A 520,946-nucleotide genomic window follows, 5' to 3' on the forward strand; every position below is an offset into this window, starting at 1 on the left:
AAAAAATAAGATTGGCTAGGGATTTTACAGCTAATGTGGCTCTACTCACCCAGATTCTTTATGTCAGAAGGCCACATTTAAGCTCAGATGGTGAAACTGAAGCAAAGGGGATTGAATAAGGAATGACTGTGGAAGTGAAGGGAGAGAAGAGCATGTGGCACAGCTCCTTGAGAGAGGGCTTACTGCCTCTCCAGCCTGCAAATTGTTTCCATGCTGGTGTGCACAGAAACACACTAGTGTGCCTTGGAAGAAAGCCAACATGCTTCCCAGCTAATGCATATTTTTCCTTCAATATCCAAGGTGAACTTAGTGTTCATAAAAGCAGAAGATTACCAGGCTTGTTTGGCTGAAGCAATCCACCACCACCTGTGAGGCATTTACCCTCCAGGCCCTAGGTCCTGGCAGAGCTGCCAAATATGTGGAAAGGGAAGAGTGGGGACAATGCAACCCCATACCAGGTTATTGCTGGGAAAGCTTGGTCTGTACACTTGAAAAATATGTAGGAGGAGTGTTGTGATGTAGGGCCCTGGAAAAAGCCATAGGTGAACAGCAGCACATTCCTCTGTATCTACTCAAGTGATTAATTGCAAGACTCCCCCTACCTTGTTTGAGTTCTTCAGGGCTAAGAATGTCTCTGTGACTCCCTAGATTCTTGTCTTTCTGCTGCTGCCAAATGCAATGGTAATTTCTGGAATAGAACTGGTATAAGGCAAGAGAAAGAAGTAGAATCAATGGACTTTACACTAATTTTGAGCCTCTTACAGTTAAAAAAAAAAACCTTTTTGTTGGCTTCTTTCAAGCTGCACTTGTACATTGTGATTTTACCCCTGTGAAATAAACACCACTCTTATCCTTGTTCCTCTTCTCCTTTCCCATATGTGTGACCTTTTCCATTTGCTGGTGCTCTCCACTTCTGTGTCTTTGCCCATCTCTTTCTCTCTAGCTCTCTCTTATCCTTCTGGGACATTTTCTAAAACTTAAATATCAGCCTAAAATCTTCCTCTTTAGTTGCTGAAGAACACAGTATTGAGGTCGTATGTAATGTATTTCTGCCTAGCTCAAAAGCTGAGGGACTTTCTTGAAAAATACCACTCACAATTGCTTTCATTGCAATGAGGGAGAAAACTTCAGGCCTTGTCCTCGTTTCCAAGCTAATCTAAGCTTACATGAAAGCCCCCTGTGACGCACAAATAAATATTTACTATATAAATTTGAGCAACGTTTCCTGCTTTGCAAAAACAAAGTTAGTGTTTGAGCTGGGCTTTCTGTCCAGTAGGTTTCTGATATACAGTTCTTGTCATGGCATCCTGGCAGGTTTCTTCTTCACTTTCTCAGCAGCACCTGTTCACAGGAAACAGGAGTACCCATATTTATATACTTAAAGCAGCATTTTGTTGCTTTACATGAGTAGTTCAACAAGGGTCAAGCAGTGAGAAGCAAAGGATGGAAGAGCAAGTATAGAGGCAACACAATGAAGTGAATCCGATTAACTTTTCTTTTGGAAATACTAGAGAGAGGATTGCTTTCCTTGGAGAACATGCGCTTGTTAACAGAAACATTGCCATCATTACTGGGATGACTAAAATATGGAGTGCAACTACTTCATCTTTTATACAGCTCTGTGTCCACAGAGGGAAAAGCTTTTAGAAAGCAATAAGGCAGCAGAAAGTCATAGTTATTAATCTGAGGTATTTTATCTCTTTTCTCCAGCTACAACTATTAGCTGTGCGTGTGAGTCTTTAAACAAAAGCCTTTCTTGTGTCCACTTCTTCTGCACCCCTCCTTTGTTCTTTTATTGGTTTAAGCTGTAACTTACGGGGTCAAGAAAATAATTCCCATTTTTACTACAAGTCTATAAATAATAAGTCGTACATATGTGAGGAGTAAGAACGAGAAGCGATTCTTTGCCAAGGTCTGTCCTTCCTCGCAAAGAAAAAGCATCCATCAATTGTGTAGGTTTTTTTTAGTAAAGTAGGTATCATCATGTGCACTGAGGAGAGAAAGGCCTCATCATAAAAAAAAAAAACAACAAATGGGAAGGAACCTGTGGTACCTTGGCTTCAGAAAAGCCATATTTCAGGGTTTTTTTCACCAGTAATTACTGTGGTGTGGGGAAAGGGCTCCAAGTTCCTTGTTCTCAAATCACCAAAGATCCCTTATCATTCCCCTTGACATTGGGCTTTTTTGTTGTTTTATAAGAGGATATGGGATTTCCTTATAATTCATTCCAGAGGTCTACTGGCACACCCCTTGAAAGAGGGTAGTTTATGACCAAAAAAAAAACCCTGAAAGAGAAATACAACTCACATTAAAACGTAGATTTTCTTTCCAGTCCCTGCATACACAGGTAAGAGCTTGGTACCAGTAGCATTCACACAACATCTGTCCCTGGGAGCAGCATGCATCAGTCTCCTCAGCGGAGTCTTTGCTGTCTTTGCTGCTATCTTCTTCCCTTTTCCCACCTACAAGGCTGAAAAGGAACTGCTTAGTTTCATGAACTACTCCAATCTTCAGGATGTCAGAAAGCACTCTTCCTTTCCTGAGTCAGAACCTATTTAAGCCATCTACTCTAACATGGTTTGCCATTTCGGCTGTGAGCTTTTCTCTTTATTCTGCCCATTGGGCACCTTGTGGGGATGGGGACCAATGGGAACTGCAAAGATATGTCGAAGTAGATCTTTGTCTTTTCAAATATAAGTTTCTCTTATCAGCTGGCGTTTCCTATGCTTCCATGGAATACACAGGTCACACAGTTTCCATACAGAAACACCCAGCATGTCTCACCAGCATTGCACCATTGCCTTTTTATTTTTGATTTCTCTTTTTGTTAAATTTTATATCATTTTACAACACATACATTGCTGCTACACTGTGGCAAGCTTTCAACTAGTAAGGAAGAAGCTTTTATAACTGCGTTTCTGAAAAGGCTCCAATTTATTCTTCATAAAGATCCTTGGGATAAAAAGCAGATTAACATTCAGAAGTAAGTTAAATGAAAAACTGAGGCTGCTCAGAGGGAGATATTAAAGGCTGATTGGCACAAAAGGGTACTTTCTGGCAAACTTCTTGAAGCACTAAAAGAAAAGGGTCAAGAGTCATCTGCTTAAGTAATGATCTCCAAGGCAAAAATATTGGCTGGCCCATCCCATAACTACAATGGACTATTATATGCATGTTCTATAGGCTGAATGCATCAATTATACTCATCATGTGGCTTCTTGAACATGCTTAACTTGCTATTTCCTTTTATTCAATGTGATAGCACATAAATTAATACATGAGAGTATTTTATACCTTTTCTCCTCTGTTTTAAATTTTGAGAATCAGCGGTTTCACTATGAATAATTTAGAGGGAAAAACTTTCAAAACTGAGGGGGCTGGTAGGACATGTCTGTGTCTGTGAACTAAATTCTGTCCACTAACCACACTTATGCAGGATGGGAAACAGCTTTGCCGATCAATAGAGCATCATAATTCGCCTTGTAACAGGAAATGAGGACTCTGCAATAATGCAGTTTTAATTTTAATGCAATTTAAAAGAAAAAAACCACCCAGTACCAGATGCTCATCAGAAGACCATTAAATGTTATTACTCTATGCTACTTCCCTTAGGAACTCTCATGGTTAAAAATCAACAATTAGAAGCAGCCTATATCCTTTACAGTGAATCTCTTCAGCTGCAGTTCAGCTGAGAGCTCTGAGAGGTCACAAGGTTCATCACAAGTTTGAGATTTCTCAAAAGGTAAGATGAGATGAGGGTAATGGCTATATTTTTAGAGACCTTTTCACCACAAAGCCACTCATGCTGTCCTTCCTTCAGTCTGATGAGAAGTGGCTCAAACACAGCTTTGTGTCCTCTCTGCTTTTTTCACTGTCCTTTCCTAGGTGTATGTGCTGTTTCATTTCTCACCAAGGACCAAGCACTGGCCGATCCACATACAGGTGTCTTCCTGCAGGAAAGCAATGGTATGTCGGATGGATGGATGGATGGATGGATGGATGGATGGATGGATGGATGGATCTCCAAGCAGGGCTCCTGCACCAGCAACCCTCCTTGGCTGACACCACTCTTCTCCTTCCCCATTAGATGACAGCAGGAGCATTCCCTTCCACCATACACCACTGTGCTCTTCTGGCACAGAGTCAGTGCTGGAAAACTGGTTGTGTCAATGGTCCAAGATTTAATACAGCAATATACTCCTAGTTTCATTCACTGGTAGTTCCATAGTTTTCTGGGAGAATGAACCAAGGAGATCATTTTGCCTGAAAAGCTGTTGCTAACTCAAATAACGGGAAAACTCGGTGCTGGGTTCTCAGAGAGTTGAGTCAATGGTTTACCAAGAGTTAGGAATTGAGAATTAGTACTCAAGTACAAGAGTTAGGAATTCCTTATTGAGAAATAAGGAAAGGAGGTCAAGACACAAAGCAGCCAAATCCTCAGAAATTTCAGGTGACTTTTCCTGCTCTACTGCAGCTGTTTAGGACTCATCACTCAACTGCAGCAATCCTAGGGACTAACAGTGTTACATGAAAAAAGGAATAGGTACCTCTCCATGTCACCAAATCTATTCTGTAACAGAGGGATGTAAGGATGGATACACTAAAGTTTGTGTGGAATTCAAAACATAGTTATCTCCCTAAAAAAACCTTATACTGGCATAAAATTATCAGTGTATTTTTTAGCTCCACATACTCATAAAAAAAGGCAATATGGAAGAACCAACCTCTCAACTCTGAGTTTTAAGAGATCCTTAATTCACAAATACAGATCTTCTCAAGCTTCTGTAAGGTTTGAGGGACTTAGAAGCAATCATGAAAACAAAAACAAAACAAAAAAACAAAACCAACCAAAAAAAAAAAAAAACCCAAACTAAAAAACCCCCAAAAAACCACCAAACAAAACCAAAACCAAAACCTCACAATTTATTTTCTTCAGCCTTCAAATAAATATGCAACTCATGGACCCAACAGTCAGCAGTAACTTTCTTCCCATAGTTCCTGAGAAATGGAAGGGTAGTATACTGCTGGAAAAGGGAATGTTAAAACGTCTTGATATTCAGAAAAAAAAGAAAAAGAAGGGGCCAGAATTCTTAGCATAAAAGCACAGATATACAGACAAAGACTCTCTTCTTAGGAACTGGCAGCAACACAGTGCACCCAGCTCACAAACTGGACAGACAGAATTGCTTTGCAGTGCTGAAGAATCACCTGGCACTGCTTTCTATGAGGAGGCTGATGTTCTAGTAGCACCAGCTTCATTTTCACAGCAGACATCTTTAAGTAGTCAGGTAAGTAATCCTAGTGCTGCAGGGAGAATGCTGAGAATCTTCTAGGAAATTAGGCCAAATAGCTACAGCACCTCTGCACTAAGGAGTAATTGAACACTTTGATATGATAATTGATTATAGTGCATTGATTAAAGATGACAAGAAAGCATACACTCTCCAGATGACTTTCAAATTGCAAAGCCACAAACTTCAAAGCTTATTTGGACTCACACAACAGAATAGATTTTGTTATTTACAATGTAAAAAAAAATGTACCCTCTTAAATGAGGCAAGAATTTTAAATCAGTAAATGGTAAAATGGCTGAACCTGAAATAAGGAAGTAATCAATGCTATCAAATGGCTTCAATCTGTCCTGAGAACTCTAATCATATCCAGATGATAGCATGGGACTGATTGGGTGTCTCTGGCAGCAATTCCTATCAAGGCCTGATTATAACAACGACAATAGGAAAAAGAAAAATTGTTAGAGGGCGGTTAAGAAGGCCTGAAGAAATGTGCAAACAGTTGCTTAGTTTGCTGTAAATCTATGTGGTATGGTGGATGCAAGTAAAGGAAGAAACTACTGTTGGTCATTTCCAGCCACGATGAGATGCTTTTCATAAATTCAGCTAAATACACACTGGAGGAGAGTTTTACTTGGTGGTAAAAGCAAACCAATTTGCAACCACTTGCAATTTCTACAAACTAGCAAATCATCAGCAAAGCATCTTGACTTGCTTCCTGAATTTAAAAGCTTTTTCAAGCTCTCCTTAATTGCACATTACTTTAATTGCCATGATTCTACCTCTAGAGCTGTAAGAGAATTGTGCAGTTGTTGCTATTGATTTATATTATTATTCCAGACAGGAATCAGGACTGTGTTTTCTTTGCCATAATAAAAAACTTTACAAAGATATGACCCTGTACAGAGAGCTTTATCTAAATCTGCATGACCAGAGGCAACAGGTGGCTACAAGTGAGCAATGACAGCAGAAAAATGTTGCAGACCTCAAAGGAAAGCAGTGGGCTCAGGACAAAATTAAGGCTTCAGTCCTATCACTGATGCAGTGCTACATTTCTGGTCTGAAACCTGATACCAGAGTATGCAGTTCACATCCAAAATTTGGAAACTACCCAGCATCCTCTGAAATTTCTTTAAGGTTAATCAAATTTCCCTAGGCAGACCCTGCTTTGCTCAGTAGTTTCACATTGTGTCTGAATAAGCAATCCCCTCAACAAGCTTTGGTTCAACCAGGTGAAAACAGGTGTCTAGAGAGAAGCTGGGATTCATTTGTATGGGAAAACCGAAACAAAGCTCAAGACGCACAAAGTCATTTGATTCCAGTACAACCGAGAACCTGCAGTTATGCCAGTGCCAAAACTGCCTTTTTAATTTTTAACAAAAAGTCACTTTAGGGATGAGCACAGAGGAGACCAGTCATAAACCATGAAACCCTGCTTAGCGAAAATGCAAAACACCCACGTAAGAAGAATTGTGGGTGCAGACAACTGGACCAAACTCACCAAGCTGTCCTGGGGCAGGGAGTGCCAGCATTGCTCCTTCCTCGGGGGAGAAAGTACAGGTATTTTGCAACATGTTTATGCCAACTGTGTGAGCTTCAATTTCTTCACTACGCAGTGTGGGTGCCCTGCTTCTAAACTAGGTGATAGGTTAAAGGTTTGATTAGGGACAAGAAGACACGGAGAAAAGTGTTTAGGAAAGGAAAGTCCCACTCATCCCACTGATAACAAACACTAACTTGTCTAATGGGAGTGTACTACTGCTGGTCTATCATGTCCCCAGCTGGTTACATCTTTGTTTCAGAGGTTTGACCTGTGGAGTGCCATTCCTCGGACAAGGACACAGCAACCTTCACAATGTCTGATGAATCAGAGGTGTTTGGGTCAAGATTAAAGGAAAAGCTGAAGCTCATAATCAAAAAAGACAAAACAATTTTTAAATGCTTCCCACCGCACATGTGAGAAAAATACCAGAACTTTATTTAAATTCACATTTCTGGCTTGATGGCTACAATTGCTGGAACTAACCTTGCATGAATGTTATTGAAGAGAAAGAGACAGTGAGTGTTGTCACTGCATCTGTATGGGGGGCAGCCCTGGCAGCTGAAACACCAGGCAATGGAACAGCCATGGGATAACAGAAGCTGACCACATCAGGTGCTATTCTCCACAGGCCTCAGCTATCCACTGGTGTGCAGCAATATGCAGGTGAATCCATACTGGAACAATTTGCCCTCTTCAACCACAAAAGGAACACCATTTGCAATGAAAATCTGCTTCTAACTAATCCTTTCTCCCTTCATTCCTGTTTCAATCATACCTTGTGCACACCAGACTGAAATACTAAGTCAGGAAAGATCTGCACATCAACAAAATACCTGTGAGGCAGCCTGACTGCCCATCAGTCACTGCCATTCCTCAGTCTCAGGAAAAGCATTGGTCTCTTCCCTTATATGAGTACAAGGATTTCTATGGCATGATTATTGGCAGCTTTCAGGCTTATTGTAGCAATTAAAGGCATGAATCACGGAAAGGTTCCTTCTTTGCTCACCAAGACCATAAAAGGCACATTGTAAGGAGAGAATCTGTCCCAGGTGCCTTGGGACAGATTTCTAATCAAGGTTAGTTAAAAATATACCCGAGTTCCTCCTGTGGCATCACCCAGGCTCATACCCCTCTCTGCCTCCTCATATAAACTACCTGCCAGATTCCCACTGCAAACAATGCTGTGTATCCTCCTCCCTAGGAGTCCTAGCAGGACTGCAAAGGAATCTGCTTGCCTCTCTCACCCCTGCTTTTACAGCCCCATCCCGCTATAGGAGGACCTATGACGGAATAAAGGAATGACCTGCCCACCCCACCCCCAGGACCTGATGAGCAGTTTTGTCCTTGGGAGGAGAGGCAGAACTGCCTCCTCCTGTCCTGTGCCTCCCTGTGCCAAAAACCCATTGTGGTCATGAGGCTGTAAGTCTGTACTGCTTTGCAAGCTGAAGGAGAATTAATGCAGCTGGATTTGGAAGGACAAAGAAAACCAGTGTTGTACTGTGATTGATGGTCATTGATCTGACGCTAATTAATAAAAAAAAAAAAAACAAAACCTTTTAGAATATTGGAATTACATATAATTGCTTGATTATTCATTCTAGCTGGTTTCTTGATGTATTTGGCTCCAACTACTAGCAAATATTTTTTACTAGGCACAATGAAAGGTAAGCAACTGAACAAAATTGCCATCTCTTCTACCTTTGTTCAGCTTAGTACTGCACTTTGCATGAGGAGTTGCTTTGCATGAGAAGCTTTGCATGAGCTTTGGGATTTAGATCCCTAATGTCATCTTGTCTAATGTAAACATATAAAACCCTCTAATCTTTTCTTTAATAAAGCTTCTTACAGACATCTCAGAACTCATTGTGTCTTGTGAAAGTGAGTCAGTTTCCTGTGTGAAACAAAATTTTAACAGGTAGCAGTGTCCTGTTTTCTAATCTCTGAGAGTTTCTGTATGAATGACTCCTTAAAATTCCTTCTTAACCTGGCCTCTGGTGCTCTTTCTTAACCATTTCCTTTGTACCAGCATCAACCTTTACAATTCTCCACTGAAATGGACAGTTCTTGGAAATTATATACCTCAGGATAGCATGCCCAGTGGTATTCACAACCCTTTCAGGAGGCTGATGATTATTGTCACATGTAGCCACTGTCTCAGACGGGTATCAGGACCTGAGTGATCCTAGTGTTCCCATTTTTCTTCCCCTCTCTTAGCTCCCCACTGCCCCACTCAAAGCCTCAGAAATTCAAAGTAAAAGAATGAGATAAGAAAAGGGGTGAAAACAGCAACAAGGGTGCTCCAATAGCTGGACCTGACCCCATTTTCCACACTCCAGTCAGGTAAAAGAGGCTTTGCAAGTTCTGCACCATGTGTCTGCTCCAGTTCTTGAGGGTATGTAGGTTTTGAGCCCCTGCAGGAACGGAATCTCTTATGATGGCCATCAACTGATTAGCTAGATTTCACTGAATATTCTGAGTAGGAAGGGACTCACAAGGACCACTGAGTCCAAATCCTGAATGAATGGTTCATAGAGTGGTGACAATGGTCACAGCACCACAGCTCTAACAACCATCTAAATCAGATAAGGAAAACAGACTAAAATTCTCACAGGGTATAGAGTGGTTGGAAGGGGATGTTCTGCAAAGCTGTAAACTCTGGGAAAAAGGTGGAACACAAAACTGAGAACAAACCTCAAAAATCTTTCCTTTGAGCCGGAGTTGAACCAGCGACCTAAGGATTACTTTTCAGAGACAGCCTACAGTCCTCCGCTCTACCAGCTGAGCTATCAAAGGAAGGTAAAGGAGTGCCAAGAATGAGTCAAGACGGCATCAACAATAGCCTTAGGCTCTCATGGGCCTCCATATGTATTGCTTTTCACAACAGCAAAACAGTATCCAAAAAAAGGCACAAAGATAACTATCCTGCAAAATTGGATTTTGGTTACAAAACTGCCAGTTTCCTTTGCCAAATAGTTTATAGCTCTTGTAATACTGTTGGTGGTGGTAGCATTAAGGTTGGAGACCTTCTCATGACTCATATGAAATCAGTCTACGACTTGACAAAGAAATTTGCCCACTCTTTGGTGACCTTGCCACAGTTCCCAAGTTGAACAAGGAATAGAGGGAGACCTCCCATCCACACAATTCTCCACAATAATTCTCCAGCCAAATCCAATAACAAAATAGCAAATGAAACAGTAAACCCCTCCCTGTCAGCTTCTATAGTGAATGTAGAGGAACAGAAAAGGACAGAAAGGAATAACCACTGTGGTTTAAATTCAGATCCCACCAACTCCCTCAGCGCATCTCAGACCCCTCGAACACGGATGAGGTTGCAATGTCTGGCATTGCAACCAGTGGCCTCCCCAGCCCCTGGGCCTGGAAGGCTAAACCCTTTGTGAATCATCTGAGCACTGCAGCTCACAGCTGTTGCAATTGAAAGCAAACTACACTCTTTTTGAATTATAGTGATTCACCAGCATTTGTCTGTCTGAGCAGCAGGGTGGGGCACAAAGCTGTGAGTAGACACCCTGTTTGCCGAAACCATGCCGTCCTACTTGTGATGGGAGTGTGTGCAGCAGCGTTACCTCGCTGCCCTACAGCATATCCATCCTTAACCCATGCTTACCTCCACCTGTTCCTTGTGACTCAACCCCACACACGGGGCTCTTGCAGAAAGTATGTAGCCAGCAGGTTGGAGGAAGTGATTATTCTTACATTATCAGTGCTTATGAGCTTGAATTGGGAATGCTGTTGCCCACCTTGGCTCCTCGGTATAAGGCAGGCATGGGCATCATGGAGCAAGTCCGGTGGAGGGACACCAAGATGGTGAGGGGGCTAGAGCACAGGGTGGAGGAGGGAAGGCAGAGAGAGCTGGACCCATTCAGCCTGCAGAAGAGATGGATGAAGGGGGATCATCCTGCAGTCTGCAACTCCCAAATGGGAGAGTTTGGGGAAGGCAGGGTCAGGCTCTGCTTGGAGGTGCACAGGGAGAGGTGATAGGCACAAGCTGTCACCAGAGAAATCTTGTTGAGATACAAAGGGAGAAAAATATCATGAAAACAAAAATTTCACCATTGCAAAGTCTGTGCAGAGGATGGAATTTCCAAAGCTTGACTTAGACAGCCTTGAGTGTAAGGCTGTGTAAGCCTTAATTTTAAAGTCTACTCTGCCTGAAGCAAGAGGTTGGATCAGCTGCTCTTCAGAGGTCTTTAGCAAACAAACACAACAGCAGTGTCCATGTCAGGAGGTGAACTCCACAGACCAGATGGACTCTCAGCAAAACTATCACCATGTACATCTCTGTTTAAAAATACAGTTATTTGACTTAACAACCAAACATGCACACACATTGTATTTATTTTCATACTAACAGACATCTTAATGCTCCTTCACTGCTAAAACCAACACACATCTCCAAACAAATGCCTGGGTTTGTTCCTGGGAATATAGGAAGGTCAGGAAATACTTCACTTATCTACAAGGTAGTATTGCAGTTTCTCAGAGGCCTGGGACCTGTGATGTGTCATGACAGTCACTTACCCACCAGCAACATATCAGCTGATGCTGTAAAGAAAAGCATATGGTAGAGAGAAAGAGAAAAGAGAACTGCTGTTTGCCTGAAGGGGCAATATTTGCACTCTCTGGGGTCAGATGGCCTAGGTGGAAAGAGGACCCCTATGAAAGAATGTGGGGTTAATCTTGCACTGGAAAAAGAATGGCACAACAGATAACAAGGACCCAAACTCTTAAATCAGAGCAGATAGCATAGCCCCCGGGGATGTAATCTTTTCCAGTTTGCAATCCCCACAGCATATTCGTGGGGCACTTCAGGCTCCTTTCAAGCCAATTTAAACCCATTGTCATGAGTTTGCCTTATCTGAGTTACCTTTCACAGACCCTTAAAAATAATCCACTGATTCTCACCCACACATTCAAGGACCCCAATCCTGAAAATTAATGCTCTACCCAGTTTAAGTCTTTAGCACTGACATCTAATCCAAGGTAACAAACACAGACATTTTAGGTCTAGTATCGCCATCTCTTTGCTGTCAGAAGTTGTTACTGGTGAAGATAACCCTAAACAATTTGCACTCTCTTGTAAGAAATCAGTCTTGGTTGAAGTCAAGATAAAAATTCAAATGGATCAGATAAAAAGTAGATGCTGTTACTATCTATGCATGAACAAATGGGATGCAGAAACCACAGTGTTGCCTTGACAATAAAAAGCATTGGAGATGTCTTTTTGTGCAACTTGCTAGCAGTGATATATGGGTGATTTGTGAAAGATATTCTAAACTACAAATGTACCCTCCAGGGCAGCTTTTCAAAGTAGATATTCCTAGGAAAAATTAATTAATTTTTTCTTGATTTTTTTTATTTGGTAAGCTTTGAATGCTTAACAGAATTAAAATTTGGCATGGAGTCCATGAAAGATCTCTGATTATTTCGATTCTTTTAACTGATTAAATGAAGATACCAAGCTTTGAAAGCCATGTGACTGGAGCCCTGAGCTATATAAAAGGAACAGCTCACCTGTTTCATGTGGTGTAGAATAAGATGAAAGGAAAGGATGTAGTTTGAAAGCAGGATGGAGAACAGCCAGAGGTAAAGCTACTAATAGCTGGACTGTATAATTACACTTGGTAATGCTGTGTGTTTTGTTAAGCTCAGATTTGCATATGATGGTCTCCAGTGTTTTGTATACTTACAGAGTGACTTTCTAAGGTGGCCTTAAATGGTTTAAAGGTTTTTAGTTTGGTTTTGGTTTTGTTTTGTTTTTTGGGTTTTTTTCCCAGTGAAAAGATTTTTAAAATCTGATTTATTCTGAGGGACTTGCAGGAATTGTTTTCTCTCCTTTTGAGGTGGAAATACACACATGCTCTGAATAGGAGCATTAGGCTGGACTTCCAATAAATTTGTGAAATCTCCGCGTTCTCTTTATTCCTTTCTGGTGTGTGTTACATGCCACTGGTTGACTGCTGTGGTTTCTGCACCACCAGCTAGGGATGATTTCAGGGTATCTCAATTTGGCAGCTTTGTGCTGTTACTCCTATAAGAGAAGAGGAGGTTTTCCTAAAGACTGCTACTCACAGTAACTTGAATTGAATCTGAAGCATGAGGGAAACAATCATCTCCCTCTGGTCTACCTGTTAAAATTCAATATAGAAATCTCTCTGGGCCAGAGACTACCTTGGTACTTAAAGGCTGAATAGCAGCTGGCACAACAGACCCCCAGCCCTTCCCCCAGGCTCCGTTGTGATGTAAATAATATGTAGGACTTCTTGGGCCAGCTTCAGAGACAACTCTAATAATGCCAGTGTGAATGAATGCCAAGGGGCAGGAAGGTGGGAATGAAGAAGGAAAAGAATTGGGACAGTACATGAAGGTTTCATATAAAGGAAGTTTGATTGCATCCTCACAGTATGAGCTGCATTTCAGAAACTCACAGTTTATAGGACATTACTTACAGATACCTGTTTTCGTTGTGCTCAGTGAATCCATTTAATACTTCTGATGCTGCTCTGTTATCAGCAAGACATTCAGAGAGAAGTATCCTTTGGGTATTCAACACCTGAGGTGTATATGCTGAATTTTTGCTACATAACAACTTTATAGGTCTGGGGTGGCTCTTAATAAAAAGAATATTTTATATTTTTATATTTTCTCTTATCAGACAAATTTTTAATTCCCTTTTATTCCTATGTATGGCCGGTTCCATAAGCAATTAATGCACAGAAGTTGAAGTCCCGGGGCAGTACCCAGATAATAGATCCAGATTGCACAACCCAGTAGGGACGATTCAAGTGCCTGAGAGCTCACCCCATCAGCAGGCATGGAAAGAAGCACCTTCCATGTAGTTAGCAAACTATTCTTCAACATGATAAACATTCAGCCATGTTAAGCCAAGTTAAAATATGCAGTGAGCAGCATTCCTCTCTCCCACAAAGGGTTCCGAGTCTTGCCCTTCTCCTGGTGAAAGACAAGACTAATAATGAGCGAGCTTTTCTTCGATGATGATCAGCTCGGATAGTTTTGATTCTTGGGTGGTGATTAACCACAGCTGGGACATGGCATTACACAGATACAATGTACTAACTCCTAGCTGCTGCAAATTGTACATCAGAGAGCCTCACCCCTATATAGGTTAGCTTAGTTTCCATCCAACAAGTACCACGGTACACTTTTTGTCTGTTTATTTAAGCAGCTTTTCCCTCTCTGTGTCCTTACTGCTTTATCACAGCAGTTGTAAAGGCTGTGGCCTCACTGGAAGCTTCAGTGGCAGCAAAACCGTGCATCACCTGAGGGAGGGCAGCAGTGCAGAGCACAAAAGTGGCACTATTTGGGACACGGGAGAGCCCCCCCACCTCCTGTGACTGCTTCCCTTCGGGTGGCCCTGCTTCCATCCAGCCACTTCCCTTTCCCTGCCCATCAGGCCTCTCAAAGTATAAAAGCCCTAATGAAAATGAAACATGCCTGCCATATACAACGAGGAAAGGCTCAACTGCTGGCAAAAAAAAAAAAAAAAAAAAAAAAAAAAAAAAAAAAAAAAAAAAATAGTGTGAAATTATAGTATCAGTGTGAGAAGGAGAGATATGAGCCCTCAGTCCCCAGGAGAGAATTTGAAAGTGCATAATTTTCTCCATTCACAAGTGGCATTTAAGGGGCAGCTTTTGGAAGCTGAGAGGAAAACCCAGAAGGAAAAGAGCACTTACAAGTGGAGTGAATATTTCTGTCCTAAATATTTGGGACTTTTTTTGATACATAGGCTTTGGTTTAGCACTGGGAGTTGTGCATGCACAGCCCTGATGAACTGGTATGGTTCCTAATGTGTTTTTCTACCCACAGCTAATGCTTTATCTAGCCTTTCTGAAGACTCAACACCAAATACTTTAAGGGTTACAAAAACAAAACAAAACAAAACAAAACAAAAAACTAGGATACAACTCTTCAACTCTTTGGCTGGTTTTTCTCTTCATGGAAGAATTTAGCAGTTCAGGGTAAGGCAAAGACTTGCTTGTGTCAGGTCTGGTTGTGGTAGGTGATATGTGTTTCTCACACTCATGAGAATATAATTTATTTTTAAAGAGCACTTTAATATAGCATAACAATATTATCACACATCTTGCTTAACCAAAGATTTTTTCCAGTCTATATTCAGTGCTGGTTAGAGTGACTATAAATTGAGTTACTGTACCTTAAATTTCAGGCTTGGCTTTAGTGATAGGAAGTTAATTAGACAAACTCTGACCATGTCTTCTTGATCCAAATCCGCATTACTTGGACATCTAAGAATTACCAGCTGCATGAGAGCTCATGTTTCTGGAAGGAGCTGGACTTAAAGGATTAATAACAGGTAAAGGAGTGGAGAAAGATGGCCACTGTGGGGCCCAAACCAGTGAAGCAGCAGCATTTAAGCTTTTTTCCAGCTAAACTTCAACACCTCACAGTGGAACCAGAACATGTTAGATGCATGTCTGAAGCATGATTGCTGGCTCAGACCACATGTAAAGCAAAGCTCTAAACACAGTTTGACTTTTTCAAGTTATTCTTAATTTTGGAGAGCAGCGAATTGGTGCCAACTGCACACACTAATTGTGATGGAGCAAACCATACATCTCACAGCCCATGAGGTTACTGACTGCCTTGACCCTGGCAAACTCTGCTGGGCCATAACAGACCTGGACCTACTGGGATTCAGCAGGCCAGGCAACAGCAGTTTCAAACCTGGGCTTCACCTCTGCCATCAGAAGCAAAACCTTTGGTCAGTGTTTTCTAATGCCTCTTTTGCAAAGATCAGAATTTCTGGGAAATTATTATTGAGAACTACTGTGATCTTAAAAAAAAAATCTGTTGTATTCCCACTTCCTTGTCAGGAGTTGGGTTACAAACTATGCTCAAATAGTATATGGTCCTCTTTTCTGGTATTCCTACTTTTACAAAGTCAGAGCCAAACATTCCAGATATCACTAAGCATCAAACAAGGAGTAGGGCAGTATTAATATCAAATTCAATTTCAAGTCAAAATATCCTTTCTGAAAGGGATGAGCAAACTTCAATAAGTAAGAACAAACACCTAAAGTAACAGTTACATCCCTACAAACTGTATAATCCTTAATTTTTCTTAGTTTAAGCTTGGATACAGCACTGAGAAAGGCTCTGGGCTAAGGGATCTTATTGCTACTACTTTGTGTGTGTTATTTGTATTGCTACAGGACTCTGGGACCCCAAATGGGGATGAGGGTCCCATTGAACTAGGCACTATAAAAACAAACACCACACAGACAGTTCTCTGCCCCTGGGAGCTAATATCTGGCCACTTCTCTGCAGCACCTGGGAATAGGGCAGGGAACAAGGAAGTGTATTAGGGTATACAGCATATATGCTGCAATGTTATACCATAAAATTGCAGCATATATGGACTGCAAATAATCTTATTTCTGTAACCCTTGTCCTTTCTTATCCTACTGCCTCACTTCTGTTTGCTAATCTGTCTTACCATCTCAGTTTAAATTTAGTTTGTGACCTTCTTGGGCAAAACTCTTTGTGTCTTTTCATTTATGTTTATTGTGGTTTTTTTTTCCTTTTTGTATGGTTTTGAGACACAAAAATAATATGCATTATTGAAAACATGAAAAAAAATATTCCTTCCCTCCGTAACAAAATAAATGGATATGATCTATTTAAATGTGCCTCTCTGAAGTGTTACGATTTTATACCTCTATAGAGCCTAATGTAAAGCCTGTGGAACAATGAGTTGAACAACTGGTATGGCAATACAAATAAAGAAATCTGGTCTACATATATATATACACCAAATACTTCTCCAGATGATATGCACACAAAGGAGGTATAGCAGCAAAATAATTCCTGGTTAAATACAAAAAAATAATTCCTGGTTAAATACAAAAAAAAGCTGCTGGTATACTGCATTGTGATTGATAAATTTGCAGGACCCCATAAAGATAAAGTAATGTGACAGAGTTAAGGGAATACAATCTCAGCATCTCCAGGACCTGGAACGAAATGTGGATGCTTTCCCACCTCTATGACCATTCCTTCTAGGCCAGCCTCATGCCTGCAGCATCCTCTTCCCCACCCACAGCCACAGCACCTTCAGCCTCAGTCATACCAAGGGACTATTTTGTGGGAAAGGGAGGCGTTGGGGCATTGGCAGTTTCTGACATTCCCTAGGGAAGAGACTGCCTGGCCAGAAGAGGCTGCAAGGCAATAGTTACAGCAACACAGTAGGCCAAATAACTCTGTCTCTCCAGAGTCTTACATAACTTCTGCATGCCCTAGAAGAGGAAAAGAAAGAGGCGTTTGTTAAAACCTTGTTTAAAAGGCTGTGCTGAAGAACTATAAACAATACAGTGTGTTAGTTTACAGGGATGGAGTAAGGAAGAGGGTACAGACAGTTTAATGGTGCAATTCACTCCTGCTTCCCTTCCAGACCACACAAATCTGCCCAACTCCCATCTCTAAACACCGACTCACCGCTGGCGTGCAAACCTCAGATTTACTCTGTCCAAGGCAGCGGAGGGTGTGATAGAGTCTCCAAAGGGACCAAGACTTGCCTCAGACTTCACTCTGCTTCTTCTCACAAGCAGCAGAGAAAGGTGTGGAGCTTTTGGAGGTGTATTTTCCAGCAGTGCAGACCTTGTGAGCGTGGCCTGTCCCACCAGCGGAGCAGGAGGTCAAGGGAGCCCCTTCACAGCTCCACAGCCAAGGCTATTTGGATTAGATGAGGAATTTCAAGTGGAAACCATCAGCATGTGTGTGAGCGCCTGTGTGAAGCTGAACTATGTTTAAAGAAAACAAATGGCTTCTTAGAGTACCTCTGCAAGGTCCCGTTCTAAAATGGGGCATAAGTAACTCTTGTTTTTCCTGCCACCGCAAACTTAAATGGGATCATGGGGTGGGGGAGGTCCTGAAAGCAGAAAATCAGAAAAAAACCATGACAGCAACTGTATGAATAAATTGGCAAGAAACGCTGTAAATAGCTCAAATGCTGAACAAAAATAAAACAAAAAAAATCGTATTGCAGCCATTTTAAGATTTCTGCTTCCTTCTTCACCCCTGCCACTAAGCAGACTTCTTCAACATGTGACAAGAAGAATTCAGAGGGATGCTTGCCAAGTGTTTTCTGACCCAAATCCTAGAGGTATCCTCCATCTGCAGCAACAGACAGCTTGCTGTGGTCTGTCATTACCTTCTGTTTGGTTTTCAACACCAGCTACCCTAGTTAATGAAAGAAGATGCAACCACCAAAGAAATTGAACAAACTTTAGCAGCATTTCTGGGAAGCTTAGAGGAAGACTTCTCGAATCTTGAAAAGGCCACAATGCCAGACAATAATGGCTGAGGCATGCATATGTAAGTGCATTTCTAATAGCAATATTAGGAAAACAGGCTACATAATGCCAGGTAAAGAGAACTTAAGGACAAGAAATGAAAGGCAGAGCTAACCATTCAGTTTCTGTCACAGCATCTGACCTACCTATTTGGCCTCTATCTGCAGGCAATAAATGTCATAGCTTGAAAGAGCCAGGCTGTCAGAAATATTTTTTCCTGCAAGAATTAGACCCAGCTACACATCCACAAAGTTCTTCTATGCAAATGTTTGCATGTGGCCCTTCACATCTAAGGTTTGTAGCAATGCATGGTATTTAGCAAAATGCCATTCCCCTAAAGGGCAGCATATTTTTATTCTTATAATTTTGCATGGAAATTAAAACGAACATATTTTAACATGGGAAAAGAAAACACTTTTCCCCCCAGCTAGGTACTGCTGTTCACTGTACTGCTGCTGCTGATGGTGGCCTGATATTTTTCTCTGCATATTCAGAAACAATTCAAATGTAACAAACGGCCATTTACCTACCACATAAACACGAGGTACTTAAAATGCTTGTCTTTGATAAACCATTCTCCCCTTCCAGGATCCATTAGGCCCAACATGAATGAAGCCTAAAAAGCTATTTAAAGCTTTTGGAGAATTCTCTGGATTTTCAGCTTCACATTTCAGTTACTGTGATGTTTGCATTAAGATGCTTGTCTGAGTTCTGCCCTGCAGGATTCAGAAAAAGAAAAATGTTCCATTTGTATTGAACACAACCGGTAGGTATTTAACTATTTTTTGTGTATTATGACAGTACCATCTGGCATTCATCTGCCGTATACCTCGGGAGAATGTCCCCTTCCTACTTGCCTGTATGATGCTGGACAAAATGACAGAGTACACCAAAGGTTAACTTCCTGTAATTCGGTCCCTTGGCTTATCTTGAGGAAGACAGTAGCTCCTTTATATTCCTAACTTTGCATTTCACATGTTCTCCTGCCTGCCTGGAAAACAGGGTCATAGGAGATTCTTATGGGTCAGACACCTCCTAATGTGAAGTCAGGGTAATCCTAACAAACTTAGTAACAATAATCTATAAGGCCAGTTGGCACTGCACATGCAGAAGGAAATGTGAAATTGAAATGCAAACTTGCCCAGTTAGGTTTCCTCTGTTCCACTGGAAAGCTTTGTACAGTGGAAGCATAAACAAACCACTGCTCTTGGAAGTCATGGTTCACCTGCTGACTCAAACACTCATGTCTGTCAGCCAGCATGAGAGAGGCCAAGGGGACTATCTGTTTGGGTTTCTCTTTTGGTCTCAGCCTAATTTATCTTGTCATTTCCAAGATCTCCATTCCTTTCTTGAAAGGACTATAAAAGAAGTTTGGCTTAGCTGTGCCCTCCAATTATTTTATTATTTTTAAGCAAACAAACAAGAACTTCTCATGGACCAGTTCAGATTGCCTAGTTTAGCTCCTGAGTAACTCTTAAAGCTATTTTCATCCTAGCCCCTTCCTCAAACGGCAGTTCCTTCATCCCTTTGAGGATATATACTTTAATACTCCCAACCTGCTTCTTGCAAACAGCCTTTTCAAGGGAAACAAGCCAGTCTTGAGCAATTAAGACCTATAGATCTCCCTTCACTTCCTTCAAAGCCATTGTGGAGGTGCAGCTGAAACCCATTAAGTTCAATTGAGCCCAAATGGCCCATAAGTCATATGGAAACTTCCTCTGGGCTTTTAACAAAGAGCCTTCCTTTAAATTCCAAATTACAAACAAATTCAGTGTGTTCAGCTTTCACTTAAAACATAAAAATTAAAGAAAACATACAGAGGAAAAGTTGCATCAAATCACAGGGAGCACTATAAGAAAGCACAAGCAGCTATTCTTGTTCTGAAGTTAAATTCTTCGGTAAAAAATGTCATATTAATTCATGGCAATATTTTCTTTATTAGTCTGGACTGGGAGCATGCTTACTCCGTGTGTGACTAAGAAAAACCGGTGGAATTCTTGATCCTATTCTCTCCTGTGACTTTTCCTAACACTGGCTAATATATATATATATTCACATATATACACATTATTTGATGTGTATAAATGTATAATTATATTTTATCACATATAGCTACCAGACTAATCTCAAGTTCCTCTATAATAAGTAGATAATAAACATTTATAGAGTATATATACTCAACATTAAGTATTGCTTTATTGTGGGTCAGTTTTTTATCAAATTTATTAATGTGGCTTTATATTAGAACTCTCGATCTGTCTAATATTAGGGATCAGTATATGTACTGCAGGATCATGTCAGCTAAACACTGAAAAGATACAGGCAGATACTGAACTTGAAAATTATACAGCAAAATTATTCCATAATACATCTTTATTCAGACCCACCCCCCCCCCCCCCCCCCGCCCCCCATGGGACTGGCATGCTGTAAAAGCCTTAAAAGAGCCTCTGCTTGAGGGTTAATTTTGCCCTAAGGGCTCTAGGAATAACTGGAGGCCCAGATCTTTATGGCTTTGTATCAATTAATGTTTTTTATATTCTTTTTAACAAGAACTTGATGAAAAATATCCTGCTCTACCTATTCCATTTGGCACCCAAGTTACAAGTCATTAGAAGTATCTGAATCAGTTTTAAAAGCGCTATTTTATAAGTGGAGCGATATTTTCTGAAGGTAATGGCTCTGAGAACGCAGACGCGCACATGTTCCCGAGGCACGTGAAATTGAAACGAAAAGCAGCAGTGGCTTTTGCTGTCACGGCTAATCATTTTTGTGTGATTAGCCATGATCATTTTTGTGTGAGCAGTGCCAAGCACTGCTCCAAGATGTACGGGCTTGGCCGTGGCTTTCCGTGCAGATCCGGCGCCTTTGTCACGGTGGGACAGAGGGGTCCAGGCTCCTCTGGCTGGTGATGGACTCTGCACCACCATGGCAGGTGGGTCAGGGCACTGACACACAGACTTTGCCTCCTCCCCGTGTCCCTGTGGCAAATCCTTTCAGCCAGCTTTGCACAGACCCACTGGCAAGGGCAGTTAAGATTATGGCAATGAAACAGCAAGCTCTGCTTCTCCCATCCCTCCTCCTGCTCCTCTCCTTCCCCTCTAGCCCCCTCTCCCAACCTCCCTCTGTGGCAGCCCAGCACCACTTCAACCCACTGAACTCAGCCAAAGCAAACACTTCAACAGAGCCTCCTTCGACAAGCAAGAGGGAGGCAGTGCAAGGAAGGTACGACTGTGAAACCAGGAGCAGGACTGAATTGTGGCAACACTTGTGGACCCACATCCGAAAGGCATCAAGTCTGTTAAATTAGCAAGAGAAAAGGACAGCTGAAACGCATCCCCTTGCATGTAAAAAAAATAAAATAGAAAATAGGTCAGCATAGTATATTTTTATATACACAATGTACTATCTTTCGTGTATTATATATATTTTATATATGTAGCAGCTTTAGTCTCACACCATTCCTTTCTCAACATCTCCCAAAATTCATTGGTATTTAAATCTCACTCCTGGCACAGTGCTAAGAGAAACTATAGAGCTTCTAAGACGGCTACTGAGGTCTGGAAATATTAAACACTTCACAACAATGAATTAAGTACAACTTATTAGGAAAGTTTTAGGGGTGGCAGAAAGTGGGAAGGAGAGGAACAACCGAAAACATAGAAATGAAAAATGATGCTGAAAAATTATACCTGCCTGAAGGAAGTATTTTCTATGGTTTATGTTTTCTCGATTGCCCTGAACTGCATATTCCACAGGAACACTGTAAATCAGAAGAATTGTGGACAGGACATATTGAATTTTGAGTAAGAGGGAAAAGGAGAGGGGATTCATTCACTCTCTGCTGATTCCCCACTGTCAAGCAATAGCAAATCAGGACTGTCTGAGAAACCAAGCAAGCTGAAATCTTCTCTTCTGGTGGATAAAAGTTATCTGAGGGCAAATTCATCCCCATAGATATAACAGGGTTACCCTAAGCTTCACAACCCTGAAATTGCAAGAATTTAAGTAATAATAAAATCCCTCCAAAAACAAAAGTCAATATTCTAGCCATATGGAAGGAAATAGTCCAGTATGATTCAAGTGATGTTTGAGGGAAAAAAGAGGAAATCTCAGGATGGGTCTGCAGCATTCAACACACCAACAACACAGAATGCAGAGATGCCTGTAGAGCCAACACATCCCCATCTCAAGCCCAGCTCTGACCCAATTTGTCTTGGTCTGGCCCAAATACAGAAAAACATGGGCAGCTGTCAGTCACTGTCAGGATACTTTTGTTTACAAGCTAATTCACGAGTGCTTTCCAAAACACTATTTTTTTTTCTGAACAAAACCCATGACTTCTAATTTGAAAGGGGATTTAAAAATTGTTGTGATTCACAGGGATTTATGGATGTTTCCCAGGGAGTTTCTGCCTGTACTTTCTTCCCACAGCTCCCAGGAAATGCAGCTAAAAGTCTCCCATAGGTTGTTAGTTCAGCGTGTTTGGACTGGTAGTGAGGAACAACCACCTGGCAACCTCTCTCCCAAGGAGCAATCACCTGGCAGCCTCCATCCCAACACCTGCATGGGGCAGAACCCTTACAGATGCTATCCAAGGCTGTGCCCAAAACTATTCCCCAATGTGGTTGGGACCAGCATTGACTTGGACAACAATTACGTGTCATTTCCATTTCTGCATGTTGCTAATTTATAAAGAAACGGGATATGACTGGAGGCCAGCAGAACAAATTGGGAAAGAGTGGGGGGATGCTCACTTAGGGAAATGAACCTTAGGAGATTTCTTAAGCAGAAAGCACTTTGAGGGCACCGTTCTTTTTAACCTAGGGACTATTTTGCATTAATCCTGATTTAGCCATTGGGGTTTCAGCTCCAGCTGGTTACAGTAAATAATGCCCTGGAAAGCCCTGGGTGAGGCTTTCTCACCCATCTGCCTCACACAGGACTCACTTCCAAGAGGTCTTTAAATGTCAGCCCTTGAGTGATGGGTTTCATACATCAGAGCCTGTTGCCTTGCACAATTTGAAGGGAGAATTTTCGTGTTTTACTTTCCAGCTTTGCTATTCACCCTGAACATTGCCTTCAGTGATAAAGCTAAACAACTCCACCCTTGCTTGTTATCCTGACAATATTTAATTCTGACAGCACATTCAGTATGCTTCATGAAATATGCAACCCTGTGACTAATGAGGTATTTGCACGTAAGAGCCATATACAGTAAATTGCAGGGCAATAAAAGTAAAGAAAAACCATGAACTGATCAGCCAGCTGTTAAAATGATGCAAAGTCTGCCTTATTAAATGTGTTATGCTATACCCAGATGCTGACTAGAACTCTGCTGTGGCTCCCTCAGTAAAGCTTCACCTTAAAAAAACTATAGGTCTCCATTTCTATTACCACACATTAGGTTTCTGCTTTTCAAATACTGATGGAAGTTCACCTCTCTGCTGTCTCCCTCCTTTCAACTCATCATGTAAGGAAGCACTATTTTGATTTTATGTGCGAGATTGAGTCTGCTCCAGTGCTAAGCATCCTATCAGCATATGACCAACTAGCAAAGCTGACATTTTTGCCATGATTATCCACGAAAAGTGTTTCCTACCTCTGATTTACAAGAGCCCTATTCATGAGAAATGATTAATAGCTCACTAGTGCTGCCAAAAAGCACATAAATCTAGACATCCTCTGTGCTCCTGACATGCCACTCATCTTGTAGATATGTTCAGATCTCTCTCTTCCTCTCTCCCGCTTATCTATGTCTGATCCCCAATGGGCACACGCTCATGCTGATTAGGCAATACAGTTGCTGACTGGGACAATTTTAGGCTTATATTACTGATGGCACCCAATTAGAGGCTGCAGAAAGTAGTGTCCTTCCTGGCTTGTACTAGACAACCATGATTAAGTGTTAAATGCCTTCTAAATTAACAGGCAGTATCACCCATGTGTCTGTTACAACTTATCAGGGTAAGAAACCAGCTCCACTGCCAAGTTTTCTCTGTTCGCAGTTAAGTCTCCCAGGCTGTAGAGTAACGGAGCTAAGAAGAGGGCAAGCTGCACACAAGCATACACCTGACTCAGCTGAGGCTTAACTTACTCAACAAGTTTCACAGTCTTGGCATTAAACACACCTCGCCTCCAAGCACCCGACTCAGATGTGATAGATTTAAACAAGCACTGCCTGAAACCAGGGCCCACGGTATCATTCTCCATCCTCCCACCACCCCACCCCCTGGCCTAATAAAAGCTATTTCACAGTTCTTGAGCATCCTTCTTCTGAAGATCCTAGAGTGTTTTGCAATTACTAAAAAACGTGCCTACCCATTTTATTCCGTAATTTCAGCAGGGCTCCTAGCACAACAAGACACACACATAACACACACAAAAAGTAGCTCGTTGTACCTAGTGTGTGAAGAGACTATCAAGGTTGCAGTGCTTTCCCTACGTGTATCCACTATGACACAATTGTTCAATCATGTTCTGCTTTACAAATAATACAGAGTACAACATGCCTTTTCCTCACTGACTTTGGTGCAGGCAGGTTACAGCTTGCTGCTGGGTTTTATTTCCATATTCACAATGTTCACTGTGGTTGCAATCCAGTGCATTTTTAATTTAATATATTAGCATCACACCTCAGAATCATGCACAACTCCCACTGACATCTTTGGCAACCCCAGCTATTATCCCAGCTGTAATAATAATAATAATAATAATAATAATAATAATAATAATAAATTTAAGAATCAATGTTATTATTTAAAAAATATATAAAGTAGCAAATTTTTTCCTAGGTATGTTTTAATAAGAATACTGGCAGCCATGTTCTGCTCAGTTTTTTCCTTCTTAACTTCCTCATGTGTAATTTCTGGTCCAAGCTTACAAGCAGCTATCATCTTTTGAGTGTGCTCACCCTGAATTTTGCTGGATCACACATTTTCAACTGATCCTATTTGCAGTCATTGGGCTTTAGTACTACACAAACTACTTCTCAAGTAGATACCTGGAAAGAATTGCAGCAATGCAAAGGGATGTCTTTGCAGCAATGCAAAGTGTAAATGCTGCTCCATTCTCCATATACCTGATCTCCAAGCTATTTGGTCCTTTTCCTACATAACAAATGCACTTTCATCAAAGTTTCTCAACTGCTTCCTTAAAGAGAGAAGAGAGGCCTCTGTTATCTTCATACCTGTGCCAAGGATAATCAAGTTATTTGTGTTGCTTCTCTGGCCATTGGATCTCAAATCTTTCAGAAACAGAACATTTTGTCACTCAAAATGATTTGCCATGACCTGGTGGCAGACCTGTATGCTGTCAGGCTGTTTGTGCAGCTCTAGCCACAGGCTAAGTCCCTGAGAAGGAAGCAGATGATGACATGAACAGGTGTTCATTGCAGCTGTATTTTGTGCAATGCTTTTTGGAAAGGATATGATTGCAAAAAGTAAAAAAAAAAAAAAAAAAAGCCATTTTTGTTGCTCAGCATGCCCAAGCCGCCCTGGCAAGTGAGTAATAAGAGCCAAAGAGACTTGACTCTCCCCTTTCTCCTAAGCCATGCTTGCAGCTTCTTACCTGACATTTCTTCTGCTGCATTTGGAATAGGTCTCTCAGACTGAGTAGCTGAATTCTGCTCAGCTTTCACTTTGCTTTATTATTGCCTTCCTACAAGCAGCTAAAGACATGTTTAAATATTCCTATCATTTAGCCTGAAGGAAAACTGTTTAGCACATTTAACATCTCTACCCAGAACCCAGACTTTCCATAGATTTAAGAACCATCTGATGGCAGCCACTAACACTTTAAAAAAATAATCTTCTAAAAGAACAGCTACATGCAAAGTAAATAGAGAATTCTTCTATACAACAACATGACTTGCTGCCCCAAGTGCAAAAGGAGATGTTTAAAAGTGTAAGTTAAAAATAGTGAAAGATATTTTTCACTCTCATTTCTGTGATGTGTGCAAAGCAGACCAGTAAGGACAAGGTGCTAATATTAACATCTTCCAAAAGGCACAATCAAAGCAAATGCAAACTGTGATGAAAATCCCATCTACTGGGTATATACCCACCTCTCAGCTTTCCAGATAGCACAAAACCTTTATTCTTTACAATGGTGCTCAATAACCTAGAATTGAATACAACACACACAGACTCATCCCAGAAGCTTTCCATGTGTTTTTTTTACCTGTCCATATATTTTCTTGGCCATTTCATTGGGAGAACGACTTCTCTAAGGTAACACCCTTTGCTAGTGCAGGTAGGAAATGTTATCTGTTGGGGTTGGCTGCATTATCTAATTAAGAATCTCCTGACAGCTCATCTTCACTAAGTTTCATAATTACGTGAGTGAGCGTCAGCGATCCTCACTCAGCAGTTCCATGGAAGCTTTCTCAGTAGACACCATTTATTCTATTTATTTTACTGTCATCCTTATTTCGCCATTTGCAGTACTCAGAATGGTTTTCAGATACACTTTTTCCACAAAAGATGTTGTTTGCTGCTTTGGGGACTCATACTGAAAGCAGAGCAGAGAGGAATAAATGACATTTGGGGTATTTCATTATAGCCATAACCTCAAAGGGAGGAGGAAAAAAAGAGAGGTGTTTAAAATAACTTTTGTTCCTCTCATTCACAAAAACATACTGACAAATTACATGTTTGTATTCTGGTAGTAGACAACATATTTACAAGAGCTCTTCTGCTTGTCTCCTTTTGTATAATAAAATGCTCTTACTCAAGGTTCAGGCTATTTCAAGGATTGTTCAATGCAGACTTATTTTATGGCTAACATATTCATGATTTAACCAAGGAACAAGAGTAGGAATCAACATTCAGCTTGACCTTACCCTCCTTTGGCAGGTGCTGTACTTTCACAGACACAAATACAGAGCTAGAACAGCTCTCAGGGAAAGGGAAAAAAAAAAAAAAAAAAAAGAGAAGGAAATTATTTTCATGGATCATTTACCCTAACTTTTCAAACTCATTTCCTATGTATTTATGAAAATAAGTATAACACATCATTTAAATTCAAATTAGCGACATAAAGAACCATGATACACTGAAGTTTCTTATGGTACTGTGCATGTTCTGGATGCTGTTTTGGTCCTTCTTAAATCAAAAGAGCAATCTGTCTAGTTGAAGTTCATGATGCCATTTTGTGAATAAAGAAATTAATGGATATCAGCACCCAGTAAGACTTGAAGTGTAGGAAGCAACTTTCTCTGCTGCTCATTTTTCAAAAGCATGTGTTTAAACTTCAAACACTTCATGGGAGCAGTGAATACTCTCATCTGCTTGGCATAGCAAAATGATACCAAATAAATCGTGACATGTTTTGGGAGAATTTTATCACTAAATATTATGCACACACAGTCTTGATCCTTACACAGTTTGATGAAAAAAACTCACACGGGTAACATAAAAGGGTTTTTTTTTTTCCTAAGCTAAGAGAATCTTGCATGACCTAAGCTCCATTTTCTTTACTTAAATAAAAAAACTGAAAATCCAAATCATGACCTTTCTGAATAAATTAATGCTAATTAAGTAAAGAAAATAAAAGTTGTGTGGTTCTAGCACCAGCAGAATCAAAGCGCATCCTATTATTGAGCTAATACAAGCAATTTCGTTAAACAAACTATACCTTTGTTCTGTAAATATTGGAAGTCAGGCTTCGGACAGATGTTCCCTGCTGTATACAGACATGCTAGGGAAAGGTTAGAGCCCCAGCTGTTGATCATCACTTCTTTGCAGAGGTTACTGCCCCCTCACATTTGTTGGCAGAGCTTGCTTATAGAAACACTCCCGCAGCCACTTGAAGTTAAAGTGAGTGGCACTACTATTTAGACAGTTTAAGCTAACTAGCACGGTTGCTGAAAGAGTTCATGCCTCACTGTACCTTTAAACTTCCACTGTTCACAAGACTGCAAGTTCTCACAACTTCTTGTCAGGGCAGAAGCTTTTCTCACCTTTTTGTGTAGCACCGGAGATCAAATCCCCAAAGCCATGCTTGTATATTTAACCTTAAGTGCCTCCTAATTAAACAGTGACAATTGTGTTAAATGTGCTAGCCAGCTACAGTCCTGTTTCTCCTCCATCCTTCTGCTTTGATTAGCTTTCAAATCACTTTTGCAAGTCTGTGCTCTTCCAAACAACAATCAAAATTCGTGTAGTTTCACTGTGCCAGGGAATCCTGCAGACCTGTTTTACACGTGTAAGTATACACCATCTCAGGATACACAAAAGGCCACTCTGATGCAGTGATATTGGGATGCAGCAGGCTATGGACAGAACACGGTATGTTAGACATGCTATGATGCTCTACACAAGCGCCTCACCTTTCTCCACTATTTTCTCACCTACAAAAGAGTGAAACTTTTGCAGTGTTCTCTGAAATGAGTGAAAAGTGCCATGTGTCTGCGTATGATAACTGTTGTTAAGAATATAGATCCACTATTCTTTGGCTAGTTAAAACAAGAAAATGCATAATTCAAGAATTTCAACAGAAAATGAATAACAGTCTATGAATAGTTATGATAGTAGTATAAAGCAAGGTTTATTTTCTCACTCTTTTAAAAGTAATATGTATCTATGAGTAAATTACAACATATCACCAAGTGATGCATTGAATTTACAGCTGGTTTTTGAGGGATTTTTTTCTGGTTTTTCTGTTTGTTTTTTTTTTATTCATGGCATCCTAGGATATTGACTAAGCTGCAGAAAGTAGCATTCACAGCACGCTATTTTCATGCATTTGTCTACCTCCTCTACTGCTTGAGTTACAGATAATACCAAGCAGCAAGTACGCCAATAACCATATTAAAAGAACATTAGTGATACAAAGTCAATCTCTCAAAACTTACAACCTTACAAGATTTCCCAGACAATTGCATTTGAGGCCCCTTGGCGTACACATTGCACACAGGACTGTGGATGACAAGACTATTTTTTCCCAAAGCCATTTCCACCATTCAGTGAACAGACTAGATGCTAATTTTTACATATGGGAATGTTCAGAGTATTTTTTTTTTATTCTTACTGTTCTCCATGAAACAGATATTTACTGAGCTGTACTCAAGACTTGCTACAATGGCAGACTTCTGGTTGTTGACTTTTCTTTCATGCCATCCTTGCACTACTCGAGTGTTTTGCAAGCAAGAAATCACCCATATATGATTCTGTGAATAGGATGAGCTCCCCTTCATTTTCACAGGTGAAAAGATTATATCATGACAACCCGGAATACATATAGGTATGAAGTAGTTTCCCTTAAATCTCCACAAATACATAACTTTCCACCACATCCCTTCTATGTTTTAACAGTTCTCAAATTCTTCTTGCATGTGCCCTAGGTAATTTGGAAAGCCAGGACAACACTGGGACTCATTGCTTCTGAAGCGATATGCGGAATAAATAAATAGACTCCACAACTTGGGGTAGTAATGAAGTGGGTATGCATTGTCAGTGCTCACACAAGTGAGATAGCTCTCCAAAAAACCTTGTGTGCTGAGCTTCAGTCTGACTCACACTTTTATTTAGAAAGGTGTTCCAGATGCAGTACATTGCACAACTTCACCATGCATATTCAACCCTTGGCCTTGCATGTCATGCTAAATAGGTCTACGCCCTTCTAGGCATGCATGGCTTGCTGTGCTGGTCCTGCCGGTGTCTCTGGTGGTCTCTTGAGGCTGAAGATCATGGTCTTCTTCATGGTTGAACTTTTGAACTCTTCCTCTCTGCGCCTGTGCTTTCTCGGTCCTTCAGTCTGTCAGTCTTGATAGGCTTGAAGACAGCAAAGCTTCTTTATCTGGTTTCTTTGCATTCTGAGGCATTGTTCTTTGTTCAATAAGCTTCAGAAATTTGCATTTTCTTATGGCCTTTTGTACTTATGGCAAGGTTTTCTTAAGTAAAAGGTTAAAATTTAACACATAACTCTACAAGCTAGAATATGAATGCTTAATTCATTTTGTTAACTTAAGTGAACTCCAAAAATCTCTGTTTCACTTCTACCTCCCAAGTAGTGAATTCTTTCTCCAAATCATTGGTTATAGATTTATTTTTAAGAAAAGCAAAAAAGCAACACATTTTCCTTAAACTTGTTCTCAGGAAAAAAAACATACATTTTTTGGGTAGATTTAGATATTCCTCCAGATGCAGTCTCCAGTCTGTACATTTTCAGTCCAAATAATATACATTTGACAAATCTATAAGCAACTGAAAACTGGGTCTTGTGATGAAAAGTGTCAAGCAAGTTTAACTATAGGTGGCATTCACAGCTTCACCTGTAATTGGTATCTTCTAAAATTAGCCTTCTGGTAATCCAGATGAGGCCTCAGCACAACAGCTCTCTGCATACCTACACAAAAGACTGAGGCTGTGCTAAGAGGTCTCATTCATTCATCTGATGATCTGAAACAAACAAGCATCAAATTATTTTTATCATGCAATTACTGTTCACAGCCTCAGCAGAATACCTGAATACAGCACAGAAGCACAAATGAGCATCTTAAAGCACAAATGAGTATCTAAACCCCTTTCTTGACATTCCTACATAGGAACCAGTAAACTGGTGAATTATTACCATATAAGAAAGCCAGAATGGAAAACTTCACTTTCAAATAAACCGCTTCTAGCTGGCTTGGAAGAAATATGTGACTGTGATCTCGCCAGTTCTTACCCTGGTGAGTCGTGGCTACCTCTGTCCCAATATGGCCAGCAGTCATTACCCAACGTGTCTTCTCATGGTCGACACTATTCCGTAAAGGAAAATGTAAGTACAGAAAAGGCCTCGTGCCTAATAAACCTGGCTCTGTGTCATTGTAAGTAGCACCTTAAAATGTGACTGACATCTGCATTCCCCCCCTTGTCTTACTCTGCTAGTGTTTCTAGAGCCAGCTTTTCTCAAGCTCAGTTTTTATGTGTGTCTATGGACTACAGGAATAAATTGTTGCTCTATCACAGCTCATTTACTCAACGTACTACAAAGTATTGTAGTCCCATAAAGGGCTAAGAAATCCTTGAAGATTTAAAACCCTGTAGTATGCTACTCCACTTAGCAGAATCACTAAATAATAGCAAAATACAATCTGTCATTAACTGAATAATTCTTTCATTTCCCCCCCGTGGAAGTTGAAGGAAACATATAAACAGTTGATGTTGTTTTATGGAAATTAAAACTAACACATTCAACTAACTAGGGGGTGGTTTCTGTGGTGGTGTGTTTTTATAGGATTTTACAGTGTTTTGTTTTAAGAGTTAGGCATTTAATGTTAGGTAGTTGCAGTTCCTTGTACCTGTGCTGCCCACCTCCCCTGTCTGTCATTGTAGCCACCGCATTTGGTTCTTGAAAGTTCCCTGTCTATTGCCCCTTCCCTAGTATCTCCTTGGATTGTTAAGCCTGCTCCCTCCCCTGGATTGCCCTCATTGGACTGCCACAGTTGTGCTCTCCTCTCCTAATGCTTCCCCCATTGGACATGAGTTGTTTCCACCCCTCAAACCCTTCCCTCTTCATAATGTGCTGCCACCCTCATTCCTGTGCCTAATTGTGCCGGAGCCCTCCTAGGTAATGAAATACCTTGGAATTCACACAGGTGGCCCCTCTCTATTTTTTTGCCTCAGTCCTTCATTTCTGCTTGGGAGCTGTGATACCCACACCACAGCCAGGCACAGGGAGCTGCCAACCCTTGTGGGCATTGCCACCCTGGAGGTCTGGGAAGAGATCTGGGGGCAGCCACTCCTGTTGTGTCCTCGGCCACAGGGAGCGTGCCAGCTGGGAGACCTCCACACTGTGGCCGCAACTGGGCGGCAACAGTGTCCCCCTTTTTTTAAATCAGAAAAATATTTTTCAGCACGTATTTATGTTTTCAAGATTGTCTTGACATCTGGTCTTAAAAAGCACAATGAAAGGCTTTTAACTACAAACACTGATAAAATATGGTAATGCTCTGTTTTCCCTTGCTGCAGAACTGCCAAGTAATAAGGATTTGCATGACTAAGCTTCTATTACGCTGACATATGCAAAACTGAAGAATAATCATTCCTTCTGTTTTGACAACATTTAGAAGGCAAACACTCCTTTTACTCTCCTCTAGGACATGTTGGGCTCCAGACAAGATGAACAGCATTATTCAACCAAATCAATTTTTAAATGGACCTTTAAATGCTGAGTTCTCTTAAGCAGAGACACTTGGATAGCAACTTTATTATGTAAGCTAAAGGGCACTAGGGGTTTGACTGACACTTGCAAACATAGAGGATTTCATTTGACATGCCTCTACATATGTCTCTGCCACACCATCCAGAATCTGCTTCCTAGACCTTAAATAAATGTTCAGTTAAGCTTCTTGAAACTCCTTTGGAAAACTCCTGAATTTGTGATCAGTATACTGGAAAACAATATCCAGCTAAAGGATATAAGTGTTAATAAATGTTTTCAAACTAAGGTGCCAAAGGTTATTTTCACACCAGTAACTTCCATTGGCCAGCTTTCCTTTGGAAACAGCATCTGCAGGTCCAATTGACTTGGAAGTGACTTGTCAGGTCCTCAGTTGCCCAGAAGAATATGATTTACCCTCTTTCAGAATTAAATTTCTCCCTATTTACTCACTACCTTCCATTGTACTATACAGTATATCACAACTTAGATTTCAACAAAAATCACAACAAATTGCAAATAAAATGTAGTTCTGGGCTAAGGTACTCGGGATAGTGAGGTACCATTTCTTTTCTAGACATCTATTGCCTACCACAACTTCCAGCATACATCTCCTTGAATGGCAATGTATCAGTGTGTATCTCCAGCCTACCTAGAGCATCTAGATACCACACACAAAATAGGACATATCCTTACCATTTCTGCTAAAAAAAAAGATGGTGTATTTCTGAAGATAAAACTGTCAGCTGCAACATGTCCAGAAACTGACTAATGGGGTACAATTATTATGCCAATTCTTACTATAACTATCTCCCAGACAGGGTGAATAGCCTGTGTAAGTCCATGAGAAAGAAGCACTTCAATACTTTCATAGGGTGCCCACATTTGTAAAGATGCAGAAAGAGAGCTTGGATTCAACACACATCAATCTCAGCCTCCTGCATGAATTCAATGGACTTTGAATGGTGAGTCCATCTTGGCCAGCAATTACAACTTTTAACAGGTAGATACTGAAAGTTACTAGAATGGTGATTAAAGTGGGAAAGTGGGAGGAAGAGGCCACTACCACAGATCCTGAATGCATCAATGTTGTCACTGCACCTTTGACATTTCATTGCTGCCTTCTGGATAAACTTTCATTAATGGTAATCACCATCAGTCATCTTCAGCTTAGTTTTGCACATAATGAAGCTTGAATCATTGTGTTAGCTGCCTTTTTCCATCTGTGTTTACCTCTTCCCACTCCCTCCCCCTCCCTTCCTCACAGAAAACTTTCTGAGCTGTTGGCCAATCCAAATCAGTGATTGCATTTTGTACATACCCACTGATAGCACTGATCCTGTCAGAGCAGAACAGGTGGAAATACCCTAATGAGAAGACACTATCTTCTAGTGACCTGTTGGTGGTCACCTGGGGCAAAAGAAAGATTGAGATGACTAACATGAGAAATAGAAAACAAATTTAATAATTATACAGTAAGGAAGTAAGCCTAAATGTCTTTCTTACATAACTGTATATGTACAAACAAAATTAGGATACTTTCCTGCTTACTGTTTTTTCAGCAACTCACCAAGTATTATCACATGGCAAGAATTATAATTTCCATTAAAATTTATCAGTAGGCAGCAAGTGTCCTGAAGGTGTACATTTCCTTCCTTTCTGTTTTTTCCCTTCCAGAACCACTCTCCTCAAGCAGGTAGTCTTTTTTACCAGGATTTAAGCTGAGAAATGCCACACTCACAATCACAGGAAAATCAGATAAATAAGTATATGGAATTAACACCTGATTTAATTATTTGGAAATGCTGTCCTCCTGATTAATGCCTCCTTTGGATTATCTGATGAATTCTGCAGTTAACTAACTCTTCTTTTGATCCTCCTACTGGGAAATATAGAAAGGATGAGATGGTGGGGGTGGATAATTATGCTCAAGAAGAAGAGAGTATCTGATCCATACTAGGAATGCTAAACTCAAGTAGTTCCTTCTCAAACTCCTGCTGCAAACTAGAGATGCCAGTGTGAAGCCGTTTAGCCAGTTTCAAATTGCTAGATGTTCTCATGTTCTTGCGACACCTGGCATATGGTGAATGCACTGAGACCTGTAAAAAAATAGCTGTGATTCATGGTTAATCATTCAGAAAACAGACAGAGATTGATGGTAACCTTGTATTTCTGGAAAAGTACAACTACACCCCAATTTTTTATCTGTTTTATGAGACAGAAACGGCAGGCGGGGTTGAGAACAGAATCTGAATCCTGATTTGTTTTACAGAATTTTGGGGAGTGAGCTGTGTAGATTCAAGGAGTGACCTCACAGTTAGGAGATTGGTATGAACTGTGCACTTTTCAATGATGGGCTCAGTCTTGCACGAGCAGCTTCATCCCTGGGTCAAGTCAGATCTATTGTAATGGCTGGATTATAACCAACTAGTTTAACACTATTTCTTTTCACAAAACATGCACACTCCACATGAGCCTACTCCAAGAAAATATTGATTTGTCTTTGCATAAGGAATATTTTAAGTAACTTTCTAATCAAAAACTTGCCATTTCATTCTACTGCCTGTGATTTTCCATAGTTAAATCTCAGGGTCTGAATCCTCACTTTGATCTCCAACAGAAAGGCATGTTAATTACTTGTCTTGTTTAAAATCACTGCAGTGCTGCTCCAAGCTTAGCAGGAGAGATGCTCAGATTCAGCAGTACCTGCTTCTTCCTTCCTCCCTGTCTCACCAAAAGTGAAGGGATCCCATGGAACACAGCATGTAGAGTATAGGTGGTTTGAGGAGGCAGTTGAGCAGGTCTTGGTGAGCTGAGATAGAGGCCAGTATGAAGAGCAAGGATGTGAAACCATGCATAGCTGTGTAGTGGGAGGCCAAAGCAGGTGAAGGATGAGCCAAAATGTCCATTCTTGGACCTCTGAAGCAGAGAACCTGTCCTGCTCTGAGTAACACAGACCAATGCTCCAGGCCCTAGGCTGTTCGCTCCATCCTGCAAAAGCAGAACATTTCAGCATCAAATGATCGGTGCAGCCAAGGAACAGCTGCCAGGCTGCCCTTGGGAGCAAATGCAATAGCACCTGGGACTCCTTTCATCAGGTGCTATCCCTGCCATGGGAAAAAATTAACTCCTAAGAGACTGCATGTCCAGTGTGGCAGATAGAAAATGTACAGCTGAGCATTATAAAGTCTTGGATCAAGCTGGGTAAACCCTCGTGAATTCTGGGCAATCTGTGGATTTGAAACCAAACCTCACTGGGCCCGGGCTCAGTTCTGCTGTAAATCAAAATGGGCAAGCATCACCAATGGATAAACAACATCATAAATCCTATTGTTTGGCTCCTCTTTACATTGCAGCACAATGCATGTGGTGCCCCAGTCACTGAATAAAAATGTACCCAAAAAAAGGGTAATAATCTTTAAAATTGTACTCCTCTCTGTTCATCAATTACATTAATAACACACTCAATATGCCAGCAGACAGAGCTTTCTTGAAGTAGAGAAGACCTAAGTCTGTTTTCAACAAATTAAAGCATACAAATAAATTAAGGTATCCTACTGGGGCCAACTGTAAATTTCATCTAAAACAGTAAAAGTGCTAGTAACCAGGAGTAAATTCAGCCTCTATGTGAGGAGCACTGCCTGCGCATTTTTGTACTTTGCTAACAATGCAAAATATTGATGTTTTTATTTAAACATATTTTCCAAAGAATATGGGAACCAGTGGAAAATCAACAGATAAAATATGTGATAGGGAAGAAGTTTACGCTTAGATCTTTTAGTTACATTGCACCTCCAGGTTCCCTGGAAAATGTAAAAAGCAGGCAAGTGAGTTACATGGGGCAAGACAACAAGGAGCATATAAGCCTGGGTTTGTTGAAAAGTGCTTTCACAAAAGAAAACAGCTATATAGCTATCCACTCCAGCTTTACATCTGCTTCCAATTTCATAGTCTTCTATGTCTTTGATGAAAACCCAGTTTTTCCCAAAAGGAATTGCAGCACAGTTGAGTAAAGAAAGGTCTATTGATAAATCTAATGCATCTTTTACAGAGTGTGATGCTTCAGGGGTTTGGTGGTGGTGGGGAAAAGGGTTTTGTCTCATAATATTTTGCTGCATGTCTAAAGCTCCCTTTACATGTCACCACCTTCTAACCTAAGAGGCAGTCTATTTCAAGCAAGACTGAACTGCCTCCTTTTTTTTATCAGGATCCCTAGGCATCTTAGACACTTGCCTCCATCTAAGCAGATAGTCTGAGATTTTTTTTTTAGCTCACATTTTTAAGCAATGTGCAGCAGCACAGTTCAAATCCACTTGACACTAACACGTCCTTTTGACACTCTCTCCAAAGAGAGCAGTAAAAAAAAAAGAATACATCAACAATAAATAATGCTTATTTTATTCTGTTTCTTTCACAGAAGCTCAAGAAAATTACTTATCCTTCTAAGAGCACTGCTCAGATAGTTCTTACAGTAATGCTAGCCCTAGCTATGGGCTAGTTCACATTCTAGCTACTTGTATTAAGTTCTTGGCCCTTTCAAAATTAACAGAAATCAACAGGGACAAGACACACTGGTCATGTTTCAAGGCACACAAAAACTTTGGGGTCTTGTCTGTCATCAGCCCACTATTTTCTGCTCTGCAGCCTTGTTGTCAAAAACAGTCCCCTGGCTATGCAGGACACATAGCTTTTCAGGGAACATGAAAGCTACTATAAATTGTTATCCGACACAATTGAGCCTGAAATCTGACTTGTATAAGGATGCAAAATTCCACTGAAGTCAGAGGGCCTGTGCTTATTAATGTCAAGGCTTCATTTCACCCATTAAAAAGTGAACTGTCAGCTCAGCTATGCTCTGTGAACTCTTGTGGGATTTCCTGCCTTCTTAAGTTATGTGTTTCCAGTTGCTTGGAGTCCTGTTAAATGTATGAATTTAAAAGAAATGCATTTCAAGGGACATAGGATAGTCTGCCTATATTACATGATGCTTCCAATGTAAAAAAAAAAAACCACAGAAATAGAATGCATTTAGTGTAAGAGCACACCTATCCTCCTAACAAATTTGAGCGCAGGAAAGGTGGAATATTCCTACATGAGACAGGAAGGTCAGGTCAACTACAGGACAAAGGCCTTAGTGCTGATCTGGACTTTTTTGCAGAGTCAGTACCAGTTAACCTGCTGCTCAGACAGATGAAAAAAAACCAAATCAAAACAAACAAAAAATTAATTAAAAAGAAACCACAAAAACCCAACCACCCAAACCAAATAACCCCCCCACCAAAAAAAAAAAAAAAACAAAAAAAAACAAAAGACAAAAAAAACCCCACAAAAAAAACCCAAAACAAACCAACAATAAAAACAAGCAAATAACCACCCCCCCAAAAAAACGCAAACCAACGACAAAAATAAGCCATCAAAAAACCCTAAACAATCCCAAAAAAAACCCCACCCCAATAACTTTTTCCTTTCCTACAGCCAAGATGCAATAGGAGAGCTAATTTACTTAACATAGTTTCTTATTTCAGCACCTGTCTGGGGGTCTGTGAAAGCATTGGGACTGGCTAATCCACCGAATGATCTTTAATCAGACAGTAATATTAGGTGCTAATAGCTCTGATAAAGGGGCTGTTTAACCCAACTGTTAACACAAAGGCGTGCCTGCCACAACGACTATTTCAACAATGCATTTGCCACTCATATTAATTAAAACCAATTCCTTGCAGGCCACAGAAGGCAGAGAATAAACCCACACGGAAAATGTCTAGATTCTACCATGACAAATCACATTAAAGGAAAAAAAAAAAAAAGAAAATTATCCTAAGGCAATGAAATTTGTCTCAGAAAATAGACTCTCTTGGAAATACTCAAATTGTAAATCCATGGCAAAGCCGAAAAGGCCTTTAATAGACCCTTCTGAATGTATAACTATACATCTTTGGCTCGGTCCTGTGACTTCATAGAAGTCATTAAAAGATTCTTGTAACTCAAATAAAAAGCATTGAGCCTTCCTAAAGGTCCTGAGGAGACTGTCATTTATGTGTCATTTAGACGACTCTGGTTTAAGTGAAGCAGCAGAGTTAAGTCTCCTAGATAGGTTAGCTGTATTTTATCTTTTTCTGTTTCTAGGGAGTTTAAATAAATTTTAAAAATATGTTTATCAGGCTATGAAAGGGTAAATTCTTAGCTCTCTGCATACAAATTTCATGTATAAAACTTATAACAAGTTCATCTGCAAAATCTTAGGATAATATAAATGATGGCTTATTCTTTAGAAGTATTTAGTCTGCAGAAAAGTGTTTATCTATCCAAAAGTCACACAATACTAATACTAACAGGAATACACAATTTAAAGGCTTCAGAATTCAAATTAATCCCCAAGGATATTTTGGTTAAGAGGTAAAATGCATCCAAGTTAACTCCCCAACTCTTTCTTCTACACTCTGTTAATGGAGAGACAGTCAGTGAGCAAAAGGAGAAGCTGTTATCAATGTGAATGTACAGCCCCAAAGCTGTACTCAGCTGTGATAACATCTGCCAGGACCTGTAGGAGCCATAACCTGGGAGGACAGAGGAGTGTTATGAAAAACCACACTCCAGAAATCTGTGCAATGCTCAAGCACTCCTTTATTAAAATGGGAGCAGCGGACATAAGCTTCCAATATTGATGTGTTAAAGTTTCCTTGCTAGCAGATCAGTGCCAAGTTATGTGTATCTATCTCCGGGGCAAAGAAGATTAAAAGCCATCTGGACTTAATCCTGGGCAATCTGCTCTAGGTGACCCTTCTTGAACAGGTAGCTTAGACAAGATGACTATCAGAGACCACTTCTAGCCCCAATCTTCCAGTCATGAAACTAAAAAGAAAAAAAAAAAAATCCATTAACACCTACTCAACCATCTCACTGAGAAGTTAACAGGAAAGGAGTACTAGCTTTTTTTTCTTTGAAAGTGATGCTGCAGTGTTTCTGGAACTCTCTTCACTTTCAGCAGTTAGTAAGGAATGTGAGAAAGTTTTCCTTTACCGGATTTTTGCAAACCTTTCGCATTATCTAAATGCAGTTTTGTTAAGTGAATTATTTATTAACTTGATACTCTCATTAATTCACATAGGGAACTCCCACAAAACCAATCAATCGGGCTGCTGAATGCAAATCAATAGTAAGCATTTAAAGGGATATTTTTCCTTTTATGCACATAGGAAATTCCCATGAAACAATGCAGGAAGGATACAAAGGCTTATCTTGCTAAAAATTATGCGGGATAAAGACAACTTTTTACTACCTCTGTTTTGGTGCTGCTTTGAGGCTTTGTTTTTAACCCGATTTACATTATGCATTACTGAAAGTTAGCCTGGACTCTGTTTTAGCTTTCTCACAAAATATAATTTGTTCTCTGACTGGCATTACCAAGCTCTTCTACAGTTCATTTGAAAGTACATTTATTCTGGAATCACCCCTCATTTTATAAAAAATAGTATCTGTTATAGGATTTAAGCATAATCTCTATTTTGAAATAAAACATCTGTACAAGACACTGTTTTGCAAAATACTTTGTCCCATAATAGCTGTGTCAATTAGTTTCAGCGTTTGGATATGTTCTGAGCTTAACTGGGCAGAATTTAAAATTTGCATAAACAGAACGCCAGGCTTTATTGTTTTATTAAGGTTTACAAGCCAGTCACTTCCTGGTTCTTAGTAAATTTACAGCCCAATATTCAACGGACTGTAAATTGCTAAATAGACTTATGTTTGCCAGGTACTGGTTTGAGCTATTTTGTTGTTTGTAAGGCAGATTCATTTTGTTCTGGGGTAGATGTTTTTTCCTCCAACAAAATGCATTGAAGCTACTGGAACTGAGAATTAAAAGAACTCTTGTATCTGTCAATAAGCCTGTGCAAATGTTGATGCTTTATGGAAGTAACTTGTGTTAGAAAGGCTGCTGTCATACATTAGAAAGAAATAGTACCTTAGAAACTTAAAAAGCATCCAAATTTTCCAGAGTACTTTTACTCAAGAGATGTCAAATTACTTTGCACTTTTTCTTGATACCAGCACAATGCTGGTGAATCATGGCTATAATCATCATGTGGCCACAAACAATTCTCTATCATGATAAAATATTTCAAATAACAAAGGACAGACAGCTGCTAATCACCATGGCAGAAGGTTTTAGACAAAGGGCATTTCTTTCACAATTATTTGCACTATGGCACTTAAACAGGTGCCCATTTTCTTTGTCACTTTATCCTTGACTTGATCAGCATTCCACATCCTGTGCGGAATATGTATGGAGCCCAGCAATAGCTAGATCAAAAACATTAAACGAAAATCCACTTAATTTATTGCAACAAGAGTGGCTTTGGGTGTAGGCTTTGCATCCAGTAATTTATTCTCTCCCCGCGTGTGTGTAAGACTTTGCTGTTTAGAACAAGAATCTCTTGGGTATCTCCTCATTTTCTACAACTGTTGTTAATGAGTGAACTGCCATTCTCACGTAGACATCGGCATCAGTAAATATGATCACAGATCATCTTTTTCAATAAATATATCCATTCCACTGCCCCCACCAAAAAAGGGGTGCAACACTGAGGAGAACCAAAAAGATGATGAGATGTTTGGAACATTTCCTATGAGGAAAGGCTAAGAGAGTTGGGATTGTTCAGGCAGGAGAAGAAAAGGCTCCAGGGAAACATTATTGTGGTCTTTCAGTACCTAAAGGAGGCCTACAGAAAAGAATGGGAAAAAACTTTTTATCACAGCCTGTTGTGACAGGTCAAGCTTGGGGATGATGTTTTTAAAAAGAAAGATTTAGATTAGAAATAAGGAAGAAATTTTTGGGTTTTTTTACAATTAAGGTAGTGAAAAACTGGGACAAGTTGCCCAGAGATGGTGGTGGATGCCCCCTCTCTGGAAACATTGGAAGCCAGGCTGGATGGGGCGCTGAGCAACCTGATCCAGTTGAAGATGTCCCTGCTTATTACAGAGGAATTGGACTACATGACCTTCGAAGGCCCCTTCCAAACCAAACCCAAAATATGATCTTGGCTGACGAAAATGCAGACACACACAGGAGACCTTTTTTAAGACAGCATTCATATTCTTCTGGGATCACCAGTGAATTAGCCCTGTCTTTAGACTGGCACAACCCACAACCCCTTGTTCCTTCCTCTGTGGCACAGAACAGCCTGCTGTCTAAGGCCATCTGGACAATTTTGCTGAACTTTGGCTAGTGAAGAAACTTATTTATCATGCTGACCTTCCTTGTTGCCTTATGCTTATGCTATGTACTATTGATCCCAAGCTTTCTGAAGGGTTCTCAGAAATGACTTTTGCCCACATAGAGAAAGTGTCAGAGGGCAGATTTTCTCTGTACCCTTCTGGAATAAACAGTGTACTTATAATCAACAACAACTGGCAGAACCCAAACTGCAAGACTGACTCTTACCTTTTTCTGCCAGCATAAATATTTTCTGGGCATATCAACCATATCTCTTTGTTTAATGGCATGTTTCAACATTGTGGTAGAGATGGAAGTAGTCATCTTTGTTTTACAAATAAAAGCCACTATTTAATGGCATTGAATCCTCATTTTAAGGGCTATTCTGTTTCACGGATTATTGACCTGTTAGAAATTTCTATCTGGTGGTGAAGAAGGCAGAGACCAATGTGGGAAGATGGGAACACATTGGAGATTTCCTGTTTGTAGCATGAGCCTCTGGACCATGACTTTCAGAATACAAACTGAAGAAGCTATTATGGGAAAAAAGAGCTTCTTTGGAAGTGAACAAAAGTGATGCGAATTTCTCTTACTAAGATTCTCCACATCTTGTGCAAACCACATTATGGCACTACATCCCAGAAACTGATTAGAAGCAAGGAAAAAGGTATACAACTTTTCACAAGCAAGTATATCTATAAAAAGAAGGAGAAGGAAGAAAACTTGACTGGTCAACTTAAGAGTCCTGCTTCTAGATTCTGCAAGCAGGAGCATTGACAAATTTTCTAATAGAATGATTTCCCATCAAAACATTCTGGACAGAGACTAAGGATGACAGGCTTCCTGGTTCTTCTGGCTTTATCTTGCCAGGTGGGCAAGTGGAGGTTGCATTTCATGTATTAAAATTGTGAAAAAATGCCAGGTGTGTAAATGGTTGCATTTTTAGCAGTTTATGCATTAGAGAATGTAACAATAGAGGAAGTTATTCCAGAGTGTGCTTTTCCCCAGCCCACATTGAAAACGTTTGCTAATGACTTAGGAAAAGTCATTACAGCATATGCTGATGGACAGTCTTCTCAAAAGAAAAGTTCCATTGACTGCAACAATTGGAAATTGCACCAGTAATTTCATGTTGTGAAAGGCAACATTTCCAATCCTGCTAAATTCCATTGTCTTTGTGACTTCCTGGGCTTTTATCCCTCTAGCTAAGGGAGTCCCAAAGGTTCAGGGGGAGACAAAGGCAAGGTGCTCATGGTCAAGCACTGCCATTGTGCTAACAACTCTAAGGTAACAAATGAATGCTTTATCTTAACTCGTGGCTTCCTTGGGAGGGTTGGCTGTATGGATGACTCCTCTTCCAAGGAGGCCTCAATCAAGTTAAATCAACATATTCTTAGAATTAATGAACAAAATCTAGGAAAACACGAGGTATTCTTACATTATACCCACACTTCAGTAGATGATACCGTCTTTTGTATTAAAAAACCCGGACTCTTACAGTGTGAATGACAGAGGTGGTGAGCTCATGATCTAAGCACACCCATGTACTCATGCCCCCTTTGATTTCCAAGATGTGATTTTCATATCTCTGTATACAAATGTATGTGTGAATAGTTATTACAAACACGTAAATGTTGTGGTGAAAGCTGTCATACTGTTTTTATGAGAGTATATTATGAAAGCAATTGGTTTTTTTCACATCCTAGCAAGAAAAAATATACATACATATATGGGTCAACATCTTAGCACAATTCAGCTGCTCTCTACCACTCCTTTGTTATTTGTTTCAATGAAAGATAAATTATGAGATCCTTGTATGTATTTTGGAAAAAAAAGACTATAAATATTTGACACAAAAATACCTACAGTGATACTGCGTGGTAACTGGAGATTTTGAAGTTCTCCAGTTATTTCATACTGCAAGATATTTCTGCCAAATGTGTATCCTGACTGTGGCAGTAATTCTGAAGTTTTTTGTAATCTGTTGATGAGAAAGAGTCTATTTGTAGCCTAATTTTGTATTCCTACTGATGACAGTGGATATATTCTCCAAAATACACTGATAAATATTCCAGCATTGTTTGTTTCATCAGACTGTAAAGTGCAAATGAAACATGGATAGGTTAGAGATAAATGTAAGGATCCCTAAAGAAGGCTTTTTTCTGTTTTAGCACTTTTGTGATATCTCAGCTTGTTGTAAGACTCTTCGAGATCAGGGTCTTTGCCCTGCCTCTCCCTTTTCTTTTACGGTGTGACTGCCTTATACAAAGTGATATTCGTATGCCAGAAGGTAGTATGTGTATGTAGCAGTTATCCAGACCTGACAAGTACTGTAGTGTATTTCTTCTGAAAATTGCCCAAGGTGGGGTTATTTCGCCTGCTTTGACAAATTCTAAGCGCACTATCCGCATTACGCTGTCACATCCACCTTAGGTTCATCAACATCTTATTACCGATGCCGTTGTTTTCAACTCTAAATACATTATGGAGAATGCAAGGAAGCACACAAACAAACCTATCTGAGCAATCCTTTTAAAAACAAAGCCTTAAGCAATGACACTGTGCAATAGCCTTGAGTGAGTTTTTGTTTTGTTTTGGGTTGGTTCGTTTTTGTTTTGTTTTGGTTTTTTTTTTTTTTTTTTAATAGCTGTGTTCCAATTCTTCAGAGAACAGAAAGGGGAGCTTTGAAAAGGTGCTAATAGACCATGAATTTGCAGCAGTGTAGTTCACAGCTAACTAAGCACACTCCCTTTTCTCCCTTTGGAGAAAAAATGAGGGCAGCACAGAAGTGAATTAAAAATCATGCTACAGTCCCAGCAACAACCAGGGCAGTAGCAGCTTATGAGATCAGCCTCGTCTGGCAGCGTGCCCGTCACACCATGACCTAAGAGCGCCAGGGCAAGAGGATATCTCATGCCTTGAAAAAAGAGGATGGCGTGGGGTGCCAGGGAGAGGGATGGGAGCATAACAAACATCTTTTAGGCCTACGTTGAATTAACTTGTTTTACAGAACACTGAGAGCAAACTTCTATGTCTTTTCACTTTGCTTGGAGAGTTCTTTATTTTATTCTGTAGACAAATATTCTCTCTGGATCAGCTGTCCTACTGGGAGAGATTACTATCGCAATGCCCCTCCTCCTGCCTGGGGATATTGTCCTCTCAAATCACCCAGAGATGCTCCTGTGCCTTCTCCAAACATAGCCGTGGTTCCATGACAGTCTAATCCGATGTAAACTGCCACAGTCCCTCCTTCCCCAGCTGCTGCCCGTTCCTGTGCCAACAGGGATGCTTGTCTGGTCTCACACTGAACTGATTCAGAGAAGACACAACTAACTTCAAAAAAATCTTAACACTGCCGTGTTAGTTCAGCTCCCCGTGGAGTCAGACAAGCACCAGCGCTGGTGCAATCCATGGGGTGGGGATATGGATGATTCAAAGCCAGGCAGCCGCTGCTCCGGTTTGGATCAGCTTACTCCATCTTGGACCCGCACTCCAGGAGGAGCCACCCCAAGCCGGCTATTTAAACTGCTTGTGATGATCCAGTTCTTTCTGCCGGGCCCAAGTGGGTGAGTGCTCCTAAAAAGAGCTTCCTCATCAGCTCAGAAAGGGTGGGCAGCCTCCCCTTGCTCTCAGCAGCCCTCTCCTCAGACACACCTGCACACTTGTGTGATCCCTGAAGCCCACAGGGAGTTCCTGCATTCCTGTGGCAGGACAGGCACTGATGAGCAGTCCTCTGTGTTAAATCAGGAGAAGCTCAGGTCAGGGTCAAAGCCAACCTCCCAGGAGCCCTCCAGCTAGGGCATTCTGGGCAGCTGCAATGAACCACCAGGATCCACGCCTCATGTTACAGATTACTTGAATGTACAGATGCAAATGTACAAGGAAAGATGGGTAGAGACACACCAAAGTCTCTCTGGAATATAAAATGATATAATTTATTTTTTCTTTTTTTCTCCCTTTCTGAAGTTTACAATTTTTAAAATCACATCCTGAGTAATAAGGCAGTAAGGAAAGTGGTTTAAAACTCCTGACATTTGCACACATAATTGCATCTGATGTGTGCATACTGGTGAGGAACATGCAATAGCAAACAACAAATACATAATTAAGACAGTTTTACTATTTCCAAAGGTCACCTGCTTCTTTACAGTAGTAGCTGTAGAACAGTTTAGAGCCAAAACTCTGGAGGGCAAAATCAAGGATACAAAAATTAGCCACTAGAGAGGGAGAATATCCTACAAGATATATTGTGTCTTTACTTGAAAGGTGAGTTTAATTGCCAACTCTTTCATGGTCTTCCCCCACCACCTTAGTTTGATGAATATTTAGTTCTGCTGTACCCACATATATCTGTGAAGAGTACATTGTCTAAACGATCGTGGTGATAGATAATAGGAAATGAAGATGCTCAGACAGCAGAGCGATGAGGATGAGCGATGATACAAAGTCATCAAGAGAGAAGAAGCCCTTAACTTCCAGAAATGAGAGAGGACGGACTGGGAAAGACCATGCGCTTCTGAAAAAACAAAGGGAAGAATCAGTTAAGTTAGAAGAAAAGCCTGAATCCACTTTTTAGATACCAAACCTGGTACTGGGAAGCATGTCTAAACCTGCAACTTGCCAGCCTGTTTTTTACTTACAGCAGGGCATCTGAATGGGTGAGTGATGTAGCTTGGGAAAGGAGCAGGAGTAACATTGCTCAGATTTCAAATAGGAGAATATCTTAATAGTCTGAAATTACTGCAACATTTTCTGGGGGCGGGGGGAATGGGGAGGGAAGCGAATAGAAAACATACAGGGAAAGGAAAGAAGGTAATTTCAGTAAGGCAAAAAGTCTAACCTATATGGCTGCAGAACGGTGTACTGGTCTGAAGACACTAGAACTCAAATGTACTTACTTTTAAAGTAGGTAAAACTGTTCAGCTTATTGTCAAACACCCACCTGTTTATTGGCAATTGTTTGATTGTCAGATGTTAATTTGCACCCTAAATGTCTTTGGGCTGAGATCACTGCTTAGTTCCGGAGGTAATCCTGTGGCCAGCAGAGAACTATCCCTTAGGTGCAGTTCATTTGTAACACAATGGAGATTTGCATGCTCTGTATTGAGAGAAGGACTCCAAACTGTAGCAATACTCAGTAAATAATGTTATCTGTGCCCTCCCCCACACCCTTCGAAAAAAACTGCTTTTTCACTGATTCTCAGGAGAAATATAAAGATCTTCTCTGCCAGTTGCAGATGTGTTCTATTTTTTTCCTACATCAGATTATGAATCACTCTAAACAGTAAGGAAAGGCTATTCATCCCAAATGGGGAAGATCTCACACACTATGTGATGATAAAGCATTTCACCCATTTGCAATTAAAAAAAAAAAAAAAAAAAAAAAGGAGAAAACACTACCCACAGAACTGCAACATCACATCATCTGCACTTTGCTGAATGTTCACAGAACAACACTGGAAGTCATTGAAGTGTCAGATAGTGATTTCATCATGTGTCAGGCCTCCCACTAATAAATGATTCATCTTTCTCAGTACTGACACCTCAAAGAAAGAAGAAAGAAATTAATAAACTTTAAACTGAGAAGTACTCTACTGATATTATACTTCCCAAGTAAACAGAAGCTTATGCACATACAAAGAATGTGTGCATCAATAGAATTTAACCTTCCATTTATCTGAAGTATACTTTTAAGTTTTAGAAGTGAATCTCTTACAGAATAAAAAAAAGATATCATGGAATTCTATGTGTATACAAATTGAACAAAATTGTTCAATTTACAAATATGATTTTTCACAGAGCTCACTACCCAGAGCTGTGTACTGATACGGGATTTGGGAAGAAATCTTTTCTAGTTGACATGTAAGTGATTAATAGTACACTGGTGACAATAAAACAGCCCCCACCTCTTAATTCCTTTACAGTTGTAAAAGAAATCTAATTCCTCTTGAAGGTGATGAGGAACTTACTTTTGACTCAAATGAAAATGGAACTGGAAAGAAAATCTGTCATTTTAATAGGAATTTGCATAATAATTATTTGATGCTTCATAAAGCCAGAACATCTTCCACTGATCACAGTAGCTCCACTGGATGAGCAGGACTAACTAGAAAGCCAAACATACGTCTCCCATCTCCCAGAAGACATGAACTTAAATACAAACCAAAATTGGGCAATGTACTTAACAAGATATTACCATTATTGCTTGGCTTGCTACAACACTGAAGTTTGGAAAGTCACACACTGAGTTTCCAGGCTTTTTTTTTTTTTTTTTAATCTATTTTAACAAAATGCAATAGATACACAGAACACTCAAATTTCCACATTCTTTGTAAAAAATAAATAAGGGTAAGGGTAAGAAAGCAATTCTACAAGCATCATAGGTGGAAGAAAAAAAAAGCTAAAACATGAATTTAAACCTTATGAAGCATTAAAGAATCCACATGGGAAAGAGACCTAACAAATGACCCCTCTGTAGGAAAAAGGAGACAATTGCAATTCACTATGAAGCCATGAGGCAACAACCTACAGAAAACCAGGCTTTGCTGGTTCTGCCACTAATAGAGCTCCTTTGACTGTAGGAGATTTTTTTTCCCCTCGTCAAAACAGCATCTATTATAAACAAAACACTTCAATCAGTAGACTCAAAGCTGGATAGCATAAAGATACAGAATTTATCCCACTTGATTCCTCTCTCCTGGAGCGGGGAAAAGAATTAGATGAAGATGATAAAGTTTAGACTTGGACTTGGAGACCCATTCTCAGCAGAAATAATTAGGCTGGTAGGAAAACTGCTGGGGACAGAAAAAAGCCACAGACCTCTAAGGTCTCACATCCTACCTAAGCAAGTACTTATTTCTTTGTCTCACTCTGAATATGTATACCAGAGTTAGCAATATGATTAATAGAGTTCTTAAAAGCAGTAATACAGAAAAGCAAATGATTCTTTGCTGTTACCCCACCTCTGTTCTGGGAGAACTAATCTGGGCATTCAGGGTAAAGATGATGTCCAGTTTCTCCATCAGTCTGATTAAGCATGACCTCTTCACTGTCAGCAGAGGAATGTAAAAGATGGCAATGAACATTTGTATGTAAAAAAATTTACATGGCTGTGGGGCAGGATGCCTGGATGATCAAAAAGCAAAGAAAATACTAAATACTTAAAACACTTCACCATGAAATCGTTTTCTTCCCTTTCCCCCACCCTCCCCCCCCCCCCCCACATGTTAAATCAGGTAGAAAAGTGTGATAATATTAAGGCTTAATCCAATTTAAATAAATTATTTTCTTGTAAATGTTAAAACAATCATTACATGCATCATTTACCCCCTCTTCTGCCCATAGTCTTAAATTATGCTCCATTATATCCAGATGGAAAAAATATGCAGAAAATGTTTCTTAAATATTGGAAATTTTGTTGTTGATTATACTCAGAGGTAAAAGTCATTAAGGAGTTCTAGCAAAAAAAATCTTAAAAATCATGATGGGATTTTGTGTAGAAAACTTAATTAAGAAATTTCTTTGCTAGGTAACCAACAATATTTTATTACAAGCTTAAGGTATAAGATCATTATAGCTCTCTGTCGTGCTTGGCAGCAAAGAAAGAACACATGCAAAGAACGATCTTGTTCCTACAATTAATTACAAATGTACAAATGAGTGATATATCAGGCCCTGTCTACACTGCACAGTCGTGCATTTATAACCATTTCACCATACACAGTTATTAAATTCATGCTTTGCATCTACAGTAGCTAGATACCACATCAGAGCCAGGGGTAATTATGTTTATTCATGCACAGCTACCACCAGCCAGAATTGTATGTATGTGTCAGTCCATTTTAGCAAAATCTACATCAAATAACCAGTAGTGCAGGTCTCTTCAGCTAGCTTTTTTCCTTTTGAAGCAAGCAGACTAGAAGCACGATAGGAGAAGGCAAATCAGAAAAGAATGGGTGGCAAAGAGCAGGTGGTGACATCCAGCAGGCTTCACCCACGGCCATTCTGGGTCAGTTGATATGGTGACAATCAGCCAACTCAGAATCCCTTAGCAACCCATCCTGTTTATCTCACAAATCCTTACTGTCCCAAAAAGGGTCTGCCGCAGAAGAGGCGAGAAATTCTCTCTCCCCACCGGCAACATAAATGGCAGAGGAGGAAACTCCCGAGCACTGGGAAGTGCCTGGCTGCTGGTGGGGACCTCCACCTGTGGTCTGAGGATTGCCAGTGGAAGAGTCCTGGAGGAAGGCTTCTTCAGCACATGGGACAATGAGCAACGGGACAATGATGAATTCTCCTCAGTAGAGGAGTCCATCCTAAACCCTCCCCTCATAAAATTTCAGTTGATCCAGCTGAGCTACTGGATCACAGTGCAGTGCCAAGTCTGGGTGTCCAACAGGAGCAGAATACAGATAGCTACAGAAGAAGGCGGTTCAGAGTGTGTCCATTTAAAGACTGAACCAAGTCACAAACCAAGCAGAAATCCCTGCTGTGACTATGAGGACACAGCACCTACACACACTTCAGACACAGACCTAACCACATTGCTCAAGGCTTTTAACACTGATCTCGCAGGCAGGATTTAAAAATCACCACTCTTGCAATTCTCTTCCAAGGCTAGCAAAGATATTTTTCTTTAACCTCAAGCCTTCAGTTCATGCTTCTCCTTTGGAACATTTGTTTCACTCAGCTTTCCAAAGTCAGTCCTAGCCAGAAAACTGAATAACATCAGTCTCACTGAGAAGTGTGTCAACAAACCCAAACCACTGCAGCTCTGAGCACGTCAACTCAACAGACAGATTACTGGTTTATACAGGGAATTCCAGTCTTTGACTCACTGCTCCATAACAGTGTTCCCACGCCATTCCCTCATCCAGACAATTCCCTCATCCAGAATAGTTCGCTAAGAAAGACTGAGATTATTTGTGTTATGTTCCATGCAGAGAAACTACAACATACAAACATATAATTACATAGTGATGAGATGCTCCAGTTCCAAAAGCCATAAATTCTGAACAAGATTAGCTTGGGTTTAAAATTAATCTTCCTAGGCTCACAAGAGGAACCATCTCATATCCCAGATAGGCAAGCTGACATATTAGTTTATGTAACCATAGCACACACTTACTAGAAAGGGCTGCTAGGGCTGTTGCCCATACTTTTTGTGGGCAGCTGCAGGTGTAATATTCTCTTGTCAACTGATGAAAGAATGGCATAGGAACTCAAGATGACAAACAGGGTTTTTAAAAATATACTAGCTGTTTCAAAACTTTAAAATAATGAACACAACTGACATGCACGGCGCAAAGCTGGCTAAACTGTCTTGGCTACTAGAGGCAGACTTGGCTTTCTGTATTAATTTACCATCTCATGTTAATTTACCTTCCGAGGGTAAACAATTATGCCTTTTAGTGGTATAAATGAGCACATCCAGACCCTTCTACTTCATCAGCTAGACTGCCAGAGGCACTCAGATTGGCTTGTTTAAAGCTAGCTTTGGTGCCCCTTCAATCTGCAGTACAGATCTAGCCTCTGTTTATCAGAAATGACACAGGTGGAGCAACTCCCACATCCCTGTCCCCCCCTGTAGAGATGCAGGGAGTGATGACTACAGCAGATCCATCAGAGTTCAAGTGGAAGAGGGAAGAACGAAGGTGCTGGGACACTGCCCACAAGGATCTGTAGAACTGCCTGTGTACTTCTGATCCTGGGGAAGCGATAACCTGATAGTGCTCTATCCTGTTCCCTTGGCAATACACAGGCTTCAAAAAATATGTTTCTATTGTTACCAGATATTCACTTTAATAAACAAACTTTAATAAAACAAACAATTTAAAAGAAAGGCCAAATCCTCTCACACAGCATTCCTCACAAGCCTGTTATGGAGAACCACTCTCCTGGGCCAATGAGCAATCTCTTCCCAGGCCAGGCGCTGAGCAGAAATGGAGCCGGCTGCAGCTGCTAGGCAGGAAGGGTTGGGCCCACTGGGGCTTTGAAATAAAACAAACAGCTTGTTTGGCAGATAGCTATTTCTTCATGGACTGGTCAGCAGGAGGGATGGTGGAAGCTGGCTGGCTGCTGGTGTGTTGCATCCATGTCAGAGAAGAAGGCAAGTATTCGGTTGTACCCAAATCCCTTAAGAATTACAGTGATGTGTGGCTGACACTTGGTTGGGTTATCTTTTCTCTATTGTTGTTGTTGTTGCTGGTATTTAAAACCTAAGTCAGCTTTTACCATGACTAATTTGTACATAATATCATTAATCTACAAATACTCAAGGATGATAATTCAGCTTTATTACCCATATTCCCTGAACCCACATTTCATAAAGCATAAGCACACTCAAGAAAGAATGATTTCTGAAATAGCCAGACATGTACATTTCTACCTTCTCTTCAGGAAAGGAGTTCAAAAACATAGTCCCTTGTAACACTTAAAATTGGTAACCTGAGCCTCTGGATAACAGCAGGCGATATCTTAAGAAACAGCTGGGGTTTTATCTTAGCCTCTCACACCAACTTACTACATACCATCAACCCTGCTTACACAGGCACTGAACTGATAGAAGACATGGCATGAGCCAAACAGGGCACAAATTCCATCTCACATCAGCAGAAGACTGAAACCGTACATCCAAAGCCAGAACATATTACAAATTCAATAAAAACAGAGACCACCACTGAAGTTATTAAACTATCTGTCACAAATAAGAAGTATATATACCCCTGTTTTTGGGCAATAAAAGCTATTCCAAAGAACAAGCAATCTGTTCTCATACTTCATTTCCTACACTCTGCTTAATCATTTCATGGTGTTGACTCTGTGCATTGCAAGGGTACCTCAAAAACTGGTCAAAAATCAAAAGCAATTGAGAGCATCCAGCAATGTAGGATCAGGCCTTTTCTATACTGCTACTGAATGGTCTGATAACCTTCCTTATGACTCCAGCAACTTGCTGCTTCTGCCTTTTAGTAGGAGCTATCACTGTATGTGTTACTCGATTAGTTACAAATATGGCCTTTTATTAAAAACACAGCTTTCACCATGCTCAAAATTAATTCTGCTTGGCTGTTATGCAAATGGTGTTTCAAATGTCTGAAATTTACGGTCAGTTACAAGGCAAAATGATGGCTAATTTTTGGCTAGTAAATTGGACGCCAGCAGCACAGACCCTGCCAGCACTGGAGCCAAACTCAATGCCTGATTCACCACTTTTCCATGCTATTCATTGGCTGGAATCAGCTCTGGGCAACTGAGCTGGGTGTTTTTCCCAACAGGAAAATTGAGTGTGTCCTGTGCTTGGGAGGAGCATCAATACCTTGCAGATGGGCTTCAGCATGCAGCGTATCATCTCAGAGCCCTATGTGGAGCCTTCTCTTTGCAAATTAAGCCCTGGAAGACAGGCTCTGCCCAGACAGCTGATGTGCAGACAGGAAAAGCAGACACGCAAATAACAGATTTATGGAATGGTATACTGGCTGAACTGGGAGTCTCTAGAGCCTCCGGTCCACCCTGGAGCACCAAAATCTTTGCTACCTCTTCCCTTCCTCCCACAGAATTACCGGATTCAACTTCTACAGCAAAACCAGCCTTTGCCCCTTTTCATCTATTTACTCCCTGCCCTGTTGCCCAGTCCTTCTTCCTTCTCACAACCTACCTGCTTCTGCACTCCAGTCCCACCCTCTACTTTCTCCTCTCAATTCTTCCCCCATTCCCGTACCACTTTTCACCAATGAAATACTGGCAAGGCAGTCATCTTTTCCTCCCCTGCTCCAGCACTGCCCCATGTGTCTTGGCAACAGAGAGGATCTCCCCTTGCCCATCCACATTGTCCTCTGATCACAACTTTGAGAGTATTAGTCACACAAGCCTGATCTTCCCCATGTCTCAAAGTAAGCATCATACTCTTCATAAGGCAGAGGGAGAGAAGGGAGGAAGAAAGACAGACTTTCAAACGAGCATAGTGAAGTAAGAAGAAGAGGAGGAAGAAGGATGGAGTGATTCTCTCCACCCCCTCTTCCTTTCACTAAGACACTCCTGTTCCCCTTCTTCCTCTCAGAGCTCTTATCTGCATGTAAAAGCCTCTTACTTCAATTCAATGAAATGGTTTAAACTACTAACTCAATGACAACAGTTCACATTCATGCAAGATTAGAGTTTATGCAGCAATTTGCACTGAAACAAAATCAGAAATTCATATCAATTTGACAATTTTTGTTCAAGTTTGTGTACTCTTAAGGATTTTGTTCCAGCTTCTGTGCCTTAGGGGTTACTGTCCCAGAATGCTACATCTCAACAGACGCGGGGCAACTGAACAAACTGCAGTAAATGCTGAACAATGTGACAGGGACAAGCAATCTTACATTGCTAGCTGTCAAAGGGAGTGAAATAAAATTCAAAGAAGAGAAAAGTTGACAAAGTACTAAAGTACTAAATTCAATAGAGAAAAGGCAGACAAAGAGCCAAATGAAGAGATTTGTGGTGCTTTTTCTGTGGTGCTTGCTCCCGGAACATCATGACAATCCACAAGCAATGTTTCCATCAGTTCTGTGTGCTAAAGGAATGCATCAATTCTGTTTTAATTCCAGTCTGTAAACTGAGGCAGTCAGAAAATAAGATCTGAAGAGTTTCAAAATACCTAAAATCCAGGTCTTGCTAGCATTAAGCACTGCATATTCTGTATTCAAAGGATACAGCTTCCAGCAGCCTTTGGTGCAGATGCACATGTGTAGTCCTAAGAGAACCCATAAAATGAGGAATGATGCAAGAGCTACAACAGGAACACTTTAGCAACCATAGACATACTTATTTCCCATCTCCCCTTCTATGTTTTCAAGTGGGAGAACAAAGTATCCTGCACACTACAAGATTTGGATCCAAGAGCTATGATAGTCACAAGCCACAACTCATCACCCACCTGACAACTGTAGCTATTTATGTACAAATTAGTAGTGCTGACCTGGCCACTATTAAAAGATTGATGTAAATGGCTTACCCAGCATCACACCCCTTGGCAGAGGATCAACTTCTCCAAAGCAACATTCAGCTGCCTTAACAATGAGATTATGTCTTCCCTTCTTACACTCAGAGGAACACAGAAGGGTAAGAGTTCAACAGACAACACTCTCTCCTTCAGCATGTACTCTAATTCATCCCCAGAGTAGACTCACTTAATACACAAATAAAACCCAATCATTCTATGGAGAAGGTGGGGGGGGGGGGAAGGTATGTCATCTATTTTAAGATTATTACAAAGCAATATATAGACGCACGGATAGAATTAATACTGCATAAGCATTTCCCCAGTTCTGGCATTTTGTAATTTTTGAGTGCTTAACTTAGCCACTTTAATATCCTTTCACTCTGACCATCTGTATAGTGTCTGCCTGCACGTGCATGTGTGGCTGCTTCAAGGATCCTGGAGATGCTAGGCACCATGCCTCAGTTACCCAGAGGACTTTAAATCATGTGCATAAATCCATGGTGTGTGAATCCACCCTCTGTGCATGGGATGCAGAATCTACTACAGATGTAGAGCCTATGTGCATGCTGGAAGCTGCCTGTTGGGAAACCCTTAGGCCCAGATGCAGAGGCAACACCTTGCATGTTCACCAGCTCTCTGTGTTGCACGGTCATTATGTTTGCATTTTACATAAATATTTAACAAACATATATTTTCACATATATTTAACCAGTAAAAGAGGTTGGGAGGAAGTTGCCAAACTGATTACAGGTAACTGGCTATTTGTACCTCCATTTCCCTGTGGGAACAAATAAAAGAAAATTCCACTTCCCTCTTCCCCAAGGGATTCACTCACTGCAGTAGCTGCTTTTCTCTTAAACAAGTATTGCGATGCTATTTTTAATATTCTACTCCAATATTACTGCAATGTGTTACAGAGCTTTAAAGACCAAAGCAAAACAATAAGGCAGACTATGAGTACAGGACAGCTAAGGATGTAAAGCATGACAGGAAGTGGAGGGGAACCCCAGTTAGGAAATGTGGCAACCAGAATGTTGGGACTAGGCATCATCAACTCAAGCCAGTGGCAAGGGATCTATAGGTAGAGGCCTCTCTCTGATGGCCTCCACATCCTTTTTAGTTGCTAGAAGGAAGAGCTGTCTGCCTGCAGTAAAGTTCCTTCTCAAACATGAAAAATATGCTGTACATAAATGCTGTCATTGCTTGTTGCATAAAATGCTACAGGAATGTGTATTGATTTGACAAACCTGGGGGTCCACTTTCAAAGTCTCTTTTACCTACTTCACCAAGCTTCCAAGAAGCGATTCAAACCACAAAAAAAATCCTGAGAATTCCTCACACATCTCTGCACATGGCCAACAAGATTATAGGTCTAGAAGCAAGTTCTGTCTCTAGCAGCACACAGCTACCAACCCTCTCTCACTCTCATCCTTCTCAATTTAAAAAAAAAAAATTTTTTGCTTTTATCCACACAAGAAACAAGGTCTCAGAATTGAAAGCTGCATCACTTTCAATTGTAGAAAACCTGTTCAACACTAGAGAATTCAGTCTTGTCTTTTCTGAGGCATAATTCAGATAAATAGGAGTTGAAGAAAAGGTATCCAGAAGTGATTTTATGAACTGGTAAGCAGCCATCTGTCCACAAAGAATCACAACCTGCCCCCAAGACAAGGCTCTTTTATGGCCAAACTTGTCTGGCATCATGTCCTTTGTTTGCTGACTGGTGAATTGTGGCTCATGAATTCACCCCATGTTCATTCTGCCTTCCCCGTACTGCTCGTGCCTATTGTTTTATCTGTTTGACCAATAAGAAGAGATAAGAACCAAAAAACTTTGAAAATTATATAATTTTTATTATGAACTACATATTCTTTTTTATTAATTTTTACCTGTTTTGGCCAGCACCCATAGCAGAACCTTCCACATTAACTTACTAAAACTCTTGCCCCAGAATTCTGAGGATGCCACAAACCAATCTGCACATAGATCTGCCTTCCAAGTCCAAAAGTGCCAAAAGCAGTAGTCCCTAATTAAAAGTTAAAAAAAAAAAAATAGTCATAGGTAAGTCAGCCATGATGAATGTTCTTTTCCTATAACCTCAGAAGGATTTTATCTTCATTGAGATGTGAACTAGGCAAGTATTATGAAAACTCTAGTAGCTGGAGAGGTATCACCAACGTTCCTTTTGAATGAAGTTTCCTTTCACTTTTCACTGAATTGTGTGCTGGAAAGTTGTGTTATATGCCAGAAAGTGACCATGTTTCACCTCTTGCTCAGAGATAACTGCAACTAGGATGCTTAGTATGCACAAATCCAAATGAACAATGTATAAAATATGTTATGCTCATGCAAAGAAATAATCCATAATATCCTCACCCCCCAAAAAAAAACGATCCTAAACAAACCATGCAAACCAAGAAATTCCCCCTTCCCACCCAAAACAAAAAACCCCAACAAACCCAAAGAAACAAAAAATCCCCAAAATTTTTTGTACAATAGTATTATACTCAGACCACTGAGGCTATTGGACAGATTGACACTGGACAGTGACTAAAAACTAGTTGTAGAAGACATAAATCCAGTTTCGTAGCTTCTTTGCAAATTCCTGTAATTCCTGTAAAAATATTCCTGTAAAATAACTCCTGTAAAAATATTATTTACAATGAAGAAATGAATGAGATGGAAACAAGGAAAAAAAGGAACAAGGAATCTCTATCCCGCTAACAGTAGTCACTTCTCAAACATCTTCAAGCAGAGCTACAGTTGGAAGCGACCATGATGAAAGTCACAATGAAACTAGAAGAAAAGCAATCAAATGTAATTGCAAACACTGACATCAATAGCAGTTAACCTATGATATACTAAGTGCTATTGTACCAGCATTTAATTAATTTTGCAAATCAGTCCAGCATCAGTATTTAAAAGGTCAGTCCCCAAAATGTACACAGGCTAGAACTGAAAGGCAAGACCCACGGCCGGATACACGATACCCAGCATGTGCACAATACAATGCTCTGTGTAACAGAACACAAATGTAAATAGAGCCATGGATCTATGGGAAAGGTTTCTGCCACCCAGCCTCGAGAAGAAAATGCATTAGTTTGCACTGACAGAAAGCTCTTGTTCAACACATGGCACAAAAGCCAGTAGCAAACATAGCAACACTGAGACTTTTAAGACTACTCAGGAAGTAATCTCTGTGGTCTCATGGTGAAGACTCAAGGCTAGGTACTAGTGAGTGAGGTTCTGGCAAGTTCTGTGTCCTGCTCTCCCGTCTTTGAACACTGCCACTCAAGAGTCTTGCACGAAAAATTTCATTCCTATGGGGCAAATATAATACACTCCAGAAGGGAACTGAACATAAAAACTGCATGTGGAAGACGGTGAAAAGCCCGTAAAGCATCACCCAAGTGTAGTCATTAGCATAAAAGTAAACCAGCTCAGTTTGTGGTGAGTCCTACAGAAAAGCACAAACACAAACTGGGTTCAGTGATACCTCAATACCAAGGGAGATCATTAATGACACTTTTCCCTCCCATTTCCTAGAGGAGAGGTCATTACACAATCATAGAATATTAGGGGTTGGAAGAAACCTTAAAGATCACTTAGTTATAGCTCCCGCTGTCCTGGGAAAGGACAATTCCCACTAGATTAGGATGCTCAAAGGCCTTCTCCAACCTGGCTTTGAACAATATGGTCTCCACACAGTATTTTCTTTTCCAGGCTGAACAGCCCCAAACATTCCCTGTAGGGAAGGTGCTTTAGTCCCCTATCAACCTCGTGACTCTCCTCTCTGCTTGCTCCAGCACCTTAATCCACCATTAAACCATTGCTGGGCTTTTGGCGAAGAAGGACATTCCACTTCCATAACGGTTTCCTTTCTTTATGTTTCAATGAAAGAAAAAAATACACTTTGAATTACTCGAGAATTGGAACTTGGGGATTTCACACCGACGCCCGGTCCAGCGGCAGAGCCCGCCGGGGATGGGGCAGGCGGGCAGGGCGAGGACCGGCCGCTGCTGCCGGGAAGCAGATTTGAGAGCACACCTCCACCCGCACAGAAAGGTTATTCCCGGGCGCGACCTCGGACACCCTGGAGACACCGAGCGGGTCTCGCACGGCGCAGTGTGTCCCGAGCTGACACCGCCCGCCCGGCAGCCACTCAGTCCGTCCGTCCGTCTGTCTGTCCGGCAGACCCAGACCACCGCCTCCTCGGCGGGCGCAGCACACAGACACGAAGTTTTCGGGCCGCCACTTCCCAGCCCAACCCAGACACATTAATCCCTGCGCTCTCCCTGCAGCCTCCCGCGGCGCCTGCCCGCCTCCCTCCTCCCCGTCAGCGATTCCCAATAAACTTCCCCCGCGCCCTCCTCCTCCTCCTCCTCCTCCTCCCCCTCCTGCCGTACCTCTGCCCCCCCGCTCCCAGCCGCTACCACCGAGCGCCGCGGAAGGGGGGAAGTTGGGGCAGACAAGCGGGAGGGGGGAAACCAAAGGGAGGGGGGGCGGGTTGGGGAAGGACGAGCGTGGCGAAGGGGGGGGGGGGGGGGTTCCTTGTCCAGCAGCCAATCGGCCGCCGGGCGCGCGGCGCACGCCGGGAGGCGTAGTTCTGCGCCGTTCGCCATTTTGTGGCGAGGGAACTACAACTTTCCCCACGAGCAAGGACAGTTCTGGGGGCCTGCGCGGCCAAACGTGGCTTTCAGGTGCTGCCTGCGCGGCGGGCCCCCCGTGCCTGTCGAAGCCGGGGGAGACGCGGCGGGCGCAAGGGCGGAGAGGAAGGACAGCCCTTGGCAGGCGGGAGGAGAGAGGAGGCTGCAGCGGGGCGGGGAGGGGGGCAGGGCACGGCGACAGAGCGTGCTGCGCTCTTGAGGGACCGTCGTCAAACTCCCCGCTCGGGTTTCGGCGTGGGGCTCGCGGCGACCTTGGCTGCCGTGTGGCCACGCTGAAATGCCGAAAGAAGGGAGGTGGGAAGAGTGGTGGGCTGTGGGAGAGGGAAGCGCGTGAGGCTTGAGCCGCATGGAGCGTGTAGCGGGGCCTGTTGCATGCGCTGAGCGCGGCGAGAGGCCGGGCGCTGCGGTTGCTGCCCCGGTTGGGAATTAAGGGCGAGCCCTAGGCGGTGTATGCATGTATGTGTGTGTGCGCCGTGTGTCCGTGTGTGTATATATATATACACACACACACGCATACATACATATATATATATACACACACACACACAGAGGTACACGCACGCGCGCGCACACGCACGCACGCAGACATAGATATTAACAACAGAGGAGGGGAGGAAAAAGGAGAAAAAAAAAAAAAAAAAAAGAGCCAGGTCCATTTAAAGTTGCTGGCGGAGAGCTGCTCTCATTGGCTAGGGGGGAGCTGGAGGAGCGGAGACACACACGGTGCGTGCAGCCCTCGCTGCCGCCGCCGCTGCTGCCGCCGGAGCCGCCGCTGCTGGAGTTGTCCCTGCCGCTTTCCCTGCTGCAGCGGCACAAACGTGACTTCCAACGTCCCGATTATTTATCTTCTCCTCCCGGCCCCTTTCCTCCTCCAAGATGTAACTACAGCTCTGACACTAAGGACCTGCAGATCGCTTAGGCGGCTTGAGAAAGAGAAAAGGGGATATCAAGGGCGTCGTTTTTTGTGTTTAGGGGGAAATTTTCCATTATAATGCTTCACTAAAGTGATTTTTTTGTTTGTTTCCTTCGCATTCGTCTTTTTTTTTTTTTTTTTTTTTTTTCTTCCGTCCCCCATTTCTCGGATTTATTGCTAGGAGAATCACATTGTGAGGAAAGAAAGTCGGATTACAAGATACCACTACAAACAACCCCCTCCCCCCTGGATTTTTTCGGTATTTTTTAATTTTTTTTTTAATTGTCTCGGCTTTAATTCATGAAGCAATTGTCCCCTTTTGCAATCAGAATTTGGATACCAGAATGAGCAAAGAAAGACCCAAGAGGAATATAATTCAAAAGAAATACGTAAGTGTTCATAACATACATCGTTTGACTCCCCGTTTTAGGAAATGGCAGTGAATGTCAAGTTTATAGCTAATCTTTCAGCTCTAAGGCTTTGGGAACAAATGTGATGCTGAATTTGATTTTTCTGTGGTGTGGTGGGGGAGTTTCAGAGGCCCCTTTTAATGGGGAAGCCTGCTATCCAGTTCGGTTATAAAACCAGATTTGTGTAGCGATTCCTCCAGTGAATAAATGTATTGACCTCAAATGACACAATCATAATCTAGTTTTAGATGAAACGCGAGGAGCTCGGGGGGCTGCCACGATAGTGTCACCGAACTGCATTTTCAAGCGATTTTCTTAATTCTGTGCTTTTGCATGCTAAAATAGGTTTATTGTTGGGGGTTTTTTTGGGTTTGGTGGTTTTTTTGGTTGGGGTTGGGTTTTTTCTTTTTCTTTTTTTTTTTTTTTTTTTTTTTTTAATTATCTACGTGTGTCTATCCTCGTCTGGTGAAGCGGCGGCGGTGGTTGTTGGAAGCCCTTTAAGTTGAAACCGAGTGTCTGGTTATGGCGAGCTGGGCTGGTTTCTCGCAGTACCACATCCCCTTCTCCTGTGTGCGATCCTCGGCTGCTCTGCCTTGCGATAGACACCGGAGCAGCCGGGGATCGCCTTACGGGCAGCGCGTTCCTCGGGATTGACTGAAATAATGAGGAAAATGGCTCGGTGCCGTTTTAAAAATAATTCATTATGTGGCTCGAAAATTTGGGCTAATCCAGCGCAGCCTGGGCTGTATTTCTGCCTCTCTTTATTCAGCCGCTTAACCAATCCCTCGTAATTGTCTAATCCTTTAAACATATAAATGTGGATGGGTAGTTGGATTTTTGTTCGTGCTCCAGTTACGTTTTGATTGGCACAGGACAGTTTTTCCCTACGTTTGGAAAAGCAGAGGGGATTATCCGTATATGCAGTAGAGCGAATAATGATTTTTATCTCCATGTTTAAACAAAAAAAAAACCACAGCACCAAATTTTGGGGGGGCGGATATGGGGAGAAATATATATAAATCCTCGCTTTTGGGCGTGTTTGATGCGAGGCTTTAAAAGTTGTAGTTTATATAGCTTCTTGTCGTCTGCGCCGATTTCTTTCAGCGGAGGGTGTCCCTTGGCAGGGAGGGTGACCTTCGGGACACTTTGCCTCGGTATTCTATAGATTTGGTAAAAACTGCAGTTGACTCCAGCTGACTGCCGCTATCGATTGCCTGCCCGGCTGCAGGGCTGCCCGGGGGAGGTGGTGGAACGATGTGTGTGTGTGGTTTTGGGGATGAAGGGGAGGGGGGGGGCCTGCGCGCTATGTCGAAGCTGCCCCTCTTCTCCTTTCCACCCCCTCCCGCACCCCCCTAAATTTCCGAATTAAAATACATCCGCATTGCAGAGGAGAGGGGAGCCCGGGGCCGGCGAGTTTAAAGTATGGCATCGAAACGGGAACGGCGGGTGGAAAGTCTGGCTAAACACGCGAGGCGTCCACGTTTCCCAGGCAGGCAGACAAAAGCGGGGTGGGGGGGAAGGAAACCGCGGTGTTATTAATTAAAGAAGGGGGGCGGCGAGAGGAGAAGGGGGAGAGATCACCCCAAAGCCCGGCTTCTCCGGGGCGAACAATGCGGCGCCGCTCCCGCACCGCCGGGCAGGGGCCGAGAGCGCGACTCCCGGGGGAGGAAGGCAGGAGAGACGAGGGCGGACAATGTGCAGGGGTGCTCGCTCTCCCGCTCACAACTTCGCGGCGGCGCTTTTATTTAACCCTTTCCGCCCTCTCCTCTTTTCCCCCGCAGTCCCTCCCCATGTTCGTTTTTTGCAGGGGGCGGCGGTGCCGGCGGGGCGCGCTGGCAGCGGCGGCGGCAGCAACAGGTTGCCGGGGCTGTGACGGAGCCCGCGGGCCGCCGGCCACGCCGCCGCCCGGCCAGGTTCGCCCCGCTCCCCGTGACGTCACAAAGGGACGGGCCTGCGCGCCGCGGAACCTTCGGCCCCCCCGTCCCTCCGTGACGTCAGAGCCGAGGCGGGGCGGGGGCGGGAGGAGCCCCCGGGGCAGCGCTCGGCGGCGCCGCGGGGGAGGGAGGCAGGGACGGAGCCGGGGGCGGCCCGGGCCAGGTGAGCAGGTGCGGGGCCGCCCTGCCGCCTTCGGGGCGGGAGGAGAGCGCCGGTCACGTCGCCCTGTGGTGACACGCGTGTTGGCACGTCTGCGGCCCGTGACCTTCGGGCGCTACGGCAGCCCGGCGGAGCGCGCCGCCGCCTCCTCTTCCTCCTCCTCACCGGTGCCGGCACAAGCTTCGCCTGCACCTGGAACAATGCTCCCGGTGTCCGGCCCTGTTGCCCACCCCGAGTCCCTGGTTCCCCTAGGCCGGAGGTGATGCTCTGCCGAGAGGAGCAAGGGCAGAACTGTCGCACGAGCACCAAGTTCGTGGCCCCACTCCTCGTGTCACTGCGAGTTGTCACAGAATCACAGAACGGTTTGGGCTGGAAGGGGACCTTGAAGTTCACCTGGTTCCAACCCCCCTGCCGTGGGCAGGGACACCTTCCACTACATCAGGTTGCTCAGAGCCCCGTCCAACCTCTGCTTAGACTGGCCTTGTGGTCAGGAGTGAAGCCTGTTCAGGTTGCTGCTTCTGCTATTTTTTTCTTTTCAGCATTTGCGGAATGAATTCTGAAAACAAGAAGGTAGTGAGAACAATGGAGTAAAACCTCCGTGTTGTGGGCTGCCGTAGCAGGGCTTGGCTCCCTGCTCCGTAAGTGCTCGCAATTGAAAGTTCTCTTAAACTTAGGGAGGGAGTGTTATCTTTTGCGATTGGTAACCCAGGAATGAGGAAATCGGAGTATGCATCTTTTCTTCCTGTGGTTTAAAAATGCTATCACTTATTTTTAAAAGATCTATGGCTGACTCATACAACTCTTTCTTTTCACTTTATCCTCCTCCTTCTCTAACATCTTTACATATCAAATATTGCCTTTTGGCTCCAGCCTCACAAAACTGACAGCTTTGTAAAGCATCCACCAAGAAGCCAGACTGCATTCAGTATGCGTTTGGAATTAATAGTTCTTGATTCAAAAGCTTTGATGTCTTGAATGTAATTTCACAGGTGCGTTTTTCTGACCATTTTTGTGATGCTCAAATAGCAAATCTTCTGTTCTTGCTAGTTTAAGTTTCAGAGTATCAGACCTGGATTACCACCTTAAAATACCTGCACAGTTCTGCCACAGTAGCAGATGGTGAAGTATAATTAAGGGGTAATGTCAGTACTGTCACCTTGTGTGATTTGTTTCCTTGTCCTTGCAGAAGTAAAAGTGCTGTAGTCTGCCATGAGGTGACACGCTTCACCTACGGATAGCCTGGTAAGCCCCTCAGACAGAGGGCCAGCAAGGCCTGGCCAGGATTAGCACACTGCAGACATCTGAGAGCTCCTGTGCCTGCTGCAGCCTTTGATACAATGCTCTTTATTTAAGTATGCTTGATGTGGGCTCAGGGAGTTTTGCAGGGTGGGGTGGGGGTGATAACTCTGCAGCATCACCACCACCTTCTGCACCACGGGCATTTGTGCAGGAGCTTGACCCTGGGCACTCCAGGGCTTCAGCCTGTCCTGCTTATTTTCCTGTGAGCGGTTACCATTTCTTTCCCGATCCTTACAACTGATGACAGGCTCTAAGTTTGTCCACTTCCTACAAGAAATAATGTAAATAGGCTGCTGGCAGCAGGGATAGTATTCAGTGTAAGTTGCATATTCGTTCACATCACTTTTTGGGGCTTTTTTCTGTTGAGTGTATCTCACACTTGTAATAAGAATTTCAGCAGCATAGCTGCTCAAGCTTTTCTTTTCCTGTAGGAAAAACTTAAAGATGCTAGCTGCACTCAAGACCTACTTTTGGGTCCCTCTTAAATCTCCTTCTGGTCTCTTGAAACTACAGCATTATGTTGTAAGTGGCTATAGGATAGTACATAAGTAGAAACTAATAATTAAAATACTTTTTTTCTTTAAATGAATATTTTACTATCAACAGATGCTTTGCCCTGAAATGCTAATGGACTTCTGCTCACTCTGATGGTCTGCAAGCCAGGAGCAGTAAGATGCTGCACAGAGTGAATTAGAGTGAATAAAGGCCCCTGTGAAGAGTTTCTAATATTCATTAAGCACTTTCACCTTCTCTTGTGAGGCCTACTCAGCCAGCATTAAAAACATATTACCCCTTCCTTTTCTGTAGTAATAGCTAATGTTATGCATATGCTAAAGTGTGGTATAAACGTCAGCTGATTCTGTAAGGCAGTAGCATTCCCTTCATTTTATTGTTTGAGATGAAAAAGGAAGAAGTCTAAATTACTTGCCTGAAGCTACGTGCTGTAACAGTGGCAGAGTTGGAACTAATCTGTATTTCTGCTGCCTTCTCCAATATTCTATCCTGTAGCTTACAGGCTGTTGCTACAAGGCATGGCATCTACATTATAAGAGACTACTTTATGTAGTTTCAACTTTCTTCAAAATTTTCTCCCTCCCCAGTTAGAGTCTGGGCTGTTAGATTAACGTTATATTCTTAACATAATAAAAAAGGCATTTCAGTATGGATGCTTCTACTTTTTCTTAAGAGATGATCATACCCTGCCGCTGATAGAGACCAGTTGATACTGTGATGACTCAGCTGTGGGTGTATTACATAAAGTAGGTCAGTTTTTAAATCTCAAAGTCTGAAGCTAAAGAGAATCCACGTTAAAATTTATGTTTTGTTTGTACACATTACTGTTATTTCCTGGCTTGAACGTAAGTGAAAACTCTTGAGGAGGCAGGACATGTTTCTGGGGGTTGATTTGGGATTTGCTTTAGCCCATTTTTATTGTATAGTGACTGAATTCAATCCACTTGATGGTAGGGGAAAGACCAGCTGCTTTCATTTCTAAAGTTTCCAGTTTGCAGCAGTCAAGTGAAAGAAAAGCTTTAAAGGCAATTTTAAAGTAGGGAAATGAAAAGTAGAGACACATTTATTATTTTTTATTACAAGCACCCAGCTTTTGTGTGATCTAGCAGATGTGGAATTTGCAGAGGAATACTCGATTCTTCAAAATCCAAATTTGCATTTAAAACATTCTGGTTTCTCCCCCTTAGTCTTTTGCATGGCTTGCTTCCCAACTATAAATGTAAACCAAGTGTAAATGATGCATTGTTTGCCTTAGTGGGCAGACAGTCTGAAAACAATAGTGCTGATGGATTTGAGTGCCTCTGTGTAAGATTAACGGGACATTAAAATTCAAGTCTATTAATGCAAATTTCAGTGTTGCCAAACCTGAACTTCCCTTAAGTGTTTCCTGGTGCTGATGGCTCTAAATGTCCCTACCCCACAGGCCAAAACTTCAGCTTGACAGTTTTAAACCTGTTGTTAGGACTTTAGAGAAAAGGGTAAAGTGTACCTGCAGTTTAATGTTCACATTGAATAATGGCACATAGTACACATAGACTTTATGTTCTTAACCACCATTTTTTATTTAAAGCATTTTAAAGTGGTAAGAAGCCACCAGGAAACTTAAAATCTACAAATCGCTTGTAAAATTCAGGTCTAGTATGTGAGGATTACTTGGCGCTGAAATTCAGATACAGGAAATAATGTGATTGCCAAAATCTATTTGGTGTTCTCTTAGATCTTTGATGGGTTGGCTGTTTTGCTGGCTTATTACTTCTGGGACTATTGGATGCAATCCTTCTTGGTTTTTAACAGGCAGGTTTTATTTGGGAGCTCTTGGTTTTCATTTGGATGGGTGAGTTTATTTCAGTCAGTCACAAAAACGTTTCCTCAGTGAAGCAGTAGGTAGAAGGCTTAAAACCATTTGCTGTTTCACTTGCTCGGGTTTCACACTTTCCCTTGTGTAATGACATCCTGTTCTGAAGTTGTTCCTTCAGTAATCTGACAGAGGCATGGTATTTCCAGTGTGGGCTGTGGGAAAGGAATAAACCCTTTAATTATAGCAATGAGGTCTTGTTTGAAAATATGCTAGCTCTCCTTCCTCTCTGCATGTCCTGTCTTTTTGTCTGACTCTTCCCTATGCAGAAAAGGGATCTGAAGCTGTAAAATGCTGCTGTTGATGTTGCTCTGCAAGGGTGGTCATAATGAGTGGCAAAGCTGAGCAGTGGCTGGGAGCATTGCCACACCGAGCCCTGCGTCTCCAGGCTCGGGATCACGGCTCCTTGCTCTGTGAGCAGACCGATGCAGATGGGGGACTGCACCCCATCTGCTCCTGTGCCAAGTTTATTGGCTTAATTTATGCTTCTGCAGGAAGCCATTCGGTGTGACCAGCCTGGCCGAGCACAGAAGAGGCACACACAGGTGGAAATCATTGTTTCACTGGTACACATAGGGAAGATATAAAGCTGCTTCAGCATTTGTGCAGCAAATGTCTCATCCTGTACTATTGTTTGATGCATCACAAACAATGTTCCCTATTTTAAACTGAGAGACAAAAACCTCCTTTAGTGGGTATAAAAATGGGATTGTGTGATTAAAAATACACTGAAGATGAAGTGAGAAAGATAAACTAAGGTCTCTGTATACTTTCTGCATCTAGGTCAGGCCTTTGGAGCTCATGTAGTTTCTGTTCAGGTTCAGTTTAGTGCCTGTAGAATTGCTACAGGCGGAATTGGACATTTTGACACTGCTAAAATCAGTTCAGCAGAAATGTGATGATGCCCCAGAAGTGTTCATAATTGCATCACTTGAGGGGCATGATTTAATCCTTTCTAAATGTCTCTCCTCTGTAGTCTGCTTCGTCTTTTCTGCATGGCTTCTTGCCATCTTTTCTGCCAGGTTCCTTCCCTTGATTTGCTCTGCAAAAAAGACAGCCTTGGGATCTGTGACTGAGAAGAAATGCAAATAATAGGAAGCTGAGAAACTGTGGCCTGCTGCTGTACTCCAGGAGGGTTTGTGGTATTTGAGTCCCTGGTGCTCTGCTTTCAGTTCTTTAAGCTCGCCTTTGTGGTCTGACATCTTTTGGATGACGTGATAGTTGCAGGAGATTAGCGTATTTTGGCACACACATGCTATGATGACTGGCTAACGATATTTACAGCATTCAAAAATAAACCATGGGAGCTCATTCTGACATAATCTACTAATCTTAGTTTTGCACTTTGATACTGTGTTGTCTGAGCCAAGTTAGGATAACTATATACTGCAAGCAATTCATTTTTAGCTTTGCTTGCAGATGAGTGTTGAGGCAGTGCATGCTTTTCAATTAAAAATGATAGGAGAGAATTTGGAGAAATTATCAGCTCTTTCAAGTATATGCTTATTCTGTGCCTATTTTTGAAACAGTTTTATGTGAGTGGGTAAGGGATACATGCTCCACGATATTTCTGGATATGTTGTGTACTGGCATTTTGATGAGGTTAGTTTTTTCCTTCACTGCCCACAAGAATGGGACGGTCTTCTCTGCCCTTTCCCACATTTGTATGTTATGGGAAGGACTTTATTTTCTCTTTGAGGATTGTACTTTATTCTTTTTCTGGTTAACAAAAAAATCTATTACTGCCTTGGGTAAACTTTAGTCTTGTGCTAGGCATCTTGCTAGTTATGTTGCATTTGGGGGAGTCCAGCCAAGAGAGTAAGCTTTTGAGGCTCCCAGGGGGCAGGAATTCAATTTGCCCTGGACCTTGACAACTCCATTGAAATGGCTAAATTACAGTATTCTAGCCACATTTTGGAATGGCCTGCATGTTTAAGAATTGTTGTTAGGAACTTGGTGATGTAAAGCCTGTGAATCAAGTCAATGGCAATGTACAAATATTTTTTCAGGTTGCTACTATTGAAGTGGACAGAAACCATGAGTCTTGGACAGAAGTCTGTTCAATCTCTCACTCTTTGAGATGCTTATCATTATTTTTATTAGTTGTTATATTTAGCATATAGTTTCCTGTGCTGTTCTAAAACTAGGAGTCTTTTTGTTCACATAGTTCATTGCATTCAGATTTTTAAGGTGCTGCAGGCTACTATCTCATGTTTATAGCTTTTTTTTTCTTTTTATAAGGTACCCATTAGAAAGTCTGAGGGTGACTTAGAGAAGGGATATGTTTCCTTCTTTCTCACCTTTTTTATTTTATGGGTATTACTTTCAGCCACTTTGTCCTACAGTTCTTTTTGGTACATTGAAGTTGTAAGCCAAGTCTCTCAGCTGCAGCATGCATGTTAAAACCCCTAAAACACAAATTTTGAACCCTGCACATAATGTCAGCTGAATTAGGTTTTTAACTCATCTTGAGCTGAAAAAACCCTAAAATCCAACCTACTTTTGTTTTGATTTCAGCCCTAGAAAACTTGATTCAGACTTTTGAGTTCACAAAACTCAAAGCCAAGTGAAAAGAAGGCTTTCTGTTACTGTTTTTTAAGTTGACTGGTAACTAAGCTGGTGTTATATGAGGTTCCTTTTTGGGTGGGTTCCAGGTGACCAGCCTTAATTTGAGTGTATTTCACATGTGGATGACCTAGATGGGCACCTGAGATGTGGTTTTCTGATTGATAGTCACTTTTTTACCCGCTCCTGAAGTGTAGTGATAATGATGATAATTCTCATGGCCTGTTGCCACCTTGCAGACTGATAACAGCTTTTCTTTAGATTAAGGTTCCAGCAGCAGCAGAAAGACTGCCTTTTTCTTACAGTCTTGTTTGGGTATAGTAGAGCTTTTAATAAATTATTAGAAGAAGTACTACTCCAACTAACTTCTGCTTTATAGCCACAACTGAAAGGGACGTTCTCTGGTCTCAGAAAGCCAATGTTAATTTTTTTGTTGTAGTTATTCACTTTATAATGGAGACATAGTAATATCACTTTGTATGGCAAGCAACTTCATGTAACTTAAAAGCTGGACTTGTGGCATGTTATAGTAATTGTAACTCGTGAATTATTTATAATTTGGAAGAAATAATGATTATCCTAATGGCAAATAATTTTGAAGCAGCTTTTTATTTTCCAAATCTGTATTGCCTTGAACCAGTAAAAACAACAAAATAAGAAATAGCTGTCAAGAGAAGCTGTCCTTGCCTGTTCTACTCTCTTTCTTCCTAATCTATGGTTGGATGTCCTGTGTTACACTTAAGTTTTTTGCCTTCAGTCACAGTGTTTTGAATGTGGAGACTAGTGAGGTGCCTAGTGCTGTGATTCTGTGGTTATTCTGAGCCTGCACTGCACTGGAAGAAGTGGTTCAGCCTTCCCTCTGGCTGCTTGTTCCCCTTCTCTTCTGCAGGCTGAAGTGTGCCAGGTGATCGCTCCCACCTCAGATTGGGGACTTTGCAGGTAAAAACTGAACTGACAAAGTGTGGTTGATTTTTAATGTGGTTTTATTTAATATTGCAGTTTGTGATGTAGCTGGAAAAATACTTGGTCTTGGGAAAATGTTACAGGGACACCCAGTAAAGTGGCAAGGGAGGGGTAGGATTGCATCTGTTAGCAATAGAGTGAGTTTAAATGGACTGTGAAATTATGACCAAATAGGAATCAAGATACATGTTTTATTTCATAGCAAGCAAAATTAGCTGACCTTGTCTGTTTTAAGGGTTGTTCAGATTTAGACTTTGCTGTACTGCCTACTGCTGGAAGCATGGTGAATATTAAACAACATTGAAACGAAGTTAGGCCTCACAGGTGAAAATGAAGCTAAAGGTATTTGTGCCTGTGGTGATGGCAGTGCTATAATCATTTCCAAAGTGCTAAAATCAGTTAAAATAGAATCAAAAATATTATACTATTATATGTTGTGCTTGCTTAGGTAGGATTTGAACAATTTTGTACTTCAACGAGAGAAATAAAAAGAGGAAGAAAAGAAAATTAAAATAGCTATGCTACTGGAGGCTAAGTTCCACTGCAAAATGTGGTAGAAGAACTGCTTTTTCAGCCACACACACCCATCCCATATGCAAGAGCTCTGCTGTGGAATTGAAGCCAGTGTACTGTTCTATTTTCTACATCTTAGGATAAGAACCTGCTTACATGAGGGAAGTAATCCAGGAATTTCCTATGGCTTTGTTTTATTTTGTACCCCTGAATAATAAGTTCAGATAGCTTCTCATGTTAAAACTACTCATGTCTATTGAATGTGCACACGAACCAAAGTGCTGATGTATTTTTGCCCTGGGTTCCCAAGTAGTGTGAGAAGGCCAAGCCATGTCAAATCAAAAAGCTACAAAAACCAAGGCTTCCTTTAATTATAGAAACAGCAGGATGTGGCATCACATGCTTTTTTCTCACCATTGAAGCCAGCAGTGGTGACTCTGTGAATCATTACTTCATGGTATGGTGCTTTGGCCATATCAATACAGCCAAAGAGCTGCATTTGAAATAGGGTCACTGAAATTGTGAGACTTAAAGAGTTATTCCCAAGCTCTTTTTTCTTCCACCTTCTCATCTTTAAGTGGTCTGGTTTCAGTGCAAGCCTGCAGGACTTTTTAGTGGCACAGTTAAGGGAGCAGCAAGGCACAAGGACCTCTTTGGCTTTGCTGTGGATTAAAAAGACGTGGAATTGGCACCCTCAGTTTCGATCCAGCAAGGCACTGAAGCCACGTGCCAGTTTCAAATGTATGAATACTCTTACTGACGTCAATTGAAGTACTTGGAGCTTATGAGTTAAGCACATGCCGAAGTGGTTTTCAGGGCTTGAGATTTTGTTGTTCCCGTGTAAGAGTGTGTGCAAGTGTTTGCAAGCAGGAATGTTAGTTTTCTAAAAGGTTGTTAGCCATTTAATGGTTTTAATGGCTTTACTAAATGTAATACTGCCTGTTTCAGGTTTTTTTTCTGAAATGTTTCAGGTTTTTTTTCTTTTTCAGCCTCTTAATGTTTTATTTAAAGGTAATTGTTATTTTTCTTTGCTTACTCTTCATTATAGTGTGCATGTGTGCATAGTGCTGGCATTTTTACAGTTCACTCACCCCTATGTTCTTGCCTTCCACTGCTGTGCTTTTCTCTCTCACTTCTGTGTAATCTTGACTGAGGTCCTCTATCTATTTTGTCCTTGTCTAAGAAAATCAGCTCTTACAAAGTTCCTTCCATCTCTTGGCAAGAAAGCAAAATGGACTGTCATTGCAGTATTTTCTTTTCCCGAAGGCTGGACAGGGAGATGAGGCAAGGTTCATGCAGCTCATTTGGGGGACCAGATCATAGGAAGCACTTTGGAAGGGGAGGGATTGTACTGTTAATACTTGTCTCTCAAGCCTGTGTGCAGAATTTCAGTGTTGTTTATATAAAATGCTGGCTATGTGTTTGTTTTGCAAGGCTTAACAAACTGTTAATGCACAAATACTGTGGAGGAAAGTAGAATGTGGCCCTGCGCTTTCATTTTTTACAGTCCTTTTATGAACTTTTGGGAAATCAAATCCTGCTGATGTGAGCATTCAGGGAAAGCTAATTTCATGTTTTGTGTAAATTAAAGGCTTTTATTTATAAGCCATTAATATTCATGCTCTTTCAGTCAAGAGCAGCATTTTGTGACACAACTGACCAATTATAAAAGCCACTGCATAGCTTTCATTATTGAAAGGGGGTCTACAATCTTTGTTTGAATATGATCTTCCAAAATAACTAACAATGGTCAGATTTCTTGCAGCCTGCGTGACAGACCACGTATAATAATTTCTGGACCATGTTGCTTTGGAGAGCAGGAAAATGATTTTCACCAGAAATATGCTATGAAGAATATGATCTCCTGAAGTCTTTTGAGTAATGTAATTTCTTGATCTCATACTTAGCATTTCATTATCATACTACTTGAGTGGGCTTCTGTGAAAGCTGGTTATCTATTGTGCAAAAGATGGAAATGTGTTTATCATGTAAGTAATTATGTGTGTCCCCATATCTCTCTCCCTCCCCCCCCCCCCCCCCCCCCCATATTTTCTTATATACTTGTTGATTCCTTTTCCTTTCTTGGTGTAATTTTATGGCCTTTACTCTTTGCAGTCAGGGATTCAGCAAGATTAATTCCCTGTAGGCATTTTGGAAATTAGTGGTTCTCTAATTTAGATGGAGGAAAGTGAAGGGGTAAACTATTATTTATTTTTCTTTATGCTAGCTTTGCTCAGATCCTGCCAGTGGTGAGCCTGTCATTTCTTCCCCCTGCAGATTCCCATCTCCTAAGGGAATATAACTACTGCTGTCCTCATGCCTGGCGACTCAGGCCAGTCCTCGCTAGGCTCTGCCTCCTGGCCCAAATGCAGCATTCCTGCATGCATGCCTATCTGTGTGTGTCCTGCTTTCCTCTCTGCAGTAGTATCGAGTTTGCCACAGGGATTACTTAGCAAAGTAGTCAGAGATGTTTTTGGCATTTTGGAACATTTTTTTCTGGATATGCCTCTGTCTCTTACTTTTTTTCTCTCCTTTTTGTGTCCCTGTTCACCTTGCTGAACCACAAATAGATGGTGCTGACTGAAGGACTGCCTTGTTATCAGAAATCTCAGAATTTGTCTGCTTCACTTGAGGCCATTTCAGAGGTGCTTCAAATCTCTGTCAGTTTATTGCTTGCACTCTACAAGCATGCCTGTAGCTTCATCTTGGGCTGTGTTGGGAGCAGGAGTACATTCAGCTCTGGAGAGCTAACCTGCTCTCCAGCACAGTTTGTGAAACCAAGGCTAGTATAATGTCATAAAAATGGCCAAGATATTTATCAGTGGTTGGAGTCCTGCTCATGTGGAGGAGGGCTTGCCCTGAGTTCTGGTCCTGAGATCCTACCACTGTCCCTGTCTTTAGCCATCTTTGTGGTATTTTTGCTGCTTTTACTTGTGTGTTCTCCCTCTGCATTGTGTTGTGGTCTTGTCTTCAGAGGGTCAGCTATGGCTTGTCTGATGGTCACGATAGCGTTGGAGGGAAATGCTTCTCTATCTTTTACAATGGAAGAATATATACGAGTACACTATGCTATTGCCTTTGGAATATGACTTTGAAGGTGTCTGTTCTGTCATGCTTTTGGAGGTGTTCTGAAATTCGTCCCAGCCATCCTCTGCACAGGTGATTTATCACTATTCGTCTGTTCTCTTGGAGCAGTAAATCGCATCTTGGGTAAAACGTTATCCTTTCTTCTTAAAAGACTTCATGGTGCTGTACTGCTTCTTCCTTAATTTCATGCTCTCCAAATGTCCAGGTATTTTTCCCCTGAGAAGAGAAGAACCTAGTATTTTAGTCAGGAAACCCATGACGTGTTAGAGAGCTGAAGCAACACAGTGTAGCACTTCCACTTTGAAAGGTCACTCCTCTGAGAAGAATGCCATTAAGAGAGTTTCAGCTAGTTTCCAAATTTCCAATCCATTGACTTTCTCAGTGATTAGATCATCTTCAATAAAAGCAAGGATCTGCAGGTGATCTGGGGGATTTAATACATAGTTTAATTTCAACATATGTGAATAATGTTAAGCCTGTGCATAAACTAGTCTAGTTAAGAAGAACAAAATAATAGGTGATCTCTTGAGGCAATCCTTTGAAACAAGAAGTAGTATCTTATAAATTTTTAAATACAGAAGAAGGAAGATTGAATAGCTGTCATTATTTGAGACAAAGACTGTAAGAACAATGCTAATACTGGCTGACTGATCTACCATTCAGCTTAGAAAGTAGGACAACATCTAGTAAGGGAAATCTCAGTTATAGTGGACTTCTTATCAGGGCTCCTAATCCTGTCACAGATAAGAGAATATAAAACTGTCAAAAATGGGGTTTTAAATCTGCATCTCCCAGGTTGCTGTACTTGCATGCCTGCTTACCTTTTTTTTTTCTCTCCTTTTCTTTCTTTCCCCTCCCCCCCGCACCCCTCCCCCCACCCCCCTTTTTGTAAATTGGTTTGATTGATTGTTCATACAGGAAGTCCCTAGAGAGAAATCAAGAGAATTTCCACAGGGACGTGGCCTTTAGGTTCTTGTAAGTGTCTGTTCTCAGGGTTGCCTATCTCAAAACTTTGTCTTCTTACATTGATGTATTTCATATTTGGTTCATGCCACAGCATGAGAAAGTTCTCTGGAGCAAAGTGTAATGCTATATTGCCTCATTTCATACATTTTTCCAGTGCCTGGAATGTCTTAATGCCCATTGAAATAAACGTGCACAGTTATTGTGTTGGCAGGGTTGGTAATCTCACAGCTCTTGTTGTAGAAGAGTCATGTGTCTGGCTCTTCCAGGACTAGTGGTAAAGCTGCTTTATTGTCACTTCTGAAAAATGGTTCTGCCCATGTTTTCTCAATACAGGGAGTCTCCTTGTTATTGTCAGTTTCTGACTTTCTTGTGTGGAAGACCAATGCAAATATTACCAGGGTTTAATAACAGCCTACCTTTGGATGAGTATAACTGTTGTGATAAAAATGATAGGAGGTTGGTTGCTCATTGATTTGTGCTTTTTGGCCATTTTCCAGGATGAAACTAACTTCATTACGCAAGAGTTTCAGAACACTGCAGAGTTGTTCATTTATTTCCTTTGACTGCTATTGAGCTGACAGCTTGCCTTTGGAGGGTCATATGTTCAAAAGCTACCAATTGGATCTTGCTTCATTTTAGCCAAATGTGGCAGAGTCTGAAGTGCATTTCATCCCTGATATCCCCCCCCTTCTTTTTTTTACCCCCCTTAACTTTTTTACCTTTTGCTCTCTATTCCTTTTCCCTCAGTTCCTCCTCCTAAAAATAAAAATTATCTGGAAACAGAGGCAATGCCACAAATAAAAGGAATTAAGTTTTTTGTTGTTGCTGCCTGTAATTTTGGTTTCTCTTAATAAGACTTTAGTTTCTCTGGTTAGATCTGCGTTGTAAAGAAATGCATGCATTTAAAAAATGGTAAATGGAAGGTATTTTTCATCTTGCTATTTTTACTAACCATATTCTTACCTCTAAGTTGGCTGCTTATTTCCAAATTGTTCCCTGTGACTTTTTTTTTCTCCTCCTGCTTCATCAGTGCTCTTTTCTCTTTGGGTACCTTTCCTTGGAAAGCCTGTATGAAGTTGGCACTGGAGAGTATATGCACTCGTCTGAGTAATCCTCTAGATGAAGGAGAAATGGGGGGGAAGACAAATGATGTGTAATACCTGCCTATGTACTACATGAAATCAGAAAGTGTATTTCTGTTGTGGGGCCCAGAGACATGGTTTCCTCACATTGAGCAGTTGTGAGGACAGGCATTAATTTTTTTCATGTCAGTAGGGTAACACCTTAAATTCTTCTAAGTGTTTCATACAAATTAGCTTAGTTTTTTTAATGTCTCTATGCATACCTAAAAAACAGATGGTTTTGTGGTTCAGTCTTAAAAAAGTGTTCTTAATAACTAAGCACGATGAGTTGAATAGTCTATTTTATAAAGTAGGCAACTTTTATATTGATTTTTCTGGCCTCTTAAATACAATGTTAAATGCAATGGAAGAATAGAGTTTCAGTTTTGAACAAATGTATTCTGTCTGTTAAATTTTTTTTACATAAATTACTTTTTTAAATTTGTTTTCCTGAGTTATTCTTGACTTTTTTGTTACATATTTATGTCCTTGTAAAGTGGAAAAATGCTACCTAAGTATTATTGCTTTAGACCTGAAAGAAACCCTTAAGATTTCTGTTAGATAAAAGCAAGCGTATGTCCATTTCCTCTAAGATTTTGTCTCAAGTTCCTTCTCATTTCAAGGCTTGTAATTTTGATAGTTATTTTAAATTCACCCATATGTTTATACATTTATTTTATAAAAGTTTGTAATGTATTTTATACTTTAATGTGGTTTATTTCTTAATTTTTGCCTTGTTTCCTGCTTAAGTAGTATTCTGTAATTACCTGATTCACTCTGGTTGTGGGTGAATGAAACTATGAAATTTGTTGTCAATTAGCAATCAATGTGGTATCCATATTTTTAAATGTTATAAATTGCCTATTAAAGCTAATTTTCCAGGGCATCTCTATCTCCGTTCTTAATGTAATGCAGAATATTTTACAATAATGCCTAGGTTAACAATGACAGTCTTGCTGTATTGTGCAAAAAAGGCTTCTGTGCAGACCCAGCTGGGTTTCAGGCTTAATTCATTGCTCTATGGTGGGATCACCACAGCTGCTGTGGGGCCTTTACAAATGCAAAAAAGCTGTCAGTGTTTGTTTCATCAGATGCATAAATGATGAGGCCAAGTTGAGGAATCCATTCCAGCGCGCGCAGTGTGCATGCTGCAGGCATTATTGTTTATAGAATTAGTATCTTAATGCTTTAAAATACATGGTGCGTGTTTTACCTTAGAGCAAAATATTTTAGGAGTAAGATGGTTTAAGCATCCTCTGCAATTTAGTCCTTGCTTCTAACAGCGTTTGTCCTGACTTGTGTAAATGTGCATCTGAATTACTGCACTAGTACCTGCCTTGGTCACGAGTAATTCAGTTCTCCTGTCTTGTGCGTCATTTTTGCTAGTACTTTGACTATTGTAAGGAGTCACAATTAAATAACTGCACAGCTTTAATGCAGATTTTTGCCCCCCCTTAGCTGTCAGCCGCAGGAGTTGTGCTGTCTCCTATGGTCACCAGAAGTCAGAGTACTTCTTTTGGCTGTCAAGGCTTGAGCGAGGTTCCTTCCAGCCAATTAGCAAGTAACGATGATTAGTTTCAGAGAGGGCTGCTTAAGAATGCAAAGCATGCCTCTGCGCTGGGGCTGAGCACACAGTTCCTCTACCAATTCTCCTTTCCTTTGCTTGCAGCTCTAGGAATGTAACATGAAGTAGAGCTTTTACTTACACGACACCAGACTGGCTTTTGGGAGGCAAGGGTTACAGGGTTCGGGTCTTAAATTGTTTTTTCTGTGGGAGCACTCATGTGATGTTTCAGTCTTTGTTGCAGTCTGTTGGCTGCGTGTGTGAGGTTTCATTAGGGCACGCCACCTTTCCCATATCATGTAACTCCACCGATAATAGGCATTGCAGGAATTTTAAGTAATGTGCTGTTTAAGGCATTGTCGCTATGATTTTATTAAATGTGCTTGCAGCGTGGAATTTTGCTAATGCTGTAGAGTGATCTGTTATGCAAATTGAATGTAAGAACGGGCTAGTGGGGATTTGTTGTCTGTATGTTAGAGACCTGTCTTGTGCATTTGGAAATGAAAGGAGCTAAATAGTGTCGATGCAGACTGCAGCCGAAATGTTCAGGCAGCCTTTGCTTTCCTGCTTGGGGGTGTGATACTGTCACCCCAGAGGCCAAATTCAGTTTTTAGGGAAGGGTGATGCTGCAAGCATTCTTGCTGCTGGTACGTGCTGGCCATGTATGGATGAGTTGAACAATGTGAATGCAGGATACCTTAGATATCCTTACAGTCGTATACAAATTAGATATGAGATTTATTCTGGCTGGTCGACATGGCGAGTCAAAGCTGTGTTCTTGTTTAAGCTCTTCTGCCATAATGCAGGCAGATTCCTCTGCTGGAGCAAATGATGTTTTAGTTCAGTGCACGACTGGTGGTATCCATGTTTGGTGGCTAAATTGTTGGCCTGTGGCTATAACAGTACTTCTCCAGGTGTGATGTGTGACAAGGATACTCTTGAGTCCTGCCGGGTAAAGTGGGAAGGCAGGGAGTTCAGCTTCTTTTCCAGATTTGCTGCTTCACTGAGGCACATGAGTTGCTGTAACCCCAGCAGATGAGAAAGAGTCACCTCCTCCCTGCGCTGCTCTCGTGGCCTCTATTATCTCTCGACTCGGGCTCAAAAGGCGACCAGCCTTCTCATGCTGTTCCAGGGAGCAAGTTGTTTGCAGCTTTCCCTCTGTCAGCACTTTGTAGCTAGAAAAGCAGCAGCAGCAGCCAAAAGAAATCCCTACCTGGCAGACGGTGCCCTATGTCCCTCCCTTTCCTGCTCCTCATTCACAGTGGCCGTAAGTGCTGCCATTTATATCCCTTGGAATCTCTATTTTATTATTTGCTGCTGGCTGGGGGACTGGCAGCAGCGTGGGAGGCTGAGCTGGGGTGTAGCGGCAGCAGGTGCTTAGGCAGGACCTGGAAGAGCTGTGCTGGCTCTGTCCCTGTGGCACATAGATCAAGGGAAGAAGGGCAGTGGGCTTTGACTACGGCTAAAGTGTCCTCAGCATAGTGTTTTATCTAAACAGTAGTGGAAATGCACCGAATGTTTTTTTAAAGAGGCAGTTTTAGGCAAAAACAAAACTTCTTGCAAAGGTCTGTCCTTTTTATAATGCATAGGCCCTTAAACCTTGCTTGGCTTCATGGTGCAGTAGTTTGGCTGTGAAATGTGGACAGAAATACAGGGAACACATCATGGGGCATTTGTATTTTGGAGGCATGGCGCATTTATGAGCAGCCTTTGGTGATGCCTGCCTGGAAAAGGCTGAGCTGGGAAGCTGCTTTCTTGGTGTGGGCATGGTGTGCTGGATGGGCAGCTACTCTTATCCCCCAGTCGGAGAAACGTTGTTTTTTGAGAGACAGGGAGTCTTGTCAGGCAGAAGAAGGTGTTGCAGCACCAGGAGGTCAGGTTTGTACCCGTGATGCAGTTGCTCCTGTGCCTCATCCCTGCATGGAACAGACCAAAGTCACAGTCATGCAGGGATGCAAATTCTGTGCTGTGGATGGTCCTAGTGAGAGGCCAGATTCTGTCCTGCATGCTGCAGTACTCTGTGAGGAGATAGGAGTCCTGCAAATTTGTCTTCTAAGGTCTTCCTCCCATTTTCCTCAGATTCCCTGGTGTTTTATAGGTCATGTGTCAGAAAGAAGGAAATTATTATTAAATTCAAAAGGGGGAAGGAGCAGAAAGGGAATGTGACTTTTTCCTTTTGTCCCAAGGCAGGCTTGTTAGCGGCCTACATTGCTTGTTCCAGGAGCAGCTGCTTCTGCATCCCTGTCCACCACAGCATCCTTCCTTCAGCTCTGAGTCCCATCTGACCCATGAGTTCAAGCTTAGAGATAGAGCTGCTTCATGGGAATATTTTAGAAGTTAAACCAAATTATGTACACTATAATTCTTCTTTTCTTTTTTTCATGTTTTTTAAAAACAAGCATTGTTGTAGAACCAAGCTTTAGGAAAACGCAGATTTTGAGCTAAATCATCTTTGTGGTTTCCTGTTGCCCTTTGGGTTGCTGGTAACATGCCAGGTCATGTTGGTAAAGAAAACACTTTAGTAGTTACATAAAAACTTGGATACATTTAGCTGTCTTGAAAAATGTAGTAGCAATGTTTTAGATGTAATAAGCATTTTTATTATTCTTACTAAGTTTGCTCCCCCTACTCTTATGTGTTAAGCCACTAATAAGGAAGTAATGGAAACTGGGATTTTTATTTTGACTTATAAATGCATCGGCTTTGGAAATAGTCTTGCAGTGCTAATGGGAATGTTTTCTCTACCAGTGTCAGCAATGTTTTTCATGATAGGAGGCTGTGTTAAGCAATTGTCTCCTTCCTGATGAATTGGCTCTTGATAGATATTCAGAAGAGCTTATTTTAATTAGGCTTTGTTGGAAAACATGGCTCAATTTACTAACTGAGGTAGCTGCTACTTGCCCATGGACTTTTCATGGTGTTAATGCAAAATTCCAGGATACTTGCTGTTTAGGCATGATTCTTCTAATACTGTTTCTATGAGAAAATGACAACTGTTCAATGAAAACATCGTATTTTGTATTAGGAAATGAAAAAAAGGATTAAAATCAGTGTTTCAGAACGTTCTGCTGTGAAGTTGGATTTTGGAAGAGGAATGTGGAGGTAATGTGCTGTTACTAACAAAGCTGCTAGGCTTTGGAAGCAACACATTTGCCTTGGGAAGGCAGTGGTGAGTACTGAAAACCCTGACACGCACTCTCTGTGGAGACACGGCTTCTCTCACTTGATACCCAGCCTCACTAGCGTACTGAGCTCTTCCTGTGGCAATTGTAAAGCAGGGGAGGGAGAGCTGCTTTCGTGCTTCGGTTGGCAGAAGGCATGTTAATATGTGGCTGCCCTGTCTGCTTTTCTCTTAAATAGATTAGCTGTCGTTCAAGGCTGAGGGAAGTGCAAAACAAACTCGGAAAATATTTCAGATGCTTTAATTAAAAGTAGTGGAAGTGGAGAATTAGAGCTGCTTCTGTGTTAGGACGGCTTATTCAAACATGCAGCTTAACCAGTTAGACTGCAAGGTGGAAAATGCTAGAGATTGTGTATCTGAATTAAGCAATTTTAATTTGGCCTTTCATCTCTGTCATTACCGAGGGATATCCTGCAGGCTGGTTTAATGAACTCAATCTAGAGGTGTGTAGAGGCACATCTCTTTGCTTGACAGCAGCAAGATGGCATGCTATGACTGGCAGACATATCTTCAGCTTGTGTAATTGTCTGCTCTTGTCATATGATGACAAATGGAGCGATGATCATATTAAACAACAAAAAAGTTCAAAGTAACACGAAGGCTCTGAATAAACTCTTGAAATCAAAGAGATTCTCACATGACAGCATGTCAGCATGGGTATTTTTAGCCTGAATTAATGCAGCTATAGGAAATTCCCCTCCCCCAGAGAAGTATTACGATGTGAAGTTAAATGTCAGTCAGAATTTTTAGGTTAAATTCTCCACTTCCTACAGGTGTGGGTGCTTGTCTTGTTAGCGCTCAGTCTGTTGCACACACAGGCAAGCAGAAAAGTGTCTCAGGTCAGGAGTTTAAAAAAAATAGATAAAGTAGTAACTAGAGTTTGTCTGTAGACTGACAAAGCTGAGATTTTTGAATGAGTGTCTTCCAAATCCAGATGCTATAAGGATGAGATCATATAGAAAAAAATCATCAGGAACAGAGCATAGTTAGGAGTTCTGGCATTTATGTTAGAGGATAATATATATTCCCTTCTTCCCCTTGTCTTTATCCAGTTTTTCATCCCATCCTGGGTGAAAGCTAATGCACTTCTGTGCATTATAGTACAAAGTTTTAGGTTTTGCAGAAGAAACTGTCTTTCTGATAAAGTCTGAAGTCATGTATCATTTTTCCTTTTGTGAATAAGAGGATTATGCAGAAGTGAACTACCATTCTGAAAAACCAGGGAAGTTGATTTAAAACAAAATGCAGTATTAGAGCATTAGGAAACGGGACCTAAGGGGACAGAAGCTTCTCTGTGTGGCTCCTTCTCCCAGCACCCTGCTTCCCCCTCAGCACCCCCCCCACCTTTCCCATTACAACTGGAACTGAATGTAGTTTACCACAGTGGAAAATGAATGATACAGATTTTCAATGTTATTAAATTCTTGGTGCTTATAGTTTTTCATTTTGGTTGGTATCTCTGTCACAGTTTTAATTAAGCTTTCTTCCCCCCTCCCCTTTTGTTTTTTTCCTTCCCCCTAATCTTTTTTCTTCTGATGGAAAAAAAAAACAATTTCAGCATTTAAAAAAACACATATGCTCTCACACATGGCCAGATTAAAACTTTCCTCCTCTGAATGCTTTATTCATAAACATAATAGAAAATTGCTTTACTTCTGGATTGCCATTCTTTTGTGGTATCCCAGCCCTATAAGCACATTTTAAATGCTGTTTTCCAAAATGGCTTTTTTAGCAGCTGCCCTGGAGCTGGGTTTTGTTGCCAGGGTGGATGTGGAGAAGTACAGAGTACTCAGCCCAGAATTCAGCAGTACTTATGTCAGAATGGGTCTGAAATACATCTTTTTTTCTTATGTGTAAAAAGCCTTTTTCACTTGCTAGTTGAATCAGTAAAGTATCAGGAAAATGTTTTTTCTTTGTGATATCTGAAATATCCTTAGTTTAGTTTTGAATTAGACATTTTTTACCATGGTGGTCCTGTTGTAGTTTAATTTTAATGAGAATAGAGCTTTGCACATGTAGGCCTCAATTCTCAATTTCATCAATAAAATAATCTTAGTCAAAAGAGTGCCTTTGTAAAAATAGCCCTGTAGAACTCATCAGTTAAACCTTGTGTGAAATATGTCATTTAACAAAATCTCTGTGTGTCAAGTCTATTAACTGCATTGATGGAGCTTATTTTTATTAGCTGTTTTATTCTTAACATCATGCGATTTCCACCTCCTGCAGAAACTACATGTAGCTACTGCTTTGGTACATGTATGAGTAAGGGCATATTTATATCAAGAAAATGTGCAATGTTAAAAAGCTCAGGTATAATTCTGTTCCTGGTTTTGGATGCATTTTCTTTTCCATTTATTAAAATGTGCTAGTGGAGTATTTTCCCATACAGATGAGACAGATAGGAGTATTCTTTTTTGACTAGTACACATTTAAGCATCGAATAAGCATGGATCTTAAGAGTTGCTTCAGGAAAACCAGTTGTACTTGCAGTCTGCAGAGCTGCACAAAAATAATTTTATTGTTTTTGTACTTGTATGTTTAGATGTAAGGAGCCACGGAGAGCCGTCAAACATGGACTCCACGTTGCTGCCGAAGCTTCCTTCTGAGTGTAAACATACCTTAAGAAGTACTGCCTTAACCCTGTTCTCCTTCTAATAGAGATTAAAATTCAAGGGTAGAGTTGATGTAGCTTAAAAAAGGAATAAAGCTAATTGGGCCTATTTGCTTGTTTTATGGCTTGAAAAATAGGCAGTAGATTAATCAGAGGTGTGATTCAACATCTGGACTGTTCATGCAAAGATGACAAGGAAGATGGAGATAGATTGTAGAGGGCTTTTAAGTGTGAAACAGCAGAGAAAAGGGAATTAGTTGAGAAATGTAAAGATAGAAGTGACTGAGCCAACACAGTATTTATAAAAATTATTTCTGTGAAATAATATGATGGGTTTCATCACTGCAGAGTAAAAGAATATTGCAGTAATGGGGGAAGAAAAGAGTGAGAGTCTTTCACAAAGCGTTTTGGCACTGAGGAAGATTTGTGTCTCTGTGACATTTTGCAGGAAGAATTGGCAAGATTTGTCCCTGATACGAGCACTAGTGCCTGCAGAGGGGTGTGAAACACTTGATAGCCATATTGTATTTTGAGTGACGGTTAGTCAGGCAGCAAGTAGCAGCCTTTTACAAAACTATTCATGCAGTTGTGTACAGAAAGGTGGGAGCTGGTTCTGTTTTGAGTCTCTCCAACAGTAAGGGGAAGAGACTGTAGACTCTTGAAACATCTGTCTTCTTTTACACTACAAAAAGTAAATGTTTGGAAGTGATACAGGCAGCATCTTTAGGAGCACTAGAAAATAGCCTGCTTATTGTGGTAAATAGACTCACATCTCAATGACCATTTCCATGTTGGTTTTAATCTGGGATTCCTTTATTTGCAAACTGATGGTTTACATGTGGTGGATGCTATTGTTGACTGGCTTGCCAGTATGCAGTCAAATGCTTGATTAGCACCAGTCATCAGCAACCTCTGTAATTGCCATGGGTTGAGTAAAATGATTACTTAGTATTTTTAAGTTGGGCAGAATAAATCTGGGTTTAGCTGTGCTGGAAAGAATGCATCTTCTCTGATCAGCCTCTCCTTTCTCCTGTTTCTGTTACTAGTAGAGTGTGTATGAGTGGATCTTGCTGATCCTGAAGCCGTGTATGTAGACCAGGGTGATGTCAGTATTTGGTGGAGAATCCATTTTGTAGGCAGCTTTACTTAATCAGAATCTCAGTAACTGGTATGAAGTGGCAGGATTAGTCCTTGCTGTAGCCTACAGTGGAGAAATTGAGTGCCTGGAGGATGTAAGCAGTACAGCCTAAATGCTTCTGCTACCTACGCCAGTGTCATTTATAGAATTTTGAACTGTATACTAAGGAAGAATAAAGTGAATGTAAATGTATTATTGTTCCTATTATAACACTTCAGTAGGATAAAAAGAGAGGGAAAAACTTCAATAGCTCTGATGATAGCCTGCCAGAATAAATGTTGGCTCAGAAGCAACTGTGGTAATGTAGCTTTTTTTCTCAATCCATTTGAGTTAAATGAGAGTGGGGCCAAGCTGAGAAATTAGTTTCTAAGTAGTGCTGGCTCTGATGCTTCCAGTGCGCTCCAGATCTGCCATTTCCCTGTCCTTTCCATTCCTCCCCTGGTCTTAGCAGAGTTGAGTGGGTCAGATCAGGGCTCATCAGCACCAACAGGGTTTATGCTGTGCATGACACTGAAGGGAATAAGTGGCATCTGAGCAGGTGTGATTTTGCATTTAAATGTGAAGCTTACTAGTAGCATGGTAAAATAATTTTAATTTAAAAAATATATGGTGTGAAGAATGCAGATTGGAATGGGTGTCTGATTCTTTGGTATCTGACTCTGGCTTTCCTTCTGAGTTCATGGGCACAAGTTCAGCTTACATCTGGTCTTACAGCTAAGACAGGCCTGTATGAATAGAGGAGTTGTTTATAGGCAGCTTCTAAAATACACGGGGAGAAGACCATTTTTAGAATTCTGAATTTGAAATCCATATAGATGTGACTTAAAATATTAGCCATTTAGTCTCTTTTGGGATTAGAGGGAGAGAAATGCCTGTAATAAAGGCAAAGGGCTGACTTCAGACTGGAGAAAGATATTCTTACTGCTTGTGGCTGTGGTGATGGCTTTACCCTCACTGGGCTGGAGGTTTGCTGTTGCTTTGCAGTTCCTTTAAACTTATGGCCAAGGAGGTTTGCGCTAGTCTTAAAAAATGCTTAGAGCCAGTTTTCCTACGTCATAGGTATTAGGTAGGGGAGGGTGTAGTTGGATGAAGAAACTTTCCCCAAGAGGCTGTCAAATATGAAGGTAAATGTGAGACTGTTTGGTTTTGGGTTAAATATTGTGATTGTTCTAGAAAACGCTCTGGTTGTCTCTATCTATTTGTACTTAGCAACGAAAACACGCTTTGGACATCAACCAGTTACAAACCCAAGCATCTGATTAAAAACAAAAAATTGTAGTAGGCCTTTTAAGTGTAGACCTATAGATTTTGCATTGGGCTTGACCTGATCCTGACTAGAAATAAAATGCCAACAGAAATATCAAAGATGCCTTTGATCTTGCATCAACGTTTGAAAATTATGTCTGTTATTTCCTAATGTGTAAGCATAGTAAAGCTGCAAGAACCACAGATGTTGTAGTCGTGCTCCATTGTAGTTTTGGTGCACATTTCTGTCTTAATCCCACTCAAACTTCAGGTAACTGGGAGGTGAGATCTTAATCTGATAGAAACTGGCAATTGAATTTTAATGGATCTCTGCTGAGTACATTCCTCCTCATTGGAGTCTTTGCTTTTAGTTCCCTGTACCATAATATATACCCAATGCTGCAACATAATTTTGGAGGGGAGGGAGGAGAAGAATAACAATGAAATGGGCAGCTGAGAGTTGCACGTGCATTAAAAAATATGACTTACATTGTGGACTATTTAAGTTGAAGGATACTAAGTAAATATAGAAAATTAGATAATTTACCTTAGCATCACAGAATGTTGCTGTTTAAGATTTAGTTGTAGCAGAGATGATTTGTTGGGGCTGTGCTGTTGTGGCATTGTTTAATTTATATATGCTCCTTTGTAATAAAATGTATCAGTACCATTGTATGTTGGTTTGGTTTCCTGCCTCTCTCTTTCTCTCTACAGTATTCTAGTTGGAGACAGGATTACAGTCTTGGGAACCTCTGTTTTGCACATGTCTCAGCACTGCTCACAAAGAAGCAATCACTGTAACTCATAAATATGTGCACTCATCCTCCAAAGACATATAAAACATGTTTGAGCTATAAGGCTATACAAACACGGAGCAATGCTGATGACGACATGCAAACCACAAGGGGGAAGCTTGACTGGCTCGATCTTTTTAGAACCTGGAAATATTTGCATAGCCTTGTTGCTTGGCTGTGTTTCTTCCTTCGTAGATAGATGGGTAGGTGGGTATCAAAGACTTGAGTGAAAGGCTTTTTCTTCAGCTGTGTGATATGTTAAATCCTATCCTGTTGTCCAACTTTTTAGCCTAAAGTCTGATTTCCTAGTTTCTTTCCTTTTGCTTCTTATGGCTGCAAAAAAAACCCCAAATGTAATGACCCAAGGACTAGAACTCAGAATCTGATTCTTGGTCTGCAGTAGTACTCCTGTTGGACAGTGTGTCAGAGGAGCTGTGTAGCCTGGAAGAGATACTTCTGTATTATGTAGTGCAAGTCACATGCAATTTTATAATCAGTGCATTCCTGCACCAGAAACAGTTTCAGGAATGTTGGATCATGTGTGGAGTGAAGCTGGACATGATTATGGCCAGGAAATTATTGCTGTGCTGTAAGGAAGACACTAAACAATTTGCTGTTAAAAAAAAAAAAAAAAGTATTTTATTTCCTTTTATGTGATTTACTTTCTCAGATTCACTTTCTCAGGACAAAAGAGGGCAGAAGTTGTTCTGGTGTCTTTCATACCTTTTCTTTCTATTTTGCATGTCAAAGCAATTCAGTAATACTTCAACTGCAAACAGCTTTTAAAATTTTTATTTGTTGTTTTCCTCCCCCTACCCCCTCTCCCATGACTGCAGTAGAAATTTTACTTTGAAAGTGCTACTTTCCCTGCCTGGTGATTCTGGTCTTCTGGTGGTGATGGAAAAATTGGTTTTGCATAGCCATGACTTCACATGAGTCCAATGCAGCAGGAAATATCACCTCAAAATTTTATACATTTGGGATTGTGCATCTTGAGGCTGAGGGGTGTGGTGGGGCCAAGGACTAATAGACTATTTTTTGGACAAAATGTGTGTCATTGAGGCAGAATGTGATTTGACTGTGTTGTTTCTATGACCTGTCAGAAATGACATATATGTAGGTGCTAGTATGTTATCAATTAATGTATGATTAAATAGAGGATTTGAGAGCATATGTTTGATTATGTGTGATTTCCTGTGGTAAGGATGCCAAAATTCATGTTACATACAACAGCCAGATGGAGTTAAGGTTGGTCCTTACTATGCCTAAGGTATAAGCCTCTTTCTCAGAAAAATAAAACTGTGGATATTTCCAAATGGCTACTGGTGTCTGGGTCTACAATGGGTGTAGAAGGAGAGGCTTTAAAAAGAATTCCACCATGTGCTATACAATGAGGCATGACAAGTGTCACAGGTTGGCAAAAATAGTTTACTTGTTTTTGTGATATGTAAAGGCAGGATGATTCTATTTTCTGTGAGTTTGGAACATCACTTGATCTGTTCGTCCTTTCTGAGTCTTGCAGGAGAGTGTGACCGTATCTTTAATTTCCCCTGAGTGATTGCCAGAAATTACTTGTGTAGCACTCCAGCACTGGAGCTGCCCCTCTAACCCACTTCCTTGCTCTGCCAGGCTGTATCGAGTGTTGTCTGTCTTGGCTTTCCAAAGGAGATGCAGTGGCAGTGATATCTGAACCATAATTCACCTCTCTTCTCAGTGACCACGAGTCTTCTTGGATGATGGGCTGGCCTGTCAGCTCTGGTGTTTCTCTCATAATGATATTTCATAGAGTATTTATTACATTGTTCTGTCCCATCTTGTATTTACAAACAGATGAAGCACTGCTTGCATGCTTCACTTGACAGACCTGTTGAATGTCTTAGAATTGATTGCAGATTCATTTGGAAGTGGTTTTGCTTTTGACAGTGTTCATCATGATCTGGTATGGGGTAAAGATGTCTCATTAATTTCTGCTGAGGATGTTACGTGACTTTCTGTAAGTGTTGAAAGAGAGAGCAGAGACAAAATAGCACCAAAAATTGCCAGAACTAGTCAACTGGAGTTGTGAGAAAAGTTAAGTTGACACTTGCTGTGTGCATTTACTGTTTTGGTTGACTTTCTATGGATGAAATTGAGCATTACAGGGGCTGTTTCTTTCTGTAAGACCTGTACCATAACAAAACTTTTCCTGTTGGCACCTAGCATTGCTGAGTACCTGCACCTTACTGACAGGAAACTGGGTTCCATCCCTGCCAGACTTGTACCTAAAGACCTCAGAGCATGGCTCTGTTCATGCATGTGGCATTTGTAAAATCAGGTTTGGGTAAAAAAAGCTATGGCTTTGCTAACACCTTACTTTGATTTAAAGTCAAAAATGTTTAAAAGGAAAGTATGCTTTATTGTAACAGCTGGATTTGAAAAAAAATTATTTTACATTGTTCATTTACATTTTGTTTCTCCGTATACTGTGAAACATGTACTAAGTTTTGAGTGCAAGCCTGTGTTAGGGAAAATTTTGCTTCGTGTCACATCCTGTAAATTCAGTCTAGAGAGTCCCTTAAGCAAATAATGGGTAGATTTAAGTGACTAAAACTATGTGCTGTTGAACTGAGGCCTGTTGATCTTAAAATACAAAGAATTAATTCCGCAGTCTCTAAAAAGAAGTACAACATTTGCTCTTTCCAACTTGGCAGCTAAATGAAGGTGGTGCAGTCAAAAGGAAGTGGCTACAAATAGATGAAACATATTGGTTGTGAATCTGCCAAAGGTGGCCAGCTGTATTGCTATTTTCAGCTAATTCTGTGCACTTAATCAGAGTTTTTGCGTAATTTAAAGACTAAAGGTATATTTAGTGATTATTAGGCTCTCCTGTAGAAGAGCTTGTTCTGTGGTTTAATAATGGGGATGACAGAGAAACAGAAGGTAGCTGGCTAACCATTATTGTCTCTTTTTCTATGCTAAAATATATCAGATCTCTGTGATCCTTATAGGTTTTAATTTGTACTTTGATATAAATGCCACTTTTGCTATTGTCACATCATTCAGATTCTTGACTTTTCACTTTGATGGGATGATTTCAGAGAGGGTGAGCCATAAACAACACTGTACAAAAGCTGCTGTGAAAACTCCTGCTACCACATGAGCTAAATTGAGCTAAATACCCTGCCTTGCTCACCCTTTTAAGTGTGAGCAAGGCAGCGACTACATCATGTTGGCACCAGTGGGGATGTTTCAGAGCACCCTAACCCAGGAGAATGAACTAACACCTTTTTGGCAATACCTTTGCATCATTCCTGCTGCTCTGCAGTGGATGGGCTGTCCGTAGCATTGGGGTTTGCTTTTGACTTCATTCCTGCAAGAGCATGCAAAAAAACACCTCCCCCATGCAGCAGCATAATAAATATCCTGGAAGGTCTCACTCCATAAACCCTGTTATAATATTGCAATTTATGATTATATTGTTATTTGTCAAGAAAACCATGAACAAATCTTTTGTAAAGGAATGCAAGGCACTAAATAGGGAAACTCAAAGGCACTGGTGCATTTCAGAAGGAATTTTTTAGGAGGTTCATATTGATCGCCTTGCACCAGAAGTTGAAATGGGTGATCCGTGGTGTGCTGGAAGCGTGACTGAGAGCGTTTGAGCTCTGCTGATTTATTCTGCAGAGGTGCAGGTTTGGTTAGCATGGCCTTAGCGCTGCTACAGGCTGTTGTGGTGTGCTACCTTCTTAGTAAGAGGACTTAGTAAGTCCTCAAGATTGCTCCCCGATTCAGTGGGGCTGGAGAGATGGCCCATGCATTGTGAGACAGGACTGTGGGAATGGTTTGACCTGTGAGTGTTTGTGCATTGATGCTCAGTGAGGCTGTCATTTGCTAAACAAACACACATCTCTCACCCACATTTTCGATTACAGATAACATCCCTTGAGGAAATATAGGCTTTTGACAGCCCTGCCAGGAGAATTAATGTTGTTGGGGTAGTAGTGGATAAACCTTTGCAGAACAGATGTGCTGAACTACTTAAAATGAGTGAATAAACTGCATGTATATTCATTTTAACTTAGGATATTATTGTGTCATACTAGAATTGTGTTAGACAGTTTGGCATTCTCTAATAGTTGATTAGCAATGTCTTTTCCTCCCATCAAAAATATTTTTCCAGTTGGATCACCCTCTGTTTATTTGTTTGCTTGTATTGTGATCTTGAAAGACAAAATAGCTGTTTGCACACAGCAAAATAGCTGGGTATGGTTTCTTGAAACGTGTGCTTAGAGGGTGGTGTATCTGTCACTTGAAGTATTTCCTGAGGTTAAAGCATACTGGTAACAAAACTTCTCTTGACCTGGGCACGGCAGAGTCTGTGAACAAACTCGTGTGGAGCCAGAGGTGGCTCAGGGACGAACATCCTGTGAGGCAGCACTTGGAGCAAGATGGGTTTTCTTCCCTTAATGCAGCAACTGGAACTGAAATTAATTTTAAACGGCTCCCTTGCCTTTCAAATGTGTGATGTGTCTGTCTTTACTTGGAAGATCTGAGAAAGCAGGCTTTAGAAAACAAAAAGCATTGTTCCCTTTAACGAACCGTCAATTGGTCCATTATGGTTTTCAGTTGTATTCGTGATTATGCTTGTGAAAGAGATTAAAATACTTCTCTTTTATTATCAGCAACGTGAATTCCATTACTAACAAAGAGTACCTGGCCCAGCTCTGCTCTGCCTTGGGCTTCTCTTCTGTTCCCCACTGCTTATTCCTGTTCGGACTGGTGTATCTGTGACAAGATCAGATCAAATTCAGTATCTTTATGGTGGGTTTAAATTTGCAGATTTCTCACTACTTCTAGACTCGCTATAATTGTAAGGAAAGCTTAAGAAGAACTCTGCTTCTGTGTTTATCTATGTTTTTTGAGTATTCTTCACATTAGTTAAAGCCACAGAGCCTATCAGTGAAACCATGTCCTGAAATACATTTTAACCCAAATGGGTTTGGATTTTTTTGTGGTTTTGGTTTGCTTGTTTTCTTGTTGTTGCTGTTGTTAATGCATTTCTTCTATCTACTCTATGAACATGACTCTGGTCAGGAATGCTTATTGTTTCATATTTGGATCTGTCTTTTGGTTCTCTAAAGAGGCCCTTTCTGGTGTTGTGGTACAGTAGGTGACTGGGTTTTATCACATACGTATTTCTCATCTATCACCTATATTTTGTATCTGCAAGTCTATTTGAAGGTAAAATACAGACCTATTGTCACTTTTTAAATTATTTTGATATACTTACTGCCTATGGTGTAAGCTTATTCCCAAACTACAAAACTGATGTGCATAGCTTATTGAAAACAAGGACTGTGCACATTTTACATTACTGATTAATTTGTAATTGATCCAGGAATCCCACATTTGAGCAACCCATTTTGAAGAGATGCTGGCTGCATTTCTCTTGGATAGAACCATAAACTCTCCTAATCAGGAGACCCAGCATGATGCTCTCCTTAACTGTGTGCAGTGAGAAAAGTTATATTTAAAATACAGATAGATTGGTTTGATGCTTTCCTGTTTCAAGTTAGGGACAAAATTTATGAACCATATACGGGATGGAGGAGCCTGCCTGTCCCTGCTGGGGGTCAGAGGGATGATGTTGGGGGATGCAAGGTTCTCCCAGCTCCTGGTGGAGGTGTTACCCCAGCATCATGTCAGCACCTGGGAATCATCTGGCAGTGCCTCCTGTAATTAACAGCACAAGGTCCACATTCTCCACTTGGGACAATTTTGAGGAGAGGTTAATGCTGCCCAGACCTGTAAAGTTCTTGCTAATGAACTGTTTGCAGTAACACAACAAGCAGTTTAAGTGTGTAGGTTCAGCAAACAAAGTGCAGTGTAAAGTTTATGTAATTAGTGTTAATGTTTGCTACAAAACACCCCATCGACAGTATCAGCTGATGTATCTCATTTAGAGGTATAGCTGTTTCAGGAATTTAATAAAAAATGAATTTTTAAGACAGGTAGTGAGAGTAAGAGGAAAGCATGAAATAAGATTAGAGCCTATAAACATAAACTCTGGCTTCTCTGCCTCTATCCAAAGCAGCATCTGGGCTTGTCTTTCACAGCAAGCATTGGCTTTATATTTGAACAGTAAGGGCCAGGACACTGTCGGTCTGGGAAAGTCCTTCTATCAGTCCCTTACAGAGAGGAGGGTTTTTTCAATTTCCTTTACTGAGATCTGGAGTTTCTGACTCAGCTGTAGTGAAAGGTTTAACCATGCTATTACTTAGTGTTATGAAATCCTGAGAATCCTGCTCTGGAAGGATAAGTGTTGTTCCGATCTCCTCTGCTTCCATAACATGTTTCCATGATACATGCTATGACTGTGTGGTCGCTGTCTCCATCTTCCTCTGTCTTGTATTGGAAGGCAAAAGGTCATCTGTGGAAAAGAGGGGGAAATGATAAGTGCTGACAACTGCAGCAGTAAGAAGCAAACCTTGGTTTGTAGAAGGATGAGGAAAGTCCAGCAGTCTTAACTTGCTCTGGGTGCAGCTGTGACTTTGGCAGGGTGAGGGATAGGCTGCAGTGTGAACCTGAGCTGCACCATGTCATTCAAGCTGGTGGTGAAAGGGGTGACTTCCAGGTGGCAGCCAGGCAGAACTGAGTTGTGGGCAACACTTGTTAATTTCCTGACTCCAGTGAAATTTAAAATCCTTCTTGAAACAACACTTTTTAAAAAACTGTATTTTTTATTTAGAAAGTGAATAAAACTTCAGGGAGATTAAGCACATTCCTGGAAGAAATTGAGTAACTTGAACATGAAATAAAATTGATGTTAGGGCACAGGGTTGGTAAGCAGGAAGAAGGGCTGGGGCTAGTTTCTGCGCTCATCAGAGCCTTTAAACAAGGCAAGAATGAACATGCTGTAGAGTTATATGATGTCTGAGGTTACCTGCTGTGAAAGAGCAGATTAGCATGCTGTGGTATTTTGTTTGAGGTTTCAAGAAATTATCATATCCGGATAGCAAATCCTTGTATAGAAATATACTGCTGTTTCTTCCTGAGATAGTTTCCTTTATCCTGAGGCATTTTATCCTCCCCAAGATGGAGTTTACTGAAATTGTCTTCATTCAGAAAGTGAAGACATTTATGGTATGATTTTTTTTTTAAGCAGCCCCATAGTCTGTAAATGTGATGTTTTCACAACAGGAGGATTGACAGATGACTAACTGGATTTTCCTTTTGCTTTTTACTTTTCATAAATGTTGAATAATTTCCATAGCATGAATAGTTTTCATGCTGGTGAGGAGTTCAAGTGGAAAAATGCCAGGTATCAGTAACCTACCTACACAGTGCCTCAAAGTATCTTTAGTTATATTAATCTAAATACTGTAGGCCAGTCATCATCTTGACAGTCCTGGCTGTCCCTTTTGCCATGCAAATACCTGCAAACACTCTCTTAATTCTTACAACCCCGTGTGTCTTCAGCATGGAACTGGAGGCAGTAACCTCCATGTTTATCCTACCTTACTCCAAAGTGCTGTGAGAAGGACTTGCCCCTTCAAACCCAGCGTGACAATGTACTTGAGCTGGGATGATGCCTTTAGCTGCCTAGCGTATTATGAAATAAAACTTCTTTTGCTTATTTGGAAAAAAATTAAGTGTTCTAAATTTTGCAGAGAAATCTATATGAATTTTAGATTATCTTTTAGTTTTGCTGAAGTTCTTTGTTATATTCTTCAACAGAATGATTCATTGTTTTATTCATGATACATCATCTATGCAGAAATGTCTTGATTGCATTTCATAAACCCAGTAAATTTGCCTCACAATGGGAGAGAGTTAGTTTCTCCTCATTAGTGATGTAGACCCTCAGCAGCTGGGGCATTTTTGTTACTACATCAGCAGCAACATTGCAGTGGCATGGTAGTGCTCTGTGTTATGTGTGGAGAACATGCAGAGAAACTTTCATTTTCTCCTCTGCCAGTACTTGGCTAGAGGGAATAACAGACAGTTTGTTTGCCACATGTTGCTAGTAGTTGCTAGCTAGCTTTTGTGCTCAGTGCTTTTCTCCTGTGGGTGTAGGTAGTCTTGGAGGATGCTGACAGTCAAAAAAATGCTCCTAGGGTAGGGATACCCATAGTAACTGAAGGTGGAAATACAAACACAAGGCACAATTGTAGCTGGTCGAGCATCATCCCTGCTGTGTTTTGTAGAGGTAAGGGAAGGATTGTATGTGCACATCTATTTGTTTGCTTTTTAGCACTTGGGTTTTCTAAATGTGTCACGATGAGAAGATTAAATATGTTAAGTTTGGGGTTAGCTTTATATTTTAATTTCAAAATCTTATGTTACTGAGTGGAAGTTAAATAAGTTATTGTGTTTTGGAATATTTGGTAAGCATCATATGTACTGTAGAGCCTCCAGGGCTTTAGGAATAAGCTACTTTCCAGGACCTCTGATGACATCCAGATAATACATGATATTGGCCAGAGGTAAAGCTGCTTATTTTTAATAAACTGTTGCAAATTTCCACTACTTGCCTTGGAGAAAACCTGTCTTTTGGGAAATGGAAATTTATTTGGGACTTATTCCAAGATAAGGTTATGTTCAAACCTTAAGTCTGGAACGAAACACAGACAAGAAGAATATAATTCTAATGAATACAAGATGCCTGCGAAGTGCTGCTCTGAGTTCATCAGTAAATGAACTGTCCTAACCCCAAGAGCAGTATTTGGTGGTTTTGGCTCAGTTGAAGGTTTGTGTGGGACCAGGAGGTTTTCTGCTGGATAAATGTGCTGAAGTGGCTGAGGGCAGGAGCCAGGGAGGGTGCACAGGTGAGAGTTTGGCTGCTGTTGGGGAAGATGTGATGATTTGATGTATGTTGCTGCTATGAGAATGGGTGGTGTCGGTCAGATTAATCAATTGGTTTGGTCCACAGAGATGTCTGGTGAGATCAGTCAGCAGAGGAGAGGTGGGATGCGTGGCATGACTCTGGGGCTCTCAGTGGAAGGGGAAGCAGAGAGAGGAAAAGGGTAAGAGCAAGCAGAGGAGTGAACCTCCCCATTTGGCAGCAGGGTGTTATGGCCTTGATGAGCTCCATCTTAGGGCTTTTTCCAAGCCTGAAGTCTGTTTGCTTATCAGGTCCCTCAGTTTGAGGGTGCTCACTGGGTTTGGTAGACAGCCCATGGTTGTGTCCTTGCATGTCAGCTCTTCCTGAAATCCCTGCTACATCCTGCAGCCTGAGGGGCAGGAGGGGAAAGAATGCCATGGGAGCACTAGCCACTTCCAGTTGTTGGTAGGAAAGATAAGCAGATTGAGGGGGGGGGGGGGAAGTAAAGCAAATTTTTTGTTGTCACCTGCTCGCATCAATGAGAGGGATTGTGAGGTGTCCGTGTATGAGTTTAGATTTTGCTAAGCCAACTGATCTGTAAAAGCAGAGAATAAATCCATTTTCCCCCCACTACTTTAGTAATTGGCAGAAGGCAGAAAGTCATTGTTGACTGAGAATAAACAGATTTCAGGCATTCCTCGACTGAGAAACCTGCTTAGCTTTCTAAAATCGGTCTCCCTGGTGCTCTGCTAAAAGCTTAATTGGCTGACATTTTGTATGTGAGAGATTTGCTCTGCTGGCCTAAATTGAGTTATTTTGTGTAAATGTTTTTGTGGGGTTTATAAAATACTCTCCTCAGAACATACATGTGTGTAAACTCTGGACTGTTTCTTTTGAAAGAGTAATAACGAGTACTAGATGTTGTGGCTTTGGCATACAGGGGATAATTTAACATGGAATTCAGTTTACACTTCCAGTTAACCTTGTGAGGGATAAATATCTGCTTTTTTTCCCCCTGCAAAACCAGCTGCTAAGATACAGTCTTCCTGTAATTATGAAAAATTATGGCTGTGCTGGTCATGCCAAATACTGGGGATGGATAGCCACTCTTTTTAAGCATTCCTTTCTTAACTGTGTCAGTGCTGCAGTTTCATCATAACAGGTACAACACAAAGCTTTGCAAGCACTTGAATCCTCTACAAGTTGCCAGGTCTCATTAGGAAGGAGTTAAATGTTGTGGCAGGGCCACTCTTGCTGCATGTCTCTTGGCTTCAGCAGTGACCAAACTGTCTCCTCCTCTCTTCCTTATAGTGCTCGAAAGTCATCTCGCACACTTCCTTGCTCTGTTTTTAGTACATTGTAATTAGTATTTTCATTCAAGCTTTAAAATTCCTTGGAGATTTGCCTAGGAGAGGGCTGTGCACTTTTAACCCAGCTGCAGAAAAGGGATCTGCATCGTATTAACCGTGAAATTTGCAGGTCAGCATTGGAATTTCAATATTTGGTGTTTATAACTTGCTGCCTGGTTTGGTCTTTTTTATTTCGCATTAATTTCCACCTCTGTGCTCCCAAATGTGACTGTGTTTCTCTCCTTTTTTAATATTTTTTTTCCCATTGGAATCAAGTGCTTACTCCATCCAAATATTTGATGAACTTTCTTGGCAGGGATCAGCAGAGCTGCAGAGTTGCTACTTGGGGCTTTCTTTGTTGGAGATCTGGAATGAGTTTAAACATTAAAGTTTGTTTAGTTTGGGATATGACAAAGGCTTCCCTTGAACCTTTTTTTTTGCATGCTGTTAGTACAGTAAACATGTGTAGTACAATAAACACCTTCACCCCCAATTTAGGTGTCCAGCAGTTGGTGCTGGCGATGGATAATCCTAATTTCTTAGGGAAACAGTGTATGTACAGTAGCTTTGTTTCTGTCGTCTTGCTCTGAAAACTTGTCTTCCAGTTCCTAACCAGAAGAGGATTAGGAGTATTTTGAATAATTTGCTGATTGTATTATTTTAACATGGAAGTGAGCTGGAGTGATTCTGAACTGGTGGCCCTGTGAGCAGAAAGATAGGCAAAGCTCAGCAGTTGTCTCTGTGTTGCAATGTGTCCGTGCCTCAGGCCCTGTCTGTGCCCCTCCCAGAGGCTGGGAGAGCTGGCAGGGGTGGAGGAAAAAATGTCATTGCTGCAGCCAGATGAGCAGAAGATCTTTGGGAGTAAAGGCCATGCAGCCAGGGAAGAACCCCACTCTTCCCATACCACAACTCCAGCTCAGTTCTCTCTTTCTGTTCCCCTGCTATTAAACTTCGACTGGACTTTATTCAGATGTCCTGGTCAGAGGGATTGGAAACAAAAGGCATGGTTGAAATGCTAAAGATTGAAACTATTTTAGGAAAATGCTAACGTCTGGGAAATTGTTGAAGGTGCCAGCTGTGTGAAAGAGGGCTGGTTGAGTCAGAGAGGCTGGGCTGCCGTGCAGCCCCAGGGGAAGGAGGGTGAGGAAAAGGCTCTGGTGCATCATCCGTGAGGGGAAAGGAAGAGCTTCAGCCAAAGGTTGTTTCACTGCAAGTTGTGGTTGTGTGTGCATTAAGAAGGTGGCTACAACAGGTGCTTTTAATAAACATTAAATGGAGAGGTATTCACTCTCTCTGTGTGTTGGTCTGTGCCCTAGCAGGGTGTGCTGGTCTCCCACGCCTTCAGCTACATCTCAGCCCCAGAGTGATACTGCAAGTCTGTGTGACTCGGTTGTGTCAGGAAATGCTCTGATGTTGCAATGTGCAGGAAAAAAGGAATCCTGAACACAGTCCTTCCTTGTCTGCCACAGGAGCACCAAGACAGCATCTGAGAGTTTTTGTGTGGCACTGGTTTTCCTGCTTTGTTGTAGAACAGTCCTATAGTGCCTACCTTGCATGGTAGCCACCTCTGGAGTAGGTGATCGTGAACGTTGTGAATTTGTGGATGCTGTCACTTAGATCAGAAAATAACACGTGTGCCTAAACCAGTTAATATTCTGGGGTGTATACTGTATTATTCACTCCAAAAGCTTAGTAATTGGAAATACAGTTTTTGAAGTTAAGTGGTATGGTCTGAGCCAGATGGGTAGCTTACTTCTGCATAAAGGGGTGTCATTCTTCCTCCTCTTTTCCGAATCAGCTTCCAGTTGCTGGCTTCTGCTCTGCCCTTTGTATCATATGAGCTTTTCATCTGTTTGCAGAGCAAACATCATCAATTTTCTGATTTGTTAGACACCTGATTAAAAAAAAAAAGTGATGAGGGAGGAGTGGGAATGGAGAGGAGGGTGTCGGACTGGCCAGCAAGGGCAGGAGCTTGCTCAATCACATTGTCTGACCACACCCTTGGACAAACACTGGCTCTCTGGCTGCCAGAAATCATCCATTGGCCTTTCACTGTAAAGGCAGCAGAGCCCTTGTGAGAAGCAGTGGGCAAATGAGCTGACTGGAAGCAGGGAATGCCGCCAAAGTGAAACTCTGCCTTGCTTTGACACTGATGCATGGCACTGTGTGCGCAAACGTGATTTTACCCAGTTTTCCTTTCCAGACTCTTAGGATAAGCTGTGGCTGTGTTGCAGCTTCAGGGACTGGGCATCAAACTCAACAACCTGGATGAGCCAGAGGTGTGAAGGTGAAATCTGTCCCAGATTTGCTGTTGCTCTGTAGGTGTTACAAAGGTGAGAAGTATATAGCAGAGAATATTATCAACCTGATGTAGTAGAGAATATAATTTATTCTAGAACTGATAGTCAGATATTTGCCATCAAAACTAGATGTGTTTTATATTATGGAAATAATGCCAAAGTCTGAAGACTAAACTATGTTCATCCTGTAAAAAATGCAACATTTTGTATTGTTTCCTAGAGCATATTTTGACAAGGGTTATGTTCAGTGAGAGCAAATGGGAGTAGACAGCGTCGACTGAGCTGATCAGTGAAGAGTCTGAGAAAGTGCTGTTGAATCTTTGACAGCCTTTCCATGTCAGGAATTGGTTGACCTAAGTGCAGGCTAGGGAAGAGTCTAAGGGAAGGTTTGAGGACTGACCTAACCGGTTGCTAATGTGGTGTTACTGTAGTTGATATAAGGGCTTCCTTTGTATCAGAAAGTACAGCTTGTGTAGGTACATTTTGATAACATGCTACTTAAGAAAATGAGTGAGCTGGGATTTTGCCAATGTGAGCAGGCTTATTTTCTTGATAAGCTCCTAGAAGCAGTAACTGCATAGAAAAGAGAAAAACAGGAAAAGTTTATAGCAGAAGAAAGCCTTTACTCCATTCACATGATGTTGAGAAGCTTTAAAAACTTTATTCTTCAAATTTATTTTTTTTGTCGCTTTACAGAGCTTGTGTTGCATTGTGAGACCAGTATAAACCCACTGTAAGTGCTCTGGTGCCCATTTTATGGTAGGCAGACCCATAAGCTGGGCAGCCTGAGGTTGGTATTTGCATCAAGGACTTTGCTTATTTGGGAGGGATGGCAACAGTAAATGAAAATTGCAGAATACTTCAGGTGCCCTTGAGTGTGTGGGTCGACGTGCCTGTACTTTGGTGCTGAGGGCCCAGCAGGAGTGGTCTTTTCCAGATAAGATGTATAGGGACAACAGTTTACTTGTTACTACCTGTCTTGGAGGGCTTTTTGCTTGTGATGGTGGTGGTGGGAATGGTGGGTGCCAAGAACAGGCTCCCACCGCCACAGCAAATTACGTGGCTGGCAGCCTGCTCCTAGCCCTTTACAAGAGATACCCGGGGCAAGGGAGCAGCCAAAAAAGTAAGAGATTTAGTTATTCTGGCAGCATGATTTTCCCTTGGCTGGCTGGTACCCAAAGGGATCTGTGGGTGGGTGGGAACTTATTTTGTATCTGCGAAAAACAAAAAATCTGTGGTTTATGTGCCACCTAAGTGATGCTCCCAGCACATCCACGCACATCTACGTGCGTAGGTTTGGTGGGGTGGGTGGGCATGGTGAGCTGGGTGGCTCCTCATCACCAAAGTAAGGTCCTAGAGCCTGCCAGAGGGCGGACTCAGTAGGTATAAGGATTAACTAGTTCTTGTTTGGTTTAGCATTTTGAACTGAATGGTTTCTGCCAGCTCCTCCCTTCAGAGTGTTCAAAACTTTGTTCTTATGCAATGTCTGCCATGAAAAGATATTCAAGGGTTTTGCAGACATTTACGTCCTTCTTCCACAAATATTGTCAGGCAGGAAAGAGGGGGACCATGTTTCTGTAAATAAGTAGTACTGCATGCACAGCAGCTTGCTGGGAGTTGTATGCAAACAAGGCAAGAAGTTTTCCTGGACCTTATTTTTTGCTCCTGGGTTTTTCATGCAGGACTTTCTCCTCCAGTAGTCCTCTTACGTGACCCATTTACGCCCGTAGTTCTCTTCTGGGCAGAGTCAGCTGGCTGCGTATGCTGGCTTTTGAAATACAAAGTGTTTTCCTTCCTTGCACAGTTGACAGGCCCTGTTGCAAGTACCAGACCTATCATGGCAGTCCTGCTATCCCCACCCTGTTCAGCATGCACTGAGATGGAGGATGCTTGGGGGAAATACTTTCTGTTCACTCAATGCCGTGTATTAATCATATGTGGCGATGTCACAGTAGCTAACAAATTAGATGCATCCTCCTTCTACTTCCTCCATGGTTCCTGGAATAGCTTCTGAATGGTGTCTTGTCTCAAACTGCGGTAAATCAGCCCGGAACAAAGGCGTTATGAACAGGACTACCCACAGATGTCATGGGAAGAAACGAAAAATTGTAAGGCTTTACTTTTGTGCTATTGTCACAGAACTTCTTCTTTTTCCCTTTTCTTCGTAAATGATTCAAAGCTCTAAGGAGGGTAACATCCTCTTTTTAAAACCTGCTGTCAAAACAGAAAGGAAATGTACAATGCAAACAAAAAAACCAAATTCTGTTTAGGTAACAATGACCTGTATAAGCTGTCCACAGTGTGTGGTCCAGAGAGCCGAAGTAACTTCTGTTTAATTTATAATATATACGTGCTCTGCAGAGTGCATCAGAAAAAAGAAGTGAAAAAAAATAAAAATAAAAAAACCCACTCTTCTGGAAGAGGGGGGATTAGAAGCAAACTGACAGACTGTTTATTACACAGCATATAACTTACCAAATGGCTTCATTTTTCTTAGTGGTCCAGACTTGTCACTTCCATTTGGCAAACTCCAACGCTGCAAATTCTGAAAGCAGCTATTATTGGCTTCTGCCCGAACTGTGCTCAGCTCATATAAATTTGGTGTCTGATCTTTTATATTGAGATTAATAAATATTTATTTAAGCAGACCAAATATCACCAGGCCTTTCCTACAAAATGGGAATTTGAATGCAGTGCAAGATTTTCAGGTAGGCATGTGATTTCTTAAATATGTGTAATTTAGCTTCACACATTTATACCTTCTTTTTCCTGCCTCAGTACCTCTCTGTTCTGCAGTGCTATATGTAAAATGTGTAGCCAAACATATAGGCAGGGACTGTTATTAGATAATTATATTAAGAATGTGCAAAACTGTGTGGTTTAACATGGAGGAGAACAGACAAAGTAACTCTTGTTCAGCACAGCATGTGCCTTTTTCTTAGTTAGGACCATTACTCCGGTATATTAGGTGTATTAAGAGTTTATATTATCTGTATGGAACTTGGATGATCCTGCAGAATTGGTCTAAAGAGCCTTCTTTTATTTCAAATTCATATTCTCCTTTTGATCAGCCATCACACAGTATGGTATCATCATTTTACCAGAAAGCATGTGCAGAAAAGACTTTCAGGGTGCTCTTGGAGGGGCATTGTGCTTTTTGGGTTGCTCTCATGCTCTGTCAACTTCCAATTCTCATATTTAGGATTGGCTCCCATCATTTTATGTGTGCAGAAGCACCTGGGAAGTAACTGAGATACTACCTGACAGCCATCTGTGCAGTCAAGCTTGGGGCTTTTTTTTCCAAGGGTATTTGGTGTGGCAGGCTGGAAAAATGTCCTGTGTGGGGTCTGCTGCCCCTCTGACCAGTCAATCCTATCTCCTGCAGCCCACCTCAGTGGCCTGTCCAGTCCTTCTCCTCACCGGAGATGTTACCACTGCTTGGTTTAAAAAAGGAAGGTAAGTGTGAAAGATGTGTGTATTGTCATAGAAATAGGGAAAAATACTTTGGATCTTCAGAGGTCATTGAGTATTGAGCTGCATTTTGCTTACAGTTTTCTTCTGCCTTCCAGGAGATTGCAATTAACCCTGTGCCCTTTGCCATTAACCTCCTAAGGCCATTCCACCTCATTCCCAGCTGTGTCTTCCTGGCGCTTGTTCACTGAGTTTTGGGCAAATGCAGGGTTGGAGACACACTGTTTGTGGAAAGACTGTGTGCCTCATTCTCTCTGTAGAGCACCTCAGGTTGGAGTTTGGGAGCAGAGGTTGGGAAGGGAGCACATGCACCATCCTACTTTTCCCAGGCTCCCGTCCAGCCTGTCTTGATGGAGGTTTCAGCAGCTGGTGAATCACATAATTGCTTAATACCTGAGAAGCTGAAATTTTCTGCTGCCAGTTTTCAGGTATCTGTCAGCCTGGTTGATTGATTCATCTGTCCTGCATAATGGCTGGAGACATTTATATGATTTTCCCCCATGTTACTATCAGAATTAGCAGGGAGATTTAGAGTGTACTGAGCAAATTAATAATTTGCCATTCTTTTTTTATTTCTTGCTTTTAAGATACCTGTCCCATTGCCTGATAAGGGAATCTATCTGCCACACCATTTCGCTCTGTATTCATAGTTTTCCTCTGTGGTTATCCCCTGTTGCTTGTGAAATTTCAAAGATTTTCCTTTGAAGTCCAAGAAAGCTTTTATTTTAAAAATTCTCTGAAGAGCTCAGAAAGGCTGAACCTTATGGTCCACATTCATAGGCTATTGAAACTTGTCCCTTATACCTTGTGTAGAAAGACTTTATTTTGATCTTCTGTACACCATTCTCCCTTGTATCTGATGATAAGGGAGTAATATTTGGCTTTTTCCTTTAGTTTTCCCTAGGGGGGGAAAAAAAGAAGAGCTGATGAACAACAACACAAAATAGTCCCCAAAACCAAGTCACACAGATTTTTCATTAGTTTTGCTTCAGAAAATTGTGGTAGGAACTTAAATGTGTATTGAAACCACTCAAATATTTTATGATAGTGAGTGGGATATGGAGCCATCAGTGAAGGCATTCATACTCCTACGCCTTCATCAGTCACCAGTGGAGGGGGAAAAAGAAGCACAGCTGTAGAGTAAACTCTTCTCTCCTAGTTCCTGCAGCTTTAGTACCACAGCATAGGCTGCCTGTTCTGCACTTTGTAAATCACCAGGAGCCTTTTAGGGAGAACAAGCCCTCACATTTTGTGTATACTTAAACACAAATCTGCTCTTCAAATTTTCTTGACAAGGTTTCTTTGTGTATTGCAGAGAAACAAAGGGCATAATTTAATTTTTCTGTAGATGCTGCCAATTTTCTTTTTCTGTACATGCTACCTTAAAGGCAGATTTAGAGGGAAGGCATTTTGGCATCAGTCAGGTGGGTCAGCGAACCTTTCCATCGATTTACAAGTTGTGACAAAACCTGCTTTTCAGACAGCGCTTTTGATGCACTCCAGGGCTCTGGTAAAGTGGATTTTGTTCTGTCTGGCCATCTCTGTCATTAGATGAACCTGTTGGGAGAAAGAGGTTTTTCTGTTGCTTCAGGACAAAATGCAAAGCTGGCTTCTTTAATTCGTCTCTGTAGATAATGTGGAAGTTCAAACTGACCCAGGACATTTCTTCCATTTTTATTTCTTCAATTCTGGGTGAGCATGGTGTCTTTGCAAAGCAGGATTTACATAATCTGGATATTAGGACAGATGTAAATTTTTTTAGAATGTAACTTTAAAGAATGGGAATAACAGAATGTTCTTTCCTCTGTTTCAGAGCTAAAAATATTTATTGCATCTTGGGTTGTTTTTTTTTTTTTTTTAATGAAATCAGAATATTTAATCTTTTGGTTGGCAGTGCTCTTGGCATTACTGGAGACAATTTGATCAAATGCATGTTCAGTCTAGGTCAGAAAAGAGTTTTGTGCAGCATAACAGCTGTTACCTGCCATTTATTCACTGAATACAGGAGATTGATGTTCTTTATTGGGCCAGCACAGCTCTTGATTGCAATGTCCTTTAAGTTACTTTTCACAGAATTTGATTTAAAATATGCATAACTAATAAAAGAGCTCTTGGAACAGGGTATGTATTTAAAACCCCATAATAATTTATGTTGGAATGAAAGCACCTGGCTTGTTTATTATGACCCATTACTGGCTGACATTCCCTCAGTGGTGGGTATGATGTGCAGGACCAGGGAAGCAATTCTGGGAGGAGTGGAAAAAGTTTTAAATTCTGTCCTCCGAGTCCTGATTTCTTTTTTGCTAATGCTTGTTGCAAAAGGGAGGCTGCAGTGTGATTACAGAGGATTTGATTCTGTACAAGTATCTTCATGAGTTTCTGTTTGATTTTGAATTTCTGTTAACTAATGTGCAACTAATGGAGAAACCATCTTTTGTCATTTGGAGGAACTGTATGGACATTTTTTTCTTGTGGTATGAATAATAGAATTAGGACAGACTTTCCCCCCTTTTTTCCATCTATTTCTAGTTGTGCCGACTGGATACATACTCTTTTAAAAATCCCTTTGCACTGGAAACATCCATGTTTTGCAACAATTCAGAAAAAAATATCCTTGCTCTTGCACTTCTGTGTCCTGGCATGTTCTGTGTCTTAGGGACCAGAAAATGGCCTTTCAACTGCTGTAACTGGGGGCAGCGTTGCTGTTTCTAAGCTCGGTACAGAAATCCAGAACTTTGGAGCAGATGCATTGGCATTGCTTGGCTGTCTGGCTGCCCTGGCAGCCCACTCTTAATTCTACCACTCAAGCTGGAAAATACTTACCTTTTGGGAAAACTACATCTCTGGCCATAGTAGCAACTCACACCCTGTCTCTGACATTTGCTCCCCGTGCAGGTCTGGTGTCTGGAGTGGCAGTAGCTGCCCTGGGCAAGGCTGCTCTGCAGTTCTGGTGTCAATTAAAAGTCATAGGTAACACAGACAGGGTGGATGCAGGGCATGGTGTGCAGTGGCTGTGGAGATGGTGGTGGGCAGAGCAGGAGTGCATATTGTCATAGAGAGCTGTATGGATCTTTTCACTTCATTGTGAATCAGAGGAAAAGAAAAAAGCAGCAATTCTAATACCAAGATGGTGTCATGATCATCCCAAGACAGAGCTGTGCTTTCAGTTGCTTTTAGGAAGTCTGGGCCCTTGCTGGTGCAGGTGGATTTGAGGAAGAAGTGTGTGGGTTTGACAGCTGGATATGGCTTAGTCTCAATCTTTAAACTTTCTATTTTAAATTTAAAATACTGACCTTCAATAATCAACCTTTTAGGCTTGTTCTCTTGAACTAATGGAAAGAATAAATTGTTAAAGCAAATTTAAAAGAAGACAAGGACCATGCACATTAGCCAGACACAGTGCTTCTTTCTTTGCTGACTTTAAGCAATGCTTTCCCATGGTAGAGCTGGATTTGTAGCCGTTGGCTCCAAGTTTCTATTGTATTCATTTTAATTTTTAAGCAACTTGTTTTCACCACAAGTCTGTTTCTGGAGCAGCTTGTATGTCAGAGTGGGAGACTTTTTTTATGGAAAGGTATGAGCTGTCCTTTCTACATGCTGTGAGGTGTGGAAATAAAATTATTAGTGTTTACACAGGAGGAAGTGGAAGCACGGAGCCATTCTGTGTGAGGCTGGCCAGGAGAGCCAGCACAGACTTGGATGAGAAACATCAGCACCCAGTGCACCTCTCAGGCCCTTGGGAATGGCTTGGCATGTCATGCTGGGCTGGCTGTCTTGGTGGGGAGACAGAGGGAATACAAAGGTGACTGGGACAGAGCACATTTGGTCAGAAATTGCTATTGTTCAGAATCGGTGGCATAATTTATTTAATGCATTATTTCAGTTCAGTGTGGGTCCCATTTTCTTTTTGCAAAGGCACTACAGAGGAAGTTTGTAGATGTGCGAGATTGCATCATTGCTGCATCAAACCAAATTTACCTGAAATCAAAGGCATCACCCCAGTTTTAAAAGTCTGTGTACATAGAGTTTTTAATGTTCAAGCAGTTACTAACTTTAATGCTGAGAAACCTCAGCCTGAAAGGAAACCTTTTTATAGTCACCATGTGAAGGAGTATAAATAGATCTGTAGATTGAAGGGCTCTTTCATCCCCTGTCTGGAGCAGCCAGGACAGCGGCTGTTTGTGGCTGTGGAGTCGGTGGGTTTTCAGATTCTTTGGGATCTGCAAAAGCAGATTAAGAGAAAAGTAGTTGGTGCTTTAAAGTATGATGCAGTATATAAGTTTTCAGATGCCTGCTTCCTTCCCCAACACTTTTTTTTGGTAGTTCAATGAACAAGTTCCACACTTTCAACAAATTCATCTCCATTGTCCTTTTTTTGTTTTGCCTTTTTTTTTTAGTGGAAACTGTGACTCATAAAATATTTTAATCTCTGTTACTGAGCATCATTAAAATGAAGATTGTTCCCCAACAGTGTGTTTTTGATTTAAGAACTCTTCATGCTGTGAGTGCTCTCTGCATTGAAGAATGACATGTAATAAGTTGATGAAATTAAAAGTTTTATAAGACATAGTAATCATAACTTTCTTATGTAAAGTAGCATACTTTGTGGTTTTTAATTCTCTTTGCTTTTATATGTGCAGGCACATCTTACTTGAAAATATATGAAGCACATTAAGCTACTAGTTAAGGTAGAAAAAAGGGGCTCAGAAAAACAAATTACATTTTTGAAAAGTAAAATTGTCTTTTGGAAAGTGTCCAGTGCTTACAAGCAGATAGGATGAGGAAAATGTATTTCGGGAAGACTATGGGGATGCTCCTTAGTCTCTCTGCCTAATGTATTCTTGTTAAAAGGGGACAGATGAACATTGAGCTCTTACATATGTTCAATAGGTGTGGTGCAGGGATCATGGGCTGGGAGGGGGTTGGTGTCTTTGGGCTTTGGTGCCGTGTCCCAGCCTTTAGCCAGAAGCCTGCATTGGGCTGGCCCTGCCTTTGAGCACAGGTTTGTGCTCTTGGTTGTGGGATTCTCTGCTTTGCAGGACACAGCAAAGGAAGAGAAATGTGGTGTGCACATGGCTTGTTAACACCTGCACGCTGTATTTTGGGAAATTTCTTTCACTGTTTCTTCCAGGGGACTACTTAGTATGTGCATATCCTCCTTCCTTCCTTTCTTCCCTTATGGGTCATGTCATTTAACAGTGACAGGAATAATAGTGGCATTAAATTTTTAAATACAGGTTGTGAAAGAAAGAAAACAAAAACACAAAAAAAGGAGAGGAGGAAAGAAAGTGCAAATAAAGCAGATGCTTGCAACATCCTGTGCATTTACCCAACACTTAATTTTTAAAGGGTTTTTTCCTTACCCATAAATGCCTCTTCCATTAAAGAGAACTACTTTAGAAGCTGCACACTCACACATACTGGACACATCACTGGGAAATGAAGATAGACCATAAAATACATAACAGCATAAATCCTACAAGTTAGTAATTAAAAAAAACGGCAGGCATTTTTTTTTTTTTTAACCTTTTCATGCACTACCATTTTGCGTGCTTCAGATGGCAAAATTTTTCTTAATTTCTTCTAAAATTGTGTGTGGGGGACTCCTTGGCTCACCGTGGCTATAAACTCATAAAGGGTAGAGGTTTCATTTAGAAACCATCCAATTTAAAAGGGAACTGGGCGGGAGGTAGGAAACAATGCTGAGTGGGATGCTTAAATTGCTCAGGATGTTGTAAATAGAGCTGCTGCCTTTTGATCTTGTGAAGGGCTGCAGAGATGCCTTTGCTTTGACCAAAGGATGTTGGAAGCAAGTGGCAAGAAATCACCCACCTTCCATCCTGTTTTCCACGGTTGTTACTTGGCTTAGGGCTGGTGTTATTAAGGAGGTGTAAGGAAGCAGCTCAGACAAGGCTTCCCTTTAGGGTCTTGTTGCGGCTTGGAGAATTAGAGAGCGTGTTTGTTTCTGGTCTGCTCAGATGTTTTATGGCAGCCCGTTGTTGCTCACTGCCTGCTCAGGCTGGCTACTGGCTCTCATTAGGAGTAACATGAAGCTGCTGCTTAGGAAGGAAAAAAGAGATGAAAGCTCCTGCATAACTGGTGAGAGAGCCTGAATGAAAAGTTAATATTGGGAGATTGCCCGTATGTTGTGGAGAGAAGAAAGTAACTCGCATGTAAAGACCTTGCATAGCTGAAGTGGGAACACTTACGTGTGTAGATATATATATATATATATAGTAACAAAATATAATATGTGCACAGAATTCTTTTTTTAAAGAAATACTTTCAATTTCCCCCTTTTTTAAAAAAAAAAGTAAGGATTTAGAGGGAGGAAGTGTTTCAAGGATGTAAATTGGCTGAAGCCTGAGAGACAGAGGCATCTCTGGCTTTTGATGAAGAAATTTAGCGGTGAACAAAGAGGACCGTGTCTCAGCATGCTGCTGCATGCTGTGCACTGGGGAGGCAGAAGTGGCTTTCTAATGTCACCCATACATACAGCCTTGCCCTGTGAAGAAACTGTGGCTTCCCCAGTCTCATTGGCTAGTCCTTTCTTCTTCAGCCTCTTGTTCCACTGGAGGAGAGCACCTTCAATAAACTAAAGGACCTTTGCTGCTGGATGGTTATCTGCCTCATGTCACAGCAGTTTGAAACCACAGCCTGTGCATTCTCTGAGAAGCAAAGGCAGCCAATTTTGATTGATTCAGCTGGGGACAAGTGGCTTCTCAAAATGCAGTGCTGCAATCATTCAAAGGTGCTTTTAATTGTCATAAATTAGAATTGCTGTCTCTTGCCTTATGCAGCTCAATGTCAGTGCTGGTAGATAGACAATTAGTTGTTTGGATGTTTCTTTTATACATTTCCTGCATTATTTAGACAACTGGATATGGGGGAATTAGTTTATGAAAAACTACGCCTTCCTGTAGAGATAATATCATGTCTTTACAGCAAATATAGTAAACCGGTTTCTTAAACATTCCTGGTTATTTACAGAAGCAATCTTTCCAGGTATCAGGGAGGTTGTAAACTAGAAGACCTAATGCTAACCTGCACTAAATCCCAGTGAAGTAAGCTTTTAGTAGAAAGATACATATTGTATGTGAATAATTGCATTCTAATAATAATCATGGTTTTTGCAAGCTACTGTATTTTGACTTGTCTGGGGTCCATTATGGTGCGGTTCATAGACAAGATTAAACTATGTGGCTAATAACATGAAATGTTTCCTACTTTGATCTAATCAGCCTGTCTCAAGCTGGTGGTTTAGATCTTCATCAGAGGAGAGGAGGATGTCGGAAATAAGTCCTTTGGAGTGTTTCTCTCTTGGCAGTTAGTCACAGGAGCTCCATTATTACTTTTTGCCTGGATCAAATAAGGTCAATAGCATGAGCTTCCTGCATGAGATCTTTCTTAGAAGCAGCAGCAGATGGTTACTGTGAACATCTCCATCCTGCAGGTCTGTGTCCCTACAGCAGCCACAGAATCAGTCTAGAACCCCTCAGAGGGAGGGGTAGGAAAAGCAGAGAAATTACTGTGGGGCCTCTGAGCAAAACAGCAAAAATTGCACCACCTTAAGATAATAGTCACGCCTTTCAGAAAGTTCTGATGATGATGGGAAAAGAAGACTTGCATGCATGGAGGCATGCTCACTTCAGGATTTAACATCACAGTAGCAACCACGTGAAATTCAACTTAATTTGTACTGTGCCATTTTAAGGAAAACTGCTTCAATATTGATTAAAAAATGAATGCATTAAAAGCAGTGTCTCCATGCATGTATGCAAACATACAAATACAAGGTTTTTTCTTCTACCTCACGATGAATTTCATATGAAATTTTGAATAACATGAATAATATTAATTTCACTACATTTTTATGAATAAAAAAACCCTAGGTTTGTAATATTAATGGTGAATTTGTGTGTAGAATATTCCCTTGAAGTGTCTGTAGGAGTTCCCATGGCACCAGACAATGTCCTGGTGAGGGATCATAGTCAGATGAATAAGCCACTGTCATCTTTGGCAAATGTATTTGTTCAATTTTAGTAGTGGTGTAATTCATTTTAGTGGTGTAATTTTTCTCTCGCTCTAGAATAAACAGTAGAAATAAGAAAATTGTATATTTGATAATGAACCCTGCGACCATGCGGTTTCTGCTATGGAGTATAATTAAGTTGCCTTGTCAAGTGAGGAAATAGTCTTATTTAAAAATAATCCTCAAATATGCAAATACTTTTTGTGATAATAAACAGTGAACTTCATGAGTATGTCTACAAATAATTTGATTTGTTGAGAGTATTTTGGGGTTTCTTTGGGTATTTTTGTAGAACTTCCTGATTGAGCTTGAGTGAGTCCATACATTGAGTCTTTCCCTCCCAAATTGAAGTGCATTTAATGACAAAAGTGAGTTGAGTGTTTCAACTTCAAAAACCAGAGTTTTTAATTTGTGTGGTTCTTTCTGGATCTGGGACATACTAATCAAAATTCTCTCCTGACAGTGACAGCACTGTCTTTGCTAAATGCAGCTGGAGACAGGCATTTGGATCTCTGGCATATCCTCTAACGTGGTACATTCCTGTCCAGTTAGATTGCATAAATGGTTTTATTGGCCTTTATTCCTTTTCTTCCCAAAGAGAGATGTGCCCTGCTGCAGTGGCTCAGGAGTAGATCCTGGAGTTTCTCTTAAGTGCAACAGATGTGCCCTGGGATGCGGGAGAGGCTAGCAAAGAAAGATAGGGTGTAACTGAGAGAATTCCTCAGACCTGGCACCCACCCTTGCACCTTGGTACACTCTAACCAGGTTTTTCTGGGCAGAGGCAAAATTGCTTAGTGGGAATACACAGTTTCCAGCGATTTGCATGGTATTTGTGTGGATGTTTTTAGAATCTGGATTCTAAAACTATTCACTTACATGGGGAAATCAGCATTACCTGATTTTGTGGTTGTAGAGAGAAGTTTGGAAAATGTTAACTGACAAAATGTGGCTGAACAAAATGGTGGAAAAAACAACACACACAGAGCAGAGCCCAGAATATTTTCAGTTTTTTTGTCTTTGTGAAATGTGGAGATACAGTATTAGTTTGTGAACCTTGTCCATAGTTAAAGAATTCTTTGCACAGGGTAACTGGTGTAATGAAAAAACATTGAAAAAAGAAAGGTGGAGAAATCCACCTGAGAAATGTACAATAATATCTCAGTGGGGCAATAAAATTACTTCAGTCTTTCAGTACGCTGATGCTGGTGGCTAAAGATAATCTAACACTTGTTGCCGAGGAGTGTGGTTTTCTGATGAGCCGATTTTAAGAAATGAGGATATGAAATACTTAGAGGATATTGTCTTCTGTCTCTGAAAGGAAAGATACCATCTCACTCATATAGTCTGGTTGAAATTTTAATTAAACTCGAGCCAAAAAGCATTGCTGAATAGACAAAAGCAAATTCATTTAGAGACTGAAGAGACTGAGGGTGAGGGATTTCTATGTGAGAAAGATAAGGAAACACTATTTAATATGTTTATGCCATGTCCATAGTCGAAATATTTCTATGTCAAAACCTTTCAGTAAAAATTGGGTTTCAATTGGGATGTCCTTGTCAGGGATGTAGGATGCAAAAGAGTCGGAAGGCTGGGAAGGAACATGGTCGCGATGGGAAGGAAAATACTCGTGAAGGGAAGAAGAATAATTGTCTCTCCTCCTGTCATGCCTTGTTTTCCTCCTGCTCCTTCAGCTGACGGAGTTGGCAGACATGAACAAGCAAATGCTCTTTAATTTTTGTTTTGGTAATCCCTCCTCCCCACCCACGGTTTTCTGTCATAGATGGTTCCTGCCTCTGATGGATACTGCAAGGCAGGCTCTGGGAGGGGAGCGTAGTGGCTGGCACTGGCCAGGCTCAGCGGAGCACAGGATGGAGCGTGGTGGTTCTGGGAGCGGCGCCTCCCAGATAGGCATTAGAGGGATAACTGACAGCCTGCCTGCTCCAGTACAAAGAACAACGTTTAGGCATGGTTGTGATGATGTGTTGAAGTAAACTATGTTATGATTATACTGCTACATTCTTGGCAGGCTTACCGTAAACCATAGTGTGCTTTTTGGTGTGTACGTGGCTTTTTTTTTTCCCTTTCGTATGGGTAAGCAGATTAGTTAATGCCTGCCTTTCATGAGTGTAGGCTTTCATCCTTAATGCTGGGGTTAAACTGCATTCAAGCTCTCTATAGCCTGTGAAGGTCACACTACCATTTTGATTTCCTCTCCCCATGTTACGAGCCGGTGTGGAAGGGTCACGGAGCCCCGATGCAAAGGCTGAGCCTGACCCCACTCCTCCTGCTCTGCTCAAGGGATACTCTTGTACTCTTAAGTGCTTTTTCAGAATGAGCAAGTTTTTTTTTTTTTTTTTTCTTTTTCTCAAAACCACCCTCGTCCCCTTCATTGTACTTACCTGTATGTCATTAAATACTCAGCGATAAAGGCACCAACTCAGAAGTAGGACATGCATTTCTCTCCTCACTTTAAGATCTTGTGGCTTGGCTCTAACAGGCAGCCAACTCCCACTTTGGCATGTCTGAGTGAAATTGATTGCCCTGAAACAGGCTTCTGCTCCAAGGTTTTGTGCTCAGGAGGACACAGCTTCCTTCAGCCTATCCATTTTTACATATGCCCAGTCTGGACAAGGCTACCTTTCTGATTCCCTTCCCTGTCACAGTATCGCTGCTGTCTCACCCACTGACTGCCTGAACATCCACCATCTGGTCCTAAAAACCAAATGAGAGCGGTGTGTTGTTTTAATTATTTTCTACTTGTGTGGTCAGGAGGTTATTTGGTCTGGTGAGCTCCACTTCAGGCAGGCCCTTGCTCTCATTAATACCACCTTGCATACATCCTGCATGAGTACAGGAATGGCTGAGTTATCCACTTGTGTGGCCAGCTCTTGATACAACACAGTGGCCAGTATTTACAATTGTAAGAGGAAGCTGTTAGATGTGGATTATCCTGTATTTTTCTCCAGTGATGGTAATTATCCACATAAATTTCAATTTAATCCCAGGACTGAAGTCTTGCTAAAAATTTACGCATAAAAATTATCCAGAAATAAATTTAGCTCATTTAGATTTTGAAATTGTATTTATTAAAGAGCCCCTTTTATGATTTGGAGGAATCCTGCACAAGTAAAACACAACAGGCTTATGAAAAGGTGTAAAACTTGATGGGAGAGCAAAAGCTACAAACATGAAAAATAATACTTTCACTGTCTAACTATTGATACACACTTCACTGCAGTAGCTTGGTATGGTGCAGAAAGAGGGCTGGACAAGGTTTTGTTTCAGTCTGGTTCTCATTGTATTTCTTGATTTCGGAAAAACAAACCCTAAGGGGATGTAGCTGGAGGAAAACAGTGGTAATTAGGAGCACTGTGCACTGAATTTGAGTGGGGCTGTTGAAGCTGCCTTTACTTCCAGCTGCTGCTGCAACAGAGACAGCTCCTTTTGTTCATGCTGGGGATCATAAAGGACTTGTTGCACCTTGAGAGCAAGAATAGTTGCTCACGTTGTCGCAAAATTAAGCTGACATGCCTCCAAGTCACTGCAGGGCTTCTGAGTCACTGTTTAGATGGTATGTTAAGTGAAGGCCCTTTCAAAAGGAATAAATCCTCTGGCTGTGTCTATGAGAGTTCAGTATTGTCAAATTACAATTTGAAATGGTGGAGATTTCTTTTATCTCTTGGGACGCTAAATAGCTTAAATTCCTGGGGCTTCTTTAATGAAGATAATGTAAATTTTTATATTTACTTTCATTTTTTATTTAATAGCAGAGGACTTCTCAAATATGCTGTTTATATGTCCCATATTCAGAAATATGGAAGGGGGGAAAAAGTGAAAAGAATGCAATATCTCTACATGTAAAAAGGAATGTTCTCCACATCATCAGCATGTTACAGAGCCCTTGGACATTTTGTGGTTGATGATAGGACACAAAGGAAATTCAGACTTCTGCATCTGAGTTTGGCAGCCTGGGTTCACAGTGAGCTAATACACAGCTACTCCTGTGAGAACTGTGTGAATGGTGTAATGCACAAATCTGTGTTACAAGGAAACTCCAAAACATGTTCTCAGTAAATTAATGAGGAGGTTTAGTGTAGGCTTCAGCATGCTTCATTTCAGAAAAAAACCCCACCCATACAAAAGTGTTTGTGGTTTCTGAATTCTCTCACACCGCCTCTGCAATTCCCTGTGATGCAAACCAGGTTTTGGTGAATTAATCTTCCTTCTGTCCATGTGTTCGCCACCTCATTCAGAAACAGGGCACAGCTGAGGAAGAGGGGCTGTGCCTGAAGGGAATGATGAGTAAATAGGTGGGGGGTAATGAATAATTGTTATTTCCCATAGAATAATTCAGGTGTGGTTTTGGATGAAAAGGGTATTTCATGGCAGTTCTTGAGTTGATATAAGTCATATATGTATCATTATGTTGAGGGTCCTCATTTGTGTTTTTGTTTGTTGGTTTGGTCTTTTTGTTTGGGGTTTGTTTTAGAGCATTTTTAGGTGAGTTTTTTGTTATTTGTTTGAAATACTGCAACTTGAACGCATGCTTCCTGTTGTGCAATTTTTCACTGAACTCAGCAGAAACTACCTCCTGCCATTTCCCTTTGAAACCGATATAATTGACAAATCTTTCTCCAATTTTCTCCAACCAGCTTAATTTTTAACTTTTCTTTTTTTTCCTGTGTAAGAGGCTGCATAAAGTAATTTTAAAAGGCCTTGAATTGTCTCATTTTGAGAGAACTCTTACAACTTGTTCATGACCTTGTGTATAGGCTCCAGACCTCTGACTTCAGTAGCTGGTACAAGTGTGTACTGATTGGCAGGAGAAATACTTGGAAAGAAGCATTTTGAGTATTTCAGAAATATCCTTATGTATGGTGCTAGATAACTGTTAAATGGGGAAGTTTTGTGTCCTCAGTAAATTCCTCTTTTTAAATTAAAATATTTGATAAATCTGACATATAAATCCTGCATTTTGTTTTGTCCAAACAAGGCAAATGTTTCCACTTTTCAAGTATTTTAAAAGAAAACTATGAAAACAGCATCGATTACCTCATCTTATTATACCAGATGATATTTTTAATATTTCTTGAAATATTGCTCGTTTGTTCTCTTGTATCTTTCCAGATGGACTAAAAATACTGTTTTTCCTTTTCAACAGTTTGCTACTGGCCAAGTATTCTAGTATCACAACAGCTGATCTGCAGGTTTAGCCTCCAATGAAAATAGTTACATTTCAAAATTAAACATTTTACTATCCTTAAACCTTAATTTTGGCATCAGATTTCAGCTCTGAAAATATTGTAGCAACTGTAGTAAAGTTAAGTAGTGAAGACTTGGGCATTCAGAAAAGGTAGTAAGGATTATTAATTTCTTTTTTTTTTTTTTTTTTTTTTGAATTGGGAAATATTTATTCCTGGCTTCCCTGAAGCATCATTGCTGGATGCACTGTGGTGTGAAATTGTGAACAATGTGCTTGACATGGAATATAGCCCTGAAAATACAAATTTTATAAGGGGAATATTGGCCAAACACAAACTTTATTAATACTTGTGGTTAATCTACTCTAGTGTTTAAAATCCCTAGTTTCCATGTTACTTTGTAAATACAGCTTTGCTTAGTTCACATGAAGAGTAGTGATCCTTTGTGACTTTTGGATTTGTGTACACTTCTACTATCACTCAGGCTTTTCTCTCCTAATGAAAACTTGGGGACATTTTCTAAGATTTGAGATGAGAAGTGCTGGTTTTGCTTTGTCCAAGGAGAATTTGGATGTATAGTAAGACAGCCCTAAAAGAGCTTTTGTTTTTAATCTCTTCAATAAGTAGAGACAGCATTTGCAAGTCAGTCTTGGCAGGAGACAAGACGCTGAAACACCTGACACTTGAATTCATCTCTGTTGAAAAAGTACTATGTATTTTGAAAGGTACAGCTTGTCATTAAGGTGCTGTGTTCTGGTTGTAAATACTGTCTGGGGCACAGGTAGGGAGATGGTCTGGCTGCACTGGTCCCCGCTGGAAGAGTTGTGCACTGCTCCTGGCAGCTCCTGCATCAGAAGGTGTGGAGGTGTTAGTAGGCCGACTCACTCAAGAGCAAAAGGTTAGTAAGGGCTCATGCCCAGGGCATCCGAGGTGATGTCTTTCACTCTTTATTGGATATGAGTGAATCGACATACCTGTATTTCTCTGTGCTTTAAGTTTTCAAGTAAATTGGACTCTTGGTGATACTAACCCCAGTTGATGGCACAGTGTTGGGGATACTCTTGCCTTTGCTCTCACTCAAATATGTTGCTTTCTGTTCTGCTGGAGGATGCCTTCAGTGTAAGGTCAAGCCTACATTTTATCTTTTAAGTCCTCCTTCCCTTCAGGGTATCATCAGACATTCAACTTACAAATCCTCTAAGTCTTCTGAGGTGTTTTCTTATGTGTGTTTTAAAAAGTTTACGTAATCTCAGTGAAGAGCTGCTTCTACTAAGCTGGCACACCTTATATTTGATTAAACCTTTGTTTTGTGCTTGAAGGACAGCTTGGCTTGCTTCACAAATCCACTGGGTTTCCCTATTGGAGACACAACAGTCAGCTAGAGTGATTTTTTTTTTCCCCACCTGATTTACGGTTTAGGGGAAAAGGAATTGCAATGTATGTGTCGGAGAGGGCAGGTCATGCCCTCTGTCTCTAGCTGATTGCAGAAAGTAATTTTGGCAGAGCATTTGGTAACATCTGCCATTTGACATGTCGTCAGTGTTCCTATTTTTTACTTTTCTTTATTTTGCCTTCTTACTTAGCCAAACAGCTTATGCCTAATAATCCTTACTTTAGAAACCCAGGCCACTTTTGGTACAGTTTTACATCCTTGAAGCAATACATCAGTTCATATCTCAGTATTTACCTGCAGGTACATTCCTTCTGACTGCAAAATGGTTTGGCTTCTTTCTTCTGTCCCTCTCTTGGACTCTCCAGGGGCTGCATCTCTCCAGCATGGGTTTCCCCCCCCCATCTTTCTTGTGGCTTGGAGATTTGGCATTTGTCTCTAGTTGCTTTACCAAGCCCTATTCAGGCTACCAAGTCCTATTCTGTCCTCTTTTGTGTTAGACATCTGGGATTTTATGGGCTAATAAGTGGTGGTGTTAACTGCTCTGATTAGGAGGTGGTCAGGGGATGGTGCTTCCCTCATTGACTTGGTGAAACCCAAGGCAGAAACTCTGGAGCTTCAATCCTATATGGGCATAAGTCCATGCTGAACAGGCTTTGGGGTCAGTATCCAATTTGCACAGCTTGATCTCACTTAAATGTGGTTTATTTTGTGTGGACTGCAATGCTACTCCAAAATGGATATTGTCTTTTTTCCAAGGAGCCATCCCATGAAGTTTGTGTTGAAGTGCTGGTGGTTTGGCCCACCCCTTCTTCCAGTTAGGCAGTGAAAGAACTCCTGCATCGTGTCTTAGGTATTGCAAAAGTAAAGCAACTTGTGTTTGGTCCCTGCACTGTCTGGTGAAGCACTGGCCTAGAGGGAATGAAATACAGGACAATCTACAGGTTTTTTTGCATGTTGCATGTTTTAATGCAGAGGAAGGTAATGGAAATACCGTAGAACCAACATGTTGGCTTCTGTGCATGGACTTCATAATTGATTTTTGCAGTCATATCCTTTGAAATTCATATTAGAAATTATTTTTGGTCTCATCCATAAAATCACCTTTTGGAAACTAAAGTTTGACGTGTAGTTAGGAGGAATTTATTCACCACTGAGTAATTTTAAAATTGTGAGTTACATTTTTGATTCTCATGGCAAAGAAATCTGCTTGTTTTTTGTGTCCACAAAATGTGGAAAAGTTTGAGTTTAAAATCTGGATAGATATTTTAATTCCTACTCTGCTGTTGATGAAAACGTTGATAGCAGGCTGCAGTTATTTTCCCCCATAATCTGAAAGAGAGCCTGTTGGAGCAGATAACTGTATGTATATACAGGCATTTTGAGAGAGAAGTTTTCAGACAAATCTGCACATGCTTCTTCTTTGTCAGCTTTTTCTCAGTTACGTGGTTCTGCAACTCATGTCCAGCCTCCCAGATTTCTTCTTTTGACAGGATGCCCCTGCAGGATGGGTCAGCTGGAAGAATGCTGCCCGCCCCACGTACTCCAGCTCTAGAATTTCCCATGTGCTGCTTTCCCTGCATGATTGCAGGTTATGAAAGCTGAGGCCTTGAAAAAACACTTGTGCCTTTTTGGCAGTTTGGTACTGGGGAATTGACCTACAAAACATCTGCCTGCTGCTGGCGATAAAATAAGCAGAGGCAGCATGGAGGTGCTGTATGAGTTGATTGGAATTTCATTTTGGTTGGGGCATGGATGGGGGAATCAAAGGGAAGAGGTGCAAGGATTGTGGTTTAGGATTTGGCATGTGATATCCCAGTTTATGTATGCTAGCTTGAGATCTGCTTCTCCCCTCCTCACTTGCAGTTTGTCCTCCTTCCTGTGTTCAGCATTTGGCTACAGATAAATGTAGGGATATTTCAGTGGAGAGCAGGAGTGCCCCTGTCACCAACAGCCTGCTTTTTGATCAGCTTAAGTGAAGCATGAAACCATAACCATAAGTTTTAGCATCCCTGGAAGCTTTCCTTCCAAAGGTGTTTATGTAAATGAATGAATTAATGGGGGAAAAAAAAAAAACACAGCTGCAAGCAACAATTGTAAACAAGTGGATTTTAAGCTTGTTGATTTCTGGAAGGCTATTTGGTATTTTGTTCTATTAATTAGTGGGGGTGGCTAGTTGAACTGATAGAGAGGACTTGATAAGAGCTAAGGACACTCATAAGACAGAGGGCGAACAATGCATAAAAATGCTGATCCCTCTTAAATTTATCCATGAGTATTTGGGAATTGGTATATGCTCAGTGAGAGGACCTAATTGGGCTAATGTTTATGTGACCCAAAGAACAAAGCTTGTGTGTTGGTGAAGTTCTTTAAAGATGGATTATTTGCATTCACATTGCAGCCAGGTGAGTGTTTTCTACTGATACACTCCAGTAATGTGAGGTTCGTGTTATCTAGAGGTCCAGACTGTAAAGAACCTAGGAGTTACAGGGAATTTTATGTCTGTTCTGCAGAATGTTGTAGATCTCTTGTTTTTACATTTCACTGATAGCATTGCTGGCAATAGAAGGGCTTTTTTCTATGTGTTATATTTTTGGGGTTCCCCCTGCCCTAGTTTTTTTTACTGATCTTGAAAATGGTGTTTCATCTGTCCCTTTAAATGATGGCATTTGGGAGTCAAACTTTATGCCTTGTTTTTCGTTTGTCCCTCCAATATTGAGCAGATGTTTCTAAGAGTTAATGTCGCTTCTCAGTTATCTCTTGACAGAAGTAGAGTCTGCTCTCCATCAGAGAGTTTAGACTAATGCACACTGATCTTGGGAAGGAGAACACAGGCTCCTTGAGCTCACTAGGCAGTACAGGCCTGCAAATTATTGTATTAACAAGCCAATTAATTAATAAGCAAGAAACTGATGTAAACCCTGAGGCAGTATGTACTGATACTATATTCTTAGGTTTTGAAAAATAGATGTTGCTTTAATACATAACATGAAGCATTCTCCATGCCTTTAAGGTCCAAGTGGGGAAAAGCTTTTAATATTTCTTTTCAAACCAAACTCCTTTGACAGTTGTCACTGCCAAAAATTGCTCTCCCTGTGCTTTTCCTCCTCTTTCAGCTCTGCATATTTTTCCAAGGAAGCAAGTGGAGGAGATAAGATCGTTTACCTGCTAAGTGGAGTGGTATAATGGGCTATTTCTCTGCAGCTTAACTACTTGCTGCCGTTTAACAGACTTGTATAGGTTTAAGTTTGCTGCTTTATAGATGAAGCACAGGCAGCTGCACAGAGGTTTCCAGGTGTGCTGAGGGTGAGTGCATTTAGATGAGTTGCCCTTTGTGAAGCAGAGTCCATGCCATGCCATAGCTGGGACAGGCAGAGAGGTTTCTTTCTCTCTGGCTTGAGACATAACAATACTTGGGTGGAAGAGAGAGCAAAACATCAGATTTGGGGTTGAGTTCATTTATGTTTCTCATCAGTGACTTTGTACACCACAGGAATGTGTTGCATTGATCTAATCTGGTTTTCATTCAGTAGCTTAAAACCTCCTCTGTGCTATTCATTTCTTGATGGGCACTATGCATCTGTAAGAAGTAAAACTCAGGTTGTGCTGCACCTTGAATTTAAGACTATTTCTCTGTAAACGGCTCATATGCCTCAGGAAAAATTGATCCACAGCATTAAGGAAGCAAATGTAAATCTCACACACTTCAAAAATAAATCACCCGAGTTTATAAATGAGGTTAATTTCTACAGTCTTGGTAACTAGATTTGACAGAGTAAAATAAACGTTAGTATTTAGACTGCATAGGTTGTTACATACCCGTCCAAAGGAAATTAACATTTGTTTGCAGTTGGCTGTTCTTTTCATTGTTTTAACCTGCTATCCCAAAATTTTGTATGCCCAATTTAGTAAATTACTTTTCTAAGGAATAAGGTATAATTTTTCTCTGAGAAAGAGTGATGTGCAGATGATTAATATTTTTTCTCTTTGAGACCAAAACAAAGTGACGAGGCAGGAGGAGTAAGAGCACTCCGTGTTGCGTGTTGCAACTGTGACTTCTATCACCTTGCTATTGACCAGTGTTTGCAAGATGGGTTTGGGTTTTTTTCTGGAAGGTTTAATGTGGAAAGCCAGACTCTTGGCACATGCATCTCTCCAGGCTGATTCTGCCTTCAAAGCACTGCAGAGATGCCACATTCAGCATGATTTCCCCCCTCCCCCCCACCCCCCCAATCAGGATATCACTTGCTGTGCTTCCTCCCTTTTCCATGGTTCTGGTGGTAAATTGCAAATTCTAAATTAAAGGCAGGTTTTGATACAAGGAAGTGCATGGTTGTGTGCAAAGGACTTTGGTGTCTCCCCAAGTCCCCAAGGTTAGGTGGGTAACATCTGTCTGTCTGTCCGTGTCCATCCAGCCCTGGGTCTGCTGCTTCCCACTTATGCCCACAAATTACTTCTTGGGCTGCTCTGTGGAACAAAGCATTGCATTGGCCTGCCTTAAAAAGAACTATTGGAAAGAAAAAAGCCCCTCAGAGCAAGAAGTGTTGTGGGGAGGAGGAGGGAAAAAACCCCTGACCTGCAGGTGTGCAGAGAGCTAGCTTCTCTGGTATTACAGTCTGAAGGTGGGCTGGGATTTCCCAATCTCCCTTCCCGGGCTGTGCCTAAAACAGTGAGACAGGGAAGAGTCATCTTAAATAACTGGGGTTTGAGACTGAAAGTCAGCAGTATGTGCTGGACCACATCAGAAACATCTTAAATAGAAGGTGGCTTTATGAATTAATTTTGGAGCCAGCCTAGATGAAAAAGAAACCAAATTTCTTATTCTGCTGAAATGATGGGGAACCACCTTATAGTTAACACTGGTGATAAATGTCAGACTGGTTTGTATTAAAAATGCTTTAATCTGATTTGGCCCCATTAATTTTTAAACTAGAAAAGGAGGTCATTAAATCACAAGTCCCTTTTTTGTTATAAATGCTTGCACCTCCGTGTTCCCTCTACTTCCACGGATTCTGCTTCTAATTAAAGTGGCAATGTGGTTCATGGCTTGTCAAGCAGATTAATGTGCTTTTCAAATCTGTTTCCCCTCCCCCCCATATTGCATGTTTTCCTGATGGCTTTTTTGGGAGGGTGTTGCTACTGCACCTGTATACAAAGCCTACAAAAAGGTTTTGGCTCTTACTGTGTGGGCTTGGGTGAAGCATTGAAGAGCCAGGGGTGGGGAGGTGAGGAGCTCAAGAGAAATCTGCTCATCACAGAATGACACGTTCAGTCTTGTTGTTCCCTTGCATTCGAGTGACATGCATTCTTTTTCCGATGGCGTGGATGTGCCGTGTTCAGAGGTTTTGAAACCTGCAGTCCCTCCTGTTTGCGTCCTCCCCTGGATAGGACCATCATGCTTGCCTTCTCATGACTAAACTCAAAAGTGGCAGGTCACATCCCATCAGTGATGTGGAATTTGCTGTACCAGTGGCTGAGCTGAACTGGCACCTCGCCAGCAGCCTGAGGGTTGCACTTAATTTGCATATAAATTTACATAGGAGTTTAATTGGAGATAAATGCACATGGTTTTTATTTATAGAGCTGTGCAAGTGTATACACAGATTTACTTTTAAAAATTAACTAAAAAAACAACACACCAAGCTCACCTGCTTTAAAGCTGAGTGGTATTAAGGTTATAAATGGGGCTTGGACCCCATCACATCGACAAATCCCTGACAGCTTGTGGCCCGTTTGGCTAGGGGCTCTTCATCTGTGAGGCTCCTGCCAGCCTGCAGCCCCATCTCCGCAGTGTGCCTTCCTCCATCCCTGCTTCCACCAAAAAGGCATGGAGGGACTATAAAGCTTGCTTGTTTCAGAGTGGCTTTGGCGCACACTCCACTCTTCTTATCTCCAGCAGCCTGTGCTGTTGCTGGATTCTGTGGACATGCAGTTGAGACCAAATAAGTGTCTTCCTTCCTCTCCCTCCTGTGTAATATACAGCCCCAGCAGGCTCTGTGGGCAGCTTGCTGGAAGATAAAATTAATTTTTGAGTAATGCACGTTGGAAAGAATAATCTGAACGAGACATGCATGTTACTGGGTTATAAATTAACTGTAACTACTGAAGAAAAAATACATGGGCATCACTGAGCCCGGCTCTCACAAACCTTTTCATGTTCTGTTAAAGCGTGACAATAGTTAGGCAGAAATAAAATAAAACAGTGCAGAACAGAATGAAATACAATTACGAAACTTCTCTGTTGTTCTTGCAGAATTCGGTGGTCTGATGTCAGCTCTAAAACTGTTTAATTTTGCTCATCTCAGAACACTGATGGAATAAAAAGCTGGCTGGAAATGAATCATGCAATGAATAGAGGGATGGATTTTTTTTTTTTTTTAAGTAGTTGGCGAGGTGGAATTGAAGCAATTGAGATGAAAAGGTAAAATGCTTGCAAAGTGTAGGCAGGTGGGTTTAATGAAGGAATGCGTAAGCCACTTACGTATGGGTAGAAATTAAATGACAGAAGTGTCCAACATAATAAGCAGCAGTGAAGTAAATGGAGCACTGCTGTTTTTAACCTTGCTGTGCAATAGGTCGTCCTGCTTCTCTCATGGCTCCAGCAAGACTTCTGACATGATCCTTTAACCAGGGCAGGGGCAAATGCCACACAGTGAGACATTTAAGTCAAATGAAAGGGCCGTGATTGAAATGGTTCAAGGGAATTCTGTTTTCACAGTGAATAATTAAACTGGGAACTGATTGCCTTCTGTGCAGAAACATCCGTGTATCTTTACAAATCAGCTTTCATCTCCAGCAATGCATTGTTCATTAAAATAGACAAACAAAAGCTCATAAGGCATGTTAACCCATTTTTTTCTAAATCAGGTTCCCTGTTTTGGGATTTTTTTAAAGCTCTGTTCTTGGATTTTCTGCTGTCTAAAATGGCTGTTGATAACTCCATGATCTTGTGCACTGAGCTGTTAATGGGCAGCAGACGCTCTCACCGAGAAATTTAGTATGGCTGAGAGTGTGCAGAAGAAAAGGATGATGAAAATGTTGAGTCTGAAAATGTTTGATGTATATAATGCTTAAGTAGATAGATTAGAATCTAAATAATATGAAGGCTTTGACAGTGCAATGTGCTTTTAAATGTATTTTTTTTTGAGTTTATGTTTATGGATTTATCAACTAAATTACCTTAATCTTCATCAGAGGACTCTGAAAAATGTTCACTCTGACAATCCACATATGTGACTGTAATAACTGCATGCGAATCACTAACAGTATGGAATCTTAGGTTAAAAAAAAAAATTAATTTGCCAGATCAGAGGTAAAAAAGAGAGAACAAACCTGCAGCACAAACTGATTTTGGCTGATCTTGCCTCTCCTGTCAGGTTTCTGATGCAGGGCTGATGTGTCTGTGTGGGTTAGAGCAATGTACAATGTCTGATGGCCCAATATAAGGTAGAAACTGCAGAAATCTAATGAGCAAAAACTGAACAAAGCCTTGCCTTCAGGAGAATTTTTAAAACTGCAATAAAAGGTCCAGCAGCAGCTTTATGAAATATTTCTCTGTCATCATGGCCAGTTTGACTCATGTTTGGCTACAGATACTTCCCTCCCTTGCACTCTTACTTTTCTTTTAAAATCTCTGAAGTACTTTCCCCAACCCCTTTTTTCTGTCAAAAAAGGAGGGAGGGTTGGGGGAGGGAGCAGGAAAATTAGTTCTTTCTAAAGCAACCACTCTGTGTAACCCAATTTTGGAGCACAAACATTGTCTGTCTGTTGTGTAGCTGACCCTGGAGAGGAGGGACCAGTGTCATGGGGCTTCTCTGGCTCTCCTGAAGCTCACTGGGAGACTGTGCTGCCCTTATGTGGCTCCAAATCTTAGCCTGGAAATGCAGGCTGCCAGGCAGTGCCCAGGTACTCTGTGTGCGTGTTGTGTCATCCTGTTTCAGCACAGGTGAGGGATGGCAAGACCCTTGGGAAAAAGGATGACCTGTCCTCCTTCTTTGGGAGAAGCACAGCCAAACAATTCCTTTTGGCAAGCCATCTCTCTCTGTGTCTCAATAGATGTCTTCTGTAGGCAGTCTGGGATGTCTGCCTGCCATTCGCCTGTTTGACTTACGATAGAACTGATATTTTTTTTTTTGTTCTTTCTTTAAGATGCCAGATCATGCAAGCTGCTTTATGGTTTTGATTTTCAAAGGTGTTTCTTCTTTGGCTTGTGCTATGCTGTGGTTTGCTGGCACTGTGAGATGCCCCTGTGCTGTCAGGACTGGTTTTGTTCTGCTCTGTGAAATATTGACATTCCCGGTGCTGGCTTTTGCTGGTGTTAGCACGCATAGAAAAAATGCCTGATTAAAGGTTTGCCACATGTTGCTCATCTGTGTGAGTTTTCTTTGTTCTGTGACTTTGGGCAATCCTGTGTATCTGGCAGTATTTCTGGTGTGTGAGAACAAGATCTGTCTGTCTTTCTTGATTCTCTTGGAAATGTGTGTGGTTTCTTTAATGTAGTAATTTTATTGAACAATTTTAAATGCAGTTCATACGTGTATATTATATATGTATACTTGTTAAAAAGAAAAAAAAAAAGTAGTAATTTGTTCCAGAAGGGGAAAGAAATAGGAAGAGCACATTCAACTGTGAAATACTGTTTTCCCAAGGGATTTTCATAGCTGTTGAAGTAATTCTTTCTTTGTGTTTTCTCTCTGTGTAATGTACATTGCCTTCTTTAATTTAACTCCAAAATGTAAATTGCTGCCATTATGATCTGTATTCCATAAGATTCTTGAAACATTTTTCTCAACTTAAATGCTAAGAGCCCTATAGCCTCTAAAGCCTAGCAGAAATTGTGGCTGTTTCCCCCAACTTTTTAGGCATTATTTTCAGATGCAGTCATTTTTTGGCTGTATTTGATCTAAGTACATTTTAGCAACATTAACCATGTAGTGAATTTTCCATCACAGAGGCTCACTGAGAATGAATAAATTTGATAATAATTTTAAAAATTGCCCATGGCTGCTCCCTGTTACTTGGTAAATCTAGAAATTGCCTGATAAAGTTCTGCAGTCTTTTAACCTCTTAAGGCAGAAATTTTGGTCTTGCAAATTTGTAAAATTCTATCAAGAGCTATTCATCAGTCAGTGTGTTGCAAGAAATATATAAAGGATCATTCCTGTCTGGTGTTTTATATCTACTGGAAAAAAAAAATCGCAAACCCCTCTGCTAAAAAATAAATATTTCTAAGCTTTTCCAGACATGAACATCATGTTGCAGCTCTGAGGAAAGTACAGCTGGAGTGATAAGAGAAGCAGCTGTGCTGAAAAGAAAATGAAGTGGAAATGTCTAACATCATTAATCAGGGTGAAAGGGTTTTTTTGGACTTAAAAGACAGAGTTGACCACTTTCAGATTGAGTGAAAAGTAGTCATCTACAGAGTATATCTCTTTGGGAATGGAAAAATAATCTCAAGTATATGTGTCATAGACAGATGCAATGATGTGAATATTTAAAGCAAGTTTTTGTAGAAAACAAAAAAAATATTTTTAAGTGGAAAAAGTATGTATGATCCTAAGGGGTCCCTTTCAGCTGGATATACTTTACAATTCTGTGATCCCCAAGGTTTTTCTAGTAATAAATTGATTATATTTGTCCTGCTTGTTTCATGGGCTGCTAAGTAAAACTAACCCTGTCAAAGAGGGTACATACTGTGGTGCCCCAAATGAGTAACCTTTCTGGTTGGCTGGGTCTGGCTGGGGGTTGTAAACTGTGAATAATTAGATTGTAATTAAAATCTATTTATCACCTTTTTCTTTCCAACTGATTTAGGCAGTGATGTTAGGTTGATTATTTTGTTCCTTCTGGTGTCAAAAGTACAATGTGCCAGTTGCAAATACTGCAGGGTTTTTTAAATGCTCCCTCCATGCAATGATAACAATTATGTTACCTATGTATATATGTATATATACATATTTTTCTGTGTTTTCTGTTTCACAAATGAGTTATGAAAGTATTTGTAAAAATCAAAACTAGCCAGTCTTTTCAGAGGAAATACATTCTCTACTGGGATTTCCCCCAGTACATGCTGTGATCTGGCTTGGGGGACAGTGACACATCCATGTGACAGTCCCAGCCTCCCGGCTGGAACATGGAGTAGTGCCACTGCTTCCCAACCTGCCTGTTGGGATCTCTGATCCTACACAGTTACTGACCCCCTGACCAGCTGACAGAAACATTTTGAGTGGGACTTCCCAGCAGCCTTCTTGTGGCATTGTGCATAAAACTCTTGATGGAAGATAAAGACATTTGAGGATTGATTTGTACTCTTTTTAATAAAGCAGTGTCTGAAGTTACTGAAGCCTTAGGGGAAATTTAGAATACTTCTGGAAGAACCAGACTGATTCCAGATGTCTTTCCTTTTAAACCGGATCTCTAGCTGACCATGCTTTTCTGGTTAATTCCTCATAATAAGCTACCTAATTTGGTGGATTTGTGAGGAAAGGCCCTGAGAGGAAATGTATCCTTTTTAGAAATCAGAAATCCTTACCTGTTTCAAGCAAATAGCCTTATGTAAAGATAGGCTTAAAAAAAAAAAAAAAAGTAAGAAGAGTAAAGTTGTCATAGAAATAAAGCAGTATTCTGGCACCAATTGTATTTAGAAGTGTAGTTGGAAAAGTTTATAGGTCTTGGCTTGTCAGACCTAAGTATCTCCTGTGGAACAGCTGAATGAGAGGAAGGATGCCATAAAGGGAAATAAGGCCCGAGAAGAAAATGCCAACACTTCTCACCGCCCCCCCCCCCCCCCCCCCCAAACCCCATGCAGACAGGAGTTCTGGATCAGCTAAACAAAGGGGGAAAAATATGCAAGGGACTCAAAAGAAGCATTTTTCAAACTTCCAGGTCTGGTTTTAATCTTGTGCATCCTTCTGTGTTTCCTTGCCAACACCTAGAGGCCTCACAAGTGCTAAAGCGTACGGGATTTCCAGTGGCAGTAATCATATGTAACGAAGTTCACTTGATGAAGTCACACTTGCCAAGGCAAAAAAAGCTTTGACAGCTTCTCCTGAGCTGAACTCCTCCGTGCCAGTCTTGCTTCTCAGGCAGACCTAGGGAAATGCTGCCCTGGTATGTGAACACTGTACAGCCATAGGATAGACATCCTCAGGGATCATGAAGGTGCAGTGTGTAGGAATCAGTGTGCTGTCCTGGTTAGGTGTGCAGACTCCTTGGAGCTGCCTGGCTGAGGAGAGAGCTGGCCAGACTGCCTTCTGCAACAACTTCTTCTGAATGCAGCATTTGTAATAGGCTGTTCCCTACCAGTTTGGTTACTGGGCAGATAAAATGCATTTGATATCTTCTTAATTCATTGGTGCTTTGAAATTTGTTTTAAAGTCAGGTTTATTGCTTCTGAGGAGCAAGTGTATAGTAAGAGGAGTATAATTTTTTCACTTTCCCTGCTTCTCTTCAGCCTGACTTCCTGCTGAACTACTTAAATATAACCACCGTATTTGCTTCTTTTGACTTCATGGCAATGTTATATATGCTTCTCAGTGAAATCCCAAACAGATGAAAATCTCTTTGACATCTGCTTTTGACTTCCAAAAAAATCTATCATTTTATACTGTGCATTTTTGGATGTATATGCCTTCAATTTTACAAAAGTGAAAAACATCTTCTCCCACCCCCAGCCATTAAGGTGATTAATGTGTATGTGGTGTTTGGTGTGTCTGTGAGTTTTTTAATTTTACACCACATGTAAGGATTTGCAGATGAATTGAAGTGTAACAACACAAAATTCATTCTACTCTGCTTTATGGACTTCTGTTTTTATCTGTCTGTTCTAGCAGTGCCAATGATAATTCAGCAGTAAGATAGAAGATTGTCATAACTACACTGTAAAACCCCTAAATAGATTCTCAACTTTCAGGCTCCTCCATTGTTCTTAACCATGTTGTTTCCACAGTAAGAAATCTCTTTGCATTGCTATTCCCAGGAGCAGGAACATTAATCAGATTAGCAAATATGTGTCTACCTCCGTCAGTTTTCTTGCCACTCCTGTGGCTCTGGCTCCTCTGTTGAATACCTTGGTGCATCTTGAACGTTTCTGTGGCCCATCTGGTTTTCACATGCTTGTGAGAAGCAGCCTTTGTGCTGCAGCCATTGTGCCAGGGCTGGAGAGTTCCCAGTCTGCACGGAACCATGGTTCCAGGCAAGCCCTAGATGTGATCATAAAAAAAGTTTTCTCAAACATGAGGTGGATTACAGGGGCTGATTTACACTTCTGTTTACATGAGGGGTTGGGCTGTTGTGCCTTCATTGCCAGACTTGATTGCATTTGTAATGATGTGTGCCTGTGTGGTAACAGGAAGGTGTGATTTTAGCTCAGGTTGGTGTTGCCCACTCTGGCTTCAGGCGACCAGCAGAGGTGTAAAGACGTAAAAGAAAATAAAATGCATGAAGATGCAGCAGCATGGGTTTGAGCCTTGGTGAGCAACTGGAATATGAGCCTTCTGGGTACACCCAAAACATGTCATGGTGGTTTGGTAGCTAAAATTCAAGACTGTGCTGTCACATCCTTAATGCCACTTTTACTTAAATTTGTTAAAAACCTTTATAAAATCAGACAGACACAGTAAGGGTCTGTTTCAAAGGTTCTTTTAGTTAGGAGCATGAGGCACTAGTTCATGTATGTTTATAGTAAGAGAATTTTTCCAAACATTTGGGTCTGAAGGGAGCTCATGCTGTATCTAGAAGAGAAATTGACTCTGCTCTCAGCCCCTGCATGGAGATAAGACTCAATTTTCAGGTTAGATTGGATGATGATCTGCATTTTCTTACAATAGATTGGAATGATGATCTGCAATTTCTTACAAATTCCTTCTTTTAATATGGAAGGAAAAAAATGTTTGCCATGAACTTCTCCGAGTTCTGTCAGGAGTAGCAGAATGGAATCAGTTTTAGTACTTCCTTATTTAACAAAAATACCCAAAAAAACCCCAAACAATGAAGCCCCCAGAGTTGCTGTTCGGGATCAGCTGAAGCAAAGGGTTGGGAACTGGGGACAGAAGGAAAGGAGATCTTCAGACAGATTATTTTTAACTTCTGTCTGGCCTTGATAGATGCCCTTATTTCCCCAGATTTTTTACTTCTCTCCCCAGTCACACTAACCAGTTGATTCCTGATCTTGTTGTCCAGCTATTAATATTGCTCAAGGCTGTTAATGCCTAAGCTGTGCTGTTTACCTGTTATGATGAATTTTGGGGAGGGGGGAGGCAATTTTTAGGTTATTTGAATAATTTATTCTTGGTAAAATGATTTGGAATCTGAATTACGCAAATAAAACCTTACATTTCCGCTAGACATGGTGGTTCTTGATTTAAGTTATCATTCAATAATTTAAAAAATCTTTTTTATATACTTAAAGTGCACCTTTGGAAACAGTAAGTTTTTACAGAATGGAAAATACTTATTTTTAGATAACTGGTTGTTTACTTGCTTGAGTTTTTAGTAAATAATTCCTGATGAATTTGCAGTGTTTGTTGTTGAATGTCAAATTGCTAGTATGACTGCTTGAGATGTCGCTCCCTACATTTGCAGTGTTGCGGAAATGAAATCTGTTTGGACCTGTCATAACTGAAAGATGAATCCTGGTTTTGTTACAAAGGCCTTCAGAATTTCCACAGTGCCTATGGGAAGGCACTGTGGAAATTTATTAAATCGTGGTAGGTGCTGGAAAGCAGGTAATGAGCTCTGCACACTGATTCTGATGTCACTTGTCACTCTTCTGATCAGTGCACTGAAAGCAGCCCCCCATGTATCCTCCCTTTTGGAGACCACAATTTGATGAAAGCTGTTTATTTTATATTTCCTTATAGAAGTTGTTTTCATCTGTGTTACGCACGCACATTGTTCAGTTTTGTGTTAGTTGACTTTCTTGGATAATCCTGTCCAGAAACTGTCTTGTCACAACAGCTCTGAAATCTTAAAAAAAATTATGAAAAGTAATATGACTGTGATAGTTGTCACAAGACAGAAAGGACATCAGATCCTTTATGTATAGTATTTATGAACTCCACCTTACAGATATCCTGGTATTTTGATTTACTTGTCCACTTCATCCAGATTCAAGAATAAGAGCTCCCTCTCTATAACTGACCAGTTTCTTTGACCTCAGCACTGTGATGCATTTTAAAGTGGATATCATTGTTGTGGATTTTTTTGTGTGTTCATTTTATTAAGGACTATATAAGCATGTGCCCTCTTAGATAGACTAAGATGCCTCTAATACTTTGCACTTTTGTCCATAAAGGTGAGTCAGGTGATACAGAATATGTAGGAAACATTGGAAAAAGGAGCACTGGTTTTCAAGTACTTGATTTGTAGGATTAGGTCACCTTACTCATAAACTTAGGGCAATATTTCAAATGTTGTATTCTCCCCTTCTGTTGAGAAGGAAAAAAAAAGTTGGACTTGACACAAGCTGAAACTAAAATAGCAACAGACATAAATTGCATTTAGACAGGTATACACCAAAAAGATGGTGAAGTTATTGGAAATTTGTGGCTTCCATTAATAAAATTGTAAGATTTTTATTTTAGTTTGCAGACATTTGTAAGAGTACACAGTTGCAAGTATTGTTTGCAGTTGTGCTGTTGGATTATTTTGGGCTGGACCAAGAGTCTGTTCTGTAGGGGAGAGATAATACTGAGATCAGATGAGCTGATGTAGTTTCATTGGTTTTGTGAGCTTTCTAGCAATTGCATGCTTTTCCTTTCTTCATTTCCTCCTCCTTCTGGAGGTGTAATCCTGGTAGATGCCTGCCAAGCGTTTGGAAGAAAATCTGGGAAAATTACGACAAAGTGTAAGCTGCTTCACAGACACCTTGAACGTTGTTTTCAGTGGAGACTGAAAGTACATGAACAGAAATCCAGTGTGCTCTGTTAGCAAGGAGGAAAGCTGGTGAAGGGGCTGAGGAGATGACAGCCAGCATGAGGCTGGCTGAATGCATGGAGCCACGTGGAATGCATGGAGCAGTAAGGCAAGGGTTCCATGAAGGAAGAGGGCAGCATGTGTGGGGAGCAGACGGGCATGTTCCCATCACCCTTCTGCCCTTCACCAGCCAGTGTGCAATCTTTCAGCAGATGCCCAGGAAATTGCACAAAGGGGCAGGATTCATGAAGGTAACTCCTGCAAGTGGTGTAGCTGAACTGAGGAGTGGGAGGAAGGAAGGCTGGCAGCCCTTCCTGGCCACCGGGTGCTGTGTGCTGGCCAGCAGCAAGCACAGTACTGGAGAAGCTCAGCACAGGAGTCCACATGCAGTGAATTCTCATTAATTCAGCTGCTTAGAAAGCAATTTGTTTGAGTAGTTCAGATTTATGTCTGTGAACACAAGTGCATACGATGAATTTTTTACTTGGGTTTCACTTGGTGTGGCAGCTGGGGAAGCCATTCTGATAGTATCATCCTGTCTTTTCCCTGATAGTGAATGGAAGAGTGCCCATGCTTCCAGAGCAGTGCCCAAACTTGATTCTGATAAATGAGTAATTACGCAGCAGCACCTTTATTTCTTAAATGAAGCAGCTGGACCCTTTAAGATGCTTGGCTAAAATGGAGACGTGGTGGTTCCGTTTACAAATTGATTTTGCGTTTGAACTCCCTTTATTGCCTATGTGTGGCCATAGAGATATGAGGGAGAGTAGGGGAAAACAAAGTAAAAATCAAGTGAAGCCATTTTGTCTCCTCCTTTCCGAGTTGGTTTCCCCCGTACAAGTTTGAACTTCTCTGCAGGGGGGTGCTTGCGTGCATAGGGCAAGTTTTTGTGAGTCTCCCTCCCTTGACAGCACATGCCTCAGTAGGGTGGGTGCCCTGCCTCTCCTTGCCCCACATGACTGGGCTTGGGAGCAGAGCAGTGGCGGGCTTGGGCAATGGGGTTGGTTTCTAGCACTCAGACACAGTGGCCTTTCAGACATGGTGGCCCTTGGGACTGCGTGCTGCAGAGTTCGTGTGGAGGCACACCTTTGTTTGAAGGGATAAGAAAGTCTCTGTCCCTGAGAAGTGAAATTTCACTACCCTGGTCCCAAGGTGATATGGCACCTTGAGGTACTGCTCAAGCAGAAACATGTCTTTTTCTCTCTTCCATGTAAGAGAAATGCCATAACCTAAATTTGAGGGAATTAACCAATTTGAGGTGTTTGAGATGCACTGTAGAGAAAAATGGTGAAAACATTTTCTGCATGTATCTCCTTCTTCTCTATATCCCTCTGTATTTTATGTCTTTCCATTCTGCCCAGGGCCACTGCTGTGGCCACAGCCTCACCACATTCTGTACCCAGTCCTGAGGACAGTTTGGGAGCCTTTTCTGTATTCCCATTTCAATGTCCTTCCTTCTGTCCTTCCTTCCTTGGCACTGAACAGTATGAACAAACAAAAGCAGTCATGCCAACTACCTCCAGCTGTGCCAGTGTCTGTTATGAACTCATCCCACTGCCTGGGTGGCTGCTGGTCCCTCCTGAGCTTGGCCCATTTGCCCCCGACTCAGTGTGCAGGGTCCTCTTGTGCAGGTGCCAGTGCCTGCAGGTGCAATGTTTGGGTCTCTCTCCCCGAGCATCTCCTCACAGCAATCTCCTCACAGTTCAGGATCTTAAAACTGTTTCCTAAATTAAAATAAGATTTATTATGGAAACAGGTCATGGTGCCATATGCATCATAGATGGTTCTGTGTCTTTGAGTGCTTATCCTAGGCCAGCCATGTTTCTAGTAGGGCACATCTGCAGTGCAAAGAAAAGGACTAATTTAAGCACGAGCAGACAAGCATGCATTACTTTCTGGAAATTCCACGTAAAAATTATTTATTTGTGGGTGAAACGACATGGCGTTCAGCAGTGGCGTGCTGTATGCAACTTTGCAGTATTAAATGCTTTGAGGTTTGTGATGCTTCATTTTTTAGGCTTACTTCTGCACACTCAGACATATGCTGAGGATTTCCCAACACTGCCCTGGCCTTTCACCCAGCGTTACTTTCCCACTCTTCCCCTCTCCGTGGGTCTCCACTTACAGCACACTGTACAGCAAAGACTGATTATTGCCCAGAGGTAAAAATTGTTCCTCAGGTTGATGTCTTGCATAAAGTAAAGACTCTGGTCAGCCTTCTCTCACTGCCAGGTTTTTTTTCTTATTTCTTTTTTTTCCTATTTCTCTTAACTGTATTTTTAAAATTAGTATTTAATGTTTTTTACCTGACTGAAGCAAAATAAATTTTTTTTTTGCACCAGTAACTGTATGTTTGTTTTGCTCCTACTGCCCTTCTCAGTCCTTCTGGATATGAATTTTGAGATTTTTGTTTTCCCTGTCCATTTTCCAAGTTCCAGTAGTTTTCAGCTCAGAACCTATTCTGCAATATAAATAAGAAGGTTTATTATTATAGGAAGTAGGCGGGTTTTTTTGTGAGAATTTTACCAGATTGGCATCCCTGGCAAGTGTTACAGACCAAAAACACAGAAAAAAAGTGTAAGTGGAATGGTTGCTTTTAAACTTTGTGATTTATGACTTTTTTATTCTCATTTTCCTTGCCTTGGTCTTTGTGTATATTTTTGGTCATGAATCCAAATTTTTACCCAGTGAAGTTTGCTGTAAATTGCACTAGGTTGTTTAACTGTTAAGTAACTTTCACAACATTTTGATTTGCTACCTTTTTAATTTACATTTCAAAATATTTCCAATCTGTAAATCTCTTTCTACCTCCTCATACTTTTGGCACCATACATTTTTGGTGAGGTAGCTGGAGCAAAAAGATCTCTAACCTGAGAAGTAATTATTTTCTCATTCTGAGCTTTATTCTTGCATGGTTGGGGTTTTTCCCCCTGCTATCCAAGACTGGCTGTAGAAGGTAAACACTGAGGGAGCTAAATGAGATTACAGCATCCCTTTGGTAACCTTCCTTAGTGAATAGGCAGATGATCTGTCCATAATGCAAAGCACTTAATGTATAGAAGCATCTAAGATAGAAAGCTACTACTTCACCACTCAGGGTTCAATATCGGAATAATAACATTTATTTGTAAGGAAAAAAGTTAGTTCTGAGATGGCAAAGTAGATATTGTGATGCAAAGCATTGTCTTTTTACTAACCTTTTTATTAACCAGATTTATATGGTTAAGTAATTGTTGTATTAGTAGCATTTCTTGACGGGTACGGTGGAAAATAAAAGGACAGATGTGCACAATGTGCTCCTTGTTTTTTTATCTGTTGTAGGCTGAGGCAAGAGAATAGGCCCACTGTCAGGGGGCTGTGAGCAGCAGAAAGCTTCAGCTCTGCTGGCTGAGGCTTGAGACCCAGCAGCTCATGGGCAACACGTGTCATGTACTTCTTTGTGTGCATGTCTGTCTGTCCTTTCCTGTGCCTAGCACAAGGTAGGGGAAAGGCTTGTGTGAAAGTGACAGGTACTGAATTTGGGTTTCCTTGAATAAGCCAGTTTACAAACAACTGTTGCTTTCCACAGTTTGTTTGTGTATGTGCCTGTGACTCTCTGTGGAAGTAGAGCATATTTCTCCAGAACAGAAATGCACATATAATGACTGAATGCATGGCTTGGTGGTAACACATACAGAATGCTTGGAGGTACTGCATTTTTCTTAGTATGATACTGCTCAGATTTTGGAGATAAGGAAAATTCTTCTGATATATCCTTTTCTACTTTGTTATTCCAATTTCCATAACACTTTAAATTAGAAATGTCATAAATTTGGTCTGAAACTAAAAGCTTGTTACTAAGAAAGACGAGAAAATATTGGTAAAAGGAAAAATATTTAACCTATCTTCTTCCTGGCCATTTTCTTAAACCTGAAGTAAACAAGGTGAAATTGAGTGAATTTCTATTAAGCAGACTCCTCTGCTTTCGAGTCACGTAGGGAACAGACAATTGATGGCATATTTCCAGCTGGCAGAGCTGTTGAAAGGTAGCATGCAACTTCAATACAATTTTTTTTTCCTTTTCAACATATGATTGTGCAAGTCTACCTAAGTTCATCAGAGAGTAAATATTCCTTCAGTGTGTAAAATAAAGAATAAATCTGTGAGTTGGATTCAGTGAGTAAACAGATTATTACCATACTACAGGTTTTTCTTCAATACTGTGAGTGCTTTAGACACTCAGGTTTTTCAAAGATGATGTGATGATCAATTTAATATCAGCTGTTGGAGTTAATATGAAGTCCCACAAGTTTTCTTTTACTTTTAGTTTTTTTTGTGGGGGAGAAGGAGAGGGACAGGATAAGGGGTTTATGCAGTATTTCCTAAAGCTTTTTTGGAATACCAGGCCATTTAAATCTGTCATCTTTTTCAGAAATAGAAAAAAAAAACTTCACCATATTTTGGTGGCTGTTATTTTTTCCACATAAGGTACTTTGAGACTAATAATGGTGTTTGCATTTGCTGTTGGTTGTGTGTTGATCATATTTTGCCAAGCATTAACTGCTTCTCTGAGCTTTAGCAGCTTTTCATGGCCTTCCCCTCTTGAGAAATAGTGGGAGGTGATACTCTGACCCGAACAAATAAGTGACAAACTCTGCTTGCTTCCATGTGTGACTGGTGGCTGAAATCCTGTGGTACAGTACCCCAGGGACTATTTTGGAGCCTGAGGACATTGTAGCATCCTGGGAGCACCTTACAGGGCTGAAGTGACTGTAGCAGGGCTGTGGATGTAAGGTCAGTGGGCACCAGCAGCTTCCCAATTTTGAGCAGAGACTCTGTGTTGGGAGTACATAGCTCTCAGTGTAGGCTGTGCTGGTTGCATCATGTTTTAAGAGCAAGGTGCATTTCTGCAATGCTTTCCCTGGGAGCATTGTTGCCTAGTGAAAACAGTTAACGTCAACCCAAACCAAGCCACGTGATTGCCTATGGTTTAATTTGGTCACACAACAGAGACAGAAAATCATTGAATTGCTCTTTCTTGACAAGTACTCCTTCAATGGAGTTGGTGTAAATTTAGTCAGTTCACTTTGTTGAGTATCGAGAGCAGTGTGATATGTAAATAAAGCTTTATCAGACGAGATAGATTTAAAATTCCACAGTTGGTGAGGAAGCATTAGCAGTATAATATAATACAAATATTTACACACTAACTTCTAAGTCTTCAATAAGTGCTTAATATTTGAAATATGTGTTGTGAAAACATTGACTGATTAAGCCATACCATTGCTGCTACATCTGTATGCAGCGATTGCGATGGCTAGGATGCAGGAGTCACAGAGAGGAATAGGTCATCCAGCGATTCAAAGGCATTTAAACAAGTTACACTTTTTATTTTTTTTTAATTTCATTAGTATTCCGCATGATCTGCTCTCCCAGGGCACACATTGCTCTATCCTTATATCCGGTTGGAGCTGCTGCTCTCAAAGGGTGTTGCATTCATGTAACATGACTGGATGTGATCACGTGCCCAATGCATCTGAGACTGCTCCAGTAGGAAAATCAAGATACCAAATTTGTGCCTGTCCACAACATGGAGTGTAATTATCACTAGTCTGTTACTCCTCCTTGTATCTGTCATGGTCTTTTGATAAGGAATAGCAGTGGGCTGGAATTACAGGTGGTTAATCTTTTGCCTGCTCACAGTGTCACAGGAACGCTCTGCTTGTTATACAGGGAGCAGAGGCTGGTAGCCAAGGAGGTTCCCTCTTTGGGTAGATATATCTGCTTTGCCCAGTCTATCATTGCATTCAGCCTCCAGTTCCACCATTACTCTTGAATGAGCTAACAAAACAGTAGACTCAGCAGACTGCAAATTAAAATAAACAGAACCATGGCTCCTAAACTTGCCTGGATGATTCTCTGTTGCCACCTCATTTGCCAAGAGACTGCAAGAGTTGGTCTACACCTAAAAATATAGTGCTTCTCTAATCCAGTCTTAATTTTTTTCCTGCTGTTTTCTGGCTACCCTGTTTTGCCTTCTGCAAGCACACAGCAAAGCTGAAAACCAGAGTGGTTTGTTGTGTGCTTAAAGTGTGAAGTTAGGGTTGAGTTTATTATCAGTACTGTGGGTAATGGTCAAATCACAGACTCAATTGCAAATGGTCTCCATAACCATCACTTTGGTGTTGCTAGATACAACTGAGCCAGTTCCTGCAATGTTTTGGCAGAAGCCTGTTTTTGATAAGCCCTGCTTTGTCTAGACGCCCATGACAATTTCATTCCACTAAAACTATCCTTTTCCACAGAGAAGCAACAGACAGCTTCCATCAAGGCCACAGTCTTTTTTCCCTTGGCAGGGTTGAAATGATGTGGCTGGTCATGCAGGAAATCCAGCCCATATAATAAAGTGCCCCCTCTTTTGCTACAGCACCTGATGATGATGATGTGTGGGGAGATGTATATCAGTCTGTGCTTCTGCCCACTCCCTGGGCAGCTACAGTGGTGCCTGGCTCAGCCTTTGGGAAGGCTGGAGGTAGGCATTGCTGTGTGGGGCCCTACAGCGTTGTCCCAAAATCTCGACTTTGCATTTACTCCTGTTCCAGTTGCAGAAGGTTTTTCATGTCTGGATCAGCTGTGGTGGGAACATGCAAAACTAGATTTTGCAAAAGAAATGTGAAGTACCAGATGATTTCATCAGAAGCTGATGTTGGGGATAGTGCTGTGGATGGTTTAGCAGGCAGGTGATGTGTTGTGAAAATCACCTGTAAAGGTCTTTCTCTGAGGTAAGGCTGTAACAGTTGCCCATCCCTTAGTTTGATGCAGATGAAGGGTTGGAGAGTTTGCAGAGAAATGATGCAATTCTTGTACCGCTTATGACATTTTTGCAAGAGTAAGAGCAAATAATCTTGAAATGAGCTGGCAGCTTTATGATTGGGTTTTATGAGTTTTTACGATGTTTATAATCTGGCATTGAACTTGCAGTTTAAGAGGTGAAAGGTTTAAAGGAACACAGTAGCAAAGGTGTACTGCTGAATTTCTTCTGGGTGTAATTTTAACATACATCTTAGATGCTTCCCTGATGTGGCATGTTTGTTGAAGTATGGCATGTACAGTTCATAGTGAGCATGTCATTGAGTAAAATGGACTCCATCCATATCACATGTTCCACAGAGGGAAGAATTGAATGGAAAATGTGATTTTTGCTCCTTTAAGGAAGGACTTGGATTTGAGGCAACTGCCTTGTGTAGTGTAACTGCCTTGTGTGGTCTAGGGCTCCAAAATGCAGCTTTTGCCATTTCCATTTAAATTCCAGCCTCAGAAATACTGTACATTGTCCATGCCCACTTCTTTTCTTTGTTGCTTTTCTGCTACCAGTAAGAATGTAAAGTCCCCTGCAGTCTTTAAACTGGAATTCTTAAATTATGGCCTTCCTCTGTGGTACTTTTGGAGAAAATGAATACTTTTTTTCCTACTCCTTTTCTTGTGATTCTGCATCCACTTCTTTTGATGGATGTGTGCTTCAGAGATCCTGCCTGCAGATGTTTGCATACGTGCAGCACAAGCCTGTTCTTACTTAGCTATCCATTTCTGGTTTTATGTGTTATCTCATACTGATCCGCAGGGCTCAGTGAGCAGCAGGTTTGCTGCTGGCTAGCTTTTTGAGGTTTCTCTTATGCACAGTACTGTATTTGTCTCCTGGTTCTTTGATTTGTAATGTTTTGCCTTTGATTGCTGCAGAAGGTATAAACAAGGCTGTCAAAAGCCTTGTTTAGCATGCAGATTCTGTGGGGGTGGCTGGCAGCCTCAGACCCTAAAATAGATCTAGCAATGAACTGAACGGCTTAAAACCCTGGGAATTTAATTTGATCTTTCTTGTTGCCTTAAATATTGGGACTGAATGAGAATTTCTCTAACAGAACAGAAGGTGAACATGTTGGTATGTGACAGTAATAGAAGAAGGGTCCAGACCTGCTCTCATTGAGATGCTCTTCTGTAATCAGAGGCTGGGCTTGTCTGTGGGTAGCGGCTTGTCTGCAGTAAGTCAGCACACCTGGGGAGGGGAGTGCTATATCCTCTGATTTTACAGCATCCATGAGGACAGTTGTTCTGAAATGCTTCCCTGGATCCTGTTGTAGGATAGTCATTGCAGGAGAACCTAAAGCAGTTTCCATGGATTTAGCATCTGTTTTATGCTGGCTTTGTGAAGGAAAAAAAAAAAAGGAGCTGCAAAATTACACAGGGGTTCCTTTTTTCCATCTTCTTTTTCATGTAGCACCATGCAGTTAGTAATATCATAGTTGGGGTTTTCAGTTGTGGTGGTGCGAAGGTAACAATGATTTGGCTTCAACGTGCTGCAACAGCTGAAAAAATCATTGGAGTTTAGAAGCCTGTGAGTTATAGCTGTGATGCCATTTACAGCTTTTATGGAAGAGCTCTTAAATTTGTGAAATGTGTTACTTTTTGAAGTGTATTATATTTGTAATTTGAATTCTCAAAAATCCTGTCTGAGGGGAAAAAATAGCTTTGAAAATCCCTCTCTACCCTCTAAAAACACAAGGAACTCTTACCAGGCAGGGTATCAAGTCTTTTAAATTGAATGATAGAACACATAGATGGATTTGTAAGTGCTAAAATGTCAATTAGTGCACTTAAAAGCTTAATGGTTGTCTTTGATGTACTTCTAATATCTCCAGTAAAGTTTGACTGTTGCCATTGATCAGGGAGTGGAGGAAGGATGAGGGGATTGAATGCCAACTCCAACAGGTCTCATGGAGCTTGCGAGTGGCAAAGCAGCACTTTGGTGTTGCTCAGTCTGAAATCCGTGACTTGTTTGCTGGGTAATATTTTGGAACCTAGATGTATTTAATACTGAAGAGTGAGCTTGGAGTGTAGATGGCCTCTGCTTATACAGCTTATCTTTGTGCAGAAAATATACTGATATAACTACACTGACCTGAACATACATGTAGAGTAGCTTTAGAGTCTCCTCATATGTGCCCTTTAATTAGCTTAGAAGCAAATATATAGGTTTAATTTTACATCTCCCAGTTTCAATGGATACTTCCCTCCTAGCTTTAAAGGATATTCTTCCAGTTGTAAACATAAACAAGGACAAAATTATTCTAATAGAAGTCTCCCTTTTTGGGTAGTACATCAAGTAAAATCAACATGTCGCACTTCTAGTACAATATCAGTTTGTCCCAGGAGCCTGTGTCAGTTCAGCTGATTTGGTTCCCCATCAGGGTCAGTAAATTTGATTCAGGCAGCAGTATCCTGAAGCTTCCCAGCCATAGGTTCAGCATATTTGACTGTCATTATCCCTCCCTGGGTTAAAAGATTGACCAGTTTTTTTTTTCCCCTTTAAATTTATTTTTAAACCTGATGATTGCCTGAAGTACAGACATCCTGTAGACTGATGTGAAAGGGGAAGAAATCAAGTTAAGCATTTCCAAGCTAAGACAAGGGACTCATTGCACCACCCAGACCTGCTTTGGGTCACATTTATGCAAACTTGCAGGTCCATCACAGTGCAAGTTACTTTGTAGGTCGAATTTGCCACAGCCCAGCTTTGGCAGTACCATGCTCTTCACTGCTAGTCATGGTCTTCTTGCAGGGCTTCCGTGGTGGAGCTAGTCATGTAGGCAGGAGCTGCTACGGTGCCATCAAAGTGAGTCAGATGAGCCAAAATTTCCTCTTTGGTTCTTTTAAACCGGAAATGTTTAAAAGGGGGTGAGTATAGTCATCCAGCAGAGATATGGTATCCTTCCCAGATTTTCACGGTGTCTTCTTCCACTCGCAACCTCAAGGCTAGAAGGTATTTGGTTCCTGGTGGGCACAGATCTATTAAACAATGTGTCTAAACTATATAGGCTTTATAGGTGTACTTATTTCACTGAAGGAGCAGTCTGAGTAATGTGTTTGCAGATGCACATTTTTGCTTACAGATATTTGTACACACACACATACACACACACACACACACACACACACACACACACACACACCCCTATAGTCCTAGAAAGCAGATAGATGAGCAGATCTTTTCCTGTGTCATAGGCAAGGCTTCAGCATCCAGGTAACACAGTCCTACGAGAGAAATGTTGTAAACATTGACTTCCTGTTGTATGTGTGAGGATAGATGCTAAACACATCAACAGTTCTTCAGCTTCTCTAAAATATTGATACCACTGACCAACCTTTCAAACACTGTGAGACACCAAAAAATTGGATATCTTTAAATTCCCATCTAAATACTGAAGACAAATTTATAACACACATGTTTTATCTTTCTCTCTTCCCTACTACCTATACACTATTTTGGCATGCAAGAGTGATTAGTATTTTTCAAGTTGAGGATCAGGCTTTCTAGTTGAGGGTGGAAAAAAGTCTTAATATAATTAGAAATATGCAGCAGGATTGGATTAGTCATAGATATCTGTAGGTCTTATTAGCAGACATTTAAACTGCAGAAAATGCTTTTTATTGGACTGTGTTCATATGACTGCATTCTAGAGTTTGAACACCTTTATAAAAATACGAACTGAATCAAAACGAAATTAATTAGAAAGAATATATTTGAATTTAATTATCTTGAGCTGCTGAATACTCTTTGCATACATGGTTTTATGTGTCTATCTGAAGTGTACTTGGTGGAGAGTTTTAATTAGGACTGGAAACAGAGTAAAAATATTTGGAATGTGAAATTTATAAATGGCAGTGATTTTCAGCTAGGTGTATAGACATTTTTGGAGCTTGCTACCTTTCTTGCTTCTCTTTTCTCCCTCTTCTTAAGCTACTTTTATGTTCAAATTAATACCAGCTCATGAAAAAGAAGAAGTCCTGTTGTGGCTCTTGGTCCTCTGCAGCATGATCAGAGTTGTCAGATCTGCAGCTGCAAGAGATTTTTTTTACCTTTGTGTGTTTAATGGCTCATATTTCTCTGTTCTTTGACAGTACCATTTAACCATAAAAGTGCAGGCCTGTGGATGGCACGGGACATGTGGCTGCCGTGACTACTGTCTCAGATGTCAGACATGCCAAGACTCAAAGAGCTGATTTGGCAGCTGCCCAGCAAATTTTTATAAAGCCTCAGTTGGTGGCCAGAAACCCAGGCTGTCAGAGTTGTGTTATGCAATAAATTGTTTTTCAGCAGAAGTTTCTAATCCAATTTCAGCTGTATTTTCATTTTTTCTTTTTTTTTCTTCTTTTTTTTTTTTTGTACCATGTCATCAAAGATAAATATACATTATTTCATGGTGTTTCAGAGAAGTGAAGATGTGTAACGTAAACATAACACATCAGGTTTGTTTGTTTGTTTGTTTTTCTTTTAAGAAAAATTTAGACCAGTTCACCAACACAGGAAATGATGCTTAAATTATTTTTGGTTTCTGCCTGGGAGGGATGTATTTGTATACAGCATACCTTTTCAAAGATCATTCAACGTATGTTTAAGGAGGTGTTCCCTTCATTTGGAGAAACCAGTAAGTAAGAACTTATTCATCAGTCTGAGCTTTTGCTCAGGCATAAATTGTCTACAAATGATGGTCAGACGGAAAATTGTACCATGTCAGGGTGTGACCTACCTGAATCATTGCAGGCCCTGCCCTTGTAACAGATGCCCTGTGACCCCTTTATATTTCTCTTTCATTTCTCTAAAGTATATAATCCATTCCTAAAAAAGTGGGTAAGGTTCATCAGAACACATTGGGATATTTGGGGCTCACAGTAGTTCTGTTTCAACAAGGTTGCTTTCATTTCCTGAATACCTGTGATTCCTGAAAGTCTGTGATTCCCTCCCTTCTCATGGTTGTCATGTTTCAGTGTCATGATGGGATTGCATCCCTCCAAGTGTGAGTTGCTGTGCAAAGGGACAATCACTTTTTTCTCTGCCCTAGAAGTAGTCACCATTTGGTCATGTGGTTAGGAATAAGTGACCTGATCTGGATCATAATTTTGCTTGTATTGGGATGAGCTTTTCACTCTTCTGATCAAACTAGTCAAATAGGCACTTAAGGGCTAATGCTGGCATTGGGTTTGGAGCAGGTGCATCCAATATGATGAATTTAGCTGGTTATCAAAACCACTCTTTCAGTCTGAATAATTCACTTCCATACCTCTTTCCACCATCACACTACCACTCTTGGTTCATGTCAGGTCCCAAAGCTCAGATGCTTTGGGTGCAAAATTATTGTTTAGATTCCTGTTGTGGCCTAAGAAAGTCATAGCTGTGGAGTCAGTGCTATCAGTGAGATGGTTCGAGTTGAAGTTGTACTTTAGGTCGATAAATTAAGAAACTTTAGACCTGTCTTTACTCTGGATTTGTTTTTCCTTCTAATACTTTTTTTTTTGTGTTTATCTTGGCAGACCAATATGGGAAACAGTTGACAGCTTGTAAGCTTTCACTAGTTTCATACTGAGTAATAGTTTTCTAGAGGTGCAGAAACATCATCAAGGCCTCTTAAGTTTATGTAAAAGAAACAACTAACATATAAACCAACTGCTCTTAATTGTTTCATTATTAGGCCTAAGATAAATTTAGGAACTATATTTTATGCCTCAGTTCTGGGAATGACTTGTATTTGAGATTTTGACTGTAATCTTCTACCATAATGTATTTTTGCATGAGCAAGTTGAAGCTAACTGGGCTTAAAAGTGCCCAAGGCCTTTAGTGACCCAAAAAACAGAGTGTTTCTCTCTCATGCTGCTCTTCAGAATTCATCTGAAAGGAGGAAATGAAGTCCCTGGTGCAGCAGAAGGCAGTGAAAGAGTGTAGACCAATAGGAGATTGAAAGCTGTAGAAGTGCTAAGGCAGGAAGGAGAGAGATTTTTGTTTTCTTCCACTTTTTCTTTGCCATGATAACATTGGTCCTTCAAGTCAAGAGCTGTAATATAATGTGAGTTCTTTGGGGAAGTTTTCTGGAAGTACCAGTGGAAAAAGTAGCTATAATTACCAGATAAACTTAAATGCTAAAACAGAGTCATTAATAAAGGAAATTTCCCCTTTCTTCATGTTAGTTAGCACATTTTTAAAACATGACCTATTTTCCTAAACTAGACAGAACAGATTACATTTTCCAGAAGGCATGAGTCACTCCACTATAAAGTCTCCAAGCTGTATCAATCTTCATCAACTTAAGCCATTCATGAGGTTTTATTTTTTCTCACTGAATATAAGCAGTTTGTTTTAAATGAGAAACTGCTACATCCTCTCTGGATAGTTAAACTTGATTAAAAGGTTAAATATTAAATAAGTGTGAACTTTATTCTGAGAGAAGGGAGTGGAGGGACCTTGATAGTAAGCAAAAGACTACAAGGATATTACTGTGGATATATATGAGTATAACTAGTTTGCACCATGCTCTGCTTGGCTGTAAGAAGTCCAAGCAGTGTGATTACTGCCAGAAGGAGCCAGATATCTTTATTTATGGATCTTCAGTTGAATATATTACAGTCTGGTTTCAAATTGTTACCCTGGAAGTTCAAACTTTTGCTAGGAGTTTGTGCCAAGAAGAGCTTCCGCTGTCTGGTGGTGGAACAGCCCCCTGGGTCCTGCAGGTTATCAGCGAGGGAGGTTACACTGATGGGCCAGCAGTGGGGTTTCCCTCTGTGATGTGTTTGGGGTGCTGAGGAGACTGATGGAATTTTGTGATACCGTGGAGACCTCTGCTAGCACAGCAGCAGGGGAAGTATGTGTGTTCATACAGCAGTAAGACTTGGCACATCCTCATGAGGTTCGTTCTGTGCCATACACATACCGAGAAATTAGGCTTTGTAAATGAGTATGGTAATTGCTAATAAGTGCTAATCACGCTTAGCAGCAGTAACTGTCTCAAGACTGCACGGAATGATCGCTCTTAGCCTCTGAAGGTGAATCTGAGTTTTCCACCAATTCCTCCTTGGTCTGACTTTTAGAGAAAAACAGGTATAATTGTTTTCCATTGATAATATACAGCCAAAAGGAAAAAATCTGTTGCAAGTCTTAATCTAGTAAACAAACATTTCCATCTCGGTCCTTTAGCTGAAAGGTGATTTGTATGATCTATGAAAATGTGTTGTCTGTTTTTCATGCAAAAGACATATTTTTTTAATGTTGCTATAAATGCAGTAAAAACCACCCTTTGAAATAGTTCTCCTTCAAAAATATCCTTGAGGAAAGGGTAGAAACTCGTGGTTTATTTTTCCCATTGCTTCAAAATGACCTTCTTACATCTGCAGGAAAGGCTCTCTGGGGCCTGTTGAACCATGAAAGCATATTCATTTAGGGCATTGGGTGCCACAGTGATTTTAACCAAGTGTTGAATGCAGTGCTGGAAAAAGAAAAAAGAAGGAGCTTGTGTTTTTGTTGTTTTGCTTTTTTGCAACCTGGCATGAAGAATGAGGTCAGGAGATGCTTGGGAAAGACCCAAAGAGAGAGCTGGAAGCATGCCAGCCTCACTGAGTCATAACACACATGCTTATAAGTATCTTTGTACCTTACAAAGTCCTGACTTTTTAAATAAAAACATCACTGCTGTAAAAGTATTTACATAAAAATTAAAGCAAATAACATGGAGTGCTGCATGCATTCTCCCTTGCTCCAGCTTTGTTTTACCCTGTGAACTGTGACTCCTGTTTGCTTAAGGCAAGGCTGGGCCAGGCTGAAGAATGCTGTATCTGCAATGAATGAAGGGAGAAGTTTGAGTTGTGCTGCTGCTGCTGTCACTGCCCAAGGAGCTCAGCCGTGCTCATGATTTCAGGATGACATTTCACCTGCCCAGGAGGTGGTGTTAAGCCTGCCTCTTGCTTTTGCTGTTTAAAAATTAATCTTTAAGTATAATTTTGGAAATAGGAAGGCTGTGTGCAGGCCACATGTGCACACCAGGCAGCTGGACTGGCAGGGAACAAGCACCTAAGGTGTAGGTGAATGGTGAAAGGTACAGGTGGTGTGCATTTTGATTTCTTTGCAAATATATACGCATTATGTATTGATGTGCGTGTGTGTGTGTATATATATATATATATATATATATATATATATATATATAATTACTATATATTGATTAAACATGTATTATGGTCGCTGAAGTTCAGACATATAAGTACAGTGTATGGTTCCCTGGAATGGTATAACCAAGAAGGTGGCATGATTTTTTTTTTTAACTTTAATTTAAAGGAAATTATACGGTTGTGTTTCTTAATTCTGCCCCAGGGTTCCCTGGCTGTTTGCGTCTGTTAGTTTTATTCTGAGTTTATAGGATAATCTTATTGTCATACTGGGAGGCAGAAATCATCTCAGCTAACCTGCACAGTGAAGGTTGTGGGCTTGTGGTGATGAACCCACAGTTTATGATGTTATTCGGTCCTTTTTTTGGTCTGAGTCAATAATGGACAATCCATTAGTTCCCCATAAGTCGTTTCAATGGCTAATTACTTGCACAGTTGCAGAAATTGTTCTTTAATTCTGTCTTACATTTTTCTGAATTGAGTTCCAGCTGTTGGACTGTGTTATAGCCATCTCTGCCAGCCTTGAGAACCATCTATTAACAAATCTCTACTCCCTGTGGAAATATTTAAAGGCAGCAATTGAGTCAGTCCTTTTGAGCTTGAGGTGGGGGTGGCGGGGTGGTGTTGAGAAGTTACATAGATTAAATTCCTCAAGGCTTTCACTTGACCATATTTCTAAACAGTTTTGGGTGTGTGTATGTTTTGCTAAAGTGAGATAACTCTTGCAGTTGGTGGTGGTGTGAGTGCAGAGCAGGCACACGAACACACAACAACTCTCCCTCCACTGGGGTGATGAAGCAGAGGTGATCTGAACCATGTAATTATGGTTAAATGTATCAGGAGCTGGAGCTGTGGCTCAGCTGTGCTCTGAGTCAGCTGCTCTCCAGCATTCGGCTGCTTTTGTGCCATAGGCTCCAGGGAAGATGCGCTTGGTGATTGTGAAACCTTTTTATTGCTTTTGCAATACAGAACCATGTGAATACAGGTGTTGGCAGCAGCGTAGCCCCTTATTTTGTTGACCTTGGATAGCACACGGTGTTGGAGAGCTTGAGGACTCTTCTGCAAGCTGGGTGGTGTGTGCAGGGGAAGCCCACTGCAGAGCAGTGAACGGAGGTCAGTGGGTGCCACTTGACAGACTGGGCTGGTGGGGGCTCTGGTGGGGAGAGAGTCTCCATGTGCATTTCTAGAGGCAGCACTACTGTCTCACGGGGCAGATGAAGCCAGTATGGTTCATCTGGAGTTTTACAGCTCCAGGAATTTTGTGAAGTTTCTTCAGGGAATGCAGAGGTCTTAGTTCCCACCATCTGGGCCCCATCTCTTGGCTGGTGGCACTAATGCTCAGGCAGCCCCCAGGCTGGTGGGACCATGTTCTGCATGTTGCTGGTACCAGGGAGACACATTGGCTGCCAGAAAATTTGGTATCAGGTTGTGCGACATCCTTTGCCTCCTTTGCCTCCGACATATTGCCTGGGAGATCCAACACATTGTCTGGGAGATGACTTCAAAGGAGGGTGGCCTAGACCAGACTGGTGTGCAGTGGTGAGTGCCTTCCCTTCCACAGGAGGGACTGTGGTGGCCTCCTTCCCTTCCACAGGAGGGACTGTAGCCAGCTGGTGCCCAGGCACAGGTTCTGTGCTCAGTAGATGCTGATTTAAAGACCAGTCCTATCAGCAGGTTTCACCCTGTCTCTGTTGAAGCAACAAATTATGCCATGTGCTCCTTGCAGGGAGACGTTGTGACAGAATGGATTTAATTTCTTTAGTTGGTGGGGTTTTTGGTGTTTTTTAGTTTTATTGGATTTTTACCAGGGTAAAAGAGCCAGTGAGATCAGGAACCAATGGGTGGTTTTGTGCAGCTTCCATTATTAATGCCAGTGAAGGGAGTGAGTAGTGTCCACAGGCCTATGTCCATACCATGGACACGGTTGGAGGTGCTTATGACTGTTTTCTAACTGAGCCTGACTCTCTTAAGGATTTAAGTAGTTCTGTGAGCATGATGTCGCATTGGGCCTTTCGTGGAGGGAATATAAATGAGGGCATCCTTGGTCAAGCTTTGTTAAAATTGGGCTGCAGCCCTCTCTGTTTAGTGTTGCTTCTGGTTAGGGCTGAAACTGTGTTGGCAGCAAAATGGTAAGCCAGAGTTGTTTGTGTAAACCTTTGTTGACAAAATAACTGGATGTACTACTCCTTTTAAAATGCTTGCTGAGAGATTTTTTTTGTCTTTTTTTGGTTGCTGTGGGTGTTGGGTTACAAAGTTTGATTTCTTGGCCCAGAGCTGCCTGTACTCTAAAACTCTCTGGGCATAGCTCAGCCTTCTTCAAAGTGTAGTAGCTTGTCCCTCGTGCGAAATGCACATCCTGCTGCCAAAATGCTGGCTGCTTTCACTGCACTCATTGTGTTGCTTTTTTTGTTGTTGGGGTTTTTTTTGTTTTGTTTTGTTTTGTTTTTTAACCCCTGCCAAGTAATTTGTCCTAGAATTTTTTTGGGGGGAGTGTGAGGGGTGGAAATGTTTTTGATCACAATTCAGCAGCTGAATGCCAATATGTCACTAGAAGAGCAAAGAAAAAGCTATTGCTGGTCACCCTAAACTATGCTTATTTTTTTGGGAGTTGGCAGAGTCAGTCTTTTCTTTGGCACATGGATGGTCTTAAGCTCTCCTGCCTCCTGGTGGGGATTGCTGATGGGGCTTGTGGAGTTTTCAGTGTGAGGTGACAGTAACAGTACGCTGTTGTACACTTACTGCTTAAGGTCTGCCTAGAAATGATAATCTTTTGCTTTGGCAATGATGTAGCCCCTGAGGAATTGAAGGGCAAGAATGCTCTAATAGTGATTTCCAAAGACCCCAAGACAATTACGGGGCTTATGAAAATATGATGACTTACCTATGTCACTTATGTCTTTTTATCAATTTGCTGACTTAATTAATTTGAATGCTAAAGGCTTTAGGGAAATGCTTTTCCAGGGAGTTAATATTTTAACTAAAGTGAGTACTAAATTTGACATAGACTAGTATTCCTTTTGATAAACTAGCATTTGTCTCCTAAAAATAAAGTAGAAAACATATGCCCCATGAGCCAAATTCCACTTGGCTTTATGCTGAGATAAATTCAGAATAACTTCACTGTTGTCAATATAGAACATCATTATAACACTCTAGTTAATGCAAAACACTAAACTGGAAAGAAAAATAACCTGAGCCAAGAGACGCCAACTAAGGCCACAATGGCAACAAGAGAAGTTGGTTCACCAAACTTGCCTCTTCAATTTCTGCATCACCCATTTTAGTGTTTTGTTGGGGCTTTTTCCCCTCCTCTTAATTACCTGGGAGAACACTTCCTGGCTGTGATAAATTTCTCCGTGAGGGATTCATGATAAGGACTTTAACAATTAAGTTTTACCTCCTACCTAACACCTGGTACATGTCTACTGCTGTTTGCTGAATAAAAGATTAGAGGGACTAATGCTCTGACTTGATATTACTTACATTTCTGGTCTCTGTTAGAGCTGATCAGGTTGCATTTTCTTACAGAGTATTTTCAGATTTTCTTATTTTTTTTTCTCTTTCACTGAATTAAAAATAATCTGTATAGCCTTAGGCTTTGAGGTTTTATTTGCTTTTGTTTGGATTTTTATTTTGTTTCAGGTGCATGCAACTAACGTCTCCTTTCTTTTTCCATCTCCTTTAGGATGACAGTGATGGGATTCCCTGGTCAGAGGAGAGGGTGGTGCGGAAGGTCCTTTATTTATCACTGAAGGAGTTCAAGAATGCACAGAAGCGGCAGCACAGCGATGGCATTAGTGGGAGCCTCAAGGCAGTGAACGGTGAGACACCTCTGTGGTACTGCTGGAAGGAGTCAGTCCTTCTTCCATGTTGTACCAGGGAGGCAGACCATTGTACCATCTGGCATACACTGTGCCCTTTTGATCTGCACGGAGGAACTTCTTTCTGGAATGCTTGAAATGTCCGAGTAGAAGAATCTGTATGTTTTGTTTTTTGGCTAACTGATTTAGATGGGGATCAGGGGGAAGGGGAGGTTGGAGGACTGCGACAGGCTACCAATCCAGAGAAAAGGAGCCCTTCTAGTCAGTCTGCTTCCTGATGTACTGACTATGTCAGGTAACCATTTAGAGGTGATTGGCTTCAGTTGCCTTGGGGATGTACACTTGGACAGAATTTACGTACTGTCACTTAGATGTAAGAAACTGGCTTGCTAGCATCTATCTCTGGAGTGATCCAAGTCCACAGGTGAAGTGGCACAGGATCTACATACAGAGTTAAAGGGCTAAGAGTACACAAGCTCTGTGACATTGGACTCCCCTAGTTTAGTAGCTCACAGAGCAGTTGTTTAAAGGTATGAAAAGGAGATCCAGATAAATTTATATGACAGGAGCTTGAAAGGACTTGAATTTTATTTCTTTAATGCTCTAGTCAGTTATTATCTGTTGCTTCCCCTTCCCTTAAAGCTTGCTTTAAAAATCTGTGGTATCCTGAGAGGTGAATATAAAGTGTGTCTCTTTCAGATTCACTTAGACCCTTACTTGAAAAGGCTTTGTCATGCTAGCTTGAGCCTTGAAAGTGATGACTAGCAGGATTCAGATTTCTGGGCAGGCTTACAGTTTTTACTCACAAGAGCTTATTTGTTTCTTTATGGAGGTTTATGGCAGTTCCTTTTAGGCATGTGCATAACTATACATGTGCTAATGCATTAAAACAGCAGCTGGGTGCTTGCTTGGTAGGTTATTCATATTTATATGTAGCTTGTGTTGTTGACATGGGGAGTCAGATTCCACTGAGTGTTACTGCCAACAAGGCAAAAAGGTAGGGGACTGGCTAACTGGATAACTACAGGCAGCATGACAAAGTCACTGTATTGCGTAAGAAATTGCAAACTCCTTAATGTGATTAAAGAAGACCTCAGACTTCCCAGTTCAGTAATAATATCAAACGCTGATCTGATGGGAAGGGGCATCTAGGTTTAAGAGCAAGCCATTTATAAGCTTGGAGGTGTACACAAAACAGCAATGGCTTTTTTCCTTCCAACACCTCTGCATCATTGATCTTCTGTCAAACACAATTTCTCTTGGAAACTTTCTTATTCCATTGTGGGAGTTTGTTTAGTCAAAGGAAAAAAAGTCCAAAAGCATGAAGCACAGTAATTGTGTGTTAGGAGGCTTTGATGATGTGCCAGGTTACGGGATGACTGAGGTTTTCATGGTGTCTAGTTTCTCCAAAGGCAGCTTAGATAAAAAGTGAGTTAGCTGGGAATGATGTGTCCATGCAGGTACCAGACATGGAGTATGCCACTGGCTTCCCCTGGCAGCAGCAGAGCTCACATCTTCAGAGCTTTGCTCCTTCACAGGAATAGATGACCAGTTATTTGAGGGTTAGGGTTTTGTATTTGAGCCAGAATGTTATTCCATGTTGCTCTTTCTGTTTGCTAAATGATTTTTTAAAAGTCCTGTCTTGGCATTGTTCTGTTTCAACATCTCTGTCCAAAAGTAATTTTTTTAACATTGATATTTAGAAGAATGTTTCATTATGCAGAGAAAAGTGAGCAAAAGGAAGGAGGATTGATATTGTGCAGTGACATCAAGAAAATCTATTTGAAAATGCAATTTGTTCATTACATTAAAAAAAAAAAAGTAAAAAATTCAAATCCCTGTGTCTCTATGGACTGGGAAAAAGGCAGGTCATCCTGAGAAATTACTGAGCTGTTTTGAATTCAGGGAAATGTGTAGTATTTTAAGGATGAGTCTTAGTTCTGAAATTTCATACTATTGGGAAGAAAAAATGTTTTCTTGTATGTGTCCTTTGTTCGACTTTCAGGCCACATCCATTGTTTTTTGCGTGTTGCTCCAAAGGGTAGCATGTGGTTAAATACAGTTTTATGTGAGCGACCCATTTTTAAATTTGTTTATTTATATGACTGTTAAAAATCAAATAGGTCACCTTTCAGTGCCTGGCCAATGTAACCATTTTCAAAAGTGGAAAGGAAAGGTTCAGGCTCTCTGAACTCCCTGCTCTGTGCAGGAATATGGATTGGTCTTGTGTGCTTCTAGTAGCTGAGGGGACTGCAAACAGCTGGGTAGGATTTCATCTTCGTGCCACCATCTGTAGTGCAGAGAGGCTTTCTCTGGTCTAGTTTTATAACTGCCATTCCTTACATTTACTCATTCATATACTTGCAATCTGTTCTAGTAGAAAGTATTTATTTGTAGCAATAGAGGAAGGTAAAAGGTGCACCAGTTCCTTGCAACCTGTGTCTTTAGGAAATTTTTATGCATTTGGAGCAGCTGAAGTTTGATCAACATGCTACAAAAGCTCCTTTGCCAGTGTTTGTGAAGCTGCAGCTAAACTTCTATGAAAATGATGGTCAATTGTATTTCATCTGGTGAGTTCAGTACTATCATTAATGATTTGGTAGCTGGAATAATGGTGCCTCTTTGATAGTGTGAAAAGCAAATTAATTTTAAATGTGGAAGATGAACCTATTAACAGCAATCTTTTCTGTATTAAAGTTTCTGCAAACTCTGATGTGCTGGTGGTGGCGCAGAGACAATTAACTTCTGTGCCTCTGAATAATAAAAATTAAATTTAAAATAAATAAGAATTGAAATTGCTTCTGGCAATTTTATGTATGATAATACCATAGCTGTCTCTGTCTCAGTATTAAATCTACTTGTTATCCTGAAAATAACCCGACATAATTTGTATCTGAAACTCCATTACTTAAATGGTTCTGATTAAAGGGAAAGGCAAGTGGGTATATTTTGGTTGTTGTATCAGTGGATACATTCCATGTGTGTTCATGTTGACTCTGAATATTTCCAGAGTATAGATGAACACCATACAGTATGCCTTTGTTTCCTACATGTTCCTCTTCAGCCCTTGGGAATATAAAATTTGAAGGAGGTGCTTGTGCTGGTTGTCAAGAAACTCTCTGCAGCCCTAAAAGGGATACTGGAACTCTGATTATGGAAACAAGGTCATGCGCTGGAAAAACCCAGTGGGATTTCTTTAGTGATTTTGATTACTGCTGGTTGTCATTTGCGTTAGGATTTTAAGAATAGGGATTGGTGTTCATAGTAGTGATACCAGTTTTCAAAGATCCTCATCTAAAAGGAGAACTAAATCCTTTGGGAAATTGTTTTCTTCTTGTGCAGCTTAAAATGTGAGATAGGGGTATAAAAAAGGCAACGGAAGATGTAATAATGGCTTGCATTCTGTTGATGAGAGTAAAAGCAGTACCCTCAAAAGACTATATCATAAAGCAAACTTTTATTACCTAAGACTTAAAGTGCTGTTTTTCAGGACTTGCAGTAAAGAAATCTCTGATGCAGAAATGCATTTCTTGAATGGAAAAAGCGACAAAGTTTCCTTATTTGTTAAGATGGTTAGTTAATGTACAGAGATGACAAACCAGACGTTATAATTATTCAAGCAGATAGTTTGTTTTCACCAGCTATACTTTGTCCTAGAAAGGTGTCATGGCAGTTTCCAAACATGTCATCTAGGTTAAGCTGACAGCACGTATAATCTGTTTGGGAAATCAAATGTATGTGAGGGAACACTTTGGTTCAGGGTAGAAGTTGAAGTCTTGTTCATTAAGTAAATTAAGAGATTAGTAAAAAAATGTAATTTTGCTATTCTGAGAGATTTCACTTTACATTAAGATTGTTGAAGGAACTTACTTATTTTATGTATGTTCTTTAAGTAGAGTGGGAATCATGTAGACACATGGATGGAGGTGGTGGTTGGACCACCACCTCTATCCATGTGCTTACAAAGTCTCTGGTGCCCCTTTCTCCCATCACAGAATCATTTTGGTTGGAAAAGACTTCCAGCCTTTGTCTGATCACTACCTTGTCAGCTAGACCACAGCAGTTAAGTACTACATCCATTTGTACTTGATCGCCTCCAGGGATGGGGACTGCACCACTTTGTACTGGTCTGCTTCTGCCCTCAGCCATTCCCACATGAAAGTTCCCATGACTTTTGTTGGAGAGTTGTTTTTTTCCACAATGATACATCTCCACACTGAGAGGCAGCAGTTTCTGAGACAGTTACTGGTGGGACCGTGGTGCCAGACCCAGTGGCAGCACCAACCTCTTGATTCCTGGGATCTGCCCATCCCTTGGCTTCCGCACTGGCTGTTCAAGCCAGCTGGGACAACCAGCAGTGCTGTCTGAAAATAGCTCTTTTTGTAATTGATGTGTGCATTTTCAAATGTTTTCTCCTCACTGCATGGCGGTTTCTATCCCCCATGAGCCCATGTGAGCTCCCTAGTAAGACATGTTGAAAGGAAGGTGCCCAGTGAGAGGGTGGCATGAGAGGTCAGTCTTCACCTGACTTCAGCTTGTTGGTGAAACCTGTTTTCCCTGGCTGTGTAGATGGTACTCTGGGCGTGGCATGAAAATCGCAACAGATGTGGTAGAAATGCCTGAACACTGCTGAGCCGAGTGCTTCAGCTCAATGCCATGTATTATCTGCCAAAAGCTAGCTAAGAGAGGATGGCAGCAGCTGCCAGCTGGGCAATCATGTCTTCCCTTAGACACGTCTCTTCTGACTCCTGTAGATGAAAACACAGCAGCCCTTAGGTAAGTGCTGTTGTTTCAGCTGTGCCTCTGTGTGCTTAGAGTGATGTGTGTCTCCTTCCCTAGCTGGGTTGCTTCAGTTTTGAACAAGAAAACAGCCTTCTTCATTCACTGTGATGGTTCAGATATACCGATAACTTTATCTCTCTTATTTCTGAAGGCTGCAATTAAGTACGGCAAGAAGGTTTTATGCTAACGTTTGTCTAGGGAGCTTTTCGCTCCATCAGTGATGTGAGATTGCATTTGTTGACAGTGGGTAATGTCTGTCTGTCTCCTAACCTTAATAGAAGATTGTAACTGTGCCAAGGACCCTTGTCTGTAAGTGGATTTAAAAAATGCATTTACAGAAACAGAAATACCTCTTTCAACTTTGCAGTATTTTCCCTTTACATGCAGAGTAAACAGCTTTTTTGGCTAGTTTTAAACTGTGATTAAATATAGATGTTTTCAGCTAAAAGGTTCAGAAAATAAGCATTTGAGCAAATTTGTCATGGCACTCAACATTGCTTTCACTTTGGTGCTTGCTGTCAAGTGAATTTAAAGATTAACAAATAAATAAAAGGATGTTTGAGTTGGGCTTCATTGAAAATTTCTAAATCTGTTTTCCTTTCTTTGTTTTCTAGAATAGAATTAATTTTGAGTCTGCCAGGGACTTGCTTGTTCATTGGCTGACACAGAGGTTCTTCTTTGCTTCTTCCATCATCACTATTTATAAAAAATTTTGCAAGCCAAATTATGCCCTCAGTAATGTCAACTGAATTTGATTATGTCCATCGAAATTGTGCTTCTATCTTAATAAAATTTCAGTGTTTAGCAAGACTGATAGATAATTTTCTTTCACAGGACACCCATATTCCTTTGCCTCTCAAATGTAACATGGATGGTTATTTCTTTAACCTGTGAAACAGAGAAATTGTATAATTAATTTTGTTAAAATTTATTTCACGACTGTCCTAAAAGAGCTTCTGTTGCTTCTAAGTGCATTTCTAAGCAAACAAATTCTAAAAATAATCTTGTCTCCTTGCGTATTGCTAATCAGAAGTCATAGAAAATGAAAATGGCAATGAAGAATCTGCAGATGCGTGTGCATTATCTGTAGCAGACTTATTGTAGGCCTAAAATAAATAAGTTAAGGAAAGGTGACAAAGAGTTAAGCAGTAGCTGACAAGTCTGGCCCCCCCTCCTTTCACCTCATACCTTCTGCTGGCTCTACCATTTTTCTGCTCATGCAGTTCAGCCAGACCAGATTACTAACGTGGCAGAAAACTAGCCCAGAAAATAAATATTTTTTAAAAGTAATTTCTTTTCTAGTTTAATGAGCTACACATGTTCATTAAGAGGTTAGGTGAGCACCATGTGCTCATTTGGTGGAAATGGAGTACCTTGACTGAAAGTTGGAGGAAGAGGATATCAGACTCCTCATCCTTTCTGATAGTAGCAAGCTGCTTGACTTGGTGTATTCATCTTGTCTAACCACAGCCTTAGGATTGGCACAGTCATCTCGTCTAACTACAACCTCAGATGCTAGAAGGGACAACCGTTGCCAGGAATATGAGTAAAAAAAGTTTCAGCTTAAAAGTTCATTGACAAGTTCTTCACAAGTGTAGGTGTTAGGTCTATGTTTCTCTTAAAAGCAAAACAAAAATCAACCCAATGCCAGCTGGTCTAGGGACATGATTGTCCCACTCTGCACTGCTGCAGCCTCAGGTCAAGTCCTGTGTGCAGCTTTGGATACCACAATATAAGAAATATATAAAGTTGTTAGAGAGTCCAAAGGAAACTACGAAGGTGGTGAGGGGCCTTGAGGGGAAGCTTTGTGAGGAGCAGCTGGGGTCACTTGGTCTGTTCAGCCTGGAGAAGGGGTGACCTCATGGCAGAATGCGACTTCCTCATGAGGGGAAGAGCAGGGTCAGACACTGATCTCTTTCCTCTGGAGTCCAGTGACAGGATTCAATGCAATGGCCTGAAGATGCGTCAGGGAAGGTTTAGGCTGAATATTTGAAAAAGGTTTTTTACCCAGAGGGTGCTTGGGCACTGGAACAGGCTCCCAAAGAAGTGATCATAGGACCAAGCCTGACAGAGTTTGAGAAGTGTTTGGACAATGCTTCCAGGAACGGTGTGACTTTTGGGGGATGGTGCTGTGCAGGGCTGAGAGGTGGACTTGATGATCCTCATGGGTCCCTTTTAACTCAGGATATTTTATGATTCTATCAACCATCTCCAGCAGCCCCACAACCCCACAAACAAATGCACCAAGAAAGCCCACCCAAAAAAAAGAACCTAAACTCACCACTTACACAGTGGTGAAATTTGTTGCGTTGACTCTCCATGAGAAAAAACTTGGCCTGAATATCAACAGAGAAAATTTTGTTTTCCTTGACTCAGGGTAATTCTGCATAGTTGCTGCCTTGGGTTTTCTGTATCAGCAGCCTGGAAAGCACCCTTGAGTGTGGACAGACAAACTGTTTCATTCTCTTTATCAGCTGTAAAATCTCCAGCCTAAATTTGCACCATGGCATCTTTTTGGCTGGTATTTACAACCAAAAGAGTGGGGGTGGTTTTATGTTACAGGATTGCCAGCTCTGTCAAAAATTTTACTTTTTTCAATTCTAGTTTGCCTGTTTGGGAAATGAGAGTAAAACATACTACTGAATCTGTCATTAAAATAGCATACTCAATTTTATTAAGAAAATAGGAATGTAATGGGAAATAAAATGAGCTTTACAAGTAAGTGCAGAGAAAAGTTTCACTCATACACACAGACTGTGTAATGCAGTTTACTGTAGTGAATCCTAGGGGTTCATATTTTCTGAAACTGTCTCTGCTTGGCTTTGAATTAGGCCTTTGCTAATTATTTTTATACTACAGCTTTGAGCTTTTAGTGCAAGACTACATTTGTGGAGTGCTTTCAGAGTATTAGAGAGAATACGTTTTCAGGCTGTCTTGTGTCCTAGAACCTCCACAGCAGTTTTTATTGGTGTGGGGGCATTTTAGAAATGACTTTCTGTTTTAAAGTGTTTGAGAACTATTTGCTCCAGCAGGACATTTCTAAGGCCATTAGGCTGTGTTTAATTGGAGCAGGTGTCATGTGTGCTGTAAGCCCTATTGTGTTAACCCTGGCAGTAAAGTGGTTTTGGAAGAAAAAGCAGAGATTCTGTAATTGCTGATGGGCACAGTAGCCAATTCAGCAAGTTGCCTGACACAGCTGCCAATGTACCATACTTTTCACCTCAAATGCCCTACTGTGTTCAGAGGCCTTGACTTGTTAAGAATATGGGATAACAATCAAAATGGGTTTAGGGATCCTTGTAGTGATGTGGAGTAAACTGAAAGCACCAGTAGAGTGGTGTTACATTATTTTAAGTGTCATTGATCCACATCCGAATGTAGAATTTTGAATGTAAAAAGCAAGAAAACCAGTCCCTTTTTTAGAGCAATGAAACTCTTCAGGAATTAGTCGCATTTGTTTCACGGCTCATAACAGCCTGGGAGATTGGTCTGTGCTCTGTGTGCATGCCTCCACATTTCAGTTTGGTTTCATTTGGATCTTTTTGCTTTAAAAGCTGCGAGGAACCATTCTGAAATAACTGCTCTCTTTAAGTAACTGATGATGATGAGAGGTTCATCACATAGCAGATCCGTTCCAGAGCTTGTGGGTGAATGTCTTCCAAAAAACAAATATAGCCTAGTACATATACTGTTAAGTTATAGCAGATTGCTTTCCATAATAATAAACATGCCTGCATTTCTAAATCTTTGTGTGTATGTGCGTGTCTAAATAGCACAGATTTATTACAAGCAGTTAAGGTGATGTTGTATTCAGAATTAGTTGCATACATATTTTCAATAACATGCCTTTGATGTCCTTTGTTTCCCAGTTTAAATGAATTTAATACTGGGGTCGTTGTTGATCGAGTCAGAGGTATAGATACAGAAGCCTTGGGCATAGGGCAAGAAGGGGTAACAGTGACAAGCTTTACTCATAAGTGTTTTTTCTGGTACCTCTGGAGGAATTTCCATCTCTGAGTGCTGAAATTCCCAACCTTATCCATCCTGTTTTCTCCCTTTTTGAGACTGTTAGTGAGCTTTGCAATCGTAGTCAGGACCATGTGATGTTCAGATCTGTCCACTAAGAGGCTAACTCATTCCAGATAAGCTCTGAATAGACAACATTCATTTTTTACTTTGCTCAGAATTTCCTGTGCTTTGTTCTGCATCTGTTTGTGAAAGACTGCGTTATCTTTGAAAGCCTTCATCTTGTTTTCTTTATTCAAGCTATACGCTAAAATGGAAAAAAGGGAAGGGCTGGAAGGAGCCCAGCTGGAGCAATCTGCCAGAGATCCCACAGAGGGATGGAGCTGGCAAACTCCTGAAACCTCATCAGCTGACCTCTGGTACAATTAGGGAAGCCAGGAGATAAGCCACTTTTCCTGCTAAAGGTTTGGCAGCTTCAGCCAGCCATTCCAAGTAATGCCTAAAGACCGCACCAGAATTTAATTGCATTTTTCTTCTCCTTCTTTCATCCCTCACTCAGCTTTAGTAGCGGTTGACCTCAAAAATATTTCAGTTCTGCCTCTTCTTAAGTCTTTGTGTGCATGTATGTAAACAGACATTTTAGAGCTAAATTGCATCTTGACATGCTCTCTTCCAGCCAGATTGTCTCAAAAGCAGGTTTCCCCTAAAATATCTCCTTCAGACAGTGGTTGTCGTCTCTGGTGCTGTGAAAGGTGAGAGTGTTCCATGGCCAACTGTTTTTAAAGATGCCCTGCAAGCACCCCATTTTTTTAAAGTTACACCTCCTGTGTATGTGTATGGATAGAAAGAAGCTTGCAAGTGATGAAAGTGGCACAGAAGGAGTACAATTTTCCCTGTTCTTCACAATGTGGGAAATTTCTTTCTGTTCAGGGTGGAAATGCTGTCACAGTGTTATCAAGAGGGTGCAATGATAGAAGTGTGTCCTTTCCTATCTATGTATTTTCTCATTGAGAAGAGGCATCTGGGTTGTACTGCCACATATACATACAGGTGTATCGGATGGAGGTGGCTGAAGAGGAATTTCATCCCCTTTTATTTTTTCCTGACCCCTGTTCCCTTGCTGGGGTGTCGAGGTCTTGTTTCAAAGCCTCAGGCACTCTCTCAGTCTGTGGCTCCATATGCCAGAAGGAAATTACAAGATTCCATGGAGCTACAAACCTGAGGCTTGGTGCAGGAGTGGGCTGGGGCTGGGGAGAAGCATATTCCTGTTACGCAGTCTGCATGCAGGACTTAAATTTCCCTCCTCTTGGTTCCAGTGGTCTAGAAACCACAGGTTCTGTGTCAGTCTAGAAAAACGCTGTTTCTCTTCCAAGGAGAAGACACCTAACCTTTCTCTTTAATGTGACAATCTGTTTGATGGGGCAGTAAGCAAATAAGTCTGTTTTGCCAAGATAATAAAATCTGGTGCTTTCTAGAGTAGTTGTTCTGCCTCTTAGCATCTTGGGAGGTCAGCAGCAATTACATTCAGGTGGAAGTCATGAATAAGGGATAGAAGTACAGGAATGTGGCTTGAATTCCAGATCTTCTTGAAGCATGGGTTTTTGCTGCTCTTCTCCCCCTCCCCAAAATCAATTGAAGATGGCCTTTTGTGCAACAATGAGGTCTGTGGTTAGGGACTAGTTGTCAAGTTTTATTTAGATGGAAACCTGTCCCAGAAGCAGTAGCTCATCTCATTGTCCTGCAGGGATGAACTTCAAATGACAGTTTACATTTGCCTGGAACTGACCTTCTCTAATTGAAATGAACAAGGCTGTCTTATCTAAGTAGATAAACACAGCTCATTTGCAATTGTAGATCTAAATGCTCTCTTTCATAGATTACCTTGGAACAGTATGGTGCTGTCCTTGAATATTTAAAGTCTCATTAACAAGAGACCAGAATTGAAGAGTAAATGTTCTTTGTGAAAAAGAGGTTTTTGAGCTGCAAACTGATGCTGATCTCTGCTAGGCTAGAGGAAGACTGTTTGGTACAAAGTCCCCTTTATGCCAGCATGGAAGGTGCTCCAATAAAACTGGCATGCAAAGTCATGAAGGTTGATTAACATCCACAGCATTACACAGGGTTATATACAAGTACTCTGCTCATAAAGTAGAATAAATGGGCCATTAGTTAAGGCATTGCTTAGCACAGAAAACCACCTTTCTTTCTGATGTTCATCTAGGCTTCTGCCATTAACAGCCTGGAAAGCAGACCTTTTTGAAATAGCTGACTGATTAGAAAAATGGGTTTAAAAACTTCCTGCAAACTTGAATATTGGGGTTTGTGGGGAAAGTTTTGCAGGCTTTCTCTGTCATAACTAGATATCGAGATGGTACTGAATTGCCATCTGGCTGGATCAAAATTCTAACTGCTCAGTTATTTTCTATTTAAACCCTTTCAAATAATTTTGGACTCACTGGGGATAGTCTTGTGAAAACTAGATTTGCAGGGAAACGTAGAAACTCTCTCTCTCTTGTGAGAAAGAGTCTGCTCTTCAGTCTGTGCTTTCCTTCTTCCAGGAGAGATTCTGCCAGGACAGGGAAAGGGCTCAGAAATCATACCAAGGTTTTAGGAAAACAACTTTTCAGGGTTTTTTTTGTGGCTGATGTCCCTCCTGACCTTTGAGGGATCTCACTGAGCTTTTGGTTGGTGTGTCTATTTGCTTTAAAGTTGAATGCTGTTCTGCAGCTCGAAGGAGGAAGTTCTCAGTCCCAAGGTTTAGGACCAGGTAGTAGTGGCAATTTTCAGCAGGATTTGGGGAATTCTTGCAGGATGAGAAGCGGAGAGATGCCCTCTATAAGGGGCAGATTTTGTCCTGATGTGGCCTTTTAAGTGCAGAAGATTTTTTGGTAGGTAGTACTGCTTACACAGGTCTTGCTCTAAAACCACGCCAGGATATGCAAAATAAAAATATGACTTCAGCAGAATTAATTTGCTGTTTTAAAAATGCACACTTTTTTCCTGCCCCTGCTACCCTCACTCCAAAGCTTGCAGCTCAACTGACTGTAGATACTGTTCTGAGGAAAAACTGGGGTATGGTCCATCTGATTGACACCTAAACACAGAGCTCATCTGAGAACTCATATGCTCTCTTAGTCTGAAACTACAGTGAAGAACAAAGGGAAAGCTGCTGGAACCTCATGGATTGCAAGGGTTTCCCACAATACACATTTTGTCTCTCAAAATTCACTACATTACGATGGATGTTTAAGTCTAAACTTAATTTTAAGTTGCAGTTTTGCTGTACTTACAAACCAGCTATGTGCAGCACCATGTTGCTAGACACATTTGTGCTGTCTCTAAAAACAGAGCATCCAGAACCTGTGTAGGTCCCTGAAACACTGATGCATGGCTTCCTTCAGAATTGCAGAGAAACTGTTCCTGGCCCAAATCTAGCAGCGTCTGCTGCCGGTGCCTGTTGTGAGAGTTATTCCTATTTATACCCCTTGCTCTCTGTGAAATGTAGGTCAGGATTTTTAGCTTATGACTGCTCATAGGACAAATAATTTTCAGATACTTCCCCTGTTAATACCGGACAATTAGGAGTATTCTCTCTCTGTTTATCTGAGGTCTTCATATTTGTTGACAACTTTTTTTCCTTCTTTTTAATTGGAAGGAGGAAAAAGTGTTTTGCTGTTTCTCAGTGAACTTTGCCTCTACAGCTACTTTTGTTTTTTACTCTGTCTTTATCCTTTTATTTTCTGGGCTCCCTTTGAAGTGTGAGGGTCTGTTCCTGTGCCATGCCATGCCAGCAACTCCAGGCTGCTTGCTGCAGGCTCAGTGTTACAGCCATGGAGATTTCTTTTTTCATTTCCCCCACCCCAACTCCTGGGCCATCCAGCCTAATGTGAGAACAGATTGGCCTTAGTATTTGGAGAAAAGATCTATAATAAGCACTGGGGGCATGCTGGTAAAAAGCATCAGCATGGTATACCAGCTCTGTTGGAGTACTGACTGTACATTAATTCTCTAACTTATAATTAGCTATATTAAATTCCAATTTTCTGAAAGGCACCATTATCAAATAACACTCTGTTTGAAATCTCAAAGAAACATAAGGAATGAAAGCTTAGTCCTCTCATGCTTTCATCTTTCAGAAGCAATCCCTATCTCAACATCTTGACCTACATTTTCTTTTTACCCTCTCCAAGAAACATTGTGTGGATTTAATGTCTCAGAAGAGAGGTAAGGTTTTTTTTAAAATGTGTGTGTATGTGTTGACATATAAAGTTTGGTCAAAACAATGAGGCCTTCATGTCCCCGATGACTTTTTTTTTTAAGGCTTGAAAGTATTTTCTATAGTATCTCTGAGGCAGATTTTAGTGTCAGAAAGCAATTAAATGTAGAAAGTCCAACCTATTATATTATGGTCCACTTACAGAGATCTTGCTTCTGACAAAGCCTTTCCTGACTATACATGGCAGTAGAAAAATAAATTGGCCTTTCGTTCCTTTTTGCATCCTACTCTCCATTTTCATCTAGTCATACATTTTCTTTTAATGGATTAAATGGGATGGTTTTTATGTTTGTTTGTTTGTTTTGTTTTGTGGGGATGGTATGTTTAAAATACTGGCTTTGTTCCCATTGGTTCTCACCCTTACTGTGTAGCTAACTGTTTGGTGTTACTAATAAACAGTTTTCATGGGAATTAGCTTTAATCCCGGTGTCCTGAGCATGTACAGAAGCAAAGGCTGTCAGTGCTGTTTTTCCATTAGATTGGTCCATTGTTCCCTGTTCAAAATGTATTTCCAGTACTCAGAGTGTGCTCGATGCCATCCTCTCTGCTTCATCCCACCACATGGGGCTATGTCCTGTCTTCTCCAATTGCAGGATGAATGTTGCTATAGTATTACCCCAGGTGGGAACAGGGAGAAATCTTCTGCCTTTTGTTCAGTGGGGTTTTTCTTGGTTTTTGGGGGAGGCTGGTCTGTATGTGTGTGTGTGCCTGTTACCACTCTGAACACATAAAGTGCTAAATGCTTGCTTAACATTAACACTATTTAATAGTCCTTGAAGCTTGAAAAACATTGTAGGGTGGGAATATTCTAACTCCAGGAAGACTGTTTTTGAATTGTTTCAGTTTAATGTCTCTAGCTTTTTATTCAAAGGGTACTGCGAATGTACAGAGAGATTCCATTTGTCTTTTTTCCTCCTCCAATATTGTCACATCATATTGAAATAGAGTTAGGCAGAGTTTTGACTATCAATAATGCACTTCTGGCCCTAGATCAGGAATTTTTTTTTTTTTATTATAGTGATACAATGGTAAACTTCAGCATACATACAGCCTCTTGGGTATATTTTGAAAGCTCATTTACGTCTTTAACATATGTTTCTATGCTCTTCCATTGCATGTACCTCCCACCCCCTCAGTCCCATTTCTCTGATGCTATACTTAAAACAAGAAATATGCTAATGTGTGTTAGCCTTCAATTACACCAATGCATGAAATGAACATTCTGTGTAATGAGTTCTTGGTTCATGGAGGAGGAAACAGTATTCTTTAAAAATTGCAAGATAGTACTTTATCTCATTTGCTTATTTGGAAAGATAAAATCATTAAATGCACTTCAGAGTATAGTCTTGACTATGTAAGTGTGTGTTGATGGTTGTTCCAAGGTTTCTATTAAGTCAGGAAGCAGCTAATGCTGTTTCACTTCCTCTTCTGATGCCCTGAAACATGAGCAAAAAAAGCTGTTTAATAGCAGCAGAATGTTTTGTGGTGGTGGAATTTAACTCCTCTGGGGGCTGGTTTGTCGGGAAGTCTCCTTAACATTTCAGAAGCCTTCTCTCCAGCATCAGGTTTTCAAGTGGCTGCCCCCCTACCCCAGCTCTCATCTCTTCCCCCTGTGGTTTGCCTATAGAGCTCACAAAAGGGAGGTGAAAGTAAGGTTAAGCTGCTGGTCTCAAGAGCTGCAAATAGAGATGGAAATTGCTTGGCTTGTGAGGAGCCTTTCCTTAAAGGCTGTTACAGCACTGATGCTTCAGAGATCTGCAGAGATAATGCTGGCAAGAATCAGTTGTTGTCCCTGCAATTAAAATGGGAATGCTCTCCATGTACAGTGTGTCAGGTGGCTGAAGCTGGCGTTACCTATGCCTGTGGCCTGCAGTGCGCCATTCCTGCAGTGAGATCCTCGGAGCTCAGCTGACGGCTGAGCACAGGATCCTCCTGCTTTATCCCCTCGCCTGCTCCCCAGTCGCTGCAGTGCTGGATCTGGTCTGGGAGGGGAGAGATTTCTCCTAAGTATCGTCCACTACGGATTTATTTCCGGGAGCGTACTTTTCCATGGCACGCTCCCAGCAGGTGGGCTGCTGCCGTGCATCACAGAGACGTCTGCCAGCTTCTGTGACTGCTGCCAGCAATGCATCAGAGTGGGCTGGAATCCCTACCTTAGGCAAGGGCTCAGTCCTCAAATAGAGGTGAAATGTCATCGCTGGCGTGCACACCCATAGCAGAGCAATTTATTCATTTTTGTCAGGCTTTCCTATTGCACTTGTGCTTTCAGTTTGCTGCAGTTGGTCTCAATGTTTTACTGTCACAAGCCTCCTCTCCTCTGACAATAACCCTGCAAACAGATTACCGGGGACTGAGTGCAACAGCAGAGCAGTTCTTCATCCCGAGGATGGAGTGTACTTCTCTGACCTTTAATTTTAAAAAGTGAGGAAATGATACTACTCACTTGCCCGCCCCTACAAGGAAAAAAAAATAGGGAAAAAAAATGCCTTCCCCTGAGAAGAGAAAAATACAGATATGTGGCAGATTTCACAGTAAGATAGGTGGATTTTTTTTAATTTGTATTTTTTTAAAGCATCCTGGTTTTGTAAATACCTTTACTTAACTGTATGGTTAAAAAAAAAAAATCTTTCTATGACTACATTGCTGTTTCATGTGTTAGAACCATGTCAAGTGTTTCAAAGAGTATAATTTTATAATCAATTTAGCAAGCTAGGTGAGAAACCATTGACAAGGAGGAATGCACCCTGAAAGATCAAAGGCTGGGTTTTGGGAGCTTTCCAGGTAGTTGAATTTTTATGTTGCCTTACAGTACATTGTAGATACTTTCTGTGAAGGAAAGGAAATAAATGCTGGGTTGATGGTACCAAGGGGAAGAGTTCTTTGCTAGGAAAAGCAGCTCTGGTTTTCCCCTGAAGAGAGCTCCCTTTCCTTATTGGCAGCGAGGTGCTGAGCATCATGGATGACATTTAGGGTTACAGATAGAAGCCTTTGAAACCAACAGCTTAAAAAACATATTTGAGAATTGCTCAGGCAGCTTTCTCCCCTCCCTCTTTCTGGGATGTCACAGGACCTTATGCTGGCCTGGTTGTCAAGTCTATGTTAAAGCTCTGAACAGACACGTGAGCACTCAGGCTGGTAGGGAATTTGAGATCTGGCTACAGGCAGTGCCGACGCATTCCTGGCAAAGCCTTCCTCCCTGCCTGCAGTCCAACCAGACTGCCCTGGCCTCCTGCACCAGGGGAGGGCTGTCTGGCATGGTGCTGAAGAGGCTAGGGTGTTAGGTTAGAAGTGTCTGTGACCTATTTTTTTTTAAGTCAGTGGATATTTAATTGCTGTGAACTCAAAGATCATAATTCAAGTGCTTAGTAGAAGGAGGTGACATGCCAGAGGAAAAAAAAAAATCTTTGTCAGCAAAAGAGGTTGACAGCTTCACTCCTGGAGCTGACTGATGGATGATCTGAGAGTTAGGGAGGGCACATTCACTAAAAAGTTATTGAAAATGTGGAGCAAAAGTAATTAAAGTGGTTTAATTCAAATATCTGTCATATGTAACTTGAGCTTATGTAGATTACGTAGCATTTAGCTCGATCAGTTTGTCCCAGGACAGGATGAGGACATTTTCTGTCCTTTTCTTTGACTGAAAGTTTAGAGTACCTCCAGTGAAGGGAGGGCTGAATCCATGCTTGTATCTGCTGGCTGCATGGGACAATCACTGTCACTCCATCGACAGGCTGTGCGTTCTTAACAGCAAACGGGATCCTCATTGCTCGTGGCATGTTGAGGGGAAAAGATTTTCTATGTGTCTGGAGGGCTGCCCATGCTCCTGGCAAAAGCAATGAAAGGCAAATCCTCAATGACATGCATTTAAAATATCAAATGGGACTATGCAATTAGAAGTATGTCATTCAACGTTTGCTTTTCACAGCTTTTGTCACAGAGGCGCAGAATTAGAGACAATTAAGCAGAGGATAACCTCCCCAAAAGGGCTTTCTGGCAGTTCTTGTCTTTTCCCCATCCTTTTTCTTAGAACACACTACTGTGCTGGAACCCTTCTACTCTTTCAGAATCTGCTGTTTTGTTAACTTTTGAGATGTGTGTAGATGCCAAGCCATACATTTATGTCTCTGATAATTTTATTTTTATTATTAATTTGGTTTACTTGAGAAGGAAGTAACTTGGGCTCTCTTGTTCTTGCTGCTTCCTATTTGCAAATGGAGGAGGGCTGTCTCAGTCCATCAGGGGAGTGTGGATGCTACATAAGAGCTATGCTGCATTCTTAGCTTCTGCTACCAGCTCTTCAGGCTTTTCCAAAGACTGCAGTAGAGGGCTGGCCTGGCCCCTGCCTGCTGCTGCTTTCTCAGGGAAAGGTGCTGGTTGTCCAGGACACCAGTTCCAGAAATGGGCTTTTCTTCATCTCCATCAGGCCAGATTGTAAGCCCAGCCTGTTTGTGTGATCCCTTACCATAGATATTGGGAACTGTGCTTCATTAGAGGAAAAGCACGTAGCAAGTGTTCATCAAGACGCTGCTTTGCTGTTGTTCCCAGTTTCATGCACATATGCAGTTTTCAAATTACACAATCCATAAGGGTTTCCTAGAAATCCTAACAAATATAGCCAAGCATTGCTAAGCCTCTGGGTTTTAGCAGCGCATTTCTTCCTTTTCAGGCTCACAAGTATTCATTGTTACTGAGACACTGCATGTCTTTTTATTTCCCTTGTTGTTTTATTTGCCCATTCATAGGTTGTATTTTCTTCCAATTAGCAGGCTCTTCCTTGCTTCACTGTGTTTGCCTTCACCTTCTTTCTTCCTCCTTCTGTTATACTCTGTGGAGACACAATTGCTAATTTTTACTTTCCAGTGTAGAATAGCTGTTGTCTAGAGACATGCTCTTGGCATAGCTTTCTTTCTCATGTTACTTAAAATATCAGAATGTCTTTTTCTAAATTTTCTTTTTCATCTTTACTAATCTGTCTACTCCCTAGATGCCAAGGTATGGATATTTTTGAAGTGTAGATTTATTGTTCCTTTGTCCATCCATAGCTAGTGGAAGCTTAACTCTGAAACTGGATGAGTCTAAAAGCATAGCCCTGTGATGCTGGGGTAGGGGGAAATGACTGAAAAATGGGGCTTCTGTGGTATATTACAGTTAAACTAGCTCTGTCAAAGTGCTTCAGGAGGGAAAGGAATTGCCCTCACCTATTGACATATGTAACAAAGACCTGAAATACTGATTAGCTTGCTTTACTTAATTCTTATTTAGTAGTGTCATCCATGTTCTTTCCCTCACATGGGGGGTATTTATGAAAAACAAGTAAAAATACTTTGGAAATAGAGTCAGTAAATTTTCTCCAAATAGCTCTCAAATGGATAAAACAAAAGAAAATGGTGGGAGAGCAAAAGGAAAACAAAACATTTAAAAGTTAAATTATTTCTTTCACAGCTATATTGCAGTATTTCTTTACTGTCTCCCATAGGGCATCACTCCACTGGTTTTCCATTCAGCTATAAGATTCCCCAGGAAAGGCAGGATAAACAAGACATGATGGTTTTGGCATAAAAACCAAAGAAGACTTTATTTGTGCCTCACTGATAATTTTGTTAATACCTAAAAACTTAGACTTTTCTTTCTCTTAGTGGTTATGCTGGTATTTCAGTTGCTGATATTCTTGAACTAAATGGAGATAAATTTATTTTTTGTGGAGCTGCTTGTGTCTTTAAGTTCTCATAAAATGCATGTTTAACTCTCTGTCCAGGCTGCATATGAGAGAAGGTGTCTTATAGGATAGATGCAAATCTAAGGGCACTTTACTCAAGAAATAAAGTCACTCTGTCCAACACCAAATTCTACGCAAAATCTCACACCACTGAGGGGTGTGAATAACACTAGTCCTGCATCTCAGGTCATGGTTACTGTCTATACCCCTCCCTGTGTTTCGCTGTGGAAGCTGAACTCCCCACCTTTATGTTACAGCTGGGTGAGCTGAGGTGTGTGGAGAGGTGGTCCACTCTTCAGGGCCACCTGCTTGGTGATGGCTGCATCTGGACAGAGTCCAGATCCCTGCATCCTAACCAAGCTCTCTTCCTGGTGTCAGTGTTCCTGGTTTTCTGCTGAAGGCTTCATGCCTTTTCTGACTACATATCTGGACATCAAAGCTTGCATTGTAGCTTGCATTTTGAGTCTACTTATTCCTTTGAAGCTTTCTGACTGCAGTCAAAGGAGGCTGTGGGACTCAGGTGGATTTGAGTTGTGTGCATCAAATAGTGTGATTCCTTGTCAGAATACAGGAAGAGTATATGGTACTTATTTCCCTGGTGCTAAAACAGAGTGTTTATGGTACCATAAAATTGACTCTGTTTGTTTGTCAAAACTTAATAGTCTTTTCACAGCCTGGCACCAACTTACCCTTATTATACAGCTCCAGGGGCAATTGGTAGGAGCTCAGTAGCACAATGGTACAATATAGCACATGGTAAGCAGCTGGGAGGGTGGTGATCATCAGCTTTCTTTCCTCTTCTCTGTTCTGCATTGTTCAGGACAGCTCTGGCTTTTGGGTTTAAGGACAATTATTCCTTAGGTTTCCATGCCCCCAGCCTCCCTCTGTAAAATTAAGAAAAATATTGGGAAAATCGAAGAGTAGCCATTTGTAATTTTAAGGTATGACTTAGTTGTTTGCATTTGTAGTAAGGGAGTTTAAGAGAGATGAGCTTATTCCCTCAACTTTTTTTGGGTCAGCATTACTGCTACTATCTCCTTCACCAATCGATGAACACCTACTTTTCTGCTCAGCCTGTTCGTTAATCTTGTTCCCTCCCTTATCCAGGCCACATCGTCATGGAGTCCAGGTTATTGCCTGCATTCTGCCCTCTTATATGTAAAGTGCCAGAAGAGATCATGTTTTTACTTGGAGGAATGAGAGGTTCAGAGTTTTCATTGTATCCTTACAAGTGGAGAAATGTCTTTAATCAGAGAAGTGTGTCTTTTGAATACTTAAAAAAACCCCCAAACCTAAAATAACAGAAGTGTGAACAAGTATCAGGTGAGGGTTTTCTCTATTTATACAGTGTAGACACTGGGAGGCATTTTTTGGGTGCTTTATTGATTTCTTTTGTTTTAAATTTCTTTCAGGTGTACATTTCATAAATCAAACTGGGGCTTGAACCATGTAATATGGCCTGGAGTAGTTTCCTGACAGAATTAAATTACGTTCATTTTTGACTGTTGTATTCCTGTTTCTATGAGTTTAATAGCATCCCAACCTCAATTCAAGCTCCCCCAAATGAAAACAAAATACCCTAGAAAGTGTTGTGTGGAAACAGCAGAACAGTTAATTTCAATTAACACGGGTAATGGACTAATATGCAGGACACAAAGTCACAAAATATCTTTGCTGAATAGTGGTTTTGGATGGAGCTGTAATGGGAGTAAGGAGCTTCTTTCAACCTGTATTATTTAATCAGTTTTCTTTGGTGATCTGGTCTTTTAACAGACTGACAAACACATCTTGTACTGTAACGTCATTCATGCTTGGCTTCCATAGTAATGATTTATATCTACATATAAAAGCACCCTTTAAGTCAGTTATGAAGACTGTACAAGCTATTTGCTAACAGTCTTTGGCATAGTGGTACTGCTTTATGCATATGCTATGTTATGTACCACAATCAACCTAATGTCCAGTGGCTTGTCATCTGAAAAGCCCACGTACTGTTAATTACCATCATGGTGGCAGCACAGAGCATTGTGTGGCATAAACGATGATGGCTTCATGCTGTGGCTTTTTTATTTAGAGACAAAAAATTGTTGTGATTTTGCATTGCCAAATTAGATGAAAATAGCCTTTATGACAACTATCCTAAAAAAAAGTGGACAGGGAATTAATATCTCTTATCCCAGAGAAAAATGTGGTTTGTTTGGTTTTTAAATTATGTTACTATCATGAAAACCCCATTCTTTAGTCTCTGAGACAACCAGAGCATGAAAATAGGCCTTATTTTTGAAGCATGTTGTCTGTTTAATATGTAATGTGATACCTTGTCATGCTGTGACAATGTGACAGATGGCATTTGCACTATAAAACTAAATTATCTTTTGTGCATAGCTATACAACAGCTAAATACAGTAACTCAGTACAGTGTGCTGATTAATGCAGACTGCAGATGTTTTAGAGATACCGGTGTGTTTAAACTTAGCATCAAACGATTAATGTAATTATTTAACATGTCTACCAAGATTTGGGTTGTGTTTCAGCATACGATCTAGTGTGTAAAGGGTGGTTTTGGTAGAAGGCAAATTTAGGATTACAGGCAATGCAATGTAGATTTGTATTGCATTGCAGCTGGTTGTCTGTTACTTAGAAAAAATGGTGAAAACAGTTAATTAATTGTGCTATGCAAATAAACTTTTATATAAAGATACAGCTTATAAGAAACTGTAGCTCCCTGTAGTTCAAAATTGTTTGGGTTGGAAATAACTTCCAAGGTAATCAAGTTGAAGTGTTAACCCAGCACGGCCAAGTCCACCACTAAACCATGTTCCAAAGTGTTACATATACACATCTTTTAAATACCTTCAGGAATGCTCCTTCAACCACTTCTCTGAGGTTGACCAGTGCTTGACCCCTCTACCATGAACAAATTTTTCCAAATATCCCTCTAAACATCCCCTGGCACAACTTGAGGCTATTTCCTTTTGTCATATTACTTGTTGCCTAGGAGAAGAGACTAACTCCTACCTGGCTATGCTCTCCTTTCAGGCAGTTGTAGAACACGATAAGGTCACCCCTGAACCCCATTTTTTTCCAGGTTCAACTGCCCCAGCTCCCTCAGCTGCTCCTCATCAGATCTATGCTCCAGACTCTTCCCCAGCTCCATTCCCCTTCTCTAGACACATTCCAGCCCATCAATGTATTTCTTGTGGTGAGGGGCCCAAAACTGAGCACAGCACTCAAGATGTGTCCTCAACAGTGCTGTGTACAGGGGGACAATCACTGCTCTGGTCCTGCTGGCCACACTATACACACACAGGTATCATCCTGGCTGATACAGGCCAGGGTGCTCTTTTGGCCACCTGGGCACAGACTGGCTCTTGTTCAGCCAGGCGCCAACCAGCACCCCCAGGTTCTTCTCTGCTTGGCAGCTGTCCTCTCCAGATCCCTCTGCAGAGCCTTTCTACCCTCAGCAGGTCAATATTCTGCCCAACTTGGTGTTGTGTGTGAAGTGACTGAGGGTGTTCTCAATCCCCTTGCCCAGGTCATAGGTGAAGATGTTGAGCAGGACTGGCCCTAGCACTGAGCCCCAGGGAACACCACGGGTGACCAGCTGCCAGCTGGATGTAACTCCACTCACCAACCACTCTCTGGGCCCAGCCGTCCTGACAATTTTTTACCCAGCAAAGAGTGCACCTATCCAAGCCTTGAGCAGCCTGTTTCTTCAGCAAAATGTGTGCGAAATGGTGTGAAAGACTATACTAAAGTCTAGGTAGGCAATATCTACAAGATTGAAGGAAAGCAAGAGGTGTATGTGAGACACCAGTCTATTGCTGGTTTTGATTTCTGTATAGAGTATGTGTGAAACATTCTGTACCTCTGTGAAACAGGTGGCCAGAGTAGATATTTAAAGAGATTAAGATAGTAATTTCCCCCCTAACGTTAATCATAGAATTCACGTTGGTGGTCTTCCATAACAGTGGAAGCATACAGTGCAGTTATGCTCAAGAGTTTGTCCATGTTCAGGTGGTGCTATACTTCCAGACCATGGTGTGGGATGGTTAACCTTCAGACTTTATAACACTGCACTTAAACCCTTTGCTTTGTAACTTTTTTTGTCAGCTCTCCTATATGGGATGTTGCACAAAGAAAAAAATCATTAATATTTTAAAACAAAACTTCCCTGTACAACTCCAAAGACTGCACAGCTGAAGTTTGAACAGGCATGTTACTCCATAAGGGAACAGAGCTTTAGCTCCATGCCTATATAATCCCTGCCATTTATTACATGCTGTCATAAGGAACATTGTCATCCTAGCATGGTGAGACTGCTGTCTTGAGTAAATCCCTTTTTTAACTTACTGTAACTTGTGTTTGTTTTGTTGCTTGCCCTGGAAACTGGACTTTCTACCAGCCCATAGCGATTCAGTTTGCAGGGATCAGGGTGGAATGCAGAGAAAGGGTTGCCAGGGGGAAACCAACCCAGAATCTGTTGGCAGTGGGAAGAGAGTGTCCCTGTATAGTCAAGAAACACCCAGGAGCAGAGTTACACATTTCACATATTGCTGAGATCTGCAGGATGGCTCCTCTGGACTGTAGACCCTCTGATGTTATCTGATATAGAAAGCTGTGAATATGGTCATGTTGAAATTGTCTTTGTTTAGGTCATTTAATGGTTTTGATATCTTTGGCTTGTGTTTGTGGGGTGTTGACTGTTGATTTTCCTAACATAATGGCTTTGCGGGTTGCCTCTGACTGTGGAAACTGACTGGAAATACAATTGAATGCATTTTTTTTTTCCTAAGCTGCCTTAGCACTGGGAAACAGTGAGCTAAAATAGGTGTTGCTCTATTGTAAGAACATGGAAATGTTCATGCTGAGATGCCTTGTTGGCATTAGAGTAAGTGATGTGGAAATAGTGTTTTGGAAACATTGTGAAAGTCTCTTTGCTCAACCACTTAGTTAACTAACCACATGATGCTGAAGTTTGCTCAGATGCTCTCCTTTGGTTTCCTGATTATTCAGTAACTTTAATAATGAAGAACGTACCAGTAATTGCATCTCATCTATTTTTAAAACAAACTAACTCCAAACCCTCCCTTACATTTTTGCTATCTTCTCTTATGTTGCTGCTTTCTGCTCCTCCCTTCCCCATCAGTTTTCCTTCTGTGCATTTATAGTTAACATCTTGTTTTATTGTATGGTGTGTTCCAAGGTATTGAGATTTTGCATCACATCTTCAGATGATCCCAAGACCTGTCCTGTATGTGCCTGTTCATCTCTCCAGATGACCAGAGATAAGTTAGATCATAAGAAGAGTTGAGAAGAATTGTAGAGAGCTGCTAAAAGTGTGTGTGTATCACCAAAAACCAGAAAGGTCAGCAAATGTGTACCAGTGTAAATGAAGCCCTGCCTGTGCTGGAATAGTTGTCTTACTTGCTAGGCTCTTTTGAGAAGCAATCCACTTGAGTCAGCACAAGCCCCCTGTAATAAGCTAATTTAAGCAGATTTAACTATTATTTACACACTGTTTTTGGTGAGCAGAACGTTCCAGTTGCTGGGGTAGGCTCAGCAAGCCCTCTGCTCGGATGGCAACTACAGCCAAGAAGCAAAGGGGGTGGTAAGTTGCAGTGGGAGCAGGAGGGAGCATGCTGTGTGCAGGTTGTACAGCCATAATATCCGTATTCTCTGTGGATCACCCTAGAAGATACGGCTCAGTTCTCATAGCAGAGCCCTTCCTGCATGTGAAAAAAAATAAACTTGTAGCCACAGACAGATTGGAAAACATTCAGTGTGGAAGGCAAATAAATCAGAGGCGATAGAAGTCTCTGTAATAATGACTAGTATGCAGAAAGGGCTTTTGTGTTTTCTCTAGCTTGTAACAGAGTAGATGAAAAAGTGACATTTGCTGGTTTTTATCAATACTGAGAAGTTAATTTTTTTTTTTTAAGCAGCCTGTATCTAAAACTGTGATTTGGTATTGCAGCATTTGTGGAAGTTTAAAAACAAATTCAGCAGAACTGTGAAGTTGACATTTATGTGAGTAAGATACATTTTAGAGAGGATGTTAAGATCTCCATGGTTTAGTTTTAAGCTACTCTTTTTAATTATTAGGAATTAGTAACTGGCCTTTCTCTGATGGCATCTAGTCTTGGTCAGTCAGAACCAGAACAGTGTGTTTAAGGGTTTGTAGATTTCATTTGATACGCAAGTTCCTGTATTGTGACTTAATTAAATAATTCATTATTACTGACTTAATTAAGGCAGTGTTTACTCAGTGACTTTGAACCGTTCAGTGTTTCAGTTATTTTTAAATTTTGGCAGCAAATATGCACTGATTCTCTGTATATAGAAATTATTATTTCATGTAAGTCATTTTAATATATGAAATCCTACACTGACTTATAATGCAAGTTGTTGTGCTTTCAAATTTAATTTTAATGAGGTTTAGTTTTTTTTTTTTTTTCCTGAATCTAATTTGACTTTTAAAACAAACATTTTCTACTTCAGGAATAACATCTTATTTTTATCAGCCCTGGTTTATTCTGCCTAGTTATTCAGGTCTGGTGGTTGGTCATGAGTCCAGCTGCCAGGGGAGAAGGCAGTGAGAACTGGGGCTGAGATGAGCCTAGTGGGTAAGGGACGGGCAGCCTCTGCCAGCTCTTCAGCAGCTGAGAATGTCATGGACTTTGACAGGAGCCAGGGCTTGCTGGCATCATGGCTTAGAGGTTGAAAGGTACAACCATAGAAAAGCAGTAGAGGAAGTGTTTGTCCCTTTGATTTGTTTTGGCTCTTGAGGACTTGGTGATTCCTTAACTGTTGCTGAGTGCTCTCAAGTAGCCACTCCTTGGAGTGGTTCAGCTTTCCAGACTATGCAAAAGAGTGTTTTCTCACTGAACTGCTTTTCTCTCTTTATATACATACACAATTGTAGTACTCAGCGTTTAAGAAATAAGAATGCCTGCTGCTTCATATAGTGTGATTGGTTGGTGTTGGAGAGTCAAACCCACATGAGTTGATGTTCCTTAAGTCAAGCAGACCTGTATGTCCTGTCCACTGCACTGGCACCAACTCATTAATGGTGATAGGAGTGCCTGAGTGTCACTTGACAAAGCTGCGGGGTCCCAGTCCTGTCCTGGGGCCTCCAGACCTTTCATAGCTCCCAACTGATGCACAGCAGTAAAGAATGTGGCTTATTGCAGTTAGAGATAACAGGAATGGCATTTGAAGGAAAAGGTATCTGGGGGCAAGCTGAATGCATTTGATATAAAAATGATTGAGTGGCAATAAACTTTATAACAGCCTGCTTCTGCGTGTACTTTCTCTCCAGTGCTTGAAAGGAAGCTTTGGGTTGTGCCTTTCATCACTTCAGAGTGGATTTTGCAATTATGCTGACCCTGAAAACCTGTAGAACATGACACCCATTCCCAGTATTTATCAGTATCTCTCATTTGTAGTTTTATGCCTCTCTTTTAGGGCACTTGTTTCAGTTGGTTCCAGCGGACGATAGCTAACATCAGTTATCACCAATATTACTGCGTCTTGGAACGGTGCTGGTTATGATGAATAATGGTTGGCAAACCAATACTTTTTTTTCCTTGAGAAACACAAATCATGCTTGTCTCCCAAGTGAGCTGATGGTTTGGCAGGGTGAAGGGATGAATAAAAATTGCCTTCTAAGTGCATGCAAGTTGACAGCCTGAAAGGTGATTTTCTTGACTCATATACTTCAGGTTCCTGGGTTTTACATATGGCAAGTCTCCAGAACAAATATTGCTTTTGGAAAACCTAATCAAATTCTGCCATAAGAGTTAAGTTACTGAGTGTCAGGCCTCAAATGATATGCTTGATTTAGACTTCTCTAGAGTTCAAAAATTGCAAATTTTATCAGCAGTGGTTTCATGGAAAAATGCAAAGCACAAGTTGAAACTTTTGTAAGAGTAAACATAGGCACTAGGGCTTTTAGAGGGGGTGAGTTCAGCATAGAAGTATAATCTGTTCAGTGTTTTTTCAAAGTTTGCCTTCATTTCCTTGGGAATGCTTTGAAGGGGATGCTGTCACCCCACGTCATATTGTGTTCTTATACAACAAACCCTTTTGTAGTATCATGTACTGATACTGAAATTTGTTTTATTTGGTGGGTCACAGTTTGAGATCCCTTTAATGAAAAGGAAATAGCAAAAGAATAGAGAGAAAATGTAAATTGAGTAATTTTACTTCTCCCTCATAGTCTTATGCTGGCTAGAAGAGACAATTGAATGCAAAAATTGGTGTGTAGTTTCAACTTGTGCTTTGTGGGCTGTGTGTTAGGAAAAAAAATTGAGTTACCAGTTCACCAACTCTTCTCCAGAAGAAAACTGGAACATGTTTTTGCTTTGTAGGTGGAGTTTTTAAAACACTGCATACAAAATCTGTAGCATGTGGCCCACATAGCCCAAGTCTAGAGAAATCTGGTGTAGTTCAGAATTAATATGAGCAAATTTTGTTTGGGAAAAGAAGAGAGAGATATGATGCAGGCTTTGGATTAGAATTTAAAAATGGGCAACCAGAGCGAATAGATTGGAACTGGGGAGGTTCAGAACCTGCTGGTACTCATAATGCCAAGTGAGCAGTGAATAAATGGCCTTGTGGGGAAGGAAGATTTGACTTCAGCTGTGACCAAGGTTCCAGGACTTAGAGGCAGCAGCTCACTGGGGGAGGTGTCTTTGCTCTGGCTCTGGTTATGCTTTGGTGTCCCTTTCAAGCTGAGCTTGGTTGAATGCTTGGTTATGCAATGAGTAAGTGCATTGGTGGTGCTGGATGGTGATTTTCCTGAAAACTGGGTTCTGAAATGGTGTGGCACTGATACAGTGCTGATGGAAACTTTTAAACTGCAATTCTTAGTAAGTGTTTTCAGTGCAGTACGCTGACCAGCCTCACTGCCTGGCTCATCTTGGAAGGGGCAATACAGCCCCCACCCCCCCAGCCACCTTCCTCACCACATTTTCTTTTCTAAGGTGCAATTACAGAGACTGAAATGCTAAGCAAGGGAAGTCCTATCAGCATTTCTCTGAGGAAATACTGCAGTGAAACAAAAATTTCTTATGTTATATCTGAAACCATTTGGGTAGAGAAACGAGAAAGCATTCTCCTCGATTAAATTGCAACTCTTCTGGTAATAAGCTCTTATAACATTGAGTAAATAGTGAGCTAATAAAATTGTTTCCTGCCTCTCATCCTAGAGGCCGCTGAAGAATATGTTACTATTTTAATTCTTCCTTAAGTATGAGTGGTTTCATTGCTGATCAGCTGTTGTTCATAAGAGTCATATTATATTGTAGTTACTTGGTGGCACAGAATACACAAAATTTGTTAAATGTTATGTTTGTAGAGGTCCAGCGCTGTTTTCCATCTGTGTGACTGTGGGACTCGTTGTATTATTGCTCCAGGAGAGAAAAGTCACAAAAGGGAAGGCAGCTGTGGCCTGTAAACCTTTGTTGCCCTGTGTACTTTTTCTGGCAGTCTGGAGTTTCTGTAGTTTAGTGACACTTGGCCAGAAGAATCAGGTCAGGAAATAGACATTTGATGTTCACTTCTTTGAGATTTAGGATTTTTTTTTCAAAGGAGCATAAATTGCAGTAGTTGGAAGCACCAGAATGAAGAGCAAGATGATGCAAAATTGAACCAAATGGCAGCTTAATTTTATATCAGTCCACAGATAAATGTAAAATACTTTCACCTATGCTAATCATAGGAATTCTGTAAAACAAGGATGAATTTGACTAAGCTGTGTCCCTTTCTTGAATATGACAAGATTAAAAACACTATTACAAACACTCATAGATATTTGAGATCGGTTTGTCAGAGTCAGCCAAATCAGAAACAGGGAAGCTGGCACATTTTTATTGAAGTACCTCCATGCAAAATCAGTGTTATCAGTCTATCTCTTTGCAAGACAGTTGCTTTGGGCATCAGCTCTCTATTGTAAGTGTCACATGTGAATTTTTGTAAAATCAATACAGGTCTTGAATATTGTGTACTCCTTTGTCATGTTTGCAGGACTTCTCAATAATGGCCAATCTAAAGGATTAGGACCAGGATCAGAACAGCTGGAGAATGAGAAGGACGATGCATCGCAAGTGTCTTCAACAAGCAACGATGTTAGTTCTTCAGATTTTGAAGAAGGGCCTTCAAGGAAAAGGTCAGTAGTGAATTATGATTAAAGTAGAGCCTTTCATCTTTGTCCCTGTTGTCTTAGACTGTTTTTTATTTTATCAGAAGGGTATGGTTGCACTTACTGCCCTACCATAAATGGACTTTCCAGCATAGATTCCTTCTATGAACAGCAGACTGTGCTTCTCCCATTGGTAGAGATGGTTCTTGGTGCTGTTTTGGAAAGCATGGAAAAACAGTTGTTATTTTACAGTGGATAAAGCTAATTTAGATGCCTTAAGACTTTCTCCTCTCCTGGCTTTTGCCTCTCAGGCCATGTCAATATGTATGTGTGTGCAATTACAAGGAAAGCATCACTAAAGTAGTTACTGTTACTGTTGTTATTTTTAGTTTTCAGTGAATTAAACCGTCTAAAGTTAAAAAGGTAGAAAAGGACAGAACAGATACTGCTGAGAAGAGGAACTGCATAGTAATGTAATACAGCGGCTATTGGCTGCAAAGAACTGCTTTGAGATACTGCTGCAGCAAGCTGCCTTCTCTTTCCTAGAAGTCACTGTATGTGCAAAATGTGGGTTAAAATCATAGACCTCAAGCCAGTCAATTACAGAAAATATGCTGAGAATGCAGGCAGCTGGGAGTTGTCCTATCTGTGAAGTAGGAACGAAAGCAGGCTGTCTAGAAAATGACACTTAAAAGAGAGTTAGAAATGCTTCCTCAACCTGTTTTCCTCCTCACTTCTCACATCCTAGTTCCAAACCAAAAATGAACTATATAGTAATAATAATAATAATAGTAATAATAATCATACCACCACCAGTTATCTTTCAAACAAAAAAAGTTTGAATCCCTGTTTTCTGTATGACCTTATAATTCCACTGAGAAGCCTGATGGGGTGAGGAGGACACCCTTCTTTTCCTGTTCCAGTGTTTCCCATCCCTTGTTCCCACAATCTTTTCTGGAATAAACTCAAAACTCTAACCAATGCACCCACTTAGCTAATCAGGCATATCAGAATATTAATTTATATTATTTTATATTTATATTGTTCTATATTTATATATAAATAAAAAATTCATGTTCTCTTCCATACTGGTAGAAATTTTGCAAAGCTTATTGCATCTTGCTGCTGCTCAGGGCAAAGATAGTTGTGTTCTGATTTTCAGTTTTGTGTGATACAACAGAGGATTGAAAATTATTTCTGCTGGGCTGTTTAGGTGACCTCTACTATTGGCGTGATCCTGGGAGACCATGGTCATTATTTCATGGCCAGCCTGTTGTTTGCACATTGTCTTAAAGAATTTCTGCTTCCCTTTACACTTAGTTTGTCCCCTCATTCCTCAGCTGTGCTGACATAATGACTTGCAGGGTCACACCATGAGTAGCTTCAAGAAGCTGGTTGAGATTAAAATAGTGAGAAGAAGATGAATTGAGGCTTTTTGACAGGTTTTTACATATCTAACCTGCATGAGACTTATATCTCCTGTTCAGAGTATGGTTGTAGGAGCAGCTACTGGTGCAACCAGGGGGGACATCCTCTTCCTCTTCTGGGGCTAGCAAAGGGCAGGAGGGCTTGTCCTTTACACTGTACCTGCTCCTGGTGCCCTGCATAGTCCAGCTTCAGGAATGTGTAGAGTTTCTACATTACCAGTGTTCAGAAACTGTACTTGAGTTCTCTGGATGAAACGTTTTTGGAAGAGTATTTGGTAGGTTTGGGCTGGGTGAATTCAGACCCTTGAGAGGCAGCTAGGTGGTTCAGACATAGTAGGTAGCTCAGTGCCTTTGGTACTTTTCAGATTAAAATCAACAAAAAAACCAGCCTCAACACAGACCCAAGATGAAAACTTTTTCTGGCTTTCATGGAAGGCAAAGCATAATTTCACTACTTCTTCAAGCATCATGAACTGTTGAAATAATACTACAGTTGTTGGTTCTGTTGCTGTGAAGGAGTTCGTTCTTGTTTTGTTTCCATTTACACCCAACACAGACTTTTGCCTATTTTTTCTTCCTCCTTGAGCTTCCTCTTTGCAGACAGACCTTTCTGGGTTCCTTCTCTTAAGCTGTAGTGGAGCATGTTGAGTGTTTTTATGTTGTCTTCTTATTTCCTTTTAGGCTTTTTGTTTTGTTTAGCTGAATATGCAATGTTTCTTCAATCCAGGTTATTTTGCAATCCCAAAAAGAGTTGTGTTGGGAATATTGGTAAACAAAGGATGTGCAGGAAGATGATGAGGGGGCAAACAGGACTGACATGGAATCTCTAGGTTGACTGCCTCAACTTTTGCCAAGTTTTTGCCAAATTTTGAGAAGTTATGTCCTCCTTGTCTTCCCCCAGGATTTCTCAAAATCAAACTTTACAGTTGTCTGTTCAGCTGCATGTATAACTAAAGACACTCTTGTAATAAAATACACCTTTAAAGACTGTAGCTTTAGGAATGTACTCTGAACCAACCATTATATGTAAGTTACTTTTATTTCTTGATAGCTTGTGGGGTTTTGTTGGGATTTTGATTTTTTTGTTTGGTTTGGTGTTTTTTTTTTTTGGTTCATGACAGGAATGGTTTTTCAGAAGCTTGAACCTGTCAAATTCTAGAGGAATAAGTCACCTTTATTTCACACTCACATTGGAAAGAGGTGCTAAGCAAATAAGTATAGTAAATATGGGAATCTGTTGTAAAGGGCTGCAGTTTCTTTAGTGATTTAAAACTCTGGTTTCAACTTTCAGTTCTTCAGTGTAGTGGCAGGCTGGTACTGTGGAGGCAATATTTTCCCAGTTTCTTCTTGCTGCCTTTTCCCAGCTGCTGTGTCTGGCAGTCTTCTGGCCCCTGTTCATCCGTTCAGGGACTAACCTGGCAGCATTTCCTCCCCCTGCATGGAGCAGGTCACCTTTTAGAAAGGGAATAGGGATTCATGCATGTATGCAGCATGTGTATGATTTTAGTTTGCATTTATAGTTGATTCAAACTCCTCCAGTTTCAGAGACAATTTGCACAAGAGCCTGGATGAGCAGTAAGTGTAAATTATTTTAGCAAACTGAGTGGAGGGTGAATTTCCTAGCAGTGAACATTGCTTTCTGGTCTCACTGTGCCAATCATGGGTCAAAACTAGGTAGTGGATGCTCCCAGTGAGTTTCTGAACTTAGCTGTAGATAGGTAGGTTCTGGCATCTGTGGGGGCAGTAAATCCTTACCAGCCTGACTGCAGACCAGTGACAAGTATGTCTTATTTCACATGGAGATGCCAAACAGAATAACGCAAAAGTAGAACCCCCAGCCAAGCACATCTTAAGGTTTATCAATCTATTTATTTTCTGGTTTCAACCCCTTTTCTAGTAGCATAGCTTGATTGAAGAACCATAAGAGCACTGTGGTGGTGTTACAGTGAAAGTGTGCAGATTTGATATAATACTGCAGATTTTGTTTGGAAGCTCACTTGGATGAGCTTGTTTGATGGAGCAGGGTTTTTGAATGCAGTGGCCTGACACTGTTAAGCTTCAAATGGTTCCAATTAGTCAGCGTGTAGTCAGTAATTAATACCTTTGCTGTCTAGGGACTGGAGGAATCTTCTTACACAACCAGGTTTGGTTCTGATGCAAAAATTCCCCATCTCCATTTCTTTTTTTACATGTATAATTTTCTACTGTAATAGTATTTGTGGCACTGCAGATTTCAGCTGCTGGTGGTGGTGGTAAAGAGGAAAAGGAGTACATGTATAGCTTTGCCCCTTCACAGGCTCCAGATAAGTCCAAAAACTGTAAGCCCTTCTTACAGAGTAAATGGAGTTTGGGGGGGATTGGTACTGGCAGTAGGGGCAAGCTCAGTACTTCAGAATATTTACATTTGTTTGAGTTTACACTCAAAAGGATGGAAAACGCTTCGATCTGGGCTGTGTGTGTTGCTAGTGGCCAAGTCTGAGGGGAAGCAGCGGGGTAATGCTAATTAGTAAATACGATTTTCAGCCAGTAAAGGTGAAAAGTGCCAGCATTATTCCAACATGTGGCAAAAGCTAAGCATTGACATGTTACACTGAATCTGTTGTGCAATGGGTTCCTGTCTAGTTGCTGTGTAAATGAGAGAAGTTCCTGGTTTGTTCAATGCTTTGAGGAGAGATTAACAAAACTGTTGTTATATGGGCTTGATAAACTACCAGATTGGGTGGTCTTCACCATGTAAAGATCACACATTTTTCAAAACCTACGAACAAAAGGTTATTGCTGAAGGAGGAGTGTAGCTTCCATGTAGCTGCGTGTTATTGTTGTGAATCTCCAGTTTCCAACTATGATTCTCAATTGAAAAAATTAATAGGTAACTGGCCAAAGGTGTTTGGTGTTTGTGCTGGATGCTTGTACATTTTTATGGGCAACTCCAAAGACTACAACCATTGGCAATTAATAACAGTGTGCAGAGACAGCTGTAGGTTTTCTAGCAATGAGTTGCTCATCTTACTCAGTTTAGTGGTTTTGGTTTATTAATTTGAGATGTTGAGGAAGAGATATGCAGAGCAGACTTGATGTGATAGCATGTTTATTGTTGGTGGTAAGAGGCTATAGCTTGCTTCCTGTTACTAATCAGGTGGCTACTCATTTACATGGCCCCCTTCCCAGAAATTCACAGGGGGAATTGCCAAATGCATTTCTCTTTTATTATAAAGTTGTGTTAATAGAGGGCTGTGCGAGGCAGGAAGAGGTTGACTGATTTTAGTAACTGTTAAACTTCTAAGTGGGGATTTTAAAAATTTTAATGCTAGAATATTCTCTGTGTTAAGGGGAAAAAATATTAGCTTAGTTTAGGAAAAAAATAGGGTTAGGGAAATTTCCTCAATGGAGTTGATGGACAATGCCCACTGGGCCAAGGGTGTGCAGAGCTCCTGGGAGAAGACACTTTGTCCAGTTCTTTTGCAAGAAAGGCAAGTTGGCTGCAGGAGAAAGGAACAACTCACTGGGGAGCAGTAGCATTTTAAGCTGTCACAGCTAGATTGGCCAGAAATTGCTTATTAGGAACCTTCTGAGGCCTTTAATTAATACAGCAGCTTTCTGCTAACGGCCTCAAGCATGTGACAGTCAGAAGTGTGATTGTGCACTACAGCAAGGCCAGCCCATGGGATGTGCTCCTGCTCTTTGCCTTGTGCTGCCTCCCTGCTGCCTCCTCCTTTTTCCTGTTTGTCTTAAGTTTTTATTTTTAGATGCCAGTTTCACTCCCTGAACTGGCTCATTGGGGAGCTACAGGAGGGTTAAGGTTTATCAAATGAAAAGGTGGTGGGAGTATGTGTCCAAGGAGGGGGAGACAAGCATGCTGATCTCCCTTGGCTGGTGGTTGCACAGCTGCTAGGCTGGCAGAGCTGTTTTGCACTCTCAGCACAAAAAAAAGCCAGTCAAGGGTAGGAAAGCTTTTGCATATTAGGCAAGCTGCTAATTTAAGTGGTTTCTTTAATGATACATCCTTTCAACTTGATTTGCAAAGGACTTTCTTGCAGTAGAGCTGTCAAAAGGTTGAGGGGACTTAGGGATGGGGGGGGGGGTGGGGTTCCCCTTTTTTTTTTTCCTTTTTTCTCTTTGTCAAATTGTTTTTATAGTTAATAATGAATCTCTTTAGCACTAGACTTAGCACCTTTCATGCAAGATGTAAAACAAGGTCAATTCTGTTCCCACATTTGTAAGTTTGTGAGGGATTTCTGCTTGGTATTGTAGGTTATGGAGTGAGCAATGTATTATGACTTGGGTGTGAAAGCAGGAGACTGCTCGTAATATCAAAGTGTTTTTCCAAGACCTTTTTAGTGAATAGTCTTTTCACTAATTGGAACAGTATATAATGTATTTGTGTTCAGCTGTTGCCTGCTACAATACAATGTAGGCCCACTTACCAACCAGGTGCTTCTGTTATTTTTTTCTAATTTCAGTTGGCAGTGAAAATCTGCACTAGTTGTTTGCGTATGAAGAACTGCATTAATCCACAATAAAACCAAAATGGCAGTGAGATTTATGTGTAATATTTTTTTAACACCCCCCTGCCCCCCTTCTGGGAATGCTGATATGATTGGAATATATTTTCAGTGCTGCACATTTATATTTAAATAACAAGCCTTATAAACAAAGCAATAATAGTGCATTGGAGTGGATTTGCAGAGGAATAGTAAAAAGACAGATTACCTGCTTTATAATGCAAGTCAAGAAAATCATTGTATTTAGTTTGAAAAGGAAGAAATGGGGTGATTAATGTTCTTTCAGTATTTTCATAAGGAGCAAACAGAAGTTGTGACATGAATTCTTCTATCTGACATGCAAAAGTATAACAAGGTACAATAATCTGGGAACACTTGAACTTTGTGGGTAGGAAGCTATGTAAACAACTTGTTTGAGTTGTGATTTAATAATTATGAAGATATGATTTATAGCAACCTGAGACATGTTACACCATGTCCAATTACCACTTGCTTGTTGTCACCCGCCACCTTCTTTTCAGACATCAGAATTGTGGGGAAAGTCTTAATGACCTTGAGTTTGGACTCATTCACTGAGGGATCAAGGAAGCTTCCAAATCAGATGGGATAAGTGGAGTTGTTTCTGTTCTGTCTATGGCAAACACTCCTTCAGCTGCCTGATAACCTATCCTGAACTATGATTGACATAATTCACATCTCACCTCTGTGTATGACAGGCCAGATGTTGATTGCTTTAATACCACTGAGAAGTTGCTCTAAAATGATAAAGGAAATAGTTGATAAAGACACTTTTTAAAGCAAATTTGTTTGCCAATGGAAAATTAAATTTTTTAATGCAAATACACCATTGTTGGTATAAAACTAGCCTGATGTTTAGGCTAACATAAGTCTTTGCTACATCTGTTGTGGTCCTATATGCTGTGCAAAGATAATGATACTAAAAAAGAGAGCGCCATTCCAATATTTTAAAGTGGAAGTGAGTTTAAGAGTATTGGTGGTAGGTTGTTTTGGTTTGGTTTTTGGGTTTGTTGGTTTGGTTGGTTTTTTTTTTTTTTTTTTTAATAAGCATTTGAAGATTATATTCATACTTTATGCTGGTTTGGCATACACTGAACTATAGAAAATTCTGCTCAGTATTTATTCCAGAGCAGGAATATATGTGGGTCATATGGACAATATATAAGTGATAGGAATATATTCACAACATGTTCCTTGCAAATGACAGCATAAATGTGGGCTACCGCTGATTCACCAGCAGTCTGGGTATTAATGTTTTTTACGGGTCAAATCAAGGTTCCAGGTAAGGATGTGAGTCTTGAGACTCTCCAGTGGATGACAGAGGCTTGGAGTTGTAAAAATACTGCTTAGAAATAGGTCAGCCCATGGCACTAGCATCTCAGAGCGGGATTGCAGGAGTTTTCTAAGTCTGGACTGAATTTGAGGAATATAAATCTCCATATTGTAAATATCTTCTAGAATCTTCTCAGGTCTCTTGTGTTGGATAGAATAATAACAGGAATTTTACAAATGTCACCTAGTTTATGCTTATGTGGTGCTTTTCCTTTCTCTTCTTCCATTGTATCATCCAGTAGCACAGAATTTCCTGAGGGAAACTAATTGTTTTTTTCTTCTTAGCCTGAACATTTGTATATTTAGTTTTTTTAGCAGTATGTTTATTGTTAAGTAATTTGTACAGTAATAGTCATGTCAGCATTATGTTTTGATTTTATGCTTTTTTTATTTGCTTTTCTCTCTTGGTATTTGTTCTTGGCTCTGATTAAATAAACTAAAGCTTAAGGGACCTTTGACCGTGTGGAAAATTATTTGGAAGTTTCTTTTTTTTTTCCCAGTTATATTACAGTCTATTTTCTCCAGTAGCATCCTTCTTTCAGCTTTCAAACAAGTTCTCCCCTGAGTTTCATAGTTGTAGTTACTATGGAGATATCTGTCCATTCTTCGTTTTCTCCTCCCTTGCCCTTCTCCTTTCCTAGGAGCTCCTGCAGCTGTTATTTATCTTTTCAATAAAGTCAGTAGACTTTGTACTGACTTGGTTTCTAATATCTCTTCTGTTGCAACATGTCATTTGCCTGTAATGCTTTCATTTTCATGATATCCTGTAGGTATTTGTTTATATAAATGAAAAATCTGGCATGTGAGTAGGAAGTGAGGAGGTCCCTAGTTAAAAGGGTCACTTCTGGAGCTATTATCTGACTTGATCTTTCTTCACAGTTGAAGAGCTGTTCATTGAAGTCATAATTCTGTAAAATGAATTAACTGGTAACATTTGTGTGTATGTATGCTGAGTGTCAAGGACAGTTTTTAGAATTCATTTATGTTAAATGGCAGGTTTTGGAATTTAATATAAACATATTCTGGTGCAAGCTAAAATTTCTCGGGTGAAGAAATGAAAACTTGAGACAACACATCATTAGCCTTTTAAGTCAGAGAGACTTTTCTTTGCACCTCATCATAATTTTGATAGCTCTTTATATACAGCTTTATATATTCCAGCTTAACAGAGAAACACGGATGTTTGGGTAGTCAGCTATTCTGCAACAGATCTTTTCCTTTGCATATGTGCTGTTGTATTTCTAACCCCCTTCCTTTGGGAAAGCATTGTTTCTCTTGCTGTTTGTGGTTTGATATCACTGCTTTGTTGAATGACTTAGATTTTAAATGGGCTCTCCAACCAAGAAGTTCTACCACAACTGCCTGCCTGAGCAGACATCCCACCTGGAAAGCCAGTATATTTGCACTGCTCTTTCGATGGATGTGTTTCTTATGCATATTCAGAGGTTTTTCCCCTCTTTCTTTGGAGACATCTTGCCCTAGGTGATTATTAAAATGTTCCTGTTTTCCTTTGGCCTGCTGAGCACTGTACCCTGTCACCTGCGGCTTTGCACAATCAGGAGCCTACTGAGAAGACCCTCTGTTTTACAACTGTATAAATTGCCTACTTTGGGCTCTTGGTCAGATAATGCAAATCTCTTTGCCTCCCACTGAGAGTGTTGGGTTGAAACTGCAGCCTGAAAACCCACGGGTGATACATAATAAGGAAGCATGTCCTTCCCTTGACCTCACTTGTTCTGGGTCTGGCTTGGTTTGTCACCTGGCCAAAGCAAAGGTAGGTGATTTTTGGTGGGGTCCATGGAACTGGTATTGAACAGATTCCCTGGGCACCATAGGGAGCACAGTAGAGGTGGCTTTGGGGAAAAACATGAACAGGAACAACTGGCTGGGTACCCTGATCAACTCAGCCCCCCAGGATAACATTGGTCTCAGTTTATCCTAAACAGGCAAGCAATGTTTCCTTTGGCCATTCCTATTCCTTGTGAGGCAAGGGAGAGACTTTGAAACCCTTTACTTTTTGTCTCCTGTGCTCTTTTATTATGCTTTAGATTATTCCTGGCCTGCTGACAATTTGTTCTGCAAGTTGTCAAGCAAAATGTGCATTTTAAAATAAATTACTCTAAAATTTTAATCAACTCTTTTTTTAGAAAGGAGTCTCATGTTTTTCTTTTGCATACGTCTAGTTTGCTGTTAAAGTAAGCAGCTGGGACTTTCTTGATTACTTCTATTTTTAGTGACATCTTCTTTACACCTGCACATTGAAAATCATGAGGTTTTCTAACAGACTAAGAAATCTTTCAGCCTCCCTGATTCTTGGGTCAGAAGCCTGAAATCAAACTGGCCCTTTAAATGCAGTGTCGTGGTGTGGTTGGACTTCTTATGTTTGTCTTACACTAGAAAAATTGACCACTATTGATTTTCCTTGAAAGTTAGTTCATCCTACCTGGTTAATTTGTAACAGAACAAGAAGACAAACTAGGGTTGCACAATTTCTGATACTCACCTTCACATCTCTAGGCCTGTGAAATCCTCTCATTACGTGTAAATTAAAGTATTAAGTAATACCTGGCCAAATGTTACCACGCAATCAAGGTTTGATTTTTAAGCATTTTACTTAATTTCTCTTATACAGAAACCCTGTTGTTAAATTCACTTTTGATACACGTGCTATATGCCATCTCAGATTAAGAGTATTTAATTCCTTCCAGTTTCCAGATGGACTGCAGAATAAACTTTAAAAGGTGAATCAGATGAGAAATGGAAATAGAGGGGAATAGCATTTGAGTAAAGGTCACACACTTCTTATCAGAATAATCAATTTAAGTAATTCAGAAAAAAAAACCCATATGAAAAAAAGTTTGGTTTTTCCTTGAAGCCTTTTGTTGCAGGACCCTCCTAAAACATAAATTCAAACATTTGTTCTTCTTTGGGCAGTACAACCCACAGTATCTCTAGGTAGCCTAGGTACCAGATAGCCTTCTGTTCAGACTCTTGCCTGGATTGGCGTAGTGCTTAATGGCTTTATGTCTCTTAATTTTCAAGTATAATTGGCAGAGTTTTAAGAAGTTTAAGATTGGAGTAATAGTTTATTGTTTTCAAGGGCAAAGTATAAGTAAATTATATTGTTTATATCTGTTTTGAATATGTGTCTGTTTTGGGCTTTATATATTGCTCTTCCTTTTTCTGGTATTCAATTAACATAGATATTCATAAATAAACAAAAAATAAATTCTCTCCCAAAGGAGGATTTTGACAGTACTTTATCAGCAAAACTGCATTCAAATCCATTTTTAAATAACAAGAGTTAATTCCTGCATCCACTGAAAGTGCTTATTTATTATTGATTTCAGTGGATTGGACATTTTCCTAAGATGTCTGTTGGCTGAAGAAAGCTATAAATTAAGTGCCTGTGGTTTTGACTGTACTTGGAGTAGCCCTTCAAAGAGTCTTGTTTATTTTCTTTTTCAATTATCATTCTCTGTGTATGCCTGCTGGCGTTTTACACCACAGAACAAACCATCAGAAATGATGCTGTGTACCGTCTGCCATGTACTTCCCCAAGCTCATACCTGGCTCATGTCATCTTGCTGCCTCTGCTCAAGGTGGTCAGTGTGAAGTGTGAGAAAGTGTTCATTGACTGGATGGATGCTGGCCTGGGTTTCAGACTCATTGGGTGCTTGATTATTTCAGTGGCATAGGAAGGCATCCTCCTCTTCACCCACAGGATTGCTCATTTGAAGCCTTCTGTGCAGAGTCTGCGCTGTGTTGCATCGTTTGCCCCAAAGCTGCAGCTATGCAAGGTTACTAATTCAGTGGGACTACAAAGAGAATATTCAATTCACAGTAAAAAATGGAATAATCTCTTCTTTATTCATTCATCTAGTGTTATGGGGTAATTCACTGAAATTATTTCAATATTTTGTAATAAAATTATCCCATTGTATCCTAAGCCATCCTGTGTTCCTCTTATTTCAAGTCATAGAAACTTCTCATTATGGAACTTTACTTCAAATTATGGTCATTGTTTTCAGCTTCTTAGTTGCATCTTCTTTAGCACTGGTTCCCAGCCCCTTATTTGGAACTTCTTAGTTTCAGGAAACTTAGCAGCTTTTGCTGTTTGGTGTGGGTGTGTGTGTGTGTGATTACATGGTGTTACCTGCTGTCTGAAGTTCAAGGCTTCAGATTGATTTGCTTCTCTATCAGGTTTTTACGTGCAATTAAAAGCCCTCTGCCAGCCTGGAGATGCAGCTGTATGCTAATTTCCCAGTTTGAACAAAACACTCATAGGTCAGTACCAAAGTACTTGGTCTTCTTGATACAGAGGGAGGAAGTTTCTGGTCTGGGATGGATGAGAAAGGCAGGGTCTGGGTCTGTTGCTGTTTCTTGTTTCTTCTCAGCTCTGGGAGATGAAGTTTCTTTTCCTGAGATGGAGCTCTGATGTTAGAAATGCAACTCTGTCAGATCATTATTTCTAATTTTTAACATTAAAAAGGCAAGTTGAAAAGGAATTTGTTACAGCTTCTTGTTACTCTTGACTTCAGAAAGGAAGTGTGAACGTAATCTTCACATATCATATAATGATTTTTAAAGGGCCTTTAGTCTAAAGTAGTGTTTGTCATGAGGACAGGCAACAGTATTTCAGTATCTGGGCAGATTTCCAGACCCTGATACGATGTGCTTATTTTGACCTATCCTTTCCTCTAGGTCTTCTTTTTCCCCAAGACTTCTCACTGCACAGGGGACATGTCTTTTACAACTTGACATTCCCAGCTTAAAAAGCAAACTGACAGAAATTTCTTTAAGTTGAGGCTTGAGGACACACACACATATTCAGGAATATTTTTTTCCCATTACAACCAGAATATCCTATTGAGTTAGACACCTTTCTTAGAGAGGAGAGGGGAGGACAAAATTGTGGAGAGCATTCTAGCAAGATGCTTCAAGGAGGTAGATCAAGAAGGCAGGTGCTGAAGACGTAGGGGGTTTTATTCATGATTCTAAATAAAATCTAGGAAGAAGAAAGTCTTCTCTTATCTTCCTGGACACCCCACACCCTCCTACCCAAGTTACTAATAAGGGTAGCAGAATCCCTCTTTGCTGTTCTCACTCAGGTTAATTTTTTTTAGTGTAGTGTGAGGAATGTTTTGCTCTTCTGAGGTGACCTTTTCTGACAGTTTGCTGGGTTTTGTATGAAAAGGACAGAACCCTTAAGTCCTTAAAACTGCTGGTTTTTGTATGAAAAGCACAGAACGCTTAAGTCCTTAAAATGGAAATAATTTTTTTTGTTTATGCTCCTCTCTGTACTTCTTTACTGATCGTTAGTCAGTCCAGGATGCATGAATTAGTTGATGACTTTTTGCTTTGTTTTCTTCCTTGTTCTTTGCTGTGCTGTTTCTCTGGACCATCCCAACCTTTTCTAGTGAAGTGTTTTTCTGCTAGGTTTTATTCAACGTGGTTTCCCACTATGAGCCTTAATGAAAACAAATGTTTACGGCATTTTCTGAGCATTAGGTGAGCTGCTATCTTTAATTACGAAGGGCTTGGAGATTGAGGAGGAAACCCACTTACTGGCCACAAAGGGCTCTAGGACTGTTTGTGCTTGGTTCATTCATCTCCCTCTGCTTCACAGACAAGTGAGACTTTCTGAGCATTTGAATACAGTTTATTCTATCAATTAAAAAAGAACAAAACAAAACCTGTCTCTTACACTGCTTAAATACCTATTAAGCCCATGAACGGAATACTAATTTCACTGGTTCCGTATAATGAGCTCTAAATTTCTGAGTCATGTCAGCCATGGAACCCCTTACTAAGAACATGGAAAACCCCACCCAAAAAAAAACCCAACAAAAAAGCCACCAAAAAAACCAGACACCCCCCCCCCCCCGCAAAAAAAAAAAAAAAAAACAACAACAAAAAAAATCCTACAAACCCTAATGTCAGTCTCAGTTCCTTAATTATTTTGATGAGTGTGCAAATGAAAAGCTCCAAAGCATTGTGTCACAGCGGTTATTTTCCAGATTGAATATAACGGGGGATTTATGAAGATTTTCTGCTCTGTTACTGGGGTGGATGAAACGCAGATCAAGAAGGTCTGAGCACTGGCAATACTCAATGCCAGCAGCACACCTCATCAGCTGACAAGCCCTTGAAAGTTCTTAAGTGGGATGAGATATGAGATTAGATGGAGTTTTATGTTTCTTTCCTTTTTGCCCTCCCCTCCCTCTGTATGAATGCCAGCACATATAAATCATGGTGCTTAGCTGGTGCAGAAAGCAGATGTCGCAGTGCAGAGCAATGTTCTACCACCTCTACCATAGGAAGGCAGAGGTGGTATCTGAGATGCACGTGTGAGAGTTCTTTACCTCTGGATGGGTGTTGCCTTGACTTCCTGTGGATTTTAATTAGGCAGTGCAGTGCTGCTGGGCGCTACCTGCATTTCAAAACATAGATATTACATGAATGTCATTTATTCTTCCTTTTAATACACCTACAGGTAACTTGGTTCAGCTGCACAATCCCTGTAGAAGAGGCTGCAGAGTGCACAGTGACAGCTTGTATGCTCCCTGTGCATCACAGAAAGTGCTCTGCTCATTCCTCTGGAAAATGTTGTTATATAATGCAGCACAGTGCTTTGCCGTGTCTGCTGGGGGATCACCCTCTATTAGGAGGGTTGCATTGTCAAGTTGGGTGTTTTAAGGAAAGAATTCAACATTGCTTAATGATATGTGAAATGTAACTTAATGCATTTATCACTGTTTTAAATTTTCTGGCCTTGCACAATGAACATCCCACAGTGGGAGCTTCATTTTTCTCCTTAGACTGTATTATTTGTATTATTGGCAAATGTGCTCATTTATACTAGGAAGAGAAAAATAAAGGCAGGGAACCTTGAGAAATGCCAACTAATAAAAAATAAGACAGTTGTGTTTTCTAATAAACAATGAACATAGTAAAACTGGTGATGCTACAGGCATCTTGTGTTATTGATGAAAACAAACTGCTTACTGACATCTGCAACAACCAGCCCTTGAGTGGTGGCATCCCAGAGCCCCTCAGTTCCATGTGTTAGGCAGAATTGCTGGAATTCATGGTGTGAGACTTTGAAGGAGTTTGATTTATTTGGTTTTCCCCTCAGGCCTTATTTTTCCTTGAAGATTTATATTTCTTCTACAACAGGAAATATAAATAAGATAAATATAATAAATAATATAAATAAGAATAAGGGAATAGCTGCTCTTTTCTTGGAGATGGTGTGAAAAGCCATAGGTATTTCTTTTGGACAGCTGACTACTTTAACTTTCTGAAGTCCCCATTGTTAACAGTTACAATCCATCAGTACTGCTCTGGAATAACATTTCACATGCTGTAGACTCTTCACGGCTTCTCCTGAATAATTCCTTCTCTCTGCTGCATCCCACCACCTGACACAGGAAAGACACATTTCTGCAGGTTGTGAGCATCCTTTGCTTCACGAGCAAATTCACTTAAGTACCACAGCTTCTGCATCAAGTTGCTCTTAGCATGAGGAAATTTGGGTTCAGCATATATAACTGCTGTAACCCTGCTGTATTATGAAGCTGATTATTTAAATTTTCTTATTTATAATGCCACTTGTACAGTATTTGTAGATTGATCCCCCCCAAGTTGTTTCTGAGATTGTGTAAATTGAGGTGCCATAGTTTTTATTCATATTTCTTTTCTAGAAGCATGTAAGTCGATGGAGGGGAGAGTACCACCTTGTTCTGTAGTAGAATTCAAATTATTCATTTAAATAACAATAAACCCTGATTTTTGATGTGTCTCACTTTTCATGGCATCTCTCTAGATGGGGGAGGCTGATGTTCTGTGTCAGCTGTAGCTGTTCCAAAGACAGATCCTTGAGCATGATTTTCCTCCATTAAGTGGAATGCAGAACATTAAAACCTTGCCAAGAAATACTTTTAGAGAATTGCCTCTTATGTGGTGAGAGAGGGGTGTAGAGGAAGAGCTGTCTTGACTTGTTATTTGTTCACTGACTCAGGGAACCTCATGGTCACTGTGGTGGGGATTGACTCCACAGATCATCTCTGCTGCATTTGGCTTGTAGATGATAAAGCTCAGTATTCTTATTTTCTTTCTTCCTCCTCCTCCCCCCGCCTTCTGGTTTTCCCCCTAAAACCTCCTTTCTTCAGGGAAATGGTTGTATGTAATAATTGTCTGCTGAATCCTTCTAAAGGAGCTGCTCAGTAAAACTGAGTAGTCATTAATTTAACACTCCAGTGCTGAGCGAATATGTGAGCTACAACAGCTGCTTTGCTTTGCATCTGCACTTTGAGAGTGCACTGGTTTCTTTTGGATTTAGAAAACCTTCCTTAAAGGGCTAAAGCCAGAAATGATGTGAAACTCTTGAGTTCTCTCAGACCCATGTTTTGTAGGTATTATGGTGTTTGGCTCACCAATTGTGGTAGCATGGGTCCCTAAATCTGGAGGAGTGTTTAGTTTTGATTTTTGATTGCTTTTAAAGCCTTTCTTTTCCCTTGGGGAAGGGGAAAGGTATGTAAAATGCAGTTAATTATGACAGTTTATTATCTCATTAAATTTTGAAATACTTTCTGCTAAGCTTATTATAGTAATCTAAAAATCAGCTATTCATATTTCTGATGTTTGTCTCCAATCATGGCTTTTCACTGCAGATAACATGCATATGTATATGTATGTATAAAACATTGAATAAGTAAAACTTACCTATATAGTTTAATTTTTTGTAGCTTAAAGCATTGACATCAGTCATGTCAGGCTGTCTAAGGTCACTCAAGGAAGAGAGATTCTGTTAGTGACCCAGTTATTTCTAGTGTTACCTTCTGATCTTGCAGATTTGTGTAAAAATGATGCATGGAAGTGCTGGAACACATTTGAAGCTGCCTGGCTGTGAGGAGTCCCTTGTGGGTAGAGAGAGAGCCCAGGTGGATGCACAAAAATATAGATTAGAATGTTTGGCAAAATTCTTACTTAGATTTTGAACCCTGTATTAGGTCAGGGATGTTTCCTTTTGGTATGGCTTTAATACTGCCCACATAGAAAATGTGAAGTTGGAGTCATTACCTTTTCCAAAGTATAGTATTTGAATATTTGGAGATGGAATTGCAGCTTAAATTTCTTCTAAAGGCAAAATTTCCCTCTATCTGCAGTAGGAAACCACCACAGAAAATAGCAGGTTGTGGGATAGGTTGGCTGGAATCTGGTACAGCTTTGAAAGGGATTTTGGATTTCCTGATCCAGAGTCATTCGAGTTTTAGTGGTGGTGCTTTGCTGAGATTTTTAGACGGCTTATGTTAAAATAAATTAGGATGCAGCTTTTAAATTAATGAAGTTAAATTGGCACAAGAGGCTGTATGGACAGGCTGTCTTTTTGATTTATCTGTCAACAAGGCACAGGTTTAACCTGCTCTTAACCCATAACAGTCCACGTGGATTTGAAGTGATTTAACAAAAATTAAATTGGGGCAGTCTTGTGTTGCCAGCAAGGCCTCAGGAGAAGCATCTCTAGTTCTGCCTTTTGGCATTGTCTTCCCTTGGTAATGGTGTGATAAAAGATGCATTTATTTTATTTCTTGACTTTGTTGACTTAATTCTCACCTTCAAGCTAGTAAGATTTCCTCAGTGCTAAGGGCAGTCACTCACACAACCCGTTGTGGTTGCATTTGTTTGTTATTTTGAACAGTATCCCAAGCTACTGAGCCTGTATTTAATATAATTTTAAATCAAGAAAATACTCGAGGGGTTTGTGAAATCCTCCACATATTTGTTTACCTGTGGCACAGTGGTTGGCTGGGTATGAAAAGGATTGCATATTGTGTCAGATTTCTGCAGTTTTCTGATCAGGATTGTTGTGGCTGCATTGCCATTTCTCTCCTCAGTCATCTGGTCCTTACAGGATTTCCATTTTATTTTTGGTCAACTTCCACTTTTCCTGAACATACCGACAGAATGTTTTACTTTCTCAATTGCTCCTGCCCATATTGCCTTGTTTTTTCTTGCTGCCCAACCATTCTTTCCAATTTTCACTTCTTTCGTTCTTCTCAGTGTGGAGTTTTGCATGACATTCTCACCAGTTATCTTTCAGGTGCCGTTGAAAACTACATGAACTGGTGTCGAGTTCATGAAAAGCTCACTGGTGGTCCCAGCTGAAGTAATTGCCAATTTCTTGCTGCTCCTGCAGTGTGGGAGCACTCTTGCCACGACCTTTTGTATGGCCATGTGGCAAATTGACTTCAAGCCCTCATCTGATTCAAGCAGGCATGGGTGTGCACATACTGGTTTTCATAGGATTTTATTCCTTCTGCCTGCCCTCTTTTATTTAATGTCTAATTTCAGCCTGGAAAAGGGATAGAAAAGTTATTTGCCTGAGTACTGCTAGTAGATCAGTGACCAGATATTGGCTCAATGCAGTTGAGGAGGAAGAGAAGGTGCCAGGAAGCATCCCAGGATTTTGGGGATTTTGAGACAGATTTACTGTGCTTAGCTGTTGCTCCGGTGGTTTATCATGATCAGCAACCACACCTCAGGGATACTTCCAGAGGAGCACAGTGCCAGCCAGTGGACTTTTCCCATGGGGCACCCATAAAGTGCTCACTGCACTTTTATGCAGTGTCACTGTCAGTGTAGACAGCATCTGGTATACCACTCTCTCCATTCTATTTTAAATGTTTGTAAGCTGGGGCTTTGCTTATGATGATACAGGGAAAAGTAGTGGGTGATCTGCTCATGGGGACAGAAGTGATGGAAATCAGACCTTTTCATTACTTCAAAAAAAACCTCTTAAAAAAACCCCCAAGGTTATCAAGTTAAAAAGCCCACCCAAATTTGTCTTCCTTGCTTGTCTTGGTGGAAAGTAGGGTCCTTGTTGCAGAAAGGTTGACAGTGAAAGGGCCCTCACTGGCATTGCTGCTAGGAACATTTTCTGTTAAAATTTTACAGTTCAATAGCTAATGTGTTTCTTAGTCAGCTTAGGGTGATCTTAAATGTGAGCTGCTGGTGGAAAAGGGAGTCCTGTTCTTCCCTCTAGTGTGTTTGTGCCACCGCTTTTGTGCCAGCGCCAGCACTTCTGTGCTTATGAAACCCAACCTGAAAAAGGAAAAAGACCTAACCTAGAAATTAATTTTCAGCTTGACGGACTTCCTCAGCTAGCTGATTATAGGGTCTCAGGAGCTCTAGGGCTGGCATAAGCAGGAGCATGTGGCTGGAGGTGAAGGGAAGAACATATACCACACCTTTTTTCTGAAGCAGCCTCTCAGTTTTAACCAAACTGAACTCATTCAGGGGAAGAGGATGCAGGTGAGGCAATGCAGCAGTTGCTGCCCCAGAAGGGTGTGGTCCCACTCCCTTTGTCCTCCCCATTCTGGGACTGTGCCCTCCCATTACTTCCTGGTCAGAGTGCACAATGGGATGCAGAACTAGAAGGAACATGACTTTCTCCTTCCACTATCAGCAAGCTCCTAGTTTATCTGAGTTGTATCATCAGTTATCAGGTGTTCTGCTGCTCACATACCACTGTGTATCCTAAAAGTAAAATTAAGAAGGGTGTTAGGGGAAAAAGCACTGATTAATCTCAGTCTTCTGTGAACAAAGTCTTCTCAGAGGGACTGTATTTTGTCACTTCCTGGACAGATGTGTGGTGTGTATGCACAATTAGTGTGTGTCTGTGCGGGTTTTTTACTGCGATTACCTGGTACTGAAATGAACTCGATATGCACCATATCTTTTTACTGGAGTCTCCAGGGGCAGGGGAATGTGACACACGTGACAAGAAGCAAGAGAGTATTGAATACTTACTACTGCAGGTAAAGAAAGAGTCTGCAGGGAAGGTAATAGATTGTAGTGGCACAGGAATTGTTACCATAGTTTCCATTCATATCATTAGTTCCCAACTACTTCTGGCATTCAGGAGGAAGAGAAAGACAGCATGCTCTGGCAGTCCAGCCAGCCCCCTCTCATAGGATTTAGCATCTATGCAAAGAAGAGGTTTGAGGTGAATGGCCCCTTTCCTTTTCAGGCCAGTTTGACTGGTAGCAGGATGTGGCATGGCTTGAAAGAAGGCATGAACAGAGTTACTGGGACAATTGACTGCATCTGCCTGATTGACTTGCAAGAATAGGCTGTTTGACTCCTGGGGAGGAAGCCTGGAGAGGGTCGTGGTTTGATTCCAAGAGAAACTCAATGCAAAAAAGTACAATGATGAGGGAAAAGACACGAAAAAGTAGAGACAGCACCTGCTGAAGTTCGTGTTTTATCTTCAGAGTTATATAAGAATAGCATAGATTTAACATAATAGAATTCTGTATTATATAAGAATATCACAGGATTAGGATAATGGAATATACCGATTTTTATTTTATTTTCTTCCCCTGATAGCTCACTTGCATGTTTCTATTTACTAATCCTTTTTGGCAAGAAAGTAAATGTGTCTGATGGGTGTTCTGTGCAAAAGTGATCACTTTGCTGCTTATCAGAATAAAGTCTGTGTAGCAGATATAGGATGTCTTGTGTCTCTCTTTTTTTTTTTTTTTTTTTTTTTTTTTCTTGCTGCATGTCTAAACGTTGTAGTTTTTACAAGAGAAATGTTGAGTTCCTGGTAATAGCCAGATGGTAGAGGAGCATTCTAAAGTACACTTCCCTGTGGGAAGTGCAGATACATGGTTTCAGGTGTGGTTAAATTGCAAGCTGCAACCTTTGCAAGAGGTTAAAATGTCCACAACCTATTGACTTTTATCACTTCCTGCCAGTAGATGGAAAATTTTATTCAAATGTTAGGGATTAATGCAGGGCTTAATTGAACAGGAAGTTTCTCAGCCATTCAGATGATGGCTAGAATGATCCATATACTGTTATTTCTGACATTTCTGCCAGCAGTAATCTGTGGCTTTCTGGGTAGTGCAAGTTGCTTTTAGGGCAAAGGTGAACGATTGCTAGAGTTGAGGTATGTGTGTTTTTCTGAGATTGGAAAACAAGAATGAAATGGTCTGTAAAACAACTTTTTTTTAAAGGACAATTGTGGAGAAAAGGCTACTCAAAGTGAAAAGATAATTTTCCTTCAGTCTCATGGCTTTGATCTTGCATCCTCTTGAGTTTTCGCAGCTGATCAAATTACTAGGGAGGGATCTGCTGCTATGTTTGGAATTATTTGGTTTATCATAGGGAACAAAGAGCAGCCCTGAACTGATCAGAGACCAGGGTTTTGGGTAGTGCCTAGACATCTCATGAGCAAGGAAGTGGGAAGCTCTGCCATCTGAACCGTGCTGGTTTTGTTTAATGCCCCTTGCTTCGGAACTGGGAACTGAACAGGTTTTGCAGATGTTCCTCAAATGCCTGAGAACACTGAAAATAATACTAGAATAATATTGAAGCTGCACAGTGTGTTGTGCTAGAAGTAATTGTGACCTCTCTGTAATTAAACGGAGGGGCAGTGCTCAAGTTTTCTCAAAATGGACAGGTTTTAACATTCTGTAGGCTGTCTTCAGTAGGGTGGGAAATATTTTTGTAGGGATCAAAAACATTTTTGAAAATGATCCAAGCCTGCGTTGGTAATAAACAATATCAAAGTTAACAAAGTTGCTTGCAATTCCACGCAGACAGCAGCATGGTGTTGCAGAGAAGTGAAGTGGAAGGGGGAGACCGTTTTGGGCCCCTAGGCTTTCCCACACTGGCTTTACCTGAATATCAGAAGAGTTGTGAAGGTTGCTTCATTCTTCCACCTTCAGTGAGTGCCTGCAGCAGGTCCTTGACAGGTTCCTTGCCAGTAGGTGGAGATCGTGCAAGTGAACTGGAAGTTGCATTCTCCTTCCAGTGAGGAAGGTGCCCATTAGCGTGGAGTTCAACCTTGTTTACTTCTAGCACAAGGGACAGGGTTTAATGTGAAAAAATAACTTTGTTCTTGTGGTTTTTTTCTTGAAAAGAAGTTTGTAGACATAGTACATGCTCAGACATCTGGTAGTGATTATTAGAAACCAAGCAAATGTAAATGAGTTCCTTAATTTTTTTTTTTTTGCTGCTGCGGTTTTGCATTTTAACTTTCTAGCATGTGGTGATGCTCTTCTCTGTGCAGCAGCACAGCATAAAATGGCATACTTGTCCTAAATTTACTCCTTGATGATGTTCTTCTTGCTTTTTGGTGCAGCGTGGTGGTTCTGGCTCAAGCTGAAAAGTAGGCATCTTGGGTCACACTGCTAGAACACAGGGGCAGCCCTCATTTCTGGATGCAGGAACTGGAAACCCTAGTTTCCATCTGCCAAGTACTTTTGTAGATAGCTGGGCTCCGCTGTGCTTGGTAGGCAGCTTGCAGAGCGCTCTGGTGAAGAGAACCAAGTAGCAGCCTGAGATGAGGAGTGCTGCAGAAAAGGAATCCTCCAGAACATGGGTGCAGGAGCAGAAGTAAGCTGTGCACAGGTGGGAGTGTGGGGAGGAGTCAGAAATTATTGTAGCTTTTATGGTACTGCTGAGCCAGTGGTCATCAGCTGGTGCTTGGCACTGCTTCACACCATAGCTTATGCAAGTATCATAAGCTAGGGTGCAATCTCTGTAGTATGCATAGCCCAAAGAACAGGAGGGATAGGACACAGCCCCCTCTAAAATGGATTTCTGGAATACATTCTTGTTCCTTCTGAATGAGGCTGGTTTTGCATTACTGTGCACCTTTGTAGCTTCTGTGGGCATATTTAAGCTGGCTCAGCTGAATGCTGTTGGCTGTGGTGTTTAGGGTGTCAGCAATAACCAGGACTTTGGGAGGAGCATTTGTAGGACTCACAGTCTGCAACACTGTTATTAGATTGATTTCCATGTAGACTGATAAATTTGAAAGCTTTATGCAGTGTGCAGTATGGTACAGTGTAGACACAGCTGGAGTACAACTTGGAGCAGTCAAAGGTTGAAGCACCAGTGCTTATGTTCTTAGACTAGAAATGAAGCCACTCCAGAATGGGAATTTTTAAGAACTGTTGCAGGACAAAGGAAGGGTGGCACCACCTGTCTCCAGTATTCAGAAGGATCTCTTCTGCCATCTATTGCCATGTACAGCTCACCACATGTCTGTATGGAGAGCAAAAATTTTTGTCCAATCTCAGGTGTTACAGCCCTGGAGAAAGTAGACTTAAAAGAGTCATTGTCTTTCTGATTGTCCACATCCTACGCTTACAGAGGAATAAGGCTTTGGTCCTGGATTTATGGAGAAGTCTCTAGGACAGTTGCTGTATTGTGATGTGATGACAAAGGCTGTAAGAAAACTGCTTATTGGGAGCCTCATTCAGCTGCCATATCCTCATTTGTTCACACTCACACTGCTGCTTCTCTCTGGACAGCAGCTAAGAAACCCTCCTGTACTTGCCACAGCCACTGGCACATGGGACAGGTGTGGAAGGGTTTGAGTATTTGATGGTCTTTAATGTATTTCAGTCTAAATCAGCCTTTATCCAGCTGCTAGAGTCTGAGCTGGAAGCATGTAATTGTTGAGATATTTGAAGGTGGATGTGTGATTTTGTAATTGTGTTGTGCTGGAGTTGCACCTTTGTAACTGAAAGTTAAGTTTTGGTTTAAGTACGATAAGAGGTTGTGACCCTGCCTACAGTGCTGCAGTGATGCAAATTGTGTGCTATAAGCATGGACTGTTCTTTCATCAAGTCCAGTATATACCAGTTGCAGCAGTAAGGTGAGAGGGGACCCATTCTCCTGCAACTTTGACTAATTACACTTTTGGTTTTTTGGATCATTTCTTGTTCCTCTTTGCATCCCTGTATCCTGAAGTCCATGAAGGCCACTCAAGTTCACACTGGGAAATCCTACTGCTACATAAGAGTAGTGTCAAAATTCCCTGACCACTGTGGATGTTTCAGGGCAAAAACACAGAGCATTTAGTACCCAGTGTAATTTAGCCCTCTCAAGGTTATCTAGACCACTGAAACACTTGTACTTCCTGGATCCACAGGTGAAACCTGAAGGCAGTGTTAGTTTTCTACAACTCCTGTAAACTGCCTAGTATGGGCCTCAGCCTAGCAGGCAAGCTCTCCATACCTATGTCATTGTGACTGTTTATATAGGCACTGTGGAATATGTACAAGGCTCATTATGGCTGGAGTTATCCAGTTCCTCCTAACACAGTTAAAGTGGTGGGGAATGGTAACAGGGCCCAGCAGCTTCTAAGGACTCCCACTTTGCCCAATGCTATTTTCCCCTTAGTAGGTATAAGTGTTTCTACTAAACTGAATGACATGAGGAGGGTTTGGAGACTGCAAGTACCTTCTTGTAATCAGTAAGCATTGCCAGGAAAAACAGGCGGTTCCAAAATTAATGATAACTGAAGCAGTTTTTAGCAGAAGAAAAGTTTGTGTCTAGCTGTACTTTGAACTAGTCATGAAGCATATGGGTTATCTCAATTATTGTTCATTAAATGCCATTCCCAAACACCTTTCTATTGTTAACATGAGAGGAGGTTCTCAGAAACCAACTGTTTCCCATTTAAAAAAAACACACATGCACAAAAAGAAACAAAAACAAAACAACAAAAAAACCCAAAAAACCCCCCAAAAACCACAAAAAACTCAAAGGAAAATGTGCATCCATTCATTATGGCTAAAGTTTTACAGCAGTAAGTGTTTTTTAAAGAAATGTGCCCTGTTAGGCTCAACAATCAAAGACTAAATGGGCTGAATATTGTGCTTTTATTGGATCATCTGAAAATTTAAATCTAGTTTAAAATTGTTTAATTTAGGCCCAATTTTGATTACTGGGCCCAAGAAAGTAAAAAGGATTGCGTGAATAAAGGTCTTAGTAAAAATAGCTTCTGAAAATGGTTGCATTCAACCTTTCTGGAATGTTTAATTTACTGAAAAGTAGCCAAGGTTGTTTTAATCATATGACAGGGTAAAGAATTACACTCTTACCTGGTAGTACAGGTCTAGGTTGTGTCTTGGATTACATTAACTTGAAAATTATTTTGAAGGAGCCATATCTGAGAGTGACTCCATGCTTTGCAACAGTTACCTGCACTTGATATCTGTATGGATGGGAGCAACTAGGTCTCTTTACTTCTAGTCCCTTCCTGGTACACCACCACACCCGGTACACCCCACACCTGCTAACCAGTGTGGGGACACAGATGCCCATTGAATCTCCGTTTCCACTACTGTGGACTTGCTGGCAGTAGTGACAGTGGGCAAAAGGTACCACTGATATGGGCAGAAAATACTATCCCAGTAGCTGTGGGGCATGCAGGAGAGGAAATGCAATTCAAAGGACTCCTTCACACACAGGCTTTCTTGCTCTTGGTGTGGTGCTGTTGATTGACCTGACAGGGTAGCTTGGGACACAGTGGTGGCAGAGGTGTGTGAGTACAGATAGAAACACTGCCTAGTGCCACCAGCTCCAAGAACAGCCAACAAGATCTTGTGTTCTGAGGGGAATTTTTTTCCCACTGCATTTTTTTGAGTATCCAAATATTAACCATCACAGTTTCAGGGGGAAAAAAAAAATGTTTCATATAAGTTTTGGCATTATAGTCCTAGAAAACTTGTTGAAGTTTGGAGCCCATTTCACATGAACTGGTGGTCTTCTAGAAGATCACTGTTGGGAGGTCTTTGGCTTACTCTGAGGATTGAAAGGGTAAAATGTAGCTTAGCCATGCTTCCTGCTGGCACAAGATTTCCTTCTTGTCCCATGAAGAATGATACCTCCAGCATCAAGTTTTGCATGCTCATCTTGGGCTTGCCTAGAAGTTGCCTGGTCAACTTTGAGGTGGAAATTATGCGCTTGATAATCATCTGATTTCTAGAAGACACCTGGCTATTAAAGCCTAAATTACATTTTTATTTTATTTTTAAATGAGGGCAGAATGTTTCTACAGCCTGTCACATTCAAGTAAGTTTACCTTACTGAACAAAGCTGTGCACACAAGTGAATGTTTCTGTACAGACATGCTGTGTACCAGAGTGCCACGTTGTATGGTGCAGTTACACAATTTACATACTTGGTTTATCACCTCCAATGAGATCAAAAGATGGTGCACTTCAGACCTCATCGAGATCAGGGGCACAGAGCCAAGCAAACCTCAGAGGTAAGTTTTTCACCATGCCAGCAAAATGTCACAGCAAGGAAGTAAATAACCCAGGTATTCAGCAGAGGGGAAGCTATAATGATGTTAGCATGGAGTGGTCAGAACAGAATCTGTGAGGTAGAGTGCCCAGCCGTGCCAGAGCCTTCCCTTAATTGTTAAGTGAAAAGCACTTTGCACTGAGAAGGAAAATGGGAATTAGTCACAAAACTGTACCACTCAAGCAGCTGCTTCAGCTATGGTTCCTATAGTGTTTGGAAACCTAACTCCTGGTCCTGCTGTTATCAAGAAAAAGGATATATCAGGCTACAGAAAAGCAGGAAAAGACAAAAGAAAAAGTGGAGTTTAAGGAGTAAGTGAAAGGTAATGAGACCAAACAGCAAGGACTTACAGTAGCACATACTAAGCAGGAAGTTTGGTGGAAACCTGCAGATTGCTGGAGATTAGAGAACGTTTGCAAAAGATTGTTTTGCAAATCTTCTCCCAGTTGAGATGTTTAGGCATGAGAATAGCCTCTCAAACCCAGAATTTTCTATAAATAGTTTGGTATGTATGCAGATATATTACACATCTGTACATATTTGGATTTGCGTCTGTTTTGTTGTACTTACACTATGTTTTTGCTTAGGAGTTATGGAATTATAAACTGAAAAGAGTAAGATTTTTGTGCTGGTGTACAACAAAATCTCACACACTGATAGTTTAATATTTGATTTGTGGCTAGCACAACATGCACTATTGTCTAGAATGTTAATGTTTACTACATTTAACACAGACTACTACTACTAACCTGAACTTTGCTTTGTGAAGAAAAGACTGTCTTTGTGTATTAAGTGTTTTTTTCCTAAATGTGAACTTTCTAAAGGAATGGTGCTAGGATATGCTTTTTTAAAAGACATTCTGAAGCACTTTTAGTTAACACTAACTGTAGTGTTTTAATTAACAAGAATACAATTTGCTTAAAATATCCAACTAAAAATAAGTTCTACTCTAAAAAAAAAAACTTCAAAATGCATATTTTGCAAGACATAAATGTTTTGTAGCCTAGTCTGACTTTTTGCAGTTAGAATATTTTTGTTGGGGTGTTTTAGTCTCTGGCTGAAATTTACTTCCTTAGACCTAAAAAGCCAATTCCATAGAAGAGAAGCATACCCAAAGGAGCTGAGACTTCCTCAGGCTGAGGCTTTTTTGAACTTTGTGTCATAGGTATGTGTTTAAACTCTCTCAAAAGAAGTAGAAGGAAAATAATATTCTGTTGAGAGAAGGTGGTTTACTGTTTATTTTTAAATAGTCTAGATATTTCTGGCTGCATGTTGGGTGTTCGCATGATGATTAGATGTGGGATTATTTTAAGTTCTTTCCTCATCCTTTTCTGCCTCGCAAAGTTTCTTCTGTTTGTGTATTTATAAACCTTACACAGTGTGTACCCTTTCAGTGAGGACAAAGTGAGCAATTTATTTGGAGGATAAAAAACAGGAATTTTTTTTTTTTTTTTTTTTTTTTTTTTTTGCTGCTCATGCCAATCTGTCTGTTGTTGCCAAATGCATGCTAAATAGGTCATTCCAGCCGAAACCCTTGCATTAAGAAGCAAAGAGCAAAGCCATGTTGGTGGTGTTATGCATTTAAACAATTATGGATTCATTTAGGTTGGAAAAGACCTTTAAAATCATTGACTTCAACCATTAACCCTGCACTGCCAAGTCCACCTGTATCCTTAAGTGGCACGTTCATGTGTCTTTTTAAATGCCTCCAGGGATGGTGACTCAATCACTTCTCTGGGCAGACTATTCCAATGCTTTGCAGCCCTTTCTGTAAAGAAACTTTTCCTCATACCCAATCTAAACATCTCCTGGCACAACCTGAGACCTTTACCTCTGGTCCTGTCACTTGTTCTGTGGGAGAACAGACTGACCCCCACCTGGCTACACCTTCCTTTCAGGTGGTTGTGGAGAGCAATGAGATTCCCCCTGAGCGTCCTTTTCTCCAGTCTCAACACCCCCAGCTTTCTCACTCACTTCTCGTAGGGCTTGTGCTCCTGATGCTTCACCAGCTGCATTTTCATCTCCACCACTCAATGTCTTTCTCATGGTGAAGGGCCCAAAACTGAATGCAGGATTTGAGTTGTGGCCCCACCAGTGCTGAGTACAAGGGGACAATCACTGCCTCAGTCCTGCTAGCTGCACTGTTTCTCTCTAAATTTTAGATAGACACCATCATACACTGAGCACTTTTATCATTTCTGTTCTTCCTTGTTCAGAAGTGGTGAGTATGACTTGATAACGCTTCATCTGATGCAACTGTAGTGAAGAAGGAGGGTACAATCCTTCTTTGGCAGCCACTTCACACTTAGATTGGATTAAGTGTAATGTGAAACCATACCTGAAATAATTGGTTTTATGCTGCTGGAGGTTTTCATAGGGACATACAAGTTTATTGAGGTACATACATGCCTTCACAAGAAAACAGTCTTAGTTGCTGCCAATGTTTTGAAATATGTGTGTTTTTTCTTTGGTGGCCTGCCTTTGAAACTTGTCATGTTTACATAAATCTGAAGCAAGGGCTACTTAAGAACGCATCTTTTGCTTCCTAATCTTGATTCCTCATCCCTGTAAGCTGTAGCTACAGAATAGTTTTATTTCTTGCTCACAGCTCATTCTGTATGCACTCTCAGGCACTGAAGTAGAAGCCTGTGGAGTACATTCGTATTCATGCAAGGAACAGTAGTTGCACAAACCTAAAGGATGCTGCAGTCATAAAAGAGTGCTTTCATTTACTAGTGTTTATAAATTGAATCAATGATTTTTGCACCCTGTAACTGCTCGTGGTTTTAATAAAAGATTGATATTTCATAAGGGGTTCTGGTTTTGTGTCACTGGTGAGGTCAAACTGAGTGGATGGAAGTACAGCCATCTTTCAACTCTGGTTTGAGAAGTATCTCAGACACATATTACCATATAGCAACAAGTCTCCACAGTCTCCCTGGGAGAAGCATCAAAAGCTCATGGTTGAGGGAATACATGGAATTTTCTCTATCCTTCCTGAAATCAAGGGCCCTCATGGGTAGTGAAGAGCCTGTGATGCTGCCAGGCTAGGCTCCATAGGGATTGTTTTGTCCCAGAAAAGAACGTTAGCAGACAGCGTACTTTCAAACACAGAACCAAAAGTACTTTCGGTTCACTCATTAATTTCACATCTATGCCAAACTTGCAAGTTATTCTCTAATCCTGTTTCAGTGCTCTGGAGACTGATAATCAGGATACTGCAAACTAGCATGGATGATTCTTGCTGCAAAGGGTTAATTTTGACCCATAAAACAGTCTTGTGCTATGTGGCATAGTACTCCTTGCTTATCGCTGATCACATGAGATTTGAGCAGGTACAGAGATGCAGAGAGTGGGTGTGTTTATGTTTTTAACAGCCTGGCTGATGAAGCACATCAATGGGAAAAAAAATTGCTGTGCAGAAAGCCAGGATGCTCGCTAACCTTTATAGTCTGCTTTTTGCCGAGAGAGCATATGTTTTGTGCAGAACAGAAGCCAACACAAAGCATTTTTCTCTGGCTGCGTGTATGGTTTTGGTGATAGAAATGTAGTTGCTTGAAATTAAAATACCATTCATTCTGCACGGGAGTCCTTAGTCTGCTTGAAGAGATGGGACTTTGCAAAACAATCTGAGTAATTTTTGGAGATACAGGCATATCTATATGAGACCTTCATTCTGGAAAGATAATTGTTCATAGATATGAGGAAATATATGTGCTAAATTGTCTTTTAGTCCCAGTTCACAAATTATAAGCACCATGATAAAAAAATTGTAAACAGCAGGTTTACAATTAAAAAAAAGCAGTAAGAATGGCTGGTATGTTTTGTTGTTCAGGGCAATGGGGATTGGATAGTGAGGACAAGGACAACTTTATGCATAGTTCAGGGAGAAAACTGCTGAAAGTTACATTTGCTCTCTGTTGTCATTAGGGGACGTGTATATTCATACAAACACTGCTGAGATTTCCAATACTTTTTTGTTATCTTAGCGACAAGATTGCAGAAGTTTGAAATATAGTAACAAACCTATTGTTACCCAAATATTTAAGGTTATACCCCTGAAAAACAAAAGGTTTGCCAATTGTGTTTCATTCCTACTGAATGATAACTGTGCTTTCCTTAAGTCACAACTGGAGAGCTTTCCATGGAGTGACAAGACCTGGGCTTCCCTTCAGTGTTATTTAATATGTTTCACTTTGACATTATGTAAATACTCTGCTATTAGGGAATAAAATGACATAAAATTGCATCCTTTCTCAACAAGGTTTTAAGTTCTTTCTGTAGCTTCTTTCCTTTTTGAAGCTGTAATAAAGATCATAATTAGAATCCCAGTTGCTTAAGTGAAAAATTAACATGTTCTTACATGGGGAACTGAGCCAGGTTCCCAGTGAGACCCCCTCCGGATATCTGTCCTGCCCCAAAATGCTCTCCCTAATACCAATTTATGTTCTAGACATATTAACGAAAATCATATTCATTGCTGCATAGCAGTTAATCAGACCCTTCAGATAGGTTTGAAATAATTTGCAGCCAAGTGCCAAAATCATTTGCAGCCACTCATTTCCTGCAGCCGTATCTGCGCATGTTTTAAAACTAATCAGAGAGTGTCAGTCCATTGCCCACTACCAGGACTGAACAAATTCATTCCACACATGTCCTTCAAGCGTACAAATTTATCCCAAATCCTGCTTAACCCCACTGCTGACCTCCCTGCTTACTGTCTTCTGGGCTGTGGCCAAGCAAACAAAAATCTAAAGGTTTTGACCTGATGTTCTCCCTGTCAAAAATATCTTCTCTTAAAGGTTTTGTTTTTTTTTTTTTTTTAGAACTGGATACAAATATATATATCTTATCTATTAATATATATTTTACTATGAAAATAAGATTCTAGCAGATTGGAATAAATTAAAACCTTAATGGGGCTAAAATAAACCTAATTTGTAATTTAATTAAAAACAGAAAGCAATAAGCACTAACACTTAACAAAAAAAAAAAAAAAAGACATTTTCATGGTGCAAAATACAGATTTAATTTCCAAATAAATGAATGGTAAACTGTAATTGTATCATGTGCAAGAAGGCACTCAGAACATATGAAACAGTAGTCACAGATTTTGCAATCAAGATGTTCCCTTTCTGGTTTTCCAAATTGTAGCAGAAGATACCAAAAGGTAAAACAAATAAAATGCTGTCTTCATTATTGACCCAGGTAGGAATTTGGTATTGGTAGGAGATGGATTCAGATCGATCTCTCTCTCTTCCCCCCGCCCCCCCCCCTTCCCCCCCACCCCCCTTATATGGTGAATTTTTATGTTTTCACACATCCAGCAAGTCCTGCCTAACATGTTTTTGATGTGCTCTTGTTTCCACAGGCCAAGGCTGCAAGCACAAAGGAAGTTTGCTCAGTCCCAGCCAAACAGTCCCAGCACAACTCCAATAAAGATAATGGAGCCGTTGTTACCCCCTCCTGCCACTCAGATTTCTGACCTCTCCAAAAGGAAGCCCAAGACAGAAGATTTTCTCACTTTCCTCTGTCTTCGAGGTAGGTATTGGCAGCAGCGCTGGGGCAGAGTCTCATTCACAGAAGGAGCAGTAGCGCTGCACACCAAGTCAGCAGCCAGACAGATGTACTGGAGCTGTACTTGAAGGTATTGTGTGCATTTCAGCTCTCAGCAATTTGACTGTATCTGCAGCAGGAGCATTCAAGTTCATGGTTCTAAAGAACATAAAATGAGGCTGGTAATAGTGCAAAAAGAAATTTCTTTTATGCTTGGCTCTCTGTTACCCTGAATGGGTTTTTGTCTAGCTCTCTTAAGTCCTCCCCATCCTCCTTTGTTTCGTCTGACTATAAACTGAAGAAGTGCTTAACTTGCCTGAGTACTTGTTCCTGCAAGAGGAGAAATCTGCTTGGAAATTCCCCTTCTCTACCTACTCACTGTCCTGTATTGTTCAATCTGAGTGAGGTTTTTCATCTGACAGTGGGTGGAGGGTTTGCCATTGTTCTTGTCTGCCTCAGGAACTGGGTTGTTCCCGTGGTGATAATTAAAACTGGTGAGCTCCTCCTCTTAGCAATCCAAGTACAAAGGAGGCCTCTGAAATTGTGGAGTGAAATACTTGAATTACCTCGCAGTAACAGGTGCTCGAGCCTGGCCGCAGCTGTGTGGTGTGCCAGGGATCCACAGGCTGTGTGTCTGCAAGCCCGAATGTCAGACTTGGGGGGCCTGAGCGTGAGGTACAGCTCACCCTCTAGATTAGGCTAGAGAAGGAGATGTTACTCGAGTGGTCATTTTTCTTAAGACTTTCCATGGCCCTGTGTCCCAAGTCATGTGCTGAAGATAGCATCTTTCAGTTAAGCCCCCAATTGTCATGTTATCTTTTGCTGTATGTTTCTCCGCAGGTGCGTCCCCAGTCTCATTAGTCTGTGCTGGAATGATGCCTCTTGCTGTTGTTTTGTCCCATTACCTGCTGAAAGGGTGTGCATTTGTTATAGATAGAGCTGCTCTGCAAAAGTCTTACCTAGTGCGTTGAATCTTTCAGAGCTTGCTTTGAGTTCCCCTTTCTTAGGTCTCCGCTGCATCTGTGGACAGCAGTGATCAACACCACCCATAGCTTCCTGGTTGAGGCTTTCTCACTTTAGTGTGAAAGTGTGGTTTGATTTCTTTTTTCTTATCTTCTGTAAGATTTTAGGCTAGTGGTTCCTTCAGACTGGTTGCTAATTTATCCATCTTATTTTACATCCAGTATGGAGCCTCCATCCTGTTGGGACCTCTGGTAAAGTGGGTGGGTGGAGGGGATAGCAGAGGGTGATTTGCTAGCTTTTGTGTTTGTTTAAAGGATGGAGAGGAGGAGAATCTAATGGAGTTTAAAGTGGCATAACAGTCCTCTGAAATTTAATCTGTGGAAATGTATTTCTAATTTAGTGTGCTGTGAGGTTGATCAGTCTGTTGGCAGCGTGTCACTGCTGTGATCTGGGCCAACTGCCACAGTTGTTGGTGGGAAGAGTCAGATGAGGGTTGTGTGTGTCTGTGTGTGAGCACACATGGCTGCATTCACACACTTGTTTCCACTGCTTGCTAACCAAGCATGTGTTATTTATAGCTTTGAAGGCACTTGCACTTACATAAAGGCAACCTGTGTGGGGGTGTCACTTATCTCCACTTGTATTTCCTACTTTCTTAGCATTCTCTTAGTGTTCTGGTTTAACAATGCAAATGGGAAGCATGGGTACTTTAGTCCTATTCCAGTGCTTCATGTTGTTGTTGTTTTTTTATTTTTTTTAAATTTAAATCAATGGGTGTTTAGCTCTTGCACCTGTAATTTTCTCCTTTGTTATTCATCTGTGGCATAATTGATGTTTTGTACTGTCAATTAAGAACTTGCAATTCATTCCTAATTTCTTCAGTATGCAGGAGTACTCTAACATTTCTGACAACACATGCATTCAGACTGCAAGATCACAATTACAATTATGTTAAAAACCACGAGGGAGAGTCTGCTCTGAGTTTCACACATGGCATGTTCTTAGTCTACTTAAACAGTCTGAAGAAAAACTGTGAAAGGGAGAGCTGTCAACTTTGTGTTTCAGCACCCCCACAAGCTTATTACTGCATCACCCCTGTATAAAGCATGAAAAGAGGCAGGAGAATCTTCTTGGACACCTGCTACCTGGGTGCTTCTCTCTGGAGGAGCAGGAGAGTGCTGTGGCTTGGAGGGAGGAGTGGGTTGTTCAGACTTGTATTAGTATGGTTCTGGCTTCTGTGCCTGAACTGCTGCATCCTTCAAGAGGTCCTGGCAGCCTAAGGTGTTGTCCATTTGGCCTCTGGGAATGTTTAGCTCCAGGTGGTTGTCTCTTTTGATGAGTCCATTTCAAAACAAGGAGATGGAAGCTGGTAGGGAGTTCATGTAGCAGCGTGCTGGTACATCCAGCTCCAGAAAGATCCCACAAGTGACTCACTCTCCAGGACACTGGCAGGCTTAGTTTGGTGCTACTCTTCTGGTGCTACCTAGTGAGCTTGGAGAGGGAAGAGCCAGAAGCTTACTAAGACCCTGCATAGGGAAGGAAGACTTGGGATATTTTGGAAGGGGTTATTTTGATTTGGAACCTCCATGCTTTTATTTATTGAAGTGTTGAGGGTTTCAGAATTGTTTGCATGGTGGGACAAGCAGCTGTTCTGACTTCTGTCCAGCTGTATGTGTCCAGCCTTGGCTCTTTGTGCTTTCACCATGAAATGTGACATGCAGTTGCATGGAAATAAGAGCACACTCACAGGGTTGAATTTCAACACTTGAAAAATCTTAAGTGTAGTAGTGGTAATATTCAGGACAGTAAATCCCTGTATTTGTTTAATTAAAAAAAAAATAATAAAGTAGGACTATCTGAGGTCCTAGTCCTTCAAAATGATCTGGTGATGTAATCCCTGGATTCATGATCAAAGCCTTTTTTTGGGCAAAGAAGTCTTTCCCAGGATTGGTGGGAATGCAGCTGAGTGGTCTTCTCTGCCCTTGTCCCACCACACCCAGCAGTGGTGTCAGAAGCACAGCGTAAATTTGTCACACCATAGAATCAAGAATCACTAAGGGCGGAAAACGCCTTCAAGATCACAAAGTCCAACCTTCGACTGAATTCCACCATGAATTCACATGTCAGTGTGTACTTTTCATTTTCTGTTTTTAATCAGAGAAATTTAAGCATCTTGTCACCACTACATGTTCGCTCTTCATTGTTCTTGTGAGGTTTATTTGAGTGGGAGCTGAATTCTGTCAGTGAAGGAGCAATACTATCATGATACAGTGTGGAAAAAAGGCCTTTGACATGTATGAGATCTCATACTTAGGAGAAGAAGTCCTATTTACCTGTCCTGCTGTGTGTAAGAAAATCTAATGATTCAAATAATTTTGCTTCCCCCCTACTCCATTAGCACCCTGTAATTTCAAAGGGAAATAATTTAACCAAGATGACCTGCTTAGTTTCATTATCCAGAACACAAAGGCTTTAGACATATTTTAATTAGTTTGTTTTTAAAATTCTTGATTTGATAATACACTGTACTAATTACTTCTTAAAAGGTAAGTGGACTACAATGAAAAAGCTGTAACAGTTGATGAATATCTGAGACCTAGAATACATGTCTAGACTGACCAAACTTGGCAAGGCTCCTCTGCTTTCTATTTTTTTTAAATCCTCCTTTTAAAAAGGTTGGTGGTTTTGAAAAATTTTATTAAATTGTGACCTAGAATTTTCAACACGAGGAGGGGAAATAGTCCAGATACCTCCAAAGTGTTTGTCTGCAGTGTTCTTATCTTTAAATAGCTTCTTTGAAGAAGCCTGTATGCCCTTTGCCAGAGACATAATTAGTATCTTTCAGCAGCATGTAGATACGAGTGTGTCATCTCCGTGTGGTTGTACAACAGCTCTCACTTTTACTGTGTTTTCTGTCTCTGATCATATTTTTCTTAATAGCTTGTTACACTGCATTTAAGTTACCTCTGCTCCCTGTAATTATTTACAGGTTAAAATATTGTGAGTCAAATATCAGGCTAAAGGAAAGAGAAACAACTCCCTGTGAGCAATAGATCTTTGGCAAAAGGTGATAACAGGAAGGCTGTGATTAGAGGAGTACATTTTAAGAAGTTTTCCCATGATCAATTTTCTAATTAAGCTGAGCCTCTGGGAGTTACATGCTAGAGAATTTCAGGGATTTCAAAATATAAATTGTTTAATTGAGATCTCACAAATTGAGTTTTCAGGCTCTTCTGCAAAATGGGTGATTGTTCTTTTTCCTTGAGTGCTGTGCTGACTTAATAATCTGATGATTTATTACAATTGGGCAAAATCAAAACAGAAAATTTCACTATGTGAAATATTTGTCTGAAATCTGCATGTTTGTCTGAAGTTCAGTAACTTCTAAATTTTATTGCAGTGTGCTCTTTAGCAGGCTTTTTATTCTTTTAAACACTTGTATTTGAGTGGTAAAAAGGATCAGGGGCCTTTGATCCAAGTCTTCTCTTTTGAGTTCTGATAGGAGAAGCTGACTATGTCAGTTCATACCTGCAGAGATTTCCGATTACAATGGGAGAGCCCCCAGAACCAAAATTTGGGAGTTCTTAATCTTGGACATGTTAGAAAACAACTGTTAATTTGTCCATCTTTTCAGTAGGGCAAAAGTTATGTTTGCCTTGTTAGTTTGGTGTCAGTAGGCTCTGTAGTCCAACATGTGCTGTACTTGGAGAGTTGCTGCCTTACGTCAGTCATATTCTTGAAGTGCCAGCCATTGGCACTGTGGAGATTTGCTCACCACATCAGAGTAAGCAGATTGAATAGCACAGCAACTTGATTAGGCCGGAAGCAAAGCAATGAAATGCTGACACCGTCCAAAAGTATGAGCTTCTTTGCAGTCTGGGTTAGTTTCTATAATTCCAAAATAATATTAAAACACACAGATACATAATAATTTGTTCAAAATACTGGAAGAAATTTTTTTTTTTATTTTGTTATTATATCATTTAGTATTTGAAATTAAAATTTTAGGATGGATTGAAAATTCAAGAATAAACTTCAGGGTGTTGAATTTCAAATGCACAAACCATTTAATAAAAATAAGTTTGCATTTAGTAATTGTAACCTAAAAATTTCTAAGTTCTGTTTTAAAGTTAGGAGTAACATTGAAATGTAGAATACAAGCTATTTCTTATATATGCAACCATTTAGGCCACCTATGGAATATGAGCACTAAGCAACTCCTGTGGTAGTTTAGGACAAGAGCAATTTAATCAGCATTGGCGGGGAGAAATGGTTACACAGTCTCAGAGTGAACAACACTTGCATGAAGTACAGAGAGAGAAGAGAGCCTGGTGACCACCACCATGGTATTGTTCCTTCCCAGGGGAACGGAGTGTTGCTGGAGTGCCAAAACTCCAGGCATCCAGTGGAAGATGCAATTTCATGTCAGTGTGTGCCTACTGGGAAATTTAAGAGATGGGAAGAAGTGCTGAAATAAGATGAAGTATCCTCTGTGTAGTACTGCAGCTGAAGGAAAGTTTTTTCTTGCTCTTCCAGTTTTTGGGCTCTTTCTGATGTTAATGATTCTAATATCTACCCCTGCAAAAAGCTACAGGATACAGTTAACTGATTGAAGTGGGAGACTGATCTTGAGGTTTAACTCTTGCATTTGCCAGACTCAATCTGAGTCCCTCAGTGAGCTGCTTAGTTTTTTGTGAAATGAGGATAGATCTTTTACTCATATATAGGCATCAGAATAGCTGGATATTGATGGTGGATGAGCTACTGGCATAAAATCTGCGTGCTGTGATGGCAGCAGCAATTCAAAGCCTTGCTGCCCAGGGGGGCAATGTGAAGTATTCTGGCAACAGCAATTCCTGCCCTTCATCCCATCCAAAAACCTCTGAGCCTACTTCTCTAACCCATGAATGTGCCATAGCTTCAGTGTTATCCAAATGACTGATTTTGTGCTAGGGGTGGGAGCCAGGATCTCTTGGGACCCATCCCTAGCCTGGCACAGCCTGGCAGCTTGTTGGGAATGTCATCGCAGTGGTTTGAAACTTCCGCACTAGTTTTGTTCTTGGTGGGAGGGAACATAAAGTTGGGGATTGAAGTGCAACTGGAAAGGGTTGGTTTTGAGGTTCACTGTAAAATCCAGTCAGGCCGGTGGAGTTAAATTGCTTTGAGATTGTCAGATACGAATTGAAGATGTAGGAAGCATTCCTTCTTTTTTTTTTTTTTTTTTTTGAGTACTGTATTACTCTGGAGTGTTTTGCTAAGTTTGGAAAGTAGACCTTTTCTTTTTTTCCTGCACTCATGCATTTCCCCACCCTTGCTCCATTTCTGTAGAAAAGGAAAAATTTTCTTCAAGCTTTTGGGTTTAGCTCTACTACTTAAAAGAACAGGCTGAGGAGAAAATGGGGGGTACGTTGCTATACTAGTTGATAAATTAACTATAACACCAAGCACCTTGTGATTTGTACAATGGCAGCAGAGGGAGGAGTTGGAGCTCAGTTTTATTTCTGTATTTGAGATGGCTTTTTCCTTCCTCCCTCTTGCTCAGGCATGGGGAAGCTCCCTCTGGGACCATTCCTGCAGGTGGAGTCAGACAACTGAGTACAATTGCTCTTTCATATAGAGTTTATGCAGTTTGTGCTCCTTTAGCCTGGCTTGGTAAAACAGCCATAAGGTGCAGGCATAAATTACATGTATTTGCACTTCAGGGATTTGGCATTGTCCTGCCGAAACATATTAAGTGGGACATATAATAAATGAGAAGCAGGCCCTAAATGTTAAGCATTGAGATGCCAGCACATCAGGAGCATTTGAGAGGCAAGGTTTTTCCACCTGCTTACAGCCACAAAATGGGCCTGTGTGTCAGAGGAGAAGCCAAACCTCTGGATGTGGCTCACTGAGGGGCTTGGCAAGCCATGTGCTTTTTTGAGGCAGGCTGAAGTCCTACATACCTTGACCTGCCCTGTGTGTAAATCATTCTAATGTTTTAAATTGTTTTAAGATTTTTCCAAAGCACATCTGGGTTGTGTTTAATTGTTAGGGGGAAAAACAGAGGAGCTAGAGGGAGAATTGGTGTAAATAATTCATGGAGAAGAATCCTCCAATTTTGCAGAAACCACAGCCCAAATTACAGAGAAGGCTTTTGGACTGAGATGATTTTTGTTGTGGTTGTAACATACCAGGGTTTGAATCCTGTCCAGATGAAAACATTTGGTTTGTACTTCAGTAAATACTGCAGAAGCACTGCCAGCTTATTCTGAAGAGTAATGAAATAGTATTTTTGGCAAAGCACATGCACTTTCCATACTTCTGATTCTACTCTTCAGATCCAAATTCAGAGGGTTTTTTAAACATGTTTAACTAGTCCAAGACAAAAGTTAATGTAATTTAATGAGAAAAAACCATAACTGTAACTTAGGAGAGAGAACTACACATTTGCAAAAAAAAAAAAAAAAAAAAGCAATAACCTCATTAGTCAAATAAAATGGCTGAAAAAGAGTATAGTTTATTCTATTAATCAGGGACTTGCTGCGGAGGTCAACACATCTGTATGTAGAGGTTGCAAAAGCATCAATTCTGCCTACTGTTAGCAGTGAGCCTGAATTTTGCACATGGTGACAAGGGTGACATCTTTTCTAGAAAATTGCTAAAAGCATCACCATAACTTAAACCCCCTATATTTTACTTTGTACTTATTGTTGTACAAGCACCAAATTATTGTAAAAGAGGGCATGAAATACATTTGTCATTCTTTCATATGCATTAGGCCACACTTAGTTGTAGTAATAATTTTTTCCTATATTGTTAGGCTTTCTTTTGTGTTGCTCTCAAAATAGCAGGGAAAACAAAATACTCAAGAGAATTTCAATAATGAAACTGAAGATAGTGATAGAAGCAGTTACCAAACATACTTCATATCTAATTTTTTTTAAACGAGATGACTGTCCTCCCTTTCTGTAATAATTCATAGCTCATTGTTACCTTGATGAGTGATTTTTAAAAAAGCAACTCATCATTAATGATTTTTTTCAAAATTTGCTACACGCAGTAGTATCTGATCCTAGAAACTCCTACTGGTGAGGAGACGGTACCTGGCGTTGTGTCGGCTGTCTGAAATTCCTATGTGGCTTGCAATCCTTTAAGCATGGAAATTTTTTTAGGCTTTCAAAATCTCACTGTGAGGTCTAGCTTTCCCCTAATGTTTTGGAGGAGGGGGAGAAAGCTGGGAAGTTGCCTCCAAGTTGCTGCCTGATTTTGGCAATGGCTTTTCTGCTCTCAGCTGTGAGACTTGTTTGTTAAGCAGGAAGAAGTGAGTGGTGCATCTCTGGACGAGGGCAGCAGGTTGACTGCACTATCAGATGGATACCTTGTATTGAGCCAGCCTTAGCTGCAATGTCCTTCATACTTGACTATATTTGTTACTATTTCATGTCAGTAATCCCTTCCGTATCTCCCTTTTTCCATTGTTCCTGCAATTTGTGTCGATTTGCTAGCGTACCTCTCACCACTCACCTTTCCCCAGTTCCAGCACATCTGGGTTCCTCCCTTCTGCTCTGCTGCTGCTGCACTTCACAGCCTTTTTTATAGTTTACTTCTTCTGCCATGGCTTCTCCTTCCTTCCCAATATGTTGCAATTGCCCCATCCAGGTCTTTGGTGACAGCATATGCTTTTATGCAAATATTTCTGCAAAACAAATCAGCTGTCTTGATGGGGAGAGGAGGAAAAGCATTTAGGAATTGTGGGCTTAGACATCATCAGGACACAATGTAAAATGTGCAGCACCTACACGAGATTGGAAACATACTACATTTAATGTTTTGTTTAATAACATAAAGTGATATATTACACTACATGTTCATGTGCATAGAAATTTTCCAAATCTTTTCTTGAGAGCTTGTAACATTACATTACAGTTAGAGCATTTATTAATGGATTTTAATTTCCTTAGCCTGGGATTTTAATCTGAATCAGTTCCCTGATCTGATTCACCACATGGCCTCACAAAAAAATTGGACTGCCACAGTTGAGGAGGTGGCACAGGTATAATAAGAAGAGGCCAGATGGAGGTAGATATTCTGTAGGCCATTTTTGATGCCAAGAAAAATGTCCATACAGCCACCAACACTCTATATGGTTCCTTGCATGAAATGTCTTCTGTAATGAGTGGTAAGAAGTCAAGTCTAATTTCTAGGCTGTCATCAGATTTGCTGAGTGAGCAGGCTTTTCAGGCACCTGCTAATGGGGTGGGTGGCAGGCTGGGTTTCTCAGGGTGTAGAACTGCTCATGTGCTTTCCCCAGGCTCTGGAGGGCTGCTTCCTGCTCTGCCCCTTCATCTGCTCTAGTGCCCATGGTAGCAGCAGCCTGCATAATGTGGGGGCTCCCAGCACAGAAGGAGACTTGTAAAATTGAATACAGCCACAGGCTCTCATAACTCTCACTCACTTGCTCTTTCTCTCACTCTCTCAGATTTTTCTGCTGTTTTCTTGGGGATGGAAAATGAGGAATTGAGGAATTGTATACCTAGAGTGCTGGGACCTGGCAGGCACCACGTCCTAGACATGGATATTGCCCTTTATTCATGGCATTGCTACTCTTCTTTTTTGCTGTTGGTTATTATTTCCAATGTCCCTCTTTATATCACCCTTGGTAGGCTTTGAGAATCACACTTTGATGCTGGGTAGGGCAAGAGGAAGAGGAAGGGTGATTGCTCATTTTTATTTACTCTTACTGCCTGGCTGGGAAATATGTGTAAGAGGGAACCAGCATCGCTGCCCCATGGGTTTCTGTTGCTGAGTGTGTCCAGGAAGAAATAAACACTCTGAATTTTACATATCAAGGAAGCCCATACAACACCGTGTTCTGTGAATGTGTGCATACAGATGTGTCTGATGAACCTACATTTTTACTTATTCTCATGCCATTTTAGAGGGCTTTTATCATCTTGCTGTCATACATAATTTTCATGGTAAATATCTGTTACATATGGAGTAACCTGAGAGCAACAACTCTCAACAAAGTCTGTCTGTCTGTAAGGAAAACCACCATGGTCTTAACTTACAGTGAAGACCAGACAGATTTTTGAGGAAGGGCAATATATTTTATTTGACCAACTGATACAGCTGGAAAAAACCAAATAGCTCTTAAGCGTGCTTTCTTCTTCAGATTTCCAATTATCTAGAACGTTTATAGCTACAGTAATGCTTCTTAATATTGTTTATATAAATCAGTAGCTTTGAACAACAAATGGGGTCCCCTTTTAGAGGTAGGCTGTGGCATCACATACACAGCCCTATCTGATCTCAGAGAGAATGAGGGATATTTAGGACAGGAATTATTATTACACAATATTGAAAAAGGTGAGTGATTACATAGCTTCTACTCTTCAGCGTTCAGTTTCATTCATATGAGTTTTGTTATTTCATCAGTTGTGAGAAGTCTTGAGTATTATTTCCACAAGAAGAGTCTTAGGGGGAGTTGCTTAGCTCTTTGCTTGGTGTAAACCAGCAGTGCACGTAAACCACTCACACGTTAGGTGTTGTTTAATAAGCATAATTGTCATTCTTTCAGCTTGAATGAAATCACAGTGTACTTACAGGCATATCTTCCCTTCAGTTTGCTCCAAAAGGGAATTTGCACTGTCTTGAGCTTGGCCAGCCTGTTTCAATATTTTAGGACCAGTGTTTTCTCATCCTTTTTGACATGTTTAGCTACATAGGCTTAAAGCGAAAGAGGTTTTTACCAGTTCAACACATATTTGTGAACAAATTATTTGAGGCTATTCCAGAACTGAAGTAGTATTATAAAATATGAGGATAAAAATAGTTCCAATATAAAAATTAAGCAAGAAAACGCAGAGCTTTTAAATTTCTTTCAGAATCTTCCATCCATAGCAATGCTTAAATAGAACAAAAATGTGCAAGTCCAGATTTTTTTTTTTTTTCTTTCTTTCTGTTTGGCAAGTCAAGTTTAATAAATATGTAGGAAAACCTGGAGGGAAGGGGGGGAGGAGACCCAGACTGAACGCCAGCTTTTCTCCAAGGTCTCATATTGCAGAGCACTTAGATCAATAAAGTGAACGTTAGCAGGACTCTCCTGTATTATTGGATGTTGCTAGTCTAATTTCTCTGGAAATGTACTTCCCAAACAGTCCCAGCTGTCCCAGGAATGCAGTTTAACCATTGTTGTTCATAGTTCTCGATTGGAAAGAATTAAAAACTGTCATTCTGACAGGAGATTTACGGACTGAGATTACAGTGATTGAATACCAGGAGTTAGGTGAAGTTTGGGCCTGCTCTCAGACTTGGGTAAGACTCTCCCTCCTTTCTAAAGAGACTGTGCTTTATTCTCTGCTTTAAGAAGAAAGAAGAAAAAGGATTGCTACTGTAATAACATTTGCATTGCAGATGATACATTTTTGTTGGTTGTTGTTTATAGCGGCTGCCAAAAAAGGCTCAGAGATGTGGAATTTAAGGAAGATGAAGCTGAGAGAACAGACACTATATCTAGATCCCTATTAGTATCTCAGAAGGATAAATTTTCTGACTGTTTCTCTAATTATAATAGGGGAATTTCAGTCTGTGTTTGAATCTAAGTTTGAGGGTTCCAAACAGTACGATTCTTTATCGCCATCATTTGTCAATGCACAATGGTGTCAGATGGTGTCAGACTTTAGATTCTGATATGAACTCATGCACTTGCATCGTTTCTCAATCCATACTACACATTTGAGTACTTAGATGGAAGAAAAAGGCAATTTATTTTTCAGGCAGCACTGTCCTAGGAATAACTATTTTAGAGTCTTCTAGTTAGTTGCTGTTGAGACTTAAAACTCCCCTACGAGCAGAAGAATTAATGTGCCTCTCAGCACCTCTTACCTACTATGTTTGATTGCTTAGACTGTGCCAGAAAGTTCTGGGCTTGCATTAAAAATGTGAAGTTTTTTGTTTCTGTAAGTTGCTACAGCTTCCATGCTGTGAAATATGTCAGCAGTTTTAATTTGATCATTAGTCTATATAAATATGAAAACTGTGGTGTGCAAAAGCCCTTTCCTCTAGGATAACCATATGTGTCCATACGTTTCTGTGTAGGTTGGATGCAAAAATGCACAATTTCAGGGGGGAAGAATCATCATGCCCTCAGTGCTGCTGTAGTGTTTATCCTGGCTGCCCTAGGGCTACCACTCACACATAGCACAGGATGCTGGTGAAAAGTTTTTCTCTGCTTTTCCCCAAGGCAGCCACAGTTCCAAAGGGGCTGTTGCAGAGGCCAAAAGCCAACATCTTTTCAGGTGAGGGCTGAGCCTTCAGTGAGATGGAGAAGAGAATTGGAATGGTCAGTTTTCAGTAAGAAAGCTCTTGGATTGAGATAAAGGCAGTTTATTAGGGAAAGCAAAGCTGAAAGTAAAGTGAATAAAGGAATTTATTTGCTACTCACTTTTGGCAGATGGTGTTTAACCATCCCCAGATTGAAGGGCTCCATCACATAAAATGGTTACCCAGAAATACAAATGGTGTAGCACTGAATGTCCCCATCTTCCTCCTCCTTCCCCCAGCTCTTATTGCTGAGAACAGTCCTATGGTCTGGAATATCCCTTTGGCCAGTTGTCCTGTCTGTGTCCCCTCTAGCTCCTTGTGCACCCCATCCTGCTTGCTGATAGAGCAGCATCAAAAACAGGGGCAAAAAATGCCCTGACACTGTGCAAGCACTACTCAGCAATGGCTAAAACATCCCAGTGTTATGAACCCTGCTTCCAGCACAAATCTAAAGCCCCGTTCCAGCTACTATGGAGAAAATTAACTCCATCCCAATCAAAACCAATATATTTAAGAATGGATTATTCATTGCAGAAACAGCCTATCCCAGTTTTTGTGCCATATTTAGGTAATTCTTTCATTAAAAAGTAATTTTTATAGTTAGAAGAGTATTTTGTACAACTCTGGTGTAAGCAGAAAAATGCAGTCAAAAAATAAGTTAGTTAGTTGTTGGCAGTGGCAACACCAACAGCTCAAAAGCAAACCAAACACAGAATTGCAGTTCTGAAGAGCTTGAAGCCAGAAGTGCTTCCTTAAGGAAGCACCAGTCAAATAGCCACTACCTTGTGTTGGTCTCTAGCCCAGTTCTCATTGTCCTTTTGTTTATTTAGCTGCAGGAAAATAAATAAGGTTGATATTATCCAAGTGTTTTGACTACACTTTTTTCCTTTTCTTTGCAATAAATTTTTCTTTGGGAATAACTAGAAGGCTCCTAGGGCAGGGGATGGACAGGAGACTCATGTTGAAGTAGAAAGTGATACTGAGCTCGTGGGAGGGTGCTCATTAGTTGTCAGCAGTATTTGTACATTTAAAAATAATAGGAGCATCATGGGAGGTAATCAAGAGACGAGAAGCAACATCCTCAAGAGGATCACACAGGGAATCAGGTCTTTCCTCTTTTTTCTCCTTTGCCAGGAATCCTCCATGCAAATAAGCTTCTGAATGTCTTGTCTTTTCTCTTTATTTCTTACTGCAGAATTCTGCAAAATATTGTGTACCTCTCCAAAATACTGTATAGGTCTGCAAAGTATTGTGAACTTTAAATGCTTTATTGCAATCGTAACGTAGAAATATCACTGCAGTGAAGACTGTTTTTTTTGCTCTTTTTTCTTCTGTTTGGAAAAGCTGTAAGCTTCTAGTTGTGTGTTAAGATTTCAGCAAGGCACTTGAGCACGCATTTGAAATTAAGCATGTGCATTAGTCCTTTTCTGAATACACAGAGTTATTAATTAGGGCTTGTAGCAAGACTGATTGTCTGAAGTATGAATAGAATGTGCTTGAGGGAGGGGAGAACCCTGCTTTTCAAGATCATGCATATCCTGTTGGTAAAAACTAATAAATAAAAACCCTCTAGTTAGTCATGCACAGGTCTGACCTCCCAGATCTGAGTCCCGCTCTCCCCTTGCTGTGGAGGACACTGAAGTAGGTTATGATCAATATGGTCAGTGCAGTAAGTGAATGTAATGATGCTAATGAGCCATTTCTTTATAATAATCAGGTTCTCCAGCCCTGCCCAGCAACATGGTATATTTTGGAAGCTCTCAGGATGATGAGGATGAAGAAGAGGAGGAGGAGGAGACAGAGGACACAAAAACAGCCACAAACAATGCTTCATCATCATGCCAGTCAACACCTAGGAAAGGAAAAACGCATAAACATGTACCAAATGGGCAAGGTAGGTCCTAAGTAGTGCTGTTCTCCTGTAGCCCTAGTAAAGAAATCTATGAGCTGAATGTGCTCAGTCCTTGTCCGTCTTTCTAGGTCTGATTGAAGAAGTGGTGGAGTAAGGTGCAGTTTCAGCATCTTGTGCTTTAACCTCTTTCTTCTGACAGTCTGAACTCTGTTGCAGAACTACTGCAGGGCTGGAATTACATACATAAATATATGTACATACTGACATGGGGGTCAGTTTCTTCTCCATATAACAAGCAATAGGACCAGAGGAAATGGCCTCAAGTTACATCAGGAAAGGTTTAAATTGAGCATTAAGAAGAATTTCTTCACTTAAAGGGTTGTCAAGTCTGCCCAGGGAAGTGGTTGAGTCTCTGTCCCTGAAAGTATTTAAAAGTCATGTAGATGTGGCACTTAGGGACATGTTTTAGTGGTGAATTTAGCTATGTTAGGTTTGTGGTTGTATTCAATGATCTTAAAGGTCTTTTCCAACCTAAAAAAAATCCTGTGATTCTATGAGATATATTTATCTATGTACACACATACACATGTATAGACACAGTCATGCTCTCTGGCTTTTGAGACTGATGTTTAATTTAGAATGACTTTATTTTATCAAAGTTAAATATAAGTATTTATAAGTGTTATCACGCCCGGGCAACACTTGATTCCTTTCATGCAGTATTGAGACCACACTTGCAGTAGGTTAATACCACATTCATATTGTTGATTGAAAAATTTTATGGAAGAAACTTTTTAAAGTCAGTTATTTCAATGCAAATCAGCAAAAGCTGCATTAATTGCACAGTAATTGTGTCACGCTGTCCTTGTGCCATATCTTGAAAAATTGATCCACATATATTGCAACATTACCTACCGTATAATGGAAGATTTAAAGCCGTGCTGAAAATTTCTGGAGCCTGCTGTAATGCTCCCCTGCTATCATCTTGTGTGATGTGGTTCTTTTTCCAGCAGGAGCTCTTGTTTCATAACTGTGCTATCTCTGTCTGACATAGTTTCAAAATGTAGCCTATGCTCTCTGTTCCCTTCCTCACTATTAGTTTTCCATGAGAATCTTCCTGGTGACTGCCCCTTCAGCTCTTCTTTTAGTAGGAGGATGGAGAGGAAAGTCTCTTCACAGTGCACTTTTTGAGAGGTGACCTGTGCCTCCTCTGTTCTTTCATGCTACCTTGCTCCAAAGAGGAGATTAGTAGATCCCAATTACTTCACTGTGCTGATCCTCATCTCTGCCTTTCAAAAGGGAATTTGCTATAAAGGATGCCTTTGTTACATATGCCAATTTTTTTTTTTCATTACTGCATCTGAATCTGTTTATATTGCACACCCAAGCTCAAAAACTCACTTTTTTGTGAATGATTTGTGGATAATTGCAAGGGGATGTTATGCCTAATAGCATTTAAACTGTCAGCTGTGACCAGGAGCTTTAACACTTTACCAGCCATAGATCAAAACTTGGCACTTAGGATTGATTTCTAAGTAATCCCCCCAAAATAAGAGGCACAAAACTCTGCATATGGAAAATGAGGCTGCACGTAACAGAACTGCTCCCTTAGAGTTTTAAATGTGATATATCACTGCAAAAGGAGCTGAATGTGTTCTATGAGAATGTATGTCCCAGATGGCAGCCACTTTGAAATTAGCTCAAAACCAGAGACACCTGAAATCTTAATTGGGGGTAAGTAAAGGCAAACATAATGAGCCATATAATGGCTTCATAATCTTTATCAATATAGATCAGAGAGAGTGTAAATGAAGCTGCTGCTTTAACAGAGCTGCAAAAGACCTTTATAAAATACATAGGAGACAATGTGAGATGTTTTGACAAAGGTGAAGAAATAGGAATTCCCAGAGAAGGCAGCTGCTTCTTCTTCGTCATTGTAATTTCTTTTTTTTTTCTTCTCTTTTTTTTTTTTTTTTTTTTTAATTAAAATTTCCTTACCCAGGGGTATTCCCATTCTTCAGTGTCTGTTATGTTGGTTGACAGCCAGTAGTATTTTTGTTTCATGTGAATAAAGTAGGTTCTGGTTCCTCTGTGTCTGTTTTAAATGAGACCACACACAAAGGCAGACCAGGGACGGGTGCAGCAAATGAACTTAATCTAGCGTGAGAGTCTATTTTTAATGAATTAAAGTCTTTTGTTTTTAATATACAATGTCTAGTCAAGCACTTTGGACCTGAAAATGCTAAGCATTTGCTATGACATACAACAACAAAAGTTCAGAGCTTGATTAATGTCATTAGACAGTGTCAAATGATTGCTTTCTGCTCAGTGAGGGCCAACAATTTTTCTGGGCGAAGTAATTTGTCAATATCCTCTTCTGATGCCAATATGGGGTATTATTAAGGTTGCACACCAAACTATTTGTTATAACTGGGCTTGTTGAGCCACCTTTTGGAGAGCTAACTCAGTCAAGAACGTCTGAGTGTGAATGGGAAGCACGTATAGCACGTGGCATAGCTTGCTGCACAAGCTGAAATAATTAGCTCAACTGACTTGTTGCCTTCCAACCTTACTGCTTACACAGATACATTTAAAACATCAAATTGTTACCTTTTATCCTCCTTTCATAGTGCTACTGATGTGCTGCGCACACATCCATCTGTAAGACAGCAAAGTGAAATGTTCAGCAGGAGAAGTGTTAATCCCCTGCATTTATGGAAGTGTGTAAATGGGAGTGTGCAAGTCTTTCCAGGGAGATATTTGGCCTAAATTGCATCTCCCCGCTGCTCAGAGGAAATTCCAAGTTGTAGGTAAGAGGGTAGGCTTAGGTCTTTGTTCCTTTAAACCTAATTCTTTGAATTCCTTGCAACTAAATAAATTCTAGTTTGAGTTCATTCTATGGCACAATGGAAGGTTTTCTCTGTAAGCGCCTGAAGAAAAATGTTTGCAGGTGCCAAGTGTATTGCTAGGCAGGCTGTGATAAGAGAGCTGGAAGGTGGAGCTGGGGAGTTGTTGGGTTATCGGTCCCATCTCAGGAGCAAAGGAGGATAGGTATTACTCTACTTGAAAGGGCTTGTGGGCTGGAAAAGTGCCTCAGGAGGAGCAGCATACACAGATACAGTTGTGTAGACAACTTAGATATTGCATGCAGCAGGCTACAGTTCCTCTAATAATGGTTGGCTAATTTTCTCAGGAAGAATGATTGGGGAATTAGATATCTCTCACACCAGCACAACAGGTCAAGGGCGGAGAGGAGTGCACATCTGGGCCAGCATACCTGGGAATGTCCTGTTGTCTCTGGATGCCAGAGACAGGCAATTAAATTCTAATTTACTTTTAGGAAAACAGAATTAACCATCATTATTTGTGACCAAACTCCTTCATGAAGGGTGAGTCTGGTGTCCTTAGCAGGAATAAACCAGCTTCCGTGTGCCAGCAAAACCTGCAGGGTCAGAAATGGTTGCTGGATCATGCTGTGTTTTGTTAGAATGACAAGATAAAAACTGCTCTGTATGCCTTTTGCTGAAAATGAGCAGGGGAGAAAATGGTATAGATGTGGGGTTTTTTGTTTTGCTTTTTTTGTTTGTTTGTTCTTTTTCTCTTGGGGCTCAAATTTCAAAACAGACCGGGCAGTGGTGCATAGTAAGCAGGCATTGCTAGAAGCAGTATACTTTGCTTCAGTGGTGTCCTACTCGCTTACCAGAAACACAAAACATTTCACTTCTCAATTTGCAATGGATAATTTAGCAGAGTAATTTCCTTACATGTGTAGTAGTATAAAGATGATGCAGGAAAAGATTGTAGATAGCTTTTTTCTTATTTCAGGGTATAGTTCAATGCGGCATTTGTGTATCTTGGGCATGAATGGCATATCTTTTACATACATTACTATTTGGTGTGCTGTGAGAAAATTCTGATTTATGGTTTCTTTATTTAGTTTTGGTTTTAACTAAATTTAGTATTTGTGGGTGGGTACATGAGACAGAGCCTTAGGCTTGTACATCATTTTTAGTGAAAGTAATCCTGAAGAGGTAAACATTTGCAAGGAAAATATATTTTAAAGAATGAGAAAATTTCAGGCAGAGTGCTGCAATAGTTAATGGGTATGCAATTATTTTGATGATTTACAGCCTTTTGTTGAAAGACCATGGAACCAGTAATTGTTGCAATAAACATTTTTGCACATTTAATTTTTCTGCAAAAATATGTAACATGAAAATTACCCGGTTTGCAGTAATTTGCATACTTAAATATGCAAATCAGGCACAACACATTTGGGGATTTGCGGATTTTCAGTAGCGAGATGTATGACCTGTGGAGAAGAATAGGGGAGCTGGAAGTTGCTCAAAAAAAAAAAAAAAAAAAAAAAGAATTGTTATCTTGGTGCAAGACTTGTGATAACAGACAGACACTTCTTGTACGGACTTGCTGCTTAGTGAGTGACCCTTTTGATGTTGTTTGTGTCATAATGGTTAGGTGAGAGTAATGAATTTGTGCTGAGACGAGACACTTGGTATTGAATTTTTGCAAGTGGTGGTGCAGTGTCTCATGCCAATAACACTTCTCTCAGTGGCCCAGTATATTCCTGTGCATGCAGGGCTTGAGCTGTGTTACTGATGGTGTCAAAAAACGAATTCAGTGTTACCCCTCTGCCATGGCTTTCCTGTATGACTCCTGCTAGCATGCAGCTATGGAAATTTTGTTTGGTGTTGTCCACTCAGAAATTGAGTGGTGTTGCATTAGGGCTTGGGAAGTGTGGAAACAGTAATACCATATGTTTTCATATGGTGTGGTGTCAGCCATTTCTTCTGAAGTACGCCTTTGCTCCTGACTGAGTAGGCAGAGCATGCTGGGGGGCTCCAGAAGACAGCTTCTATCCCTGGAAATGATTTATGGAAGTCAGAACATAGCCAACATTTAAGGAAAACAATTGGCAGTGTTAAAATACTGTGTTTTATGGAAGTATAAGGTTGTTCTAGTTCCTCTGGGAAGGGAAAAGAATTATTGCCTGGGTCCTTTAACGTAGTTTGAGAGCCACGTAAATATTTTCGCAGTGACTTAGAACTGAATTAAAGCCAGAGCAAGAATGTTTTCGTACAGTAAGGGATACTCCATGCCAGAAAGTTGATTAATACTACATGTCTTCCCAAACATGATGTATGTGACAACATGAGGCTTGCACTGGAATAGCTGGCTCGGGTTCACAATATTGGCAAAGTTCCCTTTTCTCCTTCTAAAAACAAAACTTCTCCCTTTCACTTCTATCTTCCCTCTGTTTTCTGGATGGTTTTATGAATGCGCAATCACTTGCTTTATGCAGTGCAAGCTCTGCAACATGCAGCACGTGTGTATGTGTATGGTCCATGCCTTCATTCATCTCCCAGCCACTGGCACACAGCAAAAGGGTTTTGTACTCCGCAGTCCATATTAAACCTCCCCAGTTATCTCAAGTATAAAGCATATCAGGTGCAGGAATAATGTCCAGGAGGGCTTGGGAAAGAAAGCTTTGTCCATGGAGTCAATAGCTGACTGAACCCAGTCCAGTAATTCTGCTGCCTCCACAGTGAAAGCCTGATTATTGTGCATATTATAAATTAGCTTCTGAATGGCTGGCTGGCTGTATTCGGTGAAGTGTTTGTGTGCAAATTAATCTGTAGGAATACTTCTGAAAATTGCTGAAAACACATTATGTTTATTGCCCACTACAGTGTCAATTCCTGTAGTAAATGCTTAGTTAATCTGTAGTAATTGAGCACATCTGTGGCTTTACTTGACCAAAAAAATTTTTTTAGACGTCATTATAGCTGCACCTAATAGAGGCACAATTTGCGCAGTTTGCATTGGTTTATGTAGGGATTCTTTATCACAGTTTCAAATGAGATACCTCAAAGTCCCAGTATGGGATCCTGGGTGAATATTGGTGCCTGAGGTCTAGTCCCCCTGATGCAGGAAGCACTATGAGGCATCTGTGAGGATCACGCCTGCCATAAGGTTTTGCTCTGCTGCCATAAATTATATCAGTGGTTTAAAAACCCCAGTGCTTGTGAGTTTTGAATGTAGTGGTTCAGTTTCTTTGCATTTGATCATCTCTGCTAACCAAAAGACCCACAAGTATTTCACTGTGGGACTCTTATTGTTTCAATTTAATAATAGTAATAGCTTTGGAAGACACAGCATTTTGAGAACAAGCATTCAAACAGATGCACGCATAATGATACCCATTTATTCTATCTGGAGTGTCTGAACACTAATAATTTACTTACACTTTTAATTACTTGTTAGTAGTGCTTCTTACCTTTAACTAAAAGCTGTTCTGGAAATGCAGAGCAAGATAGCATAAAATAATCGTAATTCAAGACTACACATCATTTCTGCTTCAGGAATCTAAGTTTCACCACTCATGTAGGTTGGGCTTGGTTTTTTGCCTTTCTGTCTTTTAGTGAAATTATTGCTTCAAGGGTGATACCTTTATTGACTACTCTTTAGCAAGGAACTAAAGTGAATGGGAACAGAACATTGGATATTGGCATGTCAGACTTATTTCTAACATGGGAGATTTTCCTGGAACACAGATGTTTGGGTTCATAAAGCACAACGTATACCTTTCCTGATTTTCTGAGTGCATCAGAAATATTTAGGAGCTGGCAGACATGAAGGAGAATGCCGTTTGCTGCATAAGAAGGCACAAAAGAATTAGTAATAGTTTCATTGTTTAATCAAATTTGGTCTCAGTAATATTTACTGCAGAGGTTTTTGGGGTTATTGTTTTCTTTCCTTTGAGAAGTGGGTGTTGCTGGCTTATTATCAATTACTCTTAAACAACAAGATTCTGAGGGGTGGGGTTGGTCTTTGTTTGGTGATACATTTTTTTCTCTGAACTGACTTACTAGCTGTTGGGGCCAGAGTTTAATTATGTATTGTACTAAATAAATTTATGGTGTAAATAACTTGCTTCAACGTTTTTAGTGAGACCGGAGAAAAATCATAGTCTCAGAGATTTTTTCCACCCCTAAATGCTTGGCTTGCAATTGCATTTTGTAATTAATCAAGTTAATATTTTGATAGTTGCTCACATAGTATATTTGTGAATTTTCCAGAACTTAATATTGTGGAAAGGTTTCATAGCTGGATATAAAATAGCTGGATATAACAGTAATCTAGGTGTTACAAGAAACAAATACTGATTTTTATATAAACTGATACCATCTACTGTTTAACTAGAAGACAGTGTGGTAAAAACTGTTTTGCATCTACATCTCCCTTTGTTGTATTTTCAGACACTAGCTTTTTAAGCTTTTCCTGTGAGACTGAACATTTTTTTCCTCCTGTATCTCTCTTCCCCCTTTCAAGAATCTTACAAATTAAGACAAAAGATAATTACTCAGAGGGTAAAACTGGCAGCGTTCCCACGACACTTAAATTTAATGAGCTGTTGCATATAAAATATACCTTGTCTTATGTTTGCTTCCTTTTTTTAAAAAAATTTTTTGTGAACCTGAGAAGTGCACAATTTGACTTTTTGGCTGTGTTTTCTGTTTTGGTAATCTTCTATATTTAAAGTAGCAACTGATTACAGAAATTTAATCTCTCTGACTTGAATGTTTCCGTAGGAGCAGATCAGTAAATACGATTTGTTCCCTTCAAAGGAAGATACCACTCTAAATTATAAAATACATATTAACAAAGCTGCCATTGGTTGTTTGTGCTATGTCTTATTAAAAATAGTTGTGCTTTGTGCATCTGATGTGAGAATTCCTTACAAAGGAGGATGAATGTATTGTCATGAACTTCCTGAGTGGGGTTTGCAGTTACTATCAGTTCCATCACTGGAAATGAGACACAAAGGATTATGCGATTTTCACAGAAACCACTGAGAAGTCCTTGGCTGGCTGGGGCAGCACCAGTTGCTCCTGAGCTCAGGAGTGACAGAACCATGGGGAAGTTCATGGTGACTCCACTGCTGACAGCTTTTCTCTCATTCTTACTACATTTATGCAGGTGGGAAGGGAGAGAGGAGGAAAAGCAATTGCAGTTTTTTTCTTTTTTGAGTAATCTGCTTCAACACTTATGACTGTCTAAATATGATAAGGGAACTGAAAATACAAGTGACTGGAAAATCAAATTTGTCGATATCCTGCTGGGGTTCTGGCTGCAGGAAGCTGAATAGCTGCTTGGGAAGGTTTGGAGGTAGAATCTGCCCAAAAGCAGCTTAGCTGCCCCTCTTCTGTCCAGCAGGATTGTTTGGTTTTTGTTACTACTCTTACTGTTGCTCCTACTGTTAATACTGTACATCAGTAGAGACAGCTAAGCTTCAGAACTTAGATAAGAAGATATGTGTTGTAGGAATATCACCTTTAGTGACAAAATAAAGCTTTAATTTCACAAGAGAACAGTAACTTTGTGCATTTAGTTACTATTCCCAAACAGATGGTGTGTGTTGTGTGTAATAAATAAGATTTTTACATAGTTGTGCTATTAAGTATTTATGAAGTTTCTTGTTTGCATCCTTTCCTAAACTGTGTCAAAGAAAGACAGGGGTAGAAATCAAGAGTAAAAGGCAGAAGGGCATTTGCCATTGTGGATGCTGGATCACAAGTCTTGGGGATCTCTGTCAAGTGCTCCACTGAAGAGGGTGCATCACTGACATTAATTCAGCGCATTTTTGATTAACAAACAGAGAAATGTGATTTTTTTTTGTCTGTTTTAGCTTCAGCTTTTCATGTTCCATGACAACAGAAGAGCAGTGACTCTTCTTAAATAAATTCAGCAGAGAGACAGAGCAAAACTTGTTTGTATACATTTGCATAATATTTACTGTACAAAAAGTAAAGGTGTCTGTTCCACACTTTCTTATCCCTTAATTTAAAGGTTACAGTGCTCAGCATAGGTCCCAGTGTTACTTCATGTCCCAGGTTCCAAAATGGTTTTAGTATTCTCCTTTTTTTTGCAGAAGTACCTTTTTCTATTTGCAGCTTGTCTGCTATAGGCAAACTGCTGTCAGTTTGATTCAGCAGTTTGGGTATTGATGAAAACAAAACATGCTTTTTCATGGAATGTTTCCTTTCTTCTACATTGGTATAAAAATAAATCTTTTTTCTGTTTAGGTTATGTTTAGAATTCCCTCACTGCCAGAGCAAAAAAAATATAATTAAAACTGTCATAAGTAAAAATCAAACTCATAATTCTAAATCTAGGTCAGTCAAAACAGTAATATACCTTATATGTTTTAATTTGGATATTGAAGATAATGTGTGCTAACAAGCAGAGGAAATAGTTTAGTAAATCTGTTCATCTAAAGAAATATGCAAAATAGTGCTATTTCTAGATTGATTTAACTTTAGATGTAAGAAAGCATTCTCTAAATATCCAACACTGAGAGCAGAGAAAATTGTGATGTTTTGAATGAAGTGTTTGGTCTTGCATACTTTTTCTTTTCTTTTTTTTTCCCCTTAATAACCTGATTTTCTCTCTTCTCAGTTTTCAATGGGTCCAGCAAATCATCGAAGGAGAAAGAACCTGCTCAGAAACACAAAAGCAAAGAGGCCACCCCAGGGAAGGAGAGGAACAGCGAACATAAGGCTGAGAGTCGAAAAGACCAGGCTGCTGCTAATCACCACGCTACTACAAACACTGGCTCCTCTACGAAAGGGCTCACGGCTAACAACCACCACCCTCTTCACAGATCGGCTCAGGACTTAAGGAAACAGGTAAGAAGTTGTACTCTGCTGTGGACACACAGGAAACAGAGGCTTTTAAGGTTCTAAGCTCCTTTCTCCACCGCTTGGTGTAGATTGAATGTGGACATCCTCAAAAGCATCCATTGGAGCAAGGGGATGTTAATTTTCAATGCTTAAAAAAAAAAAAGGAAAAAAGGAAAATATATATGTGGGAAGTCAGTATGATAAAGTGTGCTTTGCAACCCTGTCTTTTTATTATCTGGTATATTCATATGAAAGAGTAAAGTTCACATTGCTGTTTATGAAACCTTTCTGAGTGGTACTCTGCTGACAGTGCCACATGGAAGAAGGAGCTGGTCTGTGTGGCTTATCTCAAGGGCTCACTGGTGCTCTGGAGAGCCTGACATTGCACTTAGGTGCCTTGGTTTGCACATGGGCAGCACAAACGTCAGAGTCTAGGAAAAAATGTTTCATCTGATGCATAAACAAGATGCTCCAAAATATTGCCTCCTTCACGATGGAGGTGGGAGACATTTTTAGAGTTACATGTTACTTGGTTGAAAGCTAGCAAAAAAATTCAGCAAGAGATTTGTTTCAACATAACTTGAATTCAGGTGTAAAAGTTTAGCATATCAGTTTTCAGTCCTTGCGATTGTCCTTATTCAGGCTGAGGCTGGGCTAGCAGAGCAGCTGCACCAGGGCAGTGCAATACAGAACACTTGCTGCACTTAAGCCTTTCTGGGGTGGGGTGGGGAGAGGTGGGGGTGGAATATGTTGATTTGGTTGGTGGCGAGTGGTTTTTTTTTTTTTTTTGTTTGTTTGGTTTTTTTTTTTTAACTTTTTTGTTGTTGTTTTGGTTGGTTTGGGTTTTTTGGGTTGTTTTTTGTTTTGGTTTTAGTTTTTTGTTGTTGTTTTTTTGTTTTGGTTTGGGTTTTTTTGTTGATTGGTTGCTTGTTTTGCAGTGATGAATTTTCAACAGGCTGATTGGAGACAGTCTTTACTTGCTGACACCTAAAGATTTTTCTTCTAAGTAGGCTGACCTAGTCTTCAGTGGAGCTGGAATTGCCATCTTGTAGAGGGCTGTCAAGGCCTTTAAATGGCACCTCTGAGTCACAGGCTTGGAAATTAAAAATGGCTAAAAGAAAAGCAGTGTTCTTGCTGAGGAAATCTTTAATGCTGTGTATTTCAGTGGTGGTTTAAGTTCTGAAATGCCTCCACCGAATTTGTACTACCTTCTAAATCAGATTTGAGACCCTGAAGGCTATTTACAGTGTGTCTCTACCTCTCTAAGACTTAAATTCTTTTTTCCACGTGGCAGTTTGCCCTTATCTAAGGGCAAAGTGTGAATGTCTGCCTTCTTTTGCATCCTTTTGGATTTCTTTTTTGTGATTACCAGTATCTTATGGTCCTTGCTGTGACATGCTCTGTCATAAGCTCATGGTGTTGAGCAAATTTCCCAAAATATAAGAATGCAGTTCTTAATTCTTTTAACCTAATGGAACACTTCTTTTAACCTAATGGGAAATGCTTTAAAGTTGTATCATCAGAGTTTGGTTGGTTAAAACTTTTGAGAAAGTCAACTGCTGCCACTTCTGAAGGTAGTTTTGAAAGAAAAAGACAACAGTAGAACAGTTCTGTCCATAATCCAAGTGGTTTTGCTTCATAGAGTATTAAATGTTCTTGATTGTGCTACACACAGTGCAGAAAAATTTAAAGGGATGCAGTACAACCAGCAGTCACACTACATGGACACATCAGCAAGGGTGGTCCCCAGGCTTCACAAAATGGAGGGGGGGGGGTGGTTAAGTCAAGATGATTTGGGTTTTCTTTTTTTTGTCTTCCTAAGACACTGTTAGGCACCTAAATTTTCTTCTGCAACCCTCAGTATCATAAGTACTTAATTACAAATCTTAATGAAAATGTGACTCTTGCTAATTAAATGTGGATTATATGTTTTGCCTGACAGAAAGCCTTAGTTTTGTACACGACCATAGACTTACCAGTTATTGGACATTGCTATATTTCTTGCTGTTGTCCTGAGTCTTTGACTTTCTCAGTATTTTCCAAAAGGAGATTTTTCTCCCAGGATGCCAGCCACATGTTCTTCCTTCTTCCACAGGGCACTAGAAAATACCAGAGATTTTATTTTTTTCCTCTCTTTTTCTTTTTTTTTGGTTTGGTTTGGTTTTTGTTTGTTTGTTTGTTTGTTTGTTTGGTTTTGTTTGGTTTTTTGTTTTTTTGTTTAGTGGTTGTGTTGTGGGTTTTTTTTTTGGTGGTTTTTTTTTTTGTTTTTTTTTTTTGTTTTTTTGTCTGTTATCTTCTGGTGTGTCCTTGCACTTATTACAGGTTCCTTGTCTCTTTTGGTTTCTCCTTTGCCATCTTCCAGTGTCTTCCTACTTTAAAGGGTTGTGAGCAAAGGAAATGTAGTTCTATGGGGCCCTCTCTTGGCCTAATATAGTAATTTACTTCTGCACTACTCATAAGCACACAACTATTTTTATGAATGAATTCAAGATCAGTCTCATAACTTGGTTTTGTTTGGGACCAAAACTGTTGTCAGTGTTGCTAATGTTGCTCTAACCACTGTGGTTGCTATCTAGCAGGTTGGGTTTTTTTGTGTATGGTTTTGGAGGCTGAATCCTAGGTGCTGTGCAGAGGTGTGTATATAGTTCAAATCTAGCAAACCAATTGCTGCAAGACAGTGCTGGTCCCAGTTTTTTTTTATAAAGACAAGAAAATTAAAAATTTATCATGCTATGTTTTACTGCAGGACAACTGTTCAGTAAGGAAGAGTGGTCTGAAGATGATTATAAAACTAGGAACATAGCTGAAAAGCAAAGATTATTCATATCCCTAGTTTCACCTTTGGCTCAAGACTTTGGATCATGTACTGCTAATGTCAGTCACTTTATTCCTACTAGATGACCCACTTAGTTGATGAATGAAAGGCTGTGGATGTTTTCCCCCTGATTTCAGTAAAGCCTTTGATACCACCACCCACACGATCCTCCTGGAGAAATAGGTTACTCAAGGCTTGGGTGGATGTTAACTAGGTTAAAAACTGTCTAGATGGCTGGGCCCAGAGCGTGGTGGTGAGTGGAGTTACATCCAGCTGGCAGCTGGTCACCCGTGGTGTTCCCCGGGGCTCAGTGCTAGGGCCAGTCCTGCTCAACATCTTCACCTATGACCTGGGCAAGGGGATTGAGAACACCCTCAGTCACTTCACACACAGAATATTGACCTGCTGAGGGTAGAAAGGCTCTGCCGAGGGATCTGGAGAGGTGGGAAAGCTGCCCAGCAGGAAAAGACCTGGGGTTGCTAGTTGACAGTGGCTTAAGAGCAGGCGGCAGTGCCCAGGTGGCCAAATGGCCAAGGGCACCCTGGCCTGTATCAGCAATGGTGTGGCCAGCAGGAGCAGGGCAGTGATTGTCCCCCTGGACTCAGCACTGGTGAGGCCACAAGTATCGATTACTGGGCTCAGTTTTGGGCCCCCCACCATAAGACATTAAGGGGCTGGGGCGTGTCCAGAGAGGGGGAACAGAGTTGGAGAAGGGTCTGTAGCTCAAGCCTGATGAGGAGGAGCAGCTGAGGGAGCTGGGGCTGTTGAACCTGGAGAAAACAGGGTTCAGGGGTGACCTTACCGCTTTCTACAACTGCTTGAAAGGAGGGTTGTAGCCAGGTGGGGGGTGGGGGTCAACCTCTTCCTCTTGATGACAAGAAATAGGACCAGAGAAAATTGCCTCAAGTTGTGCCAGGGTAGGTTTAGACTTGGTATTAGGATAAGTTTCTTTGCTGAAAATGGCAGGGGTCAGGTATTAGAACAGCCTGCCCAGGGAAGTGATGAGTCTCCATCCCTGGAGGTATTTAAGAGGCCACTTGGTGTGGCACTTACAGACATGATTTAGTGGTAGACTTGGCAGTACTGAGTTAATGGTTAGACTCCATGATAAGTTTGAATAAAAATTCCAAATATTGTTCTTACCATCTAGGATTGGAGGTTCTGTCTTAAAGCTGATGGTGCTCATGACATACTTTGCTGTGAATAGAAGCTGTGAGGGTATTTGCCTTTTTCCCATGAGCACTTTACTGTGTTCTGTTCTCAGCCCCTGTGTTACACTCCTGCAGCCCTTGCTGCAGGAGTGCCCCAGGTGGTTCTTCAGACTACTGGTCACAACTTCCTCAGAAAAAGTCATCAGCAGGCTGGAGTGACAAGTTGCCTCCATGCAGCCTTACTGCTCACACTGAGGTTTTGTCTTCATTATACTTGACAGCACAGTAATACAGCTCTAGCCTCCTGAAATCTTCTGAAAACCTCCTGTAGAGGAGACTCCACAATGTCCATTGACAGCTTCTTTCAGTGTTTTCCTTTTCAACTAATGAGCAAGTTTTCCTAGTTGTGCCTCATCATTGTAGACATTTAACGAGATTTTTTCCCTCCTGCTTTTCCCAGTGAACATGGAGAGAGCATTTACTGTCTCTTTTCAGAAGAACTCCTGCTGCATCAGAAGACTGTTAAAGAGTTGTCCCATAGTAATCTCTTTCAGAGTAAGACCAGCTCTCTTGGCTTTTCAGCAACAGTCTTATTTTCCAAATACCTGAGCAGTTTATGTTCTTTTGGACTTGCTCCTCTATCTAAACTTTTCTCAGCGTGGCCCCAGTGCTGGGTCCAGCTCTCCTTAGGAAAGCCTGTGCTCCTACCCTTTGCTTTCAACATCCTTAATAATAGGTCTCAGAAAGTGATTTGTGCGCTTTGTATTGCCATTGCATTTTGCAGCTCACTGCAGTCCCCAAATGTTGTTCTTCCCCTATGTGTATATGATTTGCACCTCCTAAATATAGAACTTCCTCTTACTGTAGAAATGTTCTGAAATAGGTTCTTCAAGAGTGCCTATAACTTTGATCTTGTCCTATGTGATTACAGCCTCTTCCTTCCAGGTGTGTTACACTATTTTACAATCATGAAAATACTTGGTAGAACCAAGGCAAAGCCCAGTGCCTGCAGAAATAACGTGAAGTGCCCTCCCAGGACAACAGTAAACTATAAGAATGAAAACTTATCCTTGAGGATGACTTTCTTTAGTCCCTTGTGATGCCACTTTAGATTAAGTATGTCTCAGGAGTTTGATGGAATGTCCCAGGACCGGAATCCTGCTGCAGCAGCGGTGCTTTTTTAACTGCTCAGCCAGGTGTCTGTCAGAAGATTATTAAATTTGATTGATTTGCTATTTTGGCAAAAACCTGGGTAGGTTTTGTTGTTTTGTTCTAAATGTTACTTTGTAGTAATTTGTGTTTGCAAATTAGCTGTTTGGTGATTTGTTCCAGAATTATTTTAGGATTGGAAATTAGGTAGGCTCTGTCTGCCCCCTGCATATTTCCAGGAGCCATGCACTAAGTCATTCACATACCTTCTACTTTACTGGGGTTGCTATCCTACCCTTTTTGCTGAATGGGTTATGTTCTGTACCTGAAAAATATTTAGTCAGTGGCACTTTTAGTGAAGGTTAATGCAAAAGAAGTAGGAACACTTTAATCAGGCTATTTGTTCTCCTTCCTTGTGTGGTGCTTTATCTCTTCCATTGTTTGTTATCTTGTATTTTTAAGGTATTTATATTTTTCCTTCTGTTTTAGATTCTTACTAACTGAAGTTTCTTTAGCTCCTTGGTATTTCTGATGGTAATATGTGCCTTTCCTTTTCCTATATAGTTGCCCTTAGTCTCATAATTGTGTTACCACTTTTTACTGTGATCATTTTCTAATTTTCCAGTCGTTAGAGAACTTTGTGAACAGCCATAATGGCCTGGGCTTTATGCCTTTTCTTTGAGTGGAAATTGCTTTGGTTTGGATTTTTTCAGGTGGATTTTTCTTTGCTTTTGTTTTGTTTCTGGGGGCTTTTTGTTATTTTTTTTTTTAAGTCTGCTGTCCTTTCTCTACTGTTGTCACATCTTAGAAATACTAAAACCCATTTCATGATCACTGTCACCTAGATTACCTTCCCCTTCCAGTTCTCAATCAATTCTTCTTTATTAGTCTAGGTGAAATCCGTAATCAATATTCCTAGCTATTTGTAAATCCAGGGATGTTCAAGGCTTGTTGTGACTGCTGCAGGCAAGAAGCCATGTCTCAGCAGCTCTCTACCCATATCTGTTCTGCAGCATGAAGAAGTGTTGTAAAAGTTAAATCCAGGCCTGCATTTGAAATATGGAGTACTGCTTAAATTTCAAGGGAAATGGGTAAATGCATTTCTGTTTGCAAGTGTTTGCTTTCCAGACGATACCTCATACATCTTTGAAAAGCTCAAGGTAAAACCTCATGTCATCAGTTAACTGGATTTTCCTTAAGTGTTTCTACCTTGCAAGCACAGGAAGGACAAGAATATGGATGTTTTTTAAAAGATCATTACTCCTGTTCCAGTTTCTGGAGTACAGAGGAGAAAATGTGCATGAACACACTCACAAAGCCATGTGTGTATGTATGTGTGTGTTTGCAGAATCCTCAGGTTCCAGTTTCCCTTCCACAAGCCACTGCATGCAAGAGCATAGCACAGTATTTTCAGCCTCTATTTGGTCCTTATTTTCTATCATCCTTATTATATAAGAGACTGCAGTTCTTGCATTTATTTGAGAGAAGCTGCCATGCCTTGCCATGATTTGGCAAGGATTTCAAAATCCCACAGGAGAAAGTATTACAACTCTGCAGGAAATGGTTTTACTCACCTGAGTGCTGATAAGGGGTGATTGTACTGTATGCTTTCACTTTGAGCACTTTTATCAATGTTTCTGACTTCTGGATGTGTTTTTCTGTGCTCACAGTCATTTAAAGAGGTGAGGAGTCAATGTTTAAAGTTGTGTAAATGCTGAAATTTGTTTGAGTTTTGAACTTTGTTTTTATTAGTAGTGTGGTTTAGCTTTGGCAGTGTTGAGCTGTCTCAATTCCCTTTGTAAATGGGGATTGCTTTTGGTCCTTAACACATCTTGTAGTTAAAATACAAATTCTAGTCTCATAACTGGGTTTAAATGTCTGACAGAAAGCAGCAGAGTCCAGCAATTGACACAATATGCATTGACACAATATGATCTAACAGAATATGTGTCAGCAACATTGCCCAGATACCAAACTTAAAAAAAAAATTCCATTGGACTACTGTATACATTTTTTAAATTTCAAAATAGCTACTTCAGCAACAACATGCTGCCCAATATTTAGTATGTATGACAGACTGGATCCTTCATGACCATGCTGATCTATTGGGTGCATAATGTGTTCCACTTCTCTTTTTGTATGTATGCATAAATAGAAAGTAAATTGATTTGAATCTCGGTGTGTTTTTTGAAAATGTGCAGATGCCAGTTAGAGTAGATAATATATGCTGCCTATTTTGTCTGCTAAGAAGTGGTGAAATGCGTGTGCATGTAAAGGAGGTTGGGTGGGGGGTGGAGAGACAGTCTTGAGGGACAGGAAAAGAGGTAATGAAGGTATTAGTTTGTAAATCAGACTATCTGTGTTTCGTAATCCCATAACAGTTTTCTGGTAGATAAGGACGGGAGTAGTGCAAGCAAGGGACCTCACCCTTCCTAATGTCAGAGGCTTAGTACCCTCTGAAAGCAAGACTGGGGGCTTTCTGGTAAATTTTTTTTAAAAACCCAGTATTTTTTGGTTTTTTTATTATTATCAATGCCTTGTCCTCTCTCTTGCCTGTGTGCAAACCATTATATTAAGATTGTATGACGAGGCCAGGAGTCAGGACTGCAGAATATGGTTGTCCAGCAAATGGGAAACTGGGGCTGAGTGGTCACACTATTAATTTGCTTTTCTGTTTTGTGTTTCCTTCCTTCTGCTCCTCCTACAACACTTCTGGCATTTCAGGTTTCTAAAGTCAACGGGGTCACTCGAATGTCATCTCCGAGTGCAAATGCAGCCAGTGCCAAAAAGATGAGAGAAGTCAGACCTTCACCGTCCAAAACTGTGAAGTACACTGCAACAGTGACAAAGGGAACTGTCACATACACCAAAGCCAAGAAAGAACTGGTCAAGGAAACCAAACTAAATCACCACAAACCCAGTTCACCTGTCAACCACACAATCTCAGGGAAAATAGAAAGTAGCAATGCAAAAACCCGCAAACAGGTGCTATCCCTTGGAGCATCCAAGTCTAACAATACCGCTGTTAATGGTGTAAAAGTCAATGGCAAGTTGAACCAAAAGACATGCACTAAGGAGGTGGGGAGACAGTTAAGGGAGGGGCTGCGCAACTCAAAGAGGAGGCTGGAAGAGACGAATCACATAGACAAAATACAGTCGCCCACCAAGAGAATGAAAGGGGCCGTCAACTTGGCAGAAGCTGTCAGCAAAAAGGCAGCAGTAGAAAAGCCTTTGCTGAATGGACATCTTAGAAAGGAAGTGCCAGAGAAGAGTTTGGAAAGAAATAGGCCGAAAAGAGCCACTGCTGGAAAGAGTATGCCAGGGAAACAAGCACATGGCAAAACTGAAAATGCCTCCTGTGAAAATCGTTCTACCTCTCAAGCGGAGTCCTTGCACAAGCCACAAGACTCAATGGGAAAGCACGAAAAGGGCAGTAGTAAGTCTGGGTGGGGGATGCTGGGGGAGATTCCCATCCTTAGGCCCTCCACCAAGGAATTTCATGACCCACTGATATACATTGAGTCAGTCCGAGCTCAGGTAGAGAAGTATGGGATGTGCAGGGTGATTCCTCCTCCAGACTGGAGACCTGAGTGCAAGCTAAATGATGAAATGCGGTTTGTGACACAGATTCAGCACATACACAAGCTAGGCAGGCGCTGGGGACCCAACGTGCAGCGGCTGGCCTGTATCAAGAAGCACCTCAAATCTCAGGGCATTACCATGGATGAACTCCCACTCATAGGTAAGAGCTGTGATTCCTTGGCTTTTGGCCGCTGCTTGCAAGTGTGCATATACGACTTTATGCTCTTTTTGCCTTTATGCTTAATCAAACCCCTGTTCTGCAGAGAACTGCAGAGTTCTGACTCTCTCTCTTTTTCCACTGGCCAGGCATGATGCAGGTAGGTTGTCAGGAAGCTTTCCAGGTCAACTTCATATCACCATTTTCATCCCTGTTTGACCCAGGGTAAAAGGAAACTGCTCCATGGGACCTTGGTGTGCAGATTTTAAAATTTTCTTCTTTCCCTGCTGTTTATTTATGTGGGTAGTATGACTGTGTATAGTGATAGCCTTGTTTTAAAGGTTGTTTCAGAATATTTTTTGGACCTTTCCAAAGATGCTGTCCTAACAGGTTGCAATGCTGCCAGGCTTTAATACATTTTTCTCCCCGCCTCTTCCTTTAAAAACATTTAACTAAAGGGGAAAGAAAATATCTCAGAACTGACTTGTGTTTGGGTACTCAGACACTTAAAATCACAAATTTGCAGTGACCTGCTGACATTTAACAACCATTAAGTGTCAAGAATAGGCAGTAAAACGTAGTTGATTGCAAAATGGAGGTTTCATTATTTCTCCCAGCAGGTGTCTGCCAGGGCTAATGCCTGAGTGAGAATCACTTATTTAACAGAATTCTTGGTTTATGGTCTGCTGTCAGATATGACACGTGACAAAAATGTGACAATAGTTTGTAAAAACATGACAACAGCAGCATACAAATGAACTATTGGATGAGCTACCTCCATCTCTACTGCCTTTGCAGACACTACATTGTAAGAAACCTGTGTTTTTGATTTTTGTAAGTTTTTCCATTTGTTTTTGAGGTGTTTTGAGACACAAGCTAGCATGACCTGCGTATTGCAACTCAAAGCTTGAGTTTTGCCTTTGAGGCATTATCTGACCCAAGGCAGCTTTCAGCACTGGTTGGATTAAAGGACATGCTTTTCTGTTTAAACAATTCACAACACTTCTTTCCCCCACCTCCTTCTTTTTAAACTTTGTTTTATATCACATATGGCAAGTGAGGGAAAATGCATAAAAGCATACAAAATTATTGCAGCCTTTATGGTGAACTGATGCAGGGCACAGCAGAGACATAACAAAATTTCAAGGAGGAGGAACGACGGGTTAGTACTTCGTTGCAATAGCCATGCAAAAATGTTCAAGGAAATCTGAAAATTAAAATCACTCAAGCAGCAATAAATGAACATTCTGTATGCCTAATGTATGCAATGGTTGTATGCTAATGGAAAAGAATAATGAATTACATTTACATTGGCAAGAGAGAGAAGAAAATGTGCAAGACAGCTCGATTAACGCTCCTGGAACAATGTTAACTTTTAATGAAATACCTTAACTTGGCATTAAGATGGCATTACTGTTAATTATTTGTATTATTTAAGCACCTAAGAGCCTAATGAATAGGCAAGGATTCTATTCTGTTGGGTGCCATATAACCAGAGCAAACAGTGATCTCTTACAAATTTGCATCCTATGTATGCTTTCTGCAGTTAGTTTCCTACCTATCCTGTGTTTAAAATCAAAAACAAAATGGAGAAAAGAAGCTGAAGATCATCAGTGCACAAAGAGGAAAAATCTGTTGGTTCAATCAGGAAACATATAAAATAATCTGTGGTGATAAATGTACACTTATTTAAGTAGACATGCATACCTAACCCTTCTCTCCAGGCCAAATCACATTTCCATTGAAGTAAGTGGGACTTTTGCCAATGGCTTGTGTAGTGCCAACATTTGGTATTAAGTGCATACCTGAAGAATTAAAATTTTTGTTTTTAAAATGAGCTTGCTCACTAAGCAATTTAAAAATATTCCTAACTTAGGGAAATTAAGGCAATTAAAAATAAATAATGTTAAACACTGCTTCTGCATAATGTGCCAGATCTCCTATTTAAGCCTTTTTGCTATAGGTGCTTTTAAAGAACTCCTTTTTGTTGTTGTTGTTGTTGGGTTTTTCCCCTTCTTTTTGTTTTTTTGTTTTGGTTTTTTTTTTTTCTTTTTTTTTTTTTTTTTTTTTTTCTCTTCAGTCTTTCAAGGAAAGTTTAAGCAGCAAGCATAGGTCAATCCTGGACTGAGATATAAATGTTTCCAAAAGTTATGACTGTGTGAAATGGAATTATAATTGAGAGCATTTTGCAAACCTTAGCTGTAGGCTCTGGTTGAATGAAATGCTACTCAAGCTCTAATATTGCAGAGTGATTATGAGTGATCATTCCATGATGCAGGATAAAATTGAATTTTCAACAGTGCTGAAATTAGGACCTTAAACTGAGTATGTGTTGGAGAAAACATATAATGGTAAATCTGGGTCACACTTCTTTCTAAGTTTGGGAGTATGTTACCCAACTTTATGCAGATTGCTGAATCTGCTGGCATGGAAAGTCATCTCTTGAGTTATGCCTTCAGCTTATTGTGGCCTGCACGTAGAAACCACTGACCACTGACCACTGACAAAAGAAGTAACCAAAAAGGAGCCATCTCGAAAGTTACGTTTACATTGTGTTATGTAAGGAAGATAAAAGAGGAAAGAAAGAAATCTTTCCGAACTCATTTTGTTTTTTCTCCCAATGGTGTTCACTTTTTCTCAGCTTCAAGACCTTTTTAAAATCTCCCCCACCCTATTCCCAAATGTACTAAATAGAATAAATCTGTTACCTCGTGGTCCTATCTCCACCTATATCATATTCTACTCAAAGCCTTATGCTTGGTTTTGTCTGCAGCCAAACACCTTTGCCTTGTGTTGTGTGGGCAGTATAAATGCAGCACAGGGTAGTTTGAAAAAGTAATATGGCAAGATGATATGAGTTAAGATGATGTAGCTGTGCATCCTACAGTAAATATTTACAATAATGTTGCTTCTTGCCCTCCTCTGTTGCAGTAGCATTTCTGAGTGCTCTGAAATGGCTATGGCATGATGATTCTTTACTCTTCTCAGAGACAAAGGCAAAGGGGAGACAGTGTGGCGGCAAGAGATGTTGACGCTGGTTTTGTATTAATTCTCTTTTTTCCTTGAACAGCGCCTTGTTGAATTGTAGGTGGTCTTTGGGCTGTTTCTTCACTCTTTCCACTGATTATTTATTTCTGTGCTTTCAGAGTATTTATGATTCTTTTATTGTTCCTCATCCATTTGGCTGCTTTTTATGCTGCAGTTTGTATAATCTTTTTTTAAAATTTTTTTTTTTAATTTTATTTTTGGACTGGAGTGTGAAATGTGCTAGTCATCTTAAAACATACAAAACCAGAATGGAGTATAAAATATGGATGGCCTCAGACTGGAAGAATAATGTGTCTGGAACTTTTTATGCAGTTGCAGGCTCCAACCCCAAACAACCCCTTGCCTCCCTTTGATTTTTATATGGATTTTATTACCTGTAGTGAAATTAATATTGTGCTCCTTTTAAATACTAACTTCATTCAAGGTGTTGTGCAGATATTAGATAATTGTTATTTCACCTCCAGAAGGGATAGGTATTTGTCTTTCTGATGACCAGTACCCCAGCTTGACCGTGGTTTTGTTTATTCCTGGTATGAGCCAGATGTGGGACTGGTGATGGGTGAGGGTGTGTGGGCTTTTACAGAGACGGGCAGCCCTCATCTGCCCAGCCAGTGGTAATGACCAGGGCACGCATGCACGTCAAGGAAATAGCTTGGGGTGAAAAGAAGGGCATGAAACTCAAGGAGGAGAGGAAACTGGATCATAGGGAAGACTGTTGCAAGTAGCAGAATGCGGCCTGTGAATGAATTAAGCTGGCAAAACAGTGGTGTGTGCCTCTCTTTAGCAGGAGGCACATAGGTACCTGGAGCCGTCACATCCCCTGTGTGCCCAGCCTGGTAGCACATTTGACATGAGCTGCCCACAGCTAATCTAATCCTAATCTACTCCTGTGTTTCCCTTTTCCCTTCCTCTGCTGCCTGGCACATGTGAACCCCAGGAGGCTGCGAGCTCGACCTGGCCTGCTTCGTCCAGCTGATCAACGAGATGGGGGGGATGCAGCAAGTGACTGACCTCAAGAAATGGAACAAGCTGGCAGACATGCTGCGCATCCCCAAAACTGCACAGGACAGGCTGGCCAAGCTACAAGAAGCCTACTGCCAGTACTTGCTCTCCTATGACTCCCTCTCCCCTGAGGAGCACAAGAAACTGGAGAAGGAGGTCTTGCTGGAAAAGGAAATCCTGGAGAAGAGGAAAGGACCTTTGGAGGGACATTCAGAGAATGCCTACAAGTTCCATTCCTTGCCCCGGTTTGAGCCCAAAAATGGACTCATCAATGGCGTGGTTCACAAAAATGGCTTCCGCAACAAGTTAAAAGAGGTCGATGTCCCACTGAAGACGGGCAGGCGGCGGCTCTTTGCTCAGGAAAAGGAGACCACGAAGGAGGACGAGGAGGATGAGGAGGAGGGAGTTCTTAGCGACTTACACAAGTGTATATACAAGGTAATGAGGCTGGCCCTGCCCACTCTGTTCTGTAGAGCCGATGATGCTGCTGTGTGGGTGGTGTCTGGGTGCATACCCAGCTGGCTGAGGGGAGCTGATGGGTTGCAGTGCCATCCCTGAGGCAGCAGTTGTCCTGATTCTCATGGCCAGGCAGTCTGGTGGCTTTGTCCTGATATGCCTGGCTCTTGCAGGATGTCTGGAAAAGCTGGGAGGCATTATTGTCACAACAAGATGCACTGGGCTCTGCCCCCCTTCAGCTCCTTGTAAGAGGCTCCCTGAATACCTCTGCCCAATTATCCTTGCAGACACAGATTTTATTTTTATTTTCATTTTCTAGTGACATTTAATGTTCTGCTTTCTCATTCCTGCTTCTTGCAAATATCTTGTTGAGTGAAGTAGTGCTGCACATCAGAATGAACATCACTAGAACTACTACATTTAGAAAGGGTAAATTGAAATGCAAACAGTATTTTCATCCACGATGCCAGACGTTGCTCAGCACTAACAGTCACATATCAAGTACATCCATTTACAAAGGAATGCTGACTCTTTCACTGTATTTTATTTGGCAGTCTCCTGCTCTGGAGCAGGACTTGGCGCTGCAGCTCACAGTGTAATTTTGAGTTGAGTTGAATGGTGTAGCCACACTCTGAGAGAAATATAGCATTGAGTGTCCGTGCCCAGTAAAGAAATATGCTGTTCTTCCCCTTCCAATCTCACTTCCATCACCAGGAAATGAAGCCAAATAGCCCAAAGTGACTTATTGTTAAGCTATTTAGGACTGCATGAGCTCACAATTTGGGCTTTAAAAGCTTGCTTCAGTTTTATTTTGCAGCCTGTTATGATTTGTCAGCCCAAAAATTATTTTTACTGGGAACTCTGGCCTCAATCCCACCTTTGAAAAGCAATCTCTTTGCCATCCTGCCCTTGGAGAGAAGCTTTTCTAATGACTGCAGCTTTTGTGAATAGTGAAGTGTCACTTCTGTGCTTAATATCCTGTGCTTAATGACAGTTAAATGAATAACTTGATAAACCTTACCCTGACTCTGCTGCATGAACAACCTCAAACTTAGTGGGAGAATGCTTTTTTCTTTTTTCTGGTGCAAGTCCCACTTCAAAGTTCAGTAGATACAAAGTCACTCAAAAAGGAAGATTGAGATTTGTGAGCAGTATCCTAGTTGGATTTAGGAAGTAAAAAAAAAGCAAGCAAGCAAGCAAAGTGTAGCTGGTATAACCGTCCGAGTTTGCTGAGTACCAGGCCTTTACCCCAAAAGGCAGAAAGCTCCCAGAATTTCTGCCTGGTCACCCAAAAAAGCACTGGAAGTACGGGCAGCATCAGACTCTGTCTGAGTCTGGCAATACCAGGTAGAAATACTTTTGTCCTGAGCATAGAGGCTGTTAGGGAGGAGCATCACTGAGCCCATGGGCTGGGGCTCTCCCCCCACACCACCAAAGCAGCTGCAACACATGGAGCCACTCAGAGAATGCCTTGGGTTGTCCACTGTGGTTCCAGCAGCTTCCCAAACACTGGGGCTTGCCTGTTCTGATCCCATCCCATGTTCTCTGTAGTGCAGAGACTAGGAACTGCTGTCACAGATAATGGACTGGGGAGAAGGCAGGGGGAAGAAAATCTCTGGTGGATTTCTGGAGGGATCAGTGCCGTGGAGCGCCCTGTGGGATACCTGGTCAGCCTGAGTGCAGAGAGAGGAATGAAGCTTCATTTTCACAGCTCTCAGGATGAAGCCATGTAAGAGGATTTGGTGCATTAGCACTGGTTATGTCACTTAGAGCAAGCCTCAAGACACAGAAATTATGCATCAAGCTTGATGCACCAAGGTAGCCCACCAGGTGTAAAATTGCTGTAGTTCATCACTAGCCTTTAAAAGACAGGGAGTGTGGTTCTGGCATCAGTTGTAAGCAGAGAGTGCTTCGTGACATTTAATGAAACAAGGCTTTTAATCCCGTGTGTGTGGATGGGGGGGAGTGTTCTCTACCTAATAACATGTTCCTCAGAAAATCTGAATTTCATTAACAGAACCTGTCCTCATGTTACAATTTCCACATATGATGGGATTGTAATAGTTTCTTTTTAAAGCACATTGCTACTTCTAATTAAAAATGAAAAACACACATAAACAAAAAAAATCCCAACAAACACATGTCTGTGAAAAATGCCCAGATCAATATCTTGAGGGCCAGAGGGAGCACATCGTAATCATATGGCTGTAGTCCAGTTTAGTCCACAAAGTCTGTTCTTCAGACTATGAAGAGGCCATACATTGAGGATTTCTCACAAGTCAGCACATGCTTGAGTTGTTTTTAGCAAGAGACATCCAGTCTTCCAGGAGCAGTTACCACCATATCACATGTCAAGGTTAAAGTAAATCTCCTTTGTATTAGGCTGACTTTCTGCTAGGACTCCCAAATTATTTTCAGTGTCTCTCCTTCGCAGGCTGTGAGGCCTGCTGTGCTTTTAACCATGTGCTGCAGGCTGCTGTGCTTGCTTGCTTTACTCCTAAATAAGTGGTTTTTCTACCTGACCATTAAAATGTTGTTATTTCTAAGTGTCTGAAGTAAACTGCTGACATCAAAGCAGGATCTGATACAAGATTTTTCACACTTCTTTCCCCAGTTTTAGCTCTGAAAATATTTTAAAAAATTGTTACTGGTGCTGACTGAAAGCAGCATTTGTTTCCATACAGAACAAACTGAAGGCATATTAGCAGACTCATTAGAGGGACACACAGAAGAAATCACAAGACAAGTTTTGCCAGCCCTTCCATGAACAGCCATGGAAATCCTGTGCTGAGCTCTCTTCATCCAGAGACACTTGGCATTTTCATACTCCACTTAATAGGAGCCCCTCCTTTCCACCCGTGGCTATTGTGAAATCTCTGGTTTCAGCTCATATTTATGTTTGCTTTAATCTCTTTAACATTCATAGCTTTGCAGTGTCCTTCTCTTTGCCTTCCCTCCAGGATTGGTGGTGGTGGTGGTGGTGATGCTCCCCCTGGGTTGTCCCCTGCATCAGATGTGAGAAGAATCCGGGGAGGAAATAGGAATTTCTTTTCTTAAACCTTCCTTTATTCTTGTCACAGCAACAGAGACTCTGCTTTGTAGCTTGAAGCTCCTAGGACAGTTGTCAAACTGCTGAGATACTTTTCAGGGTGTTGGAAAGGGTATTTTTCTCCCCTGCAATTCATTTTGTGTTCTGGTTAGAATGCTCCATTAAAGCATTTTAAATTATTTTCTGTGTTGTCATCAGAAAATGTTACAGGATTCCTCAGATTAAAAAAAACAACCAAACAGCACAGACAACCCTCAGCCATTTAATTTGTTCTACAGTTTTTAGAAGACTAAAAAGACACTAAATTCTTGGCAGAGGAAGAAATGTGTATATACAATTTTAAAGGGTTAAACTGTTCCAGTTTTCCACTTTCTTTTTTCTTGCTTGCTGTATGCTTCTACTTTATTTCTTGTCTATTTGAAAAATGGAAAGACAAGGCTAATCTTGGAATATGAGGCCTTAATTTTGTTTTTTTGAATAAGATGAGAGGAAGAGGCAAGTGACTGAGAGGAGGCGGCTGCTGCACTGTTGGTTTGCCCCCGGTGGCGGCTGCGCCCAAGCGCGGTGACTTGGTGCGGGCCCGGCGCTTTACGAGAGGTTTTGTTGTAAAAGGCTGCCACAATAAACCATTCGCGAGGGCATTAAAAGATGAAGGAAATTGCTTGTTGGATCACAGAGAATCCAGCTCTGAAGTTTATGGGAATCAGAGTGCCCCAGGCACTGGGCATTTCACAAACTTTTTCTGCTAAAGCTAATTATGCAGCATTCAGTTTAAAAAGTGACAACGTTACAACCATATGAGCAGAGTGATAGACTTGGCCTGTGGGGGAAAGCTGCTTTTATAGATCTTTCTAGTTTATTCTTGGACATAGTTATTAAATAAATTAAACACAAGAAAAGGCTGAGGTGGTTTGGCAGATCTGTTTCATAATTGAAAAACTAGAAAGGTAGCAGTCCAAATAATAAAACTAATTTATGTAGAGTTCTTAAGTGTCTGGTTTCTCAGATGAGCGGTCAGGGGGCGCAGTGGGAGGGAGCAGTGGATCTGGTGAGGGGGTGAAGACATTTTATACTCCCTGTTTGCAGGGTGCTGCTGGTCCCTCAGCCCTGGTGTGGTGCCTGCCAGCTCTCGTGGCATGCAGCTTCCCAGCATCCTCCTTCTGCCCTGGAGCACAGGAGGCAACAGAGGTGTTCCTGTCCAGGCACATCACAGTGTCAGGGCTGAAAGGAGCACATGGGTTCACATGCTCTTGCCTCCAAAGCCATTGGACAATGCTTCCTAGAGCTTCTGGTGGGTGTAGATGTGCAGGAAAGCAGCTGCCTGGAAACTTTGTCTAACTCAAGCAGAAAACCAAGTCAGAGCCTTTTCTTGTACAGCTCTTGCAGCAGTGCCAAGAATGAAGGCACTTATTCAGCAATTTTACTGTGTTATCCTTTTCCTAACTTTGTAATAACAGGACTTGGTTCCTTGGCATTTGAACTGCTTTTATTGAATTGAGCATAACTAGTTTTTGAAAGCAAGTGATTACAGTAATCCTCACAAACTCTGCTTTTTGTGACACTCTCCCACCATATACAACATTTGATACTGAGCATTTCTGTGAATTTTCTAAGTCTTTTTTCACCTGCTTCTTGTACATAGAGAGCATGGCCACGTGGTCCCTGGATAATGTATTGGATAATGAAAATTACTGTGCATTACTGGATAATGTAAATTTTGACTGGCTGCCTACTGGGTTTGTTGCAACGTGTCATAGGGGCCATGTCCATCCTCTGTATTTATCAGACACCGAGCATTGTGCTGAACAAAGCAGTATTCCTTCTGGGAACATTCGGTTGGCCTTTTTACATGGGAAGTTCATGTGATTGAATTTCTGTATCTTCTGAGGTATTTTCTCATACCTCTTCTGGAGACTTCTTTGTCCTTCACTCTATTGACACCTGGGATTGAGCCTGTAAGGAAAAGAGAGAGGACCTGGGGGAATGTAAGCGTGTTTTTTCATTTTCACTTTTAATTTTATTTTATTTTTCCACAGGGTAGGTCTGTTTCTTTAACAACCTTCTACCGAACAGCAAGAAACATCATGAACATGTGCTTTACAAAGGAGCCTACAGTAGCTGAAGTAGAGGTGAGGCTAGCACAAGGGGTGGTAAAGGTTTTTGTTTCAGGGCACTAAGTATGGGGATTCAGGATAGTTGATTTTCAAGCATTTCTCTAATCAGTTTAAGACTGCGTAGTTTAGAATTTTTAAAAAATGGTTAAATAGACATGGTGAATTCTTCCTATTTAAAATTTTTTGAACATTTTAAATAAAGATATTGACGAACTGAGGAAGAGAAAGTATTCTCAATCTGACATGTGCTGAAACACAGAAACCAAGAGAATCTAAATTTTGCCTGCCTTATTGTGACTTTCAATTATTTATATTTTTATTTTACGCAATAGTTTATGTTGAATTACAGGGAGGCTGTGAAAGCCTTGTAAATTTCCAAGGTTTATATTTTAATGAGAGATTAAAGATTGTTCAGTGAATTTAAAATGCATTACTGCTTTCTCCTACCACAGCAAGAATACTGGCGGATAGTGGAACAGAAAGATTGCCATGTAGCAGTGCATTGTGGAAAAGTAGATACCAACACCCACGGGAGTGGTTTTCCTGTGGGAAAATCTGAACCATTTTCAAGGTAAGATTCCCAGATCCATCTTCTTTGTTGCCTCACTCCTGAGCAGAGCCCAGCAGGGTAGCTTGTCACTGGGAGTGTTGGCATTGGCAATGTGCATTGACTGTGTCTGTGTCTGTGTCACCCCTCAAACAGGCATGGGTGGAACCTCACAGTCCTTCCTAATAATACAGGATCCATCCTGCGACATCTTGGTGCTGTGCCTGGTAAGCAAGTCCCTCCTCTGTGTTTTCAGCCAGTGTCAGTGTCCTCTGAATGTGGTGCTGTGGGCACCAAATGCTTCTCCCTCTTCCAGGTCCCCCTGTTCTGACTGAGCAGACGTGCAGTTTTATGTAGCAGGTGCCACTTAAAGGGGTGAAGGTAGCCATGCAGATAAAGGATTAATGAACAGTTGAGACCCTGTTCCTGGGAGGAACCAGTTGTACCTGCAGTATCCCTCGCTGTTCTTGCCAGCCTGTCAGTGTTCTTGTGTGTTAGGACAGAACTGTGCTAATGCCACACTTGCAAGATGTAGTCTGTAGCACTGGGAAAAGCAGCACACACATTTTCTAAATGAATTGACACAAATTCTCCAGCTGCCTATCCACTGTTGCAGTTTACTGGTAAGAAACATTGGAAGCACAGTGAAATGTCCTGTTGAGATCAGGTGTGGAGCCTGAAGAAAACAGCTGGGAAACCTGTTGAATAGTTATATGTACGCTTGACAACATGAAGTGACCTCCTCTGATCAGTGGCAGTGAGCTTTAATTACAGGTATTTGTAAATTCTCCTAAGAAGAAAAGTTTTATACAGCTATTAGAAAGCAAGCATGTTCAAGGGTACTGCAGTTTGCTGGTAGATATTTTCTTAGTGGAAAATGCTGAATTTATTAAATTACTCCCTGTGAATTATTTAGTCTGATAGGAAGACTGATAACATCAAGAGTCAGCTAACAAGGAGAGTAAGATTTTTGATTTAAATGCCCTCTCAAACTGTCTTTTACTGAACAAACTAAAGTTACTCAAAACTCATTTTTCAATCTCTTTGTTTTAGGAGTGACAATTCCTTGGCTAAATATTGGCATGGTCTTTTCTACCTCATGCTGGTCTCGAGACCAAAATCACCTTCCATACATTGACTACTTACACACTGGTGCTGATTGCATTTGGTAGGTATTCCTGTGGTTTTTCTTCACTTTCCCTGCAGTGGCTGCCTGTAGGCTGGCGTTAATAGCAACTGGTGTAACACTTTTGCATGAGGGAATCTCACCTAGAGAGTCCAGTGTGTGTGTGTGTGTGTGTGTGTGTGTGTCTGTTGGGGGTCTTCCAGTTTTAATGGGAAAATGTGGTACAAACTTAGGAGATGAAAACCCTTTTCCTGAGAGAAAAGTTTCACTTGGTTTTCTGTGGTCTATTCTGGTGTCCCCATGGTGGCAGTGGCATCATGGACTGCTCTTTATGCACATGCAAAGTGCACTCTCACACATTTCTCAGAAGCTGCTGATGTCCAGGGTGCTGGTCCAGCTGTCACTGGGAAAGCACATGGCCCAAGAAAAAGCATTTGAGATCTGGTGAAAACCATTAAAGCAGGATCTCCTCCCTCTCTAAATGTGTTAAGTTGAAGAGATGTTCTGTATGTGATTCTTTCAAGGGGTAAAGGTGTAACTTGTGGATTATGCTGCAGACCTGGGAGTTTGTCAGTTTCTGTCATGGGCATTTTATGGCTCTTCTCCCTGTTCTGTGAATCAGGAATCTGTAATCTCTTATAATAGTATACTGTCAGGACAGATCACTGAGCAAACTATGTTGTCCTCAACCTTAGGTGAGTCTGTTTCTCTCTAAAACATTAATCTAGTGTTAAATGACAGTAAATTCCAAACAGAATTCAAAAATTCCCTAATTAAGTTCTGAGGTCACTCTTCATGCTGTGTGTCAAAACATGTGACTCTTGGGATTGAACAGGCTTGCCTGCAGACAGCTCAAATTTTAGGAAAGACTACTGTTTCTGTTTTTCGAATCCAAGAAGAATAAAAGTAAAGAAGCCATTTACTTTATCTTGATGAACTTATAGAGATGATTACATAACTTAAGGCATCTTTGTGATGATAGCCTTGATGAAACAGTCATTGTAGGCAGGAATAACTCACAAGAAGGAAGTGAAACTCCTTTGTCTGCTGAAGCTATTCTTCAGCAAGGCTGCCAGCCTGAAGTGTCAGGCTAGTATTCATTAGCTCATTACAACTTTTAATAGTGCAATAAAGCATCCATCTGTGTTAGGAGAAGATGAATTTAATATCTGCGGTTCTGGCGTGGAGTAGCCCTGATAGCGTTGCCTTTAGTCACTGCTGTGGGGACAACAAGGTGGCCAGTGGGCTCCAAACATCTCCTCCCTCTTGCCAAGTCCCTCTACCACCCAGAAATCTTCTTCTCCAAGGACAGATCCTGTGCTACTCAAACTACTTCGCTTACCTGCAGATTGCTCAGCTCACTCTCTTACCTCTCAGGTTTTACGTCTTGGAGATTAAACAAGGGAGAACTCAATTTTCATGCAGGGCAGAGGTCAGTGAATTAACCTTTTTATTCTGGAGGGATCCTCAGTGCCCATTAAAAGAGAGGAGGAAATCTTGTTCTGCCAAGACATTCAGAAGTCTACACTGGCTGCTCACTTCCCATTTTTATAGGTACATCAGGAATTGCAGATGAGTGCAATTGCAGCATACACCAGTTGCAAAGGATCTCATTCCCCTCTATGCCCTAGGTACTCAGTTCCATGCACTTCTGTGCTGCCCTTTCTCTTCACACAACTTTCCCAAGCATTTTCCTGTGCCTGTCTTGTGAGGGACTGTGTGCTTGAATCTTCTGTCTGTTCCAGCCATATTTTCTGACTCTAAAAGAGATGAGTGGGTTCTGCCATGATCTGGGTTCAAATTTAAAATATTTTTATCCATGTAACTAGACTGATACACCACACCTGTGGAGCTGTACTGAAGCTGTCACTGTTAGCAACAAAATATTTGAGACATGGCACACTTTTAAAATTGCTGTTCGGACTTGATCCTTACTTGATCCAAGATGAAGTTCTTCTACTTCACCTCTCTATAACCCTGGGAGTTCTTAGCAAGGTCCTGATCATTGTCAATATATATGTAAGGAGTTGGTCTTTGTACAGCTGGGCAACCAGCTCAATAATACTCTTACTGTGGCTACAATTAGCCACAGCAGATAATGTCATGTCTTCTGCCACTTGGCTTGAAGATCAACAAACACAAAGCAAAGTCATCATCAGTAGAGTGAACAGTGGGGAGGTGTTCAGAGTATAGGAAGTGCAGCTTCCTACAGACTCTTCAGTCCGAATAACCCTCTGCGATGCACACAGAGTTATGTTACTAGCAAGTACCCTGTGTCAGGTGTGTAAGGTCAGCAGAACACTTCATAAAGTTGCTGGAGAGATCAGATGAATGGCAGGAAGACTGTACCAGTTCCCCAAAATCTTTCCAGCTTCATTGTCTTGTTCCAAGTTTGGAAAAACGACTCTGTGTGTGTATGCGTGTGTGTGTGTGCGTTTCTGGTGTGGGACTCCAGCTTGAGGTCTCATTGCCTAAAGGGAAAGGGTAAGTCATGGTAAAGCTGGAGATGCTTTTGACTTGGCTGAGCATCACCCCTTGGATAGGCTGCAGGCAAGAGCAGTGACCAATTGTCACCATATCACCTCCCTGCATCCAGAATAACAGCAGTTCTCTGGATGTGTGGCTCTAAGACTCAAGACTCCTGTGTTACTTCTTGTCATTCTGCTGAGGGAGCAGTGCTGGCAGTGAGCACAAGAGGACAGCTGCTTCCTTGGCTTCTAAAGAGAAGAGGATGTGCAACTTGGCAGATTCCCAGCTGAGTTTGAAACCTCTCCTGCCACTTTGGCTGCTTTTAGTCAGGTCTTCTGTTGCAAGGGAGAGGAGGGATGTGGGATTTGTTAAGTAAGCAAGGCAAGAAGGTCTTGGGCAACTTCATGCACTGAGTAGAGGGAATTTGTGATTTCTTGACTGTTACAAACAGAAAATGTTACTAAATATTACTAAATGTGAAGATCCTTTGGTTGATAATAAATACAATCTTTTATGGTAAAGATAACAACATACATTGGTGCACACAAGATGCAAGCTTTTGTCCATAATTAGCTGGTTTGGTGCTGTTAAAATGACCATCAATCGATTGCTGGTTTCTCTCATCCAACTCTACAGAGGACTGAGTTTTCACATTTCTGTTTTGGGGATTTTTTTGTCTTCTGATACTTACTGAACATGATCAGACTGAGTCTGAATAAACAACTTCCCTTCAATCCTCAGTTTTACCAAAAGAACTGTGTGTGAAACCCTGTATTGAATTTCTTTCTTCTAATCAATGTGTTGGTCTGAATTGTCTGTTATTGTGTAGCTGTGGACCATTATTTACTCCACAGTAAATATTTCTCTTTTCCTCTGACAAAACAACAGGTATTGCATTCCTGCTGCAGAGGAGAACAAACTTGATGATGTGGTACATACCCTGCTGCAAGCCAATGGCACTCCAGGGCTGGAAATGCTTGAAAGTAATGTAATGGTAGGTTAACACTGGGAGAGATGTTCCCATTTGAGAACCCTAGGCTAATCAGGAGGCTGGTTGGTTGGGGATTTATTTTGGTTTTGTTTTGCACTGCAGTGATGCAGCAGGGGCTACTTTCTGTGTGCAATGCTTACCCACATGGTATTTTTCTAACAAGGCTGTTACTATGTATTCATATAAAAACAAACACATAAATACAATAAATGTCCATTTTTAATACTGTGTGTAGCCTCACAAAGGGAGTGGGATCTAATCAGTTCACCTGCCATGACTGACATTTTATGATGCCAGCATAGATAGGAGAAATCGAATACTTACGTATTTTTGCCTCCTTTGTTTATCTTTTGGATAACAATCTTATTTTTGTGTACATTTAAGTGCAAATTGGGGAGCTCATAACAAAACACCCTGCCTTGTTAGCATGGGCTACCCATGTTAGGCTACCCATGTTAGCATCTCACAGAAGTGCAGTAGCACAATGGATTTAATGCCAAGTCGGAAAAGATCAGGTGGAAAGCTGAATGATCCACATTGCTTTCCGTAGGAGCAGACCGTGTTCTGTCCTTGGGCATGTGGGAGTTTAAACCGTTGGTTTGAGGAGAGGCATTTCTGCAGTTGTCACTCCCAACGCTGAGGTTCGGAATAGGAGAGGGAGAGCCACCGGAGCGGAGCTGTTTGCAGAGCCCAGCTTTGCTCCGCAAGCAGGAGCGTGTGGCAGCACCCAGCCAGGAAGAAAGTTCCCATTGACTGCTTTTCTCTCTCTTTTTTTTCTGTTTCTTTCCAGATCTCCCCAGAGGTCTTGTGTAAGGAGGGGATCAGGGTGCACCGTACTGTACAGCAGAGTGGGCAGTTTGTTGTCTGTTTTCCTGGATCCTTTGTGTCCAAAGTATGTTGTGGCTATAGTGTTTCCGAATCGGTGCACTTTGCTACCACCCAGTGGACAAGTATGGGCTTTAAAACAGCCAAGGTAAGGAGAAAAGGAGTTAAAATGGATTCACGGCCCTGCCCTCTAAAAGGACAGCAGACATTCCAGGATTGGTAGCATTATGACAGTAGTGCTACTACGTCTGTTTTCCTGGATTAATAAATAAAGAAAGGAAAAAATTCTGCAAGGCATAAGATGATCCAGTGTTGTCAGAAAAGTGACTGAGTTGTTAACTGACAGTTAAAGACTTGTGTATATATAAAAAAATTCAGAAGATTGTTGTGCCTGCAGACCAGTTTGCAAGGAAGCTTTTCAAAAATCCCTTCAGAGCTAATGATTATACATGGTATTATGCTTACTAATTGTTTTTTTTAAGTGATGTTTTCTAGAATCATTAGAATCTCAGGTGCAAATATCTAAATAACTGTGCTCGTTAGCTCTTATGGTAGGCAGAGTCACTTAATACTCACAGCTGTATTGCTTGTTTTTCTCTGCCCCTTCATTCAGGAAAAGCTGTTGATCAGGGCAATTTCAATTTTAATTAACTTGAAAATCCTTAGGTTCACTGACCAGCCCATCCAATACTAGATGTAAATAAATAACCTTCCCATTCCCTTCTCACACAACTGACGAAGGCACGTTGCCTGCAGAAACAGGTGATTTGTCCAGTCATCATCATTCTGGCTACATTTCTGTGTTCTTGGACAAAGAATACACATTACTAACTGTGTTCCCAACCTTCTGAAATACACTCTGGGTTACAGATAATATTTTGGTAGTGTTTTATAGCTAAGCCACTAGTAAATTGTCCTTTACAGCTTCAGACCAAGTTACTAAGTAATTAACTGTAATATTTCCACAGTTAGGGATTGCTTCTTTTGGGTAAATGGAATTCTTCCAGCCTGGTTATACTAATTGTATATTAACTTAGTTTGAAATAAAAGGTTATTTTATTATATATTTATTTTGGGGGAACGTGGGAATTGTGTATATCTATAAGTAAGGCATAAGAATCCTGAGCTGACCTTTCCTGTCGGAACGTACATGATTATATTAACTCCATGTCCTGTATTTATCTCTCTACTGAACACGTGCTTGATATCGTGAAAATGCTACTCCTGTAAGAGACAGAAATCACTATGCAGCAATTAAACAGCTCTTGGTGCCTCAAATTTTGAAGAACAGTTTCTTTTGATTAATTTTTAAGAGCTTTGCACTGGGTAAATATAAGATGGCTGAATATCCATCGATTACAGTCTGTGATAATCTACCTTGGAAATTGAAGTCACAGCTCTCACAAACTTCACAAGAACCACTTGAACTTACACTTTTGAAACATCTACTGTGTTGTTCTTTTATTTCATTTTTTTTCCCCTTCCCTTTCCGTCTTCAAACTGTCATATGTTCTTAATTCCCTTTAATTTTGGAAATTTTTCTTTGGTTCCTCCACTTTGCCAAGGCACATTGCCATCTTTGCTACAATGCCGGCCAGGACTGTGCTTTCCAGAGGTGGTGAGACATTGTGTGTAATGGGCAAGATCCCCCTTTTGGACTGTTAAATGAACTCTCTGGTAAACAACTGAACCTTCTGTCTATTCGTTCTCCACAGCAATACTGACAGTTTTTAGCATTTGATAAATTAACTTTGTTTTCATCCTGTGATACTGTGACCTGATTTTTTTATAGTGACTCTCTTTATATTACTGAAATGATGTTGTTTCATTTTTGTATTGAATGACTGCTCCATCTCCTTTAATACATGCAAAAATGAAATTCTACATCAGAAATTGCATTGATTTCAGTCTTACAAGCACTTTGGAAAAAATGTTGGAATAAAAGGGTTTATATAAACACCTGTGTAAAGGGACAGTGAGGTTTAAACTAGGCCATATTTGGAACAAAGTTGCTGGTTTTAAAAAGCACCCTAAGAGCTCTTGAAATTTTAAGGTAAGGATAAGAAGATTTAGAGTTGTGGTGGAAGAGTGTGTGCTTGGAGTGGCAAAGGGATAGCTCCATAGCTTCAAATAAGGCATTGGGCAAAGTCAGTGAAACTAATTTAGGAAACTGAAGTACAGAATGCTGGACTAAATGAAGGCACTCTGGGTTAGAGGTTTGGAAACAAGAGGGAATGTCTGGTTTTAGAGGAGGCTTTGGTGCTAGGGCCTACCAGAAATTAGGTGGGAAGAGATTCAGCTGGTAATACAAGAGGAAGAACTACAGAGGAGAGATGGAGTTAAGTATTCCAGCTGGAGCAGCACTGCTGCACACACTGGAAAGCTTACAGTCCATAAACCAGGTTTAACTCTGATACCAGTGACACAATCCTTGTGCACCTGATCTCCCAAATAGGAAAGCTGTGGTATTAGCAGAGTACTCCCTGGAAGATGCTGGCAGGGGCTGGACATGTATTTCCCCAGCTCCAGTTTAAGAACATGAAGAACATGAAGAACATGCCTTTAAAATGCCACAGGTTTCCCACTCCTTGGCACCTGTCACAGAGCTGTCCCACCCTGAGCTCCTTCAGATGAAACCAAAGGGAAAGTGATCCTACAGAAGTGTACCTGATATCCTCACTAGAAAAGAGCTGGGCTGTGGTGGAGAGCGGAGAGTAGGATCCTTGGAAAAGCAGTAAAACGCAATATAACCACTGCTGTGGAAGTAAATGTACAAAAAAATGAGAACAGGGCAACCACCATGATGGCTTTTGCAGCAAGGTCATGGCATCCAGGCCGTAAAACTTTTGGAAGTAGGTAAGGACAAGAGTTGCAGCTGAGAGAGTCTGTGAGCATTTTTAGGAGAAAAGGCTTATAAATAAATTGAAAGGTGCAGTTCACATACCAAAAAACCAAAACTGATTTAAAGAAAAGCAGAGGATAGGTCAGTTTTTATCATGAATGTAGACAGTCTTTTTCTGCATTCCTCAGGAGTTTGTACAAGCACAGTTTAAAGTATCCCTAAATAACCTAGTAAGGGAAGTTCCATAGCAAAACAAATCCTTCATGCTGAGGGTATTAATGGTAATGGCAGCAAAAATTAAAGCTATGACGTGTTACAGAAAGATTTCCTGATATTGAGTGATGCAAGTGAGAAAATGGAAGATTAAGTTCAGTGTTGGTAAATGTTAAATTTAAAAACATAATCATAATGTGACAAATACAGAGATGGGCTCTTGCTATTGAGAGAAGAGGTCTTTGGATTCCTATGGAGCTGTCAGTCAAGTGCTCTGCATAACAAAAATACATTGAATGTTAAGAATTAGAAGGAGAGAATAGGTAACAAAGCAGAAACTGCTCTGGCACTTTTTAGTCTTGGTGGTTTGTGCAATTCAGATCCCCTAATTACAGAAGGAATGTAGAGGAACTAGAAAAAGCACAGCAGAGATCAATGGTTAAAATTATTAATTAGCTTCTGCATTAAATAGAAGAGTACTGGGAAAGGAATTACCAAGAGATGTATGAGAGCAAGAGAGATCACAAGTGCCAGACTGATGATAATTATAATGTGAATGTTCACTGACTTTCATGACATTGAAAAATGCATCACAAGAAATAATCAGGCAGGCACTAAAAGAAATAATGAGTACAAGTCTGTTGTAAAATACTTACCTGTGTATTTCTCTGTATGGATGAGAAAAATGCACATAGGTTCAGAAATTCAGATAAATGCAGAGATACAGCAAGTTGTGCTAAACCCTGCTCTGGCTCAGGGTGTCCCTGAGCTGTCACCCAGCTGGAGCTGACCTTGCTTTCTTGTCCAGCCACCCACCATGGCTGTGTATGTTGCCTGTGCAGGATTCTTCCCTAGACTGGAGTCTGTTCTTGTGTACACAGCCTCAGACTAAGCAAACCTAACATGGAAAAATCTTCCCACACCAATCCTAACCATGCAGCTGTTCCAACCACACACAGGGTCTAGCAGAGCAAATAGCTTCTGAAGAATACTTTTCTTACCTCTGAACCCCTTTTGAACCCATTTTGGTCAGCAAAGGCTGCTGTTCCATTTTACGTGATAGTTATCACTTGAATGCACACAATTGGTGCTACTAAAAATTATTGATTTTATTATAAATCCATTTGTTGTGAAAAAAAGAAATAGCCAGAGCATATAATTACAGTTATAGAACAGGGTAAAAAAAATAATGTAACAAATAAAATCTTTGGGATTGTGTGTGCTGAGTAGGTATTTGGCAGGTTTAACCACTAACCAGAAATGTCACCCTCACATTATAGTCCAGTGTTAGCTTGTTTTGAACTCCCTGACTCTACATAAGCCAAAACAGACCTCTAGAGGTACTGTGAAAGTGGTACACTTTTCCCACCTGCACATTACATCAAGGAATTTGCCTACTTAAGAATTATCAAAAGGGTTTCAGATACCAAAATAATTCAGTTTGTATTGAGTGAAAAACATAACTTTAAAGCTTTCACAGAGAGGAATCTGTAACAGGCAGAACTGAACCCCCCTCTTTTGCCTTTTGTCTCTTTTCCCTAGCATCTGCCTGTTCTGCTAGGTTTGTTTTAAAAGATGTGAAGTAACACTAGTCCTGGGTTTCAAGTATGTCATATGTATAGATCTTACACTGTTTGTACTCTGAGCCATCCAGTATTACTGAACTTGAATGATGGTGTTGCTCCTCTTGGCCTCCACAGAAAAAATTTTTAGGGAGAGAATTTTGAGGTGCCTGGAACATAAACTGGGACTATGGAAAGATTTTACTTGTGGTTGTTTCAAAAGGCTACTTTTTGCTTCAGCTTATTAGTATCAATAATTTAATTAACTAATATTGAATTAATTCTTGGTAACATTTTATTTTCAAATTTGTTCAGGAACTAATGTGGCAAATTTCTCCTGTCCCAGGAAATGAAGCGACGCCGTATAGCCAAACCATTTTCAATGGAAAAGTTACTTTATCAGATTGCAACAGCAGAAGCAAAAAAAGAAAACGGACCGACTCTGAGTACGATATCATCGCTCCTGGGAGAGCTCAGGTAATGGATTGGGGGCTTGCTTACCTCTTTTGTTTCCATTGACAGACTCCAGAGGTGGATGACGTGACGTAAGTAACCCTTTCAGACACACTTTGTCCCTAATTATCCAAGCCAAAGCCCAGCAGATGTACCTGAAGACAGGCACATATGGAAGAAGCAGCTTCCTTGGTTGTAGCTGATGTGACAGTGTCCATGTTAGGATGTCTGAATTCTAAAAATTCCCTACTTTAGACATCTTATAAAAATTGAAACTGCAGTTTGCACTAGGTTTTTATTTTGTTAATTCTTGGTGCTGAGAGTTGAGATTTCCTGATGCATTATGTGAACTATGTGGTGCCAAGTGGTTAAATACCTTCCTTGAATTTTTCAGCCTCTTGCCATCAGTAGTCACTGTCAATCCATGTCTGTAGTGGGTTTTGCACCAGGAACCCTTGTCTTCAGTATCAAGACTGTTATACTATAGGTGCAAAAGGTCCTTTGTATGCAGAAAGTTGTCTTGGTTTTAAATAGTAAGAGAGCAATTGTGCATGCATGGTAACGCATCTGGCATTAGAACTCCAGTGTTTTAAAGAGTAAAAGCGTCACACTCCTTTTTCTCTCCAGTATTAAGGACAGATATTAAGGGTTTCTCTTAAGATTGGTGAGAAAAGAAAATACAATGTTGCCTGGCTTCCTGTGTAATGATCTTCTCTTTTGTTCCCTACCATGTAGTTGCTACCTATCTTTCAAGTTTGTGACAACTGATACTCGAGATGTCAAGAAAGTTTTGATGAATGGAGTCTACAAACTGTATTTAACTAACTAGCATGTTCATTTGGAAAATTTCCAGTGACATATTGAAGGGGAAAACAGCCCATGTGTTGTTTAGTGTTCAGAAAGAAATGCAAAGAGGTGTGCTGACTGCTTTACCTGCAGGTGGCTCTCCTGTGGGAATAACCACTTTCAAGTGCCTTTTTTTTCCCCTTGAAGAGGAAGTCTGCAAGTACAAAAGGCGAAATGTTGGTGCTTGCTCTTAGACCATCACATCGACCTTTATCAGAGTGGTTCTCAAACTTGTTCTTATACATAGGTTGGAATTCACTGGAGGATACGGATCCTTCCTGTGGCTGGTTATAGGAAACAAAAGCCCAGACAACAAAATCTAAAAAAAAAGGAGAAAAAAAAAAAAAGACATCTGAAGTGGAACACTGTACCATATTTTTTTTTTCCTTTGTTTTGTTTTGCTTGTTTGTTGTGTCTCTTGCTGCCTCTTCTCCTGATATGCCTTGGTTGCTCAGTTTGCCCGTGCCATTTGCTTAGCTTGGCTCTCCACTCATCTTCAGCTGTGTCTGGTGGTGCATTTTTTTATCCTCCCCTTCCATCTGCTCAGCTCACTCTACACTTGCTGTCTTCCACTCAGCTCCAACCCAACCTGCTCTCCTAAAGCTGAAGAGTTCAGCACAGGAGGTATTGTCCGCCTTAGAGATGCCATGGGTGAAGGGCGGCCGGAGGGCTTGGTGGTTGTCCTTTATTGACATCTCCTTCTTTTTCCCTGGGTGTACAGCAAGATCCTCGTCTTTTGGCATAGTCACTTGCCCTGCTCCCCCTTTCCTGCCTGAAGCACCTTATGGCAGCAGGTCCTTGGTTCATCTCTGCCTCCTGATGAAGGGGCTGTTACTCCTGACGGCCACGGCTCCTCTTCCTCAAGGTGGCTTTTGGCAACTTCAGGAATGACAGTCATGTTAACCACAGCTCCTGACTCTCCACATGGCTCGAGCAACCATCGACCTCCAGGAAGTCCTCGGCAGTCCCCACTTCTCTGTGGAGCAGTTTGAGAACCATTGGCTTGATACAGTGGTCGCTGTTAAAATCCGGAGATAGCTTTTGCAATTAGGCAGCGTTTCCCGGGCGCTGGCTGTGTCTGCCATGCTTAGGGAATGGCACCAACCTCCAACAACACTCAGGGCTTTGCGTGTGGAGCTCAGGTTTCAGTGAGGAGTGGGGTAAAGGGGTGACTGTGTGGCTCTGTGGTGGCTGGAGGCAGTGCCAGTGTCTGATTGTGCCCCCGTTCACAGGGACACGGAGCTGAGGCAGCGGCGGCAGCTGTACGAGGCCGGTCTCCACTCCTCGGCGCGCTACGGCAGCCACGACACCAGCAGCACCAGCGTGGATGGCAAGAAAAAGCCTCGAAAGTGGTTGCAGTTAGAAACGTCAGAGAGGAGGTGTCAGATCTGTCAGCACCTGTGCTACCTTTCCATGGTGGGTACAGTCCTTTGCCACTCCTGGGGTACTGTGCCCTTCCACTAGCATTCCAGGGATCTACAGGTATTTAAGAGACAGCAGGTGGCCATGGAGCCATGTCCTGCACTCCATGCAAGACACAGAGGTGGCGTGGCATTTACTGCCTTGGCCAGTGGTGACAGAAGACAACAGTGTTAGCTGGCTTCCCACCCTGCCAGAAGGGATGAACCAGTGCCTTCAGACACCTAAGAGATGTTTGCACTGTACTAGGAGGGCTAACAAAGACACCTGTGGGTTGCCAGCAGCAGTAAGTTGTGACAGAGCAGGTCTCAGGATGAGCTACAGCTCAGACACATGTCATGAGTCAGGCATGCAGCCACGGCCCATGCTGAGACTCTCCCTGCAAGCCGAGTTGCAGGGGAGATGTATCCCATCCATCAAACTGTTTGCCAGCCTGTCCAAAAACAGCCCATAAACCTTCTCTCTGTTAAGAGGGAAATGCCTGCTGGCTTTTGAAGGTGTGCTGACCACTGCAGTGACACTTCTAGGCTTAGAGCTGTATCCAGAACAGAACCTACAAACACAGCAATGTCATTAAAAATACCAGAAGCCCCTCCCACAACATTATATACCGTTTTAATCCCAGGAACAAGTATTCAGATGAACATAATGCAGTGCATGTGAGTCCATAGTTAGTCCTTTCAGTTTGGGAGTTCTTTTTCCTCTGGGATTTTCTTGGTTATAGATGCTAGATTTTTAATGGAAATGAAATATAACTGCATATAATCAGATGTAGCTGTTTCCCTCCCTAGGATAAAATATGTTTTTATACATGTCTTTAGACCGCTTTTCAAGTAGCATTAGTTTGAAGTAACTTTAAAATTAGTTTATTTAAAAAAAAAAACCAAAAACAAAATAGTAACCGGAACCTGTTAATTCTGGTCCATTTGCTCTGGAGTAAGTTTAATCATGGGAAGGATTCTTCCATATCACTCTTTAACAGTAGTCGTGGATAAAAATACCCAACTTGGTTGTTAAATTCCAAGCTGAGTGTGCAGGCCTGGCAGGCAGCCAGCTGAGCAAATGTCACCTCTGCTGAACAAGACAGTATTTGAGGAATCCTGTGGCTACGCTTATTACATCCTTGTTCAAGGTAGCATTTTAAGTAATAGGAAACTATTCCTTTCAGGAGATCTTTAGGACTGCATAGAAGATGCCAATAAATGCATTATCTGTTTGGATTTAGCCCTCATTATTATTGGTGGAGGTTTTTTTAAAATTATGTATTTATTAGCACTCTTTTAGAGTTTTTTTTCTTTCTACCTATTGCACATCCTGAATGATTGCACAATGTGCCTCACACCTTGTACTAAAATCCAGGTGTAATTCAGGCCATAATTGAGTATTGTGTGGAAAACACAGCTACAGTTTGGAGCTTAACTGCACTTCTTCCCCTCTCCCCCTCCTCTGCTCTTTCATGTAGGTTGTACAGGAGAATGAAAATGTTGTCTTCTGCTTGGAGTGTGCCCTGCGGCACGTGGAGAAGCAGAAGTCGTGCCGGGGGCTGAAGATGATGTACCGCTACGATGAGGTGAGCACGACACCGCACCAGGGCCGGGCTACCCAACACCTGGGAGGACACTGAACTCTGCCTTTGTCTCACTGAGGCCTCAGGAAAGTGTCTTAGGTTTGGGGGCTTGTCTTGGTTTTGTTTTTTGATGTGAGAAGAAGGTGCTTTATTATGATTTAAGTAAAAAAAACCCAAAAAAACAAAGGGAACATGATGACACAGATGAAACTTGAAGCACAAATTCCATAAATATGTGCCACAGAATTTAAGAAGCCACTTAATGCTTTGGGATGAAACATGAGGCTTTGCTATCTCTGTTTATGTTGTGGTAACTTCTGTACTTTGGAATACCTTCCCTCTGTTGGTAACTGGAAGTTCAGCAGACTTATTCCAGTCCAGCATGAGCATCCTTGCAGAGCATGTGCAGATGAGAGGTGCAGCAATGACTCCAAGCAAATGTGATGATGAATAACCCCTGAACTCAAGATGGGGACTTAGGACTGTGCCTGGGTTCTGGGCTGAGGCTCCATGTCTTTAGCTGTGAGGGGACTTGGCCCCAAAGGTAAAGAGCAGAGCAGTGGGAGAAATGACACGTTAGGTCTTGGAGAGCAGCACTGGGTATAAACAGCCTTTTAAGATGGGGCTTCCCAGCATTTCTGAGCACTCCATTGCACTCCTGTTTAAGTGACTCTGGAGGAAGAGCAGATACTAATTTGTGTTTTGTTTTTCCCACTTCCTGAACAGGAACAAATAATCAGTCTTGTCAATCAAATCTGTGGAAAAGTATCTGGTAAAAATGGCAGCATTGAGAACTGTATCAGCAAGCCTACACCAAAAAGAGGACCTCGTAAGAGAGCGACAGTGGACGTGCCATCATCTAGGCTTTCATCCTCCAGTTCATCCAAAAGTGCTTCAAGTTAATCCTGAAGATGCCAACACTCTCATTTTGTCAATTTATATATATTTTTTGTAATTATTATACCATAGTTTGGAGTACTTGCTGTAGAATACAAGCTGTCTTTGCACTAGCTCTAAAGAAGATTTTCTTCTGGTTTTAGAGAACTAATTTTGTTTTAGCATTAAACTGTTGAAATTTTTTTTTTTTGTACTTAGACTAGATAGATACAGCAGTCTGATTTTTTTAAACTGCCGTATGTTCACTGTTTTAAAACTGGCAAGGGGCTGATAAAATATTAATTTGTATTGTCCCTATGGCTGAAAAAATAAAAAGCCTTTTTGGTAACTGTGAAGAAAGGCTTTTAACCCAGTTTTTGAATAGGTTAAAGTTTGATGTGTTTTATAATTTGTTCTCCGGTCATGTGAGCAGATTTTTCTAGAGAGAAAAGGGATAGGAGACAAAAACTTGAAAGAAATTGCTTTACTTTGGCTGTCTTTTATTCTGTCACAGCAAGATGAGTTTTGTAATTTTTTAAATTGGAGAATACACACTTTCTTTGGGAGGTTATGGCAGCTGAAGATGGACTTTGTTTCCTAACTGTAGGCAAAAGGAGGAGATTTGGAGTATGTTCTCTTTTACCAGCACATCACTATGCATCTGTTTTGAGGGGAAAAAATAATAAAAAAAAAAAAATTTAAAAATGAAAAAAAAATTAAAAAAAGGAGGAAAAAAGACTGCCTGCCTTGAGGAGTTATGTGAGGGAAAACTGTGCCTGATTTCATTAGGAAATCCATTCTGTTATTTTTTGGTGCTGTTGGCTACTTTATCAAAAACCCTTCAATAGCATCCTTAAAAAAAAAAAAGGAGATAAAAAAAAGAAAAAAGTGATTGAAGCCATAAGTGCTTCTTTTGTCATAGACGTGCAATCTTTCTAACATTCCATTTCCATTCCACTGCTGTTTTTCACACCTTTACACAGTCAAGCATTAATTTTGTTTTGAATTTTTTTCATTATATGATCACATTTAGAGCCACTAGCAAGTCTGCATATTTCTTTTGAATGTGAAAATGCATTTGCTTTCATCTTGTCTATTTTTTCTCTTCATGTTGTAACAAAAAAAATCACACCTTTTGTACATATGCCTGTAAATTTTTTTAAATACTTGAGCCTTTTCTTGGGGTGGGGGGAGGGATGGCAGAGAGACAAGATGAAGAAAAGCCTTACGTTTCACTTTCTTCATCGGTTGGATTGGATGCTTACAGGGTTTTTCTTGTAACATTTATAAGTGCTGCTTACATCACTGAACAACAACAAAAAATAATAATGGAGTAGCTGTTGCCCTTTTCTGGTTGTGTGTACAGTATGTGTGGAATAAAAAAGGGAAAATGTTTTCACAAACTGTTTTGTTTCGTAATTGAATTCAACAATACCGTAGCTACCCATATTGCACTGAGCTTGCCAGTGGTGACTGTCAGGAAAGTCCTATAATACAATTTGTTGATTGTTGTTGCAGAAGACTGAACTGTTTTGGAATATTTAACAATAACATAAACAGAGTCAAGTGTTTTCAAATGTGGTTGTCTGGTTTTTATGGCCTTGCTGTGTACTTTTCCCTCTTGACAGTAAACTTCTGACTATGGCTTACAGTTTGACATTTAATTTATTAGCGCTGCTCTGCTCTCTTTCCTTGTTAGGAAAGACTTCATGTTGTTTATTGCCAGTTTTTTGTTTACTTTCCAGGTTTGTACTACGAGGTTTAATAAAAAAAACAAAACTTTTTTGGACATTTTGTCTGTCTTCTGGAAAGCGAGAGAGTAAAGGGAGGAAATTTAAAAGATAAATTTCTTTCAAAAGCTGCCTTGTTGAATAGTAAATCTCTAATTGTAGGTAGGAAGCTTCCAGCCTTCCTTTCCCAGACAGGGATCAGGAAACACTTTGTCAGCTAACAGGAGAATCCTTAAGGAAATTGGCTACTGCCCATCTGGCAAGCAGCAAGGAGACAGCCCCCTTCCCAGCATTGGCTTTGTCAGGGTAGGTCTTTGGAAGGGATCTACATCACAGCTCATCCTTTTACTTACACTGTTTCTGATTACATTCCTTCCCTCCGTGCAGAAGAGCAGGAGCCAGGAGCCTTCTCAAAGGAGAGCAGATCCCTGAAAATAGAGCATGAGACTTGACAAGCAAGAGGCATTAGACATGGTCAGACCTCGAGTTCAGAGAGAAAAACAACTGCAGAAAAAACGGGAATGAGATGATGGCTATAGGTCCTGAGGTTTCTAGAATACATGCACTTAGATGTTACCATGGAAAAGCACATTACATTGGTGCTCCTCATCATTTTTTTTCCTGGGTTAGGCTCCTCTATTCACTTGTCATCAATAAAATACCTAGGTAGTCAAGTAAAAGACATGGTTGGGATAGAAATTCTTTATTTTATCTTGAAAGAGGAGTAAGTACACAATGCTAAGATACCTGCTCCACAAGGAGTGCAATATTTCCATATGCATCTCTCCTCCTTCTTGGTTTCTTATTTTTTCCGTAACACCTATAACTAAGTTGGTCCTGAATAAGAAGTGTGAGAACAGTAGACACTGCTGCGTTAGTAGACAAAGGCAGGAGGCAGACAGTAGGTAGTAAAGAGTAGAAAATAACTTTTCATTTTGGTTTGAATCCTAAATCTTCAGTTGCAGCAGCTGAAAACATGCAAGGAACAATTTGGGTTCAGTATTACACGTCAACTCTTAAGTACTTCCAATCAGCCATATAAAGGTTAGTGGTCAAAGTAACTTCTACCTTTCCCCTTAAATTCTCTTATACATAGTATATACAACAGTTTTACTGCTCCCCTGAGCCCCAAGACTACTGTTAAAGTGTGTGTGCTTTAGGCATAATTTTTTCTTTAAAAACTAACCTCCACATGACTGGCAATTTTGTAAAAAGGCAGTATTACTAAGTAAAAAGATCTGGCTGTTACACTTGGTTAGCAAATTGTTACACAGGCAAGCTCTTCATTCACTTGTTCATTCATTCAGAAGTCATTCTTAAAGGATATGGTTTTAAGATTCAAATAGTTTGAGAGTCACTTTCATCACTGCCATCTGAAGCACCCTTTCTCTCAGTTACAGCAGCAAGGGCAGTGTCCACTTGAACCTCCTCTTCATCCGACTGAACAACAGGGGACTCTCCTTCACTCGCATCCTGGCTGGCGGAGTCGGTGCAGGTTGAGGACAGGGAACAGAGTTTCTGCCGTAACTCCGACTGGCTTGGCACCTGGAGACTGATCTCGTTCACGTAGGTGTTGGAGTCGGGCCCTGAAAGTTGGGAAAACAGCAACAGCAACAACAGTCAAACTGTGGCTCAGCAAGGGGATTGAGAAGTCAGTGCATTAACATCAGCTTGGCGCTGGTTAAGGAGCCACTTTCAGGCTGTTTTCCTTCTTTCGCAAGATACCAAGAGGAAAACCTCTCAATAAACTCAGTGAAATAAAACTACACAGATTGGAAATACGAAACCAAACAAATAACTAGGAAGCAGGCAATAACAATCATCACCCATTTTGACTAAAAATGAAGATGTAAAGGCAAACCAAATTTAATTCAGCATGAAAACAATACTTTGGTAGAGCTGTGCCACAGCTCAAGTGCACAGGAGTGGGATTTTGAGACTCTGCTTCTTCCATATCCTATGTAGAAAAGACTTTTAAGCAAGTTGAGCATAACAGTGTTTGCTTGCAGTTCGAAAGCTCAGGTTTCACAATTAGATCCTCTTCCCTGGGCAGTTCCTGATAGGAAAATGTTAAAATAATGAAATACCTAAATATTTTCTGTGTCATCTGCCAAAGAAAGCCCTTTATTCCTTATCTCCTATATATGGACAAAAAGCGTTCTCCATAGTCAGAGCAGCCAGCTTCAGCTGATGAGTAACTTTAGTGAGAAAATTCTCTTAAAAATTTTATTAAGAAGTTTTTCAGAAGGGTCAGATGGATGTAAGCTACACCTTATCTCTGCTCAGACTGTTTGCAGAGCAGTTCAAACTACACTGTCTATGCCTGCCCCTCAAGTATCTGAGTTACATTTTAACACTAGAAATTTCAGAGAACCTGCCTTGTGATGTGCACCAGCATGCATTAGATCAATTTAGACAACACACAGAGGAGGAGTTTTCAGGAATGATAGCACTAACTCAATTTTGCAGTTTAACTTACTGCCATGAAATGTTGTGAAGCCAATGTCCAAAAGCTGACAATGCTTATAGCAAGGCAAATTTGAAAACATTTCAATGTCTTGAGCTGATTCTCATTTTTACAAGCTATTAAAATAACTTACCTTTTTTTTGTGGCGTTCAGCCCAGTTGTCAAACAAACCTTGCCCTGCCAACCTAGTTCTTCACTGACAGCAAAATAAAGGGTTACCTTTAAGCCAATCTAATTTTTCTGCTTTGATACTGGGGTGCCAAGTTCTTAAGACAAGCACAAAAAGCCCTTAATCAGAGGGAATTAAAATATCTGGAACCACAAAAGCAAGACTCATGAGACTTAACACTGCAGTAACGTTGCAGTGCTGGAACATTATTACAGCACATGTACAGTATATTGCAGTGTATGTCCACATTTAGATGCTGTATATATATGCTGTAATATTTAGATTACAGCATAAAATAATGTTGGTTTTTTTTTTCAAAAGCTAATGCATTTATCTACTTAGTTTAAAAACTAGTTTCTGCCCTTCCTTAGATAATCCAAATGAGACTGCTGTTAAGACACAAAGCTTGGTCCAACAAGCATCTGCCAAACAGCCAGCAAAGGGAAAACAGTCCTAGATTCTGCAATTACTGGCAAGCTCAAATGATGATCAGCTTACGTAATGCATGAAGTGGATGCCTATCCAAAACCACCTATCTCAATTAAGGTTTTGCAATGAAACACAAAACCCTAAACCTTTAGTAGTCAAGTGTGCCTTGACCATTTATGTTCACAGCAGCTGTTAATCACCTTTACAAAGGGAATACTGTTAGTACTTCCATAAAAATATTTCAATCTATATTTTCAGAAGAAATGAAAAGGACCTCTAAAGGAGCTTCATCATCTCCCACAAGAAAAATCATTTCGGCTCTTTTGAGGAAAGGCCTTTTAGCACTTAAGTTTTTAACTAAGAAAACGCTTCCATGGTAGGTAAAAGATCTGGTATTGTGACACTAATTCCCAGTGTATATGTAAACTGCTGGATTGAACTTTGTCTCTCAGTATCTCTCACTGAAGATCTTGCATTACACAACTGGTCCAAATTTGACCAGCAACATTCTGGACAAGCTTTAAGAAATCAATATTAACAATAAAAACCTAATACTGCAAGCTTTCTGTTTATGTTTGTCTAAACGTCCTCTATTAACTGTGTATTGGAAAAAATGCCCCTCAAGCCAGTATGTAACACACCACCTACCCTACACACCACCACCAGACTGTGATGAATACAACAGGGAGCTGCAGTACGACAGATGAGATTGTCTAGAAATATCACATAGTTTTGCAGCAACTCCCTTGTACAGCAACTAAATGTTAATGTTTCGAGAAGCACTAATGAAGAACAGTCAAAGTGCATCAAGTGTGATGTTTTATGAGATAACATCGCCCATTACAGATGAGAGCAGTTCTGGTGGTTTATCACTGTGTCTAAGCAGGCTGTCACTACAAGTACCATACCCAGCATGGGAGAGAGCACATTATTGTCTTCGCTTCCTGAGTTTAAAAAGACATCAAGTGCTTCCTGGTCAGACATGTCCATTAGGTCCATCTGCTCCAGCATGTCCACGTTCACCTCCATGGAAGACATACTTCCAATCGGTTCTGCAGGAGAAACAGCACAATGAGCGAACAGACCATCAGCTACACGAGGTTCTTGCCTACCAAGGCTCCAGAGGCTGCTCTAATTGTCTGCAGCAGCAATAATTACACTCTAGGAATGGAAAGGAGCCCACCCACAGGAGCTGCTCAGCAGCAACCTCAGCCCAAATCCAAGAGCACTCTGTGCAATCTTTGTTGTGAAAGTAACATCCATTACTGCTTTTGTAAACCAAAACATTTTTAGCAGCAGTATTTATAGCAATAACTTTCTCAGAAATAAGCTGAGATGGGACTCAGGTGCAAGGATTGAAACTTTCCATTTCGGAACACTCCTTTCAAATTTCTCAACCAGAAGTCTTTTTAGAGAAAAACAAACATATTTAAGCACACAGCCACTAAATGTCAATATATAAGGGACACAGAAATTCAGAAACTAGGATTAATGTTAACAGAGAGCAGCTGTTCTTCTCTCAGTTAATCTAAGAAATTACAGCAGTCTCTAAAACCCAGGCTCATGCCCAGTATCTTCTCTCAGCATGGGTAATTCACATTACTAATTACTCAAGCATATTACTTATTACTGTTGATACAGTACTGACAATTTGCATGGGAAGCAATTACTTAGATTAGCATATTCTTCTTTGAACAGCAAAACATATGAACAGGAAACAAGTAAGTTCAGGGTCACTCAGATTTAAATCCAGCTGCTGCATAATATCAAATTATTACAATGAACAGTTTACTTGTTTATCTAAACATAACAATTACATTATTGAAAGCCTTAATAGGTGAACTGAGATGAAATTCTGGAATTTGACCGGGGGAATTTTTTTCAAATATGCTACAGATCCAAAACTTTAATTAAACAGTTTCTTTGATACACTTGGGCTCCACAACATCCTAAAAAAATGAAGTTCCAAATGTTAGGCAGCATAACACACTAAAAGAGCTGTGTGTCCAGTACCAGCCCAGGACAATGTCCACTTTTAGTCTAAAAGACAACATATTACAGAAAGCAGGGGACTCAAACACAGTTCCTTCCTTGACCAAATTTACATATCCCACCTCTCCTTAGCCACCTATGCAGAGCAACTTGTAGATGAGTATTTATAGCTCTCATGCAGAGAAATGGAAACCCTGGATTGTATTCCCCACTCTGACATTACAAATTATAGCAGAATTGCACTTGGAGCAAGGACAGAATATCTACACTTTTTCCTGCCACATGAATGCTTAATTTCTCACTGGCTACCTTACCAGTCCAACAATCCCTGCATTTTGGCCTAACAGATGGAAATCTTCCACACAGAATTCCCTGTCATCTCTGACATTCTTGTGCTTTAACCAGTCCAGAGATGCCAGACTTGTGCCATTTCTTAATCAGGAGAACACTTAATGTGACCTCCTCTGTCCCAGTCACACCCAGTGGACATAGCTGCCACCTGGGAACTACTCAGAAATGCTACTGAACTTTTCTCTGCACTTCACAAAATATTCTGAGGCATCTCCCTGGCAATCCCAGGTTTTGGAACTCCAGTGGACAAAGCAGCTGCCTCCATCCATATTTTTACATATATGCACTCTTCAGCTGCAGAGAAAAATGTTGTTCCACATGTAGTTCAGTGCTCTGCGTTTTCTCAGACAAGAAGCAGAGCCTGACTAATCTTCTAAGGTATCCAGTACCCCTGGGACACAAAGTTTGTTTGAAAGGCTTATCTGAAGTTCCAGTTCTACTGGGGAAGAATCTGGACATTTTTGCTGTGCTTCCTCTGTAAGCACTGCTGGCTCTGCCCGCTCAACAATGCTCTCCCAGCTGGGAGTTTGTGCAAAAGGTATTTTACAACTTGCCTCTCCTCTCTGCTATCTGCAAGTAGCCCGTGGAAAGGTATTGCTCCATGTCCTGCTGGAAGGCTTCTTCGAAGAACTTCTGGCGCTCCTTTAGCTTCATCTGCTGCGTGTGCTCCATGTCCAAAACCTTCTGTGCATGTTCAGCATCAAGTTCAGCTGAGCATAAAACAAACAGACAAATCAAATATTGAAGGTGTATCCCCCCCACCTCAGAATTTAAAACCTACAGAACCAATTCAGTAAATTCTGACAGACTGTTACTTAAATAACAGAAGCTCCCTGTGCTTTGCAACTGCATTTTAAACCAGGATGGGAATACTGTATTAGATAGCATAACCTTCACATTAAAGTGATGTTGGAACCTTTTTATCTTGAGGCAAGATGCACATTTCCTGAGCTGTATAAACAGGAACACCTGAGAACACTGTCCATCAGCAACTGGGATTTCAGAATTCTGCCAAAAACACCTGAGGTAATGATGCTTCTGCAGTCATATGCACCTAATGCACACAAAAACAACACTTTTCATTTGAATAGTGCTGCACATGTCCACCACAATGCAGGTGGCAAGATACATATATATACATACATATAAATACACATACATAACATATGTGTGTGTGCATGTGTGCCTGACATTCTGGCTTTGTCAGCCTCCAGACAGAATGGAAAAATTCCTTGAAGAATCCTACATGTACGTGCAGCAAAGGAAATATTAGACAGAATTAGGAAATGTTGGACAGAATATCATTAGAGGAACTCCTTCCCCTCTGTTTTACTCTACACTGGACAGAAGGGAAAAGAATTGTGTTGTTTATTGCAGAATAACATCTTCTACGATAAAAATACGTAGTTGCTATTGAAGCACTGACTGCAGCCAGACTGTTAGAACATGCTTCAAAACAATTGTTTTTTAGTAGGAATATATAACCTGGAACCCTTTTCCCAGAGTTCTCTGTTCACTTTTCTGGTGTCATGAGTGCTCTGCTTACAACAAAAAAGGAATTTTCCAGCTGAGCTACTGATGGAAGGGACAGGGGTTGCAAGAAGAGATACTGGTCTGTTCTGTCCTGCCCATTAGCGAAAGCTCCAACAAATACTGCTGGGTGAAAAATGTCCAAGTTTTCACATGCCAGACAGACACAGCTGGAATATGGCATCCACATGGATAAATGCTGAGGGAGCATAAGGTTTTCTAGGACAAGCATTGTGTCAGCCTTCCAGGAAAAACGTTATGTTTAGTGATATTCTACAACACGGACATTCATTAAAAGCATTTACTATTATGGAGATTATTGCCCAAATGCAGAACATGTTTTATTAAACCAGGCAAAACATCAGAGAGCAGTTAATTTACGCTGTTGTCTGCATCAAGGTCACAGACCATACACAGAAGCAACTGAACTGTGGCTGATGCCAAAAGAAGCCAGGAAACTGGACTGACACACCAAATAGTCATTAAAGTATCAGTAAATAAGCAGCAATCTCTTTTTTAAAGGAGATTTCAGAAGTAAAACATCAGTGTATAAAAGGAATGCATCTTCCCTGAAGGCAGCATGTCTTTATTATCAATTACACTGTGGTGTACGATGACTCCATGTCCCCTGGAGCAAATCCTTTACTGCAGTCCTGGATGATGAGCAATTATTAATAAGATGGTCTATGATGCAGAAATGCTATTCAATTGTAATAATAAAAGCCAGCAGCTCTCACTGACAATAAGAATTTTCTGTCTCTCTCATAATATATTCTGACAGTTTTGCACTCTAGATTGGTAATTTGGGTTATTTTTAGCCCCAAAACATCGATGGCATCCAAGTAGCATGAGACTGATACAATCTCTTTCTTGACATTTAGCTCTTTGTTTTTAACTTTAGACTAAAACATCCTGTAAACTGTTGAAATTGTCACTGGCCAGAGCTGAATGCCAACAGCTGCCTGCTGTGCTGGCAGGTTCCACAGCAAACTGTAACTACATGAGCTGAAGAGCTGTCACAGACTTGTTCTCCAAAGTCAGATAGAGAGTTAACATCTAGAACCTTGCTGCACGATTTCACGCCCTGCCAGGTGTAGTAAGAAGTGCTTGGCTAAGCAAAACCAAACTGCTGCATTTCAGTTTTCTGTTTGTTGTCAGAAATGCTAAGGATGGGAGGTGAAGCCAACCATCAAACATGAAACCGAAGAAAACAGGTGTACTGTTTCTTTCACAGAGATACTCAGAATTACATTTTCCCTAAGCCAAGTGTAGTTTATAAAACTGAATAGACACAGAACCAAAGGAGTTCCAAGAAAGACAAGAGTATCATCCATATGCCATCATACACTGCTCATACAAATTCCTCCCAGGAGGCAAACTGAGACTTGGCACACTTAAAATAGTATTGTATTTTTCCTTTCACCCTAAAACTGTACTTTTCAATTAGCAATGGCACCTATTTCTCTATCACACTGTGCACAGAAAAGAAAAAAAGACTACACAGAAAATGCTAATTCAAAATTAGATGCAGGCATACAGGAATAGCCACAATAACCCAAATAAAAGATGACTAATTCCCCACCAGCTATGACTTTTAAGAGAGCAGACACTAAAAGTAGGCATTTTTTTTTCTGAAAAAGTGAACACTTGAGTGCTGAGCCTTCTGCACCACACCCAGAACAGCCCCACGGCTCATCCTGCTCACCTCAGGGTACAACCCACAGCCTGACACCCTGCCCCATATCTTCAGTGTTTGAACCAGACACCAGGAGAATCCAAACTCCAAAGGAACAAATGACAATAGCTTGTAACCAGTGTACAAGTGTAACAAGTGTACAGGACACCATTGCCTGGTATCACTCCTAGGCCTGGCTGCCACTTCCTACAAATACAAATTCTGGCACAGTACAGTTGCAAGTTTTCATGCAACCAACAAAGTGACCATTTAATGCTTTAATCTAAAACATTTTCCAGCTATGCACAACCGATTTCCCAAATAAGTTGGAAGACTGACAAAAAAATTAAAATTAAAAAAAAAAAAAAAAAAGCCAGCAACAGAAAACACTGGCTGTTTACATGGCTAGCACATTCCTTAGTCCCAACATGAAAGATGTCAAGTTATCCAAATGGATGGCTTTCTGGTGCTTTCATACACAACCAATCTACTTCCCTTCAATTAATTTATTATGTAACTTCACATCTCATGTGATGTAGAACTCATAAATGCATCTGGTCCACAGAGAGAAAGACACAGAGAACACAAAAAAATGCCCCTTTTCCCTCCCTCTACAGTTCATTTGCTTTTTGTAGACTCATCCAACCAGACCATTAAAATGCGTACACGTATTCTTTATGTTTTTGGTTTTTTTTGCTTTTGCTACATATATCAAACCTTCAAGCAGTCCTTCCCTGAACCCACTGCTGGTTTTTGATGTTCCTCCTGTGCTGGGAGAGCTTGAAACTGGACACAGCATGAAGACATGCTGTGTAGAGGATAATCCCTTTCCCTGAACTCCTGGCCACATTCCCACTCACATGGCCCAGGGTGCTGTGGCCTTCCCTGCTGCCTGATGTGCTGCAGGCTGGCACCTCTGGCATGCTGCCCATGGGACCCCCAGGCTTTTCCACAGAGCCAGGGTCATCTCCCTCAGTGCCAGAACCCTCCATCTCCTCCTCTGGGATAGAGCTCTGGCTTTGCTCCCATCCCCCAGGTAGGGATGACCCACAAAGCACCACCCTCCCACCCAGCCGGTCATTTGCCCACCCTGCTGAGCATCCATCCAGACTGGAACATCATCACTCCGCTGCGGGAGCACCGTGTGAGACCGTCAAAACCTATCACTGGGCTGGCTGCTCACTGAATGACCAAAATCCTTCAAAAATCAGAACAATAAAATCATACAAACAGACAATGAAAGGCAGACAGCCAAGCAGCTTTCTGAGTGCCTTATGACTTAGCAACTTATACTGCAAACTGCCTCGTTACAGACCTTTTCAACTAAAAATATCAAAGGAAGACAAGACACCAGGGAGTGCTTCAAAGGATGCAGTTTCCCTGAAAAATGTTTAAATTATTCTTGACAGAATTTAGAATACATGTTGATGCTAAAAGGGAGGATGTGCAGGGCACTCTTGCACTGTAGTTTGCTGACAGGTGGGGAGAGTGTGTTGGCAAAACCTGGGGGGAAAAAAAGTAGAATAAGTGATCTAGGAGCACACAGTCTTTCTTCCACAGAAGAGTGAAAGGAAAACAAGTGAAAACTATCAGTCCTAGATGTTTTTAAACTCTTATTTAACAGTCTCTTTACAAAACAATTTGTTTTTACTAACGACATATTAAAGTAATTACAATAAAAAATTAAGTCCTGATTCACTAGAATGTGAAGTCAGTATTTCACTCAATGATAGAAAGATCATGTGTTTGAAAAAAATCCCACTGTTCCAAATGAGATTTACTGTCTGCCAACTCTCAAAAGCCTGCACTTTCATGAATAAATGTTTTATTAAAAGTAAGATTATATAAAAAATTAGTCATTAAAAATGACTGTATGTACTTCTTGGTAATACCTAACTAGGGTTTTTATAGATTGCATCAGAATTTGAAAACTCCAAGTAGCCCACAAACCATCTAGTCAAGAAGAAAAGCAGAGGTTTTACCAGCGCAGAAAGATAATTTTTAACATTTCTCAGAAAGCAGTTTCAACAAGTTGGCTTACCTTAAAAATTCTCTTTGAACAAAAAAAAAAAGCTTACTTGAAATCCTTGGAATATAAAGGATAAGCTTAAATAAATATCAGAACAACCAACAGACAATAGGTGTCTGTGTGCAACAGGATTCCAGTTACTAATGCAGCACCTGGAGGAAGAGGCAGCTTTCAACCAATGTGACAGGAAACAGCTTGGGAAAAGGTTTCCACAGAACTCCAAACTTTATCTGGCTACCAGGAAATCATCACAGTTAAGAGACACTAAAAATACACTCCACCAAAGAGCAAATGCACAAACTGAGTCCTAAAAATGTAAATACACCTAGGATAAAAAAAAAAAATAAATTTGCATTTGTGATTAAAAATACACCAGGCTGAGGGGACTGCCCTGCAAGGCAGCCCACAGCATCACAATGGAGTCTTATTTTAGAACTAGATCTGCTGCGGTTCAGAAATTTTTGCCCAGTTCATTTGTCACTAAAAATATCCCTAAACTTGTTTGCCTATTTCTCAAGTTTTTAAAAAAATTAGAAGCAGACAAATTTTTATGCCTGCAAATGTGGTTTTAACTATAGCCAAAATCACCACAGATATACTGTTCTATGGCAGATTAAGGGTGGGGTTTTTCCACACTTGCTTCATGTCATGCAAAGCATGGAAATGTTACAGCAAAAGCTTTGGAGGGGGATTCTCTCCTTCAGGCACACGCCTGACTCCTCCTGGGTTAACAAATCTGCAATCCACCATCTCCCACTTTTCTTGTACAATGTCCTTTATGATCATTGGTGTTCAATGACAACATGTGTCTTTGTAGAAGACAGAATCTAGCAAGGGGACTTCAGTGGAATATGAGCACCACGAGCTTACACCAGGACAGGCTCTGTCAGCAACAGGGTCTTCTACCTCCCTGATTTATCCTTTATTCAGATAAGTGAAAGAGAATAAAAAGTGACTTGCAAGGGAAGGAGGGAAGGATAACATTAAGCTGAACCTTAGTGCAGAAAGTAACAAAAAAAATAGGAAAAAAAAGCAAGCATCTGAGTTCACACCCTTGTCTCCTGCCTCCCTATAAACCCACCATCTAAAATATGTAAGAACAATAATTCAGTTAGTGAGCTGCAAAGTATGCATTTCCACTATAAATAAAACTTACAATGTCATATGTACCTTCAGTACATTTATTTGTGAAGATGATCTTGCTTTAAAATTTAGCCACACACTGTTGAAAAATCCCACTATTACAGAAATTGTACCTGAAAACAGCTCAAATGATTCAGCACAATTCTACTGTCATGAAATGCAGTATTTAATGCATATGCTCTCCAATTACTGCTTTTCCAGCCTTACCTCAAAAATACTAATTTTCAAATGGAAAAATTAATCGATTGCAAATCTAAACCCGAAGTACTTAAAATGCAAACCACAGCACTGCAGCATTCTATTCATGTTTCCAAATGTCCATGCATCTGTCCCAAATAAGACTAATAACATCACATCATCCGAGTACAAATTGATCTATTGAACAATTTAATGACTATTTTCCATTCCAAAAAGATAACCACTCTTGCTTTGGAATTAGAAGACTTTCAAAGACAGTCAAGTAGCTTCTGCTGCTACAAGAATAATGCCAATCTTAACCTTTGCACAGCTGTGAGCTATTTGCCTTCCAGATCAAATTATGTGCATGTGCAGACACGTAAATTAAAGATGAGATACTGTTCTGCTGTCACAACACATTGTGCACAGGTTGAAAACACAGGTTCCACGACATGGCAAATCAGTTGGCAGGTATCAGTTTTCACTTGTCCCTAAGAATAACACCCAGCTCCAAACTCCTGCTGCAGTGGAACTACTCTTCACCTAAACTCTACTCATTTCAGAGACTCAGAACAACACCACTGAGTGCTGAACTAAATCTTGCCTCAAAAAGTGAAGGCGAAACAATGTCTGCCTTCTTTCCCAATAACTAAAACAAAATAAGAATTTCACTCCATAAACTGCTTTCAAAATAACCAGTTTTCTCACTGAACATGTAATTTCTACCTCTCTCTTCAGAGGGAGGGGCAGATCCTGTCAAACAGTCCTAAAGGCCTTCAGAGACAAAAGGAATGAGCTGTAGATTTATAGTCTCAATACAATTCAGTCTAACCTCCCTTTACATTGGCAGTGTAATATTTTAGACCTGAGGAGGGATTTTGGTTTTTTGGAAGACATATTTTAGTACAAGTTTTAGGTTTACATGACCAATAAATCCGAAGGGGGGAAGAATGCGATTGTTTTGTATACTACCTTATACAAAACAATCATATAACTAATTAAAAGAACATTTGATTTTTTCACATGCTTGGTAAAGCATTCTATATTTATTATGTAGATATTTGGTAACAGATCATAAAAACATATCACAGAATCATAGAATGAATTCTAGATAAAATGATTGAGTGGAAGGGACCTCAGACATCATCTAGTTACAATGCTGTGCCGTGACCTTCCACTGGACCAGGTTACTCAGAGTTCAATCAAACCTGGCCTTGAACACTTCCAAGGAATAGGCATTTGCAACTTTCCTGGGCAACCTGTTCCAGCATCTCACCACCCTTGCAGTAAAGAATTTTTCCCTAATATCAAATCTAAACCTACTCTCTGTCAGTTTGGATCCATTACTCCTTGCCCTGTCACTACATGCTCTTGGTAAAAAGTCACTCCTCATCTTTCTTGACTTGTCTTTCCTGCAGGCTCCCTCCAGGTTCTGGAAGGCCACAATTAGGTCATCCCAAAAGCCTTCTCTTTTCTCAGCTGCAAAATCCCAATTCTGTCTTTCCTATTAGGTGAGGTGCTCCATCCCTCTAATCTTGGTGGCCACCTCTGGACTTGTACTTTCTTTCTTTCTATTTTAAGCTAATTCACAGGTGAGAAACTGTACAAATTAAACTAAATATTCACAGTCAAAACTGCAGGACCACCAGTGAAGTAACACTCCCACAGGTAGAAGCAGCCTTATTTGTTTATGCCAACATTTCATATGTAGTAATATTTTTAACATACCATAAGCCAATCATTTTATCAGTAGTGCACACAACATGCTTGAAGTATTTATTTTTCTTGACAACTCAGTTTATTTCCTATTCAATTTCTGTCAAAACAATTTCTCCAATGCAAGCAAAAAATTTGCTCTTCCTTCCTGCAATTAATGCTGTGTTTATTTCTTAGAAATAGAACCATTAGATTACAAACCTAGTCCAGTTCAACACTGTCTGATTAACAGCCCAAATGAATCACCCTACAGATTTTCTTTAGAAATCCTAGTGATGAGCAAACACTTCTGTTTGATATCAATAGTGAAACAATATCTGAAATAGCATTTCCTCTAACAAATCTGCATCCAGGAGCATTCAAACACAAGAGGACTTACTTGCTAACAGACAGCTATTAGAGAAGTGTTATCAGCTGAGGAATTTTAAATTACATGCAGTCTTCCATATTCATTACACAAGGAGTACAAACTATGACAGACCAGGTTATTTTAAAAATCCATATTTATTCTCCAATGCAAAGCAAAAATGCCCTCATTCTTTTTAAAAAAGGAACATGTACCAGTGTGATTTGCTAGTAAAGCCAATATGCAATATTAGCAATGGCATGTCTTTTCCATACTTTTTATAACACCATAAGACAGATCTCTTCAAGCTACATTATAATAGTCGCTTATGAAAGTGTTTTTCAATCAATGGGTTGTTTTTAAATTCAGCCAATTGGACAGTAACAATTATATAGGCAAAATAAAAGGAAGACCAAAAAAATTGTACTACATTTCAAACAGAACAATTTGGTTGTGCATAAAGCCATATTTTCAGAATACACTATATTTTCACAGTTATAATTCCTCATTTTCTGCTATGGGAAGGCATTATATAGCAGAAAACAGGGCATCTGACATTAAGTGCAGAAATATACACAGTGTGTTTTTTCCACTGAACATTTGTATCTTTAAAATTAAAATGTGACAAACAGTTTAGTTGGGGTCTGATTCAGAGGTAAGGCAATATTCAGTGTGTAAGTTCTACGGAAAGGACATTGAGTTTTAAATTTTTAACTTTTAAACTTTCTTCTACACATCTAGTTTTCATATACTCATAGCCAATTCCACTTGCTTCTTCGTTTTTCACAGAATATTAAATGGTCTATAGCTGAGAAATAACAGACCATAACAAAAAAAGCAGCCCTGACAGAATTTCCAACTTGCAAAATATTAGCTGTCATTAAATAGATCAATTAAAAGAAAAAATTTCTTTTGATAAACTTGAAAAATATTTGAGACAAATCTTTTGAAAGAAAAAAAGTCTTGAAAGATGATCTGCTCCCACTGGCTTGCTGACTTATTTCTGTGCCATCTTCCAAGGCGTTCAAACTTGCAACACTGAAGGTACACTAAAGGTCATATTTATCTACAGTGCCAAAGCCCTTCCATATTTTTACTGCCAATTCAGAACAGTGTCTGCAACTTTGACATGTCTGTTTGCTGTCTAAAAGATTTAAGGGCAAACCTAGAGGAGCAAACCATACAACATGGGCACACGGGAAGAAAACCAAAACCCTTCCTTCTTCACAGTTTATAAATTACAACAGGAAAGTGCATGGCTGCATTCACTTTCTTCTTTTGTTCAACCCTGAGGAATGATCTAGATCTCCCAGGATTTCATGTGGTAGCCAACGTTTGCTACTAAGAAGAAGGGAAGCTACCAGGTCTCAACATATCAGTAGTTTTCAGATTTTTTCCTCTGACATGCAAGTTTTACCATGATTTGTCTTTAAAGACAACCAGATGAAACTAGTGCAACAATGTTGGCAAAGTGAAGGCAGATCACCACTCAACCAAACAGCAAACTTGATTTTTTGGTACTAGATCAAACTGGCACAGCCACACTTAAGACGCACTGGTGTCTGGGAACAAAACCAATTCTTCTAGATCCAACAGTTATGAAAAAGAAACCCTTCTGGAGGGGTGTATTTGAGTGTTTTTATGGAGGATCAGCCATCATGTGTCCTCCTGAAGCTGGCACAGAAGTGATATCAGGTGTAAAACCAACAGCCACCACATTGTCAGGTCCAGCTAAAGCCCCAGTTGCAACCGTGTTCACTCAAAACTATTTTTGCTGTTTAGTCATTAATTCATCAATGGCAGCACTAGGCACAAATCAACAGTGCAATTTTAACCTTGTGCTTATTCTGGTTTAGTTTGGAGTAACAGATAAATTGATTATAAAATTTGCTATTCAAATCAAACTGATCTTAAAAAGCACGTCATTAATATTTCAAGTACTGGAGTAGGCTGGTTTAAAGGTAGTACAAAAACTAGCAGGTCTTTTCTCACATGCCTTATCCAAGATCTTATCATTAGGTTAAGAGATTGTTTTAAACAAATAATTTAATACATAGAAATAAACAGACTAATGGAAACAATCAGAGTAATTTATTAGGATTAAATACATCTAGACAAGTTCTACTCGTTAACATGACTAACGAGGTCACCTGTACCCTCAAAGGAAGAGCACAATTAATAGCTAAGATTGTTGTCTTATTTGATGTTCGGTTTTACACCTGCTTTTCATTGGGAGGAATTGTTACCACTAAAACAGGACAAAAATTCCTGTATCTCTCAGTTGCTTGACCTGACACCTCAATGAATATATGCAACAAAAAGAAAGACACCCATAAAGCAAGGGAGAGGGTGGGGCAGGTGGGTGATGTTACTGATGCTTCAGTGGAGCATGAAACACAAGAAATATGAAAGGAAAGGAGATACAAAGGAAGAGAAATTATGATGGGGCAGAGGGAGACAAGAAGGGCAACCAACAAACTGTTCAAAAGAGATAACAAATGAGATATGATCCTTCATCCTGGATTTCTCCAGCCTGGTAGAGATTAAACAAGTTGTGGGGAGAAAAAACAATACTAACTAGGAGGAAGACATTTAATAGAGACAGAGAAGACTTTGCCTTATCAAAACCAAACACCACAAACAAAAAGCCAGTACAATAAAACTGAACCTACTAAAGCTTCTCTGACAGACAAAATCCCAAGAGGCTGCAGGAACAATTTGGTTCGAGTGAGGAAGCACATCCTGCTTTGTGACCATCAGTGACTAAACCCTATGCCTACAGTGAAAATGACCTGACAGATGACACCTAGGATACAGTATCTTATTTGAGCAAACAAAGAAAATCCACCTAAAGGATGCATAGACATCAACGTGACAGTGAAGAGTGAATAAAAAGCAGAAATTCAGGAAGCTGATAAAAGCACTTGCAAGGGGGAAGGGAAAAAAGGAGGGGGCTGACTGAAGAGGGAAGTCAGTGTAATTAGGACTGTGAAACCTGTAAAATACACTTCCTATGAGACGATTCTTTTCAATATACACAGCTGTATGAAATCTCTCTCTCAGCTTTTCCTCCCCCTACCTTCTTTTCTTCTAGCACAGGGATGCCACACAAGTCTTCAACATCTGCCACACCTTGAGACAGCAAGCACTGACTTGTGCCTGTGCTGCAATACAGTATAAAATGAGGAATTAATTTCCCTGATATCTGTATCAATCAACTTCTGACATTTGTAAGCACTTTAAGAACATTCACCTTCAGGCCAGCTAAAAATACAGAACACTTAATTTATAATATTTTCCTTAACTCCTGAATATGTATAAGGCCTTGCTAACCTAATTTTTGATTTTGTTCTTCAGATTAATTTAGCACTAATTAGTCACAAGTACCTTAAACCTTACAAAGTGCCTGCACATTTTCTCCACAGGGCAAACATGCAGCTGATTTCTGAAAAAGTTAAATTTCCTAACTCCCACTGTCTTTCTCTAAACAGCACCTCTCTACTAGGTATCATTCTCCATAGCACAAAAATCACACATTGAATCTCTCTAACATATACAGCCACCCACACCTGGACCAATTCAAAGAGCCCCTGCTACATACTGATTCCAAAATATGAAGTGGAAATGCTAATTTGTGAAGCATTAGAATAAACTATAAGCAGAAGTGAACTGATCCTACTCAGTGTCCAATTTTTCCTCTTTCACATCTAAGCTGGAATAACATGCTGCTTTGAAATCTGAACATCAACTAATTTTAGAGGAGGGTATCATTAGAACACAGTATGACCTTTATTAAATATGAATTATTTGTTCACAATACATTTGGCATGACAGTGAGAAAAAAACATTGCCTTCAGGCCACCATTATATCTGCCCTGTTTCCTTCTCTTTCTTCCTGTCATCCTACATCTGCTTTGTCAGCCCCAACAGTATCCAACTTCCATGGCAAAAGACATTTGCTGCCTCCTTTTAAAGCAACCAAAGGTATTCTTATTCAATACTAACACAGAAATAAAATTACAGATTTTAAGACCTCAGCTTTCAAATGTTTTAGGCAGAATATTTGTCATCTCTTCACTGCTGCTGTAGATTACAACAGATGACACATTTGATTTCATTGGCTTCATGCAGGGAAAATTTCATTCACACTCATTAGGACCAAAAAATTTTAAGTAAAACATAAAGCTTAATGGAAGTGGGTTACAAACAGTACCAGAGAGTCTGAACATTTGATGCCCAGAGACTTTGGAATGCCTTTTAAAACACAAAAGAGACAGGCAAAGTGAAGAGAATTTAAAGAAAAAAATGAAGAGAATTTAAAGAAAAAACTCCTCACAAGACTAACACTGAAACCATCTAATCTGTCCTGGGGCTTGGGTAACAACAAACCCAGTGGAATATGACAAACAGACAGTGAGGTATTTCAAGACAGGGACAAATACACCAGAACAGCATCTAGCAAATCACCTCAATATTAGTTCCTAAACATACCTGAAATTATAAACAAAGCTTGAGATGGAGATGGGAATGAACCAAGAACGTTCCTGTTCAGTTGGAACACATTTTCTCTCTAGGTTGGAATGAATGCTATACCAAGGTGTTCAGTAAACAGTGAACTTCAACCTATTGTTGTTCTCTTATAAACGATTAAATCTGTTTCTAACAGTGACTATCTAAGGCTAATGAGAACTGAAGCATGCATAAGGAATCAAAGTAACATCATTACTATAATTTCATGCTCTATAAAACTGTAGACATTTGGTTAAAAAGGCTCCTATTTTGAAACATCCTTGCTGATATTATTCATTCTAAATTATTTTTCATCTGTGCCTTATGTATTAAAGAAGTTCCCTTGACAATACGTGTGTTTCTATATAGATCAAACAGTGGCTGCATCAAAGACAGATCTAACCATAACAAGCCTAAAATCTTGGAAGGAAGAAGACAGAACACTGGCACTTGATAATACATCAATACTGTATTTTTGAAATAAGACTGTTAAATACAGAATCACAGACTTGTTAAGGTTGGAAAAGACCTCTAAGACCCTCAAGTCCAACCATCAACCCAGCACCACCCCCGTGTTCACCACTAAACCAAGTTCTCAAGTGCCATAGCCGCGTTTTTGAGTGCTTCCAGGGATGCATTCACAAACATGTGGAAGATGACTCAACCACTTCCCTGGGCAATCTTTGCACAAATAAACTTTTCCCAACAGCCAATTTAAACCTCCCCTAGTACAACTTGAAGCCATTTCCTTTTTTCTTGTCACCTGTTACCTGGCAGTAGAAACTGACTCCCACCTCACCACAACCTTTCAGGCAGTTGTGGGGAGCAATAGGACCCCTCCAAGCCTCTTTTCCTCCAGGCTAAATACAAATGCATTGTGCTCAATATAGTACAAATAATTTAATATATGAACATATGAAGTATTAAAGGGCTAGAACACATTGCATTTTGATTATGAAGTTTACAAGGTAGGAGTTTCCATTTACTATTCAAAATAGGTCAGACATTATATACTTGCATACTGCTATTATAATCCACTTTTAAAAGTGAAAACAGAAATCACATCAGCACCTATTAAAGTCTGATGGTCTGCTTTTTCTAATACCTGTCTAATGCTTTCTAAATAGCAAACCAAATGAGGATATTCAGCCTAGGAAAAAAAAATAATAAAGACTGGAAGAGATTTCATTTTATAAGCATGTATAGCATGTATATATAAAATAAAACAAGTTATTCTTAAACCTGCAAGTTAAAATTAAGGACATAAATTTACAGTAAGGTAGCCTATAATAATATAGGTCACATCTGATGATTTTCTATTTGGAAAGACCCCATTTCAAAGTCTAATTTACAGAACACATTAACTTCTTTTTAAAATATTCTTTAAAGGTTCTAAACAGTTGACCATATTTCACCCTTCATTTTTATTAACCTATGGGAACAAGGCAGCAGCCAACTAGTTAAAACAGGAGTACTGGAAGCATAATGTGCACCCACTGAGTCACCAAGGTTATATAAAGTGACACAGCAAATGAATAGCACTGCTTTCCTGCCTCCCGAAATACAAACCACTCAGCTACTCAGCCATTACAAATGGTATCTGTGTTTCACTGCTGGGAGGAGAGCAACTGTCAGAGCCCAGAAACTGAGCTACCTGCTCGTTCAAGAAGAGATCTGGAGGTCAGATCCAAGGTGTGTTAACACCTGCACTGCCCCCACTTCACACGTCTAAGGATGAACAAGGAAGCCAAGACTTTGCAGATCATTCTAGGATATTTGTGTAGTGATGGAAGTCCTGTAGGAAATCAGTTCTCAGGTGTTTAACAGGCTGGATTGCACCTACCCAAGAGGTAACAGGGCAAAAGAACACTATGAAGTAGCTCAGCTATAAAATATGGAAGAGCTATGATCAGATGTACTCTGAAAAATACTTCTCTAGGTACACACACTTTTTGACTTGTAGAATTTAACAGTCTGTAAGAACTTGGGAGCCTCCAGAAGTGTAAGACTCCTAAGAGAAACAAAATACCTGTTCAGTAAAACCTTAAAAAAGTCAAAGCACAAAGAATTCTTAAAATAGAAGCTTGCAGAGCACATTATATTGTCAGAGCAAATCTGTCTCCATCCCACCAAAGATGCTGGCGCGGTGATCCGCATGTAACTCCACCTATCTTTTAAGGCAAAAACTGTCCTAGTACCACTGCTTGTGGGCTTTAATGCAAAGTTCTGGCAATCATCCAGAACTCCAGAAGGGAGAGAAAGCAGCCTTTCAAGTTTTCTTTTCAGGTCATGACATTAGAGATATGTCACTGATGGCCACTAATGCAGAGGGAAGTCAGCAACTTGTAATTAAAGAAAAAAGGAAGGCACTTCTAAAAAAAATGCTACATTCTACAGTAACTTCATGCTTACAAAATTATCTAACACTTTCCCCAGAGCTCAGTAAAACATAAACCAGAAAATATCACATACAACATGGAACTGAAAAACAATGGCGAACCAGTGCATTTTTGTCCACAGCAAATAGGCAATGCTAACAGTGATGTTTTTAAACTTAAGTTTTAAGAGAAATGAAGAAAACCCCAAACATTTAAATAAACTTTTATCCTGTCCCCTATGCTCAGAAGATGAAAAGGTATGCACGTTCATCACTGAAATGACCAGACTAAATTTGAGATCAGCTCGCTTTTAACATTAGTTAGTGCTATTTAGAGCTTCTATCTTCTGTGAAGAAATCCCAATTGTACTGGTGCTCAAAATGTGGTTAAGTCTTCAGGCAATGATAAAATCAAAAACCTTCCCCACTCTTTTCTCAGTCTTGCCCTTTTAAGCAAAGTTAATGGTTCCATACAATTCTTTGGCTTTATACAGAACTCTTTACAGGAGCCTTTGCCAGCAAGACAGATGCCACATTGCCTTCTATATCAAAATAGCAACTAAGAATGATAACTGAGGACATCACTGGAACATGGATCCAATTAGCAGAATATGGCAAAATTGACATTTATATAACAAAGTTTCAGGTTAGTCATCGATGACTAAATTTATACCACAGAGCTATGAATTCTCACCCTCTGTAGACAGAAGAGCAGCAAATTACAAGAATCAGAAAACCAACAGACTTCAGTAGAATCACAGAATGACTGGGGTTGGAAGGGACGTCTGGAGACCATCCAGTCCAACCCCTTGCCAAAGTGGGGTCACCTAGAACAGATGACATAGTAACATATCCTGGTGGTTTTGAGTATCTTCAGAGAGGGAGACTCCACAACCTCCCTGAGCAGCCTATTCCAGTACTCTGCCATCTTCAGTGTAAAGAAGTTCTTCCTCATGTTGAGGTGGAAGTTCCTGTGTTTCAGTTTATGGCCATTGCTCCTCATCTTGTTGCTGAGCACCACTGAAAAGACTCTGGCACTATCCTCTTGGCACCTGCCTTCAAGATATTTGTATGCATTAATGAGATCTTCTCTCAGTCTTCTTTTCTCCAGACTAAACAGGCCCAGCTCCCTCAGTCTCTCCTCATAAGAGAGATGCTCCAGACCTCTAACTTATCTTTGTGATCATCCACTGGATCCTCTTCAGGAGCTGCTTGTCTTTCTTCTTCTGAGAAGACCAGACTGGACACAGCACTCCAGATGTATTGTTCAAAACTCCTGTGTTCCTCTTTCTCAGTAACTTGGCAACTCTGGTAGGGCAAAAAGCAACTGATGCCAGACAAAAAACTGAGCAGTATCACAATACAGGCAGACAGTACTTTCATGCCTATTGGATTTAAGGAAACATCTTTGCTAAATTAATACTGGAACAATTAATGCAATTAACAATTAGCTGTAGGCAACTAGTTACTACAAAACAACCTCCCCAGCTCTCCCCAGTCCAACTCACCCTGGCCTTTCAGGAATTTTTCCTGATATTAACTGCCTCAATACGTTTACATATAGAAGTCTCCATGTCCCCTGTTCTGTCAAGCAAGCCAAGTCTCCTAGAATCTTGTGAAATAAGCTCTCTTCTTATAACTCAGTTGTTTCTCTAACATCTCATTTGCAGCTCTCCACTGGAAATCTCATGATTGATCCATCCCTGAATGTTCCCCTGTTCACAGTTGAATTAAACCTAATAGTTCATTTCTCAATTCATAACTGAGATTGTTCTCCTCCTAAATCATTCTCACTCAATAACCTATCACTTGCCGAACTTTTTGGTACGCTATTTATTATTTTTGTCAGTGCTAGATAAAATCTTTTCTATTTTTCTCTTCTGTTCTAGAGTTAATCCATAACTCCTTCACATACCAAATTAGTTTTCACTCCATATATTTTATTAGATTGAATAATCAGTAGTATGCAGGAGAAAACTTCATTGGTACAAAAGCACCTTGAACTCTACACAGGAACAGAGCATGCATGAGAAAGGGAGACAGATGTACCTCTGCCAGACTTCTACCCTGCAACTAGTGGACATATTCACAGCCATGATGGCTTCCCAAATGTGCTGAAAATCAAGGACTTGACTTTCTATTCTGTAAGCTTTCCTACAGCTTTGCATTGGAAACACACTCAATTGTAATAAGAACCAGACACTTAATGACTGGCAGCATAACCTTCTAAATATACGTACCAACAAGCAAAAAGGAGAAAAATATATATGTCACCCAAATCCATAATGTGGATAGATTGCCTCTGGTCACACAGTTTTTTGGGGACAGAAGCTGAAGCTGCAGGCCCTGCTTGAGGACCCTTGCTCTCCATCAAGAGACAGAAACTGTCCCACACCTGAGAGTAACCACATGGACAATGGTGGTCTTTAAAACAAAGGCTTAGGACATTGTGTCAGCAAAATGGCAATTCCCACATCACTGGTGACCTGCAAACCCTGAGCCTATCAAGCACCACCAGTTTCACTTCCTACCCTTATAAACATACAAGGTAACAGAAAATAAATTGTGTAGTGTTTAGTGCCGTCTTCTCCACGAGGCATGGGCTTCCAGCTTAATGCTCAATAACCAGAGAGAATAAACCTATGAGGATTTACCATTATGATCAAGGAAAAACCCTCCTGAGCCAATGGAAATGCTGGTGTGCAAGGTCTGGAGTGATTACATAATCATCCAATTAAGACAGAAACGTATTCCTATAAATGGCACCATTCCTGTTTGATTTAAAATGAGACACAGCCAGCTACATTTTGATCAAGTCTCACTTATGCAACATCAACATAGCACTAGCTGCCTTCTATGTAAAAGGAAAAAAAGGGCTGAGTGACATCTCCACAAGATTCTTACTTCACCCTAATCCAGAGTAAACCAAGTGATTAAAAATGAAACAATGTGTAAATCAAATCTGCCTCAACCTCTTTTGGTGTTAACTCGCACACTCTATTAGAAAAATGCAATCTAGAAATATTATGTACATATAAAAATGTGTTGCTGATTTTTAAAACTGGCTCACATTTTAAATATCTATTTTTATTACACAATATTTCACCCGTGAAAGCAGATACATCCTGAAAAAAGACACCACTCAAGCTACAATACCAAGGACTTATGTTTGTACAGTTTCAGCTCCACTGCCTTGATACAATTTCACATTACATACCTAACACTCAAATAAAATGGGCAGAATAGTTTACCAAAATACCCACATTTTTGTTCCATTTACTGAAAAGAGAAGAGAAGCATTCAGAATTCCTACATGCTCACATGCACACCTCAGCCATCCACACACATCATTAGAACCCGAACAGAAAAAGTAGTTTAATGACACACTGCTGGGAAAGGCGGGGCTCAGATTTATGTAAGAACATGCTATAAGGAAGGAATAAATTATTTCTACTGCAGCTTTTAGAAGAATTTTACTATTTTTGGACACTGTAAGAACCAGAATAGTATCATATTTAGAATACCACTACAGAAAGAAATGGCATAATTTGGAGAAACATAAAACGTGTATACTCTATTGAGGTAGATTTATTTAGTTACAAATCAAACTGATGAAATGTCTGCACTTACAGTTACAGTTCTAACATAAAATAGAAGCAGCATGCCAAAAGAAAGTATACTGTCATTATAAAACTGTCCAAAAATTCATTTGCACCATGATAAAGTCACAGGCAGCAAGAGCCTAGAGCATTTGGTCTTTCAGCACCCCAAAAAGTACTACAGCTGGTCTTGTTAGAGAGTTTAAAAGTAGGTATATGAGTATTTTTAACCTGTCATTAGCCACAGCCTTCATAGGTGGTAAGCAAAGAGATTGACAACAAATATGTCTTGCATTACTTTTTTTCTGTCACAAAGCTAGAGATGAAAATGTGATTAAAAAAATAGAATAATCCTGGTTACCATAGAGGTGTTAACCTTTGCAATATTAATGTTCATACTAAGGCTTCTACTTTCTGCTACCTCTTCCCAGAAGTACTCGGAGTAATATTGCTAAGGCTTAGATTTCAATCTATTCTCCAATCTCATATTCTAGTCCTTATATAATTCCAAGGTTGGCCCCCACCCCACACACAAAAAAGCTGTTCTATTGTCCAAGATATGATAGTAAATAAGGAAAAAAATAAATACTTGCAGCTGTACTCCTTTTTGCCCTTACTTCCACTGCAAGAACAAAAAACAAGTAAACAAGAACAAGAAAAGAGGGATAACTTTTGCCAATATACACCAAATAGTTAAGAATACAAAATGGATTATACCAGCAGTATGTATATACATACAGCTTACAACACTACACAATTTTGAGTGCACAGTAGTCACACTGCATTTAGCAGAACAGAGGGTAAATTTTACCATCTTTAAGTAAGCAACCAATTGATCTGACTAGACCTATGGAAAACAAGTATTTTTACAAGTATTTCTAATCAACATAAATGTAAAGAGTTCTCCCATATCAGATGAATTGCTTAAAACAAAATATTCAATTTTAAATAATTATTCAATGCAAATATCAACTTTAGTGGTCAAAATTATATATATCATAGGTAGAGCCTTGATAAAGGCATGCTCCAACAGGTTATTAAAATAGCAATAGTAAATAGTTCCCTTTACTCTTATCTTTCAGTCCTGGACATCCACTGAAAAAAAAATCCACGTGAATTGTAACAGGAAAAAAACTCTTCTAGCGGTTATGTAAAAGAATGTAAAAAGAATCGGAGTAGAAATTTACATTTTATTTCTACTTCAATTAGTGCACAGTTCTAAACAACATTACTTACAAATTAACAGCATAAAAATGTTATTGGTTGCATGATTAAGAACATGGTTTCATATGATTAAGGGGGCTTATATGGATGTAAATAGCATTAGCTGCTTCATTAAAAATACACCTTTAAAATGTACTTATTGTTTTATTTATATATAATTAGCATGACTATCTATGCTAACATTCACTGCTCTATTTTTTTATTCTTGGTTTTATCTTCAGATAATTCTCTGTCTCCTCTCATCATCTGGTGTCACCCCACCCTTAGACACGCCTGCTTGAATTTTAGCTAACAAGATATCTGCGTATTTGAATTCTTTTATTAATTCCAATTAATAGTATCTTGACAATAAAGCAAAGCGACAGACAAAAGAAAAGCAATAAACAAAAGCCCTGAAAAAAAGACATTAAGTCACCATTTATTTTCAATTTGCTAAATCAAGTTGATAATTAACCTGTCATTTACAGCACACCCTTTGCAAATCGGGCAATGGTGGTAACTGAGGAAATTAATTAAGCTAACTGTAATTTCATTTTGCATTTTACATTAGCTTGGCAAGTTAAGGTGACAAAGAACAAAGATGATAATAAAGTTCCACCTACGTGAATTCTTCTGAGTATTCTCAGTGCCTCCCGGAGATGACATGGCAGTAAGAATTAAGCAAGTAAAAAGAAACCCAGCACTGGTCAAGTGAAAGCTCCAGTTACCAAGCGGCCCCAGTGGTGTGCATCTTCAGTGATGCAGAACAAAGACCTTTGCCAGAAGGCTGCTTTTTCAAAGCAGCGGTACCGCGACGGGCAGTTTCCGATGGGCCGCTCGCACGCAGATGCAGCTGCACACACATGGATACTTCAACCCAGCACCTCCCCAGAACCTGAGCACAAGCTCCCAGCAGCTGGGCTCCACCAGAAATGCAGGCATGTATTTGGGAAGATACCACACGCTGCTGAACCGAGGGGTGCTGCGCAGACTGAAATCTTCCCAGCGGGATATAATCGGATGACACGCAGCTACAGCATGTGTTTATTTGGCAGAGAGCTGGAAGCATCCGCAAATGATTCAGAAGCAAGGGGAAAGGTACAGAAGGGTTCTGAATTCTTTTTTTAATTAGGCACTGTTCACGAGGCTCACCCCTTAAAGTGCCTTTCCTTAACATGGCTTAGCTCAGATACCCCACAAACCAGACTACATACTATTCTTACTTCACACATAAAATATTAAAAAGACTTGGATGAAATTTTAAAATAAATTAGAACAGTATTCTCCACTGAAAACTGTATTTTCTGTATTATATATCCAGGTTACATTTTCAACAAAAACTGAAAGAAAAAAAAGGCTATGCAGTTGAGAAAAAAAATACAGCAACAGCATATGACTGAGAATCTTTGGCTCTGCTGATGCTGCAGTTACACAACAGTGTATTTATGTTCAAAAACTGTAAGGCATTCCTTAGAATTGGGAACACTGGCACATGTTGCCTCTTCAGTTTAGGAGGGTGCACAGTGTTGCCAGAAACCAGGATAGCCATAGCAATTCCTTTATTTAAAAAGAGCACATTTAGCAAACCTTCCCTGTGACAATTATCAAAATACAGAGTAGGGACAAAAGGCAATTATATCACAAATACTTCTCCAAGCAACATCATTAAAAATAAAAATATCTAGAATGTTTGGCCTACAAAACTTGGATTTAACTAGTGAAAACAACACCAAAAATATCTATGTGAAAGATTAAAAGAATAATAATAATCATGAGATAATCCCGCTTCAGTCAGGACTTTGGTAATTAAAGGATGAATTCAAGTTAGAACTGTAGACAGAACCGACTTATATTTTTTCCACATCAGTCATTTAAGCATTAGAGACAATTAAAATATTACACCTTTAAATATTTTCTGTTCTACATAAACTGAGTATGACAGGACTTACGTTCCCATGAAATTGTTTCCTATTATCTACAGAGTTTGCTATTCACCCCGGCAATGGCTGAAGAAAATCCCTATGGTTACCCTGGCCTCCTCCACTCCTCACAAAACCAGGATTCTGCAAGGCTGATTCCAGCACAGAGTAAACTTCCACCACAGCCAACAGGAGCTGCATCTGCACACCCATGAGGCATCTTATTTTAAGCTGCAGTGATGCCAAATTTGTCATGATACATCTGACCTCTGAAAGGCTTTTGACTTAGTGCAATACTAGATTACAAAGAGTGTAGGAATCAAGGAAAAAAATAGAGAACTAAATAAATGCATCACTATTAATATTTGTTAGGAGGATAAAGCAGCCCCCTCAAAATGCAATGCAAAGACATGATGAGAGGGCATATGAGTGTCTCATGAAATAAAACCCACAAGATTCTCTAAAACTATATGTAGACGAAGCAGAATTTAATAGAAAGGAAGGTTCCTGCTCTTCACTCTTACCTAGCCAGAATTAGCATTAAAAAAGCCCTGATAAACACAAGGTTTCAGAAGTATCAGTAATGTCAGCACTCTATGGGTTATGCTAATTCATTGTCTGAATAGTACTTTCAGGTGACAGCCAACACCCAAAATCCTGAAATCTAGTTGAGTATGGAGGCTACAAACTGCACTATCGAATCTGCAACACAAAAAGTTACATTACAGCTAAACACACAACAAACAAAAAACCAAAAATAAATAAATAGAAAGGCATTTAAAACATTAAACCAGAAGTGGTTTAGGATAGAAGTAACAAAACCAAAACTTATCTTTGATCAGCCAAGCTACAACAGGACACACTATGTATTCCAAGGAAATCTATCTAGTTTGCCCATAAATAATCTGGTCCCTCTCTAGCAGCCTTTTGAAACTTCCTCTAGAAACTCTACTCCCTATTTACAGCTTTGAAATTTCAGGCCTTTTTCCAATATATCCACGCAAGGCTGTATTGACACTACCAAAAAAAGCTTTTTGTTTTCACCTCACCAGTTGACAACTAATAAAAAATGAGCAGAAGGAAACATATCAAATTATTAAGAGCTGAGGTTTTTCAGTCTGGAGAAAAAGATGACTTTGGAGAGACTTCACTGTGGCCTTAAGGGGGCTTTATAAAAAGGAGGGAGAGGGAATTTTTTTATGGGCAGATAGTGACAGGATAAGGGCCAATGGATTTAAAATGAAAGAGTGCAGGTTTAGATTAGATGTTAGGAAGAAATTCCTTACTTACTGCCAGTGGGTGGTGAGGTACTGGCACAGGTTGGCCAGAAATGCTGTGGATGCCGCATCCCTGGAAGTGTTCAAGGCCAGGTTGGTTGAGGCTCTGAGCAACCTGGTTTAGTGAGTGGCACCCTAGCCATAGCAGGGGGGTTGGAAATAGATGATCTTCAAGGTCCCTTTCAGCCCAAACCATTATATAGTGAGTTAGTTGACAATGCAGCCTCCTTTGAGCAAAGCACCATGGAAATGGGCTTTCTGATGTAGTAATTAAAGGCAGAATTGTAGATAATTTCATTTCTACAGTTGAAATATGCCAAACCTCCCCTACTTTTCTTCTTCTATTGAAATGTAAATTCTATTTCTTGTATAGAAAATATTATCTGTCCTGAAGATTCTATGCTTATTAACATATTAGATAAATTTCTTTCCAGTCATCTGCAAAATAAATGCGTACAAAAGATATTATCCATTGTAGTTTGCTTCACTCCCAGTCTTAATACTTAATCCAGCAAATGTTTTGATGCCTTGGCAAAGTCAGCTAATACATTTTCAATTACACCTCATGCTCAATTTGTGTTGCCAATTGAGAACAAAAAAGTCATGTTCAAAGGGTCAGTGCGAGGCAATCAATTGCATTTGTGTATTATCCCAGGAAACTGAAAGTTTCCCCTGCTCCTGTGTATGCATTCACAGATAGGACAAGCTCTTAAAGTATGCCATTAAGTTGGATAACTCAGCCAAACAGAATCAGACGTGTGCAACTCGTCACCATCCAGCTGTGGGCTACAGAAATGTACATCTGAAAGCTCATACATATATTTCAGTGTTGGTAATATCTGCCCAGATGTATAAAGATTCAATTAGTTACTGGGGAGGACTGAAACCAGTCAAAGACCAAGAGTGAACCTTTGTTAAATTCCTCTGTTTAAAAGGATTTTAAAACAAAATCACTATTTTTTTAAAAGGCTTGATTTTAAGGCCATACCATTTAAAGGAAGGCAAAAAATGAGCAAAAATAGAAGATACAGAAAGCTAGATACAGACCTAGAAACTGTAAAAATATTCAATAGATGCAAGAGTCTGCAAACTTGAAAACAAAAAGTAAAATGAAAAGCAAGTTAACTGTATGGACACTTCAGAATCTTGTTTCCTCCTCCATCTGTCTCATCTTATTACACTAAAATGGAAGACTTAAGTAGTTAAACCATATTTGCCTTTCACTAAAGATTTGACCAGAAGAGCCCAAGACCCAAGTCTTTCTGTTCCCTAGAGAATGGTTATCATATATAAGATTTTTGGTCCATTCTTGCTACAAACAACACAGAGCATCCAAAGTTGCAAGTCTCCTTCCACAGCCTGGATGGGAAAGAAGCTAGTAAAACACAGTATTAGCTAGAAATCTACCAGGGTATTTTCACCTCATAGCAAAATAATGAGGAAAAGCCCAGATATCTGAATATCAACCTGCAATTCTAATTCCATTTTAGCTTTATTAAAAAAGAATTAAGCAATCCTCTCCCAACTGTTTTCTGGAATGACAAAGCAAGAGCTGCCTGTGCTACAAGGTTTAAATATTGAAATTTTGGACCACAGAAATGTTACAGTAATTGAACTCAGTGTGGCTGGAATTAATTTCTACCACAATGTCACCTTACTCTTGCTCAGAAGCAACATACAGGATTACGTTCTCAAAATGACAGCTCAACTTCAAGAGTAGCTACGTCATTGAATTTATGAGCTTTGTCAACCATGAGCTGTAAAGACCTCCACTGCATATTACTCATGCACCTGGAAGGCCATATGAAGAGTAGGAAAAAGGAGTTTTATTCTGGCAGCCATCAGAACACAGCATAATAAAGAGGATTCCTAGACTGGGTGAAAAAAAAAATCAGTTTGACATACTATTTATTCAAGTGAGTAGGCTTCAAAAAAATGGCAAACAAAGAGATGGAGTCAACACACTGCTCCCATTGTTGTGTGCTCTTAGAAGAGGGAACAGTGAAAGTCCGGAAATTAAAGTTTGGATATAAACATATTTAAGCTCCTGATAAAAGGACTGGAAAACTGCAATCTCAACAGCAGCATCTTAGATGCATGAATAGGGATGCCAAAAAATGTGCGTAACAAATGTGACCTAATGACTTAACCTTGAAGGAAAAAACAAGAACACCTCTTTACTTCACAGGTCAGTTTCCCAAGGAATATTTTGACAAAGCTCTTAAAACTTATCAGGCCTTGTTTGGGAGAGACCTCTGATTCAAAAGGCTGAAAACATATTTTGTTGTGTTGTAAACAAAAGTGCTGAAAATGGTCATATGATCTGTTTCCCTGAGCTTGAATCAAACTAATCCTGTTAAAGCTCAGAAATATGCATGACTCAGTAGCCAAAGCCATGCATGTATTTGCCCTTGCACAGCTGCTTCCACCTTTCATTGTCCAAAAGTGCTGTGTTGCTGATCTCCAAACAGCCTCTAGTGCTTTAGTCCTCTTTCCAGAAATGAATTCAAAACATTGCATCCTGAACTTTTTATTAAAAGGGACTTCTGAAAACAATTTTGAAATCGAACATGTATATAGTTCCTATTTGGATAAATTAGAAGTAAACTCAACAGCTTAAGTTATTACCATTGTGCAATTCTATTACTTTTAAAACTTTTATTTTTCCCTACTCTCTCACTGATGATTACCTACTCCATTTTCTGCTCCAGTCTTCCATCTTCTAATGAGCTTAACAGTATTCTGTAAACATTTACTACAAAATCCTGGCTAATCTGGAACTAATGGAATGTTAATTCAAAAAAGAAAAAAAAAATTAAAAATGGTATGATGTGCTTAGAAGGATGATGGAATGATTTGAAATCTCAGTGCAGTCCTAAATGCACTAGGTTTCAAGTATCAGGAGCAAATAACCACATATGTGCTATCAAATTTCCAGTTTCTCAGCTGCAAAATGAAAATGATACCTTCCTAAACAATGCAAGAGCACAATCCCTCAACTATTAAAATCAAAACCACACACAAATATCAACTAAAATAAACTTTACTATTGCAAGAAATTCCCAAGATTCAGAACAGAACACTTTTTTTTTTTAGCATCTTTGTAAGTATCAGCCAAGGCTGGACAGCACAGAGCATAAGCTATTTCCTACAAGCAGGTCTCCCAAGACTGATATTGGAGCAAGCTAGAAAGAAACTTGCAGGCCACTACATATGGCACACCAATGTTTTCCAATTCATAAAACAATCATCTTTTATAGCAAAGACCTCTGTAAGATAAAGTACTAGAAAAAGATAAGGAACTGGACAACCTTTGATATGTTCTGCCCTCATACTTCACATACACAAATGCCAGTGCTGCAGCAGTGTCGACAAAGACTTCACATACTCCATCACATACTCGTTCCTTGCCTGCTTCAGAGAGAGATGTTTAACACAAAAAGCAGGAAAGCTTGTAACCTTCACTTTCTCAGCATCACACATTATTAAATAATAATCAATTTCAATTACTCTGTAATAGAAAACCCTTGTGGTTGAAAGAAGAGAGACTGGAAAGGTTTGTCCTCCTTCTGCACACTGTGGGTGAAGCAAACAACAAAGGAGAATGTCTGGTCCTGTAAAAATAAGCCTTAAAGCAAAAGGAGGAATAGTAAAATCTATTCCTCACAATGAAATGGAGTTCAATCTGCAATACCAACATGAAAATGGCAGAAAAAATATTCTAAAACATTGAAAAATACAAAAACAATTCATAATTTCTTAAACTAGTATAACAGTCTTATTTATTCTTATGCTCCTTAAAGGTACTAATATCAATGAGCAAGAGAGTTAGTGGATTCTCAACACCTTTCAATGCTGCAACCTGGCATTTATACATTCCTTGCTAGGGTCCCTTCTGGATGACCCCTGGTATCTTCAAAAATATACTTAAAAGATCAATGAATTACCATTTTGTACCTTGGCACACAGTGGGAAGTTGTAAATGAAACCAGGAACAATTCAATTTCTCAGTTGTGTAGATTTTTGCTTCAATATTAAAATAAATAAATACGAGGTATATATGAGGGCACTTAAAATGTTTTTAAGGTTACAAACATTTGAAGATTACACAAATTTACAGACTATACCTGTGCAGCTATTTGTATTTACACATCCACAAAATTCCAGTGAAGTAAAGTTTTAAAACAGATGTGAGAAGTCTGTGAAGCTACTCAGCAGCCTTACGAGTCACAGCTGTACTCTCAAGGTCAGTGCCAACATAAAATTTGCATTTTTTTCTGTATTCATTGTGCAATTGATAGGATGCATCACAACACTCAAGTTTCTAGTGCTGTGCTAATTTGAATTTCAGACTAGACCATTCAGTTTCTTAAGTCCAGTAAAACTTACTTTCTATCCTGAGCAAGGCATAAGAACTCATCACTGGTGAAAGTTGCATCTGGAAACTGAAAAAAGTGCATACAACTCTCTTTTAACCCTTCTAGCAAACACATTGAAGGAAGTTTTTGTGGTACTTTAATTCCTGCATATCCAGAAAGAATGATCTTGTATCTTTATGAAAGATATTTTTATGCAAGACATTTACCATCCTTATATCTTGGAAGCTATTACTTTTTAGCATATGGTATTCAAATTTACAAATAACAAGTTACTATTATAAAAAAATGGCATTTCGGGTTTTTCCTTTGGAACAGATTTTAAAGTACAATGATTTCAAGTGCAAATGCATTAAAAGATGCAAGTGTATAGGAAGATATTTTAAACAGTTCTTTTTCAGACCCTGCACTTGTTATTTAATGAACAGAATGCTGAGGAAGACATTTCACTCTGGACAGTTATGCAAAGATAAATCTGTTGAGGACGTAGTCTATACTTGCAACAAACATTTATTAAAACATAAAGAACCATCTACTCAACTACTTAACGTGTTTCAGTTGGAACCAACTTTTCCCACCTCCTTTTGCTTTTTACAGCATTAGGCTGTTAACTTAGGACACACTGCTTGCCTTTGCTGCTGCCTTTTTCCTCCCTCTGTGACAGGATTCCTATGGATATCCACAGAGTTATCGCAGTGTGCTTCATCAACGGGAACTAAAGCCAACCAAGTGACAGATCATTTTTGCCAAAATCTAGTGAGCTCTGGAATTATCTCAAGCCAGAAAACTCAAGTAGGAGCCTGGAGTTCGACTGGGCAAAGCTGTCCTAGAACCAAAATATCTGCCATTATGTAAAGAATCCTTCACAACTAGGAAGGATTTCCCTATTTCCAGCTGATGAAAGATATGCCAGATACTAATGTAAGATCCAAAAGGCCAGAAAAAGACTGACTGAAGCCAATATAATGAACACCTCTACTTCTCAATCCAGGCTGACAAATAAAATTCCAAGATCTGAGAACTTTGTAAGTCAGAAACCCAAGAATATTTCTTCCAAGAATGTATTTTCAATCAATTGTACTCCTGGATTTTCAGTAGTTTAATCCAAATCTCCTGAGAAATGTCAGACAAAAGAATGAAAGTTGTTGCCAAAATCAAAACACTGAATCTACTGTTTATTTTAAACTTTCTTGTTGTCATCTTCTAGAAAGGAATTAGGCTTGCTTGACAAGACCATTCTTGAAATTTTCTTAGCTATTACTCCCCCTTCTCTTCTGTCAGGTACAAGCTTGTCCACCAGTTCACTGTACAAAAACCCACACAAATTAGGCTGACAGATGTTTAATATCCATTTTCCACGATGCACCCTCTACACTTATCTAGCCTTCTCTTGGCTACTAAGACCAATATTTCATAACCAGTATTGGAAATCTGTATCCATTACAGAACCAGTTGCTTCGTTTGGTGTAAATTTCAAGGTCAACACACAGCTAGCATGTTCCTCTTCCATCAAAATAATTGTCTTTGTAAAATACCTACTGTCAAGTAACGTTAAAGTCTCTATTGAAACAAGGGGCATAGAGTGAAATTACTTTGGAAACCAATCTTCTGGCTTCTGTAAACTCACTTAAAACACCTGATCAATCTAAACAGAAAGCCAGAATTCACTGTTCTCAAAAGCACCAGGTACTACCTGGTAGCTGCCTTGCTTCGGATCAGAAGAAGCCTGGCATTACCTTCCATTTTGTATTGAGTTGCTTTATGTTAAAAGCTGTCAAATCAATCAACAAAAGGGTTGGTTTGGTAAGTTACAGAGAAAGTGACATTTTACATAATCTGTGTTGCTTATCTGTTACTGTAACTGTTATTTTCCTTTTGCAGTATCACAAACATGAGACAGTAATGAACTGAAAAGGCAAAGGAATGCAGCTGATAGAAATTTCCATCCCTCCTTTCAATTTCAAGACACAATTGATTGACAGAAGTCAATGCACCCAACTTCATTCTCATAAATACTAGTCACAAACCAACAGTCACATCCTACCCAAAGAAAGAGATAATAGCAATTTCAAACTGATCAAGCATTAACGTCTGTAGGTAGCGTAAGCCTCAGTTTAGGATTTACTGAAAATGGGACTGTGTTCCATCTATGTACCACAGACAAAGCAATAGTACATGACAGAGTTTCCACCCATTACGTCATATATTGGACAAATATTTGTATATATCATCAAGTATCTCCAACAAGTTGAACTACAAAAATTAAATTTGCATAATACTGTGAAAATTCCCTGGAAACAGCGAGACAAAAACCTTACATGTAACAGCCTGCAACACACGCCAAAAATATATCAGTGCTGAAAAAGACAAACTAGTTGAAGACAAAACCCTTAAAAATTGAACACCAAAGGAAAGGCTTGAATTAGGTACAGGAATCTCTGAAACCTAGATAAGACAACAAAGTATCTGTGTTCTCCCTACACTTAGGACTCTCTCAAAGAAAACTGTAGCAAGAAGAAGTAAAATGAAAAATACACAGCCTGCTGGGTCAACATAAAATTAACACTAAAAAATGTAGAAGGGCAAAAGTTCCTTCCTAGATTCACTTAATACACAAATTACCATAACTCTTTCAAACATTTAAGTAGAAAATAAAAATAGAATTTACCTTTGAATGTCTCCAGTTCCTTCCTGTTGGAGAAGAGCAGAATTTAAAAAATAATTAGAAATTCACATGCAGAACTACAGGATTTATTTTACATGCTTTAAGACTCACTAAAAGACAAAAATCAAAGAATTTGACTGTCACCATATATAAGGGCAATATTACTATATGTGTTTATCTAAAGCAAAGTCAACTTGTTTATAAATTAGGCCACCATCTCTTTATAAAAATGTACAATTATACAAATATTGCACATTTATATCTAGCTACATAATTTCCACATACACTGCTCCAAAAATAACCAAGTCTTCTTAAGGCTTTAGTTACTAAAGCATCCTTTTCTTAGAGAGATTTACCAATTTACAGTACCATGAATAACAATTTGTGTCCCATTTTCATCAATGCTATTCAAATAAATCTTGGCAACAATGAAGCAGAAACATTTGACAATATCACTCACTTAAAACAGAATGACAGGCAAAGAGATATACAGTGACATTCCTCAGAGGAGAGGATTTTCAAGTATGGAATATGACAGATAACCCAGAAAGCCAAGATGCATCAGAAAGCTAAGAAATGAAGAAAAAAAATATCATTTTTGCCTTCATATCAGGCCACTTTCCATTTTTAGTGGTTATGCAATTGTGAATGCAGAGGCTATAAAATGAACAGAAATATCTTCTCTGTTTTAAAGAAATTGCAAAATGCTCCAATTGTCATTACTACAAGGTAGTGATTCATCATTAATTTAAAGGCTAAAGAAGAATCAATGTAATAACTGACATAAGGCAGAATGCTGGCCTTAAAAAATACTCATTTACATAAAATATTTTTTCAGTCTGCGCCTCACAGAATGCCTAGTTAAATTCTGAAGCAAAAGAGACTGTAAGAAAAATAAAGACTGAATTCACAGTTGTTCAGATAAATTATTCTATTCTCTATCCACTGACTAAAGCACTCTTCAGTCACCTACCAGAGACACTGTTTCACAATACAGATGCTATACCATAATAACTCCCTTTACCCCTTAACAGATTTAGCAATTCAGCATATATTCTTGCCTCAAGTACAGATAAAACTCACTCAAAGTTGAAATAATTTATTCTCTAAGCAGGCCAAAATATTCTATAAGAAGCAAGAGAATGAATTTACCTCCACATTTTCAGAGAACATCCCACTTTTGTCACCAAATGTTAAATACAGGTTTTTGAAAGAATGGGTACTTTACCAGGAAATAAGCTAGAGTGTGATTCACAGTAAAGAATTCTATTAGTTGCATACTTCCTGTGAGTATCTATTTCCTTTCCTGCTTCTCCTCCATCCCTTTCCCAAGCTAGTTTCTCCCTTTTATACCAGAGAAAAAAGCTACTTTAAAATACCTGTGATTTGCAGGCTCATACCCCAAAAAATTTCTCCTACCCTGTATACTCTAACATAGAGTTACAAAATTCTTAAAGTTACACAATTCTCACAAGCTGCCCTCATTTTTAAATAATGGCACAGTAGTTGAGGAAACAACAATCACAGGAAATGCTTGTTTTCCATGGACTGAAACAAAACCTTACTGGAGGAAACATCTTGTGAAAGTAAGAGGGGAAAAACTACATTATTTGCACCTAAAATCAGGAGATTTACTTGTCTACAAAAAAGATGAAACAATTACTGCCATTGTGTTGAAAGAGGTTAGTAAACAAGATGGTAATACAATAACCAAGTAGCAAACACTCATTATGTCTAATACCCCAGAATTTTCCTTTTCAAAATCCGTCAATATTTTTAGGGTTGAGATGCACTAAAATATTGTCCCTATATCCATATACATCATTACCATTCATTAAGAAAATTGGAAAGTAGTATCTGACAAAAATTTTTTCTCTCTGAAAAATGAGAAGTATCTGTGATTAGCATACACTAAAAATACAGGTTTGAAATTTCAGGATCTGTACTTCCTAGTATCCTCATACCAATTCAGACCCAAACATAGAAGATTTCATATTTTATATGGCATTAATTAATCATCTCTTGTGGTTTCTCACAAGACTTCCAATAAAACTTCCATTTAGAAATATATACTAAAGTACATGCTTATTGAAACCATGTTCAGCATCACCAGCATGAAAGATTTTTTAAAATTTATTAAATCAAATTATCCAAATAAAAACTTGGAATTTTAAACATTTTAATCTTTAATCTCATTTATCAGCAGCTTTGGTAAAAACATGACACTAAACTGAGAAGTGGAAAGGAAAATTACTTCTGATGACATTGGAAAAACAAACAGCTTAAAAGTATATCAGTACATTTTGTAGTTGGGTAATTAAGATCTGGCACTGATGCACAGAGAAAAACATATAATAGAGTATTACACTTCTCCCCTTTACAAGTAAATAAATGTTTTTGTATTTACTGATAAGCTGCCAGAAGGAAGATGCCTCCTGTGTCTTCTCTAAGAGTCTGGAGACAAAAAGGTCATCTGCAGAATACACTGACCGCACATTAACAATTGAACTTCATATTTGTAACACAGACAATGTAAAGAAACAGCGATTTGTGAGAGTAATTAAAATGAAAAGGATTAAATTGAAAGCAGTTTTAGAAAAGTGGCCTTCAAAGCAAGGTTAATAGACAAGCAGGAGGAAACATGTAAGGCAATTGAAAGTGCTCCATAGGGAAATGCTCCTGGATTTTAAGGAGTTTTCATCCAAGTGAACATTCATGCACTTCACAGATGGATGAGATAACCCTTTCCACTACTATCAGAAGGAAAACACACACCTGCCTTGCATCTGGCTTCGCTACACATGAAGGCTCTTGAAGCCCAATGTGAGCTGCTCAGCATCTGTCCAGGATTAAAGGAGCTCCCATGCTGAGTCCGACCACTGAGCAGTACAACTACCTGGCATCTGACTATATGCTCTTCAGCTACTAAATTTTAGGTTACTGACAAAAAAACCTGGCTAGTTACTCATATAAGAATACACTTTACCTTTTCATAGTTAACAGTAAGCTTTCAGAAGAAAGGACTGAATTAGGAGGCACATTATAATATAAATAGCTCTTTTCAGTGAAAGACAAAGTTCAGCACCTCTGAGCAAGAAAAAAAAGGCTAAAATAACAGACTAAAGCCTAAAATAATCGGACTATAAAGGCATGGAGATAATTCAAAAGTAATCTCATTCTGTATACAGAGCAATTTACAAATCCCAGATTCTTTCCTGAGAGGCAAGAGGCAGTACAGGCTTCACTGACACTGAAGTTTTATGTCCATGAAAATTACGTTGACACACATACAGGCAATAGTGTTAATCCCTACCTTTCCAGTTGCTTGTTTTCATAAAATATATGGGGGGGAGGGGGGCAGGGAGGGGTGGGATTTAACTGTTCTGTGAATTTCTGTACATGTCAAACTCAGTTACCAGTTTTTAGGATACCTGGAATGTTCTAACGATGATGCTGTCAGTGGTCTCCACTTCTTCATTTACAGAAAAGTTAAGATTCAGGGCTTGTGGTGAGAAAACGTAATTGTGGAGACAACAGGTGAAACAAACCATCTACAATATATGACTTGTCCCACAGGGTAACTGACACGACCAGTTAAGAGTTACAATCTAGTTAGAAGGCAGATACAAATTCCCAGGGACTTTGTCATACCCCTCAGGTTTTTCATTGCATTTTTGGATTAACCCTGCTCTAGCCACTGTATCTTGCAAAAGGCTGTAACATTAAGATCAATTTCCTAAGTGTAACTAAACATCAAGGAATCCAGTTAAATACCTAGGAGACTACAGGAACACCACATTCCTTACAAAGATGCCACCAGCCAGAATTGACCAAATTTCATACCTGATCTTCAGGAAGAAAATAAGCAGATAAGAAAGTAACAAATTCCTAAATTAATGTCAGGAACAATTTTATAACACAAGCTCTAAGAGTAACAGTCAGTAAACTCCAACTACTAGACTTATATATAAACAAAAGGCAATATTAAGGCAGCATATGAATGCTAAAAATTTAGGATTAAATTTGAAAGATTTTACAATTACACATGTTAATAAATGGTGAGCTGTAAATACTATTTACAGATAACATATTTAAAGAAAGTATACATGCTTATCAGCAAATTAATCTAAAAAAAAATATGGCACCTAACATGATCCAACTCAGAAACTGAAAAATGCTGCATTTCCTCTGCTATGTCTGGTATAGTTAAGTTTTCAAAATTATGGATTAAAAAAAAAGTCCTTCCATAGCCTGACTCAAGCTTTAGCAAGGTAAAAAGCCATAAGATCTCCCCTTAGGACTTTCCTCTGGATGTCATCAGAAGTAAAAGCCAAAAAATGGAGAACTCAAAACCTATGTCACTTGTACAGTGTGCAGAAATAATTCAAGTACTTTTTTTTTTTTTTTTTTTTTTTTTTTTGTAGTTAGGATTAGCACTTCTGTCAATCCTGACACAAAACTGTTTTCCCGGTCCCTGAGACTGGTTGAGCACCCCTTGGAGATACTTAGGCCAATTACTACTTTGAAATACACTTGACAATGAAGCAATGAAAAGCCTTTGAGTAGAGAAAAATTAGTAAAAAACAACACCATTACTAAACAACTGCTAGAATTGAACTGCAGGCAAGGGTTTCTATTAATCTGACAAAACACTGAAGACAGGTCAGAATTCTCCATAATCAAAACTGATATTTTAACCACTAAAAGAGAAGAGCAGAGAACTAAGGCATTTCAGTAATACCACAATGGAGATTTTTTTGCTTCCATACTCATGCAGATACAGAAGTAGCTGGAGTCTGTTTTCCAGCACAACTTCTATCTTAATTTCAATCCAGAAGATGGAACTGATCCCAGCAAATTTTTGCAGCAATCACAAACATTAACTAGTAATCAAGTTAAAAAAATACAACCAAAAACAAGCACTGCCCTAATATATTCAGCAGTTCCAGGGTTCATTGAAAGCATTTCTGTTTTGATGTTTCAAAAAAACCCCAACAAAGCTTAAGAACATGGGAAACCAATTTTCAGGCACTATTACTCAAAAGAACAGTAAACTATAAGGGAGATGGCCTTAAAATCACAAGAAAATAGTAGAAGTGAAATTATTAAAGGCAAGTTTTGTCCTCTCCTATGAGATTGACACAGGGCACTTGCCATTAGAACCACTCCAAAGTGGAATCTGAAATGTGGAAAAAATGCTTAGCTACCTCTAAAAGCTCATGCCTTCAGGTGTAGGATTTTGCACAGGACACTAGTTACTAATGCTTTTGCTTTCATCCTGTTGTTATTCAAAAAGCCCAACAGTGTTTACTTTTTTTTTTTCATTTTGTATTAGTATGCAACATCACTGGATCACTAAAACATACATGTATCAACACAGTTTGATTTTATCATACAACCAAAATTTTACGAACCAAAGTTGAAAGCTGAAATCTGAGAATAGAAAATTAAGCTACAATTTGAGAAATTAGAAAGAATGTAAGAGAAGGTGAAGTTTAAGAGAAGGTACAAACAATCCACCATCAAAGGTCACCTCCACCATCAACTCCACCATTTTTTTCTAGAAAGAAAAGGAGTTCCTGCAAACCTGTTTTTGGTAAACAACCATACAAGAAACTGCAGACCCTCTTTTAACCTGGCCATCAACTTCCATAAGCAAAAAGATGACAGTATTCAAGAACTGGCCAAGCTTTATTCAGTAAGCAACATATGGCAAAACCCCAATTCACAGAAACAAGTAAAAGGAGCTTGTGACTCCATGTACAGTCTTCATCTAAAATGCTGAATGTGGTTCCACACAGCATGAATGCAGTTGTGTCACAGAGAAGTTACAACCTGAATATCTTCAGGCATCCTCAATATGTCCCTTTGATGCAGGAATGTGAAATCTCCCTCACAGAACCATTGTCAATGAATGCATTTAATACTTCTTTTTTAAACTCTTTTAAATGAATTAGTTTTCAACGTAAGTGGAAAGGAGTTATTAAAGATCTCAGGAAATAATCCAGAGCAAAGAAACACAATTTATCAGGAGACATAGCAAAAAGAATGAGTTTTAGTGTGGTAATGACAAGCATCTAAGTCCTGTTCTTCTGCCACTAGCCACAATGAATTAATTACACACATAAATAATGCATTTTTGAAGAGAGGGAGGGTACAAAATGATGATTAAGGCAGTCCTAAACCATCTGTTCCTATTATTGCTACAGTAAGTCTGGACAAAGAATGCCTGGTATTAACAGCTTGACAGGATTTGCAGATTATGCCCACTAACAAACACCACATAAAGGTAGAGATAAATTATGCAGGATTGACATACTGTTTAAACATTTTCTAGATAACATTATTAGAAGGTGCTGTAGGATACACAGGATCCAACACAAACATTCAGTCTTTAACCACAGGTCACAAAAGCCAAATAAAAAAGCCTTTTATTTGCCTATTTGAAAAAAAACAAGACTATAAGAAGGTAAGAAGTAAATCTCTTTGCAAAAAATGTCATTGGCTCTCTGTATCAAGCAAAGATCACCAGAGAAAGGGCAAAATTACATCAACTTAAAAGTGACATAAATTATACCATATATTCACACTTTGCAAATAAGAGAAAAAACTGCCAAAACCCCTGCAATCTTCAAATCTGCTGTGTGCTCAGTCTTGCCCAATGTTTCCAAATACTGGGAGCACTGAGGGGAATAAAAGTCACTAATATGAAGCAGCATACTCCTTTGGGCTTGGCATATGCAGAATACTGTAATGCAAGATTTCTTGCAAACAAAAAGTTCAGAGCTTTCAAATTACAAAAAAAAAAGGAAGCAGAATTATCCATTAAACTCTTCCAAAGCTTGTGCAAGTCTCTTCAGGAGCAATAGAATTTTCATTCCATGTGTCTGTCCAAAGAAGTACAACAATTGATGGAAATAAAATTAATTCCAGCCAGTTATCACCATGAAAACAGTTGCTGCTGGTTGTGCTGTACTCGAACTCATGAAACAAGACAGAAAACATCTTTGCAATGCGAGTGCAGAAACTGATACAGCGTCTAATGAAAACTCAAAGCCAGTCATCCAGTGCACATCTGCCATGAAAACTCCAGAAGATAACAGAAGTTCTGTATCCAATTTTTCAAAAGTATTTATTTAAGTACCCACCTACAAAGAGGTATAGCAGCTCCAAATCTATACCACTAGGCGACTGATCAAAAAGAGCATGGCATGAAAATTTACACTGGTGAAAACTTTGATGAGGACTATGAAACATATAGCTGAGGTCTCACTAATAATTCACAGTACACTTAAGGTCAAAAGGAAAAATATACTTGCTTAAAACATTGCAACGAAGGGGCATATACACTTTTTTAGATATAAAAAGTAAATTTTATAAATTACATGTAAAGCTTGAGAGGGTTATGAAGGCAAAATTTAAATGTATCACAGGGAATCACCATTGAGGATGCTGTACAGTACAGAGTACTGTCCCAGCCTGTCACTTGAGGAATGCTATGGGATCTAAACAAGAGCTATAGATATCAAAGGTCTTCTGTACCTATTTTTCAAATGTTTATGTTGTTAAGGCCTCAAATAAGTCACCATATCTACATTCAACAGCTCTTACTGTTCCTTTTGTTCCCAAAGCAATTAAAAAGAGGGATAAAGTCTACAGAAAAAACAACAGTAACCAAGACATTGTCTCACACACATCTCTAATCTACACAATGCAATTGCCATAAATTTTTTACCCTTCTGAAAGAAAAAGTAAATCAAGCATTCTTCTGCCCCAGAAGCACAAAAGCACCATCATGGCATGGCAATGCATCCAGCAAAAACTATGAAAATCTGTCCAACTCCTCACCTACTGCACTAATTATGAAAGCATGAGGTTACACTAAAAATAACCTATAAAATTCAAAAATTATGAATAAACACAAATTTAAAGAATTTATTTTTCCTTCAAGTAAAGCATTTGCTTAAATAACGTCAAAAAGGAAAAAACAGTCGCACTAAGGTTTGTATTTTAGATTTTTAAATTTATTTTCCTTCTATGTTAGCTCTCAAAGCTGACAAATACTGAAAAACAGAATGGGTTCTTAAAAATGACATCCTAAAAAATTATCATTCAGACAATTATGTTTTCAGTCAAGTAACATACAGTAAAATCTATCCACTCATTTCCAGTGACAAGGACCTTGCTATTCCCAATGTATTCCTACAAAATGCTGCACTTGGGCAGCTCCTTTTAATTGACACAATATTCAGGAGCTGCTATTTTTCAAAATGTGGTGATCTCCCTGAAATGGATACAAATGGTACCACAAGCTTCATGGCAAGTACAGCTTCAGGTCAGAAACATTTTATCTTACACCACAAGGCTGCCATTCAGGGCACATTAATAGATGACACAAAAGTGAGCTCCTGACAGTGATTCCTAAAGGACACTGTGCATTTAGGAAAGCAAAAATTGCCACATGAGACTAAGGGGACACAAAGTTTTCTGCAATCAGAATATCCACAGTAGGAGAATGAATGAAATGGAAGAAGAATTGTGTTTAATTGAAAAAAGACAGGAAACAAAATTACATGGTTTAATGCTAACATATATCCAAATGATTGCAGAGACACTAACCAGAGAAAACAAGGGTGGAATCTAGACTTCATACAACAGTACTGGTACCCTGATCAATGGATTTAAACACAAAAAAGATAATATTAAAATTTTAGAGATAAGCTCACAAAAAAACCCCAAAATCCAAAACCTATCTCCCCAAATACCAGCCTTTTAAATAGTTTGGAAAAGATGCATATTGATGAATCTACCTTGAAAATAGCACTCAAGACAATGACAGAAAGCAAAAAATTGATCTGTTTGAACTGAAATGAAGTTGCTCTATTTAATAGGGAGACCTATTTCTTAAAATAACTTCCCATAGTTACCATAAGCTGCATTTCATAGGTTTGATGTTGACCTAAAGCACCTTCTTCTAAGTCTTTCTATAGGATTTTTTTTAAAAGACTTGAAATACATGAGTTTCAAGCCTAAGCTCTACAGTGACTTTATAACAAAATTACGTTTTGTTACATGCTTAAAATAATCAGTTTGTAGTACTCAAATTCACCTTAGTTTTCACCCCAATATTGTCAAAATACATGAAATATTTTTTTTTTTCAATCACAAAAGCACTTACTCCCTGAAAATAATTTCTGTGCTAAAGAGAGAGCATAGACTCCTGACCCCTTCCCCCCTCCTTGATTCTTTCAGCTTTCTGCTGGTATCACAGTAAAAACCTCAAGCACTAAAGAAAGAAAGACAGGATACGAGTCCCAAACATATACCACACATCACACTCACATCAAGTTAATCAGCTGCTCGCTCTTCAAGCGCCTACACTGGCAAGTGTCCTTCCTGTAATGAGCTAGCAGTTAATTTCTTACCTAAATAAATACAGTGGTAATGGTCAACCAGAAATTACCTGCATTTTTCCTGTTTTGTCAGGTCTGACCAAATGTAATCAGCTTACAATTACACTAAGTAGCTTGCTTAGCATTCTATTTATAAAACTGATTAGATGCTGCTAAGCAGAGCAGACAATGTTTTAACACTTTGATACTGAAAGCATTGGAGAAAGGGAGCAAGGATGGCAGAGAACAAAATCCATTCAGAAAACTGTAGAAAGATAATTATACGGGGCCAAATCTGTTGCTTTATACACACTTAAAAATTTTGTCATTATAGCAGATATTTAGAATTTTGGAATTATTGCTCTTAGACATTTAGATTACTCAAGCAGGTCTGAACAAGTGAATACTCAGCCATTCTGACTGCTGTTGACTGTTCCTGGAGAGAGAATATGGAATTGCCCTGACCTGGGAAAGAGAAAATCCAGGCTGCAGGAAAATTACAGACCATTGCTGAGGCCCTGGCCTGAGGTTAAGACAACTGAACAGGATGTGAAAAACTAAAGGGGCATGACATGAGAAATTGTCAGATGTGACAGATTACAAAATAAGATACTGACAAAAGCCACAGATAGGACCATGACGGATGACTGGATTTCACAAGCATTTAAAGGGGAGTTAGGTAAGAAACAGCCAAATTTCACAGAAAACTGAAGGGGGATCTTTAAGGTATTGGAAAACTTTTGGGAGGTAGAACCTGCAATATCAGCACTCCTTCTGGATCTGTAACACCATTGAAGCCTAGGATTCCTTATATGGTAACTTCAAACCAGAAGGGAAAAAGTAATCAGGGGTGAATAGATCTTCTGGGAAGAGACTGGGATTTTAAGAAACCATACAAATAGATAAGGAGGATGAACACAGATAAGCTGCGGAAAATGTAGCCAGTACTGTCTGGCACAATCTTACCCTCATTCACCATATCCTCATCAGAATTGTGAAAGAACCACTTATTCTGATCTTACCACAAGTATCAAACTTGCTTCCACAATCAAGGAGGCAAGGAGGATGCCAGGGTGCTTCCCCTGGCTAACAGCAGGACTCCTGCCTGGACAGATCGAGTAACCTGGTTATCCCCATGTCAGCCAAGATCCACATCCACCCTCCCTCCCTAAAAGGCTGTCAGACACTGTTTTTGACAAACTGCTTCAATTCAACTCCTCAATTCCTAATTTATATAATGAATGTAATACTGCTTTTCTTATCTCCTTTTATTAGGTTGTTTTTTGGCACTGGTGGCAACAAAAATCAAGGAAGTCAAAAGTTCCAGTTATTTAAGGGCCTAATATTTTCTCTTGCTACTTTATCTTTTAGGTAAAACTGAAGCTCATAAGTTCAAAGTTCTGAATTTTCATACATATTGCTGTAAGTTGAAGTCTGATTCCAATAATCAATGCCCTGCTTTTACAAGTAAGAGAATGGCAGGAGATTAATACCTTTCATACAGAGTAAAAGGTACTTATGGGATTGGATACTGATAGAGCTGAAAGGAAAATGGAGGAGAATTCAGTTCCTAACCTGACAGGTACTTGGGGAAAACAAACAAAAAAAAACAAAAAAGAAAGGAATCCATAAACCAGGGCAAGGGATTAAAAGAAACAGCAGTTTATCTCTGCTTATTAACAACAGCCCTTATTCCAATTCTTTGTGGAGAATAATAAACATGACTTAATCTTAACAACAATGTTATGATAATTTTCCAAACACATGTACTCTTTGTTCATTACTAAGACATTCCATGAATCTACTACAAATTTGCAACATCCTGTCAAAGACTATTGTTTCTTTAAAAGAGGAAAATAAAAGGGATTATATTATATATAATGGAGGGGAGGGGTTAATTACAAAATGCTTATATTGTATGCTAATTTATATTTATAGCAAGTGTTTTATTTACCTTTTTGTTTTCTTGTAGTTTTCCAGCTGTAATGTCTGCATACATTTGTATCTTTCCAATTCACACTGCTCACATAGTTCCTCAAGACACAACAGATGATTCTCCATTTCCTCAAAGTTTGCCTCTAGCTGGGCTGTAAGAAAGACTTGTATGGTTATCAAATTGCATCAACAGACAGACAACTCACCTGAACAGAAACAGGATTTTGTAAATAATTAACATGGTGATAATTACACACATATAAATGGCTCCAAAACATAAACAAATCTCAGCCCAAGTCCCACAGTCAAGAGTGGCAGCAGAGGCACGTTAAAGGGAGATCTCTCTGAGGTTCCCTTGTAGCAAGATGCTGAACCATTCTGTTTGTCCCAGCATTGTGGTGACACAGGCTCCTGGCCTGTATTTGAGGAAGAGAAGCACTCAGGACTCATACTTTTCCTTCTTGAGCAGACTGCCAGTTTAGCACTTCCTGCACAGTACTAATCCGAAAAATAAAGCTGTGCTGGCCAAAGGCAGGTCAAATCATCATTTATTCAAATGAAGCAAAAATAAAGCATATGGTGAGAATTTTAACTTTCACATGATGCCATGGTAATATAAAAGAACTTACATTTATGTCTCTGAAGACAGACCCTTTACTGATACCTAAACAGAGATTTACCAATTTTACATACACATGTAAATTTGACAATTAAATCTACCTATTTTACATATGCATCTCTTAATCTTGTCTTTAAATATAATTGTTCAGTCTCAACTTCAAATAGATCTTGTCTATGACATGTCCTGGGAAAACTGATCTCATCTAATAGCTCACATTGCTTTGAGTAGAAATTTGGACTAGACAATTCCTGAGGTCTCTTCTCATCTGAATTAACCCATGTGAACCTTGTATCAAAGGATCACTTTCCCTGACAGTGAGTAATGCTAAATTTCATGTCTCTCCTCTGGATTTCACTAGTTTCCCAAATCCTAACCAGCTGGTCACTCTGGGATGAAACTGTGTGAACTACAGGAATATTATTCATCTTTTTGCCAGGCCTTCTCCTATACCAGAGGGAAGGCAAATTGCAGAATAATTCACATTTTTACAAATAGCAGCCAGAGTTAATGTAGTTCAGACGCTCAAAAAAAGGAAACAGTTAAGCTGAAGGCATCAGTCAAATCCTCCATTCGGGCCTGGCCATTCTACTTGAAGCCTATCTTGGACAATAAATAATTTCAACTTTCTTAGCCATTGCTTCATTATAAATAGCCATCCTTGTGGTTCCCCTAAAAAAGCAAAAGTTAAGACTTCATAAGCAAATTTCCTAGGATGGCTAGTCATATGTTTGGCATCACTTCACCATTTTTTAGTCCCTAACAAAGAAGATCCACAACAGGAAAGGGAAACATGAATCATCTAATCAGTAAAAATTTCCCTAAATTATTTTTCTGTATACAGATCACTGAGCGGAACGGGGAGGGATTGGCAAAAAACAAACAAAAATAAAGAAAGGCAGTTGACAATTAATGCAGAAACAAGTCTGGGGGGAAAAAATGTTTTCAGTTCTATGTATTATGATGTAGAGCATTCATCATTTACCACATACTCAATTTTCTCTCACAAAATTCAGAAGTATGATTACAATTATGATTGGTTGGCCCATTCTCTTTAAGAAATGGACTTCTCTGAGTGCATTAAAATCCAAATACCTGTATTGTGCTAACTTGCTTTTCAGAATAATTGCTCCCTTATTAATCTGCAAAATTCTCAAACACAGCAGGACGGAAAATAATTTACTAAGGTACCTATCAACCACTGTTTTTCTACTTAAAAACGCCCACCACCTGCTTTGCTGTATTTGCTGTTGAAATAATATTAAAAGACAACAACAAAGGACAGGAAAATAAAGTGGATAAAGAAAAATGAATTTTAGAGAACAACTGATTTCTAGCACTTGCATTTGAGCAGCCTCTAGTGGGAATTGCAGAAAACACTATGCTCCTGAAGAACAAGAATGAACACTAGAGATCTCTCCGGGAGACAACAATCTGCTTTACTGCAGCAGAGGTTTCAGAAGTTCTTTTCCTTTCTGAAGTGAAAGAAAAATTGCTTTGCACAAAAAAAAGTTGAAGATAAGCTCTGTTGCACCAACTACAGCTGAGAATTGACATCTCTCTTACCCAAAAGTGAATATATGCACTGTGCATATAAAGTCAGTGCCAAACAAAACTACAGATTTAATTATTTTGAAACTTAGGTTGTAAAAACCCCATCTCCTCTCAATTTTTTTCATATTTAAAAAAATATATATACCTTTAGATTAAGAATTTTCATGTATAGCAATATTTCTACTATTTGGTAGAAATTTTATTAGATAACTGAAAATAAAAACCTTCTTCTTTGGGTCACATCATTCCAATTATAGCAGATTGGGCTGTATTTCTTACATTACCACAAACCTTAATTCTTAGTTTTAATTATATTGAAGTATGTTTAAAGTTTGGTCAGGTGACATTACATTGCATTATCTTCCATCAGTGTACACTGTTTTCCATAGTTTACCAGCTATCAGATATTAAAGTATTCACCTAGAACTCTACAACCACAGATTTTTTTCTTTCAGAAAACAATTTCTTTCTAAAGTGTGTACCTAACTTAAATTTACCACATAATTTTTCTAACTGAAACCTATATTATCTGTAGTTCTGTATAAGTACAAAATTTGTTAAAATAGCTAAATCACAGCTGTATGTCAGAAAATGGGTTTCCACTAACTTGAGAGGTAGCTTTCCTGCACTGTCCCAGCCATTCAAACAACAGAAACAATGCAGTAGTATTAAAGACATTTCTACAAAGCTCATTTACATTCTAACTAAAAGTCAAAAAGCAGAAAGGATGGAAGCAATTATATCAAAGATACTTCCTCTACCTCCAGGCCACACAGGGGCAGAGATTATTAAAAGTTTAAAATGAGCAGTGAAAGGCATATATGAACAGGAAGAGATCAATTCAGGTGCAACAACGACAACAAAAAAAAAAAAAAAAAAAAAAAAAAAACAAACAAACAAACAAACAAAAAAACTTTATATAGTCACAGTTCTACTACCGCTCAATTTTAACCTGTTTTTACAGAAAGGATCTTAAACCCAGCTAGTATTATACCACTTACATGAAGTTAAAGCAGCTTCTTGGCTGAAACTACATAGCAAGTATACTAGGATCCTTTCCCTTGTGTATTCCATCCTCAGACACTTCCAAGTTCACAGCACCAAACTATGCCTTTTATCCCTACCTAATACAACCCCCTCTGCTGAAGTGTTGTGCCCTAGACCCTATGGAGAAAAATTCCCTGTTGAACATAGCTGTCTACGCAATATTTTTCAAATTCTCTGGTTTTACATAGATCTTCTCAATCTATTCTCTGATTTTTTCAATAAAAGATAAATGCAAATTCTGAAAAAATTAGACAAATTCTGCAAAGCTAGAGAATGGCAACTTTCATATTTGATACATAATCGGAAATAAAAAAGAGTGACCTTTTACTCAAGATACAAACAAGGATACTTCTAAGCAATGCAAAAGGTTCTGTTTCCCCAATGAATTCTCACACCCATCTAGTCCTCACTTAAAAAAACAAACAAACAAACAAAAAAAACCCCCTACGGCTAAGAAGCAAAGGCTTTTATCCCTGTGACTGCATGCCCAGCCTTATTTTCTTCCCAGTCCCACCAGTAAAACATTTTCAACCTATGTTGGATCTGTCACCTATGTACAAGATCAGTCTTTCTGAAACCAGTATCAAGCTGATCTTTAAAAGAAAAAAAAAAAAAAAAAAAAGGAGAAAAACTGGATTTGGATCAATGTTTGTGTGTACAGATTTGCTGAAATCAAAACTGATGTTTGAGCAAAATGCCTCTGCTCAAACATGAAAACATATTTCATACTAAGAATGCCAGATACCAGCAAGAAGATATTTTCTACAACATCTCAACTAAAACGTGGCTTTAGACTCCAGTTCTGCACCTTGAAAGGGCAGTAACTGTCCTTTTCACTTTTACATGAGAGTAATTTTTTCCTCAAAGTTCTCAGTAGCAGCTACAAGACATTGCATAATACAATAAATTTATCAAATGAAGACAGACTTTCCACTCCAAGTGAGGGATGACTGATAATGTGAAACCTAAGCTAAAGAACTTTATAGAATTGCTAATGAAAACGTGTCTTGTAATACATAGCAAAAGCTGAAGAATCTGTATATGAGTCAATTTTAAGTAGATCACAAAAAAGGCTCATTTCCATAATCTGAAATTTCTTTCACCAAAAGCAGCCAGGATCCTCTACCTACTTTCAGAATGAAAGCATTAATAGATTTATTAGAAACATAGGATGTCAGAAGAAACAACTATTTTGTTGAAATGATGAAGGTTAGCCAAATTACATCTTGGGTACATAACCCAGCACTTTGTGAGTCTATTTTCACTTTTTTTTTCAACAGAGCATTTCACTCATATTGAAAATTTACAGTCAGAGTAATAGTCATCTCTTGGAAAACTGAATACAGTTTATATTTATATGAAGCAGTTAGTTAAGAGCTATAAAAACTAAAAACAAAGAGCAGAGTATTGCAGTAAACTTCTGTTAAATCACCTTCAAAAGGTTAGATAATTTGTACCAAATTCAACATCTATCTGTTCAAATAGACTCCATAAAAATTATTAGAAGAAAAAATAAAACCCAAAATAATTTAAAAAACTGACAGATGCTAGAAGGAATTAATAAGAAACTTTAGATAAATTATTTAATATCTGACACAAAAGGTAAAGCTAGAAGGTTTGGTTCAAATCTCAGAACCTTAGCAGTACACCTCAAAATTCATTAGCTTCCCTGAACAGGCTTCTGAATGCTTCCTAAAATCCTACATTTGCAGTATCAACAAATTACCTAGAGACATACCTATCCAAGAAATTCTACAATTGGAGTGAGATTAATTCTAGTTCATAAAACTGTATTAGGAATCAGAAAGTAGCCCAAATTAATCAGGATTTACAGCATTTGCAGCATTATGAACTATAAAGGCAATTCCATTAGCTTTCTATTATATTGTTTTTCTTTGGGCTACCAGTGGACTGCATAGTAATATTAAACCCAGTGTTTTAATAAATCACTACTTGAACTTTTATTTCCTTAGAATTTTTTTTTCAAACAGCCAATATTAAATAGTTAGCACAGATGATAAAACCTTATTAAACAAGATGGTATAAGAAAATCATAATTAAAAAGTAGAATACATTCCCTGGTTCAGGAGTAAATAGCAAAGTTATCATCAGCCTACCTAGGAACAAAAACTGATTTGTGCATGTCCACTGACCATAGCAGAATGAGAAATTAGCCCCTGTAGACATAAAAGAACCCTCCTTTTCTTCACATTGTGTCAGCACACAAATCCAGCCCACCCCACAAAAACACAGAGCTGCATCACATGAGGAATTTCTGCATACTTCCCAGCTGCTGTAAGAAAGAGAAGTGCAGGCACAGTCCCTGGGGAACTCAGCTGCCTAAAATCCATGTGCAGACAGCAATTTTTCAAAGCTTTAATTTCATACACCCCATATAAATTTTCATGGAAGCATCAGGAGACGTACTGTGGACAGACAGGGTTGCCGCTTGTCAAATGCTACCTGCCCATTTCAAGGCTCAGCAATAGCAGAGATTTTCAGAGACTAAGAGTCTCCAACATTTTTTCTTAATTTAATTTTCAACAGTGGATCAACAGCTTTGTATGAGAGGTTCCAAAATTAGTCCACCAAAGTATTCATCTTTTAAATAAAATGAACAGGTTAATCTTTGGTAAAGTTTTAAAAATTGCAACCCACCTAACAAACTGAGGTGTTTGCTAATCTTAATAGGCAGCATTGATATTCACCTATAGAAAAGCTGGGTATCACTTCAGAATATCTTAACCCTGTACATTAATTCAAACTATGGAAGTTATCTTTGGAACCAACAATTATTCAAAACCAAAAATTTCTGCCATTTCTGCCTTGAAAGTGTCCCTAGACAGGTAAATTTCCCACCATCCCACCCCAAATAGTAATTTTAAACATTATTATGTAAATTACACAGACTCCAAAAGAAGCAGCTATATACATGAGTGTTCATACTATCAAAAATCTAAACAATGTAGTAAGACTTCAAAAATAGCATTTTTCACCTGTTCAAACATTTGTCAAATTTTTTTTCAAATAGCAACATATACAAAATTTCAACTGCTGGGAGAGCAACCACTGCTACTTGTCAATCTTTTTTAAAAAGTAGTTTAAGAACTACAGTTTTACTACAGAAAGCAAAATTAAATTTTATAATCACAACATTCACAACAGCTGAACTTCAGTCTAATCCTCTGTACTGATCTAAATGCTTGTTATGTCTATCAGAACTTACCTAGGCTTGCTGTGAGGCATTCCAGATCTGCTAAGAACCCAGGTATTTGCTGAAGCTGATCCTGCAGTTCCACCAGACTGCTCCTTTTCTTCTCCCAGTGTGCAGAAAGCATCACAACTTCACTGTCGACCAGCTGCAACAGAGGTCTTTTAATTACTGTTCATGAGCGTCTTGACTAATTTTTATAATTAATACATTTGGAAGCATAAGGTCAGCACAGCAACCCTACAACACTGCCACTTGTGTACTCCTCAAGTAAATAAACAACATGCTCAAAAAAATCCCCCTTAATATGGAATATTTATATCAAAATGCACTGAACAAAAATATGGCAAAAAGTTATTTCTCAATGTACTAATCAATGCAGGAAGTATTTTACAGATGTTATTAACTGTAAGCAAGATGTACCTGAAATTTTGGCAGCCATGTTGCATTGGTGCACAATAACAACATCGCTGTGCTGCAATTTTGGGTATATTTATATCAATAGTTTAATGTTGCCAGTCATACCAATTTCATCTTAACAATAAAAATGAAAATTCTGGACATGCAAAGTAGTCTAGAAGATAAAGTAAAAGGAATGACATTTTAAAAAAGTTGCGTTTATAACATTACTGCTCGTCTGCTTTTGTGATAAACTGCAGTAGTGCCAAGTGTTTATGAACACATTTCTACATTACTTCAATTCTTGTTGTTCCATTCTTCTTAACTTTTATTATATAATGATACCCTACTTCCAAGTTTCACTTATATTTTCTATGAAAAACACCAAGATCAAGAGATCTTGGGTAACAAATGTTTCCATTATATATATTTGAGATGATTCTATTATTGTTTCCCTGTTCTTAATTCCATTACCCATTCTTCCTCTTGCACACAACTACAACCTGTGGCTGTATCTGCATTCTGAATTCCTCAATTTCTATAGTCTTTATAGGCAGAAACTGAAAAAGCCTGAGGCAAAGGAGCTCTCAAATTTACAATTCTACCCACTTTATATCAATTATTTTAAAATAACAACTTCTATCTTTTGCAAATTCCTCTAGCTACCTATCCCTGTTAAGAAAACATCCTGTTTCACCAGACAAGTTTTGAAAACTTATTCCAAAGCCCAGTGAGAAATGGAACACTTCAAAAGACCTAACAGTCTTAAATAAAGCCAGGTCTATTTCTGAGACTGGGATATGTTATTTATGTCTGTGAAACAGTAAAGCAAACAAAAAAAAAAAAAAAAAAAAATCAAAACCACTATGAGATGGGGACAAACACCACAAATATTTCAGTCCTGAGATAACTGAATGCAGCTGAAATGACAGCCATCTAAAAGGACAATTTTTTACATGGAACTGGTAGTTAACATCTACCATTTAGCATGGTAAGACTCTATGCTGCAATTAAAGCTTGAAATTTTCACTTTACTCAACATTTATAAATAAGACAGCACAAGTAACCAGAAATATAATACTGGACAAGTGGACCTTTAGGTCTCCTACAGTACCATCAATCTTCTGTGCTTACAGAGTTTTTATTTTCCCCTTTTATAAAAATATAACAAACAAAACTCTGCAAGCAATTCATACACACTGAGTTGTGTGTAAAGTAAATATCTGAATTTAATGGAAAATTTAAGTCTTTTTGGAAGTTTTTAATTCTCATTTTCCCAAGCAGCCATAACATGTGAGATTAGGTTATATTAGTTAAATATATATGAAACCTCACATTGTTTTCAAAATTACAATTTTTAAAGCAAACTGTAACACATATAATAAAATTGTGACCACATCATTTATGAGATTTCCTAGGAAAAAAAGATCATTATGAGCAGTAAAACATGCCAAACTGGCAAGGAGAACTCCATCTCCAGTGCCTGAAGGTTTTCACTGAACTACAGGGAAAAGCAGGGCTATACCATTAGGCAAGAGAAAAAAAAAAATGTAAGAGACCTTCTTTCTTACTGTAAATATTCATCCACTCTAAAAAGGTATAGAGAAGTCCCTAAGTGAAGAGAAGAGCCAGGAAGGATGCACTCAGCCAAAGTGAAGTGTTCAGCCAGGACAGAGAACCTCACAGTTCAGTCCTTTTTTGCATCATGGCCACCCAGATTACACTGTCTGCCCCTTACCCGTGGCTTCAAACTGAAAATCTGGCCTGAGTAAGGCATCAGCAACACTCACTGGAAGTTTCCTTTCCCTTCATTCCACAAATAAACCACACAACTTGTCACTTTGCTTCCAGAGCAGGAATAGTGAATGAAATCAGGGGAAACCACAAATACTTCCCAAATCTTTTCTACTGGCCAAGTCAATCTTGCTGTCTCTTGTGCACTGTGAGTGGGCAGCAGTGCCACAGCCCTGCCCTGATACAAACCACTAAGGTGCCTCAACCCCAAATACATTCTGTACCTTCCCAGCTATGCCCCACTGCTTTTAAAGATCTACAGCAATAACACACAACATCATCTTTGTAACTGTTTACATCGCATCACGTTATTTGTTATTTCACATTTGTATTACATTGTTGTTTACATTACTGTGAGAGTGAACAAAGCTGTGTGGATGTTTACCTGGAGTTTACCTGTGGGCCAAGGTTAACTCAGTAGGCTGGTACTAAAAATTTTAGTTTAAAATTATTTACACATTTTAAAATATTTAATGCATGGCATTGTTATTTTTTCTTACCTCTCCAGCTTTTGCACAATCTTTGGCTCCTTTATGAAGGGCAGCCCAAGCATCTTCATATCTGAACAGAAGACAAATTACTATTCTTACTGCACTCTCATTACAAGGGAAAACATGGATGTCACTGTGCTCATATTTGCAGGTACTACCAGAAATTACAGCTTAAAAAGCTGTGTAATTCTTTCCAGTACTTACTGGTCTGCTAAGACCAATGAGAGATAGTATCTTCTGAAGAAAAAGTGATTTTATGTTTTTTAACCTACTAACTGACATTAAAAGCTAAGTGGACCCAACAATACTTAAAAGACAACTCACTGCCTTAAACGTCACTTGGAACTCAGTCAAGAAAATGAAAAAAAACCCACAAGATTGTAATCATACATAAACTGCTTCCAATAAAAAAAAAAAAAGACAGAAGGAAATTATATCAAATATCTTTAAGTTATGACCCACAGACTGTGGCTCAGTGCTGGAGCTCAGTCCTTCACCCTTCTGCATTAGTATATGGACTAGAATAATCTTTTAAATGCAGCTTTTCCTCCAGAACTTCAGTTTCATTAATATGACAGTACTTCAGAATTGGGCAAGCTTTAAACACATTTATCATTTGGTAACACTCCCACAATACTAACTCCAGAACAACCATAAACCTATTAGCAACTTAGATTTTCTTCTCCAATTTCTTTCTTAAGAAATTAGATTTTTTAATCTAATATAGGAAGCAAACACTAATAAAGAAAAGGAAGGTCATACCTGCTTAGTAATTCCAGTCCAGCAGAAAACTCTGGCAAACACTGAACAGTTCTATAAAACAAATTGCAAATGTACAAAATGGTTAAAGAAAAAAATATTATAAAAAATGTGTGCACATACATCTGACAGATATGCTGAGCACAGAAATGTTTCCTCCTGCTTCTATTTTCACAAACATTTTTCCAATTTTGGTTTAAAATGCATTACATGGTGTATCTTACAAGAATATTCCAAATATAGGATTACTTTTACTCCTTGTTGTTTTATGACAGCCTAGTCTTACCCCTTTTCAACCATGTCAATTAAAAAACAAGTTTTGTTGAATAATTTCTAAGTCCAGTTAACAAAGATATAGGATGAACATAATTTTAACCTAAAAAAGGGCACGGAACCATTCTGAAAAAAGACTACTACACAAGTTCATGTCCCTCAATACAAATATTCCACTTAATATATTCTACACTAAAAATAATTTTAATGCTCTAATGATCTCCTATTCGATGAATACACTTCCATTAATAACAGTTTGAAGTATAAAGACATCTTAAGTTATAGAAAATTAACAATACAGTACTTCTAAGGATGTGAAAATCTTGATATTATCCAAAAATTGTCTCTTGGAAGATTACCCAAATAGAATGTTCTGCACTAGCATCTAAGCAATTTGAATGGGAAAAAACAAATACAAACAAACCACCATAAATTAAATATTCTTGTCCTTAAGGCAAGGGAAATATGACAGTATCAGTGAGGTGAAAAGGGACCTCAGGAAGTTTCTTTTCCAATCCCCTGTTAAAACCTGTTTAAAAGCAGATTTCTCAGGAAGCTTTTCTCAGCTTTTTCTGTCTGATCATCTCTTGTTTCAACTTAGGCCTATCACCTTTTGAGTTCCCACCACAAACCAGTTTCCTCAATAACCACTTCAGGTGTAATGACAGGCTGCTGCTAGGTCTCCCAGAAGTCACCTATTCTCCAGGCTGAACAGCTGCCCATCTCAGCCTTTCCTCATACACAAAGTTCCTGCCCCAACCATTTTGGTGGCCCTCCACTAATTGCTCCAGAATATTAACACCTTTCTCAAACTCGGGACCAAACTGGACAGGATAGTGATCTAAGGTGTGCTGAATGCAGGGGACAATCACTTTCCTCAATCCTATTGTCTGGGTATTGTTGGCAGCCTCATTAGCTGTTGTCCTTCCCTGCTACAAGGCATGTCCTGGGTTCACATTCCGCCTGCTGTCTGTCAAGAACTTCAGGGTCGTTTTAGCAAAGTTACTTCCCAGATACAACCCCTGTCTGTATTGTTGCAGGGCATACTTTCTTCCCAGGGAAACATGGAATTTGTACCTCTTGATTTTCATGAGGTACCTCTTGGCCCATACAGACTTAGGAGCTTTTATGGATTGAATATCTTCAATCACTACTGGTCAGTATCCTTGACCCCCTTCACTAAGCACAAGGCACTGAAGCCACAAAGGCATTAAATAACTAAACAATCTCTACATTTGCTGTAATTTACCCCATTCATCACCAATCCCATGTTTTCTTCCAGCCTTTTATGAGCAGTGCAGGGCTAGCCGCTCTTCTTGTCCTTAACATCTCTTGTAAATGTCAGTTCCAGGTGAGCTCTGGCTTTCCTAAGGCTATTCCAGCATGCCAAAGAAGTTATGAAGAGGCATCAAGAAATTATCCTTGACACCTTCACAGGGAACTTCTTGATTGCATACTAACAGGCTGTCCTTTCAGGAGCTGGAAGCTGAAGGCTCCCAGAAGAATAGGGGTTTGATGATACAGAGGACTCCTCAAGCTGTTTGGAGAAAACATAATTTTCTCCCTTGTCAGAGGGTCAGTGACAAACTCCCAGTGCAACACCACCCTTAGTGGCCTTTCCTTGGTTCCCATTCATGTGCCCTCAGCCATCCTGACAACCAAGCTAAGCTGTGTTTGTCCCTGAACTTTATTAGCAAAGCAGAAGCCACCCCAACATTCCCGTGTTTCTGCTGATTCAATTGGTTCACCCAGTGCTTTTCTCAAAAAGCAATGGATATTTATTACAGTACTCCAGAAGAACCAAAATACTGAGGACTGGAAACACACAGAGAAGGCAGTTGCCTAAAATAGTTTTATTCACACCTTCACCAATACTTAGTTTAGCCTCCATGCCTTGTCCATACAACAGGTCCTCTATTAAAAAAAAATTATCTAAAACATCAGGACTCCAAACTTAGGACAATTTATTTCAGCTGCTTTATTTTTAGCACTTGGCTTGTTTTTATACTAATTAGTGTCTACACAGTATGCTTTAACAAGAACATGTTTACACTAAAGCATATCTGAACTGATTTTAAGAAGTAACTCACAGATGTCATTTACAGACATCAAGTCTTTCCCTGTAGCTCACATAGGTTGAAAGAATGAGCAAAGAACTAAAATGTACAGGACTAAAAATATCCCCAAAACAATGAAAGAAAGAAAACCAAATCAGCACAATTCTCAAAACTTCTTGGAACAGAAAACTGAAGTATTTCATTACACACATATTTTCCACAGTAAAAAGGCTCCTATTTATGTTTTTACATTAAGAAATCCCCTGAGTTACAATTTTAAGACATGAGATTCACAGAGATTGTAAACAATTACATTTCAGTGTACTGCAACCTGAATCTTCTATGAGGTACTACAATAACACTGCATATTCATTTAATTTACATAGTAATTTATAAACTGATTGACAGCCATTAGAAATTATTTAGGCCTATCAATGAAGGCTGTATTAAGCAAAGCATTTGCTTTTGTTATGCTTCTGTTGTCAAAATAGTATTTTGTAAAATCATAAGCAAATGTTCTTGTAATTGGCTCATATACATGAGCCACTTCAAATATTTCATTAACAAGAGTATCTTATATTAACGCTATATATTAAGGCATTCAGAAGTACCTTTGCCTACTTTTCTTTGCATCTCTTGATTTGTCGCCCAAAGTCTTCAACCTACAAATCAAAACAAATCCATGAGACATTTACAACACCAAAAACAGAGAACAAATTGTTTGAGCACATAATGCACATCCAGTCTATTACAGTTAATTTTGTTTCAGCTTGTTTCACAAATATATCAAATTTCCCTCAGTTTTGTGGATGCCATCATATGAATTTATTTCCACTGACACTTCTGCTAAATCTTGAGATTTTTTGCAGAAGGGCATCAGACAAGCCCTTTGTGGCCACAAAAAAGTTTTATTGCCCAGGACAGTAAGAAATAAATGGCACAGACATAAGCAAGATGGAAATTAACTATGAGAGCCAAAGATATCCGCAGACGTGACAGAGACATTTGTAATCCTGAGTGACCCAGAGACTGAGAAACAACCTAATATAGAGACAGATATTCAGGCTGTTTTGAGGGGTAGTCAAATCACTCACCCAGTCTTGATCACTGTTTTCCAGGAACTCAAAGAAACATCAAAGCTCTACAGCACACCAGGTGGTTGACATTTTGAGAAAAGACATGCTAAGGCAGGTCTCCACTCCCTCTCAGAGAGCTGTTTGTAACAGCCAAACCAAGTAGCAACAACTGAGGAAGAACCCACTGCTGAGAGAAGCTGTGAAATTTGCCCTTCTCCACTCTTCTGCATCCCTTTTGGTTGTTTTTCCTCTTCCTGCAAGTCTTGCTAACAGGTGAATGGGTCAAAATTTAGTTTACGTCGCTCACAGGACACACAGAATTAAGCAGATATAAGGAAGAGGCCACAGAAATAGCTAATAACTCTAAGCTGGTCTTTTTAAACCACACAACCCAGATTTAATCTTTTTTCAGCAATACATACATGTTCCCATACTCCTTGGGAAGTGGTATTATCTTCTTAGAAGCCCTGGAAAACCTTCCCCCTCACAATTTTATGAAATTCAACTTGTTCTACTTTGCAAGCATCTACGTGTAGTTAACAAGTTGGCCACAATTTGACACCAAAAATACTTTCTTTGGCTTTTGAGAATTATACAATTTTAAGCTAAAGTCTCAGCATCACAAAATGACTTCTTTTACCACTTTGAAGGGGTGCAGGACAGAGTAATCCAGAACACCAAGAAATTAGGTTGAACGGTCTACGAAGGAAGAGGAGGCAAACCAGGTCAACTTGTGTTCTAGCTACATGGGGATACTAAAGGAAAAAAACAACAACAAAAAAAAGCCTTCCACAGCCTCTGCTGCTGTGGTTCTGAGATACAGGCTCCCAATGACAAAAAAAAAAACCCAAACCAAAAACAAATCAAAAAAAACCCAAGAAAAACAAACAAAAAAAGCAAAAAAAAAAAACCCAAAGAACAACACAAAAACCCCCCACCAACTAAAAACACCAAGACATTACACCACAGATGAAAATACTACTTGAAGACAGGATACTGGGAAAAGGACACATTAATGGAGCTGCCAAAACACAAAGATGGACATTATGAAATCTGGGACTGTTGTCAGAACAAAACTTTGCAACACCAGGAAGAAAGCAAAATGGAAGTATATTAACTCCACTGCATTAAATATAGAAAACACAAATATGGAACCACAGAGTTAAATGACCATCAGATCTGGCATGTTGTGATCTTTCTGTTGTTTTCTTTCACCATGTGAAAAACACCCTTTTCAAAAGAGCCTTACACTGTGCTGAGATATCAACTCCTCTGAGAAGCAAAAGACAAAGTTAGACAAAGCAAACAAAGCAATGCTTTTGTGTGTATTTTTTAGAGTTTAATATTCAGTTTCTGTTTGGTAAGATGAGGCAGATAACATGCAAGCAATTTATCTGTTTGACTGGCAGCCTCTTCTATCAGTTTCTCTTGACCATCATACACCAGCACAAGTAACTAATGATAAACTGCTTATTTTAAGTTACTGGGGTACACAGACATACCATAGGGGTATTATAAGGCAGCCTTAGCATTGCCAAAGACTACAGAGTTTTTAAACGTAAACTATTGCAACACGATAGTTTCCTGTGGCTCACCATGAGCCATCAGCTCTGCAGCACAGGCATGACTTTGTCCTCCGGCCACTCGCTGGCTTCCAGTGACACTCACCTGGGCCACCTGCTTGTACTAAAAACACCATCGACACGGGGCCTACCCACATAAACCTTGTGAGACAACGTAGGAAGAAGATCTTCCTACATTTTAGCGCAAGCATGGGGCTGTTCCATCTGCGCTTCTTTTCCTCAAGTGACAGTAACTCATCTTCCAAGAAAAAGCAAGTTTCTCCACACGCCAAGTGGCGCCCAGAAATGTTCTTTAAGGGATTACGCTCACCCATGAAACCTTGAAGGTCGGTAACTTCATAAAAAATTCAAGCGCGTTAAGTGACCCCATTCGCATCGTGTCTCACAACAGCGGTGTGCCTGTCCTCCTGCGCCCTTCCCCTGACCGCAGCTGCTTCCCGGGCACCGCGGCTCCTCCTCCTGCTCCCCAGCGCTGCCCGCAGCGCCGCAGGGCGCCCGGCCCGCCGGGACACGGCGGGACTCGGCACCCGGAGCCGTGCTCCAGCCTGCCCCCGCACTCAGGGCACCCCGTGGGACAGACCGGCCCCGGCAGTGCCTCCCGTCTGCGCAATCCCCTCCTCTTCCTCCCTCCGGTGCCAGCCCACGCCTCCCCGGCCGCCGGTCACCTGCTTTCCCCCCGCCCGGCCGGGCCGCGGGCCTCTCCCGCTGCCCCGCCAGCCCCAGGCGCCGCAGGCGATACCCACCCGGCGGTGAGGTCCTGCTGGACGCTCAGCAGCCGCTCCCGCAGCGTCTCCAGCATCTTCCCGGCCTTTCCCGGCTGCGAAGGCCAGCGCCGGAGGGCGGGGCGCGGGCGGGGCGCCGCTGAGCTCCTGCCCCCGGTGCCGCCTCCCCTCGGCCCGCCCCGCCCCTCCCGTCCGGGCACTGGGGTTGGGAGCGCGGCTTCGCCGGGGAGAGCCGAGCCCCTCGCTCTGCGTCCTCCGCGGTGCGAGGGTAGAGCTAAGCTTAAAGCCCGGGCGGTGCCAAGGACAGATCTTGAGCAGCGTGCGAATCCCTGAAGTTGCGGCTTTTTTAAAGACCGCAGGAAAGCACCTTGGAAGGTTGGGACCCTCGCCAGAGGGATTTTGACTTCAGCGTTGGTAGCGTAGGAGTGACCTCCTTAGCGATACAAAGTTGATCAAGGGACTGGAACATCTCTTTTAGGAGGAAAGGCTGAGGGAGCTGGGCCTGTTCAGCCTCGAGAAGAGGCAACTGAGGGGGACCATATAAATGTCTGTAAGTGTGCGAAGGGAAGGTGACAAGAGGATGTAACCAGGCCCTTCTTGGCGGTGCCAAGCAATGGGACAAGAGGCAGCAGGTGTAAACCGATGCCCAGGAAGCTCCACCAGAATATGAGGAAGAACTTGACTGTGTGGCTGACCAAGCACTGGAACAGGTTGCCCAGAGAGGTTGCGGTTTCCCTATTTGGAGATATTCAGGATCCATCTGGATGCAGTCCTGTGCCATGTGCTCTAGGATGACTCTGTTTGAGCAGGGAGGTTGGACCAGGTGACCCACTGTGGTCTATTCCAACCTGACCTATCCTGTGAACTCAGGGAGTCGGGTTCTGTGATAAAATCTAAAAAGTACGGAAAGCAAAACCATTGGGTGTCCCTAGAGTTGACAGGGTCTTGGAGTAAGGGATAGACAATAACCTTTCAAAGTCCTTGCAAAGCAGGTAGTTGAATTGTCTATGTGTCCCTCCACTATTTGCTTTGGAGATGGTTTTATAGATACTAGTGATTCTTACAAACAATGAGCGAAAAGAAAAAAGGCTGTTCTTACAAATAGTAAATAATCCAGTGAAAAGTTCAAATTAGATTTCTAGGTACTGTCTGCTCAAATAATAACTGTTAGGAGTAATTCAGCAAATCTTTAGACAGTTTAAGTGGAATCAAGACCTTTTCAGAACAATTTGCCAGTCTTTCTGGGTGGCTGTATTTACAATTACAGTAACAGTCTCCTACCCTGTGTGTTTTCAATTAATGTTTGAGTGACATGGACATAGGATTTAGGTGGATTTGGAACTTCCATTTAATTGAGACTTCAACTTTTAGAAAAAGATGAGATTTCAAAGTGAAAATATTTTCTAACCAATTCAATTTTGGTTGAAAGTTCCAAAAATATAAAGAGCAGAGCACTGAAATAATCTGTTACAAGGAGAATGTATGCAGCGAGCTGCTGCTGGATGTGTCATTTGATACTGCAGAAGTATATTCAGGAGTGGTTGGAGGTAATTTGAATCAACTGGAAAATTGACACCATAATCCAAGACAGCTTGTGTGCTTTTCAAAGTGTATATGACCTATAGATTGTTTCTGCTTTGGTGTTTTGAAAAAAAAGTATTGCCCTGTGGCATAAATTCAAATTAAAAGCTAAACGCTTGCTAAAAGAAAAATGGTTGGGTTGATATTCCAAACATTGAAATGGATACAGCTTGCCTTATCTTGAGGTCAGAAAGACAATTTTCATGGCAGACTGCATATAAAATTCTGTAAAAAAAGTATGATATTTAGAAGGTATTTTTCTCATGCTTGACCTAACAACAATTTCTGAAAATAGAGACTTCCTACTTGCCTGTATAGTTAGTCCTTCAGAGAAGGAGGGGAAGGCCTTGAATCAAGTGTTTTCTCATGTATTCACCGACATGCATTGCAAATGCTGACAAAAGCCTTGCAATCTGGCCTTATGTAATATATGATGTTACAGGAATTAAAGTGCTCAGAAGACAAGGGAGGGGTTTTAACCTTTAATTTTCAGTTTTCCTTTGAGAAATCATATTAATTTCTTCAGTGTTACATATTTTCAATTTCCTTGTGACTGGTTTTTGTCAGTGGTGGCCCTGCTAATTCACAGTGAATAAGCACTTTGAGATTCCATTGCTTCTTTTGCAGTTAGAAAAACTATTCATAAACTGCTGTACAGTTTTGTTTCACATGTCTGTGTAGGATTTGGGAGAAGAAATGTGTTGAGATAGTATTAACAGCCACTAATTCTAGAAGTACAAGACTGGAAAAAACTTCTAAAAGCACATCCCCTGCTCAAGGGCTGTGATGAATTATAAATACACTGTGTAAACTTTGTTTAATTGGTTCTTAGGAATTTAAAATTAAGGAGATTCTGCAAGCTCCTTATCAGCTCACATGTTTAGCTTTATCTTCTTTTTTGTTTATAGAGTGAATAGGCCTGTTTTTTTTTTTTTTTTTTCCCTTTTAGTCACTTTCCAAGCTTCTTTTCTGGGTTGGTCCGATCAAGAGATTCCCCAGTTTGTCCAGAAAGTGCAGAGCTATAGCATTTCCATCACTAAAGCAGAATTACATGGTTTCATTTTGAACACAAGTTACATATTGATACTAATTTATTAATATTTATGTACATAAGCAATTAATTTAAATTGCTAAACAAACAGAGCAAAACAGCTCTGAGACAGATCCTTCAGGTGTTAATTCAGCACAGTGCCATCTAAAATTCTGCCAGGGGCTTTGGGTCAAGTTTTCTAGAGATAAAATTAGTGCTAAATAAATTTTTAGTATCAATGACCTGTTCTACTCATTTAGTAATTAAGTAGTTTGGGGCTGGTTATTTGATATAAATTCTGACCTGAATTTGAGCTAGGACTTCCTAGTTTATTCTTCTGCTTCCCTGATACAAGCACATGTAGTATCTTCTGCAAATTCTGCAAATTGACTATATTGGTCTGTACAAAAAATGCATAGGCATTCTGTGCTTTGCTCATCTATAAAGAACAGTGATAAAAGTCAGTAGCAATAAATCTTTAGAGCAAAACACAGAAATGCATTTGACTGTATAACCCATGTGTCAAATGAAGATTTCTTTTCTAGATCAGCCTCCCTTAGAGGCATAAATTAGGCTACATTTCTGTAATAGATTTTGCAGCACAAAGTCATGTCTAGTCATGCCTTTCTATAATTCCACCTTTTCCTAGGCTTTAGTGACCCCATTTAGATTGACTTCTAGATTAAGACTGTTCTGAAAGAGTGATGCTGCAGACACCAGGCTCATGCCTGTTAAGCTTTTCGGTGAAAGATGATTTTAAATACTTTCCCATTATACTGATATGATGTGAAATGTAGTTTGTTTAGGTATCTATCCAGTTTATGTCTCGGTCTCTTCTTTTGAGTGCAGTCAGCTTGATAACCTTCAATATGACATTCTCAAACTAACTAGAATTAGTGAACAAAACTCTCAGCCCTTTCAGAATCTCTCAGATTTGTAGAAGTAATTTTTGTCCTCTTCTGCTTAAATCTTGCTGATAGTATGGTTTAACAAACTTCATAGCTTGGGTGAAATTTAAGACTTTTTTGTTTTAATAATCTGTAGAATATGATTAAAAATTCAACTAGTAGATATTATAACTCTTCAATTCTATACATATTTTGTTTAGCTAACTGGATATGTACTGATATAAAGCTTAAATACTGTTAGAAATACCTGAAACAAACTTTCATTCTAAAAATCTACTACTACCATTGTAATTGATAAAGACTTTAATGAAAGTGTCTAAAGATCTGATTCAACATTTCTGGTAGGAATTCCACTGCATGCTGAAAAGAAAGGATGGCACTTATCAGAAAGTTTTATATGCCCAAAACTTCTGCAGGTTTACATTATATCAGTGGAAGCTAAATTTAAACATTACATCCTAAGAACTATCTGTCATAGTCTCACTTATCCTGAGGCCTCAACAGCATTTCTAGTAGCTTCTATGAGCTTCCTTTTACAAATTAACCTTTATAGCTTTCTAATAAGAGTTAATTTCTGCTCTTATCTGTACTAACTCTTGGTGTTTAGCTATGTAATAGTCTCTGCAGCTGACACAAAGTTTTTATGTTTAATGAATAGAGAATATTTTTATCTCAATAAAGGAAGTTGTAAAGGAAGGGTTTTTTTTGTTTGTGTGGTTGGGATTTTAATTTTTTTCCCCTGTAACTAGCAGAAGAAGAAATGGTCAGTAATCATTCCCAATCCTAAAGAGAACTGGAAGAATAATTTATGCTTACCAAGTAAAAATATTCTTAATTCAGTTCACACGAGAACAGGTATGGGACTTAATCTCCAGGCTAATATAGGTTCAAAGACCTGGTTTAGATGTTCACTTTTTAATGGACTACATTTTGACAGCATGGAAGTGAATTACAATTCTCAAATAATAATCAAAACATATCTTGATTCATATGTTATCAACAATAATATAATAACAATAAACTCATATCTTGAAACAGTTTCACAGTTTCTAAGAAAAAGATTGGGGGGAGGCACATTGTAGCAATAGATAAAAATAATGGTGAAATTCCTTGGTGGTCACCTCCCGCTCTACTTACATTGTATCTAGTGAATGAAGACGTGATGAATTCCTACCTTTCTGAACTGTAGGGAAAAACTGGGGCTGGAGGGAAACAGTGGCTAAGCAGAATTAGGAAGCTAAGCAGGCATTAGGATCCTCCTTCTGCAGGACCTTAATTGCTGTTGGGGAGAGGACAGGAAGAGCACGTATCTTGGGACAGACAGATTCCAAGGGCAGCCAACAGTTATACCTGACTGGATGAGGTGGCAAAACATGTCCTGATGTGATGGGAGTGACCATTTTAACATGGCTGCTGTAACTGTCCTAATTCAGTGCGAGGATTTTGTGTTTTCTTAATTTGCAGTCACAGCTGAAAATGGAGTCATGGAATTGCTGATAAAAATTTTGCTGTCACCACTGAAGCTGGCAGATACTGAAAACTATTTAGAAAGCAGAATATGGGCTCCCATTATCTTTCGCCTCATTTTCTTTCCTGCCTTCACTTTATTCCTAGTCTTTAGTATTTTTACAACATGAGACTCTGAGCTCTAAGTGTTTCTCCACCAGTCGGCTTGCAAGTGGGAGTTGGGCCTGAAACTGTAATTTCAACTGTTACTGAAGTTTTCTGACATTTTTATGTGCTTTTGCTATGAAAGTATTGGAAGAGGTCAGCAGTGGTCACAAATTACTTCAGTTCCTTTTGTCTCTTCCTAGATTAGTTGACTTGACTTTGACATTGTGTAAAAGACCACAAAGCAGGATTATTTTTATATCAAAAGAACAGCTAATAGGAAGGCTCAAAAATGAGGACTTTATTTGAAACTTTATCATTTGGATTCTCTCAGTGTCTTGAAACTTCTGTACAACTAAGTTATTAAATTTAATAATAGAGCAGCTTCCAAAAAGAAAGTGAGGATCATAACTCCTACTGAATGTAGTTCAGAGTGTGCTGATTTTGAGAAAAGGAAAAAACACTCAGCAAACCAGCCAGTTCCACTAGAGGGCATGGCTGTGCATAGAAAAGCAAAATAGAAATGTGGTAGTATTTCTTTTTCTCCAAGGGCATGTACCACAGATGAGCAAAATTTTACCAGTTAATACATTAAGTTCATGGCTGATTTCATCTCACAAAGACACCTTAAAAACCGTCACTCGTTTGAGTGGGACCAAGCTCAAGTGTTTAGTGGCCAGCCGGCATTTGAGGTAGTCTCAGGGTTGTTTACATAAGCTCCTTTCTCCTGGCTAAGCTAGGTGGGGAGATCTGTGTTACACTGTCTCACTTGGTATTTTAAGGACCGTGTGGACAATCCTCACGAGCCAAAGTAGACGCCAGAGTCTCATGTCCCTGCCCCTCCTAGCAGAATACTAGTTTATGCCATTTCCAGTGACTCTCACACTGGCACTTCTGTGGAAATGATCTGAGGGGCTGCTTGGTAGCAACTGGCTTAAGAAAACACACTTATGTAGACTGCATAGCTTGTGTAACTAACCTTGACCAGGATGTCAAGGAAATTAAAAATATGTATTAAGCATGAATGAATGCCATACAATGGTATTTGTGCCTGCTATTTTTATTGCACTTGTAAGTAATTTTGCTAGAGTAGGCATTGTATGATTAGATGTTCCCCATGGCTATAAAGCATAATTGGTTGGTTTGAGGGCAAAGTCGTGTGTTTTCTGTGTCATTGCAGTGCCAGAAAATGCTGATGTGGCTTTAGGTTTACAGGGACACTGGGGTGGGAAAGAACCTTAGCAGAACCTGTGTGTTTTGGAGCTGTTCTGGGAGGGACCCCCAATTCCACTGCTGTATTCCCAGTCTGCAGTAATAGGCTCTACTGGAGTCTCTGTGCTGGTGTAAGGAAAGCACAGAAATGCTGATGGCAGAGAAGGGACTGCAAATGTGTAGGAAACTGCTGTGAGTGGGTGGGATGTGTCATGAAGCACAAGGGGCTTTTAGTCAAATAAAATATACATTTCCCCAGTGCTTACTGCTCTGTTTAAGTTCTTCTGTGTTACTTCCAATTTTCTATGAATGTGACCAATTTCTGTTCCCCTGGATGTCAGAAGCATGGTTTGAGGGAAGTGGAATGATACCCAGACTGAGATTCTTGAAGGACAATTGTATTATGTGTCAGTTTTATTGATCAGAGGCAATTAGCTCAGCCAAACCCAATTAGGACACAGTTTTAGTTTTAGGCACACAGACATTAATCACTCATTATCCAAGTGAACTCTAAAGGGAATTACAACAGACTAAGAGAATAAAATGGCTGTCCCTTTGCTGTTAATGGAGGAGTTTTCTAGATTTGTATTTGGTAATATACTGATTGTTTGACTGACTTGCTCTTACATTAAATCTGCTTTTGTTTTTTGCACTTTTTTCCATCAACAAGATCTTAATCATCTGTCATTCTGGCCTTTCTGGTGACAAATATCATCCCATGAGTGATTTTAATGGATTTTTCCCCCTGTTATTTTTTTCCCTGTTAACTCCTCCCCTTGGTTGCTGCTCTTGCTTAAGGCAATTTTTGTTGAAGACTTCTGGCTGACTGCCTAGCATTTGGCTAATAACTCTGTGCAATTGTCAACTTCATACTGTTTTAGCGTTTGAAATCAAATTCTCTCTCCTCATTTTATATGGGTCTGCTGTTTACTAGTTCATTATGCATAGAATCTAATCCACTTATGTTGTAAGTAGCCTGGAGACAGAGCTGGGATTTTTTTTTTATCATCATGTTGTATTTTATTTATTGAGCATAATTCAGTTTGAATGAAATGAAGTTAAATAGTCAGAATGGTTCTTGTACTTCTGCAGAACTTTCTTATCACAGTACATTTTGCCAGTTTGATTTATTTTATCTGTCTATTTACAGTTGTTGTGACAACCCAGATTTGCTTTACTAGCTACAGTAAAAGTATCTCATCCTCTTGGAAAGTACTTCATATTTCAAATTACATAGCTTCAGGCTGGACCTGAGAATTGCACAGGCGAGTTTTGATTTAAAGTGTTGTCTGCTGGCTCTCTCTCAGTTTTCTTTTGCTTTTATTTTTTTTTAGGTATGCTTTTTGCTTGGAAAGTAGCTATCATTGCTGAATATCAAGGTCCATTAGACATAGACAAATACTGTTTATATGAAAAACAGTGAGACAAAGATGCCAAATGCTCATATTTAGGTGCCTGATTTATGACATGGGCTTTTGAAATCATTAAAAGTGGGATGTGCCCATTCTGCAACATCTGAAAATAAAAACATTTAAATGCCAAATTTAAGCTGCTTTGTTTTGTCATTCTGACCTGTATAACCCAGCACACAAAATGGAAAAACTGGATTGGACCTGTCTGTTGATGCTATACTGCTGTGAGATATAGTATTGGCTTTCTGTAGAAAGTCTTCATTGTATGGGCTTTCCAGGAATGAGAGAGTGTGAGGCTGATGTTGTTCAGACCAAGGCTCTGACACAGAATGCATGGGAGGCTTAAAGAGCCTTCCGCAAAATATGCGTACTAAAATGAGAAAGAGGAAATACATTGTCTTGAGAGATGCATCTGAAACCTTGCCTTTTCCCAGTAGCAGGGTAAGGGAACTCTGTAGCATGTGAGAATATTATTTTTATTCTCTGAAGAGTTATAAATGTTATTCATAACCAGAAAGCTTTACTAGTATATATACTTTAAAGATAGTCCTGGCCTTCAGATGTATCATACATCCTTTCTATTGGGAAATGACAATAAAAATAAACATAGAGTATTTCCAGCATGGCCTTGCAACAAGGAATTTTACTTCTTTCAGAAAGTATTTAAGTTCTTTCATTACAGTGTATCAAACATTGTTATTCATGTAATTCATGTATTTGACTTTTAACTTTATAATGTTAATATTGCTATATTTTTTTTACATAGCAATAATATTCATGTCTAGTAGTCAAACATCCAGTTGTTCTCATAGAGCAATTCTGTGCCATTCAGCATGGTTTTATTGTACACATTCATTCTGTACTCAAGCAGTATGACAGGGAGGTAAAAGAACTCTGAACTCCTCTCAGGTTTTAACTAAAAACAGGTTTCACCTCAAAGATATGTATTCAAGATCTAGCTTTAAGTCTAGCTTAGAGCCCTTTGCTCTTCCATCTCCGAATCTTTTGTTAGCGTCACAAAATACTAAGTTTTTATTTATTCTTTTCCTAGCTATATCCTGCATCCCATAGCTTCCACTAGGAAATTGTTTTTACTGAGTAAACAGTAAACAGATCTAAATGATGCTGTTCATATTGGCACTGTCTGTACATATTAAAAAGACTTTGCTCACATTTGCCTTGATGTTGCAAAATCACCCTATGTGTTTAAACAGTTGAACAGGAAGAAAATACATTTTATGGCTATAACTGCATGTGGTGAGTCCTGAGCCAACAATGTACTCTTGTGGCAAAGGAGGTTATTGGAACCCTGTACTGCACTAGGAGGATGCACAGCAGGTCAAAGGAGGTAATCTGTCCTCTCTTTTTAGCAGTAGTCAGATGTCGCCTTGATTCTTAAGATTTTCTAAAGCCTTCTGAGTTTACATTCCCACACATTTTCTATAATCACCATATTGTTTTGCATTCCTTCGTGGGGGTGGAGGAAGTTGATGTAAATACTGGTGGTTTGTCCAATGTCTTTGGAGAGGTGGCCTATTCACTCTCCAATCCACTGTCACCTTTGGAAAAGTATAAAAGTTGGAATCAGAAAATAAACCTTTTCCACCTTGCCATCGCAGTGGCTCATGTTGTGCTTTCTCGTGTCCTATAGCAACAGTCAGGCCACACCTGGAGTGCTATATCTGGTTCTGGGATCCCCAGTACAAGGGAGATACACCCATACAGAGAGAGTCCGGTGAACAGCCACGGAGATGATCAGGGAACTTGGGAATCCTCCCAGTGAAGAAAGGCTGAGGTAGCTGGGGCACTTTCACCTAGAAAAGATAAAGTTCATTGAAGATGTTATGAAATTCTTAACAGGTATCAAATACCTGAAGGGAGACTGAGAGCCAGGCTCTTTTCATTGGTGCCCAGTGACAGGACCAAAGACAACAGGCACAAACTGAAACATGGGACATTCCCTCTGAACATCAAGAAATGCTTCTGCACTGCAGGAGTGGCCAAACACTGGCCAAGGCTTGCAAGGGCAAACGCTTGCCCAGAAAGGCATTGGACTCTCCCTCCTTCGAGATACTCAAAAGCCATCTGGGCATGGTCCTGGGTAACTGGCTCTAGGTGACCCTGCTTGGGTAGGAGAGCTTGGGCAAGGTGGACTCCAGAGGCCAAAACCAACCCTTCTGTTATTCTCTGTGTCCTGGGTTGTAAAATAAGCTTGTATTCTATTTGCCATCTGTTGAAGGCAAACCTGTCGGACAGGTTTTGTTATCTCTCTCAGAGACAATGGTTTGCCCCGTAGAGGCAATGGTTTGTTTATACACTATTGACTGACTCACTGCCGGGCTGGTAAATGTAACACCGTGAGGGGTCCCACCCAGAGGGGGAAGCCAAGCACTCTATTGTTGTTTAAAGGGGTAGCTTTTTGGGGAGAGGAGGCAGCTCTCTGGGCGGGACTCCAAGAGAAGCAGCTCGCTCTCTCTTCGCGGGATTCCCAGAGAAGCAGCTCGCTCTCTCTCTCTCTTCGGCGGCACTCGCAGCGAAGCAGCCGGCGCGCGCTGAGGCGACGGCAGCGGAGCTCAGAGGCAACCCCGGCGCAGAGGAAGACCGGCCCCACTGCCACCAGATCTTCAGAGGAAAACCATACCCTTCTAAAGATCACCACTTCAGCTGCAATTCATCAACCATTGCAAGGGAAGCAATTGTCCCAGCAGAACTGATACTGGCACCCCGACTCCTCAGGTTCTGGACTTTTTCACTGGTTTTGTTTGTACCGATTGCATTTGCCTTTTTAAATTGTTGTCTAGTTTTCTCCTAGTAAAGAATTGTTACTCCCATTCCCACATCTTTGCCTGAGAGCCTTTTAATTTAAAGATCCTGGTAATTCAGAGGGAGGGGGGTTTGCCGTTCTCCATTGCACAGGAGGCTTTGTCCTCTTCCACAGACTCCTGTCTTGTCGAACCAAGACAGATATTGGCGCCCAACGTGAGGCCCGAGGGCATTGAGAGGGAAAAAGGATTAACAGTTCTTAAGTAATTTGGTTTTTTGTTGTGTGTAAAAACATCTTCAGCATCACAATGTGGTCTAGTTTACCTTGGTTTGGGTGGCACGTGATCGTAGCTATACTTTTCCCATTTGCAGACCCTTATCTAAAAATGGGTCCTATAACTAAGGCTACGGTGTCTGTTATCAAGTTTGGCTTCTGGGTTAATTGGGTGAGGAATTCATGGATCTTTAATTTCCTCTGGAAGGCAGGTACATGGATTCATAGCTATCACACGTTAACTGTATGTTTTTGGGGTTACTTTAATAGCGGTACCTACTGCGAGGAAATAGCACCTGGGCAAACTTTCTCCCAACCTTTTAACCATCTTTTTGGGTCTGCTCCACCAGTTCTCAAAGGGTTAAGATCCTTTCTAAGTGCTAATGATACCATACAATGGGTGGTGTTGCTGATAGTCCTGTTATATTTAGCATTCAGAGATAAGGGAAGATTAACCTGGGTAACTACCCTCACACCTACACCACAGACTCGAGATGCTGCTGCTCCAGAGCCTGACCCTGCCCCACAGCCCACCTCAGAAATGAACCGCCCAGATTGGGTGAGGGTTCTGGTTAAGGAGATACGAGAGATGCTGAAGGAGTGCATTTCCCCAGCTGGTGAGAAACCGGCCCTTTGCCTTGAGGAAGGACAGTCTAATAGTACAGCTGTGGAACCCACAGATGTTACAACTGTCCAGGTTCCAGCTGAACCACAAAGGCAGTCACGGTCAGCAGCAGTGGCCCCGGTAGAAACAAGAAAGTCTAAGGTGAAAGCAGAGCACCCTGCAGATAGGGACAGGAATGGAGGAACCTCACAACCCACAGGGGAGCCAGAGATTGCTATCATCACCGAGTCCCTGACGTACGAAAGTCTTCGTAATCTGCATAAAGACATTGTGCGACGAGGGCGTGAGGCTTATGCTACCTGGCTACTCCGGGTTTGGGATCTTATGGGTACAGGCGTGCAGCTGGACGGTGGTGAGGCAAGGAACTTGGGACCCTTGACCCAGGACTCGGGTATAAATCAGGTTTTTGTAAGGGAACCAGGATCCCTTTCTCTCTGGGAGCGGCTCTTAATGAGTGTCAGGGAGAGGTTTGTCCACAGAGAGAGAATGCAAGAGCACCATCATAGAATGCGCTGGAAGACCCTCGAGGAAGGGATCCAACAGCTGAGGGAAGTGGCAGTATTGGAGGTACTCTTTGGGAGGGATGGACGACACAATAATGACCCTGACAAGGTCAGGTGTACGGGACAAATGCTGTGGAGTCTGGCAAATCTTGGGCCATCTCAATACACCACCTTCATTGCAACAATCAATGCTGACGCCCACTGGGAGACAATAGGTTCTGTTGCCAACAAACTTAGGAATTATGAGAGTATGATTAATGGCCCAATGCAGGCTCATATCTCAGCTGTGATTAAGGAGTTTAAAGAGGAGATGAGGGAGGAGATAAGGAAGGTTAATACAGCACCCGTGAGAGTCACAGGCCCCAGAATCAGCGCCCAACAATCCCCAGCTAGAGAGAGAGGGTACACCCCAAGGGCTAATCTGTGGTTCTTCCTGCGTGACCATGGGGAAGACATGGGGAGGTGGGATGGGAAACCCACTTCTGTCCTGGCAGCACGGGTCCGTCAACTCAAGGAGGGAAACTCTAACCGGGGGAGTTCCACCAAAGTGAAGGTAGCCTCAACCTCCCGTGACCAAGCTTGTGGGTACGATCTGTCAGACCCCCTTGAAGGGACCTCTAGTATGTATGCCCAGGGAAGGAATGATAACCAGTGTTAGAGGGGCCCTGTCTCTAGCCAGGGAGAGGCACGGGAAAACCGGATCTTCTGGACAGTGTGGATCCGATGGCCTGGCACATCAGAGCCACAAAAATATGATGCTTTAGTTGATACTGGTGCACAGTGTACTCTGATACCATCGGGACATGTGGGGGCAGAGCCTGTTTCCATTGCTGGTGTGACAGGGGGATCACAACAATTGACTCTGGTGGAAGCCGAGGTGAGCCTGACTGGGAAGGAGTGGAAGAAACATCCTATAGTGACTGGCCCAGATGCTCCGTGTATCCTAGGCATAGACTTCCTCCGGAACGGATATTACAAAGACCCAAAGGGACTCAGGTGGGCTTTTGGAATAGCCGCTGTAGAGGCAGAAGACATTAAGCAATTGAACACCTTGCCTGGACTGTCAGAAAACCCCTCTGCAGTAGGACTCCTAAGGGTGGAAGAACAACGCGTGCCAATTGCGACCTCGACAGTGCACCGCCGGCAGTATCGGACGGATCGAGATGCCGTGATCCCCATCCACAAAATGATTCGGGAGCTGGAGAGCCAAGGGGTGGTCAGCAAAACCCACTCATCCTTCAACAGCCCCATCTGGCCTGTGCGCAAATCTGACAAAGAATGGAGATTGACTGTGGACTATCGTGGCTTAAATGAAGTGACTCCACCACTGAGCGCTGCTGTGCCAGACATGCTGGAACTCCAGTACGAGCTGGAGTCCAAGGCAGCAAAGTGGTATGCCACCATTGATATTGCTAATGCGTTTTTCTCCATTCCTCTGGCAGCAGAATGCAGGCCTCAGTTTGCTTTCACCTGGAGGGGCGTGCAGTACACCTGGAACCGACTGCCCCAGGGGTGGAAACACAGCCCCACCATCTGCCATGGACTGATCCAGGCTGCACTAGAAAAGGGTGAGGCTCCAGAACACCTGCAATACATTGATGACATCATTGTGTGGGGGAGCACAGTGGCAGAAGTGTTTGAGAAAGGTGAGAGGATCGTCCAGATACTACTAGAAGCTGGCTTTGCCATCAAGAAGAGCAAAGTCAAGGGACCTGCCCGAGAGATCCAGTTCCTGGGAGTGAAATGGCAAGATGGACGGCGCCAGATTCCCACTGAGGTCATCAACAAGATCACAGCTATGTCCCCACCAACCAGCAAAAAGGAAACGCAAGCTTTCCTGGGTGCCATAGGTTTCTGGAGAATGCACATTCCTGAGTATAGCCAGATTGTGAGCCCTCTTTATCTGGTTACCCGAAAGAAGAATGATTTCCACTGGGGCCCTGAGCAGCAACAAGCCTTCACCCAGATCAAGCAGGAGATCGCTCATGCTGTAGCCCTTGGCCCAGTCAGAACGGGACCAGAGGTCAAGAATGTGCTCTACTCTGCAGCCGGGAACCATGGGTTGTCCTGGAGCCTTTGGCAGAAAGTGCCTGGGGAGACTCGAGGCCGACCACTGGGATTCTGGAGCCGAAGTTACAGAGGGTCTGAATCCAACTACACTCCCACAGAGAAGGAAATCTTGGCTGCCTTTGAAGGAGTTCAAGCCGCCTCGGAGGTAATTGACACAGAAACACAACTCCTCCTGGCACCCCGACTACCGGTGCTGGGGTGGATGTTTAAAGGAAAGGTTCCTACTACCCACCATGCCACTGACGCCACATGGAGCAAATGGATTGCCCTCATCACTCAACGCGCCCGTATTGGAAACCTGAATCGCCCTGGGATTTTGGAGATAATTACGAACTGGCCAGAAGGTGAAAACTTTAGTCTCACCGATGATGAGGAGCAGGTACAAGTGACAAGGGCTGAAGAGGCTCCACCATACAACCAACTACCAGCAGAAGAGACCTGCTACGCTCTTTTCACTGACGGTTCCTGTCGCATCGTAGGGATGAACCGGAAGTGGAAAGCAGCCATATGGAGCCCCACACACCAAGTTGCACAAGCTACCGAAGGAGAAGGTGGATCGAGCCAACTCGCCGAACTCAAGGCCGTTCAGCTGGCTCTGGACATTGCTGAAAGGGAGAAGTGGCCAAAGCTCTACCTTTATACTGATTCATGGATGGTAGCCAATGCTCTGTGGGGCTGGCTGGGAAGGTGGAGGAAGGCCAACTGGCAACGTAGAGGAAAGCCAATCTGGGCTGCTGATATATGGAAAGACATTGCCTCTCGGGTGGAAAAGCTGATGGTGAAAGTCCGTCATGTAGATGCCCATGTCCCCAAAAGTCGGGCTAATGAGGAGCACCGAAACAACGAGCAGGTAGATCAGGCAGCAAAAATAGAGGTGTCAAAGATAGACTTAGATTGGCACCATAAGGGGGAGTTGTTCCTGGCTCGATGGGCTCATGATGCCTCAGGTCATCAGGGCAGAGATGCCACCTACAAGTGGGCACGAGACCGAGGGGTGGATCTAACCATGGACAGTGTTTCCCAGGTTATCCATGACTGTGAGACGTGTGCTGCCATCAAACAGGCCAAGAGAGTGAAGCCCCTATGGTATGGTGGGCGGTGGTCCAAGTACAAGTATGGGGAGGCCTGGCAGATTGACTACATCACACTGCCCCAGACACGCCAAGGCAAGCGCTACGTGCTGACCATGGTGAAAGCCACCACTGGATGGCTGGAGACTTTCCCTGTACCTCATGCCACTGCCCGGAACACCATCTTAGGCTTGGAAAAGCAAGTCCTGTGGAGACACGGCACCCCTGAGAGAATTGAGTCTGACAACGGCACCCATTTCAAAAACAGCCTTATCAACACCTGGGCCAGAGAACATGGTATCGAATGGATATATCATATTCCCTATCATGCTCCAGCTGCCGGCAAAGTTGAACAGTGCAACGGACTCCTTAAGACTACCCTAAAGGCACTTGGTGGGGGAACATTTAGAAACTGGGAAATTAACCTGGCAAAAGCAACCTGGATGGTCAACACCCGGGGGTCTGTCAATCGAGCTGGCCCTGCTCAGTCAGAACCCTTACACGCAGTAGATGGAGATAAGGTCCCTGTAGTACATATGAAAGGTATTTTAGGGAAAACTGTTTGGATTAATCCCACCTCAGGCAAAGACCAACCCATTTGTGGGATTGTCTTTGCTCAAGGACCTGGTTACACTTGGTGGGTAATGCAGAAAGATGGGGAGACCCGCTGTGTACCACAGGGAAACTTGGTCTTAAGAGAGAACTGGGTGTAAGATTTCATGGTGTGCAGATGGAAATAGAATAAGGGGTGGATAATGTCCTGGGTTGTAAAATAAGCTTGTATTCTATTTGCCATCTGTTGAAGGCAAACCTGTCGGACAGGTTTTGTTATCTCTCTCAGAGACAATGGTTTGCCCCGTAGAGGCAATGGTTTGTTTATACACTATTGACTGACTCACTGCCGGGCTGGTAAATGTAACACCGTGAGGGGTCCCACCCAGAGGGGGAAGCCAAGCACTCTATTGTTGTTTAAAGGGGTAGCTTTTTGGGGAGAGGAGGCAGCTCTCTGGGCGGGACTCCAAGAGAAGCAGCTCGCTCTCTCTTCGCGGGATTCCCGGAGAAGCAGCTCTCTTCGGCGGCACTCGCAGCGAAGCAGCCGGCGCGCGCTGAGGCGACAGCGGAGGAGCTCAGAGGCAACCCCGGCGCAGAGGAAGACCGGCCCCACTGCCACCAGATCTTCAGAGGAAAACCATACCCTTCTAAAGATCACTACTTCAGCTGCAATTCATCAACCATTGCAAGGGAAGCAATTGTCCCAGCAGAACTGATACTGGCACCCCGACTCCTCAGGTTCTGGACTTTTTCACTGGTTTTGTTTGTACCGATTGCATTTGCCTTTTTAAATTGTTGTCTAGTTTTCTCCTAGTAAAGAATTGTTACTCCCATTCCCACATCTTTGCCTGAGAGCCTTTTAATTTAAAGATCCTGGTAATTCAGAGGGAGGGGGGTTTGCCGTTCTCCATTGCACAGGAGGCTTTGTCCTCTTCCACAGACTCCTGTCTTGTCGAACCAAGACACTCTGATATCTGTAAAATCTTGTTTTCTTGGAACACCATATTAAGTTTTTTGTTTATAACTGTTTATTGATTCATCGGTACTTCCTTCTTACTTATACATACAACTTTTGGAAGTAACCTGTAACTGAAGACACAGATCTTTGAAAATAGAAATTTCCTTAAATTTTATGGGGAAGGCTGAGCTAAAATGGGGATTCTTTGATTCTTGCTGTAATGAGTTTACTGTATTGCTTTAATCAACCAGTGGTATGTTTTTTGCTTCCAATTAATCATCAGTATCTAGGAGTGATTCAGTAATTTCAAATTAGCTCATTTGATACTAAGAGTTCTCAAGATGCTTTCTGAATATCAGTAAATGAAGATTCAAATATATACAAACATGCAAGATTTAAATATTCAGCAGTTACTTCTGGAATTGTTGTATAATTAGAAGTCAGGTCGCATCAAGATTATTAGCCTTATATATTTATGTTAGTCCAGCAACTCATTTCAGCATGAGGTTCCCCACACTTTTTTTTTAGTATGACAAGTGTAAATATGACTAGGAAAAAGAAATGTAATATACATAATGTTTTATCTATGTAGGTATGCATGTGTGCACATTTATGATTTCATGTAATGGCTGTAATACTTCCATTTTGCAATAACAGAGGAAAATATTGGATATCTAATTTGTATCAGACAATTTTATTTTTTTAAAAAAGTTGCTTTATTTTGAGTAGACCATTCGGTGTCTTCAAATTGTCAGCTAGGCTGAAGAACACACATTGAAACATGAAGAGCAATCCAGCTTTTTTAAACTAAAATTTAGTTTAAAAAACTACATTCTTCTATTGAATTCATATTATTTCAATTTACATAGAGGTATTGATGATTCCATTAGTCCATTCTGTCATTGTCAGAATAAGAATGCATCACCTTCATTCTCCTGTTAGAAAATCCTTTTCAACAGCTCTCACTTTACTTTTCCTTTGTACTGTAGAAGAGAACAACCTGGTTTTCATGCTATTCACAAATGAAACATAGGCTCTCATAAAATGCATCTTATTATAAATATATCATTACCTAAAGAAATACAGACTAAAAGGCAGAATCCATATGTCTTTCACATAAGAGACTCATACATTTCTTTATTCAAGAAAACATGTGCAGTTTTAAGATAACAAAGTTAAGTTGTTCTGTGAGCAGTGGAACTAATGAAGTTTTTAAAACTATTTTTGTCTTCCACATTCCTTAGTCCTTCCCATTCTCAGTGCTCAAGTACTTCTTCCAGCTCCTTCTCATGTCTTTTGCCAGTTTGGCTGAGAATGTGGCAACATATGCCACTGCTGAAATAAGCGTGTGCCGATTGCCTGTTCATTATATCCATGGTGATTGGCCAACTGGCTGATCTGCAACTGGCTTTTCCTTAGTGGGAGCACTAATTTCAATCCATCTCCAGCAATCAATTTTCACAAAATGTATGGGAATTTGCTTTCTTTGAGAACTGAAGTTTGAAATGCTCAATGGAGTCACAGGTTTAGGAAGGGGAGGCCTTGCACTACAGTGCCTTGTGATCTTCCTTCTTCATGTCCTTGGGAAAACAGATCCAAAGTTACTGTCCCATTATCACATCTCAGAAAAAAAAAGAATCTCAAAGTCTGTCAAAGATAATAAAATTATCAGAATTGTTAGATCTAGGTAAAATTACTCAAGGCAACAGAATGTCTTTTAATTTTGTAGTGTTGTTGGAGGGAGAACCATTTACAGGAGGTTACATGACTGTAACTTAATGGAATATTTTAAAGTTTTAAAAGTTTTTAAATACTATTATGCTGTCTCTTCCAGAACAAGTGAAAGATGAATCCTGATGAAGAAAAGCAAAATGCTCAGATTATAAAATGACTCTATAGCTATATCTCAAAAAAGGAATTTTGTAGTCCCATGAGGTTAAAAACACAGGTAGTGGACGATCAGATCCACTGAAATACAGGCACAAGGCAGACTCTCCCATTTTTCTGAACAGAACTCTTTTCTTCAAGGATGCCTTGACCTGAAATGTCAAAGCAGTACATATTTTTGTCTAAGGCCAGCTTGTATCTAGAGAGTCTTTATATCTCTAAGGCAGGATTATTATTTTCACAGTACAGCATTTGTGTTAAATGATTTCAAGGTTCTGCATTCCAGACATTGCAGAAGGATTTCTCACTGCCTCAGTGACCTAGAAATCCAAAGCTCACAGACTTCAGACATGGAAGTCCTCCTCATCTTCCCTGGAGCATGGGAGCTGTCTAACAGAAATTCCTCGGCCTGCAGAGTCTGACAGGTGAACAAGGTTCCTGCTGAGCAATTTCAGTGAGTAGATGCATTCTTCCATCAATTATCTTCTGTCAAATTGGCATTTGTCATCTGAAACCTGTTTTTCAAGAATTTTTCAAGCCAGCTCTTGCAAAAAGAAAGAGTGGAGTTGAATATTAATATTCCTTAATTTGCTTATTTGTCGTGGTGCCTTCTTTTAAAAAATGAATTTTTCATTTCCTCCTCTTCATACAGCTTACAGCTTGGTTAAGTTCATTCCATTTATCAACTGTTAAAAGTTATTTGATATAAGAAGCAATATTCTCAAATGAATAAATTTACCTTATTGCCTATAAACTGTAGCAGTGATCTGTGGCATACTGAAACATTTCCCTGTTGATAGTGGGAAAATTATGCTTTGTCTTGCCTAAAGATTGCTTTCATCAAAGCAATATTAAGGTGCAGTAACTATTACAAAAGCTTTTCAAAAACACATTGGAGCTGAAGTAACAGATTCCTGCTGACTTTTGGGATTAAAGAGGTTTAATAATGTGTTTCTGTGGTGGGTTAATTGTAGATAAGGATCAAATTTCTACCCATCTTCTCTCTTACTCCCAACTCCTCAGCAGGACAAAGGGAGAAAATAAGAACAACAACAGTCACAGGAAAGTTACGGGTCAAGATAAAGACAGAAAATTTACTTACCATTTACTATTATGGGCAAAATATACTTGGTGAAAATTAATTTAATTTATTCCCAATTTAAATATATTTGGCTAGTGAGAAAGAAATGTTACAACACCTTTCCTCCCCATTTCCCATGCTGAGTTTCACTCCCTTATACCAGACTCCTCTGCCGTGTTCTGGAGGGACATAGGTAAGCATGGGTGTGTGCATTACAGCCAGTATACAGTTATTTCTCCTTGACACTCATCAAATCATAGAATCATAGAGTAGTTTGGATTAGAAAGGACCTTTAGAGGTCGTCTAGTCTAGTTTCCATGCAATGAGCAGAGACATCTTCAAATTGCTCAGAGCCCTATCCAACCTGACCTTGAATATTTCCATTTGCCACCTCTCTGGACAGCCTGTTCCAGTGTCTCACCACCTTCACAGTAAAGAATTTCTTCTGTGTACCTAATTTTAAGCTCTATTTTAGTTTAAAATCTTTATCTTTTGTACTATCCCAACAGGCCCTGCTAAAAACTTTACATCAAATACAATTTCTTATTCTCTTCCTTCCTCCGATACTAAAATACTGGTAAATTGAACAGTATGTAAGAATAGTAACTTCATCAGAATAATCTCAGTGTTACACAGGATATTTCCAAGACTCAGTTTTTAACATTACAGGTTGACACTCACAACTGACATAAAGAGGATTCCTAGTTCCTGGTCTCTCCTTCTCTGTGAGAAGGACTTAGCATGAGATTCCTTTTTAAAGATAAAACCCAACCACAAGCTGTGGTCAGTTCCCTGCTCTACCAGTTCATGTCTTTAGCAAGTTTAAAACCAACTGATCAGTCACTATGTAAGTGATCCCTTTCCCTCCCACAGACTCAAAGAATTCTTTGAGGAGTTCAGGGAGATTACATGCTCACAGTCACAGACATAGCTGTCTTCAAGGAGAGCTGTGATAGTGAAAACCCATCAGGCCACTGCCTGCATCTCAGAGATTTGATGAACTGTACTTTCCCCCAACCCACATTGCTGTTTGACACTGGTGATATCCTGGTACATGTAGTGGGAGCTTATGTGCTTCCAAACTTCCTAGTTTATTACAGGTTGCAGGAAAAGGCTATGGGCTTTCTGGGCCGAGATGAGCTGTTCAGTGTGCCATTGCAATAGTGGCACCTAAAAAGCCACATGCCCTGGCCACCCAGGCCACCCCATGTCATAATTGACATCCTGACTGTCCCACTTAATGCAAAAAATTAAAGCTTGAAAAGGCCAGATAGGTAGTTATTAACTAAACCTAAACTTTCCATCTAGATGAAGAAACAATCTCACTAGCATCCAAAATGAAATTATTCCTCTTCTTTTGAAAAATGTGCAATTTGTAATGCCTATTTTTCATGAAATTCGTCTTTGCTAATAAGATCTATAATTATAAAGCAGGAAGGCATGAGGAGATTGGCTGATTATAATGCAGGGAGCATAGATGAGTATTTCTAATTCTCCAGAGGATGAATCTTTCTGGTGATGGTGCTAGCATGCTTAGAACTGTTAAACTGCTGTTTCTAAACATCTTTATTTTGAAAGAATTGTGTTTCAAGAGATTAAATTAGTTTGGAATGCTCAGCAGCTTTTATTGTAGCTGCCATTCACTTTCTTTTTGTCTTAATTTCTGTCTCTAACAGAAGTACCACAATCTAGTAACAGAGACTCTTGGTGGAATATCTGTGGTACAGCTCCACTCCTGTGGCTGTAATCTGTGGACCAAATCCGGCACTTATGTAATGCTGTCACTATTTAGATTTGTTTTAATATGGTAGTTTATTTGAATAAGAAAGGCATTGATGGGTGCCCTGAAGCAATTTTTTCATTTCTCTCTGTCTTCATATGTGTGAAATTGAGATTATATTACGGATTTTCAGTTGCTTTCACATAGGATTCCCAGTATGTATCCCAGGTGCTTTGAGCCGAAGATTGGGATAAAGAGCAACGTCTTGTACAGTGGATGTTGTCCTCAGTTCTGAACTGATGTCCAGCTGATGGGAAGTTGGCAACCTACTTCTCTCACCTGGCTCCTTAAGGTAGATACCCTGTGCAAATTCACTTCCTTGCCCATCTCCTTAGCAACGTGCTGACATTCAAATGGGTATATAGTATCTATAGCTTATCTAAGGGTTGCTGTCTTTCCTATGCTAAGCACTGCCTAATTTTTTCTTCCTTCCTCCTTATTGCTGCGTGGAGGTCTTTGCATTTTAATGTTAAAAGAAGTTGTCCCTGAAGTTTTGAAGGGCTGACTGGTACCACGATGAACTAAAACAGATGGCTGTACTTGCTGAGTGGAAGGTGCCAAGTACACAGCATGCAAAACTCCATGATCAGTGGACTTCTCAGCAAGCAGAATTTAGAAAGACTGTCAGTCCCATGTTGGGGAGAGGTTAATGATATCCGGCCCCACAGGGTAAGATTGTATCTCAGGGTAACAGATCAAAGAAATCAGAAATATAATGTATTTCCATGTTTTATCTGTCACCACCTGCTAAAGTTAAGACTGCCCAGGTAGCTTCAAGAAAACAGCCTCAAAGCAAACAAACTTGGGAACTGCTTCAAAAGGAAAGAGAATATCTGGGACATTGCCTCTCTCCATTCTAAAGGCATAGGGTAAAGTGCATTCCTCTCCCAAGTGTGTTATCAATATGTCTGTTGATTCCTCTGGGCTTAGCAGGTAGATACTGAAAGATCAATTTAGCGTGGACAGTTCAGAGCAGGGCCACACTATCAGATGTTGTACAACACTGACACTTTCACTTTTAATTTTACCCACATGATTATTAAAAGGATCTATTTTTACAAGAATAAGGAAGGCAATGATTAACCTTTTTAAATGGAGTTTATTCTATCTCATGTTTTAGTCCAATTTTCCCAACTCCCAGTAATCAATAATGTTTTTTCAAGTTTCTGTGGAGACAGAGATACCACCCACTTGTTTAATCTAGACTACTAATGTTTTTCCCTACCCTAGAGCAATTGTAAAGCAAAACAGTTTTAGAAGCCTATTGTAAATTGGACATTATCATTTAATAGCAATAAAAAAAAGCAACAAAAATTCAAAAATTTAAAATATCTGAAATTACTGGAATTTTAGCAGTTTTAAAATGACAGCTAGGTATATTCTAACCTGCAAGCATGGGAATCAGGTCTCCTTCTCTTGCAAGATTTCACTGTCCTTTACAGATTTCTTCCAAAAAAGGAATAGGAGTCAAGTTCATGGAAATACTTCAGTGTTTGTGGTATTTCACTGGGTATGTGGACTGCAACGCAGAATTCCAAGCTGCATGGCAGCTTGGTTTACATGGCAATGAGACAACAAAGCCGAGCTGAAAATAATTCCTTGGATCTTTTAGCCTTGCAAAACAGAAGGACTAGAAATATTACAACCTGCTGAACTCTTTGACAAAGAGATTAGAATTGTGACAGTAACGATCAGGACAAAGAGCTTTAAACAAAACTCTAAGATAGTGAAACACCTTTCCTGCTCAGCACAGCATGAGGCTGAAGTGTCTGAGCAGCTGTTGTGTTCTCCCAGAATATAGGCAGAGAGCAGCCATCCAGGAATATTCCTAGAGTGCATTGACCTGAATGGCACTGGACATTCTGAAGACTCTAATGTGGCTACTTTCAGCTCCAAGTTGGTTATCTTTCTATGCCACAACCTCACATTGTGTGCACACAAATCCTAAGGAAAGCAATTTTTCTACACTGTAATTTCTGTTGGGTGAAGTAGGAAGAACATGTGCAATCTAGTAGATTTTACTTCAAGTGTTTGTCAAGTCAATGTTTGTGTTTTGATTTAATTGCTAAGTTGCATTGGATGAAGCTAAAATAGTGAGGACAAAGGCTTATTCTAGGGAAAAAAAAGATATGTTTTTCTCATTCTACTGAAAACACACATGCTATTTGTAGAAGTCTGTAGAATTTAATACTTGCAGAATTCTCTTTGCTAAGTTCATAAGTTTCAGGGTTGCTTTATATATTTAACAGTATTTTGAGCCAGGCTGGGTTTTTGCTTTTCTGCAATCCATGCACCAAAGAAACTACTTTTGGGTGGCTTCACACCAGTGGACTATTTGTGACATAAAGCAATATTATAGCTGCTTTGGAGAAGATGATATTGCTATTGACAGTGTATTCCTTTTGTTTTATCTACCTCTTCTTCCCTACCTCGGTCCTTCAGAGTTTTTTTCACTTATTGTCTCCTGGCTTTAATCAATTTCTTTCTAGAAGGTGCATTCATTTATCCAGGCTTCATCACTAAAAGCAGTTGTCAAATCCAATATTGAAGCCTTTAACACCAAAGATTCTGTGTGTCTTCAAAACTGCAAGTTGTTTGATACAAAAGGAGGAAGGGATAATAGTACTTCTTTGGGAGAGGATTAAATATGAAGAAGTATGCCCATGGTAGAGTCAGTCTGGGAACAGGTATTGGCCTGTTTTTGTACATCTAAGTCTCCCATTTCATGTCTACTTCACCAGCCTTTCTATCAACTGTTAGAGTTGGGGAAGTATGGACAAAGTTCTTGAAACAACACTGGAAAAAATGGTTCAAATCTCCTAAAAGGATTCTTTAGACAACAAAAATTTCTGTTGGTGGAAGCTCGTGAATGCACCCAGTGATCTTTAAAGAATAGCAGCTGCACTGATTGAGCTAAATCATGTTATGTTAATATCCATGTTACTAGGGATAGAGTACTACATTCAGAGCCTCAGGAGTGTTCACTGAAAACTGATTATTCTCCCTTTTACAAGAGAAATATATTTCTTTTGTAATAAGGTACAAATCCTGATTTACATGGGTTTATTCCATCTTTTATTTTATTAGAGTTTACAAAACTGTCCAGACTTTCTTATAGATTAAGATTCCATGTGTCATTTTCTTCATAAGCTGATTCTACTCAGCTGGCTTTGACTCTATGTCAAAATTTTCTGGCAAAATATTACATGTCAAGGAGCTTTGAAAAATCAAGAGACTAAAGACATTTTGTAATCTCTTCATGTGTGTAAAATGTATTTGATGAAATCAAATAGAGCTACTTTTTAAAATTCTTTCTAGCCCAAGTAAAAGTTTCACCATCTGTTACAGCTTCACAAAATTCTCATAAAATATCCCTGATGACAAATCACTTTGTATACATAATGGACTTGTGATTTCTTTCACTGAACTTGTCTTTTTAGAGCTTCTAAATGATTTACTAAGTTTGCTACAAAATAAAGTGGTAGTGAAATGTAAATTCAAAAAACCCAGTTAAGTGTACCTTTCCATGACTGACATTAGTCTTTAAAATGAAATACAGTTAGCACTACAATTTTTTAAATTACTTCCCCTCTGTAGGGGCTTATTAACTAATTATATATTAATATGAGCAGGATGATCAAGTTTTATGTAGTTTTCTAACTTCCTGAAGATACATTTGATTGACATAATTGGGCTTTTGGTTACAGAACAGCATCTGCTTCCCATCTCAATTATATCAGTGTAAATCCAGAGAAATGTATGTTTTTTCGGTTTAGACACTTGCCTGTGAAAATGTTTCATAATCTAAACTTTAATGTTTTATTTTAGTCCAGAACAAGTAAGAACTTTTACTATTATTGTTATTACATGAAAAGTACTTCTTATTAAAAAGCAAACAAAAAGAGAAATGGAGAAAAATGTCATTAGCTTTTGAGAGGTGGAAAATACTGTATTATATAGGAGGAGAATGGGGATGAAGGTATGGGGCAAAACACAGCTATATATTTATTTTTCAAAGTTATTTTATCAGGGTGTGTTCACTGAAGCAGTGTTTTACTGTAATTCTACCTTTGTTTTTCCTCATCGCAGCTCATAATTTTAACAATGAGATCAGTCTGGCAAGAATGCATATTTGACATGAAGCAAAATTTGGAGATAGAAAGAAATGCAATATCGAGATTGGCAATTTTGTTGCCTGACTTCCTACATCAGTCCTTAGAGAACACCTTTACAAGAATTAGTCGTATATCTGGATGTTGGTGCATTTTGATTCCATTTAACATGCCAATTCAAATGCCCTTTAACAACACTTTAGGAAGTACTGCATTTATAATGCAATTTGCTCTCTTTGAGGTTTTCCCTACATATAATAATTTGTTACATTGGCTGAAATCTGCATTTATTTCAGAAACTAAAAAATGGCTACAATCTTCAATTTATTTTTGGAAAAGTATTTGTTTGATGATTTAATAAAAGTCATTTCTTTTGTCTTCTTGCCAGAGGCATGAAAAGTTTATGCAAATGGTAATATGAATGCTGGCTGTGATTTAATAACAGGGGGATGGTCTCAGCTTAGAGTGAAATAACTGGAAGGCATTAGTAATATAACAATTTACAAAAAAGAAATGCCAGTTATTACTGTGTTCTTGCCTGAAGGAATTAAATGTGGTTAATATTTTATAGATAGAATTACTCTTTATTCTGCCCATCATAATTAGAAAACAAACAAATCTCAGCAATCTAACAATTACAGTTTTAAATTAATAACCTGCTTTAGCTTTGGGTTCTAGAAAATGCTTCCCACCTGGTGTACAATTGTCTTCAGACATTGTCTGTCTGTCTGTCTGTCTCAGATGGTCCTTCTGAATCTCCAAAAAATGAAGGAAAAGCCAACTATTGACATACAAGCCTTTACCAAAGTGCCTGCTATAGGGCAACTTTTTCTGCTGAATAACCAGAAATTACTTATCTCTGCTGGAAAATTTATTTTAAAGTCTTTCTAATGCTTTTTGCCCTCTTTCCTTAAAATCAGCACAAAATAAAGTTTCTGTAAATAGCCATTCTGTTTAACAACAGGATCAAGGCAAGAATTAATTAAGAATAAATAGGCCAACTCAAGGCATAGTAGAGACACATGTTCACTAATTAGAAAATGAACTTTTTAGTCAGGCATTGGATATCTGCTCACTGGCAGGAATGGAGAGATCTCATAAATGCATAAGTGATTATCTCTGTAGCATCAAAAAGTATCACCATGTTACATGGTTGTATGAATTCCTGAAGGATATTAGCTATATATTTTTCTGAATTAAGTGGCACAATATAATATTACACCTCCTTCCATAGAGAAAAGTGGCATCAAAGTGGACTACTTTATTGAGAGGTGATTCCTCAGTAGTTGTTAATTTTTTTCTGATTCTGGTTTGAATGCTCCATTTGGTCAGATCATTTTCTGGCCTTATCAACAAAGGAGCAAAACTACAGAACTTTCCCACGTAGGCTGGGATTAATGGAGATGAAACCCAAATCCTGTCTATGCTTTCTGGGTCAAATTTGAGATTGTACATAATGACTGCAAGTTATTCCAGCCACCAGTGAGCATTGAACTTTGGAACCTGGTTACATATAAGCCAGATGCACATACTGCAGGGTGTCAGGTCTCAGCACCCACCACTTGGCTGCTTGGCTGTTTAAATCTGCTCCTGCTGCACATCACTGTTTGCTAATGTGTCATGTTTTGGCCTCTTCATACCAGATTTGTGAAGAAAAGAGTTTATGGGCAGCACTGTATTGGTAAAACTGCAGCCATGTGTTGTAAGGTGGGCAGTGTAATAACAGCTTCCCAGAATTTCATTGCCAGTGGAATTGATCAAAAAACATCACCTGACTGAAGGGAATGCAAAGCAGGACTGCATTTTTTTCCCCAGTTTGCTTCATTTATTCCTAGATGCTGTTTTTTGTGCATTACAACATGGATTGTTTTTTCCAGATGCAGGTTCTTCTATTATTTTCTGCGATCAAGCAGTTCATTGAACTCCTCTCTCAAGGCGACAGATTGTGTTGTGAAGTTCTTTTAGGGTAATATCAGAATCATCTTGCCATATGACCTCCCCCTGATGCTGTGCTTGCTTGTATCCTAAATGCCCATACATAATAGCCTTTTCCTGCTGGCTGTAATAATAAGAAACTCCCTTGTTATGAGATATTGCACTTGTTTTTATTCACACCATCAGCTTTACTCCCTTTTCCATGCACCCAGCATAAAATACTGTGTTTACTTTTTTTAAGTATGTGTCAGTAGAATTCTCTGGTTTTTTTTCCCCAGAGACTAAGGTCTGCAGCAATAAAATTTCCAGGATCTTGTGGGTCTTATCTTCAGTGTAATTTGTTTGCCATGTAACCTAAGTAGTGTTCCTGATAATGCTTGCAGGAATCTGAGCCTGCATTTCTATGTTCATTTTAGGGGAGCCAAGAGCATAGCTCTGAGGTTTCAATATATTTTAGATTCAGGTTTTATGTGACTGATTTTTCTTTCAACTGAGGTACTTCTAATTTCACAGAGCAGAGAATCAGGCCTCGAAGCTAGGGACTGCCTCCAAATACAACTGCTTTATGTCGTAGGAACCGTAAAAGATATATAGTAAATACTGCACCAAAGTGCTGTTTTAGGATAGAGCTGCAATGCAGAATAATTCTTTCTATGTCGTTTTTACTTTACATGTACTTTTTGTTTGTGATAGAATAAGTGTTGCATTTCTTGACAAAAATGTGTACTGCTCTTCTTAATTGTGTAGACACTATCTGTGGCCTATCTCTTTCCTAAGCAAATTGCATAGTAGTGGGTTACCTTTTATTTATGTCAATTTACACCACTCTGACAGTGTTAGGGGTCTAAGATAGTTTAAACAATTATAAATATTTGAGTATTCAAATTCTGGTCTGTGCAGTTGCAGTAACTCATGCATATAAATTAGCTGGTATTAGTAGTAAAACACTGTTGATGTCATCACCATGGCCTCTTAAATAAGGCCTTACATGTCTTCTGATAAATAACTTGCTTTGTTCTTTAAAGAAAGGAACAATGGAGAAATATCTGCACCTAATTTTCCCTGGTCTGTTCTCTAACTGCTGTTTTTATTCCTTTATACCACTGTTTCTCTAAATTATGTTTTTTATAGTCTAGCACATGAACTTTCTACTGCTGATAAGAAAACATTGGGACTGCACTAGCCATTTCACAGTTGGGTGATTATTTATCACCGTCAAGAAGTCTGGGAGAAGTGGCATCTCACCTAGAAAGGAGTATATAGTCTCCATTACTTGATACACAGGAACACCTTTTAGAAATTCTTACGTTTCTCAGTAATTTGGGATGGTCTTTAAGAGTCATGTTCTTGCATGTTGTGAATGTACCAGTTTCCTTTGCTAAGGTTGCCAGTGGTTACTCATGGCAGATTTTGGTTGACACCTCAGTCAGAGCTTGAGCTATGTCCTCTCATACCACCTCTTTGCAGTGTATCTGTATCTGTCCTGTGAGTGGCGGCTACCTGTATCTGTAGGTGATTTGTATCTGTCCTGTGGAGGCTATCTGTATCTGTCCTGTGAGTGGAGGCTACCCCAGGCACTTCCCCATCCTCCCTGCTCAGAACAGGGATCACCTGGCTTCTCACTTAGTGCTATCCCTTGGTCATTCCAAATATTTTCCCTTATGCATCACCATTTATAAGCCAGTTTCCCTATTTTTTTCTCTTCTAAACCATGAAACCCTGCATCTTCTAAAACCATGAAACGAACCACATGCCCATCCCTGCAGTCAGTGTAGTTTCCTGAGGGTAAGACCTATTTCATCCTAATGACTTCAGCAAGTGTATTTCAAAGTGCTTTTGAAGGAACTTTTTAAGTCTGACTTGAAGTTTGGTCTGATATAATGAATTATCTCAGGCATTCTCCTATCCTACACACAGTATGTGTGTGTGTATATATATGTTGTGGCAGAAACATGCTCCAGCAGTGACTTCCAGGAATTAGTTGTCACACATGAAGGATACAGACACAGCAGACAGCAGCTGTGTCTGTATCCTGTATGTCAAAAGATTTAATGGGCAGTTATCAGCAGCCTGTTACTGTCAGTGACAAGCTTCTGTTAAACAACAAGTTTGTTGTGGTGAAAGCATCCTCTAGGAATTTGTATTTGTATGGTGACTGCTATTTAGCCAAACCAGTCACATCTGTTATTGTTCATTGCAATTCTAGGTGTCTCTGTAAAGCAGTATTTGTTTTTCAACAAATTCTTGCACACTGGGATTAGAAGCAACATGTATCAAAATATATATGTAAGCTTCTGAAAGCATATTGTCAATTTATTGACAAAGCAAATTATTCAAATGTGCTCTGCTGTAATGGTAGTACACATGGGAATTGAAATAATAAGTTGAAATAAGTTGAAAGTCTTGTATATGGCACTGCCGTAGTAGTCTTTTGGCGTGAGTGAACATCACCTGGGTAAACAAAGCTAGTACCAGCCTTTCCTGGTGAGACTGAATCACAGAATGGTTAAGATCAGGGAAATCTGGTCAAGCATCCCCACTCAAGCAGGACTACGTAGAATCACTTGCACAGAACTATATCCTTGTGGCTTTTGAATATCTCCAAGGAGGGAGAGCCCACATCTTCCCTGGCAGCCTGTTCCAGTTTCCAGCATGTGGTAGAGACTGTCACAACAGGGGTATGATGCAAGAAAAAAAGTCTTTTAAATACTTATAAAAAACCCCTCAACTCTGTGGAAGAAATTCCATTTGCTTGCTTTAAACACAGGAGAAAATGTCTTTTTTTAAAGTAATGATTTTTCTAACTTTGAGTTGTAACTTTTGGCAGTGTGGAGATGGTACCAAATTGAACCTCAGTCCTACCAGGTGAGCCCTATTGCTTCAAAACCATTGCTTGTCATTGATGGGGAAGTATTTTATTCTGGCTGCGAAGTGTTTCCAATTTTTCTACCTGTGAAAATGCCTTTTGTGCCTTTTGAAGATTTCTGTATAACCTCACAGGGAATATTCTTTGGGCAAACCTGCTAAAATTAACAGCAATCCAGTCAATAGGAAAACTGCAACAACTTCACTGGGACAAAAATAATTGTTTTATAAAAGAAGAAAAATTAATATTTTTTAGGTATAATATGAATCTTTATGCAGCAAATCAGTCAATAGTATTTGTGGTTCTTCCCAGTATATCAAAGCCTCCCTTTCTTTCCTCTTCCTAGGTAACTTCAGGAAAATAGACACCTCTATGAACAGGCCAAATGCACATCCCTGTAGTTGGTGTAGTTTTGTAAGGGTAAAACCCATTTCATCCTAATGACTTCAGAAAGTTATTTCTGTTAAAGAACTGGAAAATATTCTTTCCTCTTAACTAGCAGAACAGAATGACTCTTTCCGATATCTATAATTCCAGCTGCTCTCATCACCAATCCACTTAGAAAAGGAGTCCTGAATCTGTGATGGTGGATTAAATTTCTTTGTCTGTGCCATGACTTTGAGGAGGGCTTGTGCTCCCAAATCATCTAAAGTGCAGTTGCAAATGCCACACCACTCACACAACTCCGCTGTAAGGAACCTCTGTTCCTAAACAGCCTTATTTGCCATTTTGGTTTTGGAGTGAAACACAGTAAATCACAGCAGCTGCTATAGAGTGGATACAGATTATTGACAGAATAATTACCATATATTTGAAATTTTGAAAAGCTTGGTTTTTTTTCCCAGAAGATGTGGAGAACTTGGGGAATTTTTATTATTTATTTACCACAGAGTATGTTTCAGCGTTGGTTTGACAAAGTGTATCAGGCATACCTGCATGTGTGGGCTTCTGCCCCTGGTTTCCTTGTGAAATGAATCATACCATCTTATTTCTGTGTCTCAGTTTTTAAGCTCTGTGTGGATCATTTATATAATGCTATGGTGTTTGACATGAATAGCAGTTTTCCTTTTTCTGTTAAATTGAGGTTAAGAGTACTGCCATTTATGCTGTAAATTATAGTCCTCTATGTGGCATTTTTGTGTGCCTAGAACAGATGGGAGTTTGCTTTCAAAACTCTTACAAATTGTTTGTTTATATTATGTTTCCATCCCTTTATCTCAGTAATAGTAGTACTTCCAGAATTTCATTTTTGTGCTGCAGACTGTTTCCACCCATCCTCTCTCTGTTTCTGAGAAACTGTTCGGCTGAGATGAATAGTCTGAAGATATGTGCTAGAAAGATGGGATACTGTACCATTTTGGAAACGTATTAAAGAATCTTCAGGATGTTCTCCAGTGTCTAGGAATTGGGATTGTATAACATGGATAGATACATACATTTGGTATAACCCACTGTTACAGGAACAGGGTCATGGTACTCTTATCTCTCTTTACTTGTTTCACTGCTTTCTCCCCCCATTCCATTAGGAGTGTGGCTTAATGCACCCATCTGTTCTGCATTCACTCATTCCCATGACCCAAGTACAAATAGTTAGAAATTGTGAAGTAGAAAATTCTCAGGTAATAAAAGATGTGGGGAAGTGCAATGACTTTTCAAAAGTACCTTCTGGTCTAAATATTATGAGACTGTTTGCATTCTTAATTTTTGACTTCCTCATTGCGTCAATGGCCATTCATTTGGAGGACCAAGGGCAGATGTCCTCTAGCATGTTTTGTCTTTCTATGTGGAATATCCCTACCAACTTTGTTCATATGTTTGCTTTCCTATTCTTCTCTCTTGTTTTAGTCCCTGCCATAAGGAGATGGAGAGAAAACTTGCATTTCACTTGCCATTCACAGCATGGAAACCAGATGAAGAGAGTATTTGCAAAAAGTAGTCAATAAACATCACCTTTCCCTAAGCTAAAATATATTTTGAACCATTCTGAATGGTGGAAGAAATGTAAAATAAAAGTGTCTCAGCATTTGCCAGCCTCTTTGGCCATTGGATTTTTCTAAGTTCCAAAAGCTAAGGAAGTCTAAAATACATACCTATCTGCCTGCAGGAAATTCAACAATCACTTAATTGTTTCGTCTTCTGAAAACAAAGCCATGAAAAACAAGTGCCTTTCTAAAGAGTTCCAACTCTTTTCATGAACACGTATTTCATCCAAATAAATCAAAATACTCTGAAATGCCTTCTGGCACATGATGTATTGTGTTATAATATGATAGATTTGCAAGCAGAAGAAAAGACACATGATGGTGTGAATGATAAGAAGTGAGCCTACTGAGCCTCTCTTCAGTAGAGATTACCCTGCATAGTGGAAGGGCTGTCTGTCTGTTGAACACTTCCAGACACCAAACAGTCCATATTTGTCAGTGTCCATAGTGCCATGTTGATCAATACTCTCTGTGAGCCACAGCTCTCCCAGCAGGGATGTGGAATCATGTAACTCTGGGAGTAAGAGTGGGAGTAGATGGGAAAATAGAACTGAAATGGCAAGTGAAAATATTCTTTTGAGCTCATCTATTAAAAATTGTGTCCCTGGAAATGGTAATTGATGCCAGTGAATTAAGAGAACTTTAAACTAAAACCAAACAGGAGCACTAGAAACATGGTGTGGTTATTTTGCATGTGCTAACAGAGAGTCCTCATCTAGAAGACTTGTTCTGAACTTAATTATGTATGCAAACATACACAGATCTTTGTTAAACCTTGTTAAATCAGTCTCTTTCTTCTATAAAAGAAAAGACTACAGGGTAAAGATACTCCCAGTGGATACACATAATTCCTATAAAAATAAAAAATGAAAGGGAAATCACATGGTTTAGGTTCTATGTATATATCTGATATGGACTCTGTGGCAAAACTGCATAACTTTGCCTCAAAGTTTCTGTGGCATCTCAGAAAACCCTGATCTACAAATGTGAACTCTCTTTGCTACTCAAATCTGTATTAAATCACAGACTCTATTTTGTATACTAAGCATTAATTGCACATATTACAGCTTCGCCTTTATAGATGTAGGCTGGGAATGCCAAGATAAATTGATATGCTCTGCAGAAGCCCATCAGTGAATCTGTTGGGCCTTGAAGATTAATTATTCAAATGAGAGTAGACAAAATACGGGCTATTGCTAGAGGGAAATCACTTTTTGAAGTCTATATTTTACATGGCCAAGAACCACCAAGAAAGAAAGCTGTGAGAAAGGGTCAGGGAGGCTATCTGATTTAAGGGTGGAAAATTTATGATTGAAATAGCCTTTAAGAAGAGGAATTGGATCCTGAGGAATAACTGTTTGGGAAAGCAATGGAGACTCAGGGGTTTTCACTTTCTGTAGAACAGTTTCCACACTTTCCCCACTTCTTCCTCAAGCTCCCAAAGATAGGGAGCTGCTTTCTCATGCTGTGTGATCCATACTCTTCTCCCTCCTTCCTCAAGTATTGTTCACTTGCAGATTGTAGAAACATAAATCTTCTGTGTTTCTATGACAATAAATACTGTCTTGAAAAGAAAATAAGCAAAACAAATTAAGACAATTTTTTGTCAAATTTTTGCCAAATAGGGTTTTCCCACAGTCAGCCCACAGCTGCAGACAGTTTTGCTGTACCCCATCTTGTGTGTGCTTTGAGCTACATGGTATGAAACACTGCTAAATGCATAGTTATTTTCTACCTGAAAACAACATAACATGAAAAGACAAACTTTATGCATTATGTGATGTGTGTTATGTATTTGATTGAAACTCAAACATTGTATGTACTGCTGAGCAACATCATCTAGTGGAAGCTGCCCCTTCCTGTAGCAGGGGACTTGGAACAAGGATGGTCTTTAAGGTCTCTTCCAACCTTGCCCATTTTATGGCTCTGAAACTCTTTCATCAAACAGGGGAGTAAACAATTTTTAAAGTTTTTTAAAACTTTTATATTATAAGAAAGACATCATTGTCATCCAATAGAGAGAAAAGAGGTGTGTGGGAATGTATTAATATAATAGTGCCTCTCACTTTTTCAGGTTATTGACCAAAAGTTAGTAGAGTAGCTATTTGCTGTCACAGACTCACATCATTCATGTGTCAACCACCACCATATCACAGGTGATATGGCAAACTAAGAGTAGAAGAAAAACAGATATATTTATCTCTTTTGTCTAAAGCATTTCAAAAAAGCTTGCCTAAAAGCATTATCTAAATCATAGCTATCTAATTTATCTAAAGCAAGGTGAGTAGGGATTATTTTCTTTCATTTTGAGAAACATTTACAGTAGTCTTCAGGACCTGTTAGGTTTTCTTCTATTGCCTATCTTTTCTCCACACTGCACATACATTGATGTCTGCTTTTCCTTTTCCCTGCTTTTTGCTCAGCTGTCTGACCTTATTGTCTCTATTAAGTATGCTGTGGCCTGATTTCTTTTTTTTTTTTTCCTGCTTTGATTTTCTTATCTTCCCTCTTCTGCTTTCTTCTCTGAGAATGTATTCCTGAAAGATTACTGCCAGGGAGGATGACCTAGAATAGTAGTACTTAGTTTATCAGTTACTATGCTACAGGCATGATTAAATCCAGTAAAATATAAATGCAGTTATCCAAATTTTTTGTAATTCTTAAGCTTTCTATGAAAAAATTAAATTGGATTAATTAATTCAGAAACTAGTGAGTAAAATTCTATTCCCATGTCAATTTGAGTGTGGGCAAAAGCAGTGTGTACACTTTCTCTGGGATGGTATTTTCAAAGTCTGTGCAATTTATTGACATATTGGGATTGACCGTGAATTTGTCAGCATGCAGCAGGTACCAGTGGCTCCCTAAGGGATACAATTTAACTTTTCCATCTTAAACTTTGGATTTGCTTTTTGTCCTTTGTCTCTGCAAAGACACCACTTGTGAGGCTGTGTTCAGTAAAAATTGGAGTTGCACCTACAGTAAATTTGCTCATGAAATTAAGCAGAGAGCTCTTATAATAACTTCACAAGTCTTACTTATTTAACTTGGTAAAAATATCTTGTTTTTACATGAAATGAGTACTACCCTTCACATGATCCAAATACTTGAAAGAAAACATTAATTTAGTATGCTTTAAAGCAGTTGATTAATTGATTCTATTGTTCAGTCATGATATGCAGTCTTTCTTTTCAGCTCATAACTTTGTTATAGGTAAGACTGATTTATTGGCAGACCACAGGATTACTAATGTGCTCTGTTTACAGAAAATGTCATAAATAATACAGCCTGAAATGTCCCTCACACATACAGAGGATTGTAAATTACAGAAAGTCTTTGTGTAAGGGCATTCTACAGTGAGCTAATTAAGGCATTCAGGCATAAAGCTGATAACATAATGAAAAAAATTAAAATATACAGCATAGTGAAAAAAAATCTATGCTTTTGATTGAGATTTGAAAAGAGAGAATGAAATGATGAAGCAGAGAGAAAGAGGCAATCTGTTTCAGATGGCATGTTACAGATGAGAAGGTGTTTACAGCAAGCACAGTAAGTGTGAAGGAACAGGAAGAAGCCAGGCTCTAAACTGCAAGAGAAACAGAAGAGGGGAAAGAAGTGTGGTGAACTAGAGAAAATCCATGGGTTTGGAAAGTAAGAAAAAGAGAAGGCATCTGTCCTGATCATATACTGCATGGAAAGCTTAGGTGAGCCAGATTTGAAGAATTAAAGTAGTGGTGAAGAAAAGAATAGGAGATAGGGTAAGTCTGCAAAGGGACTATCGCAAAAGGATGACATTCAAAGGTGTGCTTGTGGGGCAATGATGTGCAGGCTTGTGCACTGGCAATTGAATCCTGTCACGTGTTGTGCTATTGCACATCAACAGCAAAGGCTGCCCAGTCTATCCCTTCAAATATCTTAACCACATAGGCAACTGAGTAGAATATTTTCTTATTGCCCAGGAACATCCTGGCTGGGAAGACTGACCAAGGCAGAACTTACTCACTGTATGTAAGGTGCAATTGTCTGTGAGTAATAACCAGGCTGTAGGTAGAGAGGCAGAGAGCCCTGCTCTGCCACTGTTCTCTTCCTTCCTCACCTTGGATGCTGCACTTGCAGAACACCTCTCCTCCACTGGTGCTGTGACGTACCTGCATAAGCACCTGAATGGGTGCAGCGATGTCTTTTCTATCTCTTAGGCTGTCTTACAGGGTTAAGAGCTGGGATACCTGGAAGAGGGAGGCAGTAGATTTTAAGATACAGGATTTTCACTAAGGGAGTGAAACTTCTCCCCAACAGATCAGCAAGGTAGTTGCATGCCACACCAAGTCATACCATGATCACAGAATCACAGAATAGATTGAGTTGGAAGGGACTTTGGAGACCATCTAATTCACCCCACTGTCATGGGTAGGGACACCTCCCACTAGAACAGGTTGCTCAAAGCCCCAGCCAGCCTGACCCTGAACACTTCCAGCAATGAGGCATTTGAAACTTCTCTGGATAACCTGTTCCAGTGCCTCACCACCCTCATAGTAAACAGTTTCTTCCTTGTGTCTAATACAAACCTACTTTCCTTCAGTTTGAAGCCATTGCACCTGTCTATACCTGCTCTTGTAAGTAATCTCTCTCCGTCTTTCTCTTAGACTCCCTTCAGGTACTGGTAGGCTGGAATTCTCTTTTCCAGGCTGAACAATCCCAGTTCTCTCAGTCTTTTCTCGTAGGAGAGATGCTCCACCCCTCTAAACAACAAGGTGGCCTCCTCTGGACTCATTCCAGCAGGTCCATGTCCTTCCTGTGCTAGGACCCCAGAGCTGGATGCAGCACTGCAGATGGGGTCTCACCAGAGCAGAGCAGAGCAGAGGGGCAGAATCACCTCCCTCACCCTGCTGCCCACACTGTTTTTGCTGCAGCTCAGGACACAATCAGCTTTGTGGGCTGGAAGCACACACTGCTGACTCGTGTCCAGCCTCTCATCCAACACTATATTTTTAGGCAATATGTTTGCAGAAGTTGGTTCCTGCAGGGCAGTGAAGAAATTAGTGTTGTCTGAAAATATTCGATGTTTATGAAGCTTTAGCAAAGAAAGTTATGATCCTTTTCAAGAAGAATGACTTAATCTGTGTTAAAAAAAAAAAAAAAAAAAAAAAAGAAAAAGAAAGAAAAAAAGAAAAAGAGAAACACAAACTGAAAGTTCCTGCTAGCATCGCCACATGGTCTGGAACAGATTTCCATAGAAGTGTGTTATTTCTGGATGTGAGTACTGTGTCTTTGAATAACATGTTGAAAAACAGTATGGGTATGCTCCTTGTGCACATTTCCAGAAAGATAAAGCTGATTACAAAAAAAAAATTAGCTCAAATAATAAGTAGTTTAAAATTTTAATGGAATAAGAGAGGCCAAGCAGAACCAGTCTGTCAGTCAATTACAAATAAATGAAAGTAGACACATAAGAAGTCATTTATGTCATGTTCTCTCTGGAAGTCAAAACCTTTTCATTCATAATGGAATGAGGCTCTACTTGAGCACAGCTCCTAGTCAGATCCCAGTTTGGCTTTTTTTCCCCCCTAAAGATCTCATTTACAGCACTCTTTTCAACATTTTTTTTTCAATAATTATTTAAACTTTAAATTCAGAAAATTTTTATTACTGGATGTCTCAGTATTTGTTTCTTAAACTTCAGTGAACACATAAAAAGTAGAAGGGTCATTGTAACACAGATTAATTAGAATATTTTTCAGTGGTGGTCTTGCTTGTTCCAATAAAAGAAGATTGCCATGCAGAAGTCAGAAGAATAGAAATGTACCATTGGCACCTGTTCTTTCTGACAACTGCAGATTTCCCCTACACTAGGGAGTGGTGGCAACAAGGGAGGTAGTAGAACAACTTCTATTTCAAATTTTTCACAACTCCTAAAAGCAAAAAAAAGCCTGTAAATCAAATTTGTTCTATATTTTATGCAACAGGCAGCAGTCTCTGTTTGCCTATAAACCAGTAAATTGAGCAGTAGGAGAATAGTTCTCTCAAGTACTACCACCTTACTAGATGGTAACAGCACTTCATTGTTCAGGTTCCCATAATAAATATTCATGCTTTTATGGGCTCCTGTATCTGAAAAATCTGATGAGGTATGCAGACAGTCTTCTTTATCTATTTCATTTTCTTAGGAAAAAATGTTTTGAGATTGGTAGATGAGTAATTGTGGCCTCTATCAGCCTGACACTTTGTGAAGCTGGTGGCTAAAGAGTATATCCATAAAGCTATCATCATGCACATTTGGAGTTTTTTAGTAAAATTGGCTGGCAGATGGCTCATTCACTTAACTTAAACAGAGGTTTCCTTCAGATACATCTACCACTATGAGTGTTTTTTGTACCTCACAGTTCTGATCGTGAGGTAAGTGGAAGCCTTTGCCTTGAAATTGTGCATAAGTTTTGGGTGAGGCAGAGTCAATTAACATTTATATATATAGAAAGCTTCAAAGACTTGAGTGTGATGGAGAATATGGCTGTAGAAAACAAAGATTATGCATTTGGATGGAGGCTAGAAACATTATGCTCCTTAACAGTGAGTGTGCTGTAGGATTTCAACACTTAAGTGTTCTAAAACAGGCAAAAAAATTAACTTCTCACTGATTATATTCTGCACTTGAAACAGCAAACAAACATTACAATGGGAAAAATATGCTTTGTAAGTAGGCAGTAGTGACTTTCTCACTGAGGCTGCTTTTGTATAGCAGAAAGAAAAAAAAGCTAAGCTTTCATTTTAATAATTATTTGAAGTTTTGGTTTAAATGGATGAAGTTTCCTGCTAAGCACATCATATTATTTTTCTTTTCAACCTTGTTTGCATGACAGATGAATTTGGAGCCAAATAAGAGCTGAAGAAAGAAACCTGAAATATTGCAATTCTGACTGGCAGGGTCAGTTACACTGTCTTGATCTGAAGAATTGAGAAAGTTCAATGAAAAAAAGTTGTAGGTCTGAGAAAGTGGCCATGATAAGGATCCCATCCTGTCTCTGGACTGCCATAAACTGCTTCCATCCATGGGACCAGGCATGTGAGTCTCTAAAATTTCCAGGAAATCTCTCTAACTTGTTGTTTCAGGTGGAAGTGACACGTATTTGGGCAAGATACTGCATTAAAAGTGCCAGTGACATCATCCATCCTGTGGGATATTGACAGCACTGCAGGAGATAAAAGGACCTGGACAGCTGAAAGCACAGCCCAGTTCATACTGTTCATGCATACAGCTTTGCATGACATACGCCTCTGGGATGAGAAAAGATAGAGTCATGGAAGCTGTACTGTCCTCAGGCACCCCAGGAATTCAGTTGAATAGGCAAGATTTAAGTAGGAAGCCAAACCTGCTGCAGTAGTTTGTCATGTAATCTTTAACTGGGTCTTACTCTGCGTACGTGCAATTTTGTGGCATCTATTTACAGGAACAGAACTTCTTTGCTGGCTCTCCTCTACCTTCCTCTCTTGGCAGGCTGAGTGCTTCCATAGCATTAGCCTGGTGCAGTGACCAGTGTGTTTTCTTCATTCTCTTCTGCAAGCAGGAAGATTTTTGTGTGTGCTATCTGTGTACATATTTGGATGTCTGGCTGTAAAGGGAAAGAACACCACATATCTGCATGCTTATAAAAAGTGATTTTTTTACTTCTCTAGTTTTTGAGCTCCCTGAGGTGAGTCCTCTTATGCAGTGCTGTCAGTGCCACTTTGCCTAGGGAGGTACCACATCTGGTCCATGCTGGATTGCTACTGATCATTCAGGCAGCACAGGTGCTTTTTTGCGTTGTGATGGACTGTCCTGTCAATATGCAGATCTTTTGCTCTGGGCTTTTTCTGTTATGTGTAGTATGACCTCATTTCACAGCAGTTTTCTATTTAATAGGGGACGGTTCTCAGAAAAAGGGGGGTGTCAAAGGTACAGGAACTCTCACAATAGGTAAAGTACTGAATAAGACACAACTCGCAAAGTCATAATGATAATAGAAACAGCAGTGACAATGTCGTGGGTCAGTGCTTTATGTGCATATGTTTCAAATTCATGCAAGGAATCCTATTAGAGCTTTAAAATAATTTGCTTTGCCTCAGCAAGTTTTTGTGCTCATTTAAACCCCTGGTTTATCATTATGAAGTGTGTTAACATTCCCATGTTCAGTGCTTATTTCTATCCTGAGAGAAATAAACAAATAATACTTTTCAAATGTGTTTCTTGGGAAAGGAGGATAAGCAGCAGCAGGGTATCATTTGCACTCAGAGCTGATTGCTTTAAAAAGCTTCTCAAGAGTTCAAAAGGTTAAAAAACAGACTTGGTGAACATGTGCATATTACTTATATTTTCCTTTTTTTGCTCAGAATGGATTTACAGAGCTGTCTTTTGACAGGCATGAAGCAGTGCCAGTTACTCAAGTCTTGGATGAAAGAGGAGAAAGAACTAAGTCGTATTTGCACAGTAATTCTGAGAGACTGCTAGCCTCAAGTGTAGGCTGCTCCCTGCTGCTGCTACTATATATACCCCATGAAAGACTGGCTTAAAGTGTAATGATACCACAGTGGGAAAAGATGTTTTCCTTTTCCACAAGTATTTGGAAACAAATAAGCATCTTTTGAAACAGTAATATCGCCCTGGTAAAAGACAGGCATGCAAATGCCCACAGCAAAGGTTCATGTAAGGCCATTTAGAAATGGGCATTGCAGAAGGGAATGGAGCTCAGAGGGTGTTGTTTGAGTGGAAAGGTACGTGGAAGTAATGGAAGAAGAAAGTAGGAGTTCGTTGAGAGTGTGATCCTGAACCAAGAACATTGTGCTGTCAGGCCTTGGAATGGCAAAAAGAGATGTTGTCTCTTGCTGTGCAATGGTGTATTCCGGAAACAGAACTTTGTCAATAAGGAGGAATGCACCAGGGATATTTCGTTTCAGCTCTGATTTATTTTTCTGAAGTAACTAACGTCTAATATGGAAATGCTTTTCATTTTCAATGAACAGTAAGATTCAGAAATTATTTCATGCTTTCCTTCTGAACATTTACTGCCCCTGGATACAGTTAGAATTCAGACTTAATTTCTCCTAATCACCTACTGTCAATTGCAATTCTTTTTGGAAAAGTACATATTGATTTTTATAAAGTAGGGACATTCAGTTGAGGACTTAAACAAAGACCATCACATTTCATGTGATGTAATCCATTTTTCAAGTGGAAAGACTAGTATATAATTTGACAGTGTTTTAATAGTGAAATTAACTGAATATGCAAATATTGAAAACTGCTCAGTCAAACCAGTTCTTAATATCTTGGAGCCTGTTTCTTGGGATTTAAATAGAAGTGGCTTGGCTTTTCAAATAGCTCAATACTTGCATCACCCCTTGGCTTAATAAGCACATCTTCTGTGACACGATCACAGCACAACTAATTTATAAATCTGTCATTATAACATCTGTGGAATTTGCTTGTTATAGAAATGTGTTGTGGCAGCAGGTGATGGAAAGGTTAAAAAAATGTATTATAGCTAGAGATTTGAATCACTGTCAGGTTTTATACTAAAATTGCCTTGTAGGAGGTACAGCAATTCTGAACAAAGACTGTACAATTTATAAATGGAAACTTTTACACTACAGCACTTTCTTCATGCCTGGTTAGGCTTCTTTAGAAGAAAAAAAAAAAGACAGAATGATGCAATGCTAACACTTATGAGTAATGCATGATTGATGATCTCCTAAAGGCAATGAGAGAGAAAATTACCTCCTTCTCTCATTTAAGGACACTATTAGAAGACTCAATGAGTTCAAAGCTCAGGAAATTATGTTAAGAGGACTGAATCAGTCTTAAAAAAAATCAGGATAAATTATTTTTCTCAGCAGTTTCAGGCTAGGATTTCTTTTAGCATACTGTAAAAGAATATTTTGACACACTCTTACATGGTTCTCTTAAAAAGTATCTGTCACCACATTTGTGATTTACTTGAACACGTACAATTCTCTTCATGTGCTAAATGTGCTGCAATCTTCAACCATTCAAATGAATACACTTTAAATGCTATTTATCTCCTAGTACCTCAGAGCAGGAAGTAAAGGAATCCTTCTTTTGGCTGAGCAGGTAATATGGTACACTGGGAAAGAACAGAAGGAGATAACACCATTTAAAACACCAGGAGTGTTTTCTCTTGCAGGGTTTATGAGTGAGACTGAGCATCAGCTAGCAATGTACACTTCTACTGCTAGAGACAGGGAAAAGGGAAATAGTGCTAAAGAGATTTAAGGATACTTTTTTCTCTTTTCTATTTTTTTTTCATTTTTTGCCTTGAACCTTCTGTAATAAGTCGTCTCATGGCATTGCTGTAGCGTCTGTCAGGAGCCAGTGAGAGGTGTGCTGCAGCTGATCAGAGGAACATGAGACTGGGTCTGTCCTGTCAGAATCCTACTGGGGCATGGCAGCACCTTTTGAGCTAGTTTCAGAAGATAACAAGACTTAGACAGTGTCAGTGTGTCTGTCTGATCTGAGCCTACTGACTTTAGCAGAAGTTGTCTGAATGATTAAACATTTGGGAGAGGTAGTTGTCTCAAATGCCTTATGCTCTACACAGTGTTCAGCAGGCAGAGAAGAGGCAGTTTGAGCAGCCTTGTAAAAGGAGTGCCCATTATAACAGCAACTCCACCCTTATGAGGCACAGGGGAGTCTATATGGGACAGTCTATATGTTGCAGGCACCTCAAATGGGAAGACTGTCAGCTGGGATTGACCCTGTGTGAGGTGTTAGCAAACCCAGTCGCAAGAGACATCCTTACTAAGTCAGTTTTCGTAGTTCTAGTCACTTCTGAATTTTGTAAAAGCATCTGTTCCTCAGATGGACAAAACGTAAGATCTTTATTCCAAACATGGCATGTTTTAACACAGCCTTTAAATTAGGGGGACATTTCACTACCTACAAAATGCAAAATGTGTCTTGTGTGAGGTTCTAACCAAAATCCCCTATGGGAGGGCCTCCAAGAATGACACAACTTATATCAGCATTCATTAATGTTATGCTGCAAAACTCTGTATATTCAAAGCATAAACACCTTTCTAATTTAAAGAGGATCACATGAGTGTAACATGCCTCTATCCTGTCACAGTGTAACATGCCTCTATCCTAATGTCTTAATGTGGGTTTTTAGATGTATTTCTTGGGATATCGGAACAATTTTGTGACTTCTCCTATCGAGTAAGAGAGAAAAATGATTCCTGATCTACCTCCAGGCAGGAAGGTAATTGGCAATTTTCCTACCTCAGAACCTTTATTTTCTGTAATATAGAAATTTTACACTAAAATTCCACATTATCACCTTAATACAGCAGTTTATTACAAATAAGCAGAAATGGTATATTAATATTTTCTGTCAGGCTAAAAGAGCTGAGGTTGTTCAGCCTGGAGAAGAGAAGGCTCTGGAGAAACCACATTGCCTTATACAAAATAGGGAGAGTGACTTTTTACACAGGCAGGTAGCATTAGAACAAGGGGAAATGGTTTTAAACTAAAAGAGGAGAGATTTAGATTACATATCAGGAAGAAATTCTTTACTGTGAGGGTGATGAGGCACCAGAACAGGTTGCACAGAGAAGTTATGGATGCTCCATCCCTGGAAGTGTTTAAGGCCAGGCTGGATGGAACCGAGCAATTCAGTCTAGTGGAAGGTGTTCCTGACCATGGCAGGGTGGTTGGAACTAGGTGGTCTTTAAGGTCCCTTCCAACACAAGTCATTCTATGATTCTATGATTCTCTGATTAATAATAGACCATCTAATTTACTTCTGTCTATACCAGCTTTAAGGGTACAAAAAGGTAAAAAGCAAGACTTTAAAGGTAAAAGCAACACTTGAAAGGCAAGGGAAGTAAATAAATTAACATTATCTTTTCGTTGCCTTTTGAGTAACTTAATACCTGTCCTGTTATTTGGCCTAACATCTTCCCTTTGAGCTCTTGAGATTACTTCACCAACTCAGACAAATTATCTGCATTTTAATAGTCACTTAGAAATGACATGGGAATCAATTCTCTGAAGTCTTGGTCAAGACTAATGCTTTCCTAACACCACAGCATTGTAAAATAATTTCAGTGAATTTCAATGAGTTTCTTGAATCTACCAGACAGGGTTAACATTCCTGTTTTCCCTTTGCTGTTTGGAAATAGATGAGTTTTTCTAAACACAAAAAAAGAAATCCATTATTTTTCAGACTGTCAATATCAAGATATATAAAAGTGATAAATAAAAAAATAATAACAGTAATGTATCTGTGTTAAAATTGCTCTCTTATTACATTGCATCAATTGCTCTCATAAAATAGCAGTTGCCTCACAGCTACCATCACAGAAGAACAGAAACTACCCTTCATTGCAAGTGCAGCAGACAGGAAAATGGTAAAATGGTATTGGCTGTGTCTAGATTAGCTGAGCCAGAGGCAGTTCTCAGCTCGTTTGTGTTAAGCTGCTAGACATTTTGTGACATGTCCATGAGAGACTCCTTTCCTGTCCTCCTTCAGATTTGTGGTTTATTTGTGAATTAAGCAGGTGTGTACGTGTGAAGGGTCACATTTGCTGCCTGAATGAAGCCTGCTGGTGGGGCAGTCGAGGAGCATGTTTTTGATAAACAAGTTAAATTTAACCAGTATCTACATACCTTCACATAGCTGAACATGCCAATAAAAGCATGAACAGGCTTACTGAAAATTTAGTTTAAAAAGTTTAACACAAACCATTAAAGTGCTGGCTTCATCATAATTAAAAACTAATCAGGCCCATCACTGCTGAAACATCAGCTTCTCTTGTTTGTATACAGAGTACATCATTAATATATTTAAATGTCAGCAACAGACTTCATCAAGGTTCTCTCTATACATGATGTGAAGTTATTGCAGCCATCCACTTCAGTTGGTTCAGCACAGTGTAATTCAGACATGGTCTTGGACACATCCTTTAAAGTCTTTGATGCTCAAGTGTCACAGACTGTTCACTGGTGACTTATCGCTTTTATACCAGGAGTGCTTTTTCAGGATATTTACAGCTTTTCTGCCCACTGGGACTAAGAATAGCATCCTCTTCTATTCTGCCACAACTTATTTCCCTGGCTTCCTAGATGATCTGAAATTTCATGAGTGCCTGATGGTTGTTTTGTTGAAAGGAATTTTTTGACACAAGCTACATTTTAGATAAAAGATGCAGATCATACAGTTAGCATGAGAAGAAAAAAAGTCCCCGAAAGCATCAGATCCTTAAAAATTTAGGAAATTGAGTGTATTAACTTTAACGTCTGCATAATGAGATGTGCTTGATGTGTTGCATTTATGCATTAGCCTTTCATCCTAGCAACCTGTGTTCAAAACCAGAATCAAGCAGAAATTAATTTGTTAACCCGATACAATTATCTTTTGAACATTAATTCACCTTATACAAGTCAGAGCATAGTCTGATCTGCCTGGATGCTAAAGAGCAGGCACCTGAAACAGCATGGAACACAGCCAGCTCTCTTCTGAGCACCTACAGAACAGTCAGGCCTTGTTGGTCCAATGCTTTCCCTTCAGTAAAGTTGCTGCTGCTGTAGGTTTTCCCATTGTTCAGCTGACTTCTGTGCTGCCAGTATATATGAGTTGAAAATACGCCCCTGTGGTTTTGCAATGTTAAAGTAATAGTTTTCTACTTAGATTTAATCTAATTAAGACACAAAGAAAAGTCATCTTGCCTAATTATTTTAAGATTACATGCTCTGAAAGAAAAGAGATCGAGAAGCACACTGCTTCAGTGGCCAAAAATATATAAGCTGTGAAAAGAGGAGCCTTATTAGGGTTGCTGTTTTTCATCACTGTGCTCCATTACATTATGTCAAAATCAAATTTCATTAGGCTAGCAGAGCACCAGCTGACATGCACATTCAATCAGGGCTTTCTAAAGCACGCTCCCATTTTATTATATGCATTGTAGGCAGTACTTAAATATTAACTGAGCACAAATTCCACTTAGAAGCATTTTAAAAATAACTCTTGATGCATTCTTTTTCATGCTTTTAACAGCCTGAGGCTTTGGGTAAGGAGAGGAGACAGCTACCCAAAGTGCTCTATTTCTCAACTATGCTGAACCAGTAAGAATCAACAAGAATTCAGTACAAAATCCTTATTGTTCAGGTCCTTAAAGTATAAAGACATTGGGACAGTTAAATGTAAGCATCTAATTCAGGTTTAGACCTTCCGACACAGGTATATATTTTTTTTTAAATCCCAAACACAGATATTTTAATTTGCATGATAGGAGTGTACATTTATGTGTTTGTGAGCTAAGGACAAACAGTCCTTCTCCTTTTCATATATAATCTCTCTAAAAATATGTCTGCATGCTTGTGCAATCATACAAGTTGTAAGAGGTATTCCTGGATTTGACTGATATTTGCCAGCGTGACTATCAGAACAGCACCTACCTTGGATCTGCTGTAAAGTGGAAGTGTGAGCTTGCTTTTCTTTCACTGATGAATTCTTGGGTTATGTTTTGTTCTTACTCGCTGAGGTGCATTGTCGCCCCCCAGGTGAGGCTGGGAGTAAAAAAATCCCAAAGAGTGTGTTTCTGCTGTTTTTGGTGTGCTTGTGGCACTCTGGCATCCATCCTTGTATCACAAAACAGAGATCTATGTTCTTCCTTCCCACCTTGTAGTGGGGGACCCTTTCCAAAATGTCAGACTCCCTCTTGGTAGCTGGCAGTTTAGACACCTCAGTGTCACATCTCTAAAATGGGAAGTGGAAGGTGCTCCACAACTTTTACACAATGTGGACATTTCCTGTGGAGTTGAAGGAAATATGGTTGAGACCCTGGCACTAAAGGAGAGATACACAGCAGAGCTCTCATTTCCTGAGCAAGGTCAATGATTTATGGGCAATCAGTTATGGAGACGCTGTCTTCTCATTATGACACATGTGAGTTTTGGAAAGTACTTAACCTAAGAAGAGGGATGAAGTAATTAAACATGGAGCTCTAAGACAGACACCTGACCTGGAGAGAATGAGAGTCCACATGCAACTTCTGATGCCTCACCTATTCTCTTCAGCCTGCTGCAGTTGTGTTCCCAATTTTAGTAGTACCTGTGGTATTCTTTTGTGTTTCGCCTTCAGCCTTAAGGTATCCTTCCCATGAAAAAGCTACAAAACTTTGTTTCATTTACAAGTGGTTCAAGTAATCTCCATAAACTCTAACACACCTCTTGCAACAGGGTAATGCAATACTGAAGCTGCAACCCAGCAGTAAGCACATCATAGCCCTTTCAGCAAGCTCAGATTTCTCATCATGCCTCTGCGTGGGAAGTTGTAGTGCAGCAGTGTGGAATGTCATGCAGATATGATGTGCATATCTTGCCTTCCAAACTGCTTTCTTTTTGTCTTTAATTCTTAAAAAGGGGTGTTGGAGATGCCTTCTGAAGTGATGGCATTGCAGTGGTCAAAGAGCAATCACTAGTTCATGTCAGTGTAATGCCATACACTGCTAGAAGTTAAAATCCAGCCTTCCTCTAATGTCAGTTTACTCTGAAGTGAACATCTGTACATCTGTAATAAGGGAAACATTTTCCCATGAAACATTTTCCTATCAATCCTGGCATTTCAGTTCTTTACACTTCCATTATTCTTGACTAAGAAATGCAACAGGAGGATTCCAGAGGCTACCCAGTGGAATAAAGAACAGCCCTTATAAATGCAAAGATGATAAATAGGCAGGTTGATAAGAGCTGGGTATCTGTCAATTTAAATGGCATTCAGCAAGTGAACTTTTAATTGAGATGAAGCATTGTGGCACAATGTATTCCATGTATTACTTTTCATTAACTTTCATGTGACCTATTTCTCTATCTCTTGACAGGTTCATCCTGAGAACTTCACAGACAAAATGATATTTTCCTTTTCTGTCTGCTCAACTGTAATCTCAGTTTGAAGCATTGCTTAGCATTCACTGCTAAAAGAAATAATGCCAAAGGCATTAAACAGTGCTTCATACTCCCCCTCCTGTTGTTTAATTTTCCTCCTGTTTTTTTACCTTACTTCTCTTATAGTCTGGAAAAAAATATTTGGTGAGCAATCTTCATGGTTTTCTTTTTTGACCAATTGAAATGAGACAAATGTTTTGCAGTTCTTGATCTCATGAAATAACAGGAAACAAGAAATGCTAGAAACTATGGTTAACCTTAGTCGTTAAACAAATTACAGGCATATGTTAAAGAAGTGATTAGTAATTATGATCACAGTCACCAACTTTGCATTCATAGGAGTATTTTTATCTCCAGTTTCTCTCTGTGTTTACTTGATTCTTACTATAAAGGCAGCAAGAATGTAATTTCAGTGGTTTTGAGTATAAATACAGATTTCTCTTAGATCTTACTATGTTCTTGCTGAATTTCATTTTCCTGAAGTGAGTGGGGATTCTAATATGAATTCTGCCTGGTGAAAATCCCTTCCAGTTTCAGCTAAATAGTGGTTACTCTGTACCTCCATTTTTAAAATTCTAAATTATTTCAAGTCCTACTTTAAAAACTAGTGATACAATAACAGAGAGTCTATGAGCATATTAGTTCCTGGGGACACTAGCATCCAACTAAAATGAGTTGAGACAACTAAAATCCAACTAAGCAGCATCAGGAAAAGGATCTATACATCCATGAGGAAAAGGAGAAAACAAAGGTCTTTCCTTTCTAACCCATGTACCCAAATCCAGTATTGAAGGTGCTTATGATCAGCCTAATTTTAAAGCCAGTTTTGAAGAAGTGGTGCTGAAATATTTTCAGATGTTCATACTAGCTTACAGAATGTATAGGGTAAGTAACATTCACATAAGGCATGTTCCTTGTATGAAATAAGTATCTGTTAAGAAGAAATGTCACTAGAATGTTCTAAAAATATTTTTAAATATTTGAAGCATGAAAAATTAAAATGGTCATTTATGTGTAGGAATATAGTAATTATTTACTGCTGAGAGTGATACTTGGAAAGTATAAATGCAGATTTGGCTAAGCATGAAAATAATTTCTAGTGTATGATTAATTAGAAAAGTTATCTTATTGTGTTCAATTTGCTTAAATAATTTTATTATTTGCTGAAAACATTTGTTTGGTTTAACTCAGTAAAACTTATTTAAATCTGCTCCAGTGTGCCATCCAGAAAATAGCACACCTGCTTTAGGCAGCATCCCTTCTACATAAACTGGAGATTGCTGTAAATTTTATGTCCAGATGCTCATTAAGAGACAAGCAGGCTGTTTACCTTGGGTTGGATAGTTCCCAAGAGCTAACATGAGGATTAACACTGGTACATCAAATACTGGAGAGTGAATTCCCAGCCTCTAACATGCTCTGCATGAAAGATTATCTGCATCCTCTGTAACCTTTTAATCTGCAACCCAGGAAGTAATCAGTTTAAATTCCTGTATTGAAATAAGCCAACAAATACTGACATTTGCTTGCTATCTGATTTATGTTATATTTACTTAGCTTTTGTTTCCTAAAAATCCCCTCTTCTTTCCCCAGTCACATAATATAGCAGCTCTTGAGAGCAAAAAATCACATGCAATTTTCTTACTCCAACAGCTTTGCTTGGTTTTGTTGCAGGGTTACTTATTTCATCCTGAGTTGTAAAAGGAATAAGGCTGAATGCTAACATTTTGATTTCTTGAGAAGAGGGTCAGAGCCTAATGGTTTTGTTCCTGTCCCCACACTTGAGCACGTGGTGTAGGTAAGGTGTTATTGGAACAAACACAGGACCTTCATTTCTCATAAAAGATTAGAAGTGCTGTGGGAATGGAGCACCTTTGAATGCTCAAGAAGAATCTGCTTCTTGCCCCTGAGCTGCTGTGCAGCAGGGAGTAAATGGAAGCTTGATTTGCTGTATTGTCAAGGCTGAGGGACTGGTATTGAGAATGATCCTGTGGGAAGAAGCTGGTAGTCCATTAAAACAGCAAACTATTCATTTTTCAGGAAAACATAGAGTCAAGTTAAATGATTTCTCATGGATATTTTTGCTCCTCTGAGGCCTGTAACCCCTTCACTGAAAATGCAACATCCAAAACATCCTATTAGATCATACCTAGATCTAAATATTATTCAGAAAATTAAAGAGGAGGCATGGACTGTGATGTGTGTTTTGGGGCTGCTTGCTTGACAGATACTAGAATACAGGAGGGAGATATTGGGTTGGTGGCTAAAAGATTTGGAGGTGGAAGCACTGCTGAAGGTGACTGCATTATACCAACAATTATTTTTTTAGTTTGCTGCCTAGAGACTTTGCTAAATGCCACTGGTCTCAAATATGAAAGCAGAAGCTACTGCTTTATCAAGGTTGTTGCTTAATCCTTTCTAAATGGCAAAAAAGATCACAGCCTTTTCTTCTAGAATAAAAGTTTAAGAAGGCATTTATGCAAGCTTTGTTATTGAGTTTCTTATTTAATAATTTGTTAACTCCAAGGCAAACAAAACTGAAGTGGGATCATAGAGGCATAGAACCCCAAATGTTATTTCACAGTGCGTTATTGCATGCATTGATAGGTGTTATACATGAATTGTTTCCCTCTGTTTGGATTGTGTCCTATGCAGATTAGAATATAATTTCTCAGACAATTCAAGTTCCTATTATTGTGCTCATTATTCCAATTTATTTAGCTGTGCTTAAACATCTACCAAAATCGTGAAGTAAAGTATGAGACAAATTGAAATTTACTGCTAAATAATTTTTAAGAAAAGAGAACTGCCTAACATAATCTCAAAGTAAACCTTTGTAGTAGAGCTGTGGCAATCTGATTAAATAGCTAGTGAGTTCTTTTTTGCTATCATTAACATATTTGTAGTTAACAAACAAAATTTCATCTCCCACCTTCTCCAATTGACTTATAGTGTTGAATACTCTGGCTTGAAAGCACCTTTGAAATTCAGGTCTTCTTCACAAGAGTCCTACAAATGCTTGTATTTTGCCACTACTTCTCACATATTTCGTATTCCAGGTACCATCTGTAACTCTCACACTTACGTCAACAATGTGCACTTTCTCACCAGGTGTGAAAAGTATTACTATTAATGTTCTTTATCTTCTTAAGTACATCTTGCCCTTCTCCTTGCTCTGCCTCAGGTATCTTAAGTATTAATAACTTCACAGTCACTTGTGCCAATGTGAGCTTGGCTGTCCACTTACCTCTCTATGTCTTGGTTTGACAAGACAGGAGTCTGTGAAGAAGGGCAAAAGCCTCCTGTGCAATGGAGAAGGTAAATCCCCTCCCTCCGAATTACCAGGATTTTTAAATTAAAAGGCTCTCAGGCAAAGATAAGGGAATGGGAGTAACAATTCTTTACTAGGAGAAAACTAGATAACAATTTAAAAAGGCAAATGCAATTGGTACAAACAAAGCTAGTGATAAAGTCCACAACCTGAGGATTCGGGGTGTTGGTAGCAGTCCAGTTGCAATGATAGCTGCTCCTCTTGCAGTGGATGATGAATTGCAGCTGTAGTGCTGATCTTTAGAAGGGTGTAGTTTTCTCTGAAGATCTGGTGGCAGTGGGGCCGGTCTTCCTCTGCGCCGGGGCCGCCTCCGAGCTCCGCGCTCCGGCTGCTTCTCTGCGCCGGGGCTGAAGGAGTTGCTTCTCTGGGAAATCCTGCAAAGAGAGCGAGCTGCTCTGTCTCCCCAAAAGGTACCACTTTATACAATAAAAGAGTGCTTGGCTTCCCCCTCTGGGTGGAGCATCTCACAATGGGATGGTGTTACGTTACCAGCCCTGCAGTAAATCAGTCAATGGCCCATTAACAAACCATTACCTCTTCGGAGCAAACCATTGTTCTTGAGAGATAACAAACCTGCCCAACCTCCAACAGATGGCAAATAGAATACAAGCTTATCTTACAAACCAGGACACACTATCATCAACAACAATAAAAAAAAGCATTGATTACATATTTTAAAGCAGACTGTCTTGCTGGCTCTTCACTGTGAGACTGCTTTTTCAAATATCTGCAAACCAATCTCAATCTTCTGTTCTTTTCCTCTCTTCATGCATCTTTTGCTGTATTAACTTGTCCAGTAGGTATATTATTTATAAACTGACTTGTAGTCTCTCTGGAACAGCTTTTTATTTAATCTCCAGACTCATTTTATCTCATTAAACTTGTATCACATTTTCTTCTTTTGGAAATAACCATAATTCCATCTGTTATTCACTGAAATATTGCTGGGAAGCCTTCAGTTTGTACTCTTTTCCCATAGCAGAGCAATTTCAAGATAGTTAAATTTAGGAAAAAAGGAGAAAGAGACTTTTCTGAGCTACCTAAGCTGTTGCAATTTGGTGACACCATTAGAAGTAAGTAGAGGTGACAGCATGACTCATTTCATTATACTGAGTACTGATGCAGCACTGGAGAGATGAGATCTCCCTATTAAACTGAATTGGCTGGAGTCTGCTTTTAGGGTAGGAGTGTTGGTTTCTTATCTTTACTGCCCCCAAGAGGCTTGAAATTATTCAGAGCAGACAGAGTGTTTACCTGGCAGTTCTCACACAAGCATGCTGATCCTTGGCAGAAAATGACCTGGGGGTGCAGGCCGACAGCCGGCTGAAGAAGAGCCAGCGTGTGCCCACATGGCCAAGAAGGCCAATGGCATCCTGGCCTGTATCAGCAATGGTGTGGCCAGCAGGAGCAGGACAGTGATTGTCCCTCTGTACTCAGCACTGATGAGGCCACACCTCAAATCCTGTGTTCAGTTCTGGGCCCTTCACCACAAGAAAGACGTTGAAGGGTTGGAGTCTGTCCAGATTATGGGGACAGTGTTGGAAAACGGTCTGGAGCACAAGTCTGATGAGGAGCAGCTGAGAGAGCTGGGGGTGTTTATCCTGGAGAAAAGGAGGCTCAAGGAGGGGACCTTATCATTCTTTACAATCACCTGAAACGAGGGTGTAGTGAGCTGGGGGTTTCTTCTCCCAGGTAACAAGTGACTGAGAGGAAATGGCCTCAACTTGTGCAAGGGCATATTTAGATCAGATATCAGGAAAAATTTTCATAATGGGAAGGGTAGTCAAGCATAGGAACAAGATACCCAGGGAAATGATGGAGTCACCGTCCCTGGAGGGGAGGTAAAAAGGGTAAAAAGGACATGTGGATCTGGCACTTGGGGACACTGGAAAAATCCAGTGGTAGACTTGGCAGTGCTGGGTTAATGGTTGAACTCAATGATCTTAGAGAGATTTTCCAACCTTAAAAATTTTATGGTTCTATACCCCTATTACTGTGTTAACATTAGTAAAGAGTACCCTAGGTATTGCTAAGGACTATCACTTCTCTAGCTTTTCTTTTGCTGCTCAACTTTTAACAGAATGTATTTTATCAGCTTTATGGAAGCCTTCTACACCTAACAGTGTGCTGCAATATTCCTGCTAGGTCAAGAAGAGAGCATTGCACTTCAAGGATAAAATGAAACTTAAAAGTCTGTTGGGAGATAGCAATGAGAATAAGCACAAGTCTACAACACATGACCTTCAAAGAAAGACCAAGTGAATTGGTATTTCTGAGAGCAAGCAACAGAAGACTGAACACACTTGAATTAACAGTCTTTAGGAGTATAAAAGGCTGCTTCAGAAAGAAAAAGGATGATCTGTTCTCTGTCCATGGTGATTAAGTAAAGGAACACTGAGCTAAAGCTGCAGCAAGAAGATTTGCTCTAAGTCCTTGTATGAACTTGGCATACATAAGAAATCAATTATTACCTGCTCTCTATTGGCTCAGCCATTCTAGCCAGGTTCTTTAGGGTCTGTAGGCTGGTTCTGTGAAATACATTACTATAGCAGTTATATTTTATTATTTTGATTTTGAAAATTCTTTGGCCTTTTAATCCAATTATGACCTTGTTTTATTATAAATATAAAAATAGTCTCTGCCCTGATGTGACAACTCAGAGTGTTAGCAACCACTGTCTTTGATGCTTTGCTTTGTGGTAGGACTTGAAAACACCAGACATAACTTAAGCCCCTGTGTGCAAGACAGAGTGTACGGACCTGATCAGGACAGCTATCCAAGATTATTACAGCTAAAAGGCCTTCTGCTCTGTAATGCTATGGAACAAGGTCTCTTCAGGTTCTCAAGCAACCATTGCTCATGATGGGGCAGTATAATTGCAGTAGCTGGTGATCCTATTTTTGGCTTTATTTTACATAAAGTGTTAAATTAAGTAATCTTTTACTTTGGAAGGCCCTGTGAAAAATAGATTGGTTACAACATAATTCATGCAACAAGAATAAGTCTCCACTCTGTTGCCACTCAGAATGGAAAAGATGCAAAATTTAAAACTACACAAACCCACTCATAACTTCAGTATCTTCTTCAGATGCTTCTCACCATTTCTTGACATCTGCTTGGTTATATTTCTGCAAAATGTTGAAGATTCACAGTGAAAATTATTTGTTTTTTGTCTCAGGGGAGAAAATTTAATCTGAAAAAGTTTTAATTTTGTAAATATGGAATTTTACTATATAGATGATTGAACAGGTTACCAAGTGCTTCAGCTAAGAAATTGAGTGAAGAATAGTATTAAGTCATCATTGTTGAGATACTAAAACAAAAATTATTGTCATCATGCTTTCCACTTATGCAGCATCTCTCATTTAAATCTTGTAATGCTGAAAAAATATTCCAGAAGTCCTGCAAGAATACAGAGACACAAAATATATTCTAACAATATATTCTTACTTGAAGAGAACTTGCAGAGACAGAACAGAGAGAAATTCTTACTCGTGTTCTTAAAAGTGAAGAACACAAGATCCAGTAAGGTTTCTTGCTTGTATTCTTAAACTCCCATTTTTCTGACTTTTCTTTCAGAATCATGGTTACTGTTCTACTACTTTATGAAACTCTATCTAAAACATATAACATTCTTTCTAGCCAGCTTGATGGAGAGAATTTGTAATTTGCTGTATAAGTATAAAGAAATAAAATAATTTATTTCCCAAGTCAAGTGTATTTACCATGAAGAGAAGAGCTACTTCTTTAAAGTTTGGTATTAAAAAAGATAAAAAAGTCTTTGAACTATGGACTAAAATTTCTTCCCCATTGCAGGCTCTTGTTATCTAATCCACTCCCAAATGATTCCTGCACCAGGACAATCTGTGTCTTGAAAGTAAGTTTTAAGGATACTTTTGCAAAATATGGATGCATTTAAATTCTGCAGACCTGAAAGTCATGGGTTAGATTTACAATACAGATGCTGTATGCAGAAGATTGAGTGAGGAAATAACAGGCTTTCTGCTTCATTTATTCTGAGAAAGCAACTGATTTCTGCTGTAAATCTGTTTTTGTATGACTGATGTTTAAATTGACTAGTGCTCTGTGGGAGTCCAGGGCATCCTTCTGGCTGCCCTGGAAGGTCTGGGACGCTGGCAGGGGGTCAGGAACCCCCCTGTACAGAGCCCCGAGAGACATTGTCTCTGATCTCTGTCCATGGAAAAGAGTTTTCAATCTTACAGGATGAATTACAAGCTCTGAGTGTTTGATATAAGTAATAATTAAGTGTGGCATGGGTGCAAAAGTAATATTTTAGGATTCTAGATTAGGGGTTCAAAGGGGACAAGATGGAGGAAATTGGGTGTGTCTTGTCCTTTTTCTCCTTTTTCATGCCCTCCATGTTTCACTGTAGTGTTGGCATTTTTCTATTGGTTTAGGCTGGGAACACACTGTTCAACGTAGGTGACAGATATTGGCACATTATTGTAAATATAGCACAGGTAGTTTCTGGTATATAATGTTTGTAACATCCCACTGAGGGGCAGAGCCCCACACGCTGCCCTGCAGGACAGACCTGCAGCAGGGCAGCAGAACATGTTAGAGATAAACAGAAAAAACAACCTTGAAACCAGCACAGAAAAATTATGACTTCTTCTTTGATAGCGGGGCTGACAGAGACTTTCTACAAGCTCAGCATCATCTCAGTACTACAGATTCCAACAGTGCTCAAAGAGAAATACATGTCATTTGCTCCTGACATTAACTCAGTTTGGCTTTAGAATGAAGTGAATGATTTTTAACTGCAACAAACAAGTGCTTAACGAGCAAAAGAATGAAAAAAACTATATTTCTAGATTTCAAGTTTGAGCTGGTTTGACTGCAATTCCTAAGAAAGCAGTGACTCAACTTTGAAGATTTTTAGTTTGTCTTTGCATTTATAAGTTGTCCATATTGATGCAGATGATTTTGTCACAGGCCTTTACACTAGGATGGAAACTGCATTTATTCCATTTGCAGATAACACAGTGCTAAGAGAGACCACAAAGAACTAAGAGGGAAGATGAGAATTTGGAGAGGTCGTGACAAAACACTGAGTGACATGAAAGTGTGGGATGTGTTTGAGTAAGGATGAGTAAAGGTTCTGTTCTTATACAAGAAGAATCAGCTACACAAGCACAGGATAGATTTCAACATTAGTAACAGCTCTTCAGAAAAGGACCTGGCATATGTAGTAGATCACAAGCTGAACATGAGGTAACAGTTGCAAAAAAAGAAAATGCTCTAGTACAGCGTTCAAAGAGCCTGCCTGAGAAGGCACATCAGGTGCTCTTTGTGGTCTACTCCACACCCAGGACCTGGGAAGTGGAATAGGATCTCTACTGAGATTGCTTTTGGTTCTTTTCTATGATTCAGGTTGTCATTGTACCTGAATGGACTTACGGGTTCTTCATTACAGTGGTAGAGGTATGTTATGGCCAACATTTTCAAATATAGGTATTTAATCTGAGGTGCGTATGTAACAATGTTCTCATCAGCCACGTGCACGATTTAATTCTCACTGCTTGTTTTTAAGTTTTGCACAGGCTATGGGTAGAGAAGAACATAAATACCAACATGACTTCAGTTCCCTGACTGACTGCAGCAGATGCTCCAATACAGATTCCTGAGATCCTAAATTAAGCAGTGATAGGATAATCTGCTACTAATACCTAGTAGCTAAGATTGGCTTAAAATCCGAAGCATGCAGTTTAGTGTTTCTTCCAGCTTCTGTATTAATTGCAATAGCTTAAATTCCAGATGGTATTGTTATCCTTTTAAATGTTCAGTCACTTCTTGTGTCATTTTCTGAACTGTAGCCACAGTCTCCACAGTTCAATTGCATGTGGTGTGAAAAATAGTTCTAATAGTTTTTAGAAGTGTCCAGAAGAACTAGTGAATACTTTTGTGGTGTTTGTTAACACTGACAATCTTAACAAAACTGTACGGTTGTCATAAAAACCTCTCAGGTACAGACTGAATTTTCTGGAAACAAGCAGCCCCATCTCATAGCAGCCAGTAAGCCAGAGGCTAACATGGTCATCTAAATTAACACTGCATGAAAACCTGGGTTTTGTACTTCCCAGGTGTATTTCATAATTGCTGGCAGTCCATTTAAAAACCAACAGCAGATATTCCACAGTGCATTGCATGTTCATTATGGTAGAGATGTCTTCTACATCATGGCATTTGAGGAACTGGGCTGGAGTATGTGAGGCAAAGGCTTGGGTCTTAGGTGCAAGCCACATGCCAGAAATAAATTTTCTGTTTTATAGGTGAGCACCTGAACACTCAATATCTTAGCATTTCTAGATGGCTTTCTCTGTTAAGTGTTGCCCTCTTTTTTCTGCCAGGTGAATTATGAAACATGAACTCATGTAAGAAACTTTTTTTGCCTTTTGCAACAGAAAGCTGTTTTTTAAATCAATAAATGCAATTGTTTTACCTGTCAGTGGTAGGATATGGTACACCACTCCAGATATTGTTGCACGCTTTGTTTTAAGTTTTTGTACTGTTGTTTACTCCCTATTCCCATTTCTCTGTATTCTTTTCCTTTTTTCCCTTCTACTCTAGCCTTTTCTTGTATGAAGATGGGAAGCCACCATCTTCCATGCAACTTGCCAGCAAGTCCCATTCTCAAAGGCTTGAGTTGACTGGTATCAGCAGGGTAAGCAGTTCACCTCCCCCACCCTCTCATATATATTGGTCTGCATGTAGCAGACCAACTGGAGTTCATTTCCCACCTTGCCATCTACCAGAAGGCCCAGGGATGGAGTACTTTTCCATTTCGTTTCCATCCTATGTTGGTACAAGGATGCCACTACAAGCAGCTATTGAAGAGATGTTGTGGCTTCTTCCCCACCCTCAGCTCCCTTCTCACATAAGCAAACAAGCAGGTTTTAAGAGATAAATGTAATTCATTTTTTCTCTTGAGAGGCTGGGAAAAGCATTCCTGTGATCTGTTGAGCAGCTGAGATATAAAGGTGCCATACAGCTGGAGGGAAGTGGTGTGACTGTTCTCATCACCTGACCTGCATTTTACAATTCTCAGCACCCAACATATGCCTAACACATTGAGCTCTGCTGACAGGCTGTCTCCCTTTCAAATGGAAAAATATGACCCCACTAGTTAGCACCGCTCTCTGAAATTCCAACCTTAGAGCAATGAAATCCTTCTTGTTCTCCTCTAGGTCTTTTCTCAAAGGGATATAAAAACCTCTGTGCTAAAACAGTTTTGGAAAGGTTAGTTCTCCTTTCAGAATGCCATACCTTTTCTCCTGTGCCTGACTACTTCCATTAAAGTGTCAGACTGGGTGGGAAAAGCCACTTGTGCAGTCAGAACAGGGGTAAGTCTCAACAAAATGGTTTGATCTGGCTCAAGCTTACGACAGATGCTGTAGCAAAACTCATAAATCTGGTGTTATTGGCTGTCCTTTGCTAGAATTATGTGGTTCATACCATCATCCCTTGTCACTGGAGAGTTCAGAAGAATGCTTTATCATTTTGTAAAACATTAACACAAGCCTATTAAAATGCAAAAGCATCACATTAATATGGGGTAAATCACCAAGTCTGGAGCCTTTAAGGCATGTTGTGAATTATTCAGTACCATGATAGATTTAGCCAGCACAACACAGCAAGCCTCTGATTAGCCCCAGGATAAATTTCAAGAGGTCATTAAGATCAATATATTCCTTTAAATATATCTTCTCTGTGTGTGAAAGTGAAAAAAGCAATAAAAAAGAAAAGGAAAACTGAAGTCTTGTGAAGGACAATCAAAGAGATCTGTCTTAGAGGTTGTAATAAAACATGGCTGATACTAGACCCAGCTGACATAGCCTGGAGCAAAACCACCTCTTGTGTTGTCCTGCTTACAGCAACAATTAGGAGAATGGAGTTTCCAGTGAGAAACATGGTCATGAACCCCTAATCGCTGGGTGTCAGAGACAGTTTGTCAAATACCAGGTAAATAAACAAACCTGATTCCAGTGGAGCTGCTTCAAACAAAATGGAAAGCAAACACACTTTCAGCAATATCCAACCATGTGCATAAATCTCATGCACATAAATCTGTTCAGTATTTGTAGAGGAAGAAAACCCATACAAACAAAATAAACCTATGTAGTGTATTTGTATGTTCAGTTGATTGAGTTTTTTCCTTCTTTAATCACAGATTATGTCAAGTGCTGTCTTTCAGTCTCTAATTAGAAATATCACCAACTAGGGTGAGCCCTTACCCCTGTTAATCTGACCAGGAGGTGCATTATGAATAATTTTGTCTGTATATTGCCTGTCCTGGCTTGTTTCTAGCATAGAAAGGAATGCTGTACCCACAAACATCTTTGATCAGGTATAGAACCTCCTTGCTTCTGCATGTATAATCAGCTTCTGCTGTTAATGTTCCTCTGGGAGCTGGTAAATGAGTAGCATGTGTAATTTCTTCATTAGCATACCTGTTTACTCCCAACTGTGTTTGAAGTAGATTGGGGCAGGCTTCCCACCCGGCAAAAGCTGTTCCTAAACTGGATCCACCACAGTGGTAAGTATCAACCTTATGAAAATTAGGTAACCTATATTTGTTTATATATGTTTTGACCTCTGTCCAGCACCAAAGAGGAATGTGTAGACTTTCTTTAGAGAGTTCGAGAACATGCTCCTAGCATTTGTGCATAGGAAGTTATCACATGCAGATCCACTGCAGAGTGCTCAAATTCCCTTTAGGATGGTTTGTGTGCACTGCTGGGTTCACTGCACAGAGGTGAGATCCTTGTCACAGCTCCTTTCCTGCCCTTCTACATGTGAAAATGTAGCATACTGGTAAGGTATATATTGATTTTTAAATTGCCAGAGGACTGAATGCATATAATACTTTTACACAGATTTTCTGAGGTAGCTTTAAAGTCCAAGTATAGTGAAAGGTTATGACAAATAGAGTATATATGTATATATATATAAAGAAAGGCTGTTCTTTGACTCTTGACCCACACCTCTGGCTCTTCTTTCCGAAAGAATTAGGGAAGATGGAGGACCTGCTAAGCTGACAGACAAATTTTAAAACTTACCAACTTACCATTTTGAAATGGTTTTCACATGAACACCTATTTTCTTATGTTTTCTTCTTCTCACTCTGCTCATGTTCAGAACTTTATGGCAAAGCACATTTCTCAAAAGAACTCCTCCACCAAAGCACTTTTATCTTCTTTTGTGTTGTTCCTCCAAATTTTCTAGTAGCCACAAAGCTCTCTGTAATGCTTTCCTCGAAAAGGCTTTACCTTCACTGACACTGTCTGCATCTGTTACAGTGTCATCAAACTTGTAAGAATGCAGCCCTGAAAGATTTTCAGATAGTTTCTAACTGTGCTCCTGAGACACTGGAACAACATGACTGGGTTTTTATGGTGTAAATTACAGGACTGACATGAAAACAGATGAGTTTATTAAAACAGAGTGAATCACTGATGACATTTAAGTCTAATTAAGTCAGGCTACCCAGCTTAATGATTTTGTTCCTGAGGAGGTAACTGTTTGGGAATTCATAATGTTTAATACAGATCTTCTGGAATAGGGTATTGTACCTAGGGGTGCCATTATCAGGGCCTGTAATAGCAAATGGTTTCACTTAAAATGCTGTGCCAAGGTAAATCACAGTGAAATTTATCCCAGTTATTTGATAATCCTATCCCAAAATGTAGTCATGGTTGAATAAAAAGCAGGGGGTGAGAGCCGGGCAAAGGGTGTTCAAAATTAGGTTAAGATGGTTAAAGCAAAAAAGGTAGTTGTCATCCTCACTTATGAGAGTACCCTATATTTTTATGTCCAAAAAATACAGAAATGAATAATTTATTTTGGTCTTAATACCAAAAGTATCCCAAATTAGGGGAAAGCTGCTAAATTCTGACCCTCACAGTGGTGTACTCCACACATTTCAAAATAAAAGTTCTTGTTAAATGCTCACAAGTGCCCTAGTTGACTTTTCTTATTTCTCTCCTGGGCTGCAGCATTTCTGTCTCTATGCAGCCAAGACATGCTTGTAATTAATTTTGATTTGGAGTCTTTGCCTGCAGCTTAATAGTTCAAGGATATTTTGTTGTGTAAACTAGATGCTGTTCCTCTGACATAACTGCTGTTGTACAGACAACCTTACTGGAAATTAAACCCTAGACTCCTTCCTTCAGCACTAAGATGACTGGCTGCTTGCTCTTGCATAGAAAATTATGCTTATTTCTTCAGCAGAGTGTGTTTAAACAGTGCTGTTATCACTGATGGCATGCAAACCTCAGAGGGGCTGGTACAAGCCTGTATGCCATATCTGCACTTTCTGGGACTTCCAGAAGTCACATCTTCATCTACATACTGGAGGGATAGACTGCATATAGAACTTTTTCCCCTGATACTTCGCAGTCAGGACAAAGTCACAACTTGATAACAACAAGGACCTTGAACTGGGTCCTCTGGAGGTAGCTGTTTACTTTGGGGGTTTGTTTTCTAATTTGTTGTGTGGGTTTTGCTGATGACACTGTATGTAGCAGAAAGCAGAACTATAGATCTTGGCACTTTAAATAGTTTTTGATGATTGCACAGAGCAAGAACTTTATCTTTAATGTGCCTCTCATCAAAGGGCACCCTTTGCAAGTCTTTGGCTTACTGAAGTTCTTCATCAAGTCCTCTTGAAACATATAGCAAAGTATTCTGAGGGCTCTGAAATGCTCTCTGGTGATGCTGTCTTCTAACCACAGATTTCTGTGTAGGGTGATTGGGCATTTTTATATTCCTCAGTTCAAATATTTAAAATCTGACATAAGGACTGCATAGGGTTATAATTCGGAGTTACAATTACATGGATGTAATCCATATACATTTTTGCACACCATTTTATTTGCAAGGTTATCTTCTTTCCTATTTTGATTTGAACAGCATCACTGACTCAATTTACTCCTTATTACTACAGCTGTGTTGCAAGAAGCAATAGTCACTGGACTCTGAGGCAATAGTGACCCATGTACAAAAACAAAACAAAACAACAACAACAACAACAAAAAACCCCAACCCAAAATCTGAGAAACAGACAAAACAATCCCACATGCAGATAAATAAATAAGTAATAAACCTAGATTCATTTCACTGCATCTGCAGTATATGAATACAGCTATCACATTTCTTGCTTCGTGGAGAGTTGTCATCTGTTGTGTCCTTGCTTCACTGTAAAGTTGTACTGGATCTACCAAAGCATATATGCAATATTAAACACCACATGCAAAGGATTCATGCACAGCAAATGTTATGTAAACTGTTGAGATAATTTTAAGTCCTAATTTATGTCACTGCACAAATCTCCTCTGTTTCTCCAGCTAACTTTACCACTCACACAGTTCATTTATTGTTTCAACTGAGAACTTAGTCCTTTTCTAAAGTCAGCAGGGCATTCCTAAATGGACCTTGTGCAGAAGACTGGACATTTATTTAATTGCAGTGCATATAATTTCCATATTAAATTGACTGTAAATGCTGTTCCACTGCTAGATTTTGTCCCACACAGAGAAACATAAAATAAAGGGTAATCTGGCTTGATAGGCCAGGAGAAAGGTGACTAACATAGAAATAGCCAAAAGTGTTTACACAGAGAGCTATTCTGGCCAGCTGCCAGGAGTCCAAGCACTGCACTGGATTTATATGGATATTTGTACAGCCTTGTAATCTAGAATAAATTTTGCTGATATTACCAAATTTATTGTGAGTGGAAATAAAAGTATGAATAACACTGCAATAAAAAGCTGCATATTATTTGTTATCCTTTCCTTGTAGATACAGCAGCTGTTTGCTGTTTCCTTGAGAGTTCTTAGTTTCATCTAGTAAGCTATGTGATTTGGACACTACTTGTCTGCATGGCTCAGAAGGGTATATAAAATACTGTGATCTGGCTTCTTCTTCTTTATCATGCGAGTTCTGTTAAAGTGTTCTCATTTTCTAAGAACAATTTTAAGAAAAAAGTTGCAGCACTCTTCAGGGTTCATCATGCTGCAGGGGCTAGCCTGGTAGTCATGTTCAGAAAAATCATATGATGTCTCCCATTTAACCTCCTGCTCAAAGCAGGGCCAGCTGAGGGATCCAGACAGATTGCTCAGGGATTTAACAACCTGAATACTGGAAAACTCCAAAGCTGAAGACTGCAAAACCTTTGGGATCAGTGTGTTACCCATTGTTCCTATGGGGAAAATAGCTTTTCCTTATAGCCAGTCTGGAGCTCTCTTGTTTCCATTTATGTCTTTTTCCTCTTGTAATCCTCATTTTCTGCTGTTAGTTGTTACTCTTGAACTTTTTTCCTAAACAGTGAAGTCTGGGAAATCTTGTTTGAGAGGACTGAGGCACAGAAGACATTCATCCATGTTTGGGCTTGCTGTCACATATCCCATGTAACAAAGATCCCAACAGTTTCCCTGTTTGTTTTTTATACAAATGTTTCTTGTCACTCTTGATAACCCCTACAGGTGTCAACTTTGAATAAACTTTAGCTTTGTTAGTGTTGTCCTTGCATGTGCAGAAAATATTTCTAAATTCATTCTTCATAGCCTGCCCCTGCTTCCACCTCCTATACATTGCTATTTCACATTGCAGCTTCATATCAGCTCTCTGCTTAGCAAAAGTTTCATGAAGAATCTGCTTGTCCTCCTGAATTTCAGGGGAGCTAATTCGTGTGTTTAAAGAATACTGTCCTTCAAGGTCTACTGAATTCACAGAGATCCTTGGCCCTTGAGAACTGCCTCCCACCAAAATCCACTTAGGGTGCCCTGAATAAATTGAAGTCTGATCACCTAAGTACTCTGCTGCTGTCTTCCCTCACACTTGTCAGGATCTTGAACTTCATTGTTCCATGGCCACTCCTGCCAAAGCTACTACTGATTACCATATCTCCATCTCATTCCTCCTGGTTAGTGACAAGCAGATCCAGCTGCGTGTCACCTTTGCTTAGCCCATGCTACATCAGTATCAAAAAGGTGCCTTTGGTTGCACAGACCCATTTTGTGAGACTGCATCAAACTGTTTTGTTGCTTGTAGTCAACTTACAGACAACTGAAGCACTCAGGTTTACTGGAATGGATTTTTGCCTTTCTTTCTTTGTTTTCTGAGATACATTTTAGAGTTACAGTGTAATTTTTCTGTAGTTGGGTAGATATTTAGTACTCAGGTCAGTAAAGCTCTGCACTAGTGAATCCAGACCTAAACCACATCTGTAACCAGCTGTACACTGCAGTCTCCTCAGTTTGGATGCCTTACTGACCACCTTAATCCCAGGACACAGATGCAGCCCCCATGCTGCCAATAGTCATGCTGGTTAGATTACAAGAGTGGAAACTGGAGGCTTTGAGGAACTTCATGAGGTTTTTCCAACTTTGAAGATAGCAGTATGATTGTCATCCAGAGAGAACATTCTCTGACTCTACCATTTTTCAAAGATGCCATTTTTTGCTGTTGCTTGCAGTGTCCTCTCTGAATAATAAAATGCTCTGAGTAAGCCCTGGACTCAAGGATAGGAGAAAGCCCTCTTAGAAATTCTTGGCATTATATGTAGAGGATGGTGAGCCTCTTAAACATAGGCAGAGTTTTAGAACTTTCTACACCACCAACAGACTGCCCTGACTTTCCAACGGCTTTTGCACCTTTACCTACAAGAAATTAATTGTGGCATTTTAATTCTCTTTAATTGGGAAAAGCAGAAATAAGTTACTACAGAGTGTTGGTTGAAAACTGGTGATTTTTTTTCATGATAAAGATACAATGAATGTGTCATCTTTCATATAAATTCAAAATAAATTCCCTTTTCTATGAAAGTAGGGGAAAAAGGTGATACTATTTTGAAGTCATACTTGGAGCAACTTAGGGAGTTACATAAATATGACCCCCTTCTTCCCTTTAATGTTCTTTCATCTACCTGAACTTGCCTCTCATATATTTTCTTTAAACATTCCTTTGTAGCCTTCAGGTCAAATGTACAAATACAGAGGGCTCTCCATAATTAAAGCATACATAATTGTCTTGTCCACTCTGGTGTCTGTTGGTAGGCATTTGGGGAAGTCACTAATTTTTGTTAAGAGTGTACAGCAAACACATGTTCTTCAGTAAAGGTTATATACCTGTATTTTCCTGTCTCCTATTGCCCTTCTTTTTAAGAAGAAAGAAAGTTTATGCTCAAAACTGACTTAAGTGTGTTGTATAAAGTGAGAATGCTATCTGTGGAAAGAAAAAGGGGAAATAGCATATCATAATAAAAAAATCTAACTCGGTCTTGAAATGAATATTAATTTCTTCAGGCCACTAGCCATTTTTTTTTTCCTTGTCTAAGTGCTCTGAGGAAAAGCAGTATTTATCATTTTTTGATAATCAGAGAAGCAAGTAGCTCTGCCCAGGGAGACAAAAAAGGAGTGTATATCTCTTTTGAAGGCAAGTGCATGCTCACTTTGCTCACACTGCAACAACCTAACAGTTGTACAGATCCAGTAGTGGGGCACTGAACTCAGGGTGTGTCCTGCTGAGAAATTAATGACTTCTGCTTGACTTCGAGCAAGAAGAATGAACTTCTATCTGCTTGCAGAACACCATGTAGAAATTAACACTCAGGTGAAAGCTGTGGGGTTTATTATGATCCTTAAACTACTTGTAAGGTTGATCTGAAGTGTATCCTCTGATGTGAAAAAAAAAAAAAATATCAACAAACCTTCTCTCTCTGACTTTCCTATTAAGCAAACTAATAATTTGAGACTAAAGGAAGTAGTAGAACACTTGCTGGTATGGTTAATATAACCTTTCTCTTTTCTGAAAGAAAATCCCAGTGTCCTGTCTCAGTTCCTTCTCTGTGAGAATTAACCTTGGAGTGCTGAAGTGAGAGAATTCTATAAAGGACTAGGATAAATGCTGATAAAACTGGCAGTTTTGGAAAGAAAGGAGCAATTGCCCATTATTTTGGGGAGTAAAGTATAAATTTCTTTATTCTCCACAGTGATAGTCTCATTAAAATTGAATCACTTGACTACATGTAAGTAATGCATGTGGTCTATGTCTAGAATAATGGAGAGCTCTGATATCCATCTCATTCTTAGGATCTTATATATAGATTAATCTATCTTTTAACAAATACTTTCTAAATAGTGTGGAATGCCCCTCTGGGAGGAAGAGAGAGAAAGAATATCTTCCTAAATAAAACTCAATAAGAGAGGAAGTTATTGCATGCTTAATTACATTTATGTAATATTTCTCTATGTCAACTGCACAATCTGGGGAGACAAGGAGCTGAAAACTACTATGTAGATGGACATTCCCTTTTAATTTACACATTCCTTAAAATTTCTCACAGAAGATAGATATTGTGTACAGCAAATCTGAACCTACTGATTCTTGCTTTTACAGATTCCTTAGAAGTAATCCATGTATCCCCTGAGACTATAATTACCAGATTCCTCAGCTGTTGATTTCAGCCAAAGTGGCATCTGCTAGGCACTGCCCTGTAGATCCCTTCAAAGAATCCTTTTGCATTATCAAACATGGAGTAAATCTAGCAAGTACATTAACTTGTCTTTTGATTGCATCTAATACTGATACTTATTTCCTTTGAGCAAATGCTGACTCTTGTCAAAGTCTGTAAAATGGAAAGGAAGAAATGAACCATGCAGCCTCTCAGCTATGATGCCAGAAAACAATATATTTAGTCTTGTCTCTGGTAAATACAGCTCTGTAGGCTGCCTTATTTTTGGCAACTTTCCCCTTTTTCTGTTTTAAATTCATAGTTGCATCCACATATCATCCTCTTTACCTAGAAGCCAGAATATGTTTGAATATCAGAGATGTCATCCTTTGCTGAGAAACTCATCTGAATAGAGGTGCCTAATTGTGTCTTAGCTGACAGTTCATGATCAAAATTTTCAGTGGTCACCAGTCACTGCTCTTCCAGTACTCCTTGTATGTTTTCCTTTATTGTCCATTCAGATACACCCTATAAGGTATGGATATGTCTGGTGTACCTGCAGCTCCTTATCCCCTGCTCCTTCCTTTGTTTTCACAAGTGCTTAATTACGTATTTAGGTTTAACTTTGTAATTTCCTCCTTTGTACTTGAGTGATGTACATGCAACCACAGGTTGCATCTTGCTTCTGCTTCTTCCTCCAAAGAATGTATTGAAAGGGCATTCAGGTGCCAGAGAGACTATCTGTGCTGAATTATTTCCAAGAGACTTTTCAAATCTTTCTCAAGCAAAAGTCCCACTGCCCCCACCAAGTCCCCCTCTGAGACTTTCATTTCTTTCCCTAAGCTGCCTTGTTGTCATTCTTCCTCCAAATGTTACTGACTTCAAGAATAAGATGGAAAGGCTCTCACAAGCTTTTCTCATTGACTTACCTTATTTTCTCTTAATAGCTTTTGTTCCTGGTCTTTTTCTTTTTTTTTTTCCTTCCTCAGTGATGCGTGACAGCATGACTGAACTACTTCCTCCCCTTTCTTCATCCATCTGGTGGCTCCTTCTATTCATGCCCTAAATGCATTTTAATATTCTATGCCCTTAAACTTTTATATAAGTCTTGTCATTATAATTCTACTCTCTTTCATCTTGAGTGTCATTCATTTGATGATAAGCTCTAACCTTTCCCCACCTTCTACACACCCTCATGATTCCCTACTTCTATGTCAGAAATGCAGCTTCTGCCTGACTATCAAAACCTGGTTTTACTTTATTGAATCTTCTGGCTTTCCCTTTCAAGATGAAATGCTTCATCCCAACACCTCATCGAGCCAAATCTCTGTCTTTGGTTCCTTTAGTGTAGTCAACAGTGCCAACCCCATTGCTCTGTTCTCTTTCCTTCACTCTTGGTCGCTGCTGTTATCTCCAAGCACATGGGTACCTCTTTCTTCTCATTCAAATTCTTCCATTTTATCAAAGTTGTTGTCACTAGCCTATCCTCACCATTCTAGTATTATTTACAGGCCCTTTAATGATAAGAGAAGATGTGGAAAGCAAAACCAAACCCAACATGAATGTTGTAAGTCGTCACTTTCTCTGCACCTTCAAAAGAGTCTTTTGACATCTGTTGTTCTTCAGGATAAAGTAGGACAGTGTTTGTCTTGTAGAGCACCACAAACATTACTGGCACCTAACAAATGTTGTTAATAACTGTAACTGGTCCTTTCTTCTGAGCAGTTACTCAGAATTATCTCCATACAGGGGTTGTATAATCAGGCTGCTGTCTCAAGGGGCCTGCTGCCAGTATCTCCATGTCCCTTCTGAGCAGCAGAGCATGACTATGTATTAATAATGAGCTATGAGATGCTTGAGATTTTCAACTCCTTGCTAACGAGAAAAAGCCAAGGTAAATGTGTGTAAGAGATCCTTGTCTGAAGCAAAGACAAGATGACATTTTTATGAATTCTCTTTAGACTCTTTGTATTGTGTAAGAAGCTGCTGTGACACTACACGGTCAGTGTGGATGAAAAACAAAGGGATCACTCATGTGGGAATCCTATTTCCTTAGATACTCATACTGTCAGTGGGAACCACAGTTACTCACTTGCTGGCTGAAGAAGTGGGAGTCTGCTACCAGCTTCAGCAGAAGGGGAGTTTGGTCTGCAACTTCCCATTTCAAAAGCTGCTCAAGAAAATTATTAAGACCTTTGAAAAACGTGGCTCTGCTGCTGAACAAAATAGGTTACAGAGAGTGGCCAAAGAATGAAGTGGCTTTCATAAATGGGTATTCAGCTGCAAGAGAGACCAGATCATTCAGTGGTTTCCCTGTCTCAGCATAAACTGAGAATTTGGTGGATGGCTTATATGAAGACTAAGTCCTTGTTTTGCATCTGAATTCCATGGCAGAAAAATGTTTGCCCATGCTTCAACTCAATGTAGATTTTTAAGAGACTTGCAAATAGCTTTTCCCACATCAGACCGTAGTATGTAAGAGCAGCAGCTCCCAGGTGCATTTCAGAACAGAAGTGTAATAGCAATGTATAACCTATTACAGCGGAATATGGACACAATAGGATCAAATTAACTTCCAACAAGGAGGGAACACTTACTGTTAAATTACAAAACTCCCTTCATCTCAAACAAGAAGTTCTCTCTCCAACTGGTGGGGTTTATTTTTGTTGTTGGTGGGGTTTTTTTTGTTTGGTTGGTTTTTTTGGGGGGGATTTTTTTTTTTTCCAAGAGGGGGGGATGAGTGAGAGGAGTAGTTGGTTGGAGTTTCTTTTTCCCCTGAGTACTGTTACCAGCTAGTCAGACATTTGAGCTTATAAAAAAGGCTTATTTTTCCACAGTCCGCACTCTCTTTTCCCAAAGATTTAAAACAGAGCAGTGCCAGAAACATTAGAAGCCTCCTTTCTGTGAGACTGCAGTTTTTGTTTAGCAAAACAGACTTCTGAACAGATTAGGAGTACATTTACTGGAGTTTTAAAAGCAGAGAATATCTCATCTGAACATGACTCCTCCACGTTGCTGTTGTGGTCACTTGTAGCAAAGGAAAATATTCCGTTTTAGTGGCACTTCTTGACCCGTTGCATACAAATTGGAACTGCCATACACAGTCTGGGGAAGCTCTTAGCATTCAGCTTGTTGATGCCGTCTGCAGTTCACGTTGGCAGGGTTCCCAGGAGAGGTTATCACTGCTTTGATCATATATGGAATATCTCATTTCAAAGTGAGGGACAAACTGAAATTTCTACTTCTAATGGTAAAGACTACTCTGACTACTCCACTACCAAATGGAGAAAATAATTTCTTTTTTGCAGTGATTTTTTACTTTGTAAAGCAAGTGATACCCTGTTACTTAGGCCTGCAAGTTAGTTTTCTTGTCTGTTGCACATGAAACCTCTTGAGATGTTGAACATGAGCCTTTGCCAGTAGGTATTATCATGCTTTACTTCCCTCTCTTAGGCAACTATTTCCATTAGATCTTAATACTTTAGGCAAGAGAGAGAAAGCAAGAGAGACAGTGAGAGAGAGCAAATTCCTCTTGAATAACACAGCTTGTTTACAAACCTTCCACAGCCTGAACTAAGCCAACAGGAGGTCTCTAAATTAGCTATTGGAAAAGCATTTCAGGACGGTTTGTGTGCTGGAATGGAATTGATAATAAAAGTTGCTTGTCTGTACTCTGTGAGCTGATTAGCTCAGGAAGAGTACACACAGTGTTACAATTAGCATTCAAAGCCTATTCATCTGTACACTGGCACAGAGAACAGTCTCTGTGGGAGGCTTAACTGGGAGAATTATTCCTTCTTCTATGCTGTTTATAGTTAGATGAGCTTTAAAGGATCCAAAGCCTTTAAAGAGACTTGGTCTTCAGGAAATCATTGAAGATGCTAGAAGCTGAGGTGCTTAGGAATTGTCAGGTCTCAGAGGGGCTGCTGTATTGCTCTCTATCAAGCTTGTCATTTTGCACTACAAAAACATTTTTTAATCAGTAACACATATAAAGTAATGTCAGTAGTCAGGATTCAGTAGCCAAGACAATGGAACACGTTTTATGTGACAGTTCTTTCTGCAATGTTGTGGTTGCTAGTACAGATGTGGAAAACCACAAGAAATTGAATAAATTAGTAGTCTTATAGCAGTATAGATGTGCCTGTTTTTTCAGGTATAATAATAGGCCCTGCATTTAAAGAAGACATTAAAATTTAAATAAATGGCGTGAAATATCATGGAGTACCACAAGCATGTGATTTCCTAACATGGGATGTTGCATTAACAGCACTCTTGCATGCAGGTTTATCCAAACAAGGCCAAAGTCTGAACTTCCTTCTCACTCTTCTGTAACTGTCAATACCAGCGAACACTGACAGAAATCCAAAGGATGCTTACATTGTTCCCACTCAACCAAATGCTACGTTGGGAATTCCAGACTCTCCTATCCCCATGTAATGTGCACAAAACAAGCTATCTTCAGGTCTCATCTGTGGGCAGGTTGGGGGACTGCCAGTCCTGCCACATGCAATTTTCCATTTTTGTCCATGTGTCCTAGGAGCCAAGGTTTTCAAGGACAGCATCTCCATGTGAGCATGGCTGTGGGCCAGGTCAGTGCTTTACAAGCTTCCCCTCAACAAAAGAAAAGAAAAAAAGCCTTAATGCTCTGGGGGAAAGTTGACTTCAAAACTCTCCTAAGTTCCCCAAGTCAATTTGGATTTTGTTGCCTTTTGACTTCTAAAAGATATTTCTGTCTATTTTGTTACCACTGAGGTTATTTGCCCTCCAGCTACTACTTTACTGTCACGTTGCAGGAGCTTGAATGCTGTAAACCTGTCCCAAGGGTTGAGAATCCATTCAGGCTGTTCCTGACACCAGACAGATGTGGGAATTAGGAAGGTTGCTTGTGCAGCCAGCATGGCTTTCTACTTTGCAAGATTGCACCCTACCTGCATTTCTTTCCACTAATGCCTCTCTGAATACATCTTTGTGTATTAGCAGGATGGTACCCTCTTTGATAGTCTTCAGGCTCCAACTGCTTTTAGCATTCAGAAATGCACTCTGAGATTAGTCTCAACTCCTTCCTCGTTAGCCTGCTTCTGCATCTCAGCATCTGCGGAGATCAAGTAATTCCCTTCCTTCATTTATATTTATATTTTGAAGGTATTTATAGATCAAGCTATGGCCACACGAGTTTTCTTTTCTCTAGGTTATATTTATAGATCTTTGATAATCATCCCCTAATATTTTTTTCTTATCTTCCAATGTTTTTGTGTTGATTGTAAGCAGTTGCTTTGCTGTCTTCCCCCCTCCCCCCACATGATTTTGCTCAGCATTATTTTAAGTGTGGTGATACTAGATCTCATTTTAATGTAACTATATTAATTGAAAATGAGGCAGCCCTAGTAGATCTAACATATAATCCTTCAACAATCCAGCCCTGCAAAATATTCTCAAACAGTTGCTATTTTCTTACCTTCTTACCTTCTGTTGCTGTTTCTCCTGCTGCTTGGGACAGGGACTGTCTCTAGCTGTCTTTACAGCACTCAGCACAGTGGATTTCCACTTGCCTCTGGATTCCTTCTCTTGTTCTGTAATGTGAGATAATTAGAAACAAAGGCAGCAATGACTGAAGAATGAAGAATCATGTGTAAAACCAGAATCTCACCAGCTCAGCTTTTTTAAAACACTTAATTTTCACACTGAACATTCCCAAACTGCTGTAACTGTAAGAGAGTTAGAATTGAAGGTGATAATGATATGGACTGGTGCAGATTTCCCTGAACCATACACAAAATCAGCAATCTAGGCTCATAAATTAAGTTCAATAGCTGTGAAAGTGCCTTGAATTATTTAGCTTATTTGTCCAGTGAGAACTGAAAATTATTAAACTCTTGCCAACTGATGTATGTACAATTTTTTTTCACAGCACATTTGTCCTTGTGTACAGTTGGCATATTTTTAAATAAACATGGTCCATCATCCTTCTGCCCTTTGACTTATTTTGAGTCTTTTTTATAGATTTTTCTTCCATTCCCCCAAATAACTTTGCTCTAATTTTGACTCCAAGTTTCAGACAGATCCTTGATTGTATCTTCATGAGTATTCTGACCTTAAAATATCTTAAGAATTCGTCTGTATGATAATGCAAGCTAGATTCAAGCTTGCATTGGAATAGAATATATTAGAAGAATATGATTTTCCTCTTAGTTTACTGGTTTTTTAACTTCTTGGAACAAGTGAAAACTTAACTTGTTCTGAAACAACTGGGGATTTAGTTTACATCTGCTTAGGCTTTCCTCTGGTGAGAAGGCATTTTCTTAAACAAGTAATATGAAGAGGGAGACACTGCTGTAATTTCAAATAGTGGTAGATAATAGGAATTTTGTTATGTAGTCTTACTGTTTTTAGGAATGCCCTTCTCTCTTTATCACTTAGTGGCTCCTGATAATGGTTGAAAAAGTTGATATTTATGTAGACCTTACAGAGTCTAGGGGATGTATGACATATTAGAAGTAGTTTGTTTTCTTAAGCATGTTTTTCAAAGGTTTCCCTAGCCCAGAGTAACAAAGCTTAATATGTGCTTGTTGAAAGGTTGGTTTGGTTTTCTTTTCTATAACTTCAAAAAGTTGAATGTTTTAAATAAGTCAAAAAAATATATTCAGCATCAACAAGTCTCATGGATTTATCTAGAATATTTCAGAAGAGTAAAAGCACTTGTCACAGAAGAGGGGAGGATGGCACAGTGATTCTAATAGTGTGCTGCTGAGCCTGGACATCCTGTGCTGTTTTCACTTTTTGTGCTGCTTTGTGTCTCTGAGTGAGGGCTTGGGTTAGAAAGCCATAAAAGTCCAGTGGCGTGGAATAACTGAAAGCTTAGAGACTTAAAACCTGTAATTTCAGTGACTAGTACACCTAGTACTTGTAAGATTAAGTTACACTTTATAGGTGAACATTTCTCTGACAGACTCTTTACACATTTTACATGTATATTTTATAGCAGCGTGAGCAGTTTCCCAATATTGTAATCTAAGATTGTATTTTAAAAGAGTCTCCTCTTATGTGTGCAAGAACATAATGGCCATAAAGCCCACTTTGTAAATAGGTCACTGCTGGCAAACCTGGAGGATGTTTGATGCATTTTAATTCTGTTAGTAGGAGCAATAACTTAATGATGGTAAATAAGATCATTCCTAGATGAGGAAATGAGGGATTATTTGCCTAATAAATAATTTTATAAGGAAATGCTTATTCAAGGTTGAAAATGTTTCCAAAGGTCAGCAAAGATCTTGGAATAAAAGCCTCCAATCTGCTGTCACTTTATCTTCACAAATCTAGGATGCTGCTGTAAGGTTAAGGTGTGGAGATGCTGTGTGAGCAGGTCTGAAGTACCATCAGAACCATAATATCTCTGCTTACTTCTGTAGCTTAAAAAAACAAAGCCCCTTTTCCCTGCTATTAGTTGTTGAGAAGTGGTAACCTAAATGTAGAACAAATTAAGTGTGCTAGCACTAACAGATTTCCAAAAGGGCATTATACTAGTGACTGTAAAAGCCACATGTGGCAGACAAAAAAACCCCATATAAATCCCCTTGTTTCATGCTGTTACAGCTTTGACAGGGCCCTCTCTTGGGGTGGTTGCTCCTAAGATGCACTAATTATAGCACTTAAGTTCCAATGTTCAGTGGAATAGAGGCATGAACTGACCTTTCCAGAAGGAAAAGGTTAATGCTGAAACACACTGATTTCAGCAATCTGTCTTCTCAAGGTAACCCCAGAGTTTATGGTTTGCTTAACTATACGGTGTTGATGTTCCCTTGAAAAATAACTTTCTTTCCGAAGTGATCTATGTAGCCAAACCAGTGTTCCCACTTGTAAACTGAATTATAATTTCCTGCTATCTCTCTCATATGTCTCTGTCACCTGAGAGCATGGAGCAGATGTTTTAATGCATCTGCATCCTAGGTGCTGCTGTGGTGGCAGCCAGAGAGATGTTCTCATAAAATCTTCATGGTAGTTCTTGTCTACAGTCATTCTGGGAGGGGCCTGACAACAGTGCAATGCTTTAGGAGATGACTGTAAGGGGGATAATGGAAGCCCTTATCCACTTGGCATCAGTTGTTTAAGTTACTCCAATTACATAGCAGTGATGGTAATCAGACAACCATGTCACATCAAGAATGCTAATTGGGTGTTGAGTAGTAAATCTGAGCAAAGGAGAACTCGGGATCAGTATTAGGATCAATCCTTTACGGGGAATCTTTGGAGTAGACCATCTATGGAGAAAGCATGGAAATTTCATCACTTCAATTACCTGAAGTGACTAGACAGGGCTCTGGAGCAACACAGAAATTTATTTTCTATTGACAATTCAGAAGCATCAGATGTATTATCTTACCTAACAGCTGGTGTGTCTGCTTGATATCCTCTGAATCTGTCTTTCCCAGGAAGATTGACAGCCTCCTATGGGGAAAGAGGACTTTGTGACTGCCAAACCCTTGGAAGTACCCCTCATGGCTGCTGTGTTGTTCTGCATAAAGCAAGACCTGCATTTGCAGTTCCTCCTGCTCTGGCTCCAGGTAACCCAGCCTCCTCCTCCTTTCCAAATAGGTATTTCATGAAGTGCTTGCAGTGCTCTATGGCCAGAAAGATCATTGCTCCATTCATTGCTTTGCCTCGTCTTGCTCTAAATGAATGGGATTAATGATGCTTCCAGCTCTTCTATCAGGAGGTTATTTTGCAGTTTAGTAAGTGCCAGAACATCCCTCTTGATACTGCCTGACTTACATTTTTCATTGCTCAACTTAATCCAATTAATTTTACTTTAAAAATAAATCTTTTATAGTTTTGTGTTTTTACATGCTCTGAATATTTTTAGGTTCTTCTTGCAGTCCCCAAGTAGCCATTACTGGGAAATTTTTTGTTCTTCTTTTTTTGCAAACTACATGCTGCATTTAAATGTAAGCTTGTAATTACCATGAAGATAATAAAAAGTCATTTAAATTAGAACTGATTGGAAATTATAGTCATGGGGCAGGAAGTCAACAGGAACAGTAAGCCAAATCCAGTAAAGTTTTTAGGTCATTAGTGTTCAGCTATATAAATGCTGGCATTGGTGCGAGGCTGGGACTCTATGAGAGAACAAAACCCCTACATTAGGAGACAGGATCCCAAATGCTTTGCTGGACACAAGACTTTGTATTTCCATATATTGAAAGTATGTCAGAGCAGGAGGCCCTGACTGCAGCATACATGGAGACAGACATTTTCACTCAGGGCTCTAGGGAATCACAGGTATGCATCATGGGGTGTAGGCTGGTGCTGTACCTTGTCACTGTCGAGGCAGGATGGGAATGAGAAGACTCTGACTCAGAAGGCTGCTGAGAGTAAAACTCCAGTTTATTCAAAATACACCGCTCTTTTATACAGAGCTTTGTGAGGACCAACTCCATTGGTTCTGAAATGAAAACAACCTACACCATTGGCACAAAGTGCTTGATGCACAGTGATAGAATTTAACTATAAACAATGTGAAAAACAAGAGAGATAAAGAATTATTTACATTCTTCTCCAGCTCTTTCCCAGGCTTCTGCCTGGCTAGAAATTCTCAGTTTCTTTCTTTGACTGAATCTGAAACCCACAGTACCTATTTTCTCAATTGTAGGTCAATGACCTTATAGAAAGTTTGAAAAAGCTGTGGCAACAGACTGAGGAGACGGGAGGCAGAAGGTTGTCCTGATCTGCCCAGGCCTACAGCAGTTCCGGGAAGGAGGACTGTCACAGAAGAAGGTTTTCAACAAAAAGTAACATTAATTAGCCCAGTGTTTTATTTCTTATGTGTGTGTAAGTGGCATTGTGACAGTAGGCATGTCTACACCACTACTTCTGTTAAAAGATTTTATTATGCCTAGGAATTTGAAGCTGCTAAAAGGCAAATTGCCAGCCTGAACAGAAAACAAATGGCAACCTGGCTTGCAAACCAAGAGGCCTACAGTTTACAAAAAGTGCCAGGAAAGCTTTTCAAAAGGAAAAAAGTGGTGTGGCACTGCGCAATGACAGGAGGGCTTTGTGGTGTGCAAGAGATTTCCAAACACTATGATAGTGTGAAGTACATCCAGGCACAGACAGACATATTATCCAAGCCAGACTGAGCCATTGGTCTAGAAGGCAAAAGGGGTTCTGAAATAACCAGAGCCTTCAAGGCAGTTTGTAGGAGGTGGTGCATGCCTCAAAAATTACAGACTTTAAAACACTTTAAACCAGCCTTTTAAAAAGCTGGAGAAACAGTATAGTGTTCACAATTGTGTTATGTGCAATGTTAATTCTCATACCCAAGGCTCCTATATTACCAATCCTACACAGGCAGGATCCATCATCCCTTGTACTACATGCTGTTGGAACTCAAAATGTCTCTCAGACATTTTTAGAGGTTCCAGGCCTTGGTCAGAAGCATTTTAGACCCTGACAGGCAGCTGCAAACAGCTGTGATTTTGAGTTTGAGCCATGGAATGAGTTACCAACTTTGGAGGTGGAACAAGCAGTCACAAAGGGTTAGATAGTATAGTAAAAGTAGCTACAAAACAGAGGGGAAATTTAAACAGAGGGGAAATTTTTTAGTATTGTACAGGGGGGTTTTAGCACCTGTACAGGGGGATTTTACTTTGTACATGGGTGTCAGAAGTTCTAAGATGGAGGAAAGTGGGCTGATCCTGTTCTTCCTCCTATTTCTTCCTTGCCTCCATGTTCTTGGTGATGTTGGCACTTATGGATTGGTTTAGAGTAGAAAAGCACTTTGTAACATAGGTAGTAGGTATTGGGGGAAAACTATAAACATGTAATACGTAATATATAATATAAAAGATAGCAGCAGCTCTGGGCGGAGGGAGAGAAGAAGAAGACAGCAGATAGAGAGGATGTCAGGGTGTGTGTGTGCCTCTGTCCAGGCCGCTGATCAAACAGCTGCAGTCCAAGAAGACAATCTTTTAGATAACTAGCAATAAACTGCCTTGAGACCGAACAGCAAGAGCCTGCGCAGTTTTTCTTTGGAAGAACGGGTTGGAGGAGAAATTTCACCACCACATAGGAACCCAGAGCAAGGCTGGGGCTCCCACAACATGCAAAACACCTAACTATCTAAACAATATGGCAAGACTGCCTTGTGTGACTGTTTTTGCAGATGCAGGAACAGTTTATACTGACATCTTATCTATCAGTTTGGTCTGTTTCACAGCAGAAATGACACAAAGGATTTTATGCATGGTCAGATCCTCCACCCGTGGTGCCAATCAACACAGCAATACACAGATACTGCCTTTAGATAGATCTTCAAATCAGGAGATCCCATGGAAAACAAAATGGTCCCTGAAAAAAATTTCAGGACTGTTTGAAATTCCCATCTCTAGAGCCCTGGTGTTGAGTAGTCAAATGCTTGCTTGTGTTGCTGTCCAGAAGTTCAGGCAGTCACCTGGTCAGCCTTCAGTCAACACATTGTTAATTGGCTGTCTCTCCATTCCAGAGAGACTGGGGAGTGCCTGTCCCAGCCTGCCTGTCTTTCAGGAGCCAGGCAGCTGAGGGATGATGCTGCCTGGCTGGTGGTGCTGGGACTGATCAGCTCTGCCATACACTGGAAGGTGTAAAGGGAAGCAGCAAGGTCAGCAGCATGGTCACATATCCCTGGGGCAATAGAGGCCAGAGTGCTACTCCATTCCTCCCAGGGCAGAGTGGCTTTAGCCAGGGGAATCCAGGGGGAATTAGGTTTCCTTTCATAAGTGCCCGGGCCAGCTCAGTCATCACACTCGGACATGGCTGCTCCAAGTGAAGCCATGTTGGTGCATGCCTTTGGAAACATGGGAGGAGCAGAGGACCAAGCATCATGGCCTGGGAAAGCAAGTAGGTTGATGGCCACATCATCTAGGGCAGGCAGTGATGCAAAGGAAGCTGTCAAGGAGAAAGTTGCCCAAGTTCAGGGGTACAGAGTTCTTGGCAGAGGTACCTGAGCTGAACCCAAACTGTGTGCCAAGAGACCTTGCTCACAGAGCCACCGGTGCAGTGAAGAGCCCAGGCATAATCCTAAGGGCATCCTCCAGTGCATGGAGGACCGTGTGGTCAGTGCTGACAGAAGCATCTTTTCCCTCTCCCTCTTTGAAAGGTTTTCAGAAATCAAGCCAGACCAGAACTAAAAAAACATTAGGGCTCTTAAGGGCTTTTTAGTATAATTTCACTGTTTATTGGCATTATTTTCATTACTTCTGGAGGTTAACCATAGGGAGAGTTTTCTGTTCAAATGTCCTATGTAATTCCTTGCAGGCCGATCTGAATTTTAAAAACTGGATGGCATTTCAAGTATTGCTATTTAAAATAGATCTTTATTCCTGTCTATTTTTTTTAAAGATTCTTGCTTTTCAAAACCCTTTTTCATTTGACATTTTCACAAAATAAAATTTTCATGAGAAATGTTCATTTCCAATGAGCCTGGTCAGATGACACAAGCTTTCCATCAAATGCAGTAATTCTAAGATGAGGTGGAGAATGTGGAGAAAAACAACACATGAAGATTAGAAACAATAAATTAGAAAAAACACAAAAACTTTTGTTCTCAAAACCAGCCAAATATTTTTTAAAAAGTCTATGCTTGGTTTATTCCTTTCATTGTAATGAACATGTGACAAATATGTTTTTATCCTCTTTTCAGGTTCTCTGATAACCAGGATTGGCAGGGTACTGGAAAGGATATGCCCATGCTGTTTGGACTTCTCCTGTCTGGTGTTTCATGCCCTGAAACACAGTAATTTAGGTACCTGCCTTCCATTGTCACTGCTGCAACACCTCTAATTTCAACCAAGGTTTAAAGTGCTTTAGTAGCTCTCTTGGTGCTATTACAAATTCCTGGAGATGCAAACTTACTAGAAGCTTGTCCATAAAGGAAAATGTGCCTGATTTGACTCTTTCTAACAAAACATTTGTAATTAGGAAGCTCAAGAAAATTATGATGTGCCACTTCAAGACATGCAAAAGATACCAAACAATGCCTATTTTAGGACCCTGTGTAGCCCAACCACTGAGATTCAGGAAATAGCATGCTGCTGCATTGGATGTTGTGGTTTGGTCCCCTTTGCTGTCTCTACTTTAACATTTTAATTTCTTAGTGTTGTTACATCAGGAGTTTTCACCCAAATAAGGATTTCTCACTACGTAAGCTATACAGAAACGATTACTGTGCCAAGTGCTGGCAGTGTCCCAAGGTTTTCTGCCATGTCAGGACATCAGCCCTCTTCTTCTTGAAAAGACCTAAAATTAAATGCATTTCCTCATTAATAACTTAGTTCTATGAGAGCTGGCAGCACTCAGACCATAGTGGTCTTTCTGTATTAGACCTTTCAACATTTTTGTGATCTTTTTATTGGGTGCTGCAAGGTGCATTTTTCTTTGCTCTGATTCTTGTGCTTAAAACCTATTTTTGTAACTGAGTGTATATGAAACATTTTTCCTTCTTTCATTTTCTGTGGTCTGGCAGAGAACTAGCAGATGCTTTGTGTCTTTGGATAAACTTAAATAGTATTTTATTGTCAGAAGTTAAATGGGAATGCCCAAAACATGAAAAGAAATAAGCATTTTAATTTTTTGGGTGGAATTAGAACTAATATAACAAATATGCATCCTTCTGCATTAATGGGATTTAACACAAGTATGATTGGTCAAATGATAATGTAGAATGGAAATCCTGTATAATGGCACAAGTTCCTTGGAAAAATTTCTTTGCTGGGCCTTTGCATGCTTTTTAGCTGGTTGTTCTGATGGAAAACAAACCCTTTCTACTTGCGTAAGTATCTTCCCAGCAGATAGTTTCTTGCTTCAATGACAATAACAACTTATTTCTATTACAGTTTCCAGAACTCTTGAGGGTATTATTTTCCCACAAGATCAGCTAGTTAAATTGCCTGCCATGACACATCTGAAAATTATTCCATTCCCAAAGAGCAAGAGTGAAGCACTTCTCATAAAAGTAGCAATCCTTTAAGGGTACTTGAAGTTGCATCTTTTGGACCACTACTTATGGAAAAATTGTTCCAGGGATTTTTGCTGTTTAATTTTGAGTATTTTTTAGTTATTTTTCATTTCATTTTGTCTTGCATCTTTGGATAAATTGCTGACATTTCTTCAAGCCTGACCAGTACTATATTGAAGATTATATGCAACCAGCCTTTTATTAAAACTTAAAATATGACCATCAGGAGGTAAGACACTGAAGAATATTTCTCTCAGCTTTTCTAATTAATTACATAATGGACAGATTGAATTAATAAACTGTCTGAAGTGGCTGTTATATGTTTTACTGGGGTTTCTTTTAGGAAAGGAAGAGAAAAAGTTACGTAACTACAGAAAAAAAAAGAAGTGGAAAAAAATTTGAATTGAGACTTATAAATTGTCTCACCAGAAGTAATAGTGACTCATACTTTCATTTATTTTACAGGGGATAAATCGGAGGTGCTTTGGCTGAGGAGCAGCTCTTCCCTGATGGGAAAAAAAGGCCAAAAGCCAATTCACAGAAAGACAGGTTGAATACTAAAACTCAAGATGACAATCTGACAGCCACTTGGCATCTGCTCTCAGATGGCAGCCAGCTGGCTTCTCACAGCAGTATATGCACCAGCAACATTGTGAGGAAGAGCTTGCTGAGAAAGGCAAGGCAGTCCCTGCTTTGACGTGACACCTCCTGTGAGGCTCCGCTTGTGCAGAGCCTGGTGGGCTGCTGCATCACAGCGGGGCTGCTCTGGCACTGCTGCCTCTCCCCACAACATGTGCACTCCCTGGCATCTGTAAGGAATTAGCAAATTACTGATGAGGGCTAATCACTATTAACCACCTGATTTTCTGGGCTTCATCCTGCTAATATGCAAGAGTTTATAGCTTTATGCAAGGCAGGGCCAACCATTTGACTTAAAGGACAACGTGACTGTGGGGCGAAGGCTTCAGAATGTTAGCTCTGTGGACTTGGAATTGCTTTTGTTTGCACAGCGCCTTGCAGAAGATGAACCTACCTATAATTTTGATTCATAGTGGCAGTGTGGCTTTGATTAGATATTTTGCTGGAAGACAGCAAAATTTTCCATTCTTGTTCTGCTCTAGAACAGGTTGAAAAACAGTTGTCATACAAAGCTATCAAGCTTTGCTCTGTCATGGGGACACCTTGCAGTGCTATTATCAGGCCCCACTGACTACAGTGCTGAAAATGTGCTAGTGCTGATGGTGTGTACTTCACTTGATGTGTAAGCCATTGTTCCCAGCAGGGATAAAAATAAGGGCAGGGAGAAACGCCTGCATCTACAAACAAGGACAGTACTGCATCAAGAATGGACCCGAGGAGTCTGAACAGCTGCCAAATATGTATTAACTTCAGGTCTTTTTCTCTGTCCTCCTGCACCAGCTTTTTCAAGTGCTCTTGTTTTTGCTCTGTGAATTCCTGTTCTATCTCAGGTTTACTGATAGCTGTCACAGACATACAATGCATCATCTTAAGTATTTGCATGATCATGAATTCTGTGCACAACACTGAGAGATTTCCACTTCTGGCAATTAACTTGAGATAAATAAAAGTGGTAAGAGGAGGCATTAAGTTACCCACCTGCAGAAAACTGGCTCTGGGCTGAGTGCTCTTGACAAATGAGTGCATCTGAGGAAGTGCTAATTGCAATGTATTCCTTAATGGTTTTTTGTTGATGCACAAATGATTGAGAAAATTGGAAGAAAATAAAAATGCCTCTGTCTTTTGAGTCACAGTGGAAAGAATTGGACTATCAGATGAAGAATATGCTAAGAACAGGGGAACAAGCAGAGGATTGGTGCCATGAATAGAAATCTCCGTCTGTGCTCTGGCCTTGGTCCAGACCATATGACATAGTTTACCTGATACAGTGCCCATTTGGATCATTTATATAACATCATAGGTACTATGAGTAATGCAGGAAGATGCTCTGTGTGACCTGAGAGTCTCCTGTTGAGAGTGAGACAGACACAATACAAAGGTTCATTTTTGATGCATACACAGGAAAAAGCAGCACTGGATCAGCTGAGGAACAAAGCTCAGGTAAAGAAACAAGTGCTGATCTTGGCGATAAAAATGGCATGAGAAAAGACAAAGGATTGCTAGGTGGAGACAAAGTGCTGTGAAGTAATGGAGCCAAGGGTGAGGACTGAGAGTGCGACAGAAAGAATGAGATTAGACAGAGCTATGTGTCTCTAGGAAATGAAGTTACAAAGACTGTGAACTTGGAAGAAAACAGGAAACTGCATTTAGGAGTGGGGGACTGTAATATACATGTGTTGTATGCAGCTGGTTAAGCAGAAGATCTGACTTGGTATACTATATTTTCAAAGGCATGAGCAAAAAACAGAGGCAGGATAAAGACAAAAGTGTCTGGAGTAGATGCAACCAGTGCAGTGAATGCCTGACATGATGGGAGCCATGTGAGCTGTTTGGCACTGCTAGCCCTCTTCACGAGAGTTGGCTTGGGATGAAGCAGAGTTCATCGGGTAGGAGGAAAATGCAATGTGCTGGCATCCCCATGGCCATAACTAATGGGAGTGGTAAGAAATCCATGCCCCCACACTTATTCTTCACCCTCTGTCCCCAAAAAGACCATCAAGTGCCCCTCTTGACTATAACACTATAAAGACCACTCAAAAGTGAGTGCAACAACACCAGATTGGAAATATATCCAGATTTAACTGCAACAGAGCTGCATTTAGCCCACTAAACCAAATGATTCCCCAAAGGACAGTATCACAATTGTGCAATTTCCCACTCTTAAAAGGGAAAATGCATACCATATGATACAGAGGGCATAGCAGGGAGCATAGATGTGATCTGCTGGAGACAATTGGTGTTAACCTGCATTATCTCTTCTCCATGTTATATTGCAGTGATTAATTTTTTATCCATAGAGAAACCATTAAAAAATCAAAGAACAACCAAAGGTTTTTTGCCAAAGGTAGAACAGATCCTTTGGCTCTTCAAATGCTACCCCTTTGGAGAAGGGAGAAATGCAGCCAGGATTGCGTGTGGAATATCTGGGGGAACAACACAAATGTTCTGACCTGCTGCACAGAATCTGCCCCATGCAGATCAGGAATGATGATTACAGCACAGACCTGGCATCAGCCAAAGAGCACAGCGTGTTCGAAAGTCTCATTTACGGCATTATTTGGGTCAGTAGAAACCAGGAAGGAAATGGTTACGTGAATGTTTCTTCACTGTATTGTTTACAGGATACACAGGGAAATTTTTGGCTTCATATTTGGGTAGTTCAAAAGGCAGAGCCAGCATAGTTGCGAAGAAGAATTGGCAGCACTGAATTTGGCCATAGCAAAGGCAGATTTCAGTGCTGACTGCCAGAGATTACGTCTTTGTTCATCCTTTCAGTAGCAGCTCTGACAGGCTCCCACATCAAATCACTCCAGCTCAGGCCAGCAGAGCTATTCTGGCAGGGTTTATCCGCTTACATAAGTAGGGAAGAGATGAGATGCGACCTTGACTGGCATAACCGAGTTGGGAGCAGTCTCCAGTTCCAAAGCAGTTTTCTTGGCAGAACCATGCAGTTACCTGGATGACCTAGTTTGTTTTGTGAGGCTTCTAATATCTCTATTTTGCCCTGTGGCTTTACTGTGGCTGCCTGCACAGACCTGCCCGTGGCTCTCGAGTCTGGATTTAGTGGCCATTTTAACCTGACTGGAGTCTCCTGGAGTGGGACAGCACAAAACATTGTTTCTCTACTGCATGTATTTATATGGTGGCAGTGGAAAATGCTGCAGAGTGTTAGATGGATAAAATTTTCTGTTATAAGAAGCAGAGCTATTCCAGTAACCCATATCAACCGACTTGTTCTTATACAATGTAATTTGACAGAAAGTTCAAAACATCTTTTGGACTAGGATTGATGAAGGAAGGGCCAGCATCATTCAAACAATATTGGATTTAGATTTTCAAAAATCAGGATAAACTATTCTTCCAGTGGCCTAATCCTATTTGCTTCATTAAAGGCCTGCTGCATTGCAGGGAACTGCAATTCAGAGGACAAAATCCTTCAAACAGAAGAAAATGGCTTTAGCCTTCTGTGTGTGAGAAAGAGGGCAAAGAAAATATTATGGAAGACAAACTATGCCACATTTGGTTTGAACCATTTAAACAGCTCTAGGCACAGGCTGTATTTTTCAGTATTTTCAAAATTATTTTTTATGCGCTACAATAGAACTGGTAAGCAACTGATATAATTTGATGCTTTTATTTCTGTACAATAGTGTTTTACTAAATATTTATTCCATGTTTTTAACACAAATTTATGTATCAGTAAAATAACAAATTGAGCACAGGTCTGAAGAGTTCTAGGTTCTTCTCCTGACTTCTACTCCATCCTTTCTTTCCCATCTAATCAGACTTGGAGAAGCAGACAATAGAGAAAAGGTGGAATGCCAGCTGGAAAGAATTGCTAATGGCCTCTTGCCGTGGGAACTGTCCTTTGTTAAGCTGTCTCCTGGGATGGGCACTGATTAGTGAAAGTCCTTGTGAACTGAGCCTGGTCTATTCTTGAGATGCATCTAAATCAAGATATGTGAACTTAAATCAGAACCTGAGGGTCTCCAGAACAGAGAGTTGGGAATTTGCTTCATCAGTCTTTTTAAACTAACTCTAGGCTATGGTTATCATCCACAGCTAAGAATCCTGAGTTGATTATGAGGAAAATACAACAATCAAAATCCTACTTAATCTAGTATACCTGAAGTTAGATCAAGTTCATTTGATACCTCTCAGCAGAAGACCAGAGCACTTTCCAATGTTGCACTTTGACTATAAGTTTTTAATAATTATTTGTTATAACTGTTTATTCATAATTATTTGCTAGTCATGGCCAGCATTGAAGCCAAACAAGGTCCTTTATAATCATGAAATATTTCAGCTTATTCACCATCTCTGTTTCAACCACTGTTTACCACCACTGGGCTCTGAGATCCAAGCAGTTGCAATGACTACAGATGCACTGAAAGTTGCCAGGGAAAATGGGAGAAGGAACTGAGCCTCAACACAGACTTATTTTTAAAATTAAATCCAATAGAGAGTGACAAATGACCTCATATCTTTTTTCTTGGCCTATTCTTTTCCTCTGAGATGAATAAATAAAACAAAGGTTGTGCAAGATCTATTGTATTTTCCAGTTTAACTTCTATTTTAGGTTATTCAGGGAGGCAGATGCATGTAGTCTGACAGGAGGCATTAAGCTCAGTGAATATTTTTCAGTTCAAAAGCTTCACCCCTCCTTTAAGCAAAATATTTCAAAAAGAGGAGAGTGAGCAATTACCTGCTGCAGGAAACTTAGCAAATGTTTTTGATACTCATGGCACCATTTTTCCAGCACATCAAAGAAAAATATCACTCTTCATTAAATATATCAATTAACTTATCACAGGATCTAATTGATATTTCAATTCAAGCAAATAACACACTTGCTTTTTTTGTTCTCCAGCTGCGCAATATCTGACAGCTCACTGAGCAGTCAATGTTGTGAAGAAATCATGATCAGTTTTGTAAAGTCTGTCAATCATTCAAATATTCAAGTTCTCTTTAGACAGAAAAAGTCTCAGAATTATATTAGATATTGTGAGTTTCAGTCTCAGGCAAACCCAGTAATACATGAGAAAAATAAACACTTGAACAAAAAATTTCTAACTAGTTTATATGTATTTTGAGCTCGGAAAAAGATAATTCAATTGACTGATTCATTTTTAGAAACGGTTATGTCTTTTTTAGCAGGAGTTTCAGGATTTTGATGTGAGCAGAAGCAAGATCTTGTTCTGGTGTATGTGCTTTGAGTGGGAGCTTAGCCTGGAGTAATCAAGGCTGAAGGACACTGTTTGTTTTTTAAAGGGTGGGAGAGGAAGAAACTGGAACATATTAGATCTTATTCCAGGACTTTGAGCTTAATTGCCCTGTGATAAAAAGGGTGACAACTACTGTGGGAAATGATCTGACATTTGCTTCAATTCCTGTAATTCGGTGTTCTTTCTGTGCAGGCCTGTTGCTGGTGTCTCTGCAAAAGTAAAGCAAGAAATCTCACCTAGATGAAGGTTACCTTCTGACAAAATATTTGATTGAGACTCAAGAGATCTGGATTAATTTCCAGGGCTTTCACCTGTACACATTCCTTCCAAATTCACATTCTTAACTTTGCTATCACAAGTGGATGATATGTGATAGAGTCAATGTTTGTATGGTGGCAGGTCTTTAAAAATACAGAACAGCAAAACAGCACCACCTCCAGAATCTAAAATTAACCTAACTATGTCATAGAAAGGCTGCATAAATAGTAGGGTTTTTTTCTAGGTTTGCATGTTTTCTATTAAATAAAAACTCTTTTTTTCCAATCCATTTGCATCTGAGTTATCCCAGTGTGAACTGCACTGAAAAATGTCTTTACCACAGGTCGAATTAATGTTCTCCTGGGAACGTGGCTGAGTCCCAAACAGAAGGCACAGTGCTGATTCTACAGTGAGAGTTATGGCTCCTGAAATGTGGTGGATGGTGAAGACGAGGCAGGGAAATGCATTTGAAATTCAGACAACAGCTCACATTTTGCAAGGGAAGTTTTTAGAACATGTTTTGTATTTATTCTATTATCTGTGGAAAGTATTGTAAGGAAAAAATGTAACTTATCTCCCTAGGTGATTTCAGGTCTTAATTCTGATTTTTTTTCTTTATTTTTCTTAAAGTCTGGAAGGATTAACTTTAAGTGTTTAATTTTAGTCTAAAGTCCTTCAAATCAACTTGTAAGTCTGTGAAATAACAACCACTGTTTTTTTTTTTTTTTCATTTTCTTTCCACTTAGTCAAAGCACATTTTTTCTTACATTCTTCTGTTTAGTATATACACCATTAATGTAGTCAAATCATCTCACTGGCTTTAAAGATTCCGTCACTGTCTTTATGGTCCTACTAAATTTTAAGAATCACAGGTCCCTGCTGAAAAGAGTATCCTCTGTGGGAACCCCGGGCTTGGTCTGGGGTCTCGTGTGGTGGTAAAGTCTCTCCTCCAACCTGTGCTTCCAAAGAAAAACTGCGCAGGCTCTTGTTGTTCGGTCTCAAGGCAGTTTATTGCTAGTTATCTAAAAGATTGTCTTCTCGGGCTGCAGCTGTTTGGTCAGCAGCCGGGCAGAAGCACACACACACCCTGACATCCTCTCTGTCTGCTGTCTTCTTCTCTCTCCCCGCCCAGGGCTGCTGCTATCTTTTATATTATATATTACGTATTACATGTTTATAGTTTTCCCCCAATACCTACTCCCTATGTTACAAAGTGCTTTTCTACTCTAAACCAATCCATAAGTGCCAACATCACCAAGAACATGGAGGCAAGGAAGAAATAGGAGGAAGAACAGGATCAGCCCACTTTCCTCCATCTTAGAACTTCTGACACCCATGTACAAAGTAAAACCCCCCTGTACAGGTGCTAAAACCCCCCTGTACAATACTAAAAAATTTCCCCTCTGCTTTGTAACTACTTTTACTATACTATCTAACCCTTTGTGACTGCTTGTTCCACCTCCAAAGTTGGTAACTCATTCCATGGCTCAAACCCAAAATCACAGCTGTTTGCAGCTGCCTGCCAGGGTCTAAAATGCTTCTGACCAAGGCCTGGAACCTCTAAAAATGTCTGAGAGACATTTTGAGTTCCAACATCCTCCATTTGTTTTGTGGCTTTCTTTGTCCTATTTCTGTCCTCTGTTTTCTCCGCAGAAAGCTCCAGGCTTGATTCAATTACCATTTGCAGAACTACTAGAATTGATGAAATATGATGATAAAAATAGTAGATTGCTAATGCAGAGAAGCTCCTTATGTTTGACATCAAGTGACAGTGGAAAGCCCTTACCCATGTTCAGTTCTGCATTCCACCTCCCAAAATGCTTCTCCTTTGGAGAAGAGGGGCCACATTATTCTGCTCTAGTGCTTTCCACCAAAACTGGGTATCTTATTCTGATGTTGCTCATTCCATGTCCCCCTCTCCCCTTCCTCACGTTTCCTTTGGGCAGTGGCCTGCTGCTGCTGCCTGTGTCCTTCAGGCTGAAGGCTGGTGTCCCTCAGACCCAGTGCCTGGGGACCTTCCCCTGCCCCAGAACCCTTCACTCCACATCAGTGGGTGGTAGTGGCCCAGAGTTTTGGCAGAAACTCAGGTTTTTGGAGTCCCAAAGCCAACGATGAAGATGCCATCTATAGTTAGAATGTTGGGTAGTAACCGGAGCTGGTGAGCAAGCTGGACGCATTCAGCCTGTGTGAAATGTGGCTGAGAGTCACGGACATAGGCTGGGATCTATGATTGCAGTGGAGTCTGGGGGAGCAACCAAGGCTCTGATGGCCTTCAGGACAGCGACTTGGGAGCAGCCAATGCAATATCTGCAAAAGCCCTACTGCCAGGGCTGGGGGAAGCCCTAAGCAGTTTTTCAGAGCTGCCTTTGTGATCTGGATTTTCATCTTGAGACCTACTTAATGAAGCTAAGCCAGGAATTGTTTTGACTGAGTGTCTGAGCTGGAATTCTTTGAATAAAATTTTTGTTTTTCTCTGCAGCCACTTAGAAGCTTGATTATTCCACTAGAGACATTTTGAGACCAATCCCATGAACATATTTTGAGCTTATTAAAAGCCTGTCTTAAAACTGGCGCATACAAGCAGCAATCAATGAAAACTTGGCACTGCTACACTGAACCACATTGTGCTGGCCATAATATTGATGTTTGCTGAATATTTACAGCATTAAAGCAACCGCTCATTTAAAAGAAACAAGTTGGAAAGAGCTTACACTGAAAGCAGTAAGTAAATTATATCAAATACCATATGAATTTTGATGCAGCATAAGTAAATCATTAAAGTCAGCTAGGGTTGTTTTGATAAAAGATGTCTGAGAAGTTCTGCATATAAGATAGTGAATTAATGTAGATTTTGGTAGCATAACCTTTTTTTTCCCTTCCCAAAGAAGTGGTTTGCAGAAGGTAAAGTGATTCAGAACTGTGTTGAGCAAATGCACACAAGAGGTTAATTTAGTTTTGTTATATAAGTGCTACACTTCACCTCATGGATGGATTCATGTCTGTGTCTAGAATGTAATTTGACTGCTGTGTGTCATAAAACACAAATTGTTTTGGCAAGAATAATACATTTGTGTTCAAGAAAAGGTAGCAAAGGCTCAATGTGTTCTCAGGAACAGAGTGCAGAACAAACTTTTTCCCCAGCTCTGATAACAGTAATAAATTGTAGAATAGTTGAAAAATGCAATTATTTTGTTCTGTAGAAAAATAAACCTAAAACATTTCTGCAATATTTTTATTACCTTTACATATACTTCTAGCTAGGCAAGAAAAACATCCTTTAAAAGTCTTGTTTTATTTTAGTCTTGAAAGGAAACTCACCTGAAATTGAAAACATTGAAAATGCTACAGTCAGCACTGAAAATTTCTGTTTCAAAATACTTTTTGTATGCACATGTGAAGTGTACTATAATCAACAAGTAACTGAGCTCCATGTATGTACCTAGAATAAAGTATCAGCTTTCCCAGGTGGAGAAATGAAAGGCATAGAGCAAATTAGTAACTTTCTTGGGATCATACAGTCAGTCAGTGGCAGAGTTGGGCCTTCACAAATTCAAGGCCTTGTTTCAACCATTTCACAGAGATTCGGTCTACGGCTAACGTTGGTTTTTTCAAGGAGTCCTATTGGAAAGCACTGTTTCTCCTAAGTTTGTCTGGTGGCTACCTGCTATGTATGATGCACAAAAAATATAGTCAGAGGGTAATTTATAAAGACCTTCAAGGCACAGACAACAGGAAATCTCCCACCATGGCAAGGGCCTTAGTGTAGGCTTGTGCAGTGATCTCACTAAAGCCAGTCCATGCTCCAGTCTCCAAAAATATCATATTGAGCTGATGATTTTTCTCAGTCTTAGGAGTTCCATGCAATTTGCACTAAAATCTTACTGGAATACTTAGGCCTTTATGTAGTCTGTAATAGGTAACTTTTTCATATTGTTTCTTCTGGATTCCATTTCAAGTGACCTAGAGAGATGGAAGATAATCCCTGCGTGTGGAACAGTGAGGTTCAGTTCACTCACTCCTGGGTGAAATATTCCCCTGCTTATGCCTTGGCAGATGGGAAGGACTAGCCCATGGAATACCAGACTGAGCATGGGGAGCTAAGGGAGAAGAAGCTGTGTTCATTTCACTCACTAATCAAGAATAATCACAGAAGTTCAAAATTACTACATTAGTCAGTGCCATGACAGCATAACAAACATGCATTGTAAGGTAGTTAAATAAAATATTTAAGGGAATGCACCTGGCTGTGGCATTTGGTCCCACAAGGATGGGAAAGTTGGAAATGCACAGATAAATGGATTCCTCTAGCCTTTGTTCTAGGATTCAGAGTAATAACAGCAATAGCTGACAGTGGGTTTTCTTCACAGCAGGAGGTATCCATTTGTTTCTTACAGCTACTGACAATTCTTCGGTGATTTTTGTTGTTATATTTTTTCTAATCCTATTTGAGTACCTGTTTTTTTTTTATGAGATTAATGGCTCACAGTCTGTGAGACACTTATTTAAGATGCAGGAAGAAGGATGTGTCTGCTAGACACATCTGTGCTCTGCAGTCTAAAATTGCCTCCTGTTGTGAGAGAGAGAGAGAGAAAAAAGTGACTAGAGTATACTTGAGCTGCTAACAAGCTACTTTGTAACCTTGCCCCAGACTTCACTAGCTGCCATTAAAAAGGGCAGCTTTTACTGAGATGTTGTTGGGTTGAATTGTGATATTTTCTTTTCTAAGTGGGGCTGTCAAAAGCTATATGGTTTAAGAACTCTTGTTTTATCTGAAATGATGCTACACCTGCAATGGAATAATTCTGCTATCCATTGAGGTCTGTTACAACTGCATTAGAAACCCTTCTAATGGCAAACTCTTTTCCAGGGAAGATAATTAATATTTGAATTTATTTCCCCTGGAAGTGAGATACTGACAGCAGTGACTGAAAACAAGCCTTGTATCAGGCAGGGCTTGCTCTCTTTCAGTCATACATTGTGTGTTTTTATGGAAGGCATAGAGCTATGGCACCTAATGCTGCCCTGTGATTTCTTGAATGGCTGCGATCTGCATTTTGAAGAACCAGTTCTGACAGCTTGTAGGGTCTCATGGAACTCCATGTTCCCAAAGCAGTCTCAGTGTTATGAAAGAACTCTGTAGCAGACAAATGTACAGTAAGGTCCAGCTGCACAATGCCTAATTCCTGATTAAATCTATAATGGATGTGGAGCTAAATGTTCCTACAGAGATGGACCCAGATGGGAGAGAATGAATCATAGGATCATAGGATCATCAAGGTTGGAAGAGACTCTTAAGATGATGCAGTCCAACTGTCCACCCAGCACTGCTACTCTCACCCCTAAACCACTAAACCATCACCCAGTGCCACATCCAGATGCCTCTTAAACACCTCCAGGGATGGTGACTCCACCGCCCCCCCGGGCAACATATTCCAATATATGTTATGCATCCTAACAGTAATTTTTGGTTTTTAAAATATCTAATCTGAATCTTCCCCATCTCAGTTTAAGGCCATTTCCCCTGGTCCTCTCACTGCAGGAACAGTAGATGGACTGGGCCTCACCTCATTACAACCTCCTTTCAAGTGGTTGTAATTTGCAATGAGTTCCCCTCAGCCTCCTTTTCTTCAGGTTAAACAAACCCAGCTCTTTAGCCATTCCTCATAAGGCATGTTCTCTAGTTCAATAAGTGAACAAGGTTCACAAACCTTGTTGTCCTTCTCCTGGACTCACTCCAGCACCTCAACATTCTGTTTAAAGTGAGGGGTCCAGAACTGAAACAGTGTTCATTGTGTGGTCTCATCAGTGCCAAGTACAGGGGGATGATCACCAGTTCTGGTCCTACTGGACACACTATTACTGATACAAACCAGGAACATTGTCCTTCTCTGCCACCTGGACACATGCTGGATCATATAAAGCCAGCTCTCAAACAGCACCCCCAAGTCTCTTTCTGCTGAACAGGTCTTGAGCCACTCATCCCACAGCTTGTGTCATTGCATGGGGTTGTGTGTCCCAAGAGCAGGACCCGACACTTTGCCTTGTTGAACCTCCTGCAGTTGTCCTCAGTCCATTGACCAAGTCTGTCCAAGTCTCTCTGTAGTGCCTTTCTATCCCTGAGCAGAGCAACACTTCAAACAACTTAGTGCTGTCTGCAAATTTAGAGGATGCACTTGATCCCCAAATCCAGATCATCAGTAAAGATGTTAAACAGGACCAACCCCAAAGGTGAGCCTTAGGGAACACCATGGGTGACCAGCTGCCAGCTGGATGTAACTCCATTCACCACCACTCCCTGGGCCCAGCCACCCAAACAGGCTTTTACTCATCAAGAAAAGAGGAAACAGGCTGGGGATGGGGGAGCTGCTCTATCTGTGCTTGTTCATTAGCTCCCAATCCATGTTTTTCAGACTGCAAGCCACAAAAAATAAAGCAAAATCTTTATCATACCTATTTCACCATATTCTGCACTTGCAAAGGGCTGTGAAATGGGAGGATCGGGGGATTTTTGCTTTTTCCAGCTCATTTCAGACTGAAATCTGAAGTTGCTGCTGTGTCCTGGTGCAAGGTAGGGTTTCCTTGGCTGTCCCAGAATGCAGCAGCTGTCCAGCCTCTGTGGTATGGCACCATGGCTGCAGTAGAAGTCTACACAAAATTAGATGTGACCCTCTTGATGAATGCTCATTGTCATCATCTGCCAGAACCACTGGCAGCAGATCATCAGGATATCAGTCCCATCTGCAGTGATGCACAGGATTTGCAGAGAGCTTTTCCAGCTACTGTACTGACTTATAGATGAATGAGCCCATCTGTTCCTTTCCAGAAAGCGGGCATAGATTATTAAGGCTGCCCCATACCCACAGTTTTCAAAAGAAAAGGAGCCAACTCTCAAACTTGTGCTACTAGGCCACTGCTTAGAAGATGTGAATAAAATAAAATGAAGGAATGTCCTGAATGCCCTGGGATATATATTTTCCCTTCTCACAGTCACAGCTTCACAACTCTCTGTAAAAAGCAACTTGGTTTACTCTCTGAGATCAGTATAAATATGACACATCTGATGCTTCATGCTATTCTCAACACACATGCAATGGTGCTGCCCTCTGATAACATTTTCTGGGTGTCACAGTGGGACTGGCAAAATATTTCCATAGCACACTCATCAAAGTTCAATAATCCAGCAAGTAGGCCTGGATATATGCAGTTAATACACATAACCAAAACAGGATCCAAGTTACCGAATACTCCAGATTACCAAAGAAGAGAAAAGAAAACTTATTAACAAGGAGGGAGGATGCATCAGTGCTGTTGAGGAGGAAAGCAGAGCTTTACATTGAAGTCTACTAGCAGATGACCTAACCCATAAAGCACTAGAAACCCATGTAAGAGACCTGATGGTGGCAGTGATGAATTGAACGCCAGCCCAACAGCAGAGGAGGTAGTTCTCTTGGTCAGGCAGAATTTCTCAACCTGGCATGAGCAGAGCCTTAGCAGTTCATTTCACTCTGCAGGGTTTTCAGAATTCATATGCTGACCAGCTGTTCATGTTGCATAGCCTCCCAGGCATCTTGGGATGTTGGTTAGGTCAGAAAAGTTAGATCAACACAGTGATATCCAAATACTGAAAAAAAGCTTCTGCAGTGGGTAACTTGGACCCTACCCTCTCTCCCCACTCCTAACATTTTTTAGTTGAATATTCCAAGGAATATTTTTCCCCCAAAGAGACCATATTTTATTATAGTTGACTTATACCTGGCAAATGTTTCACCCTTTCCAAGCAGTGTTTTTCCAATTGTTTTTTTGTTGATTGCAAAAGCACCAGCAAGATATGGCAATTTACTGAGTGGATGGATGAATACAGCCTGATAAGCTCCAGCATTTTGATTATGTAGGATGAAGAAGGGTTTAAGAGGTAGCTGACTAATCAGCAAGGAACAATCCTTCCAAGTTTTCTGAGCACAAAAGCCCTGTTGTAGTCTGAAGGAGACCAAATGCTTCCAGGGTAGGTTCCAAGTGGGATGGAAGGGGAAGAGTGGGAAACTTTCCTTTTTGGGATACATACAATTTCCTCTTTTACATTCGTAATACAATTGGGGTAATTGAACTGGATGAGTGCTCTGTTTTCCTCCATAATGATCCCATTCCTACACTGAGATAAACTACAGGCTTTAGGTCTCATAGTTAGTCCCCTTGGAAACCAGATTATTTCCTTTTAAAATAGAGCACACCAATTATCCTCTAAATAGTTTAGATTATTGTTCTTACCCACATAGCAACAAAAGATGTATTATCCACTCCATCATGTACAGCTGAGTTTCACCCTGAAAGGATACTGGCAGATGTGTGTGAAGGATTGATGCAACGACCTCCTTCAGCCACATATTTGAGCAGCACAGTAACAGTGATGAGTGGTCTTTGGTATATCAGCAGTGGTTACACATAACTGGATTTTCTGTTTATGTATCCACTCAGAGTTGATGGTGGAGAAACAAATAATTCTTCCTGATACTGATGGCTGATATATTAAAAAATGCTTTATTTGGTGTTAGCTCCCATAATGTGGGGTATCTCAGAAGATATTAGAAGTATCTCAGGAGTTACTAATTATTTCACTTGCGAAGGTGTTCATTACGCCAGGTGCTACAGATATACATAGGAAATACAGCCCTACCTCAGAGACTGGCAGTCTAATGCCTAAACATATCTGTCTTGTGTGCTTTTCAGAGCAATAACATGAATACAAGGATCAAACACATAGAATTTTATCTTTCATGGGAAGACTTTCAGTCTTCCATATAAAATGCACCCTTTTTAAAGGTGTTCTGCCTTCTTCTGGAAGATTCTTTGAAGACGAAGCAACACAGCAGAGATGGAATCAGCTTACAACAGTGTAACTGTGTTTTCTTCTCCCATTACCTGCTTCAACATGTTTAATCTACCTTGCAATGGCTAAGATAACACTGAATTACTAAGAAAAGATCCAGTGGGTCTGTGTTAAGCTGCACCCTATTACACCTTGGCCAGCAGACAGTGAAGTCTGAGCTCCAATTTGGCAATGCTGTCTCTTCCCTCTTTGTTTAAGCCATAGAATCATAGAAGGGTTTGTGTTGGAAGGGGCCTTAAAGATCATCATCCCAACCCTGCTGTCATGGGCAGGGGCACCTTCAAGCACCATGAACTTCATAAAATTCTTGTTGTGAATTCGGTGATGCTTTTGCTGAGCTAATCTTTTGCCGTTTATGTTGTGGTGGCAATAATTAGTGCTGGGGGGTGGGAAAAAGGAGTTCCTCACTTGCTAAAAACAGAATCCTGAAAGCTTCCTGCAGAGCTTGTGAAAAAAAAACCCAAAACATTGAGTGTTCATCTCCAGGAGTAACCATATGTAACAAATTTCTCTCTCTCTGGGCTACTTATTTCTAGTAAGACATAATTACCAGTTCTGACTGCTGTCAGCAGTGCAGCGGGTGTCTTTGCCTCTGCCCCCAATCCTTTACTGTTCACTTCCTGTGGTGGACAAGCTGTATGGAGCTCAATCGATTACTCTCACAAAAGGTCTTTATTTGCACAGAATAGACTGTTTCCCTGCACTGTCATTTTCATATTCAGCAGATGATTAACTTGTCTGGCTGCTTTTCTGACCCCCCTGACCCTCCTCTCCTCCAGGTGAACTGCCTCAGCTGCCACGTGAAAGCAGCCTGCTAATCTCCATCAAAAGAGCTCAATTAGGGAAATGTGGTTAAAATGGCAAATGCAGAAGTGAGAGAGAGCGTGTTTGTGTGTGAATATGACATTATACATCAGAGGCCTACAAAAGACTGAGGCGATAATTGCCTGTCTAAAAACCTGGCAAATATTTTAATGCAGCCTGTGCCCTCGCATGGCACTGTCTGCCTCACTCAGTGACAAGTATTGCTCGTTGATTCCTTTCAGCCGTGTTCCCTTGGCTCCTTTCTTACAGTCATTTGAAACCTAGCTAACATGAGAATGAAGGGGCAGATCATTCCAGTAAGCATTAATTACCTGCAAGGAATTCTTGGGTATTCTGTTAGCCAAACTTGGTGCGCTCCCTTTAGCCTTGCACACTTCCTAAGAGCAGCTAGAGGTGTTTTAAAAACACTAAAGACTTTATTCTCCTTGAGATGTGTTGATTTTTCTTACAATTCCCTCTACTGTTTTTCAAGGTATTGTAAATGTCCCCAGGGTAATTGTGAACTGACCAGAAGTGCTTGATATTGAGCTCTTGACCTTTAATTACTATCGAAAATCTCAGCCTACATTCTGAAACTGTTTTCCTCTATACACATGGCAACCTGCATTTTTGTCCAATAGACAGATTCAGAGGAGCATCTCACCTCTTTGGAGCACATCAAATGGCACTCAGTCCAAACATGTATCATGAGACATAAAAAGGGTCTGGATTTAATAAAATTTTCGTTTAAAAACGAGAAAGGGAAAATGATTTTATGAGGGGTGGTGAAAGTACAGTGACTCCTCGGGAAAATACCTATTTTCTAATTAATTAAGCAAACTATTCTGCTTTTGAACTCTTCATGTTGGAAAGCACTGTTTGGGATAGCATTCTGTAATATATAAATAATTTTACCCCAGAAAGGATAATTCAAGTGTTTGGTTATAGACTTTTCAGTGGCTACTGTTCAGAAGATGTTGTTTTAAGACAACAATCTTCACCTGTCCTGAATCCCATAGTTGTTTCTTCTTCTTTCAGCAGAAGACATACTGTCATCTTGTGTCACATGGGCCTTATTATCCAACTTTGCTTCTCTATCAGTAATCATAAGACTTTCCAAGGTCTTGGATTCTTTATCTCTTTTCCATCTCAGAGAGAATAAATAAACTGGGTATTTCTTAGATAGTGTAGGACATGAAAGACATCCTTGGTAGTGCAGAGGGAGATTACGTTTTGTCTGCTTAGGAAATCTTTTAAGTGGATGCACGTCTTGCAGTCTAAAATTACTCATGACATTCCCTGAACACACTGCAGTGGGAAAAGAGCAAGGCAAGGATGTGTAATTTTCTCATGCTTGTTGGTCAGAAGTCTGTTAGCAGGGCCATGTGGTGGTCAAATTCCATTTGAATGTTAGGATTGCACTATGGTTTAGGTAAGCAGATGCACATGGATAACTAAAGGGCTTTCTTAGTTAGATACACTGAAAATGCTGATGGGCACAGAGCAAAGTTATATTAACTTAAATATTAACTACCAAACATTTAGACCTAATTTGTATGCACAAATTTCCAAGAAAGTCAAATTGGTTTAGCAAGACCCTCATCTCATTAAAATTAATTCTTTCAAGACATCTTTTTTTGTTTCAAAATGATGTTTGACTTAGATATGTATAATGGAGAGTAAAAACCACCTAGGAAAAAAAAACTATAGAAAATATGAAATCAAGAAGTCTTTAAGTGCAAAACATTTTTCTGGGCAATGAAAAAAATGAAAAAAAGACTTTTCAGATCTACTTAGAATTCTGTTTTATTCAACCTTTCCTGTTTCAAACACAATACATCTTTCTTTAGTGAATGAGCAGAACTAAGAAACCTGTGCTGGTGCTATGTGAAAAGGTTTGAGGTAAATTGAAATAGTTTCTCTTAAATACTGAATGCAATCTAATCATGTCAGAATGGGAGGATATTCTGGCTAATTTACATTGCTTTCTTTTATCTAGCCTGACTCAAGTTAGTTAGGTGCTCCTCTGTTGGTCAGGTGCAAATTGCTTTGGATCACTTGATTTAAAGATCAAAAAAATATTTGCTCTTACTTCTTTTGTTTTAGGTAATGAAACAACTTCTTCCTTTCTCTTTCAAGAATTTGATCCAGGAGTTTCTTTTTTTCCTACTAAGACTAATTCTAATTAATTCTCCTTTTCATCTTAGCCTGTCAATTCAGTACTGAGCACAGAGAGAGATCTTTATGAAATGTCTAACACATTTAGCACCTTAAATCTGAATATTTCTTGAAGAACTACAATAAGAAAAGCTTTTCATAGCAAGTATTTTGTTTTACCTCCAGGTGAGCAATTTCACAGATCCCACATACCTAATAGGCCCTTCATATCTTTCACTTCATTTACTCTCCTGGTGGTCTGTTAAACATACAAATGGTTAAATAAAACAGGAGCATTTTTTATATTTCAAGTAGAATAATGTGGGAACAGAACAAGACAAGAGATTGATGAATGAGGTAATACAAGCTGTTCATGAAATCTCAAATGCAGCTGAAGCCAGGGAAAACAGCACATTTGTACATGATGTGAATTACTTTCAGTGTTCTGAGGCATATTTTTAAGATTTACCTGAGCATCTCAATTATGTAGCATGAGAAAAGTTGCTTTCTAGAACAGTAATTTATGTGGGCAGACCTTATTATTAATTTGGAATATTTGTTTTGGTCTGCAATATCCCTTTGTCTTCTATTGGTTCCACTTGGATATTTATTTTCAATTTAAATAATTTCTACCTTCAGACAAGTTATGACTCATGCTGTCATGTTCTGCAGCTAAGAAAGTAGTTGACAAACTGTGTAAAACCTCTCCAATATTATTCACCATGACAGAAACCATGTATGAGGAGACAAAAAGCACACTGCAAGGTTTTGAGTGCCATCTCTGGGGTGCAAGTAAAGCCTGCTGCTGGGCAAATTGCTCTGCCAGCATAAACATTATCCTTCCTCCATCTTCTCTGAAGTGCCTCTGAAATCTTAGAATTGTTCTGGTGCATCGTAGAGTTTTCCTGACCCTGTGCAGAAGAAACAGTGTTGAAGGGACTTCAAGAAAAAGGCTGATCTTGTGTCATCACAAGATAATGTCAGCTATATTTACATATATTTAGGTCACTAGCTTCATCTAGGACTTCAATACCCCCAGCAAAGATGATCCCAAGAGCTATCAAAGAAAAGTTTCTCCAGTGCTTTACTGTGTTGCTGCTAGAAAGTTCCTTTTACTAGTGTCTGACCTGATTCTTCTTTCCATTTAAACACATTATGTCTTGTCCCATCTGACAACTAAATAAAGAAAAGAAGCTGCTTCTTTTGCAGCAGTCTTTCATGTACTTTGAAGTTATGATGTTCCCTTTTCATCTTTTCACGTCAAGGATGAAAAGCCCCAAGATAACCTTTTCTCTTTATTTTTGCCCCAAGTACTAAACTATATTCATTCACTGAAGCCTTCTTCCAGTTGCCACGTGCTAGTGAAAATTCTCACATTTGTGGCTGCAAATTCACATAAACATGACAGAGCCTTCGGACAGAATAAGCCTCACCTGAAAACTACTGTCAGCTGAATGCAGAATTTTGAGAAGCTCCAGTCGGAGGCTTTAGTTCTGTTTCTCTCTGGAAACCGACTTACCTCAAGAGTTTACTGAAGTGTTGATTTCTTCCAGCAGGTACCCCATCTCAGGCAACAATAGCTCAGCTATTCAGAAAGAGAGCTCTTGCACTGTGAGGCACTCTAGTGTCCTTCAGCTCTAACAATGTGATCCCTTCTCATCACAGAAATTTCAGGAAAATGTCAGAGATTTTGATTTTTTTAATCCCAAAAGGGCACTACTACGTAAAATGTCTTTTGAAGAACAGGGAATAAATTTCATTTTTGAAAGTTTAAGGTGTAAGTGGCTGACCCCTGGGAAATAAGTGTACTGCTTCGCTTGCTGCTTTAATGAAGGTCCTCTGCCGGAGAACACGAAGTTCTTTATGGAGTTTGCTTTGTAATATTGGCTTACTTACCTGGGCTGGCAAGGAGCTCATATTTCTCCCTCAAAAGTCACGTTAACTGCTTCACTGCTGCCCGTGAGGCAATGCTGATGCTGTAATTTGCAGCAGGAAGACAGGCAGGGGGTTGGGTTGGCCAGGCTACTACCTCTCCTTGCTGCTAGCCAGGAAACTCAAAGACCTGTTACTGTCCTGCCTCCTTGATCCCACCTTCCTGGGCTGCACAACTTGTCCTTAGTTGCAGATTCTGGCCATCATATCAATTCCTATGAACGTGTGTTGTCCCCAATACACAGCTATTGCAAATGAAAAATATACAGACCAGATTGAGCACCTATTTCACTTCTGCTCAATACTGTGTAACAAGATTGATGACTCCTTCAGCTCCCAGTCCTGCTCCTACAGAAGTCAATATATTCATTGCCAATATGAACAGGAGCAGCTCCCTATTTTGATAAAACACAACCCCACCAATGTACCTCCTTTTATTCCTTGCTCCCAAGGAGGGCCTCAGTGCCCTTGCAGGCTGTCACACTTCCCTAAGTAAGCATGAACTTAATGCCCGCTGCAAGGAGAAAAACACACAAGTGCAGAACGACAGGCAGTAAGACATTGTCAGAGTGCTCAGGCTGGGCTGCAGACTGGAACAGAGTGCTTTGCTGAGCCTGTTTGTGCATGCACTGAGCTCGCCTAACTTATCTGTTAATTGCTTTGACCTGTTTGTTTACTTCCTGCTCGGGAGTCTCAGAATTTGCTGCACTCAAAATGACTTCTGGATTGCAGCACTTGTGCAAACATTGACTTAACCTTTTCCTTTACTCTGTGTCAATATTTCCAGTCTATTCATATGCATGTGCTATTGCACTGGATAAACCAGGATTGTGTTCAAAACTAATGCTCTTTTATTTATCTGGAGGTATCCTATTGTGCAGGTACACAAAGCACTCACATGAACATCTTTAATAAAAGGCTTAACCCTTATCAAACAAATAACATGTACCCATGGAGCACCGGGCCAGAACAACTCCAGTTTAGAAAGCTTTTCTGGTTCTTGTCAGTGCTCTCCTCACAACCAGAGCAGCAGGTACAGGTAGTGCTGATCCCTGTTTCCCAGCAGCAGCGAGTCAGAAAACAGGAAGACACTTCCAGTGAATTCTATGTGGGACATGACCTTCACCCTTGGGTTGTACAATTAGGTGACTGTTCAAAGGACACCCTAAAATTGACCACTAAGCGTTCTGGTAACACAAACACCAGCAGTGAGCAGTGCCCCAGAACTATTAAGATCAATAGTGTTCAGACCCTTACAGCAGCATTTTGTGTGTGTTACGTGATTAGGGAGCAGAACGGTCAATGAAAGTCTGTTAGAAATACTTAATTTTTTATTTGAGATGACAAAACCAATTATTTTGTTGCTGATACCCAGCATTGCTCTTTATTCTGCTTAACTCTGCATACCTAACATCACTTAAGAGATGTATTTCTCAGAGGGCCCTTTTATGATGCACTTTTGGTATTCTTGCATCTAAAGGGATCTTTGGAAAAACAAACTTTGATCCAACTTTTTTGATCTAAAAGCCAACCAAGCTAGGTAAAAGATGAAGAGCTGTTTGTGCACTGACTGCCTTTTAGAATAATTATTTTCTTAAGTAGTGAAAGGTTCAACACAGTTCAAACTACTCATAGCATTTCTTTTCCATGGGTGATAATTAGAAATTTTCCTATTTGTAAGTTACATGGTTCTCTCCTATGCAATATTTGTCAGATTAGCCTTTAAATCAAACTTTTAACTCTGCCATTTTGTAGCTATGTAGAGTTTTGTTTTTAATTTTAATGAGCTGATATTAACAGTTGTTTTATTTTTCTTAACTTCTATAGCCAAGCAGGTGTCCTCCACTACCCAAAGCCAGGGGTGGCCATAGGAGTGCATGCCTAAGAGATGCAAAGAGAAATAAATCACTGAAAACCCTCTTGTATTCAGATTCTCAAACACACTGTGGGGAAACCACAGGAAGGGTGAGGGCTTGGGGATGGTTTTCCACAGAATAAGTCTTGTTTTACCAAATATACCTGTTGGAGTAGGTAGAAATGAGAATTTGGAGAGAATCCTCACTTTACTTTTTGTTCCTCCACCAAAAAAACTGAGCTGCCTGGGTACATAGGCAGAAGCTGAATTTTCTCCAGTGATCAGACAGAATATATCTAGACAGATGACAACAAACAGTACTTGTGACATGATTCATGTCCACCCACCTGCAAATTAAATAGGCCTAGCACCTAAAATCAGTGAAAATATTTTATTAGTTAGTATAGAAATTTATCATCATTGTCTTTTCTTGTTAGCTCCCAGAAAAGGTGTGCAACTGATCTCTTCAGAATTTTTTTTTAATCTTTCTTATACATTTTGCAAAATATTTTAGTCTGTACACTGGTTCTCAGTATTGAAACAAAATGGGTTTAGGTCTGAAAAAAATTAGTTAGGACCTGCCTTGAGGGGAGATTTTATTTCAATTTATGGGTTTGTGGATGTAGGATGGACAAACTAAGCAGCATCTCAGAGTATTTTTGCAGTCTCTGTGACTGAACAAGAAGCATATTTCACCAGTCTAAACCTAGTTCTTGTACAGTCTTATTCAGCCAAAGAAGCATTTGGGACTTTAAAGTAGGACAGCTTTTTGGTAAGACTGTTGCAAGTTGGAAATTGGAAGCTGAAATCAGACACAAATTGTTTTGCCCAGACATCCAATTGAGGAAGCTTAAATGCACTTTCCCTTTGTTTAAAAAGTAAAACACATGAATCAAGCCTTTTACTTAAATCTTCCAGCTTTCTCTGAGAAACGATATCCCTTTCAATGAGCCTCAGGCATTCCCACTTGACTCAGGTTAATGCGTTTGGTCTCTATAGAAACAGCAGCAGATCCCACATGTAACTTGGAAAGGTCACCTCACTTTTGTACAAAAGCTCACATTGTCTCTTCCTTCTGTTTCATAAAACAGCAGTAAAAGGAAGCAAAAGGCAATGCACTGTACTCATCCAGAGTCTCAGGGCTCTTCTGCATTTGCAGACGCTGATGAAAGACCAGGCCCTTCAGTGCTTGTGCTTGCTGACCATCCTGGGTCAAAAGGAAACACGAGCTTTTAAATACAAACTAAATAATACCATTGAGTTGGCAGGAAATTCAAACTGTCCTGAACTGTCAGGGAGCCAGCAAAGCTAATGAGCTGTACCATTTCCAAATGGGTTGTTGGTAACACCATCTGAGAGCTTGTGTACATACAGAGTTGTGCAGGTTTGCCTCAAAGCATAATTCAAAATGGATTTAATTAAACAAGAGAAAATATAATATGGAAACTTAAATAGATATCAAGCAAGCTTATGTCAATTTGATTAAGGAAGCAGTTTAAACTGAAGCACAATAATCCTCTCTTAAATAGAGTAGAACTGCCTTTTATCAAGGGTTTTCTATTGCTTTAGCTGCTCTTGGTTTAAAAGGCAATTGAAATTAAAGGTAGGCTGCAAGTCAGTCCCCAGCCTCACCATCATGTCTGTTAGTACAAATGGTGAAAATTTTGGGACATGGTGATCAGTGAGAGAGAAAGAAGAATGTTTGGAGGTATCAGAGAAACATACCTGTAAAGAGAGAGAGCCTTTTCATGGGAAAATAGAGTACTGGAAAGAAAAAAAGCCCTTCCTGAATTTCTTACAGTTTGAGAGCACTTTTATTTGTGCTCCAATGTTCAGTTACACAACCTTTAGTGCAAGGGGTATTGTTCTTTGGAGGGAGAAATGTAGGTGAGAGAGCTCTGCTTTGTGTGCAGAGACATTTCACAAACAAGTCCTGTGCAAGCAAAGTGGTGATTAGTCAGGAGGGTAACTCCAGGCCACAGCCACAACCAGACAGTCCTGGGCTGTCCCAGCCCGCCCAGCACTCCCATTCAGGTTTCTTTCTGAGGCTTGTGGGTTGCAGGATTCATGCAAACACCATCCACGTTCTTTCACTCTGCCTTCCTTACACAGCTGCTTTCTGCACTCTGGTATTCAGGGCAAAAGTGAAGCTTTTATTGAGTGCTTTGGTTGTGTGGCTGAGAGTGACTGTGCTCCCCTTAAAGCAGGCACATAAAATAGGATGTGTGCTTTACACACAAAAGGCTAACAATGAGATCAGCTCTGTATTTGATAACAACTCAGACCTTTTGTGTGCGAAGTTCCAATGGCTGTGTACTGCCAGCAAGTCGCTGGCTTTCATTATCTGCCCAGAGGAAGAAGCAGCTGCATGGAGACAGAATCACTCTTGGGACCTGGGCACACAGCAAGTAACTCTGGCTGATGCACATCTTCAGCTCCTATTATGTTATTTGCTGGCTTTTTAGGTTGTGCAACACTAGTCCTACTTTGCATTTCAACCCAGACTTCTTGCAAAAGGATGCTGTTGGAGTCTAGCCAGCCAAGTCACTTCAAAAGAAATTTGCTTAGAAGTCTATAGTTGTAATGTAAATTCATCTTCAATTTCTCTCAAACACATTAATGTCTTAACAAAGTATTGTTTATATGAAAGCAGAGATTATCACAGAGCACCTTTCAACTTTCTGGCTCCCTCCCTGCTGCCCAGAGAGGGCAACAAATTGAACTAGGACTCCACAGAGACTGTCTGCAGTCACAAATGTGAATAGTGCATTCAAAAGGTTCCTAAGTGCAGGTGAGACCTTCAGATGCCACGTAGCACTTACTACTACAGTAAGCAAAAAGAAGCACTTCAGAAGCAGAGTTCATAAGGGGCTATGCTCTAAAGCCTGATTTAACATACTCTTTCCATTAGTTTTCACAAGAACATACATCTCTGAGGACCAAATTTGGAGCTAAATGGAAATTCCCCATATTTTTCAATGTAGATACCACAGTGTATGAGATTTGGTAGCATCTTGATAAAGCGATGTTGGTAGCAGCATGTACCATTTTAATCTAGTATTTCTGAAGTTAGAGCTGAGGGGTCATAAGACACATTTGTCTAATCCTGGAGTCAACTTGATTCTTTTCAGTAAGTGCTCTACAAAAATAAGCATCAGATGTACCTAGGGAGATATGACTGCTACTCAGTTATCTTCACCATCACAATAAAACTCCTGTCTTTATACTGAGGTATTCCCTATATTCATATTAATTGAACCTCCTCCTTGTTGAACACTCTCCACCATTTTTTCCTAACTTAGAAAAAAGTGTGTTTTTTGCTGTTACTCTAGCTCAGCCTGTGCCCAGATAAATAAATGCCTTGTGTGCATCTGCAGACATCTCCACATTGTCAGTTCTTTTTCCACTCACCTGGAGCTGATGCCCTGGGAGACACATATTCTTTGCCCCAGATATTTCTAAGATGGGAATAATCAGACGTTGTGTAACAGGAATCCAAGTCTGCTCCAAGCAGTATGTTCCAAGTTAGAAAGATTTTATTTCTCTTCGAGGAGCACTGCTTGCACAATGTAAAGTAAATAGCTGTTCTCATCTGTGGAAGATTTAGCAGGAGAGAGGAAAGGATCAATGCCAGCTCTGTCTGTAAGACATTAGTGTACTTGGAGTGCCTGCAATAAATTTTTAACCTTTTCCAGCTTCCCTGGGGATGGGCAGGTATTCAAAAATATCAGCACCCTCATCCTAAAGCTTTACTTTGCAAACCAAAATAAATGAGATGTTTAGCAAACCACTGATAGATAAATCATAACGTTCTCTTTTACCAGACAAATAACATATTTTATTAAACAAACAGTAGAGAGATTACCACTTTCTGTGTGAGTGAGAGTTTAATTTGAAGGACTATCTGATTTTATCAAGAGCTGAAATTTCCCATTAATTCCAATTTTATTTAAAATTAATACCCATAGAAGTCTGTGATGTCTGAGGCAGATTTTAACCAAGTGTATTTTGAACACCGAGTAGCTTGTGAGCCCAACAGCAGTACTGCTGCAGAGTTGCCTGTCTGTATTCTCCTCATTTCTTGAAGAGGTCTGTGTCCCTGTCAAGACACGGTGCCGTGGTGGGTGCCCAGATCAGCTCTGAAGTGAGCTGGCTCAGCCCTGACGTGGTGTCTCGCTGTGGGTGCTGCTCACAGGCAGACCCGGCCACGGAGCGTGGCGGTGGCAAGGGGCCACGTTGTGTAGCAGCCCACGGGATGCTGCGGAGGCTTGGGCGTCCTGCACTGAACTTCAGCTCTTTAAACACAAACCGTGCTCCTTCGATTGACCCCAGTACTGACTATGCCCAGTGTGGCACGTGTGTGACATGAGAGCTAAAGGGGCAAGTTTGCTTGTAGTAAAAGCTTATAGAGAAAGGCAGAAAACGCAGAATGAGAGAAGTCACTGCTGCAGGCTGTTAGCAGTGCCCAAGAAGAAACATAAGAAACTTAGATGAGCTCAAACTAGGACTGACAGTCACAGGTAGGAGGAGGGAAAGACAGAGAAGGTTAGAAATCTACCTAAATATAATCTAGCCATGGCACGTTACCAATCCCTCACTCTGGAAATGGCCACATAAAACCTAAGCAAGTGTCTGACCATCAAGAATCCTTCAATGCTGGTACCTGAATCCTGACTATTCTTTGCACTAATCTCCCTTACTCTCTTCTTGCATATAGATTTTAGATCACTTGTTAATAACAAGTCCTTTAGGAAGCTTTCAGGGTGAAAAGTAACATACTGCATCTTTCCAAAGCTAAATTGGATATACAGTAGAGCTTAAAAATTTTAGAATTTAGAAGCTATATGTATATATTTTATCTATCTATCTATCTATCTATCTATCTATCTATCTATCTATCTACCTATCTTTCTAGCTAGAGCTAGCTATCTTTCTCAGGCTCAGTGGGGACCTTATATCTCTCTATAACTACAGCGAAGAATGTTGTAGTTAAGTAGGGGTCAGTCTCTTCTCCCAAGTAATAAGTGACAGTACCAGAAGAAATGGCCTGAAGTTGTGCCAGGGGAGGTGTAGATTAGATATGAGGAAAAAATTCTTTCCAGAAAGGATGGTCAAGCATTGGAATAGGCTGCCCAGAGAAGTGATGGAATCACCACCCCTGGAAGGTTTCAGAAGGCGTGTGGATGCAGCACTTGGGACCTTGCTTTGTTGGTGAGAAGGGTGGTGAGGGTTAACAGACTCCTAGGAGTCTTCCAGACTTAATAATTGTATGATTATATTTTTAAATTATTTATTCGTATTAAAAATTTCAAAATCTAAATTGCTGTCTAAGTTATTGCTACTTTATTAACAAGCAGCACAAGGAAACCTCGAAGAAATCCAGCAGTATTTTTAAGGCCCTAGTTTGTCAAATCTTTGAGCAAGATCTTTGGATAAACACATGCTTAGCCATGTCTGGGCCTGACCTGCTGTGCTATGCTAATTATTGCCAAACGGACAGGGTGTGCTGGTGGTTGCCACTGCAAGAGTCTGCAAGAAACTTTCCCTCCAAAAGCTGTCACTGCCTTCAGCAAGAGAAAACCAGTCTTTCAGATCCCTAAGCTCCAACTCTACATCTCTGTAGATGTTACCCAGAAGGGATAAAGAGGGAGGGAGCAGCTGTCTGAGATAAAATAGTAATACAAGATGCAACTGGCCCAAACTGATCTGCAGAGATCTGGCTTATAGGAAGTCAGAAGCAGGGAACTGTGGTGCAAAATTGGCACTGATGTCACTAGGGTATATTTATAATAAATTATTCTGAAACATATGTAGTATAAAATTAAGTATGTGTGTAACTCCACCCTCAGTTTCTGTCTTAACAATGTTTTGTGCTCTGTCTCACTGTCAAGGGAGGCCAGCTGCACTTGCAAATTAGTGTTAATTTTGAAATGCAGCTGTCATATGCAGTGGGTCAGAGTAATGAAAAGGGTTTTAATAGAAATTGAAATTAGTTAAATCAGAGTCTCACAAGCAATTTTTCCACAAGAGAAGCAAATTACTAATACCTTCTTTGTATTTCTCCAGTACTTCAACATTCCAATATCAGGTCAGTCACCTTATTTGCATTTCGGCATATTTTGTGGATTATTCAGTATTCAATTGTGGATCCTTCAGAGTCAATGCAGTGTATCCTCTGAATGCATATTACTGATAGCTCCACAATCAGTATTCTGCATTCATAATGTGGAAGGAATTAACTGATTTTATGTGCTTATGACATTCAGAGTAAAATATCTGAAAGATATTAGAGTAGATAACATTAGTGTATGCATGCATAATAGCATGTATCCAAACAATAAGAATTATAGGGAAAATACACACTGCTAGACTCAGAGTACTTTCCCATCAGCAACAAACTAACCAAACTTTAATAACATTTGTGGGTTTTTTTAATAGAGTCTCATTATGAAATATATTTTCTGCAGCCTTTTGTGTCTCACTCCCTAGGCAGCAATCCTGCTGAATATCATACTCTTTGATATGTTTGACTTTCACTATCCATGTAATCCCAGAGGAGTCAGTCAGATTACTCATAGACTTAAACAGAAGGAGATGAAGGATAGAAGACTTAGATTGTCTCTCTGAAAGGAGCTCATAATGGCTCTTTGAAATGGCTAAAAGCTATGAAGCATAACAGAATTGTGCTCTTGAGGAAGGAAAAGCTATAAAACTCAATTTGGTCCTGATACGTGCAAGCCCTTTGGAAATGAATGGCAAAATTGATGTTGACCAAAGAAGAGGGGATCTCTCTCCCTGACTCTGGTGGTACTCCCAGGAGCTACCAATTTATGTCACCAGGGAGAACATACATTTTTGTCAGTGGTCTTTGTGAATGCAAATCTAGAATACAAAAGTGATTATCTAGTTGAGATTAATTTCGGATCTAATCTACTGGGTTTCCACATGGTGGAACTCCCTGGATGTTTCCTGGGTTTGTCCCTCTGTAATCAGATTATTATTTGAAGTTCCATCCAGCACAATTGATTTGCTCTGTAATGCATTAAATTGGTGTGGTATGTAATGTCCTAACATCTTCTGATGCTTCTTTCCACAGCACTGCCTCAGTCACTAAACAGTGCCTTGATGCAAAGGTGTTAGACAAAGTAACACGTGATGTATTTGCTAGTTGTAGGCATATAAAGAAAGAATCCTAAGATAGGAATTGACAAATGCCATGTAGACTTATTAAGTGCCAGAAGTATTGACAGTGTGTCAAACTTCACAGTTTTCTGGACTTTTGGTGTCTCCTTGCTGTCTGCCCCTAGATACCTGTTATCTATTCAAAAGGTACTATCTTTAGCATTTCAGGGGGTTTAGCATTCATTATCAGACACTGATTGAATTTTTGATATTGATATTCTGCTGGAAAAGATGCAAAATACAAAAAATCCCCAACCCTGCATCATGTGAATTGTGTCAGACAGGAAACCAATTGTTTGACCTGAAATTTCCTGTTTGAATAATAACTTTGTGCTCTCTCCTGATGGTAGTCAGATTGACTGAAATAGCCACATAATGAATCATGAAACAACATCAAGCAATGAAGGTATAAAAGCCTTCACTCAATTGTGTTTTAAGTTCTATGAGTTTCATTCCAGGTGAAGTGGAACAGAATAGTGAACTTGAGCAGAAGTATCTATTAATTTTTATGTTAATTTTGACTATGGCTCTATAAACCATATTTTCTTAGGCCCAGTATTGGTAAATTAAGGACAATGTTTCCTATTCAACAAGTATGAAAGTATTCTTTCATACTTGTTGAATAGGAAAATCAGAAAAAGTGAGCTACTTTATTGAGATAACTAAGGGTCTGCATTGCCTTTTAATGAGACTCATAATAGTGATCCACAGAAGCAGGGCTGTGTTGGAGGCTGCAGGATGGAGTGTCTATTTCATTTTAAGGCCTGTATTATATGAAGTAGAAGGGTCACTATAACACTCAGATTTCTCATCTGCAGTAGCAGAGAAGAGATTCTTTCAGGATAATGGTTATAAAGCAATAAGTCCTAGGAAAAGTTGTGTTTTTCTGTGGAAACGGGAACTTGAATTCATTGACATAAAACAGTGTGTAAGTCAAGAATTTAGTAGGATTAAAAACTGAACAGAGGCACATCTTACACAATCAACCACTGGTGCCATTAATCATGGTAGTGAATCAAGGTTTTATCTTCCATCTTCAGCCTCTGACGTTGAATTTTAAAGTTGAAATGGAAGAAGGGAAAGTATTTCAACATCTTCTAGAATAACCAGACCTGTCTGCAGTGAGAGGCAGCTACAGATGGAGCTGGAACTGCTGTGTGAAATGGCTCCTAATAATTTTTCATCTGTTATAAACCGTGTCATTTTACTGACACTGACCCAGTGTTCCATTTATGGTTTGAAAATAGACTAAATTCAGAATATTAAGAAATATTAAGATATGCTAAAGATGCAGCTTTTTGTGCAGCAATCTCTGGGCTCAGCTTTGGAAGCTTCTTGACTTTCCTATGACAAGATCCAAGATCATCAGGGAATGCTTGGGAACTTTTAAAGAAATGTCAGGTACTTGCTGCTACCAGGCAAGGACAAGGTAAGGAAAATGCCTCTAGCAGCTTCAATGAGCATGATCAGCTGCCTTTGTTAACTGCCTCCAGCTGGAGAGGGCCAAGGAGCCATTGTAGCTGGTGTTCAGCAAAGAAATATATAGGAGTGTCCAGAGTACAGCTAATACCTACAGCACTTTATAGAAAAGGAGACAAAGAAGAGGGACTCAGGTCAGTTTTTCTGCTGCAAAAGTCTCAGACATGGTGTTAACACATCACAGAGTGGTTTCCCTGGCAATCTATCCATGCCCAGGTAGAGGCTTTTATTGTAAATGCAGGCGAACCCAATGGGAGAAAATGATGATATCTGACTCAATTCAGAAGGCTGAATGATTTCTTTATTATAACTATGCTAAAATATATTAATATACTATATAAAAAGGAAGATACTAAAACTACATACTATTTTCTCTAACTCTAACTAACGCAACTCGTGACCCTCTTGCGAGAGTCTGACACAGGTGGATTGGATTGGCCATCAGGTTCAATCAATCCTCACCAGAATCCAATCAAGCAATCACCCCAGGTAAACAATTCTCCAAACACATTCCACATGAGAAAAACAAGGAGCAGAAATAGAAATTGTTTTCTCTTTCATTTCTCTCTGTGCACCTCTATGAAAAATCCTGAGAGGGAGAGAAATGTGCTTGCCACGGGCTTTGACACAGAGTAAGTTGCAAATGGTGGATGCAGCCCTGTGAGTGTCCTAAGCTGCAGGGAATGCTTGGCATCTCTTTCTGAATCCCTTCTGTAACAGCAGGGCGAGTGCTGTTCTCCCCTGGTATGAAGGTAAGTGCAACCTCCAGAGAAGGTGAAGATTGTAAGTCAGTGACTTCTTATGCCAAGAGAAAGGCTTCTGCCCCACTTGAGGGCTTATCTCTGCAAAACAGGTTTACTGCCCTCAAATTTTGAAGAGGGTCGTGGGTATGTTTTCTGCACAACTGATGACATGTGTGATGATATGCATGTTACCTCTGTTAGAGGTGTCCAGAAGCACTAATCTTTTGAAAGAGGTGAGTACCTTTCTCCATCAGAGCCTGCTTTATGCTAGAGCATAAAGCTGGGACAGCTGAATCTCTCTTGCTGGCTTTTCTCTTTTCCTCTTGTGCCATGGGCTAGAATGGAACAAAGCTGTAAATTATGGAAATAAATATCAGTTTTCATTCAATTGCTCTGGATGGAATTTCTCTGGGCTCTGCCAGTTACCATTGGAATAACTTAGCATATCCTTCAAAATCATCATTGAAAAAAAAAGGCTTCCTAGAACTACAAAGCATCCTCACTTCAAATATGAAGTATTTGGACAATATAATAGTGATATTTTTTTGCTTTATATAGCAGGGCAAGAATGTTGGTACATGTTTTGTTGTTCAGGGTTTTTTATTTACCCCTAAGCAGAGGTTTCTCCTGTTTATTTGCTTTAAAGGTGCTTTGTGAATTGGCAAAAGATCTTACAAATGTTCTACATATTTTTATTCTTGTTTTAAATGCCTCCAATTCTCTTTCCATGTTCAAGGCAGTGTACAGTTCAAGTAATTTCACTCATGCTGAAAAAAATTTCCATTCACTGTTTACAGGAAACATTACTTAGATGAGTAGTTTGAAGGTTTTATTGGTAAACAAGAGTTTAATGGATAAATCTACCTATTCCCCCAGGATAAATACTTGGAGTATGAGGCTGCTGCTATAACATATTTTGAATGTTCAGTGTCAGTCATCAGTACAAAAAGGGACATGTGATTCCTCTCTTTACACGGACCTGCATTTCCTCAGGAAATACTGACATTAGGACATGTCCTGTCCTCAGTGGCCAGTCTGGACCACCCTCACTAACCTGTGTGCTTACATCACTTCTTTCAGTCTCTGAGATATATTGAAATATAACTTGAAATCTAATGGCTTAAGTGTGCTCAGAAAATATGATGCAAAGAGAGATTCTCCTAGGAGTACAAGACATCAAAGGAATATTTTACTAGAGTGTCCTTCAGGTAGAATATTACTAGAAGTTCCTTAATTGAAGTGTGTTCTGCAGACAAAAGCTAAAAATGTGGGACACTAAAGGAAAAAGCAAAATCTATGGGAAGTGATACATATTGGACAATTGGTTTTGGTTTTCTTACTATACACATGATTTCCCTTTTAAATTTTTTTTGATTTGCTGGGAAATGATGAGTTTCTTTTCTTGTGATTTTGTTTTTTTATTTTTCCCTGATGAATTGTAATTTCCATTGTTGGCTGTATTTCAATATTAAAAATAAGGTAAGTACCCTGGTAATAATAAGGTAAATACCTAACAAAATACTTCCTTACCTGCTATGCCATATCAAGCACTACATGGCCTCGAAGAGGTCACATTTAGACATTTTTTTGTTTGGGACTCTGTGGTGCAAAGAATTGCAGGGCTGTGCTTCTTGCCTATCCATCTTTTAAACACTTTTAATAGCACTATGAAACTTCCATGTAATAGTATGTAATTAATATTTTTTTCTTAATAAGAATATCTGCTAGAGAAATTTCACATCCTTGTTCAAGGATACCATCTGTTTTGGGTAAGACTATGTAGTGTCAAAACTGTAAAAGAAATCTTGTCAAAGCAGTGTATTCTTACTACTTGTATGCTCTGTTTATGGGCTTCCCAGTTGATTTTTCAGCAGAAATCCTGTGCTATTACAGTTCAGCTGTAGAATTTATTTTATTCAGCTCTGTCACTTATTACACTACTAACACATGTTCAATTGGTAAACCAGATGAGTAATGCAGAAACCTCTATCCAGCTATGGTTCTTTCAATTCACAGAATCAAGTGTTTCTAAAAACCCATCTTTTCTCCCCAGCATAAATATTCCCAAGCATCATCCGATTTCCTCATGACAACATTTGTCTCATATTTCTGATCAATATGTTTATTCCTACCATGATTGTCCTAAACATTGTTTCCAAAGATGAAGGAGAGCAAGTATTTTAAGAATATTCAGTTTTTATTGTGGTGGAAGTTTAACACCTGTAAGGACCCGCAGCATCACTTAAATCAAAGATTAAATTACTGGTTTTATGAAGTTGTAAATTTTGTAAACAACCTACTTGGGATGACAAATGTCTGTTCTTCACATATTAGACATATAAGACACTGCTGAGTCTGGGTCATTAAGCTAAAGAAGAAATGAAAAGGTCTGATTCTTCATCTGTTGAAGTCCCATGGGTGTAAGTTCAATAACAGCAGTAGTACCTTCTCTGGTTCCTTAGATATTGTTAATCTATATTTAAAACCTGTGTTTTAATTAAATTTGAAATTTAATTTGCTTTAACATCTGTGTAAAACAGATTAAAATTAATAAAGTCTGACCCCCTTATGGGTTACCAAGAATGAATAATTACTCTTCAGCAGCACAGGACAGATTGTACTGGACTTTCTGGCACAAGTTAACAGTAAGAAGTCAAAGGAAGTCCAGGAAATACCAGAAATCTTGAACTGCATTAGAAGTTTAGGTTTTCAGTTTCTCTTTATGTAAATTGAAAAAGCATGTGCTAGATTTTGTCGCTGATAATAATTATGGAAAATTACCTGCATAAATTGAGTATAGGAATATTGTAATTTGGAGCTTGAAACTGACTGCCAAAAAATTAGTTTCTAAGGATGGTGCTCTTCAATAATAATGCTAATTCAGGTATCACCACCTGGTCTAAATTCAAAGTGAAGAAATGTCTTCCTAAATCCTTTCAGTGCCTTTAGGAAGCTACCACTGTTGGCTACAACTGTTTCTTACCGTTCCAAGTGTATTCAAAGACTGAAGTCTCATTTCGTCTCAGCTGAAAAAGGAACCACCTACAAAGAGACACATGGTGGTATTTTGGCTGCAGATACTCGCACTGTAATTAACTGAAAGCACCTCAAAGGAAAATCCTGTGGTAAAATAGCTTTTTTATTTGACTGGGGAAATAAAAGGCATGTAGACTTGCGTGAACCTATAGTTCTTCAAAGACCGGAACTCACATTGATCTTCAATGCTAATGAATTTCCTTGTACAGATATTTTCCAGAATGTGGACTTCTACGTGGTAAAGGTGAAGTCCTGATGTTTGAGGCATCCCTGCCTGACCCAGTGCTGCTCTGCATGGAAGGGACATTTCAGGGCAGGGGCAAGTTCTGAAGCTGACAGCATCCCAACCTGTGCCTCTGAAACAGCATCTGAGTGCTCCCCTGGGGCAGGGTCAGCCAACCAACCCTCCTGCTCTAGGGGCAGGGCATGCAGGGGTACCCAGGCATGGGCAGGGGTCATGGGATGCACCTGGACCTCCCTGTGGACCACAGCAGCTGCAGCCTGCTGGACTTGAGCAAGGCCATCCCTGCCAGCAAAGCAGCCCTGTGAGCACAGTGGGGTTTTGTCACTGCAGGCCCCAGCTGGGGAATAATTAGCATTGGCTCCATGATTGCAGCAGGCCGATCAATTGCTTTATTATATCATCTTATACAATATTATACTATACTTATTAAGAAACTCAGTAGCCCTTACAGCCAGTCCCATACAGCTTTGACCTAATTGGTCAATCCATCCAATGTCCAATTAAGAAATCACCCTTTGATAAACAAATTCCCATAACACATTCCACATGTGCACAACAGCAAGTGCAACAAGTGGAGATAAGAATTGTTTCTCATTCTTTTCGCTGATCTTCTCACAGCCTTCCCTGGGAAAATGCCTGGGGAAGTCTGTGCCTGCTCTCTGTGGCCAGAGAGCTGCTGCCACAGGGTTTCAGTAGCTCATCACAGCAGCTGAAGTGCTGGAGAACTGGGACCTCTCTGCACCAGGTGCTGCTTCTTCATCCTCCAGTTGTTTTCTGCCCACACACTGACCCTGACTAAAACTTAGCCAATTGTGCAGTTCAGTGAGGCTGTAATGAAATGTAGTGGGATTGCAGGTAGGCTGCTTTCTGCTACAGTAGTGTTGTTTAATGGGCTCAGATTTATCATTATCCTTGGCTGGCACAGCTCTAATTGGCAAAGCCCATGGCCATTTGCTAAAAGGAGGAGTGATACAGAGGTGCTTTTGCTTCTTTATGGCCCTCATTCTCCAGATGCACTATTCTTTCATATTTTACCTGGGCAAATAGTCTGTCTCAACACCCTTTGTGTCCTGGGGAGGGAAGCAGAAAAGTGAGAGAATGAATTTCTTCAATGCTCGAAACTGCTGGATAGATTTACCCAGAAAATAGGATTTGTTTAGCATAAGGAAGAGAAGGTATGGAGGAGGATTCATCACTGTGTACCCCTGACCTCACATGAGGGCACAGAGGAGACCAAATCAGACCTGACTGATCCATGTGGATCCCTCCCAACTCAGCTAATTCTGTGGCTCTCCTGAAGGTGCACAGTGATAACAGAGGCAGCTGACACAAATCAAGGGAAATGGATGTCAGACATGAGGAAAACTCTCTTTCCCTGAGGGTGATCTCATGCTGGCATGGATGCCCATGGAGGTACAGCCTCTGCTGAATGCTTTGGAGGACCCGGCCCTGTGCAACTTGACCTCACTCAGCTGGTTTCTCCCAGCCTAAATTCCTCTCTGGAGTCTTCAGTTTGATGCTGCTAAATGAATATCTGGCTGTTTCTTGTGTTCAGTAGCACACCTTTTGTTATTCACCTGGCACAGCCCAAACTTCCCCTGTCCGTATTTTCACTTGGAGCAGTGGAGGAATGAAGCACTGTGAAACAAGCTTCTCTGAAGTTCTAGTAATGCAGGATGTCAGTCTATTTATTTATAGCAACATCTGTAGCTTGGGAGACCTTTGATTACTTCATTTCAGAGTATATATATCTCCTCATCTGATCTGTCTCCCATACTCAGTGTAATGATCCCTGTTGCTCTGCGTTTTTTCAGCATGTAGTGCGTATTTTCCAGAGACAAGCAACAGCATAAATTCATTTATCACAACTGGTGTGATTAAAATAAATGCAAAACCAGATATTGAAGGTTAGTCAGGGATAACCTGTTTCAATGGAGGGAGAAAGCAAGTGCTGAGCCTGGCCCCAGCATGTCAGACTGCACACCATGACTGAATAAACCTGACCTGGCAGGATCTGTTTCTCTAGTCAAAGCCAAAGGGTCGTGTGGAGGGGGGCTCTGTGGCTAACATGGGGTGTAACAGCTAGCAGCTCAGCACTGGTCTTGGTGTGACACTGAATTTTGCTGCCTTATACTGAAACTTCTCTTATTTGTATTTTCTCCCATCCTAAAGCTATTTGAAACTTTTTTCTGCCAAAACAGATATGTATTATACATGACACACAGCACAAAGCTCTTTCCTTTTAATTTTCAAGGAGTCTGTTAGTGTCAAAACATAAAATGCTTAAGAAGGAGGAGGAAAACTGGGGTAAGTGATATTTGGCAGGATCCACATGTTCCATTTGTTTGTGCAACAATCTCTGTGCTGACTTACAGCTTCAGAGGCAGCTGTGTAAATACAGAGCTGTGATGGCTGAGGGAGCCAAGAGACAAGCTGTGGAAAAAAACCTGATAAAACCAGTCATGCTCTGGATGCCACAGGGTAAGGCAGAGCTGAGCTATGCCACAGACATCTCACTCTGATGCTACAATACCTTCAGTATTCTTTTTTGGAACACCTTTCCTGTTACTGCTGGGGTATGTGTTGTGGTTTGATTTCTTGTTTGTCTTTTTTTTTTAAGGACTTGAAATTAAAGTGTCATTATGAAAGAGACTCAAACCATTCCTGAAAACATGAAGAAGACTTTCTGATGCAGTCTGCCAAGCCCTGCTTTGCCAATTGACCTTTGTGGTCCTGAGCACAAGGGCCAGGAAGCCTTGAAGGTATCAGCTTGTGTTTGCTGGCTTCTTATAAGTTGGATTTACTCATTTGTTTTGTGAAGCAGTCCTAGGAACTGAAAACTTATGCATTTAATAAGTGATGGAGCTGTTGTCACCCAGTCTCTGTGGGAGTTGACCTTCCCCAGATAAGGCCAACACAAGCATTTTCTTACTTGATGCTAATGCCTGCAGCCTGCTGAGCAAGTTAAGCCTCAGCAGGCTCTCCAATTTCTTTTTGCTTCTGATAAAGCAGCAAAAAGATCATGGGCATAAAGAGACAGGGTGGATTAGAAAATGTTGTCTATTGGATTTTTAAATTGCAAATATTCATCTGTAAAGCATATTAATTTCTGCATAAATTTTCCAGAATTAAGAAATTTTATGAAGCAACACTATTCAGCAATGTTGTGAGACAGTTTACAGGTAAATGATGCACCCAAACAATTAATCTAACTCTCGGTCTCAGAACAATGTTTTTATCTTTTTTGATCAGGGTGTTACCTTTATCTTTCTTACAGACATTCTTGTGACTTCTCTGCATTGATTTTTAGCTTACAATAGAACACCAAACTTTCCTTTGTCCACCATGTTAGATAATGCCTCTGCTGATTACACTTTTGAATTATTCTATAACAGTGTATATGATATGATTTCATCCATCCTATGATTCTCAGTTCTTCCATGTCTGCTAGACTTCATAAAATCCTTCTCCATTCTAGCTCCCTAAACCACTGGTCAAATGAGCAGATGCAGTGGCATTTAACTTGGTGCTGTAGTTCAAAAACTCAGCATGCATGTCTTAAATAAGCTGCAAACTATGGGAATGTTCGGTTTCTCTTTTGATGCTTGCAAATGTCACACTTTTTTTTCTAATTTTGGAATAAAATTCATTTAAATAGATGTAAAAATCCCCAGTTGGACTAGCTTTGTCTTATTTTGGGCAGAAGGACAAAGTTTTGCTCATCATAGGGAAAAGTAAAGGTAGTTCTCAAGACAATTTGAACAGTTTGCCATCAAAAATCTAAGGAAAATCCCTTCAGGAAAAAGGTGTTGCTACCTTATGCAGTAAAGGGGAGTTTGTTTGCTCATCTGCCTTTGCAAGGCACGTTTAAGTGGTGTTATTTTTCTTTTAGCAGCACAGTTGTAATTTATTCATTCCTATGTTGTATAAAAATTTTGATTAAATTTTTTCCATGCTTGGTGCAATTTTGTTTGTTTTTTTTTTTTCCCTCAAATCAACTATCATGAATCATAAAATACTGTAAGAAATTTTTCTTTGTTAATTAGCTGATGGAGTTAAGCAAACATATAACCTCTGACTTCTTCCTTTCAGGTAAGGATTCTATTTGGATTATAGGAACAGCTTCTCGGTCCTTTTCCAGGGATATCTCTGCTCACACTACAGAGGTGAGCCTGTGCTTCAGGTGACTCTCCCTGCAGAGTCCAGGAAAAATTTGAATCAGAGGCAGAAACTGCTTTCTAACTAGAAAGAAATAAAGTGAATTATCTTTTCTATTTCTCTTCCAAGGAGGGCAGTATTTTCTTGTGACATCCCTCTGGAGCTGTGTGAATTGAGATGGGACAGGACATTTCTCTGTATTAAATCAAATAACTGTTTGCTTGAGCAAATCAATCTATGAAGCATCTCTAAAGCAATTTACTAGGCCCTGATCCTACATTGTTGATTGATTTCAGTAAAAGATGGGAGCCTTAAGGACATTCTTCTATGTCAAGTTACTTTGAGGAAAAAACAAATCTGTTGAATTGTTGGATAACTCCAAGTGCAGTCCTGCAGGATAAAGCTTTTGATGGTTTGGATCCAAAGAGCTAAATAGAAGTGCTGATAGCAGGTTTCCTCGTGGATGCAATAAAAACTATTTACCCAGTCACAACATTCTATTTTGAATTTGGAGAGAAGGCAGGCCCAAATACAAGGTAATAGCCTGTAAAATGGGCATAGTTTATCTTTTCACAGGGCCATTGATAGGTAAGCATCCAGGATTTCAAAAATATTTTGCTTTTAGATTTAAAAGTGGTTTTCACCCCCATTTTATAGTTGAGGAAACTGAGGCATGTTGAATTTTAGTAACTGGTTGATATCAGAAACCTGGAAAAGGACAGATTCAAAAATAACAGCTGGGTCTAGAGAGCAGTAACCTAATCACTGAATAATGTTGTCTTAGAGCTAAAAGCCTGGAGGAAAAAAACTGAAATGTCTTTCTTCTCAACTCTGTCTCTACCCATCTCTGCATATCAGAGTCACTGAGCTGGAAAAATATGAATATTGCAGTACAGCATGAATGAACTAAGTTGTCTCCTGAGCAGTGAGTGCATTTCCCAGCTGGGTAGGACACTGCAAAGCTTTTAGGAGTTTCCAGCACCATTTCACTGAAGCAAGATCCCCTTGAGGATGCCCTGGTTGAATGTTGCTTTTATTTTTTTTTCTGTGTCTGAGGGACATAACAATCTCCTGTTTCTAGCACAGCCTTTGCCAGAGCTTTGTCAGGATGCATCAACACAGGTCCCTGGTTCAACAGGAGGTGTTTTCAGAGTTTCAAGAGTTCTGACTGGAAGTGGGAAGAGTATTCAACAACTTACATGGTTGTGTTTATTAGCTGAACAGGAACATTTGCTAAAACCAATAGGAAGAAAAAATTGCAACAAAGGGCAGATAAAATCAATGCCAGTATGATGAGACTGCTGTTGTTTCCATATCATATTGGTCCTTGCTTTGCTACTTCAAAAAATAAAAAAAAACACCAAAGCTGAAACAGAACCACCCATCACACTAAACCTACACCTCCTGACCCCTTTGCAGCCCTGGCATTTCAAGCTAACTCAACTTTGCACCAAGTAATCAGAGTTTGCCTCCTGCCTCAAGGCTCCAGGGGAGGATACTGTGAACTTTGTTGTGTTCTGAGATGGCTCCCAGCTTCTCCAGCTGCATTTTGACGTGAAATGGAGATGGTCAGATTGCGTCTGGTGCCTGTCTGGGCCAGTAACCGCTGCTGGTGGCTGCTTTCTCCAGCAATATTCAGAGGTGATGTGAAAAGGGAAAGGAGTTAACTGTTTGACAAGGGACAGCTTTATTTACAGACTGCTGCCAGGCTGAAGTCGGTTGAACTGCAGGAAAATTATGTGTACTGGTTTGTAAGAAGAGCTGGAAAGCCGTGACACTGATTGGCAGTGAAAAGCCTATAAAGCAGCACACATCAGTGGAGTAATTGACTGCTTCCCTCACATAAATGATTTTTCTCCTTGCCGTACTCTACATGCACTTGAGCAAACTGTGCTTCGTACTGGTGGAACATAGCAAACTTAAATAATTTTCTGTAAGCTGCGTAAGACATGAGACACAGCTTGGGTGAGAGGGTCTTTAAAGATATTATTAGCAATACTAATAACAACAATTTAGTGGAAAAGACACTGTCTTTTAAACCGTACAAGGAGAAAAGATTCCCTTACAGGAATTCAATCAGGCAAGAAGGCAGGACAGTGCTGACTTTGCAGATCTAATGCACCCATCTCCTTGTATCCATCTGCTTGCTCCAGTCCCAGAGCTGCTGGATAGCTTGCTCAGCATCACTTCCTTGAGTGTTGTTCAGTTGTTTCCAGGGATCTGGCATTTGAATTTTGGAAAGGTGAAAGCTCTTTTGTTGAGCTCCTGCTTACCTTGGTTGTTAATAATGATTTTGCCAGTGAGTGTTGGCTTTGCTCCCCTTATAGGGAGGATCAGGTTTTCTTAAAAACCCAGCAGAAGTCTGTGCATCTTTTATATCCGAAGCAAGCATACATGCAGGGCACCTGCTGTGCAGCTGGGGCACTGCTCTCCAGCCAGCCAGAACTAACCTGCACTGCAAGATTAAAGGATAACCTTGAGCTTGGCAAGGACCTCAGAAAAGCAGAATTCTTCTCTCAGAACTCCCTGCAATAAACAGAGATAAATCTGAGCCACAGCACCAGGTCTGGAGCCAAGTTGTGAAGTTTGGCCTGCTCAGAGGCAGGGCTTCTTCATAAACCTCTCCACAACAGAAAACTTCAAGGTTTCTCATTCACTCTTCTGGATTCATAATCCCAGGCATTCTGTTGTTGAGTGTGTTCATCTGATGTTTTTTCCTTGATCTGTTGCAAGCTAAGGGGCAATGTGGGGTTTGGATTTTTTTGTTCAGAATTGCTTTAAACTTCAATGCTACCTTCATATGCTATTCTTATGGGCTTACACAAGATTTTGTGAGTTCCTGTCATTACAAAATTTAAGGAAGTTTTTGCATACTAGCTATGCAGCTACACTGTGGGATCAAAAAAAAACCAACAGCCTGGTCCCTGTGAAACATGTGGGAATGAAGCCTTGCTTAAGTGAAAGTATCTTTGAGTGCTTTCCTAGATTCTTTCTATAATTACCATTGGGTTGTACAAGGCAAGGAGGTGGAAGTGTTCTCCCTGTGGAAACTTTTCCAGGCAGGGACAAGAGCTTGCACCAAGGAAGAAGGCAAAGAGCAGGCAATGCAAGTGTCCTGCTGGGAGTTTCCCTCTGCTCCCTTTCTCTTGGTTTCTGCTCTTCAATGGGATACAGGACTCACATCCAGCACAGATGCCAAAAAAAGAAACCAGCATCAAGGACAAGCTGCCAAAGCTGACTGCTGGTGTCTGGTACTTCAGTGGGGCATGTGACTGCTGAAGGTACATCTCCTCCGTGTCCAAAGGGCTGAGGAGGATGTAACAGATCCATTTGCTCACTGTGAAGACAAGAGTTCAATGACATGTCTTGTGGGATCACACTAAATTGATACTACAGAAGATAATGAAATTGTGTGACACTTTATCACAGGAGATGCTGGGATAATCAGGATTTCAAAGGCCTTTAAGTCATGGTTTGTAGCCTAGCTTATTCATGAACTGTAAGGAACTCGTGTGGATTTTTCTTGGCTGTTAGATCCCATGGAGGAGCAGTCAGTTTCTGTCCAGTTCCATGACCCCACCTCATTAGAAATGATGAAGTACTGACCTGGCTGCAGGCAGCAGGCTCTCTTGCTTTCAAATTGCCATCTTAAGTTTCACAGAGGGTTAAAACTATCAAGTGAGTGCCTTGACATGTCTCTTCCATTCACAACTTATCCTTTCCTTTGTCAGTTATTCCCTCTATGCTTTCTTCTCCTTAAGCAAATCAGGGAACACTGTCTTCATTTCCTGTATGATTCCCTTCCATGTTATGCTGGTTTCTGCTAGTGGAAATACAGAGCAACAAAATCTTATTTTTCAGAAGAGGAAAATAACTTCTGAGTGGGGCTCCTGGTTGCAGAAGACAAGTCCAGATTTGCTGGGAAACTAAGCAAAAAGTCCTGGGTGATGTTCAGCATGCTTTTCAAACCAACCTTTCCTAGCTAGATCCCAAGGCATCTCCTATGTGAGACACCAAATCTCCAAGACACACCTGATTTTGTTGTCATTAAATTATGATGGTTTTTATTCTTTCTGTCAGCAAATTGACTCAAATCCCTCAGCCACAAGTTAGGACTCAAAAGGATTTTTAGTAAATTAATCCATGTAGTCAATAAAGAACCTCCAATATATCCTAGATGTTATACCTGATCCACTTGGATGCTTCCTGCACCAGTATATTACTCCTTCTTTTCTCTGTGTCATCCTCTTGGTATTTTTTAAATTCCTGCCCTAGTCATGCACAGATGTAAATTTCTACCTTAGGCTTCCAGACCTGCATTAGCATATGTCAAATTTGTCACAGTGACCTGGACCCTGAGAGCCCAAAGCTTTGCAGACTGAGAGATCTGGGACTGTCTGTGTTTGTCTGGAACATTGATCCAGGACCTTAGAAATCTTATTTCCTCAGGATGACTTTTTTTCCTAATTAATGGCTGTAGATGACAAGGTGTGCATACCCATATATGAAGAGAATGGCAAACACAAGTGTTTGTGCAGTTAGCAGCTGCTTTCATACAAGTGTATTTTGCATGTGCAGCTTGGAGGTTTCCCTCCTGCTTACAAACCTGTCATTCCCACTGGGCTCATGGATTTTAATACTGATTAACTACAGGTACCTTATGTGACTTTCTCTTCAGTCAATTATCTCCCAGTTCCTGAATCAAGAAATTATATATTTATAACTATCATATTTTTCCTGTAAGAAAAAGTAATACTGGAGAAAAAATTGCACAAATAAATTTTTTACCCTTTTGGTATCCATAAGCCAGTGTGTTGAAATGAATGAACCCCTCTCTGTTAAATTCTGTCAAGATGTAAGGCATTAATATTGTTATTTGAAATCCATAAAATAAATAAATTCTCAAACTCAGGACCCAGCTGCATCAGCATGAAAAAGCTGTTATACTTCATATATCTTGCTGTCATTTAGGCTTTTCTAAAGGTGAATTTAGTAATTGTTTCTTGCTTTCAAATAATATGGTTGAACTGTGAATTTAAAATAGGCCAAATTTAGCAGTTCACTAATAAGACAATGCCAAGAACTCTGTATTTCAAACTCTCAGTTGCAGGAATAAAGCTGCAGTCAGAAATGCTTTGCACACTTTCATAGTCTTGCAGCTCCCATCTGTGTATGTGTAAAGCTTAGATTTGCAAAACACCCTGTTAAAAGCAGGGTTTCTGAGGTTCAAGCATCAAACACATATAAGGAAGAAATTGTAGAATTAAGACAGTCTTGTGCAGGTATAATTTGCTATCCACACCTTTCTTGCTGATGGTTATGTTCTTGTACAGTCTTTAAAGATACCACCTATTTTTTTTTTTTTTTTTTTTTTTTTTTTTTTTTTTTTTTTTTGCCTAAGCTTTCTCTGGGAGTTAATTAGGGCTATATAGTGAAGGAGAATAATAATTTTAAAAAACAGGGGCCCTGCCAAAAAATTCTGAAGATATGGAAGTTCATAGAAAAATATTTTCATGAACCACAGAACCAATAAAAAATTGTTTTCCCATAGTTTCCAGCCATTCATTCCTTAAAGTCCTTCCCCTACTTCTGTAACTTCCCTTTTTGCCTAAGCAACTGTCTGCATGTTGTGTCTGAGCCCATTCCAGGCCCCCAGCTCTACCCAAGTGTGCGAAGTCTGAAGAATATTAATTGTCTTTGACATCACTGACCTTCTGTGAAACTGGGTTGAAACTGCCCAGCAGGTTCATATGTTGTTAAGGCATAGAGGCAGGTGGGCGGGTGGGTGGGTGGGTGGATGGATGGATGGATGGATGGATGGATGGATGGATGGATGGATGGATGGATGGATGGATAGATGGATGGATGGATGGATGGATGAAGGCTTTGACTGACCTCAATTTTATTACCCTTTTCAATCATCTGTAAAAGATAAATATTATCCCAAATAACTCAGTTTTGCTTATACAACAGATTCCTGTGAGGTAAGAAATTTGAGTCAAGTTTTTCATAGACAGTTGCATATTTGTACTCTTTATTTTTCTGAGTGCCTTGTTTAAGGAAACTGGCATATGGAAGTGCTACAGCATTTTATTTGCAATCAATAGGACAGCATAATGTTAAGTAGTTACAAAGCATCAGACCTATAAAATCTGAAATTTGGCAAGAACATGCTGATGGTTCATCAAGATACTGTAAGGATGACTGCCAGGGTAAACCCCTGAGTAAATTCATAATGTTCCTTTTACTAGGGCTTGGCTGGTGATATTGAGACCTTGGAGCTTTATCCTAAGCAAGAATAAAGCAGTCTATTGAATAGCTGCTCACTCATTCACTTCTGTCTGGACATGTTCCAGATGAGGTATGTTCCTACAAGTAAAATAATTTGTTATTGTAGCTGAAGATAGCACCATTTTGAACACAAGGCAATTATTTCCCACAGGTGTGGTATGAATGGAAGAAGGGAGAAGCAAGAGGCTGGACAGTCTTAATTCAATAATCAAATTCAAAGTATTTAATTTGCAACTGAAACAAAAGTTCTTAACCAACAAACATTGTTCTTATATGTATAAGAATATATATAAAGTGAATATTTTCCAAAAGCTTATTTCTTGTGGCCCCTACTATTGAAGACTTCCAGCAAGCAATCTGTATATAGCTTCCAAACAAACCAAATTTTGAAAGGCATCTGTCATAAATCCCCAGAGCTGGGGAGAAAGGAGAGAGCGGGAAGGGCGAACCATGATTAAGTCACTTTTTGTCCACAAAAGACCAGACCTGTACTGACCAAAAAAAAAAAAAAATAAAGTCCCAACAGAAACCTCAAAACAACAAACCCTAAAAGACTTCATCATGTTACAAAAATGGGCATTTTTTTCATATCTCATCATCCAGACCAGAAACATTTTCATCCTTAAAAGTTTAGTTTTGCTCTCATTTGTCTCCTTTTTCACTGTGGCTCTGAGACTCTACAGAACACTGACTTTTTGTTGTTTTTTTAAATCAAATGTTATAAGTGGTTTATTCACTGTGAGATGCCCATAAATACAAGATATGCCAGCAGGTCCCAAGATGACAAAATAAAAAAAGATTTTCAAATTATGGTTCTGTCCTCCAGTAGCATTTAAAACACATTTTAAAGTCACATAGACAAATCTTAATTTTAAAATGAGGCCTTTTTTCATACTGGCAGACTCTTTACCAAAGAAAAAAAGACTTTGTTTGCTGTCTAACTTACCATGGCACCCAATAGAAAGAAAAAAATTAATGCCAGCTGAAAACTTGAGTTCAGCACATTCAGAGCTAAAAGAGTGATACTTCCTGACCATTTCAATTACTGTAGGACTAGTGTTGAGGATTTACACATCAGTTGAGTCCCAGTTTCTCCTATGACAGCCTCAAAAATCACTGATTCTCTTTTCTGCATCCATTGTGGTACAAATGATGAGAAGGATTATGTGGATATCTAACAACTTCAGTAAGACTTGAAATAGTTTGGTGATCTACCTACACAGAGAAACTGGTCTGTCCGTTTCCCAATGTATTTGTGAGGCAGGAGAATTAATTAATTCCCTTTAAAAAGAGCAAGTTGAAACAGAGCTGATTTGCAAATTTCCTCTTAGAAAGCCACGAGTACATGTCTGTGGTTATGTGAGTCATTTCCAGCAAACCTGGAACAGCTGGAATAAGAAAACAGAAACAGGGAATCACATGACTGACCCTCACATCAACTCAGAGGAAAAAACAGAGGTAAAGTTCACAAGCTCCAAAATGTAAGAAAATTACAAGAGTTCTATTTCTAAGCCTGCTCTTTGCCCTCTTGGTAGCAGAAATAATGGGGACTGAGAAAGATCAATTGAAAGATTAGGAGTTTATAAACTTTTTTACTGGTGTTGAAGTGTCAAAAAGCTACTGACAAAGAATTTTAAGTATAAATTTTAGAAGGAGAAAATATCAGCAGTATTCAGAGCCAAATAAAACAAGTCATCCATCAAACTGCAAAAATCCTGTTGTCCCCATCCTTTACTCTTTAAACAATGTTTTCTTCCTTTGTCGATTTATTTTGCTTTTGCAGACTCTTGTACTCTGCTGTGGAATTTTACTCTTCCTCTAGAAAAAGGCAGCAGTGATCTAGCAGGCATCAGAGTCCAGGATGATCCTACAGATGTACAAGCAAGTCCTGTGTGTGACAGAGGAACATTTAATCTGGTACTGCTGACTGTGTGTGCTACACCTCCTCATGTTTATAAGCAGAGGTGAAAACAAAGGGATCCATCTGGTCCTGTTGGATCAGATGCTGTTGGAGGGAGCAAGAAAATGGGCACAGAGGGTTAACCATGAAATCTGCACTGATGACATCAAGGACCACAGCAACTTGAAGGTAAATAACTCCCTTTCATGCTCCCATGCTGGTTTGTATCTGCACAAGCAGTTGTTTTCATGCAGGTGCAAATGAGGAACCCTTGGTGGATCAGCCTGTCTTGCACTGCTGTTCCTCCGAGCTGGCAGCGTGACAAACAGCAGAGTTCAAAGTACAGCTCTTTTAGAGGTCAGTAGCTTGAATCAGATGTTGGCCTAGCCAGCTTTTCATATTGACACTCCTCTAGATAAGAGAGAAGATGCCCCTGAACTTTGAAGTCTAGTAAAAGACAGTGCCAGGCAGTGGATTATACAAGGAAGCATTCATGTCAGTTGTTTTGGACTCTGTGCTAAGATTGCGAGGCTGCAGACAGAATGAGATAAGGCCCCTTTCTGAAAGATTGGCTTATGAATATAGTTACTAAGTTATTTTGCCCACAAGTAATTCCAGCTGATTATTTTGTTTACAATTTTCTGTTTTGCAGAGAGCAGTCCTTATCCACAGTAGTAAGGCAGAGATCAGTCACAATCGCAGGTGCAGTGATTTGAGTTATGGATAGAGTACTACATCACAAGACTGAGTTTAGGTCCTTGTCTGAGGGCAGGATCAGAGGCTGTAAGAGTCTGTATTTACTACATCCAAAAGTATCTTGGCCTGTCTTAAGCTGTTGGGAAAGGCCACCAAAGAGCCTTGATTTTATGGAAAGCATACATAAAACAGGATCTAGGACCAAAGTCAAAGAAAGTAATCTGACCTAACAGCTACTGCAATTGATTCAATACTCCGTGCATATTGGCCCTCTACAAAAGGAGTTTTCATTGTGGACTATGACACATGTTGAGAGTGGGTCCTACCCAAAATCATTTTTATCCAGCCACAGCTGAATAATGCTTGACACGGCACTGCAAAGAGTCATTTGGCAGATTCAGTTTGAGCTCAGCATCTGTTGATTTGGAGCCATACAGGAAAAAACTCCTACATATAACCTGTTGCTTGTAGGATGAACAAACAATCAAGAAGAAGAAATGTGATTATTAAGGAACATGGCAAAACCTGGGGAATTAAGCTGCTCATTGCTGAACAAATAGATGGAGAGTACACAAAGATACCTAGCAGCATTTCTTGGAGACACAAAGTAAGATTACCAAGAAAAAATTGAAGAAAGTTAATTCTTAAAGATAATATTCAGGATAGAATATTTGGGGGTTTTAATTCAATTTCTTAAGGCTTGGAGATCCAAAATGATGTACAGGAATGTATCTTAGTAACTCTGTAGTTTGCAAAATGATTTTATTGCGTTTTGCTTTTACCCAGTAACTTTGTTTCCAATACTTTAATGTCTGTTTACATTCAGCTATAATCAACATGAATTTTCCCTTTAAAGATAATCTGGTTTAAGAGAAACACTGGGATGACTTTGACAGGAGCAAGGCTTATTATCTTCCACACCCACACCCGCTCTTACACCTGTACATGGGAAGCATTCAGGGCATGCATTTCCCAGGGCATCCTGGAGGCCACCTTGGACTGCCACCAGTGCAGTTTGCTACCATGAAATTGCCCCATTAAAACCATTAAACAACTACACTGCTACACTGTGACCATGGTAGTCTAATGGATGTCAGCAAGTATTTAATTTACTGCTTTGTTCAGAGACAGTGGCAATCTGGAGATGCTCAGATTCATAATCTGCTGCGTTTGGAACTACTAGCTTTAAATTAGTTTCATACTGACAATCAACAAGAAAAATTCTTTCAGCTTCCCCAGCACTTGTTTTTAGCAGCAGAAATCACTATGAGAATATGGATTTTGTCATTTGGCATAAATCCTAAGTATATCTGAGAGTCTCTGGCCTGGGATGTGTTTTTGCCAAGTCTTGAGGAATGGGTTGAGAGTCTGTACCATGAAAAGCAAAGTTTTGAGGATAAATCTTTCTTCTAAGGTGTTAGTTAGTGGTCCTCTGACAAGAAGCAAGGAGTTAAAGAGACATTTCAATGACCAAGTGTCTTTAACCTGTCATGAGCTCTAAAGAGAGAGGCAAATCAAATACTTGTGAATGCTGTTCAATACCAAGGCACACACGGCCACCAAGGACATGAATATTCAGGGAATGTGATCTTACTGCTCCAGAGTTCATGAAGGCTCTCAGTGAGATCCATGGTATGTATTTAATTCCTAATGCTTTATATTTCAAGCTGAATACTAACTTCAAGAATCAGAAGAAAGTGAAGAGGAGTTCACGGAAGAAGAATAATGAAATAGTTTTGAATAAAGCAACTTCAAAGGAATTTTTAAGTGAAGAACATATTTGGTTGGTATGACATTGTAAGCTGTTCGTTTTACCCACACTTTACAAATGCAAGAAAAATTGCAAGTGCAACATTGTCTGTGTCTTTATATATTATACATGTGTATGTACTGAAGGATGTACATCTACATGTGCCTATATGTGTGCATGTACTTATGTCACTGAAGAATCAAAATATCCAGTATATGTTCTGGTTTTTCAAGGGTACAAACTACACAACATAATAGTTATGCATAAGCAGTAACAATTTCACTTGTTCTGTCATTTGTGCTGAATAATTGTTGATAGATGCACTAATACAGTGTCTATTGTTGAGACACAACATTTTTGCTTATCATTTTCCATTTAATTTTTACATTACCCTGCCAATTAATTTACTCTTTGCTTCTCAAACCCAGAGTAGTAGTGCACAAAAGCTGCTACTTTAATGGTCCTTATTTCACTATCCTAGATATTAGTTCTAAATTAAGTTTTCAGATCATTTGTACTGAGATAACTAAGATAAACTGAGATAACATGCAGACACATTATAGTGGGCAAAAAGTGTCAGGCAGGGTGATGATGTGCATCAAGCCAAGCAGATGCTGAACTGTTCTGGCTACAGAAAGGGATAACTCAGGTTTCCTTGGAAAAGCATCCTGCCGTTCCTCCATGCTGTCCCCTTTAAAAAAATTGCTGACAAAGGTGGAGTTGTTGCAATTAGCATAATCATTATGAGGTGACATTTATAAAGTGTCACGTCCTGAGAAGGAGCTCTGATACCAGGCAGGAATGAGCTTTCAAAATTTCCATGAAGTGCATTTAGCAATGTGAACTGTACTGTCTACAGTGTATTCCACTTGCCATGTTTGGCAGGGTGGTGAAGATGGAAGGGGAACTATGATAATGATTTGAACTTAGCAGTCTCCTGGAGTGAGCAGTAGAACCTACAGAGAAAACAAATGGTTTCTGAAGTATCAGAATTGCTCTATGGGTGACTTGAGTTCAAAGGACACGGAAGAATTCTTCACACACATCCATAAATGCAAATAAGGACAATCTGTGCCTAAATTAGATGTTTTCCCCACCCCAACCCCCCCAGCCCTGACCAGTATTTTTTCAGGAATAATAAGCAAAAAAACCCTGACATATGGCAACTGTCATGTCTGAGCTTGAATTTTTGTTCCCTTTTGTACTTTGAAAGGTTTAAACCAACTCTGCACGTTTTTCACTAACAAATGGCTCCTACAGCCCTGCTGTTCTGCCACAATCCATCGGTTTCATGGGGTGCTGCACAAATACATACATTTGTTCTTGTCATAAATCCACTGTGCAGTTTGCCTTCTTTCTGTGATGCTCTCCAGGAGACCTGTACACTCACTTCCAGACAGTGATCTACAAGCACAACAGAGCTTTGAGGGCCTGCTGGACACACACTACTGTTTAATTGCACAATTTTTGATCAATGTTCTTCCACCATATGCCTCGCTCTTTTCCCCCAAGCAGGTGCAAGTAATCAACACACCTGTAAGCAGTGTTTCCTAGAAGAGCTACCACGTATTTCTTCTGCCATAAAGGAGCCAGGCTGACTGATGATATGCATTATGGTGTCACCTCCAGCATAAATGCTATGGGAGAGGTGAGCACAAAGAGCTACAGAAGGGAAGGGAAATTAAATGTAGAAAAACGTTGGGAAATACCTGGCAGAGAAATAGCATGACAGAAAATAATGTTAGAGAGCTACAGGTGAAATTCAAGCCAGCAATGTGATGCCAAACCCAGGAAATAGCATGTAAATGTCATGAAAAAACATGGAGATAATTACCGTGCTCTACTCCTCCTGTAGGGGCCTCTGGAGGCTGGAGGTGTGTGCTGGTTTAGGTGTGTGCCAGCTTAGGTCACCACGTTCTAAGGAGGCTGCGAGAGAGAACAGCAGAAAACAGAAGTTCAGAAAATAGGAGCTATGAATAGAGGTTCAAACAACTGGCTGGTTTTGGTCCTATCCAAAGAAAATTCAAGTGATATGTATGTCTTCTAATATAAAAAGGACTATAGATAATGTATCAATAAAACTGTTGCTGTGTAATTGTCACTCTGGTAAGGAAAATGGCAAAATAAAATAACTTAATTTGCAACAAAAGAGAACTCAGCTAAATAACCAACTTTGGAGATTTATTTTTGGGTCTGGTTTAGAAAGTATATTGATTTAGGCTGAAAATTAGAAGACTTTGCCCTATAGTAAGAGCAATTAAGTCCTTCAATAATCTTCCTCTATGAATAATGGTGATAAAATGATAAGCTTACTATTTTCAAGTTGTACTTTAAATCCATTCTTTTTCCCCCACCCTACTACATGGCCTTTACAAAAAAGAAGCTTTATTTAACTCTTCCAAAAAGATGAAGACATAACAGAACAGACATAACTTAAAGTGCTGTATCAAACCAGACTGCTGATTTTACATAATTGTTTATCTTTCTATTTAGACATGTATATGAACAAAGTCTCTTCTAACCATACATACATACACAAGCCACACAAATAGGCCAAATACATACATAGGCCACACAAATCTATGGGCAGTGTTTGTCTCACAGACAACAGGTAGATTATGCCTTTTTATATGTTGTCAAGTATTCCTATGGAATTGCATATTCTACAATTCTGTTTTATGCAAACTGGAAGTTGACATTAGAACAGAAAACATTTTTTCTAATGTGGCCTTAGATTTTTATCCCTTATGAAGCTGTTGGCTGATTGATAAAGATTTACAACATTTCATTTGTACTGAAATCTCACAGCCACACAGTATTAAGATTATAGACTTATAAAATTTTCCTTCCATCTCTCCCTTGCCCCTTTGGCTGTTGCCATGTATTGCTGTCCCACAGTGCTTCAGTCCAATGTAACATTTTGCAGGGAGTCACATTCCCAGGTCCTTTATAGCACAACCCAGGGTCTATACCATATATGTGGTCTTTAAGAACTTGCTGAAAAGCTGGGAAGTATCTCCAAAAATAAAACAAGGATGTTTTCTTCCACTGAATGTCTAACCTACCTGCTAGGAGCTGTGTTTAAACTGCTGTCTCTGGCTGGCCCGCACTGAATATTTAAAGGCAATAGCAGCACTTACAGTTGGAGGTTGAGGCATGCCACATGAGCTTTGCATGCCAGATTAAGACCCTGGAGGAAGGTAAAGGACTTAGCTGGTTTTTGCCATCTGTCCCTGGAAGGTGTCCAGCCAAGAAGGACTCTCCTGTGCTGGTGCTCAAAACTCCACAGAGGAGGTATCAAAAAGAGTAGGCATGACAGTGATTGCATGATTATTTTGAGATAATTTAAGTAATAGTTGCTGCTGAAAGAGATGGTTGCTACCCACCCCTCTGCTCCATGATGTGCTTTGCCCAGGACTCCTTGCATTCCCACTCACTGCTGTGCATTGCCCAGGACTCCCATTCCCAATTCATATATTCTCGTGCAAATGAGATCAGGAGGCTGCTCTGCCAGAAACTCCAGAAAACCCCCCAGAGTTTACAGCCAGATCACTTTTTGCTCTCCCTCACACATTAATGCAATGCCAGTGCAAAACTGGGAGCAGCAACATCTCCTATGGTGCCAGGGGAGTGTGAGATCACACATTTCAGCTGCTGTCTGCATCTAGACTGGCTGAAAATGCCATGAAAATGTAGCTTAGTCTGTCTGCTGGTATGCCTCAGGTTATTTGGATGAACATGGCAGACACGCTTAAGGAAGCTTGAGCTGCTTCTGCTTCATCTGCAGAAAGAAAAGTAGTCTTGTCTCCTTTACAGAACAAGTGTAGGCAGCACTTCTGTGGAGCACCACAAGGCTGCAGGGCCAGGAAAACTCACTGATGTCCCAGAACAGAGATCTGGTGGGTACCATCACATGCTTGAGGTGGGCACATAGTTTATTAAATATGTAATACATATAGAAATGTGCATGCATAAAAATTGAAGCTAAAATATATTTATGTAATTTGCCTTCTAAATTAATTAATTCTGCTTTACTGTATAAATTAATAATATGATTTCTACTTTCAGAGGAAGGGAATTTCTAGAGGCAAAATATTCTCTCTGATTCATTATTTCTCTCTTTGTTATCACATTTTGATGCTAGAAAAGGGAAGAAAGGAAATTACAAACTGAACAGCCTCATGAAATTATAAACTATAAATGAGGAATCTGATCTGAAGTATGTGATACAACACCTTGCCAAGTTGCTCTCCCAATCTTTTACTGTATTTCTTGGATATTGTGTGAAGTTTTGGTCACCACAGTGCATGAAGGATGTTAAGCTGTTAGAGAGCGTCCAAAGGAGAGCCATGAGGATGGTGAAGGCCCTTGAGGGGAAGCCGTGTGAGGAGCAGCTGAGGGCACTTGGTCTGTTCAGCCTGGAGGAGACTGAGGGAAGATCTCGCTGCAATTACAACTTCCTTGTGATGGGAAGAGAAGGGGCAGGCACTGATCTGTTCTCTGTGGTGACCAGTGACAGGGCATGAGGGAATGGCCTGAATTTGTGTCAGGCAAAGTTTAGGTAGGATAGTAAGGAAAAGGTTCTCCCCAGAGTGAATCACAATCCCATGGTGTGACTCGTGGGGACAGTGCCGTGCAGGGTTAAGAGCTGGAATCAATGATCCTTGTGGGTCCTTTCTAACCCAGTACATTCTGTGATTCTGTAAATTCTGAGACAGGAAACCAGAAGTAATGCTACTTTTGTTTTATGAAATAACTAAGTACCTTTTTAGTTCCATTGGAATATTAGGTACTGTAATAGGTGAATTCCTAGTTCTGTTGTAACATATTCTCTTCCTTTTTTGTCTCCTTAAGTTTTGAAGGAGGCCTTTAAACCACCATGAGTAATAAGGAATTTTCTAAAGAAAATAGCTCTTGACATGTTTTTCTTTGTAAATAGGTGTAGTATTCTGCTTAGTCTGGAATGAATATTTGCTTTTTGGTGTTGCTGCAGTTTGTTATGCTCAGAGGTGAGCAGCCTGCTGTAAACTCAGCTCTGTCCTCCAGGCAACTCCACAGATTTCTACATGGCTCATTCTTTCCCTGTGTTTCTGTTACGGTAACATGGAGTGAGACTTCTTCCGCTTGACTGCAAGAAAAATAAGTCAGCCTCCAGTCTTCCTCCTTTCTCCAAACCAAAGCTTCTGCAAGTAACTGAAAATGGATATTTGTTTTCAAAGGCATGATTTCAAGCTGAAGATTGGTTGCATGCTTGGGCTTTGAGAATTATCACACTATTCTTGATGAGGGGGTGGAAACCTCTCTTTAATAGAAGTGTTTGTATCTCTAAATATAATATAGGTACCAGCAAAGCTGATTTTGAAATTACCATTTAAATAAACAAAAGGTGAATGCCATTTACAAACAACAAAGCAAATCTATTTCTCCAGTATCTAACCCACTTGTACAGTGATAGATACTATTGTTGAAAGTAACTGAGTGTAATGAGAAGTATCTATGCAATGCAGCTATCTGGAAAACACACTCTTTATTTTAAAAGTGAAACACCAGTCTGTTCTATGGACTCAGGTCCCTCTGATTTCAGTTATCTTGATTGTTGAGGTTTTTGTATGGAAGTACAAAATCCAAATACAATTCAGTTTAAGGTGCTGAATGTTGTCTCTTTGGAGATTACATGAATGACACAACTTTTCAGTCATCAACAACATACCTATTCAAATTTTCTTTTGGTCTTGGAAACCATCAATCAGAGTAAGCCCAGACTATTCATTCTTTCCTGTCAGTTTTGCTACTTCTCCCATCTCCAGTCTCATACACAAAATGTGAAGGTTAAAATCCTGTAAACTTGGGGTTTCCAAAAGCACAAGATTACGTAAGTGAGCCTACAGGAAATTTATATGTGGCTTCACTGTGTTACAGAAATGCCAGTTGAAGGCACCTCTGGAAACCCCCTCAAAGCAGAATTACTGCCAGCCATGGCCTTGCCTGGCCAAGGTCTTAACATCTCCAAGGACAGAGGTTCTATCATGTCTCTGTATTTCCCCTAATGCCCAGACCAAACTGACCTGGAAGTTGCCTCTTCTAACATTGTCCATAACTACCAAGAAGAGTTTGGCTCCTTCATCTTTATAAGTGACCTTCAACTGGTTGTAGGCTGCTGTTCCTCTTGTTGTTTTAAAAATCTCTCTGTAACTCCTGTGGAGAGCTATGAATCTCTTTTATCTGTACTAGAGCTGTGCTATCATGCTGTGCTAGCCAGCACCTAACACAACTGCAATTTCTGTATGATGGTAAATTAAATGCTACCCAGGGCTTGGAATAACTTGGCACTGAGTGGGGCACTGCCTGTATTCAGGAGGTTTGGGACTGATTGTTTGTACACCTTCCACAGCATGCTAACTACTAAAGAAACAAACACAGACATATAATTCCTGATCTTAAGTACTCACTAATTTGGAAACAGATTCTGGTTTGTTTTGACAAATGACCAAATGTGAGCGGTACTGGAAGATTTTCTTGCACCCTAATTGCAAAATTTGAGCTTGTTAGCTCTAAATAAGACTATGATCCAGTTTTTACAAAATTATTTTAAGCAGAAAAGCTGGATCCTTGACTCAGTTCATTTGACTCTACTCCAGATACATAAGCTTAGCATTTAGTTCATCAGATTCTTTTCACAAGCACCTGAGTGGGCCTTAGACTCAGAGAAGAACATTGATTTTCTGATAGAGTAGTCCAATAACTTAATACTGGGCTTTTGAAAACTTTAGGGACACTCTGATAAAATTCAAACCTTTAAAAGAAAAATGATTAAGCATCACCCCAGAGGCAGAATGTACCTGTTATAGCAAATAAGTAGTATACAAAAAGAATGCCAGTTGGACACAGTAGCGTGTGTAATATGGCAGAATAGTAAAATGGACACACTACATGATACAGTTCATTAAGAACTGTATTTTCAGAAAAATATTTTTCCATCTGACTTGCAACCACTTTTCTGCGAGGATAGTGTTGATGCTGTAGGTTTGGGGTCTCTGTGCTGTGGGTTGTTCTCGTTTGATAGCCTTTGGCTCTATTCAAATATAGCAGTTTATGAAAAAAAAAATCTGGATGAATAAAAAGGTCTACCTACACGTTTGACAGTTCAAGCCCCAAATCTACAGAATCTAAACTTCATTTATTGCAAGATCAATGCCTCAAGCATGACCTCACTGGACCTCTGGGTTTCACTGTAAGAGTTTTGAGCAGATTTCATTGTCACCACAAAGCTCTAATCCTCTTGCATTTTATTTTATGAAAAATCAGTTGTGACTTCCTTTAAAAAAATCTGACAGATTGTTTTTTATAGCTAGAGAAGCAGACTGTCTTCTTTGCCTTGAGGTTGTGAAGACAGAATAATTTTACACTATCTAGATTACAAAAGAAAAATGAAAATTGTTTCTTCTAGCTCTTCTCTTTGTAAACCCATCCAAAGAAATATTTTATTTTCATTCTCAGTAACATTCACACACACACACACATATATATTAATATGTACAGTTAAAAGTTAAAATCATCTTACCCTGTCAGGTTTCTTTGTTCAGCTGTCATACCTTTCATATTACCAACAAACCTTTATCCACCTTCATGGTGCTTTGTTATCATAGGTTTGGGGGTTTTTTAACGAGCTGTGGCCCTATAAGCTTCAGGGAACATTGCTTATTATGACTACGCTTTGTTGTTCATTTTGTTTAGAAATTTACTTACACTCTATGCAACAGAAATTTTCTTTGCAAACAAATAAAAAATATTCAATATAATACAAAAATTACACCTTCCTTCTCTCTGGATTTTGTAATCATTAGAGTAGCAAAAAGTGGCTGATTCAGACATAAAAATTAAACATGTCCCCAAATTCATATTTGGAGTTTTCACATTTGTATTATAATATATTCATTATAAGACCTGTATTCAGTTCACTAAAATAAGCTTTAATTTCCTGATCAAGGAATTATTCTCAATGTATAGCCCTTCAAATTATATTTCTGTTCATTTGCAATGACAGTTGTAGGATTAGACTTCCAAGCAAATGTGTCATTGCATGTTTATGAATAGAGAATATAATTAAGTAATTTATAAGCAAAAATCAGGGAAAAAAAACATACTATGACAGAGAAAAAAAAGAGCAGTTATTCCATCTTTTCTCCTTTTTTAGGTTAGATTTGTGCTCTTAAGGATCCTGTGCTGCTTTTTATAAAAACAGGGTTTGATTTTACTGGCCAAATTCCAACTGCATTGTGCCTAACTAATTGCTTCTTGTGTTCTTAATTGGAAAAAGCATTCCTGAGATTCCAGCCTTGCCTGATTTACTTTTATAGTGTCCTTAATTCAGTATAAACCTGGGACAGCCTTCACCAGGAGGTGATTGATCTTTGAGTGCAGATGATGGCACACTTAGCTATGCTGAGCATGTCACATATCAGTTGCAATGTAATATCAGTTATTGCTTCTCAATATCCGCCCCCCTCCTATCACTAGATTCGATCAGTTCTGTGGAAATCAACCAAAGCAAAATCCTCCTTTCTGTGCCTCAGACACACATGCAAATGGGAGACAAGTGAATCCTTTTATTCCTAGATCAGGAGCAGCAGTGAATTACCAGTGCTGGCTGGGTTACCCTGAGCTCTCCCATCTCTTTGTCCAGCGCTGCAGAACTTGGATCTTCTGAGGAGGAGAGACAGATGGCATCCGAGTGCTGGGTACTGCAGAATAAGCTTTCTTGTGTCCTCTTCATCAGCAGTGCAGCCAGCTCTGCCTGTGTATCCTGTATCTCTTCCTCTTCCCCTTTCAGTCTTTCCAAGAACCAGGCATGGAAATTAATAGAATCTGCATATGTTAGGCTTAGCAGCTTGCTGACCCCAAAATGAAATGCTTTATGGTTTGTTAAATTCAACCAATCTGCTTGGAAGTTGATGCTATTACTCCTGTAGCTCTCTTTTCTCTACTTACTAGGTTTGATACTCCTGTGTGTATGAAATGCTCAAGTGCCAGCAGACATTATGTTTGAGTTATGTAGTGTGAGTCCAACACAGAAATAGATTTTTAAACATTGCAGGTATTTATTTTGAAATGTGGCTTTAAAAGGTATGAAGTTCCTATTTAGGCAGCTAGTCATGGGAAAGGTGTGACGGGAGAGTGCAATGGAGAGACCTAACTGGCTGCTGCTGCACAGCAGCTGCTGCCACTGCTGCCCTTTAGCTAATTCAGGGGAACTCTAAGGAAAGATAGACTTTTAGAGGTCATTTAAAATGTGGGAGGGAAGGACACACAGCTGAGAATGTATGTGGGTTTTAATGAAAGCTTAGCCAGTGATTTATTTGTATTTTGAGTTCAGGAAAGGCAGTTAATCTATCTGTGCCTCAGTTCTTTTTCAATGAAATTGGGGTAAAAATACAATTCCTTTTTCAAAAAGACACTGAGAGTTGGTGTATAACACATTTTGGCTGTATTTCCATGGCAGCTGATCAGACATGAGGTCTCTTTTTTCAGACTTGCTGCTTCCAGAGAAAGCCTGTGCAGTACCAAGGGCAGCACTGAAACTGTGGCATAGAAATGCCAAAGTTTTCAAGTCCCTGAAATGAGAGATGCTGCAGTACTAAGCAGTGTGAATTTCTCAGGTGAATCACCCTTCCTCTCCTTCATGCACTGCTGCTTTATGAATCACATACTACTGCAAGACAATACTGTGTATCTATCCATCCTTCCTTCCTTGCAATTCCCCCCCTCCCACCTCTGCTTTGGCATCCCCACTTTGCCATGTTTTATTGTCACTGTGGGGAGACTAACGCTGACTTTTTCTATTCTGCTCTGCATTCTTTGTCTCCTCCTCAGTTCATTTACTTCAGCAATAAAATTATATGACTCTAGACAAGAGTTATTTACATCTGTTTGGAGGCAGTTTGAAAAGGCTTGGGTAAATAGAGATCTGGCAAAGTACCCCAAACAGATTCTAAAGGATTGCTTCACAGGCTTCCAAATCTGATCTATTCTTTCAAAACTGAATGTCTTCCATGGGGTAATTGGGTCCAACTGTGAGTAAGAATCAAAAGTGTTTCCATTTTGACCTATTGCTGGAGGTTATTCCATGTCAGATATGATGAATCTATGATACATGGTATTCTCTGAGATATGCTGCATAACAGAATCTGCATTTATTTAACACCATGCTCAAATAAATAATGTATTAATAGAATGCTAATTCTGAGAAATTAGTAAGGCTGTGATACGTCTGCGGGCTTTTCTTCTGAACATACCTTTTTCTTCCTTGAGTGTCCCATCCAAGTGGATTTTTGGTAAATGCAACTTGTCCCTGGATTTCTTTCTATCTGTAACAAGCAAGGTTTTGTAGGTAAGGCACTGAAATCAGGAGGGAGCCCTGTTTGTGCTGGTAGCCATGGGAGTATGGACAGAAAGGAGAAGGACAGCAGGAACAGCAGCTGACTGGTAACAGCTGGAGGAGACTGCGTGGGTATGACAAATACTGAAGGCTCCCAGGGAACCTGGGCCTGAGGCAGAGGTGTGAGACATCCAACAAATGGAGACCTCCAAGGCTGCAGGAGCCAGGAGCTCTCAGCAAGGAGGAGGTGGGCTGGGCTGGAGAGTGAAGGGCTGCAGCATATGTTTGTGAGAAAGGCAGGAAAGGAGGAGGTTTGCACTAACAGATTGGGGTGCACAGACTTGGGACAAAAGAGTGAGGACTTGCAACTTGGGAGAAGGAAAGGAGAAGAGAGTGGGGACATGATGGGAGGAGTGGGGTGCACAGCATTTGCTAGTCAAAAGTCCCTGAGGTCACCTCAGGGCAGTCCCACCTTCTTCAGCAGGCACAGGCATGGAAGCACAGACGTGAACCGTGTTGCTCCCCACTCACGCCTTTAGGGCTGGCTACAGAGACATTGCCCTCTCTTCCCTGCTCCACTTTTTTAGCTTTTGGAAATGTGATAATTCAAAATGAACACTTTAAATGTAGGTAATCCAAAACACTGGAGTAAATAGTTCATATCCTAGTATTATCTGACATACCCTGTATATTTAATGTGAAAAGTCAATACTCAAAATTTACTTTCAACAATCACAATATCTTCTTTGATATGTGTTGGAACTTCCTTTCCTCTCATTAATCCGTTGCATCTATTTTTCACCCTGATGAAAAACAAGTGCAGATGTACCAACCTTCCAATACTTACAGGGGGTCTGTAGGAAGGATGGGGAGGAACTCTTTGTCAGGGAGCGTAGTGATAGGATGAGGTGGAACTGTCTTAAACTGCAAGAGGGTGGGTTTAGTTATTAGTAAGAAATTCTTTACTGTGAGGGTGGCAAGGCACTGGAACAGGTTGCCCAGAGAAGCTGTGGATGTCCCATCCGTGAAAGTGTTCATGGCCAGGTTGGATGGGGTTCTGAGCAGCTCGATCTAGTGAAAGGTGTCCCTGTTCACACCAGGGGGACTGGAATGAGATGATCTTTAAGGTTCATTTGAACCCAAACAATTCCATGATTCAGTGACTACACAAATATCTTTGTAATTTATTCTAACAAACTTTTCCTATATGAAAAAATTGCTACATTGTAAATTCATCAGTGGAGTGCATGTAAAGTACTATCAGTCAGATGTTTATCTCAGTAATAGCACTGTATCTCATTAGCAATGCTCTATAAGTACATCGTTGTAACTAAAATTACAATTTAGTTCAAAACAAGAATAGAAACATTTTATACATGAAAGACTGAAAAAAGGCCTTAATATAAGTTTTTAATTCTCTTGTGCTCAACTCTAAATCCTTTAGTAATCTAGCCTTAGTATTTACTTTCTTCAACTTACAGAAAGGGGGAGAAATAAAAAATAGAACAATATTTCTTTGAAGAAACCTGAAAAAACTGAAATGCTCTGGGTCAGCTTTGCAGCTTGTGAAAAATCAATGCTGCTTCAATTACTCTGTTGACTTCAGTGTACTGGTGTTGATTTACAGTAGTAGGGAGCTACACAATGATTAATAACAAATACACCTTGGACTTCATTGCAGTTTCTATCTTGAGACTCCTAATTGCTTGTCAAACTCTCTCTTACACTTTGTGAAGATGAAATGTTGTATTCAGGAGTTCATAAACACTTTCTGTTCAAGACAATTACAGATTTATTCAGATGAATGTCTCATTAAGAATTCTTATTTAATTATCTTATTTTTATGTACATGATTTAAACAAGATAAATGCCTGGAAGCAGTTGAAATTGTTGTTACAGAGCAGTCTTTTTAGGAGGTGTAAAACCTTTTTGAAAACTCAAGCACAGCTTTCAGTCCTGCTGTCATATTGCAGACAAGTTAAGTAAATGTCTTGAATCTTAGGAAGGTACCATAAAAACTAAAATCCTTTCAGGTGATCCGGGTTATTTACTACTGCTCACTCTGTGTTCCCTTCAGTTTATTGCACAATCCACAGATGTGGTCTAGCCATTTCTTTCCTCAAGGAGATTTTTCTTCTTATCCCCATCAAGCTTTTCTTAGGTTTATTTTGCAGGACTTGATATCACTTTATTAATTCTTCAGTGATTTGTAAAAGTAACTATAATGCATTAGAGACTCTAGTTAACTTTTCATGGCTATTTAAGGGCAGAGGGTATAAGGATGATCCTCTGTAGTACCTGTGTAGGGATCATAGATAATTACACTTGTCATGATTGATGTTCAAAATCCTCCAGCTAGTAGCATTAAAGTTCCCAAAGGATGCCATATGGAAAACAGGAGCTGGCAAAGGTGTCTGTCTGGTGATGTCCAGCAAATAAACAGCACAGTCTGTCCTTGCTACTGGTTGGACCTGGAGGCATGCAGTTGCAGCATGCCAGATTCAGGATATTTTCCTCTACTTCTTGTAGTCTTTTTACTTAATTCTGCTTTACTTAATCCTGGTGAAAGTATGAAAAGCCCTTTGGCCTATAAATACTACTGAAGTTAAAATATTTATTTATCCTTCAGATCTCCTTTCTTGTTACCAGCCCTGTCTTTTCACATTGAGGTGTATTCACCTCCAGACTTGGCCCATATTGAGATTATCTAGAGCCATGACAGTGAAAAATCCTTGTGAATCTGCTGGATAACAAAGAGCAGCAACCCACATTACATCAACAGGGTTGAAGAACTTGGAATTTGTTTCAAGCATCTGTAAAGCACTTTGTACTCTCCAGGAGCAGAAGCAGTGATAAGTTTTACAAAAAATTCCATCAAATTCCCAAATATGGGACTCTAATACTGTGTTTTATATGTTTATAGGTGCCCATTATTCAATAACAAATTTCTGGTTTAAATGGGTGATTTGATAGATTAGTGATACCCATTTAAACTATCTCCTATTTTCAGTTGCCCACCCATTTCAATACATGATGAAAACAATATCATACTTAATCATACCTATTGCACAAATATGAGAAGTGGAACCTGGATCTCCCATCTGTTGAAGCACCTAAAGCATTAGGACTCTGACTCATGCTGAAGATGACTAAATATTTTAGTACTTTAAATAGCAAAGAACAATAGTATCATGTACTTTTAAATCTGTAGATTGTACTGCATGTCAAATTCCTAGCAAGTTATTCAAATTTGAAAAGCATAAAAGATTCATTGACATGTTAACTGAAATTGTTTCAAAAAACCCCTTATTTTCTTCAATAACTGTCTGGTATACGTAGGCACAAAACTCCACATTCAAAATCCCTCACTCTGTTCAATAATTAAGTGTTGGTTATGACTGGTGCAAACCTTCAAAAATTGTAATTGCATGTGTAAGTTAGAGTAACTAGGCATAATTTCTACATCTTTTAGAGCACAGACAGTAATTTAATGGAACTTTACATAACTTTCAATAAAATCACATCCTGGTTTAGTACCACTATTTGCAGTTTGTTTCTTAACATTGGAACATTTTTGTTTTGTTTTGTAAATTAGTCTTCATGGATTAGCACAGCCATCTGGCTAAAGTGCTTTAGGAATCTGCTTTGCAGAGTATACCCTACAATATTGTTTCTTTTTGATTTTGGTTATTAGTTATGGCTGAATGTAGACTAATGCCATCAGAAACTGGCATGCTGGGGTTGAGACAGACTTCAAAGTCTATTACTTTTATGTTTTGGACCTTTCTTTAGATTTGCTTTGAAGAATATATTTAGATTTATAATATCAGTGTTTTGGAAAATGCACTGTTTCTGAACAACTGTGGTTTTTAAGAAGCTGGGACATGAGCCAGCTGCAAGTGGATGCTGAGATTATTCAGAGACTTATGGCAGACAGGGATGATCAGTCAGAGTCAGATGCTGAATGAAGCAGGGCTCTGTCAGATATTTGGCTCTGAGTGCTTTTTTAACTGGAGAATGTGATACCAGGAGTAGTGGTACAAATTAAGAAAATAACCTTAGAAACAGGATGGAGCAATTAAAATCTCTGCAGGAGAGGTACAGTGCAAAGGACAACCAGGGAAGGTTAAATGAGTGGATGACAGCAAAACCAAGATTTTGGTCAGAAAGTAGCTTTTTTTTTTTTTTTTTTTTTTTTTTTTTTTTTTTTTTTGGTAATAGCATTGCACTATGTTAATAGCTTCTAGTTAGCTCAAGTAGAAAAAGAAAATCATAAAACTTTAAAGAAACATACCTGGAAAAATATTGAGCATTTAGGACCACTCAGACTGTCTAAATTTGATCTTATGGATCAGGTAACTAAATTAGAGGGATAGTTTTCATATGTTATTAATGAAGAGAGAGAGAAAGGGAAGGGCTGAAAGAAGGAAGCTCCTTAAACAATAATTCAAAATCTAGTTTAAATGCCACAGTTCTCCTAGTAAAGAATTCTTCTGTGTCTTCACTCTGTTTACAAGTACAACAGGCAGGCTAAAACTAGTCCATGACACAACAACACAGATTTGATAAGAAGAAATTATTTTGTCCAGAAGAGCAGCTGTAGAGAATAGACAATTCTCAGCTAACACAGTTCTGATAAAAGAAGCTTGAAGCAGAAAGACATGTGGAGGTCAAAGTAAGTCTGCAAAAGACCAGCACATGCTGTGGTAAATAACACAAGCTGAGCTTGGCTTGTTAGTCATAACATAAGACAGAGGAATTTCAGTGAACATATCACTGCAACAACAATTTGCTGGTACCAGCAGAACATGCTGGTGTAAATACAGTGAACCGGCACCAAAACCAGCACCCTCAGTTCTGAAAAAAATCACCACCATAGCAAAAGCCAGTACAATTACAAGAGACCTGATAGTAAATGACATACATCTGTGTCTCTTTTAATTGAACAAAGATGTTCAAGGCAGTATGATGCTCCAAAAAGTACTGGAGCAATGAAGAAAAAACTACCAGCAGTTCAAGAAGCTGCTTTAAGCCCCTGCCTCTGTCTCTGTGCATAATGTTAATCTGCAGAAGTATAATATTCAAAGAACCCATTACTGAACTTAAAATTATTATAGAATCATAGAATTATTTGGGTTGGAAGGGACCCCAAAGGTCATCAAGTTCCAACACCCCTGTCGTTGAGCAGGATTACTTGACCAGATTACTACATCCAACCTGCCTTTGAACATTTCCAGAGATGCGGCATCCACACCCTCTCTGGGCCAGTACCACACCATCCTCACAGCAGTGGTTTGTTTTTATAGTATCTAATCTAACAGCTCCTCTCTTTTATTTTAAAGCCACTCCCCCTTGTCCTATCAACACCTGCTTTTGAAAATAATCCCTCTCCATCTTTCTCCTAGGCTACCTTTAGGTATTGGAAGGCCACAGCTAGGTCATGCCAGAGCCTTTTCTACTATTTGCTCAAATGAACAGGATGATCTCAATTGAAGTTCATGGAATAGAACAACTGAGGAAGACATCAAGGATATCCTCCAAGGCAAAAGGAAGATCCCTGCAGAGCAGTGTGGGAAGGGTTATGGCTGGATCACAGTTCATGACCCCAGCAAAAGCCCATTATAAAGCATATGCTAAAATACTGTCTGAAACTATTTTTCCTCAGGAAGTGATGGGGAAAACGGAGGGAATAACTCTTCACATTTAAAGAAGAAACTAAATATTCCACTTCACATGGCAAAAAAACCAAGTAAATATATAAAAGAAAGAACTTTCTACTGTTCCTGCTCTTTACAGAGTAAGAAATTCTGGATGAAATTATGTCAAATATTTTTCTCTTTTAGTACCTGCAGGGTTCTGTTGGGTTCTGTTGGCAAAACAGAACACTTAAAGACAGAACAGTGTACACTTAAAGACCTGTTTTATAAGATGCTCCCCACACTTTGCCACATCTGTTTTGTTTGGCAAGAGGTGTTTCACCAGAAAGTGTCATGGTTTGTTTTTGATGTAGAGTAAGAATATTTGTATAAAGATTGACTTTGATCTAAGAGAGACCATCTGAAAGGTCTCACATAAAAACTGGGGTAGAGACAACATTACTGGGCCAAAGCTGAGCAAACACAAATATCAATCCATAAGAATGGAATTAGCATGCTATAATTAACGAATGTCACAACATGTATAGAAATTCCCTGAGGTACTGGTCTTCACTGGTAATTCTGTCCAACAGAGAAGGGGTGTAAGTAGTCACTAGAAAAGCTGTAGAACTTGTGCCTAATCCAGTTTGCCTGCACAAGCAATCTGAGGGTAGTGCTCTGCCAAGCAACCTGTACTGCAAGATGCCTGGAACAGAAAGTTTAAGGGAATTTATGACACTCAATTATAGAGTCTTTCCTATGAGAAATGGCCATGGATAGTTCAAGAAGGTTGCAAACACACTCCTCTTACAATTGTATAGCCAAACCCAGAGGGTGATAACTTATTTGTCACCAGCAAAGACTGATAGACGTGCATGAATGGATCAACATGGCGCCTGTGACCTCGGCTCCTGGATGTAAACAAACTCACAAAAAAACAATAAAGGAAACCAAACACTGAACCTGGATTCCTAAGTAAAGAAGGTACATGTATTGCTGTCTCTGCTGGCTCCTAATCTAGTAACTTTGGAAACTGTGGACCAGTCTGAGCTAAGTCTGACAGAGGCAGCTGTCTCAAAGACACCAAATTATTATATAAACATTGTAAAGCTGGATACCTGCACAAAGAGAGAGAGAATATCCCTCTGTACAGTGAGGAAAGACTGCAGCACAAACTCAGCCAGTATTAGACACCAGAGAAACCACAAGAGGAACATTATGAATGTTCCAGTACAAGGAAAAGCTTCAGTGAGAGGCAGAAAGTTATTAAGCAGATGGGAATCCAACCACAAGGCAAATCCATAGGCTTCATTAGTTTTGATTCTCATGGAAATAGTTGTTGTTTGTGAGAGACCAGCACCAACTGAAACCTCCCTTTAATGACTTCCTGCCATAGCCAAAAGCAGTTTCACAAACAGATCATTCTTTTTCACCTACCAAAATATAATTTGCCAATAGAATACAAAACTGGGAGTGGTTTGATGCTTAAAAAAACAACAGACAAAAACAAGATCACAACCTTTTTGAACATCTAATAAGGGATAGCAGAATAGGGTTAAGGGCTGTGTTACCTACATGGTAACAGCTTAAAAAGGGAACTGGGTTCTTACAAAATGTAGGTTTTGACTCACAGAGTTCCTGCTGTGAATGAGTTCCCATAACAGCAATTAAACTAATGCACAGGACAACATATTTCCAGTCACCAGCTAATTGGAAGACCTCAGTAACAAGAGCAATGTGATACTAAAAGGCACAGGGTTAGTGATTCCAAAGACACTATGGGGAAAACAAACTTCTAAAAACTGTCTGGAGGTCATTTAGGGATTTAAAAATCTTTGGGAAAAGACAACTTCTTCTCTACTGGCCTTAAATGAATGTTGACATTAAAGTAGTTGTTAGAGCTCTGTGAAAAATACAGAGCAAGTCAAGTGAAAGAGCCCATGTTGATGGCACATGAAAAATAGGTTTCCTCAAGGAAGAGATACACTCCTGTGCTCTTTCATGGGCATATCACTCTACTTTTTTCTGGTTTAGTTTCGTTTTCTCTTCAGTCAAAATTATTAATTAACATAAAGATGATCCTCTTTATAAATAAAATTTCTAAACATGTAAGGCCTACGGAACCAGAGAAATGTGCTGAAAGTTAGAGATAAGCATTTCATAGCTAGATTTCATAGCTTTCTTTTCTTTCAATTTTTGTGAGAGCTACCAGAAGCAAACATAATATTTTAGCCAAGTGAGTCTGCAAACAGATGCTGTATAATGGATGTTGAAGTAAATTTTAGATATTGCAAAGAATTGTCATTTCTCATAAACTTTTTCTCATTAGAAGAATTTGTATACAGCTAAAAGAGTGAGGGAAATCATAAACCAGATATTTTCTCTTTAACCTTGGCCTATATAATTGGTGTTTACAGAGGACAGGCTCTGACTTTAACGACTTGCACATGACACACAAACTGCAACAAAACACATTTTAATTCTTTCGGAGCGGTACAGTTTTCCTACAAAAACTGCAGATGCAATAACTGTCTATGGAAATTATTGTTTTTCTTGCCAAGCTGTAGACACACAAAGTAGCCTCTGAGAATAGGGATAATTTTTCTGACTTCTACTTCTGCCACATATATTTTATAGAAAATTCTACAATTACTGTTTTGTTATCTTCACAGCTTTGATCAACTTCAAATAAACCATAACTTCAAGATATTTTCATATTTTTATATTTTCACAGGATACTCATTTTTGCATATCTAGTCTGTCTTGTGAGAACTCCGAATGGGTGTTTTTGTTTTGTTTGTAAAGTTCATTTTTTTTGTAAAGCTTAAAAAAACTTTTGTAAGTTTCAATTTTGTTTGTAAAGTACAATTCTGGACCACTTTTCTTCGGTTTCTTTTAAAGTCTGACCAATGCTTTCTCTTGTGGCATCAGAGGTTATCAGGATATTTTGCTTTCTACAGATAGGCATTCTCACTCACCAAGCATGAAATCAAATTAAAAAGAAGGCAAATGCAGAAAAAAAAAAATAAAAGTCTTTAAGATTTTGAGGATCCTGAATCAAGAAGTGATGTTGTCTGTGAAGTATTGTATTCAATTTTGTGTTTTGTGGTTACTGTACAGAGCTCTCTCCGAAGAGTTTCAAGTTACCTTTTTCAGATAATTTTCTTCATATTTTCAATTTTATCCCCTTTCTTACTCCAGTCTTTCAAAACCAAAGGGAAACAAATTCTAAGAATCTTCTTTTATTATCAAGGACATAATTTTTCATTGTGTCTCTTCCTATACCTAAACTAGTTTATGTTATTTTTCTGTTATGTCTATTTTTCTCTCCTTTGCACTGCCTTGTTTCCTCTGATCGTTAGCTCACTACTGAGTGCTCAAGCTATTTCCCAATTTCCCAAATTGCACCAGGAAAACTACTTCTTTCTCCTACAAAATGCACCTCCCCAAATCCTCATGGGTTTTTCCTCTTTGCTGTTGTACTTTTCATGCTCCTCCTGTACCAGAGAAGCATGGCATTGCCCTTCAGCTGCACATGCAGCTATTGGAGCCTTTCACGTATATCAAACTATGTATCCTTAAATATGTATGACATTTGTGACTTCTGTTTCAATTATTTACTATACTAGTTTAATCAAACAATTTATCAAATTATTTCTACCAACTATTAGCAGTTTTATTATCTGCTGTAAAAGCAACCACAGCTAACTTTGGGGGTGGAGGTGGGGGTGTTCTATGCATAAAATATCTTTCTTCATGAGCTTATTAAAAACATTTGCAATAAGCAGTCTACTTAACCAGATCACAGCCTTGAGAGAATGGTTACTGTTTTTCCTTGTGATTCAAGAATCCACTGAGCAAATGTCAGTTTAGGGAGCTGATTCAGGTGAACAAATTCATTCACAGTGAGTATCATGAGCTTTGCCTCTTGTCTAACATGTTCCTGATCCTGCTAAAAAAGTGTCATGTAACTGTGAGACAAATGTGTCAGCAAATCAATTGTCACACTTCATCTATTTCTTCAAACTGGCCACATTTTCATTGAGTTCATAAAACAATTGGTATCACCCTTTGGAGTAACAATTACAGTGCAAGACAAGTAACCTCTCACACTCAGTAATAATCAAGGTATATGTGCAAGTATATACATATATATAAGTATACATAGACCTCTCTATATATCTTTAGCAGGAACTGATATTTTGTCTTTACCTAAATGACCTAAATGATAAGACATGTTTTTTTCTTTCTTTATTTCTTATCCAACTCCCCCCGCCCCCCCCCCCCCCCCCCGCCCCGCCCCCATTAAGTGTGCTGTTTTGGTATAAGTACACAGGCAAAAAGCTAAACTGTGAGCTAATTTCCCTTCAGGATTTGAAAGAAGCCATTTCCTACTCAATACCTCATCACTGCTGCCAGTGTGGCAGAATTTTGTGTCACTTGAATCTTCCCTTATTTGTAGAAGTGATAAGTACTGGATCTGTCAAGTGACAAAATCATTGGCTGTGACCTAAATTCTCCCTAAAACATGGTATGGAGAGAGAACCCACACACACAGCTTTCTCAGTCCTACTCTATCTGCAGTTGCTTGCTGTGACCTTTCCTAGGAAAGGATAAGCTTATTCACAGAAAAGAATAATCACCTCTGCAAAATGTTTGTTCCCATTTTTATGGCAAAGTTGAAAATTTCTGACTTTTCTTAATTTGCTCATTGTATTTCCACTTAACTGGAATTACCACAAGTTGGTATCTATTCCTCTTCTACTCACAACCAATTCCATGCAGGCTTTGAGCCCTAAAAAGGAACTTCTGATATATTGTTGGATTGGACTTCTGCTTTTGTTAAAAATAATGAGCAACACTTGAAAATTATGAAAGTGTTAATCCCTCCAATTAGTTTATGAACTCTTTACTATGATTATGAGAGCTGTAGACCTGTATTCTAATCATGAAATGAGAACACTGAAGCTACTGAGATACTCTAGTTTGAAAAGATTGTAAGAGAAAAAATTACTAACAGTGGTGAGTTATGTTGTTCCTAAGAGCAACCATCTTTGCTTCTATTTTGTTGGCAATCTTGTTGGCTGACATTTAGAACAAAACGTAATTGTTTTGACTGCAAATACTTGCAATTGAAAGATAATAGTCCATGAAAATGCCTTCCTGAAAAATATGCTTATAAAATTGTGCAATCAGAGTGCTTTTGTGCTCATGTGCCTTTGTTTCAGACATTCAATGGCTAAATAGTGGGACATCAATTTATAGAGACTGTATTTTTTGGAGTAAATCAGTTGATTGCTGTAAAATGCAATCTTCTCAAACAAGCTGTTTTAATAATAACACTTGGGGGACACAATATTTAGCAGCAAACAGTGTTCATCAGTGTGTATCAGAAGACAGATACGTGATAGCCCAGATATTTCTTACCTATCCTTTTTAGGCTATAAGCAAGTTTTGTATTCAATTGCTTAAAAGAATGGTGTGAATTAAACTTATACAAGGATATTAGGGCATAGACTAAAATAATATAATAAAATATTTTGAAGATACTAAACATTAAAAAATTATTGCTAGGTTAAAGAAAACATAATTCTAAGTGAAATAAAAATATAAACTAAATTGATAATGGTAACTATATTCTTTTCATTTCTTCAGAATTAGCATTTCAAACAAGGGGAATTTCAAGCAGGGGAATACCTACTGTTAAATTTTTGGCTTAAAATAGCCACTTCCCTTTCTGACTTTTGTGAAAGATTCATAGGTTAGTTTATTTTTTAGAAAAACTTGATATGACACTTTTGATCTGCACATGGATTCATGAAATCTGTAGCTCTAAAATCAGAAGGATAGACAATTATTACATGACAGCAGAATTAGAAATCACTGCTTTTGTCTAAACAAAATTCTGGAGGAATTCACCTCACATAATTCCAGTGTTTCTGCAATCATATAACCAGTGTGACATCATCTGAACTCTGCGTACTCTCAGAATTCTAAATTTGCCAATCATAAAAGGAGAATTTAATTTCTTGGTTTTGCACTATAACACCACTGCTATTAATATTTTTATTAGTTTAAGCTACGTCAGTGTGGTAGAGTTAATGTTTCTGCAGAATGTCACACTAAGATTGCTTGATGTTACAAAATGCAACAAGGAAAAGAAGAAAAAGAGGCAATGAGAGGACATTTTTTTGTATGCCATTTAAAATCATTGTAGTTTAGTTTGTTGAATACTTATGGAATTTTCAAAGACACAAATTCAGAAGTTTAAAAAATGTTACAATTAAAACCACTGTTGTCGTTAGTATTCACTTTGCTTGTATATGAGCCTTATCATACATGTTTTTGATTGCCCAGATAAATACTTAGAAAGTGAAGATGGATCTGAGCTCAGGATGTGCAGGGTCTGTGAAATGAGGAAAATGTACATGGACAAAAAATCAACCTAAAAAAAATTTAAAAAGGCAAGAAAACCAGAAAAAAATAAGTAGAAGAATTGATTATGAGAGTTTACATTATTTTGCTATTTTATATTATCCATTATAATATGCTTTATTATCAAGCTTTAATGACACTGTTAAGTTTGTTTCAGTTTTTCGGCCAGTGATGATATTTTGCATTTTCTTCAGACAAAAAACTGATTCATTTGCAGGAGAGAAACAATGGAAATTAGTACATGCAAAGTTAGGTCAAATGCACTGATTAACTCAACTAAAAATAGAGAAATATGTATTTTCTCAAGTCTCTTTGTTAGGTGTTATTTGTAATAAAAGCACATTACAAAAGTTATATTGATTGATGGACAGAGTTAAAAACAGAAGAGTTATACTACAAGATTTATAAAATCAATGTTTGACAGGTCTGATACAGCAGAATAAAGAAGTCTTTTTAAAGGCTTTTTCATCATCATTACATTCTTTTTCCACTTTGTGGAACTGACTATTATTATGACAATGTAAAATCTTCTGAGCTACATGTACATTTTTTAATATTGTGGTTATCAGTTATTTGACACGTAGAAAAATAGCTATTATACAAGTCTTTTTTCATATTTTAATCTGTTCAAATTCCAGCTCATTTTTCTGAATGTCTTGGCAGTTCTGAAGGTGGTGTGAGGAAGGTCAAACAGCTCTAATATATGAGCTTATAGTGACAGTAGTAGGAACTAATGTTGGTGAGAATTTAATTTGTGAAAGCTTTGATTCCAGACCACAAGAGCACATTTTAACAACGTGAAAGTAATCAATGATGACTCCATTTTACAAGCACTAAAGGAAGCAAAATGCTCAGAAATGGAATCAATGACCCAGAAAACAAGCTCAAATTCAAAGGTGATTTGATGTTTAGAGTTTCTGAAAAAGTGCAGACTGAGGAATTTCTTTCTGATAGCAATTATAAAATAATTAGTTATTAAACTGAGTTAATAGATTCCATGAGCAGCTGATATATGTCCCAACAAGAACAGAATCTCTATGGTAAGTCTGGTCCCCAACTGGGAAAGTTTTGGAGTATGAAATGCAATTCAAGATAAAATTATTTATCTAATACAAAAAAGCCCCCGAATTACAAATCAGTGGAAGCTGGGAGGGGATTATGGGGAGTAAGAATAAGAATTTCTTCTTATATTCTTTGATACAGCATAAGGTATTTGCTCTTGGGCACTTTGCAGCATATAGACATCAATAAGTACCTCTTGTATGTTACATGTCATCTGCCACTGGACAAAATTCCAAAGAAATAGGATTAAGGCTATGTGAATACTTCATCTGATCTGGCAGGATAGTGGTTATGTTTGTAAAACATCGTAGACCAGTTTTATCAAAACTCCTGGGGATGACCACCAGATAATGTTTCATAAAACAATCAGCTTATGGCCTGTTAGCTGCAGAAAATCTCAACACTTTATTCACTATTCATTATTTTGGCAAAGGAGAACCAGTGCTGTGGGAATGTCAGTCACTGACACACTCTTTTTTCAATAGAAGCCAATTATACACCATGGACAGTGCGGAGCAGAGGAATATTTTTCAAAAACTTCAGGAAAGGCATGATGTATGTGCGAACACTAAAAGAATATTTTAGGTAGGAAAAAAAAAAAAGGTTTGTGGATGGACTATGGTGTTTCCCCTAAGCAACCACCACTGTCAGAATAGCTTCTCAGTTTTATGCTTCTATCCATGCTTCAGTCAGGAGATCATCATCCACGTGAGTGATGCACATTTGCAACATGACCAACAGTCTTGACAGTGACAAGAGGGAAGACAGACACTACTGTTGTGTTCATGCACAAAGCAATTTTACCCCAGGAGGAGACAGCAGAAAAGACTGACTACAGTCATATGATCCTGCTCAGTTTCATTTCAAATCATCTTAAACTGCATTTGTGCTGACCTGGTCTGTGGTTACTCAATTTGATACAGAATACAAAGAGACGGTCAGGGAAAAAAAAAAAAAAAAAAAAAAAAAAGAAAGAGGAAAAAGAGGAAAGCAGGACTAAAATAGCAATGGCATGATGTGCTTTCCAGTTCTTTTCTCTAAGGATTTGTGTTAGTGGAAAATACCTATTTCAGACTGCTGCCACTCCACATCTCCAGCTCCAACCTGTAATGAGGCTGAACATTATTCAGCTTCAGTATTCCCAGCTGATACACAGACACCACATGCATACAGCACAAAATACACATATATGCACTGCTGGCCATACAGATCATGTAAAGACACACCTTTGGCACCAAGAGCTGAGGTAAAGCAGCATTTAATTCATGCCTTTAATGTGACTGCCAGAAATGAACAGCAAAGATAAGTGATTGGAACTTCTAAATACTTGATGAAGCTTCATCCTGAGCACTGGCAGCAACTGGGCATTTTGAACCTTTTACCCTGGCTTTATGTGGCAGTAAAAAATCCTGAATTTGATCAGAGTCAATAACATGGACAACAAGCAACAACTGAGGATCTTTTCTAAGATCTTGCAAAAACATCTGGGCAAAGAGACCACAGCTAAACTACTGAATTCCTCACAAGATGGAGTATCATGACAATAGGTTGGAGGAAACCACCTGGGAAGCCTTGAGAATAAAAATCTGTACAAGAGGCATGCGTGTTCTTTGTAAACTATGGTTTCATGGTTGACATGATGGGAACTAAATTCAAAAGTCTAGAAATTATTTCCCTTCTTCTAGCAATTAGATTTTTCACAGAATTTCCTTCCATTCAAGTGTCAAAGACAAGGAGATATTATAATTATTTGAAGCAGGATGTGACAATTAACCTTATAGATAGATTACATTTGGGGAAAATGATCAATCAGTGTTAGGCAAGGAAATGTAAATATATAAACGTATATAAATGTATGAACTTATGCTCAAACTGACACCATAGCTGACCCACTATAGAGATTTATGTCATACAGCAAACATCATTTTGTGAAATACAGCACTGAGTTGACATGTTGATAAACATTGCTCTTTTATGATACACAGAAGGTGAACATCCATGCTATGAGCAGTTTGACAGTGTAGCTCACTGAGTGTTGATAATTCATCAAAGACACCAGGCAGAAGACTGTAAGATATTTCGGCTTTTTCTCTCAGACAGTGCCCAAAGGGTTGCAGCAGGCACTTGTCACACGAGCCGTCTCCTGTGTGCAAAAGGGCTCGGTCCTTTACTCTCTCCTGTACAGCATGAATAAAATATCACACAGAGTCTGCAAAATGAAATGTATTTCTGTGACAGCGGTGTCCAGATCACACCCTCAAAAAAAAAATGCTTGTTTTACACAGGGCTTAACCAATCTACGCAATTTAGTGCCACAAGCTATTTTTGTGGTTTACAGTTTAGCAGATTTCAAAGCAGGATAACACTTTTACTGACATAATAAGAACACCTGCATTTACATTAAGTCAGATAAAAAGAAAACACATGATGGATATTAATACATAGAGAAACTGTAAGTTTCTCTTTGTCTGGGCAATGTCCAACATAAAGTGAACTGATTTCTGCTACACAAGAAAAATTGATAAAAAAGTAAAGGCTAAACTATCAGGTATAGGCCAGCTTTAACTGCTTAGTGTTAGAGAAAATATACAAGCCCATTTTTATCTCACAATTATATAAACATTTCTTTCACCTTCCTCTGTAACATCTGATATGAACTACTGTCAGGGAGGGGATATCAGAACATTAATGGCATGAGTCATCGTAGCAGTTTTGGTGTTTCTTCTTCATAACACATCTAGGACTTTTTTTGATTATGACAGAAATATCAAAATCACACAATATACCACAACTCCACAATATATAGAAGTAAAACTAAAATAGAACTAAAATCTAACTTTCTGCATCCACTCCAACAAAAACTAAACAAGAAGTGGGTACTACAAGCTTTTTGTCCATACTAAAATATTTTGTAATTTTTTGTGAGTAGCTAAACCCCTTATAATTAATCTTCTCCCAAAGAGTTTGGGTTTTTTCAACCAGAAAACCACAGAGTTGAGATGCAATTAGTTTTGCAATTTTGTTCATCTTTCTTTCCTATTACTTCCCTTTTTAAGCCCTCCACTTTATGAGTCTGGTCCTTTAAACACTCTAGATCTGAGCATGAAAATCTGAGCTAGGAAGTGTGCAGGTGAAATGTAGCACCACTCAGGTTTGACATCTCATGTCCTGACTCTTATTTGTCTCCTACTGTTCTGCCTTGTTCACAACTGAGAGGTCTTCTAGAGTTCACATGAACAAAATGGATCAAGCTCCATATACCGTGTGTGCAAGAGTTCCCAGCAGAATAAGCATCTGCTCTGAGCGCTTTTTTATTAAAAACTGAAAATACTAACAACCCTGACAAGCATAGCAGAAATTGTGGAACAGAAGCAAGTGACCCATACACATGTGAACAAGCTAATATTCAGCCCTGTGGTGACCTTGCATTAGTGCTGTGGTTTGTTCTTCTTCCTATTATTCTTCACTCTGTTTTTAGATTCCCATTTCCTCTCATAGCTACTTGTTCAGCTACTGTGTTTGCACATAGGAGACAGCTCGTGTGACAAGTGCCCGCTGCAACCCTTTAGGCACTGTCTGAGAGAAAAAGATGAAATATCTTACAATCTTCTGCCTGGTGACAGCCTACTTGTTCCTCACCACTGCACTGCTCAGTACGTCTTTGATCTACACTTCTCTTGGGCAACACACACAGCGTGCATTTTGTACTTAGTCCTCCCTGTTGTTTCAATTTACATTGTTAAAGCAGCCATAAACTACTGTATGCACCTTGGGTATGCTTGACAAACACATACTTCCAAGGGCTCGCCTGGTGCTAGTGTTCTTCCCCTGCTTAGGAATCTCCTACGAGATTCATATCTACAGAGCTCAGTGAGTGTAAAATCTCCACCATCCCTTGGCATGGTGATGCATGGAGGTTGTGACAGGGCTTGACCCATCGTTCTTCAAATTTCCATGTTTTCCAGGGTTTTGCTTTCTGCATAATACAGAGTTGAGGAGGCCAAAGAGAGTATGGGGATGAGAACATCAATTTGGATTTTATCTTCCATTTAACAAAAATGAGTGTTTGAAAGCTGAGATATGAGCCAGGGCTCAGAGGACCTTATAACTTTCTACAGTGTCCTGAAAGGAGGGCACAGCTAGGTGGAGAGCAGCCTCTTCTGCTGGCAACCTGCAACAGGACAAGAGGACAGTCTCAAGCTGCACCAGGGGAAGTTTAGTTTGGAAATTAGAAATAATTTCTTCACAGAAAAGGTGATTAGACATTGGAATGGGTTGCCCAGAGAGGTGGCGGAGACACCGTCCCCGCAGGTGTTTAAGGAAAGACTCGACATGGCACTCAGTGTCATGGTCTGGTTGACATGGTGGTGATGCATCACAGATTGGATTTGACAATCTCAAAGGTCTTTTCCAACCTAACTAAATCCGTGATTCTGTGAAGGCAACATTTGGATGTCACACAGCCCATGGCTGCCCTCTCTCACATGTATCACAGATTGTCCCTCCCCAGCAGGCTTGCCCTCCACCTACACGTGGAAGAGCACACCTTGCTTCGCTTTAAGCGGACACAGCGCCAGGGTGGCCAGCTCCGGGCAGCGGCGGCTGAGGGAGCCTGAGGGAGGCTGGGGGAACCTGAGGGAGGCTGGGGGTGGTTGAGTGTGGTTGAGGGAGCCTGAGGCAGACTGAGGCAGGCTGAGGGAGGCTGAGGGAGGCTGAGGGTGGCTGAGGGAGGCTGAGGGTGGCTGAGGGAGGCTGAGGGCGGCTGAGGGTGGCTGAGGCAGGCTGGGGGAGGCTGAGGGTGGCTGAGGGAGGCTGAAGCAGACTGAGGCAGACTGAGGCAGGCTGAGGGCGGCTGAGGCAGGCTGGGGGAGGCTAAGGGAGGCTGAGGGCGGCTGAGGCAGGCTGGGGGAGGCTGAGGGAGGCTGAGGGAGGCTGAGGGAGGCTGAGCGAGCCCCGCCCGCGGGCACGGCGGGGGGCGCCACAGAGCCAGCACCACACACGCCCGCGCGGCCATGGCGGCGCTGATTGGCGGCGGCGGCGGCTCGCAGCCATGAGAGGCGGCTTCTGATTGGTCCGCAGGTGCGGACCCGGGCGGGGCGGGGCGGCGGAGGGTACATAAGGAGGGAGCGGCGCTGGCGGCACGCAGGCGGCGAGGGGCGCGGGACAGGCGCTGTCGGGGTCCGGGCGTGGGCGGCGAGCGACGCGTGCGGGGCTCAGCCCGTGGCGACAGCGGCGGCGGCCGCTCCGGGTGTCCGCGGCGGCAGCAGCAGAAGCGGCTGTCCCCAACCATGCTGTGCTATGTGACCAGGCCGGACGCGGTGGTGATGGAGGTGGAGGTAGAGGCGAAAGCCAACGGCGAGGACTGCCTCAATCAGGTGAGGGGTTCTTCGCGCCGGCGCTCGGGGCGGGGGCTGCGGCGAGCGCGGCGGTGACCGCGGGCGGCACGGAGCGCTGGTGCCCGTGGCCGCTGCCCTGCCCGCCCGCCGCCCCTGCCCGCGGCGGGGCCCGGGCGCCTGGCGAGGGGCGGCGGTGGCGCGGGGCTGGGCCGAGCGGGGGCGGCCGCGGCGGTGGGGGCGGGGAGCGCCGCAGCGTCCCCGCTTCCCTTGTGCTTTTCGTTTCTTATTTTTATTTTCCGTCTTCTTCTTTTTTTCCCCCAACCCTTTCTCCATGTTGAATGCAGAAGGTGCTGCATCCCACGCCACGGGGCTCTCCGGCCCCGCTCCCGTGGGCCTCGCCACGGAATCCCGCTGGAAGTGTCCCCGGGGAGGGGGCAGGAGCGGGGCCAGAGGCGGGGGATGTAGCACCCACTGCACTCAAACCTCTGCATCCGGGCTGGAGCTGCCCTCCAGGTGTGTTCTCGCCTTTCCGTCACCACCGCCTCGCTGTGTCTGCGGTGGCTGCTGTAGGGATGCTGGGGGGAGACAGAGGAACAGTCCAGACTGCTGGTGGCACCTAAATAAAACTTGTGGGTTTACTCCTCCTTGCCCAGCAAGTGCTAATGGCTGTGATACTGAGTAGCAGATATTCTCCTCTTGTGGAAATCCACTGACCCTCTGAAGTGCCTGTCCTGCGGGTGAAATTTGACCGTGGAAGCCCATGTGTATTTTGGCTAGTAGAGAAATTCCTAGTTCATGCCTAGTGCTTTTTTCTGGGCTGTTTTGTATGCAAACTAAAATCCAAGTGGTTAAGTCTTTTTATGAAGGTGCTAACAACAGGATTTTATGTGTGGTTTTAAGTCAGCAGTCTGAAAGGCCACTTTAGATGTTACTTGTAATTGTCATGTTGTAGCTGGATTGTAAAGAATCTTATTCTTTCAGGTTTGCAGAAGGTTGGGGATTATAGAAGTTGATTATTTTGGACTGCAGTTCACTGGCAGCAAAGGGGAGAATCTATGGCTGAATTTGAGGAACAGGATCTCCCAGCAGATGGATGGTTTAGCCCCTTACCGATTGAAATTGAGAGTCAAGTTTTTTGTTGAGCCACATCTTATCTTACAAGAACAGACAAGGTAAGTAAATATGGTTGTAAGCACATTTAATTTAATACTTTGTTTTCAGTTTCTGTAACTTACAAAAGTGATTGCACACTGGTTTTGTTTCTTTTGTCATATGGTAACTTTGCTTGACTTTTTTTATGTTGTTTTAAAATCCTAGTGGTTTTGAAGTTTATTATTGCTTTTTTTTAGAAAAAAATGTCATTAAATTTGCAACATTAAACTTCGTGTAGCTGCCAATAAGTAATGAGTGTGAGTAATCTTTGGAGCACTTAGTGCTGGAACTGGAAGAAACTAAGCTACCAGTAGCAAACTTTTTATATAGTATTTGTGTGTCCGATAGTAACCTCTCTTCTGTGGTGTTACTCTAGGTCATTCTGAACCACTAGTACAGAAAAGCAGGAAACAATTCCTCCCACAGTGCAAAAAAACTTGCTGAATTCCTTTTTGCTGGTATTATGTTACAGTAACTTTCATATAGCTACAGGCCCTTAGAGGCTACAAAAGAAACAGCTGTCTGGCTGCTTCTATGGCAAGTCCTCTTAACTAAATCATCATACTGTTATTAAAGCAGAAGAAATAGTTTTCTAAGATTAGTAGGGAACACTTGCTTTTACTCCTTAAGTTTGATTACCACATGAGTTGCAACAGAATTATCTTTAAAGAATGCTATACATATGTGTATTTAATGCTGACCTTCCAACTACTTTTTCCTGTTAGTTTTGGCTAGTACAATTAATATGAATGGGACCACTTGAAATCTAGTGTCTGTATGATAATGCCAAAGCCCATTTTCACTACTCACCTGAACTTGTTACTCTCAGAGTTATTAACTTAGTACTTTCAGAATTAAGACCACAAGTCTTAATGGTGGTCTTAATTCTGAAATTAAGCAACAACATGGTGCTTTTGCACAGAATGTCTAAAGAACTTGGTCAGAGGCTGACAGTCTGATTTGATGTTTATTTCATGGAAAAAAATATTTTGAGTTTATTTTTTGATCTAATGTGTAGGGAACAGGCTTTTGGGGAGCAGGGGTTCCAGTTCGTCAATATAGTTGAAGTTTTCAGAATGCTGTGGTGGTAGACCATGGTTGTCCTGCAAAATAGTTTCAGTTAGGCAAATGCATTTAAACTGAATTCCAGTTCTGATGTACTTTTATTTAGGAAATATTTTCTGTTATGTTTGGCATATGGTGGAGTATTTTTCCTTTAAGAAACTCTTATTTAAATATTCTTGGTAAGTATAAAACCAAATAACAAATGAGATTTATGTCGAACAAAAGGAGCCAGACAATTTCATAGCTGATGAGGCAGAAGAGATTACACTGAGCATGTCAGGTGTGTCTCCGTTCACAAAGCAAATCAGGATGAAAATCTGTGGAAACCTCGAAGTGGCATTTTTATGCTATCACTGATGAATGCTTGTTCAACTTCACAAGGCTTTTACAGATGTCTGTGTCCCTGCCTTCAACACTGTCAGTGCAAGACCTGGCAGGAGGTGGAAGTTAACAGAGAGGTTGAACTGGTGAAACATGCCCCAAGGGCCTCAAATACTAGCTTGTGTAGCTAAAATTTAAGAGTTTATATACCTACATCAAAGCAGCAAGTATTTCTCCACTGTAAAGATGATTTAAAAGGATGTAGGTGGGGCAAGCTTTCTTTTATGTATTAAGACACTTCTGAAACTAGCATTTTTAACAAACAATTTAAAAATTAACCCGAGCTTAGGCATCAGAAGAGATATATTAAGACCAAATACAAGTTGTATGTCAAGTTATAACTGCCTTTTAGTTGTGTAAGCCCAGTAGTCCACATGTAGCAGGCCTAGAATTCCAGAGGCTGTGGTTAATGTCTGTTCTCCTGGATTGTTGACTCTGAGTTTTAGTAGAGTGGCTTTTTTTCCTACTCAAGTCTGCCTGAGGATTTACGTATGCATGTAACTGTGAATTCATGTTTGTGTGTAAACATGAAGAAAAAGATTAAAAACTTGTAAACCTGTTACCAAACTTAAAAATCAGTAGATATATCATAAAATGGCAAGTATTAGCTGTACAGTTAAAGCTGACACATTGTTTCATCTTTATCTGCAAGGTCTTGATGAAGAAAGTAATGGGTATCCTTAGTTTCATTTAGTTGTTGTGTCTATATTTGATGTACGGGGTGTTTCTGGCACACCTTGTGGTCCAGTGTGTGAAGAACACTGGGGAGGTCTTCCAGTCTTTTGCTTGCAGCTTCTGATCCTGTTTTTACAGATAAATTTGATGCATGTTGAAACTGCTCTTGAAATCTGAGAAGCTATAAGTAATTCTAAATGTTCTTAATGCGTTTCATCACGATTATAAAAGCAGGTGTTGTGCTGGGTTACCAGTTTTTTTCTGTATACTTGGGCAGATTTGCCAGCCCCAGTTGCAGTGCTTCATTAGAGACCCTTGCTTTGCACTTGAGTTTAAAACTCAGGTTGTATGTTTGTAGCAATTTGATGTTCAGGTTTCTACATGCTGTGAAAGTCAATCTGGCAACAGAATGTTGACCTTGGCTTCTGTTGCCTTTTATCAGTCCAGAGGAAGATTACAGCCAATTTTAATATTCTTATACAAGGCAGCCTTTTTGCACAGAGCACAAAGACAGAACAGGTTATAATTGCACCTCTGACCACTATGGCAACAAACCATGTTCACTAAGTGCTTTGGGAATCTGAGAATTGTGTGGAGAAACCCTTTCTACTGCACTTTTTTTGCAGGGTTAAAAGCAGTTAATTTCTATTCTTGTTTGGATCTCAGCTTTTAGGTTTTTTTTATTTGAATACCTGAATTGCGCCACATGATTTCATAGTCTAGAATTGTTTTCAATGGAATAAAAGTGCTTCAGTGCAATAATGTAATTCTAATTTAATCTGCTGCTGTCAGAAATTTACAAGTCTGAGATGTGAGCAGTGTGCTGCTTTAGAGGACTTTGAAGAGCTAGCTGTAAGTTTTCTTTAGCATGGAAAATCATACTGGCTTGAAAAGGATTATCTCTTTGCTTAAAGACACATGTGATGGTCCAAGATTGAGATCATAACTCTGGCTTGTGTCTTGTTCATTTTCACTGTTTTCTGTATTTCTTTGATAGGCCGTGCAACAGTTGGGGGTGGGGGGAAAGCAAGCCTGCTTTTCACTTCTTTACTGAATGAGTTGTGGGTGGTTCACATATCAAATGTGAAGTGTTGAATTGCAGTAAGGAGCTAGGGCTTAGAGAAAGGATTACACCTGGAAAATTGGAATTTTCAGGAGACATTTGCCGGGTGTGGGGCCGGGAGGAGGTGCCCGGGAGTGGTGCGGGCTGGGCGGGCCCGCCGTGCCGGGTGCGGGGGTTAAAGGGCAGTGCCCGGGAGTGGCTGGGGCTCGGCCCGGGGAGCCAGCTCCGCTTTGGAATATCACACCCTCTGCCCATGGCAGAGAGCTCCGGGCACCAGCCACAGGCTGGTGTGGAACGTCGAGTCTTGAAACTTCACCCACTTTTTACTGGGAAGAGTGTTTGCCAAGCTGCCCAAGAGGCCAAAGGTCCCTGGTAGCAGTCTAGGAGAATGATGGGTTTAGGTTTTAAATTCAGCATTATTTGTCCTGTGTAGCAAGACTGAAAATCAAATATTCACATGTATACCACAAAATATGTCAAATTCTAGTGAGCCACACAATATTGTGAATCATTCAAAAAAGCTGCATTTTGCCAACCTTGAAAGTGGCAATTACTGTTTGAGATTATTAAAAAGTTGTATGATGTTTGCCAGTATTTGAATTATATTTACAAAGTACACTTTTTTGCTGTGTTGTCCAGTTATATTGATAAACTAGTTGAAATTAACAATGGCCTTAAATCTGTTGAGGAGTCGGATACATGTAGTAGATAACATGATGGTTTTCTTGCTTTTTCATCCTATAACATTAGGTAGCCAGCGCAGCAGTGACCTTTGTTACAAGGCAATGAAAGTCTGTATGATTGACACTGGGGTGAGTTTAATGGATCTGTTTGTCTAAGTCAGAGTTAAATTGCAGTTGGTAGCCTTTTATCCACTCTGCTATGAGCAATGAAGAACAAAGATACTGAGGAGGATAAAAAAAGCAAAAAAAAATTGTTTTTTTTTAAATGTAGGGAGGCCTTGTCTGCTTTTAAAAACATAATTATATTCTATAGATTTAGAAGTCTTTATCAATATATTTTTAGGGAGAACAATCATGCCTCTTAATTTTGATTTTAGACTACAGGGCAGTAAATTTACAGTAGGAAAGAGCCTTAACCTGTGGTAAGGAATCATACCCCAAAGAAAACAGGTAGTTCCTTGGGAGGTATGCCAAGATTCTTGCCTGTAGTCTGGCAAGAGAATGAGGTCTTTTGGCTGTGCTTATAGGGGTCATTAGTCATATGCAGACAATTCTTTGGTAAAGGATTGGGGTTTGTCACTTCTTCCACTGACAACTAAGTTTAGAGCTTAAAATTTTTACCTACCTATTTGCTCTGTTTCTCTTGCCTTGATTAAAAAAAATAGTAGAAACTATTGGTGGTAGTGCAGAGCCTTAATTCCTAATGCACATAATTATTTTCAATGAGTGACAAAAGAAAATTGATCTTGTGCTACATCTACTTCTTGTAGTATTTTTTTGTGGAGTTGTTACTGCCAGTTCATTTGGATCAACACTAACTAGGTGATTTACCCCCTCTTAGAATTCCATTGTAGTGAAGTTTTGATGTTTGTTTCTGGTAGTTGTGTTCAGTATTGCCAGCTTGTATGAATTGCTTCAGAGGGAGGCAAAAAGCAATTAATGTGATTGATATCTGGGTCTGTGGCTTTGATTAGATAGCTATACTTTTTTGTGAAATGGACCATCTGCTGAAATCTCCTTGCAATTTCCCCTTTTTACAGTTTTTATATCAAATTGTTTGCATCCAACTGCAATATATTAATCACACCACATTTGATTTTACTGAGTGTTTTGTATGTACATAAATCTTAAATTATATGCAGAATATGGATCCAAAACTAAGGATGCAAAATGAATATAAAATCACCAGTGTAGCTAATGCTTGAAGAAAATCTGTGATCCTGTTCTAATTGTAAAACTGCCCTTTGTTCTTTTGGAAAGGAAGAAATCTGTCTGGGCAGTGACTGATGGAGTGTACCTTTGGCAAGCAATGTGTTGTCCTCTAGTCAGTATTATTCTAGAGTGTTTTGAGCTAGCAAACTCAGAGAAAATGTTCCACAATTGAATACATAGGTATATCTAGGTAGCGTGGGGTTCAGAGCAGAAGAAAAGGCTGTTTTTGGTTACAAAGACTGTCTTTCATACTGATACTATCACATGTAGAGAACTTGGGCTCCAAGTGCAGTGGGAAGTTGTTTGTCCTCAAAGTGTCCTTGCCACTAGTTGATCAATGTCTCAAAATGTCTGGCAGGTGTTAAGATGACTAGGAGTCACAACAATTAATGGGCAAATTTCAGAGTTGTGAAGATTTAAAGACTAAATGAAGCCTTGGCAAGGGTAGTAAAAAGTTGGAGAATGTGCGAAGGGAATGTTGGGGCTGGGACAGGAACAGTCAGACATACCTTTTGTCTGACTTCACTCACTTCTCAAATTTGTAGCATTTAATAATAATGTATCAAGTGCAACTGAAGTGTGAATGATGCAGAAACAAAATCATATAGTTTCTTACATGGTGGACAAGTGTTAGGTTTTTTACCAGCAATGTTGGAAATGCAACCTTTAGGGGCCGTAAAAACAGTCCAGTTTTAGTTTTAACAGTTCATTGTTCTAAAACTTGCTAGGTAAAAATTCCGTTAAGTCTAAAATACTAGTGCTGAAATAATTCCTTGAAAAAAATGTATTCTCTTACTGTACAACCTGACTATCTTTATAGTGAGAAGACTTAAAAACTTTTTTTATCATATCTAAAGGTTCCAAGAGAGATTAAGGGTGGAGGATTGTGTATGAAGTGATTAGGTCACAGTCTAATTTACAAAAAGTTACATAAATCCTTTATTGTAACTAATAGTATATGTTATATGAGCAGGTTTTCTGCAAGGCAGTCTATCAAGTCCTTTAGAATTTGCAGAATTAGATAAGGAACTGTATCAAAGATCCTAATGCTTTAGTTTTGCTTGACTGTATTCAGCAATAAAATCTTAGGGCTTTTTCTTTAAGGACCAAAAGACTTTGGTTAGTGTAAAAAAAAAATAAGTCTGCATTTGTTATCAGATTGGCTGGTGTTATGTTTTGGACCTTTGAAGAGGAATGATTTTACAATGTATATTAATATAACTTTGAAGGAGTGCACTCTGCAGCTGGATGGGCTAATCAAAACCACTTTTTCTGATGTGTTCATAACCCTCACTGTCTTTAAAATTCTAGGTGCCTTTTTCTCATCAAACACAAAGAGTCCAAACAAACAAAAACCCACCAACACACACACATAAAAAAAAAAGGAAGCAGAGAATTTGCTACCTGAACTTTGGTTCAGGGTAGCTCCTCTAACAGGTCAGTGGGAAGTCATTCACTGTCCTGTTATGGGTGCAATTTAGGTTATTTAGGTGCAGATGGACTGAATTTGCATAAATAGTTACTTTGCAATACTGTCCTTTATATGTGCTGTTTGTTCTATTTATCAAAAAAATGCAAAATAGCTGAGTATTTGAGATGTTTTCCCTTATGTGATGTGAGCCAGTTATGGGAAGTTACTTCACATTAGCTGATGTGATGCTACTTGTAGTAATAGAATGTGACAATCCATGCATCTGCTGTATCTGTTCTATAATTCATCTGCATTTGCAGGAGCAATATTTTGGTTTTCAGCTCCCCTTGAGGTGTCAATAAGGTCTTTCCAGCAAGAGAAAAACTCTTGACTTTACCTGGTGTAGTCAGTGCTGTCATGAAAAAAACCCTGAAGGTAAAATAATTTAGGTGTGGTAGTTATAAATGTGTTTTAGCTAATGAGAAAAAAAAGGTCTAATCTTTCTTTGAAATGCTGTAATTAGTACTTAAAATTACTGGAAATCCTGTTCTGGTATTGTCAGAGGATAAAGAGTGCATGAGAAAATCTTTATTTTATGAAATGTTGATTGGAGTTAAGGAAAGGCCTACTATTGGAATTTATTTTGGCTGTAGTGTTTCTGTAATTTATACTGTATTATTTAGATTTGTGCTGAGCACAAAAAAGAGTCTGTACAACAAAATAATTTTAAAAGGCCACAGATATACCTTTCTGGGGCCCAAGCCCAAAGAGCTGTGACTCTGCAAGGTAGGAGAAACGCATGGGAGCAGGGGTTTGACTTTGTCTCAAAGAAAAAGAGCCTAAAGAAGGAGTGACCTGCTGACAGTGGAGACAGCTCTGTCTGAAGTTCTGGTCCTCCTGCCACCTCAGGTTGTGTCCTGCACAGTGTGAGGACATTGGCTTCCACCAGACTCCCCTCTAGAAGTGCTAAAGAGTGTAGGTTGATGTTTATACTTGAGAGTGTTGTGATTAAGCACTTGCATCACAACTAGTATGATGCTCTAGCATAACAAATGGTTTGCAAAGGGAAGTGTTAGAGCTGTGAATTCTTCCAGGAAGTGGACTGTAGGAAAGCTTTGAGGATAATTTAATACCATTTCTGTTCTGTCCTGATTCAAAAGGTTGTGGATATGATGCATCTTTTGGCTGGTATCTTCTTAGTTGCAACATTTACCAATAGAGCTAAGAAAGAGCACAACTTTTGTAAGTTCTGTAATTGCTCATAATACTGAAAAAATCCTATTTGCCTTGTTGTACAGAGGAGTTCTAGAATGCTAAAACAGAATATATGTAAGATATTCAAAATTCCAATTGGAAGGAAAGTGAATCACTTATTAGCATCTTCAGCTTCAGTTATCAGAGATTAGATACAGAGCTTCAGTAAAGCTTTTCTTAAAAGTAGATTAGACTTCATTTTAGAAGAGTAAATGTCCTGTTCCTGTGGAAGCCAAGAGGCATCCCTGTGGGTGCTAGGCTTCATTTACTGAAAGATTTTTTTTTCAGTGATACATAACTCTGTGATACACTCCATCTGGCTTCCATAAATATGTTGAGCCCTAAATGGTAAGAAATTTGTATTGTGTCCCCTGAAGGAAAACAAGGATGATCTACAGAAGTTAGGCCAACCCATAGGGGATAATGACATGCTGCTGTTAATGTTGGCGAAAATGTTTTGTCTGTCAAGTAACCTATTAGATAATTAAGGGCTGCTTTTTGAATTTCAGCAAGCTGTCAAACCTGTCTTGGTCTCAAGTGCAAAGGTTGGTCTGATGAATGCTTACATTGTAGCTGTTTTTCTATTTCATTCCCCAATGCCTTTCCAGGTATTTCAGGTTATTCTCTTAATCGTGTTGCTGGCAAAAACACCATGGCTGTAGTGGCAGGGGCATCTCCACTGTGTAGAGAGAGTATGGCTTCTCCTCTTGCAAAACAGGAGAGTGTATGTTTTGAGAGGCTCTTCCCAAATTTGCTCTTGTGAAATGAAGAATAACTTGTAAATTGCAACAAAAATGTAAACATGGGAAACTAATTGAAATCTTTCATTGATATTTTACTCACTAAATTGAAATTACTAAGTGGCCTTAGGAGTTAAAGCAGTTCTTATTCTTGAGATACTCAGGATGATGGTGAAGCGCTCTTTTCTTTTTTTTTTAGTAGTGATTTTAGATACCACCTTCAGTTGTAGCTTCATGTTTAAGAGTAAAGACTAAGATGGAGGCCCTTTTTTTCCCTGTGCCTGACTTCATCTACTTGGTACATTCATTGCAAATTCTTGATTATCAAACATAGTTGAGATGTTACTTGTTACATGTCTTGATTACAGATATCATGTAACAATTTGTGTAAGCAAATGTTTGATTGTGTTGCAGGCATATGTTTTTCTTGCATATAAAAGAAGATCTTCTTGCTGGTAATCTCCAGTGTTCTTCAGAGCATGCAATTGAACTTAGTGCATTGTTGGCACAGATGAAGTTTGGAGATTATAACCAGAACACTGCCAAGTACAATTATGAAGAGTTGTGTGCAAAAGAGCTCACCACTACCATTTTGGAGAGGTAAAAAGCACAAGGATCTAGTTTCCTTTTTGGAGACCAACAGCAGAAGCTTTTGTTATGCATTTAATTGCTGGTGATACAGTGTAAATGAGTAATTTAACAGTAATAGATTTGGAGAGCAAAATCTCCAACCTGAATGTTTGATGTTCTGATTTCAGTTAAATTTTTAAGCTCAGTTATGAGGTGTCTTTTTTTGGTTTTTTTTCTTATGAAAACTCTGGTAGGTGGGGAAATACAGATATATTTAAGTACCTGGAGTATGGTATTTAAAATGTAAATATGTCTTAGACCTGTACTTGTGAATGAAGGAATTTATCTGGCTGAGTACCCTTACTCTGAAAAGTAAACAGAATTCTGAAACATCTTCATTGCTCAGTTCCTGAATATCAGGAAACATTCAGTGTGTCATACTTTTCTGTAGTGCTTTCTTTAATTATGAACTTAGTGGTAGCTCAGGGAATGTTTGGGTTGGTGGTGTTATTTGGAAAGCTTTGATTACATGTAGCTTTTTCATTTCTAAGCAAATGCACAGTATTTTCTCCTTGACATTCTCTTTTGGTAATTCTCAACTATTTCCAGTTCACAATTGCTGAAAATCTGTAGACAGATAAAACAGGTCAGGAGCATTTACTAATCTGTTTAACTAGGTCATCTAAAAACCCATGTTAAAACAAGCTGCTGACAGCAACAGCAGATACTTGAATTATTTCACCTATCCTTAATCTTTTTATCAACAGCATTATTACAAAGCACAAGGAGCTAGAAGGTCTAAGTCAAGCATCTGCTGAATACCAGATTCTACAGATTGTTACAACACTGGAGAACTATGGGGTAGAGTGGCACTCAGTAAGAGATAGTGAAGGGCAAAAACTCCTTATTGGTGTTGGACCTGAAGGCATATCCATCTGCAAAGATGACTTCAGTCCAATCAACAGGTATGTGTTTCCTGGAACCATTTTGCATGATCAATTTTTCAAAATTATGGAACGTGCCTCTAGTTTTTACATAAATACATAAAACTGCTCTGGGAATTACTAAAAGTGACTATTTGGATACAAGTACCTGCTTGTAATCCAAATAAATAAGTGACCTTAATGATTTTGATTTATATATATATATATATATATATTTGAGGCAGCATCTTCAATCAGCATTGCTGACTACCATCAGAAATCATTGTAACTTCTGATAAAAATGCATTATAATAGTTTGTGGAAAATTCCCTAATCCTTAACAACTAAGAAACCTTTATATTTTAACATTAATTTCTAGGATTGCTTATCCTGTTGTTCAAATGGCAACTCAGTCTGGAAAGAATGTATATCTGACTGTTACCAAGGAGTCTGGTAATAGCGTGGTTCTCTTGTTTAAGATGATCAGTACAAGGGCAGCAAGCGGACTCTACAGAGCAATTACAGAGACACATGCATTTTACAGGTCAGTATTGCCCCTAGAGTCATGTGCTGCTGCTCTTCTCCAGTGTTTGATATAAGTACTTAAGCAGCCAGCAGTCTGACTGCACTGTGGAAATACTCTGCAAAATTCTATTGTATTTTCAGCCTCTTTTCGTCTCAAGTCCAGAAGCTGAAAAGGTTTTTGCTACTTTCCATTTTGTGTGGTGGGAGTAACAATAAAAATAAGCAAAATTTTCCCACTATGAATAACAGCATTTCAAATTATCAACTTTTTATGTTCCTTGATACTTTGTAAGCAATACATACGTTTTTTGTTCCTGTGTAAGAGAATGAGAGCAGTGGGGAAGATCCTGTCATTCAGAATGCATAATCTTTTATTTGGCTCCTTCAGTTGTTATCTGCATGGTACCTTCCCATCCCATATATTTAAACCTTCTTACAGTTCCTCTGTCCTTGCTCACATGCTCAGGATTTTGCTTCATGCCAGCAGCTATCCACTGTCTCTGTCCTGTTGTTTTTGAGGGTGGGGTGTTATATTCTTTTGTTGGTGGGCAACTTCTCAACCCCCTTTCATTCCTACTGGGATGTCCAACACTGATCAGTAAGACTAGCTGTCAAACACACTTAGCAGTGTTTTCTTAAAATTAACTACCACATACGAGTTTCAATTACTTCTTGACCTTTGAATATGCTTATAATTTTCTCCTTCGCAGTTTGATTTTAATTTAAGCAGAATTTTAGTTTGGCAACAGCATTTGGCCATAAGCTTAGATCTTGAACCTTAGGCCCTGGGAGGCTGTAGTCTTTCTGTTTTGTTTGTGTTTTCCTTCCTGTGTTGCCTAGAGAAGCGATATGCCCTAATAGGCTTCGGAAGATTCAACTGGATCACTGAAATATGTGACAAGCATGGTTAGGGTAGCTGAAATGCACAGTGGCAAATACAAATGCCTTAATTTTCTACACTCCATTCACACTGGTTCCCTTCAGAATGACATAATACTAGTATATAAAGTACTTGGTGGAAATTGGGTTAAAAACATTACTTGACTCTGTGATAAAATTGAGAGCCAAGGACTCTTAATTGGAATTCTTTAGGGCAGCATTTGGAAATGCCATGCAAAAAGGTGTTGCCAGGCCGAACTGTGGATTAAGCAACTGTTTGCTGTTTGTTAGTGTAATTTTTTTAAGTCCCTTCCATAGGCTGACTCCATTTTACCAGACACTTCACATTTTGAAGATGTAAAGTTATTGTCACTTTCCATTTTACACTTTTCAAAGGAGAATTTTCATGCAAAGATCATTCAAGAGCTTAAATATTACCTCAGACTGTTTAATTTCAATGTGGTTTCTTCAACTTTGGGAACAAATGACTAGGATCATTCTACTGGTATTAACTAACCAAGTTTGTATTTGTCCTATTGCTTTATAGGTGTGACACTGTCACCAGTGCTGTCATGATGCAGTATAGTCGAGACTTAAAGGGTCACCTAGCATCTCTATTTCTGAATGAAAACATTAATCTTGGTAAAAAATATGTCTTTGATATTAAAAGAACATCAAAAGAAGTTTATGATCATGCAAGGCGAGCTCTTTATAATGCTGGCATTGTGGATCTTGTTTCAAGAAGTGATCAAACCCCACCAAGTTCCCCTCTTAAGTCTTCAGAAAGCAGCATGAACTGTGACAACTGTGAGGGTCTCAGCTGCCAACAAACAAAAGCCCTGCAAGAGAAGCTGCGGAAGCTGAAGGAGTCCATGCTTTGTATGGTGTGTTGTGAAGAAGAGATAAATTCAACCTTTTGTCCCTGTGGCCACACAGTTTGCTGCAAGTCCTGTGCTTCCCAGTTACAGGTAAATGCAGTGCCATCAAATTGTGAGTTACCAATTTGTGTGGAAGGTTTGATTTTTTTTTTTAATATTTGATGGTGATGGATTAATATGTTTGTGTTGATGTTCTAGTAAAACTACTAAGATTTTGTTTGTGGCAAATTAATTTCAGAGAGCATGCTATCTGAATGATGTGCTAAATGTAATTTGTGGTGAGGCTAAGAATGAGCTGCACACTTCTTGCTTCTCACCATACTCTGTCTTAAATATGGAATGATGAAAAAGCGCTGTTATTGTGTGTGTGAAATCTGCAGGAAGTGCAGAGACTTTCAAAATACAAAGTAAATTAATTTCCTGATGTTTTTCCTTTCCAGTCGTGTCCCGTTTGCAGATCTCGTGTAGAGCATGTCCAGCATGTGTACTTGCCAACCCACACCAGTCTTCTCAATCTGACTGTGATATGATCTATGTACACATTTCAAATGCATCGTGTACTCTTCAAACTGCACTAATAAGAAATGCAACCATTGATTGTGAAGAAGGCAATCACTCTGGCACCTATCCATGATCAAAAGCAAAAAAAAAAAAACCTGCATTTTTTTAACATAAATATTCTTTGTTCAGCATGTCCAAAATGGTTTGGGACGTCTTCTAAGAGTAGAAGTGTAATTGATTCATGTTTTTAAGGAATGATCCATAAGTTTGTAGCACGGCAGTGTTGCCACAAAGCTTGGTAACCCTGGAGAAATGTGGTGTAGACATGCAAATGTACCTGGTGAAAGCAATGCAGCCTTTTCTTTTACATGCTCTAAATCCTTTTTAGCTCAGTTGTACTGTTTATTTTAATAGTAAGACTTGCTTTTTCACATACCAGTTTAGTAAGGCTCATAGCTTCTGCTTTTAGTAAATTGCTTTAAAGAGATCTCTTTTTAAAAAATTAGTTCTTAAACTGAAGTTATAACGCTTCAATTCAGAATTCTGTTAAATAGAAAACAATTCTGAGAGAATAGCTTTGGAAAGGGAGGACAAGATTATTAATCTTCAAGTGTTGAGGGTGAGTCAGGAAAGTCTTGTGGTTGCCAGTGTCCTGTGGAAGCACTGCTATGGCAGTTCATTCACAGCTCTCAGTGGGCAGGGTACTCCCGAGTTTCCCACAGTCCACTTCTGGCTGGTGGTCTTGGAAGCGGCAGGGAACTGCCCTTCAAGTTGGCTTTATTTTTGGAGACTGATTTTAAACTATGAAACATGCACCATTAATCTTTAAGGGTTTTGTCTAATTTTGAATGCTTTCTTCAGTTAGCATCTTTAGCAGGAAATTACCTACCCAATAAAGTGTTTTTGATTTCCACCCCCTTACTTGGGCATTTTGGCCTCTGGTTTCCTAGTGTCTTCTCCAGGGTACAGAGAGAACTGGAGACCATATTTGGGTGCAATACTGGCTTAATCAAAGCTAGAAAAGTACACTGTCACTTTACAGAAATTCTCTGACTATACTTTTCATATTGCCTTAATGTAGCAGTAATGTGTGTTTATGCATCTGTTTCTTTGCACAGACATTTTGTCAAAATATTAAAACTCTACTTTTTTATGACACATTAGCATATAAACCTTACTCTAAGAGGGTATTTATTTTTTCACTTTGTAAAGAAAATTTTGTTTCCTCATGAAGCAAGAGCTTTGTCCTATATTGTAGGCAGCTTCTGTCTTTTTTATATTCAGATTAATAAAGGACTTTAAAAAAATCTTTATTGTTAAGACTGATTTTGCTCTGAAATTCATCTGAGGCACTACTGAACTGAAAACACAACACAGTATTTGCATAGTCAGTCTTGAATATTTTGTCACGTTTCAGGTAATGAGGTTTTCTCAAGTTCATGCAATGGAGGGAAGAAAACTGACATTTCTTACAGACAGTGAACTTTAAAACAGCTGACATATTCAAACTGTAGCATAGCCTTCCAAATTGAGCTTGTGAAGAATATTTTCTATAGTAAATTGCCCCAAATCTGAGGCAATGTCCCTGGAGGTATATTATAGGGGAATGAGAGAAATTAAAGAATGCAGCTTGAGAGTAGAGGGTTGGCATTTCAGTAGTCCTGTCTAGCAAGTTCTTAATTTACAGAGGTGTTGGTGTCATTTTTGATTTGGGCTATTCAGACTTGCTGACTCCTTTTACATTGTTGGAGAGGTGGTGCTTCAGCACTTCCAGGGCTATGCTCTGCCACAAAAAGGAAGGAGTGGGTGTACAAATGTCTTCAGAGAAGACTGTATCCAGCTATTGTACCAGCATACAGTGGTGCTTGAGCAAACTTCCTTTGTGTCCCAAGATTACAACAAAATTATGTTAGTAACATCTAATCCATTATCTTATGGCAGGTGGCTGAAATGGATTGTAAATTAACATAGATGTTAATGCAGGAATCAGATTTAAAGTATACTTAACATGATCAAGCTGTTAAAATAAGCAAGCATGAACTTGTTGCAGATGATAGAACTCTAGGTCCTTGTAATTAAATTGACTGTGTAATTAGACCTTGCTAATAAAAATAATTCCAGTAGTTATAATTCTACTACTACTAGTTAGAACTCTACTTCAAACCAAGGTAAGGTTTGAAGCTGGTTATATGGCAGTGGTGGAATTTGGCCAAATCCTATGACTTCTGTAAGCATACCCTGTTTAGTGTTGGAAAGCTGTGCAGATCTGAGTGCAGGCAGGAGCCTGGCCCAGTGCAGGCTGTGCCTGAAGCTGCTGGGAACCCGCTTCTGTATTGGCAAAGCAGAGTATGCAGCAGCAAGGGAAGGCCGATGGACTTTGGCAGTTAGGAGGGGTCTCCGATAGGTGGGGGTTTGTGGGTTTTTTAATGAAATTATGTTACCTGTTCTGAGAACTGAGCAGCAGCCCATCTCTGCAATGCTGTAAATCAACAAAAGCCTCACCTGGTTTATATGTAAGAAAAAAATTAATGTAAATCAATGCAAGGATAGCTTTTATTTGTTCACAGGCTTCTTTCTTCAGAAGCGTTGCTTGAAATGTAGTTGATCATGCTCTGCTAGGAAAGTTTTGCTTAACCATCCAACAATACTGTTATTTGGGTTGCTCAATGTTTGTAGGTCAAATATACTTTATTACAGGGAGTACCTGTGTCTTGTCCACGTGAGCTGCTGAGTGCTATGAAGAGTGTAAAGGAAATAATACGAAATCTTGAGCTCCACATGCCACTTAGTCATACTGCACAAAAAGTCAGGTCTTGTTTGCTGAAATGCTGTTCTTTTCTCCAAAGATGCTTTGAATGTTGAAATGGATGGCAGAGGGGGGAAAAAACCCCAAATGCCAAACTAGAAAACAACAGCACATTTTGTAGGAGTAACTGGAGTGTGTGTCCTTTATGCTTCTTCCTCAGGAGCATTGATCACAAAGCTTCATTTGGTATCTCTCACACGTAAGTCAGCTCCTGTACCAATATCTGCTAGCGAAAGCTGGTACAGCTTGGCAAGCAAATTCATGGAACATTCAGTTTTTATTTATCTTCAGAATTGCAGAGCAGCTGTTGTAATCCCATTGGGTGTGTGCAATGTCACTTTAAAGTGCTATAGTCTCAAATTTCCCCCACAACTACCTCAATGGGAAAAACTCACCCTGGGAGACAACATGACTTTCTAGATCAATTTGAGCCAGAGCCTTGCTAGGTGACATACACCTCCTTAGGGCAGAACAGCATTTAAGAGTAGCCCTGTGGGGAGAGGGTTACTTGTAGGAGATCTGGAGAAGATAAAAGTATTAAAGTAGTCACACTTCAGTGTTATTAATAAATAAGATAGGGCTGTGAAGTTCCATACTTCTACCAATATCTCCCTGCTTTCATCCGCCTCTTGCTGCACCAAGGTCTCTGTTTAGGGAGAGCTCAGTTGGCAAGGGGCTCCAAAGGCAGCATGTTGAGATGCTCAAAGCTACAGCTGTTAAAAAGGCACAGCTCCATCCTCCAGCTCATAGTTGCTCATTTCAAGTTACATACAGAATATTCAAATGCTAAAGACCTGTAGAATGAAGGCTTCTGTATTTTTTAATTATTTTGATTTCTTCCCCAAGTGCCACAAAGGCATGTACACAGCAGCATTCATATATGTGGAGATTTATTTCCTTGCTAAATCAGCAGTGTTGCCTTCTTAGGAGAATGCCCTTGGGGGAAAATTCTCATCTGTCAGCCTACGCTGTTTCATTTCGCAGCAGCACACTGGTGTGTTGATCAAAGACGAGGAAAATAACAGCTCAGATTTCCTGTGTATGCTTTTGAACAACAAACTTCATAGAGTGTTAAAATTATGAATTGACAAATTTTAGCTTCAGTTATGCCTGGTCAAACATCCTTCTGGAATCACCACCACCATTTTCAGTGAAAGACTTCTGTAGTGCCAGGCAAGTGCTTCAATCACATTGCGCCCTCAGATTCAGCCAGCTGGAGCCTGTTAAAACAGAACGTAGGAACTGACAAATAGGCTTAAAAAGTAAAACTGGAGGGGAAAAACTTCACAACCTGGGGTACACTGCTAGAAGAAAGGTGGACCTTCCAAGGCAGGGCCTGAGCACAGTTTTGCTGGAGGAAGCTTGGGTGGAGGCTCCCACTATGGAGTCCAGGGCTGTGGCTTCCCCTGGGACAGGTGGCCAGCCTGGCAGGAGCACCACTGATCCCTAGCAAGAAGGGCTGGGTGGGATGCAGGCTAGGAGAGGCAGGAGAGGGCCAGGCAGAAGATAAGGCATGCTGGAGCAGGTAAGCCACTGCCTGGCTGGTAATTCCCCAGGGAAACACCCACTGGAGCATTCTCCAAACAGGTGACAGCCAATCTGCAAGGAGCCCTGAGCATCACACGACTGCAAAGGTAAACCATCAGCTGGAACCCCATGGTTCAAAATTACCTTCAACAGTACTGAGTGGTAAAAGCTACCATAGTTTCTGGGTCTTCTGGTTTCCTGCAAGGGGTAGTATGAACTAGGAAGAGACCCCAGGAGGAATGCTGAGGAGGGACTCTCAGAGCCCCAGCTAAAGGAGTCACTGGTTGGTGCAGTAGTAGGAAAATGCTAATTGCAACAACTCTGAAAACTCTACCCATGTGAGAGCGGGACACAAGAGATCCAAAAGATTGAATAGAGATTGTGCTCCTAGGTGCTCAGGGATGGTGAGCAGGGTTCAGCATGACCTCTGGTTCATGCCAGGATAGGGGACTTTTGGGGGCTGGCCAGCAGCAAACTTTCAAAGCACTCATGCATATGCCAAGTTCCTGAAAGGAAAAGGTCAAGCAAATAAACCATACCAGCTTTCCCAGAGTTTAACAACAGGTCACTGCTGATTTCTCATCAACTGAAATAATTCAGTTCAGCTGCTTGGAGGCTGGGCCGGGTGAAGAATCAATTTGATCCTGAAAGTTGATGCCTTTCTCTGCCTTCACTTTACCTCTCTCCTGAGTGACCTGATTTAACATGTTTGCTATTTGCTAACCCTTCCTTATTTTTGAAGACTCTTCTGTTCTCTTACCAGTAATTTCTGGAATCCGAGTTCTGAAGCCAGCCCTCCTTCATCTCTAGCAGTTCTCATAAGCCCTGCTCCAGGAAACAATCTGACTTGCTTTGGCCAATCCTGTCCAGTGAGGATAACACAGAGCACCCCCACCTCTTTCTGCACCTTGTCAGGAGTGCAAAGGGCACCATCTCTGGCAGCAAGAAAAAAGGAAGTCAGTATAAAATAATCTTTCCTCTCACTGTTGTGTCTAAATAAGGCTGTTTGTCCGTAGCTGCCCTGTCAGGGTCACTTAGTGGTTCCTATGGGAATAACAAGGTGTGCATGTGTGAAGGGGCTTGCCAGCTCTGCTTTATCCAGTAGTTTGTGTCTGGCTTCTCTGCTTCTTCAAATCAAACCAGTGCAGGTAACAAGAGCCAGTAACATGGCAACTTTTTACATAAACAGGCTTGCCAGAGCCAGATCTTCCTCTCTCCTGCCAGAACCCTGTTTGTCTGAGGAATCCATGCATCTGGCACCAAATCCGAATCATAGCACTAAAACTGCAGGAATTACAGAGACATTGGCACCTCATCTGAAGAGACAGTACTTGTTTTCCTTGTTTAGAACTATAAATAGTCAATAGAGGACTCTCATTCAAGCAGTATTGATGATTGAAATAAACCAGGCACAGAGATAGAGCCAAAAATTGGACTTGTGCTGCCAAGCCAAACCAACTCTTGCTTCAGAAGCTGAAGTTCCAAAAGGGCAATGCAAAAAGCAAACTGGCCCTGAAGGCACAATGACACACCAGGTGTCTGTGTGTGATCTTCAGACTGCTTGCCTAGGTCACTGTTTGAACTGGAATTTTTTTAAAAATGCCTTCAGCTCTGCTGTGGTTTGAGCAGCTGGTTTCCTCCTTCCCCTCCCCAGGACCCACGAAGTGAAGCAATACTGGAGTGGCCTGCAAGCACCCCGCCTGAGCAACCCACGGACAGCACCATGTGTACTCTTCAAGTGCAGGTGCAGGGTCTTTATATTTAGCACACTGGAAGTGGTGCTTTACAACCTTATCAGGAGAGTTCTCCAACCCTGGGAGAGACAAGCATTTGAACTCCCTTGGTGACAGAGAAGTAAATGACAACAGTTGTTCTATTCCCTGGGTGAAAAATGCCTCTGCTACAAAAGGAGGAAAAACACAAGAGGGAGAGAAAAAAAATTAGCTTCTGTTTATAAGAATAATTGCCTCTTCTTGGAGAAGACTTTTAAGAATAAAAAGTGTGGAAAAACTTCTGAAAGGAAAAAAAGGGACAGAAATGTGCTGTCACAATGGATTTTGTTACCCAAAATATCATGATGCTGGGTAGGTTCCCAACTGTGCAAGTTCTGGTATTTCCCCCTCAAATACTGTTCCTACCTGAAGAGTTTCCCTCAAAATTGCCATGTTCTGCAAGTCAAGGTCATAGAATCACAGAATCATGTAATTGCTGGGTTGCAAGGGACCTTAAAAACCATCTTGTTCTGACCACATCTGCCATGAGCAGGGATACCTTCCACTTGATCAAATTACTCAGAGCCACATCCAACCTGGCCTTGAACACTTCCAGGGATGAGGCATCCACAGCTTCTCTGGGCACCCTGTCCCTGTGCCTCACCAACCTCACAGTAAAGAATTTCTTCAAAATATCTAAGCCAAACCTGCCCTCTTTCCATTTAAAGCCATTTCCCCTTGTCTTATCATTGCTTTCCTTTCTTAAAAGTCCCTCTCTAGCTCTCTTGTAGGCTCCCTATAGGCACTCTAAGGTTCTCCAAGGTGTCCCTGGAGCCTTCTCTTCTCCTGGCTGAATAACCCCAGCTCTCTCAGCCTGTGTGGGCGAGGTTCTCCAACCCTCTCAGCATCTTTGTGCCCCCTTCATGGTAATTATTGTCATTATTTCATGGTCATGGATTCCAAACAATAGCTCCTCTCTCTGGCAGAGAGCTCTGTAGTGATGGAAAGAGGCAGAGTTGTTGCTGTTGAGTAACACCAGAAACCGAGCTAGTTTAGTGACTGTAAAATCAGCAGCACAGCTCTTGCTTAAAATCATGTCCTTGAGTGGGAGTGGAACATGTGACTGTGCAAAAAGAAACTAACAAGGGTAAGGAACAAGTGACAAGAAGAAAAAGGGAAACTCCCCCAAACCTGAATACCTTGCAGTGGTTTCTAATAATAAATTGCACCATATTGTGTTTCTTTTCTCACTCTTAGCTATGCAAATGTTAAATTAACAACCCCAAGGTGCTACAACCTTCTTTATGTAATACCAGTCACATAGAAAACATTGTTTTAGTGTAGATAAAACCCTCATGGCTAATCCTCAGCTGAGCGTTGTCTCCCTGGATTTCTTCTAAAAACTCGAGTCCTTTAGGATTGCACTGGGGCACATTTGTCCTTGGAGCCTTTCCTTGCAAAGCCTGTTTGTGAAAAGGATAAAGCACTGTTGTATGAAATATGCTGTAGCTTTTCCACCACCTTACTGGATACCTAGTAGTAAATATTATTCACGTGCAAGTTGATATTTCAGTCTTTCAGGACTATTTCCTGATTCCCCCACATGGTTGCAAACTCCCTTTTTTACATACAGTCCATCCCTATCAAAATACATTTATCTGAAGGTTAATTTCTGTGGTAGATATCTTAGTGAAATGATACTTTCATGAAAAATATCTTAAAATGTAATGTTCTGGCTTCAGTAAGGTATTCTGCCCTCCCAGCCACCAACTGCTTTACTTGTAATCTCCTTGTTCTCCCTTCCTGCACCAAACATTTCCCTGCTTATCACTCCTGGCTCAATCTCATGTTTCTGAGTGTCCTTTTCTGCTCTCTGTGTTTCTTGGATCCAAATTCCAGAAGCATGCCAGCTTCATCCACTCTGTATCAGCTTCTGCCTGCATGCTGCTGTATTCTTCACTACATAGCAGTATTTCCCTCACTTTTAATTCAAGCCAAATCCCCAAATCCCTACAGTCACCTACTGTATTTTGGTTCTTCCTACACATTGCCTATCTCCTCTGATTTTTTGCCTTTTTTGCAAAGGACACAGATGCATTTTTTAAAACATGAGATGGCACAGTGTGGGTACTTGGGTCTCTGATGAACTGAATATCAAAGAAGAAAAAGACAGCTGGCCTTCCAGATGTGTAGTCCAAAACTGGTGATGATACAAATATCTTTCTGAAGAAAATGCCAAACAGGCACCTGAATACAGTGAGTTACTCTGGGATTTTCCCAGTGATGTTTTTGAATCTACAAAAGCTTTGAGAGGAAACATGTCTCTAGTTAACTCATCCAAGATGAGAAAGAATTTACAGCAATATTTTCTGAATAGTCTCCAATAAATCAGAGTTGCTAATTGTTTATTCCTCCTAAGCCTTTGTTTCTCTCTGCTGTCTGTGACTTAGCCTGCAGCAGACACCAGTCTGGACTGGATTTTTCAGTTCTTATCCATCTGCCTAACAGTTTTTTATGATACCTCTATTTCCTCTTAGTGATCTTCTTGTAAGGTGTGAGAGTTTGGTCCAAATACAGGCCCAAGGCCAGTGTTTGAGCTCTCTAGACTTTGTTCAGGGCTTTTATCTGTAAGATTAAAGCAAAACCAGATCAGCCTGTAGCTTGGAGCTCAAAGTTGAGACTGTCATTTAGATGAGGATCTCAGCTCTGCAGAGACATGGGCATGTCTCTTGTTTTCGCTAAATAGAGACATGAGACACACTCATTCTTTCCCTCTGGTTTTTAATTTGAAGTATTAGGTAATTAATACCTTGGAATTTCCATCCTCTGGAAAATGCTGTGCTGTCCTACAAAAGACAGGCCTTTCTGTTAAAAGACAATGCTCATGGTGGGCGAGTTAACTGTGCTTCTTCCCTTGTGATCTTTTCTCTGACAAGTGAACATTTTCCCCAGAGCTTCTTAGGGCTAAGGGAGGTGAGCCATATGTTATCATTTTACTGTAGGAGTATCTACATGGGCATTAATTAGCATGAGATATCAGTTATTCTCTGACTTTGTTTCCCTTATCCCACCAAACCATACTTTCCCATCAATGCTGCTATGCACTGATGGATTCCCAGTTCCTCCAAAGCGTTGTTAGCCCAGCTGATCTGTGCAAAGGGGCACATCTGAGGTCCTGTATCATGGTGGCAGTGACATGAGAGGATCTTAATCTCAAACATTAAGGACTGACCCAATTATATCTTTGTCTGGAAATGGCCCCTGCTGGCATTTTCCTTGGCACAAATGCAGTGTAAGGCCAAACTGCCACAGGGAGTAGCTGACAGGGATGGAATATGGCAGCCTCTGCTGCTCCATCTGGATTGTCAGGCTTCTTCAGCTGTGCAATGGGCTTAGAGAAGTGTCTTGGGTTTATGGAAACTAAGCCTCTCTGGCTGCTCATGGGTTCCCTCTTTGGTTGCTAATGTGGCTGCTGGCTGGGTGAAGTTTCAATGAGGATCATCATGTCCTGGAGCAAAAGTCCTCCTTTACCTCCTGGCAGGCTTGTGGTGGAAAGGAGTGCTGGAAATGGCAGGGAAAGGATGTGAAGCCCTTTAGCTAGAGAATGGCAAAAGCCCACAAGATATGAGTGCTCCGTGTCAGTGTGGAAAATGTGTTGTGGGAGATGTACTCTAAATCATGGTCCCAAAGCTCAGAAGAAATGTTCCAGATGAAGAAGAACACAGGGACAACTTGTGTATGTATCTCTGCTGTTGCTGATGCTTTGGTTTTAAAACACTGTACAGCTACTCTTACAATAACACTGGAGTGTTCCCACCAGGTCTCTTTCCTTTTAAAAGAAAAATATTTAAAAGTCATAAAATGTATTTGACATCCTTGATTGCATCCCAAATCACCAATCTAATGAACTAGAAGTCTGAACAAAAGCTCGAGGAAACCAAAGGAAATTCTGTATTACTTGAAGACAACTGCCCAGAAAATGGAACAGGCACCAAGGAATAAGTGAGATGGAAAGAATCTGATCCTCTTCATTAAACTGCTCACTCTTCAACAACAGATGGTGTGTTTGCAAGTGTTTGCTGTTACGGAAGTCAGGGCCCTGGACCAAAGAGAAAATATAAGCCACATTTAAGTACTTGCATATGTTGACTTTTGGAATAATTTCCAGCCAGATATAATGTCAGACATCTATACACTGACCCCTCAGTTTTGTCTGTCTGAGCTTTCATTTATCTGTCATTATGTTTGTCCTGTGACCCCACATGGCAGCAAAATGTTCAGTATTGTTTTACCATAAATAGCAAACAAGCTCAGACAATTACTTAAAGAAAGGAGAACTACAGCCCATGGAAGGCTTTATATAGCATAAATGTTTTAATATAGGCAGGCAGCAACAATTATTATGTCTGCCTATAACACTATTCAAATAACTGTGCCAATTTGCATCACTTAGAATTGATTTTAGTGTGTTGCCTGTCTGTTTCAGACTGATGGAGGTTTTTTTAAATCTCAACCAAAATTTTCTAAGAATGACACGAAGGAAAAATATGTTGTTTTACAATCCTAAAAGATCTTGTTTACGCAAAACCCTTGTGTGTTTGCGATCCAAATCATATAGATGCATGAATTCACATACATCTTTGCATCTCTGCATATGTATATATATATATATATATATATATGCATTTTATTCTGTTGTGGTTATTTTTCTTTCTACCCTGCCTCCCTCAAATGGCTCTGACTTGGAGAACATGCTAGCATCAGGAAGGGATGAGAAAACTGGCTTTATGCTTAAAGCAGCAACTCTCATGGCTGGAGAGCTGGATTTGAATTTTGCTTTTTTTGTGGAGCTCCCACACCATGCCAGCCATGTGATGTGGGACATTTTTCCCTGGTTGTTAAAGCACATTTATAATGCAGGTGGTTGTCCTGAACCCTCAGGGCAGCTTTTGTACTCTCCCATGAGTACCCAAGAGTCTCACAGCACCCCTACAACTTCTTCTGACCCCAGACCCTACAGTGCAGACAGGCAGTGCCAAGGGAGAGAGAAATTGCCTTTTGTACTGGATTTTCAACCAGAGCTGACCAAAGTCAGATTACATCTGAAGCAGTGCTGTAACCACCAGGCTGTTTGATTTAAGCATGTATGTCAAAATTAATTCCACACACCCCCACCCCATACCCCCTCAGTACATTTTGTCTTATCTTTGCATTAGGCATTTTTTCCATAGATTTTCTGCTGAGTGTGTCAGATTATTCTCTCTATGCCACAATGGATTGAAATTAGTCTCGGATGCAAGGAAACATTCTCCCTTCCACTCCATGCACATCTCATACGCAAGCCCTCCCAAGAAATGGAGGCAATGTTCAATATGCTTGTCACTCTGATTCCCTCAGGTTCTGCCATGACCACACCAGCAGAGCCTGTAGCTCCTCTTCCAAGGTAAGCAGCACAGCAGGTCAAAAAGTGTTGCTTCCCCAGAAGGGATCTGGGGCTTCGTTTCATTGACCTGAGCTCTTTCTGCAAAAGCACCACAGCCTGAAACCCACCACTGGTGCTAGAGGTGCTAATGGGCAAAATTGTCCTTCCTGGTTATTTTAACAAGGCTGCATTACTGCATTAGTACAATTTACTCCAGGGACTGGATAATATGCAACCTGCTATCATCATCAAAACTCTTATTTTTTTTTCTTTTCTTTTTTTTTTTTTTAAATATTAGGTTAATCCCAAAGAAAAATCAGTAAAAAAAAAATCATGTACTGTCCTTACTTGAAGCAGTAAATTCATTTACATTAAAATACAATATTAAATCTCATTCTTCTATTCCACTCTGAAGCAATGGGAGACTTATAAGCAGGATTTTTCTAAGATGTTTTGAAACAGCTTCACAGCCTTACCCCTGTCACTGATACTGTCAAATTGGCACACTGTATATCTTGAAATGCTGTGCATTGCACAGTCATAAATCCCACATGGATTTATCCAGCAGGCTTAGTGTCATTAGCCCCTGTTACAGACAGGCTGCAGTGCTGAATGAGCACATAACTTGACAGAGGTCATCCAAGGTAGCAAAGACCTCACAAGGGAGCACAGATTTCATAACAGCCTCTCATTTTCTGCGCGTTTCTGGGAAGGCAGCCTGGATGCGATGCGCTCTCGCTTATCATTTCCTTTTGCCTTCAACTGTTTCCATTGAGAATGCATCTGTGCGTCATAAAACAAAAAACCCAAACATTTATCAGGCATTTTGTTGTCTGTTTTCTGACCCCAAAAAAGCTACCTGTCATTTTCCAGAGTCACTGCCAAATCTCAACATGGCTTTTATTTTCATATTTGTTGTAATTGTGTTAGCATGTTTGCTGAGCGAGCACTCCTAGCCGGTGCTGACCGCTCGGAATTCGCAATTAGCACAGTAATTATATTTCACAGGCTACTGGTCCATGGGAAATTTCACCTTGCTTGTGAATTTGCATGCTCTGAAATAGGTCAGAGAAGCAGGTGGCTTTGAAAGAAGAAGCAAAATAAAAGGGACTGGGAGTCAAGACTCCTGTTTTGTTTATTAGATTAAGCCCTTTACAACAGGGTGAGTGCTCACATCCAGTTAGGTGGTTCACTAGCGCTGAGTGAATCATCAAGAGTGTCTCTGGAATTTTCCTGGAGGGTATTTTCTGGGTAGCTTCCAAGAGTATTTATGCACAGTGCATCCGGAAGCACGGGCTTGTTATTCACTGCAGTTCCATCAGGGAGTTGGAAAAGAGCAGCAGTTGGATGAGCCTGACATCTAAGAGTCTAAGGGCAGAGGATAAACAGTTTTCTATTACCATGATTTTGAAGCTGTAATTAAATATAGGCATTGCCAACTGCAAGATCTGTTAGATAACTGAGCAAACATATCTCTGGGGAAGCAACCTTGGCCTGAGGTATTTTTCTCACTTCTGTGGACAGAAGAAATATCAACATCTCTATTCAAGACCTTCTTTGATTATAATTTCAATCCCGGTAATTAAAGGCAGTCTCAATAAACTAAAGTCCCTCAAGGAATGGGAACAGAAGCCTACTCTGTCCCTCCAGTATATCAGCACACTATGATATTTTCCCACATATTATGGCAGGGTGAAAAATAAATAAAAACACTGCAGAGACACACAACCTAATCTGCAAGTGCTTTCATGCCATGAGTTGTCTGGGTTTGCCTCTTTCTGGATTTCTGTTTTTTCTTTTACGTGCTTTCCTTCCTACGTACCCACAAACACTTGATTTATTTCTCAGTTTAATAACATCAACAAAAAAGAAGGGAATCATGTTAATGACCAGCTTTATTTTTGGAAGAAGCCAACAGTCATGTGTAGCCAACTTGCATATGGAGTCTCTTGCTCAGCGAAGAGGCAGCACCATCTGGAAACCTGTCATGCTGCCTCTTTACATTTTGTCTCCACCATGAAACGTATCTGTAGAACCATCCCATGGCCACAGTCTATCTGCAGATACAACTGCACCACCAGCCATGGATGTCTGAGGAGAACCAGCGGGCTTCTGATGTGAAGATGCAAATCCTGTCAACTTATGCCAAAGGAGAATTTCTGCTAGCTTTTGGCTGAACCGAGGCCATGCTTATTAAGCGGCTGACCATGGATAGTAGAGCATACCAAAATCAAGGATTTTAGTTTCTTATGTGATAAATTACTTGGCTATGCCAATATTGTAATATTATCTTTTTCTTTTCCTCAGAGTCTGCAGCTGAAAAACAATACTCAGACTTTCTCTGATTGTTGTGCACCTACCTGGATGTGACAGACAAAACTCACATGAACCGTGTGAGTGAACAGAAGTTCCTATGAAAAGCCTAACCCAATAACTGAGGGTTTTTATCAGTCAGAAAACAATTAGTCATAACACCATTTTCTTCTCTTTGGAAATGAGATCTACCTTTTAAATCAATACCTGAAACTGGTCTGAATGCAACACTTAGAGATCTCTGCCCATCAATAGCACCTCAGAAAACATAAGTTCAGCCAAAAGGGCTCGGCCAAAAGGACTCTGTTACTTGGAGGAAGCTTATAAAAAAGAGGCAGAGCAACATTTATATGGAGAAGGAGTGATAGAATAAGGGGAAATGGTTTTAAATGAAAAGAGGAGAGATTTAGATTAGATGTTTGGAAGACATTCTTTACTGTGAGGGTGGTGAACACTGGAGTAGGTTGCCCAGAGATGCTGTGGATGTCCATCCCTGGAAGTGCTCAAGACCAAGTTGGATGGGGGTCTGAGCAACCTCGGCTAGTGGAAAGGTGTCCCTGCCCATAACAGGGATTTAGAACAAGATGGTCTCTAAGGTCCTTCCAAACCAAACCATTCTAGAATTCCATGATTCTGTGAAAAGCCAGAGGCGTTTGTGTGGGCTGGTTTCTCTGTGCTCTAATTTTATGCTTAGCATTGCAAAAATCAAGGATTATTTATTTATGACATTCAAATCAAGTGCACATTGAGATGGAAATGGTGGATTATTTTAATAAATATATCAATAATCCCTGTTAGTAAAACCTTCTGGCTTGCTTTGCCTGACAATGTACTTACATTGTCTGTTTTCTTATTTTGTTATTTTGATTCCCATTTAATTTATATATAGAAAAAATAGTATAAATGTGCAAAGAGTGTATCTATGTCAAATAATTTAATCATGAGGTTGATACGAACTGCAGAACAATGGGATGCCTTGAGTAATTCATCTTATCATCAGCCTTGAAGTATGGCTAAAAAAATCTTACAAAATTCGGAAAAAGGTTATGTAGGAAAAATGTGACTTACTGTTGTCAGCAAAATCATGTAAAGGAAATCTAAAAGGATAGGAAAAAAGTAAGAAAAAAATCAGAGATGTTTTATGTTGCATCTCAGGTTCTTCTGCCATTGTAATTGCTTTCAGTGGACTGTGATGACACTGTTCCTAAATATTTCACTTTTTTCGTACAGCAGAAAGGCAAATAAAACCATAATAATTATTCATGCTGGACAATCATTTCACTATATTTAAGTATTGTTGCTAAAGCAGATCAGAAAAAAAAATAGCCATGTTTTTGTCCTTTTCTTGGAGTCTGTTTTTAATGAACAATATGCCAGCCTAGTGATTTACCCACAGAACCAGCTTGCAGGAGACAATCCATCACAGCCCCAGCATCCCAAGCCCTGATGAGTGATTGTCATCTCATGAGAA

At 40.0% G+C, this 520,946-nt stretch overlaps 3 protein-coding genes, 1 long non-coding RNA gene and 1 other non-coding gene across 8 annotated transcripts; 2 read left to right on the forward strand and 3 right to left on the reverse strand.

Moving 5' to 3' along the window:
* Positions 1–9,537: 9,537 nt before the first annotated feature.
* TRNAY-GUA (transfer RNA tyrosine (anticodon GUA)) lies at positions 9,538–9,627 on the reverse strand. The gene is given in 2 exon segments: positions 9,538–9,573; positions 9,591–9,627. It is a non-coding gene; the product is annotated as a tRNA-Tyr (tRNA).
* Positions 9,628–59,832: 50,205 nt separating this feature from the next.
* JARID2 (jumonji and AT-rich interaction domain containing 2) lies at positions 59,833–269,976 on the forward strand. Of its 2 annotated transcripts, none has more exons than XM_021553230.3 (18): positions 59,833–60,496; positions 150,132–150,267; positions 179,037–179,178; positions 209,919–210,088; positions 224,091–224,267; positions 233,703–233,932; positions 241,766–242,783; positions 246,766–247,268; positions 252,372–252,464; positions 252,902–253,020; positions 253,153–253,223; positions 254,050–254,164; positions 257,480–257,585; positions 258,373–258,555; positions 263,371–263,501; positions 265,556–265,739; positions 267,205–267,312; positions 268,036–269,976. In XM_021553230.3, the coding sequence occupies exons 1-18, from the start codon at positions 60,452–60,454 to the stop codon at positions 268,210–268,212; spliced, it is 3,708 nt and encodes a 1,235-aa protein (XP_021408905.2). In that variant the 5' UTR covers positions 59,833–60,451; the 3' UTR covers positions 268,213–269,976. The 2 variants fall into 2 exon arrangements, with proteins under 2 accessions (XP_021408905.2, XP_021408916.2); XM_021553241.2 differs by lacking the exon at positions 59,833–60,496 and adding an exon at positions 61,889–62,006.
* Positions 269,977–270,602: 626 nt separating this feature from the next.
* Positions 270,603–332,914, reverse strand: DTNBP1 (dystrobrevin binding protein 1). 3 transcript variants are annotated; one of them, XM_021553254.2, is made up of 10 exons: positions 332,798–332,914; positions 330,007–330,057; positions 327,069–327,119; positions 326,316–326,376; positions 323,638–323,770; positions 317,211–317,343; positions 305,868–305,890; positions 275,878–276,033; positions 273,889–274,032; positions 270,603–271,501 (listed from the first exon to the last, which is right to left on the reverse strand). In XM_021553254.2, the coding sequence occupies exons 1-10, from the start codon at positions 332,851–332,853 to the stop codon at positions 271,254–271,256; spliced, it is 1,056 nt and encodes a 351-aa protein (XP_021408929.1). In that variant the 5' UTR covers positions 332,854–332,914; the 3' UTR covers positions 270,603–271,253. The 3 variants fall into 3 exon arrangements, with proteins under 3 accessions (XP_021408929.1, XP_031359814.1, XP_021408939.1); XM_031503954.2 differs by lacking the exon at positions 332,798–332,914 and adding an exon at positions 332,431–332,629; XM_021553264.3 differs by lacking the exon at positions 332,798–332,914 and adding an exon at positions 332,365–332,425.
* Positions 332,915–405,270: 72,356 nt separating this feature from the next.
* Positions 405,271–433,304, reverse strand: LOC110483536 (uncharacterized). The gene is made up of 3 exons (XR_002467593.2): positions 433,193–433,304; positions 408,100–408,164; positions 405,271–405,292 (listed from the first exon to the last, which is right to left on the reverse strand). It is a non-coding gene; the product is annotated as an uncharacterized LOC110483536 (long non-coding RNA).
* Positions 433,305–491,601: 58,297 nt separating this feature from the next.
* MYLIP (myosin regulatory light chain interacting protein) lies at positions 491,602–507,004 on the forward strand. The gene is made up of 7 exons (XM_021553216.2): positions 491,602–491,822; positions 492,765–492,955; positions 501,834–502,019; positions 502,757–502,954; positions 503,292–503,456; positions 504,864–505,284; positions 505,635–507,004. The coding sequence occupies exons 1-7, from the start codon at positions 491,736–491,738 to the stop codon at positions 505,722–505,724; spliced, it is 1,338 nt and encodes a 445-aa protein (XP_021408891.1). The 5' UTR covers positions 491,602–491,735; the 3' UTR covers positions 505,725–507,004.
* Positions 507,005–520,946: the final 13,942 nt, after the last annotated feature.

Source organism: Lonchura striata, chromosome 1 (assembly GCF_046129695.1).
Source record: "Lonchura striata isolate bLonStr1 chromosome 1, bLonStr1.mat, whole genome shotgun sequence".
In the NCBI taxonomy this organism is placed as follows: domain Eukaryota; kingdom Metazoa; phylum Chordata; class Aves; order Passeriformes; family Estrildidae; genus Lonchura; species Lonchura striata.

What these genes read in the sequence shown, in the direction of transcription:
- MYLIP (XM_021553216.2), top strand. Translation starts at nt 491,736, where the DNA reads ATGCTGTGCTATGTGACCAGGCCGGACGCGGTGGTGATGGAGGTGGAG. An exon ending in ATCTTACAAGAACAGACAAG is followed by an intron (nt 492,956 to 501,833) that starts GTAAGTAAATAT and finishes ATTGTGTTGCAG; the next exon opens with GCATATGTTTTTCTTGCATA. An exon ending in GACTTCAGTCCAATCAACAG is followed by an intron (nt 502,955 to 503,291) that starts GTATGTGTTTCC and finishes ATTAATTTCTAG; the next exon opens with GATTGCTTATCCTGTTGTTC.
- JARID2 (XM_021553230.3), top strand. Translation starts at nt 60,452, where the DNA reads ATGAGCAAAGAAAGACCCAAGAGGAATATAATTCAAAAGAAATAC. An exon ending in GAGCCTCAAGGCAGTGAACG is followed by an intron (nt 150,268 to 179,036) that starts GTGAGACACCTC and finishes TCATGTTTGCAG; the next exon opens with GACTTCTCAATAATGGCCAA. An exon ending in GAAGGGCCTTCAAGGAAAAG is followed by an intron (nt 179,179 to 209,918) that starts GTCAGTAGTGAA and finishes TTGTTTCCACAG; the next exon opens with GCCAAGGCTGCAAGCACAAA.
- DTNBP1 (XM_021553254.2), bottom strand. Translation starts at nt 332,853, where the DNA reads ATGCTGGAGACGCTGCGGGAGCGGCTGCTGAGCGTCCAGCAGGACCTC. An exon ending in ATTGTGCAAAAGCTGGAGAG is followed by an intron (nt 323,771 to 326,315) that starts GTAAGAAAAAAT and finishes CCTCTGTTGCAG; the next exon opens with CTGGTCGACAGTGAAGTTGT. An exon ending in AACTACAAGAAAACAAAAAG is followed by an intron (nt 305,891 to 317,210) that starts GTAAATAAAACA and finishes CTTCTCCAACAG; the next exon opens with GAAGGAACTGGAGACATTCA.